The sequence below is a fragment of the Corvus hawaiiensis genome, chromosome 7 (assembly GCF_020740725.1).
Source record: "Corvus hawaiiensis isolate bCorHaw1 chromosome 7, bCorHaw1.pri.cur, whole genome shotgun sequence".
NCBI lineage: Eukaryota > Metazoa > Chordata > Aves > Passeriformes > Corvidae > Corvus > Corvus hawaiiensis.
In genome coordinates, this window is record NC_063219.1 from 34,563,870 (window position 1) to 35,140,585 (window position 576,716).

At 41.6% G+C, this 576,716-nt stretch overlaps 3 protein-coding genes across 11 annotated transcripts; all 3 read left to right on the plus strand.

Moving 5' to 3' along the window:
• Window positions 1-79,958: 79,958 nt before the first annotated feature.
• Window positions 79,959-379,213, plus strand: THSD7B (thrombospondin type 1 domain containing 7B). 7 transcript variants are annotated; one of them, XM_048309745.1, is made up of 30 exons: window positions 79,959-80,039; window positions 133,956-134,049; window positions 136,074-136,247; window positions 185,871-186,666; window positions 195,418-195,669; window positions 201,746-201,915; window positions 213,341-213,496; window positions 215,089-215,286; window positions 242,954-243,145; window positions 246,595-246,829; window positions 248,544-248,659; window positions 254,202-254,334; window positions 255,349-255,452; window positions 282,548-282,742; window positions 286,860-287,123; window positions 302,277-302,455; window positions 337,389-337,394; window positions 346,018-346,151; window positions 346,803-346,956; window positions 355,948-356,089; window positions 357,482-357,597; window positions 358,080-358,197; window positions 364,601-364,746; window positions 369,711-369,870; window positions 370,212-370,385; window positions 370,475-370,570; window positions 371,655-371,737; window positions 372,700-372,892; window positions 376,244-376,331; window positions 378,071-379,213. In XM_048309745.1, exons 3-30 carry the CDS (start codon window positions 136,109-136,111, stop codon window positions 378,150-378,152), a joined length of 4,821 nt encoding a protein of 1,606 aa, XP_048165702.1. In that variant the 5' UTR covers window positions 79,959-80,039; window positions 133,956-134,049; window positions 136,074-136,108; the 3' UTR covers window positions 378,153-379,213. The 7 variants fall into 7 exon arrangements, with proteins under 7 accessions (XP_048165702.1, XP_048165705.1, XP_048165706.1 ...); XM_048309746.1 differs by having other exon boundaries at window positions 79,964-80,068; XM_048309747.1 differs by lacking the exon at window positions 79,959-80,039 and adding an exon at window positions 130,449-130,494.
• An 18,767-nt stretch (window positions 379,214-397,980) lies between these two features.
• On the plus strand, window positions 397,981-410,904 carry LOC125328837 (carnosine N-methyltransferase 2-like). Its single transcript, XM_048309976.1, has 9 exons — window positions 397,981-398,083; window positions 399,556-399,788; window positions 401,826-401,887; window positions 403,237-403,375; window positions 404,919-404,971; window positions 408,041-408,148; window positions 408,256-408,386; window positions 408,686-408,779; window positions 409,781-410,904. The coding sequence occupies exons 1-9, from the start codon at window positions 398,015-398,017 to the stop codon at window positions 410,134-410,136; spliced, it is 1,245 nt and encodes a 414-aa protein (XP_048165933.1). The 5' UTR covers window positions 397,981-398,014; the 3' UTR covers window positions 410,137-410,904.
• Window positions 410,905-433,103: 22,199 nt separating this feature from the next.
• LOC125328910 (histamine N-methyltransferase-like) lies at window positions 433,104-453,517 on the plus strand. 3 transcript variants are annotated; one of them, XM_048310148.1, is made up of 7 exons: window positions 433,131-433,236; window positions 436,732-436,928; window positions 437,830-437,882; window positions 441,213-441,320; window positions 446,970-447,100; window positions 449,903-449,996; window positions 452,257-453,517. In XM_048310148.1, the coding sequence occupies exons 2-7, from the start codon at window positions 436,792-436,794 to the stop codon at window positions 452,610-452,612; spliced, it is 879 nt and encodes a 292-aa protein (XP_048166105.1). In that variant the 5' UTR covers window positions 433,131-433,236; window positions 436,732-436,791; the 3' UTR covers window positions 452,613-453,517. The 3 variants fall into 3 exon arrangements, with proteins under 3 accessions (XP_048166107.1, XP_048166105.1, XP_048166106.1); XM_048310149.1 differs by lacking the exon at window positions 433,131-433,236 and having other exon boundaries at window positions 434,018-436,928; XM_048310150.1 differs by lacking the exons at window positions 436,732-436,928; window positions 437,830-437,882 and having other exon boundaries at window positions 433,104-433,236.
• Window positions 453,518-576,716: the final 123,199 nt, after the last annotated feature.

Sequence of the window (576,716 nt, forward strand, 5' to 3'; positions counted from 1 at the left end):
GAAGTACTGGTATTAATGTACAGCAAACATCCATGCATATTGCATAGTGGTTTTACAATGGGGAGAGACACACAAATGAAGTAGAAAACAAACACACTAGGAATTACCTCCTGGGAGTTCTTGAAAAAAAAAGGCATTGATAACTAACAGAGGGTGTTTCAGCCTGTTAATGAGCAGATGTAGCTGGCAATCTTTCCTACCTTGCTCTTTAAATAAATCATTATATAAGTAAAGCCTAATTTCTGATGTGCCTGTGGTGAGTTGGTTGTGAAACATGCACAAAAGAAAGCAGTCCATGCTGCACCATTCATTAGGCTTCTTTAATGGTTATTTATGTGTATGTCAGAAATGTGTGGTGCTGGTGAGAATGAAATACATGAACAGCTGTAAAGGCAAAACAGTATTTTGCAAGTTGTGCTGTTCGTTCCTGCTCATTACCCTCAGGTATAGATATTGTCTGGGTGCCCATTTTGAGGACTTGATATAAGAAATTGCAAGTGGCAATTTTTTTGGGCAATGCCTTGATATTGTTTTCTTCATATGAATTTAGAGAAGGCTCTTGACTTTGTCACATGTACTTGCCAGAAGTATTGGTATTTCCTCACGATGAGTCAAAGATTTAATTTAATTATATAAGTTGAAATTGTGCTGTGTTTTGTTTAATCTCCTTTTATATCTGGGGAGCCCAGAAGACCCAGGCATTGTGAAAACATTTGTATAAGTCTTAATCTTTTTATTTGATCCGCAATGCTTCATATGAAAGCAGCTCAAGGACTTTTAAGAAGAACAAAAAAATCACTATGGACCATTTCAACAGTCAAATTGAAAAAGATCTGATTTTGATGCTGTGATCCTTTGGAAATCAAAATACTTAGATGTAGGAATTTACCATTTTATATTCCTCTTTAATTATTCATCCACACTGATACAATTTTTAAAATATGGTGCAGGAAGGTTTTCAGATTTCACTAGTGAAGCAGTTAACCTGACATGCACTGAGCAAGCCTGGAGCTTAGCAGGAATGCCAGTCTGGCAACGTGGAAAACAGATACAGGATGTTTAAAGTGGTGAGCCACGGTTCTTCCAGCACTTGAGGAATGATGTGCAAAAATATGTTGCTCAACTATCCTTGTGCCTGGTGATAGACATATTTAAGTTCTCAATGATTTTTTCGTTAAAAAGATGAAACTTCTGGAGTTCCAGTTTTGGAGTAAAGATTTTCCTTCTATGATTTTTAAGAAAGGTTGTTTGTAAGATTGTGTTGCAGAGGGCTATCAGTATCCATTTACAATTGCATTAATTCATTTTTGACCAAAACAAATTAATAAATGTAGGATATGTGGATGGTCATTAGAAAGAAATACTCCCTGACACCAAAAAGGAAGTAGTGAGATGAATTGCTTATACTTGAGCAAGATCCAAGACAGTTTTAGGGAAATTGAGAAGGTCTCAGCAGATATTAATCAGAAAAATATCAATAATGCTTAACAAACACCAGAAAAAGCAGCATATTCTCAAAAATACACAATACTTTATATACATTAGCAATACCTAACTTTTATAATTGTATTCCTAAATTCCAGTCAGGGTGATCTTCAAAAAATGGGATAGGCCAGAAATATTAAATACTAGGAAAACAAATTTAGCATCCTACTAATTTTGGCTTCTTATTCCTAAAGTGTGCATGGGAGAAAACCCAGAGATCTGTGGCTTAGAGAAGCTATTTCCAAAAGCACCTTAGGGCTTGCAAGAAGTAAGAAGAAACTCAGTGTCACATACTGAGAAACCCAGACTCAGTAGAGCCTGTAAAAGTCGGCTCATGAACTGTGCCATGAAATGTCCTCAGCACCATCAATAAACAGACTTTGGGTTATCTGCACGTGGACAGGAGAGAGAAGGACAAAATAGTGAAGCTGTATTTCATATCCTCTCTAGGCAACTGTGATAAAGTCAAGTCATATTTGTAGCTTCAAGCAAGAGGAACAGGACTTTGATAATTCTGAATCATAGATGATTCAGAGTTTTGGACTTGTATTTATACAAGTGTTGAGGTGTAAAATTCATGTGGTTTTCTACTGATGGAGGGGATGTACCACATACATGCAAACACAAAAGCTTAAATAGGTAAATTACTGCATTCCACCACTGCAATTGCAATTACAGGATCTTAGACCTACATATTGCTTTCCAGCAGTGAAGAAATGTCCAAATATGAATAAACCTCCTTCTATGCAAGGGCATTACTGTCATACTGTGCTCCTTTCCAAACTGATATAGATTGGTACATGAAATGCACAGGCATGTTCAGTGAGTGAGGGAAAATTTCCTCATATTTTTGCATCTGAAATGGATGAATTCTCCGTCGCTGTGTTTTTCTCCACAAAATATTCTGACATAAAGGCTGGATGGCTCATGCATAGCAGCACAAATGCCATTATCATGTTGATTGAGGTAAAGGGCAGAAGTGTTGGTCATGGCAATGCAGAAGAGAAGAAAAACTTCTTTAAGCAGAAGTTTAAGCAGAACTAAAGCTTAAATCAATTTAAATGAAAAAACCCTGTACTTTTTGGGGGGGAGGTACTCTCACAAAATCTGGGAACTGATAGTAGAGATCATCATAGGAGGGGAAAAAATGTGATGTAGAGAGAATAAATCAGCAGAAAAGAGAAAACTGCCCTGGAAAAAAATCCAAGTAGATCAGAGGAGAAACATGAAAAGCAAATCAACTCCTTTCTTTCAGACTTAGCAAAGCCTCAGTGTGGATTGCAGCTTGAAGTTAAAAAACCCCACAACCTCAAGTTGCTCAGGTCAGAAACCTCCTGAACACAGCTTCGACTTTCTCTTGCCAACATGTATCATTGGTTTTATCTGGATTGCTACAGCCTCTTCTTTTCTGGCCTTTCAGGACCCTTTATGGTCCATACCAAAGAGCTCCATTTTATATTTTTCTTTCTCATACCCCACTTGTCCCTGCTTTTCACTGGTTCTGATAATTCCTTTACCATCTGCTCATATCTACTGCACTGCTCCAGATCTCCCTGAGCTTCTACTTGTGTATGATCCTTGTGTCTATGTTAACCTTCTCTTTCCTTTGATTTTTCAGGGTCTTGCATTCTGATAGCACCTCTTTTCCATAAAATGCATTTGTGGTGTCCTGCCCTTCTCTTAACACAGTCCTTGTGCTGGACTTCATGCGACTTTCCTTCAGTCGCTTGGTTTTTTTTTGGAGACTGTTGATAAAGCGCTTTACCTCCCTTTACTTCAAATTTCACAGCTGTAATATGGTGATAATACTGTTGACTTCCTTTGTAAAATGTTTTGAAATCTACTGGTGAAACTCTGCATAACAGGTGGATATTATTTCTATTGAAATCAGTGAGCACTAAGAATAAGGTGAGCAGTGGATATCTCTTTAATGTAAGATCCTGTTTGATCTTCCTCTGTCCAGCTGAGACAAAGAATGTGCATGCTGTGTATCAAGTGCAGGCTGCAGCCTGAGCTTCAGCTCAAATTTATTTATAATACACAGTGTGTACACGATTTCAAGGTTATATCATTGGCTTGAAAAGCCAGGATCTTGTCTCAAGGAGGGATTGTGAGCTGCATTTGTGGCTCCCTTCCTGCCATGGGCACAGGTACACAAGAGAGAGCGAGGGTAGGTGCATGGACTTCCATCACTGGTCTGATGGACACATGGAAGCACATTGTTAAGAGCATGTAAAGCTTTCTGCATGTGCTAATTAAAACATATGGTCATGGCTTTCCTTAAAATTTTCCTCAAAAGTCCTCTCTCTCTATGTTGAGAATAATGCAAGAGCAATTCTCCCCAGAAGGTGAAGTTCAAACCTGCTATTTCTAAAAACAGAAGTTTAAAATGCCACATCAGTTTTGGCTCTGGCGTCTTGTGAGCATTTATAGATCTCTTTTAACTTACTCTTTGTGAAACAAACAATACAGGTAAGAAGAGAGCTGGCATACACTTATCTATCCTGCATTAAAATGAAGGTTGTATTGAAATTATTTCAGAGAGCTTTTTGATTTTACATGAATTATGAGTTGTAAACTTTACTTAGTGGAAACATCTTGAACGTTTACCTTGTGAAACCATTATTGCCAACTTCCCATTAGTTTTATGTGCAGGAAAATAATATGATGTTTCATCAGATACTGAAATACTAGATATTCTGAAAAGTATATGAAATATTGTGTGGAAACCTGTGTTTCTATAAATAGTGGTTAAGTTTTTCTGAACCTGTCAATGCTAAGTGTTACACATTGGTATTGTATAGGAATAGGTGTGGTTACACAAGCTCTCAAGGTCATTTTCACACCCAGATTCTCGTGTTTATGGTATGATCATAAACAATCTGTCAGTCATGTGTCAATCAGTCATATGTCAATGGATGTAATGGTGTGTATTTTATGTTTGTTTGCTTGTTTGGGTTGCTTTTCTTAAATTCATTTAATACTAACATTTTTACAAAAAACCATTGTGCTCAGATCTTTTAGGGATCTTTGGTTGAACAGATCACCTACGGTCCCAATGTCTCCCTTTATTTGTACCCACTTATTCCCCTGTTTTGAAACAAGCCTGTTGGTAAGAGTGGTTTAGAGTTTAGGACTACACTGAATGGGCAACCTCCCACTAGCTGGAGATGGACTCGTTTCATTAGGTTGTGCCTAATTTCTTTTTCAGTGCTATTTTCTTTTTTTCCTTCCACAATAACCTAATGTATAAAACTTAAAAGGTCTGCAGACACTAAGAGATGAGAAGGAGAGTGATTCATCTTGGCTGTGGACTGAACAATAGATTTCATCACTGTCACTGCTGAGCAGAGTTCCTTGTCTGCTCCTGACATGATAACAGTCAGCTGCACTACCAGCCTGCAGTGCCCCAGGAGGGAAGCTGACTGCCAGCTCTGACTGTGGATATTTTTTTTGTAGCAGCACAGAATAGAATCTAAAGCTATGTCTATACTACCTAATAAGGAATTTTAAACTATTTAAATGTTTGCTGTTTCTATTTCCTGTGCAGATTTTATACAGAGATGAGAATATTCCTGGACATTCTTAATTAATCCATAGACTGTTTAAGAAAAGGAAAGCTTGGATAGCTGCAGGCTTGGTGTGCAGTGTTTAGCCCTTTCCAGGCCTGATCTGTGTGGCTCAACCAGAGCGAGCTGGGGCCTCTTGTTAAGGCAGAGGGGTTGTTTAGGTTTCCTGTTGCAGTGTTGGTGAGTTTGACAGAGACACAATCAACAGGCTGTGTGGGTGGTGGGCAAATGCGATTTGGTAAGAGGGCTCAGAGGGCTCAGATCTGCACTTGCCCAGCAAGGCAGGTACTGCCAAAATGACTGTGCCTACTTATGATGGTCACCAGGTTGTTAAACCCTGTCTCTAATGTGCCATTCTCTGAGGTAGCCTCTTCCTACCATTCCTCTTGAGGAAGGAACATACAGTTTTCTCTCTTTCTCCTCTGGTGTGTACCTGGTTAAATATGTCTTAAGAACCTTGCAGTTCTGCTTTCTTCAAGAACAATGACTGAATAGTTTCTTTAAAGCACAGTGTTCACTCCAGTGAAGGCTCTTTGCAGGAGCCATGACACACATAGCTTGTTTTAGGCTTTTCCTTCAGTCATACCACTCCCTGAACCTGAGGAAGATACAGCTTCTTTGGGAACTCTCCTGGAATCTCTCCTCTGTCAACAAGCTGACCTCCATCCTCTCCTCCTATGAGATGTCTCAATTTGGTGGTGTTTGATCTCACACTCCTGCCTTTGACAAATCCATTTGTGGAAGGGGAAGTGGGATCCTGGAGTGTGACTCATTTGTCATCTTCCACGTGTGCGCTGGACATCTGCTGTGTTGCATTCGTCTTTGCTCTTCCTCCTACTACAACATAGTCACACAGGGGATTGTCACCATCTGCCCTAGTTGGTTATTTGCCACTAAATAGTCTGTAAGTAACATTTTATTTGGTAAAAATAATTAAAGCGTCATTTACTTCTGGAGACAAGCTGTTTACTTTATTGACAGTAGAGGGGCATGTACCAAGGTGATGGAATTTCCTAACTTTTTACACTGAACTGCTTCTTGGGAAAAAGAGGAAACTTACTCCGAAGTGGAGATAAGAAAAATCATTGTCTGAATTGATACCATCTGAAGTCTAAGGATGGTAACTGCATAGACAGAGGTCTCCAGATTAATTTCTTGTACATCCACTAGAGTTAATCTAAGAGTGGCATTATTTTGGATCGGTGCAGTGTTGATGTTAGAAAACCATGGGGAAAGAAAGGAGTTATTTTTATTAGGATCAGGACTGAGCAGAGTGGTACCTGAGCAGAAGATACAGAAATGTCTGTTTGCACTTGATAAGCAATAAATCACTTTATTTGAAACATTTTCCATGCAGTAAGTTACTATTGTCTTTGCAAGGTACTACTTGTGTGTGTGGGCATCAGTCTCCCCATGCTATACACTGTCCAAACATAAAAAAGAGTAAAAGCCATCCTCAAATAGTTGAAAATCTAAGTGAAAGGCAAACATAAAGATAAAGCAAATAGATAAAGGGAAGAGTGGAAGATGTAGGGAGTACAAATGATTTGAGAGAGTGAGTCTCAGCCTTGTGACTAGTTCCTGCAAGAAATGTAGAGATCATGCTGGTATGGAGTTTTATGAATCATTTTGATAAAGCTGTTATCAAAGAATGGATCAAAAGAGTTCCTGTTAAAGAAAGCATTATCTTTGCAGTCTATTAGAATTCTTTCATTACTTGAAGACAGGAAATCTTGTAGCTACAATAGTAAATACAGTTTATGTGGATAAACCCACTCAAAAAAAAAATTATCTCACTATAAGAAGGAAGTACTCTTGCGGATTAGGGAGCTCTAAGAAGGTGAGAAGTAAGGACTCGAGAAAAAAATTAATAGCTGAGCAATGTAAAGATCCATACTGGAACTTGTGAAAATTGTCTGGAAAGGCAATAAATAGTACTCTTTTTTTTTTTGTTGCTGACAAGGTGAAATTACATGGGCCTTGTTAGCTCTAGGAGATACAAAGAATGCAGAAGGATCAAACGGTGGTCGAGCACTCAATAAATGACAGGTGAGCTTCAGGGTAGACAGCTGATGGTAACTGATGCTGAAGGGACAATTGGAACTAATCATACTGCCTGATAGATTCTAAATTAGCTGTAGCAACTCTGAGAAAAATACTTGGTCATTGCAGGGAACAGCACTGAGAAGGCTGCTGTTCAGTGCAGTCTAGAAAGAAATTGAGATGTTAGATTGTATTAAGACAAAACAAGTATCATTACAAGAATTTATAGTACACCTTTGCCTGTATTAAAGTGCTCAATCTCAGCATTCTATCTCAAAGAGCACATGAAATAATAGAAAAGGTCCTACAGAGAGCAACTGAAATGATGAAAAAATATCAAAACAATTGCTGGAGAAGTAAATGTCAGGATATTTGAAGAAAGTGCTAAGGGGAAATTAATATGGGAAAACGTAATAGATGAATGGTAGCGAGGCGAGTCCTCTTTTGTCTGTTTAAAATGAAGTAAAAAGGATGCTTCAATTAACTTTACCAAAGTGTAGTTAAAAGGCAGCAGACTCAAAATAATGAGCAGAGCAAACTGAACACTCTGCTAACTGAACTAACCAAATGTTTTCATTCTTAACACTTTGCTGAGAGAAAGATGAGCTGAGATGTCCAGCATTGGCTGTTCCCCAGTGGCTGGTGCTCTTACTGGTGCGTGGCCACTCTGGGCTTTCCAGGGCTCTTGGTACCCCAAGGTACAGCTGGTCACTAAAGAGCCACAGCTGGCCACTCTGGTTTTTCAGGACCAGACCTAAAATTGTACCTCGTCCAGCCTCTGACTGACTGACTGAGCCCTGAGCATTCTTGTGAATTCAGCACTGTCTGTACAGGTGAGCAAACAACCCCTGATGCTGCCCAGCTTTCTGGCATCCTACACCTGAGAATTCAAACTGCTGCTCATTTCTGCCTTTCTGCCTCCGGGCCCTTAGATGTTGTACCAAGGATTCTGTCATGAGCACTTGAGCAGGTTAATTACCTTTCATCTTGCAAAGCTTCATTGTCACCGCCATCTGTTTAGTGAATACTTTATCTGGACAAGCTCTGGTCTAAGTTTCCTCCACTATAATACCTTTGATATTTTGTGCAAACTTTTAAAATGGGCAGATAGATGACAGTAAAATGATCAAAATATCTAGAAACTGTCATTCACTCCCTCAAACATGTCATTGCTCCAATTGAATAACTGCAGCAATTGCAATAATTTCCCTTTTAAGGCCTGTGTATCATTGTTTAGCCTAAAAATGACAGGCTGTTTTTTGGCAAATTAAGGGTGATTAATTTTCTGAAGTTCACCTAAAATAACTCTGGAAATTTTACCCTTTATTTCAAATTTTAAAACAAATAATCATAATGGTATTTTTGTTATTTTTCTTAGATTTTCATGGGCAGAACAAGCATGCTTTTACTGGAGGTTTGAAAAATAACATTGAGAAGACAAGGGCAGCAGACAGGATTGGAAGATATTCTGAGAGATCCCTCAGCCCTCTGAAGTCATTCCTGACTGAGTTTGTCTAATTTGTCCTTAAATACTCCTGTGTGCAATTTAAGCATATTAGCAGAGCGGGCAGTAAGGGTAACCTCTTACAAAACTTCTCTGTTATTTGATGACTGTTGTTGTGTCTCCTTGAGTCTTGGCTGAGTTAAACAAACCCAATTCTTTCAACCTTTCCTCTTAGAAGGTGTTTTCAAACCTTTGGTTGTTCCTGCTGCTCTCAGCTGTCCAGATGAGCCATTTCTTCCTGAAAGTTTGGTGAATTAAACTCCCTACAGTACTCCAGCCTCAGGCTGTGGCCTGCTGAGGGCTCCTTCAAACATCCTGTGTGTGACATCTTCATCACATGCCCTTGTAGGAGGGTAATTTAATAGCAAAAATATTACTCATGTTCTGCTGGTAATTCTTTATCCTCTATACCTTTTTTTCTGAATTAATTGTGTTATTAGGTATTCCCCATGTTGTATGTGACAAGTGATGACTTCTACATAAGTACAGTATTGCACTTGTTTTCCCTGAATTCTATCTTATTTGTATCTTCAGTTTGTTTAGATAAATTTTGAATTTTAAGCCTGTCCTCAACAGTCCCCATGCATCCTACCGGCTTGATATTATCTGCAAATTTAATTACTGTGTGTTTTATTCCATCATTGAAGTCATTCATAAAAATGCTGAATAGCACTGAGCTCAGCTTAGGCTTTTTCTTGCAGAAGCTTTGCTCAACGCATCGTTTCCTTTTGGCAGTTAACCAACAATTTTACAGACATTTTTTTAGTACTTGTACAATAACTTCATCGAGATTGTGCCAGCTTAGCTCATTTTTGACAATATCACAAGAGATTGTGTAAAAAGCTTTTCTGAGGTTAATCTAAAACTAATCCTCAGCTCAGAAGCCTATTAACCTGTCCTAGAAACAAGTCAAGCTGACTGTTAGGGAGCTTGCTATTTTATAGGTTGCCTTTTTCTCTTATTAGACACTTGCCTGCCCCTCTGACTTCAAAGGTAAATCACAAATGGATCTAGGTTTGAACCAAACCAGCACAAAACATTTCTGTTACTTGATTTCTTTTCCTAGACTGTCTCTTTCTATTTATTGCTAATGCACTTAGGAAGTATTCTCATGTTGCTGTTTCCTTGTGTATTTATAGTTGTGCTTTAGCTTTTGTATTTTGCCTCTATGCTCCTTCAACCGCATCAAGATATTAATTTATTTGCCAGGATGCAACTGGCTTTTATTTCAAAGCCAAGCCATTTTTCATCTTTAATAAGGTGACCTAATGGTCACTGCTGGCCTGTGCTTTCCAAGCAGACTGTTCACAGTTTCCTGCATTGTGTGCCTTTGCATATTTTCCAGTCTATATACACTGGATACTGACTCCATTAAAAAGACACTGTGTAAGCTCTTCTCCAGGTGTGTCACTCCTGTACGTTCCTTCCTTTCATGTTCAAAGAAATAAACTCAGCTGTAAGAGAGCTAATTTCCACTGGTTATAATAATTTTTGGTTTAGATGGCCTATTTCTTTCTCTTTCTGATGCAGCAAATTGTTGGTGATAATTAGAAACAAAAGAGCTGGTGTGTATACTCATTGTAAATGAAGCATATTTTGTTGCAACAGGGGTGATTAGACATGAACTGTCAGCATATTCCCATGTTCTACAGTTAACTGTGCATTAAAAATAATAATGAGAATAGTAACTTCTATTATACAGAGCAGAGCTGCTTTGCAGTCCCTACCTAATGTACTGTGGAAATGTAGCCCCCACCTGGGGCAGGTGACAATTTAAGAGCACAGATCATGCCAGCTAAGTCTGGGAAAGGGAAAATGTCTGCAAGAACTCACAGAGGAATTAAAAAGAAACGGGAAATTTTCTTACAGCCCAAGACAGGACAAACATTTCTGTTAATTGACTGGCCAGGGATGGGGGGACATTCTTTCTTTTCTGTGGGTTATGTGGGTAAAGATTTAGTGGCTGTATTCTGCCCCACAAAGGTAATTTCACACATGGCAGTCCCTAACAGCCAAAGAAGTTATCTACTCTCTGTAACACAAGCATAAACTTCTTTTAATATTCCTCTCTATTGACATTTAACTGGGCTGTTCGCAGCCCAGAAATGGTGTGACTTACAAATCAACTCCGAATGAGGTTGCTCCAGTAATGTGGACCCTTTCAAAAGGCCTGATTAGGGCACATTGTGAGTCTGTTTGAGACAAATCTGTTTGTTTGTTTGTGTTCACTTTCTGCTGTACTTTGGTGGCAATAATACTCATGAGCAATAATAGCTGATTTTTCTCTATGGTCATTTGCATAAGAAGTTAGATGAGAGAAATGGTATTGCCCAGTGATCTGTGCATCATCATCATCTGTGCATGATCAGCATTAGCCATGGAGCTGACGCTCTGAGCTGTAATACCAAGGAAAGGAATGAGAAAATATAGCTGAGCTGTGATTAGCAATTCTGAAAGATGGGGTCTGATTGGGAAATCCCTGCCCATAAGAATGATTGAACTCATCCTCCCTCAGAGTAGAAGCTGCTCCTGGTAGTGATATGGATGTCTGTGTGCTATAACTTGGACTGAGGCCATTCTTTCTCCTCTGAAAGGTCACCGAAGAGCCATCAAATAGCAGCAGCTTTCAGCTTCATGTCAGAAGCAGTTTGCTGGTCACAAGGCAGCACTTCACAAAGTTTTAAATTCACCCTGTTACATCAAGAGCAATGTAATAAGCTCTGGTAGTCACACAGGACACAAACTATCTTCTTGGATAACACTTAATGTATGCTTTGTCATCCCTGAAATTCCACAGTCTTGTATTGTGCTATTATACTTAAAGAAGAATATGTACCTGGTGAATCACTCCTACTAAATCTGATTTACTTGTGGCAAAGCCTAAAACAAACAGCCCAACACATTCGCAGAAGTGAGATGTACAGCTTTTCCTTTGCTATTCCACACACAGGATAATGACAAAGGAAATAACAGTGAAGGGCACCAAGACACCTTGAGGAAAATGACTGGTTGTAATCGTGCCTGACCTCTATCTGTCGCCCGTCCTTTATTTGTGGTCTGTACAACAGTGGAACCAATGCACATTATTAAAAAACAAAACCAATTCTGTACCTGCTGAATGACAGACAGGGCATGTTATTTTTCAGGTCTACTGTCTTGCCTTCTACCACCTTTCTCTTACTACCGATAAAAGGGCAAAAGGAAACATCTATTTGTTTAAAAATGTTTGCCTTGCATTTCTCTTCTGATACAAAAACCCCAGTGTTCCTATACTATTATTTATTACTGAGCATTGTCTGCTAAGGCTATGTTTTCTATCATGGGATTCAAATTGCTTCTTGTGCCATCAGCATTTTCCTTTTTCACATTTCTTTCAAGGCAAAATAGAAAATCTATTTCTCTGCAGTAGCAACAGTGATCTGGGAAAACTTTATTTAGGGTGAAAGGGAAAATAATGGAGTCAGAATAAGCATCTACACTAAAAGTCTATTTAGAACATCAAGCCTCAACGTATTCATAAGACAGCATTGTATCTGTTTTAAATTAAGCTCAAGAAGATATAGAAACATAGTGTGTAGTGATCACCAACCTGCCTATTTGCATTGCAGATTAAAAAATCTGAAGATGTAGTAATGAGGAGTTGAGATGAAAAGACAGTGTGTTTATGGCAGACAGTATATTTATTTTGCAGAAAAGCTGTGTAAAGGCAGTGCCACTCTTGTAATGATAAAACTTGGAGCGCATTTAAAACTTAACAAATGCATTTCCATCCAGGGTTATTGCACAGGAGACCACATAAATAAAAATTCAAACACTGCTTTCTTAATTCACACATACAGTTACATTTAATGACACCAGGACTTCCAACATGAGTAAAACCAGCAGGGTCTGGCCCATAAAAATTATTCGTGTTTGCAGCCTGCCTGTTTTCTACAGCTTAGCACTAAGATATCCTTTACTGTCTTAGCAGCAGCAGCAGCAGCTCTGATTTAAGGAGACGCTGACTTCTACCCTCCAGCTCCTCATTCTCCTTCCATGGTACCTCCTCAGCTGGGCCAACACAAGTCTTGATGGGGCCATTAGACCGACCAAATGTGGAAAAAAATTACAGTCAGTACCCTCTGCTTATTCCGCACATAAATGGCAATGCAGAAGAAGAGAAGATCTACGAAGTTTAACGAGTGTACCTCATCCAAAGATAAATAAAAGTAGTCATTAGGCAATGACAGACAGAGAAGCAGGGTCTGGTTTTGTGTGCCAGACCTCTCCTCTCGTGCAGTAAATCTTTTAGTGACACAGTGGTCAAAAAAGAAAGCACTATGAAGGCTAATGATGTAGTTTAAAAAGCAATATTAAAGTGTACATATTCCAGCATCTTCTGAATTTTAGAGTGAGTCTGTGCATAACAGTAGCATTTACAAAATTCAGCTGTTACAGAAACTGACAGGTTTATGTCAGACAGCTTAAACTTTCAAGTTATCCCCTTTTTACAGGTAATGAGAAATGATAAGAAATTCTGTCTACAATGCAAGAGAAAAGAAGGAACATAAATTGCAGTGCAATTAGCTTCTTTTTCCTTTCTTCTCTGAATATACAGGCTAATGGATACCATTCAAACTGCTGGAGTCACAGACTGGGTACAAGGCTCTGTTCTGAAATCATTTAACTATGTGCTTAACTTAAAGATGTGAGCACTGTAAAAGCTGAAAATGCTGAGATCGCTTACTCTTAATCTTTAGGGGCTCAGTATTTTGCTGATCAGGGCTGGACTACTGAGCCTTTACAGGAATGAATGCAAGCTGATCTGCTTATGAGAGGGTTTAATGGAAATTTCATTTTCCCTTTCATTTAAAATTCTGTCAACAGTATGTCCTTCCTGGCCCCTGCAGGAAGAAGTGTATCTACATAATTGTTCATTGTTGCTGCAGCAAATGGGCTGTAAAGTAAATGTTCTAATTAGTCTTTGAATCATTAGGCTGGGTGTAGTTTGTCCGGCCGAATTGTGAGCTGGTTGGTATTCCAAAGAAAAGAAAAGAAAAGAAAAGAAAGTCCTCTGCACATTTCCATAATTTCTTTTTGCTTTAAGACGGTTGTGACTCAAATAGTAACTCTTCTGCTGCCTGATAGCAAGGGGAGGATCCTTATTTTTGTTTTATTTCTATACTTGCTATTTTTGACCTGAGAAGAGAGGTTGGTATCCCAGAAAGCACACTTAGCTTTAACCTTTACTTTGAGGATTTCAGGTGCAGTCTAAGCATTCTGCTTCAGACAATTATTTATGCAGATGAAAAATATTATTTTGCCCTCTAGTATCTTTTTTAAATGTGAGACATAGGCATGTCTTGGTGTCCAAAGAGACTTTTATGTGGGCCTTGAATAAGTTAGTGCTCGTACTAACAACAATGCAGGCTGACATGACTGTCACCTAGAGAATCTCTACATAGAGGCACTGTCTAGCTCTGAGTACCCCAGTGAGCTTTTCAGAGTGTTGAGGTGGCTTTCAAATACAGAAGAAAGAAGCAATAAATGTATAAAAAGTGAACCCTTGTGCAAGAGAGAGCTGCAAATGGAGTTTGGATGTCCAAGATCCTCAATGTGTGAAATATCTCAGGCTGTTAGGAGGATAAATGCACTGTAATAAGTCAAGGAAGAAAGAAAATAGAGAAGCTTGAGATGAAATTCCACAGTTGCACTTCGAGGTTGGTTTGGGTATTTTAAACTTTGTGTTGTGGTGTGAAAACGTTCTGAGGCTCGAGTCTTTTCTGTTAGCTCTTCCAATTAAAGACCTTATTGAAACCAAAGTGAAAAAATGCTCTCATCTATCATGTGTGGCTCTAGACTTGGTCAATTCCCTCCAGAAGATGTCCATAGACACAAGAAAGTCCTTAGGAAATAGCCTGGCAAAGGATCCAACCTATAGTGGCAGCTCTAAGTGAACTGTGTGGTTGAGGAACTCAGACTCACATCTGACTAAGACACTGCCAGGAGATTAAACAAACAGTCCTGCTTTGCAGGAGAACTGGCTTTTGGAGCAATGACACTGGGAATTCCTGTGCTACTGTTTCACCTTATCTTATCTATTAACATGTTTGCCCTAGGTTTTATCTGTGCCCTGAGCACTCTCCAGCAAAGCTGTGGGCAAGCAGTGATAGTGCAGATTGACAGTAAGAGTGATGTGATGTGATCTGATTCGATGTGATCTGATCTGCCTGGGAAGCAGTGTTGGCTCAGGTGCAATGCTAATGCAGAACAGCATTCAGAGTGATCAGATTTACTGGCACAGACCAGGCATCAAGGCTGGCTTAATGGCAAAAATGGCCCATAATGGCAAAAATGGCCCATCTGCAACTGGTGCTGTCGGCTGAAGTTGCACTAAGTCTCAGGAATGGCTGGTGGCTGTTGCTTTCTCTGTGAGCTGTGTGATGAGTCTATTACTGTTTATCCTGTAAATATCTATTTAGGGACCTTATAAACCTGCCTGAATTGTTGCATCTCTAGACTAACTGCTCCTTGATAGCCTTGGTGGCTTAGTTAAAGGACTGTCGAAAGTGCATGTCATTAACTTGATTGACTACAGGAGCTCCAAAGGTTTATCATACCAGTGCAGGTGTTGAACTGGAGTGTGAGAATAATTCGAGTGGCTAGAGCAGAAGAATAGGAAGCTGGAAATGTCATGGATTCTCTCACTGGTGTATTTTGAGTCTCTTTTAACCTCACTTCTCACCCTTCTTACAGAAGTATTTGAAGGGAGAAATAAATGTCAGCAAAGGCTTTCAGAATCTTGGATTTTTGGTGCTGTAGAAAAGCAAAACATTTTACAAGCATTCCAAATCAAATGTCTCCATTTAGGAAATAACTGTTATTAATTCTTTTGATCAAACTACTCAAAGCTTTTATTCTTGTGTAAAGCTGTAGTCTACAGCCTATTTAAGTTAAAAAAAAACCCCAGACAACCAAACCCAAGCAAACCAACAAAAAAAGGCTTTAATAGGAGTTTACTATAGGAGTACCATAAACCTTGCCACTAAAATTGCACTTTTGCAGAAGAAAAATGGCAGCTAAGTTCTCTCATTAAAGAGATACTGTCTAACTGCATTTAAAAAAAAATCAAAATAAAAAATGTAGTAGCTTAAGTTTGGAATGAAAACTTTGACCCTTTCCAAATGCAACTCCTTCCCATGGAGTTTGTGAATTTGCAGCGCAGAAAAACATAGTTTAGAAGGGACCTTTGAGGCCCATCTGGTCCAGAGTCACCCCCCCCCCCCCCCCCCCCAGAACTAACAACATCAGATCAGGGATTGCTCAGCGTTTTGCCCTGTCTAGTTCTGAATATCTCCAATGGCTCAAATTGCTCCCTTTAAAAAAAAAAAAAAAAGAAAGAAAAAGCCAGAATATTTTGGAGGGATTGATCTGGCTTCTGCCTTTGGAGTCATACGCTTAAAGTTTAGGTTTTCAAGGTCATTGAGCAACTGTTGATTGACGAAAACAAGAATGGCTTCCAAGAGGAAGGGTCAAACTGTCCCTACATATCTGTAAATACCTTCTGAATAACTGTCCTTTAGTACCTAAATAGTAAAACAAACAAACAAACAAACAAAAAAAAAGTGCAACTTTTCTGTCTCTTAGGTTTCATTTCTAAGCTAAATTTTAAACACTGCAGTGTTAGGAGTGCTGTACATAAAATTTTTGGAGTCAGGATAAAGAATGGAAACACAGACAGAGCTTTTATTACAGTGCTGCTGAGGATGTTGCTGTAGTAAATAAAGTACTGTTAATATTTTAAGAATGGCATCCCTGAAGTATCTCATAAGATATTTCTTCTCAACTGCCTTTCTTTAGCTGGAAAAAGGAAAAGTGGTTCTTGTAAACACATGTGCCTCTATCTCATCAACTATACATGTAATTTTTTTAGAGGATAATTAAATTTAAATATATGAATTTTAAAAATCTAAATTAAATACTTGATTTTTATACTAAATATAAATTAAGAATTTCTGAACTGAAATAATTTGTACATTTTTGATTTTTTTTCTTTAAGTGGACATTCACTGCCTTAGAATAATTACTATAATTATAATTATAAAAGAATGCTCCCAAAAGACAGAAATGTGCTTAGCATTGTTTCTTCCGAGCAGAAAGCTTGTATTTACAAAGCTTGGCTTGTGCACGTGGGCGGATCATGCAATTATTTATCAAATTATCTCAAATAATTAATGAGATGATTGCAAACTGTTAGCAAATAATTGAAACAAAAAAAGGATTACATTATTCAAGTAAATAATTAATTGTGAACCATTTGCCCATCTCAATTCCAAACAAATTCTTCCAATGTCAGGGAAACAAAAGAAAAGGATATTTGTAATACCCACAGATTGCTTTCACATTGCTCCAGCACGAGCATTCCCTCACTTATATGGAGTCATTGGCAGAATTTTTCTGTAATTTCCCTAAATTGCTTCGCGTGCATATTGTGTTAAATGGACTTCGGTCATAGGGAAAGTCATCTGAGGGGAAAAGAGGTCACTTCAGAGCTGTAAGACAAGAAGTGACTTAAAAAACTCAAAGGAGTAGTAAATATGTATAATGATTTTAAAGTGGTTTTGAAGCAAGGAACATTTTAATGAACTATGGAGCACAATAAATGAGTTTTTAAGTAGAAGGAGAGGACAGAGAGGAATGGGGGAAGAAAAGAAATGGAACTGAGAAAACAAAATGGATCAGGTATGAGGAAAATTACTCTGCCATACTGTGAGAAAGAAGAGAGCAAACCTCGTGAGTGCCACTTCACTCAGTGTTTAGAAAAAAGCATTATTTCTTTGCTAGGAAATGCAGGCCATTATCAGCCACTGATATTTCAAGCATAACATGGGAAAAAAAAAATTAAAGTAAACTCAGGTTCTATTTTCCCTCCCCTCTTCACCTGCTAAGTGCAGGGACAAAGACTTCACTTCTAAAAGATGCATTTATCTATTTATTTATTTACTATGTTACCTATCAAAAGTCAATGTACAGTTGTATTTGGTAATTTATTTCACCATGAAACATGCAGGGATCTCTTTTCTTCCATGGAACATTTAATGTTATGTGAACCTCTACTTTACACTACTCTACTGATAAGCTAACCAAGAGGGATATTAATTATCTCATATCAGCCATGATATGCATAATTTCAGATAACAAATGCACAGCTGAAATGTGTGTCTCTTCTTATTTCCACTCTATCTCCATCTATTCATAGGACATGGCTAAAACAATATGGAAAAAACAAGGGACCCAGAGATAAATAAGGTATCACTCCACAGCAAGTGATTTTTCACTGCAGATACCCACAAAATAGCTTTTTTCTTTCATTAAATATCCAAGTCCGAACCTGAAAAATATGTATTGAAATCCCTGGTTTGATGGAGGACTGATCCAGATATTCCGAAGAGCTCCTGGGTGGGGCACTCTGATGAATGGGGTATTTCAGACAAAAGTATTCTAGTTTTCAAGACAAAATCTTGTGGGAGACTTTTTTTGTTGTTTGTTTGCATTTTTTCCTTATTCCTTTCAGGCAGCAGTGACCTTTCCACAGAAAGAGAGCACCACTTGTAATTTTTAAAAAAATAGAGTGGTAATTTTTTATTCACTTGTTTAAATTGGGACTTTGTTTTCCCCATCCTATCCTCCACTTTATGCGTGCGTTGCTGGGTTTTGGCTGAGCCACCTGTTTTGCAGATCTGTGATAATCCATTTCTTGGGTGGTTTTCTGCTTGTTGTGTTTAAATTAGAGATAGGGAAGGGGATTGAAATATTCACCTGCCTCTCTATAAATGGTAATTCTGCTGCAGAAATACAGATGAGAACAAGACTTTGTCTTCCCCTGTGAGATCTGTAAAATATACAGACAAAAAATATTTGTACATTTTCAACAACCAGATAGTTTAGCAAATCCTTCCTTAATTTTTTTCTATATAAATAAGCACCAAGAAATGTTTTGGCTTTAAGCACCTTGATTGTTTAGCATGCAGAATTTTAGATATATCAGCTCTGTTTGTTTGATTTATACCTTTGACCTATCTCTAATTATTTTAACCTTATAATTTGCATAAATCCAATCTCTGCTGTCAGACTTGGAAGACAACAGAAATCCCCTTATGCATTGTGATTCACTAAAGAAATTAGAGGTGTGATAATGGGTGGGCATTTTCATTTGACCCTTTGCAACTTCTTCTAACTTTGAATTACTCCAGTGAATTTTTCTGCTATTGTAAGTAAAAGATGTAGAGAACAGATTACTTCTGAGTGCTGCCTTATGATACAGAAATGCGTTTTGCCTGCTTCTGACAAAGGGAATTGATGACTCCCTGCAACATCTGTGCTGTACCTGAGCTGAAAACTCAGCGGGGAGGGTTGGACTGTGGCTCTCAAGAAATTCAGGTCAGAGGCTCTGGTTTGCTTCATTATATCAGCTATCAAACTTGGAAACTTGAATTTGAATCCTGTTTCAAATTCCACATGCTGACTCATCAGGCCATAGGGAATTCAGTTTTTTTAGACCTTTGGTTCAAGCCCAGTTGGAGCTGTGAGGATGCTGCCAGACTGCTATTGACACTTAGCACTGTATGAATTGGGAGATGTCTCTGAGGGGCAAACGGCTCTTTCAGACTTTTCTCAGCTTCCTGGAGCCAGAGTGAGCATCTTTCCTGAGTGGGTGGTGGAAAAGTACACAATGTTTTATGTGAAATGACAGTTTAAACTTCCAAAACTTATTCCTATGGAAGAAAGTGTTTTGAGAACAGAAACGGTGGCCTTATCAGGCATGGTTTCATACATAAAATTGAAAAGTTTATTTAGTTGGCATTTGCCTGGTGCTTTACCCCAGTGCAAGAGGGTGGTTAGTACCTCCTTACCTCACAAAATGTGGTGACAGGCCTTCATCTGAAAAAACTGGGAGCTGTTCAGATGTTGCAATAATGAAGGCCATTACTATCTATTAGCTCAGATGGATTAAAAGGTTAAACCAGTTTCTGGTGAAAATTAATTATGCTGAGAATTCAGTTAGAAGTGTTCTTTGATGTCTGGCATTTGCATGTCTGTGATGAAGAATAGGTCACCTGCTTTGTGCATAAACTCTCAAGGCTTACAAGAAGAGGAGTAGCATAGTTCCCTGCTAATCTACTTCTCCTGCTTAAGGATGAGTTTCCTACTGATGTGGAGGGAGTCACACCTCGCTGATGTGATTATCTGCAGGCTGGCTAATATTGGGCAGGAATTAGAAGCAGCTTTGTGGCTTTGTTTAGGGATAGTCTCACTCTCCTACTTAGCTGCAGCAAGGAACTCTCCGTCCTCTTTCATTCTGCTCTTGTGGAGATGCTGGGGAGAAAACTGATGCTAAAGGGTGGAAGCGCAGTGTATTTAATAGTAATGTGACAAATCAGGCATTCACTGGTCTGGCCATGGGCTACATGGCCCTTCCACACCCTGAGGTTTGATTACCTGCTGACTTTGACAGCACTGCTCACCTGCTAGAGTTCACCTCGACACAGGTACTTCTGTGTCAGTGATGGAGAGCTTATCATTTTGTACACCTGGCACTTAGCAGGCTTGGGTTAGTCCTGCCCCCACCTCACTCTGTGTCTCTGTCTCATGAGGCAATGTTGCTGTTGACAGAGTGTCTAGCACAATTTGGGAGCGACCTAAAAAGCATCTTTATATACACCCAGTCCTTTATGAAGAGAAGAAAAGGAACAGGGTTATGATGACCTGTAAAAATAAAAGCCTTGAGAATGAGATCAGTGACACATGATTAGGAAATTGCTTGCAGTGAAGACTCATTGCATTCAAGGCAGTAAATATTACCAGTCTGTAGTTACTGCCTTCATGAGAAAGGTGCTGTATACTCAAGAAGTGGCGAGGCCCTTCTCTTGGTAGCTCCTGACAGTCACAGAGCACATGGGGTTAGTTTCAGAGCAGCCTCAAGGATGTTAAAAATCTGCAGTGCAAACTCCTACAATCTGCATGCTTCCTCTACAGCCTCTGCTGGCTTCAGCCTGAGAGTTAGTCATGTTAGTCACACGGCTTCGCAGCCCTCTTACAGACAGTCTGAATTCAGAATTTGCACATAACAGCTGGTTTGTAAGCCTGAGACATCAACTGATCACTCCAGTTACACTGTGAACAGAGCCGAAAGCAGTGCTCGGGTAATTCTTATGATGATAGAATAGACTTGCAACTGTGTTTAATCTGAGTCCATTATTGCTGAAGAAATTGTTGATTCCACATAGGGCAATTAAGTGCTCAATATTGCTTCTACCTGGAGAGAGTCTTGCCTTTCAAGGGACATAAAAATAGAGAGCCCAGCCAGCTCTGTGTTTGCAGCACTTTGCTCACCTCTGCTTTTGACCTTTATGTAAATGAAATAGCCATTCCACATCATTGAAACCATATGCATAGAGCAGTTTAAAATATTGGATACTTCTCGGATCAGTGATGCCAGAACAATGTGGAAGCAACAAAGAGGAAGATGATTATGCAAAGCAAGAGTTACCTTCTCAAAAGAACAAGTCACAAACATTTTCCTTTCATGACACTTAGCAGAAATGTCAAGCTTTGCAAGCAATTTAGGTCTGCTAAATCCAAAACTTTCCACCATCAAATATAGTCTGCAATTAAGTAATTATCTCCATTCTCTCCGTTGTCTTCCACTATACAGGAAGCCTGACTGGAAGTGAGGATTTTATTAGCTGACTTGGTGATTAAGCTTTAAAGATAGAACTTTGGAAAAGTTGCACTAAACTTACTTTCCTAAGTTCTGTAAGTGCCCAGTTACTAAAGTGCACAGCATTAGAATAAAGACTATAATTCCTTACTCATGACTTGAAACTCAGCTCTTACCTATGTATCCCTTTAGTTAAGGGCTCTGGCTTCATGCAACTGTTTTATTTCTAGGTCCACTCTTTATGCATGTAACATAATCTTTGATGAGCTGTGGCTTGTATATTGAGTATCTTTAGACAAGTGTTGCTTAGCATCTCTACTTACTGTGGAACTAATGAAAAGAGTTTATGCCTAAATTAATCCCTAATGTAGTTCTGGTAAGGAAAATGGAGCCAGGAATGCATACACTACTAAGTGGGTTTTTTTCCCCTACTTCCCTTCATTGAAGTTTCTGATGCCACTGCAGAAGAGGAAAATAAATGTAGCTGAGGAAGAAATAAGAATAAATGGGCATTTGGTGACTTTGTAACTCCACTTGTGCCATGGTGGAGCAGCGCGAGTGTGCGGAAAAGCGAGCAGCACATCACGAGGATTCCGGCTTTTATCTGAAGAACATCTCTTATCCAGAAAGATCATGAAGAGCTTTGCACTCGGGGAAGTGTGAATAACACTGCTAAGTCCTTCTAGTCAGAGAGGTGAAAAGGCAGTCATTGGACTGGGAAAGGGTAATTGACTGATGGCTTCTGTGACCCTGCTACTCAGAGAGAGAAGGACCCTGTCAGTCAGACAAAAAAATACTGCTTAGGAACAAGCCCAGAAATTCAGTCATAAAGCTCAAATTATTAGTTAGGTCTGTGCATTTTAACCCTTCATGAAATGCTTTAAAAATGCTAGCAGCAGTTGGAAGTCGTTTATGCCTTTCATGAGAGACATCCTGGCTGCTAGTGTCCTTCCTTTAAACGCACAATTAGAGAGCAGCAGGAGGGAAGGGAAGATGGTGAAACCCGAGGGAGCCTCTGGGATCTCTGCTTCCTGCAGTGCTAATGGTGGTCCACAGAGGCACCTTCGTGCAGGGGGTGTGATGTGTGACTGGCGAGGAAGGCTGAAGGTCACTGCTCCAAATGTTTTTACACTGAAATGTAAAAGGAATTGCTCAAGCCTTAAAGTGGCTGAAAGCAGATTTTGGCACAGTCTTCCATTTGTAGCCCTCCCTATCATAAGATGAAAGCTTTGCAGTCCAGCAAAGTTTGAATGACCTTCACATTTCAAGGTCAGGCAGGTTTTTTTGTCTGAACTTCTAAGGCTTTCCTTGCTGCTAATCTTATGTGTAGAAATAGAAATTTTTCCTGGCATGTAAATGCATCTGCCTCAAATCAAAGTCTGAATTTGACTTCCAGAAGATGTCAAGAGAGATCTTTCCTGTTCCTGCTCTGTTGTGCAGTAGCTCTGAATACACTGACTTGTAGATTTTGCCCAAGGAAGATCTCAGAAGCCTCCTGTGGAAGTTTGTTACTATCATCAAATGGACTTAAAAGAAGGAAAACAACTTGCTGCGTTTTCAGACAAAACGAACATATTTTATTTTTACTCCTTGGAGACTGTTCAGAAGGGGGCATGTACTGTTTCAACTGACTAGAACTTTCCTGGTGTGTTTTATCACTTTCTGATTCAACATTTAGGTCTTTGGAAAAGTTGCTTAAAGCATTGAGGTACCTCTGTTTTTTTTCTTTTCCCATTTGAAAGGGAATTTCATTTCTTTAAAGTGTCAGCAGGTGTTTAGAGTATAGCCTTTCTGTAAGGAGAACCAGCCTTTGTTATATGTGATTTATCTGTGGGATGTTCCTTCATTTGTCATTGGCAAGGCAGAAAAGCAGGCAATCTGGAGGCAGGCTGGAGTGGTGTGAGCAAAGACGAGTTGTCCTGGTAAAAAGCTTTTTGCTGGCCAGCTCTGCCTGAGGGTGAGCAATGTGGCTAGAGAAAGGCAGAGCTGGGCTACAACACAGTTAAATCAATTTAGGGCATTTTGGAGCTGAATTCTTTCTGATTGTTTGGCCTCAACTACTCTTGACCAGCAGCGAGCATAGTTGTAGAAACATGTCATTCTCTGCCGTGGAAGTGAGCATTTACTGTGGCATGCAGAAAGTCAAACAGTGTCTTTTTCCCTTGCTGTAAGGCAGGTTTTTGTGGTTGTTTCCAGAGATCAGACAAAGGCTCTGATCTGTGACTGAGCACATCACACCAGCCAACCTCTCTTTTGATTGATTTTTGATATTTACAGATGCTGTGGTACTGCAGATAGAGGTTATGAGCTATAGCCTATGGTTCTGTCTGTCCAAATCTGAACACGTGTCCTATATATTAAGAAAGGCATTAACTTAGATAAACAAATTTATAATGAAGTAAAAAAACCCCAAACACCTAAATACAGAGTTAGGATATAACAAAATAATCTTGGATCACTTGTTTCAGTCTCATAATTAGCAGTTCATCATTTCTTGACCTTGTGTAGAGTCTGTAGGACACAGTTCCTGTGGTGCTGTGCTGGGCTGACCCTGAATGGGCACCAGGTGCCCACCAAAGCCACTCCATCACTGCCCTCTTCAGCTGGACAGGGGGAGAGAACTTTATGAAAAGTTCATGGGGAGAGATCATTCAGTTACTGTCAGAGGCAAAACAGACTCGGGGAAATTAGTTTAATTTATCACCAATCAAATCACAGCTGGATAAGGAAAAATGAAACCAAATCTTAAAAACACCTTCTCCTTACTTCTCCCTTCTTCATGGCTCCACTTCAGTCATGATTTTCTCCACCTTCTCCCCCCACCAGCAGCACAGGGGGATGGGGAATGGGGCTGTGGCCAGTTCATCACACGTCTCTGCCACTCCTTCTCAGGGGGAGGATTCCTCACACTCTTCCCTGCTCCAGTGTGGGGTGTCTTGCATGGGAGACAGTCCTCCATAAACTTCTCCAGCATGTCCTTCCCATGGGCTGCAGAGCTTCAGGAGCTGGGTCCTTTAGGAATGTGCAAACAGGCCGAGACTCAGTGTGACATAATTATTATTAATTTGTGTAGGCCTGACATTCCAAGGAGCTGATGAGTATAGAGATAATACCTTGTGCTGTTCACTGTATAAAATACATGTCTTCTTTTTTCCTCAAGTGGAGCTGAAGCGACTGTTTATTTTTCACACTCCTAAGTGAGGAACACAGTGATTGACTGTAGCTATGAGGTGTACATATCCTATTGAAACAAATTATGGGGAAAGAGTTGTATAATTCATTCACTGATGTGAGCTAAGTTCATATAACACTGTCTCAATATCTGACTGATATCGCTGTTTAGTAGATGTGACATTTAAAAGTTTAATCATGATCCTGCAGCATTCACTGGCTCATTCTAAATTGTGGAATAAGAAATGGGGCATTTGGCATGCTTTCAGGCAGACTGCTGTCTGCTGCAAAGTACTCAGTAATATTTCTAAATGCATGGATCAACCTTTTCATTTATTGATCTCAGAATGTTTTACCGAGTTGAGTAAGAATCATCACATTTCTTATTAAAAAAAAAAAAAAAAAAAAAGAGAGGTAGGAATGAGGAACCTTTACAAAATCTCTTTCTTCTGACCATATGTATAGCAGGAGACCAATGTCCAGCACTCCTGTGGTTTAGGAGAGACTTTCAGGGTCTTTGAGGCTCATGTCTGTTTACAGTGAGACTTTATTCATCTTCAAAATACCAGCTCTGTCTTGACAGTGTCGTAGGTGGTTGCACAGATGAGGACAGCATGCCACATGTATTGCTTTCTCCCTGCTTTCAGATTTTATGTTTGTTTGGGAATTTGAGCAGTAAATCACAGGTGAGAAAAGAAAGAAAAAGTAAATTGATATGTTGATATTGAATCTTTTCTTTTTACAGACATCAAACAGCAAGACCGGACTTGTGGAGAACAGATTTAAGGTACTGAAATGTCAATGCTGTTATGCACATGGCTTAAATTACTTTTCCCAATGAAGAAGAAACATGATAATATGTTCAAATATTTTCTCTGTCTTCAGTGACCTAACATAAATTCAAATTCACAGTTTTAACTTCGGGTGTTGTTTTTTTTTCCCCCATGTCTGTTAATAAAATGCTACTCTTGTGGATAACTGTAAATATACTCTATACTTTCAATTTAGTTTACCTGAGACATTATATGGACTATTTTACATGGGTAAAAGCACATAGCCTGTTGGGAGGGGTTTCTTTTGCTAATTATTTGGGGGATTCTGAAAATCTGATTGTATGTGATTCAGACTCAATTTGATCTTCCTTTAAGGAAAAGGCAAAAACCCCCCAACACCCCACATCCTCACATACATAGAAGAATAAATACAAATAACCTTTGGACTCTTTCTTGATATTTCTCTGAGGAGTGAAACAGGGTTTGCTTTTATACCCCCTCCAAATGTCAGCACTGTTTTGGAGAGTTGGGGTGGAAAAGCCTTCCTTGCAGTTATGATCTAATATTTTTGGAAGTTCAGGTGCTGGCATCTGTTGTGGTAGTTGGTTTCAGAATTTTAGTTTTACCAAAATGAAGTAGCTGTGCTGGGTCTGGCCTCATTTTTTCCTGGTGCCTCTTCCTGATGTTGTTAAACTGGTTTGATGGTCTGGTTTTACCTGTGTTCTCTTAGGAATCACCAGTTCTAGCCACCCTTGTTTTGGGGCTAGGTACACAAAACCTGCACATGTATTTTTACCTTGTGGCCTTGAGCATCATGTAGCATCAACCTTGGTGCTGTGCCAGGGATCCTGGAGCTCTGTGGGGTAAAACAGCTGCTGCACCTTGGGAGAAGCAGCTTTGGGAGTAGGGGTGCAGGCTGACAAAATGAAGTGGTGCAGGTACTAAATGTGATGTTGCATTTCCTTAGTTTGCTCTTGATCTAGACCTGTCCCAAGTAGTTTTTTACTGGCCTTATACAGTGAGTGCTCTTCCCTCCCTTCAGTTCTGGCGCAAATTTGTGATGTTCACCTAATGGCATTTTCATTGTACAGGTTTAGTGGGGGAACAACAGGAAGTGGGAGGATGGAAGACAAAAGAATCATAGTGCTGAGAGGCTCCAAACCAAACCATCAAAGAAAGATTTTAGCACTTGCTGCTCACAATATGTTTTGGTAGTTATAACATGTGATTACCTCTCATAGTCACAGTGTGTAACACAAAGTAAGGAAATATTTCCCATTTTATACAGGTGAGGAACTGTGAGGAAATGTGAGTATTAAAGAAAGCCGACAGTTGAACCAGGAGTTCAACAAGGTTCAGGGGGAAAGAGCCTTTATTCAGTTCTCTCTAAAACCACTCTCCTCCCTCCTTTTACTTGTGCTTTTCACTTCTCTCTAACTGTGAGTTTAACCTGCTTCTCCTCTTCAGTATCATTTACCCTTCTATTTCCCAGAAATCAAAAGCTTTGCTCGTGCTGGTCACCCACAAAGCCCAGCAGAGAGAACCTCTGCAGTGTAGAGTGTTTGTGCGACTCATGGAGAGAGTGAAAGGTGCTTGCATGAGGTGATAAACCTCCTACTCCAGCCAAAGCAGTGGCAAAAGGTAGACTGTCAGTCAGGAGAATTTGTCTACTGGACTCTAGTAAACTGGCATGATAAAGCCATATGTAGGGAAAACTTATTCCCATTTACTATGCAGAGATTAAAAGTGCCTTTAGCATCATGTCAGAGAGATGACAGATAGAAACTTCTTATTTATACATTTGCCCAGTGAACTCTATTAAGATGCAGGTCTAGGTAGAATTTAGTATGCTAATTTCAGAGCAAGTCCACTACACAGCTGAATCTAACAAAATATGTTTCCTTAGTAGATCCTACAATGTTTCTTACTGAAAACAATGTTCAATATGCTAAACTATAGTCTGTGCATATGTAGAGAATGGATTATTTAAGAGCAAAAAAGTGTTCAGTCATGGTTTCCTTTCTGGACCCAGCAAAATTCCCACTCACTTAGCATTTTATTCCTCTGAGGTCTGTTAACTTTTTCAGCAGTCATATTCTAATGAAAGTTACACTCAGGAAAGCTTTATGTACCCTTTAATATTGGAGTTTTCATTGACACTTCTTTCCTCACCCTGTTACCTTCCCTATGTGTGAAGGGGTGCAGTTCCTGAGCTGTAATTTCTGTTATTGGTTCAGAGGAGGTTAAATACCACTGGTGTCCCTCCAGGGAGTCAGACACGTGTTATAATCCTGAGTTACACAGGTAAAGCGGCTGAGGACTTTTCTCCCACTTCTCTCCAAAATCCTTTGAGTAGCATTATCTGACCCTCAGCACTCAACCCCAGCTATACTTAAAAACTCCCTGAAATACCAGGAAAAGGGAAGAGGCAGCACCCATCTGGGCACTGGCTGTCACCCACGGCCATCCGGTGGGATGGCTCTGAGCTGCCTCCATCTCACTTGGTGTGGCAGGAGGCTGTCAGAGCTCTTCAGTTCTAGGCAGGGGAACCCAAAGTCTTCGACATTTTTCTATTTTTTTTCACTTCATCTTAACCATCAGTTTGTATCTATTTTAACTTTTCTAGTGAATCAGTGGGTGGCACAGACTTCTGCAGGTGAGGAGGTTTTAGTCAAGGCATACCTGTTAGTTAAGGAACAGGAAAAGTCCACCTGACCCTATCTGGTATTTTACAGGAGTGCCGAACACTTGTTTAGATCAGAGAGAATTCTCCTAATGGATCCTTTTTAGATAGTGTTAAGTTGATAAACAAGAGGTAAGTAACCAGACTTACAGCAAGTCAGGCTTAGACTTAAAACCTGAATCTTCATCTCCTTGCTGCTGTGCTGGTCCTGCTGGAGCATGCTGCTTCCTTAGGATGTTTGTCTTTTATTCCAGAAAAAAGTATATGAAAATAAATTAAGAACAATAAAAGAAAATACTTCCTTAGGCACAGAGCATGTGCATAGATGGAATGCAGATACAGACTAAGTTCAAGTGTTACTGTCACCACTGACACCCGGATTGCCCTGAAGTGTGCCTGGGTGTTAACTTAAGGTTAACACAGTCAATCCCTCCAGGAAGAATATTTTTAAGAGCAAATATGTTGAGATATTCCTTTACTCTTTCTGCTAGAAATCAGTCGTGATTGGATTTTAGGAAATGGCTTATTTTTTCAATACTTTTATTTTTTCACATCAGACATTGAAACTTCTGCCATCCTATACATCTTCTAGGTACAGATAGTGCAAACCCATCAATTTCATATGTTCAGAGAGATAAAGTATTAAGGAAACCGTGACATATATACTAGAAATACTGTGTACCTGTAGGAAATACAGCCTTGTATTTCCACATAACCTATTTACATGAAGTTATTGGCACCCAGAATTTCCATACTTCTGTACCTACCCAGCAGCTTGCTATAAAGTTTCTGTGGTCAGTCATTCCCTGCTTTGCACCTTATTTATGCATTGCACAGTTGATGTCAAATCAGACCTGGCACTTTGTTTATGCTGCACTTATTTTGCACAGATATGAATGATTGACAGGACTGCAATGCAGAAAGGAACGAGACCCCTATTTCTAGTGTGTGTGTGTGTGTGTGTGTGTGTGTGTGTGTGTGTCTGTGTGTGTGCACGCTCTTCTGGATTTTTTAGAGCAATACAAAAATGCATAATCAAGTCTAAGGGTACAGAAACTACAAGGAAAAAGACTATTATTAAAAAAAATCAGTGATTCCACCTTGAAGGTGAACATGCACAACGTAGATTTGCTGATGAGGTGTAACTGGGGCAGATGGTTTCTGAATGGATGGATAATACAACTGCAATATGACTATTCTGAGCTGGCTGTAGGTAAAGTTCTTTCTGTGAAAGTATGGGGCAAATGTGAATAAAAGGGAAAAATGATTCAACTGAAAACATACTAGCCAAAACCCTCAGCCTGTTTTGTCACTTTAATTCCAAGTTAACAGTATTTCACTCTCTGTTTTTTTCTCCACGTTGTTTGAAATTAATTTGTAAAATAGTTTCAGATAATTTAAGTGGAAAGATGTGGATTTTGTTGTTTTAATCAGAGTATTCTGTCCTGTGATACAATATAGCACTCATTCATGGAGAGCTCATGACATATTTGATTATCCTTTTGTATAAGAAGCAAACTTCATATCAAATTAAAATGCTGAAATGTAAAGACTAACGTAAGTATTTTCATGAGAAATGTTGAACTGTAGCTTTTTCTTACCAAACACTTGATACTGGGAAGATAATGAAAGCTGTGCTGCAGGTTAACTCCCTCTTCCACTACTAATGGTAGCTCTAATTTGGATACTGAAAATACATGGTTGAATTCCTAGTTGTAATAAAAGATAGTTGTCTTTTTATCAATCCTTTCCTGTTCCCACTGCAAACAGAGAAGAAAGATGCAGTTCTTGAGTGAAACAGGGCAAGCCAAACTTGAAGAGCTGTCAGGTCCCTCTCTTCTGTCTGGTCATGGTCTGAAGGCACTATAAGTCAGGGGATTGGAGGAAGCAATGAATTCCCACTTCAAATGGAGCTCAGTCAGAAATTAGTGAAAATGCTTCAAAACTGATAAACCAGCTGGGAGTTGAAAGAATGGGAAAGATGGTGTTCTTCTATCCTAGGGGTACACTCATGACATCACTGAAAGTAGTTTTAAAATCTGAAAGACACAGGAAACCTTTGATTACAGACTGATTACCTCAGTTGAGTTCAAGCCTGGGTTGTAAAATGATGGCAGTCTATTTTTTTCTGAACCACGGAAATCGATCACTTTTCATGCACAGAGAGTTGATAGACAAGCACCAGACATCACTGGACATAACCTTATTGATTTTCTTGATAATCAAGAACAAAAAAAAATCACAGGGGAAACAAGAGACAAGATGAACTCCAGACCTCTGACTGGCTGATCTCTCAGTTTTACCAGTACTTACAGCTTGTTTGTACATGAAAGAAGAGCTCATGTGTCTGTTCCCATCCTTCTCCTCTGCTTTTACAAATGTGGGTTCTCTGAATGTGTACTCAAGCAAAAAGAGAAGAAGGAATAATCAGATGCAAGAATTGAAAACCAAAATTTTTTTGAGTTTAGACCCAAGTAATGGTTGGAATTTGTCAGTAATTTAAACTGTCAACTTCAGCCTCTCTTACATGAATTGGCACTTTTAGGACAAAACTTCATTGCTGAGAAACTCCTTGTGGTTTTTTTGTCTCCCAAATTTGGTTTTATTTATCCAGAAATTGTGAAAGGAACATCTGAATGAATTCTCCTGCTTTTGCATGTTCTTCTGGGTTAGTGTGGTACTGTAATCAGGGACAAATGGTGTAATTCTCCTGGACATCCAGCTCTGCTCCTACACATCCAGCTAAGCAAAGGCTTCCAGGTGAAAAAGTTGTTCCTGTTAAGGCAAAAGCCATCCTGGCATCACAGAGATGTTTATTGTAATTTTCTGTGGATTTTGAATTATGTCAGTCTATTCTCTGAGGTTTCATATGTAATAATGACAGTAATAAGTCACTGTAAAATAACTGTGCATTTCCAGACCATTCCAGGAGAAATAAACATCAGAAAAATATGTTATGAAATAATCACAAAAATAATGTTAGTGTTTAAAGTGAGGTTTCTAGTCACCTCCTCCACCTTGACATTGCTTTTTTATGGGAAGTGATGGGACTGGAAGCCTGTGTGTAAAATGAAAAGAGAGGAGAGGGTGGAGGAAGGAAAACTTCCTTGAGCTGTTGTTTCAGCCTGGGGGTAAAAAAGCACTTAATCCACTCACATCAGCCTCCTAAACTGAGTGTTCTCTCCCTACAAATGCTGGAAACACATAGACAATTTCAGCCTCAGCTATAGGAATTTCAGTCAGATGCAATTCCACTGATTTCTCTGGAAACCTTTGAGTGGTTGAAGAGAAAAGGAAACTATGGCAATAATTTTTGCAATGAAAGTACTCTGCATTGGGGTGTTTTCTGGGGCATGTTTCATGCTCTGGGGTTCCTGGAGGACTGGGACAATCCATGTGCTGTGGAAAGGAGGACAGGAATTATTGTCAACAATTGGAAGCACAGCCTTAGAGTTCTTATGATACTCCAAACTCTGGAAATAAGGTGCAGGTTACCAGAAGCTGGAGCCTCTGCAGGCTCTGCTGGAGGTGACTGAGGCAGTGGGACAAGAAACACAGCTGCTGCTTTCAGTTTTGTAAAGCAGGATTTGCTCCCGGTGTTGGTTTAAAATCTAGGGAAGACTCAAAGCACATGATGAAGAACATTTTAATTTTGCATTGAAGAAATTGAGAAACTTAAAACTTGAGGCCATTAATGGAATTCAGTTTGCCAGAGATCCCTCAGAACTATGGGGAAAACATGAACTGCCTGATGAGGTTTATACTGTCGAGCATTTTGAACATTCCCTTAAGAGCTGTTCCTGCTTCAGCCACAATATGGAGGGCTGTCCTGAGACCATCCTGGATGTTTCTGTGCAGATGACTTGAGTTTTCATTGTAGGTTTCAATAAAATAATGTTTAAAGTTGATTGAGATCTCTCGGATTAAGTAGTCTCTGTTGTGTCTTAAAGTAGTCTTTAGCCACTACAGAAAAGACGGATAACTTACAGAATCTCCTCCTGAGAGAACCAGTTTAGACTTTAAGACATAACTGAAGACTTTCCTGGGAAAACTTGGGAAGAAGTACTCCAAAGTTCAATACATTTATCACCAGATCTAAATTTTATGTAATATCGGGTTCTTTATGATTATATTTCAGTTGTAACACTGCCAGTCTTGTGCGTTTTGTTCAGTGCCTGCCCATTTGTATGCTGTGTAATTGGAAAGCAGGATGAACAATGGGGAAATAACTGCTACGCTGGTGCTTTAAAGGGCTCTATATTCAAGGAGAAGTCAGCCATAAAGGACTCCCCCAATCCCCATCCTCCCTCAGAAGAAATGTTCCATAGGGGTTGGTGGAGGAGTGATGCAGACCGTCTTTACTTCTGGCCAGATTCAGAAAAAAATGCTGAAATATTTCTTGCATTGTCTTGCTGCAGTGAGGAAAGAGAATAAATACCTGGGAAGGGCTGAGTTTTCTGTGGAGGTGCTGAATAATGCTGGGAGAGTGGGACAGTGCTGTGCCTGTTGCTGCCAGGGGGGATGGCCCTGAGGGCACAAAGGCAGAGGCAGATATTCCAGGGCAGGAGAGGGGCTCTGTCTGCCACTCAGCTCAGTTTGTTCCTCTTTTACAGAGCTGAAAACTGGTAAACAGATTTAAGAAGGCTTTTTCTCATGCACTTAAGAAATATTTAAAAAAATCTTTTTATGATCAAAAAGTTTGTCAAAAAGTTTGTTGTTTTGCACCGAAGAAGAGTGGAAAAGTAGTGAGAGTTCTGGGTGTAAAACAGACAGGAGGTGGTCACTCTGTGGCTTCACTTGGCCATGGCAGAGGCAGAAGTGAGAATTAATAAGTTTAGCAGGAAATAGAGGAGAAAATGTGAGGATCCAGGTGTCTATGAGAGAGTGTGGCTTACAGGCATGGGGAGAGAAGGGGCTCTAGGAGAGAACCACTTGGCTGTGGAGTTTCTGCTTTGGATCTGCGGGGCTAAGATTGATGGAGCTGGATGAAAAAGTTAGTGATGGAGAAAGAAACTGAAGAAGTGGTTATAGATCAAATTTGAGGCATTGAGGAGCATTTGCAGGTATAGGGAAAAGGAGGTTAGTGCTGGTTTGTAAAGAAATAAAGGACAGTGTAAAAGAAGGAACTCAGATCAAGTTCATGCAAAGAGATGGAGAGGAGACAGAAACACAGTTGGAAGAGTGCTCGTGGAAGGGAGGAAAAGTAGAAATGAGGTCCTCATGTCCTGCATGACATCCCTTTGGTACAGGGATAAAACCTAACAGCAAGAGGACATTCTGCGGATCTGCCAAAGTTGCCTTGGTAGGAGGCACAGAAAGAGGGAAACTGCAATTAAGTTTGTAAGAAAATGTACAACAGGGGAAAGAGAATTCCTGTGGAGGGAAGGACAAAAGTGAACAGACAATAGAGCTGCACTGAATAGGTGAAAACTGTTCCCTTCTGCATCAGCTGTCTGATGGCACACTTTCTGTGGCACTGTAATAAATGCCTGCTCTGCTCCCTGTTATTCCTGTGACTTCTGTTGAGGAACCACAATGCACATGAGAGGGCTTTTATAAGTGACCAATTAGAGGACAAACTGAAACTGTTTTCTTGGCAGAAGTGCGCTTGAACTGCAGGTTGAACAGAATGCTCTGGAAAGGATCCCACAGTCTCTGGAGACAGGGACAGGCTAATGGAGATGGAGCATTGCTGAGCAGCCCCTGCGGTGTGGGGAAGGGCGAGATGTGCATGTGTCTCTCCACAGCCATCCAGCTCCATTCACCCTTCTTAGTTTCTACAGGCATCATTATTTTAGAATATGTTTCTAAGCTAATGGAAAGGTTTTTAAAAATCTGTTGGGATTTTCAGACTTTAAAGAGAGGTTTCAAAGAAAGTAATTGGCTTTGCCTTCATTCAGACACTGAAGCTCAATTTTCAGTGCAGGAGAGCATTAAAAACAGCAAAGAAAAATGGCCTAGGTGCATATAGTTGTAATACATGCTGCATTTGTAGCATCCCCAACAGGATACAAAAACAATATAGCCGAGGCACTTTGCTAGCATGAAAGAGCATCATTCCTTTGGTATTAGTTTATAGCACATGGAGTCATCTCTCACTTGCAGGAAAAGTCACTGAAATAATTTATGTCACTATTAAACAGCTTCACTGCTGATCCATTGCAGCCTCAGCACATTAACTATATTTACCATCTAAGATACAGAAAGGAATCTGTCCTGTCTGACGAGGAAGCAATAAAGTTTTAGTGAAATGGACGTAAATCAAAGTTTAAGTTTGCCTAGTAAAAATACATAAAGCTATGTTTCACATCATGTTTTATGCATAGCAGTATTCTGCATATATGAATAAAACCTGCATTTGTTGGTAAATACTGCTTCCATATTGTTGATTGTTTTGGTCTGTAAATTAAACCTGTGTACCTGCAATGATCTAAAGAAAAATGCATTTTTTGGCCCACAAGTGTTTGTAAAAAAGATGCATTGAATGGTAGGAGGAGGAGAGGAAATAAACTAAATATGTAAAGCATTCACTTCCTGGTATCTTCTTGGTTTCAAGTCCACAGTTTGCTGCATATACCTAGATTTTTACTTTTCTTATTGAAGCTTGTGGTCTTGCATTGAGCTGTCACTTTATTAAAGTCTTGCAGAGTGTCTCTATATGTGTCAGACTGGCCACAGGATGAGGTTTATTCCTGTAAGTGCTTTCCTGGAAGATGATTTGGCCACCAAGAACCTTTGTATGTACAAGGTAATGACACTTTACTTGGTCATAGGGAAACATAATCCAGGCTTTTTCTGTCCTTGCTTTGGTAATCCTGAAATTATCATTCATCGACTGCCTTTGCTCAGGCATTTACTGAAATTCTGGGATAAGAGCTGTTGGACGGCTGTTGCTGTTGTGAGTCAGGCCCAATGTCTGAATGTGGCTCCTTTCTACAATGACAAAGAGCAGCAGGGTTGGAGGGAGTGGGATCAGGCCCTGGGTGTGCTCCAGTGTGGAGTGACAGTGTCTTGAAGATGGATTGCAAAGCTGATGAGAGTGGAGTGCTGGGCGAGGCCACGGAGCTCGAAGGAAGTGCCATAGGGAAGGCAGCAATAATAGGTGTCTAAGGTCAAGGAAATTATCTTTTTTTCTCCATGCAATTATTTTGTAGCGTGTTTGCCAGTTTGAACGACACAATCTGATGACTGCTGGCTCTCTGAGGTGTTAGGTGAGGCTGTTTTAAATGTGGTGATGTGCTGGATGTTCTTCCATCCCACAGAGAGGGAAGAAAGGGCCAACCAGTGCCTAGAGAGAAAATCCTGTTGCAGTTGAAGGGCTTTGTGTGACCTCTTGAAGAAGAAAGACTATTTTTATGTGCTGGCCCTCACCTATCAAGGTTAGAAATGGGGAGGAATAGGGTGCTTAATTTTGACGCTATATGATATTTCAATATCATCTCAGTATCATGGGTACTTTTATATATCCCTTTTCTTTGTATCTTGGAGGCTTAAAAAGTTTCCCTGAGACATATAAGTAAGATGGGAGCTATGCTGAAGGAGGCAGGTATCAGCTGTCCCAGAAAAAGGATATTCAGAATCCATCAGAGTCTGTAGCCATCACCTTTCACATGGACAAAGCTACCATGCCCAGCAGGCTGTCTCAGTGTGTCCAATTGTCTGTTTTAACAAACGCATCTTTAGGCTTCCAGAAAAGTAAGGTCATTGCTTGGATGAGTAATCTGACACTCGGAAGGAGATGCAGTGGGATAGGTCTACTGCTCTCCAAACACTGTGCAGAAAAATAATAGTAAAACTAAAAGATAACATATAAGCAATAAAAATAGCAGGTATCTCTTCCTAGGCACATCAATCCCAGCATCATCAGCCCAGCCAGGAGTTAGATGGTGAGGGAAAAACAGAGACAAAATGTGTCTCATTCCAGCACTGAAGATTACATGCCATCAAAAAGATAAAATTACCTGAGACCCCTCCAGATCACCTAAAAGCTGGGGTTGTGTATATGCAGCACATTGGAAAACTAGCCCAATTTATCATCTTTGCAAGAAAGCAAATACTTGGCAGGTTTTGTATTTTAAACAGCACTCAAAGTGCATGAAAATAAATAAATAAGGTAACCCTAAAGTCTAAGCCCAGGAATGAAAATCTGAGCAGACTTCAGCCTTCATCATCAGCTTAGCTCTCTGGGTGTGACAGGCAATTTTCCTTTTTAATTTTCTCCAGCAGTAAGGAAGCTAATGGTACATCTTAAAAGATATGACCTTATCCTTGTAAAGCTACCTGAAGCTTGGCAGAAAATAGGATGGCCTCACTGTCTAAGAAAGGCTGGCTTGAAGGGAAAAATTCCCTTCTTTCTTGCATCAATGGGCTGAAGAATGGTAGGGAATATTTTATTCTTGTACACCATTTTTATTCTGCTCCAGATACAATCCCTGTGGTGGTTTTTAGAGGTGCCATTTTATACATTTTTATATTATGGATGCTCCACATAGATAGATATGACTCTGCTTGGCCAGAATAAATATTGTTAGGGCCAAATTTCTCAATAGCATACCTAGGTGCAGACATTTCTTCCTCACAGTCCTCTTGAAGTCAACAGTCTGGTGTGCATTCATAAAGCTATGTGTATGCTGGGCTTTAACATGGCAAGGGTTTTGATAAAATAAAAAGTATAAATTGCAGCCAGAGCTATTTCAGTGAGCAATCTGTCAAAATATCATTGGTGCTCTGAATCTGTCGTAACTGTGGTGAGAGAAAATAGTGAATTCTGCTGTGTTTGTTTCTGCAGGGTTGCTGGTCTGGATATACCCACACAATTGGTAAATGATACATACAACTGTATTAATTTTATACACACACACAAACACCCTTCTCTATCATGTTCTGTGGTTTTAGCAGAGCCAGGCATTTCCCCACTAGTTTTTGGCAGTAGTTACTCCATTATCTTACTATTTCATCTGCTGTCAGAAAATGAAATGTTTAAGCACCATGAAATTCCTTTTTTAAGATGTCATACAGGCTAGAGCCCACATCACAGGGCTGTAGTTACAGGATGAGTGTATTTTCCTTTCACTGCACAGCTCTGTTGCTGTCCTGCTTTTCATTTGTTGTACATTTTCATTAGAAATGCAATGTTACATCCTCTCGTGATTCATGGAATTAATGAACTCCGAGATCCTGGTCTGTTCAAGGAGTACAATCTGGTATTTGCAAATATTTTGAATGGATTTCCAGTCTGGGGGCCAAAAGCTGAGATTCCATGCAAATCCAACCATATCTGGCAAGCAGGACAAGGGAGAGCAGGGGGCAGAGCCCTGCCATTCTGGCACCAACCAACCTCCAGGTTCTTCCTGTTGCGAAGAACGTGGGGTTTAAACCTTCTGCCAAACAGCTTGTCCAAATTCCCATTCTCTGTGTGGCTAGCAGAAAACTAAACCTGAGCATTACAAATGCCAAAATAATGATCTAATCATTGGACCATGTGTCCTCTGTTTAACTTGGCTTTAGAATTTGCACTCTGCTGGCTTGAATAGGACAGTTCACACATCCAACTACTGTTATTGCAGGTGCCTAAAGACTTGAGCACACATTGATGAGTTGCTTTAAACTCATTTCATATTTCAAAGGTTTGCTTTGTGGTCAAAGGGGCCTGGAGACTTCTTTCCAAATGAAAGACAGGACAGTTTGGGACCATTTTGTCACTATGGCCACCAAAGAAAAGAAAGGGCAGGGAAGAAGGAGGGGGACTGGCAATCAAGCCAAAGCAGGCTTCTTTTTTCTGGTCTGACTGCAAGACTAAGACTTGGTTGGAAAGAGGAATCTAGGTGTGTTTAATCAGGAAGATTTTGAAATACAACTGGAACTGAAATGGAACTGAGACCACTTCTAATGGATCTAAACAATGTTTTTTGATAATAGAACTTAGTTTTGGGCTACCAAGTAGGTTTTGTGTCTGGCCCTGAGTATTTGTGGAACAGTGACCCAGTTTCAGGAGCAGGGATGCATCATGGCCACACCTGGGAGCTGCAGCCTGTGGGTGCCACCATTTAGGGGGAGTTTGGAGCCTCCTCATCTGTCCTGTCAAGGTAAGAGTTACTAGTTTGTTACCCATTTTCTTGCTTAAACCTTCTGAAATGTGATGCATTTTCTTCATCCAAGGGCAAAATCTACCCAGTTTGGCTGGACTGGCTCCATGTCTGTGACTCTTTCCAGTTTGCTGTGGACCCCCTGGAACTCAGGTGGCCCTCTGTCAAACTATGGCCCATTGCTCTGTATTTCAAGAGCTCTCACAGATCTGGCAACTGTTTTTCGTGACTGGTATCAACATGATCTGTAGAGATACCAGGCAGAGAGAAAGAGAAGATTCAGATGCTGTCAGGAGTTGTCAGGGTATTTGCTTTAATAGTTGCAATGAATGTTCTGGGTCATTAGTTGCAGTTGAGGAAGATTCAAGCTAAGGTCACTTAGCCCAGCTGGAGAGAGCAGCTCAAGCTGTTTGCCTCCACATGCATCTGGTGCAGATGCAGATGTTATTCTGGACAACTTTAATGTTAGTTCTGCCTCCTTTGAAGCTTTGTAGTTTTAAGTGTCTGAAGTGAGGGAGTGTCCTGGTGCAGGCCCTTGAAATTTATGGCATCTGCGGGTCATGGTTTGAAGTGCAACTCTGTATTACCTTCAGAAACACAAGGAAGAGATCTCCTGGTGATAGTGTTTTATCAGAAAATAATAATTGACTGGACCTATCAGCACTCGTTTGCTCTCTGACTGCTAACCCTGACTATTTACTGATCATGTAGCATGTTAAACTGATTTCTGACTTGAGTGATGTATTGATAGGGATACCCCAGTGGCTTTGAAGTCTAGAAGAGTGATGATTTATAGAGGCTGTGCCTTTAGAAAGGGAGGAACTATGTTACAACAACAGAAGCTCTCAGAATGCAGGCTCGGTGGTTGCCACTCATTCCCCAGAGTCCCATTATTTGTTCCTTCATCCAATAGCTGAGGCCAAATGCTTTCAGATGTTTTATACCCCAGGACATGCCTGCTATTTTGGGAGAAAAAACAAGTATGGATGAGTTTCTGGATTTATATTTGCAATGCTCCTAAAATGAGAATCCTTCACCTCAGGTTACCTTTTGCAAGTGATCTGTGAAAAATTTGAATATCCAAGGACTATTGTAAAGAGTGCTGTGTAATGCTTATGAGCTTAATCCTTAGTATAATCCCCAAACTTAGTGTATCCTGGCAAGTTTCCTTGAATAAGTGTGCTTTGCAGCTAGATCCAGCAAAAAGAATTAACTCCATGAGTTAAGCAGAATGGCCAATATTCATTTTAAAATTAATTCTTGCTTATGTGGCTGTAGTCTTGCATGGCTGGGGTTGCCTCTGCATTGAGTATTGAAAAAAAATAAATGTTTTAAATCCCTGAGAATTTCTAATGACATTTCTGAAAATTAACAGCTTAGTTTTTTCCTCTTTCTTCTCTATTTTCTGCCACCTTTTCTCACATCTGTCTTAACAGACTTGTCAGAACTCAAGACAAGAAGTCAGCCAGAACAAGTGGGAAAGCAGGGCATGATATCAAGGAATGTCTTTAGGACTTGGTAGATGTTTAGTTGGAATGTTTTACAGGTGATTTTATGTGCGTATTGGTTGGTGCTTGTCATGTCTAATCTGTGAACAAGAGTACTTCCCATGAACACATCAATCACTTGCAATAAGAAGTTCCAAAAAGGCTCGGTCTTCCTTTGAAATACCAGTTCAAGGGCTTAGTGTTCCCCAAATTATCCTTAGGATGGAAAAAAATGGTAAAAAGATGCTTTCCTGGTTAGTGATAGTTAAAACTGAAGTATCCTTTCCCTATTCTTAGAGCTTTGGGATAGATTTCTGGATGTATTGCCTGATTTCTTAATGTATTTCCAAATTTCACAAAATCCTACGCATGGTTCCAGTTTTAACCACCTTCATTCCGTGCTCATTCCAGATCAATACGCCAATTCTATGAGTACAAAACTTCCTCCTGAAACACAAAGATCAGAAGAGGGTCCTAGGAGGTGGTGGTTACAGACCCTTTTGAAGGGAAGAGGGAACACGCCCCTAGTGAGCTGGGATTCCTTTGCCTTGGCACTGTCAGCACCAGAGCTCTTGGGATATTGTTCCTGGCAAGGACAGATTAACAAACAAACACCACAACTGACAGGGCAGAGCAGCTGAACAAACAGACAAGGGTATGATTTATGCCTTTCCCTGGTTTGCAGTGTCTATTTAATGCATTAGCTGATATGATCCTTACTGTGTGATGTCAGTTGTGAAAGAAGCCGCTTCATCTGTTGTTTTTAGCCTGGGTTTAATTTAGAACAAAGGAAGACAGGGCAAGAGGTGGAAGGGTTGGCACAAGAGAGGAAAATGGGAGGGCTGGACAGAGAAGAGAAAAAGGGCACTGTCACCAGTGACTGTGGGACAGAGAAATCCCTAATAATCTTGTCTAGACTTTAATTACTTGTGCCTTGGCTACCACAGATAATTTTCTCTGACCTTGACAGCTGTAGCCGTGCCAAATGCTAACTTTTTTCCTCATCCCCTTGGTCACGATGGATCATCTCGCTGAGAAGTGACAGATCATCCCACATCCCACGGCACCAGCCTGGCTTTGTTGCATTTACAAACACAAGGTCTTCTCTCAAACTGCCTTCCCAGCCTGAAGACACATCTTGAAAATGTCTTTGTTGCCATTCCTCACATTGCTCCTTATAATTCATGCTGGCCACAGACACACGTGAGGCTCCTTGTGTGTGGAGACCAGGGCCTGTCATGCCGATGGATCCTGTCTCCTTCTATTCCTTTTCTGGCTTCCTCCATGTTAGGTCCTCTTTGCTTTTGGTGCTTAATCCATCTTTTTACTCTTTGTTTACAAGGAGTTTAGCAGAATGTGATTATCTCCCAAGACAAGGGCTTTTGCACACCATGCTGATAAGAATGACAAAAATATGTGAAAAGTTATATTGACGAACAGCTTTTCCTTGTATTTCAGTCGTGTTTTTTGATATCTCTGATACCAATAATTTCTACTTTTCCCTCACAGTTAGGTGATGACCTCCAGGGTCTTGAATACTGAATTCTTTTTGGTTTCATTTGGCAGAAGGCGCTGCTGAACCTGGCCTCTATTACCACCGCTATTTCCATGTGAGTGCTTCTGCAATAACTGTGATTCACAATCACGTGGTAGGACACTGCAGAGCTGGAAAACTACTACCTATGAGGAAAATTAGAAAAAAATTTCTGCCTTAGAATGAATTTATCTGATTCCTGTCTTCCTCAGATATACAGATTGAGGCTTAACTGCATAGAGGAGTTTTTTATTGTTTCTGTCAAGGAGGATGAAGTAAGGATTCTGATTGAATAAATGATGTGTGTGAGGCATGGCTAATGACTAGCAATCATTGATTTGCCCAACTCTAGTTTTCAAACACTGCAATTGTTTTCCTATTTTGTGTCCACTGTCTCTGAAACCATATTATGTGTAAGTACTCTGAATATTTTATATTGCCATGCTTCTTTTTCCCCAGGTTTCTGCCTCTCTTCTTCTATCAACATTGTAATGGCCTGGGCTTTGAATTGTTTTATCACTCTAAAAGAAATTGACTGAACAAATAATGTTGCTCCTTTGTTGATTGTCTTGTTGTCACTTAAACACTGTTCCAATATAATGGGTAAGTTATTACTTCTAAGACAGATTTGCTACTACATTTTTTTCTCTGTCTTTGAGAAGAAGGAAGTTATCTCAGTAAATATTGTATTTCTTAGGAAGGAAGAAGATACTGTACATTTGAACCTCATGAGGATAGCTGATTTTCAGTTTAGGGTAATACAGTCTTTAATTAATGAAGAGGAGTCTTTCAAAGGTAAAAGTGCAAGTAAGGTTCATGATATTCCCTGTGGTTTCTCTTTCCTTCTCTCATTGTGTGACTTTTCAACTTTTTTGACTAGTGGCCCAATAAATAAATACTCTTTCATCTATATTGCTCTAATTGTCTAGAGGAGGAGGAATCCAGAGCATCCAAGCAGAAGGGGAGTAAGCCAGCAATCCTGTTCTCATTAGAGGTGTCTGGCCACACACGCTTTGCCCAAGTCTTTGAAAGCAGTGTAGTTACTCTGAATTTACTGTGAGGAATTTGCCACAATGAGCTGAGACAGAATGCAGGTCTCTATTAGATGTGTAAATAATTGCACATTTGTCACACGTGGAAAGCTGGCTTGATGTATGTGTAAAGATAACTGTTTCTTGATGAGCTCAAGTCCTTGAGTTTTAGTGCTTTAAGAGATTTATGGATAGTTGCCTGAGACAGCACAAAGTCTATGCTTGGAACAATGTATTTTTAGAACCTATGCATGCAGGTAATAGGTCTGATATTTACATCTAAGGAATACCCCAAACTAATGCTGCAATCAATACCAAATCTGAATGGTCAGCATCTCTGAAAGGCAATGACCACAAAGAGAAGCAAGTGGTTTTCCTTTTGTAAAAGAAGAAATCAAGAAACACACATCAAGAAATAAAATACAGAAAAGGGAAAAAACACCCAAACAAACCCTCAACTCTTCTCTGCAGTTCAGAAAATAAGGGTTGTGTACCTTTTTTACCATTTATAGCTCTTCTAAGTGTGAAGAACCAGCCATGAAGAGGAAAACTCCCAATCAAAGGTGTCATATGTGGGAGAAAAGAAGCTGCTTGTTTTCAGGCTGAAGAGGTAGAGGTTAAGTGACAGTTTGAAAACAGCTGAGACTCATTCTAAAAAAATCTGAGTGGTGTACTTATTTGTAAGGGAAAGGAGTAAGAGCAGAGGTGCTGATTTCTGTTTCTCTTTGAGAAAGAGCTTTGGTGGAGTTTGTCTAGCCTGCTGTCAAAAGTAAGTAATACTGTGTGGCATTAAAAAAACTAAAAAACCCCCCTCAAAACCCTCCAAATGTTCTCTGCTTTGTGGCTGCCTGTATCACATTTCCCTGCAGCAGAAGCAGAGTGAAATCAAAGGCAGCTGTAGCAAGATTTTCACAGGGAGTGAGGCAATGGTAAAAAGGTGCATCAATAGGGAAGTACCTCCTGCCTGAGTCAAAACAGCCTGAATCAACTGTAGCCTCTCCAAATCGATATCTAGGATGATAAGGGGTATAAAACTTTTAGAGTGTTGACCTGAGGAAGTAGTAGGAGCTATCAGAGTCCATCTGAGAGGTAGGTGGTGAGCAAGAACATGAGTGGTGGGAGCGGAACTGTGCTTTTCTGATGAGGAAAGGTGGTTACCTGGGGTGAGGGGCCTCCCACGGGCACATGGAAATGTCCCAGGGGGATGCGAGTACTGGTTCTGTGAGCTCTGCATCCCTTTGAGTAGCTAATGGCACTGGAAATCCCAGGTGACTCTCTGAGAAAGAGGGATTCCTGCCCTGTTCAGGACCCAGAATGCCAGACAGTTCAAGATGGCCACAAGGTTCTTCATCCTGTCTAAAACACATTGAGAGCATCCTGTAAACCCCTGTTTTATGACTGACTGGAAAACAGAATTTAATTTACCATGTGGAAAGCAGTATTATTGGTATAGGGTAACAGATAGATAGAGAACAGTTCTATGACGCATGAATGTAGAATTATATAAAAATAAGGTTTAAGAATAAAAGAAAGCAAAGAGGTATTAGATATATTGCAATTTTCTTTTTAGTATAAAAATTATTATGTACTCCCTGCTGGGAGGGACTTTATTAGTCTATTTAAACTGAAGCTTTACAAATATATTATGGAGGCAACTTCTTTGACTGCAGCAGAGAACTGCTGGGGCTTGCATGAGTCTTTGTGTCTCTTGCTTGATTTTGAAAAGCTATCAAAAAACAAGCAGTCATTATAATTTATAGGTAACAGTGTACAGAAAAGCCCATTTGTTGCTACTCCACACAGTTAAAAGATAATTGTCAGCCACACTTTTTTCTCCAAAATATGAGTCTGTCTGTCTAACCACAGTGTGGCACTAATGGTATAAATGCAGCAGAACACAGATGGAAATTAAATAGCAGCTGGGTAATCATCTTCATAAATGTAATATTAAAAATATCACAATCCTTTAATTTTTTGTTCTGCTTGTATAAGGCAGAGCTGCATGACAAATAGCTATCATAACTTTACTGAGAGAAATGCAGCTTGTGACTGGTTTAAACCAAATTACTCTTTCGCCCTGCTGTCCTCACTTGGGCTTTTGAGTACCAGTATTAACAATCTGGTAAACACCAGATCGGGGTCATAAGCACTCATTAGCCCCTCAGAGAAAGGCCACCTCTGGTTTGTTGAATATTGATTAGGAGGCACAGGAACACACCAGTCTGATGCTGCCAGGGAAGATGTTGAACGTCTGAAGCGTTTCCTCTGCATTTCATGTAGCTCTGGATCAAATCTGCTTTGGCCACTCATTTCCATTTTTACTGACTACTTTCTTTGTCTTTCTGCTGTTGTACAGCACTGGGCACTGTAGAAAGCTGATTGAACAATAAACAAAAGTATTGCTGTCACCCTGAGCCTCTTGTGGGATGCAGGAGTACTCTGACAACTTAACTTGGCTTTTCCATCCCTCATGGACAAGCCTACTTCCTTTCCTTCCTCTGATGCATTGCAAGTGTAATGTGTCTTGTCCTGCTGCCAATACCACCACAATAGATTGCAGTGCTTCTCTGAAGAGAGATACTGGTGACTCATTTTGATCTCTACTGAAATTAATTCATACTTTTCCCCCCAGTTTGCATCGAAATCAGGTAACTTGACTGATTTAAAGTCCAAACTCGCAATTGGTAAATACAGAAAACCCTTCTAAACACAGTTTCTCGAAATTGGTAGCATAATGGTAAATGCTGTTGAAGATGACCTTGAGGCAATAACTTCAAAAGCAGATAATAGGATTTATGCTCTGGTAGTAGTAGGTGTTTAAAAATTAAACAAGCAAAACATTGTTTCAGTATTAAAAAACCTCATATGTTGTCTTAATATGTTCTATAATCCAAGCCTGACTGTGCATAATAAGCTTGTAATTCCATTGATCCATTGATGGGGAGATAACAAACCCCTGCAAATGGCAAATGGATTGTGTGTGAGAAATGCGATATTGATGGACCTGCGCCAGTGCCGCAACCTTTCTGTGGTCTCGCTGTGTCACTGTCCTGCCTGCACCCAGCCCATTGCCTGGAGATGCCCTGCCTTGCTCAGTGCCCTCAGCAGGCTGGAAAGCAAACCAGTGAGGCTTTGCAGATGATTCCACCAGTTCAAGCACTGCTTTGCCTGCACTTGGCAGCCTCACATCCTCTACAGTATTCAGTGATTGTGAGCATGCACAGCTGAATAAAGTGATCCCTGGACTGGTTATCACACAGGAACCATATCAGTTGCTTATGTTGCTGGTTTTGTAACATGATTCTCAGAGTAGTTTTCCCCATTTTTCCCTGTGCTCACAATAAGAATTTTTGAGGGGTTGACATTTTATGGTCATACACACAGGGTGTCATAAGGGAGGCAACCCTTTAATGTAAAGTTAAACATGAATGTTGAATAAATGTGGGATGTAGATAATTCCATTAAAGGGGAATGTTACAGTTAAAAGAAAGCGTTTAATATTTTGAAATTGGTGGCAAAGGGAGGGCAAATTGCTCTTCAGCTCATCTCACTCCCACAAAAACTGCATTTCTTAAGGCATGATCCTCCACTGTTGAATTCAATGACCAAAAAAAAAATCCATACTTCTTTAATAAGTGAATGTTGAAGGCTTAAAAGAGCTGTTAATATCATCTTGCCCATTAGTTGTTTTGGAAAATGAAACAAGCTCCTTTAGACCTCTCTTCCTATCTCTTATGGCTCCAGAATCAGCAAAACAGATTATGGGCTAGAGATACGATTTCACTTCTCCTCTGCTGTCTAGGGAGTACAGGGTTGTCTTTGCCTTTATGAAGCATATCCCTACAGAAAAGGGGAAAATCGATTTAATTTTGTTCTGCATTATACACTCCAGAAGATGCAACTTCATCTGTATAATGGTCTGTGATGAGGCAGAGAGCAGGAGCTTCTCATCTAATAATCTACTTGTTTCCAATTCAGAATCTTGCCACACTTTCCTGAGGCAACACTGATCCAATCCATGCTAATTGCCTCTCTTAGCTCAATGTGGACTTCATAAAAAGTAAATATCAGGTTCATGCAAAATAAGTTTTGCTTTGCTGAGCGTTAAAGTCTGCCCTTCTCATGCAGACCCTTATTTTTATTCAGAGAAAGTCAGTGGATGAGGCTCATAACTTTTTGGGAACATTTGTACCATCCATATGGTTGTTTTTTTCTGAAGAGGAGTATGACTGGAGCTAAGGCATTTGCTGTTAAATAAATGTTTCTTGTTTTAATTTCTCATCACTCCCAAAGGGTTGAGATGGAAATCATAGTGCTTTAATACAGATGGAGCTCTGAGGTAGACTGCTGCAGTGATGAAGAGATATTATGGACTTCTTAAATGGTGTGTGGGTGTCTGGGGAGAGTGGAATTCAATCTTGTCTTGAACATCAGATAAGGTGGTGATCCTGAGAGCTCTGCTTCCAGGGTCAGAGCTGGAAACAGCAGCTGCCTTCTGCCCAGATGCAGGGGCTGTTCACCCTGCAGTGCTGTTGTGACACACTGGTCACCTTCTAGCTCAGTCACGGAGCCAGCAGTGTCTTATGTGTGTTTTAAGCAGCACCTTCTTGCTAGGTTGGTGCAAGTGCCCTGGTTTCCCCCCAAAAGCACTCTTTCTATGATTTTAAATCAAATGAGGACTTTGCTAACTGGGAAGTGTAGTTTATATATTCGAGTCCCTAAGGATGTGGAGAGGAAAAAATGGATTATCTGCAGGGCAAGATGACCAGCTGAAGGGAGTGAGAGGAGGCACAGCTGAGATGCACCAGGGCTGCTTGGAGGGGTCTCTTGGGTTCAGCTGGGTGCTCTAGGCCCAAGCACAGGGCTGCAAATGCCCAAAGGACAGCAGTTTCTCATATTCTGGGCTGGATGACCTCCTTCCTTTGGCTTTGGAGAACCCTCTCCTTGGGCTGGCAGACAGGGAGTCACCCCGAGCTCTCTCTCATGACTGCCCCTTGCAGAAGTCTCTGTTGAAGGGGACGTGCACACAAATAAGAACTACAAATGCACCGAGATGCAAAACGTGAATCTTTCAGTCTGTGTACAAGCTGTGTGCTCCTTGATAGGAAAAAATGAAATATTGCAGTGTTCAGATACAAGTTTTGTGGGAGGAGTTTAGAACATTTCAAATTAAGGCAATGCCAGTGACTCAACACTGCCAGATTGTCTTCAAGTCATAGACCTCAACCTCTTTTCTGTTTGTGTTCAAGATAAACCTGACAGTTTTCAGTCTAAGCTGTTTTTTAATTCCCTAGCCAAGATTGTATACCACTGAAAATAGAGTTTATAATAGAAGTTACAGCTTTTAACTATGAGGCCTTCAGGATGGCTCCATTATATTGCAGTTCTGTTAATTAAAATGAAGGGGGAAAATACATATAATAGGATGTGGTAATAAAGCATGAAATGAGCAGACTTACCTTAAGACACTTGTCTATCTGTTTTTCCTTACTGCTTGAGCAGTTGTCTTTGTCTTCCTCAAAATACACTGAAATGGAAGGAAGGTTTTTTTTAAAAAAAGAAACTTCTAAGCCTTCCTATTTACTGTCATTCTGGCACCCTCTGATTTGTCACGTAATTGTGTTTAGGCATCTCTGGGCAGTGGATGGGAACACAGTGGAGCCTGGTTGAATAAGTGCTTTGTGTTGAATTCAGATTGCCAAGTGCTACAGACTGAATCACTGGAGCTGCTGGATTAATAGACTGGGATTTTTTTTCCCTGTGTGCTTTCAGGAGAACTTGTACTGAAAAATAACTTTCCCTTCTCACCTTAAACCTGGAGGGTTTCTCAAAGAGTCTGTGGTGTTGTAAATCTGCAATACAATTTGTAGACTCTTAATAGTAATCATAATGCAGAAGCAAAGCTTTTATATCAGTATGACTGTACCAGGAAAGAAAATTGAATCTTTCCCCATGTTTTCTGAATTAAAATTTAAAACATGCAGCAGCAGTGTAGATCTAGAAGCTGTAGGTAATGTTGAACTTGATTCTTTGAGCATGATATTATGCCCCCAGCATTAATTTTTTTTTTGCATGGTTGTACTACATTTAGCTTCATTCTTCATATGAAATCTTTGCATTTATATTTTTAACACATTTCCACCCAACCAATTGGGGCTCTTATGAAATGGATTGGAGTGACCTCAGGTGCTTACAGGGTTGGGAACAATAATGGCTGCATTAAATACCATTTAAAACATTATATTTTGCTAATGCTTTAAAGTATTTTGTATTAATGTGAACAGTGTTCACAAGAATATTGGTTTTTAAAAGAAAAAAATAGTGCAGCTGTCAGGTTTAAATAAAGAGAAAGTTCATGCAGAAGTCAAGTTTGTCCATGCACTTTCCAGGAGAATTCAAAGGTAAGAGGAGAGCATGGGGTTCAGATGGGCAGAGTTGCCTGGCACCAAGTCGCCCATGGGACTTCTGCCAGTGACAGTAGCCTGCACAGCTTTCAAATGGGTTATAAAATCCTGGAAATCAAAGCAGAGGCAAGATGTAAAGTATGTTAACTTCTGTCACTTGCAAGGCTCAGAGAGACACCACTGTAGAAATAAAAAGTAATATTCTGAGTAAACCAAAATGACATAACATGCATTGCAAAGTGCTGCTCAAGCATATAAAGTGCAATCCAGCCACTAACTTGAATGAATTATTCTGCAAGCTGTTATTGAGCACCAGCCTCACACCACAGCAGCGTCTGCACAGAAGAGCTCCGGGTAAGAACGGGAAGAAGTTCTGATAACTTATCCAAAGGAGTCATCACAGCTACTAAGGTGAAAATTTTTGGGGTATAGCTGATCAATCCATCTGAAACTGCTGCTAAAAGGAAACAAAAATATATTTCTTGGTAAGAGTTTTGATAGCTGAAGTGAGGTTTTTCCAGAGTTGAAATACATCAGGTTTCTGATAGCCATTATTAGATGAAATACTGTTGGGAGACTTCAGCTCTGAGCTGATCTTGTCCCATTTCGCCAGAATTAAAGGGTGATTTGTGAGGTTGCTGTGGTGGGAGCAATAGTAGTAATTTTTTGTTGCAGGGCTTAAGACTTTATTGAGTGTTGTGCAAGGGAAAATGAAAAATCTCAATGTATGTTCTCAATTCTACATTTTTAAAATGTGTAACGATGGAGCTTAAACTGGGCATGGCTTTTGGTGTGTGAATAGTAAAGAAAAGCCAGCTTTTTCATCATGTACTGGCTGTGAAATATTTAAAAGTAATGAAAATAACCTGGATAAAGATTTTAATCTCAAATATTAATGGATGTCTATATATTTGTCTGCTCAAACTGAAATTGGATATTAATTTAAAAAAAAAAAAGAGAAACTCCAAACTTCCTACTCCTCCTCTGATGGTAACAAGGAATGTGAACAGCACACTGCAGACTGGGCACTGTCCATCTGGTGGTGCCACACATCACATCCCTGCTCTTCAAACTCTTCCTACTGCTCCCAGACACCACACTGCATTGTGTTCCTGCAAGTCTGCAATAGCCTGTGTGAATTTGGGTTCTTCCTGCCTTGTCCGGGAGTCAGAGTTGTCCTGGTGTGCCCTTCACCCCTGGCCCCGCAGGCTGCCCAGACTCTGGCACGTGCCAGAGCTTCCCAGGACCAGGGGCACTGTGCTCCAGGGCAGGGAGTGAAATGAGCTCAGCCAGAGCTCTGCTGAGTGTTTGCACTGCTGCAGCAGGAGGGAGGAACCCGCTGCAGGAAAGGAGGAGGGTGGCCAGGGGAAGATCTCCCGTTCTGACACCAGTGATGGAACACCAGCCACCAGCGAGGTGGCACAGCTGCAGCTCTTGGTGGCACTTGCCAACTTGTCACAGCTTCTTCCTGAGCTAAATCTCCCTTGGAGTGTGTGCTTTGTGTGAACAGGACTGAATCCACTGGTTTAGGCTGCCAAGCCCATGGCTTGTGTTGTGACAAAGCCTTGTTCTTCGAGGAGGGTGACTGCAAGCCAAGCTTTTCTCCGTGACTGCAAGCAGAGTAACAAGTGGAGTTTCAGAATCTCTTGAGAGCATCTGGAGTTGTAAATGGGATGTGCCTGATGCTGTGGTGGGAAATGGACCCGGAATCTCATGCTTCTGGGGCAAGACATCAGTCTCTAATCCAGTCACTAAGGACAGACATAATCATACACATTTAAGACTTATTTTATGCCACAGACTGTGTAACTAAATTGGCCTGACATGTTTGATCTAGATCCTTGTGCTCACATTGCATTTTAGCTGTGCTCAGAGCTGCCTGGGCACTCTCCTTTTCTCTGCAAGGTGCTGCTGCAGACTCAGTGTCCTGACAAGGACGCCTGCCCTGTCTCTGTCACATGTTTGACTACAGTGCATATGTACCATAAACTTGTGGGGTTTATTTCCATAGTGCTTTTCCATTTGGGCTCACATTTAGATTCTTAGCTAGTGCTAACTGGGTGTTTTTCCAGTTGTTTTAACAGTGTTTTTCTTTGTGGAATGAGACTCTCCAAGCACACCTCAGGGATAAAGATAAGATTTGAAACTGGGAGCCGTATCGTTCAGGAAAAATTCAAACCCTTCAAAAAGAAAGAAACAGCAGGAATAATTTGATTTTCAAATCATGTTAGAGGGAAAAGTTTATACAACAAGAACAGAAATAAAATTGTTTGTATGTTTGGTGGGGTTTTTTTGCCAGGCCTCAGATTCAGGGTATCAAATGGATTATTATTGGTTCTTATCTAAGTTTAGAAAGAGCTGTGAATGTATAATGAATACAACAGAAAGATTTCAGTGTTTATTGGTTTACTGGTTTATTGATGCTTCACTTGCCTGTCTTTGCAAGATGTGCCATTTATGAATACTTGGCTAATCTCCAAAGACAGTCTAGATTTGTTCCATTTATTACTCTTCTGAGTTTGCCTTTTGGCAAAAAGTCTCAGAGCAGGAGCTGTTTGCATATCAAGGCTCACAGGTCTGCTTTGAAAACCTGCCAGGTCTTGGAAGTCATGAAGCCTCTCGCTTTAAATTAAGGGAACAATAATTAAATGTATTAATTCTAATTCTTAACATTTTTTTTTGTAATAGGCATACTTAATTTTGCCATAACTTCATGTAGCTGAATAAAGATGGCATGTAGTGTTCTGGCCTTCACTCAGAGGAAGTACAAGGAAATGCTGCAGAGGGGGAGATATTTTGGACATAAGTTCCAATGAAGTTTAGGTTTATTATGCTGATAAGGGAACAGCCAATTCAACACTGGTCATGCTGCTGGTGGTGTCTGTAGGGAAAGGTCAGGTGCACTTGTTTCATCCCTTTTAGAGGGTTCTGAAGCTGCTTCATAAATGATGGTTTATGTTGATCAGTGAAGCAGGGATTGCTGCACAGCCTATTAACAATAACCAGAGCAGGAAGAAAATACCTTAACATCTCTGCTCTTGGGAAGCAGTCTGCTCTGGAAGCAGTCTGGCAGCAAAGAGAGCAGTGGAGCAAGCACAGCTTGGGGTTGGACTCATTCCCCTGGAGCCTGTGGGCTGGCTGTGCCTGTGAGCAGGCTGGAATCACCCTGAGGCACTGGCCTCAGAGGGGTTAGCTAAGGATGGCTTTTACCTTCTGTAAGTGCCCAATTAGAAATACCTCCTCTGAAGGAGCTTCAGCCTGCAGAAGGGGAGGGAAAATGCTGTGCAAGGAATGATGAAGAGGTGGTGATGAGCAGGAAAAGCAAGAATTGGCAAATAGTAGGAGCTGCAAAGGCACAATCAAATGCTTATAAAGGACACTCTTGGGTTTGGGAACAGGAGAAGAAGGCAGGAGGATCTACTGATGGCACTGCTGAGGGAGCTGATCCATGGTTATTGAGAAGCATCTTCTCTGGCTACTTGTTGAAAACAAAACAGCGCTGTCTCTTTCCATTTTTAGAGAGCAGGAACTGAGCTTCTCTCTGTCCGGCGTTTCCTTCTGTTCCCAGATCCTCATTCGTGTCACAGGAGAGCTGGACTTGTGGTTACAGAAAACAGTGGCACTGCTATACCGAGTCAAGCACCCACAAACCACATGTCACTCCTCACAGCTCAGGAAGGATTGATGCCCAGAGAACTCATCAGTACAGAACAGCCCCAGCTGCCCTGACTTATTTAATATTTATCCCAGACTTTTGCAGTGCTCCTCCCTCTGGAGCTCAATTCCAGATTTTGCTCATTTGATCCATCTTTGAGCCAAATAAGGAGGTGTTCTTTTAAGGGGGGAAGAAAATGAGTGCCATCAGCAGGGAGCTTGATGGCAAGTGTGCACCTCCATGTATTCCACTGTCTGTTCTTCTAACAATCAATCCATAAATGACCTTTTTCATTCTCACTATACTCCATAAGATGACCAGCTTCTTTCTGTTTCCCAAATCTTCCTATTGTGCTGTAATTGCCTTATTAAAATTTCCATGAGCGTATGGAAATATAATAAGTTTCTCAATATGAAGTTCTAGCACTGACTATTCAGTTGTGTAAGCTATAGATCATCTCTCATATGCTTTTGAATCTGGTATTGATGTTGCTCTATATTATAATGGGGTTATATTTAATTTTCTTAATGTCACATTTTTAATAATTTCTGATATTGGTACCATACTAAGTATGTTATTCATATGAGCACAATGTCTTAGGTCGAAGGTATAATTAAATATGCACTGGAAAGGTGTGGTTTGCATCTTGATACTGAAAATGACTTATAATCTTTATAACTGTTACATATCCTATGTTTCATAGACAGGTGTGTCATATTCCTCTTAATGCTCTGATAGTCAGGTTCCTCAGTTGCTGTAAAGCATTATGTGTCTTCTGTATTTCCTATCAGTCTTAAAACTGCTGTTCCTTTCACTCCACGTCTCCTTTTTGCTTTGCCTCAGAATTTCTCCCCAGTCTATGACTATATTGATTCTATCACTCATCCTTTATTACCTAATTAGTTTTAGTTGCATTGGTAGGACTTACATACCAATTGTAGTCTTCTGGATCAGCTTTTCCAATGTGACACTGCTACTATGAAGGCAATGCTTAACAGAAGAATCCTAGCAGTGGAAGTGACATGGAAGACTTGAAACAGCGAAAAGCAAAGTATCAAAGTCTGGGAAGCAAATAAAACCCCCTGAAATTTCAGTTCTGATGTGAAGGACAGCCTGACATGGTGTATGTTGCCTCCTGTTATTGCAATAATACTGTGGGAAATAATGCCGTGAGTGACTTTCCTCTGGAATTGAAAGCAGAAAAGATGTCTGAGTGCAAATGGATACAGCTCCTGTTAGCTGCTGGTGTGCACAGAGGTCAGGGGAATTTGCTTGGTACAAGATATGGTTCATGAGACTTGTGATTTCCTGCTTTGTGTAGTTTGCCTTGCTTGGCATCTTCTGCTAAGATTAAGGGAGGGTGCCAAGTAGATAAAGCCAAAGTATCAATTGTGTGTTTTAGAAAACTGAAACATTCCAAGACTAAAATATTCTTACTTTAATAGTATCTTTTTATGAAAGATATAAGAAAACCAAGTCTTGCATAGGGAGCTGGTGTGGAACATGCTCAACAAGGTTTGAAATTGTAAATCTGCTGAAATATGGAGCTAAATCTCAAAGTTTTCTCTATGAATAACCTGTTTTAATGGTCTGAGTGTCAGCTGCATGAAGTTTGCACTATTTTCCTTAGACTCCAGTAATTATGAATGTTCTTACAAACCTTTTGTTTTTCCAACAAGAAAAAAAAGTAGTGTTGTTTCCCAGTATCCCTTTAGCAATAATAATGAATCCTCTGGTACTCCTAACTAAGCATTTAATGTCAAGTTTACCTTTCACCCTTAACTCATCTAGACATTAACTGATCTATAAAATTCACTAGAGAATTCATTGCCAATTATAAAACTCTTGTTCTGAAATGTGCATTTTTTCTTTACATTAAAACATTTTAGTCAGTGAAATATCAAGCAAATGATGGATGAATGATTGATTGCCAATACATCTGGGTCATTCACTTTTGCATTTTATTACTTTGTGGACGAGGCAGATATTATCCAAATTCTTCTGTCAATGACACCAGTGGAAACCCGGACTAATTGATGCAGTGCATGACACTGATCTGCATTTTCACACATCATTGACCAAAATACAGCCCAGAGCACAGAGGAAGAGATGGCTCTTAGGGAAATCTGTGAAGTCATAAAGCTCAGAGCAACTGGGCTTAGTTAAAAATCCTTGGAGTCTTGCCTTGCTACAAGCAGATTTGATTTGATTTTTCGCCAAGTCTTTTCACCTGGGCTAAATGCTGCTGCTTGGTGGGAAACAGTTGGTTTTGTTAGGGGCAAGCTAACACCCGTTCCTTAAAGGGAGTCCCACAGCGATGGGCTGGTACTGATTCTCTGGGAGGAAGCAGGCTGAGGGGGTCGCCATGGAAAAGTCAAATCCCCTCCTTCATCTAGAATGAGAGGAAAATGTAGAAGCCCTCTGCTCTGTTCTTTGGTGAAAGTTTGCTGGCGTGTTTTATGGACTTGGAGGCAGATGTCATGGTAAGATTAAAAGGACAAAAATAAATAGTAGATGTGGAGTCAAAGGAAAGCTGCTGTTTGGGGCCCCTCGATAGGACAGGAAGGTTTAATGAACTCTGCAGAGTGACAGTGCTGTCCCGGTGTCTGGCACTGCCCACCTAGCTCAGTAGGGTGTTGGCCCATCATTAGATCAACTTTCACATGCATAGCCAGCCCCATCCTTGGGGCTCTGATGTTATTAGAAAGGAGCTCAAGTGAAAAGACTGTCAAGGCTTCTCTTTACCTTGAGGAAGGAGTAGAAAGAAATGAGGTGAGAAGCTGTATTTGCAATGAATCACTCCCAGAAAATGGTTTATTGCAGAGATATCTATGAAAGCAAAGCCAGGATGAGGAGCACAACTATGAGCCCACCAGATCTATTAACTGAGGTTGTCCACGGTAAGAATCAAGAAGAGAAGATTTTGCCCTTATTGCTGGAAAAAATGTCAGCGTTCCCTCGGGAATTCTGACTGCCCTTTGATAATAACTGCAGTGTTTTCAGGATTTGCAGGTGTCAATCTAACTCATGTTTTTTCTCACCTGTGATGTAGACTTCAGGTTATGTTTATTCTTAAAGTTTCTGTAAATGTGCTGCAAAAAAACCCCAATCCAAAAACTGCAACACGTTTAACCAGCAGACATCAGTTATGTAGATTTTAAATGTATCATTCACACAGAGTATTAAGCATAAAATGGGTTTTCTCACGGTCTGAAATGGTCTGAATAATACATTTTTAAAATGCTTTTGTATTTTCTGGAAAATGAGGCCACAGAGTTAATTTAGATGTTTTTTTATGATGGTTTATCTCTAGTATTTTAAAGAGGTGTGTCATTGTGTGAAGGCTTTAAAAAAACCAAAACAACAAAGGAAAGCAAAACATTGCAACCTCTATTTGTAGTAGTTGATGACAGTGAATTGGAAATGTTAAACAAGAAAAATAAAATGGCTGCAGTGGTCTGTGATAGTTCTGTGTATATTCTTGACAAATGCTTTGATGTTGAAAACTCCCATTGTGGTATTTTTCAGAAAGGAACACTTCATTTTTTTATTATCCAAACTGCTTTTAAAGTATGTCATTGTTTCCATGTTTACAGTTTATGTAGTCTAATAACAATGTTTAGGGAATAAAAGCAACTGAACACTTCTCATAGGGGCCAGAGACACTTTCTGAGAGTGAATATTTGCAATATTGAACAGGTATTTTTCTTTGAAATGGGGAAGAGGAAACAGTCATTCTTGAATTTTACTGTGAAAAGGCCAATTTTGCATTGGGCAACTGAAATACTGGTTGTACGCCCACGTATCAACGAAATAGATTCCACAGCTGCTTTTCAGCTGTTGGTGCTTACCCAGGCTATGATAATGCCATGAGTTTCCAGTTCTTACCCTGAAATGCTGTAAACTCACCTGAGCTGCAATTACACACCTGCTTCCTGATGCTGCTGGGCTTAAAATCACCGTGGGTACATTCTCTGTGCTAGCTAGTGTCTTAAATACATGTATTTTTCAGTCTTTGTGGAGATTTGTGCAGCTTTCCCTCAGGCCAGCAGCTTGAATGCGGCTCCTAAATGCTGCAGTCTGGAAGTGTCTGTGGTGTGCCTGTCAGGAAACACGAGTGCATTTTCTCACCTTGCTGTTTGATGTCTGTCAGAGCTGGAGGTTCAGCTGGAGCCCTTCACACTGGGAGAAATCAGAGCTGGGTTTGTTGGGCTTTTGGCTCCAGCTAGGAGTGTCTAAATGTTTCCAGAAGGAAATGACAGCCTTGCTCGGGGTTGCTCTTACACCTTGGATCATCATTCTGACTTTGGATTCCCCAAAGTCAGAAGGGTTGTCCTGGCTTTATAAACTGATCTTCTTCTCTGTTATACTAGAGCTCTGTGTAGGTTTTGAATGGCTGTAGGCAGAGAAATTCATCCCCAAAGATGTTCTTTTCTTTGTCTGCAGAAGTTTCTGTCTTTCGGAGAAGGCAGGTACATTATCCTGCCTAAACAACGTCTTTGAGATTGACTGTGAGAGTACACTGTGAGGCAGCACTAAAGACACTATAAATAGTGAATCATCTGTCGCAGACAAACCAGCTCCTGTAATGGAATCACTTGGATAGGTGCCATTTATCCTTATCATTTTTCTAGTGAGAGTTTTACATTAGGGGAAAAAGACATGAAGAAATGTTTTCTAGCTGCCTGCCCGTCATCCTCGAACCAAGATTTATACAGGAACTGATCTTTGTATCTTTAACATTTATTGATATTAACAACACAGGAGTGTAACAAATAGTTAGACTTACCATTTTTGCAAGATATCAAACAGGTCAGGAATCATTTTTGTTTCTTTTTTTCTTTCTTCTTGGAAGTCACAAGGTCGTTTATGAAATAATATTTGGGAGGAATATGAAGAAAGTTAGAAAAGCTGCTGCCTGTCCTAGTAAGCTATTTAGAAAGATTTACTAATGAGTCTCGTGAAAGAAGCCAGATGAGCAAGAATGCAATTATTTACACTAGATTTGCAACACGAGCTGTGTAACAGCTACACCAGCTTAAGGAGCACCCAGCTGCCTGCCCTCGTCTCGGCTGGTGAATTCCCACCTGTGTGGTGGTTGTTCCTGCAATTGTTCAAGGTGGCAGCACAAATTAGAGCAGTAAAATGATCTGGGTGGGGCAGGTTTTAGCCTGGATAATTTTACTGATCTGCAGTGTAGCACCACAGAGCGTGGCATCAGAGTTTGGTGGCAGGTTGAAATAGAAATGCGAATGAACAGTTGAGAGCAGAGTGGAAGAGTAGAAACTTAGATTAATTTTGGTACAGTCTTGCTATGTCCAGATCTGGCATGATTGATTAGAAGCACATGAACTAACTGTGTAACTTGTCTTTCATTGCTTCATCTGGTTTACTATTTTATTAGTCCATGTAGCTCAGAGTGAAAAAAAAAGGCAGTTTGTCTCTAAATGGTGTAATTGTTCACTGTACCATTCCTTATGTATTAGAGTTAACTGTAACAGCCTGGTGGAGAAAGTGGAAGGAAACCCTGGGTGAGAAAGATTCAAAACCAGCAACAGCAACAGGAGGGGAGGAACTACCTCAGAGAAATGAGGTACTGTAGGAAGCTGAGTCTAAACACAAGTCGAGACTGATTTTCTACCAGCAAAAAGACAAGGAAAAAATCAAATGTGAGATGCAATAAAAAACCAGTGATGGCAAAAGTAAAACAAAACTGTTTTCTGACTTGAGATCAGTCATTTTATTGATTTTTAAAATAAAAGCTCTATTTTATTATGTGTGCCTGAATATACCAGGCAAAACCTAAACCCAGAAATGCTCACATAGCCTTGGGCAGCCTCCAGTCCCCTGGCCAATAACTCTTACCCGGCTCGTGCTGCAAGTGCAACAGTGTGTGTACTCTGTTTGCAAGGTCATTTATCCACAAAATCCCAGAGAACCGCATGAGAAGGGTCAAGAACAATCTCTTTTGACTCTACATTAAGCAAATCACAGAATTTTTGTTAAAAAAATCATAAAAAATCAGGGAGAAAGTTAAAAAAGCTCCAGTGCAAAGATAGATGATTACTACAGTGTGTGTCTAGAAGCTGCTTCTTAAATGTAGCTCTGCAGCAGTTAAACACTAAGGTACCCCTGGAGCTCAGCTTTGTCTGACAGAGGAAATCCAGGGATAAAATCTTATTTCAAACAAAGCCATACTGAAGCCCATGAAAGAAAAATAAAGACAGATGATGCTCATTGGGAGTATCTAGAAAAATATTAATATGGTAATGTCGTCATATCTATGGATTGTGCAATTCCATTGCCTTCAGTGGAATTGCACCAGTTTAGCCTGCTGAGCATTTCAACCAGCACACCCAGCTCTGCACTGAATGAATCTCCTGATAACAGACTCGAGAGGTGTGATTCGATAACTCCTGTTCTCTTAGGCGCCAAAATGCTTGTAGCACATCTAGAAGTGCAGGGCACTTGATCCTGCCAAAGAGCCCTTCTTCTTGAGGAAGTTGCCAGTATAACTGCAGAAGGTGAAGGGGGTTAAGTCTGTGACAGCTGATCACTTGAGCCCCCTTTAGGGAGGTGAGAAAGGCACCGAGTCAAGTGGCACTGCTGAACTGGCTCCACTCCAGCCTGGAGAGGTGATTCAGGAGCCCAGTGTGGCTGTGGCATCTCAAAACTGATGTGAACGTGTTCCTGATTTGTAACCAAGTGTTGATTGGGAAAGGTGGAGCCATGGGATATCTGTGCTCATTTGGAGCAGCTTCTGACCGCTGACAGGGTGGATTGTGGTTCAGAAAGAATTTGGAGTGTAGCCACTTGTTGATTGAGAGATGTGGAGTTAATCCCACTAATTGTTCTACTGCCCTGTGACTTTTTCGTTCCCGAGCCTCATTTTGATAGCAGGAGTCCTCTGTGGGAGTTGTGCGAACACCTACAAAATAGTTGGAGAAAGAGTGACACAAAGCCCTTTCTGCATTTGGAGGATGAAGAACAATACATACATACAATTCCATACAGTCCAGCCCTCTATGGTTGTTCTGTTTATTCCTGAGGATCTGGATTGAAAATTTCTGCATTTGGTCACACACTGCAGTATTTTAGTAGCCTTTTCAATGTCTTTGTGGGATTGCTTATACACGAGTCTTATTTTGGTTTTGGACTTTGCACAATATTTGAAGAGAACAGCAGAAAATCCAAAACCCTGTATATTTCACTTCAGACTCTAAAATTAGCTTCATGCATTTCATAAAAACACCATTTGAAAGTGAGCCTTATGTTGAACAAAAAGTGAATGTATTTTAAGTGAAAAGAATTATCTAATGATTGGACTTATCAGAAATTTATGTATAATTAGTGCAAAAATAGGTATTTATCGATGCTTTAGCTTATGTTAAAAAAAGGGAATTAATAGAATTTATAAAGATTTGAGGATTTTTCTTAATTTTGAGTGATCCTTTTAATAAGAACTTATTAGGGTTTTCCTCAAATATATCAAAATAAAACTGAAGTCTCTTGAGTGGACTTAAGACATGACTAAGATTAGTACTTGAAACCAGCTTTTTTCCCTGTTAAATACTGAGGGCAGTTCCTAGGATCCCAATGACAACTCGCTGTATTGAGTCTTCTTCCTGAAACTGTGTGTGTGTTGAGTCATAGAAAGCTATTCAGATATCATAATAAATCATGATAGAAAATCCTACACAAAATTCTTATCAGAGCACAGCTTAAATACTGAAGGCCTTACTCAGCTCAGATGGAAGCTCTGACATCAAAGGGAAATGGAGTAGAAATCTTTCCATGCGCTCTGTTAGAACTGACACATGGCCTTAGGGGCTCTGGATGTACCTAAAAGTTAGCAGGTGTTGCTTTCTGGCTGATAGCAGAAAGAACAGAAAAGTAAGAGTCATGGATGAAAGGGGGAAAAAGCTTCTTTCCATTTCACAAGACAGTGGCATTTGTAGGTGTAACTACAGCACCCTTGAGTAAGAAGAATGGCAATGTTACTTGATAGTGCCTAAGACCGAAATTAAACTATGCTTTGCTCAGGGTATGAGTAAACTGGAACACTTCTCTCTTAACCATGGGCCATTTTGCTCAGCAAATTGCCTTGATATTTAAATGGTGAAATACTTGATAAAACCATTCTTTAGTCTGGTAGTGCTTCAATAAAATCAACCCATTAGTCAGCCCAGGACAGGCTGTCAGTTCCTCTGCAGCGATGGGACTGGCGTTGAGTGCCAGCAGCCTCATCACTTCTTTTTCTTGTCCTATTCTGTATTACAAGAGAAAGTTAGCAGTTGAAAAGTTATTTTTATGCTAGTGCAGAGGCAATATCTCAAATGGGAAGCTTCTCCTGGAATTTATTTTGCTTATCTGAAGAGAGAGGTCCCACTGCAGAGCAGAGCAGCCACTACCTGTGTTTCTGTAATATGGGTGAATGTGTCAGTCAAGATAATGACTATTCCAACACAATCTGGACTCTTTATTTCTCCGTCTCTTTATTCCTTGACTTGTTATCATACCCACACCTGGAAAATCCAGGTCAGCCAGGCTCCTTTCAGGCAAAACAAATCCAGTAACAACCCCCACACTATTAGCCGGGAATGGGGACGATTTCTTGACGTGTGAGGAAGGTTCTCAAACTTCCCTTCCTGGTGAGTCATCCCGGAGAAGACCAGCATGAAAGGTTGCATGGCTCCCACACCCACACCCCCCAGCCTCTCTTGTACAGACTCCTCATTAATGGAGGGATTGCGTTAAAAGGACTAAACCTTCCCTCAGAGGATCAATTAGCAACCTTAAAAATAGAATAAAGGAAGACAGAAGCCCTTGCAGAGCCTTTCTGCCAGTAGCTCTCCTTCTCAGTGAAAAATCCAGGAGTAGGCAAGAATCTGACAGATGATGGAGAGGTTTCTGTCCTCATTCCCTTTTAACACTTCCTTCACTGTAATTACTGGAGTGCTACTGGTCGCAGCAATCCAGTTAGAGCTGCAGCAGCTCTTCTATTAACAGTTTCCATTTCCAGGGCTTTTCAACTCAGCTGTAAATACTTGCTAACGGGGATAGTTTGGCACACAAGGCCTTACTAAAGACACAAAGTTCAGAAGGATTTTTCCATGCAATTGTTCTAAATCTCAATATTTCATTACTGCAACAAAAATACAATGCTGCAACAGTTTCTATGTCTATGACTTTGAGTGAAGAGTTCAGATGTAAAATCCAATCCAGCCCTTGGATCTGCCAGAAATACCTTACTATCTCTACCAATCAATTGGCAACATCTTGGGAAATGATAGTGTTTTGATAATTAAACGTCAACATGCAGCTGCAAAAGAATACTGAAACCTTTTTGATATGTGTAGCAAAGGCAGAAGGCTTAAAGTATCCCTGAAAATGTCCGATGCAGACTTCCTTATTTAGGAATTCATCTAAATAGTTGAATCTAGGTCACAACTAGATAGCATTGCCCAATGTGTCTTTAAAATGTCCTGCTACTTTATTTGTACTTTACAATTCATATTACTGCCCTCTTACAATTGGCCTTAAGTGTTACGCTTCTCAAAAAAGTGAAATGTATTTTTCAACACCCTTTGCTATCAGTAATTTGACACAAAGGACACAAAGCAAAGATTTCATGAAATACCCTTGACTTTATCACATTTCATTATATAACATTTTGTGGAAGAGAAAAATGATTAAAATGTCTCAGTCCAAAAAGTAGCTGGAATAAGTTGCAGATTGTGTATGTTCAGCTGCCCTTAATATAGCTTTGATTTGTGTGCCCAGCACTTACTCAGCAGTTCAGTATAACTCTTATTGACCTTGGCAGCTGTCACATCGCTTGCTGGATTTTATGTCGCTGGAGGTGTCAGTGTTCAGGGGAAAGATGTGCAGAATGTGCGTGGTTTTATTTGCAGGCGGGAATGAGGTAGAACCCAAACTGGATTTCCAAGAGCATTATTTCACAGGTGACAGTCACAGGAGACCTGTGACCAACTTTAACCTTTTAATAGTATGCATAAATTAAGGCTACAAGAGAATACTGAGCTGCCAATTATAGAAGCGGTAGTTCCAGGGTCTGTGATTAGCATATTCTTCCCTACTTGCCCCATGACAAAAATGAATAGCAAAGGCTTTATGAAATGTTTTCTGAGAGCAGAAACTCATAGAAACTTATCTCCAAATAAATTTAATGTGCAAAGTGGGTTACTAAAACTTTCATTAGCTACTAAATACCCAGAGTGAGAAGGTGGAGCAGAGTGTAGACTAATGTGCCAGTTTCCTTTGTTCCTTAAACAAATACCTGATGGGGTTTTTTTTGGCCTACAACCCCTCCTGCAGAATACAAAGAATGAAGTCTGAGGCTGACCTTCCCCAAGGCAGTCAAGTTCATCCTGAATCCTTATCTGCATAATGGTTCTGCAATAAACAGATGTGGCTTTGAAGTATTTGTAATGTGAAATGTAATGTTTTCTGAATGACTTGGATGTCCTCTTGAGAGTGTCCCAGGGTGAGTTTGGATTTCAAGTCTGAATGCTGTTGCACCTCAAGGCCTTCTTTGGGAACATGCTTCTAGGTGGTGTGCAAGATTCTTGGTGTCCACAGCCTGGTATGACCGTTGCATGCTGAAAAGGTTGAGCTCTGTGGGTTTGGGGTTTTTTTTTGGTATATTTTTCATTCTGTTGATCCATCTGACCTGTCAGTGCATGTAAACCACTACTGGGCATGAAATATGCCTGAGAAATGGCTTGTGGATGTTGCCTGCAGAAGCTCCCCACAGAAATGGCCTCAGCAACAGCAGGTGCAGCATCGTGCCAGCTCCTGCAGTAACTCTTGGTGACAGATGTCACCTTTTTGAAACGTCCAGACCCATCTGTGACACTTTTATTTTGACCTTGTATTGATTAGCCCTTTGTTTTTTTAAAGTTCCAGCAAATAACGATGCTAATCCAGATAAACGCAGTCACAACTGAAGGTCAGCATTATCTAGATGCCAGCCTCCAGCCCCTTCCTAATGGGAGCTGAAATGGTACCTGAAAGATTTTATGATTTCAATGTGCTTTTAAGAGGGACTAATTTATTGATATCATTCTCTAGATGGTGATTTCAATCACTGCAGTTAATTGCGCATTATTTCCCAATAAATTTAAAAATACAACAAATGATATAAAAAGAATAAATTGCAAAAATTAAAAGCCTCAGACAGATTTCAATCTGTGTTACACCAGGGCATTTTTCTTGTATCCTGTGTTTACATAGTGCTTTTAAGCAAGCATAGAATAAAAAGCAAAATAGCATGAAGGCACTGAATATGACACCCTGAGTGTCATATTTCTACTGATTTCTACTACATGGGTAAACCTTTATAGTTCCATCCTGTGTTATATCTTTAGTGTTTTTAATGGCAGATACTGAGTTAGTTTGGTGGCTGTGCTGTGAAAAGTGTCTAAACCACGTCCTTGCAACCCCAGACATTTCTGTCTGTCATACGAAGCTGAGACAATTGGATACTGATACAGGGGTTTTGCACTGTTTCATTGGAACTAACTGTTCATTGACCTTTGGCAGAAAAAATCTCTTTAACTACAGCCTGGTCTTTTATTTCCTGGAGAGCTGGAATCAGAGTTAATGAGTGTATATTGAGGTGAGAAACCCTGGTGCCCTTTTCTTGGAAACATGCTCCCCTCTCCACTTGCCATTACAGGGTGGCTATTAGAGAAGCTCACAGTGCCACAGAAATAAAGAGCAAAGCAACTGCTTTCTCCCTTGCTTTCTTCTGGACAAGAAATTTTCAGTTTAATCCTAGTTTGGTTTTTTCCCCTGTTTTCCCCCCCTTTTATTACAAAGAGGAGTATATTCAAACACATTCCCTAAGACCAAAATAGATGAGGTTGGAAAAGTTTAAGGATGTGGAGCTGGTCACAGGCTGCAGTTTCCTACTTTTAGTTACCATGTTTAAACTTGACTTGAGATGCTTTCCTGCCCTTTTACTGTACAAATTATGCCCTCTCTACCCTCTCTGAACTCCTCTATGAATTCCTTGGCTATTCAAGGCCGTGAAAAACAGTGGGAGATACTTTCAACCTCACCAGAAGTTCTGTGGCTATTGTACGACGAGAGCTTTGTCATTTCCTGCTGCCCATTGCTGTGTTGAAGGTGTGCCCCAGAGGCTCAATCAGACACTTCCATTACAGCTGCTGAGTCAACAGAGTAGGGAGGCTGAGGGTAGCTGTGTCATACTAAATAGTTTTCCTTGCAGATCCTTTCCTTCCTGAGTCTCTTTTGTACCCCTGATCTTATCGATTGTATTGGCTCTGCTAATTTAGCAGTCCTTTGGGCTGATGATCATAATTACAACACACAGCACGGCTTGAGTAAACAGGTCCATTGCAGCCCTAACGTTTTTGGCTGTCCAATGGCAAATAAACATGTTTGGCAAGAAGTGCTTCTTTAATGACTTTCACTGGTTGCTACAAACCCTGAGGAGCTATTGCAGTGATATGCAGAAAAGAGGAGCTATTGCAGTGATATGCAGAAAAGAGGAGCTATTCTGTATAAAGTTCAGCTCCATAGCCTTTTCCATGTAGCTCTAAAACTGTTGTAAGACTGAGTTCCTTTGAAGCAGATAGACATTGACAGGATTCAAGATAATTTTTATTATGCCTACCTAACTACAATCCTTCTATTGTTAATAATGAGGTAAATATTTATGCTTGATTTTATTTCGACAGCTATCTCGGAGTAGCTGTGTCATACAGTTGGCAGAGTGGATTTTAAATTAACATGTTTGCTTTAAAGTTCAGTGGTAAAATGTAACTGCAGAGTAGAAAGTTGCATATATTATAGACAGTAATTGGAAATAATTATAAAATTCTCTGCTAGAAAATTGTGATGAAAGAACACTTAGATGAATGACAAATGAGCTGTTCAAAGTTCCAGCAATGACAAAGGTAAGGCTGTGTGGGCAAGGTTAATTCTCTTCCTTTGTGCACATGCACTGCAAGTGCTAATGATCCCCCCCTTGCACCTTGAAAGTTTTCTGCTGCAATCAGTGAGCAAGCCCCATACTCTTTATTATTTTATGCCTACCCTTGAAGGTGTAAAACCCAATACCATTAATTGCAGTTGGGGTTACAGTGTGCACTGGTGCAGGCACACAGGTTCTCTTCATTAACCCAATATGACAACAGAATCTGGACAATAAGCAAAAGCCCTTATTTTCGTTATTATATATTCCTGTCCCAGCCACTCTTTCCTTAATTTAGCCGCAAGGTAGAATAAATAATTCTGCTTTGCAAAATAAATGTTGTGACTTAGAGGGATTTGTGTTTTCCCTTCCTGGCATGGCATTGCAGCCTCTGCCAGGGGCAGTGTGCTGGCAGTGGCCGGGGCACTCGCCAGGTGAAGTCCTTGGTCCTGGGCCCCCGGGTGACTGCCCAGGTGGGGGTGATGCCCACTAGCTGCTGCCCACTCTGCCAGGTGGCTGAAGTTTTCAAGCCAAAACCTATCTTGGGTCCAGGGATGCAAGCCTTTAGCATTCCAGGTGAAGTGCACAGGGACTTTACAGAATTAGACAAAATTATCTCCTGAATTATCCTTTAAATTCATTTAAAACTAACATTCAGTCAGTTCTGAAGTAGGACAGGTACTTGAAGGCAAGTATTTAAAAGGAATTTAGTGATCCAAGATATGTCTTTAGGATGCAGCAGGGAGGAGTGATCACTGTTGGGAAACAACTGATGTGATCAGTTTTAGCAGCATATTTTTCTGTCAGTTTTATCCATGCAGCTCTTTGGATAAAATAGATTTAGTGGGAGTTCTGGGCATACTGTGATTCATGTGGCTGGAGCACTTAAACATGTCTCGGCAATTTATTTTTAGTTTAAACAGCATTTAAACTCAATCTTTTAAGTGGGTACAGACATTATTTGTACATTATTTAATCCTATGCAAAAATTTCTTCAGTTTATTGCTAGCTGTGATATACCCAAATCAGTTTGCTGCCAGCACATCAAGTACTGTTTGATCTAATACAGCTTTATTGGATGAAGATTATACTGTAAGTTAGGTCTACTTGTGAAAGCTGTTCTTTCCTGTAGACAAATATTTAATATCTGCACTCACTTGTAAAACTCACTTTACAAGAGAGATAATTCAGAGAAAAATGTTATCACCCCCAACATGACTTTACCTGCAAGTAAAGTGCTAAACAAGAAACTGTAAGAAAATGAGTAGAAGTAGTGTTCTCTCTTGGATATGATCATAAGACAAGTGTCAAGCTGGGAAAGCCCATTTCTGGCCAGTCTTGCTTTTGTTTTATTGGGACGTGACTGTCGAGCTTTTGCCACTGCTGAAGATTGCAATTAGGTCAGAGGGATTTTCTGTCTGCTTGGTCTTCACTTGATTTGTGGACTGTCGTGGTACAGTCTGAAATGTAACAAACCGATTAAGGAATTTTTGGGCCACAGTAAGCTCTATATTTTCCAGTTACCCTTTTACTAAGTGCGAATGTACTTTTGGGATGATAGCCCTTGATTAATGATTACCTGTTATTGATCATTATATTTTGAGGAAGAGTTCCTTTTTGGTTTTTTTGGGCTGAGTAGCCTGTCTGTGTGAGCTAGTGCTTTGCAGAAGAAGAATCTGTGTGATCATGACATATATAGGAGCAAAAAGAAGAAGTTTCTCAAGAATGTCCTGCTGTGGCATTATCTCCCCTGCAGAAGACAGCAGCTGAATTTGCACTCTGTCAGGGAGCTGAGAAGTCAGGCTCTTTCATGTGACCCACAACCATTTCCAGAACAGTCTGAAGAGCAGAAAGTGATTTTTTTTTCTATTCCTTTTACCTGGATGACAGGATGCAGACAGCCCGGTACAGATTTAGGTTTATGTGGAGAGATTGCTGGGCAGCCAGGTGCACCCTTTGTTTTTAGCCCTTCCTCCTGTTTGCACTCCTGCACATTTAAATGAGCAATGCATGCCTGACTTAGGAGTAGCAGAAAAGCTACCTGATATGAATGAGGTTTCCTCTCTCCTTTCTTTCCTGCCTGGAGAAATCTAAATGAAAGATCATCTTTGTTATTATGAGACAAGATGTGCCTGGTTGTTCTGCAGGATTATTTATGAAGTGAATGCCAACAGGAGACTTAGCTCTCTGAGGATCAGTGCTCAGGTCTGAGCTACTATCTTCGGCACAGTAATAATACCACTGTCAAAAAGTGCAGGCTTTTTTCCCCTTCAACCTACAAATTTCTTATAGCATATCTTCTGTATTATTTAAATTTTTGTATGATGTAACTCAACTGTGCAATCTTCCTTGGGATTGGGTCCTTAAATGCTTGGCAGTTCAACTTTAAACTCAGGGAAAAGTGTAGGCATCAAAACATTTTCATAGAGGGAAGGAGGATTTTTGAGTATTAGAACTGTGTTGAATGTGTAGTTGCTGTTGTGCATTGCAGGGAAGCCCTCAGATGCTGTGGAATACAGACCAAGGAAGAGTTCTCAGAATTATTGATATTCAGACCAATAAATGTCTGACATTTACTCCTTGAGAAGATGGTGACCCTTCACCTCCCAGGTATGCTGCAGCTAGAAACCTTAAGCAACCACTTCTCACAGAGCAGATAATTGAGTCACATTAACTTCAGAGGTATCACTTGCATAAGAAAATGAGATCTAGTGCAAGGTTTATAAATATGCTATAATTAGACCACTAATTGTGTAATCTTTTTGGCACAGCAGTTGACATTGCCTGTTCCTGTAAGTACATGTTATTTCATAGTTTCATTTGAACAATTGTTTTGTCTCACACTGAGGAAGTTTGACATATGCAATGCTGACAATGTGGAAATAAGGCAAGTCTAAGAAGACATGAGATGTGCATGTTAGTTAATTGCCAGATGTTTTTTAGTTCCTTATTGCAAAAAACCACTTCTAACAATTATTAAAATTGTGTATTTCCACTGACTAAAAGATCTGCTGGATGCCAAATGAATATTAGATCGATTTCCTATTAAATGAAGAAGAATGAGTCGGAGTATACAATGAGACTAGTGGGCAGCAGGGTTTATTTTTAGATTATACTTTTAAAGCTAAACACTATCTTTAAGTCCAAGAGGAATGTGCCATTTCTTTCATTACTTTCTTACACTTGATTTCTTTTGGCAGGTTAAGACAGCAACTTTACATGAAATGGATGATTGGTTGGGAGATTGTGAATCCTGGTTTCCAGGTTCTTTCTTTTCTAATAAATCATTTATAGAAAAAGTGGTCTTCTGAAGTTGTCTCATTAGTCTTCATTTTTTCTGTCTTCTCTGGATTTTCTTTTAAAAAGACTCTGGTTAAATAACCACCATCCTCTTTCAAATTCATGGGTGCAACTAACCCCTCAAAACGAACAAATGGCCCTTCTTTGATCATTGCTGTGGTTAAGAATTTAGCTTTCACTATGAATATAACACTGAAAACCTTTTTTCTAAACCTAGAGGTGAGTCCTGCCCCTTATTAAGGTCCCTTTTTGCCTCCCTCAGTACCCAGGGCATTCATCAGTGGCTGTGCACAGGTCCTGGCCTCTGTAGTGGCTGCTGCAGCCAGTGCTGCAGTGATCCCAGGCTGGGAAATGTTCTCTGGAGCTTGTCAGATCTGGAAATAATTTACTGTGCTGGGGGTCAAAATGCTTTCTCACTGCCACTATGGTTGTGAGCACAAAGGAAATTTTAAAACTACCTTTGTTCTGCTTTCCTTAGCAGAGGCACTGAAACCCAGCCACCTCAGGCCCTAGCCCAGTGTGTTTGCCATTTAGGAACCCATGTAGGGTTTTTTCTTTCATTCATTTTGCTGCCAGGAACCAAATGTTTAATCATTTACGAGCATCCTTTTCAGATTTCTATCTGGATGAGAAGACATCAATCAAATTATGGGCACTTGCTGGCAATCTTATGGACTTGATCTGCCTGCTAAGAGGACCATGAATGAATTTAGAGTAACGTTTAACAACTCAGAAAAAAAAATCTCTTTTGGTCATCTCCAAGTGAAACTCTGTTAGTGTCTGGGGATTAGGGTAAACTGAATAGCTTGTGACTTCCTCTTCCCATTCCCTTTCTCCTCACCGTGTTTGCTCTTGAAAATGAAGGAATGAAAGCTGCACGAGTCTCAGATTTCCTCTAAAACTTCAGTCCATTTAAGCCAAGGTGCCCTCTGTAGGAGCTGGGGGAGAACTGAGTTTCCTCTGATTTACTTTTGTTTGGGCTCGTGTAGTTCTAGATACAAAACAAAAAAGAAAAATGTTTTGAATTCCTTCATCACTCATATTATATCCAAAAATTTTGTGAAGTGAAAAAGTAGTTGGTGGCTCATTGTGGATCACCCGTTTCAAACTGCAATAGTTTGCTGTCACTGTCTTACTCCCTTGTCAAGGTGAAGCAAGTCAGACCCCATTGCTGGCTCCAGGGTTTCAGAGATGACCGTAGGAGACATAGAATGGTGGAGGCTGCTCTAAATTTTGTCTGGCAGTTGGGAGTGTTTGAAGGTATAAAACCAATTTTGGGCTTCCTGCAGCTGCTGGCAGCCTGAAGTGTTAGATGGGAAAAGTATTTATCAAGGAACAAACATTTTTTAACTGAATCAATGCCTCAGAAAAGAGAAAGTTGGTTTTGAAGGATTTTTGAAGGCTAGGAATAAGTTTAAGGGAGTCATGGAGGATGAAGTCTTCTACAAAAAGTGTCTGACATGGTAAAGAAAGCCATTACTTCTCTACAGCAGCTGGAAACAACTCACCTTATCTGATTTCCTTTGGGGACTTTTATGAGCAATTATTTTATTCCAGGTATGAAATTCCTCATCAGTTGCTACTGACATTTAAATATATCATTAAGTTTCTCTCATTCATGTTTGAATGAACGGTAGCATTGACTCTGTTCTCGCTTTATAGATAGATGAAACTTTTCACAGCTTTGATTTGCTCATAAAAGGCAGGGTCTAGATGTTCCTCCTTTAATTTGATGGAGTCAGATCCACTGCTGATAACTGTAGAACCAGAGAAAGGTTTGGATTGGAAGGCACTTTAAAGACTATCTCATTCCTACCCCTGCCATGTCAGGGACAGCTTCCACTATCCCAGGTTGCTCAAAGCCCTGTCCAACCTGGCCTTGGACACTTCCAGGGATGGGGCAGCCACAGCTTCTCTGGGTACCCTGTGTGCCAGGGCCTCACTACCCTCACAGGGAACAATTTGTTCCTAATTTCTAATCTAACCCCGCCCTCTGTCAGTTTACATCCATTCCCCCTTGTCCTATCAATTCACCCAGGGACGTGGCATTAGAGCTGTGCTATGCTTTTCCACATCTGGAAACACATGAGGATTTCCATGGATTTATCTATCTCGTGTAAAGCAGACTGGCATTGGTTCACCTCTTCAGATACTTTGCCCAATGGATGCAGCTATGCTTTGGTGGGTCTTAATGAGTGTGTTACAAATGTCATTTAACTTCAGAGCAGCAGATCACCAATCAGTGAAGGGTATTACCTTATCTACTCAGTAAAGGTAAATGCACAAGTACAGCACGAAAGCTGAGCAAATGTATATTTTCCCCACTTCTTTACATCCAGTTGAAATGTTTCGGTATTGCATCTTTCATTAAATGGTGTTTAAATCATCTTTTTACTCTGTAAGTTTTCATAGTAATGAGTTTTAGAAGGTTGCAGAGAGACTGCAGAAAGGAAATGTTTTCTCCTTCAGACTGGAGAGGAAAGGCTTGTGCTGCATAAATGGGAGAGGGAATTAAGCCATGTCCCAGAGCTGATCCCAAAGAAATGAAGTTGCTCATGTATGGTGTGGCTTACCTGTCCACATTGCAAAATGAAACCTTGGCTTTGGTAGGAGCTTCCTCCTAAAAGGCAGTGAAACCCTTACACCTTACACAGAGTGTTTCAGCTACAGCTCCCAGTTACATGAAACAGAAGTAGGGGGGAAATCTCTTACAGTTTGCAACTTTGAGAGAAGTATAAATCTTTTTCACTTGGGGTAGTATCTGCTTGTATTTTCTGGTTCTTAGCACAAGAGATGTCTTACTGGATCCGACCAGGGCTCTGCCTCGTATTCTGTCTGCGCTGGTGGCAGTGAAGTGGTGGCTATTCAGGGAGTGCACAAGTGCCCTGCCCTCCTATCTGATCATTCCTCTCCTAATTCCCCAGAATAACTGAATTACAAATGTTTGGGCATGATTTTTAACTGAAAGTACATTATTCTGCTATAAAATATGACTGATTTTAATATTGCTTTCACTTTTGTATTGCCATGCATTTCCACCCCAAATAAACAAAATCTGCTCACATGGGAATTGTAAATTTTAGGGGTTTGTGGTGACCCACACGAAAGTGACATCCTTTACTATCTTAACATCCACAGTTAGTGATTGCTCATAATAATTTCATATAAGTATACCTTTATACTAACTGTTGTTAACATTTGTATTCTGAAAATCGTCATATCATAGGTGATACATTAGGTGAAAGCTTTCACCTATCATAGAAGTGGGAGATATGGGTTCTGTTGACTCTCAAGATGCTGCTGCAGAGCTTAGAGACCTATACTAGACTAGGAAAACCCCAAATTGTAGGTAGTTTTATGTTATTTTTAGTTAGCACAGATTGCAACTGGTGAACTACCATTAGTTGTCATCAGCTCACTGATGAATTCATGTCCTTTTAAATTATTTTTGAATGTGTGCCTACAGACTCCAAAAGGCTCCTTGAAACAATATAAATTAATAAATCAGCAAGAGTTACCCCACCAAAGTATTACACCAGGGGGTGTAAATGGTTTAGAAAGGAAGCACTTACTTAATATTAAATATTTGTCTTAAACTGCTTACAACTTCTGAACAACTGACTCTCCAGCTGCTGTTAAAAATGCTTATTTTTGTGTTGTAGACAAGGCACACATTCAATGTGAAAACACATTCATGTGTGAAAACTGAGGCGTATGTGGAGAAGAGCTTGTGACCCCTGTGAAGTAAAAATGAAGTTTGGGATGGGAAACAAAGAGAGACATTTTAATCATGGTTGCTTCTAGGGTTATTTTTTTTTCCCCCCTTTTTTTTCATCCGAGTCGTTGGGAGAAAAATGACATGATGACAGTTAATTATAACTAATCCTGCAGTGCTTCAACACAGACTAATATAAAGTTCAGAGAGTTCCACCAGCAGTTAGCTATATCCTTAGGAAGCAATGAGGTTTTGCCTAAAATAGTTGTATTGTTTCTTGGCATCTGAAAAAAAACCCCACATTGCTTAAGGAAATACGTCTGATATGGTGCTGAAAACCAAGGCTATAGTGAAAGAAGGGATATTTCAAGATATGTATGTAGATTCTAGGATTACAAAGTGTCTTTCAAAATAGTTTTTGTTAAAAATAATTACAGAAATGTCATTCAAAAATGAAACTTAGCAGTTAGTAAGGCCATGGGTCAAGTGAACTGTTTCAACTTCTACAGGCATGCAAATTGGAAAAGAAATAACTGCAAAGCAAAGGAAGAAATAACTAGGTGAGGATTTCAGAGGTAGGAAAACATTAAAGTTAGTAACTGTTGCCTTAATCAGTCAGTAATATGAAGGCATTAAACACCATGTGATCTTTGCCTTTAGAAGGGTTTGGGTCCATTATTCCCCATCCTGTTGCTGCTCCTGGATGTGCTGCATAGGATGGCTTTGTGGATTTATTGAAGTGGGAGATGACTTGTCATGGAAAAAAAGAGGAGCAAATACACTGAACTAAGTTCTAAATGCTGTTAGGAGGCTGCAGTGTTTTTCTGGCAGGACAGCCTGGGTGGGAAATGATGTGCACAGTAACCAAGCCTTCAGGAGAAACGAACCTAAACACATGGCTTCCCTGGAAGTGTCAGACAAATTCACTATCACCCTTAAATACAGAGGAAGAAAAATGTAGGGGTTGATTTTTTAAACCTTCTTTTAAAAATGTAACAAAAATAGTTCCAAACTCTTTCGTGGCTGTTCTTGAACTTCATCTGAGGTCTTTTCTACGTATGTCCCACCTACATAGATATGAATGATGTTTGAATTGAATCTTCACGTTTGAATTGAATCCTTACTGCTGGAAACTGGTTAAATTTAGTAAGTTATTTTCTATTAAAAATTGCAGAAAAGTGCAATTCTAGAAAGTTATGAAAAGCTTGATAAAGTGATGGAAAATTGTGTATAATGCATTTATTGTGTTCGCATGTACAGACAGAGAGGACGTATACTCAAATATTCTAAGAGCTTTTCAAAGGTACACAAGGTGCATACAAATTCTGGAGAGTGCTGTGATGTTTAGTCATTAAACAGGTAGACCCTGGAGAAAGAAAGGGACCTGGTATGAAGGGAAGGCTCTTAGCTGTGTTGAACATTCCTCTCATCTTTGGTTCTTTAGGCAAAAAAGTGATGACTGCTTTTTAGTATAACTGAAATCAGAGAAACCTTCTGAAAAACGTGGCTGAATATTAGTCTGTTGGCTGAATTTCTGTTCATTCTTTCATCCCATTTCTGTTCTGTAGTTTTAATGTTTTTTTGTCTTAAAAATTGCAGCCATTTATAGAGTGAACAGTTTCTTATTTCATGGAGTTTTTTTCCATGTATGACAGGGAATTTAATAGCAGTTCATTGAAATAATAAATTGCAGCAAGGTAAATGTTTAAGGCCAGGCTGGATGGAGCTCTGAGGAACCTGCTTTAGTGGAAGGTGTCTCTGTCCATGGCAGGGGGTTGGAGTGAGATGATCTTTAAGGTCCCTTTCAAGCCAGGCCATTACCAAGGCAGATTTTTTTTTTGTAGTGTTAGAAGTACTTATGTGTACTGGCTTTGTAAAATATTCACAAGATAAAAGCAGCCAAATCCAGTAAAGTATGGTAGGAAGTGAAAGCCGTTCATTATGAGCTTGGCTGAGTCAAACCAGATTTCTGCAGATGTGCAAAAAGTGCTTACCACCACTGGCATCTTTGGAGAGACCCTTCATCTCTTCCATGGATTGCCAGAAGAATGCAACAGGATTCACAGGATTCAACCTCCTTGAGAGAAAGTCCTTCTTGGGAACCTCCTGTGTAGCTGCAGGGCCCAAGGTGTGGCTAAGGATGATAGGCATAACTAAGCAGCATGTTAAAAATAGCAAGTCAATTTAAAATCAGCATCAGAATGCCATTATTGATTGTGTAGAGCAAATCCCTTACATTGTATTCAACACTTAATTAAAGCAATGGAATAGAAGCAGTAATGGAGAGAAAAAAACCCCAAAGCAAAACCATAATGATTAGAAAATACCTTTAATTTTAGTGTTCTGCTCCATAGTCATCGATAGATTTCAAATCTAATTACTAGTCAGTAGCATGAGCTTTCTTTATCTCTTGTTATCACTTTTTCTACTAAATAAGTAGTGTGTCAGGACAAAAAACCTTAACACTTGACAGGTTCCCAGCTGCTAAATTATTGCCAGTTACTATTTGCAGGGAGGCCCTTCTTTGAATAGGTGCTTGCTGCTCTTTCTGTAAAGCAAGACTCCAATCAGGAAAGGTTAATAGCTTGTGAAGAGCCTCCATCGCAGCTTTTCTTGCCCTGCCATGGCTGGTGAATAGGTGGCAGATGCATTGCTTCGTGCTGCACCCTACTCATGTTTTTCTTTAACCTGCACACCATGGTACTTAAAAAGGACTTTCTCTTACTCACAAATACAACTGTCATATTTCTTCAGATATTAACAAGGGTATCACAGTTTTAAGCTCCAGGGGCTCTAGCCAGCAAGATAATTGGTCTTCTGTAGGAGTTCTTCTCTGTGCTTTAATTTGTAGTGATTATTTATTTGGTAAGTGTTCCTCCTTCTTCAACCCATCACCAGCATCAAAAGTTCTGATCCTAGCATCAAAACGTCTGATCCTGCATTCTCAAAAATAACACTCTACATGATCTTGATATTTGAAAAGGACAAATGATTCCAATTTACACCCTCTACTACCTGCGCCTTGAACTATGGTGTACAGTAGGGTGATGTAAAAATGAGCTTTGTGTCCCTTGAGAAACACTTGCCACCATTTGTGGACAGTAGGGTGGAGAAGAATAGGAAGGGACAGATGGGTTGTGGGGAAGAGGGGGCTGTTGTGCTGATCAGCCCCTGCAGGCCCATGCCACAGGGAGGATTGATTTCAAACCCTGGCTCAGAAGTTATTTCAGGTTCAGGCAGGAATACAGCACCACAGGGATGCACACTGGGGTTTGGGGTGGTGGGTTGGGATCCAACATTAAGACCAACTGGATCTATTCAGAGAGGTGTGCTCTAACTAGAATGTTGGTAAAGATAAATATCCTGCCTGAATGCATTTCGTCTGTTGCTAAAGAAGTCATCACCTAAGGATATGTTCACAACAGGGCTGCCATCAATTATGCTGGTATCTTGATAACTCCATAATTAAAAATAAATTATGCTTGGTCCTTAATAGGACTAGTATTAAACTGAATACCTGTTTACTCTCTGTTAAATCTGCCACAAAGAAATGAGACCATGAGAAGTGTGAATAAATGATACTCTTCTTTCCCCTTCCCTGATTCTAATTACACATGATGGCACTTGCAGTGTCCCTTGTGAATGCACAAAATTGGTGCAGCAGGGGAAATGCAAGCTTCCCTGTGCTGCAGTCTGTTCATTAGCATCGATTTCTGAGGCACTGCCCCTAAGGATGAGAGGATAATTTCTTTTTTCAGTTTCTCATGATCCCAGCTTGTAATAGTCTATTAAAAATAACTTCTAAACCTCAGTGTAAGTTCTGGAACAGTGAGATATTCACAAAACTCCTCATAACCCACCTCTCCATGGAGCATTAAAGCCCAACTAACCACTCCTACTTTGTTCATGGCCTGCATGTAACCCTTACCTAAAGCTGTGCCTTTGGGCTGCAAATCCATTGTGTCAGCCTTTCATTATCTGCTTGGCTTTCTGCTGCTTTTCCATGCTGCATTATGAAAACTGATACAACATACTTCCCATATGGAAAAAGCTGTCATTTATTCGCAGTTATGAACATTCTGGTAAAGCTCACATAGTTCAGATTCTTCTCCCGAATTGTGCTAGCTTTTGTGGTACAGTGTAAAAACATCACTATGACCACACTTACAAAGTCTTCACTACAAGAAAGATAGAAACCTAGTCTATTCATCTAACTGGCTTTGCTCTGCTTCGTACAGTCCCTTTTATTAACTTGGAGCACAGGAATAAATGCTGAGTATTGGTGAAAATAGTCCATATTTCCTAAGTTCCACATTAATTATTATTACAAAAATTGGACCCAAGATACTTTCCCTAAGTTTTTTTTAATCTTCCTCTTTTAAAAAAATGGCCATCTAAAGAAAGAATAAAATTTAAGTCCAACTAGCTTCAGTAACAAATCATAGTGTGCATATTAATGATAAAGACTGAGAGAACAAATCATAGGTGAGCCCTAATTTCGACAGCTCTTCATCCACATTACTCTAGTAACTACTTTTAGATAACATAAAAAATGAATTATGAGAGTATTATGAAAGACTTCCTAACAAATGCAGAATATAGAGACATTCTGTAACAGTTTGCTCACTTTCCATTAATGCTGCAGTGGGTGGCTTGTACCATTTTGCTCTGAATCTTTGCTTCCTAAGAAGCAGACAAAAACTTGGCGCTGTGTTTTTATGCAAGATTACCTCTTTGTCTTTAAGCCTGGAATGCCATGTTTTGAAACTGTTCTCTGTTCCTGCATAAGCTTTATTCCAGATGCTGTGCAGGCAGGTTGGTTCAGGTCCCCACGGTACCGAGTACAGGAGGAGGTGGCTGCTTTGCCCATCTTGCTGAAGATGGACCTGCCTGTAGTCTGTGGCTTTCTGCCCAGCTCTGCTGGAACTGGCTGTTGCATCGCAAGCCTTGCCAGAATTTTTCACAATAACAAGCTCCAATCTACATAACACCTGGCCCGTACAAACCAGGTCATTATGAACTTGATCCAAGCTGTCATTCAAGCGGCTTTGTTATTCCCTTCTTAGGCTGAGCCAGTCATCCATAAGCAAGAGCTGGCTTAAACCTTCCAGCCCTCGCAGCACTTGGGTACCAATTTTCTTTCTTTGAGCCCCACCAAGCAGGAGAGATCCATGTAACAAGAGGATCACAGGTAGCAGAGAAATGAAGGAACGAGTGATCTGGGCTAAACCCCAGCCTAACAGGTTACTCTGAATTACAAGCTCCTTCCACTCTGTGTTTGTACTTTTATTTTCCTGTTGCTGCTTCTGGGTCTCATCCTTCAGCCTTTCTATTCAAATGGAGAAAAGCAGGTTTACTTAATGTATTTCCTGCATATTCACCCCCTATTTATTTCCTACACATCTTTTAGGTATATACAGTCATCCATGAATAATTTGAGGAAATAGAAAGTCCTGAGGAAATGAATCAAAGCCAAAATGTGTGTGATGAAGGGAGTTGGCACTCAGCTGGCTGGAGGACTGCAAGGACTCTCTTGCCCTCTTGTGCTGCCTCTTCGTTTCATCAGTGCTACTCTTGGGGCGGCAGGGAGGAGCTCAGGCTCCCATATCCAGATGCTGGATTAGCTGCATTAATGCAAACCCTGCATTGGCAAATTAACCTAAGAATTGCAGCAGTGCAGTTCCCCATATGCTTCAACTCCAGATTAACTATGAGGGGCAAAATGTGGCCATTCTTAGCAGACAACAGCATGAGGGCTGTGGGGAGGCCAAGAGAGTGTAACTGCCTGTAGTCCAGAGCCAGTCAGGAAAAAGGAAGTGCCATTTGTGAAAAACTCCTGACATTTCAAGAGGTGTCTTCCATTCTGTATCAGGCAAAAATGAGACCTTTAAAATTTTTCAATGGGAAAAAGAGAGCAATGAAGCTGGGGCTGGTACAGCCCTGGTGGGTGCCCTCTGCCACTCACTATTGGGGGTAGGGCTCTCTGACCTGGGAAAGAGCCAAGAAAAAAATCTTCTTAAAACAAATCATCTTTGACCAAGTGTTTCCACTTTGAAAAATACAAATTTTCTCACAAAACTTAGTTTGGAACATTCCTGACCAGCTGCAGTGCAACCTCTGGTGAACTCTCCTTCCCCAGCAAATACCCTGGATTTTGTAATTCATGAAAGCAATGGGAAAGGCTGAACCTGGAGCCAGGAATTTGTGTTTCAATCTCTGATCAGGATTTCATATCTTATGATATGTATCATCACATCTCTCTGCCTTTATTTCTACTCTGCTATCTCCCATCTTTGTAAGGTACAACTCTCTGAAAGTAGGAACACTGATTTTTTTACACAGCATCTAGCACAAAGAAGTTCTGGTCTCATTTTGAGTTTGTAAATGATGTGAACAATCCTTGCACAAAGACTTAATATTTCTGTAAAGAATAAATAATCTGAGGATCATAGATTATGCAGCCATGTCCATTAGAATATTATATATGTTGTTCTTGTTAAATGGAAAATGTCCAAGTGAACCTGGGCATTTTCAAAACCTGAATAGGTTATCCCTTGGGTTCTTTAAAAACACAGAAATAAAAACCATGTGAAAAGCAGGAATGGACACTGTAGTAATTTTGTTGTGCATACAGTCGCCTCTTACTGGCTGAGTTGGAAATACGCATTAACTTTTCCTGAATAACACCTAATGACTGGGTCTCAAAAAAAAAAAAAAAAAAAAAAAAAAAAAAAAAAAAAAAGTTCTGCTGAATAATGCCTATTTGAATTTTTAAATAGTGCAGATAAAGTAAACTGAGATCATTCACTTCATGTATTTAAAAAGTGATGGATTCAAATCCTCCCTGCAACCAATAAATATTCCCTCCATAATCGAGGGCTTCCACCAGTTTGGTGATCTCTTGCACTAATTACTTCCCTCAAAAATATGACTTAGATGAATTTGAAATTAAATGGGACCAGTGTTCCTTGGGCAAAGATGGTGATTCTGTGTCCAGTTCTGGGCCCCTCAGGAAGGACATTGAGGGGCTGGAGCGTGTCCAGGGAAGGGAACAGAGCCGGGAAAGGCTCTGCAGCACAGGTGTGATGAGGAGCAGCTGATGGAGCTGGGAGGGCTCAGCTGGAGAAAAGGAGGCTCAGGAGGGACCTTCTCAGTCTCTGCAGCTCCCACCTGGTGCAGCCAGGTGTGGGTCAGGCTCTGCTCCTGGGTAACAAGTGACAAGACGAGAGAACAGGGTATTAAACTGTGCCAGAGGACTTTTAGGTTGGACATTTGGAGGAATTTCTTCACAGAAATGGTGATTAGACACTGGAGTGGGCTGCCCAGAGAGGTGGTGCAGTCACCATCCTTGGAGGTGTTTAAGGAAAGCCTGGACGTGGCACTCAGTCTGGTTGACAAGGTGGTGCTCGGTCACAGGTTGGACTCGATGATCTCAGAGGGTTCTGCCAACCCAACCGGTTCAGCGATTCTGTGATTACCTGGAGTTGTCAGGGAAGCACTGCAAGCGCCCTGAGCACTGCATGGCGAGCAGCATGAAGAGGTTGGTGGGAACGCGGCGTTGGGAATCCGGTGTGGGGTAAGAATACAACTAGAATTCAGTTTTGACTAGTTTTGTATCGCTACCGTGTATTTAACAACACACGCGAAAACCCTCGCTCTCCGTGTTCCAAGTCAGCAACAACTTCCCGGGCGCCCCCTCAGCCCTGTCCCGCCGCCGCCCGGCAGAGGGCGCCGCGCGCGCCGCTCCCGCGCGGGGCTGGGCGGGGGCAGGGCCGCGCCTCCTCCATCTTCGCTCCGCCCGCGGCCCCTCCGCGCCGCGGGGCCGAGCGGGGACTGCGCGCCCGTCCCGCCCCGCTCGCCCGCGGCGCCGGCACCGCAGACCTCCCGCCGCAGCGCGCCTCGCCGGGCTCCATGCCGCGCTCCGGGATGCGAGGAGGTGCGGCCGCCCCGCTGGCGGGGGAGAGGGTGGGTCCGGGGGCTCGGCTCCGCGGGCGGGGGTGTGGGTGCATGGATGGATGGACGGACCCGCCGGGTCGCGCCGCGCGGGAGAAGTTGCCGCGGTTCTGGGACCGCTCCGGCCGGGATCTCCCGTCTCGCTACTGGGCGGGAGCCTGTCCACATCTCCCTGCGCCGGTCCGGCTCCTCCGAGCGCCCCGGCTCCAGCCCCCGCGGGAGGAGCGGGGCAGGGCGCGGAGCACCGTCAGCCCCGTGAGACAGGTGAAGTTGGGATGGGGACGGGCAGCGCCAGCCGCGGCCGCCGGCGGGCTCGGAGCGGTCGCCGCCGCCAACTCCGCTCCGCCGAGCAGCGCTGAAAGTAGCGCAGCCGCCGCGGGCAGGGCGATCGCGGCTGGGTCGGGGCTCTTCGACGCGCAGGTTCGCTTCTAATCCCCTACTTTTTTTACCTACCCGCCCACCCCCCAGTCACAGCATCGCAATGTGTTTGGGTTGTCTTTTTCCCTCCGTCGATTCTTCAATCAGTGTTTTTAAACAAGGCACGCTTATATGCTTCTCCATTAACCACTCATTACTTTGAACGTTCATTCTTAATTTGTGCTCATCCTTGTATTTATTTTGTGTATTATTATTCATTCAAGGTCAAACCGTATAGAGTTTGGACTTTATTTATGAGAAGATATGATGAGGACTCTGTAGTGCTGTTCCTTTCCTCCTCCTCTCCCTCCCACTCTTGTGCCTGCCTGAGCGTTTTTGTAGGCTTTTAAAAGAATAGATGAGGGTCATAAAAAGTATTTGCTGACCACTGCCTCCAGCTCTTTTGTATAATTGAAATGTATTGGTTAATTCCTCTAATGAAAACAGAACATCAGCTTAAAGAATTGATTGCCTGAGAATGTAATTTTTGGAAGAAGTTGTATGGGGGATGTCTGTGTGTGCACAGGCGAGTGGGATAATGTACCTGTTAGAACTGGGTGCCACTGAAAGTATCTGTGAGAGGATGTGGTGACAGAGAGCTGCTGTTGTTTGTGCCTCGTGTCACACAGGTGCCTTGCATGGCTGCTCAACTTGCATTGTAAAATCTTCAAACTTTAAGGAAACTGATTGAAAAAAGTAGTGAACTCTTTAGTTTCTGAAAAGATTCCAGTGGAATTTAGCTAATGCCATGTCAGAGGTGAAAGAGATGGCATTGAAGTGAGGTGCTGGAGTCCAGGGATACTTCCCAAGGAAGGCAGGTATGGCTGTGTCAGGGTGTGTGAGGTGTGTTTGGAGCCGTGCGTGGGCTTTGCTGGTTCTTGGCTGGTTCGCGGGGCTGAGACCAGCTCAGAATGTACAACACTGTGTCTTTGTGGGGCAGACTCGAGGTGTTATGTGCTGAATTTCCCTAAGGATGGAAGCAGGGGGATTCTGTGCCTGCCTATGCCTTCCATAGTGCCGATATGGTTTTAGAGCATTGTGGAAGTTGCTGCTTTAACTGCTGCGATCATCAGCAAGGAGAGCATGACCCTGCTGTAAGTTGTGACGGTTTTGCTGCTTGCTTTGGTGTGATTGGATAAAATTTTCATTGTTAATTATTGCAAAAATTATCGAGATGCTGTTCTCAGCAGTCTTTTCTGCAACAAGAGGGAAGAGCAGGAGATTGTACACTCTGCTTTTTTTATCTTGGTTCTGTGAGGGGAAGCTGTGTCTACTCATCTTTGTACATGAAAACGGGATTTTTTTCAGATTACAGCACTGGAAAGCATTTTCTGAAGAATCAGAAGTAGACATCACTCATTGGTAAACTTCCTCTTCTGCTTTGCCTCAGTGGTGTTTCAAAGATCCTATTTCACTTTGGTAATGGAAGACCAAAAGAGCTGTTAAGCTCCATCTGTATGCATTAGGGTAGGTGGTTGATTTGTACCCTGGGGCCATATTATCTGCTATTTCATTACATCTGGATCAGTAATGATATTCAGGAAAACTGTATTTGTAGTGACTGCTTTCTAGGGACGCCTGTTCACTAGAAAGCCTCACCGATAAGATCGCACGCTGCGTGTTTGCTGACGTGCTGCACTGGTGGAGGCACTCGGGCTGCTGCCTTGAGTGGCACGGAAGTTCTGGGGTTTGTGAGTGAGAAATGGGATTCCCACGGGTCTCCTTGCTCCTTACTATAATTTTTTTTTACCTAACCAGTATTTGGTGTCTTACATGCCTTCGGATGAGCTGAGCTCTTGTGCCTGTTTAGATACTTTCTCCTTTTGTGTTTGGGCACAGCAGCAACTACCCCAGTGGCTGGGAGCAGAGGAGAGCACATGAGGAGCTTGAGCTGGAGCAGGAGAAACATGCCAGATTCTGCAGGTACCCTGTGCCAAGCTCAGTGCTGAATAATAGCACAAAGGTAGCAATGTAAGAGTGGTTTTGGGCAGTGGAAAACCCAGGTGGTAGTTGTACTTTGGAAGCTCTTGATTCCCTGTTGGTAGGTGAGCAGGTGTGGTGGAAGATGTGCTGTGGTTTCATCCAGGTGTCCAAGGCAACTAAGCTTGTCTGGCTTTGCAGGCTGTAAGCAAAGAGTGGGATAAGAAAATACCAAAAAATAAATTACTGAGTTGACAGTGCTAGACTGACACCACAAGTACCTGTGTGTGCTGTGCTTCCCTGCCCTGCACTGCTGCTGGCACCCCCATACCTTAACTGAAGTGGGTTATGAAAGCTGAGCAACAGGGATGCTGATCCAGATTAAAGAGGTGATGGAAATGCCCCCAGGCTGTTGTTCAGGGAGGTAAGTTCTTTATTCTCCATTAGAAGTGTATGCTGTGCTTTAATGGGTTGTGCTGTGCTGGGCTCAGTGCTGTGGATGGGCTGGATGGGGGAAAGCAGAGAGACCTGTCTGCTTGAGCCACCTGACACAGAACCGGTTTTGGAAACTTCTCGAGGCATTTTTGTAGGTGAGGGAAATTGCTCCGATGGACTGCCTCAAAGTGTGTTCAAAAAGTATGAGTCTGGGTTGTCAGTTTTCAGGAACTTTGTTGAATTCTGGGGGGCCTTGTTCCAACATGGTGAGACAAAAGCACTGTTTTCACAAGACAGAGCTGCTCTGTGGTTTGTTAAAACAATAGAAAATGAAAATTTGTCTGGTTCTGGCAGCAGTTCACAGGCTCCGATGTTACCGGTGTGGCTGAGGATTGGGAGTCCTGCTGGGGCTGTCTAGGGGTGGGTGTGGTTTTTCTCTAAACCAGAGAAGCTGAGAAGCTGTGGATGGGCTGTCGTGCCTCATTATAACTGAGTTTTATGATATGATGTCATCATACTTCATGGCCAGACTCTGTGCAGTTGTGGTGTGTTTCTGTGTCTCTGAATCCTTCCACACCGTTGAGTTTTTGCCCACACATCACTTCAGTTCTTTACCTGAACTTTGAAAATGTTGATTTTTTTTTTTTTTGTTTTTTTAACTGAGGTCTCATTCCAGCTTTTCTGTTATGTGCCCCAGGATAATGTAAAGTAAAGTCAGTGTGAAGGTGTGGTATGAAATGGGAGTGTGATTGCCGGGTGAGACCAAGATGGAGCTGAACCATGCCGTGCTCCTTCTGGAAGCTGGACATCCCACCTCATCCAAAGCTGCTTCCAGGGTGGTGATGAAGTGGATGCTGCGGTAGGGGAAACAGATAAAGCACCACAGGCAAAATAAGTGCTGTTTATTTGAGGGGGAAAAAAAAAAAAAGGCCAGGAGTTTGTGCCAGAGGATGAGAGTCGTGTGGGTCATTTAGAACCAGAAACTCTGCAAGGAAGGCTGGTTTCTCTGCTTGCTCTCTGAGGCTGCAGAGGTCCAGCTTCTGAGTCACTGGTGATCTGTCCTACCTTACTTCTGTGTCTAAGCGCAAGCGCCCACTGTCTGCAGTCTGGTTGGGAACATGAGAGCAAAAAACTACTGTGCTTTGGACTAGCAAGCTTATCAAAAACATGCTGGTAATGCTCTTTCTGCTTTGAATGCTTCCTTATTGAGTCATCTTTAGGCATTCTTTTGTATTTCTGTTGTATTTAGTTAAAACACTTGAGTATTAAGGACATGCTGCATCATTTTTGTTGGGAATGCTTTTAGTTGCGCTTCCTTTCTATTGTGATTTTTATTTGTTAAGCTTTTGTTCTGATTGAAACAAAGTCTTCTAGGTTTTTTTTTTTATTATTCTTTGGAAAAGCATCTTGGTTTTTCTTTTCAGTCTCATCTAGCTGATACTCATTTTTGTGTCTGAAAATAAGGTAACTGCTGTGAAAGGGTTGTTTTTCTACATCACCCGCACTCACAGAAGAGGAAGCTGTTTTGAGAGAGTGTAGGGAATGGGTAAGGAAAGAGGTTCAAGGCCCACCAAGAAAGCAAACAAAAAGCTGTATTAGTGATGTAGGGCCAGAATGTGTGTGTGATGTGTGGTGTCTGTGCATGTCCCAGGCAGGTGGAGAAGGAATCACACGCAAGATAAGCTGCTGTCCGATCCCTGTGGTGGCTCCCATGTCCCTTGGTTGTGTAGACTCCCTGTTGGTAAAGGCAGAATGTGCAAACACAGTTGCAGTGCAATGAGGTATCTCATTGTGACCTGAAGGGGTAGTATGACCCAGGAGAGAGGGAAAAGGATTTTACAAGGGAAATGAACTTTTAAAGCTACTTAAAAACTACTAGAAAGTGGAGAAATAGTCACCCTCCTGACTCAGTTGCTTAAACAGAAAATGTGCAAGAAAGAGATATTCTGGTAGTGAATAGTGGGAATTTTTGAAAGGTTGGAGATAGGATAACTTAATGTGGCAAACTTCTGATCCCAGCCTTGTTAGGAGTGAGGGGGGATTCCTTATGTGTCTTGAGGTTGCCAGGAATGGACAGAAAGACACTATGTGCCATTTGCCTCTGTCAAGACTGGCGTAGCCTTCCAAAAGAAAGATAAATGAAACAATCTCTTCACTCATTAGGTATAATTGTGGCTGTTTCTGATCGATCTCCCACAATAACTTGTAATTCACATTGGCATTGTTTCAGCACATGGTGACAGCAGTGTGGAATTCTGTCTGCTGCGTGTTCAATAGGGATTTGTGGAGAGCATAAGTCGCTGTAGCACATAGTGGGCTATATAAATTTGTATATATTTAAAAATATATAATTTTTTGTACAAGTACAATGGGACAGTGGTATTGAGTCTTTAGATAGATGTTTTCTTCTTGCTGAAGCACCTATTTTAACTGATTTGCTGGGTTTTCATTGCAAAATTGATGTTAGCAGATAGCAGAGAACAGAGCAGAGAGCCTGAGGGCACTGCAGTGTGGGGGAAATGACTCCTGGGCATTAACATATGCCTTCTGAGACACTTCTGAGAACTGTAGGCTGCAAATATTTATGATTCTGTAATTGATTTCAGTTATCTGTAGTAAACACAATATACACCTTTGGTAAAGGAGGGAGCAGCAGTCTCTGTGATTGCCGTTTTTTCCAGCAATGGTGTGCAGTTTATGGAGCATCAATTTTTAGTGTGTGGTATTCATTCAGGAAAGAAAACTTAGGTGGTGGGAGGCTTGGCAGTCATGGCAAACTTTATTTTACAAAACTGTCCTAACAGAAACACACAATAGGATTTCTTCGGGTGTTTCTTTTTTTTTTTAAATCTGCGTGTGTCTTGTTTTGCTATTTAAAAATTTGTCTATGTTCCACTTTGTGAAATGTTTTGAAACAGAAAAATTACACCTGTCCTGTGTAGGAATATCTATTTAATTAAATTACTGTTAATAAAACAAGAGAATACACCCACAGCACCAACTGTAATGGATGGAAGAGCAACCTGAGGATGCAGCACAATGGTGAGCGCAATCCCGCCGTTAATGAATGGGATTAAAACTCGTGTTTATGAGCGAGGGAGGCTCTCCACTGGGATGGAGTCTGTTTTGTGGCTGCCTTTTTGTCTCTCGTGGGTTGAAACAGAGCTCTCTTCCGCAGCCTTTCTGAAGCTCAGCACTGATGATTTGTATTCTCCTGGAGAGTAATTTGTCAGGAGATGAACAGCAATATGCTCGGTGTTTGCTGCAATAGCAAAGACAAGTCCAGTTAAAGACTTATTTCTTGGGGTAAAGTAATTTTTAAACTTTCCATCATAAAAAAGTCATAAATACCTCTGCCTGGCCTAGTTTTTTTTTTTACATTTCAAGTACTTTGTTGGCAAGTTCAGCTGTGCAGAAAACGGAACAGCCCAGAGCTTCCAGTTGGGGAGGACACAAGTTTGGTCCCTGGAGAGCACATTGCTTGTGAAAGGTCACTGTCTCAGAAGTCCGATGATTTGGGAACTTGGAAAATTTGTCTAGACATTGCAATGTATTTTTAAGTAAAACTCTGATTTAAAATGGGAATTGAAACAAAATAAGCAAAAGGTTAAATTTCCCTGAAACGAAGCCATAATCTTTCTGTAATAAAACTTGGCTGACTAAATGAAAGCTTTAGTGTTGTTTTCTAGCAGAGGCAAAAAGAAAATAAGCATTCGGTTCTAGTTCAGTTCTTTTTGCTTTTGGGAAGGGAGGTGTGGGGTGTGTGGTGCTTTTTTTTTTTTTTCCTTTTTAAAATTTTTTTTTTTCATTAACAGGGAAGCCAAATCATATCCAGCTCTGAGAGCACTAAGGATTTCTGTCTTCCTGTTGCTTTGGGGCAGAGCTGGGAGTGATTCTTCTTCGGTATCCGGTGTAAATTAGATTTTACGCCCAGGCTGGATGGGGCTCTGAGCAATCTGGTCAAGTGGAAGGGCTCTCTGCCCACGTCAGGGGGTTGGAATGAGATCATCTTTAAGGTCCATTTCAACTCAGACCATTCCATGTTTCTATGATTCTACTGAAATTTGGTATTAGGGCCAGGGAAGGCTGATGTGTGAGTGACAACCAGGAGAAGATGGCAAATTGGAATGGAGCTGTGGTATGATGGGAAGGAGTTTTGGGGAGTGCCAGTGGAAACGGGTAAGCAAGTGAGCTGGTGTTCAGGAATGGATTTGGACTGTAAATGTGTTCAGAAATCAAATGGCTTGAAGCCTCTGATTGACAGGGAGGGAAGAAAAGACATGAAAAGGAGACATGATGCAACTTCGATTTTAGTTAGCTGCAACAAAAAAAAGGATGTTTTATGCCACTCTGACTGTGATGGAAATAGGAGCCAGAAAGGAGAGGAGAAACTTTAACGAATAAGAAGATGGAGACAGACATGATGGAGGCTTGTCAGGATTTGTTTTTTCCCTTAAAATCTGTAAAACCCTATTCTCATCCTTCAAAAAGCTTTTATATGTTTAGGAACATGGTAATATATCATGTCAAATTCATTTGTTATATCTGCTTATATCATGTCTAATTTTGGCAGGAATTATAACACTAATTACATTTGCTGTCAAGTTGATTGCCCCTTCCCTGTGCAGCTGTAGCTGAGCCTGTTTTCCTCTCCATTTAAATAGGTATAACTTTTTTTCCCTGGCTATTTGGAAGAGTCTTGACTGTGGAATACACTTTCTCTGGGTCTAGAGAAATATCAGCTTGTCAGTCTTCCAGAGGAGCTGTAACAACTTTCTTGTCAGGAAAGGTTTAAAGCAGAAAGGTATTGATGGTCTAGAATTATTAGATTTCATTTTTTTTTTTTATTTGAGAAGGGGTTGGGATGGATAGGATATATTTTTTTTTTTTTCTTTTGGGATATGTGTGTGAGGTGTTTGGGACCTTGTAAAAGACCACATATGTTAATTACTCTTTGAAAAGAAAATGCGAGATGTTTTGTGGGGCAGTTCTGAGCATAACATGCTCTCTTGGTTTTTCAGGGCATCAAATCAGCCTCTGTGTTTGACAGTTTAAAAATACGAATTAGATGAAGACAGTAAATAGTAGAGATATTATTTTGATTCTGGGATGCTCTATATGGATATTCCTGAGAGAAGCAACAGGGCAGCTGAGTAAGGAGGTGTGGGGAAAAATGTGAGGCAGGAAGATTTGAGTGGGGAGTGGTGTTAGCAAGAATAAAGAAAATGGAACTTGGCACTGTAGCTTCACTGAAAATAATCATAGCAATAGTCATCCTCCTGCAGAGGATGGTGAGGGGGAATGCAGTATGGGATGCAGGACTTTATACAGCTATGAAAACATTTTTGAAGTGTCTTGCCAAAATACCGCTGGAAGGCAGAACCTAAACTACAGTAGTTCGGGAAGCATGTGATCCTGCAGAGGGGCACATTTGGAAGAGAAAAACTTGGAAATTACTTTTCCAAAATGGACTCCAATTTGAGGTTAGGATTAAGGCCTGTCTGCCTTTAGGAAGATACAAATAGTTACTATTTTCTGCTAAACTTGAAAAGAAAAATCCGAATAACACTACTGGGACTGAGAGTTAAAGGTCAGAAACTCTGAATAGCAGCATTAATTGCTCCCTTTAAAGGATATAAAGGATCAGAGTCTTTCAGGGCTTGCCTAAGGAGGAGAGCAATATTAATGTCAGTAAAGGATGATACAGCAAGACTGAAAAAGGGAAGGTGGGGCAGGTTTTTTCCCTTGTTACTCCAAAATAAGATGAACATACAATTAACTTTGGTGTAACCTCGGAGTCTGAAGTATTGCAGTGTTGCTTCAGTTGTGTGTTGTGTTTAATACTTTTTATTCCATTGAGCAGGATCAAATTGCAAGAAATATTACCAGCAGGATTAGATGTTGCAGTGCACACAGGATTGCCTTGGCCCATCCAGCGCAGAGAACTTCTTTCCTTATTTTTTAAAATTTTTAAGTCTTTGCTAAGATTGTTATCACAGCCTTTCAGCAAATGATGCCACACTTGATTTTCCTTTTGTAATCTTCAGGTTTGAACCGTTGTCTTTGCAAGTTGTGCTCCATTCTCTTAGGTGATGTTTTAATGTTGCTGACTGATTAAAAAAGATGGGGTACCTTAGAATAAATGAATTATCTCATGCATACTCCTACTGTTGCTGACCTCTTATCATTAGTTCAGGCTACATCAGAAAAATGTAAATATTGAGGGAATCGGTGGTATGTGATAGAACTTGCTGTTGAAATGGATTATGCTTTTTCATCATGGCAATAATTTTAAAGGAACTTAGGTTTCCACAGCTGCCTGTAAGATGATAATGAAGCTTTTTCTGCTTTCCTTCTCTCACTCATATTCAGAAGATTGCTTACATGCTTATTCATGCAAGGAAGGGTTTTGGTTTCTTCCCAGTGTTGAAGAAACAAATAAAAACCTTTGTTGTATCTACAGTTAGATTTGCAAAAGAGTCCGTGTTGTAAAAGCACTGGATACTAAAAATGTTGTTGGGTTTTCCTTACTCCTGAGATGCCTTCCCAATTCTTTGCATCCCTTGCTGCATCCTTTAGGAAAAACCCTCTTGTCTCTAGGGAATGAGGAGAGTTGAGGGGAATTATCACAATTTGCAAACAAGAATGCTTTTTAAATATTTAAGTTTGTTTAACTTCATAGCCACGGGTAGCAGATTTTTTTCTTCTTCTCTTGATTTCATATATGCTTCTTGATGATCTGTAAAAGGATTTAGATTTGGCTTTTTCAGTTAAAGTAAGAAAAGGTACTTGCCTGCTGACTATTTTTTGTTTAACTTCTAGGAAGTTGCCTTCACTGGGATAGATTTTAGATTTTGTAAGCAAATCCTGTTGGACTATGTAATGATGTGCTTGGATTAAGTTTCCTCCCTATTGCACATTCTACAGGAAAATGTATTTTCTGTTAGTCTGGTAGATAGTTGTATAGGATAGATTTTGATTGCTTCTGAAACAGCAGAAGTCTCCTAGGCAATTCTATTAAATTCCAGGTAATTCAAGGGAGGGGAGGGAAAGAAGTTCACCTCCTCCCCTTTCCCTGCCAGACCGGCTCTCCTGAGCCTGGGCTCAAGTGAAATGCATGTGAAGCTGATGGTCATAGCTAAGAAACTTCTGATGCTGATGATCTGGAATGGAGTGTGGTAAGTAAAACATAAGGTTGCATACAAAAGATGGTTAAAAAGTTGTATCCAATACTTCAAGCTCTTTCAATACACTCTTAGAGTACCTAAGTGTTCTTGATTCTTGCATTTTCATCTCTGTAGATTCATGAGTTCTCTGAGGATGGTGTGGGCTTGCCTGTTGGATCAAATAACAGTGAAGAAGGGAAACACTTAAACTTTAAATGCATAAGTATTTCATTATAGTAAGGCTGTTTAAAAAAGTTTAGCTGACATTTGGCAGAGCCAAGACTTACGTGCTTAGGATGGACAGTGAAGCCTCCGTTAGGCAGGTCTTCAAGAGCTGGTGTTCTCCCTGTAGACTGAATTTTTGTACTAACAATGTCTGCAATTATGCATTATTGAAAATACTTGTATTTTCTGTGGATTCAGATCCCTGAAAAAAAATAGTTGCAGGTTGAAATATTGGCAGCCTGGCAGTGTATTTAAGCTTGCCCTGTAGATAACTATTACGTTTGTTTACTATCTGGGGATGCTGCTTGCAGAGCTAAAAACCCTCTAAGCTGATCATTATCAAGCTTTTAAAAGCAAAGGAGGAGTGTCAAATTCTGTCTGACATCTGAATAAAGGTTTTTTTAAAGTGAACCTACCTAAAACTTCAAAAAATAATACAGTAATTAATGTCTGACCTTTTAATTAAAAGTTCACTAGTTTTTTAGGTGTTAGTTTTGTCAAGATACTTCTGCAGTGTAATGCTCTTGGTGGCAGAGCTTTTTGTATTCTCCTCGATGGATAAATGATTAATGATCTCAACACTGCCTTCTGGATCACCTTGTAAGAGGTCTCCTTCATCAATCTGGCAAGGGGATTGTATGGCAGTTTGCACCCTAATTACAGTCCCCAGCTGGGGATGTGCTGCTTAACAGATTACTTGTAGCAGAAGTGGAGTCAGTGCAGATATGGATGACCACGGAGTTGTTTGACGCCCGGGTGCTAAAATTAGATTTCCTTCTAGAAAAAACCATCCACTTCATATAAGCAGTGCAGCAGATAAAAGTGTTTAGCTGGAATTAACTCTGTAACTTAAAGGTTTAATAATAACAGCGCTTCTGCGTTTCCCTGCTTTCATTGTTTCCCTTCCTTTCTCTTGTGGTCTTATAGACCAGGGCAGTATTGCAAGCCAGAAATTTTATTACCAGTGGAAACATTAAGGTATTCCACAGGGCAAAACAAAAGTGATTCAAAAGGTGCTTTTACAGATAATAAGTTTTAGCATTGAGCAGTTTACCCAGAAGGCAACAGATTATTTCTAGTGGTCTGCTGTTATTGTTGGCCTTCTTTTCTGGCTCATTTGTGGTGTAATGCTGCTGCTCAATTAAGATGTATTTCGGTGAAAACCATGAATGACAACGTCCACCAAGCATATTGCTAAGCATATACATCTGTGCCTATTGCTCAGGCTGACAACTCTGAGTGTGTTGCTGAGAAACAGCTCATTTAAGGGCTAAGGCTTGGAGGAAAACTTGCACAGGATCTGGTCAAACACCAAAGCAAAGTGCCCATTTGGTATCTGACAACAGGAAGATTTTAGGCTTGGGAAGGATGTAATTGCCAAATGATTTTCCAGGTATGTATCAGTGTTTTAGTAGTCAATGGGGTACGAGTAGACTGAGGCTGGAGGTAGAATATCTGCTATTTGTGCTCTTATCCTGAAGAAAACTAGAATTGAAGAATTGCAGGGATTAATATTTGTGTTTAGGACAGTAGAAACCTTCAACAGTGCAGTGGCTGCTGTGAAGGTGTGTGTGTGTGTGTGTTTGACTTCATCTAACTTGAAAGATGAAAAAAAGTGTTTACTACTCAGTGAAGAAGCAGTTGACTACACCTGACCTGTGTTTTTAGTGCTGTGAAATGGCACCGAGTCTGGACAGTCTTCTCCCTGTCTGGGAGCTCGACTTTTGGAGTGTGGGAAGGAGGTGACGGGTGTGTGTGAAGCAGGAGTTCATCATGTCCTAGGTTTGGAAGAAAATCTCAGAAGTTTTTACTCCTAAAGATGGTCAGATAGTGTTTGGTTATGGTGCATTGACTCTTTCTAGGTTTCCCTCCCCATGAGAAATGGAGGAATTGACTGTAGATGTTGATGATGATATTGTAGATGAATGTTGCTGTGTTGTCTGGAAATCACATGCACTTTATGGTGAGAACACTTCCAAGAGATCGTTTGGAAGGCTCTGGTTTCTTTGACCTGGGTTTGCTCTGAGTTAGAACTCATGGCTTTCCCTGTTCTGGTTCCCTCTTGTTCCTTTGGCTCCCACCAAAAGCGAGCAGTCCTTCACTGCTTCATCCTCTCAGCTAAAAACTAAAGGCTGGCTCTTCAGCTTCTTTTATTGTCTTGTTAAAAAGCAAATGCAGTGTTTCCTCCCTATCAGTCTTTCAGGTGGGGGAGCAGCACGGTTTGGTGTTCTTGTGAGCATCATCACTCTTCTGTTTGCAGAAGCAATTGGAAGCAAATGATCCAGGTCGTTGTTATTACTCATATTTTGTTTTTTTCCAGTTCTGCAGCTTCAGCTCCTTATTTGAGCTGCGTTGACTCGTCATGAAACACCACATTTTGGTCTGTAGTCGTGCATATAATAGTCAAGTGCTGCACAGCCTCTCACTGATCTTGGTTTTCCACAGTGGCTCTCCCGGGTTTTGTTCCAGGACAAATACATTGTAGGTACTCAAGAGGAAAACATTTTCTCCTAAATTATTTTAGCAAATGGAAACCCTTTTTTACTCTGCCTGAAGACCTTGTATTGGCTGCAAGCCTGAGAGATTTAAACATTTGCAGTTCCTTTTATTGTTCAAACCTGTGCAGCATATTTTAAGTGAGTGAGCAGTCTGTCAAGTTACTAGAAATCATTACTTTGCCAGAGAGTTATCGAATGGATGTGAAAACAGGTGTTTGTCAGATTTTTACCTTCTGGACTGAATATTTTTGATGTTTAGGAACTTTTATCTGCAGTCAGCCATTGTGCTTTGTAGAGGAGAAGGCTTAATTCAGATTATCTGAGCAATCAGGGAGCAGAGATGCGGTTCTGTGATTCATAATTGAAATTTAGCCTTTAGATTAACTTCATTAGTATGCTGTTGAACAAGGACAGGGTGTTAATAAATGAAAAAATCCTTCTGGGTTTAAGCACCAAGAGCCACAATAGGTCTTTACAGTTCATTATGAATTTTTTTATTTTTGCTGTGACAGCATTATTTTTGATTTGACCATGCTCTTTTTGTCTTTGTTCCTCAAAATTGTACAGAGAGAAATAGGGAAAGGTTTTATCTGATGTGAGATCTGATGTGAGAAACCCAAAATTCTTCTAGTAAAGCTACATTTATAAGTCCTTCTGAGATCAAGAAAAGGAACTTTAAAAAATAGACTTCAGTTTCCTTTCTAACTGGTAAGTTGGAGTAATGAGTGAAACCTGACTTACGTTTTTCAAAGATGTGAAACTTTCTGAGGAAGTAGAGAGAGACTACAGAATCTCCAGTCATTAGTTTACAAATGTTTATAAAACATACCTGTTTATCCTACTGAGATGACAAATGCTCATTTCTGGCTTCCATATTCCAATTACTTTGTAAATTCTTGATCTTGAGTTTAATTAAAGGACTTTTCCAACCTAAATAATTCTGTGTATATCTCACAGTAGTCCATGGGCCATCAGAAATAGAAGGGAGCATTCAGGCTTCTCCAAGTGGAATTTTCTTGCATGAAATGAAGGTTAATGTAGTTGAGTTTTGAATGACTATGCTGTAATAGAGGAAGTTGTTACTGGTTTTATTTGTAAGGTATGTTTGCTATTTTTATACAATGTTTTTTTTATGCTTTGCATGGTTTTATGAAAGATTTTGATAGATTCTCATTAGTTGTAGAGCAGTACTAAGAAAGTAGGTTCACCAAAAAAAAATCCAGTTACAAGAATGGAAAAGAAGATATCAGGGATTTTTGGTTCTTTCCTGTCTTCACAGTTGCTCTTGATCTCCCTAAAACCTGTACCAGAATATTTTGAGTTGTCTGTACATTTGCTTTTCAGTGGAGAGTCGTGCACTTGATGTAATCCTCTGTGCTTTGAGGTGCCGAGGCATCTGCTTCGGCAAGGAAGGATTATGGATGTAGCTTTTTTCTGCATTCAGCCTTGAGGGAAGCACAGATTGCTGAACAACAGAGCAGATTGGTGTCTAGTGCTTGAAAGGCTGGGAGCTGAGTTTGAACTCCAGCACGGAGTCTGTGTGGGCCTGCAGGGGTTTGGGAAGCTTTGGGAATTACTGCAGCTGAGAGTCTGGGGTAAGGGCAGTTTGGGAAAGAGGAATGAAGAGAAGAGCAGAAAGTCTGTGTTACAATGAGTGGTGTGTAGTGTCCTTGAATATTTAGGAAAAGCGTAGATTGTGATCTCCTGACATACATGAATGGGCTATGTTGCATTTTTCCATAGAGTTTGGTGTGGGGGAAACACATGCTTAAAAATGTTAGAAGGTTGTGACTGAGAAAAAATAGCTTGTATGAGGCAGCTTAAGATATATGGAGTCTAATAACTTCCATTGTATATCCCTGTGGAAGATGAGTCCTAACCAGCAGACATAGTTCACATCCCAAAATATCTTAATTCTCACAAAAAGCTGTTGTTGGGAAACCTTGACTTTAGATACACTGATGTGTTGCTGTGAGGGAAAATTGCACTATCAATGGTCTCTAGCTTTCTGCAATCACTCTGTAGGAGAGGTGAAATATTTTCCCTCCAGAAGGATCCAGGCCCAAAAATACAAATTAAAAATAATTTAAAGCTTGCTTCCTTTTTTTTTTTTTTTTTGAAGATTTGCTGTGCCTTTGAGCAGTGCCCAGAGCATAACATACTGTTTTCAGTTTTAAGTAGGGAAGCCTAATCTGTAAGAGTTTCCATTTTTCTAAGAGACAACCATGCAGAGGGAAAGAGGAGAGAGAGGAAGGAAAGTAAATTGGAGAACTATGGACTTCAGATAACATTTAGCTATAGTCCAATAGTGCAAAGTTTGAATGATGAACTACAAAAGATAAACTCAATGTCCCCATAATCATTAACATTACACTTGATAGATGCCGTGAGAACAAGCAGTTTGTGAAGATCCTTGAATAAGGGATGATGATGGCTTTGAGTCACTTAATGAAGTGGGACTTCCAATAGGAAAACAGTGTGAGAGATGTACAAGAAATGTCTAAAGAGATTGGGGAAAAAAAAATGTTTTCTTTTCAGGATGCCACTGTTGATGTTTCATTTTGACAAGATGCTATAAATAAATTCCCTAGGGATGCTCGAGTCAAATATGCTTTCCAGTATTTTGTTTTCTATAATGGAGAGCATTTCTTGTTACCAGCGTTTTTTTATTCATCCTGATCGTTAAGTTGGGAGGAATCCCCTAACCTTGGCAGCACCAGCAGGGGAATATGTTTAGCCTTTGCACACTCTGGAAAACTTGGGTCACGAGCAAGGGCACCCACTGCCAGGTCTTGGCTGCCCTCACTCAGTAGATTTGCCATGCTGACAGAGAAATACGTGAACTAGATATCATGCTTAGTTCAAAAGAGTTAAGGCAAAATGCAAACAGTCATTTATTGACAAGATCTGAAATAGTAAAATCCTGGATGGAGAAATGAGAAAAATCTTCACTTCCTTGTTCATTTGCAAAGGTTAAACTGCAAAGGTTTGTCTGTGTGATGTGTTGGAGCCTCTTTTAATGTGATGGGTGTCAAGTGTTCCTCTTGCGTTCTTAATGCTTCCCATGGTGTTAACTGGAGAATATTGGTGAGTATGCTGGTGTTTATGGCCAGTATGATGAAAAATGCAGACAAATTTAACCTTTTAACTATAATCGAGTTTATTTTCTTATCCGGGGGTTAGTGTGATCAGTCAACTAAAACAGATGATGCTTTTTCTTTTTATTTATGCAGGTGAGAGGGCTCGAGGAAATGGCCTTAAACTGAGATAGGGGAAATCAGATTAGATATAAGAACAACATTTTTCGCTGTTAGGGTGGTGAGGCATTGGAAGAGGCTGCCCAGGGAGGCAGTGGAATCACCATCTGTGGAGGTGTTCTAGTGCAGCTGGATGATGAGGTTTAGTGGTTACAGTGGCAGTGCTGGGCTGACAGGTGGACTGGCTGATCTTAAAGGTCTCTTCCAACCTTGACAATTCTACAATTCTGTGTAGATTCAAATGTGTATAATTTTCTGTATTTAGTTGATAACTTAATTATTCCTTGCCTCAGTGAAGGATAAAACCTTTCTCCTGCATCTCTTTGATGACTTGACTGTCTCTGTATAAGGGGTCTCCTCTACTGAATCTTGTACCCTGTTGTGTAGAAACTGTGATTCCAGACACAAATACTTAAAAGACTCATTGCTAACTACTGGTCCTTGGTTAAGACCATGTCACAATGACAGGTACCTGGTGTGGTGTGACTGACCCAGTCCATATAACCTGTGAGAAGTTGTAACACATGGGTATCCTTATTCTAATGAAAAATTATGGTAATAAAGTTTAGTTTCTGTAAGACAAATGTGTATGAAATATAACCACAAGATGAGACCTTTCAGTGGGCTGACAGCTTCTCTGCTCTGTTCGCATTCTCTGTGCCCCTTTTTGCTCTCATTGCTTTTTTTCATGGATACGTCCAAAAGAGGAAATGCAAAATGGGAAAATGCTGGGAAACCCACTGAAGTCAGTATGAGGTTTCTTGTTGATATAAATGGGAATGCAAAAGCTAGTGGTCCTGTCCTAAGCTCTAAATAAATTTCCCCCTGTATAGAAGCACTGTCTGGAAATAGACTATCAACGTGCCTTGAAAGAATTTAAGCAAAAATGAAAAAGCAAGAGTAGAGTCTTTTTCCAGCTTGTATTATTATTTTGGTATTCCAGATTTTCATACCATCCTTTTCTTAAGTAATTCACAAGATCACAGCCTTTAAAAAAGTTTTTAAAACATCTGCTCATTTGTGAAAGGTATCCTGGTAGGCTGTTTCTATTGAAACAGAGCTTAATCTCTGGCTTCACTGATCCTCTCTTTTAGTCAGAGCTGCCACTTACTTCAGGTCAGTTCAGGCACACTATAAATCAAGGACCTTCTCACTAGTCAATCAGTGATTGATTTAGTTTTGCAGCACTCAGAGGCAGTCATTTCTGGTTTAAAACTGAGTTAATGTGGCCTAACAGGGTTGAGCACATCGCTGGGAGCTTCTGGGTTCTGGAGCCTAGATTGGTTTTTTACTGGTTTGCAGTGTGGGCACAGGCAAATAATTTTATGATTTAATGTAGAAACACTTGCTGTGCTTCAGTCTTTGTCTCTTTCCCCCCACCTCTGGTGTTACCTTGAGTTCTTTAAGGCCCTGGAGCTGAAGTGTTCAGAGTTACGTAGCTTCCCTAGTTACCTGCAAGTACTTAGAGATGGAAAACCATTCACGCTGGTGTGTGTCTCAGGTGGAGACATTTGTGCTAATGGAGCTTTAAAAAACAGAAAAGGCTATATTTGCAAAGGCCTTTAACACTTTTGCAGAATAATTGAAAATAAAGCTAAATGGAATTTTTAATTTCTTTTGAAGGTATGGAAAGCCTTCATCCCATGCCGTGCTCTGTCTACACCACAGCCCAAATATTGGAAACCCTGAAATCCTTTGCAGTACTGAGTAGTGGATAACAAGTGCATCATGATGGGACTGAACTCTATGTGATAATATTAAAAAGTACGTGGGAGGGACCAAGTTCTCTGATGAGCAGTTTTAATTTCTGTGCCTCATACTGTATAAGGAATGACTCTCGCATGTTGGTATTCCTGTGGAGGGAAGAGCTGTGTGTATATACTTGTTCCTCTCTGGGTTTCAAAGTTTTTTCATGTGTATGTTCTGTAACCTTTCCATAATCTCAGAAAATGGGAAAGCACTGCTGGTGCGAAGATGCTAAACATTTCAGCTTATTAGTAAAAAGAGAAAAGTCCCTTGAAAAACATCCACTTTTTAAAATGCAGTAATGTTCAGACTTCTGTAATTGTTTCAAAATTTAGTATGCTTTACAAGTAATAACAAATGAAATCCTTTTTCCTGAGGCAGTTGAAACTACAAGGACAACTGATAGCAAATCTAAGGAAAGTAGGAAAAGACTTTCATCTTCCTATTTCCCCTCTTGCAGTCTGTGGGTCTTCCGCTGCGGTGTTCTACTTTGAAATTGCCCCAGTTAGGTTGGTCTGAAGTTATTGTTGCTATGAGGGAAATGTTTTTTACATTACAAGGGTGTTTCATTTGACTAGCCTTGGAAGGTTTTTTTTTTTTTTTTTTTTCAGTAGTAGTTCCAAAAATACAGCCAATATCACAGTGAGGGAAAGTAAGGAAATCTAAGAAATAGATTTTCTGACAGTATATGGTATTTTTTGGTTTTTCAGGATGACTCTAAAATTCTGTTCTCTTGAAATAACAATGAGGAAGTACTTCTGGTTAGGAAAAAAAAAAGTGAACAATTCTGTCTGATCTGTGGAATATACTTGGAACAATTCCAGAGCAGTGAGGGATGCTGTAGGTAGCGAAGAGGATCCTGCAAGGCAGACTGCCCTCGGTGTTCAACAGAGCATCTCTAACTTATTTAGCTCTTTTATGTCTCAATATTCCGTATTTGCAGAGGAGTGATGGCTGCTGTTGTGTGCTGGGATTGCTGCTGGTGTCACAAGCGGCTGGATTGATAAATTGGTGCTCCCTGGAGGAGCTCTGCTCCCGTGCCAAGCTGACACGGCGCACGCAGCCACATCCTCGGCTCTCCTGCAGGAGCACGAGCAGAGACTGTGGCGAGCTGCACATTAGTCCAAAAAGGTTCTTTCTGTGCATCTTTAGCTTCTTTAAATATATGCCTGTATTTATGCCAGAATTTCTGAGTAATTATTCTGTTAAAACATGAATATTTGAAGTAACTAAAACAAATGAGGTGTGATAACATTAAATACAACTGAATTTGCATAATCTAATAGATACGAATTGTTACTGTGTTTAGTTTAATCTGTCATCATTTGCCCTGCTTTACTATTGTTTTGGATGCAAAAAAATAAATGTCTAAATACTTACTCTTCTACAGAGGCTTAATGATATCTGTAAAGGAGTTGGTTGCCTGACTCTGGAATGTGTCTGCTCATGTTTCCACCTCACCTTCTCCTTCCTGGTTCCTTCTTGCTACTTTAGAGTTTGACCATGGCAATGCTTGGGTGGCAGCAGTTGTAGAGATGAGAATGAACTGAAGCCAGCCCTTGTAAAGCAGGGAGTTAATAATATATTTATAAGGATACTATATATAGGTACTTTGGTATCAATATATACTATTAAATAATGTATAAGGTATTTACAGGAAAGAAACTTCAGCTCTGCAGAAGCAATTGCACATACAATTACATGGCAACAAGCATCACACACTGTGCTGTAGGTATAGGTAATGCCAGGCTGTTTAAAAACAAGTGGAAAATTGCTGTAAAAGTCCAGAATGAGCTAAATGCCATCACAGATCTTGAAGCAGGTTGTAAAATTGTTCAGAGAAATCTTTCGAGGTAGTAAACAGAATTTAAAAGCCCCGCATGACTTGGAACTTGAGAATTGGAGCATCTTCTGTGAGAGATTTGTCAGTGTGGGAGAGCAGTGTTTTAGTGAGCTACCCCTAGAATAGATCCCGTGGGGAGCTCAGGATTATTGCAAACCTCTCCACCAAGTGTTGGGAATACTTGTTTGGCCTTGCCTTCTTTAATAGAAGAAGTAAATGGTTGTATGATAGGACTTGGGAGATTAAATAATGGTTTTTGATTATATGGACGAAAACAAGAGCTACTCAGCAGTGTGGAAGATTGGTCTTCAACTCCAGTAAGGCAGGTGGCAGAAATCCCTGTGTAAATGTTTACACTTAATAAAATCGAAGTTTTTCTTTCTGTAATTTCACTGTTAAGGGGAGAAAGGGGAAGAAGAGGTTAGTAATTTACAGTATAAACAATATGTTGGCTTATAAGGCAATTTCTGTTCAAATGTGTTAAGGCATGAGTACACTTTCTACTTCATACATGTAATGAAAACCAAATGAAAACAAAAACGCAAACAAACAAACCCCTCAATTCCCCCCAACAAATCCCAAACCAAAAAAAATCCCCTGAAAATAAATGACCCAGATAGCTGTCTGCTTTGGCCTGGGAAATCATGTCCTATGTCCAATCGCCTCATATTTAAGCTGTTTGTTTTTACAGACATTATTTCAAGATTGTTCTTATTTGGAATAATGTACTAAGTAGTAGGATGAAAAGAAAAACATGAATTACAGAGCCAAGAGGAGCAATTGAGCTTAAGAGAGTTGGGGCTCAGTACCAGCAGAGATGTCTTAGGTGAGCGCTGTGCTGGAGGCAGTGCTGAACAGGTGCAGGAGATGCATTTGAGGGTCCATCCCTCTCCTGGGGCTTTGGTGAGAAACTGCTTCTGCCCTGGTTTCTTCTGCCTACAAAGTGCTGCTGCCAAACGTGCGTTTTTTTGACTGCCCAAGGGTTTGTTGTGAGGAGAAGCCACCTCAAAGAGCTGCTGGCAAGGACCTAGTGCTACCTTCAAGTGTTTCTTAATCAGTTCCCTCATTACTCTGTCACAGCTCCATCCTGGTAACCTCCGACAGGGATCCTTCCCTCAAAACAGGCTGACATTGAGCGAGGAGAATACACTGCTCGATGACGATGATGATGATGGATGCACTAATGTTATTTGACGTGTATTTCATGTTAAAATTAATGTAGTCTTTGATGTTGTGAAGGTTGAATTCAGAGAAGATAATTGATTCTTGAGCTGAAAAGATGTCTTCAAAATTCTTGGCAGTTCCTGGTAGTTCAGGCTGAAGGTGTGTCCTGGCTGTCATTCCAATTGCAGACCATCCTGGATACCTGGTGGGTGAAGTACCAAAACTGCACCTATCACATGAACACAGAGAAACAGCAAAAACTGAGTGGTTTGGGAGGTTTTTTGCCTTTATACTAAAACCCCCAAGGTTTCTTAAGAGTTGTAAAGTGCCTGTATAATCTGTTTTCATTTAGACCTATGTAAATTAAAATATGTGTGGGAAAAATAGATAACGGATTTGCAACTAGTACTAGATAATTTACTAATTACGTGTGTTTTCCAGTGTGTAGGATTGTCATTTTAGAATAAAAAAGGTTACCTCCAGAAACTCTTTTGAATTTGATTTTATAAAGATAGTGAAGGTTCAGGTACTCGTCCTTGGAAATACATGTCAGGGAGGTGAAGCAGCCCTGAAATGACTCTTTTATCCTCTGATTCTGGGTGGAAATATCATGGATTGCTGTCTGATTGTGTTAGTTGCATAATCAATATTATTGGAAGTTTTTTGCCCAATAGCAAAGAATTCTGACACTAACAGGTCCAATCTCTCTTGTTAAAGCTTTGTATGGTGGAAGCTACCATTTTTAATGGTGAATTGCCTCCTGATGTTACAGCACCTGGCACTGTCATCAAAATAAGTAGGAATCTCTAAATAATACTAGCCATGACATATAAAAAAAGTTTGTATGATGTTTTGTTATTAAATCAGTATTTAAAGTATTTTAAATAATACCTTTCACTATAAATGTGCTATGCCAGATTTAGTTATTTAGTAAGTATTTGAAGTATTTTCAATGATACCTTTCACTATAAACATGCTGTGAGAGAATAAATGCCATCTTTAACATTTTGTTTCAAAATTCTTCCATATTTTCCTGAATAGTCAAGTGTATTTTCCTTGTTACTTGATTGAAACCAGCAAAATTATTATTTTAATCTATTTTTGGATAAAGTAGTAAGACTGTAATGTGCAGCAGTCTGACAAGATGTTAATTCATTGTAATATTGTTATCAACAGACTTCTAATAACTTTAAATACATCTTTGTCATATTAAATGTTCATGTGTAGGTAGAATAGGAAAGGTTGTTTTCAAATTCAGGGAAAGTGCAAAAGAATGCTATTTGTCCCTAATTAAATATTGAGGACTTTTGTACTAAATATTTAATTGGCCAGCTGTACTGCAGTGGAGTGGTGAAGAAATGATAAAACTCTGTATTTGCACTTAAAGACTTGTTTTTGGCCAGTTGAGTGACCTGTTGCTAAACGAATTGGAAGGAAGGAAGAGACTTAAATAAAAATACTTTTAGTGTGTTTCCCACCACTGCTGGTCCGGGGAAAGGGCCCTTGATAATCACGTGGCTACACCAGGCTCTTCTGAGCCATTTTATGTATAAGTGCATTGATGACCTGTTCCTGACTTCTGTTTTCTGAAGAAGGAGTCCTGGAAGTTTGGGAAGTCTGTAGAACACGTGGAGGAAAGCAGGAAATACTCCTTCTGTGTGATAAGTCTGTATGAAAATTGGTATTAAACCCATGCAAACTGAAATGGTTCCGGGTGATAAATCTTTGTCAGTTTTACAGACAACTTTAAAGCAGATAGTTACCAGAAGAAGTGAAGATGCTCTTTCACAATGTGTGAAGAAGTCCTTGCATGTTGAGGAGAAAGTGTAAAAGTAAAAGGGATGTATCAGACAAAACACTCAGGTCTGTTTTGAACACTCCATAGATTTAGTTCAGAACAGGTAACTGCACTGTAAAGGATGCCGAGGCAGAGCTTTAGATGTGGAAATGTTGGAGTTCACCTGTGATATTGTCACAGGTCCACAAAGCCTCGGGAAAATCAAAATGTATGTGTGGTGTGAGGCTGTGTTGTGCTATCGATTGGTCCAACGCCCTGGGGTTTGGGGTTGTTTTCTCGAGCTTAAGTTCTATGTCCCAGTAATCACAGAGTCACAGAGTAGTTTGGGTTGGAAGGGAGCTTAAAGACCACCTGGGTCCAATCCCACCTGTTGTGGGCAGGGACAAAAACTTTGTTTTGAACTGTAGCAGTTGTTCCTAAGATGCTCTGAGGAATGTGTGTGTTGGGAATATGTGGTGTATGTGTCATTTCAGACATCGTGAGAGGCGATGTGATGGTTCTGCCCTGTTTGCTTATCGTCCCTCTTCCATCCTGTCTCCTACCCCTCCATAAATAACTGATAGGGTGAAGGAAAGATCAACTCCACATCTCAAGATGAGTGATGTGACAACAGCTGACCTGGACACACATTTGTCAAAAATTATTTTAGCCTGGAAACTGAGGGTTTAAACAATAATGAGAGATGTCCTGGAATGGCATCTCAGTCTGAGAAATTTTATATCTGAAATCTCTCTCTGTCTGCTGCTGTACTCAAGGGAGTTTCACTCTTTGGCATATAACTTTGAGTATACAGATTTTTGTGGAATTTGGTTATGTTGTCTACAGTGTGTTAAAGTTAGGTCACAGCAGGTGTGGGCTTGGGTTAATTGGATTATGAGACTTCAGGAATGGAAAACATGCTCATCTTGAGCAAAGATGAGATTTTTGGCTTTCTTCTGTAGCACATGGGGTCATGCAGGTTTCTGGATCATCTGGGTGTTTGACCTAAAGGATGGTGGTGCCCACAATCTGTTATGTATTTCTGTTTCACTCTGCTGTCGTGACTGCTGTGTTTTACTCTAGGCTTGGTTTGCTTCTGGGTGTTCGAAATTGCTGGTAGTGCTTGAGGAGACATACAGAGATGTTTAACTGTAGGTTAAACTTCCACCACACCTTTTTGTGGCTGTGGGGCTGAGCTCAGTGATGGAGGCAGTTCTGCCTTTGTTATGTTCCTTATGTTGAATATATTAGCTGGTTTTTTTTTCAAAAGTGGAGCTGTTGTTTATTATTATTATAATATACATTGTTGTTGAGTTAATGAAATCTAAAAAGAATTCCTGATTTAATTGGGATGTCATAAAGCTACATCTTTTAATAAGTGTGAGTTACTGTAAAAAGTAGCAAGACTTACTAAAAATGAACATAGTGCTGTGCAAGTGTGCTAGCATGCTATAAATTCTGCCAGTATGTCACATCCTGACATTTAGTAGTTACATTATTCTGTTTGTTGGTCGTTTTTGAGCGAAGAGCATCAGATCTACATAAAATGCTTTTTGTTAAAGACCAGTGAGTTAGAGTGCACTTCACGTACAGGATTTGCACACTCTTTTTTGTTAGGTTTTCTTTTTTCACCAGGCATCGTGTATTTCCTCTGAATATTATCAGTGTGTGTGTGATAATTGTTTTTATATTTTAAATTATCTTAAGTTTTGTCACAAGTGAACAAGGCTGCATAGCACAGACCCAGGAATATTCAGTGAAGACTGTTGTGTGCCAGATAGAAGAGGAATTGTTTAACACAGCCAACTGAACTTGTGCTCATTCCTCATATGGGAAACTGAAGTCCACTGAGTGGGAAAGGCTACCCAAGATTCATATTTGTTTTCATAATACTATGTTAAGAGATCTTTCACTTTGTGAAGATTGTTTGTACTGCAGAGTGAGTTTCAGTTCTTCCTCTGATTTTACAACAGATGAATCCTTCCTCCCAGTTTCTGAATTGCATATGTACACCCATAGGGACACATTCCATCTTTTGAATGTCTAAAACTTTTTCCAACATCCTTATGTAAAGTACTTTTTTATCTGAAAACTCTAATTGCAACTGAGACAGCTTAATGAAATATTCTGGGCTTGATTGAAGTTCTTCAATAATTTTTTCATGTTCCCAGCGGAATTTCTGGTAATTCACTGGAGAGTCTGTAGCTGGTAGAATGGGGGTGGAGATTTAGATTTACTTAGGCTGAGGGATGCCTGCATTCATATCAACCCTTCTTGGCTTCATTCAGATCTAGGACTTGGATTAATATTTAGGGATTCAGTTGAGTATTTTGAATAAGGAGCTGCGGTGAGGTGCATCTCTCTCATGTTTTTGATGTAAAATATAAGTGGGAAGGATAACCTTCATAATCTGCCAGAACATTAAAAAGTTGCAGGATGAAATAAACCACTCCAGTTCAGTTTTAATGACAGTCACAGATGAACCCTGCAGCTCCCGAGTGCATAAGACAAGACTTATAACTGGGAAAGCTGCTTTAATTTGGCTTGAAATGTGGTCTGTCAGGAAGCCTTATAAGCAACTTTAACTGTATTGTGCAATGGAAGGAGGCTATTACTTATCTAATTGCCTGGATTTTCATTAATAATGTAAAATTCTCTGCGTTTTCATTCCTCCAGGAATGAAAACTGAAGATTTTTCTCAGCAATCTCCCCTCTGTTTTGAGAGAGGAGCAATGAACAGTCCAATAGATCTTTATCTCTGCTTTAGAAAAAAGTAATTGATGTGATTAACCTTTAGCAAAGATACCATGACTGTTAACATCTCATATGGTAGCTGTGCTGAGCCAGTGCTCAACTGTTGGGAAGAAGGTTAATGACTGATCCTCAGGCTCTGGGAAGACTTTGGAGCTCTTTCCAGTGCCTGAAGGGGCTCCAAGAGAGCTGGAGAGGGACTTTGGACAAGAGCATGCTGTGGTAGGACAAGAGGGAATGGCTTCATACTGGCAGAGGGCAGGGTTAGATGGGATATTGGGAATAAATTCTTCCCTGTGAGGGTGGTGAGGCCCTGGCACAGGTTTCCTAGAGAAGCCCTGGATATCCTGGAAGTGTTCAAGGCCAAGCTGGAGGGGGCTTGGAGCAACTTGGTCTATTTGAAGGTATCCCAGCTGATGGCAGGGGATTTGAAATGACATGATCTTTAAGGTCCCTTTGAACCCAAACCATTTTGTGATTCTAAGTTGATCTCTCATGATTTAAATACAGATCCCAGTGTGAGTTGGAGACTGTTGGATTTTCACTGCTTTTAACTTTTGGTCTAAAACAACATCAAAACCTTGGTGACAGAACCTGCACTGAAATTATTAAATTTAGATAAATGGTCCACTCAGAGTTACAGAGGTGTGATTTTAGCAAGCTATTTTAGCTGGGGTAATACCATGAACTATAACAGCAAAGGTTGAGTAGTTCATGTGGTTATTGGAAGCTGGAGGAGGTGTGGGATGGTAGAGATGGCCTTAGATATGATGGGTGATACTTAAATTTTACCTGAAAAAGCATCCCTGGATTGTGCACTGCTACAGTGGATTTCTTAGGAGAGCAGCAATTTGTTGGCTGGATTGCTAATGGCCATGGTGGGATCTTCCTTCATCAATTACCTTTCTCTCTCTGGATTAGTTCCATTACCTTAACAAAGCATGAAAACTGCTAATTGCTAGAACTAACAGTTTACCTTTGTGTGTAGCCATCAAAGAAATGTTGTATAGAAACCACGTGTGGTATGTTGTGGCATTAATTGGCTTTTATTGGTTTATCTTAATGATAGTCCATGCTTAACATAATCGCAGGAATCCTTTTATCTGAGTAAAGGCTGGGATCCATGAGCACAATATCTGCATAAAGGCACTGACTGTTGCTTCCATTCAAAACATTGCTGTGCTCCAGCTGTCGCATAAAATATAAAATTCTCAAACATAATATTTCTTAGCATTTATTTTTCTAGATTTGTTTCTGTGGCAGTTGTTATTTTCTGTGCAAATGGCATGGTGAAAGTCAAATGGGTAAACGTTTCCTGAGGCTGAGGAAACTTAACAGAGCAACTGTTGCTGACTTTAGAACAGAGCAATCAACATCCATAACTAATGCCTCAACTTTTTAATATGATTTTTAATATTTAAGTAGGAAAAAATGCTGTAAGATTGTATAATCAATGCAACTGATAGATTTTAAGAAGTAACATTTTATTGAAAGTACTGCATTTTTCAGGTTCCAATCCATAATCATTCAGTGCATTGTTTTTTCCATAACCACATGTTCATTATTTTGTTCAGCCAGCCTTGAACTAAAGGGCTGATGGATTAAACCTAATTCTGAGCAATAGCTTTATTTTTCTAGATACAACGTTAAATCCAGGGATACATTTTAAGTGCAGAAAGTTGTGATTACGGTGGTTGTCAGAATCAAAGTAGCATGTGCGTTCCAAAGTGAGCTACAACTTTAAAACAACTTTATAATAGCAGTGATTTTGCTGTTCATCTGTGAGAGGGGAAAACTTGACAGCAGGTCCGTGGAAGTTAAAAAAAAAACAGTGGAAGCTTATACTTAAGCACTGGCAACCATAAAACAATTTATTTTTTGGAGCCCCCCCTCCTGCAGTAGGACATCCCCTGGGATGGGTTCATGAGTTAACTCTGGAGAGCCTTAGTGCTGTGTGTACATTTCTGTCCTGGTGCCTTGGCTTGGTGTCCTTGTGCTCATTGGAGTGTTTTGTGTTTCCTCCAGCTTCCCCTGTGTGCTCAGTATTCAGAAGCTGCCCTACAAAAGGGCTGGGTGTGCTGTCCTAACAAGAGTTCATTAACTTCCTTGCCTGCTGCTTTTTCCTGGAGGGAGTGCAGGGGTTATGGAACGAGTCCAAGGCCAAGGGGCAAGTCAAGAGGAGACTCCTCTGCTCTGGAGACAGGCTGGAAGAGCTGGGACTTTTCAGCCTGGAGAAGAAAAGGCTCCAGGGAGACCTTAAAGCACCTTCCAGTGCCTAAAGGGGCTCCAAGAGAGCTGGAGAGGAACTTGGGACAAGGGCCTGGAGTGACAGGACAAAGGTCACTGGAAGACATTGCCCAGAGAAGCTGTGGCTGCCCCATCCCTGGAAATGTTCAAGGCCAGGTTGGATGAGGTTTGGAGCAACTTGGTCTAGAGGAAGGTGTCCCTGCCCATGGCAGGGGGTTGGAACAAATGAGTGTTAAGGTCCCTTCCAACCCAAACCCTGCTGTGAGTCTGTGATTGGATTTCTTGGGAGAAGGTCATGTGTTGTCTTGTCTTCTCTGCTGGAGCACTTCCAGCCTGTTTGTCAGCTGGGTAGCCTTCCTTTCCAAGCAGGGTGGTGGCAGTGCCTGTTGCTGCTGTTGGCCTGCTGCAGAGCTGTAAGTGTTTTTGTAAAACAAAATGTAAGTAAGATGCTGTCTGCGTTTTTTCTCAAATGACTTTAATACTCTGGGAAGCTCAGTGGAGAATTAGGTGTTTATGCATGGATGAGGAGAAGTTTAATGAAGAGGAAAACTACAGTCTTTACTCATTTTAGCCTTTCTACTGTTTTTCAAATAAATCCACAGAGAAGTAGCAATATTAACAGTGTGCACCTATCCTTACTGTACCTCTCAGCACTTCAGCATAGAAATTAAAGAGAAATAAACCCCTCCAAACCAAACCCAGAGCCAAGCTTTGAAAAACGATAATGGGAAAAAACCTCAGAGCACTGTGTGTTTCAGGCTTTACAGAGCAAACTTTTTGAAAAATGAGGGACTCCAGGGCTATAGTGCTGTAAAGTGAACCTCTGCTTTAATTTTAATTGCCCAGATATTGAAAAATGAGGAAAAATTTGAAAGCAGGGGTTTTGCCTGGGCACAATCTTAAAAATAAATAAAAAAAAATACAATAATATAGAAATACACACACATATATATATATATGCACCAAGTGTTAGTTGCTGAGGGCAAAACTTAAAATGCTGTTTGGCTTTATCCTGTTCATCTCCCTGCCCGCATTTTGCTTCCTTGGCCGCGTGTGAGAAGGGGCAGCGTGAAGGAACTTGTTCCGTAGCATTTATATTCATAATTTATGCCTGCAGCCTTGAAATAATCTCATTTGTCTTCCACTGTTACCGGAACAGTTTTGCTAGCAATGAAGAATGCTGGGAGCAATGAGGGATTCTGTTGTTTCAGCTTTTCATTTGTCTTCTGTAAAGAGTGGTTTTGAATAAAAAGATGAATCGGGCAGTGTTGTGTAATACAATTGTCGGGATGTACCCAACCTGATTTTGAAGAGGCTTGCAGGACTCTGGCTTGTCTGTTCAATAGATAACCAGGTTTATTGGGCAGATGATGCCCAGTTTCTCTGGGGCACAGGAAAAGAGCATGTCAGACACCTTCTCCTGCCTTTCCAGGTGATAGGCAGTGCTGCTGGCAGCAGGACTGAAGGAGGCCGTGGCTTTGCCGGCACATCTTGGGGAAGCACAGCGGGGAGGAAGGGAACTTGTGGATCCCTATGTGTCCCCTGCCTTTATCTGCCCCAAGCAAAATGCAAACAGCGCTCTGATCTCACTTGCAGCTGGGAATCATTCCTAAAGGGAGCTCATATCAGAGCTGATTTCTTGAATGGACCCTCACCAGGAGGAAGCCCCTGCCCTGTGCACCTGAGCAGTGGCTGTGTTGGAGGTGTCCTGGGGGACAGCGCTGGTTCACCTGCACTGAGTCACAGAAACAGCTACACAAACTTTAACCTAAGCCAACTAAACCATTAGGAGTCTGTCAGCAGCAGTATGGCACTCAGTGTGGATTAATTTTTCCCTCTTGTCAGTAGTTCTGTGATTGTAGAGCTGCAGTGCCCTGTACCTGCAGTTTTTGTAGGTTAAACCAGCAGGTTATAGACTGCACTGCAAAGTGGCGAATCGAGTCTGTAGAGAAAAAACGATTTAAAACTTTTCTTGAGAGGAATTTATAGAAGATTTTGGCAACTACAAACCCAGGAACAAAAATGTTTGTGTTAGGCATTTTGTATAACTTCTTACCTTGTTTACTCTGGAGTATATTTGAGCTAATGCTGGTGATTTAGGATTTATTTGGTGTAAACTAGATTAAAAGTCACCCTTGGGGCCTAATTAAGCCGTGTTATAAACAGGGCAGTAAGTTAAACACTTGCAGTAGATTTTGCAGATAACAGGTATGAATAGATGCAAATACATTTAAGTTTTCATTGATATGGGTATTTTAATTGCAGTTGTTGGTTGCTCTGGGGGTGACTGCCAAGAGCTCAGGACTGTGGCCTGTGAGGCTGTATTCCTGCCCCTGCACAATCCATACCATCCCACCTCTGCTCGCTGTGTTTCCCCTTCCTCCTCTGCCTTCGATCCAAAAGAACATATAAATGCATTCTTTTGGTTAGTCTAAGCAAGGGGATAAAATTTAAGAAATTTTCCTAAAGACTCTTCCTTGTCGTTGACAAAATCATTTACAGACAGGCTTTGGCCTCCCAGTTGCACCAAGTGCAATCACTTCCTGACTGATTAAATATCAATTCTGCAGAATTGATCAGTATCTCTAATGTAGTGTCTTCTACCTTGTTCCTGATAGCTAAAGGTGGCTGTGGGAAGTTTTTATACATCTTCCCTTCCGTTTCCCTGATGGGTGTTTCTGCAGTAAGGGCTAAGGTGCCAAGCTCAGCATCAGCCACATCTCACACACAGAGGCTGTGAGCCCCCAGCAGAGTCTCATTAACTTGCTGCATACTTAGTGGTGGGCATAGAGACCTCACAAATGTGTCATTACTGTGCTTAATGAGGGAAACTACCACTTGCTGGAGCACTGGCAAGATGTGTTTCTAGCTTGGCTAGTTTTATATTCTGTTAAATGTTAAAGATTGTTTCTTTTAACTAAAGGCTCTATGGAAGTAATAGGAAACTTGCTTTTTATTTTCTGTTTGATTGAACCTTGAATTCAATGCTAAAAGTAAGAGATAAATTCATATTAAAGTCTCTAACTCTTTCCCTCAAGGAAATTTCATAGCTAAATTCCAAGTCTGTTCTTCTTGTAATATCTGTCTGATTGGCTCTTAATGTTAAAAAAATAATCATAGCATTTCTGAAGAGTGCTGATGTCAAAGGAAAAAGTAGTTAACTTTTGAAAGTATTTTTATTTACTTTCACAGTTTGATTACTGCAAAGTGCTTTGTGCAACTTCAGTTAGGGAATGTCACCTTGTGGTTACCGCTCAGCCAGGGAATTTACATCTGATAAGATTGATCCTGCTCTGTTGAAGGTGACAGCAAAACCTTTCCAGACAGTTCTTGTAGTTGGGACAGGTGATATTTGCTCTAATTGCTGGCATATAGGGAACTGAGGCCTCTCCTCCCAAAATCAGGGGGGAGAGGATTGTGAGAGAGGGTGTGGTTTGTTGAATTTGAGCTGTATTCCTTCTCCCACACACTAATGCCCAGAAGCCCTTAGCAGTTTGTGGCTTCTCTGAATCTTTTTCCCCAAGAGTAACTCTGTCATTTTTATCACCCTTGTGCTCTGGCGAATGTGGCAGAGGTTTGTAGGACACTAAGCTGCTTTTCACTTGCCATAAAAATAAAAGAGGGCCAGGGGAGCCCCTGTGCAGCAGCTGGTGATGCTGTACCTGTGTGCCTGGCTCATCCTGGGGAGGTGGTCCTTTGCCTCTGCTGTGAGTCTCATGCCAGGTGTGCAGCATCTCCCCTGAGTACTTTTGTTGGTGAACTGAGCAGAAGGTGAGTGCACGCATGGTTGGGGAGGTGGAACAACACATTCCTCTGGAGGCATGTGCTCCCATGATGTAGGAGTCCTGCTCCTGGGCTGGTGATGTCCATCAGTGAAGGTCAGACAACCAGCTCCAGGGCTGGGGACCAGAACTAGAGAAAGTCATGCTTCTGCGTTATACATTTTCAGCAAATATATAACAAAACAGCAAAACCAACTTCCTCAAATCAGACCAAAGCCTAAAGTTTGACTTCTGCAGCTCTACCTCAATTTAAAGCATTTGCTCTAATTACCTGGTTTGGAGGTCTTTATGGCTGATCCGTTTTCTTTGTTTGGATTAAGAGAATAACTGAAGCGAATCATTGCCATATAAGATATGGAAGTTCAAATGTAGTTCATGTTTAAAAGGGTTTATAATGAACTTTGTTAAAAATGTCTACTCATTACCTCTGGTGAACTGAAGTGCGTATTATAAAAGCTGCTGTTTTAAAGTCCATCTTATATAAGCTTATATATTGAGAACTTAAAAGATCTTTTCAGTATAAATTTGTACCAGCTCTTAAAGTGAGATTACACTCTGGGTTTTTAGGATGTGGAGATTCCAAAGATGTGTATCTCCTGGTCTACAAAGACACTTGAAAGAAAGAGAAGTCCTGTCCCTTAAATAACTCCTAAGGAACACGGGGGTACAAGGTTTTTACATGGTATGAACCCTTTATTGCATAGGTAGAGGTTTCACATGAAGTTTCCTGGACACACATTACTCAGAGGAACTCGCCACTGTCCCTGCTTTGAAATGCTTTAAAAAACTGGTTTCAGCTTAAGCAAGTGGTTGACTTCCTTCAGCTGGGCTCTGTCAGGAGTCTTGCATTCCCTGTTCTGCTGAGCATAGGTGTCACAGCGCGTACACAGCTCCTTGACCAGTTGTTAGGCTTTGCTCAAGAGTGGTGGAGCAGAGCATCACCTGGTCCCTCACTGTGCACTTCTGTGAGGCTGCAGCTGCTCTAAAATAGCCATGTCTGTGTTCAATATTAACAAGTACCGAATGATGCTGTGAGAAGTCTGTTGGGATAGAGACCTACACACCTTGGAAGAGCTCGTTGTGTAGCAGCCTGTCTATGTGTGTGGGTTTTCTCTTCCCTGTGAGGATCCGTGGGGACTGTCTGTGCCTTAACGTGCCGGTGTTTGGAGCTGTAAGCCCAGATCCCTGGGGGAGGACAGCTGAACAGCAGCAATTGATGGTGCTGTACTGCACAATATCTTGTGGGAATATAAATTTGTCAAATGAAAAGCTTTAAGGCCAGTGGCTCTAACTTATCCCATTTCCTTTTCATCTCAGTGATTTCTGTGGGTTTTTTCTTTTTTTAATAAGCGTAATACTCATGATGTCTTCCTGAAAAATTGCTCACAATTATTTTGTGGGTATCAAACACTGCAGAAGGAGTGTGGTGGTTAGTGCTGAAATAGTGAAACAACTGGGGGCCTTGTACCTCGGCTAGAAATAATCATCTCATTAATCTTAACCACATCAAGCCCACCACATGGGGGTCAAACATAGTTTAATCCTCATAGGTGGAAATACGTTGGATTACACTCCAGTTCTGACAGTTATTCCTCTTCCTGGAAAATTTGCTAATATTTTTACAAAGAAATTAGGAAGAAAGAGAGTAGAAGATACTGAGCAAGCTGTAATACATATACTGAGACAAAAAAGAAGCAATGCAACAGAACTTAAACCTTTATGAATGGGATTTTGAGGAATATTAGATGAGAGCCAACAAATGAGAAAAAAAAAGAGAAGGATGTTGGAATTTTATTTTGCCATCAGCTGTTTGGATGCTGGTCAGTTTCTTATCCCTTTGGAAATCGTTGTTCACCCATGTACTTGTCAGTCTCTACTCCCTGAGTCAGATGCTTAATGCTGTACCTCAGTACAAAATAGCTTTTAAGCTTGAATTTGTCTTCTCCTATCATATCTGCATATTACAAAATGCCACATTGTAATGAAGTGGTTGTGATGCTGTATTGTAATTTAAATAATGTTTCTAACCATTGGCAAATACAGCTCAGGGTCTGGTAAATAATGGATGGAAATAACAGTCGAAATGGGAATGTTAAATAGCCATTCCTAACAGATGGTCATCAGAAATCATTCAGCTTGTCTTTTATAGACAGCACAAACACAGATATCTGTGCTTCTGCTGAATCAATTTTTATGTGAGCTCCTTGAAATTGTGGAGCAGTGTCCCAGCACTCGTGGCAGCTCTGGGAAGCCCAGATGATGGGTGGGTCCATGTGTTGGCTGGGCACTGAAACACGGATCTGAGCACAGTGGATTGTGGATACCCTGCCTTCAGGCTGCTGCTGTCAAACCTGTGTAAAAAGAACTGGTTTTGCTGAAGAGAAGGTTTTGAGCTGTGGGCTGAGTAAGAGGTGAGAAAGGTATGTCCTTCCTCCTGGCCCTCTTCCCCTCCATCCTGGAGCAGAAGGGCTGTGTGTGGTTTTTTCTGAGGAACTGGGTGTTAGAGCCACATCCTATCGCATAAATAGGGGTGATACACACCTACAACTGCACCATGGCCACCAGTGGTGTGTTATGCACATGTTGAACAAAAACTGGTAGTAAGCCCATCAGGCTGAATTTCCCTTCCCTGCATTCCTGTGAAGGAAAAAGCTGCTTTAGAGCTCTAAATGAGTTAGTTACTGCAGATGGAGTCTCCTTGAAAAGTGCTTCTCAAGCTCTGATATGCAAACTGCTCCTGTCCATGACTGTGCAAGCAGCTGGTTCTTCAGTCTGTATTAAATACAGGTTTGGGGGTTGGCTTTATTTTATTATATTTTTATTTTATTTTATTTTTATTTTATTTTATTTTATTTTTGTTAGATTAGGAAGTTTGGAGCCATGACAGGGAAAGGAATGGTGGCTGGTAGACCTGTACTTTAGAAAAAGACTGCCAAAAATAGGAGAGCATAGAGGTACCAAGTTCTTGTTATCAGTGTGTGCATAGTATGTGTCAGGATTGTCATTAAAGGGCCCAGAACAAGAAAAGGAAAAGCCTTAAATGTTCTATGCTGTCTCAGATGCTCAGTGACTGCAGAGGCTGTTGGTGCTTTTCCAGATGTGAGAAATGCAGGTCCAGTACTGCCAAGAGCCCTGGTAATGGTACTGGAGGGACTGGTAACCTTAAGCAAATGAAAAGGCTGGGAAAGTTTTGTACATGTTCTGTGGTATTGCTCTCATTTCCCCCAGACAGCTTGGGTTATACTGTAGCTAACCAGGGGGTTGTAGGGACAAAAATGCTTCTGATCCCCAGGTGCAGCCAACACAGGAACATCCAGCAGTATGACACGGTTTTAGAGATGGACTTAAGGATGTTGCAGAGAAGTGTGAGTTCAAACATGTCGTTGGTAGTCACCAGTATTTTTAAACCAATAAAGTAATGAAAAAGGTGTTGAAATAAAAAAATTCCAGCTGAGACAGCTTCAGAATCAGATTCTATTTAGCAGTGTTACACTGCAGATAAATGCCCATGAAGCAGGGGCTGTCAGCTGCTGGCATTTCACTCAACAGCAAACTGAAAGATGAATGCTTATGCTGTCTGATACTGATGTTGGAGTCATTGGGGATTACAGATGTATGAAGACAGACATGAAAAAATCAATATGATTTGGGTTTCCAGAAGTTGCCACCACTTTATGAAATTGTTGCTCTGTGTCTCTCAGGAGGAAGAGGTAACTTCAAGGTCACAGGAGATGGTTGCTCCGTGCTGAGGAGTGATAGGTGGTAACACATGTGAATTGCAGGAGCGCAGGTGATGGCTCTTGATCATGAAATCAAGCTGATTTTCAGGAGTGGAATTTTATCCCAGGAGCAGCCTGAGTCTCCTCAAGGACTAACTGATTGTTTTTGGCAAACTTGTGTCATAGTTTGGCCGTGCCCATTTAGATGGTCTATATTGCTTAGTTACAGAAAGGAGAACACAGTGAGAACTCTTGAGGATAGGTTCTGCCCATCCAGGCTTTCTCAGACAGAACATCTGAGAGGTGTCACAGAGGTTGGAACATGAAATGCATCAGGGCTTCTGCAAGAAAGAGAAGCAGTGAATTATCACTGAAAGTGGCCAGATCTTTCTTCAGATTTGTTTTGTGGTTCCTTGCTCTCAGTGCAGAAAATACATTATCAGAAACACTGGTATCAAGTGAATCATCTGTGTTGTTATATAGCAAATAGTTTTTGAGTAGCTAAAACAAGCTCTCTGCTGTGAGTCTAGTCAAACATATGTATGTCGACAATGATACATGATTGCTGTTAAGCTTTATAAATCATTTGTAGTGTGGTAAATGGGCTAAAACCAGGCTGGAAGGAGTATGAAAATTAAAAATGAAATGGAAATTAAGAAGGCTGGAAGGGAAGGGAGAGATACCTACGTTTGTGAGAGTGTGTGAGAAGAGGCTGTTCTTGTGTAACATTTGCATTTGTGTAATCCAGCTCTGTGAATGGGGGATGGGAGTTATTCCTAATCGGCACAGCTGTCTCGGCAGCAGGCTCAGGTGAGGATGAAGAGCCTTGCTTTGATCGGAGAGAGGCAGTGGAGATAAAAGCCAGAACTGTTCTGAGCAGCTCCATCCCCAGGAAAGAAGCATCAGCTGCCCAGCCTGACACTACCCCATGTCCTGGTCTCCAGCTCAGACATGGTGCGTGATGGGACGGTGGTGGGAAGGGATTGGTTTGGTAATGGAACTCTGCAGGCAGAAGCGCTGCTGAATTCATCTTCGCAGCTGGTAGCTCCAAGATGCTGTGAAAGGAATCTGCAGCTAAAGATGGACTAAAATTTCAGGTACACTTTGATATTTTCCCTTTGTGACACATTTCAAATATGACCATTAAGCAGGAAACCTTTACTAGTGTCAGCCTGACACCTTGTTCCCTGCCTGAGGCTGCTGATGAAGTGGTGATGGACAGATCCTGCTGCAAGGGATGGCTCATTGCTCAGGGAGTAGGGGGACTCTTCCTTCACAGAGAATGCCATCTCACACCAGGGCTATGGCCTCTCAAAAGTTGGAAGAACATTTCTATGAACTTGGGAGGATGGATGAGACCGAAGGACGCCTGCTCCAGCTGATGTGAGCCAGTGGCCTTCCAGCAATTGGTTGGACTGGCTGGTGGGAAAGTGGCCAGTGGCTTAGCTGGATATCTCAAGAATGACTCCAGAGAGATGCTGATTTTTCCTGTGCATGTCACCTACAAGTTGAAGAAACTGGTGTGCTCTTAGACTTTGAGAGGAGTGGAGGTGCCCATCAGCTACTGGAGGTGCTTGAAATATTTAGTGTAGTTCTCAGCTGGTGTAGTTGGATTGTGAGATTTTGCATCCCCTGAGGAACATAATCTGCAGTGAGGGAAGGCAGATAAAGTGCAGTGTGCTCTGACATGCTGTTGCCTGTAAGCATGTGGCTGATGGTTGTTCATAAGATGGGAACTCATCTAGGACTGTCAGTATTGGCATTTAATTGGGCAGGAACCTTAATCCAACGTAAATTGTTATGAGGCTTTCAATTCCCTCAAATTAAGGCTTCAGCAGTAGGTTTCTTTCAGAAGACAGGAAGATTTCCTAGTGCTGTGGTGTGTGATGCATTGTTTGTCTGCCCTTATGATTCAATTTTCTGTGTGCTGCTTAACTGCTGTGAGCAGAAAGGGAAAGCGATTTGGTGCGGCTGTGCAGGAGAGCAGCTGCAGAGCAGGTTGTGCTTGGGCGCTCCAGGAGTGCCAGTCGGGACTGGTGGAGACAAGCCCTGGGTTTTGCTCACACGTGGAGCTCCTGCTCTGGGGTGGCAGCAGGATCCGTGCGGTCCCATTAGCGAGGAGGCTCCAGGGCATCCAGGTGACAGCTCCACCATCCATCCCATAACTGCAGGTGTCCAAGGACGGGGCTCTTGCTGCTGCCTCCCTCAGTACCCCAGCAGTACCCAGGCTTGGTTTTTGTCTGCTGAGCTTCACCTCTACCAGCAGATCTGGAAGTGGATGTTACTTCAAACCATCTGTGCCCACGTGGCTCTGTGGGGCTCTAGACCTTGGCGTGGATGCTCATTCAGGGTTCATTGCCGTAGTCCTGTGTTGCAGTTTTGTACTGGATGTTTTAATGCAAAACATCAGGGGATTTGCCCCCTCTCCCCACAGTGTGCTCTTTTAAAGCATTAAGATGTGTTGAGGTGCTTTTAATTTTCTGTTGGTTTTCTGAGCATCCCTTAGAATGCATTCAAGGTGATATCTGCAGATTTTATGTTGCCACCATGAAAGACACAAAACTTCCTCTTCTGAGATAAAGCAGATTCTGATATAATAGCACAATGTATACATCTGGTCCTTAAGGAAAAGAAACAAAGTAGTGGTGCACTGTAAGAGGAATATTTATGGAGGAATTTTTTTTCCTGTTGTAGTAGGAGTGATTAATTTTAATTGTAGGTCTTGTACCATGCCAGTTGCAGACAATCAATTTCGTATCAAATAATATAGGATGTGTTGCCAAATTACATATGCTAATTGATTATGAGCTTGTGTGTAATGTATTATTAAATTTTATTTTTAGCCTGGACTGTGCGTGCCTCAGTTCTGCTGCATGGTCTGAACCAGATTTCATGGTGGTAGGTGTGTCCAAGGCAATTACATTTCTGTTTGTGGAATAGGAGCTGGTGTCTGCCTGGAGCAGACACAAACTGAGTGCTCCCACGAATGGGAAGGCTGCAGCATCCTGTGTGCAGTGAGCCTTCCATGTGTGGTGGGCATCCCATCTATTGCTGCTACCTGTGTGCAGAGGGGGGGCGTGAGAAGGACTTGGAAGCACTGGTGAGCTGATGAAACAGCTGAGGTTGTGTTGGAAACTGGAGGGAAGTGTCTAGGGAGCATCTGTACGAATCCAGGGTTCGGTACATCCATGAGACACCTTCTTAATCAGGTAAAACCATAAAGGAAATAAAGATTTACATTTTTCACCCTGATGGGATAGTACATGAGTTAATTGCTTTTAAAATGAGACCATAACTTTTAGCAAGGAGAATAGGTAGCTACTGTTCAGATTTCATTTTGATAATTTTTTTAATATTTTGTTTTGCATCAGAAACCCAGCTTGCTATACAAGAGGCCACTTGGATTCCGTTTGAGGCACTGAAGCAGTCATGACTGAGGAGTCATGCTAAACAAACGAGTGAACTTGATTTCTGATGGATTTTTTTCTTCCATCTTTGCACTTTGCTGCAATATATTCGTGTTTTCTTGTTATGGTATTTCTAAGAGGCTGTGGGAAATGGGGTTATTAATAAACACATTCAGTAAGTACATTAATGAGTGTGTTTTATGTATATGACTGCTCATCTGCATACATTACATGGTCCAGGGCTTTATCCAGAAAGGCAGTATTCCTTCTGGAAATAAAGTAAAACAAGTTTTAACCAAGCAGCTTTTTTCTGAAGTGGATTAGGTTGCTAACAAATTTCATTTGAGTTCAGTGACGGCAGACTCAGGTCCAGTATTGTAATACTTCATATCAAATGGCATAAATTCCTTTGATACAGGGTTTATCTAGCGCTTCTTGCAGTCTTTTAAAGAAAGATTTAGAGAAAGCTTTAAATTCATACTGATTTTCTTCAGAAGAAGAAATCAAATTTTTTGTCATGAAAAATTCATATATATTACACTAATTAAGAAGTGTATGCACCAGATTTGTGTAGACATAATTTTTTGGATGTTTTTTCTCCTTTCTCTTCGGCTTGTCTTTCCTCTAGTACAGACTTTTTGAACTGGATCCTTTCAGAAGGGAGTCACTTCTTTACAAAAGCTTAGACAAGCTGGGTTTTTTAAAACCTTTTTTAAAAGCTGGGTTTTTTTAAATCTATCTTAGTGTTTTTCATATCCTATAGCAATATATAATAGATTTTATTAGGATCCTTACAATGTCTTTTTAAATCCCCAAATAACACCTAGCATGTCAGGATTATGTAGAAGCACAACCCTTTTTTTGAGCGTGTCTGGAAATCACAAGGAGCCTGATGGACGCTTATTTTTCACAGGCTGCTGTTCTAACCCCCCTAAGGCAATCAGAAGAGAACTTGCAATGGTGTATGTAATGTGAATAATTTTGGATACATTTCTTTGTCATTTCTCTAAGATGCCTGTAAAAGAGTCTGGCTTCTGGAGTGTCTCATCACCTGCTTTCTGCAATCCCAGCCCATTTGCTGTGTCCTGTAAGGGGCACCTGAAATCACTGGTCACATTTGAGGGTATTTGCTAAAAAGCAATGATGTTTTTTTTCCCCTCAGTAATTTTTTTTTTTCCATCAGTCAGACTCGTACTGCTGTATTGGAATGGAAGGGTACAGAAGAGACAGGGTTCACTGCTTACATACCTGTTTGTTTCTTAATTTGGTACTTTAAAATTCAAATTTATAGCTGTAAATGGTGCTTAACTGCAAGAAGAATTTACATAAATACACAATTCCTTATTTCCCAACTCTTAACACTTTCAAAGCAAGGTGATATCCATATTTAAAGTATGTATCATAGCTTCAGTGAAAGTTATGGCCTGGATACATGTGTTTTCAGGATGGGTCTTTGGTCTGTTTAATGTGGGAAGTGAGACTGGATGTGCACAGTGATCTCCTTAAACAGTGGCAGTATTCATTAGAGAAAATAAAATTACAAATTTTGGAGGAAAACAGGTATCTCTATTTGTTCAGAAGTTAATTAAACAGTAACAAACAACCTTTGAATAGATTTTGAATTTACAGAAACTTCTCTGTATTAGGATGGAAACAAGCATGGATGCTGAGCAGATTCTGGTGGGTGTGTCTGGAGAGCTGTTAAGGTATAGACTTGCATGAGGGCACTTAGAGAAGTGTATATGTACAAAAGCAGAAAGAATTTTACTTCTGTAACTGCATTCCTAATTAACCTGTTTTCATAGAATAATATGTTTATTTTTAGCTCTGAGAGCAACTCCTGGGTCTTCTCTGATGAGAAATGCTATGTGAGAAAAAAGGGAAAGTCAGTACTTTTGACTTATTTCTCTCTACAAGTTGTTTTGCATTAATAAACGATATTTAATACAGCAAATAATTGAAGTGAGGAAATGAGCAGAGTTTTCCCTGTGTTCCAGTGTCTGTATATCAGTTTGGGTGCATAAAGTGTCCACTGAAATACCACAAAAATGGAAGCATTTGTTCTGTCTCAAATCACTGATAATGTAAAGGTTCACTGTTTGCTGGTGGAGTGTGCATGGCGTGGCAAGATTGTGTTAGGCTGCCAAGAGATAACAAAACGATGCAGGTAAATGTTTAGGAGATTTAGTGGAGCTGGTACATGACTATTTACTGGCACATCCATCCCTGAGAGGCCTCGAGAGGTTTCATCTCAAGCAATGCACCTTAGAGAGAGTCAAGAGTCCTGCTGCCTCTGACCCAAAGATCGTCCCTTGCCTGGAGCACTGCTGCTGTCCTGTTTTGGGGTCTTGGTGGTTCCCTGATCCTTCTGTACTGCTTCAACAATCTGACAAACTGGCATTGGAATGAGATGGTTTTGCTCAACCTAGTTCTGATGCTGGTACAAGTTTTGTTTGAGATGGAATCATTTCCCAGGGTCATCATTCAAATATCTGATAGTAATTGGCCTAATCCAGAAATAGAGAAGGAGAAAAACTCCTTTTTTCTTTCTCTTATTGGTGTAGGATAGTCTATCAGTGTCTGTATGATGTTCCCTCATGGATTAAGTGCTGTTCCCCTGTTGATACACCAGACATCAATCTTGCCAGCAAAGAAGAGAAGCACCTCTGAGCTGGCCATCAGTTCCTGAGTGTATACTATCATCATTTCACTCTTGGGAGATGTGACATCTGTCACTTATTCATGTGGGATTTGTGGACTATTGAGTGTTGAGAGTGACAGCTGCTTCAGTGAGTCTGACAGCATTGACCTGAGCTTGGAGAGTCCTCATGGCTTTGGTGGGGTCACCTTCTCTCAAGGTGGGCTTGGCAAGGGAATCTGCAGCTTCTCTATGTTCTATGTAGTTATGAACCTGCCTTTTTTCTGCCTTATGCTGACAGCTCGTTCATCTGAAGGTAGGGTATGCATTGATATTCCAGTGCAGCTCTTCAGCTGCTGGAGGTGTTGGAACATCACAGGGAGCTGCGGGAAATGCTCCCTTTTGTGTGTGTGTGGGTTCCAGCCTTGCCCACGGAGCCACCGGCACCAGCTAGATTCTGCACCCACAGCCTTGGCAGTGTCTTACACCACTAACAGACCCCGTCAAGTGATTCTCTAAAAGCAGTTTTTTAAGTTCTTCCCAAATAAATTCCTTAAGATTAAAAATATATGGCTTGTAATAATGTCTCTATCTATTTTGTATGAGGTGATGCATAGCTGTATCTGCCTGCTAAATGCTGCATATTGTTTAAAGTGTGTCTCGTGCTTTTTCTTATTGATTAATCTAAAATACAAATTTACAATTGATTCTCAAGTCTTGGATGCTGCTGAAAACCTGTGCTAGGAATAGATTTATACAGATGATATTCACTGCTGCTTCCAGCATACGGAAATACACTGAAGCACTATTTTTAGATGTTTTATATGCAGTCAAAAGCTTTTTGCTCACCCTCTCGCCTGTACTTTTATTTCTTGCAATTTGGAGAGTTTTGGATTAAAATAAAGGGAAAATTAGGAACAACAATCAATTTACCCTTAGCCTTACAGTCCCTTATTACAATTGCTAATTTATCAGTGGGTAGGTACCTCTCTTTTGTAATGGATATTGAGGATAATTTTAAATGCAACTTTTAAGCTTAGCCAATTTACATAGTACTCTGGGAGATTAGTCGCTTCTGCATAAAGAGCTGTGTGCCTTTCAGGGCTGTTCTAGAGCCCTCCCCTGTGGTTTTTTGAATGTTTGTTGTAATAATCATTGATTTCCTTAGCAAGGTGTTGACCTCTAAGTAAGTATTGCAGATTGAAGCAGGCAAACTTTGGAAAATTGCTTGGAAGTCTTTGATTGGAGCAGTTTTTCTCAACTCAGATTTGTATTGTGTTTGAAAGATTGGACTGGGGTCCAGGAAAACTGTTGGATTTTATGTTCTGTGCAAGCTGTTTCCATGCTTCTGAGTTTGGGGTTCTTTTTTGCTGTTTTGTTTTTTCCCCCGTCAGATGATCTTCAGTGAAACAGAAGCTGCATTTTCCTGTCTTCTGTCCTTCCCTTCCACCTCTGTATATTTGTATTCCTTGGTTTTTTTTAAGCCATTAACATCACTAGCATCAGGACAGAAAATGTGAGAGCCACTAAATAGGATTACATTAAAAGGATGATTTAATTGAGCTCTTACACACGATAAGAAGATTGTCCTGTTTTGCTGAACTGCAGTTTGTGGAAGTCCTTGGCAAGGGAATGCCAAGTTGCTTTCGGCATTCATTAACACCAAATCCAAATCACTGCTAAATTTGTTTAGCGGGAAGAGTAACAAATAGAGGAAAAGCAGAGCCCATGATTTTAAGCGTATTTATATTTGCAAATGTGTGTTTTCCTGTAATTCAGAGGAGAGTCTTCTCACGGCACCAAAAATTCTCCAGTTTGTTCTTCCCTTTATCTCAGAGTTGGAATGATCATATGAAACAATTGCTGGCATGACTAAATCCCACTCTTGAAAGTAGGACAGGAGACATTTTCCACTTTCTTCATATTGATCTTTTTGTATAACGCCAAGCGATTGCAGTCCTTTAGAAAAGGGCTCATGTACTGAGTAAAAATTACATAGTAAATGGAGTTTTAACTCCAGTTGTAACCTACTTCCCTGCTAGTTTTACCACATAAAGAAAAAAGTATCCATAGAATTATGACCCAGCTCTTGTACTGCCTCTGCCAAATATTATTGCCTGGTAGGCCAATTTTTAAAGGAATGCCTAGGGCTTGCAATATATTTATTTCTGCCATTTAAGTTCTAATTTAATTTTAGATTTTTTTAACATAATCAGATATATTGGATTACTGCTGCTATCAAGTCTGGTATTTAGTTCAGATTCCCATCTTTCTGAAGGAAGAAAATTCTGGAGGAATGTAAAATAGTTCAAATAATGTGGAATACAAGCCTCTGGGAGTGGATGCAGGTTTTAATACTGAGAGTATTTGTAAAAGAAGTCATAAATACTTTCAGTTAGCAAGAAGATTTTATTCAGGTTCAAGCACAGCTTTTTCACTGCAGAAGCTGCTAATCTCTCTTAGTGTGAACCCACAAAGAGAGCTTCTGCCAGCACTGATTTCTCCTGAAGGTTGGCTCAATTTTTATTTAAATTCTGAAACACATGGAAAAGAAGGCTGAAGTCTGGTAAACATCCATCTGGGTGTGCTTTTACAGAAGGCTTTATGCATTAATTGACTTATTAATTCAGCTAATCAGGAAAAGTGGAAGAAATGAGCAGGGAAATATATTAACCTGCAAAAGTCTGATGAGTTTACCTTGGCTAGTATGACAAATGTGTTTTTGTATGTTTTCTACTGTAACCATCCCAAACTTCAGTGGACAAAATACAAGTTAAGTATGGATGATTGGAACTTCAGTGGAATTTGGGCAGCCTCCTCCTACTGCTGTGTTCCTAAAATATCCCTCTATGCCTGTCTTGGCACTTGAGTTGTTTTCCATCCTTGTCCTGAAATAGTGTTTTATATTCCTTGCTTGCAGCTTACAGGTGTTCCCTGTATGACTGAATGTATGTGTTGTTATATATATGTTATATATATGTTTTGCTTTGCTATTAATGCTGAGATGCAGCTTTAAATCAAAAGTAGCCAGTGAACATGACTAACTTCTCTGGTAGCATTTGTTGCATAGGCTATGTCGAATCTCTCTTTAACCAAATGGAAGCTGTGGTTATTAAATTTTGAGTTATTTAACCTAATATATTTAAATAATTTTTTTTTTTTTAATGCTAATTGCTAAGAGTGAAGTAAATAACATTTTCTGCAATTGCAGTTATTGGATTTACAGGTACTTTCTGCCTGTTTCAAAGAGAAGTATGAGTAAGGCTTTAAGAGAGGGTTGAAAGCAAATGTGATGAATAGATAAAAGCAAAAGAAGTCAAAGATAGATTTAAATTGCATTTTATTATAGACTTAAGTAATATGGTAAAAATAGATGTAATTGTGAAACCTGACTATCTTAATACATTCCTGCGAGGCAACCTTAATTCCAGGATTTCTTAAATGCTGATTATTTGTAACTCTAAAATTCTTACAGTATCCTCTTTTGGATATAAATGTAGTATGTCTAGTGTTTCCTCTCCAAGCTTCTACAAGAGAAAAAAAAGGCAAAAAACAATAGAGGAGAATATGTGGGAGAAATGACCCCCAGAGAATCAGAAAATAGAAGGGAAATACAAGTGAGCAAAGGGTTAGTTAGGAGAAGGAACAAATACTGTAGGGTGAGAAAAGGGATAAGAAACCAAGCTGAGAAAAGGTGGTAGATGTAATAAAATTTCATCTGTTGCCTTTTGGAAGAAATCAACTAGTTTAGTATAGAAGAGGATTAGGGGCAAAGGATAGGAAGGATCTGAGGATTAAGGACAAGGTACCCAGGAGGAGTTGTGCAGCAGGTGATGAAACTGGTGAGTAAAGAGATGGCAGAACTGAATGGAGAAAAGAGAATGGTATTGAGATGGGGGAAGGTCCTGGTTGTGGGACTTGGACAAGGTGAAGCACAACTTCAGATCTCATGTCAGTTTGTGTGAGCTTGGCAGGCTGAGCTCTTTGGTGGGAACAGAAGAAAAATTAAAACAATTGGGAACAGTGTGGAGTATCTTGTGTGATTCACGGCTGTCTGGCCCTACTTTGAGCAGAAGGGTGGACTGAAGCAGGGACATGCCAAGCTGTCTTGTCCCATGAGTGAGGAATGACTGTACTCAGCAGAAAGAGTGGTCAGAGCAGGCAGGCAGTCTTTGGGGCAATGCAGATAATTGTGTGATGGGAAAGGACATGGCTCAAATGAAGCTGATCTTGAGAGAAATGAAGCCGTGAATGTGGAGCTGTGGGAATGAGCAGCTGTGTAAATTCACTATGGTTCACTGATCACCTTGCAGAACTCAGGGAGGAAATATATCTTCCTTTTTTCTCCTCTCATGCCTATCATCTTCAGTAAATCTGTGCCTTAAAGATATTAAGGAGATGTAAAATAGAAAATTGTATCTGAAATCAAGTTAATGTCTTATTTCAGTGAATAAGATTGTTGAAATAAAGCAGCAAAACTCATAAGGACACTACAAACACAAGGCAAGACTCCACACAGAGCCATATCCCTCAGCCCCAGTCCCTGTGACATCCAGTGGTGGAAGATGAAGGGACTGTAGGTGGCTCTGAGTTTTTACAGATGGAATAAATGTTCCTAAAGCAACAGTAGAGAGTCAGATGATAGGTGGAAGTTAAGGGAAGTCTCTGCTGGAAAGGTGCAGAAGGAAATGGAGGAAGAAACAAAATTTGGGCACCATTGAGGAGTATGTTCTGTGGGGCAGGGAGAGAAGACCCAGGCTGACACTATCTGCAGTGTAGGAGATTTTGGTTTTGTGGAAGTGTTTCATCCAGGTTTGATGTGTGTGTGAATTTCATTCTGCCTGAATTACTTCAGTAGCAGTTTTGGCCTGTTTTCTCTGCTCAGGTGTTTAATTTTTTAATTCAGACCAACCACTGCTGAATGCATGAATAGAAACCATTCCTTTGGTGGAACTGGCAGAGAGAAAATTTGAAAAGGTGAATTCTTTTGGTGTGGGAAGGGTTGTTAATCAGGGACTCACCAGGAAAAATGGTTCTGGATCCTTGTGGGCAGCACCACCAGAGAAACCAGATAACACTTTAAGTTGCATGTTGGAGCTCTGAAATACAAAATTAACTGATAATTTTCATAGGTCACGCTCTTTCCCATAAACCAAACTGATCTGCTCTCCTGGAGGGAGACAGAACAACTGGGCTGACTTCTCATTATCTCTTCCTATGGCGTATCCTTATTGAATTACTGCCGGGTAGAGGCAGCAGATGCTCATCAAGCCACTGCAGGACTCCTCTGTTAATTGAACTGTGATGGGGATGACAGCAGGGAAGGTCAGGATGATGGGACCAGTGATGTAACGTGAACTCCGGTAAGAGCAACCTGCATGGGCGATTGACCTTGCTTAAATAATACTACAATGAGGTCTTTTATCAGTTCATATAATTATGATTATTTTTTGTATCAACACTGCAACAGTGTCAGGGACCCCTGTGTGAATCATATTATATTGTGTTCAGGGCAAATATATTTTTCACCCTAAAGAGATTACACTTTCCAACGTAATAAAATCGAGTGAGGAACTATAGCTGGCAACGGGAAAAGAAAGGGGAATGGAAAAGGTAACAGAATCACAGAACTCTTGACTGGCTGTATGGTTTTACTCAGCTGGTTGCTCCAACTGCTTTAAAGGGTAGTGTCATTCTTTCTAACTGCCTGTATGGCAATTTGGAGTTTTTGTTGCTGCCATGCATAGTTAATCTATGAAAGCAAGATCACTTTTAAATAAATGTGCAGGTATTATGAGTGGGTTTTGGTACGAAAAACCACATTTTTACACCTGGTTCTGTGGCTCTTGCCAAGTGCCTGGGAATGCCTGAGTTTCAGGCACACATCCTAAAGCCAGGTACTGAGCTGGAGTGCCTGCCTGGCGCTTTTCGCACTCTGGAGGAAGAGATGGGATGTGCTGGTGTGGCACTTGGCTGCTGTGTGCATCTTCTGGAGAGGCACATTCTTCCTGGATACTGCCCTGGCAGGAGAAAGGGGGTCTGGATACCTTCCGTGGAGTCCCTTGCTTGGCAGCATGAGGAAGTTTGGTAGAAGGAGCAGCTCGTGCATTTCTGAAAATGAATTCCACCTAAAAAGCAGATGCTGCTCTTCAGTACAATCCCGTCCCACTGCACTGTGTTGCTCTAGGTGAGTTGAAGTCTGTGTGGCAGTTAGTGAAAGCTGAATTCAGAGTGCAGTGTGGGCACATTGGCATCTGTGTGTGTGCTCAGGAAGCAGTTTTTAGAGGTTCTGTATGCCAATATTCGGGTTTTTTTTCCCTCTGTGTTTTTAGCCTTCACTGTATCTTTATTTTTTTATTTAAACAATATAGTTTTCGTAACCCTTTTGTTATACTGTCTGCCTGGGCCACTTAACATCAATGTTGCAAAGTAAATAGAAGGAAAATCAATGAATCAGTATTAAGGAATCACAAAATATTTTTGATTAATTTGTTTTGACAAATCTAGCTATAAGTATTTAAAATACATATTCTGACATGGGACCTGACTTATACAGGATTTTATTCTGTAGAAATGATGAAGCCTTTGTTGTAGGAGACTTCATCACAAGACTTCATGGACGATGTTTGATAGGAAATGAAGAGGTACAGTGTCAGTGCTTGATGAACTCTGTAGAGCCTGTGTGTTTCTGGAGTGCTTCAGTGTTTGCTGTGTGTTGTGCTCTTTATTTTCTCCTTTCCTACAAGTTTATTCTTTGGTGCACTGAAATAAACAGCTGATGGCAGAGGATGCATTGGAATAAATGTTTATTTCAGCACTTTGGAAATGAGTTTTTTGAAATGGGATCTATCTTGTGGATGTATGTGTGTGTCTCTTCTTATTAGGTCATTTGGGTATGGGCTACAGCTAGGTAGTGCAAATGGCAAAATAGTAATGACTGCCTACAAATAGAGGTACAGATCTTGTGGAAAAGAAATTATTCATAGTCTGTGTGTTACAGCAGAAGGAAAATTATACATTTAAGAAGTGTTGAAGGTGGCCTCTGCATGTTTGGCTGGCTATTTTAGCCAAAGTCACCAGCGTTTAGAAGTTCAAAATGGAAGCCCACATACTCTCCCCAGAACTGATTAACAGGCTAAAACGGTAAGATTTTCCTGACTGTTTGCAGTTGTTTCTTTGGTCAGGGGTTTGGGTGTGTGCATGCACCCAGTTGCTCTGGTCGATGTGTAGAAGTGTAGAATATAACAATTTAAATTGGAGATAAGCTTCAGCTACGCCAGTCCTGTGGCAGGGAAGCAGATGGTCCTTCCCTGCTAAGCAGAGCCCAGGTCTTTGCTGAGCTCATGTGCCTGGTGGTACTTGATTGTATTATTTTGACCTTGTGTTTAAGATTGATAAACTCTACGTGGTGGCCATATCCCAGTGAGGAGAGAAAAAAACCTCGACCTACAGCCCGTGATGCTGTACTAATGTCAAATAATATAAAGTAATATCAGAATGCAGAAGAAAATCACTGCAGTAAAGCAAGTTAATTTCCGAACTGAAAGCACTTTAATGGGAATGCTCAGGAAATCTGCCGTTGTTCCAGCAGCAGAGGTTATGAGGTTGTTTATTCTTTTTTTGAAACTCTGCTGCCTTGTAATTGGTGACTTTGAACCTTTCTGCTGTTTTCTGTGTGAATGGTCCTGCTGCTAAAGTAGGGGCTTTGCTCTCTACTGAGTTTGATTTCCAGGTTTGCCTTTTGAAGGAAAATAATTTCAAATACTAGTTTTTAAATGGTATTATACTGCTGAATGTGCATTATATGCAGTGCTTTGCCAGTGAAGTGAGAGTAATCCTCTTTGAACAAAAACTTGCAATAGCATTTACTGAAATGGTGTTGGAAGTAGTGCCAGCTCCCTTTGCCTTTGTTTAATTGCAATTTAACAGTAATCCAAGATCTGTGCAACTGTGACAGCAATTCTTAGATATAGCTGAGTTTCAAAGGACCTTCAGTTCATCCATTGCCAATGATAAAAGCTACAGCAGAGCAGTGTATTGATAATAGACTCAAACTTTTCTCTATCCATTGAAAAATAAACAAAAAGAAACTTTTTTGTCCCTCAAAGCTATAAAGTTTTGTTGTTACAGAAAGGATGTGCTATAATGTGAAGAAATCACTGAGCTTATTCCGGGCTGTGTTCTGCTGTGCTGGCTGAGAAGCCTGGCGTGAGGCATTCAGCTGTAGTGTTTGAGGGTTGTAGACATAACCTAGATAAAATAACCCCCCCAAATTACGTAGGGTAAAAATGGGACTCTGTTAGTTTATAAGGTGACTGCTGTTGTGTTGACGAGATGGTTGGTTTGAGTTTCTGCAGCCTTTGTTTTTGTATTTAATTAAATATATAAAACTGCACGAGCAGCCTGAAAAGGTTACTTAAAAGTTGTTGGACACTTTCTATGTTCTGCTGCTCAGAAAAAAATCAATGCCTGAGTTCACGAGAGAAGCCTATTGACAATCTTGAGCATTTTGATCTTAATTGCTCTGTACTTTTTCCTGCTGCAAGGGGTATGATAATGGCTTGAAGAACATTTGTGAAGGTAAATTACCCTTCTTTGAGTGCTAAGATACAACACCAAAAGCACCAAAATGTCCGTGGCTGTTAAATCCCATTGAGAAGCCCAGGGCTTGGATTTCACCTGGGCACTTGCACACTCCGTCACGCTGAATGCAGTTTGTGGAGGGAGATGTTGGGGAGCTCTTGGTTGTTGAGCATCGTTTGTTCTGCTCTCAGTGTGCCTGGGGGCTGTAGGTGGCTGTGTCATGGACAGAACTATCAGGATGGTGCCTTGCACAGACTCCTGAATCCTTGACTTGGAAGTCTCCTGCCCTTCTGAGGGAGTGTAAACCATCCATGTTTGTGTGCAAATGAAGTAAGTTTTGCGTCATCTATATTTCACTGATCTCCTGAACTGGGTTTCTCGTAATAGTCTGAAAATCTCATTCACTTTATATTCTTGAAAGTCAAGTGTGTTCCCGTGGAGTCCATTGGAAGTACTCAGAGTGAAGGAGAAGTAAGAGCACCATTGTTTAACAGAACAGTTCTGCTCCAGTATTGTTGTAATTAAAGCCGTTCTACTGATGGAAAGTCTATTCTCTGGTGTTTTCTTTAATGTAGTCATAATGCATCAGTCTGAGTTCCCTTGCTGGAACATCTTTCATTATAATCCACTTAGCTAAGTTTATAATTAAGCTTCTAAATTCAAACCTGCTTTTGTTACATTTTTAGGATGTACAGAAGCAGGAAAACTTAGGATTCGTGTTTTTTACCCCAGACAAGTTGATGTAAGTTAAGAAGCAATTCACTGGCACTACAGTAATTGCATATTCTTGTTTTTAATTCCCAGGATCTTCTACAGCTTTGGAACAAGAATTGGATACAATTGAATAGAAGAAAAAAGGGAAAGTAATAGATTCTTACTCTTTTGATGATAAACATCTCCAAAATACCCAAACTTTCAGATATAAGTGGTGATGATAGTGATGACTTACTGAGCTTTCCAGCACTAGAGAGCTGAGAAAGGTTGTTGAAGTTTATAGCTGAAGATGGACCATGAAATGTCTGTTGAGCTTTGTTGATTTGGAGGTTGTGCAGGCTTCCTCGCACCCAAAGCAGGCTGGTTGAGACTGTCTGCTCATTGTTTGGAATTATCTTCTCTGTGAAGATGTGTGAACACCAAATACTTTTTCAGGCATTATTTACCCTCACAGTTATTGTAGCAAATTACCAGAGAACTGTGGAGATTAATGTTTGGATTCCCAATAAGTGACCACTTAGGATAAAAATGTTGTCAGGCAGCTGTCAACGTGATGTGTAAATCTCGCTCATTCGCTCAGTTTTATCCAGGATTTTCTCAAATGCTCCCGGAAGAAGAGCAAATATTCTCAGTTAAGGTTTGGAGGTGAGGTAGTGGAGGTATAGAAAATCAAGCTGCCATTCTCTTATATGCAAAGTCACTCTGCTGAAATCACGGGGAGCGCTTGCAGAATCAAGTATTAGTGTCAGAGCGTGACCTTAGGTGACTTTTTGCACAGGAAGTTTCTGACAGAGTTGGAAGTGGAGTGAACTTTGGGTGCCTCTGCCTTAACCAGAAGACTGTCTCTCTCCGAATGTGTAAGGGGAAAAATGTATAGGGTTTGTTTTAGGTGTGAAAGTGTAAGGGAAGTTTAGTGTAGCTATGTTCATCATTAAATAAAAGACTGGGCACATAGGTACTTACATTTGAATACCTGTTCCTGGTTTGACTAATGTGACTCCAAACACTTTCATTTTGTTAAACTCCATGCCTATAGCACTAGCATTAGTGGTTTTTTTGAAATCTCTCCCGCAGGGATGGTCGACAGTTCTTGCCTGTGGTGATCAGCCTTTGCTGCTACAAGTCCAGAGTTCTGCTGCTGTAGGACAGAATAGAATTAGCTTTTTGGGTAACAGCTTTCTGAGCAGGCAAGGCAGACTTTTTCTGAGGATAAAGAGTATGATATAAACATCCAGATTATCTTGGAATATCACACGCAATGGGTTTGTGTGTAATAGGCAAACAGTTGCACAGTTACTGCTTACATTTGTATTAAGAAAATTTATTCATGATTAATGATGCTTATCTTTGTGCTAGACACCTGGCAAATGATTTATAGCCACAGATATCATCTGTAATGGCTCTTCTTTTTAGTTGTTGCTATTTAAAGTGTTTGGGATTATTCTAATTGCATCATGTGTTTTAAATGGAGAGAGCTACCCAGGTGTTCTTGTCAGCATTCCCATCTCATACCAAAAAGTAGGTCAGATTTACCCATGATGGGAAAGGTCACAACTCCCAGTGAAGTCAGGGGGAATTGAACTGATGTATGACAAGGCTGAAATCGTGTCTCAGGTTTGGAACAGTTTAAGATGATCTTTTTCTAAATTCAGTATTAAAAATGTTGTAAATCCATGTTGGAGCAGAGTCAGGCTGAACCACAGAAATGGAGCGGAAGGACTGGAAAAACCCCTTTTCCTGTGGAAACTTGGAGAAAGAGCAACTGGTCCCTTCTCTAACAATGCATTATGTGAGAGTGAAGAGTCAAAATTGGGCCATGAGTCTTTCATTTTTCACTGTTGGATGATTTCGAAGCCTCTAATGTGTCTTGGACTAGCACAGTGCCTGTCACTTGGAAAAACCTGCCTCTGACTGCTCAGCAGTGGCTGGAAAATGGGAAAAGTTTCCCGGAGACTTTTTCCTCTCCCTAGCTAAGCATGGATTAGACCAGGATTTGACTGCTGGATATTTCATTGAGGCTGAGAATTAAATTGAATTTTGATCAGAAATCAGATTCTTGTCAGCTGTATGCATGTTTATTTATTTCTAACATTTTGTCACTGGAATGCCATGCTTTCAGCAGAAGTGCAGGTTTCTAAAATAAGTTTGCTTTTCAAAACTAGTTTTATTCAATCCTGTCATTAAGAGAATTAGCAGTGGATTAGAAAATGTAAATGCGTTGTTATGACCATTAGAAAACTTGCAATGGCTTTTTCAAGACTGCCTGTATATTCCCAGCCATTACAGCTAATGCATGATATCCTTGTTTTCCTAAACAAGATTCCATACAAACCAAGCAAAATGACAAAGATACTTGTGACTAGTCCTCCAAATATCGAAGCAGCACCTCATTATTTAATTTCAAGAGAATTCATTAGTGCAAACTATTAATTGGCCAGGCCTGGATTATAAAGGATATTGACTAAACATTTTTTCAGATTAAAGCTCATATCTTGAACATATTTAGGAAATAATATGTTAATATGAAGGTGGTGAGGCCCTGGCACAGGTTGCCCAGAGAAGCTGTGGATGCCCCATCCCTGGAAGTGTCCAAGGCCAGGTTGGATGGCGCTTGGAGCAGCCTGGGATAGCGGAAGGTATCCTTGCCCATAGCAGGGGTTTGGAATGAGATGATCTTTAAGGTCCCTTCCAACCTAAACCATTTTATGGTTTTATGATATTTAAGCAATTCCATCAATTTAATGACTAGTGTCGATGAAATCAATTTTTAAAAATTTTATTTCTTTTTTTTCTCCTTTTTTGTCTGTATTTGCCAGTTTACAGCTAGCCATGCTGACACATTTGGGAGCTGAGATATCATGTAACTAAATTTGATGTGAAGTGTTGGTGGCCTTCGTAATGTAATTTATTCATGTTTCTGTAGATAGCATATGTTGCCTGTGCAATAATTTTTTATCGTATCAGGACAGAACAGCTACTGTTCCAAACTGTGTTACACAAACCTAGATACACAGACAAATTTTTATTGTGCTTTGCTGGGGTGTAAATCAGTGGAATCTATTGAGCTCTGCTGGGGTGGGGGAGATTAGAATCAATGTCTTGGTGTCTAATTTATTTCTGTTTTTTCTGACTTAATGTAATCTCTGTTCTTGCTCCGTGGGGAGCAACAGCCAGTTATCTTTGTAGTCCTGCCCAAAGAATGAACACATGTGAAACCCTTGTTTTGGGGAGGAGGCTGCTGCTTCCAGGGCTGTGCTGCTGTTTGCTGACCCTTTGAATGCTGAGATGAAGGCACTGTGTCGAGAAAGCAGCTCGTGAGCACTACTGGTGCTTCATTTAAAATCTCAGCATCTTTATCAGCTGTTATCTGAGGTTTCCTTGGATTCGCCCATTTCACGCCCCTGCCTGTTTGTGTTGTTTTTGTGGCATTTGCTGGCCCTGGAGAGCTGCCCTGCAAGTCCAGTGAGTGCTGTCTGTGCAGGGCTGGGCGTGTGGCTCACCTCCAGTACTGAAATCTGAGCATCTGAATAATTCCTTTCCTGGCTTTGTGTTTCTGTGTGCGGATGGTGTTGGAGCCAGTGTCACTGATTCCTTCTCTTTCCCTTGACAGAAAGTCAGTGACTCTGGTTTCCGACCGTCATAGATGGTGACTGCGATGCTGAAGGCACTGGGCGAGTCGCTCCTCCTCAGCTCTTCTGTGTGAGGTGAGCAGCGACCCTGATGGGCAAAAAATGCTGAATTGCAGGATGTCTGAGGGCCCTTCTTCTCCACATCCCAGGACCTTGCTGCTGCATCGGATTTCTCAATGATGCTCAAGATTTCTGAGCTTGTGTGCTTCCTACGAGGCCACTTGTGGTCTGTGTTACATTACCTGGGTGTTGGGGCTTGGATTGCCTTCTGAATTAAATGTGAATTCTGAATAAAATTAACCCAGAAGACATGAGCAAAGCATAAATCTGGTCCTTGCCTACATTACTGTGTTTGGTCAGGCTGGTGGGTTTTTAGGTTGTACATGAGATGCTGTTCATCTGAAACACAAGAATGAGCTAAAGCAGATAACAGATATTACGTTGTATCTCCCACTGTAGTTAGTCAAGATCTGATTAAATGTAATTGCATGAATTTATCATGATAGAAACTGTTTCAAAGCAATTTGAATACAGCCTGAAATTAAAAGCTCTACTGTATATTCAGTGTGTACAATTTCCAGATTTATCTTCAGTTTCTTATCAAGAATGATGCTGTGTATTATGTGCTATGACAATGTCGCTTTTCATAAGGTTAGGAATGTAATAGAATTTTCTGGACTGAACTTCTAATAGCTGATAATTTTAATGAAAATCAACAAGATTATGCCCGTGAAGACAAATCTTGAAGACAGGTGTTATCTCCATCCTTACACAAGTACGGATGTGACATTTTTACCTATAAAAGTAGGATTAATCGCTAATAAGTAGAACTCTGTGGAGAATTGAAGCTTGGTATAAATACACGGCATAAATACAAAAGCTGTTGTGTCAGAAAAATTAATATGTAAATTTACATCAGAAACTTGTTTGATGTGGAAGTAACATGAATGTTTTTTGAGATTTCCAAATTGTTCCCACCTGAATATGGATGAATCCAAAATATCTTGAAACTCATGTAAAATCTGCCTTACTAAGTATCTAGTTGGTCATCTTGTGGAATGAGAGACACAGAGATTGGAATTACTAGACTGAAGTGGAATTTTTAAGATTTTATTTTGTTGTGTGAGTTTCTGAATCTCTGTTGTTTGGAGCTTTTCTGTAGTATATAAACAATGTGGGTGTTTGCTGAAGCTGGCATTTAGGAGCTGGTCTCCTGCTTTGTATGGAGACCCAGAGAAACACTCCTCCTTGCTTCCAGCACCACTCAGTGATTATTTTAATGAATTGTGTGGTCTAAAACTGCTGCAGCAGCAGGACTTGATCCATTCCTGTCTCATTCACAGTGTGCCTCTGGTATTTGTCTGAAGTATTGGGGAGCTTAATTAAAATCCCTTAGTCAGAGAGACCTCTCTGGAGTAACTGGTTGCTGATCTGGAGCTCAAAGATCCCAAGGGACTTGAATGAGTGTCCCAAATTCCATAGAAATGCCTGTGTAGTGTCTGGTTTTCCCTTTCAAGCTGGTCCATCATGTGCTAATGAGCAACCCCTGTTACCCTGCTTTTCCTGCTGCATTTCTGATGTTGCTCTTGTGTATCCCATGTTTACACGGGGTTTGGAACTAAAACACTTCCAGGCCTGGATCTTAAATGTAGGTCGTGGGGTCTGGATTTGGAGCTGAATTTTGTCCATGGAATCCATTCTCACTTTTTTAGTCTGCCTATATCATGATAACATTCTTGCTGAAGCTAAATAGAGAAAAGAAGGGACACACCACACACTGCCACTGGATCCCTTGCCATTTATTGGCACTGGCAGATTTCTTCTTAAGAACCTGCTAAAAGCATTTACGGTGGCTTTGTAGGATGGGACTGCTGTCCTCTGGGAGCTGGCCCTTCGTCTCTCTCTTCCCCTCCTCCTTTTCTTTTCTCCCTCTCGAAGTGAAGCACCTGTAACAGACTCGTCCTCATCAAATCTGGCTCACAGGGACTGGGAAATTCACAGTGGCCACCAGGTTACCCTTAGGCTGAGCCTGTTGCCTTGGTGGTTTAAGTATTTTAACAAGCCTTCTCTTTTTGGCTTTTTTTTTTTGTTAATTCTAGGACCAAAGAATACAAGAGACTGAATTATCTGAATTATGCTTCTACAACAGAACTGGGTTTCTCTTCATTGGGCATGGCAGAGCCTGGGGAAGCCCTTCCTTTTGTTTGTTTTCTTAATGTTGCAAACAGCTGATCTGGAAGCCAGGAGAGGTCACCAGTTTGTCTGGAAAACAGGTAGGAAAAAGATATGTTGGCTTCTCTACTAGATATTTGCTGTATTCAAGGATGGAGTGATTGTCCTTTCTCCATTCTGTTTTAGCTTAACGATAAATTAAAAAATTCTGATAATGTCTTCTATTCTAACTATTTTAAAATCTGAAAAACAGAAGGAGTTAATATGTGTTTGACATTAGTAATCTACATGTCTGTTTCAGTTATGCACCCAGAACATAATTCTGGACTTCTTAATGCTTTTCATCTAAGTGTATTTTTACTGGATCATCATCCTAATGTTACTTTCTTTGAAACATTTAATAATTTTCTTTTAATTTTTGTATGCAAGGTGCACACCAGCATCTCTCCAGATGAACTGAGTCAGAAGTCCATGCTCTTGGTTGATCTGTTTATAATTCCATTAGTACATTTAGTGAATTATTTCTGTGCATCAGTCAGGTTGGATACATGCAGTGGTTGAATGTGCACAAGGTGTGGAAACCTGTGAAGATGCTTTGGGAGCGCCACGAGTCTTGGTGCTGGAGTGGGTGGGTAGGAGATGGGGTGGTACAGCTGCACAGAACCAAACATGAAGCAGCAGATGCTTGTTTTGTAGCACAGCACACAACAACAGAGAATGTTCAATGAAATGGAAATATTGTCAAATTTGGGAAATGTTTACTTAAAATGCTTAATCAAAAATACCCAACTGAGCCAGGGGTTTCATTGCCCAGGATCCCTTTGAGGTTTGGGCTTTTGTCACTGAGCAACAGAGCGATTAAATGTGATGGAAAAATGATTTGCCTCCATTTTTTTTGGAGAGGTTCTTTGGTATTTTGGTTATTTGTTTTTTAATTACCTTTCTGTAGAAGGTAATATACTGAATTAGTGGAATAATGAGGCAATTTTTCTGGGAGAACTCCTGTCCTTCTGATACGATGAACACAAACTTCTTGCCTGGTTGCTGGTATGGGAGGCTGGGGAAGGGCTGGTAAAGTACAGTATGATACTAGATTTCTAAAGACTTTTCTTTTTTACACTGTCTAGCATGTGAGATGAGGAGGAAATAAACAACAACTATCTTTTCTCTGTTATTTACATGATTTTTTGAACAAGCTTTGAAAGATAGAGTTGTTTCCTTAAGACAAATTAGAGCCTTCAGTGCTGTCTGTCTTCTCTTCAGTTCCAAAGCACGTCGTACTGTCAGTCTTTAGGGCTGTACATTGGAAGTCATAAAACTTTAATTTAACTTGATGATTCCCGTTGAAAATAAGGAGGTTTCAATGCTTCAAAGGCATCTGGGGCAGGTGTATTTAGAACTAAGAAAATTTGATGCCCAGGTTTGTGTGGGCACCATGCTCTGAAAGCCCCACAATGGGCTTGTTGTAAAGGTTCGTCTTTCAGATGCACGAGGAAATTGCTGGTTCTTGTGACTCCCACAGTGGGTTAAAAATATCTGAGCTCTCAAGAGTAACTTTAAAAACTTCAAATCCTAAGAGTATTTTGATGTACTTTCTCTGCTGATGGAGTGACATGAGGTAGCAAACAACTTCGAGTGATATGTTCTCCAAATGAAAATAACTTGTGAGCTTCTGCCAAATGTATTGTCCTGATTGAGGAGAAAAGATTTTTCTCCAATATTTGTAAACATTACCACCCCCCCTTTTTTTCCCATTGAAGTATTTTGTTGGAAGTTAGTTACATCTAACCCCCAGATGTTTAGTTCTGGGTTGAAATGTATAGTATGTTCACCCAAAACATTATGTTGTGCTGAGAAACAAAATATTATTTATGAAGCCCCTGCTTTCTCTGAAGTAGTAGTGAAGCAGCAATATTTCTAAATTCTGAAAATTGTTCTTTTGCAGTTGTCCTAAGAAATAACACAATGGGCAGTAAATGGTAGTCTGCTGTCAGGGTGTGGCTTGATTTTGTATGCATTTTCATACCTGAACTGAAAAGGTTTTTCAGGTATGATTAATCACAAAGGTGTGTCTTTCAGAAGATTAAAAGGAAGTGTTTTGGGAAGAGAGGGATGGTGACTTAAATGGAATAGGTGGATCTGGAGAGGTAGAAGGGTTAACATAATCCCTTGTGGCAAGATACCAATAATACTCTGGGATGTAGGTCATGGAGATCCTGACCTGTTAAAAAATCATCCCACAATTTGAGGACTTTTGTGCCCAATACAAAATAATAAAATGTGACTAGAAGCACAGCACAGTGAACCTAAAATTAAGTAACTTTTAAAATAAAAACTGAGCATATCCATTCCAATAGAAAGAAAACCTGCAGCTGTTGTCCTTTTTTTTTAATAAAACAATCTGATGAGAAATGAGCAATCCATAATGGGAAAGGGGATGATCTGTTCTGTTTTTAAATCTTGAGTTGTCTGTTGTTAGCATGGCAAGTTACTTACCTGCTGGAGAGAAATTCAACTTCTTATTGAAATGTCATGCTTTATAATTAAATAAGATTATGCTACTGAAAGCTCTGACTTTATGAAAATGAATTTATATGTACTGAAATAAATTTTCTAGCACACGGAAGTCCAGGGAGGCATCCTTAATATGCATGGGGCTAAAAAAAATGGAAAAAAAAAAATCATATCATCACTGGAGTTTGTAATACAGACTTTTTTCCAGCTAAATCCTTGACACTGTCTAATGAAGACTCCTACATTTTCATGCTGGGCCTGGTGGTCTTGGTCTAGGGGAAAACGATGGCACTGATATCACTGCATCTACAAAAAACCCCAGGCTCTGTAATTCTAAAACATGAGAACTTGGCGTGAGGGGTAATTTTATACATACTCTTCCCTCAGCTATTCAGAGCGCTATGACTTGCATGTTGCTTATCTGTGGCCTGTCTTAAAACCATTTATTTTGAGCTTTTGGCTTCTAGAAGTTATAAATTAATATCTGTACACTGTATCTTCTGGTTTCCAGACATTTATTGTCAAATACTCATTTAGTGGCCACTAAACATGAAAGCAATAATCATATCAGCTAAATTACTCAGCGACATCAAATAGCTGAATAATTTTCTCACATTTGCTAAATTTAATTGGACCTAAATTCTTGTAAATTAATAGTATTTAATGCAGTTGCCAATTAGCAATTTGCATATTTCACCATGTTAATTTTCTCCAACACTTGAGTAATCTTAAGAGTTCGTGGGATTTCTGCAATGCCAGTATGCCTATGTTTTAGTGATGGCCATCCATCACTAAAATATCCAGGCTTTTAAAACTGTGTATAGAATATTGACACACACACACATGAGCCCACAGATTAATTCTAGTTGGTTTTTTTTTTTTTTTGGTGAAGCTCTAAAATTTAGTTCCAAAGTCAGAATTAAGTGTAAAATATGTGCAACACAGGAAATATTTTAGGTGCTTTACAGGAGAGGAGCTGATAATTAGGATTACAAGGTGCTGAAGTGTCTCTTCCCAGAGATTCTTGCTCTTGCTCCTGGATGGGTTTCTGGCTCCCCTTCACTGCTGATGTCTTCAGCTCCTCCATAAACTATACCTCAGGCATGTGCTGTTTCCCCCAAAATACAAACAGAATGAAAGATATAAGGGACATAGCCCATAAAAGGCTCTCAGAGCTAAAGCAATGGCGTGACTTTATTTTCTAATTGGGGAAATACTGTAAAAATGTTTTTTGTAGGATGAAAATGCCCTGATTTTTAGGAAAATGGTTCTTTAAGCATGGTGAAAATGCTATCTGTCATGGAAATAATCCTCTGTCTACTATGGAAGGGAAGAAGGGGACTGTTAGAAACCCAGGTGTTGTGTGTCCCAGTGACTTCTCCTTCTCTAGAAAAAATAAATCAGGATGGCTGTTTAGCCCAGCAGGGACATGCTTCCTGATATGAGTGGAATAGCACTGAAAGTGAGGTATCAGACTGGGAAATGGGTTTGTAATGATTCTGATCACAGCAGAGAGATTTTTACCTGAGGAAGAAACCATTAAACCTCTGGAGTTCGTGGGCTTTTGGGAGCCAGGTGTGTGAGCCATAAGTACTCCTGCCCTAGGTGAACATATAAAAACCTTAATTGGGAGTTACTACCTGTATTTGAAAGTCGTCCTTAAAATAGGGTTAGCAAATGGGTTTGGATCTTTCGTCGTTCTTCAGAAACAATCCGTAATGGAAAAGGGACAAAATGAACTTTGCAGAGAACAACTTCTAATGTGGAGAAACCTTTGAACCACCCGTGAGTGTGGGTGAGCCAGCCCTGGTACAACGAAAAAGGTCTTTTGTTCTCTGTTCTCAGATAATAGCGCCAAAAAATGCCCTTTCTCAAGATGGTAATTTCAGGAAGGTCAAGTGCTGGTTTGGAAGTGCCTTTGACCTTATGTCTTAAAAGACAAGCTTTTACCTGCGTACACCAAATGTTAAAAGGAGTTCAGGTCTTCAAAGGATGGTAGAGCTCAAACCTGCTCAAAGCAGACTCAAAAATAGCTCTGCAACAAGTGAAGTTTTTTGGAAAGCTCAACAAAATGAAGAGTGATTATCTGTCCTAAATTAAGTGGTTCCTTTATTTGATAGGACAGCAGCTCATGAACGAAGCACAAATGGCTTTTTAGTGATCTTTTTGTGGTGTCTGGAAGGTTTATGATAATCTAACTGATGCTTCCAAACTTCTCATTGTGTGGCAAATGTTCTAATTGTGGGTTGTTCTTATGCTACCTTGGTGGATGGAATTTTAAATGCTGAAACCTTCCAGTGGAAATCTAGCCTTGATTTAATCAAACTTTGTATGATTCAAAGGATCTTCACTATGCTAGGAGGTTGGAACTGAAGTGATGCTCCTGGGTTATAGATTGCAATCTTGTAGTATTGACAGCAGAAGCAATTAGTAGTTTTTAAAAAAATACCTGTTAAGTTCTGTTCTCAAACTAACCAGGACATTGCCATAAACCTGATAATGAAAAGTTGTTCTAAAATGACAAATCTTGTTTTTACCTTTAACTTTGTTCGTGGTCAGTTTATGCCTCATTTCCTGAGCCAGACTACTCTTTAATTTATGTAATTCTTCTTTTGGTCGTTGCTGCTAATGTATTTATGAATTGAGGATACCAAGCTTCTGGACCCCTGTGAGTAAACTTACTTTCTTAGAACTGGTTGGTCAAGTGAAATCTTTCCTTAGCATTGCTCCTCAGAATTATATCAAATCTCAATTAAGTTTTCACCTTCTGACATTTTTCAATTGTAATTGTAAGTGTCTGGTTTATAATATCTCAGAATCATTTAATAAAAAATACTTTGTAACAAACAGTTTCATTTGAAGCAGTTGGTTTTAATATGCTGGCGTAGTTTCATTATGTAGCCATTAAAAAAGTGATTTAAATGAAAAATAATACTTCAGTTCTAAATTTGTCTAAAATAATTATTTACAAATAGTATTCTATGAGACAGCATAAATTATGCTTCTATTTCTACAAAACATTTTTAGAAAACAATAGCATTTGAAGATTTAAAGGAAGTTGTTTTGCAAAATTTAATTAGAAGCAAAATTTAATATGCTGGTTGATATTAGTCACTGATATTTGGGAAGCTTTAAGGGTGGCTTCAAAGCTAATCTAATTTTCCTCAAACAGAAGTGCAGCTGTTTCAGATTGATAAATATTTGGTTTTCTTTTGTCTTTGTTCCTTACCATTTCCTATCCACATTTCAACCCTTCTGTTCCACGAATCTTAAAATTTTATTACATATGGTTCTGTTGCTTCACTTCACCCGTCTTATTTCACTTCTGATATTGATATCATCATCTGGTCTTATTTTCTCAACAACTGAATCCAACTTGTCCTGGAATTGTGGAGATGCACCTGTTGCCTTAATTTATAGCCCTTTGCAGGGGTTGTTCAATTCGTGTTTAGATGGGTGAGACATTTCAAAGTTGGTGGAGACCTTGTGTCCTCAGACAGGAAATACTGGAGAGTTTGGCAGAGAACGAGACAAATGTACACCAGAAGAGCTCCATAAAAGCTGGAGAAGATTTTATATGCTGGAACATCATTTTCCAGCCTGGTCTTTCCTCCAGCTGCTTAAGGTCTGCTGCTGGGTTGGAGGAATGCCACGGCAGCCCTTGGCACGCCCACCTGGGTCCTGTGCTTATCCCAGCGGGCTGAAAGCTCCGTGTGTGGGACGCGGCTGAAGGACCTGTGACACAAAGAGTCAGCCAGCATCAGAGACGTTGAAATAGCTCCTGAAGGAGTTTGGGATGCTGGTTAGAGACACAGAAATACTTAAACTGGTGCTGTTTTTCCTTGTCTGTAAAACTCGGCATGTTTGTTAGCTCTGGTTTCCTGTGGGGAACTGTAGACAGCAGAGGGAGGTTCTTGGTGGCGCTGCTTAAAGAAGGAATCCTTGGCTTAGTGTATTTTCCTAGAAAAGCACTCCAGCCAGCAGTACGGGCAGCACTGAGTACCAGTCCAGTGCTTGGAATACGAGTTCCTTGGCAGAGGCGAGTGCTGAGCCTGGCTGTGGGCTGGCTGCCTTCAGGGGGGCGCTTCTACGGCGTGTGCCCGGTCATTTTGTTGTTGTTGGGCTTGCAGAACTATTTCAGCAGTTCTTTTACAATAAGGCTGCCTGCTTTAACAAACATTGTCAACCAGCATCAGATGTTCAGTAGGTGGTGGCTTAAACTAGATTACACAGGAGATTCGCACTAATCTTTTAATGTCCCTCTTCTCTTCTTGAGAATAATAGTTTTTGAGAATAAGGTGCTTTTTTCTGTTTTTTGTTGGTATTGGGAAAAGTATGTTAGGCTTCTTATCCCTTTCTTTCCTCAATAGTTACTATGGGAACAGAGCTAGGGGTCACAGGGGAAAATCTGCAAAAGTGGTTTCTTTTAAATTGTTCATTTTAAAAAATAAAAAGATAGCTTGTTATCGGAATTGTGGCACTTTTCATTCAACTTTGTTGGATTGTATTGTTGTACATATTTCAGTCACAAAAGAAGCTCAGTGAGTGGCAAGAAAAACAGATGGGGATGTTTTTGTATTTTTTCCTTGGGGTTAATATTTTTTTAATTGAATGCAGCTGTTGGAAAGATTTCTGTTGTTACGTATAGGCAGAGCATTAAAAATGGATGATCACATTTTCAGCCTGTTTTAGTGGAGTACTAGATTTAATTATTCTGCTGCCCTTGTTCAGAACCCTGCAGGTTTTTTTTAAATAAGTATATCTTAAGAGTTTTACTTCGCCACTTAGTTGAATGATTTCGGTATATAGGGGTAATCACTTCCTCATTCAGCTCTTGTGAAGAGCAAAATTATGGGTGAAAATAACAAAATTGTATTAGAAATCCCTAAAATACATGATGTTGTTCTCAGTATGCATGTAATCCTGCTGACTCTTTCTAGGGACTCTTCATGAGGTTTGGGAAGTCTGCCCTCTGATACCCCTATTCCCTAGATTTCTTTTTTTCTTCTGCTATTTTTCAGACTAGTCCTGCCATCATCATTTTATTCTTTTTTTCTTTTCTTTTCAAAAAGAAAAAATAATTTCTTTGTGTTCTTTCTTAGTTTCAAAAAATTTGAATGGCAAAAGCCGGGAACGTGAAATAGAGAAGTTAGAAGGGATATTTCATGGTAATCCAGGTTATTTCCATAGTGTTGACATTGTTGAATTCAATCGCCTTCAGCTGGAGGATAGATACGATGGAATGACTGCTTAATACTGGAGTTTTGGTGTAGGAGCTTCAGTTTGCCTGGGGAATTCTTGCTGAGACCGGTCCAATTGCAGGGTGTGATTCCAGAGCCACTGTCTGGTCCCTGCTCTTGATGACGCTGCCTGGTCTCTAACTCTTTGTAGAACTCTGCAGTTCGTTCTTCCAGAGACCTTTTAAAGCTCATGGTTGAATGTGTCTCCGTGTAGTACTTGCGTGTAATAGTGATTTAGGATTATAGAGCTAAGTTTGGAAAAGCATGTTAAACCCTCATTATAGTGGTTCTAAGTACATTGGTTCTGTATGCTGGGGGTGAGTTGTAGACAGTTGCTGAAGCAGATCCAGCTTTTGTGTGGCATGTCCTGGAAGGCCAGCCATGAAAAATCACTTTTCAAATGAGAACTTAATAAAAACTTTCCTGCTCTGAACGTTAAGCCCTGCTCCCCATGCGATTAGTGGTTTCATTTCTTTCCCAGCAGTTGGGTAATGATTATGGCTCCAGATGCTGCAGGAGTGATAAAGAGAGTGATTAATTTCACTTGAAAGGGCATATGTTCAAAGGGGAGCCAGCCTAGCGCCTCCAACGCGGAGCCCACATTGCTGAGTGTGTGTGCTGTGGTACCCAGCTGATCCCGGGGACAGGACCAGGCAACTTCCCTTGGTTACCTTAAGCAATATATTTGCTGCTTGGTTTTAATATTATTTTCCCAGAATCTGTTTAAAAGCTCTTCATGGCTCTGTAAAATAGTGCTGTCAGACTTTCAGCTTTGAGGAGGGGCTGATGTCACCAGCACAGCCCAAGTAACGGCGAGCGAGCTCGGGGTTGTGTTTACACCCTGCACAGAATTAAGTGGTAATGAAGGGTTTGTATTCCCTGGCTTAGTCAACAGCAGCTTTAAAAGTGTTCCTACGCTTCATTTGCAAGAGCAGTTTACGCTGTATGACTCCCTGAAAAATTTTGACATTTAAGGTATTATATTTTCAATATGCTTAAAAATTAAATGTGCAAGCTAGGTACTTCTTTTAGTCTTTATCAGGACTTTATTGACCCATTGAATAAGTCAACAGAAATATGAAACATGACTGGGTGTGCTAGCCATGTGGTTAAATCCAGGGTGTTTATTGTGTTACCACCTGAAATTTTTCAGTGTTTGGCATCCTTTGGGGCTTACCCTGTCACCCCCGAGATCCAAAGACCTTCAAATTTCAATAGTGTAATAATATCTGCCTACACATGAGGCATGCTTTACTTCTCTACATGATGATATTTATAATCATAACTTTCACAGGTTTGAAGCTGCTGAAGGGAAAACTTCAGTACTTGTGACATCTTCAACATCTTTTGACCCATTAATTACATTTATAGCACCCATCTGCTTCTAAGCAAAATAAGCACTTTTCTTCTGTCTATTGAAGATCTTCACAGTAGAGACACTGGGTACAGAAAAAATTATTTCTATACTTCTAATTTTCTAGGCATTTAATAAATTTAGATGTGTATTAGCTGCAGAGTTTTGAAGCAGCTGTCTGGATGGGGTAGAGAATTAGAGTTTCTACAGACAATGATTAAAAGGAGGCTTTAATGATTAAACACCAGAAACTTTCCAGAAGTTCTGTTATTAACTATAGTGCTCATAAGGTAGCACTGGTGTTTTTATTGTCATTCTCCTAATATTCTTGGTTGCATTAATAAAATAATGCTGTATCCAAGCAGAAGTGAAGATGAATTTCAGTAAGTTGTTTGTAAAAATTTTGTAAATTTTCAGTAAATTGCAGCTCTATGTTAAATGCCTATGGTGCGTCACTAGAAGAACTTACCTAAACTTTAGTATTTTAAGTTAAACTAATTCAGTACATCTGTTTTTCAATTGACATTAAATATTTCATAACCCCTGTACAGCTGTATCTTGATTTAAAACATTGTTAGTGTGAAATTTGTGATTCTGCAGATTGGAGGTTGTGTCTGCATTTAACAGGAGGCTTGCTTGGATTCGTTTTGAAGTTGTAGGAGTCTGATAATGAGGGTTTATCCAAACTTTTAACTGTTATTGATCCCACTTTCCTCTTAAGGAGATTATCAATCCTCTATCTTCTGCGTTCCTCTGCAAAATGCCAAGATGATCTTGCTTTTAGGATTGTCCCCAAACAATTTCAAACATGAGAAGCTGTGCAAAACAACCTTCCCAAAACCCTGAGTACATCCTTGTGTGCACAGCACTGGGAAAATTATCCATGTGTCTGGGTGTTAAATATGTTGCTTAGATGTCAGTGCCTCTCTGTGTGTCTGTGTTTATGCATTAATTTTTGCCTGTGTTTTATGTCACCCGTGTATAATTACAGTGTTGCCATCCAGCCAAGGACAGTGGCGTGGTGGCAGAAATAGAAACAGAGCTGCAATGTTTTGAAAAGACTGGGGACGGATCAAATGAGAGACAGGGAAGTCAGAGTAAATGATGACAGTAATGTTATTGTGCCCTAAGGGTCTTGCAAAGTACAGTACTTAAAACCCAATTTTTTGCTTTGTAGATAAGTGAGCGTGTCTCGGTTAAATCAATATACGTGTGCAATAGATGATAAAACTTGGTATTACATACCTCCTTTGATATTTTTCATACTTACTGCTTTAAAGGTAACATTATAGTTATGTTTGGTACACTCCAAAGTACTTTATGCCTTGTGTTATGAGCTTTCAAACATGTTGCTTGGTTTAGTAATGGGAGCTCAGGCAGCCCGAAATTGTCACTCTCATGTTGGGTATTTATTGATGGCTAATTGACTGCTGACCTTTGCCAGGACTCTCTCCAAAGAGCAGGGAGTGATACCAGGGGATAATAAATCAAAGAAATTGAAAAGCAGGTGAGAAAAAGTAATTCTATGCCGTTACATTTAAATTTTGAAGCTGGTTTTTTTAGATAAAAACCAAGGTTAAAATCAAACAACTCCCCACCCCCACTGCTTTTCCCATAGATATTTTAATGTGCTCCAATATAAAAAAGAAAGTTTTACTTACTCATCTTCTTCACTCTGATTTACTTGTCCTTGATTGATTTTTTTTTTTGTTTTTAATGGATGAGCCAGCTTTCAAAGTCCTCAGAATGATTTAATTATTACGGCACACAGGGCCCCAAATCAGATTTAAGTTTTTTTGATATAGTTTATGGAATAAACCAGCGAACAGATGCAGAGGATGGAAAGCTGCTGGTACTCAAATCAACTGGATGGTTCTGCAGGCAGAAGATTCCCCATAGACCTTAACTGAAAGGTCAGGAGGCAACCTTAGTGTGTGCCATTTAATCCAATATCATTGGGATAAATGTGTTGTAACTGTGTGTCTGTGGTGTATCAGGAGCTAAAGAACTGGTAAAACTAGCAGTGTTCTGACTATATTGCCAAATAAAGCTATGCAGCATTCAATAAAGCAATTACATAAAAAGCATTACAGTCAACTTCAATTCCAATACCGGCAGCATGATCAATCATTTTCAATCCAAGGGATGGTCTAATCGCTTTGCGTTGCTGCTTTGAAAGGTTACATTACTCAGTTATCTTGCAGCTGAGCAACCTTTTCATGTTTGCTTCATGTAGGATTTTATAAATGTTCTTTCTTTTAATCTCACTGTTTTGGTATGGCCTGTTTAGTGAGAGTTAAAAAATTTCCCTAACCTTTTCTTATCCTAGTAACTTTTTACAGTTCTTAAACCTTTTCGGACTAGAAGACCTAATTGTCATGAGCATCAAACATGATTTTTTTTCAATCTGTTTATCTCTCTGAAATCCCCTTTTTGCTCCTGGTGCTGGTGTTGCCACTTCTCTTTCAGTGGAATAAGCATCCTGCATAAGTAATCTCATCTGGCTGCATCCTGCACTTGTTCCTGTGCAGTTCAAGGACTTCTGTTCCCTTGACACGATCCAGGCTGGGAGTCTGACTGACTCACTTTGTTGTTCAGTGTCATTCCTGGGACCAGCCCTGGCTTCTCTCCCCGCCCCTCTGCTTTGCTCCCGGCTGTGTGGGCAGCGCGCTGCAGGCTCCGTTATAGATCTCTGCTGGCGGGGATTAATTGATACTACCTAGGAAACACTATTGAATTCCTTCCTTAAGCAGGTAATTTGGGAAGTAGTTAAGGACAATTGTGTTACCATCATTAGGACAGTACTAGTGAGTTGATACTGTAATGAAAAGGCAGACATGAGAGCATGGGAAAGAGGTTTCCATCAAGCTTTCCTTTTGCTTCACCTCTCAAGAACAACAGGTGTTGGACTGATAAAGTGACAGATGATTCAACTTCTTAACTTCTTTTCTAAAAGTTTTATAGGGCCTGATTTGTTTTCCTTTTTATTTTTTTTTCCCCAGAAGCCCAAATACTTTGTGAAAGATCCTTATTTTCAGGTCTTGTGGAACCAATTCTAGCCAATACTTTACTTATGGACAGTGCCATTTAGACAATATTAGTCACAATGCAAAAGATTAACTTTAAAGCAAAAGGATATTTCCTTTTCTTAGAGACAAACCTGACTAATAGTTACTTGAGTTACTGTATCCTGGATGCTGCCTGTGGGCCCATAATTTTGTTCCCTCCCTAAACCAGTAAAATGATTGTATTTTGCATGAATGAGAACTAAAAGGTCTGTAGCATTTTAGTTGTTTTCCCATGTAAATAGCAATTGAAGCAGCTGGAAAATTTTAGCTTAAGAATAAATTATCAGAGATTTGTTCCTTTTTATGTCTTTGGTATTGGCAAAGCTGTCTTGTCTGTTAATGTATTGCTGATGGATTTTTCATTTATTTATTCATTAAATCCTAGCAGTTTCTTTATGCCCAACCCAAGTACACATTTTAGTGCCAGAAACTGTCCTGTTATTCTATGGATACACACACATGTGATCTGGTCTCCTTATCTTTGGGTAGCTATTAACACGTGGAAGATCCATATATCTGAATGAATGTCTCTTGTGGTGGTTTTTTATTTTTAATCTTTATCAGCACAAATTTATTCAGCCTGACTTCTGTATCCTTTGTGTACTGACAGCTGCATAGAGGTGGCATAGGATGTCACAGGAATCTGCTGATTGTTAATGTCACGCATTACTCTGGATTTTTTTTTTTTTTGTTCTTGTTAAATTAGGCTGGTAAATGCCATATGTAAAATTTCATAGCTTTTTCATAAAACCGTTTTAGTATCTTTCTGGAGACTCTGTTGATAAACTTTCCCTTAAGCATACATACAAATTAATTGTGACAACCTGCAGCTAAAAGAAGTTGCTCCAAGGCAATGAGTCACAAGGATGAAAAATCAGTAAGAGTTTCATTAAGAAAGGAAAGAAAGTTTAGATGGGCTCTTTGCTTTGCTTTCCTGTGGGAAGTAGAGGGAGAAACCATTTTGTTCAGCTTTATTCTTAGAAATAGGGATCATAATGTGGATGTGGGTATTTTGAAGCATGCTGGAAGTGGAATTATCCTCTGAAGAAGTTACACCTTGGGTGGTGGCTTGGAACCTGTTCAGGTGGGTGTATTTATGTGGGAGGTTGCAGCATGGAACTGCTGCCACAGGGAGATGTGTCCTCCCCTGGGCAGAGGTTTCCACCCATATCCCCACTCCTCCGGGGCTCAGGTTGGGTCACGCTGCTGGAGGAGTCGATTTGAAGCCTGACGTGAAGGAAATTATATTTTCCCCCTGTATTTGGAAGGATTTTCTGTTGAATCAGCAGTCTGAGAAGTGGCCTGCCCTGCAGCAGCTGTGAGGGTGAGCAGTGGCAGAGCAGGAGGGGGCTGTGGGAGCTGGGGGGCTGAAGTGTGCACGCCAACTCCAGCATGGATCCCTGCTCGGGCTGTGCATGGGAGCTCCTCTCTGCTGGGAGTGTTGTGTCGTGGAAGCTGCACTCCTATAGCAACCATATTTCCCTGTCATAACTCTCAGTCTTTGGTTTTTTTTAGTTTTGCTATTAAAACTCGGTGATGACACATGTTAACAGTCTCCCGGTGACGTTCGGCAGTTGTACATCTGTTTGTTTTCATTAAATACTGTTTTTTGAAAAGTTTAAGTGCTGATCCGATTAAAACACAGTTAGGACGGAAAACCTGGCAGAGGTTCTCGCAGCCAAGAGCAAATTTATTTCTCCAGTCTTGTTTAAAAAAGCAGGAATGCTGGCAGGGTTGAGCAGTAAATATGAGCTGTACATCTCGTTCAGTGGGCTTTTTCTGGATGCCTCGCGTGAACCGAACAAGTGAGTTAAGTGAAGCACACGTGACTGAGGCTCTGACAGGGTTGTGGTGATGGATTAAAATCAGATGAGTGAAGCTGCTGCCACCCCAGACCATCTGCCCTACTCATTGATGTGCATCCCAGAACAGCAATATTTGGTCTGTTCATGAATCAGCTTTTATAAAGCAGAATTTAGCCTGGAATTTTAAAGTCATCTGAACTGGGACTGGTTTGCTTTAATATCCTTCTCCTAAATGGTTTTGGGGAGCTTTCAGACTGCCACAGCTGTTTGACAAGGCATACTAAAAATGGGCTGTTGTGTGTATTCCTGACCTGGGTAACGTGCTTGTGCTGCTTCCTCACTTGCCTCTCCCTGCTCTGTTGCTCTGTGGAAGTGCAAATGGGCACATTTATGTGGTTGCTCTGCTCTGTGTTGTATCCACAGCCCCCCGAGTGTTCCTGTGCCAGCATTGTCTGCCCTGGGGATCAGCACAAATGCTGCTCTCAGGCTAAAGTTTCCTCTCAGTGTATTTAAAATTGAGGTCCTATTTACCATTTCAATCCCATAGAACCACTGTACTCATTTGTAAATATTCTACCTTAAGAGCGAGCTACTATTTTTTGCTTAAATATTTGTCTGATAATGTGTGCAGTGATTGTCTAACTTGCATCTTCACCTGCAGAGCATCTGAATTGTAATTTGAGGAAAAGTTGCTTGGTTTTAGAGCAAAATTGGATTAAAGCTGATTAGCTAGAGCAAATGTGGTGTACCACAAGCTGATGCTGGGTTATGTTAAAAGCAATAAACAGGAATAAACAAGTGTATGGGGCTGGAAATCCCATGTCTGCAAGCGCCATGGGCTGCAGGGCGACCTGTTCACCTTTCCCAGGTTTTGAACACTGGCAAATGAACAGATTGGATCAGATCTTGTTTCAGCATCGTCTGTTTCCACAGCTGAAGCTCCCATATGATCAGATCCCATAAATTATTTAAGATGCAGAAGCTGTGTAACCAGAGTCTCTCATAAAGGTTAAGGCTCCATCTGTTCTGCCAACCTCGAGGACTGTGCATTTCATGCCATTATCTGTATTGCTGGGTGACATTAGAAGAGTCAGGAACACTCAAATGTTGCTTCCCATTTGCTGCACAGCAGTGAAGACCTCGCTGCATTAGCACCATACACCTGAGATGCTCTTGGCCCAACTTCATTCAGACAGTGAGAAAAGAGCTGAACCGGACTGTACACAGCACCAAGAGATCTGAGTGGTTCTTGTGAGGAGAAGACAAAAAAAATTAAATAGGAAAAACCAAAAAAATCCAGTCTTTTGGGTTACACTTGTATATAGTCCATCTTGTTTAAAACATGCTTTCAGTTTAAAATCTTATGGCTAGTCAGTATTTCAGTGATTCTGTTCAAAATGAGGGTAGCAGAATTTCCTGTATAACACCACCAAATGAAATGATGTGCAGGTGATGAGGAGGATAAGAATGGAGTTTTGGAAGTTGAAACTCCTTTTCCAAGTTTCTTTCTCTTGAAGAGCAGGAATCGAGTTTCGGAAAAGCTTCCTGAAAGAGGATTTTGCTTTGTGACATTAAAATGAAATATTGACATTGTTTTCCGGTTTCTCCTCCAACCCAAGTGATATGTATATTCCTAGGTACTTTATTCTACATATGTAAAATCTCCAGAGAAATGTATGTTCTTAAAATGAGCATGGCTTCAGGTGTAGGTAAAGGAGTTGCTGCAACTGTCACAGCTGCTTAGACAAAAATTGTGGCAGCAAGGAAGGATGAAGTTTGTTCTCATAGATGATGATTACAAACTTCTAAAGCTTAATTTTCAGAGCTTCATTTTCTCCTATTCAGTTTATTGTGACCCATCTTGGAGTCTCTTTCTTAAGGCTGGCTGATTTTCTTTCAGCTGGAAACCAGGTGGGATCATAGATAAAATATCTGCTGGGTAGCTCCTGTATCATTTTTCTAAGTGTAATAATTATGTTCTAGTCTTGTATTCTTCTGGTGCAAAACCAAACCCCCAGGTGCTGTTCCAGTTTTTTTCTGTGAGCAGTCTATAAAGCTTTAGCAGGCACGGTGGTGACAGCTGCATGGTACCAGTGGTGTTACTGGTTGTTAGAAATAGTGTTAATGGGCTCTGTTCTGGGGAAATTTATAGCTCACAGTTTTGGGAGAGAAGGAGAACAACCAAAGCTAAATAAAGTAGGTTGTTTGCTCTTTTTTCTTCCTAATTTGAGAAGATTTTGCAGCACATTTTATTTGGCAGACTGGCCTGGCCTCACCCAGAGCTTTGTGTGTGTGTGTGACAGCTCAAAAGTGTCATATATTAGAGCTCGGCATTTTGCAGCTACTGAAGACAGATCAGACAGAGCTGATGTGTTTGCATAGAGAACTCACGTGGGAATTTGTGGGTGGCAGCAGCACAGGCAGCATAGAGACTCTGGAGAAACCCTGTTGCTGTTGCCTGTGGGGTGGGCAGGGAGTAGGCACCATCCCTGGCATCTCTGCGCCTGGGCTTCGAATGTGTTTGGACTGGGCTGTGATGAGAGCCCAGGAGCTGTGTAGCAGTTTCAGGAGGTGTTCCAGGTGTGCATTTCCTCTGCCCCTACCAGAGAGTAGCTGAGACATTCAGCCTGCGTCAAAGATTTATCCCAGAGCTGAAAAAAAATTAAGAGGAGGCAGTTAAATCTCTCTTTATGCTTTTTGACTTTATGGGATTTTTTCATTCTGTGCCGTGACTGTGGTTTTTTGAGCTGAATGCTGAAAATATAATAGAACATAAAAGCTCATAAATTTAACAGAAGGTAGAAAGGCCATAGAATGAATAAATACATTTACCTTCCAGGAAATACCTTTTCCCAGTCAACTTCTCTGCGTTCAGGTCAGGTTCCACCTTCTCAAGCATACAAACTCCTGTGTATCTTGTTTCCAGAAAGAGATCTCTCCCAAAAGGCTTTAGTGGCTCCTTGGAAGGATACTAACTACTGAGGGCAGGTGGGCATCCTTCCTAATTTTAATGCAGCCACCTAGCTTCTTGATAGTTTTAAAGAAAGTGAAAGAGTGAGAGTGGCCTGGAGCTGTGATCTCTTTTCTCTCTTTTGCTCCTGCACTGCCAGCCCAAGCCCTGTTTCCTGCCTGCTCTTGTGTGGATCTGTCCTCTCCCTGTGCAGCTTTGCATCCATCAGGAGAAGAGAAAAAAAAAAGGTGAAATGAAGGTTAGTGGTGGTGTAGGACACACTGCGCTGAGGGCTGTGATAGAGTGGGAAGAAGGATGTTTGCCAGCACGTTACTGTGCTCAGGGTCATCAATAAAAGGAAATGTAATTGTCACTTTTCTTTTATAATACTTTCCCTTGGATTGTTTTTCCCATTTCTCTGAATTCATGGCTGTGCCACCAAATGCTATTTATGGAGACCAGTCATCAGAGAGTTAAACTCTGGTAAGTGGTACGTAGTTCACCTAGGCTTAGTGGAATTGCAGGAAAACAGAATTTACAGCAGAAAACTAACAATAAAATCCAACATAACAAATTGGGAGTTGCTAACTGCTGCTGTTGTAGCAGGCGTCCTCCTGTGCTGTGATCTGCCAGGTGTTCTTTGTGCTGTTGTGAGTGCCTGTCTGCTTTGGGGGGAAAATAGTTCAGGGAACAGACTGAGACAGGAGAGAATGTCTGTGGTTTTAATAGTTTTGTAAGGCCTCTGCTTATTCTGAAATAAATTCTTGAATGAAAGAAATAATAAACTTGATATTAAAACTCTTCAGCTGCCCAAACCCACAGTGGACTTTTATGTATCTGGAGAGTGGTCAGGCTTGCCTAAAGACAACATGGCATTATTTTTGCTCATGCAAAGAGGTTTGCTCCCTCTAAAATCATGGGGGGAATACTTTTCTCCCTGGTCAGTCCTCAAACTGATCAGTAATTTCCTTCAAGGGGCTGAATTAGCAATAAAATGTTTGACAGTATGAATTTTGTGAAGGATATTGTTTCTCAATTTGTCAGAAAGACAGGCAAGGAAGGCTGTGATACCTTCCTGCTGCATCGAGGAGCTGCTCAAATAATCTAACATGAATCAAATCAGGATCAAGCGCTTCATTGATTTATTAATGGAACATAATTAACCAGCAAGCAGTGCTCAGGGCCAATATCAGTAATGCACCAGATGAGCTGCAGTACAAGAGGTTTAATACAACTTTGTAAACACCTTTCAAGTTATGATCCCCAAAAGTTTCTAATCATCATCCCAGTCCCTGGTTGTGGGAGGTCTTCTCCCACAGATGATGTGGATCTTGTGCCCTGTGAGATCCGCCTCCCACTGCTGCCTCTCCTCTGCTATAAGAACAAAAATAATGCTTTTAAAAATACTTTTCAAACTGATTTCTTTCTTTATTTCAGAAGTTTGTGTAGTTCTCTGGTTGCTGTTTAATCTGGCTGGCGGCTCATGGTCATCTTTTTCAGTGCTGGACAGGGCACCTTTTTTGGCAGTTTTGGGTGCCCACACTGATGTACAAAACTCTGATAAATTACATCTTGGAGTGGTTCTTGGAGCTGCTTTTTCTGCAGATGATATTTAAATCCCAGCCATGGGATTACCTTAACTTAATGTTCTAAGCAGTGTGATACAGCTGTGGCTGCTTATCTCACCACTTATCTCCATTCACTTTGCAGCTGCATCCATTTCTGTTACTTGCTAAGTGGCCTTACCATTTATAAAGGTATTCAAGAATAGATGAGAAAACACTTGCAGTTTCTGCTGTATTATACCTTGCTTTAAGAGACCAAACACTGTTTTCATTTTAACAAAGAAGAAATACTTACTCATGTCCATAGCTGGCTTCCTCTGGGTAAATAGGCAGTTTGTCTGCAGTACTTGCAGAGCGATGGAGCACTCAGATAAATTTTTGGTGTTTTGTTTGGTTCAGTTGATGTAATCTCCAGTATCTCACTCAGTTTCAAGCCAAAATATTAGTCTGGATATCAGGTTATATTTCTGGCTTATTAAAGAAACAGATAATTTCTTGGCAGGTTATTGATCTGTTGCTAATTTACCTTTTCTTCCTCTTTTATTCTCTGTGTTCACTGTGCAGCACAGTTCTGTGCTCAGAGTTGTTGCTGATGGGAAGGAAGTGTGGTACTGATATTCTCCCAGTATTTTGCCAGTGCTGCACTTTGTGCATAGACAAGACTGTTTGAAACATGACCACATCAGAAATGAGTGTAGGAAAAAAAATCTTTTAAAAAAGCCTTTGGTGCGGGGCTGCCTGGAGTTTCCAGCCAGAAATGTGTGTGTGCTTGGGCTGGAGCAGGAGCAGCAGTCGGGGCACTGCTCAGGAGTACTTTATATCTCTGTGTGTTCTGGCCACTTGGGTGTCCTTCAGGGCACGGTGGAACACCAAAGTGTTTGATCCAGGGCAGGGAATGGGTCACGAGAGGGATGGGGAGAGCTTGTCTAATGGCGACTTCAGAGGACTCAAGAGGCACTTAATCCTATTGTTGGCATGATTCCTTTAGCTCCTGATATTCTTGAAACCTCATCTGTTTCTTGATGCTAACCAGCTTTCTTGATGCTAACCAGCTTTCCTATCTTTTATTTTGCATTTTGTGGGAAGTTCTAAAGACTAATCTGTATTAATTTTTATTTTTTTTTTACCATTTTATGTTTTGCATGTTTGGATTTCTGTGATCCTTTTTAACAAGCTTGTGCTTCTTTCTAGCTTTTTCATAAAGTAATTTGCAATGATCATTTACATCTCTTGTAGATTTTCTTCTATTTGATTTGGGCTCAAAATTGTTTCAAGTGTATAGACATCACCCTTTTAAAAACAGCGTAAATAGATATTGAACTGGTAGGCACTTCAGTTCTTTTACTTATGATTTTGCAATTAAGTCAGAATTACTCATAAAGCATGGACTACTAATGTGTTGTAGTTTCCTTCTATTATTTCTGGTGAAAATACCAGTAGCTGAGGCTCTCCTGATAAATATCCAACCCCAAAATCTATGGAAGAGATATCTGAAATATTGAATCTAATTACTGAGTTTTTAAAGAAATATTTTACAGGCAATTAACTGTGACTCCCAGTAATTTTTTGAAGTGTTATGTTGTTTTGACTGCATACCTAATGCTGTTTTAATAGATGTCAACTCCTATGCAAATACAAGAATTAGAGACGAGGGTGGATTTTTCAACAGCACAAAGGATAATTGGGTGTCTGACTCATATCAAAAGTTAATGCAAGTTGAGTGCCAAGCCCTTTTCATGCCTCTGAATACCTCATACAGAAAGATAACTAGTCAGTGCTCCCACTGTATGACCCTGGAACAGTTATGTGTACATTTAAGATTATTTTCTGTTTTAGTTTTTTAGCATTTTTTCAAAGTTAAACGTACATGAGTTGGCTGAAGTGAGTGACACTTGTGTGTGTGTGGAGTAAGATGTGTCTCGTGGGTGTTGGCTGGGGGCGATGGGTACAGTCAGTACTGCCAAGGTGCTTTTAAAATCCTTGTTGGAAATGTCAGCTTGAAGACATACTCATGGTAGCTCCTCTCAGCTAACTGCAGGCTTTTCATAGAAGGCTGAACATTTTGATAGCCAGGTGTGTCAAAACTGATGAGCTGCAAAATTGCTATTTGCGTGTGTTTCTTGAAAAATAGTGTTACCTAAACTTCTTTTATTTTTTAAAATAGTGCTTTCTTAAAGATTCAGCCAAAGGAACCCTCTGCTGACAGTAAAAGGAAAAGCCAGACTTCAAGCCTTGGATGACATTCCTTGTTATGATACCGGCTGTTTTTTGACATCATGATTTCATGATGCCTTTCAGAGTTTACTGTGTTGTTCTTTGTTCTCCTTCAGTAATCAAGATCAGTATCCAAGCTGGAATCTCATTTGACCAAGCAGTTAAATAATTTTTCCTCCCTTAAGCTGTATAACCACTTCTTTTTGTGGATACACTGGCTCTGATCCAACATTTGAGTCAGCAGGAATTTCCACTGACTTTGTGTAGGTCTGCGGAAACGAAATGATGAACACCACAAATCCAGGCACAACTTCTGACAAATGGTGTCCCAGCAGACAGGTTGATTGCTGGAAAACATTAATCAGATAAATGCTTCTTAGTAGTTTCTTCGTTGGTGTAAGGCCAGAAGATGATGTATGTGAGAATAAAGGTATGTTTCTTACTGACCTTCAGCAAACCTTGGTTTCCCCTTCTTTCAGTTGAGTCCCAGAGAGCAGCAGCAGTGGCCAGCCCCGAGTGCCCTAGTGGCTGTCCCTGTCCCCAGCACTGCCCACACTGGCTGCCTGGGCCCACTCTGTAAAAATGGGAGAAATACAGAGACTTTTTGGTGTCCCCTTTCCCTCTGGCAGCCAGGAGCTTTAGGAAGCCGTGAGCTGGAGATGGGAGCCCTGAGCTGCACCATTATGAGGGGTAATAATCTTCATAGCCCTGATGAACTCTTTGCTATGAATCTGTCTAATTGGCTCTAGAAACAATTTGTGCTTCTGACATCCAAGCATCTTAGAGCGGCAAGACCCAAAATTTAATTCATCATGATCCTGCTGTGGCATATGCTGAAAGAGTGTTTGGTTTTGCTAACCATATCCTTTGTGCTAACAAATCATATTCCTTTTCCTTACAGTTCTTGCTTTTTAACTGAATTATGCCTTATATTTTTATAAGGTTTTAAGATTGCTGCCTATCATCTAGTGATACAGGGTGAATATTCTTTTCCTTTCTTTTCCCTTCCTCTTATTGATTCTCATATTGCATACCATAGGCAGTATTTGGCATGTTTCATCCTAAAAACCTGAAGGATTCAGTGGCACTGAGCATGGGACCCCAAAATAGTTTTTTCCCCCTTTTGCATAACTGCAGTAGCAATCAAAAGTACCAAAGCCAGCTCTAAAATTTGGTTTAATAAATCTTTAACTGTGTTGCTCCAAATGCCCTGCCATTTTCAGAGCCAGACAAGCAGCTCTGGCATGGTAGGAGCTCTGCTGCAAGGCTTGGAGCTGCGAAATGGAAAGGGGAATTGTCTCCCCAGGAAACAGAGGATGTGCTGGGAATGCTGGACAAAGCCAAAGCAAAGATGATAAATAGACTCCTTAAGGCCCTGGATATTGCATCCTAAAGCTGAAGTCCTCCAGGACTGTGTAGGTAGTTTGGAAGCACGGCCATGCTCTTCTTAAATATTAATTGAATCTCCTGCAACTTGCAATGCTGCAATTTTTGTTTCCCCATTCTCTTCTTTGGGAAATCTGTTACATTTTCCCTACATCTCTATCTCTGGTTCTGTCTGTTAAATATGTACTTAGCTGCCTGCTGCCAAATTACATGTTTAAGGGGTGAAAAGAAAACTTAATATCAATCCCATCACGGACCTTTTCCTAACCTTGCTGTGTAATGCCCATCTGTTGACCAGACTGATGGAATGAGTGATGAGAAATACCCTGTGAAATGTGTCAAGCTATTGAAAAATATTTTTTTCCTGTTTCCCCTTATTGTAATAAAAAAAAATAGATCATTAAAACTGTTTTATGAACGTGAATGAGCTAGAAAATATTATGACAAGGAAAGTTACTGAAGATAGAGAAATGAAATTTTAAGATGAGATTTATCTTCTTACTCTAATTTGTACTCCTGCTGTACTGTAAATGTAATAACCATCAAAATGAAAAATGCAACAGATTGATAATACCATTGAGTTTTAATTAAACCACTGAATTGAAAAGGGCCCAGATGGATAACTGGAAAATGTAGTTATAAGCCTGGTATGAAAAATGCTGGATTGCTAGTGATATGTCTTACAAATAAATGCTATGCCAAAAATAATCTCATTTTTAGAACATCTTTCTAAAATTAATCATTAAAGTTTCTAAAACAGATGGTTTCTAGTTTTTATTTAATTTGGCTGCCAAACAGTTACTACCCTATATCAGGAGTTATGCTTTTAACAAATCCCTGTCCGAGAGGCTTGTCCAGTGCTGTGGTGTCCCAGGAAACACAGAGGTAGTGCCAAGGAATGTGAAAGCTCCAGTGTGTAAAATCATGGCTTAAACTATTTCAATGTGGAAATTGCATTAATTTGGCTTCCAGTGCTTAACACACAAAGCTATTCGACACGAGATAGTGCTGAACACTGCCCAAGCAAAATGCATCTTTTACTCCTGATATTTTTAAAATTATCCTTTCAGTGGAGACTCTTAATCAAAGGTGGCTCCATGCTGAGACCTCCCTGGCCTCATGTCTTGGCAGATTACTCCAGGTAGTATTTTTTGTCACTAAACAAGCGGGTGTGTGAATCCGTGCCTGAGTGTGTGTGCACAAGTGAGTAGAAAACCCTGTAAGTTTTCCTGATTTTTTTTTTCTGATGGAGTCTTCTGAAGTTATTGTCAAAGGGAATCTTCATCCTCAAGTTATTTTGTAGATATCTAAAAGTAAAAAAGCACCGGTCAAATTAAATTAGCTGTGATCAAATCCTAAAATTAGCATAGAAAGTCGCACAAATCAATATCTTGTTACCTTCAAAGCTTGTTATCTGTACCTTCTCATGAATTAATTCTAGAAACTTTATGCTAAATGATGTAAAAATTGATCTAAAGCTGGTAAAAAAAATTGGTGATCAATAAATTTCTTCTAGGTGGAGAGAAATTCATTAAATTCTATAGGTATTACATTGCCAGATATTCTTACCCTGCTCTGTTCTAATCACTACATTATTCTTGAGTGAAAGCACATTAGCTGTAAAAATTCATGAAATGAGAAACAGAACATTATAAAGATTTTCTTGGGGTTTTGTCAGTAATGAGTTGTGCAGAAAAGTGGAACACACTCTCTTTGCCAGTGAAGATTGCTATGTCTGGTACTGCTTTACACTTCAGCATAGATAACGGTGCCTTTTGTCATTGCATAAAAAAATTATTTCCTGATAAATTTGGAAAAGCGTAAAATACACTTTTTTTTTCCCTACCAGAAAGATTGAACTTGTCTTTCTGTACCTAAATATATTACAATAAAGATTGGGGCAGGAGTGATGAGGTGCAGCATATCATTCAGAGAAGTGGTCGATAAAGTACTTTTTACTTTGTTGGCTTTCCCTGTGGTGACACCTATATAATTTTAGCTGGGTATTAGTGACAGTGGGGACACTCCTTTGGGCTGAGTCATCTGTTTCAGATGCTGCACAGTGCTTTGGCTGCTTTTTAAACAATTAAGTTTTATTTTCTGGCACTGTGGCTGCGGTGTCTGTTCTTTGCAGCTGTTTAGAGCTGGGTGAGGATTCCTTTGCTGATCAGCAGAGGTGCCCTGTGGTCCAAATTAAATCATGTATAGGAACCCCCCTGGCTGGATACAGTACCAGTGAGCACGTGCCTATGTGTGTGCTGCAAGGAAAACCCTCTCCTCTATTAATTACCATTTTCTTACCCTATTTTACCTGATGCCAGGTGTTTTCTTACCATGTTGCCTGCCCTTCAGCCTTTCTTTTCCTGTTCTCTTTGGTATTATTTTTCAATACTTTGGCTTCTGCATGGATGTCACCAGGAGTGAAAAATAGGAGTTGTTGATATTCATGTAAGTCACTTTCCTACTACTTCAGCTTATTTTGATGATTCAGGAGAGCCTACACATTATGTAAATTGAATAGCAAATATGAAGTCCTATTGACAAGACAGGAAAAGTACAATCTAAGAGAAAATGTAAAGCAAGTGCCGAATAATAAATAATTGAAACAGACTGAACTGTCAGAAAATACTGGTTAATAATTTGTGACTGATGTGTAGCACTATTGTAATGAAGAAAATTTCTTTTTTGTGTATTTTATGTCATAGAATAGACACATAAGTGTGAAGGTACTATTTAAAGCACATATATTAAAAAGCCCCAATTTGACACTTTTCTCACACATGGGCACTGGTTAACTGTGTTATCCCCTCAGAGCAGTAAATGGAGAATAATCGGCAATGGTGGCATGTGAACTTTCTCTTTTCCTCAATCTTGTATGTTTTTGGTTAAAGAAGAGCAGCAGTGTGGGTTGAAGTGATGTTAAGTTCTTTGAGCAAATCTGATTGACATTGGATGAAGCCCAGATAACACTTGTTATGTCTGTGACAAATTTTGAGCAGTCACACTTAAATTGTCACAAGAAGTGGGCTTCTTTTGTATATCAAGGTTTCTAATGGATTTGCATCAGCAGAGATGAAGTAGAAAAATTCACATTCTTAATTACTGGAATCAGCTTTATAAAGTAAAGCACTGCCATCTGTTAGCAGTTTTATACTCAAAGCTCCCCTGGTTGGGCAGAGGGAGATGCCCAGTTTGTGTGCTGAAACTGTTGTCTTGGGGAAGCTTTCACTGGCATTTACCAAAAGTGCCTTTCATGACCCAAAGCATTTCAGTATCTGGGAACCAAAAGCTGCACAGTTCCATACTTCAGAAAATTTGTGGTACCTTTATTTCGTAAACCAAATGAAATTTATGCTTAAAGCGCAGTGACTTTGAGAATATTTCATTAAAATCCTAGTTTTGTAACAGCCCAATCTCACAAATATATCTTTAAATGTCTCACAGATTGTTTCACTCATCTGTGTGAGTAGAATACACAAAATCCAGTCTCTGAGCATTTCACCCCAACAGATCTGGGTAGCTGTGTCTGCAAGTGAAATCTTTTCCAAGGGTAGATCTGAGGTGCCAGCCATAGTCTGCCTCACATCATTCCTTCTGTAACTTCAAATTAAGCATGTGTTCAGCTTCCCAATGATTAAAGTGCTAAAATATTGATATTATAGATGCAGTATTTAAAAATTGCGAATGAATTATTAAGCTGAAACTTTAGACTCTTCCTCATTTGAAGCTGAAGTCTATGGTGAATGAATTACTTTTACCAAGGCCACAGCTGTATATTAGCCTGAGCCAAAAGCTTGACAAAATACATTGAAAAAGCAGCTAACTACCCTGTAATTCAAAAATTTTAGTATTTAGACTCTCTTACTGTGTTTACTCATTGTACTGCAAGTTCACCTGCATCATTGTACCCTTGCCTTGGTTAATCTGAGCAAACATGGCTTTGAAATACACTTTTAAGGGATGAAGGTTGTTAGAGCTTGGCCATTTAAATAATGTTTACTGATTTACTGCCATTAGTGTTAGACATTCATATATTACAGTGAAAAAAATAATTTTTTCATGCATTTTTTGTGGGACTTCTGTAGTGTCAGAGGGCATCTCACCTCATGCCCTGCTGGGGGTGGGTGGCTGGGTGTTTTGGGGTTTCCTTGTGTTTGCTGCTGTTCCATGTGATTTGGGAGGTTAATGTTATTCCCAGTCTCTGGGAGTTACATTTTTTTCTTTACTTGGAGGAATGAGGGGGAGAGAAGCTCTGTGTATCACCCCGCCTCTGATAGCAGCACACCTCTGAATTTGCTCATGCTACTCTCTTTCAGGTTGTGGAATAATTTGGAGTTGATAGATAGTAAAATTTGGCTTTGAAAATTTTGGTTTTTGACTTTTCAGGAGAGTAATGTGTGCTTCTGTGTACTCCAGGTGTTTTAATACAAATATTACAGTGTTACAAGCCCTTGTAAAATTGTTTTGTCACGAGTGTAAGGAAGTGATGGAGATGGCTACAGCAGGATGTGCCTGCTGGGGAGCAGTTTCTTTTGATAGAACCTGTAGTTCAGTAATTTTGCAAAAATTTAGTAATGAAAGCACATACTATAATTTCAGTCCCTGTTCCCATGACATTTAAGCCCAGGAAATAAAGGCAGGCATTTAGTCCTTCATACTTCAGAGGGGTAAGGACAGTCTGTCGAACCACTGCCTGGTGAGAATGAGTTGCCTTCAGGAGCAGTAAAATAACTGAACCTCTGAGTCTCATTATACTGTTTTACCTGTGATCTTCCAAAGCTATTGCTATTTGTTAATTCATTTGTAAAGCATGTGTCCTATCTGAAATTTTCTGAACAACCCATCCAGTCAAAGATAACATCAAATACAAGATAGCTGTACAGTGAAGTACAGGAAACTTCTATGTACAGTAAAATTTACTGATAAAACTGGTGGTAGGCTTAATAAAAGGCACTTGATGAAAAGCAACATGTAGTCTCTGATATATATGAGGGAAAGAGATAAAAAAATGGTAGCTTGTAAAATGGTCTAAGGAGGGCTTTTCCTGGCATTGTGAGGAACAGCTGGGCTTTGCATGCTTCAGGGCTCCTAATCATCTTGCTCAGAGCTTTAGATCAAGGGAATAGCGTTTGGAGAAATCCAGCTCCAGAATGGCAGCATCCTAAGGCCTTCCCCATTTTGAGATGGGGTTATCCCACAATGCAGACCTCGTTCCAGCCGTGGGGCTGGTGGTGAAGCCTTCACAGACATCTCCAGGTCTTCACTCTGCTGCCATGGGGTGAGTAGCTGCCTGAGGAGCACTGGCTGTAGGACCAGTTGTGGAACAGCAGGAGATTATTTTTACTTGAGCTGTAGCAGCTGGCTTAAGCTTCTGCAAACTCTTGCTGTGTGGAAGGGCTTGTGCTCACACAAGTGTGGTGGCAAATATGTGATGCAGTGGGCAGAGTATGAGAAATTCTGGATGTTCTTTCCTTCATGGAAAGGGAAGCTTTGAACAGAGATGTGTATTTTTAGGATATGCAGGGCATTTCTCTGGAGGATTAAAGTTCTCTGACATTGCAAAATAATTGCAGAAATGTTTCTCTTTAAGAACAGAGCAATGTTGCGAGAAAGAATTATTTGTATTTTATGCAAAGTTTTGATCCAAGTGTAAAGTGGTAAAATATTTGTAGTAATTCTCCATCTGTAGCAAACTTTTATAACCAGTGACCTGTCTGTTTCAAACTGCTGCTTTGAAACTTTCAAGCTGCTGCATCTCAGCCACAGCCAATACACTTATTCATTTATAAATTCAAGTGTTTTGCATGATGCAGTTTGTTAAAGAAATGCACCTGACTTACTGGGTTGGTTTTTTTCCTTGCACTGTAATGTTTCATGGAGTGTACTAATAAACAGCATTTTGTTACTTTTTGCTGAACATTCAGTTTTTGGGGAAAAAAGCGACCATGTCGAATAAAAGCAACTGCTTGTGCTTCATCTTGCAGTCGTGACAGAAGGGCTGAACTGCTTGAAGGGAACAGTGTTGGGCCTTGCTGTTAGCATGGAAAACCATAATTATGTTTGTTGAATTTGAAATCTGAAGTTCTTAACTCCAAATCCATTTTTTCCCCCCCCCTAACTTATGAAAACCGCATGGAGGATCATCCTTCCATCTTCTTCTTGGTTCCCTCCCATCTGCATCATCACAGTTTTCGCTCCATTTATTTCCAGAGTTGTTTGGTCTCCCTCTTTTGCTTCCTCATACCTACAGTTCAAACATATAAAGTTCTTTTAGTACTGTTTTTATGGGCTCTATTTTTGGTTTTCAAAGCTTTTAAGGAGTCGCCTGCACACCAGACAGCCTCTTACTCATTTTCATTTTGTCTTCCAGTCATTAGAATAATGAAAGATTTAGGAAATGCCTCACCAGCAGCATAAGCCATCAAGTCCAAAGATGTAAACAGATTACAGTTTCACCCACTGTCAGCTTTGCCTGCTCCACCAACGTGCTATTTTACACCAGACTTTGGAAATCATTTAGTTGATTGATACAGCAATAAAAGGGCACTTAATAGCAACCAAGATAAAAAGCTTTGCCTAACATTCTTCGTCGTGTGATAATGATCCTTGCAACATTCCAGACCTTCTTAAATGATGAAAATATAGTACATAAAAATGCTGTCTGAAAAAAATCCTGCACTCTGAAAATTCCTGCTAGGCTGAGAGGACCAATTAACAAAAGTTGCTGTTTCCTCTTGTGGCACCTGTCATTACAGGAGAATTTGGAATTGAGTGAAATCAGAGGAAAATGAACTTTAAAAATGCATATCAACCTTCTCGGGGGTGGAGTTATTTCCTGCTGTACACTGGTCAGAAAAGGTTAAACAACAGTCAAAATAAGGCTGAATATTGTAAGAGCTCTTTATTTATTATAACTATAGATTTGGTTGAGCAATACAAGTATTACTTTGTCATAAATATTTTCCAGGGTTTTCTGCTTCAGGTTTGATGCAAATGTTGTGTACTTTCTCCAGCTAAGGGGAGTGGATATAGAAACACAAAAGATGAATGGTTGAAGTTTTATACTGAGCTAGTTTTCACTGTTTCAGGCGGTCCCCTGCAACCATGGCTGTGTGGGACCTCCTTCCCTTCCCTGGATCTCTAGTTAAAATGAGGTATTTGTTCCTCTGTACTGAGATGCACTTCATGGTGAAGAGCAGGGAATGCGTTTGGAGCTGCTGTGTGTGTCTAGGATCCCATTATAGGCTGTGCAAAAATATTGAATGTAGGGCTTAAGAGATTATATGTATGAAGGAGAAAAGAATCAATTTAAGATGGCGAGTCAGGGATTTTGCTATACTGGTGCAGCCAGTTGATGTCTGCTGGTAGAATATTTCTTGCAAGATGGGGCAGTAACTTAAAAACAGTTGAATGTTAGTGCACTTTTTCTGAGGGGCAAAGAGAGACTGAGCATAGCATTGCTAGGGTAGCACTGTTGATGTAATCTGTGCTATTTAATTAGAAGATTCATCTTTGGTGTGGGTGGGTAGTGGAGAGATTGCAGAGGTGAAAATTACAATTTAAACTCGGATTCAAGGAGTTCTGACAATTTGGTTTCTGCTCAGAAAGCTGTTCATAATGAAAAGCATGTGCATGCTTTTCCTTTTCCTTTTTAACCTGATTTACCATCTTGTAGTGAATTAAGTCTTTCTCCACCTATTCCCATGAACCTGCCCAGTTTTCAGCATTTTTTGGCTCAACAGACCATTTCAGTATCTACTTCTCAGGGCTTAAAAACATTCCAGGTAATTAATGGGATATGCCTCCTGAAAGTAAGAATTTCTGAGCCAAATGCCTACAAAATATTTTTTGGAAAGTGACTTACAAGTACAGATTCCTGCTGAAACAGTGGGAAAAATCAGAGCTGTATGGAAAGACTATCTTTAACCTCAGCTGTGTGTGTACAGCTGAAAGAGGAGCTTCTCTGGCAGAAGATCCACATGTGGCCATGACCTGGGTGCTCCCAGTTTGCTGCTGGAGAAGCTGATTGCTCTCCATTAACCATGGAAGGCTCTTCCCTTGAGGGCCCTTTATGACCAGTCAGTGCATGTTCATAGCCACCCCATCCTCTCAGCAGCAGTGTTTTGTTCTTACAAAAATATCGCAAGCATCTGTTATAGGCTTGTCTCTAAGTCCTGACATCTAGTCAATAAAAATTAGTTATGTGTGATTCTTCCTCCATCTGCACTCTCCTTTAAGCCAGTTCACAGAAAATACATAACAAAAGTGAAGTTGCAGGGCTGTAGTTGGCTGCAAATTCCCAACTGTCTATATAGGACATTTAGACATAATATTTTGCTCTTTGAAAACACTGGCTCATTTTTGTTTCTACACTAGCCACTACTACAAGGTGATTTCCATTTCATAGAGACCACATCTTGTGCCCAAATGTGGGCTTGGAAAAACTCTTCACTTTGAACTTACGTTTGTGGAATTGAGTATCAAACCAGAAGGAAAATGCCTGAGGTGTTAGTGTCTAATTGACATTGAGTCATACTGCAGGCATAGAATTTTCTTTTGCTTTTTTATCGTAAAAATACAGAACAAATATATCGAAGCTTTCCAGTGACTTTCACAGGCATTGACTCAGGCTGTACAGTGTTCCATTTTGGGATGAAATAGTATTCTGGTTCAGAACTGGCACCAGTCATTGAAAAAAAAAAAAAAAAAGAGAAGTACTTAGCCTGCCCTTAAAGTGTCTGCTGTGCAGAATTATCTGAGACTTTAAGTCTGAAATGAGTGTGTATCCTGTTCTTAGACCTCTTCATATATAGATATATATATATAGCTAATTTATTAGTTCTGAAATGTTTAAAGATCAAGCAGCACTCTAGTTGTTACAGTTCATAATTGACAAGTGTGATTAACAGCACAACAATGGTTAATCCAGATGCTGTTGCCAGTGCATGGCTCACTGGGTGTATGAGCTGCTGCAAATACATTGACAAACACAGGCAGTGCTGATTTATTAGAGGAAGAGGTTTTTTTTAATAAGTATTTGAAATTAATAGGTATTCTGTATATTGCAAATAACTATAAACTACTGCTCTGTGGTACAACAACAGTCTTGGGTGTCCAGTGGGGCTGGACAAATGTATAATTTAAGAAGTGGTTCCCCATCCTTCTCTACCCTGCCATGCTACCTCTCACTGAGCTGAACAGTCTAAACTCATATTCCGTGAGGATACGGAGCCCTGCTGGATGAGTAGAACAGAGGAGGGAAAAAAAAAGGTCTGGCAGTTTGTGAATTAGCACTGGAGACGGGAAATTATTGCCATTTCAGTTCTTAAGTTGTCACTGGAAAACAGGATTAGGGTAGGAAGGATTTCTCTAAGCCTCGGGAGAAAAGCTTTTGCAGTGGAATATTGATGCAGGAAGAAATGCCTGTATTCTGTGCTATTAAGCACACTTAGGAAAATTGTTCTGTGCCAGTCACAGTTGGCTCTTGTGGTATTCCTCTTATGTAATTCATAAGAACAATCAGAGGAAGCTGATATGTATAGAAGTCAGCCTTTTTCCACTGTGCCTCTGTGACTCTCCTTGGTTCCCATGAGGTGGCTGATGGCAGTGAAGGTGTCCTGGCTCTGGGTGCCACTGCTTGTACCTGCTAGTGGAAAGCCTTTCCTGGAGTAAATGTCCTGGCTCCAGGTGCCACTGCGTGTATCTGCTGGTGGAAAGCCTCTCCTGGTGTAAATATCCCAGCAGAAGGGTGTAGCTGCCTGGAGAAAGATTATTCACTTAGATAATGCTGGTTGGTATTTCCCTGATCTGCCTTTTATTCCTCTACAGGCTATTTACTTAGGTACATTTTTGCTAAGAAAATGTAAAATATCTTCTTACCTTCTTTAGAACTCTTTTTTTTTTTTTTTTGGATAGTTTCTTTCCAGTTTTTGTATGGCATATCAGATACTGGGTCTCATTCATCAGAACTACAAAATGCTTAAATAGCATGGTGTAAGGAATAGTGGAATGTTGTCTACATTCTTTGGAAACAGTCATCCAGTGTAGATTTACTAGCTAAACATTATTTCTCAAAAATGAACATCTTTTAGAATACTATAGTGGAGTTTGGAACATGCTGTAATATTATCTTCGTTAAATGCGAGATGTTAAATCAAAAGGCTCTCTTAAGGGGGAGCAAATGGGACTGAACCAGTGGCAGTGATGAGATGTTCTCACAGTGATTACTTGGGTTCTCAGGGGAAACTGTGGGGAAACTGTGAAATGGAAATAAATCACATTCTGGCACCCATCAGTGTGCTATGTATTGCTTTTCTTAAGCAGGTCTTGGAATAAGGAGCATACTAAACCCTGAAAGGCTCTTGTCTGGGCAGAGAAAGAAAAGGAACACCTTTAGGATGACAATAGAGAGAGAATGACAGAATGGGAAAGAGAATAATTTGTTTTACCAGTGCTGAGGTAGAGGTATTCTAAAAATGTATAAAAGAACAGGATAAGGTGTATGTACATAGAATCCACTCATAGAGACTTCTTATTGTTTTTACCCTCCAATCTCCATGTTAATACCTTTGGGTGAAAGAATAAATAATTATTTGTGCTGTGGAGAAATGGTTTTTGGACTCATTTTAATGGGGAATGTCACAGTGTTGTGGAAGGGAAAGAATTAGAGGTGTTGCGTTAACAGGGTTGGGAATCAGAGGCAGTAGCCCAGAGAGCTATTTTGAGACTGGGTGATTTCATCCAGGAGGAAAAAAAGGCTGCATAATCCCTTCCCCAAAGAGGTGAATACAGAGGAGCCAGAAGGAGCCCAAAGATCAGCTCATTCTGCCACTTATAACACAAACTAGTTCTTTTAACTCAGGTATTAGCAAAAAAAACCACAATTGGAAAATTCTTGTAATTTGTTTTAATTTTATAATTTGGAATAATTGTGATCAATAAGTAGGCTCCCTTTTGGTTGTAAGCTCTCATCACTTTCACCAATAAAAATTACTTTGTATTGTTCCCCTGGGGTTTTAATTGCATTAAGAAATGATTGGCCCTAATAAACTTCTCCAGTCTGTGATAATTATAATCAAATAAGATGTCCATATAAAAGCACAAAATTATGCTGAAGCAAATGCAATCTTGATCATTAATTAGTGAACTATCAGAGGCCTTGCAGATGGTAGTTGTTTGGTGCTTTTCAGACTGAAGCCTGACCATTGCAGCCCCAACTGTGTATTGTAAATTTAGTTTCCAGTTATTCTTGCGTCAGTAGACACCTCTGAATGTGTGTTCACATGCACATGTTGCATATATTTCCCAGTTGTTTTTCACACGTGGAAATGTCACCAGTAAGGGTATTTGTCGTTTCAGTAAGACTGTGAGCTTGCACAGTGCTTTATAAAGCAGAGGAATGGATAAAGCTGCAGTTCATGTCAGGTGAAATACAGAACAGCAGTTCACAGGTGTGTAATGGTAAAGAAGAAGCTTGGCATAAGCAGTGTCTGTAGAAACTGCTGAATTTTTGGAGCTCTGTGAAGTGGAGGAATTTGTGTTTTGTGGCAAATCGTGCCATGTTTGAGTGGCAACATAGGGAAATGAGCTTTCTTCCCTGTGAGGGTGGTGAGGCACTGGGACAGGTTGCCAGAGAAGTTATGGATGTTCCTGGAAGCGTTTTAGGCCAGGTTGGAGCAACCTGGTCTAGTGAAAGATGTCCCTGCCCATGGCAGGGGTTAGAAAGAGACGGTCTTTAAAATCCTTCTAACCCAAACTATTCTATGATTGTATGAAATGAATGAATGAGGAGAAAGAGAAAAATGAAGTGAACTCTGTATTTGGCAGCCAGCAGTGAAATCAAAGCCATGTTCTGACTCCGTGTTGGGCAACCACGTTTGGTTTTTGTGTGGCCTCCTCACAGGACAAGGTGGGAGAATTGATGCTTTGCAGCTCTGGGCATGTTGGTACCAACCCAAGTTCTGCCAACACGGAAATGAAATGAAAGTTCAAGTTTAAAGGCACAATATCCTTCCTACCTCTGGAGTCCTTGCAGAAATACTGGACCTACAAAAAATGAATCCAAAGCATTAACAAGGACAGGCAGGCTCATCTGTCAAACTCCTGTGAGATGCTGCCATCAAAAGTATTGAGAGTACAGCTTTATTGGCAAAGAATGCCAGCCAGAACTAAAGATCAGGAGCATCGTTACACCAAATTATCTTAATCTAATGATACATGACTCTCTTGTGTGTGGTATCAAGATAGAATGTGACATTTTTGTCTTACATTAAGTTCCCCTCTAGTTAAATGGGCATCACAGCTGTCTTTGAGTTGCAGGAAGACTTTGATTCCTAAATCCTATAAAGTGGATTTAGGTCCCAGTTTCCCTTTTATTGATTAAAAAGTTAAATTTAATTGCTTACGCAGTGGTTTTTTCTATTTTACACATTTTATCAGTGAAATACAGGCCTGCATCTTTGACTTCAAACAATTCCATTTACATAATCAGCACATTTACCATTCTCCCTCACAGTTTATGTATTGGTTGAGCTTGTCTGCCTGCAGTGTGATCTGACCACAGTGGCTAACCACTCCTTAGAGATAATTTACATTATTATTGTAGTATGGATTGGGCATCAGTGGGAAGCAAGTCCGAGTCGATACGGAGTTCTTTCCTGTGACATCTTAAAAGAAATTATGTAACAGCCTGATACCCATTTGGAAATTCAAAGATGTCGCTGTAAAATGTTCCTTGGCGAACTGAGGTTCATCAATGAAACTTAGCAATTAGTTTGGCATCCAAAATGTAGGACAGAGATAAATGAAGAATGGAGTAGGAATGTGGACTCTGTCTGCTGACGTAATGGAGACCAGTTTGTCCCTGTTCCTCTTTGGAAGATGATGCCATGGATGCTTCTGTCAAGTGTTTGCTGCTCCTGACACTGCAACCCCCCTGAGTGAAGAACATGGATGTTGTAGGGAGAGATATTTAGTCTTGCTGTAAAAGTGGTTTTCTCTGAGCTGACAAACACATACGTAAAAATAGACTGGAAAAAAATGAATTCCTGTGCCTGCCCAACCAATTCATTTGTCTGGGGCTTGAATTCCCTGAAGAGAGGAAACATGATGGATTCTGCAGGAAATAGCAGCTGTTCTTCCTCCTCTCTGGGGCATGGTGATCAGTAAAACCCCCCTTATTTTTTATCAGTGTGATTGGCACCCAGTGTCTTGTTCTAATGGTCCAGCTGTTGAGTGCTGTAATCCCTGTTGGCTCGATGACACTTGCCATTGTTACTGCTGTGTGCCCTTTACCTATATTCTTGATGCTGAGTTAATATTTTAATGTAGCTTGTATAAGCAATTTCATTATAATTGCATGATTTCAGAGGGTTTTTTAGGGTGACCATAAAAAGGTGTTTTCAAGCCTCACCCAAGTTTCGATGGGGAAAATCTGTTTTCCCATAAATTATGAATATAGAAAACCCTACAGACTTGTTTTTATGGATGGGTTTATTCACATATGAAACTTGAGAAGGGCTTTAGTACAGCCTTAATCTAAGGAAGAGTTTATAAAATGTTCTGATTAGTTGGTATTTAAAAAAAATTCAATTAAAAATTTTTCAATTTCAATTAAAAAAATTATTTCTATCATAAGTGTCTTTGTTATGCATAGTGTTCTTCAGTTATTATATCTGAAATGAAATGAATTATTTGGAAAGATTAAGGTGTGTTGCAATACCCAAGACTCAGAACTTGGCAGCTGGGGAGCCATAGCATCTTGTTTTTCCAAGTATTGGAAAAACACTGCAATACCTATAAATGTGAAGACTGTGAGGGCTGATGCAAAACATCTTTATTTCTACTTACTGAGGCTGATTTATTCCCAAGGCTGAGGATTTGAATCTGTTGCATTACAGCAGGCACTTGTGTGTTTACCGGTGTTCTGGCACAGTGCTCTGCTTGGGCTGGTCTGGGAGAACATGGTTGCCTGTCCTGTTTCACTGCAGTCCTGGTAGGATTTGGGACTGCAGCTGCAGGAATGAAAATACACAGATCTGTATGGACTGAGAAGGAGAGTCCATCTCTAATATGAGTCGAAGTGTCGCAAGGTAAATTTTTTTCCCTCTTGCTCTTGGGCAAGGAGGAAGAGATAGGTAAAGCCAGTTAATTAATGGTAGTGTGGCTGAAGCTGTAAGAGGGTCATCACTGTTAGTGCAGATCTAATCTTTACAGAGGAGAAAAGTAATGCAGTTAAAGTTGTTACACAATTCCCACTCTGTACACCTTTCCTGGTGTTACCTTGCTCCCATACGTCCTCGGGTTGGGCTGTGACCCTGGGGAGGTGATGCATTGTCAGCATCTGGAGGCTTTCCCCAGGAGGAATAAGATACTCGTGTTGGTGGTTTCTTCTCTAGCATCCTGTGGGAAGCTGTCCTGAAAGGCCAAGAAGATACAGGGCAATGTAGGGGTGCATACACTATTTTATTTTCTCACTCTATTGCAAAGTTTGGTGTGAGGCTTTCTGGACACATGGTGGGAAGCTTCTGCTTTCATAATCCGGTGGAAACTGATGGCTTGTGGAAATAAATAAGGCTATCTGTGGATATGGTGTGTGATCACACATCCGTCATTATCAGGGGAAAATTCTTTGGGCAGCAACTATTATAACCAGGCAAATTTAGATAAATGGAAATGGTGACTGAATAATCATTAATACTGTGTTTTTGCATGAGTAAAAATGAATGTGGAAAAGTATTTACTTGCTTAGTTTGCCTGTCAAGATTGTTTTATTGGTTTAAGTTAGAATGCTTGGGAGAATGGGAATATGGTACAGTGAAGTGGTTTGGGAAGAGTGGTGGGACAACAAAACTAACTGGTCTTTAAGTAAAAGAACCTATGATGATGCAGCCTATGTTGCCCTACAGTGATCAAGCTCAAGAGGTCAGGAGGTATTTTCCTCTTCTTTGTTCTTAAGGCAGTAAAGCAGAAACAATTTAAATTTAGCATACCAGCTTTAAGAAAGGATTTTTAAAAAACACATCCTGTGAACAGTAAATATTGGTTAAAGAGATCTGAACTTTTGTTTGTTTTACAAAGACCTGAAGTTTATGCAGATTATTGGCCATATACATCCTTTCCGTTTATGCTTTCTGTTTATGCTTTTTGGAACACACTTTCTATATGTGCAGCAGGATCAAGATTAGATATAAACTAAAAATCTTTCTGCATCATCGCAGAAGGAATACAAGTCATTTAAGATCAATTTTCAAAGATGATGAATATCTTGAATTTCTAAACTTCAGATAGGGCAGACTGTAAATGTTTTAAACATGTAATGAATATGGATTGCATTTTCTTAGCTCCCTTTTCTTCATTGATTTTTGCATTTGACCAGTCATTTCTCTTTGTGTGTGTAAAATATATGGTTTACTGGTCAAAGGATCCCAAATCAAATTGGCTTTATTTACCTCAGAATATTCTGAATAAAGTTTATTGTGGGAATCATAAGAAAGGAATAGACATTTGTAATAGAATACTGTTTCCAAGTGGCTTGATTGAATTAAAGAATTCCCAGTGGAATTAAAACTCAATTAAGAGCAGTTATATCAGTATCCTTAGTGGGAAAGCCGATTTTTTCTTATTTCACAGAAGTACCAGTCTGATTTGTCTATAGCTGAGTGTTCCCCATCTGCTGAGGGTGTAGACAGATTCCTGTAGTTGGTGGATGGCTACACAAACTTTGCTGTGAACTTTGTAATTCTTTAAACCAGGGGAGAAGACCGAGGGTTGGGTTTCCTTCTGGAAGAGCCCAGATAGCCCTCTCCATTTCTGTAGCAGTTTATTGTTTTCTTGTGGTGATACTGAATCTTCATCTACTGGTTAATGAACCAGCTGGGGCATGCTAATGAGCTGGTTCATGTGGAAACAGCTTACTCATATAAAAGCAGCAAAACTAAAAGCCATTTGGAATCTGTGGTTCAGGACTATTAGCTAAGTGTTTTTATTGCCCTGTTCCCCAAAATCACTCCTCATTCTGCCTGTCTGCATTACTCTCAGGGGATTTGGAATAATAAGGTTACCACATTTCTGTGTTTTGTCCATTGCCTGTCATAATCTGATTTTCAAAAGCATCCACAGCCTCCATCATGACCTCCAAGGCATTGGAAGTGTCTCCTGTGGGAAGGGTTAGGAGCCGGCTCCAGTATTTCAGCACCCATGGTGTGGCAATCATGACATTTTACTTGTGCTTCTGGTGTGTTGGAACACAGACTGAGCAGGAAAACACTGATTGATTCCAAAGTGTGATCAAAATGGGATAATTTGTATATAAATATCTCACAGCACATATATATGTGTCTGTCTGTGTGTGTACATACATATTTGACATCAGTTATGTACATTATGCACTTTCACACGTATATCCTTTTCCTTTTATTAAATAATTTATGATTTTTCTTAATCAGATGTGCCTTAACATACAAAGAAGAAAGGTATATTTGTCTTGGCTTATCTTTTCTGCCGTTCCTGAGCTGGAGGAGGTGTTGGAAGGTTCCTTTGATAGCATCTCCTTTCAGTAACACCCATCAGGACTTCGGGCTCATCCTCTCCTTTGATTAAACACTGGAGCAGCAACATCTTCTGTCAATATTTAGTAAGTTGAGGGATTTCAGGTGCTATCATGATGAACCTAACTGTGACCTAAATTGAACTGAAAGCAGCTTGAGGCAGGAATGGCTTTTTATCTTCTTGAATCGTGTTTGAAGTTGTGATAGTTCTTTGAGGCGTATTTAAATTAATAACCACTGCATTATCTTGACAATACTGGTAGAGATAATATGGGATTTCCATTATTCTAGCCTGGTTTTCGATCATTTCCCAGTTACAGTGAGGATGATGAATGAACATAGCCAAGAAATTATATTTTAAAACATTAGTTTTGCCATGTGGTGGCACAGTGGACCAAAGATGATTACCAGAGCTGATGTTTAATTTAAATTTTTCAGTTGACCTCTTTATATCAAGGTGAACCTGAGGCACGCTTAGTTTATTCAGGCATCTCAGGCAGTCATGACATTAGTGTAAGTGTTAGATTTATTGTGCAGGCTAAATGATCATTTTATATATTCAATAGAACCACTCAGGAGTACAAAAGAGATCTCTTTGCAGTTGGATTTTCATGCAAATACCTTTATTTGTAGTGTAAAACAGTAGAACAGATAGATGCTCTTGTGCAAATTACTAGCACTGTTTGTAAATATCTCTGCAATTGAAAGCAGCAGAAGTGCCAGATGTGTAATTACATTAGCACAGATATTCTACAGAAAGCTGCTTCTGTGAAACAGAAACAAGCTTAATGTGAAAATCTTTGCTTTTGAGAGCATGCATGCTATGCACATCATTAACCTGTTAATTACATCTATTAAGGGCTGCATTTTCCGAGACCTTGTTAAATGATTACTTATGTGTAAGAACGTCTGTTTCTAAAAAATCTTCAGTCGCTAAGTGTGGGCTAACATTGTGATAGCAGATGCTTGTGTTTGGATGTGAAATACATGTACAGCATATGTGCATCTGTAGTTGATACTTTCCCATGTCACCCTTCTTTTATTTCAAAAAGTCAGGGCGTGAGATCTTTTATGGCAACAGTGACCTGATTTCCATGTTCAAAATTGTTCATCTCTGCTAAGCAAACAGCTCCAGCAGAAAACCTGAATGCTGCCTGCCACATCTAGTAGTGGTTTTTGGAAGAAATGTGGGGCTGTGCTACCAAATCCATCCTCAGGATCATGTATTATCAGTTGTTTAAACATCTCAGAGGAGGTGGTTTGATCCCCTGTGCCGAAGCTTGTGAAAATGTAAGTAAGGGTTTCCATCTGTGAGGATTTCAGCAGTACATGAAGACTATTCAGAAATGTAAAACCACTATAAATTTAAGATAGTGTGGGCAAAACACCTGCCAAAAAGGTAGCAAAGACCTACCAGTCCGGTAAGGCTGACCCCTAAGTAACTTTAGGGTGCAGTTTGATGTTTGAACACTTCCATCTTTAACTTACTGGAACTGATGTTCTGCTTTCAGCGTTCTTTATTTCAGAAGTGCAGATATTGAAAAAACGCATCCCAAATTCTGCGCCTTCCCCTAAATGTGCTCGTTCCCAGCCTGGTCTGTGGGTTAGCACCCTACAGGATTTGCAACTCTTGGGCTCCTGGGCCTGACACAGATTTGTGGCCCAAACTATGGTACTCTTTTCTCTGTTTATCCTCAGAGCATTACTGACTTTTGCTCCATGGAATCAATCTCAGCTGGAAAAGGAAAAAAACTAAGTTAAAAAGTAAAACCAGTGGAAAATTTCATAGGATAATACAACCCCTTCATAAGACCCCTGGATCACTGTCTGGCCTGATGTTCAGATCTTAATCTGACCATATTTTGCTCTCACTTACCTGCATGTGCAGTCGTTTGGAACAATGCCTGGCAAAATCTGCCTCCAGATGGGATGGAGATTTTTCTTTCTTCACATACTCATCCAGATATGATGTGCTTAGTTATATTTTGTAATTCTTGGCACAAGATTCCCAAGATTTTTCTTATCTTAACACCTGCAAGCCTGAACGAGGTAATGTGATCATGTTCCCTGAGTGCAAACGGAAGCATTTTAGTTATTCTGTTCTGCTGTCAAGAAGCAGAATTTATGATGTGATGGGAGTTTATTTCAATTAAGACATTAATGTCTTTGTTCTTGCTTTCCTATTACATTAATTATTTTTCCCCCCTCCAAAGTGAACTTTTGTGAACTGGATTTAGCTATTTTTTTTTGTTTGGTTTTGGGTTTGTTTGTTTTGTTTATTTTAGTATGTGCTATATACCTGTCCTTCTTTCCTGAAGGGAAAACCACTGGCACTGTAAAGCCTTTCACCCTGCTATGCACTGGAAACTGGAGCTCTTTGTCCCTCTTAGATAGCTCAGCCACCCTTCAGTCAGCAGCCAGTGCTCCCAGTGTCTGTGGGACAAGGAGATTTACTACTGGAGAACACTTATATTCCAAATTTTGGCATAGCTTCTCCTTTGGTTTATTCCTGCACAGCTATTTCCAAACAACATTGCGAGTTGTGCTTTTCCAAAACACTTTTCCTCAAGAATATGGAGTGTCTAGAGTAAATGGAAATTTAATTATTAATAATTGAAAGAGGATAATTAAATATAGACTGTAAATAAAGTGAAAATGCCCAGTAAAAGCAATTTGTAGAGTTCTACAATAACCTCTATCCAGTTTTTATAGAATTGGTCATACACATGTATAAAAATAGTACTTTTCACATGAATTAATTATGCTGTTGCCAGGGAATTGTTATTATAGGTGTTCTCCACCTTTGCAGAAATACTAATTAGCAGCAGTTGGACTCCATGGGACTCCTGCCCCTTGTATAGTTCTTGTATAATGTTTGTTAGGAATAATGAGTGGCCCATATGGTTGAGAAGGTATTTCTGTGGAAGTACATGATGTATTTTACCTTTCCTGTTCCAAGCACTGTGGGCAGCCCCACTTCTGCTCCAGAGCAAGGGGACAGGGGCTGCTCCAAGTGGGGCTCACCAGAGGTTCCACCTGGAGAACTTTCCCAGGAGGACACATCTGTAGGTGTGGGCACATCAGCTCTGCAGGAGGCTGAGGGACAGGTAAAGCAGCTCCTCTGTTTCACCTCAGCCAGACTTGGTAGCACCTCGATGTGCAACTCTGGATTTAGATTCCTTTGCCATCACATATTGATCTCTGTAGCAGCTGCAAATGTTTGTGGGCTTCTGGGCTGTGGTGGGTTATAAAATATGTAAGTTGGAAACAGGATGAAGCTGAGCAGAAAAATTTTAGTTCTCCCTTAAAGTGATGTCTGGAGGGGGATGCATGTATTTCTGTGATAATGTGCTTTTGAAGTAAATTTGGATACTTCAGAAAGGTTTTGCAGGTGTGCAGATAGCTGTATTATTTCACAACTTTTTCTTGGAAACAATTTTTTAATTTTGCTCTTATTTCAATGAACAAATGTAATTTAAGCTTCATGGAAGAGTAAGAAAATTAGAAACTGCAGTTGTCACAATTTGGAAGAAGGGTTGGGCTCTATCTTTGGTGTTTGCAGATAGTGAATTGTTACAGGACTAAAATAAGAATTCTCTGTGTGTCTTGGAGCTCGAATAAGCAGAGGTTGAACTGCTGCCAGCACCTCCCCACAGCTGTCCCACCGAGGCCTTGTCTCAGAGCAGTGAACCTGTGACAGCAATTTCCTGCTGTGGCTCCCACAGGAGTCCATTCATGCCAGTTTTCACTGTCTGCATGGGTTCTTCCCTGTGAGGGTGGTGAGGCCCTGGCACAGGGTGCCCAGAGAAGCTGTGGCTGCCCCATTTCCCTGGAAGTGTCCAAGGCCAGGTTGGACAGGACTTACTGTTACGTGGAAGGTGTCCCTGCCCATGGCAGGAAATTGGAATGAGATGATCTATATGGTCCCTTCCAACCCAAACCATTCCATGATTTTATGATCTTGGTGGTGGTTGCTGAGGTTCCATGTGGAGATGCAGATGAGGTGGACTCTCCGGAGCTGAGTGTACCCCAGCTGGGCTGTTAGCAGAACATGGGCATGGGGTGAAACCTGGGCTCTGCATGCTTGAAAAATATCTCAGAGTGACTGCCTGTGTGAAGGGCAGCGAGGGGAAGGCAAGGGATGGGAAAAGCAGAAAAAATCCAGTGTGAAGCTTGCTGGTGTGAAAGTGGTGGTGCAAGGAGCTGTATCCAACTGGAGAGACTTCTGAATCAACCAGTTCCTGCAGGCAGGTAAGAAATAACCCCATTCACAAATCTCTCTCTCTTCCTTCTGCTTCCCTGCAAATATCAGAGTGCACCTCCTCAACTTCTTGTTTCATTGTGCTTGAAAGGATTTGAGATTTCCTGTGGACTGGAGAAAAGATTTAAGTATCACTGGGGGCTCAGAAGAAGGTGCTGCTGAGAGGGGTGTCCAGCAATGCCCATGACTTCCCCGTGGTCCCCACTGGTAAACTGGTGGTTTATGTTACAGTAGATGCTGTGTAACCTGTCCTGTGTTGATTCTGGGTTTTTTTTTCCACTGGGAAATAACACTTCCTATTGGGGATTACAAACCCCAGAGTCGAGGTGAAGTGACTGAAGAAACACTTCTGCTCTTAAGGTTACATTTACGAACACCTTACAAAGGCTATTATGTTTTAAACAGAATTGGTTTCCATAGATGTTTGGAATTCCAAAAAGGCCAGAGTTTGATTATAGCTATTTATAGTCCAGTACTGAGATGGTTTTAATCTCATATGCAGTAAACAACTTAACAGTTGTAATCTGTTGATAACATCTATTTATTCTTTTTGTTTTTGAATACGTAAGCTTATATACATTATGGTTTCATCTCCTAATATCCACTGCCGTCAGTGCAAGAAACCTTTTCCCACAGACCCTCAAAATGTGTTGGATGAATATTACAGAAATGTTTTGGAATGTGTGGGGCTATTTTTTATTTTTCTATTTTTTAATTGAGAGTTGAAAGGAAAGAATATTTTTCCCTGGGCTGTCTCCAGGGTGTGGGCACATGATTGAGTAGCTCAGCTAATGCCGTTTACATTAGTTCTTAATATTGGGAAGTCCTGTCTTCCACTGCCAAGGGGTTAGTAAATCACTGCATTTTCATAAACAGCAGTGTTCATTACATTCTGCTGCAGAATGTCTTTCTTGCTGGAGTGTGTCTTGAGTGTTACAGCATGTAGATAATAAGGGAAAAACCCGAAATGTAAAATTGGAACAAACTGCTGCATGGCTGTAAGTCACTAAATTTCACATTTATTCAGATCTAAAATAAAATGAATAACTAAGCTGCTGAATTGCTCATTTGTGTAGGTCATGAAAGTTTAAAAAAGTGTTGCAGATATTTAAAATGAATCCCAGGAATCAGAGGAATTTTTTATGCCCTGTATGACACACTGCAAATAGAACAATAGTCTTTTGTATAGAATCTTTCATACGGATTATAGTACAAAGGGATTTAATGAATTGCTGTTAATAATAAATAGCAAAATAATTGAGACAGTTAAGGATAGGCAAGGGAAATAATCTGTATTTTGGCTGAGATGATGCAGTAGGTGCAGGGCAAGGAGACAGGAGGGCTCTTTCAGAAAGCAAGGGAATGGGCAGTTCTGCCAACTACAGCTGTACTAACATTGCTTTGTATTATAAAATACTGAAACATCCCAGATCTGGTGTCCTAGACTCCAAAGATTTTAGCCTGTTTAGTCTGCAAGAAAAGATCTGATTGTAGCATCCTTATCTAAATCTTTATAATTACTTTTCTTGGCATAATGCTCCAAGAACCATAATGCCTTTGTATCATGCCAAGAAAAAAATATTACAAGAAACTGTGTTGTAGTTTGTATGATCTTCAACAGCTTTGGCTTATGAGAAATAAATATATGTCCAAATCTCATAAAACATGCATAATTCTCATAAAATTATATTAAAATTACATAAATCTCATAAAAACTTCTCATAAAACAACCAGTTATTCTGAGGAAACACATTCAGTGGAATTTATTTTTTGTCTCTTACTGATAGTGTAGATTAATTAGCTGTAGTGCCATTAGGAATAAGGCTCATGTGTTCTCTGAGTCAGTTGTTACCTGTTCTCAGAATTCACGGGGGCTGAGTTGGAGCTTTGCATTTCCCTTAACCATGCTCTGGTGGAAGGATGACATCCAGAGGAGTTATGGGATGTTTCAAGCAGAAGTATTCAATTAAAGTGGTCACTGCAGGGATTTTGGGGAGTTACATCACATGTGTTGGAGTTACTCCTCAGACTGGCATTAATGAATTGTATGTCTCTGTTATGATGGGTAAGAATTAGGAGATTCTGTTCAAAAGCAAGTTGTTCAGGCCTAGAACAATTGCTCCTAAATTTGATACTTTAACTGAAAGAGAAGGTAAAAATGTGTAGAAAATAGGACTATTCCAGTGGTTGTCCATTAATTTTTCCAGTGCTCCTTCACTGAAGCATATCTATTATCTGATACATATCACTAACACAATATTCTATTTTACTGATTGCTCATCTTCTGCTAAGTTTGAAAATCAGTGCATAGCAACAGGGACAGTGTCATTGTGGGAGATGCTTACTATTGAATGAATTCACCAATGGTGAAATGGTTTCAGTTAAGCTAAAATATCACAATAAACAGAGCATAATTATTCTAGCAATTCTTATTAAGCAATAACATAATTACTAAGCAGCTCTTATTGGGATTCCTCTTCTAAGTTTGGTGTTCTGTGGTGTTTTATTTTGTCTGTAAAGTGTACTTATTGTCTGTATAGCCTGCTTGCCTTACGTGTGTGTGACCTGTCTGTCAGAGAGCAGATGTCACTGCATCCTTTCAGACACAATTATGGTGCAGTTGTAGGTAGGTCTTGAAGGCAGGAAAAAAAAAGCAGTGCACAGTGCATCAAATAAACTCCAATTGCTGTGTTATTGCATGTTTTGAAAGGGGTTAGAGAAGCTGTGTGGGGTGATAGGACAGCTCTTTCTGGCTGATGAAAGATGGCAAACAACAATGTGTAATTTTGCTTTGATTTTCTTTTTCTTTGATTGTCTGGATTTATTAATCCCTTTCATGTCATTGCTTGTAGTGTTACAGATGCCCTGGAAGAAACAGTAGGATGTCTTTGTTCACAGTTGTTCGTAAACAAAGAAACCCCACAGTCTGTTACCATTTTTTTGCAAGCCCAGCTAGTTTTGTTTCACTTCTTGTTTTTGGAAATAGTGATTTGGTTGAAGTTCTCTTTGGCTTGGTTGACTAATGGATTTACTTGTGCTGTTGTGTGTTAATTGGTACTTGGCCAGATCTCAGTGGTATTTATTAGTGAAAAACATTTCTTTTGCATCCTGCTGGAGAAAGCCTTGCTATCAGTTAGATGCTCCTACACAGAGAAACCCAGGTTGAAAAGGACCACGGGAGGTCATCTGGTTGAACTTTCAGTCAGATCTTGAAAACCACCAAGGCTGAGGTTCTGTTGTCCTTTGGAGCAGCCTGTTCCCGGGGTTATCCTCACAGCGGTGAGGTTTTTCCTTACACCCAGCTTGGAGCCTCCCTGTCTCCATGTACATCCACAGTCTGTTTCTCCCATCTGTGTCGTGCTGTGATGGGGTCAAACATCCACCCATTATCTGATTAGGTTACAATAGATAGGAGACAGACAACCAATCCTTTTTCTTCATAGTTTTGTACTTTCTATAGACAGATCACTGTGAAATTCATTTTGTTTTATTTAGTCTTCTTTAATTACCAGTGGCCTTCCATTCTAGATGGGGAGTTGTAAAGCCTGTTTCTGAAGATCAGGCTTCTGATGCCTGAATTCCAGTGGGCTTAGAACATAGTTAATATTATAATTCACATTGTGGTGAGATGTTTCTTTTAATTGACTCAGATATATTTTGAAAAAAGTGTAAATTTAACATGAGCCTTCTAAAAATAATTAGATTCTAATTACAAAGCGGACTATTGACTAGGAAGTATATACAGCTTTCTCCTCATTTAAGCTACTGAACAGGATATTTAACTAAGCAGTGAAACATTGTGGATAAGTTTACTGCCACATCCTGTGGAGATTGTCAGGAAGTGAAAAAATCTCTAGTAATGAGTTTTGCATCTGATTTTTAACCTTATTTTTCATGCTTCTTTTTTTGCTATGCCAAGAGCAGGCTCTGTTTTTAGCATGTTTGCCAGGGAATAATTGCAAATTGTAATGTGTCTAACGACAGTGTAATTACTTACAAGTTCTTGCTTACTTTTTTTTCCATAATTTTTCATTCTAAATTCACATCTGACATTAAATAATGACCAGTTCTTGCTTCTGGCTTCAGCTGAGCATCTCTCTGTCCTGTTAATGTGAGGAGTGCTAATTCTGCTGTTCATGAGTAGAGCAGTGCATGAGCAGCACCCAGGAGTGTACAAAAAGTACTAAAGAGACAAGTTCTGTGCAGTAGGGAAAGAGCAGTGGTGGCTTTGATGATTGAACGATTTCCTGTGCCACAATGGCTTGGCATTTCTCCATGGCGGGGTTTAATGCTATTTTATATTCAATTCACTATCTTTAGAAGTGGTAAATTCTTGATTGGTGTAATGTGTTTCAAGGTCCTATTGATGAGTAAAATACTGTTCTGTTCAATGCTGAAGGGAAATAATATTTTTCTTGAATTTTTGCTTTAAATAAACCTGGTGAAAATGAAACTTTTCCTGTATTGAAACTTCCACATCTGAAAAAACTAAACTGTCTTTGCTGAGGTGCTGCACAGAAATAAGTAAGTTCATGATACAATTATGTTGTGATGTTTAATCACTGTTGCTCTTCTCTGTTAATAAAAAGCCGCCCAGGTCTTGGGGTCTGAATTTTGACTATTATTTTTAGATGGCAGTATTTACATAATCTGATATCTGGTTTCAAATCTTGGTGGCATTAGAAAAGAATATTCTGTTAGATCAAGATGAAGTATCAAGGATGAAAGTTGAAGTTGTCAATGGACTTCTTCCCTGTAACTGAACTTCAAAAGCATATTTAAAGATTATATTTTTTTTATTATTCCATCTTTAAGCACACTGGATTCTGCTGGAAGCCTGTCATTAGTGTACGACAGCTTGTAGAGCACACTAGAGCTTGATGCTGCCTTTTCCCATTCAAGGTACCTGTCATGACTGAGTCCTTACCTTGGGCTGATGCCTTTTGGTGTGAAACAGAGGCATAAAAAGGACAAAGATTTTTGCACATATCCTGAGGGATTCAGCAAAAGCTGGAGCTGTCTAAACCCTGAGGACTCTGCAATCCCCTCCTGCCCTAGCCTGTCCACCACGGCAGAAGGTGCCTGACCGAGGGCAGAGCTGCAGCCCTGGCCTAGAGGATGGGGCAGGAGGAACGCCTGCAGGAGGAACATGGGATCTATTGGAAAAGCAGCTCAGCTATATCCAATTCCTATCTGCTTTCCCTCCTTTCCTAAGAATAAAAAGAGATCAGGATTTTTTTTATTTATTTATTTTCAGTTTTCATTACACAATGTCAAGCCCCTGTCTCTGGAGGATCAACTCCTCTATTCACGGAGAAAGAGCAATGGGATTGCCAACGAAACCGCCATCGCCTGAACGAAATACCTGGGATTATACTTGCAGCTCTTATGGAACTGGTTTTGGTTCTTATGTGTGTTTGTTTTTGTAGTATGAGCATGTAACTGATTCCGGTAGTTTTAAAACCAATTAAAAAAAAAATTGACTGCCGTAGCATTGGTTAATATAAATCGACTTATTTGTTGCAAGTTCATTTTCTTCCTTGAAAAAATAGAAAAGATAGGGCAGTTGCAGTGTATTTTCAAGCAAGAATTATGTATGCAATGTTTGTACTGAACAAAATGGCTCTTTTATGAGGTACTGGAAAGTTTTTAAACTTAGGAATGAGATAACACCCCCTTGAGATGATCATCAAAATCCCTTTAATAGTTAAGATTCGGCCTGAGTGCTTTTCTCTACCTTAGCTCTTCAGTTTGCCAGCAATTTTGTACTTTATAGCCCTCATTATTTTTTTGATTTGGTGGATTTTTATTGAATAATATTTTCACAGACAAATCTTCCTATTTAGCCTTGTCTGATTGCTTTCAGTATGTTCATGTGCTCCAGAACTGAAAATGACATTGCTGGGTTTTATTTTGGTTTAATTTCTCCTTCTGAATGATGGCTTTGCCACCTCTCATAGTGCCACGTGCTGCAAGTGGAAACAACAGTGTGTCTTGAGGGTGATTATTTTCATGTATTTATCCTCACTGTTTTATCCCTTTGGATGATGATTCTGCTGCTTCCCAGTGCAGTTTATTCCGTTGACTAATTGCTCTATTAAGACTGTTTTCCTCTTATCTAACTTGACTTTCTTTTCCTATTAGATGATTGTTCTTTTATGATCATTTTTATATTAATTTGTACAAATGAAATTAAATATTCATTTGGGATGAATTTTAGTGCTGCAGAAATTAAAGGCTTGCCTTTAATTTGAAGCACTGTGAGGCATTTTCTCTTTTCCCCAAATTTCTCCAAGTGATTCAGTGATGTGAGTACACTGGGAGAAGCCACTCGCAGCCTTTAGGAAGAATTTAACCAATTTTAGGGACCAGCTGGTAGTTATTTGCTTTTTAATACACAACAGGATATGGCTTATATTTTATATATGATTCATATCTTTTAACATGGGCAGATAGTGATAGAAGAAAGGGGAACATATTTAAATTAAAAGTGGCGAGATTTAGGTGAGATGTTAGGAAGAAATTCTTTACGCAGAGGGGTCTGAGGCCCTGGCACAGGTTGCCCAGAGAAGCTGTGGCTGCCCCATCCCTGGAAGTGTCCAAGGCCAGGTTGGACGGGGCTTGGTGCAACCTGGGATAGTGGAAGGTGTCCCTGCCCGTGGCAGGGGGTTGGAATCTTGAGATGATCTTTAAGATCCCTTCCAACCCAAACCGTTCTATGACTTTACGGTTTTGTGACTGTACAGTGTTCTGTCGGGTGTCAGGACAGATCCGTGGGGGGAGCATTCCATGGCGTTTCTCACCACCCCTTCTCTTGCAGGTCACTGGGGCCGCTGCATCGGGGACTGCGGCTCGGGGGGCGTTCGCAGCCGGGCCGTCTGGTGCACCCACGCCGAGGGCTGGACCACGTTCCACGCCAACTGCGACCAGCAGGACAAACCCGAGAGCCAGAGGAGGTGCTTTAAGGTCTGCGACTGGCACCTGGAGCTGTTCGAGTGGGAGGTTTCAGGATGGGACAGGTGTGGGCTCGTCCCCGCTGCGGGTGCTGAGGCGGGAGCCGAGGTTTGTGTCACCGCCCAGCACGGGCTGCAGCGCCGCAGCGTCCGCTGCCTGCAGAAGCTGAACAGGACCGTGGTGTCCAGCGAGATCTGTGAGTATTTCACCCCTCAGCCGCCCGCTGAGCAGGCCTGCCTGGTGCCCTGCCCGCGGGACTGCGTCGTGTCCCAGTTCTCCGGCTGGTCCCCGTGCGGCACGGGCTGCGCCAAGAGCCTGCAGCACCGGACACGGGCGGTCATCGCCCCTCCGCTCTACGGGGGTGCCCCGTGCCCCAATCTGACGGAATCCAGAGCCTGTGGAGCTCCTGCCTGTCCCCTCGGGGAGGAGGAGCACACCTACAGCCTCCAAGTGGGCCCGTGGGGCGAATGCCGGCTGCCCCATCCTAAAGAAGTGCAGTTGGCGGAGAGGACTATGCTGGATTTGGGTTCGGACTCTGGAGAGCGAAGCACATCCGGACTTCCTGGCTCTCATCCCCACCACCATGCCGGGGAGGTGGAGATTGGCTACCAAACCAGGCAGGTCAGGTGTGTAAGGAGCGATGGAAAACATGCAGCGCTGAGGTAAGGGTGGTTCCTGCTCTGTTTCATCCCCACTGGATTTGTGTGATGGAGCGCTGGCTCTGCCTGGCAGCACCACAGTGAATGAGTCCCATTCTTGAGTTTTAGATGGAGTTTTTAATGTGTTTTCTTTATGAACTTTTTCTTGATTTAATTCCTTTCTAGCATATGTTGAAGATTTTGCATTCTTCTACGATTTGACACTGTTTAATACGTTTTATATTTTTAATAATTCTCTTCTGGTTTGGTTTTTTTGTTGTTGTTGTTTTGAAGAAATGGAATTATATATCACTTTGTGCTGTTGCTGGGCCCTGGCTGTGGGAGAGGGAGGTTTCATTCTCAGTCATGTACTGCATATGTTTGGTAGAAGAGGCAAAGATTGCATCAGCTTAAACTCCTTCATTCTTACAAATCAATACAGGATAAAATAAGTCTGAAAAGTTTGGCCTTGTGAATATGCTAGAAGGTATATTTTGGAAAGAAATCAGTGAGTAAACCTGGGATTGTCATCCTTATTGAGGAGCCTTCCTGTCTGGGTGTAACTTGGGTGCTGGTACAGGGTAGGTGACTGGCATGCCCCTCTTTGATAGAGGTTGTTGATTTCTGTCCTTATCTAATGTTTTATCTAATGATTTCTCTTGGTCTATATAGGTTGCTTTGCTGTAATTCAAATGTGAAGGTTACAGTAATGTGCAGCAAATACTGGAAAGATTTATTCTTTCTATTTCTCACATTTAAATTTAAGCTGAGCTCTGCTGTTTGACTTGAGGTTGGATTTGGGCAGGTGCCAGTAGCTAAATATGAATGATGAATTGATTGACTTCTGAGAAAGTCAGAATTTCTGGAGATCTTACTGTGTTCTGTTTTTCAAGGATATTAGAAGTTCTTGAAAAATCCTGATCTTGAATTTTTCAGAAATCAATCTGTTTCTCAGTAATCCATAGCTCTTGGCACCTGCACAAACTCAAATAGCAGAGAGAAGGGGTTATTTTATATCCAATTCTCTACCCCTGTTAATTTCTGCAGTGTTTTTGCACACATACTGAGGTGAAAATATGAATTCTGACCTTTTTCTTGCCCGCTCCTATTACACCCATAGCCAAGATAGGAGCATTTTTTTATCAGCTGGAAAAAAGTCAGGCTTTGTGAACTGTTCCAGCAGTTTCTGACATCTTGACTTTATTACTCGTCTCTAAATATATGCTGATTCTAAATATACAGATTTTATGCTCATGTAGCTGCTTGGCTTTAATGGAGTCACTTGTGATTTATTCCACAGTGTGACCAGCAGCAGGTTTATGTCTGTCAACACTTGTAAGCTTTCTCCTGCTTCTTGTATCTCATTCCTTATCAGAGGCTCTGGGAGGGGGATCTTGATTTTGTTAAAATTTCACTTGCTTTGCCCTCTCACAATCACTGCTAGATTTGCTCTAAGAATGGAAAAGGAAACTTTCTATGAATGTTTTCTGTTCTGTGTTATACCTTGAATTTCTGGATGACAGTGCAGAGGGTGCTGGGAGCTTTAGTTTTAGTGACTATCCCTGATCAAGCGGTCTTCTACCTTGTTCCTTTCTGGGTTTTTTGCTGATCTATCCCCCTTTTTGGGAGTGTACAGCTCTGTTAGCCACCTCCTGGCACTCTTTTTCTGCTGAGCTTGTGTCTCAGTTTTACTGCAGAGCTGGGCCTGACCCGTCCTTTACTCTTACTCCAAATGCAAGAGCAAAGCCCATTGATTGAGTAGAGGAGAAAAGGTCATGTCATGTTACAGCATCCAGACACTCACACACTTTTCCTGTCTCCTTTTGGACCTAAAATTCAAAGCTAAAAATCCAGCCCAAAATCTGATCCGTGTTTAGTTCCAGGGCTGGAGTGTCACAGATATCAAATACTCCTGACAATGACTCCCTTTAAGGATCCCCTGGTAGTGTCCTCCTCGTTTTGTTGTGCAGCAGATTTGCTGCCATTCTTCTGAAGAGCAGGCCGATCTTACAGATGTTGCTTTACAACAGTGATGATATTTTGGCTACTGATAAAGAAGAGTAAATGCATTTGCATAACCCTGTAGTGGGGACTGGCAGGCAGCCAAGTGTCTGCTGTAAACCAGCAAAGAAGTGCCTTATTTGTGCTCCTGCATTTTCCTGGCCAGCATTTCCCATTTCTAACACTGCTATTATGCAAGCACCACTGTAAATTAAACTTCTGGAAAACTGAAGCAAGAGACAGGAATATCCCAAGATGTGCTTTAACAGCATGCTCGGAGCTGCTGGTCTGCCAGGGCTTGGCCATCACCTGTCTTCCACTGCTGCCCAGTTCTTGCAGGCCACAGGAGTGGTCAGCTAACCACCACCAAGGGCCACCAGGACGAGAGGGGCCATGTCCTCATCCTGCCTCCTAATTTATAATGAAATGGCAAAGATGCCTAATTTATTACCAAGGTTGTTTAAATTACTGGTGTCTGATTGCAGGGTTGTAAATAGGAATTACTTGGAGAGGAGCATAAGCTTGTGGAAGACTGGGTGTGCTGTGTCAGGGAAACAGAGCTGGGGATGTTTTTGATAAAGTATCTTTTTAGTCTGGAGGTTCCACATTTCTCAAAAGGGAAGGAAAAGGGACAAAGAGGAAAGGGAGGGACAGACCTTTTTGAAAACACCTGAAATGACAACAATTGAACAGCAGAACATCAATAGGCTTCGAGACAGGTCCACTTTTGCTCAGAAACGATTTTGGTGTAGAAACGTTACATTCATGAAAATAAAAGGAATAACATCAAAATAGAATGGTGTTACAGATTTGATTTGAACCTTTTAAAGACTTTCTTTATTTGAAAAGTTGGAATTTTTTTTGTACAATTTCAGATAGAATTCAGGTTTCATTTTAGTTCAGAAAAATGTTTCAGTTTTGCCTTAAGTCTTACATCCAATAACAGATTCAAACATAAGCACTTCCATGCATTAAAAAAATATAAATCTCAGAAAACGATGCAAGAAATGAATGTGACAGAACTTCTGCTCCTTTTGGTTTCCTGTCTTGTCACAGTTCTAAAAATCTACAGAATAGTGAGACAAAGGCACTTGAGTTCCTTCCTTTTGTTTTTGTTTAGTTTTTTTTTTTGTTTTTTTTGGGTTTTTTTTGGGAAGAAAAAAAGTTGTTTAGGTTAGACACTAAATTGCAGTTTAGTAAAATAAATGTGCATAGTTAGACATTGAAATCCTAAATAAATTTAACCCCATTTTCTAACCTGGTGTGTGTGCTCAGCTAAGCATACTGAGAAGTTAAAGTCAGGAGCAAACAGTTACAATGCATTTTTTTATTATTATTATTTGCATTAGGACTCTTTTATGTACATATTTCTTAAACTCTTCATTCAGTGTGTAAGATGACAACAGTGATATAATAGAGTTGGATTCGGGTTTCTGTTTACTTTGCCTTTTGAAGTGAAAATTCAGGTCAAACTCAGTCATGGGACAACCCATCTGTCAAGGCAGAGGTGGAGCAGCATTCAACTCTTTTGTTTGCCTCTGTAATTTAAATTTCCGTTATCCATTTCCTAGTGGATTGTGCTTAACCACTTTGCTGTTGTACATTTTTAGGAAAAAAGTGTTTGCAGTTCCAGTGTTGACATTCTTCTGTTCTCTGGATGAATACAAAATTCTGCAGTCTGGAGGTGAAAATGCTGTGCTGTAAAATGCTATTTGATGGTTGTGATTCCGATCTGGGAGAGGAATTCTATGTTCACATTCCTCCTGGCAGATGTCGGAATCAAGCCTCAGTGCTCAGGCTTGAAAACAAGTCCCTGAGCTGTTGGAGAAGAAAGATATTTTCTTTTCTAATGTTCTTTTCAAAAGTTTTGCCTCTCATTTATTTTCCTTTTATTTAAAAGCACAAGAAACAAAGGAGCAGTGATGGCTTCTTTCATTTCCATGAGTAACATTTTGATGGTCAGGCATTGGAATAGGCTGCTCAGGGGACGGTTCAAAAGGTGTGTGGATGTGGCACTTGAGGACACAGTTTAGTGGCAGACCTGGCAGTGCTGGGTTGATAGTTGGACTCAAGGATCTTAGAGATCTTTTCCAACCTTAATGATTCTGTGCTTCGATGATTTTAGAAGTGGTATCCAATAATAATTGTGTTTTTCCTCCTGTTCCCAGATTGTGCTGGGAGGCAGCTGCCTCTGTAGCCCCAAGATCTCAGAGCTTGCCAAGGTAGTGCAAATGTAAGCCAGCATTTATTTTTAATTAAAACAGAGGATCTGGTGCATTAGGTTCTGGAAACACCAAAATGTAAACATCTTTTCTGATGCTTGTTTGGGTTCCCAGTTCCCTTTCCCTCAGGTCAGTTGTACGGCAGGCAAATATTCCCCATCTTCCCCACCCTGGTGCAGAAGGGGCTGATGTTTCTTCTGCCAAACAAACCTCTGCTGCACAGATTGAATATATGGTATCCAAAATAGCCCTGGCAGCTCTTGAGGACCCTAAAAATACATTAGGAATTCTCAAAAGTGTGCCTGTTAACATTGATTGCCTGTTTCTAAGGGAAATAAATAAGTGCTTTGATGCTGTTGGAAACATGGCAAGACTCTGTCTGCTATGAGACCTTAATATTATTGGTTGAGTGCAAAGAGCAGGTAGTGTGTGTTCCAGCAGCCTGTAGGGTTAGGTCCTTCATTACAAAATAGGAGACACTGCTAAAAAAGAGAAAAAAATAGAAATGGGTTGTTGACTTAGCTCACTTCAGGATTATCTTGCTCTGCAGCATGAGGGTTTGAACATGAGTTCCCTGGTCAGGCATGACACTTCCCAGGAGCCTTCCTGAGCTGCTGGGGGAGAGCCTGGAAGTGGTACCCTGTCCTCCTGATGCTGGCTCTGTACCAGCAGCATGGCCACGGTGACAGCTTCTCAGTGTGTCCAATTGCTTTGCAGATGATCCTTTCAGAGTGAAAGGTTTAGCAACAACCAGCTGTCTCATCCTGTAATGTAAGGAAATGCATTCACCTGTGGTTCTGAATGCCATGGTACAGTTGGGAAAGGAATCCAGGGGTGATTCCTGTGCTGTGCCCAATCTGATTTACTGGTGCTTAGCTCCTGGGTGGTGTTGCTCCTTTTTCCATCTGATGGACCTGTTCCCACTCATTCCCGTGTGGTGGATGTGATGGCTCTGTGACTGCAGGGCATGTAGCACAGGCACCGAGCTGTTGGAAAATGTGCTGGTTTTGGTGAGTTACTTTGTGTCCAGAGCAGGAAGGTGCTGTGGTTCAGCTCGGGGCTGCACAAATCCTGTGTCTCATGGGTGTGTGTGTGCCTGGAGATGGAGGAGACAGGCAGTGCTGTTCCGTGGAGTGACGCAGCCATGGGGATGTGGAGCTGCACAGTCAGGGTGGTACCAGGGCTGCTTTCCCTCCTCCTCTGCTATTCTGCTCCAGGACTCTGGGAGTGTGAAAGAAGCATGAGTAGGTTTCCTTTGGTTTAGTGTTTTGTGTTTCTCTAATAAGTGGTTTATTGCCCTTCAGCACACAAGAGGCTCAGAGGGCACTGTGCCACTTGAGCGAGCTGGGCTCCGTGCTGCTGCTGGCTGCTCACTAATGGATCCATCCTACGCCACAGGCACTGCAGCGTGGGCTGGGAAACAATTCCTGTGGTTTTACAGTGTCGATCCAAGCATGTAACATAGAAAAAAGCATCAGTTGTGTAAGTACTCTACTATATCACAGTTACCAGATCGACCCCCAAGTAGAAGATCTAACCTGAGACATTAATATGTTGAAAATCAGTTTAAAAACAGGGCTGATATAGTACCTCCTGTCCCCAAGACCTCCTTCCTGTCCCTGCTGGTTTGGATACAGCCACAGCAGCACAAATCTGTGTCTGGTTTGCAGCCTCAGATCCGTGAGTGTCTCGAAGGTCTGGGTTTTATCTGTATTAGATCGTCCTAAATACATCTCCGACATGAAAGGCTGTGTCTGAATTTCATGCAAAAGAGTGTTTTTACATTTGTCTTTGTGTTGCTCGGTGTCACTATTAATTTGACTTGGAGCCTCTGAGTGAGTAGGTACAAGTTAATTAATTTTCTTTCTGTTCAGCAGTTGCTTGTAATTCTCCCTCAAAAGCCTACTTGAGCAGGATGGAAATTGCCAGCTCCATGTCTCATTCACCTTGAGGTCAACAAAGTTAGCATCTTGCCTTTTATAGCAGGAGCAGTGGGGGGATTTTCGGGGAAAGAAACAGCTATTCAGCCTTTGGCAAAGGCTTTTGCCAATGCAAGGGTGGTTTCTGGGCAGGGATGGCTTTCCCAGACAGAGTGTTGTCGAGAAGCCATTAGGGGAGTTATTGGAGGTATTGTTTGGCTAAGAACTGGGATTGGCAAAGTTCATTTGAATGAAGACTCCAGATTTTTAAAGGCTACATTTTGTTTGGTGTTTCAGTAAAGATCAGGCAGGACTACAATCTCTTCTGCAGTGGTGCAACCCCAAAAGTGGATTTTGCTTTTTGCGCTGTATCTGAATGGGGAGTTTGGATCACTTTTTAAAATGTAAGATCAGTTACCCCCCCATTCTGTGTTCTTAGATAAACTCGAGTTTTCTGGTACCATCAGTTAGGACAGTGTCTTTTAAGTGCTACTGTTTTATCTACTCAAAATCAGGAACTAGTCTTTCTTGTTAATGTTGTGGCATGGGTGGCTCCCCTGTTGAAAAAGTATTGAAAGGGAAATAAAGTGACTGTTCATGTGTCTGCACCTAACCTAATGTTCCCCAAAAAGACTGAAAATCCCTGGGCTAGTAAATACATATGTAAGATTATTACTTTTCAGACCTTGCTTCAATAGCACTGACGTTTTGTACCAGAGACAGCTTTGCAATCAGGTGCATTTGACTTGTAATAGAGAAATGAGACACATTTTTCAATTCTGAGCAAGAATAGTTTCATTTTGAGGGGGCTACATCACAGACTGTTTGTACTTTTTGAAGTTGTTTAAATACACCTCAGTAAATTCATCTTCACAGCACCTGTGAGATTACTAAGTTTTATTCTGGTTGAAGAAACAGACAAAAAATTGTTATAGCTTTTTTTTCTTTTACTTTGAAGTACAAATAGAAGCCACTAAGTGCTGTATTTTGCTGGTGGCTGAGGGTCTAGTCAAACTTGATGTGTGTCAGTGGGAATATTCTTGTTGACCCTTATGAAAAGGGGATCAATTTCTAGAGTAGAGAAGCAGGTGAATGCCCTTTATCTTCTCTGCTCCCCCCATGAGGCTGCCCAGCAATCCTGACATGATTGCCCCAGTCTGTTTTCTGTAGAGGGAGGTAGGTAGGTTGGTCAGACTGTGCTGTAAGTAATAGCAGGAGAGGTAGTGGCTGCTTCCCTGGCAGCAGCTCTGGGTTTCACACCTTTTAAGTGTCCCTGTGTTTGCTCCTTACAGTTGGCAAAAGCTTGACCACAAGCAGCTGGAGGCTGGAGAAGAAAAATTAGAGTTCACACTGAGTTCATCAGGTGTGGTCTTAATTTCAGAGGCCAGTTTACATTGTCCATATAACACTATGCAGAAGTCAAAAAGTCTCGTTTTCTTTTCTCCTGGTGATTGCATTTTTCTGGATATTTTTTTTCTTCTTGCCCCATCCTGTCCTTCATGATGCATCAGGGGTACCTCTGCTCATCCCTCAGTCCTCTTTCAGTATATCCTTTACTACTCTGTTATCTCACCTGTCCAAGGTTTTTGAGAAAAGAAAGGTTTTTCTCCCATTTTGGGGGAGGAGAGGTGATCTTCTAGAATCACAGAATGGTTTGGGTTGGAATGGACCTAAAATATCAGACAGTTCCAGCCCTTCTACCATGGACAGGACACCTTCCACCAGAACAGCTTTCTGAGCAGGAGAGCCATTAGCTGGCTGAGACGGAAGTGGAGGAGCAAAGAAGGATGTGCGCCTTAGTCTGAAGGTTTGTCTTTTCCCGAAAGTATTTGCTGCATTTGCCGTATTTGCTAAGTTGTGAAAAGATGTTGCAGCTTTGGAACTCTTCAAAAATTTATTCTGGGACTTTGTATCTTGATACCAAATCTCGTCAGTTGGTAGCCCTTAGAATTTGGTTTGCCATTGTATTTGGCCTAGGGCGATGTCTCGATGTGTTACAGAATGAATGAGATCATGTCCTGATGTCAGCAGGAGTAACTGAGTCCCAAAATCCAGCCTCAGTTGCAACATTCCTGGGTCTCTGGTGATTTGTCAGGTTGGAAAACCCTCTGACCTTGTTTGACAGCACATTTGGTAACAGCCTTACGGAACCGAGACCTTCTTACTGTGGGACTAATTATCTTTTAAAAGAGCAGAGTTGCTTAGCAAGATGTGCGGATGGATGGATGGATGGATGGATGGATGGATGGATAGATGACATCTAGTCCTGTGTGTGGGATGTTGGAATGGTTACCAGTAGCAGTATTTCTCCTGGGCTTGGATTTTATTTTCCATACAGGATAAACAGTGAAATTCTAACTACACAGGAGCAAATATAGTGCCTTGTGCACCGTTTTAACCCAAGATAAATGCAATACATTATTTACAAACTGTTCAGCATGCAAGTTTGCACCCGGAGCTCGTTGGAAATGTGTTATGTACCCTGCATTAGAACTTCTCTTATCTCCATTGCACTGGTGTTGATGTAGATCTTCTGGTTGAATGACCATGGATTTCTTCCTGGGGAGTTTGGCTTGGAAAAGAAGTTTATTAAGCAAGACCTTCTCAGCTGTTGTACTGTGTTCTTACCGCAGCCTCTGCCTGCAAGACCCAGTCCCCATGACCTCCAAGTCCTGTGTCATCCCCAAGGACTGCGCCCCATCCGAGTGGTCCCCATGGAGCCCCTGCTCGCGCAGCTGCGGCTGGGGCAGCCTCACCCCGGGATTCCGGAGCCGGCGCCGCAGCGTGCGGAGCGTGGCCGTGGGCGCCGGGAAGCCGTGCCCGGAGCTGGAAGAGAGGGAAGCATGCAGCACAGGAGGGAAGGCACCGCTGCAGCCCTGCCCCAGGTATGGCCAGAGCTTCCAGCCCAGGTTTTGGAAGTAAAAAAAAAGTGAAAAAAAAGCCCCTGCGGATCCTCCCTGCTCAGTCTGTGCGTGCAGAGGGTCGCATGTTGTGCTTTCTCTGTGTCTGAGAGATCATCAATTTGGTCATTGTTAACTATGATTAGTGGTATTATTGATTGTCACTACTACTCTTTTAATTGTTGCTATTTTCCATAGTCCTGTTACAATAATTACAGTTATATATAGAAATAAATCTGAATTACACCCATACGGTGTACATTTTCATATTTTAGAAACTAAGAGCAGTTGCTCTTGTTCTCTGAAAGGGCTTTTGTACTGATTGCTGTTTCAGAGAATTTCCTCAGCTGCACAGAGACTGGGCAGGTCTCCACGACTGGCTTTTATTTGCTTTGAAATTGTAATTTTTATGTAAGATTTAATGATTCCTCTTCATCTCCCCATAAAAAAATCCCAGTCTTGCTTGAGGAAAATGGGAACTGCTCGGAGGTAATAGCTTGGACTTTACTCAGCTTCCCTCTGGGTGCTTCTTGAAATGGGAAACTGAGAAACCCTGAGAGTTTGCTTGGTTTGTGGCATGAAGGAGAGGATCTCACCTTTCTGGTCTGCAAGCCCATGCCATTATGCTTGGCCAGGCTAACAGAGGAGATTGATAGTGTGCTTTGCAAAGAAAATAAAATATTCCTTGATTTTTTGTGTGACATGTTCTGAGATTGACTGTAAAATGCTTTGGGATTGATAGAAATTTATATGCATGCAGACAAATCTCCCTGTCTGTGAATGAGTGTGTTTAATAGGAGATCTGTTCAGTGCTCAAGTCATGGGTTTCTGGGGCTTTTGCCAGATACTGCTAAAACCTTCTATAAAGCCTTCGCAAGATACATTTCTTAGGAAGGCGTCACCTGTAAAAGTGTCTCTGTATCATTAGGCTCATTCAAAATCAAATGCTGATCATTTTTATGCACCCTGCTAGCAGAAGAGAGGAAGTATAAAAAAAAATACTCTGTTGCTTGATTACATCCTACGGAAAGGCTCTTACAGAGTGATTTTTGCTCCTGCCCAAGCGCACATCAATTTCAAAGACAATAGATTAACACATTGTCTTGCTGATTTTGTACAGGGAGCGTGGGTGCAGGTGACACCTGATTGGGGGAGACTGGCTGGAAGTTAATCAGGCAGTGAACAGACGTGGGTCTGCCCCTGGTTTCTCACTTCCCCTTTTTGACATTGCACTGTATTGAAGGGCAAATGGTTGTGTAGAGCCAGGAGAGCCCACAAGGTGAGAACCTGCATAACACTGATAATTTTTTGGAGGTGCCTCTTGCTCTGTAGAAGAAAATCTGTTGTTTTTTCAGTGTATTGCTGCTATGCCCAGATTTTCATGAGCCTGTGAACTCTGAGACCTTTCCCATCTTGTTATGCCTCCCTACCTTGAGGCAACACCTCCAGGGCAGTATCTGCATGAGCGAGGATGAGCTGCCTAATGTGCTAGCTCAGAAAAATGACATTAAACTTGCAGGTTAATAGAGCCACTTAACTGAAAATATTAAAAAGTACAACTCCTGTATTTAGTTAATTGTTATTTGCAGGGATGTAATATCTCAAAATGCAGGTTGTAGGCTATGACCTTCTCACACTGTGCAGAAGAATTTTACAGCAGTGCCTGGTTACTAGACTTTGATTGATTCACTCAGTATAAAGAAACAAGTGAGAATGAAAATCCATAATATTGCAGTATGTGCTGTGGGTTTACTGGATGTAAGGCTGTGGGGACCAGGATTTTGTATTAATGAACAGAAGTCAAAAATGTATGTTATTTAGGTTTCAGCAGCTGGTAGAGGATACTATTGGTCCATGTTTCAGTTTGTAGCCTGGTGGTTTGGTGCTGGTCCTTGGGAACTGGTGGCTGAGATACTGGAAATAGCTCAGATTGGAAAGCAGCAGCTTTCAGGCATAGAGAGATGTAGTGTTAATCCTGTGAAATAATATAAGAAACCTGAGATGCTCCTATTCTCCTTATTTGACTACATTCTATTTGAAGGGTAATACCTAAAAAGATTATGCTTTTTTCCCCTTAAATATATGCCACTTCATCTCTGGTTTGCTGAGGTTTACCAAACAATGATCTTCTCTTTCTTCCCCTTACAAGAAGGTGATGAATTTAAGGAGCTTTAGTAGCAGAAATAAAAGGTGCTCTCCTTCATTTTTCTGGTCTCAACACATACCACTCCTTCCTTTTTGCTGTTTGCCTAATCAGATTAGTTTGTAAATCCTTTAAGATGAGACTCCTGTTTACTTTCCCGATTCCTAGAAATCTTCACTATTTTTAGGTTGATTTGGAAACAAGTAGTCTTTCCTTTAGCTTTATTTTTAGGGCAAGAATTTTCCAAAGCATGCTCCACCCACAGCAAGGAAAATGGGCTGGGACACAGACCACAAGTCTCTGAGCAGAAGGAATGGGATTAGGAAGAAATTAATATTATGTTTAGAAGAATATTAGGAAGAAATTCTTCATTGTGTGAGGGTGGTGAGTCACTGGCACAGGTTGCCCAGCAAAGTTGTGGCTACCCCATCCCTGGAAGTGTCCAAGGCCAGGTTGGACAGGGCTTGGAGCAACCTGGGATAGTGAAAGGTGTTCCTGCACATAGCAGGGCGTTGGAATGAGATGATCTTCAAGGTCCCTTCCAACCCAGTCTGTGATTTTATGATTTTCTAGGGGCTGTTTTTTAATGCAGGGGCAGAGAGCGTCTGAATGAAGATGCATAGTGTGGGCTACATCCACTGACATAAAAAAGCAGCAGCTAAAGAGGTAGCACTTGCAGAGTTGTACTCCACAGAGAGAGGGGGGTGAAGCTATATTCCAGTCTCCTAAAAGGACCCAGAGATGACAAAAATACTTTAAGCCTCAGACCTGCTCTGTTAAGTATAACCTATATGTCCATGGCAAAGCTACAAGTTAAAGGTCCCATCACAGGTATGTGGTACAGGTGTAAATTTGCTGTTAAATGGGAAGGGCTTTTAATTTTATGCCTGAAGTTTACAATAACTTCTATAATCAATAGTTTAAATACAGGAAAATAAAACACTTTAACTGCATGTAAAACTCCAGAGCTTTGTGCTTTGTATTACCTTTGGTTATTTGTTCTGAAAGGATTAAGTGCTTAAAAAGCTTCAAAACACGGAAGGTGATTCTACTTTGTTTTATTGTGATATAAATTTGGGATCATTCAATTAAAGTGAAGGGGTATATACAGGTATAAAACTTGTGTAAACACTAAGAGCATAAGTCCTATAGACTAAAGAGACCAAGAGGTTACTATAAATCAGAAAGATATTGAGCCCTTGTTTGTTTCATAACTGTCACTGAGTCATCAGTTTTAAAACAATGTATTATATCTTTTTCATCCTTGATGTGTAGCTTTCATGTTCGCTGGGAATAGATAGATTTTCCAGAATTATGATTATGTCTTCATATCATTCATTTTGGTTGTGGTTGCTATATTACGAGACAGGGATATAGCAAAAAACTCTCCTTGCTTTGTTGGAGATTCAAAGCTTTTCAGAAGTTAAATGGTGGGAAATGGGAATGTTTTAAGATTTGATTTTTTAGAAAAGGCTTAAGGTTATTGCTGAGATACAGGTATGATGGTATCACTTTGTAAATGAGGTTCATTATGCCCAAATTAAAGATAAGGCATTAGTGTGAAGTAGTGGAGACTGGAGAGGAAATGCAGTGAACTGTGCTAGCAGGCTCTGGAGTTACACTTTGGGAGTGGTAGCAATGCTACTCTTCAGCCCTTTGACCTTCAGGGGTAGTGGGCTTGTTAATGGCTATGCAAGTGTGTCCCTTTTAATGCTTGGAGGTCAGGATTTGTTTTTGGAGCACTGGACAGCTGAGGACATGTGCAGGTAAAAGCAGGACACAGGGCTGAAGCTTGGAGCTGGCGGAGCGCCGAGAGCCGTCCTTGCACACTGCTCACACACAGGTTACTCTGGGAGAATATATAAAGGGATTTTTTTTTTTTTTAATTCAGGAGTTGATGAAGTTTAATTATCTCTCTGAGTTCAGATTTAGTTATTTTGCATAATTTTAATCACCAATGGCCTAATTTTCATAGGTGTTAACTCCCGCAGCTCATGCTGAATAGGAGAAGCAGATGCTCACACCTCTGGAAATGAGTCTTTAGGATCCAGCGTTCACAGCTGACTTCCTAAGCCAGATACTGCTAATGAGTTTTTCCTTAGTCAATTCTTGTTTTAAGAAACACTTCCTTAAAACAACTATTTCCCTGTCTGTGGCAAGATGCCTGTGTTTTATATTTAAGGTTTTGATTTGGAAGTGTAGACCTGAAAAGCACAATGTTCTGAAGGGATGTGGAGGAGAGGAATCCTCTTCACCCGCTGTTTGATAAAGAGCACTTTTCATTGCCTTTACGGTTGCATTTAACACTGCAGGCCCAAGAAATGGGATTAGGAGTTCCCAGAAGGAACTAATGAGAAGAAGAATTCATGGCTGTGCTTTATATGTTGTGGGAGTTAAGTATTTGATACTTGTCACGTGAAAAGCTTGTTCTATGTTATTTTCTTTGGGGGTAATGAGCCCTGTGAGTGTATCCAGATTTGCACAAGATGCTGTGAGTTATTTAAGAGGGCATGGCAGCTCATCCGAACAGCACCTGTAAATGCAAGTAACTGGCAGTATTCACAAATATTTTCTATGAAGATGTTAGAAAATTTGGAAGTGTTTTGTGGAAAGAAATCATGTACAACATAAGTTAAGAGAATGCTGATATGTGCTCAAAATATAGTTTTGAGATGCAGGTTTGCTTGCCATAGCTGTAGTCAGGAACAGATACTCAATATGTGGAATTATGGTATGGAAGGCTTTTTCTGCAGACACATCCCACTGTGTTTGAGTTTACAGTGAGCAGTCAGCAGTTAAGGAACATATGTAGTTTTAACAACTGTGGATCTGCTGTTAAAGGAGAGAGCATTTGTCTTGAGAAGAAAGGAAGGAAATTATTTTACGTAGTTTTATTACACAAAACCCAAAGATTCTGTGGTAAAAGTAAACTAGGAAATTTAGAGGAGTGGAGGCATAAAGCAGCACGAGTGTGAACAGATTGGTTATAAAAATAATATTGCCTAAGATTTGTGTTTGGGAAGCTCAGGAAGACTTTGGGCTCTTATTTACTCCCCTCATACTGTGACCTGTGAATCAAAGCAAATTCTGCCTGTGGAAACAGTTGTGTTAGAAATATGCTCTACATTTTCAGTCATGATGGGGAAATAACTTTTGCTTTCCACGGATACACAGCACAGTTTTCCCTGTGGTTTTAATAAGTTCTTCCTGGCATTTAAGCTGGTACACAGCAACAACTGTTGTCTGTACAGCATTCACCTACCTGTGCCCCAAAAAGTTATAATTCCTTGAAAACCTTTAATGCTCTTTAGGTGTGAATGGAATATAGAATGAAAGTATTTTTTTTTCTAGAGCTTGCTGTGCATCACAACTTTTGCAAAATGGAATTAACTGAGATGCTTTAGCCAATCCCTTGAAGGAACTGGCAGTACCTTAGGCACTTAGAAAGCTGCCCTGTGTGGAAAAGCTGCAAGTGCTTGGAGCTCCGTCGATGTATGCAGGATTTCAGCTGTTAAGTGTGTTTCAGAGCGAGGTGTTCAGCTCTTGGCAGAGAGGGGTGGTTTGGTGGTTTGATCCACATGTTTGAAAACTACTGTTCACACTTAATCAAACCTCTTAATCTTCTCTCGTTTTTTATGCCGTGCTCACAGGTGTTGTCAGGATGATTTAGTGTTTCAGAACGCTTTGGAGATTGGTGCTCTGTCAAAAGTTTTACACTAGTGCTCCAGACAAATAGCACATACTTAACCTATGTAAATTTAGCACTCAAAACGTTTCCAAACATTCTTCCCTGTTTTGGATAGGAAAGTGCTGCTATAAAGATTAAACCAACTGTATTTTGTCACCTAATAAAGTATGTCTCCCTCACCCATAGTCTTTGAAAAACTCATTTTACCTGTTCTCTTTTTATTCCCAAAGGTTTGCCTGGAGGACTTCTGAATGGAAAGCTTGCCAAGTGTCTCTGCTCCTTGACCAGCAGGACCCTCGACACCAGAAGCAGGCAGGGCTCTGTGGAGGTGGGATCCAAACCCGGGTGGTCTACTGTGTCCAGATCCTCGTGGAGCTGGGGACACACCGGCTGAAAGAAGGTGTGTGTGTGTAGGGTCCCTCTGAAGTGCTGACCTGAGTAGATCTGAGTAGGAGAAACAGGAGGAAAAGAAGTAGGTAATGTGGAGTCATTGATAGCCTTTGGCTTGCTGATGTCCTCCTTCTATCCATGCTCACACAGGGAGGTGCTACTTGGCACCAGAGGAAGTCCTGAGGAACTGCCAGGAGGCACAACCTTCTGGGATGAATTGCTGCCAGTTCTGATGTTCACTTGCGCTGGGAGAGTTACAAAGGATGAAGGAACTAAATTTTGCTTGGAGTTGACTTTTCTTCCTCTGTCATACATCAGGAAACCCAGCCCCTTGGTAGCTGAATGCATTTATCTGTAGTGTAGTCTTAGTTTAGAATATAAAGCAGGTTGTCACACACCATTCCTGATACGGTTTTAGCCTCTGCTTCAGATTGATACACAATCTTTCTTGTGATTTGAAGGGGAAAGCAAAAATAATATTGTCACAACTTTTGAGCAGACAGATGGGTTTTGGACTCTGGAAGTGAGTTATATTTCTTTTAGAAGAATAATAAGTAGTTACAGATTCACAATGAATAATTCATCATAGGCTGTTTTATTTACTCGATGTGGTGCGCTTGCAGAATGTGTTTTTGAGCAGAGATGTAAGATAATAACAACACAATATTGTATCTTAGATTTATTTACTTACAGAGGCAAAGCAAATGTTTCCTGGATGCCCTGTGTGTGTCCCAGCATCCCTCACAGATGCTGAGGTTACAGAAAACCAGACCTGTTTTAATCTCTGTTCAGTCCATGCACAGTGGCTGATTCACCTCTCCCAGACACCAGGCACTACTTTGCTCTCCCAACACAACCCCTCTCCTCTTGTTCCACACAAGCGTGTGATGCAGGGGACTTTTCAGAGTTAGAAAAGTGCTGTTGATGAAAGGTGTGTGGCATTTATTGACTTTCTTCATCCTTCTGAGTACTCCTGTGGTCCTTGCAGCCACTGTGAGGCAGGTTGGTGAGCAGAGAGCTTGAACTGAATTCATTCTCACTTTATTCTTTGTCAAAATTGTGAATTTCTCCAGAAGACTAGAGGAGAGCCTCTGAATTCCTTAAACATTTACGTATGTCATGACAGGAGTGGTGCTACATATCCAGTGTGTGACCCACCTGCAGCTTGTGCCTTGCTCAAAGTTCAGTTCAGCTTAAAAGTTGCAAGCCCTTTCCTCAACTAAGAGCAAACCCTGGGATACCTCTTCCTTGTATTTACACTTCTCACCTTTTTTAAAAAAAGTAGTTTCATATAGGCAACTGAAAAACCCCGAATGTGCAGAGCAATTGTACAAGGTATAAATAAATGATTACTGCAATTTCAAAGCTGTACCGCAGATGTACAGTAGTGCTTGGCAAGTGAGAATCCCATCTACTGTCAGCACAGTCACATGCAAATGGGAACAGGGAAATCCTTCCCTATTATCCCTCCTCATCCAGTAATATTCAGCGTGTCTCATTTACTAGCTGACTAATTTTTGTTCTTTGAATAGATAAGGAATGACATATCTTTTGGCTTTTTTCTTCTGGCAATCAGAACTGGCAGAATATTTTTATTCATCACTAGGGCATCTCATATTTTACTGTACCAATTTTTCAGTGATGAGGAGAAGATGAGGAAGTTAATCCTCTATGTATAAGCAAATACAGTGTCTAATTGCTACCATCAAAAGCACAGTAATTTTTCTTTCTTCACCTCTTGAGTGTCCTTAAAGGGATCATTCAGGAATCAAACAAGCGAGTCTAATGGGATATTACAATCCATCACAGTTGTTATTCTTCTGAATACTTCCAAAGAGAATTTGGACCTGGGCCCATGACATATGTGAGAGAAGATTTTGTCCCGTGGTCTCTCCAGCAGCATTCTGGGATAAAAGCTGTTGAATCCTAGTTGGAGACAGGTACCATCTGTGATGTGTTTATACATACTGCTCAAAGCTCTTTTATCCCCCAAGGATATTTCTCCCATTTTTTATTTGCTTAGTGTTCCCATCTATTTCTTCTTTTATTAAAATGTGTGTGTTTGGAAGGGGACCACCTGTTTTCTTGAGTCACTATATATCATTTGTTCAGAAGGCTAAGTCTACTGAAAGCTTTCTGTATTTTGATTATAAGATTCCAACTTGAAGATACTGAAAATGGAAAATTCTCACTCAGGTATTACTTTGAGAAGTGCATTGATAAGATTTCATACTTTTCTCCCCCAAGAAGCGACCTAACTAAGAAATCCCTGTCTTGACCCAAGTGAAGTTATGTTTTCTAAGCCTTGAGGAGGAAGTCCGTACTTTTAATATGGGTGATGAGTATTTGGAGGCAGATCTTCCAGTCTTTGAAGCCCTTGGTAATATTCTTGCATTCTGAGGCTGTGACATCTAAATTTACGTTGGTAAAGGTATAAAGTGATGCGTAGTTCTGTGCTCCTGTGTATGTAGGTAACCTAAGTGTAGAGACTGTGCTGTTTTTAATGTTAGCTGTTCTGTCCAAGGAGTCCACATCCCTCCTCACTTGTGAGGCTTTTGTTAACTTAGACTGAACTTTAACATGATTATCTTTCAACAGATCCTGCTGTTTTTAATTATCTCATTCAATTTTAACGTGTTTAAATTTATAATGCTTAATTTTCAGAGAGAGGTTGTCACCTAGTAATTCAAGTTTATCATTATTCTTTTGCTGTCCAGAGGTGGAAGTGGCAAATCTGCATGTTTGAAACGATGTGTCTTTTAAGGAGGAGACACATTTTGCACAAAAGTAGCACAGAATATGCAAGTGAGCTAGTTGTGGTACAGCCCTTTCTTCTCTTCACGTCTGGGTACTCCCTAATCCTTGAGCCCGGGCATCCCATTTCTGGAACAAACTGTAGGAAGGGTGGCTACCCTTCTTTGTACCTCTTTTTTTCAAGTAAATCTGTTCACTCATATGGAAGCTCTTCTAGGCAAAGCAGAAAAGCAGATCCTCAACTTATTTTCCAAGCCAGACACTGCTGCCATAGGACACATGTGTTTTGTTCTCTTCTGTAAGTGGGCTTACAACAAGAGATAAGATTTTAGTGGTTTTATGAAATTTTATCTGAAATGTGTTTCCCCATAATAAATTTTAATTGATCTGGGTGAACATCACTAACTAGCAATCCCCATGGTACCAACAAAAAAGACATCTGGAAAAGGTAAGGAAGAATATTCTGCAATGATCAGTTTATGAAACCTGTCCTTGTTTGGCAGTACAGCTCTCCTCTCAATCACAGTAAATTATTCCAGTGATATGGGAATGAAAATTCCTCTTAGAATCTGGTACTGGTGTCCGTGTTTATGTTCAGTTACTAAACCTATGAAGTTCCTAGATTTAATCTTCTGCCTCAGGAATTTCTTACTGTCTTTTCTGAAGACCAGGAACTATCCTTCTGTTTTCTAATTAATTTTGCTTTTTGGATTTATTTAGAAACTGTATCTCTTTATCAGTAGTATGGGAGATGGCAGTCTTTATAAAATACTCCAGAAGTATTTCCTCTCTTCTCTGAATTTGTTGCCTGCTGTCTCTAGTGACTGGGATTGCTTCTCTCTATATTTTCTGTAGTTTTCTAACTAGGGATCTGTCTGCCCTGACATTCTTTCATAAAATTTGTGCCTTACATATCTTGACATTTTTCCTTTTTCACTTGTTTGAATGAGATCCAATTTACCTCTCACTTTCAGAATTTTCTTAAAGTGTTTTTGGAGCCTGTCTGCTTAAGTTTTAATTATAGGACTGAAAAGACCTTTATGAAATAATGCTTCACTTGCTTGAGTCCTCTTTATTGTTTATTCAGCATAGTAAATTTGGCTAATAAAATGTATCTCTTATTACCTTCTCACCAGAAATCATTGCAGGTTCCTATCTTCTTAATCTTTGTTATTTTACATCTGAAAATCCACATAAAACTCTCATGCCTGTACAAGGTTCTAAAGTTTTGTTTACTCTTTCTTGCTTAATGAGTTTCTCTATCATATTTGTCTCCATATATTTATTTTTATTTGAGCTTGAATTTCAATAGCAGGTATGTGGCATAGTTGTGCCTTCATTATTTTTGGATAGCTTTTAGTGTTACCCTGCAAAACTATTTCTTACAGAAGTCCCTATTATTTTTATACCCCTGTTTCCTTTGAGAGAGATTCAACCCTCACCTGTTAGTAGACATAATACCTTGCCTGACTTACTCCACTCCAGTTCCCCAGCCTATACTAATTTTTGCTTTATTTTTAGGATGCAATTCCACCTAGTTCATTTTACATCAGATTGTTTTTTTATAAACTTGTGTGTCGCCAGCCATAGCAGCAAAATCTCCTTTAGTCCATTTACAGCTGAGGACTTGGAAAATACTCAAGTACCTTTTCAGGTCTAATGGTTACGCTCTGATCCATCCCTGTGTGTATTCCCTTATGTAGTTTTGTCTTACCAGCTCCTTTACTGACAGAATCACAAATGGGTCTGAAGCTGAAAGTGGTCCCCTGCACTTTCACCTAAGTCCTACTTCTGTGAGTCTCAAAACTATTATTTTATGGCCTTTATACATTCTTGTTTTCCTCAAAATATTGAGCTTTCTCCCTACTGCTGATAGACAAAAATGTCTATTCCTTTCTTATGTGATGAGTGAATTTTTTCATACTCTTCTCGATTCCCATATGGGAAATACTTTGGCATTGTGCTTTGTTTTTCAGAAATTGGAGCCTCTTTGGAGTTGCACAGAGATTAATTTGAGAAGTCCTTTCATTCATATCTTGTATTCTTCTCCATTTATTCTCATCCCTTTCTTTCTGCCCTATTGTCTTTTGTAGCTCCAAAATGTGCTGTTTTACCTCCCCTGCTCTGTACGCTCTGTTTCCTAATGAGGGTGCCACATCTATTTCCCTGTGAGTTCTTTGTTCTGTTCTGAATCATGACCTTCCAATGTGTGTCTCCTGAGGGATTAGTGTTTCAAATTGGTGCATGTGGCACCTGTTCAGTAAACTATGGAAGTATCTTTGGGAAGAGGACGCTACCAGCGGAAAGTCCGAATTGGATGTGCCACCATCCCCTTGGGTGCCAGGGGTCTTGTGAAGCACCAGGTCCGACTCTTTAGGAGCTAAAAGTTGGTTGTGCAGGTTGTTGTTGTTTACAGCTGTTGCCATCCTGCATATTCATTGGAGAAGGCCTGTGTTGATGGAGATAAGCTGCCCGTAGGAGTTGATGCAGGTTATGCACTGTTGGAGTGTATAGGAGCCCTGTGCGGAGTGTGAGCCCTGTATTAAATGCACACTTTTTTCTTCTGTTGTTGTGAATTTATGCTGGTGAAGCTGCAGGAATGAGAAGATTAATTTACTCTACGGAAATTAGAATTTTAGGACTTTGATGTTTAAATCCTGTTGTCCTTGTCTGGTTTATGAAATTGAAAAGGAATAGGTTAGAATATATTAGTAATGAGAAAACTTGACTAGGACCGTAGGAGGGAGAGAAATGATGGTCAGCAGTGGGGTGAAAAAAGCTTTGTTGAGCTGCGCCTGTTACAGCAACAGGAGCATCCAGCCTGGGGCTTAGCTGACCTGAACCACAGAAAGCAGATTCTCAGGTGGAACCTCTCCCACCCCAAGGATCCCTCTTATCCCAAACTAGTTATTTATCACTGGGATGACTGTACTGACTTGAAAAGATTAGAAATACACCTCTGGAGTGTGAAATATATTCAGGGAAGTCTGTATCAGATTTATATTGCTGGGATGCCAAGTTATTGATCTGTAAGCTCACCAAATGCTGAGCAGAATTTATGAGATACAACTCACATAATGGAAAAATAAATATGTAACAGCTGGCTTCTTTGGGGGAAACCCTGTAGAAGCAGGAGAGGAAATGATTTTATTCAGATTATTGTAGTGCTTGACAGTAGCGTTTAAATGTGTATTTCAAAAATTTGAGTTTGAATCCATTAAGGAAAAAACCATTTTCCCTAATGCCTTTCAGAGGTGTAATATTTTCAGTTCTTTCATATCTTAAAACTAATTAAACTAAAATGAAGAGAGTAATGTTTAAAAAGACTTTGACAGTGAAAGAAGTCAGCCTTTTAAGAGGTGCCTTATAAATAGTAGGCCTTTTTTTGTCAACAAGCTATTTGTTATGACCATGAATAGTTATCCCTTTATAAATGCTTTCATTTGTTTAGCTGGCTGTGGTACACAGCAAATAATATGCTGCCCAGTTAGTTCATGTGAGATACTAGGTTTTAGTCCAGGCTTTTATCTTTGAAAGCTAACATTTTAATTGTGTGTGTATTTTTATAATTATTCCCTTCCACTGAAACTGGATTAATTCCAATTCAAGACAGTGATGGTTTGTTCTGTGTAATTTTGTCCTGTTGCTGTTCTGAGGCTGGGGAGCTGCATTGTGTTCAGGCAGTAACATGGAGTGAGATGAGAAATTAAAAGGATTTGCATGTGTGAGGCTACACCACAAACTGGGACACTGGGGAGAGAGAACAAAGCCAGAGGTGTGTGGAACAGGAGACACTGGAGATAAATGAAGTTTGTGTGCTGCGGCCAGCGCTGTGTGGAGCAGCCTGGCTGCTCCTGGGATCCGCCCTGCTGCTCCTGGAATCCGTGATGAGCGTGTCACTAGCTTAGCTTTGGGCCACCTGTGCCACGTCCTGGTGTCCCAAACACATCCAGGCACATCCAGGCACATCCAGACACATCCACAGTGGTGCTTTTCTCATGGCAGTCACAGAAGAGGTTTCTCCTTCCTGTTGTGTGAATGCTGAACTCGGCAATGCTCGCACTCTTACAAGGCTTTCATGAAGTTTTCATGGATTTTCTTCCCTGTTTTCTGTATTTCTTCTCTCACCCTCTCTGGTGGTCTGCCCCAGTGATTTCCAGCTTTTTTTGGGTAACAGCCAAAAGGCTCAAATATCCTGCAGAATCCTTTTTGCCTTCCCATCATTGCATTCACTGCCATCCCAGCATCCCTGTTGCCTCTGCTGTTTTTCCTGGACACTCTTAATGAATTGTCACCTCTGATCTGCTCAGTCATGTGGCTCCTGGTGGGGAGCCCCATGTTCACTCTGAATTTTTGCCAGATACATAGAGTCTGTTAATCTCCACAAATTCTGCTGTAGCAAAACAATGCAGTATCCCAGCTGGGATCACAGTCCTGTTGAACAGCAGAGGGAGGACACAGGGATACGTTTTATCTGTGTCACTTTAATAAAATTGTGGGGATTTTTATTGTTCTGAAATGCATTAAACCATTGTTGCTCTTGGCAATCTACTATTAACCCTCTTTCATGCTGTGATTAGCCTTCTATTCATACGTTGTTCCTTGCCTATTAAATAGATTTTAATTGAAAATAGGCCTCCAACTTTGTGCTTAGTGGCTTCAAAATGAATTGATTCTTCCTCAAAGCATAAAGGAGCCCTTTCCATAAGACATGGGGTGCATTAGGCCCCTTAATGGAGGGATGCAAGGGACTGGGATTGGTGCCATTTCCAGGCTTGGTCAGATTGCATTCACCACTTCTCCCTTGTGTAATGTTTTGTTTTTGCTATAAAAATGTCTTTCAGGTTAGAGAAATTACTTACAAATGTTGTGCTGGGTTTACCCCTACTGTGTTTTTCACATGAAGGTGTTTTTATAACGTAACTTGCTCCTTTGTGGTTTTCTCAAGTAATTTCCCTTTGTATTGATCCAAGTGTCTTTGGTTTATAAGTCCCAGCAAAGGCAGTAAGAACTTTCACAAGGATATGCCATCCCTTTCTCATACCTGCCTTGTATCATGGCAATAATTTATTTGGATTAATTTTGCCATATGGTAAACATTTGGATTTATTTCCTTGAGAATTGAATATTACCTAAAATATGTAAGAGGCAGACCAGATAATATTTGTATGTATTCCAAATATATTAGTGATATTTAGCAAAGTCTCCTTTTGGTTTTGGTATGAAAAACACATGGGTTTTCATTGTAAAAAGGAAATGTAGTTAAAGTCCAGGAAAAAAAGTGTTATTTACCTCCTGAGGAGCTGAAAAACCATGTTTGACAGGACCCCCTGCAAACAAAATGCCATCCTAGGCATTTCTGCCTCTGTCTGGTCAGCATTGCTTTTAACATAGTATTGGTATGTGTGCCTGCAAGTATCTGTCCACATGACTGTATTCAAAGATAATTTATTTATTGGCTTAAAATTACATTATGGAAATAATCATATCAGAGCTGATTTCCTCTTCCACTCTTCCTCCAAATCATTACCTCAGTAAAAATATATAAGGAAACAAGACACTTTAGAACCCAATTTATTATCTCCTGCTGGTAGCAATAACCTGAAAATAACAGCAAATAGTAAAATTCAAACTTGAGGCAAGACACTGGTGCTGGGAACAGCTGCAGTTGCATTTATAAAGGATAGATTCAATATAACAGCTATAGCAATGTGAAATGTTTCAGAGGCCCCCAGATTAGTACTTGATTGCTTTTTGAAGTTTATTCTATAGATTGGGAAGAACACAGGATTTTAAAAGGTAGGAACAAGCATCATAAATAAGCTGCTACTTGAATCAGAGATGTTGCCTCCCCCTCCCACTCTTTGCTTCCCTGGCTTCTGCCTTTCACCTTCCTCCAAAAACATGGCTAATATTGTTCCAAGGAAAATAATTACACAAAAAGCACTTTTTCTATATGAATGCAGGAAAATGCCACCACAGAGTCAATTATTGAACGAAATCAGAAAGCTGGCTCATTCCTAAAGACATTCCTGGCAGCTGTGTGGATTTATCATAGGCATAATGTCAGGTTTTCTCCTGAATAGGACATCCCCGGCCAGGCTACCTGTGCCATTTGGAGGCTGCAGTGTGTGAGAATTTTGGCATTTAAAAGGTTCACAGAAAAAGTCCCCCTTATCATTCCTTTACAATAAAGAAAAGACAAATTTGTTAGAGTATAAAAGAATGGCAGTAGAAGATCATATCAAGCTTTGAAATAAACCAGATTGAAATCAGAGTTTTTAATCAAATGGCTGAAGAAGGCATGAAATTCTGTTTTAAAGAGGACCCTGCTGGTCCATCCTGTCACTCTGGCTGGAAACTGTGTCTCTGTACCTTCCAGGTGTGGGGAAAGGATGGTATATGCATTTATCATTACAGCTTGGGTTTTTTTGTTCTGGTCTTATTCCTGGAGACTGACTGGAGGATTGCAGTGAGTGTAGAGTGAGTATAAGCTGGAACAGACTTGGAATGTATTTGGATATTTGATTAGAATGTATTTTCTGATTTACCTTTTATAGAATGCAAAGAACTACTTAAGGAATTGAGCAAACAGGCAGCTTTACTCCAGTGACAAACGGGATGCTGGTCCTGGGAAAAATGCTAGAGTTAAATAGGGCATCAGCCCAAAGAAGGAAAAGGAGCAGGAGGCTGGTTGGCATGGAGAGGAAGGCAGGGATTTCCATCAGAATGGGAAGAAGTCATCCATGAGTCTGGGATGGCTGGTAGCTCCTTTAACTTTTTGTAATCAATTTTTCTTGGTTTTTTTTAATCCAAAATCAATTTAAAATAATGTTGAGCACACTGGTTGGTTTTCAAGGAAGGAGAACCATCCAGCTGTATCTAGGCTTCTACATTTAAATAGTTAAATTCAGTACAGAAGCAACCTAAAACTCAGTGAGGAGGGAGGAGCCATTCCTGGCAATGACACCTTGAGTTAGAGCAAAGCAGGACTGGACTTTATTCCTTGGGTTGACCATTTGTACTCAGTTTTATTTCCTTTCCTTTCTCCAAATGAACTCTCAGAGAACTGATACAGTTTTGCAAAGCTTGATGCTGAGAGGCAGGTTAAGCCATGCATGAGACTTCTAGGGAAAATAAATACTCCTATCCTTAAAACTCTAATACTTATCTCATTCTGTCTGTCACTTTCCTTGCAAGGTCTCTAGAAAAGGTCTCTTTATGTGAGCATTCAGGTGAATTGGATTTATGCCACCTCATTCTAATCTTTAAATGAACATGTCAGAGGCCTTACAGTGTCTCAGAAATCATTCAGAAAATCGTCTTTTTTGCTAAATATATTATCTTTCCGCTTAGAATTAAGTCACACTGTTGTTTAATCCTGTTATTCTGATGAGCTGGAATCCTAAACACTGATATTTGGTCTGAGTATCACTTCAGACTGATAGGTCTAAAGTCAGCTTCAGGATGTGCAAATCAAAATTTGTGATTTTCAGCACTAAAGTCTTGTGTTTAAAAAGAAAAAAGTTGTGTTTTTCTTCAAATGATTAATTTTAAAGAAAATGGTGTAATATCAGAGAAAGGAAAGATTACTCATATATTGAGCTTGTTTTTATAAATTCTTTTCAAATCAATTCCATGCATGGAAGCAAAGAAAAACAGACGTGAAAAATAAAAATGAGGATAAAACAAACTCAGTAGCTATAAAAATAAATGAAGTCTTGGTAATGCCATGGCAGAGTAAACTCAAACAAGCCTTTGCCTTTTGAAAGACTGCTTTGATATTGATTTATCTAAAGAGACAGCCAAATTCAGCCCATAATGTAATTAAAATGCAATATCATATAATGACTCAGAGGACAGATTTAAGAGTCTTTCCCTTTCTTTTCCTTCCTCCCTCTGCCCCGAATAAAAAGGTGAGAGAAGTTAATTGAATCTAGAAATCTCTTACAATAAATGAAAATACAAAGAGAGTCAACTTTCCAAATCTATTGTCAGTATCAAGTAAACTGGTGCATGGCAGGGCTTGGGATTGTCTCATTTCTGGGATAAAGAGGGTTGGAGATCCATGGATGCAGCAACTCGAGTAAATGTCTCTCCTCCCACGTAGGAAAGATGCTTCATGCTTATGTCTGTATAGAAGAATCCGAGCACTCTGCTCAGTTTTATTGGAAATAGGTGAAGAAAATTCCAAGGTCTAGGCACTGCATCCATAATCCAGAGATGGCAGTGCCCTGAAGGGCATGGGAATGGGGAGAGTCCCCTGTGCTTGGGTTTTGCTCACCTGCCTCTGCCTGGCTCCCAATTGCAGAGGGAGCTTTGTGGATTTCCTTCTTAGGTAGCTTTCTCTTCAGTCCTGTCTGAAGAGGTCTCCTTGGCCATAAAAGTGGGGATTAGATCCTGGTTTGTTGCTCCAGCATTGCTGAAAATCAGCACTCAATCTAGTTTTAAAGCACATGATTATCACTAAGCATAGTCTCAACTGGCTTGCTGAATATGGGTGATTTAGATAAAACTTTAAAGTGCCTTTCTGAACACAGGATTTCCGTTTTGCTCTGGGAGATAAGACCCTGAAAAATCACTGGATTTTGGTGCATTTTGAAAAACTAAGGCCAGCAGGACAGAGTTACAGCCTTGGTTTTCTTTTTTCCTTTTTTTTTTTTTTTTTTTTGTTCTCCTAGTTGCCAGACCAGTTGATGGGAAGCTTTGCCAGGGCCCTGCCCCTGCCACCTCCCAGCTGTGTCACCTGCCGTGCCTGGCCGAGTGCGCGGTGTCCTCGTGGTCACCGTGGGGTCCCTGCCTGCCCGAGAGCTGCCAGCACCGCCATGGAGGGAGAGGTGAGCAGGGAATGGAATGTTGCACAAAGACTGCAAAAACACTGGGGTCACATTCAACATTGGGAGCTTAATGTGTTTTTTAGAAAAATTAGTCTAATGCAGGATGAAGCTCTTGGATGTGCATAGTGGAATCTGACCTTTAAAAGCTTTTTGCCATTCTTTGCGTGAGAAGAAGAAATTTTTCAAGCTGATTCAGGCCCTTTTATCCTTCACTGGACTTGTGCAGGAGGATTTCTTGGGCTAGCAGCTGCCAGGCTGCCCCTCTCCGATCTCCCTTGGAAGTCCTGCTGCATGCCTGGATTTCAGGGCGAGGTATCAGGATGGAGGTGTATCCCCCAGCCCTGAAATCTGGACTCAGGGGGACCCAAGAGGTTGTTCTCATTGTTCTGGGCTTGGTTTAAATTCCTGGAAGAAGGATATGCAAGTGTAATTCAGCCTCCCCTGGATTTTAATTGACTGCTCTACATGTTTGTTGCTGCAACATGTTGAGATTCCTTGCAGAGCCTTTCCTAAGACTCTAAGTTGCAAAGATGTCTCTTGGAGTGCATGTCAAGGAATGGATATTATTGTTTGGAAATTACACTTTTTTGACAACTTCTTAAGTTTGTGAAATGATTTGAACTGGTCAAAAATTTTCAAACAAAGAGAGAAATAATAAAAACCATAAATATTTGCAAAAGCATTTCACGTTTAAATGATTTTGAATAATTTCTTTTTGGTCATTTGAGAACTGTGGAAGTTTGATCTTTGTATTCTCTGGGATGGTTTTTTTTTTATTTTCTTTTCTATTTCATGACCAAAGCATTTCCATGTGGCCTCTACTAATGCTGTGTATTTCCCCATGCTCCGAGACTGTCGGAGGAAAGACCCCCATGTATTTTTTTCTGCTTTTTTCTTAGAATTCTATGTCATTTACATAACAGAACACACTGAAAAATACTTGTGTATTAGTTCTGCATTGTATATAGCAACATGACTTTTGGTTTTTTTCAGAAGGAGGTAGATTATGTAATCAATTCTATGATTATTTCTGTAACCTTTTTCTTCCACTTCACATTTGAATCTTCCAGTTTAATAGGATGTCATTTCAAAGAGGTCTGATATGCATTATGTATCAGAAAACCTTACACCTTCATAAAGCAGAATACTAATTTCTTAGTAAACTGCTCTGCTGTGTCTCAAAACAAATCCTTTCGTTAGTGGATTCCCAGGCAGAATATAGATGTCATTTATATCTTCAGTTCCTTAACTGTTCCTCTCTTTTTATCTTAATGCTGCTATTACATTAATATATGCATCACTGGTAAATTTCGATATTCTGACGTGTATTTCTATCTAATGTTGATGAAAGGGAAAAAGAAATGTGAAAAATGTGGGTTGCTGGAATTCTTTGCACACTGTTAGATTTTGCATGCCTGGGCTGTGGGCACCTACAGCCGAGTGCTGTCCCAATCAATCCAGTTTGTAAATATCATTCTCTTGTTTGTCTTTAAATCCCCCAGCTCCAGATGCCCCATATAGTCCTCTTGCTACTAGATGATTGTATGAATATTTTTTCTGTTGTCCAGTTAATTCAGCTCTGCTTTTTCCAGGCTTTAGGATGAGACAGAGGCAAGTGGTCGTGGATCCGGTGGGCACCCTGGCAGGTTGTCCTCATTTGGTGGAATCCATTCCTTGTGAAGACGCGCAGTGTCACGAGTGGGTGGTTTCAGAGGGAGTGTGTGTGACTGACCGTGGGAAATGTGGGCCTGGACACCGCGTGCTGAAGGCTGTCTGCAAGAGCAGGAAAGGTGAGCTGGGCTGTGCTCCTAAAAGCCCCATGGTTTTTTGTGCCTCCTAAAATGACATTTTGTTGCAGAGTAATTGAGGTTATGTACAGTGGCTCCTTACTGAGTTTTTTTAAGAAACTTTCAGATTTTTGAGTTGACTGTGTTGCTCTTGAAAGCCTGGGGCTGATAGAACCCAGGATTTTGCCTGGTGCTTTCTATTTTACCCAAAAGGGGGATGGCTCATCAGTGCAGGTTGTGTGTTGTCATTGCTGGCCTTATCACCACAAAAGTGGGATATTTGTGCTAAAGTAGGGTTCTTGCTGAGGTCAGCAGCTCTATTGGCATTCAGAATATCAGTCCAGCCCCCAGAACTACTTCTATCCTCAGTTTTTAGCCTGTGGTCTGAATATTTCTCTAATTGGGATAACACTGTTACAGCCACAAGCAGGGATGCTCGGTTGTGCTGCCAAAATTAATACAAGACTAAGATGTAAATGAAATGATTGTACTGAGTAATCCTTCCCTTGGCAGCAGTTGGAGACCTGCAGAGTGTTCAGTGTACAAGTTGCTAATAATGAATAAGTACATTTTTATGTGACGTTTACAAACAGCCAGCAAGATGTTATTTCTTGTGTATGGTTTGAACCTCAGCCAAAAGGTTCATTTCGTGATAAGGTCACTGTTGTCAGATCTTTAGATTCAATTACATGGAGCACAATTTTGCAGTCCTTAGTCACAGCAAGACTGTGCTATCATCTCAAAAGTGGCAAAATTGTGCAACTTTAGAGCCTGATACTGTATCTGAAATGGAGAATTCCTCTTTTACATGGTGCTGGGACCGATCACAGGAAACAATTTCAAGGTGGTAACAAGAGTGGTTAATTGGTAAGTGGTTAAAATAGTGTGTTGTTTATGAGGCATTAGAACCTGGCAGAAAGAAATAATGGCTGCTTTGTCCGAAGAGCGTGGATTCTCCTGAAATATATTTAAATCTGTGTGGTTTCCTTGTTAGTTTGCGAGAATGGGGGGAAAAAAGAAACCTTCAACTGTTATAAAATGACACAGCCAGAATATAGAGAGCAAAGAGCTCACTCTGAATTTTGTGTGACTGGTCTCTGCTGTTGTGTGATGATTACTGTAGGTCCAGGCCAGCAGGATGTGTGCAGATGGAGTATAGTATTGCTGAGGAGCACCATGTACTTCACACTGCTAAAATTGTGCCAGCATCCATCTCTGTGCCCCAACTTGTGCCGGGGACAGAAAGCATGTTCCATTGCAGCTGCTCATTGATCTCTGATCAGCTGTTTTCTGTGGCTGTGATCTTTCAGAACTCACGCCTTTGAAGTGTCTGTTCTTCACTCAGTTGTTCAACAAGGTATTGGAAGTCTTACAATACCCTTTTCATTTCAATTATTCTGTGGATGTTCTAGTCACAAAAAAACCAAACCATTCTTCCCACCCCGCCAGCCTGAGGCAAACATTGTCACTAGATGTGTTCAGTGTCCACTTAAAACTGAGGTTTCACCAGGAAATATCCAGGTTACCAGGCAGGTTAGAATCACTGCTTAATAGTACTCTCAAGCTTTTCTCAAGTCTTGGTTGAGTATGAGAGGTCTGGAAGAATCCTTAAAGTAGAAGTTGGAAGAAGAGTCAAATTGTTTCTTCTTCTCTCAATTCACTAACATAGTTGCTTTGTTCATAACCTTATTTATTTCCTTCTGTAATGTTCTCTTACCTAGATTTCCTTTTCAAAAAGTAGTCTGCTTTTTTTTGGATAAAAGTTGGAGTAAGTGTCAGCTTTGCTTAATGTGTTTTAGCTGGTTAGTTGGCAGTAGGAGGTCAGGAGGGAGTTGTGGTAATCTGATATGTGTCATTTACAGGTGAAATAGCATAAGGCCCGTGTCCATGCCAGGCATTGTACACAATACAATTCAGTGTTCTGTGCAAGCAACGGCCCTGCTGAAAGCTGTGTTGTGTGCTGCTATTTTCATTTACTTAAGCGTCTTCTGTTGAATTCAGCTCTGTCTCCTAAAATCCAGTGATTTATCCAGTCATTCTGTCATCCATGCCTGGCATTATTTGCTCAGTATTCCTACTGAACGCCTGAAGGGATGAAAAAAAAATATTTTTTGGACCCTGTTAAATGCCAAAATCCAGTGTATCATCATCTTAACAGTTCATATGGGCCTGGAGTTGTGTTGATTAGGGTACTTTGGGTTGTCTCTGTATCCCTGCTGGCAAAATGCCGTCATTTTCATGCAAATGCCAGACTTTGTGATGTGATGCTCTCCTCGTGTTGCTGCAGTGTGCTCACTTCTCTTCACAAGCAGTTTCTCTGTCAGTGCTGTTGGTGTCAGCTGTGCTGCAGAAGAGTTTGCCATCAGGCTTCTTGTCCTTTCCTACCTTCTCCCCTCCATCCTCAAGGGCTAAACCCGTGTCCTTTGCCACCTGTGCTCGGCAGTGGAACGCTGGGCTCTCCATGGGTCAGACACAGGAGGCCTTTTCCATGTGGAATCTGTTTGTTCACTTGCCAAAGAGGAGCTTCTGGTCAGCACATTTTCCTTCTGCCGTGTACTGTCCATGGTGCCAGCCCAGGCCGTGGGAGAGGTGAGTGGGGAGCAGGGGCTAACAGACCTCTCTCTCCAACTGAAGCCTCACCTTTGAATCCCTTGTAGTGTCCTTCCTTTCCATGTTAAAAAGCCATCCTTTCTGGTGAGACTGTGGGGCACTGACCCAGGTAACAAACTGCTGCTGGCTGGAGCTGGAGCTTGGACAATTTGGGAGCGAGTCCCAGATGGGTCAAGCTCTGATATGCAGCGTTTCTCTGTAGACTTTCCTGTCAAAACAACATTTCTGTGTAAGGGCTTGCAGGAACTTCAGTGATGTAACACTTGTGCTCAGCCTAGAGGTACAGAAATGGCTTTTTGTTTCTTAAATAGGTTAATTTGTGATAATGAAGTGGTTCCACAGAGCGCATACTATAGACAGCAGGGTTTTATGTAGTAGCTGGAGTCTGTAATTTGTGATTTGCAGTACTTTAGCATAGATGAGGAGTAATGAGAAGACAATAGTAATCTCATTACTTTGTCATTATTAGGTGTCTGCTCCCACCTAGAAGTGTCTCCAATCTCTGTTAATAAGTTACTGAACACATGCAAGATACTCTTAGTGTCTGGTCCATATCCCTTGAGTGCTTCTCTTCTGTATCAATAAAAGGCAGTAGTGTAATAAATCAAATTAAATTAAATAACGTGAAGTAATGCACAGAATGGGGAAAGACTTCTTTTGTATGCTTCTTCTAAACAAAATTTTTCAGGATGATATTTTTTATTTAGCTAGTGAAGGTCAATGGATATGTTTGGGAAAGTCTGTGAATCCAAAAGAACAGTATAGGAAAATTGATGATTGTACTAAAAATTGGATTGTGTAAGTGTGTCATTGGCTACATTGATCTATAATTCAGATAAAAGAATTTATTTGAAAACTCTTCATATTTACAGACACCTCAGGAATTAGTGGTGATTTTTCTCAGAGTGGTTGTTTTCGGCTGTTCAGCAGGAATTGAATAATTGCCCGTTAGTAATGTATTTTTGGGCAGATTGCTGCAAGTGTCTGACATTTGGTTTCGGACAGCCTTGATTAGAACCGACAGACATTACTGTGCATTGACCAGATGAAAGGAACTCCCTGAAAACTTTCCAGTTCACAAAACACGAACATGCTCAAAACTTTTTCATTTTCAAATGCAATTGTGCAGTAGCCAAAGCATATTGTGTTTCATTTTTTGAAGACAGTGACCAAAATCATCTTTCGTGTGCTTTGCTGCTTTTGTCTTTTTAAGTGGTACAAGCACTTTGAGTGTGGTGAGTCAGGGGACATGCAGACAGCAGGGCTTGGCTCAGGGTCAGCAGGTAGAACTTCAGTCCAGACAGGAGCAGTTTTGCCTTCAGAGGTAATTTCATAGTTGTTTGAATTAGATGCTAAGAAATATATAAACCTGCTGGGTTCAGTCTGATGAAGGAATTTGGGCACCCTTTTTGTTGTTATTTTCCATATCTATTTTAGGCTGCATTAATAATAGAAAATGAGATTGAAACGAGACAAATGTGGAACCAGACCTTGTTTTTAGAAATGCCTATTATGCAGCTTGTGCAGAGTAGTCGTTATGGTAAGGAGTACAACCTGAGAACATTCGTGAAAGCAACTATAACAATAAACTCATGAAATAACAAGAATGACTCATAAAAGTAACAATTCATTTTCCGAGCATTTTATAAATGTTTCTGACAATGCCATAAATGAATTCTTGCCTATTAGCTGTGCTCTTGAGTAGATTGTAAAATGTTATTATTCAGAATCATACCCACAAGTCATCAATCTATTTTGCTGGAATTCCCATGTCATCATTTATTAATTTGCTTCTGCTTGTTCAGATTCCTACCAGAAGAACTATTAGTAGCAAAGAGAATTTCTCTGTGACAGTGAACAGCATGGTGTCTTAAGTAATCAAATATATGAAATAAGTCATACCCAAAGGCTTAATTGTTTTAATCGGAAATTATTAGATCAACAACAGGGATTAATACAAAGGTCATGTGATTTTGCTGGATTCAGGCTCTTCTACTCTACTCCTGGTTAACAAATGTAAGCACAGCTCAAAAGCTGCAGAGTATTTGCCTTTCTGTACCATCAGCTTGGGTGTCAGGGTTTCTTTGGTTTGTGGGAGTTGAAATTCATAGAATCAGAGAATGGGTCAAGTTGGAAGGGACTTTAAAGATCACCTCATTCCAATCCCCTCTGCCATGAGCAGGGATGCCATGAGGTTACTCGAGGCCCCGTCCAACCTGGCAATCCAAACTTGTTACATATCTATGCTGTCTTCATTTTGAGGACAGTATTTATAACAGGGCTGAATAATCTCTCTTATTCATAATTATAAGATTATTCTTATTCATAATCTCTCCCTTATTCATGCACAGGTCATGCAGTGCCAGGGAGATGCAGGTGCTGAGCCAGAGGAACAGAGTCCAGAGGGGCCCAGGATGCTGCTCTCTCTCTCCCCCCGTAGCACCCGAAGGACTGGTCCTGGGACCTGTCACAAAAACACCATCTTCAGCACCTTCTGCCTCACCTGGTGCTCTGAGGCACCCTGGGGGTGTCTGTGCACCCCTCCCAGCTTCATCTGATAAATGATAACACCTGGCAGGTCTCAGGAGTTGTGGCTGTACCAGGTGAACCTCCCTGCTATGGACCATCTGCCAAGGGGGCAGCTTAGGAATAAACCGTGCTGCCAGAGGGGTTCTGGCAGCACTGCTGAGAGGAGCTTCAGCACAACAGTTTTATTTCCCTGTGCCATCTCTTTGGTTCTTGGCAGTTGCAATCTAGAACCTGGCACTTGCCAAGAAGATAAGAGGGTTTTTGTTTTTAAGTGTTAATAAGTTCACAGAAAATGGACATGTTTGGGTTGAAATACACCTATTTCCAAGTTTCTGTTCCATGTGGCTGTTTTATTTGTAAACCTGGAGAACAATATTTCAGAGAAAAAATTTCTTTCAGTAATTTTTAGATTAAATGATTAATGTTTTTGGGAGTTTTTTTGTAAATGAGCTAGTGTTAAACAAAATTAAAAATTCAAAATATTTTTAAAAGAGGTTGTTAACAGAAGCAAAATACTCCTTTCTAATTAAGCAAACATTTTACCTTACCTTGAAATTATTTATTTCCTAAATCCTCCCCCAGTCTCTCTTCAATTCTACTTTAAACATTATTTTATTCTCCCTTTTCTCCTTTTCCCTTTCCTCCTTTTTTTCTTCTTTTTTTTTTTTTTGGTTCAGTGCCCAAACAGAAATCCATTATTCACACAACTCAATTGCCAGAGCAGACACTGAAATCCTGTTGGAATTGAAGCGAGGAGTAAAGGGAAGTAAGGTAATCAAAGCAGTGTTATTTTAAGATCCAATATTACGTTCTGCCAGGGGTTGACAGTGAAGCTCTGCACTTGGAGAAGTTGATGACTCTTTGGGGGTAGAATATTAACAGTGGTGTGCTCAGCTGCTTGCCTGTGCTTCCAGGGCAGTCCCAGTGTGTCCCGTGGTCCCCAAGAGTGTCTGTGATCCCTGCTCCACTCTGTGCGCAGCATCCCGAGGGGCAGGAGCATCCCCACCAGCTGAGCCCAAATCCTGCAGGAGGAAGGCACTGCAAGGGCACAGGACAGCTGGTTTTCTTCTTCCTTCAGGGCATGAGGGAAGCAGCCCTGAAGGACCTGACAGTCCTGTTTTAACACAAGTCATAGTATCACTTACGTAGGAGAAGAGTCCAATCTCAGCAAAGCCAAGTTCTTACCTGGATAGAATTCATGATTTTTCATTTTCCAGTGGATTAATGATATAGAATTAATGCAGATTCTGTTTAATTTCTCAGAGAACAGATTTACCACGTTCAATTTACCGAAAATAAGTTTGAAATAAGTTCTTTCCTCGTAGTTCCTGGAGTGTATCCCACCATACCCCATGACTGGAGCTGCTGATCCCAAACCAGTTTGTTTTCCTGACTTTTAGAAACACAGATTCTAAAAGGCTACGTGTAAAGCTTTGTAGCAATTAAATAAGATGCATATTTCTCATTTAGCAGCCCTGGTGGAAGGAAGATGTTGCAGTGTAGTAGCAGGGCTGAGTATTATGAGTGTTTGAGGAATGCTGAAGTATGGTGTGTGAGTTGTTCCTTAGATTTGGGACCAGTGTTTCTTGTAGTCATAAAGATTGATGTTCTCTTTGAGCAGGCGGCTTGTTAACGAGCCAGGTGGAGTGGATTTAGTTACCTCCATCAAGCTTTACCTGCCAGCAGCTGGTACCATGCCAAATATTTGCTGTCTCCTGCTGGAAACATTTAAAAACTCAAAATGCAGATTTTGCCCTGCTCTAGGACTGGTTCACAGACAATCTGAGGACAGATACTGCCATGTTCAGGAGACTTTACTGTCTTTGAATCCTCTACTGAAATTGATGTCTGCAAAAGAAACAGAAGATCAGCTTCAGGTTAATTTTAAGGTAAACTGTGGGAAAGTTAGAGCTTTCTCTGCTTAGTCACACTTTAACAGTTTTGCTTCATTCAAGATTAGAGCAAACCTGTGGCCCACCAGCCAAGGAAGACAGAAATGGAAAAGTCTATAAATGATTGTTGTAGTAGCTATGTGTGTGTAAATAACTGTCTAGCAGTCAGGAATATTTCACTAAAGTATAGGCTGAAATATCTAATGCTGGACAGGTGCAAGGTTGTGGGCTTGAATTGAGAGGTTGAACTCAAGCATACTCTGATTCATTTTCTTTATCTTTGAGTGCAAATACATTGCATGATTTCCAGCTAAGCTGTGCTGTTTCAAATGCCGGTGGTGTGTCTTGTGTCAGTCATCCAAAAGGCAGCTACAGTTGGTATCCAGTGGTAATTTTAGCTCCTCATATTTGGCTGATGGAGATACAGTGGAGTTTATTAGGAATAAAGCCAGCTTTCATCCTTCCTGTGCTGACAGTATAAGGTATTACAGCCACCTGTGAAGTTATTTTTTTTTTTGTGCCAGCTGAGTGTGAGCTTGTGGTCAGTGCAGAATGCCCTCAAATGAATTGCTATGCAAAACCGGGGCTCTTTTCAGTATCTAATGCTCCTTTTTGATACCCTCTGTCTCCAAAAGATGTTTTACAAGACTTCAGAGCAGTGCTAAAATGGTGAGGGCAAAGGCTGTTTCTTCCCTGTGGCTGTTTCAGCAGAGAGGAGATGGATTTTCAAATACCCAGCTCCCACTTTCACTGGTGAGAGGGAGCAACAGGTCCTGATGTTTTTTAAAAATTAACCTGGGCTTCAAACACTCGTAGGTTAGGAACAAAGGGTCGAGGTAGTCCTTTCAGAAATGGGAACTATAACATTAAGAAAAATACAAACATCAATTAATATGGCAAACTCTGTATTGCCCTTTCTGTTTTAAATGTTAAGGAATAAGTTTGACCTACGTTGATCTGAGCTTGTGGTAAAGGTTACGTAAAGAGCAGGGGGTGTGTGTGTGACCTGTAGGTCTGTTACTTTGGTGCAAGTGCTTTGAAGAATCTACATAGAAGGATTAGCATTTATATACCAGGCTAGTGCATATGTATAGTTTCAAACTATCTTTTTATGAGCTACTTTTAGTGTCTAGGAGGTCTTTATTAAGTGTAATGCTTTCTAACCTTTTGATTATAAGACTGAAAGGAAGGTTCTTATATTGTATTTTGTAACTGCAGAAGTATTTACAGCTAATTTTTTAAGTCTGGAAATGAAATAGTGTAATAGTTTTATTTGGTGTTGCCCCTGTTGTAGACAAAAACCCCAAGTTGTTTCAGTAAGAAACTAGAAAAATACCTGTAAGTACCAACAGCAATTTCTGTTTTCTCAGTGAAATGAAGCATAAAATACCTGCTTGGCTTTTTTCTTTAAACTAAGCAGAACTTCACATACATGTAGTTCATATTCTTTTTGGAGAGTTATTGTATTTCTTAGGGAACTCTGATTCAGAAAGAAATGTGAGCAAAATAGATTGTTCTAGAATTGTGTTAAAAAGGTAAGTTGATGACAAATTCTAAAATAACTAAATGGATGAAAGGGGAAGGAGGGTAGAAGGATCTGTTTGAAAAGTATTACTAATGACAAAATTCTGCATCTGTGACCCAAATGTGGCTGAAGCTACCAGGAAGAGCAGGTGGAAGATGTGACAGTGAGGGTTCATCTCATCCATAAGGTTTCTGGCTTTTTGGATTAAGTGGGTTCCAAAAGGGATTAAGGATTTCATGGCTTTTCTACTGAAGGAAGAGTTCCTCATATGTAGATATTATAGATGGCATACCTCACTCCTTGATCATGATTTGGTAACATTTATGTTAAGACTTTAAAACTCACAGTTTCTTGGGGAATATAAGAAACGGGGATGCTTTATGTCGTCTTTTTATCATCCTCATTTCAAGTGGAGTCTCTAAGGCATTTTGCTTACATTAATAAAAGGTTTCAAAGTTTTCTGGTGTTCAGCTGATGGATAAATTGTACAATTGCAAATTCTGATATTCTTAGGTTGCCAGGGTGAAACAAGCCAGAAAATAGTATTTGGCACGTTTGATATTTTTCAAATTCTTAATAGAGACAAAATTGTCCAATTCACAGTTCAAAATTATTTTAGCCAAGATTTTTTTTCCTAAGAGAAATGGCCAGAACAGTATAAAAGGCTTAAATTAAATAGGAGATCATTAGGGTAAAGAAGTGACTGACTGTGTTTTATTGCATTCTGTGTGTGAGGTTTAGTGGGATGCAGTGCAAATCACATGATATGACTCATGGAAGAAAAAATGTTTCAAAATAAGCCAGTTAAGTTCTGTAGGAGATGGAAATAAACTAAACCTGATTCTTCAGACAGGAGAATGAGACCCGGTAGTGAATATCTGCAGGAAGTGGGAGTGTGGGGCTGGAGGCTGCCCTGCAGCTCAGTCTGCAGAAAGGATTGGGGAGAGGGAGACGATGGATGTGGAGGAGCCAGGGTAGGAGGAAAGGCTGGGAGCAGCCTGCAGCCAGGAGGTCTCAGTGCTCCTTGTTCCTCGGGCAGGAGCTGCACCTGGGGTCTGGCTCTGTGCTGTGCTCTGGGTGTCGGCAGCAACCTTCTCCCGAGGCTTAAATAAGGGAATAATTCCAGTAACTTCAATAGACACCTTCTCACATTGATCTCTGACCACAGCCCTTTAGTCGAGGGAAGAAAGCAGGGCTTTTTTTGTGTAATTTAATGCTCTCCTGCTGGGTGGCCCTACAGAAAGCTTTTTCTGTAGCTGGAATTCCTTCGGTGCTGGACAGGAGTGATTGCAAGAGCCGCCTTTGTACAGTAGTTTTGAAGGCTGTTGAGTGGAAATGAAAGATAAGTCTTGTACTTTCTTTGAGTTTCTTTTTATCAAGCTGTTCATGAAGTAGAGCTGATTTAAAAACAATTTAGTCACTTGTTTTGAGGTTAATGGATGCTGGAGGGGAAGGCTTCCCCCCTCCCTGTAAAAGAAGAAGTTTGACAAACTTTTAATTAAGAATTTTGAACGTGGAAATTTTGGGGTAGTTCTGCACTACTGAGATTGGCTCTGGGGCATATTGGTCGGTCAGGTTTTTAAAGTAAATCTTCCTCTTAATTCTAATTAAGTATTGTAATGCCAGCACTCTTCATTAGGCAGAAATTTGTGATTAGTCAGGTGGTAGTAATGGAAAGAGAAAAAAACATGTGATAAAGTACTAGAGAAATTGGAGACCAGGGAAAACAGCCGTAAGATGTGCTCCTAAATGCTCTTCAGCATCTCCCTGTTGGCAGATTTCCCACGGAATTCAGTGAGTTCTGTGGGACAGGATTCAATCCTCACATAGATCCTGACTCATGTGGAAATACAAGTTCAGAGGACCTTGATTACAGGACTTGGACTCTGAAGCTGTGACAGGAAATGATGCTAAGAACAGCTATAAAGAGGGAAAACTCCTAATTCTCCCCAAACTTTGAAGCCAAGCTATTATTTTTAAGTGTTGATTACATTATTGAATTGTTTATCTGTGAATTGAATCTCGTATTTAATAAATGGGAGCTTTTGTGAAGTGCTGGAGTGAATGTGAATTAGTGAGTCGAGAAAGATTAGCTCTGTGAGGAGATTGAGAACAATTTAAAATTCTATTGTACGATGTTTTTCTTTCTGTCTGTGAAGTACGGCTGTAATTGCCTCAAATTAGGTACTCCTTTGTTTAGGAGAGTTAAACAAGTAACAGGATAAGATATTTCATAGTCCCTTTCTAAATAAACAGCTTGTTCAGTTTGTATCTTTAGGCAGCTTGCAGATGTCAGAGCCAAGTCTGTGGAGAGAACATATATATCTGAGGTGGAGTTTCCTTAGAAACTGGATCGTCCTGGATTGTTGGGATGCATTTTACAATTTGAAGCCTGGTCTTCCCCTGCTGTGAAATTTTAGTGTCACCTTTTGTCATGGTTCTTAAAACAGATGCATTATTAAAAAATTCCCAAGGAGATGTGGACTGTAAGCATGAATTTGCCCAGCTCCTTTCTGGCAGCTGTGGTTTGTATTTTGCCATCAGTTGCCTGATGGTGTTGCTACCAATGAACCCTCGCATTAACCTGGTAATTATCAAGACCAGAAAGAGAAAAAACTGATAAGAGTGAGCCAACACACCCACGGGGACTGGGGCAGTAGCACACAGACAATGCTGCTTTTCCTTTCATACTCCTGAAAAGGAAAAAACAATCCCACTAAGTTCTTGGATTAGTCTTGTGTCCAGTGTTGTCCATGGGGATTCAGGCACTGCATCTGGTGTGAGACTGTTGGAGCTTGAAAAGTGACTTTTCTGGAGGGAGGGAGAATCCTTATCTGCCATTAGCAAGTGAGCAGGGAATTTTCTGCATCTGGGTGAGCCCAGGGGCTTTGCTGGAGGCCCAAAATCACTTCCAGGTGGTGTGAGGTCCACCTGGTCCCTTTCCACATCTCCTCTGGTACTGCACCTAGGTCTGTCCCTGATCTGGGGGTTGTTTCCATTCATTACTGGCAAATGTGGTTGTGACATAAGCAACCACATCATTTTTGTGGTTAAAATGCAGCAGAACTGATAAGTCCTTGTGAACTTAATCGGCGTGTTGGGCAGTTCTGTAGAGAAGGCTCCATAAGTGCTTGAAGCAGGGGGGAGGTGGGTCATGGCTGCCCATAATATACTGTAGAAACCAAGATGATCCTGTAAGTTCAAATTCCATTTTTTTGCTGCCAGATGCAAAATTCCCATCACCCCCCTGCCCTGGTTTCAGCAGATTTCCCAAGTTTTATACCAAGTCAGCACTGTTTGTTGTACACTTAGTGCTGTGTCAAAGGGGACTAGAGCCAAGAGGGTGTTTTGTGCCTATTTCATGGTGTTTGCAAATAAAGCTGAGTGATTTGGTAACTCTCCTGGAAACTCTGAGACTCTAAGTTGGGCAGAATGCTCCCTGGGCATGCATAGATCTAAGGATAGCACTTCCTTGCCTATCAATAAGTATCTTAAGGCCTTTCCTTTTAATGCTATATATGACTAAAGTCCCAGGGAAATAATTCCACTACTGCTGTTCATTTATATCATTGGAATCTGAATTAATTCAGCCTAGGCTAGGTTTTCTAATACATTATTTATTTAGGTCTTCAAAATGTCTGTGGTGCTGCATGTGGTTGACAGAGCATGTTCTTGTTTGTTAATATTCTATGGCATTCCGTTTTCCCAAGGCGCTTCAATAAATGCATGTCTTCAAATAAAGCTGGGATTTTAACAGGCTTTTTTTTTTCCCCCTGTGTTGTAACTGTAGCATCCCAGATTCTTAGCTCTGGTTTCTCTTCTCTACAACCACCTATTTTAAATAGTTCTGGAAAGATCTTCACTTCTTTAATGTTTGTTATTGGGTATTTTTTTCTTTATTTCTTTTTTTTTTTTTTTTTAATGCTTATTTAAGTCTGGATTCTAAATATCGAGCCCAGCTTCTCCTGCTGCCCCCAGGCACTAGAAGCATAGAAATACCCTTAAATTCAATTAAAAAATCCCTGACATGAAGGGTGGAGCACTGAGCTCATATTTTCTGACAGCCCACTAAACTTACAAATCAAAAGACACGAGTGCCGTGTAAGTGAGGATGAAACAAATGGAGTACAATACTTGGAAATGAATGAGTCCTGTGAATGAATGTTGGCATGTACATCCCCAGCCCCATATGAAGATTAAAATGAGTTGTCTGCTCTAAAATTGCATAATTGCTTCTGTGACTGATTTGGTGCTGCTCCATAATAAGTTGTGAACACTGTATGCTGACCTGGTTAATGGGATGTTTACTAAATGAATATATTTGTATAGTTTAATAGGAGGATGCTTGGAAAAATTAGCAGGATGAGAAAGAATGGCTGGAGAGAGTAATTCTTCAGCAAGTGCTGGGGTTGTGAAGAGGAAGGCAGAGGCTGCCTTGCCACTGGCATCTGGGGGCTTGGAGGGGGAGGTTGGATGGGTCTGGATCCTTCATGTGAGTTGACACGGAGTATCCCTGTCCTGAATTCCTGGGGGAATGGCTGCCCCAGCTCTGCCCCCCACTGAAGGTGCTGCCAGGTGGGGATGTGTGTGCCCTATCAGCAGCCTCATCCTGCAGCCCTAACAGCTTCATTTGCTAAACTACCTTTCTTGAATTTAGCTGTTTTAAGTACTATAGACTAAGATAATTATTTCATGAAGTAATATTATCTGCAAATTAACCTTGGATCTCTGCGGAGGTTCAGAAAGAGGGAGATAAGGAGTTTTATCACAAATTGCAGACTTACTGGGTTTAACGTAAAGGCCGTGGCAAGTAATACATTTAAACTGCATTTAAGTAGTAAAGACCAGAATATCAAAGTCTAAAAGCAATAAACATTAAATTATTCAGAAAGTTTTTATATTTTTTTACTAGTTTATATGTTCTTTTCACACACTGTCATTTAATGAGGTTATATTCTGATTAAAGTAGAAAAATAAAAAAGTAAAATGTTTTATTTCAGTAGATAAAAATGTAGCTTTTAAAATATATCAGCTTGCCCTGTGTAGTCTGAGCTGACTGTACAATTTCCCCTTCGTTCAGCATGGCTGCTAACTAACAGATTTTGGGGGGAAAAGTCCCCCTTACATAGAGTTTCAGTTGAAATCCATATTTTAATTTTAAGTGTCAACTAATACATTTTCTGTAATCCCTTTCAAATATTCTTTGGCAGTGTTCCCAGACATATATTTTTGAAGGTTAAATGGCTTAGGATTTATGTACTGTACTATGTAGGTGTATTGGCTTTGAGTGGCAAGGTTTTGGTAGCAAATGAGCTACAGGGGTGGCTTCTGGAAGAGAAAATTGGGATTAAAGTGATGCCTGGAGGGGGGGAAGGGAAGGTGTTTTAAGATTTGGTTTTATTTCTCATTATCCTGGTAATTAAACTAATCTCCCTGAGTGGAGTCTGTTTTGCCTGTGATGGTAGCTGGTGAGTGATCCCTCCCTGGCCTATCTCACCTTGTGAACCTTCTGTGATAATCTCTCCCTGCCCAGCGGAGGAGGGCAGTGACAGAGTGGCTTTGGTGGGCACCTGGTGCCCAGCCGGGGTCAGCCCAGCACAGTAAATCAGTCTGCATAAAGTACTGAGTTTATAGGGCCCCTGCATTGCCAGACACCAGTTTGTAGCTCAGGAACACCACAGCTGCAGCAGCAAAAGTTCTGCTGGTTGATGACCTGTGTTTCTGAGGAGCCCAGGGTGAGGTGCTGGACTGAAAAACTGCTTTTTGCTGATTGCGGAGCTCACTTGGGTATCATTACAGAGAGCTGATTCATGTAGTGTGGATGTACCTCTCTGGCAGCTCAGAGTGTTGACTGTCCAGAAACACTTTTTTTTTTTAATAGGTTAAAATTGGCATGAATAAGCAGCAGTAATTAAAATAGTATTCCACAAGGTTTGCATTTTGGTGTGACAGTGTGATTAAAATTGGACCTGCCTTTTTCTCTCCCTTGGGAACCATTGTGTGCTCCATGGCTAATGAAGTGGAATGAGCACTGTGATCAATATTTATGGTGTCGCTCTGGGCACCTGCAGTTCTTTCAACCCTTCTTGCACTATAAAGCTGGAATGGAGGTTCTTGACTCGAGCTGTTAATGGTTGAACTGCAGCTTGATGAGAAGGCTGCAGAGACCGTTCCTGGTGCTGTTTCTCGTGAGGGTCATGTGCCACTTGCACACATTTGCTACTTCTCATCATTGATTGACAGAAGTAGGAACTTGATTTTCTTAGTGATGTGCCTTCAGGTCTTCCAGTCATCCTTTGGTGTTTGGGCTCTGACTGTGCTGGGAACAACCACCCTTGGGGTACTGCATCTTGCCACTGAACACAAAAAAAAGATGGCATGTATGGATTATTTCAGCAGAGTTTATAGACTTCTGCCCTGTGACTTTTCTTCTTTTTACACTTCAGTCTGCACTACAGGTTCTGTAACTGCTGGGGACAGTGTGTGTTTAATTCCAACATGATGCTGTGGAGTGTCTAGTCTATACTTTTGCAGCTTGCCAGTTTGGGAGCTGCTCCCAGCTGTGCCAAAATATTTTTCTGCAGCTGCTTATGAAGTCCACAGACTATTTTCTGTCCAAATCAGCCTTGCATTACTTTATTCTCCTGTTTCTTGACCCCTTCAAGGCTTTTCCAAAATAATAATATCATCTCTGAACTCTTGGTGGGTTGGTTTGTTGCAAAGTTTGCCCATTCCCTGGCAGTGACAGCGGCTGGAGGCAGTCCAGTGTAATTAGTAAGTATTTTGGAGACTGTGCTTTGGCAGCCCTGTTAAATATGTGCAGTGAAAGCAGGATTAATATGTGGCCTCATCTTTTTTGCTTTTTTTTTTTTTTCCTCGTTAGGGCATCTCTATGATCTGTAAGCTTATTTAATTGGAAATTAGCCATTCTTATTAACAGAGGAGATACCCTTTGGTCCAAATCCTGACATTGGATAAATGTATATAGTTTCCACTAAGGAGAAAGAAAATGCATCTGTATACTCCAGGGTGGAAATTTGCCCTTTTTGTGTCCAGTGCAGTTCTCCTGGAAGAGAATTTCATTTTCTAGTAAAGGCAATAAATTTTCACTGCTCAGATAAGTGACTACAGAGGTTCATCATCAGGATTTGAGGAAATAAGCCTCCTAAGAAGATGGATGATGACAAGGGGAGTAAGAGTTGTTATCCAATCATTTGTCATGGTCCAGAACATTAAGATGTATTGGCAAGACCCCAATGGTGTGTAGAAGTTCCTTTTTTCCAGTGTGTGATAACTTGCCCTGTGCAGTCAGCCAGTATTGCACTGTCTCTGAAAACTCATTCTGTTTGCATCTCTTTGTATACACAGCCCAAAAATGTTAAAATCTTACATATTGCTGAGAAGTATTCTACACATCATCCAAATGTAGCCCCACAACTGCTGAAGAGAGAGGCTGACTTCTGAGGTCCTCACATTCCTGCCTTTCTCTCCCTCCTCCATCCCACCCCAGTTGTCAACATTTCTGCCTTGCCTCTTTTGCTGTGAGTGTTCTGCTCTGGGCTTTCTCCAGAGACTTTTCCCTCTGATTTTCTGTGGTTCCCTGCTCTACAGCCTTTTCCTTCTAGTTCTTCCCTTGTCTCAGAGCTTCAAAACCACAGAGCAGCCATGGGGGACTGCGTCAGCTAGTGAAAAACTGAATTAAACTTTCATGGCTGTAGGAGTGCTTGTTAGCATATATGTATTAATTCAACATTTCCTACTGGTTTTCAATATGTTGGGAGGTTGTGTTGCCAGTGAGGTGACTTCAAGTCTGTAATGGAATATGTTTCAACTAACTGCTTGAGACCAGGTAAAAATTTTGCTCTGCTTATCTGGTTTTAGAGAAAAGTATTTCTCCTCACCTTTAAAAGTGAGTATTCCTCTCTAAACCAGACATGGCTGAGACCCCATTTCTGAGGATTTTCTTGAATTCTGGCTCTGTAGCTGGGGTAGCTGATATTGAAAGTTCACCTTCACGTAGGAGAGACACACCATCATAGTTTGCTGTGGTGAACTGCTCCCTGCTTTGCTGCTTGGTGCAGGGAGTTCATGCAGACATGAGGTTTTTAACTTGCCTCATCTGGGTTTGCTGTGGCACAGAATGGCTCAGTAGCTTAAATTTGACTCAAAATCAAGAGCTGGCATAGTCTGCCTCCAGGAGAACCCTGTGGGCTTGGGAGCTCTTTGGAAGATTTTTGGCAGTGTGTCTTCAGGTTCCATAGGCATTCTGCAAACTGGCTGTGGTGGGGAGATCTGTTCCTGTGGGTTTAGATGTCAAACACGTGGCTGTGTTTCCAGGGAAGCAAAATGCAATTCTTCTGAGTCCCAGCCATGTAATTACAGCAGTAATAATAACTATCATTTTTGATGCCTCAGTGCCAAACGTAAAGGTTGTTGTTTCTGTTAATGCTTTCAGAGGACTCTGTTCTGCTGCTTTTTCCCGATTTGTGCCTTATCTGTGACTGAACAATTACCAGCAATGTGATGAGGACATGGCATGCAGAAAGTCATCCCCTTGTCTCTTTTCCTGATGACTCTGAGGAGTGTGCGAGCGCTGCTATCTCAGCTGCTAATCAGTGGAGCTGGAGCTAATGTGCGAAGTGACCTTTGCGAGGAGAAAGGAGCTCGTGCCAAACTTGCAGTTTGAGTCAACTTTTACACTTTCTCATGTACTTGACTGCAGGAGCTGCTCCCTTACTCACTTGGATTGCTGGATCAGTTGCTCTTCTATTCACCAAGCTAGGAGATGCCCCAAATTTCTCTTGTGTGTTAGTCCTGATGTTTTCCTTGGCCAGGTATCATTGTTTTATGGGTGACCCCCAATCTTCCTGCTCTAAATTCCTTTTGTGCTTCATTAAGTTCAAAGTGATTTTTCATAGCTGTGCACTTCCCAGTTTGGGGACATCAGTGGGATTTTTACTGCTGGAATTAGACCCAATTTACAGCAGCCCATGGGTGTGCAAAGGTTATTCTCTTGCATTTCCTCTCTCTGTATTTTTATAGTGCTTAGGGGTCTGATGCATGGAGCTCTCAATTATTTAGCATCTATCAAGTTTTTGCTTACAACACCTAAACAAACACTAGTATTACATAATTTTTTTCTGAATATATAAAATATAATTCTGCTACATTAATTTACAAATGTATAAAAAACACATACTGTTTCTTAACCATCCCTTTTAATGAAATAGGTTTTGGATTGAAATTTTAAGTATGCATGAAGACAGTAAGATACCATTTACACTGTTAGGATTTCAATAATGTATGGAATTAGCAGAGCTTTATTATATTTCTGTGCCTGCATGCCCTCCATAGAGTAAAAGTTGTAATAAATAAAAGTTCAAAGGTAAAATTTTATTGCTGTGCATGAGGGAGAAAAAATAAATTAGAATTATGTAATCATGCTCATATATGTTATGAATTTTGAACAGTGTCTATTAGAAAGTTTGTCAAAATGTGCTTAGCTTTGAAAATAGAGATTAACGCTGAAGGTTTTAATATTGTTCTTCCTTATATTCCTATTCCTTGCAAATATAAGTGTAAAATATCTCCTGCCGAAAGCAATTGTCATAAAACGACACTTTTCTATTTTAATAGCTGAATAATCAGAACAAAAATATTTTCTAAGTTGCAGAGAGGTTATTGCTTTTTTCACACAAAGAAATTTAGTGGTAGAAAACCAAATTTTAGCCGGATATTCTTCGCTTCTTGTGTTTCTCTTCTTATATGTGAAAAGCGTGTCCAAATGTCTCCTGACAGCTTCAACACTTCGGGGTGTTTAAAAATGGGGTGAGGTGCGTTGGTTTGATTCCATTTAGAGATTCTGTGTTTTTCTTTAATCTGGTACCAAAGTTAAAATAGCAGCTCTCCAACAGGAGCTAGAAAACCTGTAAGGGGATGACTGGTTCGTATCAGTCTGTGCCCTTTGGGGTTCATATTTTTTGTTTTCTTTTCTACTTCGTAGCAAATAAGGACTGGGTCAGTGTGGGAGGGCAGCTGCTGGCTCAGGGGCTCTGAACTCAGCAAACATCATTTGTCTGAGCTCCCACCTCAGCACATGGTCCTTCAGCCTCTCTGAGACAGCCCCAGCTTCGTGAACCTTTGACAACAAAGGCAGTTCCTTCTCCTGGGTTTTCTTCCCTTACTGTCCCTTTACACTCTCCTCTGTCACCTCCCTCTCTTCTCCTTCTGTGAGCCCAGTGCACACCATGAGGGCGCTACCAAAGCATTGGTAATGATCTTTTTATGGACATTTTTTAATACAGTCTTCAGGTTTTAGTTTTATCACTCAAGTTGGGAAAACCCAGCAGCCATAGGTGCACACATACCTTATTTGGTTTTTTTAGTATTTTTTACACCATTTGAACTGAATATTTGGGGAAAACACTGATGGATTTTTTTTTTGGTATTTTTTTTTCTTCCCAAAAACAACTGTCACCTTTGAGTCGATAGAAACTTTCTGGAGACAGAAAATATCAGGACACTTTTCTAAACCACCATTTTAGGTCATGATAAGTGGTTTCTGCCTTTAAATTCTTCTGTTGATGCCATGGTAGCTGAGATGTAAGCAGGATGAGGCTGCTGTTCCAATATAATCAGTGAACCAGTTCCAGGGGGTGGAGCCGTTTAGAGACCAAATGCAGTTTAAATGGCACTAGAGGAATGATGCACTACTGACTGAAAATGCAGGCATTGTTATTAATGAAGTAATTAAAGTTCCACCTCATAGGCAAAGTGGAAGCACACAGAAAATATTGTTAATATTGTGTTTCCTACATTTGATTTATCCCCATTTTAAGTACTAAATGATCTATGCAAAATACAGTGGGAATTAAACACTCTGTCTAAAATTCACGGCTTTATTATGTAAAAATGGTTCAAGCAGAGGTCAGGATACATTAGCCAGAAGTAACTGAACCCAGCTGAAAAATGTCTAATGCACTTTACAGGCACTGTTGGTACTTGGCTAAACCTGTGGGTACAGTGGGAAGTTCTCCTCAAGAACTGAAGGTCATGGCTTGCTGTTTGTTTTGTTTCGGTCAAGAACAGTTCTCAGACATTCATCTGGACCCTTGACTGCTCATCATCTGTGGTACTGGGTGTATTTTCTTCTTTATTGCAATTTTTAAAAGCTCAGTTCTGAGATTTGTGGATCAATTAGAGACAAAATTGAAAAAGATAGTAGTAATAATAAAGATAAAAAATAGCCTAGTATTTGGTCCTGCAGATTCTGAACGTTTCCTGATGGATAGTGGGAGCTCTCAGAGTTGCTTTATGGGCTTAGGCCAGACTCAGCAGCTGAACTAGAACACATTTTTGTGTTAACTGCTTCTAAATGAGCTCTTAGTTTTAAGTAGTTGGCATAAATCTAATTTTAATTTACTGTTTTCATTTTCTTTTGCATTGATCCTCTTTTTGTAGAGATTCAATAGCAGACTTGGAGAAAGATGTTTTTTAAAGAGTCCAGATGGTATTTCCAATTATTTATTATCATTAGCATTCCCTGTATCTGAAAACAAGACTTTTGCCAACTTAGATCAACCTCATCTGCTGCACTATTGTTTACGAATTTTTAGTGTCCTATGTTAATGCCAACTCACTTCTGGGGCTACAAGAGAAAAAGGGTCTGCTATTCCCAATACATTGCAAATTGCCAATTTACTTTGGGAATACCATTTGGATAACAGTCAGTCATGGGTTTCTCGTGCTTATGAGCAAATGAGCAAAGCACTTCATTATTAGGAGTAGCATAATCTGAGGAAAAATCGTAATAATCAAACCAGAAGTACAAAAGCTTTGCGCTTTTCCATGTCTGAACACAAAAGTTTTCTTTTTGGGGTCAGTGGCTGTGTGAGAGCACAATTAGTTTGCCCTTTGTAATAAGCCCCTTGTAATTTGTTTTCAAGTTTTGAGATTGAAGATGGCACCTCAAGTCGTCAAAAATAAAAAGTTTGGAAATTTATGGGTGTGATGCATTCAGAATAAAATGTCACCTTCTTTTTTTCTGGACTAAAATGCCTGAATGCTTCCACTAAAATTACTCTTCTTCAAAGATATAAGATGGAGTGGACTCTGAACACTGTTGGAATTAACAAGTCCACAATACATTTTTTTCCCCAAAGTTTTGAACTTAGATGTATATTTTATAATATTTTAATACATTTGACTTATTTGTGTAATTGGTTTCTACAATATTTTGTGTTGTTTAGCATTTGGAACAAAGCAGTACAGAGAAGGAAACAGAGGGACACCTGTTTCAATTATACCACAGCAGCAATTTCAACAATGAATCTTAATTGCAATCAGTCTTGATCAACCCACCTGTGTAGATTCCCTCATTTACAAGGAGGAAGAAGGATAATGGAGAAAAAAATGAAAAAATTAGAAAGAAAGCGAGGGAAAAAGCCCTGCAGAACACTAATACGGATTATGTTATGTTCTTATACTTTAAGTTTTCAGATTGCTGTGCTATGTTAATTATTAGGAACAGCAGCCCGAATTGCTGTGCTTTTCTCTGGGGATACAGTGAACCCATGTTTACTTTCAGCTGCCACCTGAGCCATTTCTCTTTCATTCAGGAGGGATTGTGCAAACAACCACAAGGCACAACTAATTCTGCTTCCGTGCCCAAGCTCAGTAGGTGAAGGTCCAGCAAATTCCTTTAAGTGACAACCTGTCTTTCTTGTGTGGGGTAGGAGACACACCAGAGCTGGTCTCTCTGTGGGTGACCTCCTGCAGGTGTGTTGGTTTTTAACCTTGAGTGTGGCAATGCTGCACTGAGCTGTTTTGGGACCCTCTCTGCAGGCCTGGCAGCTGCTCGCTGACGTGCCTCACCTGTGTTGAGCTTTTGTGGAGCTTCCTTGGAGTCACAAATCAGTTTTCTTAAGTGCATTTACATAAAGAGAGAAAATAATTGTGGGTAAACAGTCCAAATTGCAGTAGAGAATGTATAGGGAAGAAAACTAGATACTGCTTTCTGTACTCGTCATCATCTTTTTCTCATGACCTCTGTAATGACACTTGGACATAGGTAAGGAACAGGATCGTGGCCAGTGAGGCAGGGATTTGAGTGAGACTTTTGATTTTATGGAGATTTTGTAAGATATTTCCAGACATACATTTCTTTTCCATACTCATTATCATTGCCTCTGTTCATTTTTTGTACTTTTGGTCTTCCTTTCCTTTTTCCTTATACTCTTGCACTGTTATTCCCTTTTTCTTCATTGTGCATTATGTGGTTAAAAATGTTTTTGTAGTTGCATTTTGACCAAGTCTTTTGACTCAAAACCTTAAGGGTTGTCTCATCTCTTTTGGTTTTTTTCTCCCCTAAAGAATGTCCTAGTTTATTTGTGTTTGTTTCCTCTTGTCTGTCGTGACTGGCTTGTTCTATTTCACCGCTTCACCTTCTTTCATGCTCTCGACCTCCCTTCCTCTTCATCACTTTTGCATTTCCTTCCCCTCCGTGGGGTTCTGATAATAGTGATGGACCAGTGCAATTAAATTTATTCCATACACCACTGCTTTCCCTGACAAACTGACACCTCTCTTCTCCAATGTTTTACCTGTTGACTGGCATTAAGCAAAGTCAGCCAGGAGCCAGGATTTCAGTGGAGTGTGACATTCATCTGCCGGAGATGACTGAGCACGGCAAGCCCTGGATGCTTTCTTCTCTAAAGCTGGCTGTGCAACCTGGGAAAAGAAATAAATCTGTAATGTTGTGATGAGATGAAGATGTTTGGAATGGTTATAAGAAATTTCTCCTATTGTAATTTGATTTTTATTGCGTTTAAATGTAACATTTTCCTTAGTTGATGAGATGCCCAGGTCAGGATCCTGCCAGCACACAGTTTCTCTGCATGCAGTTGCTCTCAGCAAACTGGCATGCAGTCAATAGGAATCCCTCCGAATTTACTGCTGCCTGTTGACATCTTACTCTGTTACAGACAAGTATTTAATCAAAGTTTATTGTCATTCTTTTCTGAGATTTAAGTGGGACGTAAAATTTTACGATACGTATCGTATTTTAGGTGACAGCTTCATTATTTCCACTGAATAATTTGAAATGCTACAAGGAGAAATATCGATGGCAAACTGGTAATTGTCATTAAATATGCAGCGTTTTTGTGGCAGTCATTTGTGCAAAAAATAAATTTTCTGAACTTCTACGTAGCCGTGCATAACGGTCTGAAATACAATTCCTTCTTCTTGGTCCTTTTCCCATCATGGAGGTCACTTGAGGCTCCCCATGTGTTCAAACCTGAAAACTTCAAAGTGACTTTGTGATTTTTCTTTCTAAAAAATGAGCATGGTATTATATTATTGAATGTCAAAAGGAGAACACTTGGTTTGTTATTGAGTTGATCTTTCGATTCCTGCTGCCTGATGGCATTTTTATTTTTGCTGCATTAGTTGTGTCCTGTGCAGTGGACATTCCCTTTTTCCTGAGCCAGGAGGGATGTCTTTGGCAGGAGTAATTAAGAACTGTGTCACGGGAGATGGGCACAACAGGTCACTGGGAAGAATGAGACAATGCACCAGAGCTGCAAGGCAGGGTGTGAAATAGACAGGTGCAGTTTAATCTTGGACTGACGCCAAACAAAACATTCCTGTTGGTTCAGTGCCTCACCATGGAGTGCATTACTCAGGACTGTGGGAGTGGCTTCTCCTTCTGGAATGCAAAATACAATGGAAAAAAAAAATTAAGTTCCTGGATAAAAACCAAGCTCTTTAGTTCATGGAGGGTTTTAGGTCATTCCTTATTTTGTTTCTCATTTTGGGAAGAATTCAGTTGCTTTTAGGTGAATGAAAAGTTCCACTTGGAATGGCGCTTCTCTGTTACCTTGTTAAAGAATTCAAGTGAGGGACCAGTACCTTAGGTAATGAGCTACTTTGTTAGCAAATATATTTACAAAAATGCCATGCTTGTCTTCTCTTTTGTAATTATTACACCCTGACATGGGAGAAAATGGATTAAATCTTTCCTGTAAAATGCTATCTGGTGGGTATATCTTGAGTATTCAGCCTTATAATCACTAAACTATTCAAGTACAAGGCAATCACTTTAAAAAATGCCATTAGAGTTGGTCAGGGTGCTTGCAATAAAGCATTTTGAATAGAAAACAGTAACATTTTTTTTAACTACTGCTTCTTTTAGGAAAGCAAGCATTCAGCGAGGCTGAGAACAATCAGTGCTTAAGGCATGAAATAAAGAGTGTGTGAGGGGGATCAGCTGGGCTCCGGGAATGCTGAGGGTGCTGTTTCAGTGTCTGTACCGCAGGCAGGTCAGAAGCTGGATCGTGTGGGTTGTGCTCTTCCTCTCAGCTGGTGCTGACCAGCACCCCCAGATGCTTTTCCACTGGACACCCTCCAGCCTGGAGAGGTGCCTGGGGGTTTTGTGATCCAAATGCAGGACCTGGCTCTTGGTCTTGTTGAACCTCGCACAACTGGCCTCAGCCCTTTGATCCAGCCTCTCCAGATCCCTCTGCAGAGCCTTCCTGCCCTCCAGCAGATCCACACTCCTGCCCAACTTGATGTTGTCTGTGAACTCGCTGAGGGTGCCCTCGATCCCCTTGTCCAGATCATCAATAAAGATGTTACACAGGGCTGGCCCCAGTGCTGGGCCCTGGGAAGCACCACTGGTGATGGCCCCCGCTGGATGTAACTCATTCCCCACCACTCTCTGGGCCTGCACATCCAGCCAGGTTTTTACCCAGTGAACAGTGCACCCATCACTGCCATAGCAGCCAGTCTCTCCAGGAAAATGCTGTGGGAAGTGGTGTCAAAGGCTTTGATAAAGTCTGGGAAGGCACATCGCCAGCCTTTTCCTCATCCACCAAGTGGGCTGTCTTGTCATAGAAGGAGATCAGGTTGGTTAAACAGGACCTGCTTTTCCTAAATGCATGGTGGCTGGGAATGATCCCCTGGTCCATGCCGTATGATGGCATTCAAGATGACCTACTCCATGACCTTTCCTGATACTGAGGTCAAGCTGCAGGCCTGAAGTTCCCTGGATCCTCCTTGCAGCCCTTCTTGTGACTGGGTGTCATATTTGTCAGCCTCCAGTCACCAATCACCTCTGGGGCTTTCCTGGATAGCCAGGACATCTGGTAAAAGATGGAGTGGCTTGGGGAGCTCTTCTGCCAGCTCCCTCAGTACATTTGGGTGCATCTCCCGTTTGGCACCACAGAACGTGCTTGTGCATGTAAAGATTATGGAAAGATCTAGAAAGATTATTCAGCAGATGTGAGGTAAGAATTACACCTTCAAGGCACTGAGTGGACAGTCTGGAAGCTCTTGAGAGTTTAATATTCCCTTTAAATCTGCGACAATGCATAAAGCACACTTCAGCTATATCCTGTTCTAGTATTTTTCATGGAAAATGAAAGATTATTACCTCCCTTTATAGTATACAGTAGTTTTCTGAGAATTCTCTGCCAGGCAGCTGGTACAGAAGAAATTCCCCTTCTGCAGTAATAGAAGGCAGTAATTAAACTTGAACACGGAGAATGGAGCTATAAAGTAAATCAAAGTGAGTGTTGAATTGTACCTTCATGCACCCGGTGGTAAACTCTTTCTAACAAAGCACAAAGCTTCCTTTCTTTGCCCAGGAACTGTGAATTACAGCCTCTGTTTGCAGTGGTGCTGTTGCTGTCACCTGCTGTAAATCCAGTGTGAAAAGAAATCATGGAAGGAAGAAGTTGAAAGTGTATTTTCCTCCTTTGCCTCCCTTCCCCACAGGGCGGTTACCCTGCAATATGTGGCACGTGAGCCTATGGGTAGAGGAAGCCACCCCAAAGGGGCACTCATCTTCTGAGAGGAGTGGCTTGGCTTTTTAAAGTCGGATTAAATCAGTGGAAAGGCTCTCTTGACTTTCAACAAGTAATTCTTCTCTGATGCTTAGATCTGTAGCACAGTCTGATTGGTGGAAAAAATTGGACTCAATTCAGAATTCGGTGAACATCATGACACTTTCTGGCCCTAAAGCCCTGATGTAGCAGATAATCTGTGGTGTAGATGGAGGGGTGGGGGTTGCACTTTCATGGCCAGTGTCCCATCTCATCCCATCTGGTTCTGAAGCCTGTCCCTGGCTGTCCACGTGTTTCCCTGTTGGTGATGGGAGAGGAGGACAGGTGTTGCACCCTGCTTCAGCAAAGCATGTAATCTCTTGCTGGTGCTGTACTATTGATTCCTAAATCAGCCTGCCCAGGCCTCCCCTCCATTACCTGCTGCCGCACAGACAAGATGTCAAAATGTTGGCAGGGATTTTGATGCTTAAGTGACTGGGGAAGACAACTGGAATAAGTCTTACAGGTTTATTTGCTGTTGTCACATTGGTTTTTTTTCTGAAGGTAGTTCTCAGCATTAGGTGAGCATTCAAAGCAGCAGTGGTGATACAGGTTTTCCTGGGATGCCAATTGCAGCACTGATGGATGGGGGCTGTGTCTAGGGGGGTGTTGCAAAAACTGGGCACATTGAGCCTTTCCAGGTGAGCACGAAGGAAAGGGAGTATAAAACTAAAGTATTTTTAACCATATCTTGCAGTCTGATTGCCTGCTGGATCCGCTGTTCCTTCTCATAATATGCTTGAAAAGTTTTATCTGTGCCTCGAGGGCGATGAGCCTGTCTTCATTTAGGGATGCAACTGCAGATAATAGTGCCGTGCTGTTGACAGCTTTATGTGCTCTCAGCCTTCCTCTCTTATTTACTCACTCAGAGATGTGAGCTCTTGTAAAAGCAGCACAGTTTTCTGCCCTCCCAGTTATAATTGCTTCCTGGGCTGCTTTGTTACGGAGCCTGTTCCTGGAGCGTGAGGTGAAAGAGGCACTTTCTGCCATTATAAATTTTAGGCTTTTTTCTTAAGAATAATTAAGCCTGGATAGTCATTATGTTTTTTCCCTAGGTTCATAATCAAAGAAACCTTGAAGGAGAGGTTTGTAACTATTATGAGGGCAAAAGAGGAGGTAGGACTTGGTGTGACCCTTTTGTTTATAAACAGTTGAGGTTTCAGTAATCTCAGATATGTAGCTGAAATTTCATGAGTATCCAGAAATACTAAGTAATAGAACAGTGTAATGAAGTCAGTCATGACTGAAGTCAGTCATGACTGTTCATCACTTAAAATACATTTTTAAGACATTAGGTGTAATTCAGTACTAAAAGAGTTACATTTTATGGATTTTTATTAATTATTATGTCCTTGCAAATTCTATATAATAGCTAAAATTTCCAGACTTTTCCCTTATTATTAAAAAAAAAAAGTTTATTTTATTTTCCTTTCTAAAAACAACAGTTCCCTGATTTGTATTGCTCATGACATCCCTCATGTGCCTTCTTTTGCTGCTCATTCTGGCAGTGGTTTTGGTTGGTGGGTTTTTCCTCACCAGTCCCCCCTGTCCTACCTTGTTATTGGAAGGGCTTTTGAAAATATGCCTCTCCTCAGGAGATAGGCTTTGGTCCAGGTCCCTTGGTTCATCTGCTGCAGAAAGTATTTCTCCCTTGGGTGGGGGTGGCCCAACAGATTGGTAATTTTGGATCTCCTAGCTTTTGGGTGAGAAGCAAGAGTCAGAAACAGGAGTGGCTCATTCTGGTGAGGCTGAAGTGGAAGGACCAAAACATCTGCCAGATACTTCCCTGGCCTGCAGAAAAAAGAAATCTGACTTCTTTGGGGACCCATGCAATTTGTACTGTGGGAAATAGGTTCTGTAGGTAGAGACTGCTAGAAAATACGGGGCAACAGTCATTAGTTCTGTTGATATATTTGATATATTACAGCTTTCTGTTGATGAAATTATCTCATTCCTTTTTCTTACCTGCTTCAGAGAGTGGACTAGAGCCAAGATGTCACACACCGAGCTTGAAACACATTTCTTTCTTCTTTGCTTTCCTGAATAAATTTTTAAGTTAGTTGTTCAAGTATTACACTTTCCAGCCTGCAGCCTCGCCACATGCTGTTCTGTAGCATATTCCTCCATGGGCAGGTGGATGTTTGACATGAAGTCAGTCTGTTTGATGCAGGCTGTGGGTATTGAACCAAGCTGTGCCTCCCTCCATGTCTGTCTTGTTTCATTTGCTCCAGGTGAAGAAGTTCCACATCACCTCTGCTCAGAGCTTCCCCGGCCCGAGGTGGTGGCTTGTGAAGTCCCTTGTGCGAGGGACTGTGTCGTCAGTGAGTGGTCCCCGTGGTCCCCGTGCTCCCACTCCTGCTCCAGCAAAAACACCGAGGGCAGTCAAAGTAGGAGCAGGTCCATCCTGGCCCTTCCAGCTGAGGGTGAGTGCTGAACATTCCTGGATTAATCACTGTTTGTTCCTTTAATGCACGGATTCGCATTCCTGAGCCTAACTGGTTTTAGATCAGAGCTAATCCCAGTTCCACAGGAATCAGGGATAATAGTGAATGCTTGTCTCTGCCTAGACACTAGGAGATCTTGATGGGCTGGAATTCATGTGTCCCTTGGAGAAATTCTGTCATGTGTCACTTGGAGAAATTCTCACAGTTCAAAACTATTTACTTCAGCCTCTGTTGAGGGCCTGTCTGGATGTAAAATTTGGTTCTGAAGAGCTTCATCCTCTACCAGTAAAATTGCTGCATGACAGACTCACCATGCAAGTGTCTTTATATGGGAACATATTAGTCAAGATTTAAAACCAGTGAGCTGTGAAAAATGAGGAAATGGAAAAGGACCTACTTTTTTTTTTTTTTTTTGAAATATAGACCTGGAATGTGTTGACCTGCTTGTTTTTCTATTTTAGTCAGTAAATACCTCTTGATTAATATATGTCATTTCTTCTGGATCTTCTTGGACACATCATGTATCTGGTTTTTTTACATATTAACATCAGTGATACAGCTATTTAAACAAACCGTTTTGTACTAGAAGTGTAATCTTTAATACAGTTACACATATGTTAATTAATTTATGTGTTAGTTTATCACACAGGATTTGAAAGGTCTTGGATCAAGTGCATAAAAATTCATAAAGTGTGAAGAGGTCCAATAGACTAAAGCCTTGTTGACACAAAATACCTGCTAGTGCCAAAACTAGGTGCAGTTAATGCAGCAGCAAAACACTTTCAGATGCAAATCTAGTTCAGGACAAGCTCTTTTAAGTGCTATTTTGTAAATTATCGTTAAAGCCACCCACTGTTTCTGGGCTAATGTAAGGACTTGATCTTGCAAACCATTACTCATGTGAAAGGTCTGTATTCACATAAACATCCTCATAAGCACTTGTGAAGAAAATTGGGGCCCTTCAGGATGGAAATAATTGTTGATTGAATGATAATAACTACTACTAAAAAAGTCTATGAGCTAGAGAATAATTAAAACGAAAATACAGTTGGTTTCATATTTTCTATGGAAGTAATGAAATCCAAATAACAGATAAAACATGGAATTATGAGAGTGAAATTGTGAAGGAGTGAATTCTGGAAGTAAAGAAGCACTGTCATCTCAACCTGAAAGGCACTAACCTTAAAGTGATATACTCTGAGCTGAATACTTGGAGTTTCTGAGGAAGGAATAATTAACTATTAACATCAAACTCCCTGACTTTTTCTGTGCATCTTTAGCAATGGTGTAACAGTTTGCTGTGCAGAGTCACACATCTGTGTACAGACAGTGATTGAAATTCAGGAGAGTGGAAGTGGAGTTAATGCCATTATCAACATTCAGGCAATGTTAAATTACCTGCTTTCTCTACCTTTTTCATATCCAGCTCACAGCTGAGCACCTGACTTCTACAGAGCTCTGGTGCCTCTGCAAGGGCCATTTCGTGTGGCCGCTGTCAATGAAGGAAGTGTCAGCTGAGGCTCTGCTGTTGAAGGACATATGGAAATTTTGGGTCATTTTCTCCAAGCTCTTCACCTGCTCCCAGAATATGACAACCAGGAAGCTGTTGATGAAACTTGGGGGACCTGATTTAAATCAGGTTTTAAAAGATAATTCTTTATGCAGCAAACTTCTGAAGCTTGGTGCAAGGGGAGATTGCAGAGCAGGCATTCTCAGCAGGTGTAAAATGAATTACAGGAACTGCTGAACATCATAAAATAAATCTGTAAATGGCTACTGGAACGGCCAGGCAGAGGCATGTTGTCCTTCTTTCTTTGTACAAAAGTTGTCAATGAACTGCAGAAAGTGGGCAGGCCCTTGTGTTCCTTATAAACAGCATCTCCTGCTTGCAGTGTTGCAGGCAAGTTTGGATGAGCCATTTCTTACTATGTTAAGTTAAAACTGCCTCATTACTACTCTCTTGTGTTTAGGAAAGCTTCCTGAACATACTGTAACTAACATAATATTGAGAAAAAGCCACCCTGATTTTTCCCTGGGAAGTTCAAAATTCGAGTTGGATATTTTCTTTAGATTTTGTTTTTTTCATTCCAAATGGATCAGGCATTTTGCCATTTGCTTGTTACAATTATCTATTTTTAAGATGTGTCTCAAACACACAAGAAAAATAACTGGTTTGCATTTTTCCTGCCAAGTCAAATTCTTCAGGTAGTAAGTTACCTGGGGCATTTTCTACTCCATCATCGTACTAAACATTTCTGAGACTGAGCACTGTGTGGAACAGTCCATTTTCTTGAAAGGATGAATGGTAATGTGACATGATTATCCAGTGGGTTAGGTAATTTCTCTCTCTTTTTCTTTTCTCACTGCTATTCATTGTGGCCATTTGGGGCCTTCCCTTATTTCAGGAGGGTCAGTGCTGCAAGGCAATGGGCATCCCTTCGACATCCCTTCATCTCTGGTTGATTTTGGTAGGGTGTAAAGGTGCCCTGCACCTCGTGGTGTCTGGCCCCAACACTTCAGCTCTTTCAAAACCTGCAGCACTTTGGCTGTGTCCCAAGTTGTCCGAGTTCTCCCTCCTGGAGGACAATAGTTTTGATTTTAGTAATTTTTGCTTCTTTCTTCCTAAAATGACAATGCTTACTGTTAAATTTCACTGCATTTACTCCGTAGCTTTTGAGCTATGATGATCTGCTTTTATGGATAAATTCAAGCTGCTGGCTGTAGTGTTACAGCTTCTGGGGAGACTCTTCCAACTCCTGTACTTTGGGGCTTTGTCACCAGTTGCTGACAAAGTGCAGCAGTTTAGCAAAATCTTTGGACATGAGTTTGAAGGATGATGCTTCAGAGAAGTGAAGGCTTCGTACTCAAAACGTGTCTTTCAAGTTTCCCCCTTCCTTGATTTGCAGATGTGGGTGTCATTTGATACATGCTGCTGTCATTACAGTTCAGCATCCTCTCCTGCTCAAATCTTTAAGGCAACGCGTGGAGTCCAAATATGAGAGAGAGATGCTTGCTAATCTCCTTGGGAGATTAGCAAGGAGAATGAACATAAAAATAATGCTTAATTTGTCTTTAAACCTGATTGCATGTTTGCTGAGTGATACTGGCATTTAAACGGAATTAACTTGGCTGTGTGTAGGAGTTATCAATAAAGTAACTCAGAAATATACTTTGCCTATTTCTGTTTCCATTATGCATTGGAATACAATTTTATGCAAGGCTAGTTTAATGAGGAAACAATATTTTAGAAGGTTGTTATTGCAGCCATAAAGGTCAACAGCTTTATTTAAGCTTTATTTATTTATTTTTTTTAGGGGGGAAAAAAGAGAAGGTATTGTGCAAACCTGACTTTTAAAAAAAGGCTTCGATGTATTCCTTTTGTCACATGCCATGAGGTAAGGATATGGTGTTCTCTTGACCCTTTCCAGGTGGAAAAGCCTGTCCCCCTGAGCGAGCCCTGCAGGAGCAGCGTGCCTGCAATGAGCACCCGTGCGTGCATTTCTTCTGGGAAGCATCTCCCTGGAGCTCCTGCTCCGAGGATGTGCTGGGGACTGCGCTCAACGCCACCGTCAGCTGGAGCAGGGAAGCCACCTGTGGGGTGGGCATACAGACAAGGAAAGTCTTCTGCATGAAGAGCAGCTCTGGCCAGGTCACTCCCAAAAGGTATTTAAAAAAAGCTTGTTAGTGTTTATTTATAAAATATGTTATGTAGAAAGGCATTTTCTGCAAGTGTATGGACTCTGCAGGATTGAAATAATTTTTTATCAGGACTAATTTTCCAGTACTACTCCATCACTACTATGTTGTAACAGGTAAAGAAACCAACTATCCAGCTCATTTTAACTTTCCACGTAAATCCAGACAAAAGGCACACTTTCAGTGGTGGAGATTTTTTGCTGTAGCTCCTCTGCTACTCTAATTTACAGTTTTCTGCAAATATTTTCCCTGAAGGACAGGCATGAGGAAAATATGAAATACATTTGAATATAATGTTCAGCAACGCATTATTAGCAGGGCTCTAATAAAATAGAAAAAGTAAATAGATTTTGCATTGTATTTACACTCCAATAAGGCAGTACCATATGTGTGATCTGTATTGTTCAGCTGGTTTATATAACTTCCATAATGTGATAGCAACACAACAAAATTATGTATTCTGCAGTAGAAATATCCCAAATTTTGCTTTGCTTTACTAAATGAGGAAAATAAGTAGCACAGATGTGTTCCTTAATATCGAAAAATCAAGATGTTGCTAATTATTTTTGCACCATTAATGAGTCTAGAGACTTAGAACTGAGTTTCCTTTCTTATAGCAGCTCTCAAAACAATCCTGTTTGTATAAGCAGACTGCGCTAATTTTAGTAAAGTTAATTAAAATTCTTGAGGTTAATGGGGTTAATTAAATAAAAGGAAAGAAATCTAGTATTCATGTATGTCTCAAATGCATTGATATGCTTGAACTTTACCTAATTAAACATACTGTTTATAGAGCTGTATAATGCCTAAGATAGTTGTTTGCCCTCTCCGCTTTTGAGGTGGTGTAAGAGGAAATGGAACTGAAGGGGGTAAGTAAACACTTAAGGAGCTGAATCGTGGTTTTAAGATTTGTTTTTTTCTTGTAGGAATTAGTGGCATATTCCTCCTTCAAATGGGATCATTTTGGGTTGCATGCATTACTAAGTATTGTTGAGTGATCTTTTTAATAGAAATTAATAAGGAGTGAGAAGGAGTAATTCCCTTCTTGTTCACCCACTTGATATGCAAGATCTGCGCCTGATCCCATAAAATTGTCCCTTTTCTGTTCTTTGAGTCCTTATACATTAAGTGTGTCTTAAACTTTTATTAGTATATGTATGACACGTTTTCTGTGTAGGAGTTAAAAATGAATGAAGAAAATCACAGTGCTCTTCTTACTGTATTCATTTGAAACTATTTTTGTATTCCTTGGGGGTTGAAAGTTGAGGAATATGTCATCAGCCCTTACAGACAGATGGTTTGAAGGCTGTTGCATATAGTGCTATAACAGGACTACTTTATAAACGTAACTACTCTGTTTCTTTGGTAATAAATATATCTGTTTTACTCCCATGAGCTTTGTGGTTTTGATGTCACAGACAGAGTTACATTTAGCCTGTAGTCATCAAGCTGAGCTCCCCATTTAAAAAAAAAAATTCTTCTTCTTTTTTTATTCCTTGAAATGTACTAAATTCAGCTGGGTTGCATGAGTGTGAAGGAGAAGAAAAATAAGGCTTGCTCTGGCCAGAAGCGGTGTCTTTGGTATCGCAGTATGCTCACAGCCCTGTGAAAGTCTTAGGAATAGAATCTTTCTCCATGGTTTTAACTTCCTCTTTTGTTTTACCCGTGTTTGGATCCGTAGGTGTCCCGAGTCCATCCGGCCAGAGGCAGTGCGGCCGTGTCTCCTCCCCTGCAGGAAGGACTGTGTTGTTACCCTGTTCAGTGAGTGGACGCCCTGTCCCACAGCCTGTCAGCCTGGTAAGCCTTTAAGAAGTCAAAATTTTGGTGAAAAATTAGGGAATTGGCCTAGAAACATATGGCAGATGAAGTTTACACCAGTCTAATAATTTTTAGGGCATTCATCTGCATGAGTTTTGGACGTGAGCACTCTGGGCCTTGACTTTTGAGCTGATGTTCTTGGGCAGGCGGGATCCTTGTGAACAGCTTGGGAGATGTAAATTCTCTCTGCTGGGAAAAGTTCCTTCTGGTTTCTGCCTTCAGAGTCAGAATTCCAAGGCCCCTATGCTGTATGGCTGCACATGGAATTGCTTACATATGAAATGTAATTCTCTTGACCAACCTGGCTGTACATAACAGGGTTGTGCAAGTACCTCTCGTGCTTTGTGTTTTCTCAAGGGCCAAACATCTCTTTAATCTTGTTGGTTAACTTTGAGGCACTGAGTGTACAACGAAGTTTCTTTATAATCATCTATTGTTGGGTTTTCTGACAAATTTGTGTGTTTCATTAATTATTCAGATGAAAGTCTGCTCAGTTATCAGAATATTTCATTTTTGTTGGAAGTTTCCTTGCCCTTCAAAGATTCTCAGTGAATGCTTTATCATAGTCCTTGTTAGATTTTACAGGAAAATTAGTTGCTTTCTAAAACAGTGAATCCTGTTTTAATTAGCAATTTATTTTTAGACTTTAAATGAGCTGCCTATGAAGGAGTAGAATAAATTACCTGGTAAATTACTTTGTTTATTAAATAATAGTCTACAATTAAAATGAGAAGAAATTAATTATTTAACCTCCTTGGCAGTGTTATCATTTTAATATAATTCTAAATTAAAACTTCTTAGATGAGGGAGTTTGTTTTTTCCTAAATCTGTTATTGATATGGCCGCATTGCAAGGTTCTTTTTTTTTTAATTTGCATTGCACAATTAAAACCTCAGCACGGTAATGAAATTTCAAAGCCACTATACATACATGAGTTGTTAGGAGTGTTGTTTTTTTTTCATAGAAAAGTTGTATTTAATGAAAGCAATATACAGATGGTGAATTACTAATCAGATCAAGCAGGAACAGGTATTGCTTGGCAGATTTAAAATTAATTGTGTACCAGCAGAAGATCAGAACTTAGACAAACATGGAATCACTAAATCAGCTTTACACAAAACTTTACCAGTTGAGCTGTCTGTAGTTTATCTGAGGAAATACATCTGAGTTTACCATCTGACAATAAAAAAGCTGACATTTTCCCTACATTTAAATGTCATCAGACAACTGTCTGTCTTCTGGCAGAAGATTATCTCCTGCCTCAGAAGTGCAGACAGCACTGAACCTCAGGGCAGTAACAGATGGACGGACAACATAATTCACAAAGGAAGTGCCCCCGAATCCAAGCACCTGTTGGGGAGGCAGGAACTGGGAGGTTGTTGCAAGTTATTGATTCTCTGCCATTTCAGATACTTAAAGGTGGCAACTGTCTACTGCAGTCTCTATAATGTATGTTTTACCTGGTCTTTGAGGATGGATTGAATAAGGAATCAAAAAATCAGTAGGGTGGTTTCAGAATATGAAATGGTCTGAATGAGCAGCAGGTAGATTTTCCTCTGCTTTTCTGAGGGTGAAGGTGGCCTGGAGAGGTAACTGCTTTCAGCATGGGTGAGGTGCTCCCTGGTCTGTCAGCATAGATGTAAAACAGGGAGTTTAAAAAAAGCAAGCAACTAACAATAAATTTTTCATCTCCCTTCTGAAAATAGATGGTACCTGTAAGTACCTCGTCTCTTCTGGGCATTGGTGGTACAGGAGGAAGGTTAGAAATTTCACAGTCACTTAATTCTCTAAACAAGTTTACATGAAATGTTAGATAGTAGCTGTCCTATTTTCTCCCCATGCCTTAAATCAGATTTGAAATGAGATGGGGTAAAAGTGCATAAAATGTATGGTGTGCCACAACAAGAAATTCCAATGGCCTCTACCTTGTGTCAGTCCATGATCTGCCACTTCCAATCCTCATAAACACCCAGCTAGAGCTGGTCAAAGTGAAAGACTTAAGAGCTCTTACGTCTACAATGATGTTTGACACAGCACTGATTTTGGTGACTAAAATCTCTGAAAATCTCAGAAAAATTGTCCTTGTTTTTTGTGTGAGCAGAGTCTTGTGTTGACCAGACTCTGCCTTTCCATCTGGTCAGGAGCAGAGCGTGAAACTCAATGTTTTCTGTGGAAGCTGGACCAGATACAGCACATGTTCCAGGAGTGAAAGGGATTTTGTCCCTCGCCTGAGAATGGTGGTGCAGCTCTCTGAGCCCTGGGCAGGGAAGCCCTGGGGGTGAAAGACAGAGGAAGGAAGGATACAAGATGCAGGGAGGAATAAGAGTGGGTTGGTAGGAGTTCTATGGCTCTGTAAGGAAGGAGAGTGGAGTCTGGTGGCACAGGGATGGGGAGTGGAAGCAGAGGTAAGGCACCCCTGAAATTCTCAACAGCATTACCTGAGTTGCAAAGTCAAGGACACAAGTTAAGATGGTTCTCAGATCTTCAGGCCTGATTTTTTTTTGGGAGGGCAGACCATGCTTGAAATCAGTTTGGCTTTAAAAGGATGGTCCTCCACAGTTCTAGTACTCTGGAAAAATCAGGCTATAGCAATTTAAACTGAAAATATAAAAATTATGCTTATTAACATTTGTAAGGAATGCTATAGAAAAGCCAGTGAGGAAATTCAATTTTGAAAATGGGGTTTGAGTAAGGTGCAATAAATGTTGAGGAAAATTTAGTTTCTTGAGGTGGAGAAAATTACTGTGGGAAGCTCATTTAGATTTGGTCCTGATTAATAGGAAGGAAATGGGTACGATTCTAATGGTGGTAGATAATTTGAATGAAAATCATCACAAAATGATAGAGTTCACGATTCTTGGAAGTGAAGGATAGCAATATCAACAAGACATATAAAAAAGAAAAAGGCTTCAAAAAACTGCAGGAATTGGTATCTACACCTCTTGGGAACACGTTCTATGCAGACAGGAGTGCAGAAGACCTGGAAGCTCCAAAACAGCCTGTCCAAAAGCCTGAAGCCCTACTGGACTGTAATTTCTGTTCTGAAACTGTGCTAATAGCAAGCCAGTAGCACTGGGGAGCAAGGCATGTGTAGGTCTGTGATTTGCAAGCTCAAGGTTCAAACCATGATGAGAGAACACCACACACATCTAGAGAAGCCCTTTCTTGTCTTACTACCAGAGTTGTTCAGGATCTTGTTTTCTTTTGCATTGTCATATTGTTTTACAAAGATTAGAAACAAGAAATCAAGAATGCAAACTAAGCTAGAGGATATTAGGTAGTGGAAATTGCATAAATGGATTAAAAGTAAAGGGAAACTGAATGAAATGTACTTTTTGAGAAATGAGAGAAGCACAATATTGGCAATGTGCAGTTACTGCCACTGTTTCCTGTCTGCAGCCAGGAGAAGAATGGACTAAGGAGTGTTTCCATTGGGTAGCTATTCCCACGTCAGTGAGGTTGTGTGAATAAGAAGGAAGTAGTAAAGTAATTCCAGAGCATCGCGTGACTGTCTTATGGGTGAGAAATTAAGTGTTAAAGAACTAGAACTCAATAATACCAAGGCAAACCAAACCAAAACTCTCCCTTCACCTCCACTCCCCCAAAAAGAAAGGTCAAGAAAATTGTAGATTACTCATCCTAACTTCATTATGTAGAAAGCCACAAGAACAAGTTATTACTCAAGATATAAACATTTCAAAAATCAGATTGTAGTAAACTGGCCAGTAAGGAGTTATTGAGAACAAATTGTCCCCAATAAATTTAATCTCCTCTTATTTTGACAGTGTAGCTGTTCTAATTAAGGGAAGTGGTAGATTTTTGACACAATAAACTTTTATCAGGAAGCTGAGGAACAGTGGCTTAAATTAAATCACTCTTAAATGGGTACTCAGATGCTTTAAAAATCTCACAGTGGGTATCACAGTGAAAACAGTCTGTGTGTGTCTCCTTTACTGCCCGTTATAGTGTATTGATACACGTTGATAAGATCCTGTGAGCCTTCCCTCCTGAATAAAAGTCAGCAGTTAGAAATGCTAAAACTCATACTGGGCTTGTCAAATTCCTGGGCACATTGTATGTGTATGTAAGACCCCTGAGGGGTCACTGTGCTGTGCCCTGGGGAGGCTGCAGGTCCGTGGGCACAGTGTTGTGAGAAAGTGAGCAATGAGAGGGAATTGAATTGGACCTACAAAGGACTGGGATTGCTTAGAGAAGGAAAACTTGGAGTGGATGCAAGGCCTTGCAATTTTGTAAAGGTTATACATTAGGTGACAGGGATAAACTCTTTTCTTCATGTAGTGGACAGAAGATAAAACAGTTTAATTTACAGGAGTGATGGTGTGGGCTAGATTTTAAGAAAAGGCTCTTTGTGGGGCTTTACAGGCACCAAATCAGACATGTGAAAGGAGACTGTAGGAAGCTGTAGAGCTGCCTTAGGTAGTGGCTGTGAAAGAAGTGCTTTTCCTGCCCCAGGGCAGCAGCCATGGTGAGCAGCCTCCTGCCAGGTCCAGTGTCCTTTTGCAGTGGTCTCACGGTGGTGGCACATCTGCCAGTGAAGGCTTGTATGACTTGGTATTTCTAAAGCCAACATTTTTCTTGGCTCTGTGCTTGTACTTTGTGTTCATGGTGTGACTTTTTTGTTTTCCTTGTACTCCATTGTAATTTTGCTGCTGCAGCTTTGCCCATATTCTGAGCTGGAAGAATAGTACTCGTAGTGGCTTTGTTGGCACATTGCTTTTCCTCTTTCAGACAAACTTGATTAAGTCCACTATTTAAAGATGTTTACGTGGTCTGTAATCCTTTAAGGAGTTCTCCTGAGATCCCTTTTTACTTTTCTAGCACCTGTTTTTGAAGTGTGAGTCAGTATCCAGAGAAATACAAATGCTATATGCAGTGGTTAAACCAGCTCTCAGTTTGCACTTACCGCTTACACAGCCAAGGATTGTGTTTGCTTTAGCTGTAGAGATAAATAGATAAATCTTGTTCTTGTCTTTCCTGCTGCATTCTGTGCCATGGATTTTGTGAACTGTGTTTCCAGATGGATTGACCTTGCATCAACACAGGTTAAGTAAAGAGTTAGCCTCTGTTGGTTGCAATGGTTTTCCTATCAGGAAGTTATCATCTCTAATTTCTAGAGCCATAAAGATGGGTTACTGGTAGCAGCCTGAGACCACCTGAATGTGTTCTCAGAATCAAAACTTTCTATTATGACAGTTTATTTCTTTGGTTTTAGTCTTTTCCCTGGTTAAGATGTTTATTTTCTTGTTTACTTATTTTTTTACTTGATTTGGTCTTCTGTTAAATAGACATTTTTTGATGCATCTGTTAGGCTGTTGATCTATCAACCTTCCAGCAGCTGTCCTGCTGAACTACTGGTAATTTCAGAGGAAGAAATGTTACAGAGTGTTCACAGTTTCAAAATATAAATGAAACACAGAGCATGTTTCTAACCAAGCCAGCTAAATCACTAACTTGGGGTGCCAACTGTGCCTGAAAGACAACTTCTTTCTTTGCTTTTCAGGCAATGCCACTGCAGTTAAGCAGTCCCGGTACAGGATTATCCTTCAGGATTCTGCCAGTGGGGGACAGGCGTGTCCGGACACCTTGTATGAGGAAAGAGAATGTGAAGATGTTCCCACCTGTCCAGTGTATAGGTAAAAACTGTTAGCTTGGAATAAGTCTCTAGTGGGTGTCCACTTCTCCAGAAGGACTCTTGTCCCACACAATTTTCACCAGAAAATAACATAATGTTGGAAAATGCAGAGTTTGGAACAGATAATGTACCTTGCAAAATGTGTAAGAGTAGAGTTCAGACGGAGATATCAGTAGATTTGGCATCATCAGAACAACCACCAACAGACAGAGCTCCTAGAAATGGTAACCTCAGGGTCTGATATGTGTAAGGAAGCTGTTACTGGGAGCTCCCCCCTCATTGTATCTAAAATCAATGTAAGCTATTTTGGGACCACAAGCCCTAGAGTGCCTTAATCATAATTGCATTCTTATTGCAGAAACTCTTGTCTTTTCCCCTGGTACTCTCCCTCCAGTGAATAGTACACACTTACAAAGTTCTGATTAGACAAATAATACAATAGAGCAGCTACTCACTGCTCTTCATTAAGATTCTGTGGGCCATCTGTTGTGCAATATTAGTAAATAGAAAAGCGTTATATCTTTGCATGTGAATCTCCAGCCTGTACATCCCACAGGAGGTGGTCCTGGAACAGAGTGTGGAGCTGAAGGCGGTGCCAGGCAGGGGACACAACGCTCTGCTCTGCCTGGTGCCGTGGAAAGCCGCTTCCCGGTGTTGCTGGCTGGCACATCTGTGAGCATGGAAAGCAGGCTGGGGACATCATCAGTTGTATGAGAACAGGAGGAGAGCCTGGTGACAAAGCCCACTGGAGCTATTTCCTATGTATCTTACGTCACTTTGAACCATGTCCTGCAAAAATGAGAAAAGGGAATGTTGTAGGAGGAGGATGTAGCTCCCTAGAAGCTGAACCTGGCGTCTGAATTTCAGTTCCCAGTGCTTATTTCAGGAGTAATTACAGCTTTGTGACTCCAAAGTCCCCACAGCATATTACGATTCGTAGCTAGAGTTTGTGCCTGGGTTTGTGTTCCCTGTCTTCCAGTTCTAACCACTTGAGTGTTTGCTGTTCCTGCTGCAGGTGGAAGAGCCACCGCTGGAGCCCCTGCGTGCTGGTGCCAGAGCCGGTGAGACAGGGCCTGCCAGGGCAGAGCGAGGCGTGTGGGAACGGGCTGCAGTCCAGGGGTAAGATTCCTCCATCCAGCCCCGCAGCGTTTGAGGTCTTGGATGTAGCATTTAAGTAAGGTCTTTGCTCTGTTGCAGTAGATAATTTGGAAACTAACTGAAGTACTTTATGACATAAAGTGTTTTGGGAACTGCATCCGTTATACAGTTCTGCTGTGCTGGGATTTAAAGTACCACTAACGCAATATTGTGGAGTATAGGGGGATATCTGTGCTTGATGTTCAAATATCTTAACCTGCTCTTCTGCCCAAAGCTGAAGCGTGTGAGCTTTAAATGAATTATCTATAGGCCTTTATGAAGTAATCCATTCTTTGTGCTAAAAATGGAAAGGATAATTTCCTCATGATTTTGAATTTTACTAATGATTTGCCTGAGGCCTGATTTTCATTAAGACTGTTGAAGAAGTTCAACGTGGGTAAAGGGTTTGGGCTTCTGCCCTTGGCATAATTAAGCATTTAGAAATTAGTGGTCCCATTGTCTGAACAGAAGTGTTGAGAAGAATGTCATTTTTCAGAGTATGCATCAGAGTCTGTAGTGGTGGCTGCAGATGGCTGGAGATGTGGCTGTTATCAGTCTCCTGGGAAATACAATGAAACCTTTTACAAAAGGTTATTTTTATTGAAAAAAATTGCTATACAGGTATGCTAACTGAGGAAACTTGACATAATAATTTACTCCTTCACAAAGCTAGAAGCTATTCTTTAAAGATGAAATGAATTTCTTATATAATCTGGAAACAAAGGAAAAGAAAGAAAAGCCCTGACAGTATGTGGGATGTATCTGAAAGAAGAAATGTGTTTTAAACTGAAACTCAAAGGAGTAAATATCTTTAACTAGGTTTTGACCACAAACCTTTCCACAAGGTTTTCAAATCTGTAAATTGTATTGTTCAGTCTCTGTGTGAAGGGATGGTAATCTTTATGTTCTAGTAGGTGCACGAACTTTGTGTTAATCATACTCTGACAGAATTAGAAGTATAGTAGAAGAGTATCACATTTGCTTTTACTCTGTGGAGAGCACTCCAATAATTACCTAGGCTATGTGCTGTTCTAGGGTAATCGTGAAAAACATACCTTGGTGGGTTTAAGCAAAAATCGTTTCAGTGCTGCATTCACTTTTTGTAATTAACTGTGGCTTTTGTAACAGCTTTGGTTTTCCTAGTTACATGTAGTGATAGAACCACTCTGCTGGGTATTATTGAAGATGAGTGGGGTCTCAGGAAAATGAGTTCTCAGATGAAACCCATGGAAGAAGATTTTTAAAGATATTTTGTATGAACAAGGGGAGCGATCTCCACAGAGAGATCAAACCCAGCTGCTGACTCTGACCATACTGTGTCTGGAAAAGAATCTGCTGGGTTTTCAGCAATTCTGTACTTTACCTGTAGAAGTGTTTAGTAAGGGAAACTTTCATAAAGGTTTTGTTAATACCTCTCCTTGCTGCTGCTTGGACTCCTCAGGAGTGTGCAGAGGTGCTCTGTGCTGTCAGGGAACAGCCCTTTAGCCAAGGGAGGTGTTTGCTTACACGCCTTGCAGGGGCTCTTCATCTTATAAACCTTGACACTGGGGGATTTCTGATCCTGTCATTCTTCACTGGGAAGGGCGTTTTGGATATACTTCTGAATTAGCATGTGAGATGGGGCTGGGGATTTGGGCTTGTTCAGTCTGGAGGAGTGTCTAGTGTGGAGTTCACAGATGAGATGGAGCCACACTTCCCAGAGGTGAATTAAGAGAAGGTAAATCATAGGCTGGAGTGAGAGAAACTCCCAGGTTGCCCAGAGAGACTGTAGATTCCTTGGAGATACTGAACAGTTAACAAAAAAGGTCTTGAGCAGCCTTTTCTAACTTTGAAGTCAGTCCTTCTTAGAGCAGGGATTGGATCTTCCGAGGTCCCTTCCATCCCAAATTACCTTGTATGAATGGTGCTGTGAGTCTCTGGGTGTTTTCAGGGGAATCTGTGCCATCAGCAGAAGAATCCCAGGTGTAAGAGATAGATGATACCTTCCTGCTATATTCAGGCATCTTGTGAATGAGCTTGCATTCGAGGCATCACCACCACTCCACACAGTAATTGCCTTACATAATGTGCAGCATCTTTAACCAGTAAGGGCTTCTTCTCCAAAGAGTATTCATATGAATTTGCCTGGTTCCTTTTTTACCATGTGACAGCAATTACCCTTTTACCTCCGAAGATAATCAGTCTCTCTGTTCCTTGGAGCATCCATTTTTTAGATTTTTTTTTCTCTCTGTACCCTGACTGTCATGTAAAAAAGAGGATTTTAGTTTTCAGTGACTGTCATATCTGGCCAATTTTATAAGAACATTGAATTCACATAAATTGCTTCTAAAGAAAACCAGTATGTGTTTATGTGTACCTATTTGGGACAATGACTGTGCTGAGGGAAAATGAGGTCTGAAATGACTTTCAAGCTCCGTTCTTTCTCTCGGCTACATTCTGAGCTAGATACTTAGAGATCCTGTTCCACGAGTGTTTTCACTGAGACTGCATGTAAACGTGCCGTGTAATATGCAGAAGATATCAGAGTTTGTCTGTGAATAATAATCAGAATAGCCAGATGACAGCTGTCTGAAGCTGCAGTTCTTATGGTTTTATCTTGGAAAGATATTACACTAATTACAGTAGCATTTCATTTTTCACATCAGCTTCAGTGGACTGACTTACTCAGCAAGCAGTCCCATAGGAAAGGGAAAGGTAGCCTTTAGGACTAATAAATTAGTTGTTATTTAAACTTAATTGAGGCATGATTGGCAAAATGCCCCCAAGACAGGGCACTCAAGTAAAACAGGGTAGGAATATTGCTGTTGCTTGACAGTTACACAAGACAACATTTCTAACGGTAAATGAGGAGCTTTGCAAACTTCTGTGTTGCTGTACAGCTGTCATTTGCCTCCACCAGGAACTAATTTGCTGTGAGAAGAGGTCCTGCGCAGGGGTGAGGGCAATCCCAAGCACAAATACAGGCTAGATGAAGAATGGATTAAGAGCAGCCCTGGGAAGAAGGATGTGGGAATGTTGTTGATGAGAAGCTCAGCGTGAGCTGGCAATGCGCACTTGAAGCCCAGACACCCAACCTTGTCCTGGGCTGCGTCCAAAGCAGTGTGGGCAGCAGGTGAGGGAGGGGATCCTGCCCCTCTGCCCTGCTCTGGTGAGACCTCACCTGGAGCTCTGCATCCAGCTCTGGGGTCCTTAACATAAGAAGGATGTGGACCTGTTGGAGCAGGTCCAGGGGAAATCACAGAGATGCTCAGAAGGCTGAAGCACCTCTGCTATGGAGGTGGGCTGAGAGAGTTGGGGTTACTCAGCCTGGAGCAGAGAAGGCTCCAGGGAGATGTTGGAGTCCCTTGCAGTGCCCTGAAGGGGCTTTGAGAGAGCTGGAGAGGGCATGGAGTGACAGGGCAAGGTGGATTGGCTTTAAAGTGACAAGAAGTAGAGTTGGAAGAAAGTCTTAACTGTGAGGGTGGTGAGGCCCTGGCAGAGGTTTCTCAGAGAAGTTGTGGATGCCTCCATCCCTGGAAGCGTTCAGGGCTGGATGCAGCTTGGAGCAACCTGGGGTAGTGGGAGGTGTCCTGCCATGGCAGGGAGATCAGAACGAGATGAGCTGGATGGTGTCCAGTTCAGCCCATTCCATGCTTCCGTGAGAATCCCTTCTTCTGCAGGGGCACTTTGGTGACTTTCCTGTTCTCAGATGTTTGTGATGGAGGATCCTTCAGGAATGACCTCTCCTTTCAGTGCTAACATGAAGAGCCACCTGGGAAGTACACAATTTTTGGGGAAAAAATGTGTTGCTCGTTATAAGGGATTGTTAAGGTTTAATTAGTGGATGGAAAGCCTGTTTTAAGCAAGTGTCTTTGAAGGCTGCTTCAAACGCCATTGGTAGCGTAAATAGACATGTATTAAAGAGCAGATGGGTCTAATGAGACTCTGCATTAAAAACTGGTCCTGGAAATACACTGACAACACGATGATAAAAAAACAAGTTACTTTCCAAAAGCTGCAGCAATGGAAAGTGCCGTGTCTTATTTCTCCTGCTCCTGCCACTTTGCTTTGATTCATTTGGAGGATTTGACCATATTTTCCCCTGTTAATGAGACAGTAAGTCCTTCTCAGAGCTGTAGCTCGCCATCATAAGAATACAGAAATGCTGTGACACAGAGCAGGAAATATTTTTAGAGATAGTTTATTGATTTATGTACAGGAAAACAACAATGCAGACTCACCAATGCAGCAATAAGAAGCTACTCCTTTGCTTTGGAGAGCAGAACTCTCCCTGTCTCACGAGAGGGCACGGGATGGATCGATCCTGGACAGCCCCATTGAGCATCTCAATGGTGGTGTATTTCTTTTGGTTGCTCTGCTGTCAGACCACACAGGATGTATTTCCTTTCCTGCTTTAGCTGGGTTGTAAATTCACACCACATGGACTTTGCTAAGATGGTTAGTGTTAAATATAATCTGTTACAGTTGAAAAGCTGATGTATGAATTGACAGTGAAAACGTGGGATGCAGGCAGCACCAGACTAAAGCAATTCAAGGTTCCTGTCTCCTTCATTGTAGGTTTCTGGCTCTTGCTCTGGAGCTTTCTGATAGCTGTAGGGACATTGCAGACAAGACTGGTTTTAGACTGATTCAGACCAAGAGCTTATTATCATCATAAGAAAAAAATGGTAACAATCTTCTGTCTAAGTTTCCTGAGTGGGTCTAAATGCAGTGATAGTTCCAGTGAAATCTTATATAAAATATAGGCAGTACTGTGATCACAAGTCTAATAGTGACCAAGTTAATGCATCATATGAAGCAAGATGAAAGGATGAGTTTAGATATAGCCTGTTAAGATTGCATCTACACAAATATTTCAAACAGGTATCCTTTAGCTGTATTATCTCATGTATTATCTATCAGTAACCCTGTAATGGCCATATACACTGTTGTTGTTTCTCCTGAAATTATTTTGTGGTAACCTCTTTATAATGAGATGTGCCATCAAAAAAGCATCAGTGTTACCATGTTTTTTTTTTGCTCATAAGTCACCCAACAGTTCTTATTCCCTGTTTGTTTTGTAGGTAGTTAATATAACTGCTGATTAGCTAAATTAGCACATCATTGTGATTTGAGTTGCAGAATGCTTTCTGCACAGAATTACCAATTTCAGGAGGTACATATTAGGATCCTGTGACAATTTACAGGCTGAAGGCAATGTGATAACCTGAAGTTTACAAGGAATGCAATTATGATAGTAAATGTGGTGGAGACTCAACTGCTTCAGTTCACTGGTGATGTTTTCTGAGTAGGGCTCTGTGGTGCAGTCCTGTGTCAATTTGTCCATCTGACAGCAGCTTACCTGTCACCAGCAGCTCCCTCCAGTATAAGGGGGGAGGTAGGACAGGTAGGACAATGGCACCTTCAGCCTTATTCTGAGTGATGCTGGGTGTTCATTAGTTGGTCAGTGTTTTTTCTGCTGGTTCTAGTCCAGGGTGTAACAGGCGGTTGCAGGGACACAAAAGAGCACACTGAGCTGAACTTGACTGGTCCCAGCCAGAATCCTGGTCTGGAAGGCACCTATCTGGCAGCTGGTGGCACTGGGAGCAAATAATTGAGGGGAAAAATAATTAACCAGGGTAAAGACAGGAGGTGAGACTTGTCTGTGATCTGTTTGAAAAGAAAGTTGGTGAAGCAGAGTTTGTCTAGGACGGCACTGAGGTTCAGGAAGGAGATTGCCTTTCCAGGACGAAGAGCCTTGGTCTGTTTGCCAGCCATGTCTGCCCAGGGCTCCACCAACAGTTCACAGATATAATTACTCTACATCATATTGCAAATTCACAAAGGATGTGTTGTATTGTTATCCTCTTGTTGCTGATAATGCAATTTTAGCTTATAAACACGCGGAGAGTAGCAAGGTGGTAAGAAACAACCAAACCAGAATTGATTCACTATTATTGTTTTTGCTAATCTGATTTCTTTCCTTGACAAGGCAGTGGGCTGGAGGTCAGGCAATAATGTAAGTGAAAAGCAGCACAGATCATATTCTCTTGACTTCAGGAAGACATTGAGTCCAGTCCCATGCGACAGCCTCCCATGTGCAGTATGAGAGTATGACCTAGAGACATGCAGGGTGAGTTGCTTGTGCAACTTGTTGAAAAGACCCATTCCAAGCTCTGTTATCAGCTCTTTGCTGTCAGCCAGGAAGGCTGTTTCAGATGGCTTCTGATCAGATCCTGACAGCTTCCCACGGGACACACGCACCCTGGACTGTTGTCGGTGCTGTCACTAACAGTCTGGATGATGAACTAGAGAGCACATCTGAAACACGTCTGGGTAACTGCAAATCATGAGTACTTTGAAGGGCAGACCAAAAATACATGTTGGATAAATTGAGCGTGCTCTGAAATCAGAAAAGTGAAATTTTTCATTTCATTAAAGAAAAAAAAGTCATATGCAGCACTTGCAGTGTAGAGAGGTGGGCAGCAGTACTGTAAAGGAAAGTCTGGAATTCAGTCTTATATGAGTGCCATTATCCTGCTGTAAAAAAGCACCTGTCATAAAATCATGTTTTGCTTACATTTTTCTTCTCATCTCCAAGTTCCTGAAATTTATTCTTCTGTTTCATAAAACAGAATAGATTCAGCAGGCAATCCTCCCTTTTATTTTTGTTCTGTAACACCTTCTGCCACTATAAGTAATGACAAACAATTGAGGTCAGATAAAAACACCGAAACTTTCTCTTGAGTAATTCCAGTTCCTGGTTTGCCAATAGATTCAGAATAGATTAGGAGCCTTTTTTTTCAAAATACCCAAATTTCATTAGCAGAAAGAAATTAAGTATTTAGAAGTCAACCTCTGGTGAATAGCACTGAACAAATTAAAATCTCTTGAGCTTAATGAACATTTACCTTTGGTTTTGCATTTAAAACTAATCTTCATTCTTGATGAACTGTGTATATCTGCACACAGGAGATGGAGAGAATGATCGCTGCAGTATGAATGAGGGATTGCATGAGTCCAGATTGCTCGTGTCAGATTTCTGTCAGTTTACCGTTTAGCTTTGATCTTTAAATTACTTCCCAAAGTCTGAGTTTAACTATAGATTTGATAGTAGATTTGCTTCATGCAAAAATGTGTGACAGTGTTTCACAAAGAGGGAAACAAGGAAAAATAGAGGAGGAGACAAAAATGCCATACTAACGTCATGCATGCATGTATGTATGCATTCTTAGCCTTCCCTGCACCAGTGGCATGAGGAAGATATCCTCTCCCAGAGAGATTTTCCAAGGGATTAATTTCAGTTTTGTAGTATTAGAGTTGACTGGGAACAGGAGGGGAAGCTCTGTGAAGGTATGGTGGATCAATCTCTCTGAGCATTTCGGCTGCCTTTGATATTGCTGCAGTTTAATTTATGAGAAATAAAGTCACCTGCTTGCATAGAAATCATCCTGGGCCAATTTCTTAAAACCTGGTGCTGCAGCAGAGGTGTCTATACAAATGTACACGGCTGGAATCTGCAGCTGGGCACTGCAGTGGGGCGTGGAAATTTGTCCTCATATTGTATTACATCCCATGGATCTTCCAGGTAATGTGTTCCCCTAGACCAATTTTTCTTTCTTTGGGTGTGAGTTGATAGGACAAGGGGAAGAAAGATTGATACTGGTTTGCCAGTGACAGGTTGTTCACAGAAGAGTGATGGTGGACTGCCCTCCTGTTTTTAATGGGGGATGTCAGCAGGCATCAGAGGACACTTAAAACTATATTTCAGCCTGGGTCTGCCCAGCTTCCACCTCAGGTAGAGCTGCTCTAAGAATATTTCATAGGCAGGAGGAGAATTGGCATGACATTACTTTATAGACGTGAACTAATAGCAGGAGAGACTCCGAGTCATTTCTGTCACTGTAGCCTTATGCCAGCAACATAAAAATTGAGGAGACTCTTAGAGAATTTGTCCTGACAGCAATCTACAGTGCAGCATTTTATCCAAAGGCAACTCAATGATCTGTAGACTTCCTGTAAAATAAAGATGATGAAGACTGCATCAGATAAGTTACATGTATTTGATTTCCTTCAAAACCAGGACAGTATATTCCACTCTGTAGAAGGGAATAAGCAGGCTCTCTAGCTTAACTGTATACTGTTCTTATCTGGTAAACAAAACAAATATCAGCATCTTAGTACCACACACAGCATTTGTTTTCTCGGGGAAAGGAACAAAAAGCCTTAATCAAGTAGAACAGTCTTTTGAAGCCAGAAGGCTCGGACACTGAAAATGCATGCTAAGGGCATGTACCAATAGAGGGATTGTTAAAAGATCAAAATAGTGAGAGGTAAAGCAGAGGGACATCAAAGCTTGCCAGGGTATGTATTTCTGCCTTGATTAGGAGGAAGGAGGGAAGAAGGGGGGGAAAAGGGTTTTAGATCAATAGGAAGTGGCTGGGTCACCTCAGACAGCACCATCCAAATGTGTACAATTTACAGGAATTGCTGGAGCATCTCAATCATAAAAGTCCCACAGGATCTGACAGTGCTCACACCATATTTAACAGGCACAGAGGGAGAGAGTCGAGATCATCTTTTCTGAAGGAAACTCCATTTTTAAACGTAAGGGTAGATAGATTTTCATTTTGTCTTTCATCCCTCTGATTAAGTTCAGCTCTCTTTGGTCTCCCAAGATTTCTTTTATCTGGTGTGGAGTCTGTATGATCTAAGCAACTATCGTTGGCGAAAGTCCTTTTTGGGGTCCTTTTTTAAATGATGGATTGTCATTAAACAGAGTGTAGTAGATGAAAGAGGTCCAAGGAGAACCAAACTGTGCCGAGACTTGCTCAGGAGGATGAAAGGCATAATGAGAGACATAATGAAGAGCAATCTCTCCCTCTAACTGGAGACAGGCCCTTCCAATTATGACTTGTTTTTACCACTAGCTGCCACTGATTTAAAATCCTAGTTATGAGCAATTGATTCAGGCTTTGCACACAAATCTTGAATAATTTGTACTCTGTGAACTGGAGGCCTGGGTGGTGACATGTCATGGTTTGTGCAGAGGATGCTACAGACTAGAGCAGGAATCTCTTCTGTGGCCACAGGATGGTTGTAAGCAGACCTGCTCACACAGTCTTGTGTGCTCTGTGTCAGAAATACAGGAGCCATTTCATCCTAAAACTCTTGCTTTCTTCACTTACAGCCTGAAACATGAGGGTTTCTAATCCTTAATATTTTAAATGAGCTCATGTAACTGTTGCTGGTTTTTAGCCTCTCTGTGTGTCTGGCATATCTCAGTTCAATGGGGTAACCCTGCTGTGAGTGAACTATGTTAGTTTCTTGATGATTTTTAATTTAATTGAATCATCCTTTGTTCTTGAGGCATTTGTGTCCTGGTTGGTCTCCTTTTTTGTTTGCTATTTTATATAACATTTTCACATCCCTCTTGTTCACCTCTCCATGTGCAGACAGGCTCATTCAGTACTGATTTAGATCTACTTTTGCTTTTATAAAATTTTAATTTCCTGCATGTCACATTTGTACTGTTTACAACTCCAAAGACAATTCATGCCAAAGCTTCTGCGGTTCATAGGGAAATTGTTAAAAATTCATCTGAGCTGAGCAGGATAAGATCCAGGTTCTCTTGAAAATGGCCTTAAGGAGGACTTCTCTTCAAATAGACATTTTAAATAAGAAAGCTTGAAGCATGTCCAAAAATAACCAAGTATATTAAAAAGCTTTTATACTGTAGCAAGTTCATTAAAATACTTTTATACTATTCATTGTCAGGAAAACACTAGAGATGTTACTCTTACAGTCTTTACCCAAGTAACCTCTTTCTTGTCCATAATGATCTCAGTCAAGTGGATTATCATCTTGTGAGACATTCCAGAGCCATTAAATGGAAGGATGAAGACCAGTTGTATATTCTTACAGTATGGTAGTACCAAAGGGGTTTAGTTTGAGAAATAGGCAGTTCTGGGTTGAAATGCTGATCCTGCTTAAATGAATGAAACATTCAAGGGCTCTGTCAATTGTTTGGACTTCCTCCTCTCACCTCCTGGAAGAAAAACCAAAACAACAAACCCAAATAAGCAAACAACCTCCCCACGCCCAGAAAAAAAAAATAAACAAAAAACCAAACCAACAAACAGAAAAACAAATCAACAAACAAACCCAGCTGTTGGTGAAAGGAAAATGGAGATGTTGAAAGGAATGCAGAGTTTGATTTATAGCATATATTGTTCATTGTCAGACTCCTAAGGTTTGACCTGTCTGGGGAATTTCCTTTAGAGAAACTTGATAGAAGTTGCAGTTTGTGTTTCCCCTTTTTCTGCATTACTCAGAAAACCCTTCTTAATGGAAATTCTTGAGTCAGGTTTCATTCAGTAATTAAGAACTAATATTCACCACGAATATTTGCATCCTAAATGGCAGAGCCCATCAGTATGGCTTACTGTAAATCTTCAAGCACGAGATTTTTTAAGAAGTGACATGCCACAAAAGTGTAAAAGGAATCCTGATGTCATGTTTGTTGACTCAGAATTTGTATATTAATGTTACTCTGATTGCTTTATGTCTGCAGTAGAGGTTTTAGACATGAGTTTTCAATTTCAGAATAAATGAATAACCTTGACTCAAACTGTCTTTCAAAATTCCCAGCATCTCTCTTTCAAACAGGTGCACTAAAGTGACAGAAGAGTAACTGGAAGTGACAGGGATGCTTATGAGGTGCTCGCACTTGTGGGAATACAGCAGGTGCCTGTGAACTGGTCAATATTACATTTGCTTTGGGTGTCCAGTGGTGCTCTTTTCTGCTGGCACTGTTTCTAAATTTGTTTAGAAATATTAGAAATGCTGAGTGGTAGGTTTAGCACTTTCTAAACCAAGTCTGATTGCAGTAGTAATACTTCCAAACATTTTTCCTGTTGGAAGCAACCCTTCTCCACTTCCCTTATCGTCACTGATTTCCTTCTGAAAAGACTCCGGAGAAGATTCCATCTTCTTTATTTATAATAAATCAAGTGAAACTTCATCCAAAAAATTGGAATTCCCCTGGAATAAAATTACTACACACAAAAAAGCCATCTCTATACCTTGATGGCAATAGATAGTAATGAAAAATATGTCACCTTCTAACAAAGATTTTTCTAAAGTCAATTTTTTTGCTGGCAGCTGCTGGTTTTGCCAGATGCGTGCATCATTTATTAGAGGATTGCTGATATTGGCTTTGTGAAATAAGGAAAGTTTTGAATAATATATTCTGATATTTGACAGAGTTCTCCTGAAGTAGGGTATTTTGTAGTGTTAAATTTGGATCTTGGATGTGAAGCCTTGTAGCAGATGTTACTTTTTACTGCTTTTCTGATCAACTCCGGTCAGTACTATTGTTTCTTTTTGACAGTTCACTGAAGTTTCACTGCAATCATATATTTGTTTTCTGTGATGTGCCCCAAGGTGATTGAAATGTCTCCGAGTTATCTCTTTTGTACTGTCTTTTAGATATCAACTTTCTGTATCTTAGTTTTTGCCCTGGCCTTTGTGTAGGCAGAGGAACTGCCTGAACTCGAGGCAGGCAGTGTGAGAGGATCTTACTAACCTATTAAAATGTAATAGGCTTGTCCAAGGCCATCTACTTCAGCATCCATTTAATTCGGGGTGAAGGAGATCAGCACATCCTCGGGGGATGTGGGACGTGCCGGGGCAGCGCTCCCAGCCGCGGCCGTGTGGCTGGAACACGTGGCCTTCCACAGCCGCTGCCCTCGCTGACCACGGGCCTTGGCTGCTGCTCATTTATTCCTTGTGCTCCTGGAGGGCATCTTAATAATAGGCACTTAACAGCATTTGAGAAATTCAAGCGTAAGTGGGCCTGCAGAAGTGAGCAGCTACTGCAGATGTGAACTCTTGAGAGCGTTTGGGCTCTCTGTTTGACTCTTCAATTGCAATTATCTCTTCCGTTGCATTTTAACCCCCAGAACACACAGTGTGGTCACAGACATTCCCTGTTCAAGGCACGGTGGAGAATTTGTGGGACAAATCAGAACTGCCCTGTTTGTAAGAAGTTGCTTAGATCAGTAGATTCTTTTTCAGTACCTTTTTGAAATGTTTGGTTAGTATAACACACCAAAAGCAGTGCAGAACTCAATCCTGTGAGGTTGGATGGGTTTTGTGCGGGCCATGTTGCTGATGAAGTTGCATGCAAGCAAACCTCCAAACAAACTGGGACAAATTCGTGCTTCAAAATAAATAGATATCTTCAGTGCCTGGTTTCATGGAGTATAAATTTTCCTGTAATCTAAGCACATCTGCTCATAGTAATTAACTTGTGTGGTGTGTGAAAAGAAGAGCTACATCAGCTCTATGGCATGGTGAGATAGATTGCTTTCTCTCTGTTCATCATAATGGTTAATTGTAGGGTTTATAGGAAAATGGCTGGTTTTTATTAATTTTTTGGTTTAGATTATGTATCTGGCCCCTTTTTAAAGCTTATTTAAATGTTAATACTCTGCAAATCCGATATAAAAGCATAAACTTTGTAATTTTAAATGCTTTGATGGGAAACAGGGCAAAATGTGTCTGCTCAAATTGTCTTATCTGAAGCCTTTCAAAGATGCCTGTCTTTCCCAGTGAGATGAATTTCACAGGTAAATGTAAATACTGGAGGCAATCATGAAAGAAATTTAGAAGGATTATGGAGTTTCATTTGACCCTAATTGCTGGTGTCTCCAAGGGGCAGACTTAATAATAATGAAACATATTAGCAGTTTGCAGTTGGTTCTGTGGTTTTGCAAGTATTACATTTTTACTATGAAAGAAATAATCACCTAATGTGTTTCCAGAAGTTAAATACACTTAGTTCTTGGGCTGTATTTGAATAAAATTTGATTATATGCTTTGTGGAATGTAAATGTTCAGGCTTGCAGTGGAATAAGTGATGTGTACACAAGTAGAGCTGTCAAACAGGCTGATGAGGGGAGCCCAGTGATCCTGTTGTATTTTCTCCCAGTGCAGTCATCATCATCTTCCATTAGTTGCAAACGAGTTAATGTGTTCCATAGATGGAATTCAGCCACAGGTTTTTATTGGTGTTGAGTTTGCACAGTCAGAATGGTGGAAGCAAAAGAAATGATGTGAGGAGAGCCTTTATTGAGCAGAAGTCTGAAACTGGGGTAAAGTTGCAGGAGGAGTGAACAGAATTTATCTTACTATTTAAAAATCCTTCTGGGTTGCTCAAATCATATTGATTAAATGATAAACAAAGTACTTTCTTGAAATCTCAGTTACTGGCATAAACACCCTGATTGAATTATGCTGCAAACAGAACACTATAAGGGAAAATGTCTTTACCAGTTGCAGTTATATCTATTTTTTTTTTTTTTTTGAATTTCTTATTAAAAATTTCATCTCTGGGTTTTCTCAGAAGATGAACTAGACTCAACAAAGAAGCTAATGCAAAAATAAGCTATTGCAGTGGCATCAATGAACAGATACAATAAGCAAATAAGCAATTTGCAGATAGAGAGTCAACATCCCATGAAATGTTTATAAAGGTAATATTTAAGATCTCATAAAATCAAACTGTATTCAGATACAGTAACAAAAGTCAGTAATAAAACAGTGATGAATCCGTCCCAGAGATTATCATAAAGCAAAAGGCTCTATTCCATTTCAGAGGTTTGCTTTAGTGCTAAGCATTCTACATGTTTTTATGTCAACTCCACCCAATCTTTGCTTACCCAGTTACTCCTGGTTAGAGTGTGCACATCCGAATCAAACTGCTGGAGGCGTGTGCTTTTTGATGCAATATAATTTAATTACTAGGGAAGTCATTTAGGATTCACGGTGCTGAGCATTTTTAGGATTTTTGTCCTCAAGGAAGCAGACTATTATAAAATAAGGCCATTCTTTTTATTTTGCCATGTCCATCAATCTATTACAGAAAGCTGATGTATTTAACTTTTATTTTCTTTTGGTATAGCTGTCCCTGCTGGATGATTACTTGTTCCAGCATTTTTGTGCAGATCAAAAATAAGCTGATGCTCACCTCTTGACACATCAAGATCAGTTTCTCTAAGTTTGCTAGAGCCAGGATTCATTAGAACAGACACTTTTGAAATAGCTGGCTTATCCTTGGTAGCCCTGTCCCTGAAAGGAAATCCACTCCCAGGGATGCACCCCATGAAGGGTGGTGTGAGCCTGGGCCAGGTTTTGAGGAGGGGGGTGGGAGAGTGGAGGGTGTCTGGTTTTTGCCAGGACATTTGCAGGAGGATCATTTGTTACCTTTAATGCCCATTGCTAATTCTGATTTTTCATGCTTGTGCTGCAGCCTTCTGCTAATCTGCAAGAACCTGACCTAATTTTCACCTTTGTTGTTGTTGTTGTTGTTCTGAGGGCAGTGAACAGCTTTTGACTGAGCTCAGCTGATCTCTCATACTCCAGATTATCCCCGATGTGGTTGTGCCCATTCCCTCATAGGAGAGCATTCACTTTGGCTTTTCTCTTTTTCCTGAGCTGCACCTTTCTTCAGTTTCCTTTGTCCTTCCAGCTTTCCAGGATGCCTTACTTAGCTTTAATGCAAATATATGTGTAGGAATGTATTTGTCTACCTGCCCATCCCAGCTGTTCCCCGTTGGTTCCTGCTCATGGCTTACGCTCTATGCTGAGTGAAATTTACTCTGTCTCCACCTTGACAGACCAGATTTTACCAGTTGTTCTCTATAGACCATTCCAAAGATGGAAAAGATGTAAAATTTATGCATCAAACACAACATGTCACCATCATTTACATGCCCTTACAGAAGAGCGGTATGTGTGTTACTATTCCAGTCACGTGAATTCACCTGTTAAATATTGGCTACAACAAGGTTTCACCCCAAAATATGTTAGTGTGATAACTGTGTAAACATTTTCAGTCTGTTTTTAAGTAAATATATTCTTATTGTGACACTTTAGTTATCTAAGTTGAAATGTGATGTGAAGATGATGGAGGAGCCATCACAACTTGGGAGAGGGATTTAGGTGTCTCATCAGGCACTGCCTCTGTATTTCACAGAGTGTAGGTAAGTTGGGCAGCCTGTGGGGGACAGAAATCAGGTCCCAGTTCTTTATTTCCTCATGTAAGTTACTCTGGAAAGAGTTGTTTAATACTGGTAGCAGGTGACTGTTGTTTGCTGTTTATTCAGTGTTTTTTTAGGTGTAGCAGATTTTAGGTTGGTAAAGAATAATTTGATTTTGGGAGGTGATTCCATATACCATGTTTGTTTGAGGTTGTTGCTGAAGACTCTGACTGTAATGGAAAATATATTAAACTGCATTTTAGGCATAAGTGATGGAAAGGTAGATAAGCATTTGAAACATTAGAGAGTTAAACTTTTCCTTGTTTCTTCACAATCTTTGCTCATCCTTTTGCTGTGAGAGATCTGCCAGTATTGCACTTTTAACTTAGATGTAACTTGTGTCCCTACTTCCAGTGAGCACTTAACGTTTTTTAGGTTAATTTCTTGTAACAGTGTGAAACAAGCTGTTGTTATATTGGACAATGTAGGATACAAGAATCTGTTCAAAGCAACATATGAATCTCAAGGGTTTTTTGTATATTTACTGTATTGGAAAACATGGGAGTCTCATCAAGACTTCTCATTTATTGTTAGATACATCAGTGTTGGTAGCTCATCTTTCCTTCTTTTTATTAGAAAAAACTGCATTTACTAAGTAGAGAAAAAGGAGGAGATTACATCCTGTAGTTTATACAAGTGCACAATTCTCATCACTCTCAGGAGATAATGTGTTTTGGGATGGGGTTTTTTTAAACTTCACTGTATTTTTACAGTTGTATGAGTACTTAGGACAGTGGGTTAATAGTTAAACTAGCCATTTTATTCATTCCTTTAATTATTTTCAACAACTAGAGAAAAGCTTTTTTTTTTTTCATCTTGATGTTATCAGTAACTCCACCAACAGTACTTTTCCAATACCTTTTTCTTTACCTCTAGACAAAGTTCAAATTTGTGTGTGTTAACCATACACCATCAATATGTGGTATTTCATTTAATTTAGGATTATTCTGTTACTTTGGATCCTTACATGAAAGGCTGTGAAGATGTCTTTGGTTCACACAGCTAATGCTTTATGAAACAGAGTAATTCAAGCTCTGTAGTCACCATGCTACGTAATGACCTACTCATAATTTTTGAATTGACAGTCAGCATATATTAAATCAGATCATCTATTTGAAACAGTAGTATTTCATGAACTGCAGCTGACAGTTTATTATCTTATCTGTGAGAACTCCTTTCTTCCTTCATCTTGCCTCAAAACCAATACCCATACAATTGAACTTTTGGTAGAAGTCAAGGTCACAGCTTTGGAATAAAGTTATATATGGGAATTGCCTGTCTTCACATTGAAAAGGTGAGTAAATCAAAAGTGCTGATATGGTAATCTAAATCTGCAGTGTGTTCTCTTGCATTTTATTGAAACAAAATGATAAAAAGTTTTCTTGACTTTTAAAAACTGGTCTTGGTGAAACTTTCTTTAGAAAGTGTCTTAATAAACCTATTTAGATTTAACCCTGCCCTTAAAAAATCAATTTAAAAAATCAAGAATTGCAGCAAATTATAAGATGTGTGTGTGTATATATATAGACATATATATATATATAGATTGATGCCAGATCACACAGCTTTTCTGAAATGACAGGAGTCAGGAGCTCGAGTGTGTGATCCTCTCTGGGTGGAAGAAGAGTGCTTGGAGTTGAGCAAGGGGCTGCTGGATGCTCCCAGCCTGTCAGGCTACAATTCCCATTCAGATTCTTCATTCTTTTTCTGTGTTTCATCCTTTCCACTGCTGGGCTTTTCACTGAGATTTTGAACTGTGGGCAAAATTATTTTCAAACACTGGCTCTTGTTCAATTCCTTCTTACCCCATATTTTTTTTTAGTGCGCATCAGTGAGATCTGCTGATGTGAGGTGAAGAGTCAGTAAAATAAAAATCAAAGTTGCCTCTGAGGATCCTCCTCTTCCTTATTTGTTGATTCAAACTTTCAGGCTAATCGATTTCTCTTTTATTCCTTGTTGGCACTGACCTTATAGGCCCGAATGAAGGCAATGGTTTTCGTTGCTTCTAGGATGTTGTTGCTAAATTGTTCCTTAATTTGCAGTGAAGAACACATATATTATACACACACACAATCTCCGTAACTCCCCATTAGTGTTGCCTTGATCTGTTGTAAGTAGTGTTACATTTAAGGAGGTTTTTTGAGGGGGTGGTGGGGGAAGGAAAAAAATCTTAAATTTCAATTTTTTTTTTCTGAAATGAATTATGCATTATTCTGAGTAAGTGAAAACCGTGGATGAAATATTGGCATTTAATAATGTAATGCCAGAACCTCCTGGCATAAAGTTCAGTACCTAGACCAATATTTAAACTGTTGAGCAATGTTATTGCTCTACTAAACCTCATCACTTCGCATTTCTCTCTGCAAGACCTACTATTGCCTCAGGCTATAAATGGAAGATGAGATTTTATTATAAGTCTCCTGGATTAGGTACACAGGAACCACACTGGTTGACATCGGCTTTGATATATATATGAGCAAAAGTTTATGTAGTCATTTCTGCTGTGTTTCCATTCTAAAAGTTAATTAACTGATAAGATATAACCCTGGAGCGTGGGCCATCAAATAGGACAAGACAAAGGTTTAGAGAGAAATTGAGACAAAGGTCTGATGCAATGAATGATGGAGGAAAGGCAAAATGCAGTAGGTCAGAGAATGTCTCACTTCCGTGTAGCTGTACAATCTGAATTTATTTGGCTGTGCCGTGTCAAACTTGCTCATAGAAACAAATTACTATGAATTCCTGCTATGCTGTATTTATACTTTCATTATAGCGACAGCAAGAGTTGGTCTCCCAAGTACAGCACATTTCTATGGAAAGTTCCCTTTCCTCTGGGTTTCTGATGAATTAAAAAGCTGCTATTTACTGTTTCTTTGAAATACACACTTAAAATTCCAAATATCAGTTCCTGCTTCTGAAAAGGAAATGTGATGTGAATCTTGATGGGTTTTCAAAGTGTTGAGTTGGTTTTACATTGAATTTTATTTCCTAAATAACTTATTCTAAAATGGAAGAAGTAATTAACACTTTGGGAAATTTTGGAAGTCCCTCTTGTTATGTCCCCTTGGTTTTAAGGGTTATGGTAGTGCTGGGCATGATTGGAAGGGTCGGATGTTCCTCTGGGCTTTGTGTCACTGAGGTCTGGGTCGCTGTGTGCTCCTCAGTGATGTCCTCCCTGTCTGGCTGGGTCCTGCCTCTCCACAGGTGAGCACAGCCCCTGCTGCTCTGTGTGGACAGGGCTGTGAAGGGCATTTCTGCTCTTACAGGAGGTGGAAGCTGATGATAAATCCTTGTGGCTCAGCAGCCACTCTCAAATGAGGCAGGAGGGCACGTGTGAGGTAAATGGTGGGTCCGCTGTTGTTGCAGTGGCACAGTATGAATAGCCACCTCCACTTCTACAAAATTTTATTCCAACTTAATTTCCAAAGATGACCTTCCCCTGCTTTAAGTGCTCCTCAATTTGAACCTCTGATCGTGTAATGACAGGTGGCAGAAACCTTCTGCATCAAGAAATATTCACACAGAGAGCAATTTTATGGGAGAAACTGCTCTGAGCTCCAACAAAGATGAACAAAACTTCACAGGTGAAAAGAGGGTATAAGCTGAGAATCTAACTGGTGATTTATTATTGCCAAGATTAAAATGATTTGTACTGGAAAGACTGTAATAAAAGAAAATGTGGCATAGTTCATAGTGCAGTGTCCCAGACTGTGGTTTCCTGGAATGAAGATTAGCTTAAAATACTAATAATCTTTCAGCAGGGTGGAAACTATTTCTAGGTCTGATGCAATTTATGTTCTATTGTATTAATTTGTTTTTATTGTATCTGATTGCTTTTTTTCAGTTAAGTAAACCATCAATTATATGATCTGAATGAATGGTAAAGGAATCATGATAGAGAGCTTTCTGTGTCCAAATGTTGTATCTGCTATACATGAACGATCCTATTGTGATCAGTCAGTGTTTAGATTGTGTAGTTGCTTTAGAAACAAATGCTTGCAAACAAATGCTTTATTTGTAGAAGAATCAGTAAAAAGAAAGTGTAATAGGATCTGTTGTTTTCCAGTTGAAATAATTGTGAGTTTTCCCATTGTTTCAGCAGGAGTACAATCTGCTTTATAACCCCACCCTCAGTTAAAATAATTTAGTGCAAATTTAAGATGAGTAGCAGCAGCCAAATAAGAAATGTTTCTCTTTTCTTCTGCCTATAAGAAAGGAAGAGAGGATCACTGCATGAAAATCACAATGTCCTGTAAGATATCTCCCTTTGCATCTTCTCTGATCTTCTGGCTTGTTTTTAAGAGGCTAGAAGGAAAAAACAAATAGTTCCTTTAGATCTGTTAGCTTCAAAAGAAGAGTAAAAAGGAATTTGCTAGCAGTGAGAATGATCTGAACAGCAAACCTGTGGAAAGATGGGTGTAATTATTTTTTTTATTTTTAAGAGGCAAAGCTATTGGATCTGCTATGTTCACACAAAGAAAAAGTTCATTTAGCAAGAGCCAGGGGAAATACCACTCCTTATACATATGGGAATCAGAGTCTTTTGTATGGCCAATTTAGAAATACACCCTTCTTGGACTGTTAGTCTCTTCTGGGGAATTCGGGTGTCTTTTCTGGTTTTGTTTGGTCGTCTTCGTTTTTCTTTTTTTTCCTGCCCAAGAATGGGTTCCCTGACATAGGGTTTCCAAAAAACACTTTTCCCCTGCACAGTAGGAATGTTTAGGAGGAAGTGTGAAAAGCCTTTCTGGATGTATAATTTATATATATATGTACATACGTATGGAACTCCCACACATCAGAGTGACTTTGCTTTTACTGGGATTCCAATATGCGTACTTAGCTTTCCCACTGGGTAAATCTCCTGAAAACCCTCAAGCATTTCATTTTTCAAGGCTGTGGGTGGGAAATTTTTCACAATCTCTTTCTGCCTCTCTTACCTTTAATCTAAGTACAGTGTCTTTACTGTACTTAGATTGTGCTGACCCTTGAATCTCAAGTCCAGTATCTTTATTTTTCTCTCATGAGGTGGACAATACTGTATGATGGCTGAAAGATACTTAATTTAGATAACATGAATTATTTGAGTATGCGTTTTTATTAGCTTCTGTCAAAGTGATTTCAGTTATATTATCAGTTTTAGGCGGGAGATGAGTAGCCAGACTTCAGACCTCAAAGCATTTAGTATTCTTATCTGTTTTTTTCTGGTAGAAAAGTGATAGTTGAAGTGGAAAGTTTTATGCAGGACCATATATACAAAATCCATTGGTACTTTAGAAAACTCTGAGAGCAGTTTCCATGAGGGGAATACAGATCAGGATGGGTTGGAAAGTTGTTGAAGGGCCTGTGTATGTCCCGGTAGCTTTTAGCTGCTGGTCTCTGAGCAAGGGGCCAAGAGCAGTGGGAGTTTTGAATACCAAAATCAGAAGAGCCAGAGCTGGGGGGGGGGGGGAAATGGGGGGATGAGGAGGAAGGGTGGATTCAAGCCTTGAGGTGTTACTTGGACTATCATATTTTTAATAGAATGTTGGGGCAGTTGTGAATATGTGGGTGTGTTAGTGTTGTGTTCTGGATTTAGTATCTGTGCTTCACTGCAAAGAAAGTCAGTGCTTGCTTAATCAGCTAAGTAAGTTTCCAACTTGAGTTACTAGAAATACTGTAAATGTTGTGTTTATTTTCCACTTTCTTCTTCTGTGTTATTTGGCATGTTTGATTCTCTGTATTTACTGTCATCTCAATGTGTGTATTTATAGCAGGATGGTTTAGTCTTATTTTCAAGTTGTGCAATAAATAATTCATCTTAAATATAACTTGATGATAGGCGCCACAAAGAAATTGAACTTGAATAATTTTGGTAATTGTGGACCACAGAAAGAGGAAAAAAATTAACATGTTTTTGTATTTTATGTTCTCTGAAAGGAGCATAATTTCTATCATTAATCATCTAATGCACTTACATTGATTTTCTTTTTACTAGAAAATGAAAGTAAAAGCAATTCAAAACCTATAATAATGTTAAGGGGAAGAGGGAAAAATTGTGAAAGATTCTTTAGACTGATTGCATAATGTGGAAGCACTCAGATTGCAGTTATTCTCTGGACAAAGTAAATTTGAAACATTAAAAACTCATATTATTTTTGCCTTTCTGGCCAGGCAGAGTGTGAACCACTTAGAATAAGAAAACACTTGTATGAAAATAGTGCTTGACAATCATATATCAGTCCTGTGTTCTGCATTCCGTGTGTGGGTGGGAGGAGGAATGGGCTTTACAGGGATGTACTTGTCTCCTGCTTCTCCTCAAACAGTGGGCAGTTTTGATTCACAGATGAGGAAAAATAAAACCTCAAGTCACACAGCTTGGCAAAATTGCATGTGCAGCTCAGCTCTTACAGCAATTCCAGTCCTGTATTCCAAACCAAGTAATTGATCATCTCATCCATGAGTATCAAAGAAAAATTGCACTCTGAGAAGTTATTTTAGATGGAACAGAGGTGAGTCCAGTTGAAGGCATTAAATGGTACTGAAGGTGCCCTCCCACCTTGCTGGCCCTCAGAAAGCTGCAGCTGGGATTCCTTTTGAGGCTCCTGGGACTACATTAACCCCATGCATGTGTCTTACTGTGGAAAGGCTGCAGAGAGAAACCAACCTAAAGAGCAGCTACAGCATGGACCTTTACATTGAGAAGGATGTTCACAGTTTTGTATGCTTTTTTCCTTCCCTTCTAATTCTATCCCAAACTTCTCCCCTTTCCCATTACAACCTCTTCTCCATGCTAATGCTCTGCACCCAACTTTTGTGCCCATTTCTTCCCTCACCCCTTTTCATGCAAATGATTTCAGTTGCTTTCCTTTATTTTTTCAGTTGGTATTTACCATCTTTATTGCATCCCAAGCTCATCTCGGGCTCCCCTTGTTTGTTTATAGAGCCTGTTGGTCGGGATCTGTGTTTATTCAGCGCTCTGTTTGCTCGGTGGCATTTGTCAGCCCTTTAGCACTACTGTCAATATCATTAATAATTACAAAATGGGGAACTGGTGACCTCGGAGACAGTTTTCCTGCTGAATAACTAGTTGTCCCAGCTCTTCCTCAGTTATTTGTATGAAATTTGTGTCTGTGATGTCCTTCCTGGCATCATTTGTTCTTTTCCTCAGACTTACTTTTAATGGTTATCTTACGCTGTGTTTCTGTAAGTCCAGAACTTTGGCCAAACTTCCTTGCAGGGAGTGCTGCTGCATCCAAGGGGGCTGCACAGGGATGAAATTAAGTGTGTATTTATGTCCTTATAGAATCAGGACTTTAAACTTCAACCTGAGTCTCAGCAGAGCCTTATCTTGTGTCATCTATTATGTCTGCTTCTGGCCTCCTGTAATTAGGGGTTGCATTAACATGCCAAGAACAATGTCAGTGTTCCACCTGGGATTCTGAAAAAACTTGTTGTAAGGATGAAGGAGCATCAATATAGAAAACAGATGAAGGCATCGTGAGTTATGGGACTGTACTTACAGTGAGCAAGTCTAGACCCTTAAAGTTATTTTATTCTTTATTTTTTTAATATATTATCCCTTAACGTTTTCACTTACCGCTAATGATATGTGTAAGAAATGATGTTATTACATTGAAGGATACCAAGAATATTATGCAACAGAAATGAGGATTTTTCTGAACAAGAGGGTAAACAGCTATATTAAAACCATGTCTTTGACTTTACATGCTGGCTTTGATTTTTCAAACATTCTTGGAATTTGAAGACAGTGAAGATGATTACCTTGCTTTGCCTACACCTCCTGGCGTTAAAGCTCTTGTGTAGCCTCATAGCTCATCCTATTGTTCATGTACTAATCCCAGTCACTTGATTTGCACTACTGCATAGCTTTAGTTTTAGTGTTTGGCCTGAGTGTACCTTCCTGGAATTATCAGTCATTGTTTTCAGGTGTTCTAATGACATTTAATTCCAGAGTTTTGAAAACACTGATTTACTTTTCTCAAATTGAAAGTGCTGTGGTACAATATAATCTTACTGGTTCATACTTGATACTCTCAGTCTTTAGCTTTTTACCCTTTGGAACCTGTTGGAATGCATTTTTGAAGGAGAATGGATTGTAACTTTGGTAAATGAATATGATTACAGAGGCTGTCTGTAATTGGATTTTTACTTAAGAGGAATTAAATTTATGTTATGTTTCCTTATTGGATGCAATGCTGTGCCTGTAATATTTCATTCTCAATACAATTCCTTTTGTTAGGATCATCTCCAATGCTCTTAAGTCAGGCACGTGCACCTGAGAGCACCTGAGTTCCCTCAGTCTGATGCTGACACACTTCTTTGGTGATGTTGTAACATCATCTAAGGATGCCTTCAATGCCTCTGCAATCTGACAGTGTGCAAACATTTGATTTCACCATCTAAAAGTTTATAGGAGAAGTGTCTGTTATTTACTTTCAATTTAGGAGAAATGTAGTTACAGAATGTAGCTCCCATATGCTTCTGTGCGCCATATGCTGAGATGCTGGCACACAGACACGCTCCTGTGGGTGGGAATGCAAAGCCAGAAGACAGAGACTGTCACACTGAATATCCCCTTAGCAGTCCTTGCTCAGTCTTCTGGCGGGGCCCTGTAGCAGCAGAAAGGGAAATTTGCTCCCCAAGCTCTACATTTAACACTTGACTTATGCCTTGAAGCAAAGCAGTTGCTCGTGCAGCTATTTTCATTGCTCATATTAATCGCTGTGGTGCATTGGCACCTTCACAGGTGCATCCACACAGTCTGCTAAACAATTCCAGCCCTTCTCTGAAAAAAAGTTATTTTCCTTCAGCCTCTTAAACCTGGCTACCTTTCAGTTTAATTCATGATCTCATGTTTATCATTACAAGAGAAGGTGGTTTGGATTTTATTTTTTTTGTGACAGCAGTTTTCTTTTTATATCAACAGAACTGCATTAAAATGTCATCCCATAGTTTGGCCCCAAGTGTTTAATTCCGGTTTGGTGGGGTTGACTGGTGGTAATAAAAAAGAATAGTTCAAAAGGAAATCCTACATTTCCCCTCTTTGTGGGAATCAATATTATAACTTGAAAGCCTTTATCTGGCAGTGTCCTATTATTAGCTGTTTTATTCATATGTTTGTGTCCATTTTAAATGCTGCAGAGATGGTAGAAATCACACATTATGCCTAGAAGGGATTTATTACTCTGATTTTTTTTCTCAATGCATAAGGCTGCAAATGGACTGCATTTGCTCTCTTGGGGTATCCCACTTGAAAAAACAAAAGAGATGTTGACATAACAGAAATGGCTTTGTGGTATGAGTTTATTTAAAACCATTGTGACAGAACTGAGGATTAAGGGGAAATATTTTTTATGCAGCATAAACCACATATGAGCCAAACCAATCAGTAGTTTGAAACCACCGAGGATAAATAATTTTACTTTCCTGAAGGTTCACTGAAAACAAATTTCTCTCATTCTCCTTCCAGAAGTGCCTATATATGAAAATATTTTTTCTCTTAGAAGTTAAAGCTAAGTAAACTGGGAAGTTTGCAGCAAGCAGAAACGAGGGGATTGGTTCCTGATGGAACCACTGGAGTGGGTCCATCATGCTGCTTTATGCCTGCCCCTTCCCAATCTGTTAAAATGCCCTAATGGGTTTTTGCTTTATTATTTCATTTATTTTTTCAGTTAATGCAGCTCACCTCAAGCAAGGTTTTAGGCATGTAGCAAGAATCACAGGAGATCCTCCTCCTCCCCTCCTTTAGGTGTTATGTCTCTTACTACACTATGCATTATATAGTCTTTTCAACTCCTTGTCTTCATTCTTAGACATATCCAATCTACTATATTGTTTGTTATTTTTGTTTAACTTTACTCATGTTTCCGTTGTCACTAATTTCTTTAAGCTCTATGATCTCCATCAAATATTTGCCCTGATTTCATATGTCCTTATAGATATACCCATCTCTTTAAGCATCCAGATAGGCTCAGGGACCTTGGTGAATTATTTGTATGCCTGCAGCTGTGGCGGTTTGTGCAGAAGATTGGGTGGTTAGATAATAACTGATCACAGCAATGGGACGTCTGGTTTAACATCCATACCTTGAACTTCCACCCCTTGTACTGCCATTGTTAATAAATGTCAGGAACGAAGTGTGCTCTTCTGCCAGCACCTAGTGAACATTGCAGCGGGGTGGTTTGCTCTGCAAGCACAGCTCCTGCTGCGTGGGGCTGGCAGTGGAGGATGGAGCTGCCAGCAGCTGTCGCGATGCTGAGGAGATGCTCTGTATCCCCTTGGCCAGACGTCACGTGGACACAGCTGTGTGGCCAAACCTGAGGTGTCCTTGCTGAAGGTAACGAGGCTACACAAACCTTGGGTATCTGAGTCTGTGGCTTGTTTAACCTTCCTGAGGAGGGCAATGACGCCGTGTCCCCGCACAGAGCCGCGACCTCTGTCCTCGCCTCCTGTAACTGAGGAGGGCAAGGGCTCACAGTCTGACGGCTGGGGCTGGGAGCTGGGAAGGGTCACGGGATTGGAAGTGAAAGGCAAGGATCAGCAGTTTAGAGGTGGTTATTAATATGCTGATTTGCTGTCACTTGAGTCTAAAGAGACTTTTAACAATTGCTTGTCTTTTGCATGCTCTTCAAAATGCTGATTTTTTCCATAGAAATCTAATTGCATTTTAATAAGATGTTTTTTTTATTTCCAGGTGGTTGCCAACCCATTCCTTTCTCCCATACAGTACTGTAGTTAAAACCCAAAAAATCATGTGTATTTATGGCAGAGCTACATCCCAGTAAATCCTTTAACTGTAAGAAAACAGAGTTCTTTCCCCCTTTCTTTTCATGCACTCCTACTCACATTAAATGCTGGCAACAAGGAAAATATATGCATCCTCAAAAACCTGAATTATTTAGCAATTGTCATAAAATAATATCACAGGTTGTTAAAGTTCAATAGTAAAATCTGGATTAAATAATTTCATCCTCAGTAGCTTTATGATGCAATGTTTGGACTTGCCTGGAATCAGAGAGCCCGACATGACTAAACTCTTGTGGCCAAATTCAGTTCATTGCTGTCCCTGAGTTTATTACCTTAATCAAGTCATGACCTATCTTTGCTTTGTTTAACCTACACTGGAGGATATAAATAGCCTATAATCTTGGAGATTTTGTGAGAATTAATTATTATTAATGAAATGAAAGACTCCATGATGTGCAGGCTATTTTTATTTGTTATAATTACTTACTATTAATTCACTGAATTTAGCAAGTTTTGTCCTAGGCTTCCTGTGACTCATTTTTATACATTAAATACTTTTGTTCTCTGTCATAGCTATACAGTACCAATATTCACTGTGAAAAATTAATTATTAGTTCTAAAAAAGGACAACAGACAAAGTGGGGGAGTATAAGAGGTATCACAATATTTAGGGAGCTCAGTTTGGAGGGGCCAGACCTGGTATTTATACCCTGTTGCAAGAAGCATTTAGCTGTAGCATCTGCTCAGTCATTCCCTTAATCTGAAATATGGAAAAGATGATGGTTTTGGAGAAGGAAGCTTTCTTTAATGGTTTTTAGGGGCTTTTTTAACCACTTTGCAGCAGTTTCAATTCCATGAGTAGCAAGTGCATCACATCTTGTGAATCCTGGCCTCGACCAAGTATGTTTACTGGCACATGGCCACAGTGTTATGTGTTTTGTTGCTTGGTTGTACAATGTATCATTGGTTAAACTGTCCCCACAACCTTTAAAATGACTGCCTCCTTGCAAATATTGAATTTATATCATCATTTAGATAACACACTGGTCAAATAAGAATGTGTCTTCATGGTTTTGTGAAGCTTCCAGCACATCACTGAGTGACACATGAACCATGCCCTAAAACCAAATCAGCTTTATCCTGTTAATCCAGGGGAGTGAATCTCACACAGAGCAGCAGGACTGACTGCCAGGAGTGTAATACAATATATATATAAGAGTATAAAGCTTTGTGTCCCTTTGCTTGCAGCTGTGACGTGCCTGTCGGAGCAGGGCGGCTCTGCCGCCGTCGGTGACTGCGTGCAGTGGGCAGGGGCGATGCCAGCCCTTGTCCAGGAGTGCCTCATTCCCTGCAAGGATGACTGCACATTTACCCCCTGGTCTAAATTCACAGCGTGCTCCTCTGACTGTGACACAACCAGAAGCAGGAGGCGGTCGCTCACAGGTATAATCTTTTACAATATTTGTCTGATTGTGATAATGCCTCTGGGATGTTGGCGGACTGATGCTGGCGTGGTGGGAACAGTTCCCATCCTCAGTTGGTTTTTGATCTGGTTCTGATCATTGCCAGCCTTACACACATTCCAGTACAAGAACAGAGCAGAAAAAGTGGAAAGGTGGTTTTAGACATAAACCAAATGAAACAGTGACCAGGCTTTGTGCCAGTTTATCTGACCTATTAATCTGGGAAGCATGCAGAAAATACATGTACAAGAGTGCAGATCAGTGTGATTTTCTGAAGGAAGTTTAAAACTGGGAGTTCTGTGCTCAGCAGTGTGCCCTAATTCAACAGGGCAAATTAATACCATGAATAAAGAAAACCCATTATCATTAGAAAAGCTTTGTTTGATCTTTTATATGTATTCATTAAACTCACTGGTTCAAACCATTTGACGGAGCAGTCTCCTGTACTTGCTGTTGAGGTTTGTTGTGTTATTTGAATGCTGACCAAACTGAAAAGCTTTAAAACTCCTTAACGTGAATAGTTTGGAACTGCATGTTTTGCTGGGAGTTGCCTTCCCCCACATGTGGTTAAATCAAATAAAAATGAATTATACTGTTCTTAGAAGGTTTACAAGAAATTTGCTGTTATTGTTCTTCTCAACACTCACATCTTTTCATGTTTCTGTGTTGTGTTTGAGAGCTATGGTGTACCTGGCTTGAGTTTGCTCCTTTAATAGAGGTGGAATGTCAAAGATTTTGACTGTGGAGTAGAGAGCTAAAGTTGCTGTAAGAACATCTGCCAAGATAAAATCTGGGATCTGAAGGGCAGCAAAATATGTTGGCCACCACTGCTCCTTCCTCCTAGACTCACTTGTCCTTGGCTGCATGGCTGTCTTCTTACTCTGTTACTGCTGGGATGTTCTCTATGTTTTACTAACTAACAATTACAGCACACATTTATACTGGTTTCAAGCTGCCATTCCTTAGAGTGGCTCATTAAAGGATAAAGATTTATCTTTTACATAAAAACCCAGTATTACACAATTCTCTGTAGTTTCTGGCAAAGGGCATATTCTAAAACATTCTCTATACCAATGCCTGTATGTTTATAGTTGGAGAAATCCTTGATCCCCAGCGAAATAACAGGTGCCTGATCTCACAAAAAATATTTAAAAATTAATGAATAATTACTTACAGGTAGTTTTAAACCTGATTTTTCTTCATGAACGTTGTGCAACTTAGAAAACAGTACAGCCCTAGCTATCCCCTTTCTTACTCTGTTCTATATCAGATGGAGATCTGTTCAAGTAAGTGGGCCAAAAATGGTTTGTAAAAACCAGGTTTTGCTGGTTTGTCTCCTCACCTGCGCTGCATTCGTGACTAACCACCACCAGTCTCTCCCTATCCGACCTTGCTGGGTTCCATTCCTCCTGCCAGGATGGAGCTCACGGTCTCAGCCCGTGCCCAGTGAAGGTGTCCTGCAAAGCAAGTGGTGAACATGCACTGAGTGTCCCAGGTGGGGACATGACAATGCTCCAGAGAGCAGCAAGAGACAACCAAATCAGACACTGGGTTTGGTTTGGGCCCCTCTCAGAAGGGGAAGTCAGTGAGATTGGTGCCAACTTGTATTTGGATAAAAACTTCTTGAAAAACAGAGGTAGACAAAAGTCTGGAAAAAATCTCATCTGTTGAAACTCAGTCCAAAGATTTAAGGAAATTGCTATTTTCAAAAGTATTTTGTGATGTTAAAAGTGTCCTTTATCCATTTGCATTTCACCTCTCTCTGTGTATGAATTGTACCTATTGTTCATCACTGCGTGTGTCTCTGTCAAGTGAATGCTTTGGCTTCATTATAACAGTTCATTAATAATGTCATTTAGTGGAAATCTTCTAATTGTTTGCTAAGTATTTGCTTGCCCTCCACTCAATTTTTAATAGTATTATTCATTTTACTTTGTAATTCATTGACTCTACATATAAAATTAGTCATTACTTAAGTGAAAGACTTATTACAGAACATATAAAAATTCAAAGTCATGTTAATGAAAACACAGTTTTTAGGTGAGTTTTCAGTTAATTAATACAGTCAGTTAATTCACTGTATTATGGATACAAAGCACTTTCTGTATTTTTAATGTTTCCTATAATTTTTATGTACAGTATGTATTACCTGATAATATTCAATATATATAATATTTGTTAGTATTCAGAGATGTAATTAAAAAAGAAATATGTAATTCAAAAAGAAAATACTATTTAATTGATGGGTTTATGCCCTCGAAAAAATTTGGAGATGGTATTTTTAGCAGTGATTTTTAAAGCAGTCTGTGAAGATGATAAAAATATCACTACCACTAATTCTAAATATATTTCTTTGTGAAGAGTACGGGATCAATGTCACTTTTCCCTCAAAATAGGGCTTTCATAGCAACTTCTTTTAGGGGGAAGATTGCAACAAAACAGATGGCAGGGCAAGTTGGAAAAAAAAGTCACATTAGTGTGAGATTATTAGCATCCTTACCTCAGACTGTTGTGCTTCGTGTCATGATGGCAAAACATGGGCAAATCCCAAATTCCCATGTTTACTAACACAATGCAGAACATAAAACTGAACATGCAGAGTTTGTGGCTCCTCATGGCTTGTCAAACAGAAAATGCTGGAAATGCCATTAGAGAACTCCCAGTCTATTTAAAGTTTCTTAAAAGACTTTCCTTGAAATATGGGGAGTTGTACCTGAATTTAAATACATACATAGAAGTGTAAACATAGATTTATCTACCAAACTATAAAGATGCTGGCAGTAATTGATTTCTTTGCATTTAACATCCCTTTGTGCTGGCAAATCCTACATTCCCCAGAAGTCTGGCAATACAATTTTGAAAGAGCTGGGGCTTGAAGGGTGATGATATTAAGGGTCTGCAGTCAGGGCCCTTTACTTTGGAGGTGCATGGTTATCTGTAAACAGATTTCAACAAGACCCAGCTTGTGTGTGGTGAAATGACTCTGGGTTCCAGACTTGAAAGGGGATTGTTGAGTTCATAACTTATCTTTTGGTTTTAGTATCTTATTTGTGTGCAATAAAGAGAAACTATTTCTTTTGGGATCAAAGCTTTAAAAACCGTCTGCAGAAGTGTTTTTAGTGCATCCAAGGTCCCCAAGGAACATTTTGAGGATGGGATACAGATGCAGTTTGTTGCTGAAGATGAATTCTCCCTTCTGTGCAGATGCCAAATGCAAAAACATTCCTGAGCTCAGCCAGCATCAAGATTGTTCCACGGCACCTGTGCCAAGAAAAGCATTGATTTTTATCTTTAGAGGCTGTGTACCTACATTTGTTCCCTTGAGCAGCTGTGGGGATGCAGGGAACATGAACTCTCTTTTTTGCATGATTTCTTTTTGCCCTGGGGACCCCTTCTCATGCCTTGAAGTCCTGCAGGAGAGCGGCATGGAGAGTGCAGTTGCAGAGAGCTGTACTATGGGTTTATTTGGATGCTGCTGCTTCCTAAATCTACGGAAAGAGCCTTCTTCTAAAACCTGTTGAGGGAACAGAGCAAAGGAAAACATAAAAGCAAATACAACCATTGAAATTCTTTCCAGCCCTAATAATTTACTGAGGATTATCTTCTTCTGTTTTCTTCAAAGCACTGTTTGTGTGCACAGCACATCTCTAACTAATTTGTAAAGAAATCTCAAAGAAGTTGTAGCTAATGTAGAGTCCTCTGGAAGTTGTCTTGGCAACCACTGATTGTGAACAAATAGAGACAAAACAATCAACTTATTTTCATCAGATAATTAGAGGAAAATGATATTATATGAAATTACAAAGCGGTTTCTGGGCAGACCATTCCTAGAGTAAGACTTTGTATTTTACTCCTTGATCTACCCATCAGAACGGTATTTCCAAGTTCTCTGGTTGCCCCTGGGGATCAGTGCATTGTCCTTACACACCAGAGCACTGGCAGCAGCTAATAGATGCTTCAGAAACATCCCTGAATATTAACATTCAGATTGTCTTGGTTCTAATGTGTTGAATTCATGCAAGTATAAATAATGTGACGTGTTGTTATCAAGAGGAGCAGATGTTGAGCTAACGCGCTGATTTCTGTGGTTGGAACAGGGCGAAGCAGAAAGCGAGACAAATGCCAGAACACTGAAGTTTATCCTCAAGTTGAAACAGAGCCGTGCCCCTGCGAGGTGTTCACCTCCCAGCCCCATGGAAATTGGTCTGACTGCATTATCAGAGGGCGTCCATCGGAGCTGCAGCCGGGAATGCCATCCCAGGGAGTGGCCAGGGAGTGTGGCGAGGGCGTGCGGCTACGAGCCATCGCCTGCTATGACAGGACCGGCAGACTGGTGGAGCCATCTCGCTGTAGCAGTTCGGGTAAGGAGATGTAAAACAGCCCACAGCACATGTGAATTGCACTCCATGGCTCGCTGTGGAGCTTATCTGAGGTGTGCGCTTGATGGAATAGCTCTCACAAGTTTGCCGTGGGTGTTGAACATTGTTCTTTGAATATCTTCTTATTGCTCTTTAATGCTGAGGTTTTCCTCAGTGTAAGGCTCTGCTGGCATTTCTGCAATGGAAATGAAGCACAAGAGGGCTAAAGTTGGCTACGCTGCCAGAATACCAGAGGCATTTCTTTTATTTCCCTGAAAATCCCATGAAAGTATAAGCTTTGGAGGAGGTATATTTATTTCAATCAGCATTTTGTTTGAAGATATCTCCTACTTCTGCTTTCACTTGTCCAGAAGTTTTTATTCCCTTTTACTAAGTTTGGAAGTTTGCATTGTTGTTATCAATGAAGGAATTCGGAATTTTCTAGAGATAATTATATTTAATTACAAAATCCCAGTGCTGTCACCTCCTGTCCCTCATGCCATGCACACACGGCTTCAAGAGCCAGTGGCCTCCTCCTTGCAATTATCTGCCAGTGTTAAGCTCAAACTCATGGAGTATATTTTCATGTCACTGCTTGCTGAGGTGCTGTCACCTGTATTTCATGTATAATCAAGTAGCCTGTATCAAACAGAAAGAGGGCAGAATTAAATGCAGAGCAAGCGGGAAATTCCATTCCGTTTGGATATTTTCTCCTAGTTTCCATGATATGCAGTTCATTGCAGTCATAGAATGGTTTGGGTTGGAAGTGACCTTAAATATCATCTCATTTCAGCCCCCTTCCACTATCCCAGGTTGCTCCAAGCCCCGTCCAACCTGGCCTTGAACACTTCCAGGGATGGGGCAGCTTCTCTGTGCAACCTGTGCTAGTGCTTCACCACTCTCAGTCAAGAATTTCTTCCTGATATCTAGTCTAACACTGCCCTCTGTGCATTTGAAGCCATTCCCCCTTGTCCTATCACTTACCACAGACATAAGCCTTTATTTTAGGAACCAGTTCTGTACCTGTCCTCCCCCAAACCACTGCTGCTCTCTGACTTACAGTCAAAAGGCTTGGGACACCACAGAGCAGGATGTGAGCTGATGAGCTGTGTGATGGGAGGGGGAGAAACGATGTCTCAGGAGGAGATTAAGTAATAGAGTGGGCACTACGAATGTTCCTGAGGGTGTAAGGGAGCAGAGAAATCAGCTCTCTTGGGGGGTCTTCATGATGGGGATCAGCAGCCTGAGCTGCATGTAATAAAAGGAAAAAACCTCCACCCTAATGAAGTGATTCCCTCCTGGAATAAGTTCCTCTTGCAGCTGTTGGTGGTTGTTCCAGCTGGCTGCACGGGTTCATAAAGCAGCTTTCCACGGTTTGTGTTTCAACAATGTGCTTTTGTACCAATTGATTATGCCTCTGTGGCCCATGAAGGAGGAGTAGTATACCTTTCCTCCACATTACCTTTTCTTCTGCAAAAAGGGAGCTGCTGGGTTTTGGAAGGTAGGCTTGCCTGTGGCGTGACTTGCTCTTTTGAGAAACTCAGGTTTTTTATCACTATTAAAAAGGGGAGGCTGTCTATGCGTGGGGCTTTTCTAAATAACCTTGCAGCCTGTTTTCTGCCAGTGATATTTATGTGGCATTTTTAATGGTCTGGCTTCTCTTAGGGAGGTAGTAGGGAGTGGTAGCTCTAGGGGGTTATTGTTGGCTTTCTTGTCTTGAGCTTTTTATGTGAGCAGAAATGATTGTGACACTGCCCTGGCACAGGGCCCACGTCAGAGGCAGAGGGGTGGTCAGTGACTTTGGGCATAAGGGACTAAAAATGGGCAGAAGCTCCATAAGCTGCACTTCCATCACCTGGGCCCTGCCTTCCAAGGTTACATGAAGACAAGTCTGATATTTATGGTCTCTGGAGCTGGGAACTTTCAAAATGCACTTCTGAACACCTTATTGAATTAGCGATAGAAACAAATCATTATCCAATTAATAATTAGCAGAATGCTTTTCAACCATAATGGAGAAGAGCAATTTACAGAAGCATGCAGAATTGCTAAGCCCTGAGAAATTACTCATGACAGTGGTTTTTTTTAAGCAGCTCAGTTTGTCTTGCTCACAGTTAGTATCAAGTGACCTTTTAACATTTGCTAGCTGGCCATGATTATGGCTAATTAATCCATTGTCTTGTATATTGAATGCCAATCACTGATATCTGGGCATTGTTCTTGCTTTATGAGGTGGGGATAAGCAGATTCCTCTTTTACTCCTTTCAGGTCTTTGGACTTCTCTTTGTTGCCTGCTCTTTTCCTTCTGCAGGACAGTGCTTTTCCTTCCTTTCCCTTGAGCCAGAACAGAAGTGAGAAGTTGTAAGGCTTAGACCTCAGTTCTTTGGTGGGTCCTTTTGAAGAACTGCAAAACGTAGAAAGAGAGATGTAAGGATGTAAATTGTGCCTCTAGAGTAGGAGTAAATTTGTCCCAGATTTGATAATGTCCTGAGTACACAATGGTGTAGAACAGAATAGGTCAGTTTGTAGTTTTTCTGGAGGGCAAATTCTGGGCTTTTGCCTTCTTGCTGCAGTGATTTTCATTTTCCTTGTGAACTTAGACTTGAGTAGGGTTTATTTCACTTGGTCAATGTGACCTGTTATGTGAGTGCATCAAAGTTGTCAAGTGAATGTACTGTGAGTTTGAGTCTGGTGTGGAAATAAACTGCTCAGAAGGGTTCAGAGTCTGAGGCCCTGCTCTTACGCTGACTTTTCTGAGTGATTCTGCATTTGCAACTTGGGGGGCGAGAGGGGAACCTAACTAAAAACCCAATTCAGTCTGTTCATCTGTGTTTCCTAGCAGTCTAGACTCCAGCTGTCCTGAGCCTATTATCTGCTGGAAATCAGTATTTTCTCCCCACTGGTGTAGTTACCACATGCAGAGTATCCCAAGGTCCAGAAACAGTGAAGACAGATTTTGGAAATTCTCTGTCAACTTCCCTGTGGTCTACAGCTTCTTCTGTCAGGATCTGAGACCTGGGCTGTGGGGAGGGACCTCTGGCTTGACCCACCAGAGCTGAGAAAGACTGGTGTCAACACTTTGGGTCAGCTGAAGTTAGCACACTGGTCACAACTGACTGATTTACCCACCCTCACTGCTATTAATTATGTTTTTGCTCATGATCATTAGATATGAGAAGCTTAAAAATACAAATCACAGGCTTTTCTGAATTTTATTCCTTTCTATAACTAATATTTTCTCCAGGAAAAAAGTACACTTCCATTTTTTTTTCATGGCTGGCTTTTATGATAAACTGCTTTATTTTGGTAGTGTCACCTTTTTCCTTGATCACCCATTTAATAAGCTTGAGAAGTGAGTGATCTGCATTTTCCAATTGAGGTGGTGATTTTCTCCCAGATTTGGTTCACCATTGTTTTTCTTCCTTTAATTTGGAAATGCACTTATGAAATCATGGATAGAGGTAACTATCTCTAACTACATTACAAAATTTGGTAGTTTGCCTAATTTCACTTCCTATCAGAAGACTGCTTATATTGTGTTGAGCTCACTGCTGGTCCAGAGGGTCTCCATTTTCCAACTGGTGTCTGGAGCATCCTCTTTGGCCATGAAATTGTCCTTTTAATTGCAGTTCATCCGCTTCTCAATCTGTCATCTGAGCTGCTCATGCTATTTTTGAATTTCCATCTCCTTTGTTTTGAATGATTTCCCGTCATCCCTGTGCTTCTCTTTCTTGTGTGCGATGCCAACAGGGTTTTTTTAATCTTAGAGGAACATAGGGTGCCTCATCTGTTCCAAATCAAAGGCTGGAGATTTCTGTGCTCTTGCATGGAGGTTCTGCTTTTGATCCGACGGGCGATTTATGGAAAGCAGGAATTTATGAAGAGTGCTTATCCTATTCAAGTTCTGCTGTGCTCACGACAACAGGAACCTGGAGGGAAAAGACACAACAGACACATAGATCCTGGTTTTAAATCACAGAGTGGTTAGCTGCGACCTGCACTCACCTTAAAAAGCTTTAATTATCTCTGAATTTATGAAGGGCACAGCAGGAATGCTCAAATACCTCCTTGCTTTCAACACTGCAGTGTCTCCTTGGATGTGCTCCAGTTGCTGGTGGACAAACCCATCCTAAAATGAAAATACTGGGATTGACATCCCCCATTTTAGGAGAAAATGAGCTGTTTTCAGGTAGTTTTTAATCCCTAGATTTGAATAAGCATTCTGCAGATTTATATTTGTATAGCTCAAAACGCCTTAAGCAGAGCCTAATAGATTAAAAGAATGTGAGTCACGTCTATCCTGGCCTGAAAGCAAACTTGCTGCTCCTACAAGGTAGCAATTTTGGGGGAAAAATTTAAAAAAGAAAAGGTTAAAAATGCAACATTGATTAGATGCCTGTTTATTTTTGGACGTGTATCAATTGTAGTAATTACTGTGGCATACATTTTTCCACATCTAGTAAATTTTATTTTGAAGAGTGAAATTGTAGAAATCCCTGATTTTGAAGATCTTCAGAAACAGAAACTTTTCTGAGCAGACGTTTCCCCGTGTTTTTGAAAATAGTCCAAAGTTTAATTTCATTCTTAGTTTGAGTGACATTTTATATTGAAATTTCATTTTTCAGTACAACCTGTTAATTTCAGAACCCAGCTAGGCTCTCTGTAATCACTTCCCAGAGATAACAAAGACATCCCTGTTTTATCAACATTGCAGCACAAATCCAAAACACAGCCCCATAGCAGAAGCTGTGAGGAAAATTAACTCTAGCCCAGCCAAAACCAGCATAGTCTCCCTCTGTGGCCTTTTTATTACATGGCTGGATTTTAATAATGGCTGTATTACTACTAGAAAGCTTTTCAAAGACTGCTTGAGGAAGAAGTTTCAGCTAAAAATTCACCTTATTTTCTGCCTATCACATCCCCTGGCGTGGGAATTAAGGCTGGATCACAGGACTGACTGTCCTGCTCTCGAGTTCCCACTTCAGGACTCTTCAAAGCCACTGCCACCTTTGACTGTTTTCTGCTCTCTCACAGCTAAATAGCTTCCAAATTTAGCTCTGAAATCCTGGCTGGGTTCTCCTCTGGACTCTCTCCGACATTCCTACATGTCTCCTTGGGTGTGTGGTGACACTTTTATTACAGCTGTGGCTGCCAGGGGAGCTGTAACACAGACACAGAGCCTGGGAAGGACCTGCCCTCCATTTCTTGTTTGAGCACAGGATTTTTACATATTGCTCCCATAACAGTGCTCAAAGAATGTTGATTTATTCCCTATCTTTCCCTTTGTTTGTTTTTTTTTCCCCAAAATCTGTTCACCATAAGAAAATTTGGCCACGGTTCTTCCTTTATGGATGTTAAAAGACTTATCAAATGAAATTGGATCACAGGACAACTGTTCAGACATTGAGTTCTCTGTGTTTTCCTGGCAACAGAATCAAAGATAAACAGCCATCAAAAAAGTTATTTCTGAATGGGTCAAACTAGCTATCAAAGAAGCTTATTTAAAGCAAGGTAAGACTTCCCCTGAGGCATTAGTACACAGAAATGCACATTCTTCTAGGTCTTTATCTTCCTTCAGAAAGGAAGCATGCTTCTTAAGAAAAAGCATTTAGAGACTTGGCTTTTGGAGCAGCATCCTCTGTAAGTGCTGCATTTAGTCAGAGTGATGTCTGCTGTTACTCCTTGGCTCTAAATACACATCTTTATTGCTTATCTTCTTGCCCAAATTTCTTTTATGCTTTTTGCTGCATTCCATAAAATGACCCCTTTGAAGAGGTGGCAGTACCAGATTTTATGAAGGAATGGCTTTTTGCTGACCTCAAACAGACTTTCTCATGTTTGACATTCACCGTCAGCTACCTCTTGCTGGACCACCTCTGCCCACCCTTGCTCATGTCCATCCCTTTTGTTTCTATTATTAGGCTCAGTTAGGGTTTTTTTTTTAGTTTTTTACAGATTGATTAAAGCTCTTCTATGGGTCTCAGGAATGTTTTTAGTGTAGAAATTGTGACTCAGTGTAGAAATAGTCTATGGGAGCTTTAGGAGAGCTGTGATAGCAGGTTAATGCACTGGGTGATCTCCTGCCCCGATTTCTGCAGCAGGCTATGGAAAGAGAATTTCCTTGAAATGTGGCCCGTCTCTTCGGCCTTAATAACACATTTGTCACAAATACAGCCTGTTACGAGGCAAGGCTCTAATAAAATGTTACCATACAAAGACAGACTTAGAATTAACATTTTTCTCTCCCTACGTGTCATTCCATTTAATATTCTATATTGGAAATATGAAGAAATACCCTTTTAACCTAATCCTGTTCATGGATTAGTATTCTAGTCCTAAGACCTCTGTGCTTTTACTGCTCATGGAGAGCTTCATGATCCCTCTGAGATGTGTGGCTGAACTGGGAAGTGACATGTGGTGGTAGTTCACAGGATTCCTGTCATGTCTTCCGTGGGGTTTTTGCAGCATTTTTTAATCTGTTTGCCTTTCGTATGGCTCTGATGAGCAGGACTTTCAAGCAAATAAATGGATGACAAATCATTTTTGAGTGAAGAGTGACAATTCTTTACCACTGTTGAGGAGCCCTGTGGCAGCTACACATAGTAGGTGTTGTAGTGGAGTTCAGTGAGCATTAAAGGGTTTAATGTCTGATGTATTCTGAAGATTTTCAGAAGCAACTTAATTAAACTTAAACTTCGGCTCGGTCTACTCTAAGGATTATCCCAGTGATACTGACGAGTAGTTGAGAATTTATCCTACCTTCGTCTGTTCCTGGGCCTGAAATACACTTTAATCTCTGTCCTCCAAGGTTTGCAAATGAGGATGGTGTAAATTAAATTACTGAGAGCCTGGTTTGCAAATCTTCTAATATCCCTCACTACAGACAGAGATTCCCACTGTGAAATCTTGGCTCTCATTTGTATTTGGTAACATGGGGGAGTGACCACTAAAAATAATGTTGTTTAACAGGATTATGTTGCCTTCTGCTTCTGAATCCACTGAAGTCCTCCAGCACAGGAGATTGAACTACACAACCAGAGAGCTCAAAGTCACACTGCAAAATGGAAACAAAAGTCTATCAGAAATTCAGTACATCAATACTCTGTGCTGGGGCCTGCTTGTGTCACAGAAACGTCCTGTTTCCCTCTCAAGGTTTTCCATCATCTAAATGAGTCGCTGCTCGCCCTGTGCCTGAGCTGTGCAAAACCAGGACTGTTCCCTTTCTTAAAATCGTGTTTTCATCAGATGTTTTTTATAGTACAGCTTTATTTAAGGTCAGATGCTTCTGCAGCAAGGTGACCTCAAATAGGTGGAGTGAAACTCCTTATGCAAGCAGATGGGACCTGGCAGCAGCTACCTGGATTTTGGGAAAGCACTCAGGGATCTTCCTGGTGGTGGTAATGGTTAGTGGCATCCTTAAAACAGCACCTGTATAATTAAAGTGTGCAGTTGGGCTTCTCATTTAGTGTCAATGGGAGAAGGAATTGAGGCAGAGTATTGATTTAAGTGTATTGATTTGGGGGGGTCACTGTGTTGCTCGCCTCCTGTGGCAGGGAGGGGTCACTGTGTCATTCACCTCCTGTGACATTGGGGAGAGGGCTGTGGAGGTCATTGCTGGCTCACAACCTTCCACTGCCTTTCCAGTGCCTGTGTGACCTGCTCGTGAACACAGGCCCTTACACTGGGTAAAACCCCTTGAGTTTGTAAATTAAAGAACTAGGAATGCACATTTAAAGAAAAAAAAAAATCATGTTGCTGTGAGCCCTCTTGATAATACTAATTGCACACTGATCTAATTAGTGTTCCTGTGTTCTGCAGAGTCATCTGGTGGTTTATTTTGTCTGAAATAAAAGCAATATTGTAATGCAGAATACATCCTAATTATCGGGATGCAGGGAGATGCATCAGCGAGTCCCATTCTGTCAAATGAAAACCATCACGTTGTTATCCAAGACAAGTTGTCTAAATGAGGCTTGCCTGTGTCTTGGGGTCACAGCTTGGCAGCAGAAATGAGGTGGCATATTGTGGTGACAGTGCCCAATGTCATGGCTTCAGAAACTGGCAGAAAGATGCTCTCCACAGAGGGCCCCAAACTCTGAAATTGAGTTTCTTAGTGTGCTCCAGCAGAACCTGAAACCATTGACCTTCAGGACACATAATGATTTACTGAGGGGGGTAGATACTTTCAGTGACATTTGGCAGCAGCTTTCTCCCAGTGATGGACCCTTGGCTCTGGAAGATGCTTCCTGCCTGGTCCAAATTGCCCAAGTCTGTATCGATCTTCAGAGCACTCTGCAGTGCACATCTATTTTCAGAGCTGCTGTGCCATCAGGCCTCTGAGAGAAGCCGGGTGTAGGAGGAAAGGGAATTTGGTGGGCAGTTTGTGTTTAGGCTTTAAAAAGAGTCTTGTTTTTTTGAAAAAATATAATGATAATAAAAAATAAACAGTCTCAGGTTTGTTTTAAAAACATGCTTTTGTACTATGAATTGAGTAGCCTGAAAAATATGTATGGTAAACAATCCATAATAAAGTACAATGGGCTGAGTTTCTTTTCTGATCTATAGAGGATTCCATCTCTGCTAAGAAAAAAAAAACTACTCAGTTTTGTTCAAAGAAAGCAGATGATTTTCCCAGTGGCAGAGTGATAAGCAAAATATACAGAACACAGCTGAGCTATTCCCCTAACTGCTGTTGATCCCAGTGGATGGTTTTTTATTTGAGTAAGGACTTCGTTAAGATGTCAGGGCTCCCAAGCAACCGGCCCAGCCCTTCACCTGGGAAAAGGGAGCATCATTCCCACAGTTGGTTTTGGAGCCTGGACAGATTTGTGCAGTGGATTTCTGCCCTCCAGCATCACATGTTCCCTGTGAGATGAATGTACACTGTGAAGTCCTATTTATTTGCTCTGTTTATTTGTACGCAGAAGGCAGCAGACAAAGCTCCTTCTCCGGAAGAGTTCTCAGCTTGTTCTGCAATCTGTTACAAGGAAAGTGCTAATTAATGGAGATTTCCTTATTGAGTTAAAAGATTAAATATATCAACCACCAGGGCTTGTATCTAACACCAAGCGTATGCTTGCAAGTTCTTTAAGGAAGAAAACTGTAATGCAAAATCAAAAGAAATTAGAAATCATAATGCAAAGTCAGCATCAACCCAACTGCCTCCTCGGGATTTAAAGAGACTCTGAAATTGAGCAATAAAACCAACCTTTGGATGAATTTCAATAACAATAATGTTGAGTTAAACTTACCAGCCTTTTTTACAAGTCCTCTCTGGTCTATTTAGAATCTGTAATCAGTCTGCTACGAGATAACGTGAGCGGGTGCATCTTTTGTTGAGCGAGTGGGAATAAATTCGCTAAGGGTCCATTATTTGAGCCTTGCAAAATATTTGATGTGGAAGTTATTTTTGCTAGTGGCTGTGCATTTACTGAATGTATTCATTAGATTATCTCCTAAATTTCTCAGCAAACTAATAATGCATAAAATCTCTCAAATCCTTGTGTACTATAAAAAAAAGAAGATTAAACATTTGTTCTGTGGCAAGATTAAATCCTTTCTGGCTGCAACTCAAGTTTTTAGCAACATAAGTCTCCCAGACTTACTATGCTTAGTTCCCTTCAGTTAATAATTTTCTCCCTTGAGGCAGGATTTAGATTTTGAACAGGGATTTTTTGGGATGAGGTGCTTCTCTTGCAGCTGACAAGCTTCTGGAGCCTTTGGTTGTGCCACGTGGCCCATGGCCAGTGGCTGCCTTACTCTTGGCACTTTGGGAAAGCCTCAGCCGTAGAACATGGTCAGCTGGTGGAGTTAAGTCTCTGAGCTGCAGTCTGTGCTCCATGCTGAGTGTTAACCTGAGGTAAAGCAAGAGGTTTGCCTTTTAGGAGATCCCAAAGCTTCAGCTGAGCAGAATTTGGCCCACCAAATGCTGTGTCCCTTATAAAGTCTTTAGCTATTAGATTTTTAGCACTGCTTGGATTTACTGATGCTATTTTGTGATATTTCACAGTCAGTAACCAAGGGAATGTAAATATTAATTGCAAAATGAATCCATTTTTTCCCCCTCTACCTTTGGTCTGTGTAATTAGAAGCATTTCTCCTGTGTCACTGTCCACTCTGCTGCTCCCTAGTTTGTTACAGGGTGATCTCTCCTGTCCCACAGACTCCTAGGGAAATTAGCAGTGTTATTGCCGGTGGCAGCTGTGGTGATGCACAGAATTGTCCCTCTCACAGTAATGACCTTGAGTTTTATGAAGCACCTCAAGGTTTACTAACAAGGGTAGAACTGCTACAAGTTTCTTAATTGAAACCATGAAATATGTTAGAGAGGATACAAATGAGTTTAAAGCCAATTCAATTAGAGGGGCATCTGTTTCCAAAGCTGCTGGAGAAATGTTTATTTTCGCATCACTTTTAAGCCAGCCTCTTGGAATGCTGCTGGCACTGTTGTTTAACGCTGTGTGCAGACCTCACACCCACAGCAAATTTATCTTTTGGAAGTGCAACAATCAGGTGGAAGCGTGTCTGATGTTTGCTTGTAAACCTAGAGATGTCCTGCTTCTCCCAGCACAGCCCCATGTGGCATCACTGACGTCCCCCAGCCCATCTCCCAGCTGCCTCCTCTTGCCTTGGCTCTGCTGGGTGGCACAGCAAAAATGGGACAATAATAGCTTTTGCACCATGTATTTGTGCCTCTCTGATACTGGCACAGGTTGCCCAGAGAAGCTGTGGCTGCCCCATCTCTGGAAGTGTCCAGAGCCAGGCTGGACGGGGCTTGGAGCAGCCTGGGATAGCAGAAGATGACCCTGCCCATGGCAGGGGGTTGGAATGAGATGATCTTTAAGGTCCCTTCCCAGTCAAGCCATTGTGATTCCAGGACACCCAGCAGACCATGGTCCTCACTTTACCCACTTGCTGTTGCTTTGCCTCTGGGCTGCACAGGAGAATTGAGGTGAGCCATGGATACTACGTTGTGTGTCTGAGCCTTCCCATGACCTCCTGTGTGATCTGTGGGTGCTCTGTTTGTTAGAGACACTTTAGAAGAGGGACTCCATTTGTGCCTTGTTGAGCAACAAGCACATTGTTCTTTATGAATAAATCATAGTAAAATGAGCTGTGCAGCCTAGGTAAATGCATCTGTTCATCCCATTATGTTGACAGTGTCTCTGTAGAAAAACAATAGCACTTACACATAGGAAAGGCTTATTTGCTCATCCAGATCAATTTTTCCTGCCAATTCCCAGTAGCATGTTTCAAAGTGCCCACTTAAATAACCCGGTTCTTGTCACTACCTCCTGTGACATCTGTGTGTGCAGCTCCAGCTCTGTGGTGTTCAGGAGCCTGCTGTTGGTTCAGGTAGGACAGAGGCTCTCATCTGCTTTGTCTGAATTAAATGAGCTTTATTTTAACAGCGTTTGAGATTTTGAGGAATAATAATAGTAATAATAATAAAAACAAAGGAGGTTAAAGGAAGCTTCAAGAAATAATCTAAGAACACATGGAAAGCAGGCTGAATAGGGTTGGGGAGCACAGAACATCTTTTTCTGTAGAAGGTTTTGGAAACTTAATGATTCTTTGGTACCAGGTTTTGCAGAGGGGAGAAAAAGGGGGGATGTGATGGATATGTGAGAAATGTAACGATGACACTGACAAAACCAGCTGTGTAAACTCAGCCTTGAGTTGGTCCCCCAAGCTGAGCAACAGTAACTCAAAAATGTTATTTCCTTTATTAATATTCTGTTACAGTAAGAATATTGCTCTTGATAGTAGCCTGAATGTAGAATTCTTTATTAATGGATTGTTTTAATAGCATATTGCCCTTGGGGTTTTTTGTTTGTTTAGTATTGTACATCACACCAAAGCTACAAGTTTTCTAGGGATGCCAAAACTAGGATTATTGTGGGTCTTTTTAGTCCCCTGACAACAGCAAGTCATTGCTTGGGTCCTACAGAAAAATAAAATATCCTGGTCTCACAGGAATGGATGAGCTGAGCACAATGTTATTTACTGCTTATCATAAAAAGATAGCCATAAAGTCGTTCTCTGTCTGAGCAGAGGGTGCATCACAGGAACATTTTTGGAGAATTTTGTTTGAATGAAATTTTTGCTCCATGAGTATCTCAGCATAGGATTAACTTTAAGTGATTGGTAGAAGAGAAATGGCAGCCTATGAGAAGAGCTGGAAGCAAAGTTATGTTCTCATTTTGATTTTGTAGCATTGTTCACTGTGGAGAATCAGCTTCCTCTGGACTATATGGAAATGTAATGCTTTGTAGCTGGCCAGTATTTGTTTATATTTAATGTAATTAAGAAATTCGGGTGAGGAAACTCAAAAAGAAAAGAGCGGCCTCTTAGCACCGGATGGTTCACAGAGGGATAACTCACAGCACTTCCTGGGGATGGGATACAACAGCTGCTTCAGTCTTCATGGAACAGTTTGTGTTGGAAGGGACCTTTTAAAGGTTGTCATGTGAACGCCCTGCAATGAGCTGGGCCAGGCTGCTCCAAGCCCCATCCAACCTGGCCTTGGACACTTCCAGGGATTGGGCAGCCACAGCTTCTCTGGGCAACCTGTGCCAGGGCCTCCCCACCTTCATTGTAAAAAAACTTCTTTGTATATTAGACAGATTATTTCTATATCTAGGAAAGATTGTTTATTATAACTTTCCCTTCATCTTCTATTTTTTTTTTGTGTTCTATTTCTTTTTTTGGTTTTTTTAATATTTCTTTTTTTTATAGACGTAGATCTTGAGCTGCCTAAAGACTTAGCCCATTTTGCCTTCTCTGATAAGTTGATAACCCCTCTGACTAATCCTACTTTGAAACAAGGCACTTTCTTTGTTTCTGTTGAGAGTTAATTACCCAGGCTGTCACACAGCCCAAGGAAAGATGATATTTCATACGGTGGTGGAACAGAACTCTTTGGAGAACTGCCTAAGAAATGCTTCTCATAAATCTATCATGAGAAAATTTCTTTTACTTATCATAATGTATTATGAATTGCTTTGAGTGGCAACCTAAGCAGATGGAACAGAATATTAGAGGCATATTTGGGAGTTTTATTTGGGGGAAAAAAGTGAGTCTGTTTTAGAAATATTTGTGTGTGTGTGCATGGGTGTCGTCTCACTGAGGTGAGCATACAAAGCATACCAAGTTGAAATATCTCAAACATTCCAGTATCACTGGAATGGATTCAGTCAGAAATAATTAAGATACCCAATTCCAGTGGCTTTGGAGCTGCAAGTGAAGAGGCACCACAACAGACAGAGATCAGAGGCAGCAAAGAAAACCAGGGCACACTGTGTGGGCACAGGTCTGCAGCGTTAGAGAAGAGTTACAGCGTGAGTTATGTGGGGAAATGATTGCAGCTGTCAGGCTGTGGGGTGGTCGCCGTAAAGAAACAGGGAACAGCACCATCACAGGAATCAAGAGAGGAGAAATAGAGCATCATTGAGCTGAAGAAGCTGTTGCTGCTGCCGTTTTTTAAGGCACTGTTTACAAAAGCAACATCAGTATTTCTTGTACCTCTAGAAGGAAGATATTTTCCAGGGGATGGATGCCTAAATAAGCCTGAAACCTTTCTTGATACTGACTTCAGCATGAAGAGCAGGAAGGAGGCAGCGAATTGCTTCTGTGCATTGATGCCCAGGCTGTAACACAGTTCTGGTTTGGAGTGAGCAGCAGGCTTGGGCATGGTTCAGCCAGTAAATCCAGCTCTGAATGACAATAATCTCCACACCTCCACCTTGGTGTTTCATGGTTGTCTGGGGCTGGGGGTTTTGGATAGCAGCTGCTTCTGGGTTGAGTTTTGTTGTTTGGGTGTTTTTTTCCCCTCTGTGCTGCAGTGACTGTCACCTGGGTAGAGGGGGGAAACCCTTCCTGAAAGAGTCACGAAATGAGTTAATTTGGTATTCTGTAGGTGAGGAATCAAGAGGGAGTGTTCGTGTGATGAAAACCAAACAGAAATAAAGAGCATAAAAATGAGAAACATCAGAAATGTGGTAGGGGTGAAATTCAGTTATTTCCATAACCATCACTGCCAGAGCTGTCAGAGGGATGAAGCTGCCTCTAATAAAGGTTGATCTGAGCAGCCACTGGCTTTCATGATATAACATGAAATCTCTTTTTTGTTTAAATTAAAGTAATACATACAGACATGACAAGCAGATAATAGGAACTGGGGGAGAATGAACGCAGCATGGTAAGCAGGAAGGTGCAGGAACTATTCCACACTGCCAACCCAAGACTGGTGCCACTAATTCCCTGGAGACCCCCAGGGTTCAGCCACCTTCCACTGCTCTTCTGCGCACCAAGAGCTCCACAGCCACTGCTGGGCTCTTCAAAATGTCTCTTCCCATATGCCAGCTCCTAAAACAGCTGTGGGGTTGGGCCTTTTTGGAGGAACCTGTTGGGTTTTAATTCACAAGGTGCTGGTCCTGCAGATGTCAGGTGTTGTGATTTCAAGCGATGATGATCTTGTGAGGACTTTCATGTCAAAGCAGCTTAAGGTGAAAGTAAAGCTTTAAAATGCCATTTTTGAAACCCAGAATAAGCAAAGCATTTGAAAAGAGATATAAAGAAAACTTGTAAGATGTGGGAAGCAGGTTTCACCTGCTTGTCCCAAGAATGAATCCCACACTGCTCCAGCTGGCGGGCAGGTCCCTCACACATCTGATGGGAGCTGCCAGAAGAGCTCTGTCGCCTGCACCATCCTCTGGTTCTCTCTGCTGGGAAGAGAACTTGTGTCTGTCTCCTGCCTGTGGCAGCTCTGGAGATGGCCAGTGTAATGCAGAAGGAGTGCAGAATTGGGCTGTGCACTTAATTCTCCAGAATTTATCATGGCCACAGTTTAATAGGGTAGGTAATTGCCTCATATTGGTGACCAGCAGCTTCATAACAGGTACTTTTGCCAGCATGTGTCCTCTACATCATTCCCTTTTATCACTGCCTTCCTTGGACTAAACCACGTAGAAATTAATTTTAGTCACTGCTGTTCTTCACAAATAGTGCCGTAACCTCGCGTTGGATGGTGTTGTCAGTCTGCCAAATGGCTTCTCCTTGAGAAGTTGTCGTTTTGTGTTGGTTGCACAGGTTACATCAGAGGATCGGAGTTCGTCGGTTGCGGTGATTAAAACCTTTCTTAAATTTTTGGTTTAGGTTACATTGAAGAGCCTTGCACGGTCCCTTGCCCGTTTGATTGCAAATTAAGCGATTGGTCCAGTTGGTCTCCTTGCAGCTCCTCCTGTGGACCGGGGGTGAGAGTCCGATCCAAGTGGCTGAAGGAGAAGCCCTACAATGGAGGTCGTCCCTGCCCCAAGCTGGATCTCAAGAATCAGGTGAGCGACGTTCCGATAGGCCGCAGAAATCTCTCTGTGCTGCGTTTTGAGTCGGGATCCAAAGTTCCTGTGCTGGTGAAGAAGTTAAAGATAGGAGTTACCTCTGGGACCACACCTTGGGTCACATTTTGTAGGCAATCCTCAACCTTCCTGAAGGCTGAGGGAGAGATGCTCATGTATCAGCAGAATGTGACCTGAAACACCCTATTTCTTATATGAGGAAATTGTTATCTCCCAGAGCACAGGAAGCCCTGGATTGATAATCCCACTTGGACAGTGTGTAGACATCAGAGAGCTCAGATGTCGTGGATATTTTAAAACTTTTTAATTCTTTCTGAGACTATGGTTGCTGTAGAAACATTTGTTAAGTAAAAATTGCTATTTTTAGCAACGTTTCCCTTCAACACAGCACAGGTTCCCTTGAACATTAATCTCTGTATATTCAATATTGAAGTATCCCATCAGAGGAAAATAATCTTTAAATTGCTACTCTTAAAGGAAGATCAGCATCTATTTAAATGCTACTTAATGCTGTATGCATTTCTGCAAAGTGCATAGTGATTTCCTACATTTGCTGATTAATTCTCAGCACTAATTAACACTGATGAAGTACTGTTTAGTTTTGCCTGCCTTATATTTCAGATTCAGCCATGAAAATTAATTAATAGGATAGAAACAGTCATGCTGAAGGAACTTCATATGTATGTTATGAATAATATGAATATGTATATGTATAAAATATGTGATATGTAGAAGTACTTCAGTGGTATCATACAGAGATTTATTTGGTAGATGCTAGAGCTGATGGATTCAGTTGTTTTTCTGCACAACTATTCCTGCAGCAGTCATGTCCTGGAATGCAGCACCACTTTCAACTCCTGATTATGAACTTGCCTCATTTTCCTCACAGTTAATTTTATTTTCCTGTGAGAAACGTGGTAAATACTCCTTGGAAATTTTTTTTTCCTTCTTCTTTTTCCTTATTTCTATTTGAAATTCATTGGAAGTAGGCTAACAGAAGCAGCAGGGACTACAGAAATATAAAACTGCTATAAAGTGTATGTTGTCCATAGCTCAGTGCTTTTCTTAATAGATCAGACAGATCACCAGAGAGGCAGAGTGAAATCCCACAGTAAGTGATAAGGTAACAATAAGCTCCTTTGTAATGAAAAAATACTGGGGTTTGTTACCCACAGACACAGCAGACTCCTTCCATTAATAGCAAACTTACTGCTATCATGTGTTGCCTATTCCCACACACATTAGAGTTGCCAGTTTCAAAAGCCTTTCAGAGGATATTAAAGGAAAGAAATTGTTCAAACTTGGAAGTTATGTCTTTGTACAGTTTATTGGTGTGCAGTGCTTGCAAAGTGCCGTGGCTGGTATTGATATAAACGTGGTTGGTGCTTTTTGCCTCTTTACCAGGAGCATACGTCGTGATCTAAAACCCACTGAATTCATTAGAGGCTTTCTGTTGCAGGCTGTAGTAGAAATAATGTAGAACTGTGTTAAGGTCTGTTTCTTTAGGTTTGTGACTTCATGTTTTTTCAAGGTGTTTTTTTGTTTGCTTGCTTTTTTTGAGCTTTTGTTTCTTTGCCTGTGAGTTTTTGAGGGGTTTTTTAGGATAAAACAGAAGCTATTTCTAACTGCTTTAGCACACAAATGGATTATCTTCTTCCAATTCAGATTTAAAGGATTGAGTCCAATTCTGTGTATTTCAGAGCTTTTGGGGTAAGAAGAAATTGTTGTGCTAATAAGGAAAATGTGTTTATGTGCATGTCCATGTATTACGCTTAGACATGCACACAAATACACACATTGTGCCCATGATTCTGTTCATTGCCTCCCCGAATGCTTCTCAGTTCTTGTGAGCTTCAGGAGTTTTGCTCTGCACCCACTGGACTTGGACTTCCAGCCCAGATCTAACACACTGAGGTCCCCGGGCACATTGCAGAATGCACAAGTTGCCTACCCAGATGGTAAATTAGCTGATGGCACTGCTGCTTAGCTGAGCTGGACACATATCGTTAATCCACTGCCAGGCAGATTGTCTGCTGCTGTTCCCTCTGGTCTGGGCAGGTTTTAAATCCTAGAGCAAAGCTCTACAGATTCATGATATATAAAAATGTGACATCCTAATTATTTTGTATAATCTGGATTAAATAGCTGCAGTAAATACTGGCTTTTGTTTGGTATCAGATATGGGAAAGCTAAATCACCATGGTGCTGAGTTTTACTTTTCACTGGCTACTGTGTTATATTGTGTTTTATGCATTTGATAAGATTTTAGGTAACTTAGAACAAATAATGAATCCTCCAGGTGCCAGTAGATTTCACTTATGATTTCCATTTTATTTTCTCCAGTATCTTTAGTTATTTTGGTTTTGTTTATTGCTTCTGAAGTTGGGTCTTGCTATTGCTTAATCAATTACTTTGGAGAACTCTCCATTTTTCCAGTGTCTTACAATTAAATCCCTCAGTCAGTTTGTGTATTTTTCTTAAGCCAGATAATCTTTTCACCCTCTTTTTGTGCAGGGTGTTGTCCAGGCTTTTTGGCAGACCTCTGTATATCCTTTTCTTCAGTGCTTTTCAGATATTTGACATAAATCTAACTACAGTGTTACTTGAAACACTATTCTAGCAATTCTTTCTTTCTTTCCATTTCCCACCATGTCTGGAGCTCTGCCAATACAGATATTTAGTAAAACTACTGCTTTGGACAGAGGGACAATTTGCACAATCAAAACAATTTATTTCATGAATATAAGTAGTTATTTTAGTCACACAAACTGTTTTGTAAAAGACTGTCCCCCAAGAGTTTGTCCAGTCAGTGTAAAGCAGCTTGCTTGTGTATTTAAGATAGAATATTTTAGCAAAAATTTGATTTTATACAGAAAAAATTACGTATCCATTGCTGCATGATATTCCATGGCGTTTGTGCTCCTTATTCCACAGAGAGTTTGGCTCTTCTGGAGTATCTTGAAGCCTTTCTTTTGGATATCTTCATCTGCCTGTAGAGCCTCTCAAGCAGCCCGCTCTTTTTGCAAGAGATATGAGAAGTAAACTCAGAGTTAGGAGAATTAATTCAGGTTTTTTGTATTTATTCTTCTCATCGTAGGTGATGGACGAGGTTGAGACCTTCAAGATTTTATTCCAGGCTGTTTTCTAATAGAGTGCCAAACATTTGCATGGGCTGAATGCTCTTGGTATTCTTATAAAATCACGTGATTTGATATAGTCCCTTCAGCCTTAAACCCTGTGTTGCTGCCCTGTGAAATTAAAGGATAAATTACAATACTGGGGGGAAGAGATGACAGTATTTTAATGCAGCTCCATGTAATATGCAGAATTACTTTCTCCTTGTACCTCTGTTTGAAAATGGTTGAAGAGCTGGCTAACTACATTTTGCTCCATCTCTTAAAGAAAATGGGCTTTGCATGTAGGGGCTGTGCAGCTCTTATCTGGGGATGTGATTGCTTCTGAACAGCCGATTGGATTAGGGGGTCAGCTGGCAGATGTTCCTGGCTGTGCCGTGCATGTTAAAAGAGGTGTAGCATTTACATTTTTCTATCCCTGCTCTTCTTGGAATGCACTTACACAGCATGCAGTTGCTAAGCTATTTAATATGTAGTTCTACATGATGAAAGGTTAAATATGAGTTAAGGGGGGTTTATTGCTTGAATATTCTTTTATAGGTTTTTAGGATTACTGTGAGAAAACGTATCTTATTTTCAAGACTCATGAATTCCAAGGATTATTTTTTTATTGATTGCTCTCATACATATTCTTGTCAAGATTTTCCCTCCTTCTCCTTCCTCCCCCTCTCTCTCTTAGCCAATACTGCGAAAGGACAAATATCATAGCAAGTAGTTTATCCCCTCTGTATATGCTGTATATATTTAAGCAAATGTTTTTAAAGGCTTGGGAGTATTTGTAATGGCAGGCATAGCAGGAGAAAAATGTAGTGTATTTTGAATGTAAACTTACTGCTTTCATTAAAATGAATATTTTATTCTTAATGACATTTTCTGGTGTTCACTGTAGAATATGAGAAATAGAGACACTTTGCACATTAGAATTGCAAGTACTTCTCCTGAAATTGCATACAGGGGTTTAAGGAAAGGGGAAAGGACGCTGCTGGTGCACTTGCAGACCAGATCTCTCAGAAGCAGGTGTGAAGATGTGTGAATTTCTGGAACTTTTCGTAGAAAGTGGCTGCTTTAATCCTACTTGCACTTCAGAGAAAACAATTCTTTTCAGCATTTTCAAAACTTTTAGGCTGTTGTGTTAAAAGTTAAGTTTGAACCCAGCATCTCTCATGGCTGTCACTGAATTAGCTTCCATCCAGTCCCTGGCTGGTGAGTTGCATTTATAACCCTCTCCTTCCAGCATTAGAAATTGGTCTTCAAGAGTATCATTATTAATGTACTAACTGTAAATAGCTCCTGCTCAAATAATTTCTTTTATAATACAGATTTCTAATTTTCAGAAAAGTCACGGAACTTTTTGAGGCACTCAGAATCTCTTCCTCTCATGGATTTCAGGTGCCAATAGCTCATTCCTGAGCCCAGTGCTGTATCAGTCCTTCAGCTGTGTCAGATCCCTTCCTGTGCCATGCAGGGAATCATCTGTCTTACATTTTTCTCTGGCCCTGTCTATCAGCACTCATTTGCTTCAAGTGCAACTTAACTTCTGGAAAACAAAAACCCTATCCTTAATCTCAGTTTTACCTTCAGAAGGTCTGATTTCCTCCCACTCTGCCTTAAAGGAAGGAATTACAGCATAAAACACATCTGTCCTCTGATTCTAGTGCAGTTTTACAGTATCATAAAAATGACAAGTTTTTTGCCTGCTGCACTAATGTGGGAGAGTTTTCAGTGTCAAAAAATAGCAGGAACCTCCTGTTTCCCTTTACACTTTTCTTGCTGTGACTGGAAGTTTTGGTACTAAACTGCAATTTAGTTTGTTAAATGAGCAGAAGCAGCAGCCAAATCTGTGCAGCCTGAGCAGTATCTCACCTGCCTGAAGTGAGTCCCCCATGTGGGTGGGTGTTGCTTCACTTCCAAAGGGAAATCGAGCCAGTTCCCATGTTCTCCTCCAGGATAATAACCCTGTAGTGTCTACTCTAATTCCCAGCATGTATTAATTTTATATTCAGCTTCAATAGCTATCTACACTTGATTTTCATTCCTCCTGCAGGTTTTCTGTTGAGTAAAGAGTCATATAAACATATTTTCACAATTGCCACTCATAAAAAGCATTAGCTCCCAGAATGGAGCCATTTAACAACTTCCTCAAAAGTATTTTTCACTTGGATTTTTTTTTTTTTGAGATAGCTTCTTTTTAAACTTCTCTTTAATAAAAAAGCGACTTGATGCATGGTATAATGCTGGTTTCTGTAATTTTGAGAGAACATTTGCACTTTGTGACCTTAAATATGTTACAACATCAATCTCCTTCCTGGCATTACTTTCAAATCCACAAAAATTAGAAGCCTTGTGCTAATTGATTAAACTACATTTTTGCTGCCTACTACAGCCCCTACCAAGTTTTAAATGAAAAATATACCAAAGCAGGAACTTTTGGTTTAAATGAAATTTATTTGTTTTTGTCTCTGGAACTAGGAATGTACCCATAATTATTTCTGATTCAAATAGAGTTCCTATGTTTGTTGTTGAAAGGAATATTTATTGTTTAATGTGATAGCTTGTTGCAAAGTGTAGGAAAAGACAGGAATTATACCCAAAGTGGATTTCTCGGCAGAGGAGATGGAATTAAATGGAAAATCAGCCATTGAAGGTTTGGTGGCGCAGTGGAGAAAGTATTAGCATTTCACTTAAGGAACTAAAGTTCAATTGGTTTGGGTAATACTTTTTTTTTTAAGGAAAAGAGTGTGGTTTGTGCTGAATCTCTCGTGGACAATATGTCATGTTGGCGGACCTGCAAACTGTGTGTGCCATAAATCAGCATGACAGCATCTAACACTGAGACTGAACTTACTCTTGCTTGTCTTTGTCTTAGGAGCAGGAGAACAAGAAGGATTGATGCCTTGGTTATTCCTTGGCAGCGGATTTAATCTTGGGTTTGTTTTTTTTTTCCCCCTTGCCTTCCTCCTTTTAGGAAGTTTCTTTATTTCTTTTCTACAAAGTTTTGTAATTTGTTCTCAGTTTTAGGTTTGCAATTGTTAAAGAAGGAGAGATGCTGCATAAGTTAAAATGAGGACCTAGTTTCTGTTCTAATTGGAACAAACCCAAGAATATTCAGAACACAAAATATTGGTACATCTTCACCTTTTCATATGATAGAAGATGTGAGAAACAGTTATTTGGCATCTTGCATTTTATCGCACATGACTTAGTCTTCAGAGAGAGTCAATTACACAGAAGTACCCCTTGTTGCTTTTGGCAAGTTAAATGAAGATTTTTGACACATTTTTCTTTTCTTTACTCACTTTTATAACTCCTTTCTGTACAAAATTAATTTCCAAAATATGATCTTGTTGGTTGCAAAACGTTGTTTGCTATAACGCAAGACATGAATGTGGAAATTTCTTTTGAAATAGATTCTAAGTCAAGTCCTGGAATTCATGACAGTAGTTTATAGTTCTAAGAACCTGCCACGTAAAAACTTCAAAACTTTTTGAAGTGTGAATGCAACAAGATGTTGGCAAGATGTTGGACAGGACTGTGTTGAGCAGGAGGCAGCCTGGATCTGTCCAGCGTAGGGAACTGCTGTGGAAATCTGAATCACGATGCAGAGCATCCAGCATGAACAAAGGTTGGGCTGAGTTGGTAAATTAGGTACTGGTGTTGGCCTGATTTAGCATCTATTACCCTCAGAAACCAGTGTGAGGCTGTTGGTTATTAATGAGGATTTTGGTCACTTCTTTCATTTGGCCAGTGGACAGCGGTGTCTGCAGAAGGACTGAACTTTCTCATAAATCTGTAGCAGATTCTGTGTGTCCCCAGTTTAAAGCTGACCTCATTCCAGTGGATGGCTTTATTCCTAAGAGGAACAGGAGTTTATTAAACATGGTCTGACTCACCTGCATTCTGTGAACATACCCTGAGCATTTAAAGCAGAAAATTTCTACTCTTCTGACTCTCCTTTATGAATAAGAGAGAAAAATTGGAAATGAAGTTGCGGCTCAAAGAGGGAGAAGGGACTTAAAGATGTATGCTGTGTGAATTCATCTATCAGAGCTTCTGAGCAGCCCAGGAACTCTCAGGCGCCTCTTGCATGATGGTCATTAAAATAACCCTGTTCTTGTCTCTCCTGAAGTATTTAATATTGCTGTGTTGTTCTGTCTAGAGCAGTTCTCATTGATTCATACTTAACAAGTGTTAACATTTTTTCTGCTGCAGACGTTTCTTGTGGCCATTGCTCAGAAATTATAACCAAATTGTTTGTTGGGTTTGCTTTGTTTTATGCTCTGTAGCTGATTGATAGATTCAGGAATGGACTTCATTTTCTTTTTATGTTGTTTAATTGGTTTCTTCCTCCAAGACAGCAGAATAAAAGTGCAGATGACCTTCTGTCCTGCTCTTGATGTCTCCCCACATGACTGGAAGGATTGTGCCGGGCTTGCCGTCAGCTAAATGTGTGCACTTGAACTGCAAGTTGAATACATGAATTTTGCATCTTCCTTAAGTGACAGCATCAAGACCATCACCATTACCAGATTGCTGGCTGGAATATGAACCACTCAGAGACTTCAGATCTCAAGGCCCAGTTACACCTTTCTGAGTGGTTGTCAAATGCAGCTCCTGTGTCAGGGAGGGCTGTTTGCGAGGGCTGTTTAACCAAAGCTGAAATATGCTTTAGGCACGTTCAGGTGGGTTTGGGGAGAGAAAGGAAAAACTCAAGACACCTCCCCTGTACTGTGGTCTGGGGCTCTCCCTGCCTCCTGAAGTCCTTGTTTTAGCAGGGATACCAGGAAAAGAGTTGTAAATATGAGTATGCACAAATTCAGCTAATTCTTGTTCATTATCTATAAGTCATGACTTGTCTTTGAGTTATAAATAAGTGTGTTGCAGGCTTTAGCCACCACTAGAAAAACCAAAGGTGAGCAGATTTTTATGTATGAATGAAACGCCAAAGGATAGATTCTTCTTCTCCAATAAGATGTATATTCTGTCCATTCTAATTTTATTTACTGCTTCTCACAGGAGGAATGCATAAATCAGCAGTCTTGTGCAGTTTGTTGTGATTTATTGCTTAATTAAAAGTTATGAGGGCTTTTAATCCGTCTATAATTTATATTATTTTTGAGTCAGCTGTTTCCCATATTGTAACTTAACCAGGAAACTTGCATCCTTTTATGAAGGGAGCATTTTGTGAGCCCTTGGATTCACTAATAGATGTGGCCCATGGTGGTGCCAGATTGACTTGGAGTTCCAACTCAGAGCCAAAGATAATTAAATATTAGTGCACTTAATAAAGTTTATCCAGCATCAATTACAGTTTGATGGCAAATGTAGTCTACAAGTTTTTTAGAGTTACAGATTAATTTTAAAAGGGATGCAACTCGTGTGTTTTCACAATGAACAGATGTTAGCTACACATTAATAATTTAAAAAGCAGGCTTAAAATGGTTATGTAGATTTTAATGGAGGATTAATTTGGTTCTAGTGCTGGACCACATGCTGTTGTCAAAACAGTAGAACATCTAGTTTTACTGTTTTGTTTTAGTTTGGTCATTGGGGGATTTTTTTTGTTGTTGATAGGTTGCTGCTGTGTTTCTTCCTTAATTAAAGTTATAACCAGCATGCAATTTAAAAACTGACCTTTTTTTTTTTCTATATGACTTACTAGTGAAGAATAAGTATATTATACAAAATTCAGGTTTTGTAGTGATAGCAGGGGTGGCTGGCTTGAGACAGAGCACTCATCTGCTTTGAACTTCAGTTGGTTTGTCTCCCTCTTTCTCAAATATCTTTATTATTTCAAAACACATGCTAGCTTCACTAGCTAGAGCTTCACTAGCAGAGCTTTGTGCAGTCCTGGAATTATAGTTTTCAGGTAAAAGGTTTTGAGGTCAGCCTGGATTTCACTGATGGCACAGGGGTTTTGCCGTGGGTTTTGGCAGGAGTAAGGGTTCCCTTTAGCTGTGAGTCAGCTGCCCTCTGTTGGTTAGTTCAGCTTGGCTGTGATTTCATTTGTGATTCGTGTGACTTCTGGTGGGATGGAAGGGAAGAGCCTGAGTCCCAGCTGCCAGTCCTGTTTGAGACCAGTGGGGTCCTTCCAGGAACCCCCCTCTCCTCCATGTGAGGTGTAACCAAACACCCAACTGCTCTTAACCTTACCTTTAAGTTTTTTCCTTCATAACTTCATATGTAATTACAGTGTTGTCACTGAACAGGCTTCATTGTTTCTTAAACAAAAATGTATTCCTCAATTTTTTTTTACAGCCTTTTCTTTGAAATAATATTTTAGAGTAATTAATAAAACCCACTAAAGTGATTTGCTATAAAATCATGTCGAAAATGTTGTATATCACATTAGATAAAAACTGTAGATGTCTTTTGGGTAGTCAGAAAGATTTTTATCTAGGCTATTTTGTTAGACTTAGAGCATTATGTTAGACTCATGCAACATTAGTTGCATGAACTTTGGCCATTAGAAATGCCAAACCAAATAATATCTGTCAGCTTTGCTGGTCAGTCTACATTCAAATTCCAGTATCTGTTAAGTTTAAATGGCCTTTATGCTCTTATAAGTTAGATTTAAATCATTACTTTGAATTTTAAATGATTACTTCACTAAGTAAAAGTGCGAGTTTTTCCTTCTCTAAGTGACATTATGAGGTTCATGAACTTTCTAATTAACTACCAGGCATAAAGATACATCATTCTTGTTCTGAAGAGTCTTAGTAAAAAGAATAAGGTGGAAAAGGTTTAGCAGTCTCTTCTAAGCAAGACTTTGAAAAGAAATGAAGATCTAATCATGTGCTACTTTTGTAATGTCTTATTGTATATATATTTAACTGGTGAAAAGTTTATGTCTGTTTGTTGATGCTGTTATACAGTGTCATATTTAATACCTGGAGTTCATGTTTTTCATTCAGTATTAGATCTTTGCTCCTCAGTCCATGCTTCCAGGTCATGCAGCTGCAGTGGTTGGACATTCCTGAGGCCCCTCAGTTGGTTTTAGTTTTATTGGGAATGCTTAGTGGTCACTACATCCAACATATGGCTCTTTATCAACGTGCAGGCTTTCAAAATTTCTTAAAATAAAGCCAGTCTGTTTCTTTAATTTCAATTCTGTGTACTCTCAAGTGGCCGTGTGGATCATACATTTTTCTTTCTGCCAGTTTGTAGCCAGCATTTCAGATTCTGTGGGAACCTATGGGTTTTTTAATGTTGCTTTTCCCCAGTTTGTAGGTGATTGTGAAGCTGGGCAGTAAATAAACAGATTTGTATTTGTTGGAACACAAACCAGTGAGTACTTTAGCAACTAGAGTAACAATAGATATTCATTAGAAAATCCATTGGAGAAATCAATTATGCTCTGAGTTTGTCTTGTTGAGAGAATGGAAGTACTTGGTCCATTCAAAGGAGATATTACTCCAGTGATCAGCAGGTGGGAAGACAAAACAGGCTTTATGGGGAGTCTTACAGGTGAGTAAAATAGTGAGAAAAGATTAATTTTCTATTCTGCGTGTTCCCAGAGCAACCATTGACAAAACAATGGGCTTTTTTGAGAGTGAGATGTGTAAGATTGTATCTTACAGTGCACAGTACATGCACAACTCATCGGGCCTGAAAAAGGAAAGTCATGATTAAACTCAGTCGGATTAAACATTTGCATATAAAAGAGGTTTTTCTTAATATTCATTTCAGGCCAGTGTTTGATAAATGACTCGCAGATTTTCATCAGCGTTCTCACGTCTTGGCTTTTGCATAATAAGAATCCTCACAGGAGTTGTATGCAAACAGCAACATTTCAGCCTAGTTACTTATCACATAGCAAATTCGAAGTACAAGTTGTATTTGGGTCATATCTGCATGCTAACCTCAGAAATTAATCCCAGCTAGACTTAGAAGAAATACTTCCTTTAACTTCATTTCCGTGTTTTCACCCTGTCATAATAATGCAGCGTACCAGGGTACCTGAGAGCTTGGCAAGGGAAGGGAACACAGGTGATTTCTGAAGTCCTTCTGATAACAGTAAAATATTTATTTGTTTTGGAGTAAAACGTTCATTTTAGGCAGATCTCTCTTAGCCTAGTGATGCTGATTCTGTGCACCTGATTCCTCTGCACTTGAGTGAAAACTAATTTGTGATTAAATCCAAAGAATGATCAGTGCCTGACAGGCATTGGTTCACAACTGAGGATGGGACACTTTTCTTTCAGTTCCTAATGGTGTTAAGGGAGTTACTTCATCTTCATGCAGAGCAGCATCAGGCAGCAGTTCTTCCCACAGCATCCTGTACCAAAAGGCTCGGCTTGAAACTCGACTGTGAGAAGTTGGGGTTTGGATCCAGGCTCTGCATGGCTCATTTTCCACCTCCCCTTATAATCCCCAGCAAGCTGTGTGTGCCTGAACTGGTGATCAGCTCTTGCTGGGAGATGGGACGTGCTCTCCAGCTGCTCCACGTGCCTGGTGGATGTGCTGACACTTCATGGGAGCTCCTCACTCCTGGAACATTCCCATAAATCCCTGGCATTTGCTGTGGCAGCAGATGCAAACACCAGTTTTATGTCCTGTTTTCCACCCAGTGTTTTTCTAACTACTGTGCTGTTCTAACCAAATGTGTCTGGCCCAACTCTCATCATTTAATTAAATAAAGGCAAATTCCAATTAACTTTTAAGACATCTGGAGTCAGCTCAGCTTTTTTAATAACACAGTATTAATTTAAACAATATTTCCCCTTTTTTGGTCTAGTCAATGAGGGTGAGACCTTGGATCCAAGTTAGCTGTGAAGCCCTAAAAAATGGGCTCCCTATAGAGCAGTCAATCATTTCATGTTCCAAGAATTTTCGTGTTTTTGCTGGATTGTGATACAATCTGCAGAATGGGCAACAGATGACGTTTGATTCAAACAACCAAAAGATAATGTTTTTGGCTCCAGCTAATGTTTATCAATGGAGTTAATAATGAAAGAAACAATCAGTCTCCACATGCTTCCCTGAAATGTGTCCAATAGTATTTGCAACACTGTTGGAGCACCATTGAAATGGTGAAATGAGGAACATTTGTTTTTTAAAAAAGGATTCATGTGTTGCAATTGGAAAAAAACCAAATGTTTGGAGCGTGTCTCAGAGTCACACAAAAATGATGTGCTCTCAGGATTGTATTGCAAGCATCCAAGGGAAAGGAGTACTCTTCCCAGAAATTTATTACAGCAGAGCCAGGTGAGGCCAGAATAACCTGAGATAATGTAATTCTATTTAAAGTAAAATAAAAGTATTGTCAGAGGTCTGTGCTTTGTTTCCTCAGTTTAAATTCTTTCTGTTAGAGTTCTGTCCCTCCATTATGCTTTGGGGGGAAAAGACTCGTTTATTTTCAGTTCTTTGTGTTGTGTAACTGGCAGTGTGTAAATAGATTTTGTTTAGGGAAGACTTCCACTTTTCAGTTTTACTATGTAAAACTTGCTGGTTTTGTTATTATGTTTGATGTGTATAAGGGTAACTAACCCATCGTTCCTACTTTGCTGGGAGGTAAAATCTTCCATTAAAATCTTCCATTAGGCCTTTTCCTATTTCTGTTAAATTCAATTGATTAAAACTCTTAATGGCCTGTATGGAAACCAAAATGGGCCACTTCTGTGATGATTCCGCACCAGCCTTGCTTGGTTCCAAACCTGAAGCTGTTGCAAACAGCACTGATTGGAAAAAAAAGAAGCATTTTTCATCTAAAGGAAGTTACTAAGAACAAATATGTTGGTTCAGTGTGGGGGTTTTTTAATTATATTTGGTAACAGACTGTAAAAAATGAGCGTTTATCTTAGTAGCTTTACATTAGTCATTGCTTAAGCCAATTTATCTTTTCTTTGATACCCCAGAACTACTGAAAACCTGTTAAGAGCTGCTAAAGACAAAAACCAATTCATTACCTACTTGCAATCAAAGATCACTTTTTCAGTGGTCTTGAATTTAATTTGCATTTAATTCGAGGTTTCATTAGGATAATTGTCTATTGGTTCACTTCTGTAATTGAAGGTTTGCAAGGAAAATTAATGTGTGATCAGCTGAGGGAGAGGGGAGGCGTCACACTGCCTGTTCCAGTTCACACATGAAACACTCGTGGTATTTTCACAGGACACAGGACTTACTACAGTCACAGAAACTGCAGGCAACTGTATTTTCCAGTTGAAAACATTATTAAATTTTGCCTGGGCATTGGGCAGATAATCTGCATTACTCCTGAAAGGCTGGCCCATCCTCTCCTGTTGAAAATCATTCCCAGGCTGAGTGGATGGGTATTTTCTTCTGTCTCATCTTTACTGAAGTTTCCATTAGTGCTAAAAGCTCTTCTGTCTGGTATTTTCTTTATAAGAAAAAAACATCTCTATTCTCTAATGATAAGAGAGACATCCCTTACAGCTTCCTGTCTCTAGACATATTGAAACCTTTTAGCCACTCCTTGTAAAATGTGAGCTTCATTCTCAAAATTGCCCTGTTGTTTTACTTCTTCATTTCTTTGTGTTTGAATCTGAGAAATTAAGTGTCCAGATTTGTACACACCACACCAGAGAGGGTCTTAGCAGGGCTTTGTAAAACACTGGTAATTGCATTCCACCTTCTAGGGAAATTCTAAGCTAAAACCTTCCTGAATTGCATTTGTGTCTTTATTTTATTTTGTATTTATTTAAAATGTCTGTGTTTATTTCACAGCCACATCACATAATGTTTCATCTTGTGATTCCCCCCTGTAGTTTCCCAAGGCTGATTTTTGGGTGCTTTTAGTCTCCAGATACATGATCCGTGCTCTGTTCTCCTGAACTGCAGCCTCTCTCCTACACTCCAGTCCGCCTCTGTGTGTATCTTGCTCCACACTGTCCCACTCCTCTTGTATAAAAATGTCATTTAGCTTCTCTCTTCTGTAAAATTTGAACAGGGCTGTAGCTATTTGTGTGCCAGTATAATTGGTGAAATATTATCCAAGGCTGGCTGTCAGAGCAGTCCCTCAGCAGTGATGCTAATAACTTCCCTCCAGCCTGATGTTCCCCATTTCATGGTACTGTTGCTGTCCTACCTCTAGCAGTTTCAGGCCAATTTAAAACTTTTGTACTAATCCCCCATCTTCTTCAATTTAACTAATAACTTCCCAGGTGACACAGCGTTAAAGCTTTCCCAAAATCATACTGCCAAGATCAATTTCATTTCCTTTCTCTGGAAATTGAAGGGTTTTTTTCTCTGAGAAAGATGTCAGATCAGTGTGCCTTACCTGTATTAAATCCATGTGGTATTCCCCCCCCCAAATTCTTTTATCTTCACGGGCTTGGATTATTCTTTCCTTAACAGTTGTTCTGAGGCTTTGCTGCTGCTAAGTGTAGAAGAAAGGGCTTTTAGTTGCTCTGAAAACTCTTTTTTCCTCAATGAATATAGACGTGACATTTATTATTTCTGATTGTGTGATATTGTTTGTGTCTTGTTAGATTTATTAAACGTGCTACCCCACATGAAATTTTGTATGCCAGTTCATTCACTAGTTTGAATGGAATTACTTGGTTTCTAGACTTTTTTTTTTTTCTTGACCTTTGTGTCCATCTCAGCCTTGATACTTTGGTTATCATCACTGACATCAATGAGAATTGAAGCATATTTTAATGTAATTTGAAGTTACCTACTGCCTTTAGTCTGGACTCCAGCTACTCCAGCCTCAGTGTGTAGCAGCTCTGCTCCTGTGCAGATTCTCTTCGTGTAGTATTTGTCATCTTTCCTCACTTCTGTTAATAACTTCAGAACAGCTCCCTTGTCCAGGCTGTGGCAGCTGCCCCTCGCTGCCTCTGCTGCTCTCCTCCTCTGCCATTTCCAAACCCTAGGTTGGGCTTCCCTTTGGTGCTTTTTTCACCTCCTCTCCATCATCTCTGCAGGACTTGTTCTGATCTCCTCGGCAAGAGAGCACTGGGCACGCTGCCTTCGAGCATTTATTTCTTACTGAGATGTGGATCCCTGCAAGTACCAGCTTCTCTGACTGAAAACCTCCAGTCTCCTTCCCCTGGCAGATCTTTCAGCTTCATGATCAGTGAATTCCCAGCTGGGTCCCTCACTGTGCACAAGTTGCCCTTTTGAAGCCAAGAGCTGTGACTGAAAATGCCAGCCTGTCTTTTCTAAGGGTTCTGCTAATGCTGGGGAATCATTTGGAATTGTCATATAATCACATGCTTCAAATTTATTTTTATAACCAGCTCTTTCATTCCTCTTCCCTAGGAAGAAAAAAAAAAAAATCTAAAATAGCATCACCTTGTTTCAGTGGCTGAATGAAACTGTCAGTGACTGCTTTTGGGAATATCTGATTCTAGTATTTTTATTAGCAGCATTTGTTCTGCAATAAATGAGAAGTCTTTTTAAAAAATAGTGGTGCAATAACACTGTTTTCATATTAAAATCCCCCTCTGGAGGTCTGTGGTGTGTTGCTCAACAGTATTATCACAGTGGAACCATCCCAGTGTTACTTTCTGGTCCCGTGACAATTTCAGCCTGGTTTTGATAAATTTCTTCTATAATTTAATTCACCGAGTCTCATTTACCTCTCATTCTGGTGAATCTACATGACATCAGGTAAGTCCCTTCTGATTTATATGTCTGTAAGAAGAAACTTGAGGTAGCTACATATCATCTTTATTTGAAGGCTTATAGAGCTGCACTGTGCTGCTTCTCAGCAGGAAACGCAAACGTTTGTATTTGCTTCCTGCTGCATGAACTGTAATTTTCTAGGAAGAGTTTAAATTTTTCAGTAGAACAACTAAAGAAGTATTTTAGTAAAAATTTTGACTTAGAATGTGTGTGTGTTAGTATGTACACAGAGAAGATCCTGGAGAAAAAATGAAATTATGAGCTAAGTTGAACGTACACTGTACTTGTTTTGATTGACCTAAACACTCATTTATGTCAGAAATTCAGTAAGAACTTCCAGTGCTCATATGGAAGGAAATACACATGTAAGATACTGAGATGACTTAAATCCTGTTGAAATGTGCAGGAATCAATAGAGCAGCTTGGTTTGGTTTCACAGCTTTGCAGAGGCTGAAGTTGCCCTCCTCCTCTGGTGGTGTGGTACTGCCCTTTGGTCAGGGATTGGTCATGGATTCATTGATACTGTGTTCAGTCTTGCCAGTTTTCACCTTTAAACACAAGTTTGAGTATGCAACTGTAGGTGCCACGTGGGAAATGCAGAGATGTTTAATGAGTGATCGATGTTTTTCACCTTGTCATTAAATGTTAGCCATGAATATTTCTTCACATGAAAAGTAAATAGGAAAGCATGATGCTGACCTACTGGTCATTGAGAAAATTAATGTTGAGAAGAATTTTCTCAGAGGTACTGTGGAAAAATTAGCTGCACAAGTTAGTGGCCTGGATGCAACTACTGAATACAGCAAGCAAATATAGATATATATAGATTTGTAAGAGAGAGTGTAGAAAAGTTAAAGAACTTCCAGCCGTTTGTTTGCTGGAAACATTTGCCTTTGGGGATGGTAGCTGTGAGGTCAAAGATAATAAAGACAGATCCACATGAACAGTTTTCAAAAAGGTCTTCAGTTATCAATAGTGCAAATCTAGGAAAAAGAGCTTTTTGCCTGTTGGAAAATACCACTGTCATTTTTTTCCCACTTAAACCCCAAGCTGTAGACTGTTGAAAGGTCAGACTTGATGGACTCATTTGGGAATATGTGGTGTCAGAGTAGAGCAAAATGGACACTGTCAGTGCGGGTGTCTCTGTTCTGTCTCACCTGTCTGTCTATCCCAAATACACTTAAATGACAAATTATCTGCAGCTGGAACTGTGGTCCTGTCTGCATCTTCATTTCACCTCTGGTCTTCTACCTCAGTCATTTGGTAGAGTGATGGATTTCAATGAAGACACTCATACATTAAATTCTAGCTACACCCAAGCAGGGCTTCACTGCTAAATAGCAATGATGTTCCTGAAGTGGTGCTCCTGATCGGATAATAAGTTTGAAACAGGAGAGACCATGATTATGAAAGTGCTTTCTAAATCAGTGTGCAACCTAAGAGTTAGACTTCTTTTATTCCTCACTTTAAAGATGCCTTGTAGGACTTATTTCTTCTTTAATCAGCCAGTAAAAGCCGTTTTCAGAGGAATAGTCTCTCCTTTAGAAGAGAAAACCTGTGTATTGCAGTGTTGTTTGTATTGACTATTAGAGAGACATTAAACTATTTGCAAAGCTAATGGATATACCCTGATAAAATGCATTCAGATCCTTACCCAAACAACACATGAGAAAATCTGATCAGCTCAGAATGGTTTAGATAAAAAACTAATGAGCGTGAAGCCTAAGTAATGACTGCCAGGTTGGGCTGATTGTTTGTCTGGTGCTTTGGGCTAAAAAGGGGCCATTTATATGATCTGCAATGATGGCAGCTTTATTAAAAGTAGCATTGTTTTGGTCCCAGTATAAATATCCAAATTCCCTGGACAACTGCCTTCTTTTTTTTTAATTTGAGAGTCCTTTTATTCTTTGTGACTCTTCAAAATTAGTGAAGCATTCTTCTGTTAGTCACATAAAATCCACTTTTTATTAATATGCATCAGCTCTTACGATAGCCCAGACACTTCACCATAACACAGAAGGGTATAATAGGCTGAATTATCCTTAAGCAATTGCAGCTGTAACTATTTCATGTCTTATTGTGATATGTAAATTTGATTCTTTGCCGGGTCCCATGGACATATCTTCATTTTGACTACTGGAAGGCACAGTGGGATAAATGGATTAAAGTAGAACTAGCTCTTAGCACTATTTCTTATCACTTTTATGGTAATTTCTTCACTGATGTATTTGCTGTATGCACACAGAAGGCAGATTTCTTTCTCAAAAGTAGGAAATCCTATCAGTAACTGAACCAAAAGTAAAAAAGCATCATAAACTACAAAACAATGGGAAAGGATCAAAGAGCAGTGAAAAGGGTGGTAGTACAGAGGTTGTTTGGTTGTGCAGGTTAACAGTAGACACAATGGGATGGTGATGCTGTTTTTGCCAGGTCATTTTTTGAAAGAAAAAGTGCAATAAGTAGCACCCAGTGTTACCAAGAGTCGTGCAACCAAGTTGTCGTGTCTGGCCGGTTTTGGGAGGGAGAGGTGAGGCTTGCAGCAGGAATGGATCTCGAGAAAGTACTGAGATCTGGGGAAGGGAATGGTATTTCATATTAATTCCAGTTAAGTATTCCAGGAGGTTGGCATAAAGAAATGTGTAACAGAAAGAAGTGTATAACAGACGTGAGTGTTCCTCAGTGGTGTCGCTGATGGAGCGAAGTGGGGACAAGTGAAGTGAGAGAGAGATGAGCTAAAATAATGTGTTGACTGGAGAGGAACGTTTCAGCTGTGACAGCCTAAGTGCTGGTTGAAAATGAAAGTTGAAGCCATGGGGGAGATAAAATTAGCTGTGGACAAGGGAGGGAGAAAGAAGAGCAGGCAAGCTGAGGGATAGCTCTCCTGTGCCCCATAAAGAGGAGGATAAGTGGAAGGAGCAAACTTATGAAAGGCATAGCAAAGAGACAGCTAACTCCTGCTCTCGATGTAGTTATTCCTTGGTGCAGTATATATAAAGTAGGATGTAACATCTTTGCATTAGAGACCAGCTTTTTTGTTCCTTGTTTGAACCTGAGGCTTTTAACACCTCACAAACACAAATCACCAGTGACATGTCTGGCAGGAGCACTACATCTGGGTGGTGAGTAGGGCACGTGCTCTTGCCCGTCTGCTCGGCCTGGGACGACAGTTTTGGCTGGCACTTCGTGCCTGCTGATGATACTCCCACTCTGGAGTGTTCTCCAGCAGTCAGGGATGCACGGCTTTTGCCTTTGCAGATGGAAGTACCTCCACAGGGAATGTTTCCAGCTAGAAGGAGAAGGGAAGGAAGAAGTTCATCATCACCAGCAGGTGGGAAATTTTGCTACTGGCACTTAGCTCATAACTTCAGGAAGTCTGGCCCAGCCTGGCACAGACCTGTGTCACGACCATATGCTCTACCTCATAACATTGCACCCTCTAAGTCTCAGAGAAGCTTTTCTTATTAGAATGGTTAGATTAATTATGTTTTATTAAGGGTTTTCTTGCCAGGTTATTCATTGGTATGGAGTGCAGAGAGAAGTGGGAATGTGAGACTGATGGCCAAGCTGCAGACAGAGGTGGTGGGGTTGTTCCCCAGTCCGTGGGGCTTTCCCTGTGCCTGTGGGAGCAGGGATCAGCTGTTTGGGCATGGGGGACCAAGACAGGGTTGCATGAGGGTCAGGCAGGAGAGTCCCTGCAGGGAGCTGGAACTGGCATTCCCTGGTGCCTGAAGAATGGATGCTCCCTTCCTTCAGCTGCCCTAAATCAGCAGCCTCTAAAATACAATTGTTCCCCTCCTCTCAGCCTTGCCTTCCAGAGCTCTCACTGGCTCTGTCAGCCCTCTGTGGCCTCCCTTGGATCCAGCTCTGCTGCTGGCACCAAATTCAGATTTTCAGCCTGCAGAGTTAGGGCAAAATAACTCATTCAATTTTGCCTCCATTACTGAGCAGCCATGGGCTGCCTCGGAGGGCAGGTGGGTATTTAACGTGACATTTGCACCTCTCTAAGGTTCTGGCAGTGTCGTGGGGGCGAGCTCATACAGGTGAGCAATTGCCAGTGTTGGCCTGGTCTCATGAAGAACAGTAATATGACAGGTTATACTCTAGAATTCTCTCTGTGGGATGATACTGCTCAAGGAAATTAAGCCTAAGAGATAATTTGGCAACAGGCTTATTTTAAATACTGATTAATGACTATTGCTTTAGTGCAGCTCCTGCTTTACTCATGATGTTTTAATATGGCAAAAGAATTATGATTAGTGCTTTTAGGTTTTTAATGTTCAGATAGTTAAAATGTCCCGTAATAATCACTCCCTTTAATATTCAGCATAACTATTACAGAGATATAATTGCGCTTTGGTGTTGAAAAGAAGAAACTGGGATCCCAATGTGATCATGAATGCCTTTTTCTGGTAGCTTAAATCAAATCCTTGAATTTCAAAGTCCTTGGCAGCAAGTTTTAAGAACTTTAATTAAAAAAGAAGTCTTTCATAAATTAAAAAAGAAAAGACTATAAATTTGTTAAAAGGAGTTACTGAAATACTGCAGTAAAAAAAATATAGTGGAATATACACCAGAAAGCACAAGTAAAAGCATCAAAATCAGAAAACAAATTCAGATTCAGGGTGGCTGTAATCTGATATGCACCTGTGTAGCATACAAAGTGCCTCCAAGATTTGTAATCTTTATTCTTGTGACATTAGAGTGTTTCAGATCTGATTCTGCAATATCTCACACCATTGGAAGTCAGGAGTGATTTTCTAATAGAATTGCAAAAAAACCCCCAAAAAACAATAAAATGAGAGCAGGCTCCAACTCTGCAAATCTGTCTGATCCTTGGCAGAAGCAAGAAACGTTTTCATACATTTCCCCTCTCCTGCCTCAGAGGTGGTATCTTGCATGCAGCAGTTCGTTTTCACCTCACCCAGCTTGTAAATCTGTTGCTTTGGGTTCTCCATTGTAGCTTTGTAAACCGTGTTAAGAGTCAAAAGAGTGTGAACTCAAACCTTGCCTTGAAAAGAAGAATCCCCCGGTGCCTGTGCGGGATCCCAGTAAGGCGCAGGGCAGCCTTTGGAGCCTGGGAGCGCTGCCGGGGCTGGCGGTTTGTCTGAGGGAATTTTTTATGTACGATCACGTCTTGCAGGAATGACAGCGCTCCCACGCAGCCCCACGAGCTCTGCATCAGCCCACTGAGCTCGTCCTTGCCTCTGTCTCCCTCCAGGGTGAGCCCCTGTTCTTGCTCTGGATGTGCTGTGGGGTTGTGCTGCCTCCCACGGCAGCCTCAGCCACCCCCGTGCTCCCCTGGTCCCTGTGCTCCTTGGGCAATGTCCCACACTGCTTCAATGCATGGAAAAAACTTCTCTCTCTAGTTCCTTAAGGCCCAACCTTACCTTCTTCCATATGCCATTCTAAGGTGATACCCCTGCTGATACTAGTCTGACAATTCACGAGACCCCTGGTTTTGTTAAGTTCTTTCCATGATGTCCCCTCTTTGCCTGTTTCTCTCTTGGCAAAGGCTGCTATGGTCTTGCCATTCTTCCCGAAAAAGTGTTAATAGTTCTTTATTTCACTGTTGTTTTTATTGATGGCTTAGCTGGTCTTGTCCATGTCTTGAAGTACCACAAGTACAGAGTTCTTTCCCCCACTCCCTGTGTGGTTCTTCAGCTGTTGGTTCCTCTTTCTGTTCCCCTTCTTTCCTTCATTTGCCATAAAGCTAAATATGGACAATTGGTGACCCTCATCGATTACCTGGCATGGCATTTCCCACTTTTTCATGATGAATCCAGGGGCGTCATATGTAGTTAAACAAAGCACCCTATTTACCACTGGCATAGGGCTGGCTGTAGGAATACACCAAGGAGGGACTGGAAAGGGCAGGCAGCAGTATTGTTTATACAAGTGAGTAAATTACCCAGAGTGGGGCAGTTTAGCAGCTCCTGACTTTGCTTTGTGTGTTGTTCAGGTAAGGGTGAGGTGGAAAAAGGGGAGGTAGCTGAGTATTGTGCCTCTCATGTGAATGTCTCTGTGCACCTTCCAACTCTGATAGAAGCAATAACCTCACTGAACTCGTCGCTGAATGTGTAGGACTGGCTAAAGTAGGGACTGGAGCACTAAGCGTGACAAGGAAAGGATGAATGGGAATGGTTTAGCTTCTAGAGTAGGATAAGTTGGAGATTAAAGAAAAATTGGGGAAAAAAAGACACTGTAGAGTTATTCCCATTAATCTTTAAAGCTGGGAGGCTGACATCCTTACCTAGTCAGTGGAAGGAGGTGAGTGCCTATAACATGCCTTGACTAGAAGCCTAAATTAGAGGGTTTTAATGCCACCTGTTTAATTGTTGTGATTCATTATCTTATTAATGCATTTTTAAAATGAAAAAAAGTGTCAGATGTCAAGAAGGATAAAGGGTAGGTGGAGAGCCTGCACATCTGGTAAATGTTCTGTTCATTTTAATAATAACTTTGGGTGTTTTTTCCCTTCCTCTTTCATTATTTTTAGGTAAATGAGATTGTAGCTTAGCATGAAACTGATTTTGGAAATAAATTTGATGGCATGCTCTTCTTGCAGAGGTGGTTTGATCTCTGTAACGCAGTTGCTTGCATAAATGCATGAACCTTTTTCTGTAAGTTTATTGCTTGTTAAAGATGTGTCCTCAAGTGTAGATTACTGCTTTAAAGGGTTTGTCTGTGTCTGTAGCCAAAACCATTTTTTTGAGCTGTTTAATTCTGATTTGTTTAAGAAGTACAGTGCTGCCTTTACTGGCCACGTATCTCAATTTTAAGAAGAGCTGCTGCATTTTCTTGTATTTTTGCATTATTGAACCTCTGGTATTTTGGCAGGGAGATACACCTGGCAGAAAAATTTGTGTACCCAAACACAGCTCTCATTTATTGGCAACTTAGAAAACTTTGCAAATGTAGTAAGTGTTTAATACATCTGAATTCATTTTTCATAGAAAGTCAGCATGAAATAGAAAAATCCTCACAGAGGCATCCAAATACAGCTCGACAATTTTCTTCTGTGTTCAAATATGTCATAGTGATGCCTGGAAAGTGAGAGCCTTCCATTAGTGCAGCGCTGCAGCTCAGACAGGTGCCTTGGTGGTGGCTGACCCCAATATAATTGTCCTGGGCCTGCAGCAGTCGCTTGTCCTCTGGTGCGTCTCTCCTAAACCGTCATCTCTTCCCTTAACTTTTACTCTAAAATCCTGTCAAGCTCATAAGTGCCTTTCCCATTCCTTTTCCTCTCTGAGGGCTAAACTCCTGGCTGCCATGCTGATGGATTTGATAAGGAAACACTGACAGGGCTGTTTCTGACAGCTGTTCTGGCGCCCGACCAATTATCAGCACTTCTGGTGGGTGTCTCCTGGACGGCTGCACAGGCAGGAGTCCACTCAGGACCATGAGTTAGCAGTTGCTAAAAAATGATGCCTCACTTGAGTTGGTAATTACTGGCTCCTTTAGTTCCCACAGTGAAAATCGAGATCAAAGTGGGTTGTAGCCCTTGTGCCAGTTTTGGAACTGCTTCCTTCAGCCTCTGAAGTTACAACACTGGGAGTGTATTAATGATGTGCTGTATGTGAGTATCTAGAGAGGGTTTATGGACCCACCAGCCTTCAGTGTAAGCTCTGTTCTCCTGGGGATCTATTGCTGATGGTGGGTGTGCTCCTGTTGTCAGGCGGAATGGGAAAAGAGGTGTGAACCACACAACAAGGAGCAAAATAATGAACTGAATCCAGTGGCGTGGTGATGGTCACTTAAACTGTTCAAACAGGAACTCAAGTAATCGTGAGTGGTCACCCAAATTCAAAGCTACATTTATTGAAACTGGGGCTAGAACATTTTATCCCCAAAGGGCATCTCAAAACTCGTTCTGAACGAACATTGAGGTGTAAGTTGAAATGATTCTTTCGACCTCAGTAATTCTTGTACTTTCTGGAAATTGTTCTGACACTTGAAACATCAAATTAGCCAGGAGGTTTTTCAGCTCTGATTTCAGAGATGTTTTACGCTGAATATTAAGGAGAAAGGAGCTGTGCACAGTAGAAAAAAATAAAAAAATCCCAGGTAACTTGATGAAAGCCCTATAAATAACTGTTTGAAAATAAGACATTGTCATACTGGAACTAATACTGCTGTTGAACTAGTTGGAAAGTTACACTGACATTATTCAAGAATGTTTTATCTCTAGTACTTGTGATTCTAAGCTGTGCATTTATTAGATGTTGCCATTGGGAAAATGGACACCTATTATATATTCTTCTAAGAAGGGACAGTCATCTGGGATTCAGCACATGGCTGAGCAAAGGAAGCAGAGAGAAAATTAATTTTCGTAGGGAAAGTTGGGCAGAAGCTGAAAAAGAAAAAAAAAATTAGAGAGGTGGCTGAGTAGAATAAGATAATCTAAAGACCAAAGATCACCTGTTGAACCAAATAAATAATTCAGGAAGACCCTTGGTGCCCAGGGATCCTGGTCTGAATTGGAAACTGAGCTCTCCCAGTCCTTGCCTGCTGTTATGAATTGATACCTGACAGCTCCACTGCACTGTGCCAGAGGCTGGGAACTCCCCCAGCTGATCTTGGCAGGCTCTGTCAGTGGCTTCTGTTGTCCTGAAATAGCCAGAATTTCCCTGCCTTGCATTATGATGTCTGCTCTCAGAAATTACCTCCCAATGAACTGAGGGCCAGCTCACCGACCTACTTCTCCTGCAGGAACTTCCATGCCCTACATATACAAGGATGAATGTTTTAAATAAAGATTTAACATGAATAAAGTACCCATCAGCCAGCTGACCTGCCTGATGAGGGAGCCCAGGCAGGATGACGGTGTTTTGGGCTTAAAGGTGTCTGCAGGGTGAAGTCCCATTGACACTTAGATTCCCAGTGCTTGGTCTAAAAGTATGATTAAAGATTCTGAGGTGACTTATAGCCTCACGTTTTCTTGATGTTCAGATTAAATAGTCATCATCTCTACAGAGATCTACAGAGAAATGTACTGCAGCCTAAGGAGAGCTAGGTCAGGCAGCAGAGGTTAGTCCTTGGATTTCTTAAGACTTCTAGGAAAGCTTGGACATTCCCTTGCCTCCAGGTTTCTGAAATCCAGTGCTGGGATGAATCTTAATAGTTGGCAGACCAAATGATTCTGGAAAACAGCCCAATTGCAATAAATGCTTTCGGATTATTGTCCCAAATGGTCTATTGAAAAAGGAGCAGGTGAAGGAAAGAATGAGCAAATGAGAGCATTTTCAGAAAGAGCAAATCACAGAGGGAGCCCCTGGCCATTTTTCAGGCTCTATCACATAATCAGAAGCATTCAAAACCAGGAAGTGTTGGAGGGAGATAAGGAACATGTACATGAGGGCAGTGAGGTCATGGGTAATAATCTGCAAGAACCTGAGAGAAGCTGAGCAGTCTAATCTCTTCAGGTTTATCTCAGAGAAGAGTAAAAACATTTATTCAGTACTGAGATACACAGTTCTAGTTTGTGGGAGGATGCAGATAAAAGCAGCACAGAACATCTTAGGAGCCAGTGCGGCCTAATTAAGAGAAAATACTGAGTGTAATCCCCTAAGACTCTGCTCAGTGGTTCTTTGCTAAGGCAGCAGAGTTCAGCGTAAACAAGTTAAATATGCTGATATGGAACTGAATTGCATAATAAACATAGATTGAGAGCTTTCCTTCCCTCTTAATGCCTGGGAAGAGCACAGTAAATGGGCCAAGAAGCCAGGGAAGAGCAAGCAGTGTGATGTTTGAATGGTGCGTTCCTCTTTTCCATCAAAGTCTGGATTCAACCTGTGTGTGCTTAAGCTAAAGGCTTCAAGGGCTTGTGTGGGCTGGGGCCATCCAGGCCCCTATGCTGCCCAGGCTGCTTCTGAGTGGGAGTTTGGGCTGTGGTTAACACAGCTGTGTCATCCCATGGCTAGGGGAGGGGGAAGAGCCAAGTACTGGTGTGAAAAGGCTTCTGGGGCTGAGTGGTGTCTGTAGGGGTTCATGGAAGTTCCCAAACGCATAAAGGGTGTAAATATCAAGGAAAGACACCAGTTATGCAATGTGGTGCCCTGGGGTCTAGTGAGGGTAATGGGGTGGAATTAAAAGAGTGGAGATAGAGGCTGACTATAAGGAAAAGTCTTCCTAGCTCATCAACTAATGACACAGTGCCCTTTTCAGAAGGAAAGAGCTGTTGACACAGGACCAAACTAAGTCTTCCTATAAGAATTTCTCAAGATTGTTAGGTCGTACCAGAGGCCTGGGCGTGGATTCGTGCTGTGTGTAATTCTGCTGATGGAGTGAACTATGGAGAAGATGAATAACCATGTTCATGGTCTTGTTATTTCTTCTGTATCAGAGCAGCGCTCGCATCTCTGCTGCCCTGCCAACCTGATGGAGAACACGACCTCAATGGAGATGTGCTTGCATCCCCTGTCTGTTATTGCTGTGTCTGCACTTCTGGCATGCTTGTGGTGCAATGAAAACAAAGAAAACAATCCAAAAGAGACAATATAGCAGAAAAAAGTCCAAATGCTTAATATCACATTGCTTTGGGAAAAAACGAGGTAGGCTCCTGGAAGCATTCAGTCTGAGGGCATAATTCCCAACAAAAGCATGCATTCTTATCATTAGAGTTGCTGAAAATGTCATTTGCTATAAGTAGATGTGCTCTGAAGAAGTCTGCACATATTACTGTACCGAGCAAAGATAATCTTCCCTCACTGTATCCTGGTTTGTTCTTCGTTTTAGAGCTGCCTTTGTATACACCATCAGGGGCTTCCTTCAGTACTTCACCTAATCTTCTTTAAGCCTCCCATAATTGTTTCCCGAGGAAAGGTGTATTTTACCCACTGTGGCATCTCACCTCATCCCCAGGAGGTCTTAAAAGCATAGCCATTACAATAGTGTCTGTTACCAGCATTTGCTCTGCCCCGGCCCTCCCCACTGGTGATGTGTCTTGTTGATTCCAGGAATGCAAAAAGCATCAAGACTGTAATCTTTGGAAAGCATCACAGTGAGTTTTCCAGTAGGCAGGGAGGATTGTTGAGTTGCCTTTCTCTCCAGTAAATGCTGGGGTCCCTCATGCTCTTCTGCACATGCCAACACCTCTGAGTTGCTGCTGGTTTTGCACCCAGGGTAGGGGGCTGCAGCAACAACAGTGCTGGGTGGCTCCAATGGTGTTCCCCACGGAAGAGATGGGATTTGTTCCTGATTTTAGGTGGAAATCCCAAGTGCCAGCAAGAGGGATTTCTCTGATGTCTTTTGCTTGTGTGAAACCATGCAGCTCCTGCCCAGTGTGCCATTAGGCATTTTCCTTTAGTTGCTTTGGTTTCACTCTGCAGTGCTCAGGTGCAGGCATAATCGTTTTGTTTGGATGAGTGAGGAAAATAAATCCTTTTTCCTTTTGTGTGGAGAATCTCATGTCAGAGATATTTACAAAGGGCCCTCTGGCTGGCAGTGCACCACAGCTACCTGCTCACATTCCTTGTGTTTAACAGCACATCCTGCTCCAGAGACCTCTGTCCAGTGCTTGAGGAAGCCAGGCAGGAACAGAGAGGCATAAATTTTGTGGTTTAGATTGTTTATTTTGAATATCCTGTTTTGCTGACCATCACAATGAGAAATACGGTTTGGTTTTGTTGGTGTCCAGCAGTTGCCTGAGTTTTTCTGTCAGGCATTGTCCTTGAGAAGCATCTTTCATTGTATTTAGAAGGGAAAAATGCTGCCTCAGGTTTCTGTTTTCCTCAAAATTGTAATGTCTTTTGTTTTGATTAAGAAAAATATTTCCATGTCTGAACATGCATAAGCACAAATAACAGTTGATTACTTTTTTTTTTCATTTCCATGGTGCAAAAGAAGGAATTTGTTTGCCGCTTTTCCTTCTCGGATATTTTTTTTTATATGATAGAAGGTAACAGAAGGCAGCTCAATTGTTCTATTAGATAATCTGAAAAAAAACCCCAAACCAACCAAAAATCCAACCTAAACTATTATTTATTCCAAATGCAGTGGATTTTTCAGTGATCTCTACCAGGCTATATCTGAAGCAGTGTGCTCTATGCTGGTCCTTCATAGGCTAGACTTGTCAGCATTTGGCAATTAAAAATGTAATTTGCAAACTGTCTGATGTCCAAATAATAAACACTGAGAGGAATTTACTGCTATGCTCAAGTATTTTTAAATGGCTCTTTGAGTGAGCAGTTACTTTCCTTGCTGTGGTGTTCATGTCTAAGTCTAAATGAGAAGGCAGTGAAATGTGGCTTGTTCCATGTCCCAGTATTTAAAGCTACAAAGAAGATGGAGGCTCCCTTTTTGCAAGAAGTTGTGTGGAATAGGCAACAGGTAAAAAAACCATTACTTCTTCCAGCTGGACACAAGGAAATTTTTTCACAGTGAGAACAATCTATTGGAATAATCCAGGGAGGTGGTGGTTTCCCCAGTGCTGGACGCTTTTATGATGCTGGGCTACCTTGTCTAGACTGTGCTTTTGCCATGAAAAGTTGGACCAGATGATCCCTGAGGTCCCATCCAACCTCATATTCAGTGATTCCATGATTCTCTGAAATTTGTGTCTGGACACACACACTGGTGTGCAGCTGCACTGTGGGAGAGGCTTTGGTACAAACCGAATGGAGCTTGATTCGTACACCTGCATCGCTTGCTTTCCGCAAAGGTTTCCAAAGGTGGCTTTGTAAATTAAGCTGAAAATAACCACACAAGTGTTGCCAGTAGAGCAAATGATGGCACTGAGGTCACTATCAAACTGTCAGTAGATATACAGGCATTAGCCTTTTAAACATTGCTGCTTTTCCAACTCTTCTGTCTATTGCTTGTCTCACATGATCAGAAGCTGTTACAGGATTTGCCAAACCACAAAAAGACGACCCAAGTCAAGCCCAGCAGGGTTCCATGTATTCCCTGTTGCAGATAACTTTGTTGTTGCTTCTCTGTGCACCTCTGTCCTGCCTCAGACATACTTTGCTTTGTGTTATACTTTGTCAAGCCTTCATAAAACAGTGAGCCTCTTCTAGTGTTCTCCTTTGTCTTCTTTTTGCCTTTATCCTTCACTGTGTCACTGCCAGTATTCCTTATTACCATATTTCTCCTCTTTTTCTTGTTTCCCCTGAAATGCACTTCTGCACAATGAATATTTGCCCTTCTTTGCCAGCTGTTCTCTCTCTGTCTTCCTTCTTTTCACTTTCCTGTCAATCAGCTCCTGTTTATTCCTAGTGATATCCGTGCATACATGCATATATTTGCCCATGTGTCAGGTACTATGCACTGACCTGCAGGAAGGTCAGAGATGCATTGCTAAGCAAGAGGTCTTATTAATAAAAAACAGCAGGAGCAGCTGTCTCAGAAGCAAACCAAAGATCTGGAAGCCTCTATCCAGAGACAGGAGACTCCAACTTGCATTTCCAAGTATTCCATCTATTTTACGCACCCCAGAGTTACAGTTGAGAAATGGCAGAATTCATTGATGAATAGATGCAGGAAGGGGAGTGTTTGCTTTATTTAAATAATTGCTTTGTTTTGTTTTCCTGCTCCATCCTGATGCCATTGGTGCCATTGTGACCTAGCTAAAAATTATATTCTGCTGAATTCCAGCTCCTGTCTTGCTTAAAATTTAGTAGCTAGAGCTGATGCAGTAAATAAAATATTCTCATCTTTGGGGGATCAACATTTATGGGATGATACATGAACTGGCTGAACTCCAGTGTGCCTCTGATCTATAATGTAGAACTGTGGTTTTTTGAGGGCCTCTCAAAATGTACGTGAAATCCACGCAAGAATCCCTCCAACTTCAATGTGCAATTTATATTTAAAGTACGTAGTGTGGCTTAATAAAAGTGGTGCTCACTGGATGATTAATACATGATTTAGGAGTCTTCTCTGGAGTTCCTCATTTAGAGATCCTAAGACCAGAGGTACATGATGATGATGGTGACGATGATGATGATGATGGGGGTCTGCTTTGACCTCCTGTACAGGATAAGCTCCTTGTCTGCAGTCAAATCCTTGCCTAGCTGGGGAGCTTTGTGGAAAGGCACACTCTTTGGCTGGAGGAGGAATAACCCTGGATAAACTGATCCAGTAGTTAATTTCCTTCATACTTAAAAAGTTCCCTTTTTTTATAATTTTAGTTGAAATTGTCTAACTACAGCTCTCAGCCTTGGGAACATACATCTTTACCTGCTAGCTTAAAAAGAGGTCTTCTAAGAGAAATTCTCTCTGTATATTCTCAAAAATAATTGAATCTCCTCTTTTCCATCTCTCATCTGAACCAAAGTGGGTTTCTTCATTTTGTTACTTTTAGGCAAGTGTTTCAGACTTTGAATTATTTTCCTGGATTTCCTTTAACTGCTCTGTCATTATCAATGTTACTTTTACAATGAGGAGCTAGGACTGTAGTCAGTGTTACAACAACTGTGTTGTTAATATTTAATAGAATGGCAATTCCTCCCCACTGTTCCTCTATGAGGTATAAGAGAGCCCCTGGTTTCCAAAACAGAGTCAGGCAATCTGTGATTTATTCAAGGCAGCATTGAATAAGCCAGCACGGAGCTCAGTGATGCTGCAGATAGATGGTTTCAAGCTGCTGAAGATCTCTTTAAAGCTCTCTCAGGTGTCTTTTTGCTGCTCTGCACCTGGTGTGATACAGCAGAGTTATTTCTTTTTATGGCTCAGCATTACTGTTTTATCTGACAGTGATACCATGCTTTGTTGACAGACCTGCCATCATACAGATGGTAACTAATTATATTGGTGTTTTAAATGTTTTCCTGTAAAGCAACAGAGGAAATGCCACCACTCACCTTGGCAATTTGATTCTGGTCTTTATAGTGTTACTGTCATCAGTTGTTCCCCAGTTGGTTCAAATCCTTCGGCTTTCTCATGAAGTTAGGTGCCTAAATCTGGATGTGCTTCCTGAGATGAATCTGTGCCACAGCTGAAGTGGTACCTCAGTGTTTTACAAATTCTGCATTTGTCTCATCATTTTACTATACCATTGAATCGCATTCTCTTCATGGTTCTGTGCAATTTCTGGATCCAGGACAGTGGTACCACTGAGGGACTGTTTGTTTCTCATCTTGTGTTCTCACTGTTCTCTGGTCAGTCTCTGCTCACTACAGTTCTTTACCTCTCTTTCAACCTATTTTTTCATTCCATGTCACCAATTCATAAAGCACGTCTTAAATTCTCTTCTTGTCTGCCAGTTTCCTCACTGTCTCTCTCACCTTGGCAACATCCACAGAGTCAGTAAGAATCATTTTCAGTCCATCAGCCCCAAATTAATGAAAACAAGGAATATGACTGGATGCAAAACATAAAGCTCTGCAGAGCCCTGTGTGTGGTTTCTTGCCAGTTTTACACTTTACTATTCAGAATGTGATTTTCCAGCACTGTACTGCAGAGTATTAGATTAATCCAAACCATATTTCCTTAGCCTTAAGGTGTGTGAAAGGCTTACTAAGGTCGACATAATACCTGCCATTTCATCCCTATCCACAGCATCTCTTATCCTGTTACTGAAGAACATCAGAATGATTTCACACAGTTTGTTCTTGACAAACACATGCTGCCTGCTACTCATCTCCTTGTTATTTTCTGCTGCTTATAGATGATGGCTGTAGGAAAATATTTTCCCAAGAATAAAAGTTTGTATGACTGCTGAGCAAGTCACTGTTTTCCTCGTTTCTTCCTCCAGCTCTCTTGCATTGCATCTCATCTGAAGGATGCTGGGCTTCTTGTCCCTGTCATTCCTGGATAACCCCATTGACACAAAAGTTACTTCAAGTGTCTCTTCAAGTTTGCCCTCCTTGTTGGCCAGACTTTCTGAGTCAGTGTCTATCATAAAAAGTTTCTCTCATCTTTCTTTGTCTTCACCCTGTTGGTGATCTTGCATTTCCTGCCATTCCCTCTATTGTAAATTGACTTTTTTTTAGTGTTGGGCTTTCTCTGCATGGCTCCTTTGATAGATAATGGTGTTTCCCCTCATTTTTGACTCTTCAGTTCCTTTCAGATCTGCTATTCAACATCAGTTTCTTGTCTCTGCCTTGTTAATTTTCCTTACTTTCTCTTCTACTATGGGCTGTCTTTCTTTTAGACCATATGCATGATCTTTAAATTACTGTGTCCTCTAATTTATATCCCATGCTGTTTGCTGTGTTGCATTATTTAATTCTCTAAAAGGTTTCATGTAGAGTGGTTCATGTGTACAACACACTGCAAAGCACAGCTGGGTTGTGTAGTGTCCATAAGCATTTGCTTTCTATTTCCTCCTTTTACTTACTCTTTTGGGAAACAGCCTTTTCCACTCCATTGTTTTCAGAATCATGGATGCGTGAAGGTGGTGCTCCAGGGAATGGTAGAGGTGTGAGAACTGCTGAATCACTCGTGCCCTGACATACCCATCCTGAATGGTGGTACAGAGCAGGACTTGGTGCACTGGTGGTGCTTATTACAGGGCACAGTACCCTCTGGTACATGATCAAATGAGGAGTTCAGTGTTCTGGTAGGGTTCTAGTAGTCAGATACTCATAAACTCCTTAAAACCAAGAAAATATAGTTATGTACTAGATGCTGATGTTTGCAGAGCATGGGCAGCATGAAGAATTATTCTATTGTTCCCTCACAGAATAATAGCATGTTTTGGGTTATAGGGGACCTTTAATATTATCTAGTCCAACCCCCCCCCCCAAACACCCCTAGGGATGTGTTCCTTGTCAGATTTATTCAAAAAACCTTCTATTTGCTTTTTGTATAGCTTCTCATTAATCAGAAATATATAGGCAGTATTGATGTCCATTTTAAATAAATACATACTGCAGCAAAAATTCACCATGATCAACACTTTTTTTTCCCCTAAATTTTAGTGAAGCACCTATAAATGTTCAGATGTTTCTTGCTTGCTACAGCATGTCCCAGAGGAATTCAGGAGAAGCCTTTGCATTGATTTGTGGGGATTTGTGCAGGTCCATGTCAAGCATTTAACCTCAAACTACAGGTCAGTGATAGAAATGTAGGAATCTGAAAATACATATTCCCTGAAAGAAAGGAACAGAAACATAGAAGGAAGATACCCTGAACTACAGGGACATCAGCTACCCCATAAGGTAGTGGCTTGCAAGCACTTCCCTCTTATCTTTTGGCTTGGGGACAGTGTATGTGCACTCTGATGTTTGAAGTAGGTTAGGTAGAATTTAACTTCTGGCTCAAGGGAGCCTTTAGTTTATTAAATATGGATGTTCTTTCAGGTAGAAGCATGGTTTCTCTCTGCAGCACATCACTTTCCTTGAACATATACATTTGGGGAAGAAAGCTCGGCTCTTGTGGCCCTAAATCTTTTCTGTCTGGATCCACCTTCAAGAAATAGCAATAAAAACTGTCAGATTGTAACAATTGCAGGATTTTTAAGTGTGCAGTGGTGTGGTTATAGCTGCCTTCACATCTGTGGGTTTGTGTGCCTGGTCCTGAGGCTGGGCTCTGTGCGGCGCTGCCGGGGGATCTGCCTTTGCCTCACCTGTAATTACACGGAGAAAATCACGGATCTGCCTTTGCCTCACCTGTAATTACACGGAGAAAATCAGGGGAGTTAATGCCGCGTCTAAACGCGGTACTAACGTCTGCCTGGCCTGGCAGCCAGACAGCTCCCACAAACAGGCCGTGCAACAGGCTGTCACGTACCCTGCCTTCTGCAGTATCTTGCGCTTCTAGGAAAATTCTTCCAGCTCCAGTTGCTAATCAGGCTGTGGGTGATCTCTCCGAGCTCTGAAGCTATGGGATCTATCACTCATCCATCAGCCCCCGTCCCGCTCTGCCTGCGAGCATCCGTTTCTGTCTGGAAGCTGCTGAGGAGGAATGAGACCTGCTGCTGAGCAGGCTGGGGGAGAGCCACAGTCTCATCCTAACCAAACAATCAGGTTATGGGCTGGTTTGCATTTCTATTCCGGCTCTTGCAGGAACGTAAACTGGACTGTTTCTTGCTGTGACTGCGGGAAGCCTCAGGAGCAGTTTGCAGTTCTCTCTGCTTCCCAGCCTTTGGTGTAGCCTCATAGAAGAGTCTTTCAAAAAACATAACTTTCAACTGCCTGACACTTCACAGTCTCTTCTATCTCTTGTCTATAGTGCTATCAATCAAACTGTTCTTGTCAGTTAACTGGTTTTAAATCTCATGTGGAAAAATTGTCAGTTCAAGATCATGCTATGGTAAGGACAGACGTGACTGCTCTTGCCGTGTTAATTCATTCTTGCTTAAGACATGAAAATAAACTGATAGAATATCAATTTGAAGCTCTTAGACCTTGAAATGATTTAAAATCTCCTAAAAGAAAGGCTGGGGCTGAGATTTGTCTCCAAGGCATCATTTTTAACTTAGCAGGAAGCTCTGATGGTCTTTTCTTTAAATTGCCTATTGTCCAGGTACCTACAAAGAAAGTGCTTCTGTGGGACTGTTTGTGTTTAGTGACGGCGTTTATTTCATTTCATGTGACAGATGACTTGGCTTCTGGATCGAGTAATTACTTGCTCACATCCCGCCGGGGCAGGTTTCTGACCTGCTGGAGTGCCATGATTGGGTCTGGGAGCACCGGCTGGCTGGGCAGGGAAGCACGGTGGTGGCGGTGACAGGCTCCAGAGCCCCGTGTCCCCAGGCTGGGGTGGCTCCTGGCACACCTCTGTGGGGGCTTCGTTGGGTGTTTCAGTCAGATGAGAGGAGTGGGAGATGGCAGCTGCAGGCTTCACTGATGACAGAGCCACCCAATTAAGATTGAAACGTTTGAAAGCCTTTCCGGTCTGTTATGACCGATAGTCTGTAATTGGGGGGTGTCTTACCAGATTTCAGGTTCATAGATTTTCATAGATTTTTTAAAACTTTTTTTATTATCCTAAACTTTGATTGTGAGACACAGTGATGAGCTCCAGAGGATTGCTGGATGGAGCTGAATGAACTCTGCTTTGTTCTTCAGCATAGTAGTGCTTTTCATTCACTCACAAAGAAATGCCTGATTTCTGCTTGAGGTAATTTTTTTTTTAAAGATGGGGAAATCGAAGGATTGAATGCAACATTACATTGTGGCAATTTTATTTTAAGCAGATTTTTTTTTTTTTTGCAATATTATCATACAGCAGCCAAACTAATGAATATATAATTTTCTTTCCTTTCTGCTTGTCATGCCCTGCTAACATGGACATCTACGAAGGCTCAGGTTGGTGTTGCAATCTGTCTTCATCTTGTTGTTCTCATCCAGTAAAAAGGGGCTTCGATGTTTTCTTCATCAATCAGCTTTTTTTTCCTCTTCCTCACTTTAAAACTGGATCCAACATTATTATAACAGGTTTATCCAGAGAAGTGCCACATTTGTTTGTTACCCCTGAAACTTCAGCTGCAGCAAAATGTGCTGTTTCAGAAACAAGGGATATTGATTTGTTTATATCTACTTAAATTTTCTGTGCTTGCCTAGCTTTGTGACAGGGAGGCAGCAGCACCTACAACTCCTGAAATCTGCGAAAATGCACTGAGACTCTCACTAATGAGTTTCTGCCTGGTTTTAAACCCCCATATTTGACAACATAGTAAGATGGCATTTGTTAGTATCTTACCTGGATTCAATATTTTCTTGATAGGGATGAAACTTAATTAAAGTGTAAAATAAAAAGCAGAGGCACAGGAACTGGCCGTTTGTGACTGTATTCTCAGCCCCCATTCCCACTTTAATGCTTCCATTTTTTTGTATAACTCTGAGGCTAAATTGTCTTGCCTGATTATTTCAGGTAGAAATAAATACCCAGTATGTGCAAGGTTATACTTTGTGCTATGTCCTGCTCCTCAGAGGTTGTAGTGACAGTGAAACCACGAGTAAAACCAGAAAGGCAGGTTTGGGGCCAGGAGCTGCATATTTTTTCCTTATTTAATCATGTTGAATGATACCAACTTGTTTTTTTAATCTCTGAGAGAGAGCACTCATGCTTTACCATGTTACAACTTGGTGTTTCTAGTGCCTGCACCAATCTCACAGAAAATAAAACCACTTACCACTCGTAAATATGAATTAATAAACCTTGCTGAGCAGCATGGTAGTTCTATCAGAGTGAGCTGTAATGACTGGGGTTCGACAGTCGCCTCAATTAACTTTTTAAACAAGGCATTTTCCACTCATTGCACTTAAGAATTTGAAATAAATCAGTGTCTGACTTTGAATATTTAGTTATCCATTAAAAGAAGGTAAGGAATTTACTAGAAGCATTTTGTAGAGACCAGCAAAAAAGTAGATGCAGTAAAAGCAGCTAAAGGCCATGGTGAGGGAAAGTGGAGCATCCAGATGTCTCAATAGCAAGAAACACCCTGCTGCTTTCCTAATTTCTCCTCTTTTCCTCATTTTGCAGGCAGAATTTTACAGTGCTGCTTTTTTTGATGGATTCATCCTGAAATGTCTTTATCTGAACTTTCCAGGACCTGATTTTAAGCTGAGATATCATCCAGTTAGTGCAAGAAATTGGGCATTTCCAGATTGAATCCCCTACTCCCTGAGGGCTCCCTTGCCACCCTCTAATAAATCACTCAGCTCTTCATCCTCAGTTGTATCATGTGTAAATTAGGATTAAAGTTGAGCAGTTTTGAGGATTGGGCTATAAATAGATTATCAAGAGCAGAGGAAACTTCAGAGGCTTGATAAGTGTTTTCACTCTTTTCAGAGAAAATAATTTTTCAGCAGTTTTTGAAGTAGTGGTGTAATGGTGAGGGGGTCTGTTTCTGTAGGGGCTTCCATACTGCCCACAGGGCAGGCCCTGGGAACTGGTGAAACTCTGTGTCTGTGCTGTTGCAATTACTGCCCTGGCTCTGTATTTAAAATAAAATGGATCCCATCCTTTTGCCAGATACAAAGTTTTAGACAGTTCCAGGTTTTTTTGGTTCCACGCCAGTGAAGGCTTTTCAGACCCTTAGCAAAGCTCTAATTGATTTTCTTTTCTCCACACCACAAAGGAGGTAAGAAACACAAACTCCTTTGATTTGGGTGTAAATGAAAACTAAAACTGCTGAATTTGCTTCACAAGTATTTGTGCAGGGATCTGCTACAGGCATACAAAATTCAGGAATTCCAATAATTTAGAAGTCTTACTACATAAAGATCTGCTCAAACTTTTGTCCTCTAAGTCATTTTGAGCAATTTTTTTTTTTTTTTAAGTTTTGGTGGCTATTTGCAGCATCCAAATACCTAAAGAAAAGTACTCATCAGTGAAGCTGCTGCTTTGCAAAATCTAAATTGCTTGAAAATTAACTGTTCAACCAAGTTTAATAGTGGTGAGCAGTTAGCATATTTCTGGCAATCATGATCAGTATATAAACTAGGATGAAATAAAATCAATTTTATTTTAAGGAGAACTATTTAATATTGAAATTTCAATGAGATAATTTCTGTGATGTAGTGTTTGTTAATCTGCAAGTACTTGTCCTTCAGTTATACAGTTAATTCAGTAAAGCTTTTAAGTGTGTGCTTAGATCTGCCAAATCAATCACGCACTTAAGTAATTAACAAAGCAAGTACTCCATTTTTAATTCCGTTCAAAAGAATTAAATAGAAGAAATTCACTCTTAGAAATTATCTGGTTTGGATTAAACAGAATGTGAAAGCACTATTGGAACATTACAAAAGTTATTCAGCTAATATATGGGCATCTTTCAACCAAAAAAAGAGATTTAGGTGAACAAGGTGGAGTCAACGTAGAAGTCAAATTTGTCGATTATTACAATGAATGGACATTTTTTGAGATGTATTTCCCACCATAGTTTGGGTCCATTCATGTCAGGCTGGTTGCAAGAGAGGTGCTGGCTGTGGCCTGCATGTCACCAGCTGGTGGCCATAAGCTCTAAGAGGAGGAGAGGTCCCTTTTGCATGGTGGCATCCCACTGCTGCCTCCTCTTGCAGCCTGGATATGCAGAGAACGTACAAGTGGTTATGCAGAAAGTAGTATAAGTGAGCAAATTGCTGTCCAGTCTCAGTGGGAGTGGTTTTAACCTTTACCAGCAAGTCTCTTTGAAAAACAGAGCAAGTCAGCTGTCTTTCCTGTATGAAATCTTTTCTGCCTTTAGTGTTACTCATGGTGGTCTCCATAGTTTAAAAATGGGTTGTTATTTCTTCGGTTCTGGCTGTTTCAATGTATTAGGTCTAATGTAACCTTGATATAAGGGCAGCCATGTGAAATGAACCTATGTTAGCAATGAATTTAGCCCATTTGTATTAGAAATGAATAGCACAGAGGTAGTCCTCAGGGTCTCAGGCAACTGCTACAGTGATCAGTTTGGTTGTTCTAATATAATAAGCAGATATTGACTTAGTTGGAGTGAACACCAAGATTTACTGTCATGAAAGCTAAAATATCGACTGAGGGAAAACCAGAGTCAATATTTACCTTGAGGGACAATAAATCTTGATGTTCACTGAAATATGAAGTCACTATGATTTTCAGAAGTGGTGAACCTCGTTCTAGTTTATTCTGCAGGTGCTCATCAGACAGGCCACCTGAAGGATAGGTATGAATTTCTTTTAATGAATCACATCAGCTGAGCAAGTGCATTTGTTTCTGTAAGTCCTTTGCAAGGTCACTATTATTCCTGACCTACATTTAAATAAGTAAGTTAGAGAATATTGTAAATCCCGCCAAAGCTCTTTGGTGGTTAGATATTTGGATTTTTCATTAAAAGGCAAGTATCAGCTATTAAAAGAGAAAATAAATAGATTAACGTTTATATATCTTGTTGAAGTAACTGTCCACATCAATATGCTTTAGCAGGGGCTCGGGGTTTGCTTTTGAGTGAATGGGAACTGGGTTCTTTTATGAGGGCAAGCTTTAGCAGTCTGTCTCTTAAAAAGTAGCTTTTGTCCTTCTTCCTTTTTATTTATTTAGAACTGTGCCCATTAACTTGATTTTGGGATGATTCAGGTGTTAAAGATGTGTTCCAAGTTAATTCTGACTACAAAGAGTGATACAGTAATCCTGTGAAAGGCAGCAGCAAAACTCCCCTTGGCTTCAGTCAGGCGTTGTTTCAGCCCTTGGTTCATTGAGCCCAAAACCCAGCACATAAATATGAATAAAAATTGAGGAAAGCAGTTAATTTGCTAAAATGCCAGAAGACTGTGTTTATTTCTTGAGGCAGTAAGGCATGACGCCAAACTGGTCACCCTGGGCACTGATCTCTGCAACTCCTCACAGGCCAAGTATCTGCAGTTTCCATCATCTTTCTCCCTGCTGAGCCATGCAGAACAAAGGGTTCCTGTGCCTATGACATGGAATTAGTTTTATTTTTGTCCTTCAGGACGTGGATTGTGGTACTACAGCTCCATACATGTGTTGGGGACCTCAGTGTGAAGGGGTTTGTAAATGCACTGTCCATAGTGAGTTTGCATAAGCTTGGGGAGGGATGAGCATTAAGAAGGTTATTTTCAAAGGAACTGTTGTTTTTGTGCTTGGGGAGAGAAGTGGCATAGCTGGACAATGGACTTGTGTATCTGCAGCAGAGGTAGTGGATGGCAAACTTGATGTGGATCAGGAGACGTAGACTGTGTGTAATTGGAAGGTTGGATGTACTCTGTGTTAGAGCCAGGGATCCATGGGAGCACATCCCAACCCCCTCCAGGCTTGGGCACTTTGGGTCCCTGGGTTGGTGAGGAGTGAGGTGGTGAGAACACCACACCCCGTCCCAGTGTCTGTTCAGGGGCAGGACAGGGGTGTCCCCATGGACCCAGGAAGAGAGAAGTGAACCTAGGGTCCTCTGTTTTGTGGGACCCACAGAACAGCAACGCTTAGTCAAAATCCTTTGAAAATGCAAAATCAAGAGCACACCTCTTTGACCTCAGCTCCTAGCAAAAACAGGTACGGAAGGCTTTAAGGTTTGTTGTAGGTTTTTTTCCAAATTCAAAAAAAAAAAGAGGAATTGGAGCTGATTGAAAACAAATTATGGCAAGCCAGGAGAGAGAAATGGGAGGAAAACATAGTCCTGTGGAGGAAAGGATCACATGCCACATCACTGTGGTTTTTAAATGCAAAGATGGAGTTACAAATTGTATTCACAGCTTTGTGAACTCGTTCCCACGGAGTGCCAGCCATGGAAATCTTACATCTCCTTGAGACTTCCACCTAAAAGCTTAATGGCATGCACTGGTGCCTGTTGTAACTTGTTCTGCAGAAGTGTGTCCCTCCTGGTGATGCAGGTGGTTATTTACATCTCCCCAGTGTCCCAGAGGTGCTACCAGAGATGGCATTGCTCAGCACTGACACAGGGCAGAGGGAAGAACTTGTTCACAGGAACGATGTGCTGTGGTGTCAGCACAATCACTTAGGAAAACAGGTCATTTGTGACAGTTATAATTCGGTTTTTTGGTGGTGAGTGTAAGCTGGGGATCCTGACCAAAGAGGAAGTGCTGCACAGATCAGCAGCCGATCACTAGGGATCTGAGGTACCACAGGGAAATGCAGCCAGTGCTGTGTGTCCTCCCTCCTCCAGCACAAAGTGGGATGTCTGTCTGTCTGTCTTGTCTCTGTTGGAGGAGGAAGAGAGCTGATCGAACTGGTTTGACACAGACAGCAGGCTAGAAGTGCCTGTTAATGGCTTTGTTATTGTGATCCTTCCTCCTCTTGAATGGGCACATTTGAAGTATCACTTCACGTTATGTGTATTTGTGTCAGTGCCTGTGGGATTTCTGTTTTGGCTCACAGGATTCCTCAGATAGATTTTCACTCACATGGCATCCCATGCCTGCCCAACTCTGTCTGATTTTCCTACACAGTTACTGCAGCAGGTACTTGCCACAGGAGGTTTTGACCACTAAAACACATTTACAGTAAATGCCTGATGTTAAGCCTTTGCTGCTATCCACAGGTGGGCTTTGCTGGTTCGGAGAGGTCTGAGGTTTAACAGATGTTAAGGCAGAGCAGTCAGAGGTCACTGAGACAATGAGATGGGATTCCCAAGCTCTTGGCCTCATCCTGGCTTCGGGCAGCAGGGCAAGTGCTGAGAGGCTGGCAGTGCTGTGAACCTGCAGGATTCACAGTGGTATCCTCTAACCCTGAGGAAGAGTTATTTTATAGAGCAAGGAAAAGAATCTTAAATCCCCAAAGCTGCCGTTTGTGCTGGACTGCCCCAGCTGCCCCACTGTGCCTGTGGAGGGAGGGAGGCAGCACGGCACCATCACCTCCCACCTGCTCCCAGCCTCAGCTTCCTCTCCAGAAGTCTAAACAGCAGGAGCAGGCCACCCAGCTCTTAATAAACTTATTTACTAAGTTTTGCCATCCTTGGCCCTCCCTGGGCGGGCCCCTGGCAGCCAGTTTTGTCCAAGTTTGGCTCTTGGCTCTTGGCTCACTCCCTCTGTGATGAGGAAAAAACTGATCATGCCTCAAGCACCTGTTTCCCTCACTAATTGTCTCCTGTGGGCAGCAGGGTGTTTTGTCAGGCAACGTAGGCAGCCTGTAGTGTTTCCTTCACCCTGTGGAGCAGGGAAACTAATAAATACTCCCTGTCTCTACATCCATCTCCTGGATGGATGTCTGTGGGACCACAAAGGCTTTGCAGTTCCTCAGGAGGGATTGCTGCTGTCCTCAGTGTGTGCAGGGATGTGGCTGAGGGAGTCAGTGACTCTCTTGAGGTGACAGGCTGGTGGGGCAGGATGGTGGCTTCTGCTGTGTCCCAGCACCCTTGTATTACTGTATCCCGCAGCCATAGGGAGCAGAGGAGGTCCAATGGGCAGGAATTGTGCAGCAAGATTGATATATTTTGTTATTTTACAAACTCTTTTATAGACTTTTTTCTTCATAGTCTAATCAGACAAAGGATCAGCCACCCCCTGGGTGGATTGGCTAGAAATCTTAAACATCCATTGTCAAAATATTTTTCTACTGTACCATAAACATAGTTCTACAAGGTCGCAGGTGTTCCTAGTTTGTAGAACTTCTGCTAATCTCTTCGTGAGAGAGAAAAGTATCTCATGGGCTTAGAAAGAAGCAAGAAAATTCTTGCTAGCAGCAGTATTGTATGGGCACCCCGCTGGCTGGTGCTGAGCCCAGGCTTGGTGAGTGCTCTTCTCTGTGCTCCCATGCACACCAGTTAATGATAACAAGCCTGGCTGCTCAGCTAATTAGCAGTGCTTGTGGTGCTGCTTGCTCAGTGTGGGAAGCTTGGCTCTGTGTGCACTTTGTGCAATCCACAGACACCTGTATGTTCCTGAGTTAGGCCAAGTGCCAGTGCCTCGGGGCACAGTCCTCATAGAACCAGAGAGTGGTTTCAGCTCACATGGACCTTAAATATCATCTCGTTTCTGACCCCCCTATCATGGGCAGGAACACCTTCTGCTAGTTCAGGTTGTTCAAAGTCACATCCAGGTTTGTAATTTGTGCTTAATGATATGCAGGGAAAATGGTGCTAATGGTATGGCTGCCTTTGCCCACTTCGTTCCCCTCCCTTTCCCCTCCTCTGTGTGAAACGTGATGCTCGTACTAGTTCATACTGTCCTTGCCCTCACTAGTTCAGACGTTGATTTCCCTCTTTCCTGTCTTTTCACCTTTACATATTTTCCACTTTTCAGCATCTGTTATTCTTCCTTCTCTGCTAAACCTATGCACTATGTATAGGCAGACCCACAGTTAAAATTAGTTTCTGACATTTTCTGTTCCTGAGGAGTTATCCTTTGCAAGTTGTCTTCTTTCCATTTGAAACGAAGGTGATTTTCTGATGGGACACCAATTTTGTTTTCAGACTGGAATCTCAATTTTCTTGTCTTCCCACCTCCAAAATGTTACAAAGAAATTTTCTTTATTCTTGTGGCCACAACATGTCTAGTCATAATCTGCTATTTTTAAATGAAGCGATAAATTATTAAACATGTGGCTGAATCTTTCTGGGGGGTTGTTGGGAGGAAGGCTATTGGTTTATAGTTATTCTAATGGTGAGAATGAAATGGCTCCAAAGCAGCAAGGCTGAGGACATTTTGGTGCGTGGAAGAAGAAATTTTAAGTGCACTGTATTTTTCCAGGGCAGCACATTTTGCTTCATGCAAAGCAACAGAGAATACTGTATCTTCAAATCAGCTTCTGCAGACAAACCAGATTCAAAATAAATAACTTTTATTCATCACTGTAATAGAACTGTTGATGCATTCATTTATTTAAACCTAGAAATCTGCTGAAGTGCTATATCTCAGTGTGCTGCTTTTAACAGCCTGAGTATCTGGCACCTTTTATCAAGCTTTTGGCTGTATTTTACTCTCTATGTAGATACCATAGTTCAGGTGAATACACTGTCGTGTTTGATTAGGAGATATGTTAGAGATAAGTCACCTGCAGGCAAAAAAGCGTTTACCGTTTTTGTGTATAAAAATGAAATTTGTAGGATGCATGAAATTTCATTATTTTATGGTAAATGGCTTATAAGAATGTGTTAGAAGCAAAGGTAAATGAGTGCTGATTTTAAGTTTGTACTTTCTGAAGCACAAAAGCATGTGGTACATATGGTCCTAGTGAATGACACGTGATAGATTATACTGAGAGCAGGCAGAGCAAATGAAATTGTAATGGAGTTCCTCTTCTGGCTGCAGGAAATAGCTGTTATTTATCCTGCTTCCTAAGATGCTGCATGCATGCTGCTGTTCATTATATACTTAAAAATCCCTTGGCAAGTCAATAATGAATAAATGAACTTAAAGCCATTACAACAGCCTTAGCATGAGGAGTGTAAGCCAGGATATTTTTCAGTGAGCCTTTTTGTGGGTTTGGCTGAGGCGTTTCTGCAGACATGCTAACCTGGACAGTTCAACTGAAGAGTTTGGTTCTTTCTCCTGGCAGGTGCATGAAGCAGTCCCATGCTACAGCGAGTGCAATCAGTATTCCTGGGAAGTAGAACCGTGGTCTCCATGCAAAATCAACAGCGAGCAAAATTCCCTCCACTGTGGAGAAGGAATACAAACGAGGAAAGTCAGGTGCGTGAAGACAAAAAGAGCTGATATGTTCTTGCATAAAGCTTCAGTATCTGGCCATCTGACAGTGAGTGTGTTGCTGAGTCCAGTGTATTTCAAACTAAAAGAAACGTGTTTATGTGCCATGGTTTACAGGAAAAGCATTTCAGAGATGCAGCCTTGGTTTTTCAGGAGCACGGCACGATGTTTAAATTAGTATTCTTCAACCTAAATGCCATGTATACATAAAGCTCCCTGAGGTGCAAAGCCTCCATATTTTGATTTGCTAACATTTTCCCCAAGTAATAGCACTGCATGCACCACAGTGGCGTTCATTATTACTGAATATTCATTCCTCAGGCACAGGGAAATGCTGAGTTATTTCCAAACGTTCAGATGTTACTAGCAGGAGCACTAAGATTTGTTCTTGCTGGTTGTCATTTTCTGTTTGCTCCTTTGTCAGCCGATCAAAGTTAAAATCCCTCTGTATGAAGTAACAAAAGCACGTTATGCACATAGCTGATTTCCATTTGCATTACCATATTAATTCTACTTTTAGATCAGCCATGCTGCTTGTAGCTATTGTCATGTCTGTGTCCTGAACAGGCTTGAGAAAACTTGTTGATATCCATCTTGTCTGTGATACTCTAATTAAAATATGTGTTTTCTGTGTAGGTGTGTGAGCACTGCTGAGGACCATGGCATGGAGACTGTGCCCAGCGCCCTGTGTAGTCAGGCTGAAGTCCCAGAGACAGTGCAGAAGTGTAGCTTGTACTGTCCCAGTGAGTGTGCAGTGTCTGACTGGGGACAGTGGAGCCCGTGTCCACAGGTAGGCTCTCCTGCCTGTGTCCCTGGCAGTGTTCCTCACTCATCAGTCTTCACCTGTCCTTCAACTGCTTCATGGCCTAGTTATTTTCTAGGAAAGTAAATTATTTTCTGAGGGATGTCAGGCTTAATGGATCCTGCCAGCATGGTTGAATCTGGAGATATTTATGTCTCTACAGAGACTGAGCTGTAGGAAGTTGGTTAGTGAAACACATAGTTATTACTGTGACAGTTGATTCAACACATCCTTCCCCTTGGTCTGCTGTGGGAGAGGGCCCACACAAGCAGAGTGGGTGAAGGGACAGTATTCCAGCCTCAGTAAGGGCTGTCTGCCTTAGGAAATGTTTGCAGGGGAGACCTCTGTCAGTGGTGCATAACTGCCATGACAACCTGCTGGTAAACCCTGGGGGCGACACTCCTCTGGACAGGTCTCAGTCCTGAGGGAATGACAGCTCTCCTCTCCCAACACACACTATTTCTGTCCAGTGTCTCCTCCTCCTCAAAACCTCAGGGGAAGATTTGAGGCAACAGCAGCAGAAGGGTATGACAGCAAGGTGCCTGAACAATTTGTCATGTCATAAAATACTCAAAACTTTGTGAATTATGCAGGGATTCAAGCCACTGCGAAGTGCTCTGTTTTCCAAAGTGTACAAGATGGAAAGAAGTTGCAAATTCTGTATTAGGAAAAGCCTTTGGCCTCAAACCGCATGATTTCAGATCTATTGTTTCTCCCTGATCACTGTTGAAATAGGTGCCATATTTAATCTCGGAGGGGTTTTTTAATAGACTTGCTTGATGTATTTAAGTGACAAACATATATTCATTGCCCCCATGTTAACAGGGCCATTACCAAAAGTTGAGTGGCTATTGGACAGGTATTTATACTGGTGCTGATACAGGTAATTTCCTTCCATAATATTTTGTGTAGCGTATCAATATACTCGGTAAGAACGTGTCAAATAAAATCTTGTGTTTCATTTCCTGTGTTCACCTCCTCCTGAGCAGCTTGGCTTTGATGAAGTATAACATTCTTGCAACCCATACAAATGCTTGGATACCTTTCAGAGTCCCACTGTGGTTGGGCTGTTTCTTTGCCATTGACTTTTTCAGACATAGATTTTCTTCATTTTCACACACAGTGGAATAATGCAGAGATCCTTGAGGCCATTGGGCGTTTCTCAGGGGCTTTGATGGCAGTCAGTTGGTTATGAAGGACTTCTTGAAGCTTTAAGCACCCTCATATCCTTAAGACACACAGACTTTTTGCCTGAAGGCTTCTTTTTTTGACAAGGGTGAAGCCTCCGTAGCCCACAGAAGCAGGAAAGGGAAGCCCAGAGCTCGTGGGCTGCCCTCCATCAGGCAGCACATCTCTTGGCAGGGGCAGGGCCACATGCCACAGTCCCTGTGTCTCCTTGTACATCCCTTTGCCATGGTGGATGTTAATTCATAAATGTGAGGGCATCTGCATGCCAATGCAATTAACTGAACAATATGTTTCCACAAGCTGTTCTGCAGTGCTTTGTTGTGAAACTGAGATGAGTGTGTGCCGATGGAGCATGTGTTTCAATAGTTCTGTCCAGATACCAGGCAATAAACAGCTTGAAGTTTTATGGGCAGATAAAACCTTCCCTTTGATGAGTTTACAGCTACTCAGGCTGTTTGTGCTGGGTTTTGAGAGAGAACCACACAACACAGTCCCTCCCAGGCTGCACATGCTCCACATCTCCAAGGCAAGTGCTGGGCTTGCTGTCAGTGCAGAATGACTCTGCTGGGCCACTGGTGTGTCATCGGTGCGTGTGGGCAGGGATTGAGGGAATCGTGGTGGCTGGGAGTGAGGCCATCACCAGGGTGATTAATGAACCTTCCACCTCCTGAGTCACCACTAGGAAAGGTGCTCACTTAAGACAGCTACAAATACGTGGACTCCAAATTTCAAAAAATTTGAAAGATCACATCATGTTGCAATGAAAAAGCAAAACTGTGCATCCTGGCTGCTCTTTTTCAAGCACATTTACATTTCATACCGCAATAGTTTGCGCTCGCATGAGGCAGTTGCCAAAGACCGTTCCAGGAAATCTTCCTGTAGGTCTGGTCATGTTTGTCTTGCTGGAGATAAAGAGGATTTATGAAACTTGACAAATTCTAGTTTGTAAGAAATGAACAATCACAATTTCAGCCTCATCTCTGCCTGAGGAGCTCTTTGATTTGAAATACTTACCTAAGTTTTTGGTCAGGTGAGAATTCTTTCCCAGTCACTTTGGTGTTCTGCTCATGTTTTACAGTGTTGATAATAAATTCATCCTGATAGCAGAATAACTAACTCTTATCAGCTGAATATAAAAAGGCCTTTTAGATTATCCGTTGTACCTTTTGTCAATATGTCATTGTACTCTGGATATTTTCGAGGGTATTACTTGGTTTTATCTTGTAGCAATATTCTTCCCATGTGAATTTTCCACTTTCAGGATGGTAAATGATCTTGAATCGTGTTGAAATCAATGAGTCATAAAGGTGGCGACTGCTTTGTCAATGGAAATTATTTTCTTCAATACTGTTTTTCTTCTAAAACACTGTATTTGTTCTACCTTTTTTGGCTGCATTTCCCTTTTGCTTTTAAACACTTTTGTGGTCTTTTATAATTTCAGATGCTCCCACAATTGTTTTATGTGTGTTTTTCAACTGAATTACTTACTTGCATCTTGATTATGGTACTATTTAACACAGCTACACAAAGGTAAATTTTAATATTTCATCTAATGGTCAGAAGTGAAGCTGTCAGATATATAATGCCTCAAGGTTGCTTTGAGGTTTTGTCTCCATACTGGATTCAAGAAAAGCATAGTTACTGATTTAAATCTTCCCTATTATTCTCACTTTTTCTATTGTGAGAAGGAAATTCAAAATTGTTTTCCCTGTGGTTGAGGGCTGTTTTTTGGCTTATAATGTTTTGTTCTTTGTCACTAAGTAAGATCCACGTAACTTAAATATCAAGCCTTTAAAGCCATTTAAATAACAGTTTGAAGCTTGCTAATTTAAAAAAAAAACAGAAAAAACCAACAAAAACCCACAAGGAAATTAGGTTGACTTGCATTTTTCTTCAGAGATTTCATGTTTGTTCCAGGGACAATAGCCTGTTCAGTCAGACATCATCACTTGATTGCTCAAAGACCCAGCTAAACGATCTGGGAACTGAAATCCCGTCATCTCTGTTACATATTCAGTGATGGAATAACACACACTTCCTGCGGTGTCTCGACTTTGTATTCATCTGACTTGGAAATGTAATTAATTGACTTCAATTGAATTCATCAAAGCATTCTTAAAAAGAGTTAATATGCGAGTGGTGCTACAAGTCCCTGAAATAATTACCTCAAATCTATTTCGTTAGCTCTCTGGCGGTGGACGGCTGTCGAAGCCCCCACTGTGGATTGGAGTGGCCCCCTCGCTTGCCTCAGCTGTTGGCATTTCTAGCAGCAAATTCCAAGGGGTCTGAAATTAGTTAATTATAGGAGGTTGCGTGTGTAGTGAGTGAGAACAGCTGTCTCCATTCCACCGAGCATTTTCCTCATGGATCAATGGCGATGTGCCGCACTCAGGACTTGCGACAATTGAGTTATTATTCCCTGGAATCTGCGGGGGGAGAGTGATACTGCCACAACTGACCGGATTAAAAGTGTCACCCAGTGATACAGTGAGCTCTCAGGTTTGCAGTGACTTTCTTTGTCAATACAAGTTGGAGTTGTTACAGTTTGGAAATGCCAACTGGAAGAGAATTTGTGGACTCCTGTAGACGCTGGGAGTCACTGTGTGGATTACCAAAGCCTTCATCACAGCTGGTACCTGAACACAGAACGGGCAAGGTTGGAAGGGACCCCTGGAGGTCATCTACTCTTTTCTTTTCAAGCAGGATTCCCCAGAGCACATTCCTCAGAATTGTGTCCTCAGACAGCTTTTGGATACCTCCAGAGAAAACTCCCCAACCTCTCTGGGTTTGGCACGTAAGTTTGGCCGAGGACCTGCAGTGGGAAGGCTGGACTGAAGAGTGAGGCTTGCACAGAGTTGTCTTTCTAGCCCAAGAGATAATTTATTCAGATCAAGCATGAGAATTATGCTGGTTGAGGCTTTTTGGAACTTTTTTTGGCACTGCTCCTTAGGCATAGCTGTGACTTGGACTTTTTTGTATAGCTTTGTCAAAAAAAGTTGGTAACTGCTGTATTTTTTATATTTGTTGTTTTATTTTTATTAATCTTTGTTAACAATCGCTTTTTTAAAAGTAATGTTTCTGTGTGGAGGCAGGCAAGGTTTCAGAACCTGGATGCATCTGAAAAAGAAGATTTATGCAAATGAATTTTCATTTCAAAAGACTGCTTGTGTTATTGTAAATGGCTTGTTAAATTGTTACAAAACATCCACACTGGTGTGAACAATATAACGGTTCATTGCTCTCTTAAAAATAGTCAAATACGGTTGCTGCCTTTGTATTTACCTTATTTTGAGGTTGTATGTTTCCTTATGAATAGCCAGTTAAAAATAATGCAGCCAGCTATTTAATGTAGGATGCATTATAAAAGCTGCTTGATAAATTAAACAGCTTAAAGGGCCCTGTAATGGGTTACAGCTTCTGTGCTGTACAATTATGATGCATATGAAAGTCTGGATCAATGGACAGCTCTTAAATTCCATCACAAAGAGGGTCTAATAGCATATAATAATGTGTGATATGTTAACAGCACTTACGCTGGAACTTAGTTTCATAACCTTGCAGCTTTATTTTATTTAATACCCTTCTCTTCTAGAACAAGCTTTCTGTGCTTTGTCAGTCGTGCGATTGTCTGAAGCAAAGGCTGGGTGCATCCTTTGTGTATGTTTTTGTCCCTCACTTTTTATGTTAGCTTTAAATAGTGACAAGTGGTCATGGTGAAAAAATAGCTTTGGCTAAAAGAAATATTTAAAAAATGCAGTAGTCAATAGTGCCAGGAATTCCCCCATAGAATCAAGATGATGGCTGTTATAATTTTTTAAATTTGAGAAAACTTTGATTTATTCCTGCCTTAACATTTTATGGACTTCTCATTGCTTCAGAATGTTTTGTTTCTGTCATGGTTTATATAATCTGGCCTATAGATCCATGGCTCTCGCTCAACTTTTTCATACTTGATGGAAAAAAATAATGGAAATGGTGAGATTTAATATGATAAAGTAGGCTGAGACAGTGCAGTTATACCCACAAGGAAACCGACTGTGTCTGTGTATGACATCCTACTGCTGTAGGTTATTAATGTGCCACCTGAGCTGGCACCCCATTATTATTTTCATCCAGAAATTAATTCTATTCCTATCAGCAGTTCCAAAGGATGCATATGCCAGAATTACACCCTCCATTGCCTACAGTTATCAACAAAGAATCTGAACAAACAACCTATTCTGTAAAACTTAATAGCCAAACTGATCTGCACCTGATCTTGAAGGTACATAGAGTTCCTCAGGCCTCTGACCTTCTACCTCCGTGCACCACTGCTGCCTCCATTTCTTAGGACTTGTTTCCTCTCCTATTATTTATGGCCACAGTGGGCACCCATAATCATTGTCCTCCTTGGATCCATAAATCTTTATTTGTAGTCGGGGTGGTGTCAGAAGTGGGTTTCAGTTTCCCAGAATAGGGAACATTTGCTGTTACACCCATTTCTATCCCATGGTTACATTCCAAATTCTCCCAACTATGGAAACCAGTTAAGGGATTTATAACCACAGGCAAAAAAATAAGTTTCATGAGCATAAAGAGATGATCTCAGAAATACAAGTCCAACTCCCACTCCTGAACACATCTGTTGTAGGCACCTGCCTTTCCTTATGCTTCCACTGTGGAAATGTTGGCTGATGCTGAGCACAAACCAGTTGCAATAGCCTTACAGGAGGTAATGGCTGGCTTAATGCAAAAAACAATTTTAAAAGCTTCATCTGTCATCAGTGAAAGCACTAGTTACTAATAGAGCAGTAGGAAGTAGAATAATGTCTTTGGAAGTATAGCATCCACTCAGTGGGAAGAGAGGAGCTGTAAATGAAGATACTCAGTAAAGCATTGCTGAATCACAGTGGGCTTTATTCATTTAAAACCCCAGAAACTGTAGATTCATATATGCCTGTGGTTAGAAAGTTGGGTCCCCAGGGCAGATCCAGTCTTGATCCATGTACTGGGATAGCACCTTCACTACTACTTTGTGTGGAAGATTACTTGAACGGTCAAATTAGTTTTGTCGTTTTCTTCATTTGTGAGAATATTCAGAATCAACCTGTTATCTTGCCCAAATCTTAATTAGTCCCATGGTAATTTCTTACTTTAAGTACTCAAGGAATATTTCTTTCTTTTGCTGCCTTTTCTGTAAATTACTGACTGCCATTTCTGTCCTACCTCCTAAACCTGTGGCTTGCCATTGATGGTGATTGGTTTTGCTCTCAGTATTTTTTAAGATCCACATTCAGGTCAAGACATGCCCCGTAAGCATTGCTCGTTAGTACCCTCAGCATCTCCCCACTGGAAACAATCCCTCTTCTTTACTTTCACTGTTCACATCCCCTAATGACACCGAGCCTGCCAATCCATTCCTCTACCTTTGCCATGTCATCAATACTTCATTTTTTTTTCCAGCCTGGGTTTTTGGAGGGGTCCTGCAGGAGCTGTGCACCCAAGCCCATTGAGATTTGAGGGTAGCTGGGTATTCAGCTCCCTCTTGCTCCTTTGAAAATTCCAGCTTTCATCTTTTTCTTTGCAAGTCATTCCCTCCTGCCGCTTACTCAGTTCCATTTATATTTGGCTCCGTTTTTTACGTGGTTAACTTGAAAGAGTAAGGGCAGAAAATCAATTATAAAACTAAATTGACTTCTCAATTGACGTTAAGAGAAATTCAACAAATAATATTACAGGATATTAGTTACAGTTTGACGACTTCGAATTTTTGCATGTTTCCTGTGTCCTCAGCTTGATTAAATGAATGCTTTTCCTACAGAGGTTCCTTGTTATTCAGAGCTGGTAAAAGTGATGGGCTTATTGCAGCAGCTCTGGCTTCTGAGCACCGTGGCTCATCAACACAGTGAGAATTCTGGCTTCAGAGAATCAGTAAAACAGTTGTTTGTTCAGATCCTGGCAAACACCAGATAGATTTTGACCTGTTAGACTGGTTTGCTGCCTACCAGGAGGATATCTGAGAGGGAAAATTGTTGTGCCAGCCCAGAAAACTGTGGGGCTCTGTGGCAGCAACTGGGCTGCATCAATGTCCTATAATCGAGCACAACGGGGGGCATGCTGGACAGGGGAAAAATGCTATTTTATTAAAAGAATTTACTTATCTACAAATGATGCATATTTTCTGTCTGCATGTTCTTATTCTGAAGGGAGCAAACGCTGGTATTTCTGAACTGGCATAGACAACAACTGTCACAGCATCCATTGATTTTTTTCCCTTTGGTAACATAATTCAGAGAAACATTAATTAGGAGTAGCTACTGGGATACATGTTTTGATTTTTTTTTCCTTAGTCATTTTGCTTTATTGGCAAATCATTTAAGTTATTAGTGTTAGTTGTGAAAATGGATAATCAGATTAGTTGTGAAAAAGGCAGTAAACTATTGGTAAACACTTAGCATAGGTTTAATTTTCAGATAATTAGAAACAATTGGGTGTTTTAGCTGACCAAGGGTATTCAGATAAGATTACCATTTAAAATGATTTGACAAGGTGTGTCAGCAATAAAAACATAATAGATTTTCCTTCACATAGTGTAAACATAAGGAAAACAGGCCCTGACAATGTATTTTAAGACCAGACCAGACTTTCTTCCCATTTGTCCTGATATTTATTCTGTTCAGTTTTGCTATCATCTGTGCTGCTAATCCAGTTTACAGCAGTCTGAGATCCAGATTTATGCTGCAAGGCCATTACATTTCCCTTTAATAGTCACAATACAGGAATTATCCACGCTTCCCCCCATGCAGGGTTCAGTATTTGCAGCCTGTTTGTTGCATGGTAATAAGCCCATGGTTTTAAACTGTTATTTTTTGTAATTACAGCACTCTATAGAAAGATCATGTTTTAAATCCCCAAGCATTTATGAAAATCTATTTCTATATGCATTGCTTTTTTGTTATTTTCTTTGCTGTTCCTGAGCAATCCTCATGGGAAGCTGTTAGGAGTTAAATGGGTCGTCCTGTTCAATAAATGGCAGTGAATACCTTTAAGAAGGGATTTATTTCCATTATGTTTGCTGCGACCACTTCCGCTCACCCGTTCCCGTTACTGGATTGTGGGAAAAGGGCTCCATGCTGCAGTGCTGTGAGAGTGAGGATCGAGGGCTGCTAAAAACAGTTTTGGTGCCTGTGATGCACAAACAGAAATGAAAACCTGCCTGAGCTGGTTCATATTCCTGTGAAAATGTAAACAAGAAAATCCTGGTTTATAGGCAGCTGGACATCAGTATTTGTATCACATACTCTGAAAAGTCACCTCGTCTTGTTGTCAGCATCATAACTGATATGCAATTACAAATGTCCTTCTTTGAAATGAGTGCTTTGCTGTAACATCAGATATTACTTAAAAACGCATTAATTGTGCCAGAAATCCTGTCCATTATTCAGTACTGTGGCATTTCATTGGAAGTCTTGGGAAGAGGTGCAAAGCAGGGCACAGCAAAATGGTGCAGTCTTTATCCTGTTGTCCCCATAGATCCTTACCAAAAAACATGGAAAAAAATAGTATAGGAGTGCTAAAATAGCCAAATCAGGGTGGATAAAAGATGACTTTTAGGAATACTGGATTCTTAACTTTGAACCACATTTCTTTTCCTTCATATGCTTTTAAGTGTTGTTAGTGCAGGAGTGGGATTGTATGTGGTCATGGATGTGCATATACAGCCCTGGTCTGTGGTGTCTGTGATTTTCTGGGGTCAGTGGTGTCTGTTTGATTTACTGGGGTCTCTGTACTGTCCATCCCTTCTCTGTCCAGGTGTGTGACCCAAATATTATGCAAACCCGAACCCGACAAGTGCTGAGGTCTCCTGTCAGTTCAAAGCCCTGCCCTGAAGATTCACAAATGAAGCCATGTATTCTTAACCAAAATTGCTTCCAATACCAGTACAACCTAACAGGTAGGTGCAAATTTTCAGTATACCCTTAGTAGGTGTTTTCAGTTATGTTTGCTGGGGAGTTGGTTAAAGCCCCATCGTTGGTTTCAATAAAGTTAACTACACACTTACGTTTTTACACATTAGTGGACAAATGCACAATTCTTCTTTTATGTAAGTTGTCATTGCAGGTACACTGGAAATAAAGCATGCTAAATGGGATTTTCAGTGGGTTATCAACAGGATTAATTACAAAATTCCAATTAAAAGAGTATCATCTGCGTGGTTCTGGTGAAGCCAGTAATACCAACAGAAGTCTGCTTTGAAGGCAGTATGGGTTATATGGGTGGGCATAGGATATTCCCAGCAAAATGCAATTTTTAGGACCTTAGAAGCAATTGGTTCTGTTGCAAACAAATGAACAAAACAAAATTGAAAAATTCCTTTTGTTTTGACCACCTGAGATAAATGAGAGAGGCATACAGAGGAGAGATCTAAGAGGAATTTGGGGGCTGGTGGGAAGGGAGAACAAAGCAAGATAAAATATATGAATATAAACTCAGCCTGTTTGTAATAAAAGCCCTAGAAACACAGGCAGCAGGATGATGCCTTTTTTATCATCACATTTCAGAAATGCAGAACATTTATGTGTTCATGTTTATCAGAGGTGGAAGACACAAAGTGATAGGTTTTCTTCTCATCCTTCTTATTTATTGGTGGTGTATGGAAATTTTAGTGGCTTCTGTTACGCTTTTTGTTTATTTTAAATGATGTTTTAAAGCTTATTTCAGTTTAGTTGTATTCTGGCCAACATAATTTCAGACACGTAATAAGATATTAATTTTCTTCCGCTAGAAATACTGCTTTTATTTCATGAGTATTAGAGTTTAGTTTTAAATAATGGATAGCTTTGCCTCGAGACAAAAACAGGTTAAGCCAGAGTTCCCCTTCAGAAAGTTCCCCGGCTGCTTTATCAAAGCAGAATTTTACTTCAGACAATAGAGTCTTGTGCCTGTGCCAACTGGATTGAACTGATACCCTTTATCAGTGTTCAGCATGTGCACTCTGATGTACCAGTGTCGTAATGGGATACGGTATTGGACTGTGAAACGAGTGGTGTCTCCTCTGAGACTTGCCTGGCTTTGAGAACAACTTTCTTTTGTGAGGGGTTGTTCTTGGGTGTGGGATGCCCTGACATGGGGAAGTGCTGCTGTAGGTGAAGGTAACGCCCATGTTCAAGGCTTCAAAGCCAGGCTGGATGGGGCTTTGAGCTACCTGGTCTAGGGGAAAGTGTCCCTGCCCATGGCAGGGGATTGGAACTACACAATCTTTAAGCTCCCTTCCAAGCCATTCTGTGATTCTGTGTTGAGTATAAAGGTGACCTGCAGCAGTACACCCTCTGCTTTGTGTCTGCAGGCTGGAGCGGGTGCCAGCTGGGTGCCAATGCCACCTGTGGGCACGGGGAGCGGCGCCGCCTCCTGAGCTGCCGGCGCAGCGACGGGGCCACCGTCAGCATGCAGCTCTGCCAGCGGGTGAGCAGGGCTGGGACACACCCAGACGTCTTCGTGTTTCCAGAAGGCTGGTGGTGCCTTCTGATCCACGCCAAGACATCCCCCGTAAATGGTGGAAAAGTTGTGTTTGGTGCTGGGAGCACACAGCTGGGGGCTTTGGGAAGACAGAGGGGTGTCAGTGGCTGGTATCACACCTTGACTTGAACACAGGGGGCATGGCTGCCAACCGTGAACCATCCCAAAGCTGGGGACCAGGGAGATTGTGTCCTACTACCAGAAGTCTGGGGTTATCCTTTTGGAATAAGACCCAAACACTGAGGGATGGTTAGATGTGAAACACTTCAACACTGAAACCGCGTTCACCCATTGCACCATCGGGAAAGCTCCCTGTAAACACCATGCAGGTGTCCTGCAGAGTTGCTGCCAGTTCTTGCTGGGTGCTGGGCTGTGGCAGGAGGTGGCTGGGGCCTGGGGAAGCTAATGCCTGTGTTTCCCTGTCACAGCTGCACCTGGAGAAGCCTGTGCCCACGAGCAGCCGGTGCATGGTGGGGTGTGCCGTGGACTGCCAGCTCTCCCCGTGGTCAGCCTGGTCGCAGTGCTCCCACACGTGTGGCGCTGGCGGTGAGTCCCTACCTGCCCTCCTGACCTTACATACCTCAGCAATGCAGCACAGACAGCACCCACAGCCCCAAGTGGGCTCAGACAGTCCCTGAATAGGGGTACAGAGCTCAGGGATAGCCTCGAGCCACACCCGAATCCTTCGGGGGTGGTTTTGGACACTCTTGAGGTCCTGAGGTGGTGGGTGTTTTGAGCAAAGCAGGCTATTCTCAAAGCAGTCCAAAGTGAAAAATGCAATTTAGGGAACAAGTAGTCAGATATCTGGAGGATTATTTATTGATTAATTCAAACTCTCAGAATTCAGTCACAGCAAATGTTAACCCTGGGGATGAGGAGTATGTAAAGCTAGCAAAGAGCTGGGGAGTGTTACAGGATTCTGAAGAGCTTAATAAATAAATACAAATCCTCTGGTGAAGTAACTTTTAGTAACATAATTGCATCCCATTGAAGAAAATGCACAAAGACTGTTTTTCATCATTTAGTGTATACCTCTGCCTCCATCTTGCATCCACAGGTCCCTTAGCACTGCTGTGACCCCAGTAACTTCAGCAAGACCTTCTATAGCCAGTAGTGCTCACCAGCATACAAAAAGTGAAAGGATTAGGGCCTTTTTCAACTTATATGATTTAAAATACCCTTTGAGTATTGACATGAGGAAATGCATTCAAGGTTTTATTCTCAATAAGCTTGGGACTTTATTTCCCAGGCTTCTGATGTGCATTAGATGTACAGCTAATGGTCTTTAAGATTTAAAAGCCATAATGTATATTTGAATCAAATTCACTTAAGGTCAAAAAGAAGAAAGCTCTTAACTTCCATAAAGTGATTCCTTCAGATGGATTCCTGAGATCAAAGCGTGTTACAGAAAAAGCTTAATATTTGGATTAGTGCTGTTCTTTCTTTGCTGAGCTTTTAGCCCGTTTGTGAAGTAGTGCTTTCTTAACAGAAGTGAATAATTCATGGACAGTGTTTTAACAACAACACACTGGGAGTACTATTAATTCCAAATTTTATTTTTTTCTTCAAAATCCATTTTGGAGTGTTAATGCTCGTGTTGCTGAATAAACTTAATTTAATTTTTTGAGTGTTCAATCACTTACTGACTTAAACAGAGTACAATGCAAAAGCAGGTTGCAATGTTTTTATGGCTTTTAGCATGCTCAAGGAGCAGCTTACCCTATATAGTACCTGTAGGTTTTTTTATCCTGAGCTCTTATATTGCATAGTTTGCAAAAGGATGTACTTGAGTGAAGACGTGTCTTGCATTCAGCCCCTGATCCTGAAACGCTTGTGCAAATTCCAAAGACTGGTTAAAGAGTTGATGGCTGCCAGTGGATACAAGGAGTTACTTCATGTCCTATACCAGAGGAAAGCTGGAAACATCTGTGCCCTGCTGAAAGAGACCTTCCAACCAGTGTCCTGGCTTTAGGTGCCAAACCTCATTGAGGCTGCTTGAGCCACACAGTCAAGCCCAAGCTCAGCTCGGTTTATGGGTCGTCCCTGGTCCTCAAAGATCATAACTCTGTTACACTGCTGGCTAGAGAGCTGTCTTGTACAGGCCACTGTATTACTGCTGTGGATTAACATGGATTTAAAAGCTGGAGATACTCTTTTGTGGATCTATGGCAGCTAAGCAGCTGGGAAAACTGTCTTAAAAATTGTATCACAAAGAAGCCAAGTTTTACTCAGTCCTTCTCTACCACTTGAACAACTTTGCAGGGACCTGAGAGTCTTCTGACCCTCATGCCAAAGCATGAGCATCAGTGAAACAAAAATAGTTTGCATCCAGATTATTCCAAGCACATGGTTGATTTTCCTGCAGCCTCGGTCCTGATCTGACTTCTGCTGTATCAACTCTGAAGTGTGGATCTACCCTGGTACCGAACATCCCTGGTGGAGGGGCCTTGGCACAGTCCTGTGGCCGTGGCCCTAGCGTGGTTCCAACAGCACAAACACCGTCACTTCAGCTGCTTCACTGAGTTCTGGGGGGTTGTAAATACTCCTGCATGATGGCAATAGCAGAGAAGACTTCACTTGTGCACTCATCTACAGGTGGTGCTTCAGGGGAACACAGCGAGGGTTTCCAGCTGGAAAGGTCATGGACTGCGACACCTCTGAAGTCACCCTGAGTTTCTCGCAGGCATTTGTGGGAGTAGGATGAAGCCTCAAATTAGACAGAAAAAAACAAAGGATGACAATAAACAAACTGTGGGAATTGGCTGTAGTAAACCCTCATAACTGCTTCCCTTTGCCAGTAAGTAGCTGCCCATGGTTTGGTACAGCTGAAATGCAGGGCTTAGGTGCTCCGTGCTCAGAAACAATTCACAGCAAGTTGAGTGCAGCATTACTGGATCAGCTCATGGCAATATTTTGCTTTTCTGGCTTTTTTTGGAGAGTATGTGCAGAAGCACCATAAAGGACTTCAAAGAGAAACATAATTTAAATATAATTCAGATCAAAATTTAGTGTTGCTAGATGTGTGTTTTCACATGTTTTTTTATTCAAGGATTGTTGCTAATGTTTTTATTCTCTCCTTCTCTTCCAGTAACAGTTTGATGTGATATATTTTAATGGGTGGTACCGTTACTCAGGTTCTATTTTATGGAATAATGCATTTAAACATGAAGTGGTGCTCCTGTGCATGTGGCACTGGCATCTAACACAGTTCTGGTACACAGCAGCCAAAGGCAAATATATTGATTTTTATGAATGGTGATGAGTAAAGCAGATCTCTCTTTCCTGCCTGTGCTGAGCCTGTGGAAATGTGTAACTGATGTTTGCCTGTTGCAGCTGTAGTTCTGGGCAGCCTCTGCTCAGGATGCTGCATAGGGCTTTAGGCTGATACCGGGTTATATATAAGGGTTCCTTATATCAGTTGCTGTACTCCTCTGAAAAGATGTATAGAACTGCCTTAATGGATGATGCTTCCGTGGCCTGAATCAAAGTTACTGGAAAGATGTTTGGTGAGGATAATCCCCAGCAAACTGAATTTCCTTTGTTAAGGCAAATGAATACATGAGGATGCTGAATTTTTTTACATAAATGTTTTCCAGTCCTACATGGCTTCTCTCAAGTTCACTAACAGGAGTGCTAAATTGTATAAAACCACCTCCAGCTGTGCTTTGCCTCTGACAAAGCTGACTTTATCAGAGAAATTACAGGATTTACCAGGGCTGAACATGTTGCTGTGCCTTACTCAGTCCTCAGACCCCCAGCGGGACCTTAGCGGGCTGCCGAGACGGAACCCCAACACCAGAGTGACCTGTGGGATAGAGGTGAAGGGGCACAAGGATGCACACAACCAAAAACTTCGGTGGTTATATTCTTCTTTGGATCATCACCAGTTTGGGAAAACATTTTCAGTGTTGCCTTCTGAAGAACTTCTTGTGATGCTTTCTTGCCTGCTACTCGAACTTGGCAAGCTCCTGTCTGACAGTGGGAGGCGTTGCTGGGGATGCCCCCGTGCCCGCTGGTGGCACTGGCAGTGGGAAGTGGATGAAAAGCCCTACTTGTCACCTGTCCCACTTGTTTGTGACTGGACCTAACCTGACCTCCAAGGCTTATTTAAATAATTTGGTCCCTGCTCTGGTCTTGTGCTTCCTTGATAGAGCTGTGTTTTGTGTGCTCTGCTCAAACTCACTCAACTGCTTACAACATGTTGGTCATTGTGACTGGGATGAACTGTAGCAGGAATTTGAATCTTCTTGGTGTCAGCTGTGACACATCACTCTGTGGGGATAAAGTGCAAGTAATGGCAAGAATTTCTTGGGGGTAAAAAAATCTTACTCTTCTAATTTGAAAATATAATGCTGTGTTCCTGAGATGCAATTCTTGCTGCTGACACAAAACAGAATTTTAAGTGACCAGCATTAACAAGACTGGCCTCTTGTTTTTTTTCCCTTTCAAAACTAATTTGAGAATTTGAAGAAATGTTTATTTTCAGTTTCAGCATCCTTTCTGTCCTAATTTTTGTATCATATAACATTGCAGAGCAGAGGAATTAGAGATGTGGCAAATTCATTGGGAAATTAGAGAACGATTCAAAGGAAAATTAAAAAAATAACTAGGATTCCTTCAACTCTTCTAGAGTTTGTATTGGAAGCAAATTAATTTCAGATCCAGTGAGATTCTATTCTGCATAGGCAGCAAAAGATAAGGTATTCAAAAAGAAAAAATTGAGTTTTTCTGCTACTTGAGTGGTAATCAAACACCTAGATAATGTCTTTGGAGTAAAAAAAATTAGAGCTTCAAGAAACTCACTGCAGTCATTGTGCAAAGAAAGGTTTCAGTGAAGTTTCTTTCTTCAATGATTCATTCACAGTGTAAAAAGAAAGTGATAGACTGAGTCAAACCCCTGCTGACCACTGGGGCTGTAGTGAGTTTCAATAGTTTGGATAACCAACTGGAGGAAACTAAAATGGAAAGAAAGGTTGTTAATTCCTCTTTCTGTTCAATGATCTTCCCATTTACATATTGCTAGAAACATGTTAAACAGAGTGTACAAAAGGAAACTATTTAGTTAATTAAAACAGCTTGATGAATGCTTCAGGCTTTCAAGTCCCTCCTAATGAAATTGGATCTTTTAACCTTAGGAGACCTCCTTTTCCTTAGCTCCATTCAGGGAGCTGGTGCCTGGCAGGGTGCCCCAAGAACCCTGCAGCCATAGGCTTCCCACTGTTTCCCAAAGAGCCTTTTCCATTGCTCACCAATACTTAGCATTCAGCATTAAGGAAAATTTGGTCTCTGGCTGGAGAGAAGGGAACAGCTAATTTTGGCCAGTTGGGCCAGGGAGAGCTGTTGTGGGGTTCATCAGCAGCAGGCTGGGAGGTTCCCCTTCCCCTGCTCTGACCTCCCAGTGAACCACTGGAGTTTTCCTTTCCTTTTTCTTTTCCTTTTTCTTCTTTCCTTTTTTGTCCTTTTCCTTTTTCTTTTTTCCTTTTTGTCCTTTTCCTTTTCCTTCCTCTCCTCTCCTGTCCTTCTCCTCCTCCTTCTCCTTTCCTTTATCCTTTCCTTTTTCCTTTCCTCTCAGCTGGTAGGATTTTTTCCATCTCCTGATGTGTCTGATTCCGTGATGGCTGAATGCAGTTGTGTGGGTAACAGCTTTTATCATCACTTCTGTTACAAACTCCTCAGGTCTAGGGGATTAAAACTGGAAAAGGAAGAAGTCTTAAAATTGGTTTTAATGGGTTTAAAAATGGAATTCAGTGGGTCAGAGCAAGGGAATAAAGGTAAGAGAGCTTGCTAAGGTGCCTTTTCCAAGTGTGTCTGCTTTTAATTTTTATTTGCTAAAATGTTTTTGGAAACCTTGCTCTGTGGATGATCATGATGACAGGTATCAGAGATATGCCTTACACCTGCAGAATCCTTAATTAAAAATCGTGTGCATAAATATCTGGGAGAAGGATCTGGCTGGGTGTTGCAGCCTCTCTATTTTGCAGGGTGTTTGCTCCCCCACCAGACTCCCCTCTGCTCACAAAAGCAGCTGAAGGGCAGTGATCCAAAAGGGAGAGCTCCAACAACACCTTATCTCTTCCTTTGCACTGGGTTAACAATTACCACTCACCTCTGCCTTGTTGTATTTGTCTGCCCTTACAGCCCAGACCTTTCAGTTTTTAACTCAAATCTACACCTGTTGAAAGACAGGGCAGAAATTTTATCCCCAGCACAATCTTCTGCATCCCACTGCATAAGGGCTTTTTCTTTTCCACTTTTCTTTTTAATTGGAGATGGAATTCTAATTGAAACATTTTGAGTGAAAACATTCCTGGACATAAATGGACAGCAAAGGAGGCGGAAATGGAATTGCTGTAACTTTAATGAATATATTCAGTTTTATTAGTTCAAAAGTAGTAACATAATTGCTTTTTCCATTCAGTGGCTGAAGAAGTTTTCACCAATAATAAATAGGATTTTAATGGAAATGGTAGAAGTGGTTATGGATGGTAATAGCTACTACAGTGTTTGCAGTTTTCAAATTAGGTCCACATAATTGCTCATAAAAAGAAATTTCATTTGTTAAAAATCTCTGGAAACATATTGAATATGTAATGGTAGAAATGCTGCTGTCATAGGAATTATTTTCCTGTCATATTTAATAATCAGGATCTAGTCAAGTATTTAAATGTGTTGCATAAACAAATACTATCTTTGGAAAACATACAAAACTGTGTTTAAAAAGTGTGCTTGAAAATATCAGTGACTGCATTTCTTAGACTTAGCAATCACATCCCTATTATACAAACAGTCTTCCCAATTAATTGCTTTTTTAACAGATTTTAGTGGTGGGAAATGAACTAGGAATTCTGATAAATTACAAAATCTGTCTTTCTTTCTTTGTTTCTTTCTCTCTCTGTCTCTCTCTCGCTGCATGTCTCCTGGGCTGTGTGCTGTCTGTCCCCCCGCCTAGGCCAGATGGTGCGTGGGCGCTCTGTGGTGCTGCGGGCAGCGGGCGAGGGCAGGCCCTGCCCGGGCCAGCTCACCCAGCACAGGAGCTGCCCGGTGAAGCCCTGCTACAGCTGGCTGCTGGGCCCCTGGTCTCCCTGCATGGTCCAGGTAAGGCTTTCTCCAGTGCTCCCCGACGGCTCCAGAGCTTCCCCTGGGGTCAACGGCAAAACCCTCGTCATGTTGTGGGATTAATTGCTGGTCATGGGCCGGAGGTGTCTCTGTGGCTGGTGAAGGTCTGTAGGGAAGAGGGGGAAGTTCAGGAGCTGTGAACCCCTGCCCCTCATCTTCCAACCATCAGCAGCCATTCATAAGTAGTGATACAGGTTCAAGTACTGTGTGCTCATAGAATTACTGTAGGGGATTTAGGGAGTGAATGTGTTTGACTGGGCATAGTCGTGGTGACCTATAATTTAATTACATAAGATATCTCTAACAAGAAAATAGATACACTAGACATCAAGGCAGCTTAGCCTTTTTTTATCTTTTTTATTTCCTTTTCTTTGGAAGGACTGTACAGCAGGTCTTCCCCCCCAGGTCTCCAGTACAGTAGTGTAAGTTATTGTATGAAGGGCTGGTTTCTACTTTCTCCTTACGCTGGCTATCTTTTTAATGATCTAAAAATGTCTGGATTCAGTTCCAGTGTGCTGTCCCTACCCTCGGCACCTGTGCTCAGCACTGGGGCCATCATTTTTTCACTGGCAGTGACTTCCATCAAGCTTGAATTGACTTTTTCTTCCCATCTGGACTTTTACTTCTCTCCTTATCTGTTAGATCACATTTCCAATATTAAAACATTATTGGTTGGTAACCCAGTTTAAGCAGAGGTGAATCTTTCACAGTGAAGTTTATCAGGCTTCTTAAATCTGGCTTTGGTGAGATGGAGGTAGGAGAAGTGTGGTGGAAACGAGCCCTGTCTGGTCCCAGGGGACAGGACCTGTGCCAGATCTGTGGCTGCTTCTCCACATTGTATCGTGTAGGAGATTGAAGCCAATAATGCACATAAAGACACACATCCCTTGTGATTTCTGCTCTGCCAATGCCTTGAATACCCACGTGATTTCTCAGTGTGGTGGAGGGACGTGTAGTGAATATGTGAGTGGCGCAATAAATACCCAGAATTTTCCCAGGTTTTCACAAATGAAATCTGGATAGTGACAGTCCAAGATCAGAGAAACAGAAGTATATTTGTATTTTCTATAATCAACAACTCATTGCAACTAGTGATGTGAATGTGGTCCTTGTATGTGCTGTACTCAGCATGTAAAACGTGTATAACATATGTATAACATAAATAGAGCAAAATGGTAGCATCAGCTGATATTTTGTCCAGCTAACGTAAGGAGATTCTGTTAAACATCAGGGAAGAGGCCTTCAACCGTAGGAGCTAACAAAGCTGATAAAAGAATTAGTAGGGAAGCTGAATTAAGGCCCTAGCTTACTCCAGATAAATAACACATTGTGCAGATTAAAGTGTGCCCATCCCAAACCCAGCTAAATTTCAGCTCAGAGCGAGTAATCACAGGCTTCCATAACCCAGATACCATCCCTGCATTCAGTGAGTTAGAGCCTGCTTCTCTCCTTCAATTACCACAGAGCAGTTTCTCTCCCCTCTGCTTTGTTTTGGAGAGAAGCCATTCTATTCATGTTCACTTCTCTTTAATGAGGTGCTCAGGAATTAAATGTAGTTCATAAATACAGGGTGATTTATTCCTGTGCTTTACTGGAAAATCAGCTTAAGCCTGTGTTCTAAAGAAAGCTTTCAGAAGTCCTGTTTTCAAGGATGCTTTGTGAAAGAAGGTAAAGCATCCTCTGGTAAGGCCAAAATGCATAGTGTGAAAGTGTCTTCTGTAATAATAGAAATGGGACAATTAATTATAAGGCTAAAATATTTTTTTCTTGTGTTATAACTGAGACTGCAATTCCTAGTTGTAGGAGGACTATTTTATGCTAAATTGGCTTCATGTGAATAATTAGAGGTGTCTTCATGGTTAGGAATAGAGCCTGCTTAGTGTTCTGCGTTGCTGATTGTCACAGTATGGAAATCAGTGCATCGCTCCCCAAGTAATTGCACAGATCCCAGGCACACCTGTGGCAGCATGGGGCATTTTCCTTGCATCCAGAGGAATGCAGAACTTGGGAACTGGTCAGTACATCCAATTTCAGAGGATTACAGGACATTACTTGTTTTCCTCCTAGAGCTGAAGTGGTTTACCCTGATCAGCTTAAAAAAAAAATTAGCAGTGGCTGACACTGTTGGTCATTTTTTCCATTAAGGGAATATAAGTGGAATAGCCAGGCATTATCAAACACAAGCTGGCTGACATACCTAACAAGACTAAGAACCTTTCCTTTCTAATGGTTTTAAAAGCACTCCCTTAAATGTGATCATGCCACACTCCCTCATTAGAGAGACTTTTACCTGATTAAATGCTCATCAACCTGTGAAAGCATTGCCCAATCAACTCTTTACCTAAAATAACTGTGAACACATGAACCCCAGTAAAAGCCAAAAAGGGAAAACATTTCTTGAAGGTGCATCTGGGTAAAGCATCTCATTAGGGCTGTTACCTCCTGTCTTGTTAGTGTTATATGTAGGAAGTATCAGATGTGATGTGGGAGAAGGCTTGTGGACATGCTGCCTTACATCAGTGTGCTGAATTCCAGAGATTCCTGGCTGTCTGACACAGGAGGTGTAAACCTTCTCCTTACTTTCCTAGCAGGGTGAGCAGGGTGAGAGGTGGAGGCTCCATGCAGGTGCTGCTGGAGGGACACATACATCCTGTAGTTAGGAAACCCGGGATGAGTTCTGCATCCTCTGAAAGGTCAGGATAGGAGTTTTTGCAGACAAATGGCAGGAATCCCCTGTGGAAGTCAAATTCCCACATATTTCTGCAAGGAGATCGTGACTCGAGGCAAATCCTGGTTCTAGGCAAACCTCAGAGGATCACACCTTCCAAAGAGCATTTACAATAAAGAATTGATCCTCTGAGTTTTGAATATGTGATGGTTTCCTTTCAGTTCTCCTCTGGTTAGCAGCTATTCCCTGCATCCTTAGTGTGCCATTGCTGCCACAAACTTCCTCTGGTTCCACACCAGTTAATTAAATGTATAATTTTGAGGACGTGAATAATTTTGAAGATGATAAGGAAGTTAATGCAATGCTCCTGTATTGCTTAAGACCTTTTCAAATATACCAAAAAGCATCTTCTACTGTAAGTGACAGGGTGATATTTTATCTTCTAAGTGTGTTCAATCGATTGTAAAAACCCATTGGTGGTCTTGAAAGAAAGAAGGCAAGTGGAAGCTGCTGTTAAAAAGCAAATCTTTATCTTCAGGATTGTTTTGAGAATTCATAGGTTTGGAGGTTTTTTTTTATTCTAAGCATTAGAAAATATTAATGTAGTTCCAATATAGTGTTATAGAAAAATGAAGACTTTGCCTGTGGCCTTTTATAGTGGAAAGTGTTGTACTGAAAAAATTTATTGTTTTGACCTATTTATTTCTCAGTATTCTTATTACTATTTATATATTAATATGTGTGTAAATAATTATATACTGTTTGTAGAAGAAGAAGAAGCATATTTTTGAAAACCGTTTCTGTCTTCTCCAGTCATTTAGTCATTCTTTGGAGTCATTTCAAACTGGAAATACTGCAGTTTGATTAGTGCCCATTTCCCCCGAGAATATTCTCCCATCATCTTCTGTTCCCACCAGCCATTGCTAAGCACTCTAACCCATGGCACGAGTGTTTCACGCACCATTAATCTCAGACCACAACAGAAGTTTCAGCAGTGAAACAGTAATTTAGAGCAGTAAAGTTCTAAAGTGAGCCACGGTGTTAAAACTTGGAATCTGGCTGCATACAGTAAATCTACCCTGATACTTCTTTAGGATGCTTTAGATTAGCAGCTGCTCTAGATCCAGCTAGTTATGCTCTTACTTCCATTTTATTGTGGATCTGCAACAGAAGGGAGGGAGAGAATGCAAAAGCTGCCAGGTGTGTGCAGGAGAGGCGTTCTCGAGATTCCTGCTAGCAAACCTGCTGCTGGATGAATGCACTCGGTAGGAGCCATTCTGTTCTGCAGATGAAGTCCATTATTTTAAAAGAATCCACTGCCAAGAAATCCAAAGGAGCATTTCCCTTGGTTATATAAAAGCAATGTTTCTTCCTTCTTCTTGAGTTTTGTTTACTCAATTTTGTAAAGTGCCGTTTTCGCAGGGCTTCAGGCGCGCGTTCATAAGGCATCATGCAGACATGAGGCACCTCAACAGCATCACAGCTCTTTATCTAATGAGAATGAAGCAATTCCAGCCTCTAGAAATAGCCTCAGTGCTTTAACTCTCAGAGCATCCTCAGCTCTTGATCATAACTTTGGCCAAGGAATATTGATTTTCCACTAAAGGAAGTCAATTGTCAGTAGTTTGGTGTATGCCTGGGTATTTCAGAACTGGGATGATGGGCAGGGAGTGGCTCAGATGGAGCCTCCTTTTGCTTGTTCAAATGGGGTTTAGTGGTGACAGATGATGGCTGACTCGGGTGTGTGACACGAGTTGGTGATCTCTGTCTGCTCCCTTTAGAACATGACACAGCCCATGGTGCAGTAAGGATTTTTGCTGTGGCAGGGTTTAAATCATGTGAGTGCTCTTCTTGGGCTGTATCATCAAAGGAGGGTAGAGGAAATGTCTGTTCCTTATGGGCAGGCCCTGCTCTTGGCTTCTTCAGAGAAGCCGAAAGTGTCTGTGTTCATGTAACTGGGCATTAATTAAGAATCAGTAAATTCATTAATTTGAGTAAGACAAGAAGGACAGACCTCAAAGATGGTATTAATCCTTTATGAATGTAGCCTCTTCCACACCTTTGGTAATGACACACTTTCCTGTGTGGCCCTGCCCCTGCCTCCAAGCTTCTGTAGAGAGGTGTGTAGTGGAGATCTCCATCTGTCATCTCACAACTGGGGATACTGTTGCAGACCAAGTTTGTATCTTTGAAGACTTTCATGTAGAATCTACTGTGTTCTGTCATCTGCTAATGTCTTTGATGTGGGCCTCTGTTCCCTTTCATTATCCCATAGGGTGGACAGTGTGGAGATGGATTGCAAGTCCGGAACCTCACGTGTGTAGTGCATGATGCATCAGTTTCTGCTACATCCGAACCAGTACAAAAGGAATTATGTGGTGAGCTGCCATCGAAGGAAAGCGTGCTGCAGTTACCCTGCTCTGTGCCTTGCCCAGGTAAAGGGTTTGGAAGGTCACAGTGAATTTTCTGCCTGTGGTAGCTGTCTGAGGTGGACATGCTCCCATAGCTCTCAGTACTGTCAGCCCTTGTAGTACAAATCTGTGCTTCAGCAGATCAGGTAAATGCTCAGTCTGCTGTTTCTAGATCACCCGAGAAACTCTTCCTTTGTTTTTTGATAAAATGAGATACCCCGTGAAGCGGAAAATCCAAATATTGTGTACTACTGCGTGATGTCCTAGGGATATTTCACTATTAAAGCTGTTGTATGCTTAGGTTGTTCTTATCCTTCAAGGCTAATTCTTTCTGAAAACCTGTGATTTCTTCTTTCAATGTGCAGGCGACTGCCACCTGACAGAGTGGTCAGAGTGGAGCTCCTGTGAGCTCACCTGCATCAATGGCAGGAGCTTTGAGACAACTGGGCGCCAGTCTCGATCCAGGGCCTTCATCGTCCAGTCTCCGGAGAACCGGGAGAGCTGCTCCGGACAGGAGATGGAAACACGGCCTTGCTCAGGTAGCTCAGCCACAGCGCTGCTTCCTGCCTGTCAAGAATTTATCCTGGGTTTGTTGCAAGGTGAAGAGTAACTGGTGTTGATGTTGCAGGAGGGAAGTGTTACGACTACCTGTGGCAAACCAGCCTTTGGCGAGACAACGTGCGCACGGTGTGGTGTCAGCGCTCAGACGGAGTGAATGTCACAGGTATGTCCCCGAATGGCTTCGCACACTTGGGAATGAAATGTCTCCACACTGGCTTTTCTGCTTCTGCATCTGTTGCTCAGAGGGAGTTGGGCATCCTTCCTCGCTCTTCCAGAATTTCAGTTTGGATCTGTGTGTAGAAGGACAGGTGGGAGCTCACCAGCCTTGCTGTCAGCTCAATGTCACACATGTATTACACAGGAGTATTTGGGCTAATTGCCCTTACTGGCAAGCTGGTCATGGGCAGAAATGAGTGCACACATAATAAAGGCTTGCCTGGGCTGGCTTGCACAGCCCTCAGTTCAACCTTCCTGTGGCGGTGGAGAGCAGAAGAGAACATCACACGCGTGTAAGAGACCCCATCTTCTGTACCTCCTCTTCTTTTCAAAACACAGGCGTCTCGAGTCACTCAAACTGCGAGATTCCTGCTGTTGCCGTGACCTACAAATTCTGCCTGTGCAGGATGAAAAGGGAAATTCATGGCCAGAACTTTGAAGCTCCGTGAGAGATTGACAAAGGCAGTAGGGCTGCGTATCCATGGGATCTCTTTCAATATGCACAGGGTAAATGAGGAGAGAGTGGAAACAAAAATGCAGATGTTCATGTCTGGTTCTATTTATAATGACTAGTTAGGATAATAACAAAAGTGTTAGGTGCAAAGGTTGCCAAGTATTTAAGAACTCATTAACGTGTTTTTATTCCTATAGAAGCACAGGCTTTCCCAAGTGAGGATGGGCAAGGGCGTTAATGTGGATTATGTCTTTTTATGTAGATAAGACATTAATGAGGACACAGAAGATCTGCATCTAATTCCTGATTCTGTCCCCAACTTCCTATGTGGCCAGTGGCAAATTGCTTAAATCTGTGTATCTCTGTTCTCCATTAACTAGATGGGTATGATAATAATTCCCTGCCTTGTTACGGCAAATTAATTAATGCGATGCCTACAGATATTATGCTAATATGCTTAATAGACTAGTATTTAACTATATAAAATAAGCAAGCAAGCACTTCTTACACTGTGGTGATCCAAGATGAAAACATTTAGAAACATGCCCTTGAAGGCACTCAGTATTTTCTTTTCCAGGAGGGTGTCCTCTTCGGACGAAACCTGCCGAAGTCTGGCACTGCAGCCCGGCGTGCAGGAAACCCTTCTCCTACTGCACACAGGTAACTGCTCGATGCAGAGCAGGGCTGGGAAATTAACACTGCGAGATCTAATCAATTAGATTGCGTCTTAGATTGCATTCCAGGACTCAGAAAATAGTTTAGTGTGTCCGTGGTACCACCTGGAGGAAGCTGTGGGAATTTCATCCTGAAAGGAAACCATGAACCTGCACAAACGAGTGATGGCAGTATTTATGTGGTGTTGCACATCTGGGTTTGTTCTGTGGAGGGGTTTTGGGACTTCTTGGTTTAATTTTCATTGAATGCTGTTGTACTTTTCTATAGAAAAGGGACTTTTTAAAACTTCTGTAAAAGAGGAGATAAAGGAGCATCAATCACCTGTTCAGATCAAGAGTATCAGACCCTCAGACAGACATTAGAGATATAAGACAATCAGCAAAGGAAAACAGTATAAAAAAAACTGTTTTAAAATAGAAATCCAGAAAATTGAGTATCTATTTAGCAAACCACAGACTTTTAAAAAACCTCAAGAAGAAACTGCTCAGTCTGATCCAGGGTAGTGGATATTTGGTCATAAGAAAGCTTCATTTTAGATAGCCCTGTGAAATACCAGAGTGGAAACACATGAGGAGGGTTTGGGTCTGAAGGGAGATTGATTTTGTTTTGTCTGTTCTATTGCCCAGCAGGGTCAGTGGGGAAGTTGTTACTGACAAGAGGAGCTTGCCACAAATTCCTGTTACTAAGCCTATTGGGATGAAAACGTTTATATGTTGGACTTCTCTATAATTACTCACTCTTCTTCAACCAATTCCCCAAACATATTTGGGGTTTTTTTGAACTGAAATGGGCTTGCAGGCACCAGTTCCTGACTGGTTTGTTTTGGAGGTGGTGAATTGGTGTGTGCTGGTTATACCTTGCAGTTTGTTCATGCTTTCCCTACAGTGTGCACTGTTCTGTGGGAGGGCACTGTTTGGTTTAATGCTGAATTCCCTTTTATCTCCCAGAGGGGAGTCTGCGGCTGTGAGCGGGGATATACGGAAGTGATGAGATCAAATGGTTTCCTGGATTACTGCGTGAAGGTACCAGGTTTAGAAGATAAGAAAGCTGATGTTAAGACCATTGCCGGAAAAAATAAACCTGTCAACTCCAAAATGCATGACATTTTCAAAGGATGGTCTATTCAACCTTTTAATCCAGGTGAAAAACTTAAATATGAATAGAATAGATTGTCTTTAGAAGGTGTCTGTAGAGGAAGGGTACAAGCTTTGTAGATGATAACATCAGAGATTGTGTCTGGGAGCTGCAGAGCAACCTCCTGGTTTCCAGCTCGCATGCTGTCTTTCATGCCTTTGTGCCTGTACAGAGGAATCACAATCTCTTATGTTGAGAGATAGCAAAGACAGAATGAAGCAATAATATTTTGCAAAAGTACACTCATATGTGATTTGGGGGAATGTTTAGAACTATTATCTGATGATGTTTCTAGAAGTAATATGTTTGGACTAGGAAAGATATTGATCACTAGCGCTTCAGAAGTTTCAGAGCAGGAAGTGCTTAAGATTTCATTAAAGAAGACATTGGTTGTTTCTTGCCATATTTCAAAAATATATTAAAAGAATAGGGTAGAAAGTGTAGAGTTTATCTTCAGTGTTGAAGTTAAAACATTAAAAGCGTCCCACAAAGGCAGACAAGCTGCTGTGCCCAAGCAGCTCGTCCCAGGTAGATCTTTGACGTCCACAGCATAAATCCTTCCCACTTGGACCCATGGACTGGATGTGCTCAGACTGGTCTGCTATTGTTGCAATAGCTGATTCCCATTTGGACTGTTGTTTTGAAGATGAATTAATCCAAAACAAATTTCTGAAATGCAAATAGACTTTAAAAATGGGAAGCAAATGTGTCAGGCACATCAGGTTTGACTGAAATGCATCTGTTTTCCTTGTGTTATGAAATACTGGCAGTGCAGTTCTTCCCCCTCTTCTGGTACCTGACATTGCATTTGTTTGCAATTAGTTCCTAACGAACACGAGACTTCAGAAAACATGTAGGGAAAGGTTCTGTTAGGGGCTTCAGGGGACCATAATTCTGTCTGATATATGTGAGCACACTTTGAATGTTACATTTACATATTTGATTTGCAGACAGTGGTTAACCTTTGCGTTGACAGTCTCTGGGCTCAGAGAGCTCAGTCCAAAGCCTTTTAAAGTTGGCTGCTTTTCGATCAAACCCTTCATCCAGTTCACCCACACAGTTCACCAGCAGTTTGAGTCACAGGTCTGAGGTTAATTGCCTTTTTGTCAACATCCCTGACCCTCTGTAGGTTGTCTTACTTAGGTGTCGTCTCTTTGGCTGGTACCTTTATGGGGTTAGAAAAAGGGAGGGAGGCATAGGTAGGTGCTGCAGTCCTCTCTTTTTTGTCTTTTTACATTTGAGTCTGCAGCCCCAAAAGCTTCTGGAGAGCTTTACCTCAGTGAAGCATCTGTGAGCCAACTCTCACCCAGGGTCTGCAAAAGAAGTAGTGACTGAGGAACTTTTACAGAACATGGTGTTGCTTAATTTTAGGGCAGAAATGTTATACAAACAATACATGGGAAAGGAATAAAGGTGCTCCATGTGTGCTAAGTGTATTACCAACCCCATGGCATCCTGCAGGTAACTCTTCAGTCTGAATGTGCTCTTCAGACCCCAGCTCAAGGCTGGTGCTCTTCAAATCATTCCCCTTTGTCTAACTTCATGACAAAATGTGTAATTACTCCCCTCAAAGAGGATCTCAGGCTCACCAGTCTGGGGTTTGCAGTAGTTACTGCTGGCTGAGCCAGGAAATCACTGTTACCTACCTGTTCTGCTCTTGATAGCAGGTCTGTGGTGAGAGCTGCTGTATGGATGGCATTTAACACCCTGCAGCACCGCAGTCCTTGACATTGTGTTGGTCAGTGAAAGTATGTGTGCCTTCTCCAGCTAATCTGTGATTGCCCTTCCTGTTTACAGTTTGGAACACTAATTTTATTTTGATTTAATGAGGCTGATGTTTTTGTTCTTCTAAACGCTCTACAGGAGTGCACAGAACTGATTTCAAATCAGGCTGTGCTTTTCTCTCTTAACCACACTCTGAGAGGCCAGAGTTCAGGTACAGAAACTTTTCTTCAACTTGAGAGAAAATTTAAATAACATTGTGTAAATTGTCAGATGACATGGTCCAGTGCCTTTCTGCTGGGGATGGAGAGCAGAGCTGCCTTCACAGCAGACATGCTGTGACGCCTTTATGTGGCTGTGACAGTCCCCTTGCAGGATTGCTAAACGTTTCTTGGCCATCTCCAGTTGAGAGGGCAACAAATTTCATACCTAGACTTCAGCAAAATAACCCAAACAAACCAACCCGGACCTGATGAATTGAACAGAGCTCTTCTCTCATGGGAGATAGTCTGCAAGTGTTTTATGGAGCAGAGAAAATCTGTGAGAGGTACTCACCCTTTCCACAAAGCCTGGAAGAAAAATGAGAAAGAATGGGATCTGATTAAATGTGTTTCCCTTTGAAAAAATTTGTCATTCAAACATAAAATGAAAACCAGGCTCAGTGATTGTCCCTCTCACTTGACTGAATTTGAAATGGCCTCTCTCAAACTGTGTCTGTGGGCACAGCACAGGTTCCTGTTCCTGCCTCCAGTGTGTTTTTGCAGCTCTGTTGTTGTGAATCAGCTCAGGCTGCTGCTGCATGGAAAAGTACCAAACCTGCTGCTCCCTACAGGGAAAGCTGTCCAGCCAGTTCAGAGAGAGGAACAGAAGTATTGGTCTTTCAAAAATTGCTGTTATTATTAATGCAAAGCTTGTAAATAAGGATCTGTCCAAGTAAAGTGTTCTGAGACAAGGGAATGTTTGAACAGACTCAAGCCCACATGTGCATGGAGGGGTTCTTGCAGGGGTCCTGGGTCACTGCAGCCCAAACAGCCCAGTTCACAGCCTTACCTTGTCTTAAAGCCAGTTTTGTCTCCTGCTCCTGTGGCCCAACCAGAAAGTCCTTTCCCAGCTTTATCCCTCTTACTATTACAAAGCCTATTCTTGTTTTTATTCTAAGCTGAATTTATTCCCATTTGTTGCCCGAGTGTTTCCCAGTTCTAAGCAGCTTTTCCACTCGTGCTTGCTGGTGTTTACCCCAGCCGACCCTCAAGTCTTTATGGAGAACAATCCCATCCCTTCTCAGCCCTCAGCTAAACACATCAGGTGTTGCCTGTGTCTGCCTGGGTCAGCTCAGCATTGAACTGCCTCTGCCAGGGCAGCCACTGGGCTCTGGAGGGAATGTTACCCCAATTATCCCATGTCCCTGCCCCTTTCCATTAAAGTTTTGTCTTTAAAATGATGGATTTTTTTCAGAAATCCTCTTTGCTATCGGAAGTATAGGGTTTATGGGTTACTCCCAGCCAGCCCTTGCTGTGTTCCCCATGAGTGATGCTCCTAATTTCTCTTTACTTGATCTCTTAAAACTTTGTGTATTTTAGAATAAAGTCTTTTATTCTCTCCTCTTCTACCTCTATCCTTTTTCCTCGTCTTCAGATGGTAAACTGAAGATATGGGTATATGGAGTATCAGCTGGTGGCTTCTTTATCATTGTTTTCCTGATTTTTACATCCTACCTGATGTGGTGAGTATGGCAGGTATTTTGTCCTTAAATAAAAGCTAGTTTGCTTTTTTTTAAATAATCCAAGATACATCACAACACTGCATTGCAGGCATTTAATGCTCAAGGCTTCAGGAAAGGATGGAAGTTGGACTGCCTAAATGTCTTCATTTGGCCCCTACCTCGGAGTAATTAAAACTCTCCAAACTGTAAATGTTAACAGCCTTTATTGGGAAGAAGTTTGGTGGCCATGCAGGGAAAGAATTATTTTTGGTTATCAATAGGCCCTTATATTTATTCAGACTTCTGCTGGGATTAGAAAGGGGTTTTATTGTATTCTTCAAAAAAAGATAAAGTAAAACTGAAGAAAGGCAAGGAGAGTGATTGGAACAGTGAGCTGGCTTCTGCTCAAGGAAGGACTAAATAGAATAGGGACATTCAGTTGAAAAATGATGTTTGATGTGGGAATACAATAGAGATCTATGAAATCATGAATGGGGGAGGAAAGGGTGCTATGGAATTTTTATTTCCCACAATAAAAGAAGTAGGAGGCATCTGATGAAATGGTCGTTTAAAATAAACAAAAGATATTATTTTTCACACAGTGCATTATTACCTTGTGAGCTTGCTGCTGCCAGGACTGTGCATGCCAGGAAGATAAATGGATTCAGAGATGGCATAAGAGTTCATGGGAGATTGGGTCTCTTGGTGTTAATTGTGGTTTTTTGGCTGTTCGCTACAGCTCAGAAAATCCCTAAATAGGTTTTTGCAGTGAATACATCAGGTGAAAACATGTCCTGTGTCTAAAGCTGCTCCCACCAGCCATTGTTAAGGACAGGGTGCCTGGTCTGCACCTTTAGTCCAGGGGGTCTGGGGTTTTACTGGGGGTGAGGAGTGTCTGCCCTCCTCCAGCAAAGCCTTACTCGGGCAGGGGAGGTGAGCCCGGCCTTACAGAGCTCGCGCTGCTCTCCCTGCTTTGAATATTTGGAAAGGCGCTGCCTTTGATGCCTCTGGGAGGACAGGAAGGGAGAAGTGGGAAGCATCCAGGTGTCCTGCAATTCCCAAGGATTTGGCCTGAACTTAAAAACATTCCTGGTACAAGCTGGCCCAGGCCCTGTCAGACCAGGGCAGGTAACCAGAGAGTCACAGCTCTGGCCTGACAGCATCACTGCCCTCTTTCATCCAACAGTTTATTCTCTCTCACTCCCTTAGTCTTTCTCTCAGCCTCTCTCTTGGGTTAAAAGCTCAAATAACAGCTTAGGAGCTGCAGTTCCCTTATTTTCCAAGCCATGTAGCTCCATTTCTCTGTGGCTTCACAGCAGAGGATACAGAGGATTTTTTAAATAACATTACACACTTCTCCATCACTTGGAGGCTGCTGAGGAAATGCATTTCTCAATAATAATTATTGTTGCCTCAATACCGTGCCAAAGAAAAATGAGAATATCCCACTCCCAGGCAGCTCATGCTCTGATTTTTCTGTGAGGTGTTCCTTATTTTGTCAGCTGTGAGAAGAGATGGGAGACAAATGTGCTTTATATCCTCTGCAGGTGGGCAGCACAGCTGGCTGCCCGTTTCTGGCAGGCTGTGTGTCCATACCACACACGTGAGAGCACACCAGAGGGGCCGTGTGGTGCCGCCCCGTTACAGCTTTCAGTGGCCACTGTGGAAAGTTGACTTTTTTAATTGAAGTTTGGGGGTTGATGATGTTTCTGAGCTTGTTACAGTTTGTAATTTTGTCTTCTGAAATGCTTTTCTTGCAGCAAAAAAACGAAGCAGCATCAAAGCCCTCCACCACAGCAGAAGCCTCTAACCCTGGCCTACGATGGAGACATTGATATGTAACATAGACAAGAAATCCAAATGTAGACATCAACTGCCTTAACTGCTTTCTTTTTTGGAACTCTCTGACTTCTCAGTTTTTTGAGGAATCTCCTGATGTATAATACCCTGGGCAGAACAGAAGTATTGCAAGCTGAGAATTTTGTCACCTCTTTGTTAACAAAAAATGGAGTCAAAAACTTGGATCTTCTGAAACTTTTCTGAAGAGACCAGAAATTACATCTCTTCCTGTTGAACAATGGGAATAACCAAACAAGAGAGAATCTACAGACATCAAAAGGAATTAGTTTAAAAAAAAAAAGGCATGACAATCCCAAGGAAAATGTGACATTTACTGTAAATGACAAGTTTGACACAGCATCATTATGCACTATATTAGTGCAGGGTTCTTTATTCTTCACATACTTCAACAATGAGTTTTCTAGTGTTTACATTTCGTTCAAAGACTTTAAAACCAGATCATGTATTTTGAGAAATGCAAGGAAGAATGAATTGAAGTGTCTGAAGTTATCAGGTTTTTTAAAGTTTCTTCCTTCTTATCCTGTTTTCTAGTCTGGAATATGATTTTGCTTCATTTCCACCTACAAGACAGAATAAGGATTGTTATGAAAAAGCATAGGTGGTTTCTTAACCAAGAATATTTTTTAAAGAGCTGAGTAGATAGGTGTTTTGATGAATGGCTAGAGGATTTGATTGTTTAAAAAGGATTTTAAATTAAATTAAACCATGTAGATACATTATGGCCAGTTTAAATTGTTATTCAGTTTAATTAAAACAAACTCTGCTTTTGTATTTAAATTTTCTTATCTGAAATATTTATAAATTCCTTTTTTTGAATTTAATTACCTGACCTCATTTAATATACATCAAACACAAATGCAGTTTGTAGAAGGTCTTGCTTTTTTAAATGTTTCAGAACCACTGAGAAGTTACATGTCGTAAAAATCTGGTAACATTTGAAGAGGGTAAGTGTTTATAATAGTGTGTGTTGCAAGTAAGAAAGTGCCATCTTGTGGTATTGACTTGTATTTATAAGCAAATAAAATGCTAAAGAGAGTGAGGAATTTGCTTCTGGTATGTTGAATTAAATGTGTGTAAACAACTCGTGTTATTAGTCATTTACTGGGTCTGAGATTGGCCTTGGATTTCAGACTCCCCTGGTATTATTTAGTGCTGCAGTGATTAGTGGGAGAAAGAGTACAGACAAGTACAAGTCGAGAGAATAATTGCAGATCTGGAGAATGCTTGGTCTTATTTTTAACTCAATGCTGCTGCTTATTCCAATGATCAGAAGAGAAAAAGAAGAATTGTTACCAGCCCAGCAGCTGTGTGGTCCTTCCCCATCCAAAGGTACCTGGATCATCACAACACATGGGTATGACTGGGGCACAAGGCATTGCTCATCTTGTCGTGTTGTTATTCACAGCTTTGTAAAGTGGTTTAAATGTTATGGTTTTATTGAAAAAATGATGGAATTGTAGACAGGTTTCCTCCCCTAGGTTGGGATCCCACCCATCCATCTGGCATTGCTCCTGCAGCATCAAGTTGAAATGGTATTGTGCCACTCAGGCAGGGTCAGGAATGTGCTTTTCTCGTCCGTCATTACAAAGAAAGTCTGGTGGAATTGTGAGGGGAAATTTTCTCACATGTTTCTGGCCCTGAAGATGTTCTGCTGGCCCTGCTTTCCACCTTAGAGCTATAACTGCTTATGGAATATAAAGCAGCATCTGGTGTTTCCTGGTAACATTGGGGTCCTAATCTTTTTTTAGCAGTGCCTTGTAGGGAACCATTGAGTAACATCTACAGAGGAAGAATTACAAGGGAAATAATGATCTGGCGCCATTAGGAACAACACTGGCAGATCTTAATATATTTCGTCTGTGGGACACAATGTCAGCAGAGTGGTACTCTCTGAATAATGAAGGAATAAACTCAATTAAGCATGCTATTCAGCAAGGCATTGAACTGGGAAAGTTGGTGTAATAACAGCCAAAATGACAGCTGCAACATGTTGGTCATTGCCCTCAGCATCAGGGTAAATTACAGTCCAAACTGTGATGAAGGGAAGGCTCTGGGGAGACCTCAGAGCGCCTGCCAGTACCTAAAGGGAGTACCAAGAGAGCTGGAGAGCCTTTGGACAGAGGCATAGAATGGGAGGATAAGGGGGAATGGCTTCAAACAGAGGGCAGGTTTAGATGAGATATCAGGAATAAATTCTTTCCTGTGAGGGTGGTGAGGCCCTGGCACAGGTTGTCCAGAGAAGGTGTGGAGGCCCCATCCCTGGAAGTGTTCAAGGCCAGGCTGGATGGGGTTTGGAGCAAGCTGGTCTAGTGGAAGGTGTCACTGGCCACAGTAGGGAGGTGGACCTTTAAGTTCCCTTGTGACCCAAACTGTTCCGTGACTCAATGACTCTGTGTCCGGTGTGGGAGATGTCAGATCCTCGGGGAGGCCAAGAGCTCCAGATGCAACACTGCAAAGTGTGTTCATATTGAGGAGATGGACTGGGGGTGTGGTTCAGTTTGGGGCCCTTCTCCTGCTCTGTGTCCCCACCTGTGCACCTTCTGGCCAAGAGGGACTGGCCACGGTTCCCGCTGGGGCTGGGCGCTGCTTGAGGGTTGGTGGATGGGGACAAGAGACAACATCTGCTGCAGAGCTGTTGCAGGTCAGTGGTGCCCTTTAGGGAGTTGTTCAGAAATGCCCAGGAAATGAGTGCACCTGTTTGACTTTGTACAATAAAATAGAACAGCAGGGAAGGCTCGTGGGGCTGCTGTTGGAGGCAGTGGCTGCTGGCTGTGCGCTGCCTGCCAGCGCGTGCGCAAATCCGTGTCTGCTCCTTGTCCAGCTTGGACAGCATGGTGATTCAAGTGTCACAAGGTAATTGCATGTATTTGATAGTTTGGGATTGAATTAAGCTGTGAAATTGAACCAGTGGCCCTGCAGGGTCCATAAGGCTGAGAATGCAGCATAGTGCAAAACCAGGAATCCGTCATTCAGACAGATACCAAGGTTATTGCTCTTTGTAAGAGCCCTGGATGTCCTGCTGGGGGGGATTCCCAGCCTCCTGTGGGAGCACTGGAGTCAATTCCTGCCTTTCATTGTCCAAACTGGGTCATGACATGGAGAAGGGATTGCTCCCAATTCCTGCCTATTTGGGATTTCTAAACCTTTTGCTGAAGTAGCTGGGCCTGGTGCTGTCCCGTGCTGAAGACAGGAGAGAGGTCTTGGTCCCTCAGGAAGGTAATTCCTCTGCTCCCAGCTCAGGCATCCCATCAACACCGTATGTGTTGTGTGATTGTGAGTGAAAGCATCTGTGGGTGAAGAATGTCTTCCTGATATCTAATCTAAATTTACCTTCTTCAAAGCCATTCTCCCTTGCTCTATTGCTCCACACCCCTGTCCAAAGTCCCTCTCCAGCTCCCTTGGAGCCCCTCTAGGCACTGGAAGGGGCTTTAAGGTCTCCCCAGAGCCTTCTCCAGCATGAACAACTCCAACTCTTTCAGCCTTTCTCCATAGCTGAGGTGCTCCAGCCCTCTGTATTTTTTCTAAATGTATAATGTAATTTGCACTTGTGAGTGGAAGGAGAAATGTAGTTTAAATACAATTTTAAGGTTCGTTTTCAATTGGGAGGTCATAATGCAGAAAAAAATTACCTCACTCGGGACCTTTTGAAAGATGGATCAGGCTACCTGATGTATTAACGTGCCTCAGGACAGATTATGGTTCTGTCTGGTTTAAAATGTAATTTAAATGAATGAACTTCCCCATCTTACAGCTGTGACATGCACCTGTCCTGGACAGGAGCTTGATTTATATCACCTTTGTGAAGATCTATCTGAGCTGAGGCTGTTGCGTGCCGTCCATATGGATGTGCTCCTTGATTCCCGGAGCCACGACCTGGCCGGTGACTCTGTTACTGTCACTTAGCTGCTGACATGACTTGTGCCACCCGCCATGCCATTAAGCTATTGCGGTGTCACACGACCTGATCCCTAATGCTTGCAACGAGCTGTGCCTCCTGCTCCTGTCAGACATGGAAGATAAAGGAAGTCCCAAGTAATTCCTCCTGGCCTTTTCTGCCAGCACTGCCTGGTGCAGATGCATGGATGGGGTGGGACGTGTCAGGGAGCTGTTACTGCTTGAGAGAGTTGTACAGCTGTGAGGTTGGCTTAGAGAAATCTGTTTGACCCACCGGGATAACCAGGACTAGAAACATCAGTGTGAAAACCTGAGGTATTTGCATGAAGTGCCACTGGATAAATGGAACCACACACAGTCATTTCTTGTTCCTGCCTGGTAGAAGTGAAAGAAGAGTCTTGCTGTGAAATGTGATAGCAAGGGACCCTGCTCTGCCTTGGAACAGGTTATTACTTAGCCACGCTTTGTGATTTGGTTATATTCTGTTTAGGGGAGAAGAGTAGATTTGGATGAATAGTTATAACAATAATCACGGCGATGGGATGCTTTCTGTGTGAAATTTTAGTGTGTGCCCTTTCATCCTGCAGTATAAGAGAGTTTATTCATATTTTTAAATGCAAACCAGTGGTAAAATGGTCACATATGAAATGTCTGAGAAAATAACCTAAACCCCTATATTTACAGTCATTGGTAATTGTGCTCATTTACTTTGATTACATGCTTTGTTACAATTGTGTCTAGGATGGGCTGTAGGCAGATAGATGGGTTAAAGCAATTTATGGGATTTATCCTCCCTGTGAAGAGAGGTTTTGATGGAATGAAAAATCAGATTCAGTTTCTTCCAATAAGGAAAAGTGTTACTATTCTCCTTTGCTTCATGAAAGTTCCCCTGAATGTTATGAATGCTGGGGTTGTCACACACCAACATGACATTTGGAAAAAACTCTTCAGATGTAATACAGTGAAGAATCTTCCGACAGCACATGGGTAAAGTGGAGCACCCAATATTCATTTTGCAGATGAGGAAGATGGCATTCATAATTTTATATTTTTTGGGTGCAATCAGGCTCCTACCCCATGTGAGCAGGCTTCAAGTAGCTGTTCTTGCAGATGTGTCCAGGCAGATGAGTGCAGCCCAGAAATGGTATTTCCAGGATGCTGCTGTTGCCCAGTGGTCACAACACTGTGCAGCAGCAGGATTGGGCCAAGGAATGATGTGACATTTCCTCTCTCCATTGCAAATAACCTTTGGTAACTGTTCTGGAGCTCGGGTTTAGCAGGAATTCACATATAGTTAATGCAGCTTCTCTGTCACTGTTGTAACTGAGGTGGCAAGGGAGGGGTGTGTCTGATCTAAAGTCAGTAAACGATTCTTATTGACTTCATTTAGAGATGATCAGACCATTCATAGGTTGTTATCTGCTGCTTAGAGTTTTCCACCTTCACTGGGCTTTGTGTATATGAGTTCATTGATCCTTAAACAGCTCGTGTGGCAAATTAAGTGATTTGATTACAAATTTTCATTTGCTTTCTACGTTACATGTCAATTTAACTCAGTGACTGGACTAGAGATGGACATCCCAGCAATTGATAGGACAGAGCAGGGAGAGATGCAAATGTTCCCTGAGAAACATGGTCTGTGGCTGCTCTTCCATAGTGGAAGGCTTGAGCTTCTTGGCTTGTGTCCTCTGAGTACGCCAAATATATCAAAATTTACCTTAGTGAAGTACTTGGGGTGTACCTGAGGATGGAAATCCAGGATTGTTTCAATCATGGGATGCAACAGACATTCAATTTATGGTCATCCATGCTTTGAGAAAAGCATTTGTGTCAGTCAGCATCTGTGTTTTTCCTGTTTGTAGTGGATGTTTTAAATCTTTCCTCTGATGAAACAGAAGCCTTGTGCTGCAAGCAATTGAAAGTAGGACTTTGGAGAAGGGATTCCACTGTGACAGAGTGTTTTTTATTCCAACAAACACTACACAGAACTTGTGGGTGTTGTTGCACAGCTGAAGCACCAGTGAAGTGTTTGTTTTGAGAGATGTAAGAAGGGCATTTGCTGAAACCTTGACACTGTGTATGAGCCATCCCTGCCAGTGACAGACATGCTGAGGGACTGCCAGGGAGAGTCACAGCAGAGCCAGGTCATACCAGAGCAATGTACAGAGATCTCTTGTTTTCTCTAACAGCCCCACACCACGTTTTTAACTGGGTGAACCGCTTCATCTCCCAGTGTCTGACACTCCTGGAGCGGAGAAAATGGGCTTTTACAACTCAGTGCAGTCCTAGCTCTGGTTTCTATTGCAAGGGGCTGTGCCTGATGGGTTCAGCAGAGCAGCATCAGACACATACATCTCTATAAGCTGTGCCCCGTGCCTGACGGCCGCGCTCTGCGGTGACAGCGGTGACATTCAGGCAGGTTTCTCATTGCTGGGAAGAATCGGGAGATTGCTGCTTCTCTGGTAGGGATGGGCTGAAAATATCACTTCATATACTGAATTCAAGCAGCTGATGGAGCCTGTTGAAGAGAGAATTGAGATGAAAAGCTGTAATGCAGATGTGTCACATCACGGTTGGGCTGTCACTCCGTTTCTTTGTATGATATGTCGGATCCACAGTAATTAATTTTAGATGCAGTCTCTATTACTGCAGAGTGGTAACTTGAAATATTTACTACTTTATTTGCTTCATGCCAAGTGAGATTTCACTCAATTTGTCATTAGAAACACTGTTCTCTTCTGAGGAGAGTATATTTACATAAACTACTCTCCAGTAATTCTGTGTTTTCTGCAGGAGTAGATTACACGCATAAAAATCTGCTGATGATCCTCTGGGACTGAAGACAGATGTTGGGGAAAAAATAGATCTGTTCATTGCCCTCAGTGAGCTGTAGAAAGGCCAAAGAGATCCAACTCCCATTCCTCTGTCGCTCCTCTGCTTGCAGTGTGAATCCTCATTGACCAAAACAGCCTCGAAAACCAACAAAATCCCCACCTCTTCAATATTGCAAAGTTGTGCAGTATTTTTGATGTACCAGCAGAGCATGGTTTAGAAATGGAAGAGCTGCTGTCTGCAGTGATTTTGCTAGACTCCTTCTAAAGTCTCTGAAAATGAAAAACCAGAAAACTCCCTGTCTCACCTAATCATGGGAACCTAGGAAGTGGATTTTGGGGGAGGGAAGGTGGTGGAAGCCAAATGCTGTGAAATTTGAGGTGAAATGAGAGTGTTGCAGCTCGGAGCACACGGGATGCAGTGCTGGCTGTAGGACCAGCTCCCTCCCGAGTCTCTGCTGTACCATATGGGAATAACTTGAAACTCGTTTGTCCTGTTGTTTTACAGAGAAAAATATGTTGATTTACCAAGTCTGTAGAAATGAAAAATACACCGAGGAAGCTCAGGGGAGTGCTTCTCATTCTCTACAACTCCCTGACAGGAGGTTGGAGCCAGGTGAGGACCAGGCTCTCTGGGTAGCAAGTCACAAGAGGAAAAGGCCTCAAGACGCATCAGGAGAGGTTTGGTCTGGATGTCAGGGAAAATATCTTCACCAAAAGGATGAAGAGTGACCAAAAGGGTCAAGCATAGGAACAGGCTGCCCAGGGCAGTGGTTGATTCCCATCCCTATTTAAAAGCTGCGTAGATGTGGCACTTGGGGACGTGGTTTACTGGTGGGTTTGGCAGTGCTGGGGGAATGGTTGGAGTTGATAATCTTAAAGATTATTGTGTTTGAAGATGAGCTGTGCTGCTGATGCAGGGCGTGGTGGCCGCCAGCCATGGGTCAGGGACAGCAGTGATGCTGGGCCAGTGCTTTGGAAGTGCAGTGGGAGCTTTGGGAAAGAAATCCCTATTAAGGTGCTGTCAGTGCCTGGATCTGTGCCTTGGTGCAGTCAAGCATGTTCTGTGTTTCACATTTTGTTTAATATTAGACAATGTCTGCTGTGTGCTTTGTTTCTATTAATTATCTTTCATTTTCTTATCAGCTTTGCTTACCTTTTTTTTTACGTAAAACTTTGGATCAGCTTTATGAGGAAAAAAAATTGAAGTGGAGCTTTTCTCCCTTGATGACACCAAAACAATGAATATGGATCAGAATTTTCATTTCCTTTTTTCTACCACATCCATTTGCTTGATAGAGCAAGCTTACCAGCCTAGTTTTACTTAGATAAACCTAATAAGGAAAAAGCACTTTTCACCTCCATATTATTTTATGCCTTGTTTGTGACTTCAGCATCCCTTATAGAGGTTTAAAGACAATTTATTCTTTATTGCCCTTGAGTCATTTTGGGAGAGCATTTGTGTTTTTCCCGACATAAAAATGCCTCCCTGTAACATGATGAATATTAAATAGGTGCTTGAATGAGAATGGATCGGCATGCTCTGACCTGACAGCTCCATTTATCGCAGCGCGACCGGGGAGAGCTGAAGTGTCGGTGTTGTCTGCCTGTGGATGTGGGGCTAGGCACCCAAATTACTTCACCAAATGACCAATTTCACAATAGTTATGGTGCAAAGTCCCTTCTGACCTGCTTTCCTAAGGAGTCATTTGCTGCCCAGCTGAAAGGAGACCTTGGCTACAAAAATACGGAGTTGCTTTCGGCTCCTGTGCTGCCGCTGTGTAGAGCAGGGCTGGCCCAGGGTGGCTCTGCCAGCAGGAGCAAGGGGAAACATCTGGGTTCTCTTGTGAAGGTGATGTGTTGCTCATAGTGAGAGCCTCACTGTGTCAGCAGCTCCCCACAATGCTCATTTCTCCTTGTGAGGGGCCCAGGGATGAGCATAAGCTTGGGAGCAGAAAATACCTGGGGAGATTGAAAGGCCGAGGCAGGCAAGGGGGGAATCTGCTGATGAGCAAAGGAGGAACTGGTGGTCCCTTGCAGAGCTGTGCTGGGCCCCTCAGTGCCTCAGTGCTGGGCAATCCCTGTGAGGGTGGGCTGTGAGTGCTGTCAGGATGAGACGGCTGCAGGCAGGGCTGGAGCCACTGCCCCCGGCTGTCCCCTCTGTAGGACAGGACAGCTCAGCTGCCATGGCTCATGTGTCCCCCCATGAGTCACCCCTTGAGACAGAAAAATGCCTGGCTGTGATATTTCCTCCTGCTACCAAGACAATAAGCTGACACCCTCCTACTGTAAAGAATTATGGGGGGGTGAAATCCTTTCTCATTCCTGTACTCCAAGGACAAGCAATGTCCAAGGAATGTGAGGTTTAGATTAGATGTTAGGAAAAATGTCTTCAATGCAAGAGTGGTCGAGCATTGGAACAGGCTGCACAGGGAAGTGGTGGAGTCCCCATCTCTGGAAGCGTTCCAAAGGTGTGTGGATATGCCACTTGAGTTTATGGTTTAGTGGTGAACATGGCAGGGCTGGGTTAACAGCTGGACTAGGTGATCTGGGAGGTCCTTTCCAAACTCAGTGATTCTGTGATTCTGTGACAGTCCTGGAAGGGCTGCCTCCCCTAACCTGGCGTGTGTTCAGTCACTCCTCATACACAGAGCTGTTGCTGCAGTGTGAATTTTCCCATTCCTTGTGGATACATCCAGCTGCTCTCCAAGCAGAGGATGAAGCAGAGAAATCCTCCTTGTGCACACAGGGCAGCACTTCATGTTAGTGGTGGCTGCAGCTGTCTGGAGAGACCTTTCTGTGCTGTAGTGATGAGGGTGATGGGGTGGTTTGTATGGCTGGATTTATTATTCTTTTCTCTGCAGGTTTTACTCTGAATGCTGCATTCCGTGAATTCATATTGCTTTTGCTTCTGTTCCAGTTGGGAACTGGTGAAAGGATGGCTGTGCTAATAGGGTGCAACACAGGTGCCCTTGCTGAGTCAAGCATGGTCATGTTATGAAAACTGCTTTTCCATGTGGGAAGCATTCATTTTTAAGGAATAGAAAAATTACTATATCTGCACTACCCACAAATACAAGGGGGACATCCAGGTTAATTATAGCTTGTTTTAGCAAAAATGGCTGTGTAATGGCACAGAACAAATAGCATAAATCTGCCCAAGATTATTTTAACGAATACATTCTCTCAACTGAAATTAAAATAGAAAAAACCTTGGCCACCCACACTAGCAATGTGACTGCCCCAACCACACTGTCCCAATCTTCTCTGAGACTTCCCTGTGCTTGTCACTGGCTATTGCCTCACTCACCTGGCAGTTCTGCATTCCATTTCATGGGAGCGAAAGAATTGGCAGCATTCTTGCTGTTCTCTATTAATAAATAATTAAATTCTGTAAAAGTATTAAGCAATAATAGATCTGGCAGAGCTAATGTATTAAGATCTCAAGGAACATTAGCCAAAATAGTGTCTATTTCACAGCAACATAGAATCACAGAATGGTTTGTGTTGGAAGGGACCTTAATGATCATCTAGTTCCAGCCCCCCGCTGTGGGGATTTAGTGCTAAGAATTTAAACCCAGTGTGAATGCAGCAAAGCAAATGAAGATTCATGGTGATTCACTGCGCCAGTCAAGACTACAAGAAAAAGCAGTGGGGAAATATCCATGCTCAATAGAGACACATCCTATTTCAATTTGTCAGGGCTGTTAAAGGTAAGAGCAGCTTTGCTCTGCCTCGAGGCCAGGCTGGGCGTCACACAGGGCCTGCGTGCCTGAGCTTGTTTGTGTGCCCTGATGAATGGATTGTTGCTTGTTTTTCTTAAATTGACTTCCCACATCTCCAGAGAGCCTTGAAGAAGTCAAGCCCTGGCACCATGGAATGTCTCATCATTATGATGGGATAGGATGGGATGAGATGGGTGAGAGCAGCTTCCTGGGGCTCACCAGCACAGAGGTGATCACAAAGCAGCCAATGGACACAGGCCACTGTGGGGTCACCCCAAGCAGCTGTGGAGGAGCCCCAGTCCCTCGGGGAGCTGTATTGAGAGCAGCAAAAAGTGGTGTCCTCAGGAGCAGGCAGGGAAGTCAGCCCTGCTGTGATCAGCACCAGCAGAATGACGGCAGAGCTCAGTGCCTGCACCACTTGTAGTGCTGGTGGGATTTAACACCTTTTCCAACCTTCTATTTCTTTCTAAAGCATCAGTCCTGACACATGGCAAGACCAGCCACAGCTGCTGCTGGTGGGTGCTGGCTGCCTTATCCTGGCATTGTCATGAAGGTGGGATCTGCCCCGACTCTTAACTCTTAACTCTTAACTCTGGCGTTTTGGTGCATGCAAAGATATGGCAAAGCCCAAAAAGGAGCATTATTTGCATCCAAGTCTGTACTGCTTATCACAGAACTACAGGATAGCAGTAAAGCTGGCCCCTCCTCTCTTTTGCCACCCGTGAGAGCTTGTAAAGGTGTTTTGCCCCCTTGCCGTGATGGCAATAAGCCTTTAACTGAGCAAATTGGTTTTGAGGTACTGGAGTTTGTGCCCTGTTTGCTGCCGCCTTTCCTGCTGTTTCCATCCTGGCTCTGGGCAGGTACAAATAATGAATTAACTGCTGGATAAGCCCCATGCTCCCCTGAGCAATTATTCTGGCTTCTGCCAGAGCAGACTCAATTTGTCCTGCAATAAGTACAATTTTCTGAGAAGTTAGTTCTGGTTCAGGTGCTAATCATCCACATCTGTGCAGCACAGGTATTTTTTGGGGGGAGGAGCCAGTTGTGAGTCAAGCCACCAGATTGGCATATCTTCAGAGCATCCTGGTGCTTTTGGGGATGCAAATGCCCTCCCAGCTGTGTGTGGCATTAACTCTATTAGGGGAGGGAGGAACAGTAAAAAATATGCAACAATCTTGAGCACTTGGGCAATGCTTCTCAACGTTTGCTTCCTCATCTCGGGGAGATCAGCACTAATGATCCAACACGGATTTAAACCTCAAATATGTAAAATTTATTTCAGTAGGTGCTGGAGGCTGGGAATGGAGGTGCTAGTTAGAAAGGTGATTTCCTACATCTGCTAATTAGTTCTGGGCAAGAAGTGTCATTAGACAGAAAGCAAGTCATGGCAGAGTATTTGAGCAGCAGTGGGCATATGGTGGACAGGCATCTGTAAGCCTCACATACACCTAAACACCAGCCAAAAGAGAAAATTGTGGTGGTGACCATTGGGAGACACCATTCTGGACGTGCTGACCTGCTCAAGGCTTTTCTCATTGTGTTTTAGCTTCAGGATGCTCAAACAGAGGGTAAAACGGGGCAGGGTTGGACACAAGCTCCTAATTTTGCAGTTCATCAGGTTTAAGGACCGGGGTTGTGTACAACAGTGCACAGGCTTTGCCCATTTTTCTGGGAGCCCTGGGCCTGGGGAAGGACAGCTGGGGATGGGTGCTAAGGGAGGTTTGGCTACTGGTCTGAGGCTGCTCACCTGCTGTGTCCTCAAACATCACCTGCACATCAGGGACAAAGTGGGCCCTGACTGCTAACAGCCTTTTGGGGGAAAAGAGGAGAAAATGGCTGTTTTGTGTCTTCCCTCAGAGATCCAGTGTTATTGATTGCACAGCAGCTGGAAGAGTTCCCTAGGGCCTCCATAGCAGGTGTAATAATCCCACTGTTTTCGTGCCCTGGACTGGGTAGGAAACTTGGCAAATTGCCTCTTTGCTGGCTCTGGTGAGGTCTGGGAGAGCTGCACCAGTTCTATCATTGCAATCAGCTTCCTTCTTTGCATAATGTTTTGATGAGTCAAAATTTCCTGGTGTGTTAAGACAAATGATCTCTGCACACAGTGATAACTCTCTGCATAATTGGTGTTAATCACTGCTGAATCCTCTGTGAATCTCTGCAATACAATCCCTGTCCTGCCTGTACACCCCCATGGCTTGGGTGCACATACCCTGTACAGAATGATGTTCCCAGTGTCCAAAAAGCAAAGTCAAATACTGAAAGGCTTTGAAAGTGAAATTTTATGGTCTCGTGCCCAGTCTTTAAACAGATGCAGAATCACAGTCAGTGTTATATCCTGTTTACTCACTTTGAATATATTATTAAGTGTTTATTGGTACCAAAAGAGCATAATTAAATGGCATGTCAGCTGCAGATCAACACTATATTGATGAGGGCTTGTGGCACAGGAGATGTGTGAATTTTATTAACGTTGTCATTTCCAGTCCCCAGCATCATAAAGGACTCGGACATTTCCGATTACAGTTGCAGATCTACCTTAACATTGCTAAAGCAAACATAGTGTGGGAAATTAGATATAAACTGAAAAATAATTAAAGGCCTGGTGACAACTTGATAACACTGAATAATTGAAGTGTTGGTAACAAATTCTGAATTCTAATTTTCTCCCTGTAGCTGATGCTAGTAATCAAGATCAAAAGTATCTTTGCTGCTTTGGAAAGCTCACTCACATATTTACCATGTAAGGAGGGGAAGGAAAAGAGACGAAAACCTTAGGCCTGGGTTAGGTTTGCTAACAGCTCGGAATCCCACTAAATCCTGCAGATGGGAATGTGTCAGAGCTGACCGAGCCTCTTCCCTCCTCACTCTTAGAAAAGCATAAAAGCTGCAGAAAATAGCTCCAGGAGCTCCTGAAATGTTGTGTATGTTTAGGATACACACCCTAGGGAATATGTGAGTGCAAGCAATCAGGGACATTCACTTCGAGGGAAATGGCCACTCCAGGGGGCAGACACGAGATCTGCAGCATGGACTGCAGGGGCTGGGCAAGCATGAGCCTGATGGCATGAGCCACGGAATGTGGCTCAGTTCAGAGAGGTCCAGCTTTCACCAGAGGTGCTTCATTTGCTTTTGTTTCCTGAGATTTTTGAAGCAGTTGTGGTCTTGACACATGGAGGTTAATGAAATACTTGGTGCTGGTCCTTCAGGCTCTTCACACCTGCCTGGAGCTGTGGGTCACCCCCCAACTCAGCAATCGGGCCCTTTCAGGGGTAAGTGGTTAAAATCTGACTGGGGGGGGGGGGGAAAGGAAATGAGATTCTGTAGCCACATGAGAGAGCAAGGATAGATGGGGGAGCTGGGGCCAGCAGGACCTGTTGTCACCTCGGTGGCCATGAAGGACTTTGTGCAATAAAAATTACAGTTGCTGTAATGATGACTTAAATAGCATCCTTGTCTGAAAAGATATTATTTTCCAGGGCTCATGCTGCCCACTTTTACCTGTGCAGGCAGCTGGAGCTGCCTCCAAGGGGTGCTGGGGCTGATCCTGCTCCTCTCCACTGCCCAGGTCACCCCACGACAGTGACACGGAGCAGCAGGGAGGGCTCTGCTCTGTGCTGCAGATGTGGTGTCCACCCCTTCTGGATCTGTGCAGATTGCAGGACACGGGAAGAAGCCCATCAGAAATTGGTCATAGCTGGAGGGAATGGCAGGGGAGCAAACAGCTCTGAGATCCTTTTATTTTTGTCAATATCCAGGTAAACATAAATAAACTGCTGAGGTGTGTTACAACAGCACACAGCTTAGAAACTGGACAACATCCAGCACTTTACAAGGTGATAGAAGGTTGCCTGTGCTTTATGCTTGCAGTAAAATAACCCCCTTTTTTTTCTTGAATATCCTGGATATCTATCTACATGAACATAGACAATTTAAAAATTACCTCTTTGCTCCCTATACTGAAACTATTCATTACTGCACTTTTTTTTTTTTGTCTGATAGAACTATATGATAATATAATTTTGACATAATTAAAAAGCCATATTTAAATAAAGCTGTTGGAGGCTGTAAGTCACCATCCCTGGAGGCATTTAAAAGACGTGTAGATGGGGTGCTTGGGGACGTGGTTTAATGGTGGGCTTGGCAGGGCTGGGTTAGCAGTTGGAGTCGATGATCTTAAAGGGTTTTTTCAACCAAAACAATTCAATGATACTATGACTCCAAAGAGCTGAAAAGCCAAGCACCTCTCTTGCTGTCTTTTAGCTGCTGGCTGTCTGTGGCTTGAAGGCAGCACAGAGCCTTGTGCTCTTTTCCCAGCGTGTCCTGTCCTGTACATTCATCTGTGCATGTTTATTGATCAGCTTTATCGAACTGAATTTGGCAGTGCACCACAGTGGGGATCATTTACAGCATGGTGAAGAGCATTTTGGCTCTAGTTGCACATTTCAGACTGGAGGCAAGTGCCTTATCTCCTCTGTTATCTCATCCACTTCTGATCCCTTGTCAGTTATCTTAATATCCTTTGTATCCCACCTGACCTCTCATTTGGAAGCTCTTTGAATCGGAATTGGATTTGCTGTTCAGTGTTCATTTGGCATTCCAGCAGAAATCAAACTGTAATTAATAAGCAGAAAGAGGAAGTGTTTCTGTAGGACTAGCACACTAGAGGAAGTTTGGGGAGAGACAGGACACCCGGCTGGACTCCCAAAGATGAGGAGATTTTGGGATGAAATGAGGCACAGACTTTGCTCTAAGGGACTGATATTCTCAGTGAGCAAAACCAAGAGCTGTTGGGAGACAGGGAGAGAAAGGAAAAAGGCTTTTATGAGGTCTTGCAGTAGAAATCAGCAGCTATGCTGCTGCATGACATCCCATCTTCTCCAGCAGGCCCACTTTTAATGAGTTTGCTAAAAATTCCTGTAAATTAAGCAGTCTCTCCTGAGAGCTGCTGCTGGAGCAGATGGGACAGGGGATGCAGGAGGCACATGAGGCTGTGGGGGGAGAATGTGCCAGCCCTGGGCACACTGCAGTGTCAGTGCTCTGTGGCAGGACAGGACCCTGCTGGCACTCCCAGCTGTATTTTGGGGATACCCACGATGCTGGGGGGAGCTTGGCTCCAGGAGAAACAGCAGCACCTGGGGGAGGAGGGGGGACACATCCTGCACAGCACCCACTTGAGGCACGTGGCCCTCGCCAGGGTGCAGAGCCACGGGCAGGATGGAGGTGTAATTTTCAGACCGGGTTTTCAGAGGGTTTGGCTTTGCTGGCTCTGTAAGGGCTGAGCAGCACAACAGCAGATTGCAGAGGGACACAGGGCCCTGTAGCTCTATCAGCTTTGATCAATTTTTCAGTCAAGTTGGGAATACACCAGAGAACGTGTCAGCGTGCTTTATGGAGGGCTGCAAGTGCCTTCCATGGCTAATCCATAAAGCTCAAATGGGTTCCTGGAAAACAGACATTTTGTTGTCACCATGAGGAGACTACTAAGCAGTGAGGAAAAAACGCAGAAGAGGAATAGCTGGAATCTGCAGTGCCTGCTGAAGCAGCTGGGACTGCCCTGGCAGGGATGGTGGATCCAGGCCTGTGGTGTCCCCAGCCAGAGAGTGCAGGGACATGGCCCCTGCTGCCATCCCAGCTCTCCTTCAGCCCTCGCCCTGCAACCTCTCCACCCTCTCACCCAGGAAAAGCAACTGCTCTTCTGTTCATGCCTAATGAAGTAGAACAATCAGTTTTTAGCAATTAGTGGAGATGCAATTTCAAAACCAAACAGTCCCCAGTGCCTCTGTTCTCCCTTAAAACATGGATTGCCATGAACTGGCAGCATTAGTTCCATATTTGAATATTTGGATTGTTCTCTCACTTTTCTGAATTGATCATTATGATATAAGATTAATTTGCTTTCAGGGTATTTACCAGAGTCTTTTTTCTCAGACTCCTGAAGACACCCTGACACCCACTCTCCCTCCCTGCCAACCACTGAAAGCATTCATGAAATTGCTCTAAAATTAATCAATTTTTGGATTTCTTTCAAAGCATTTTCTGTGTTTTGAAGCCTGGAATGCATTTTGGGTACCTTAGCACACTCCTGAAGCCGAAATTTTGCTGTTAAATATTTGCTAGAAGAGGGTTTTTTTTTTTTCACATTTCACCGGACCTCAGGAGCTGGGAATTAATATAAGCACCAAATATCCTGACACCTGAGATAAAATAGTAAGAGTGGGTGCTCGCTGCAGAAGGCCGAGGTTACTGGAGGTCAGAGCCGACAATTACCGTAGGACTGGAGCCCTCCTTGCTCCCACAGCATTGCTGATGCATTGCACAGACTCCTGCAGCCTAAATGTGCTCCTGGGCACCTCTGCGGAGTGCTCCTGCCCTAGAGAGCAGGGCTGATCCTGCCTATGCCTCTGCCGAACCAATTCTCCTGATTTTATCTCTCTTATTCCTAGGTGAACTGTGGATTTCAAAGGAGGAGAAACAAAACAAAGCAAAAGAAATTACCCAGAGATTTGACTACTGAGCCTGAGGAAATCTCCTGGCTTTTCCCCACAATAACTGCTCCAAAGTGGGGACATTTTCAGAGATTACCAGTTTGCTGAATACCATTTCCCCCCCCGTGTTCAATCTGAAGTACTTTTCCTTTCCACAGCCTATAAAAGAAGACTAATCCACAAACTGAAAGGCAAAGCCTCCACTCTTCCCTCTGCTGAGTCTTGGTGCAGAGAGCAATATTCAGCAAGAAGCAATTGCACTGTAACTGCTGCCTAAGGGCTGATCCCTACAGGATGAGAACTCAGCGAGTGATAAGTTTCCAAATGACCTCTGTCAGCTCCTAAAGAGAAAAAGCAAAGACAACAGCAGCCCCTGTGAGTGGGAAAGACCAACTCGAGCTTAACGTGATGGGATCAAAGCGCAACAGAGAGTGGAAAAGTGTCCTTGCATCCCCACCTAGTGGCATTTGGTAAAATCAATCTGTAGTCCCTTGGTTTGGACATGCTGTCCTCGGTTAGTGCAACCTGCTCAATGACAGACACCCACGTTGATAAACGTGATTAGCCAAAGGTGCTGGATTTGATCTGTTTTTGTAAATACTCCTCAGAGTTTGAGAGATGGCTGAATGTACCGCCAGTGGAAAGGAAGCTTTGACCCAGCTTTCGAAGAAGAGTTAATTCAGATGAGGATACTCTTTTTAAGAGGGGGACAGACCAGAAAGATTCACAGAAGAACAGCCAAAGCTTCTGTGAAAGGTGAGCATCCCCCACTGGTCTCATACCCACTCTCCCACTGTTTCTTCTCTCTGCTTAGCCACAAAGAAGCTGACTCATCATCCTTTGTACATTCCAAGAGATATTCCAATTTTGTGGAATTCCAGATTTCTGCCTGGCAGAGTGGCTTTTCCTGGGACACCTCAGCTGGTCAGAGCATTCCGATCCCTTCACGTGTGGTGTGATGGCTGGGCTCAGGCTGGCTTTAAGAGCAGGTAAGTAAAACTAATTTAAATTCGGGTCTTTCATTTCCTGTCCCACTCAATTAATTCTCTTGAACCACAAAAACCTCTCAGGAACCAGTCTCTGGCCTTACTACTTGCTGACTTTGTGCTCGGGACAAAATCTCTTTTGCTGGTAGTTCTTCATGTTTTGGTACAGCAGGATTTGCAAATACCCCTGTTTTGGAGTGCTGTTCCTGTTGGATGTGTTTAATCCTGCTGATGTTGGACTCCCAGCACATGCTACTGGCAGCAGCACAGGTACAGCCAGAGAAACCAAAATTCTGAGTGTGTCTTCCTGGTTGAAGACATGTGAGTTTTGGAGTGGTAAAAGGCACATTTTACCATATCTGTCTTTGTTCTCAGAGACATTATTTTTTCAATACTAGATGGGTTGTAGAGCAAAGCTGGTCTTCACCTTGAATCAAAGAGCCTTTTTTGCAGGCAGCTGTATTGGACTTTCCCTCTGCCCTTACCTTGGCTCTGTAATTACAACTACATGAGTTATGACCTCTAGTCAAATAGGTTGAAAAGGGTCATTTTAAAAGGTCTGGAAGAGCTGTACCATGATCCAGGCTTTAATAAAGATGCAATAAGGGCTGTGTTAAAAACAAAAAAAAAATCCAGACACAGATACTTCAGGTTTTTTGGGAGGTTGAACAGAAACATGCTTGGAACCCAGCAGCAGTGAGGGCTGCTTCCCCCAGGAAGGGATGAGTTCTGCTTCTGCAGTGTCTTTTTTTCAGTATTTATCAGAAATTATGTTCTTTTTCCCATAGGCAAATATCCTATATACGCATATAAAAACAAACACTGTTGCTCAAACTCCAAGATCTACTGCTGCCCAGGATTAAAGGATTAAAGAAAAACAAAATTTCTTCCTTTAATGAGAAATCTTGTTAACTGTCAGGAAAATGGGTGCTACAAAATTGTTGGTTGTCCTTCTCTCTGCCAGAACTTGCTTGATGAGGAATAACATGTTTGCACGAAATATTTCACCTAGGAGAGTACAGTAACTGCTGTACTTGAGAAGATTAGTCTGGAAAACTGAAAATATCTAACTGATGAAAACATTTTCATTAAAACAGGAAACTGCTACAGAAGAGCTTTGCTCACAAGAAAATCAGAGTTACATTACCTGAGCTTTAGTCGATTGTTCTAGGCGGATTTGGAAGGGTCTCAAAAAACAAAGCAGTAAACATGGGATCACAGACTGGTTTGGGTTGGAAGGGACCTTAAAAACCATCTAATCCCAAACCTTCTGCCATCAACACTCTAAAAATGCCAAGAACCTTCCTGACAATCATCAGCCTAAAAGCTGATTGCTATTTAGAAGGTAAATTTATTGGAATTCGATACCCAGGCTTCTCAGCCTGGAGACGCGGGTCCGAGCGTGTTGTGGTGGGCTGATGGAGATGGAACCCTGGGGGGGGCTCGGGGCTGTGGGCAATACCAGCCTCAGACTGGCTTGCCCTGGGGAGAGTGAATGACCTATTTCTTCAGGATGAGCCCAAAACTGACCTCCGGAGCCGCAGAGTGCAGGAGGAAAAACAGTCGCTTTGTTTTCCTCTGCCCGCAGCCCAGCTCTGGCTGTAGCCATCATCTCGCTTTCGAGCTCTGATCAAAACTCAGCTTTTTCAGTTTGTACGGAAAACAGAGTTCAGAGCGGATTTAGTCACGAGCTCGCCAGAACGACCGAAAACACGGCTGGCAGAGGGTACATCCTCCAAAGCCACCCCGCTGCCAACTCCTGCCGGCGCGGGCAGCTGCCCACAATGTCCCGTTGTTCGCAGCCCCGCGGAACAAAGGCTGCTGTTGGAGGCTAATGCCGGCTCAGTGGTGGCATGCGCCTACGTGGGCTCTGCAGCCGGGGGGGCACAGGGCGGCAGGGAGGGGGAGCAGCGCCCCTGGATGTACAAGGAGGTTTCCAAGGGCTGCGCAGCTCCTGGTTGCTGGGCACTTCTCGACAGCTCCGGGGAGGTATGGCTTCCTGCCGGGACCTGCGGGGTGTCCATCCCTGGCTTTGGCATGGGGGGGGTGCGGGATGACTTAGCTGGGACAAGGCAGAGGTGGCTGGGGGGCACGAGGCTGCTGCGGGTGCTGGGACACTCCAGGTGCATCCACTGGTGCGCGGTTGGTGTCTGGGGGATGGCATCTCTGGTGGGAATGCTGAGGGATTGAACTAACTGATGTAAAATCACTGCCCAGGTGGTCGAACGGCACCAGGACCCAAATCCGCACTTTAGACCTAGCAAAGAGGTTCTGGTCTTTCCTCACTTAAAATGTTCTGAGTATTTTGTTGAAGAGTAGTAATGCAGTTGTTTCTGGCTTAACGTGCTGCTGCAGACCTGCCTTGAGGTGGATAACTTAAATCCATGTGGAAGCCAAATCTGGTATAAACCAAGGCAGGTCGCTTGTTGGTGAAGCATCTCCACCTGACGTCCCTGGTCTCAGGGATCTGTGCGGGGCAGGAAGTTTTCTGAGGATTTCAGCAAGAGGGGAGGCTTTATCTGTTGTCTTCTCAATCTATTCCACCCGCTGTCTTCAGGCAAAGGCAATGATGAGGATCGTAATGCTATTCTTTCCACCAGTGGACCTCACCTGGAAATATAAAGTCTTTAAATCCTTTCTTTTTTACACTCGTGTTACTAGATTTTAGGCAAAAGGAGCATCAGTCCGGTGGGTGCGGGTAGGGGAAAAATCCAGAGGCAAGTGCAGGGAACGCCCAGGATTTTCTGTGTTTGGTGACCGCCGCACCTTCTGCTGTGTTAACCCTTCTTGGGGACCTCCAGCCACCTCTGCCCTGGATAGCTGTCCCCCAAAAAGTTTCCTTGCTTTCTAATCCCTGCGGCTTAGCAAACAGAGCGGGAGCAGGCTGGGCTCGCTGCGCCCCCGTCCTGGCTGCCCGGTCCCGCCGTCCCTTTGGTGGGGCAGGACAGGGAGTCCCAAACTGCCCGGGGGCTGCAGTGCTCGCTAGAGGTTCTGCAGCTATGCCCCTGAGTCACAGACGGAAAAATCACTTGTTCAGGTCTCCGGGCAGCCAGTGAGCTCCTCTTCTCCCTGGGGACGGCAGAGATCTCCCAGCGCATCCCCCATCCATCAGGCAGCAGCGCAGCAAGGATGAAGGAAAGCGCTCCCTCCCGCCCAGGGCGGCGAGCAGGAAGGAGAGGCAGGGCTCGCAGCACATTAAAAAGTGCACGGAAACGGCTCCCGGTCTGCCCGGCGCCGGCTCGCACCCCTCAGCCGCTGCCACTCCGGCTCCGAAGGCTCGGAAGTCTCAATGTGTCCCTTTCTGTGTTTCTCTCCCCCGCACGCAGCGCAGCCCCCGCGCCATGAGGACACCGCTGCGGACACCCGGCCCCGCGCTCTGCCCGCCCCGGCGCCCCGCTCCTGCCCCGCGGGGCTCGGGTTTCCCCCTGTCCCTGCCCCAGTGACGCTGCCTGTCCCGACAGGTCCGGCAGAGCCGCACGCCGGGGCCGCGGTGCCCGAGCGCCGTGCGGGGCTGCGGCTGGACATGCCGACCTAGGGCACGGGCGCCCGGCTGCCCCCAGCCCCGCGCCCGGCTGCCGGCTCACGGAATCGCAGCGTGTTCTGAGCTGGAAGGGACCCACGAGGATCATCACCAGCCCCTGTGTCCCTGCACAGCATCCACCCCCACCATGGAGCCACCTCCAGAGGTGAAGAGGTATGTGGGTTTTGGCAGGAGGGGGATGGTGTTTCCCAGCTGCTGTCTCTGTGTCACAGGTGGGTGTGTGTGAGGTGGGAGTAGCAGCAGATGTGTCCGTGTCCTGGGGCGGATGGGGTCTCCCCCCTTAGCCTCTCCGCAGCCTAAGTTTAGGAATAATGAAATTTATGAGTTATGAAGAAGTTCTTTCAATTTGTGTTCCTAGAAACAACTTTTTCAACTTAAAGGGGTGCATCACTCAAAGTAATAGTGTGAATTCCCTGCACCTTCTGTCCATAATGCACCCAGCTCTGTTCGTGGAGGGAAGAGGTTTAACCTTGTGAGCTCAGTCTTGGCTGGGAGTTGTGGCAGAACCAGCTGCCTGTGGACATCCCACTCCCTGGCAGTCCCTGCCTTGGTCCTGCTGCTGGTTATTGGGGTCCTGGGGTCGGCAGCACCAGCCCAAAATGTTATTTACAAATTTTAGGATCTGGTCTGGATTTTAAGCCAGATTTTAGAGGAAGTCTGTTTGTTCCCATTTCACCTTCTCAGCAACGTGTTAATCAGTCTCAGGTTCCAACCCCTGCCTGCAGAGAAATGGCAAAAGTGCCAGGGGAAGAGATCTTGGCATCATCTGTGCTGGTGAATGCTTGTGTTGAAGTCTGTCCCGGTCTCCTGGCATGGCTGGAAACACTTGACCGGTCAGAAATGGAGTTCATGTCCAGAGTTGTTCCTCCCTGCACAGGAAAAGCCACACTACCCTTGAGCATTTTAGTGGGAGATTTACTCTGAAAACCATCTTGCTGAGTTCACCCAGCTGAGGGGACAAAATAGCCCTCTGTTCTGAGAGGCAGAGATGGGAGAGGTCAGAGGGTTGAGTGGAAATTGGAGGGACTGGCCCGCAGCCAAGCTGGAGATTATGGAGGTGGGCTGAGTTCTGGCTTCTTCCTGCTGAACTTCTGAGAGGTCTTTCCTGGGGAGAGGTGAGGGCAAGGTGGTGGAAGAGAGACCTTTGACATACCCCATGGAAGCGAGTTACATGACTTTGGCACTGAACTCAGATGAAATCAGCTGCTCTTGCAGGACTCTGGCAGTGCCCCAGTGTCTCCAAGACTTCTGGGACATCTCAGTCTTTTCTTGCCTTCGCTGACCAAAGCACTGCAGTATTTGCACGCGGCCACTTCCTTGCCACATGGCCAGCATGGTCCTTACGTATCTGTACCTCAAAGCCCCACTACAAGACTCCCTTCTTTACTTTTCCACCTCCTGCCTTGTTTTTCCTCCTCTTGGGATTTTTTTCCTTGGCAGAGAAGACTATTGGGCTGGAGTCTGCTATCTCAGGCTGCTTGTCCTGAAGCATTTTCTAACAGCAAAGCTTTGGTGTGCCTAACACAGGTTGTACAGGATATCACCCCTAAGACATGCTGTGCATCTCAATACTGAAATGTGGTTACCCAGGAGGTGACTCTTCCCTTTGCACAGACAGCCTCATCCCAATCCAGTCTTTGCAGAAGTGAGGTCCTTGCTCCAATTTAAATTCATCCCTTCCTTTTGCCAGTGGCACTTCAGCCCTGTTTTATGTACAAGGTTGTCAAAGGAAAATGAAGAAAGGAAAATGTCAGTCTAATGCCTGCCACTGCATTAACTGGTTAATGGTTCTGCAGGAGTATGAAAACTTCCACAACACGTCTCACACAAACACTGGAGCAGTGCCCAGTTGTGGATGCCCCATCCCTGGAAGTGTCCAAGGCCAGGTTGGACAGGGCTTGGAGCAACCTGGGATAGTGGAAGGTGTCCCTGCCCGTGGCAGGGGACTGTAACAAGATGGATTTTGAGATCCCTTCCAACCCAAACTGTTCTATTGACTCCAGGATTCTATGACTATGATCAGCTACAAAGAAGTTCTGGCTTTCTCTAGTAAAAAAGAACAAAATAAAATATGGATTATCAGGAGAGGAAAGTTTGTCCTGGAGCATCTTCCCTTCGTTCTGCATTTTAAATGCAGCTTCAAAAAAGCAAGGTTCTTCAAATAACTGAAGTGCTATACTTTCCTTACAGGAATAGTTTCTCCAGCATGAACTTTGAAGCAGAGATTCTGACAACTCCACACGATAATTCAGGTATTTGGGAGACAAAAGGAAAAAAAGAGATTAAAGTAAAATGCCCACTCAGATTGCTATCACTGCAAACATGTTTTAATTATTTTGGAGTTAGAGATAGTTAAAAAAAAATATATATATATATGAGGAAACAGGATGGTAAACTGACTGCAATTCAGGTGAGTTCAGCTTTATGTTAGGGTAGAGTCCAAAGTGTTGAGGATAGACATTAATGTCTTTACCACCAGTAGGGTTGGACCAGGAACACAGCTGCCAAGGACGTGGTTTTGGAAACAGCAGAGACATTCAGTTTGAGATTACTGTCCTGGGTGAGATATACATAGTTCTTTTATCAGTGGTGACTTAAAGCAGGTGATAAAAAAGCAGCTTCTTGAAAGGCAAAAATGAGGATGAAGATGTTCTGCTGAGTCCTTCATCCTCATTTCATTTAGGAGGAATAGCTGATTTTTTTTCCCACTGAACGATGCCTTTTCAGCATTGATCTCCCAGGTGGAGGCTGCACTAGGAGTGCCTTCCTACTGCAGCCCTCTGTCCTGCAGGGCATCTTCTCACGAACCTCAGGTCTTAGTCCTGTCATTGCACCTCAGCCCTGAGCAGCTGGCCAGAGCCTGTGCCCTGGCAACAGCCCTGTCTTTGGGATGGGACAGCAGGAAAGGGAGACTTTGCAATAATTGCTTGCAATCCTTTGAGTATCCCTGGGTTTTGGCTCAGAGAGAGAGATCTTGCTGTCAGCCACCCATATGTGAACACGAGCCCATTCAGATGAAATGTTTTGCCATCAGCTGCCCTCCTGGCCATGAGCTGCAGTTCCCAGCAGGGAATTCAGCTCCCTGGCAGCCCATTTCAGTCCCACGCTGGTCAGTCACAAATGAGACGCACAGGATTGACTACTTTTGCTTCAGCTGCAGGTGGCAGTGTTTGTGTTGCATCATCCCTCCTGGGAAGTGTGCCAGGAGCTGCCCATCTCAGTCACACTGTCCAGCATGGGCACGAGTGACAGCCCCCGGGTTTGGACCCCTTCACCTTCTCTATAGTCTTCCAGAAAACCGCTCCTGTTCCATCCCTTCCTGCAAACCGAGTGCCCCACATCTGGCTTAAACATTTTGAAGACATTTTCCTCAGGCTGACCTGTAATGATGAGCCATTTAGCAAACATGCTTATATCAAAGGGTACCCAAGAATAATTTTTGAGCCCTGAGTGTGAACATGTTGGAAAGTGCATCCTCTGCATCGTTTTCCCAAATCTCTGGTCTCTGTAGGGTTGGGTTGGGTTTCTCCCACAAGGTAAGTGCTTTGACCCTCCACGTGCCTCGAAGCCTCTAACATGCAACCCATATTTGTTTCTCAAGAGCTCTACATGATCCCTTCCATGAGAAGCCTCACGGCTGAGGAGTATGTGGAGGCCTTTAAGTCCTTCTTGGACCACTCAACAGAGCACCAGTGCATGGATGAGTTCAACAAGGAACAAATGCCCAACATCGTGGCTGGGTAAGGAGCTTTCCCTGAGCTGGGAAAGCTCTCTGTTATCCTGGGAGCCAGCAAAAACGTTTAAGGATTTTTTGGGGCAGGAATGAACTTTTAATGCTTTTCACATTTAAGTGCCTTAATAGTGGTTTGTAGGATATTCTGTTTAAAGGCTCCAGAGTACGTGCCGTTTCAATTAATGCACTGTGCTGCCTCTCAGCTTAAGTTAAGGAAAGAGTCAAGACCTCATTCTCATGTCCATCTCTTTTCATTAGCTGATTTTCCGAGGATTAAATTTGGGTTTTTTTGGTTGGTTGTTTTTTTTTCCAAAAGAAAGCTCTCTTAAGCTCTCTCCCTGCTTTTGGGACTTCATTACATCCATCCAAACAGAAACACATCTCTAATTCCCTCCTAGTGGCTAATTTGTGGTTTTCCCAATCCCCTAAGACCTCCTTATTTCTATCCTAAGTCGATTTGCATTGCTTAAGTACCAAATGGTAATCAGTTTTGTAAAGTACTGATGTAATATCTTGAGGCTGGATAACTGCAGATAGCTTCAGAACAGCCTAGATCCAAACCACAAGAAAGCCCCTTCAAATCTGGGTAATTTTTGGGTGTTATAGCAACTGTATTCTCCAATGAGAAAAAAAGTTTGGGCAGGCAAATTTTTATTCTACGGATCAGACAGATATAGATAAAATAAGCAATAAAATAATCATCATTAGCGATTATATTAAGAAATTTTAATCGTGAATTTAAATCATGGAAAATCATTGTGGATTTCTATGATGCTGATTTTGTGTTTGTCAAAGGGTCTTGACCCTCATTAGGGCTAAGGGTCCTGGACTTGCTCACACCCTTCAGGACTTACTACTCATTCCACTCTTGTGGAATCATTGCTGCGGTGTCTCCTGAGGTTGTGTTTGGGAAACTCAATCCCTTGGCACAATCCACACCTGAGAGCAGAGTAAGGCCATAAATCATGTCAGAGCATGGCTGTTATTAAATATTTCTTAGGGAGCATGTGACTGGAGTCTTTTAATAAGCAATTTTTCTAAGATAAAAATTATTGAAGATTCAGAGCCTCCTCCGAATTTCAAACCAAGATTAATGTTGATAAGAGATGATTTCCAATCACTTGGATAGCCTGATGGTCTTGATTTTCTGGGTTTTTATATCCAATATTTCCTCCTGAGGGTGCTGAGGTTTTCCCCAGCTCACCTTGTCCCTACTTCCGCAGCAGTGCCATCCCAGCCGGGTACAGCCTCTTTGCCCTGGGGTTCCCTTTTTGCACAATGCCAGCCATAGCCTGAGGAAAACTTCTTGGCAAAGGGTGAGAAACTCTACACCCTGGTGCCTACTGTGCTTTGAAATATGAGCTGGCTGATCTGGGCAGGCTCCTGCCATGCTGGTTATCACTGGGCTCAAAGGGGATGCTCAAATTTTTATACCAGTTCATGTGCATAACATGAAAATTTCCAGGCCAGTGTGTCATCCAAGCTGTAAGAATGAATACATGAAGTCGTGTGATACAGCGTGGTTAAGTCATGTGTATTTATCCTTTCAGTGTTGGCACTGGAAAATCGACCATCAGCGTTCTGGGAGTTGGGAGTGGCACAGGTGAGGAGGGGGGCGCTGGGGGATGGGGATCCCTGTGGGGAGCAGAAGGAGATGCTGAAACAATGGGCAATGATGAGAACTGCTCAGGCATCAAGGACAGCGTTTCTCACTGAAGCACAGAAGGGCAGAAGGAAGAGAGGAGCTGGGATAAGGGGAGTGCTCCTTCCCTTCCTTCCCTCTTCATCTCCCTTCTGAAGCACTGCTGCTCAGCTCTTTCTGGGCAGTGAGATATGTGTGATTTTAGCTTAGTTTCTGCCTCTTGGTGACTCTCACCTGGCTTTATTTGCCTCAGTGCAAGGACTCCTCCTTCTGGTTAGGTACAAGAGCATCTGCAAACCCTGCTGGAGAAGAATTAGAGACATTGGAGATGTTTCTTCCACCCAAAATCCTGCCTTAGACTATCCCCCCTGAGGGGATCTCTCCTTTTGCTTTGCTTTTAGGGATCCCAGAGGCCAAGGCTGGGCAACGCCCTGCTCCCAGTACTGCAAAACCACCTGGCCACAACCACTAGCATGGACTGCATCAGCTTTTTCAGGACATGTTTTTTGTTACTGCTTTTACCCAGTGATAAGTAGGGTTTAACTGCAAATGATATTTTTCCCCAGAGAGAAACCCATCCTTTGGAAAAATAGCTTTAAAGCTGTTCTAAATGCATTTGTGTTTAAAAAAAGCCCAAAACAACAAAAACAAAGTGGTGAAACAGCCAACTTTGCTCCCAGGGAAACTGGGAGAAAATAAAGAGTAGAGAAAAGAAGCGTTGGTTTGATTTGTCAGAGTTTACTTCTGCTTCGAAAAGTATTTTCAGCTGAATTTTAAGTGCTATTACTTTCAAATGAAAGTATTTTTCTCACTTTTTTTGGTTTTGTTTTCCTGAGTAAGAGAAAATTAGCATTTGATTGTTTTCCCCAACTGGGAATATGTTGGAGCATATGAGAAACCAAGCAGGAAGAAATCATTCAGTTCTCAATTACCCTCTATTTTCATTAAGTAATATAAACCAGAAATTCTGACTCCACGAAAGCTCAAAGGGGAAATGAACTTTTAGCATAGTCCTTAATTTTCCTTATGTCCTCTTCAGAGGAGTTTTTAATGGCAAAATAAAACCTCTAAAATTTCCTATATTTGCTGGGTGAGTGTCCCTCGGATATGGACCTGCACCCCCTCAGCTTGCCCATGGCTGCAAGAGCTGAACTTCTGGGGCTGGGCAGCGAGTAAGCTGGGATGGCACCAAGCAAAAGGTTATATCTGATCCCTGACCTTTTCAGAGGTGGACTCTGGTTTCACAGAGCCCCCAGAACTAGTTTAGTTGATGAAAATATTAAAGGGGATTAGTGGCCAGCTCCACATCCTGAAAGCCTGTGTTGTCGTCCAAATCACGTTTGCTCAGTCACCCCATGTTTTCTCAAGGCTGGTTTAACTCTGGGCTGGGACTTGTCAGTTGCAGAGAGGTTCCAGTCCTGTCCCAGCCTTGCTGTGGTCAGTGCTGCAGGGTTGTTGCTGGCAGGGCAAGCTGCAGCAGAGGAATTCCTGCCCTAGAGTGCTGTATTTTACTGCTTGGTTTTACAGACACCTTGGTTGAGGTTTGCTCTTGCAAACACTGGATTAAGGGATTTTACAGAGGTGGAGTGAAAAAACCTCCAAACCTAAGCAGCTGTTAAGGTAGCCACTTGCTGCTGATGTACCCATTTTCCTCCATCAGTGGCTCCAAGGCCCGGGGCAGCGATACTCTGCCTCTGGCCTTGCCCCGAGCCTTGCAGGGAGCTCGAAGGGATGGTGCTCCCCAAACCAGGCACTTACAAACTGGCATTTAGGTGTGTGACAAATCATTCAGCTGCTTGCTATAGGGATCTGCCTTCCTGTCAGCAGTATTGGTGCCTGCACCCACCTTCAAAGGATGCAGCCGCTGCCTCTTCCCTTGAGCCTTTGGCCAGCCCTGCCCTGCTGCCACTGCATTCCTCAGGGGCCTGGGGTATTTTTTCTCCAGTTTCAAAAGACTCCTCCTTCCTCGGATGTCCCTGTAGTGCTGGCATGGCTGATATTTCCCTCCTTGAAGTCTATTTACTGCAGCACCTGCCAAAGATGAGGGCTCTTCCCATGGCTGGTACATCACCTGAAAGAGCAGGGAAGATGCAGTATCTCGTATCAAGACCTCTCTGTGTGACATTTGCAAGGACAGGACTATTTTTAGGCCCCACCATCAGCTACAGAGAGGATTCTTGCAGAGGTCCCACCAAGGTGGTTGCATCTGCTGTTTACTTACATAGTTTCAAGTGAACCAGGGGGACTCAGACACTTGGCGTGTCATGGCATTTCTGGGAAATAAGCAGCGTGACCTGTATCACCTCAGAAGAGGTTGGAAATTTCCTAGAACAGGAGGACAGACTGATGCTTACTCCTCCAGAGCTTACCCAGCAGCACAGGAGCACCAACAGCTAAATTTGCAGGGCACCTCCACACAAATATGTGAGTCTCTATTTGTGTTTCCAAGATAACCATCAGTTATTTGATGCCCAGGGCTGAGACCATGTGGACAATCCCCAAAGAGGAAGGATCCAGGATGCTGCATTTCAGTGGGTCTTTTCTCTTGTGATGCAGTTCCCCAGGACTTGGGGCTGTGTCACAGCAGCCACTGTGTCCCTGTGACAGCCCCAAAGGCATGGACCACCCCACGCACGTCGGAGTTCCACAGCTGTGTCAGCTGCCTCCTTGCACCCATTAAAACTTTCTGGGGTTGTTGCAAATTAACTTTTCATGGTTATTTTTTTAAACAGTGAGCTGTGATTCTTTTGACTGGTCTGTCCCACCACCCAGGGTATTGCTGTCAGCAGGTTTTTGTGCTGCTGCTTGTCTCTGCCTTGTTCTCAGGCTCCTCTGTACCTCTCTGTTAGCTCGAGCAGTACGATACCATGGTGAGAGTATCACCAGGTTATGCCACTGCATGAGCCACAGAGCACGACATGCCTCACTTCTGCTGGGGGGTTTCCTGGCAGGAGTGGTGGCAGGTGCACTGGCATCCTTCCATCACGTTTACCTGCTTTCTAAAGTAGTGACTTTGTGCTTATTGAGTAGGTGAGCAGGATTTGAAAATGATCAGGATACTGCAGGCTGTGCACCCAGGGGTCTTTATTGACAATGAGATTGTGGAGCCCAACCCACAGCACGTGGCAGCTTACAAAGGTAAGGCTACACCTGCTCCCAGGGTTATAGTGAGGACCAGCCATTTGAATGATGGGTTTTTCTGCTGTTTTGTGAAATTCATGGCTTTCTTCTACTTTTTGAAACAGAGCTGGTGAATCAAGCTCCAGACCTGCAGAATGTTTCTTTTATTTGGCACCAGCTCACTTCCTTGGAGTATGAACAGCAGGTGAAGGAGAAAGGCACACATAAGAAATTCGACTTCATCCACATGATCCAGGTAATGGACATTGCTTTGACACAGGACTATTGGCTTTAACTACTCCCTTCAGTGCTGCTGTGTGCTTGAATTTAGGACCAGAGCTGAGCACAGCTCTCCCATAGCAATTCTGCAGCAGCTCTACAAACACCAAAGCTGGCAATGCTCAGTGCCGTGAGGTCTCCCTAAATGTGCACGCAGAATCAGGAAAGGCTGGGAAGCAACTGGGACAGAATTTAAAACACCTCTAAAGAAAGGGTTTAAGCCTTTGGAGGGTCACTATGGAGGAGGAATAATGGCTGTGTCACTGTCTCTCCTAGATGCTGTACCGTGTGGAGGATATTCCCAATACTATCAAGTTTTTCCACAGCTGCCTTGACCATCACGGTAAACTCCTGATCATAATTTTATCAGGTAAGGGAGACCTTGTATTTTTTGTTTAATTGATGGAATTTTGAAGAGCTTTGAAGTTTGAGAGTCACGAATATTTACCTGGGGATACCAGTAGCGTTTATTCTACAGTAAATAACTAAAACAAATGCTGAATTTCATATGGAGCGTGCAATCTTGGGCTTAGCCCTGGACCCCAGTGTCTGATGGGTCGACTTAGGCACATCCTTTGTGCTCTTGCTTCCCTGCTTATGAAATTGATGTAGCGGAGAGAAGTGTGGCTGTCCATGAATGAGGGTCAATCCTTCCTCATGGTGAAATCAACAGTGTAAAAACACAGCCTGAGCTCTGGGTGGACCCATCTTTGGGGCTCTTACCTCGGCACAGCAACGACCCAGACCCCAGCAGGAAAACAGATGCTGCCAAGAGCTGCAGGCTTTATGGTAGGATGGGAAAAAAGAGGCACTATGTGATGGCACTTCTTTAAAAAGTAGAATGTTTTATCCCTTGTGCCATTCATTAATCCCCTGCTCATAGTGTGGTGGAAAAAGCACGAATTCCCATGTTTCCCATTAAAACTGCCTCTCCCATTGCCTGTAGGCTCTTTCCCTTGCTTTCTGGGGCTGTTTTCCCACATTTCTTCAATGTGCATTCATAATTGAGGTTTGATGTATGAAAACTGCACAGTTTTGGCCAAGGGACAGTTAAGAGGCTGCACGGACATCCAGGTTCATCACGTTGGTACCTCTGTGTGTACCCTTCCTTCTGAACAAATTCGGTGCTGGAGACATCTCCCAGGAGTTTCCTTTAAACAGGAGAGTTTCGGAGGGAGGGCTGAGGGAGACTAGCAATTTATGAGGCACAGACATTTGTAAGCAGACTCATGTAAGGGGAAAGCTCTCCTCCTGCTCCTGTCAAGGTCTGGGCCGGCAGCGAGCGAGCCTTTCCAGCTCATTTCATAGTTCATTAGCTGGTGTTTGACTGCCTTGGCTTTGCCAAAGTAACCTCCCCTGGTGCCTCGGCAGACAGCAGCGGATGGGCCAGCCTGTGGAAGAAGTACAGAGACTGCCTGCCCGCCACCGACAGCGGCCACTACATCACCTCCAGCGGCATCACGGAGGTGCTGCAGAGGCTCGGAGTGGAGCACCGCGTGTACGAGTTCCCGTCGGGCTGGGACATCACCGAGTGCTTCATCGAGGGGGACGCGCTCGGCGGCCGCATGATGGATTTCCTGACGGGGACAAAAAACTTCCTGGGCACGGCCCCGCCGGCGCTGCGGCGGCGGCTGCAGGAGGCTCTGTGCCAGCCCGAGTGCAGCAGCACCAGGGACGGCAGGGTCATCTTCAGCAACAACCTCAGCATGATCGTCGTGGAGTCCTAGAGCCCCGAGACGAGCTGGGCTGAGTGCGGGGCACGGCGGGCACGGGAAAGGGCAGCATAGAGAGGAGGTGGGCTGGCAGGATAAAGGCAAGGGAAGGGGAGTCAGCTGCAGCCTCCCCCTGCCAGCCAGCGCCAGGGGAGCCGCCTGCCGCGCTGGGATGAGCTCTCTGTGCCGACGAGGTCGGCAGGGCCAGGATTGCACCCTGGCTGTTTAGCCCATCCCTAGGAGAATATTTTCCAGAGAGCAAAGAGCTCCATCTCACTAAAAGCCTACCTGGAGTTGTGTTTAACAGTATGCATCCCGTCTGTGCCTTCAGTGGGACTTGCACTGTTCTATGCAGCCAGCGTGTTTACACAGCCACAGACACGCGTCTGCACCACCTTCGCAGCTGGGAGGAGGTGGCAGCCCCTGCGCTGGCCGTGTACAGACCCACCCAGGCACTGCTTCCATCTGTGCCAGGAGGAAAACAGCGAGATGGCCTTGCTGCTTTGCACCCAGGTAATGTCACTGCACCCAGGCCTGAGCTGTTAAGTTGCTCTGCACTAGGCTATTTCACATGGTTTTATCAGCATAGGCATTTACTGCCCCAAGTCTCTCAGCGTCTCGCAGTACAGACATGTCTTAAAAATGTATCAGCCTTTTTGTTTGGAGCATATTTTGGAACCCAGGATGATACTTGCTCTGTGCTCTTTCAGGCAGATATTAATTTTGTTACTTTCTTACTACTGTTTGTCTCCATATAAAATAAAAGCAATCTTAAAACAAAAATGTCACATCTGGTTCTGCACATGTGGGCTTACAGAAAATGAAGAGCAAAGAGGTCATTTAGTTAAAACCAAAAAATATGCAAAGTACTATTTTATGGAAGCGTTAAGGGTTTCTTGTAAGTGAGAAAGATGAGCCTGAGGATTTGGAAGAGCTGGGAGTGAGCTGCAGCTTGTCCTTGTGCTGCAGCCCTGGGAGGCAGCTTGGCTCTCTCAGAGCAGCATCGCTGCAGCACAGCAGAACAGCACCAATGGCACTTGAATGTGGTGTATGTGGTTAAAATGTTTGTATTATTAACATGTTAAGACTATTTCCACAGAGCCCTGGGTTGTTCAGAGGGCTGAAGGAGGTGCTGCCAGTGCAGCCAGCTCCAAAGGGAGATGCCACATAGGATGCCAGTGAGGTTTGGCTCTGCATTTGGCACCATGGTGCTGTGCAGATGCTGGACTGAGCACATGAGGGAAAGCTGCCTGCAGTGCCAGCAGCCTCACTGCAAACAGCTCTGAGGGGAGAAAACACCAGATCAGATGGGAAATACCTGCAGGCACAGAAGCTATCTCTGTGTCTGATTTTTCCATGCTTAAGATGGGTAGGACACACCCTTGTGCACCTCTAGGAGCCCAGGCTGAGGCCTGGGATGGATCAAATGGCTTCTTCCAGCACCATGAACACATGAGTCATCACAGTGGCTTGCAAGACCTCCAATGTCATTGTCACCCAGATCCTGCTGATCCTGCTAAAGTTGTCCCACCCCTCCCACTTGAATGCAGCTACTGCCAAGGGCAGCACTGCCTGTCTGAAAAGGTAATGAACCCATGGAGTCATTGGGGCTCCACTCTGTCCTTTGTTTTTTTCGGGTATTTTTTTTAAGTTTGGTTTTTATCATACTTTTTGGAAACACAGCCATTTCTCCTGAAACTACTGTAAGGGGAAAGATGAGCAAAACAATGGGAAACAGTGGGATGATATCATCTCCCTGGCAGGACTGAGGCACCCTGGCCTGCAAGTACTATTGCTGTCAGTTCCAGAAACATCAATCAAAACTGGACAACCTGCTCCAGAGAACCCCATACCTGTGCACAAGCTTTTTCCTTTGATCCATCCTACTGTTTATTCCATAGGCATCTCCTTCTCTGGTGCTGGCTCCCAGCACTGGGCATGGAGTGAACAGCTGGGCTGTTGGACAGGCTCTCAGTACTGCTCCCATCAGTGTTCTTCTTCCACTATGAATTCCCATGGTTTATTTCCCGTCAGTAGCGATATCTCTGTCTCTACCTGGTAGATGAAGAGGAAAAACAAAAGGTACCAAAAACCAGGCTTACTTTTCAAGCTTAGAAGAAAAATCTGCCTGTTAGTCTTTGCAGAAACTTGGCACAATAGAGGTGTGCTCAGATCTTCTGCAACCCAAGAGGTTTTCCACTCCTCCTTGGAGTTTCCTGAGTAGATAGACACATTTCCAATAAGCAGATACTCAGCAAGACCCATCTGTGAGCAAAAAATTTACCCACATCATTGTAAATCAATGCGCAAATGCTCAAAAGAAAAGGAGCACTTCAAAGCAGACTGTTTAGTGACAGGCTGGGGAGATTAAACAGGGCACCCCATTAAAAACACGGCTGCTTAATGCTTTATATGTAGTTTTTCCTTTGATTCTTCAAAAGCAAGCAGTTTATCAACAACTCTGCTTGTACACCTGGAATAAACAGCATCCTAAATGCCCCACTTATTTATATATTTATTCTTTGGTGAACATTAATAACTGTTTTGCTTTCTAAAACATTCTCTCCTCCCATGCAGAATTTCAGACTGTGCTTCCCCAGCAGCAGAAGTGTGGCCACGAGAGGGCTGCAGCAGCCAGCGAAATAAATCCACCTCCCGAAACCCCTGGAAACGCTGAGCTAAAGCAGCAGAACCAAAGAGTCAGGCAGACAAATATGTTCAGCTTCCTGTGCTGGCTCATCGCATCCTGATCCCAGCAGCTGGGGACCACACTTTTTTCTACTGCAGTCATGGGCTCTGACTCTGATTCTGGGCTCTGGTTTGTAAGAAAGTCACGATGGCACAGCACAGGTTCCACAAGAGATGCATAAAATCTGCTTTTGGGTTGGTTTTTTTCTCCCACTCGATGGCTGAAGTACTGCAGCTCGGCTGCCGCTGGAGCCCAGGTCTGCGGACAGCGACCCAGGAGTGCCAGCTACCGGGGAGGGGAACACAGGGAAGGGGATGGCAGGAGTGAGAGGCTGCTTCAGCCTTAGCTTTGAGGCAAATTAACCCCGCTGAGATCAGTTCAGGGGGAGTCCTACTCCATCCTGAGTTCCATGGCAGTTCCCAGTTAGTGAGGAGCCAGTCCATGTCTCCCAGAGGCAGCTGTGCAGTTCCGTCATTACGAGTTTGTTCCAGCCCAAAGAGAATGCTTTTGGGGATAACCATGCAGTAAGCTGATTCTGCAGTAGAATCAATGCCTTCAAAACCCAAACTGTACTGTTTCCCATGGATCAGTTGCAGATTTTTCCTCATTTCCAGTTCATAATATGCCCATGTCAACGCACAGCTCTGATTGTGTGTTACAGTCCCCTAAAAAGGAGCTACTGAGAGCAGCTCTTTATAACACCAAGGATGGATAATTGTAGTTTTACTGGGCCTGTACACAGTCTTGGGGGCTGAATGGTTTGCCTTTGAAGTGTTGAGGCTTCTCTACTCATGAGTATCATCAGGCGAGTGAAGGTAGCATAGGAACTGCAAAATCTTGTAGCTGGTTTCTGAATAATCTCATTAAAAAAAAAGCTCAGTAAAATACTGGAGCATATACTGAAAAGATTAAACCTAATCTCAATAGGGGGCAAAAATAAAGAGGCTGAACTTTATTTCGTCCCCCTTCAGTATTTTCCCACAGAAATCTGTTGAGGCTTATATTATACCTGGAGGATTGTCCTCACCTTTCTGGAGCTTACAGAGGCCTTTGTAGGAATAGTAACCTCCTTGTCATATCTCATCCTGCTTTTTAAACTGAATTTTTTTTGAAGGTCATATCTTTCAGACTGAGGATGAATATCTAATCCAAGTCTAAAAAATATCTTTATTATTGAGCATTGCTCCTTGTAGTGACTCCATTCCCTTCCTGAAGTATCAATAGAAACTTAAATCTTGCTAGATGTTGGAAGTCCTCTTAGGCAGAAAATGTGTTGTTCATCCCACATTCTCCTTTAATTCCTTGTTAACAGCAAGTAAATAAAGAAAGAAACAAATCCCTCCAAGATAAATGTTTGGAGTAGGAGCTCCAGCTGGAAAGATCTCGTGCCTGAGGAGGGTTTGTGGAACATGTGAGATGGCAGGATCCCAGTGGGGCTTCTCATTTCTGAGAAGGAACAGGGAAGAGCAGAACAGGAGTTTCATTTCCATTCTCTTCTTCCCGGTGGTCTGATGACACTTTCGATTAGACCTGCCAGCAAATTGCTAGAGAAAACATATGTTTTGTCATACATTGTAATGATGGTGCCACTGGTGAATTTATAAATGTGATAAGGAAATTTTCAGAGCGGTCCCTAAGTCCCTGTTGCTTTGTTAACATTTTTTAGCATCCTATTAATCACTCTGTATGTATCTGTCAACAGCTGATATTATGGATTAAGGAAGATTACAGCTCATTGCTCCAGTGGCTGTTTTCTTTAGGATTTAACTCTACAGGAACTTTGCCATTGGCCTCCCTCTGGCAGAACCAGCCCCTGGCTTTTGCAGACACTTTGCTTCTCTGACTAAGAGTGGGTTTACTTTAAAATGTATCAAAAATGCTCATCCAGAACGGAAATGTTTTGATTTTATCACTTCTGGAAGAAGGGCTAATACACTTCCAGTGCTGAACAAAGAGTCCACAAGATACTGATTTACAGATGTTTCCATGTAGATAAATGTTGACTTTGGTTTTTCATGCTTGTGCAGATCATGTCACTTGTTATTTGAGGAAAGGGGATGTTACTTGAGGAAATTCAGAAAAAAATTCTGCAGGTTTAATAAATTTAACTCATGAACTTTCTCCACTATTTCCTGTCAACTATAGGTCGTTCTCCAATTCTATGTATTTGTTGTCCACTTTGGGATGCAAAGAAATCCTTGTGACTCCTATGATGCAACACAAGCAGAATTAACACCAGAGAATCAAACAACTCACCCTTGAGTAACATTCAGACTGAAAATTATTCACCCAAACTTACCCCTTGGGCCAGGACTTGTTTTTATACACAAAACCAATGATGTCAAAAATACCAGTTTTGGTCTAGACATCCTTCCTGAGCTTATTTAATTCTTACAGCTTGTCTCCAAGGCCTCATCATTCCTTGCTCCCTTCTCTGGCAGGGCTTCCCCCCACCACAGCCTTATCCCAAGGCAGCCAAATCCAGGGAAACTTTCCTCCTTTGCTCAGAGGATGCAGGGTCATGGCTGACCTCAGTCCTGGCTCACTTGCAGTTCCTGCCAAATGTTGATGCAGATTTCTTGCTTCAGAGCCTCAGGTGACATGAAGCTTGTCCGGGTGTTTTACTGGGAGCCTCTCGCTCCATTACAAATGTCTTAAAGCAGCTAGCACTGCCAGAGCCTGCCTTCTCTGCACTTTGTGTAAATTATCCCTGGGCCACTGGTTAATGTTTATTATTTCTGATGCTTTGAAATGTTAAACTGAGGACTTTAATATAACCTATAGTACAAGGCCAGGTAAAGGGGTTAATTGGAGAGGAAATTCTTGTTTTCTGTATGGGAGAGCTGTATTTTGCTCCCCCTAACCCCTAGCAAATACAGTCCCCAAATTCATTCTTGTTTCGGTGGGAATTTAAATAAATCTTCCAGTTCCACCTCTCAGCCCCAAATTGCCTCTGAACATAATTAGCCTTTATACTGGAACTGGGGCCTTGTTTATTTATGTGTCAGTCCCTGGAAAGTGTAGGAATATATAAAATTTCACTCAGGCTTAGACAAAAACTCCTCCTTGACCAGAATCCTGTACTATCAAGGGAAGGAAGGAAAGCAAGGAATATAGAAAATAGTCAATATCCTACATCTTTCTTGTACTTCTCCCAGCCTCCCTCCCCTACGTTTTGGAAACCTGTCAGTCGTGGACCTTATGTGCTGATGGCTGCATCCAGGCAGTCCTTGCTCCTACTTGCCTTTTCTCATTCATTTCCCTAATTTCTTTCCATGTGTTTTGCAAAGATAACCAACAAATATATCCATTTCAAGTGCCTCTGCACACTTTTTATCTTGGTGAAAGATATCTCTTTTTATCTCTTTTTTTTTTTTTATAATTTCCTCTAACGTGAGGACCATCTGGCGAACTTCTATGTACACCCTGACTGCAAAACCCTCTGTCACCTTCTGATTCCAAAATCAGGCTAGAAATTATTTCAGAGAGAATGTGCTGCCCAAAATCTCTCATTTGGCTATTGAACAGAGAAACATTTAAGGCTGAGAATGCAAAGAAAATTCATTTTTGTAATTAAGGGCCTCCCCTGTTCTCAGGGTACCTGTATTTGCACGGGGCCCTGCCATGAGCTTTCCCAGGCTGGCCATGTTCAGTTCATCTTGCTTGGAACCAGTTTTCCCTCTTTAAAACCTTCCTTTCCTTGCAGGCAGCTCATGAGGCTGGATCCATTACCGCAAGTGAGAGGTTTTATTACCGAGGTGATAAGTGTCATGCCAATACAATAGTAATAATAAATAACTTCTCTAAAAGTGTGAAAGGGCCTGACATTATTAATTGCACTTCAAGCTCTTGTGGTGTGTGTGGATCAGGATTGAATGCAGAACAGACCAAAGGTTTTTTTTCTTGCTTGCATTTTTGCTCTTTGGAAAGAAATGGGGTTTGTTCAGCGGAAATGTCCTCGGTGAACTGACCCTGCAACAAACCTCTCACCTGTGCAAGCCCCCATCACTCCCATCTGGGCTCAGATGTCCCTGCTGGGGTGCAGAGATGGAGGGACACCTCTGTGACAGGCGGGGGAGGTCTTTCTTCCCCTTCGACAGCAGATGCAAATGCTCTAAATCTCAGTCCTAAGTAGAGGTGGTGGCAGATGACTTAAACAGGAGGCAATGCTTTTAGACACTTATAAAAGATGTGAGTTTCTGCATCTCTCCTGCAGGCTCTTATCCAGTGATGAATGTGCAGAGGGCCTCACAATGCCCCAAAAATGACTAAAGCTCTTGGTTAAAGGCACAAGTTGGTCCCAGGTGCTGCAGGACTCTGGCACAAAGCATTGCACGAGGCTTCCTTGTACATCTGAGTTGAGATGCTCACTGATAAGTTCACTGAGCAAAAGCAGGTCACATCAGCAGATTTAATGTGTCCTTTGAACCTCCTGCACCTCATTTTCTGTCCTCTGCTGTAACATTTATCTTCTTTTGATCATTTAGTAATGGGCAGTTGTTTCATTACAATGGAAATAAAAATAGTTGACACAAAAGCATGGTGTTTTGCCTATTCAGAGTGACAGTGGAAAGTTGCACTCCTGAGTTGGCTTGAATAGAGTGAACATTATTAAGTGGTGACATCTCAAAGGAGATAATGCCTTCATCCAATTAATCCTTCCTAATGAACTTACCCTTCGGAGGTGGGCAGAGCAGTTTCAGCGTGAAGTTTGCTTCCTGTGATCATTTGTGCCAATAAAAGTCTTGCGAGAAAGCTGATGAAAACTGATGTGAATGTGCCTGAAGTGAATTTATTTTGATATTTGACTTGTCAGGAAGAGAAAAAAAAGTGGTTTGTACTTTTCAGCCTGATCTGCCATTGTGCTCTCTCCTGATCATCCCGTTCTTTAATAACTCCTCAAATTATAATAAGGCTCCTGGGCATCCACTTCCCTTTGAATTTGTAGCTGAGAAAATTCCATGTTTGAAACACTTGGAAATGGAGTTTTATTTGATAACCTGTATTTTTGAGGTGGGTAACTACCTTGCTGAACACCTTGATGGTTATTTCAGTAATAGTAGTCTAAAAATTCTCTTCTGGCTCTGAGAAATTTGGGCTGAGGAAAGAACCCTTTTTCCACTATGTTATAATGATACTTTGCACTTAGGCACATTCTTTTATCAAAGCATGTTTTATTCATCAATGCACCAGGCCCTCATTTGGTTTTTTTTAATTGTGACTCTCTTTATACCACAGGCTTGGAAGTCCTACTGTGACATTCTTTTGCTGCTTTTCCCTGTGCTTTGGAGATGTCAAGGAAGAAAGTGCCAGAAAGGGGAAAAGTTATGTGAAAGTTCAACCAAAGCAGAAATTGTCAGACTAAAACAAATCCAGGGGGAGGAAAAAAGTCGGAAGGATTGATAAGAAGATTTTTTAAATCATGTATTTATGATGTGCTGGTTCTTTTATAAAACTGGGAGCTCCTGTTGATCTGCAATTAGAACTGGTTCTGAAGTGTGAGACCATCTCCAAATGAGGGCACACAAAATTATCTACCTAGCTCCTACTTCTGTTTTAGGAACTCATATTAGTGATCTGATTTTCACACATGCCACTGAGTATTTTTGCAGCCTTGACACAAGAAAACATGCCTGAAAATTAGGATTGAAGCTGATAAACTGAAACTCCCAAATTTTAAATGTTGGCCACTTCAACTTGTCCGCTGCTATAAAATGATTCAGTAAAGTCATCATGAGTAGCAGCTCTGAGTCTTCCCCATCTCCAATTTAACCAGCAAAAAAGAGATCTTTAATGAGGACAATGGAGCTGATAGCTGGGGAGAAATTATTTTCCAGCTGCTACATGGTTCTGGGGTCATGATAAAATTAACCACTTTGAAGTTGTGCAGCCCGGTTTCATACCTCAGACAAAGAATTGGGATAATTTTTGAGCACTGCAAGCTGCTCGTACTTCTCCTACTGCTTGTGGCAGGAAGGAATAGTTTTTGACTTGCACTTTGTTAAATATGGTAGTGGAAAAGCCAGCGTATCCAGCCAAGTGCATCCAGGTGGTGGGCACTGAACTAATACTTCTTTCTATATTCTGGAAGAGTGTCTCAATCAAAATGAGACTTTATGGCCTGTTTTTAATTTCACAGTTATAAAGGTGAACATGTAACTTTTCCAGAGAAATAATTAGGTATCACAGAATAGAGCACATCCCCATTAAATAATAATAATGCATTTAATTAGTGAAAAACTATCCTTGCCCTAACAGATTTTACTGTCTATAAGTTATTTCTAGATTAATGGGTATTTTGTAGTCCACTAGTCCACTAAGTATATTTAGTGTATAGTAATGCTTTTCTTAGTTATTATTTCTGTTTCTATTCCCTGTAGACTAAAAACTACTGCATCCATTCTTTTCAATTAATGTCTTGGTATAATTTCTTGTAATGAAAACATAGTTCCTTTGCTCATTTTTTGCCAGACATTTAGGCCTGGGGCTAAACCAACTAACATACATTTTTGTTTCCCTGGTAGTCCCATGGGTGAGCTTGGATTAAAGGGGGTGCTCATCTGAAAATAAAACACATATGATCACATGTAATTGCCTGAAAACTGTCAACAGATTAATTAGTGCAGACTGTGGTCCTAAGCTGGATATGCAGATGGTATAGTGGCTGTGAGACCTGAACCAAAGCCATCATGAGGTTCAAAACAGAAAAGGACATTTCTGCTGGCTCCAGTTTTCTGTGTTCTTCTTTGATTTCATCTCCCCTTTAGGGCACTTTGGGTTGTGCCTCAGAGAAGAAGGGGAGAAGTGCTGCTGTTGTCTTCCAGAGCACGAGCAGGTCAGAGAAGACACATTCCCTGAGTTGGGTTTAAAAGCTTGGACAGGCTTTTTGGCTCATGGCTGAGCTGATGCTTGAGTGACTCCTCTGATCGTAAAAGACACTGATGCATCAGCACCAGCCAACGCCAGAGCCATCTATTTACCCAGGGAAGTGCTGCAATAGATCAATGTTAAATGCTTATTTGTGCTTCACTGCTCCCAGGCACAGAAACTAATTACCAAAGATAAATTAGCCCTTGTGACAATGACTAAGAAATACACATCCCAAGATAGACCACCTTGACCACAAACACACATAATTCTGCCTCTGACGAGGAGTGGCAGAGGGTTACACGGCTCATCCTTCAGCCACAGCTCACTCAGGGTGGAGAGCTGCTGGCTTTGTCCACGTGCTGGACAGCTGGTGACCATTTGCTGAGCCCCTGACTCTTCCCTACAGGAGTCACTCACTTGACTCCTGTGTGTCCCTGTTTGCCCAGCTGTGGATTAGCAGCAGCAGTAAATAAAACACCTTTTGCAGATACCAGCAGACCTGACTGATGGCAAACTCTCCCCAAGGGTTTTGAGTTAACACATGAGTTTATGAGCTTTGCCTTTACACCTTGACTGCTCAGGAACAGCAAATGCCTTGCTCTGTGTCACTTGTGCAGCAGTCAGCAGTAAATCGAAAGTTTTCCATTTTGGGTGTGATTACAAAGAGTTTTTCTAGCTAAAGGCCCTCGGTGATTCTCATGGCAGATATAATCAGCAAATGAGAGCTCGTCAGAATTGCAATAGGTTTGTAATGCCACTGCTTCAGTTATACCTCCCCTGGACTTTTTACTTCTGTCTTCCTGCCAAAATTGGTGGATCTGAATCCAAAAACATCTACGCCATCTTACTCCCTTATTCTCTAACTGGAGCTGAGGCACTCGGGATGGATCTCTGGGAGTGCCTGGGAGGCTGCAGAGCTCCTCTCAGTTTTCCCTGCAGGGAAAGCAGGACCGAGCTGCTCCCATTGGCTTTTTGCCCCAACTCCTTACAAAAGATCTTGCCAGTCTGGGCACTGCACATTCTGTGAATTGTGTAGAGCCAGGGTGCAATGCCAAAATGGATTCAACCCTCCTCACTGTGTTCATCATAACAAGCTCAGGGGAGACCTGTAGGACTGCAGGAGGAATAATGTGAGTGGGGAAGCCTTGGGAATACTCACAGTGCCTGGGGGAGGGTAGTGCTGATGTCAATATCTGCGGGAAAGCTCCTCTGTCACCCAGACTGACTAAACTGCTCTCAATTAACTCAGAAATGACTACACTCTTCCCTGTCTCCATGGGAAGTACATGTACCAACTGATATATCTTAGCATTCCCCTTGCCTTTTTCACCTGGCTGTATCACTGTGGCACCACAGACCCATCTCATGCTGGACCAGAGCAGTGCCTCACCTGTTGCTCTGTGCCATCCCAAATTGTACTTTCAGCTCTCAAAGACATCCCTTCCTCTCAGTATCATATCCCAGTTCTCCTCTGTACTGAAGGCACCCCCTGGGTTTGGGGCATCAGCACGTTTTTATCACCAAAATCTTCCTTTCCTGCAAAGATCATTAATGGAGATACTAAGCTGTGTGACAGACCCTTGAGGAAGGCCCTAGAAAATGCCTCCAGGTCTGGTGCTCCTCTGAGCATTCCTCTTTGCTGGAGCCCAGGTACAATTAGGAGGAATGTACTGTATTTTTATAACTATGTTTTAGCAAGTTAATATTTTCTAAATGTGAAAATCCCAATTGCTGCCTGAGAAACAGAAGCATCACTTCTGTCTCTGTGACATCCTCTCTCCACCTGCTTCCTAGCCAGCAGAGCAAAGCACTGATGAAGTTTCTGCAGCCAGACTTGTAAGACCCCCTGTGCTGGTTGGGGTGGACACATCAGCTCTGGCTTCCAGGTGTGGGGACACTGCTCCTGTCTCTGCCAAGCCATCAGGAAAAGGTTTGACCCCAGCTTTTAACCCGGCTGGATTTTATAGCATCTCATCAAGCTCTGGTTTGCAGGCCTGGAGGTACAAACCCGGGCTCAGCCAGGTTAGGTGACACAGAAATGATGTTACACCCGGATGTTCTACCCACTCCATCAGAGCCTCCTAGCAACGTTTGTGCTGTCGCAGGTAGTTTTCCATAGTTTTGGTTTCCGGCAGCAGAGGTCAGCATTGCCCTGCTGATGGATGGCCACATTCCCACCTGCAGGGAACAGCAAAACTTCACAAAACCGGTTTTTGTTAGTCCTTGTTCTTCTATTGTGATGGACTGTGTCTTTGAGCTCCAGCAGCTCCTGGAGGGGCAGGTGACCAAGCCACCAGCTGTGTCCCAAGGGAGGTGACAAGGGAGGCTGTGAGGTGGCCTTGCACAAGCCATGGGCTGTTCAAGGTGCCTGGGGACAGCAGAGATGCACTCAGGGTGCTGCCATGGGACGTGTGGGACACCTGTGGGACACCTGTGTCCACCTAGAGTTGCAGCAGGAGAGAGTTGACCCCCCCAGCACCACAAACATCCCCTAACATGGACAGGCAATGGGGCCTGGTGGTCTTGGCCATGGAGGTGATGCTCCCCCAGTCCTGTTTGTATCAGGATTATATTTTGTCTGACTGACTCACGTCTTGTTAAATGGCCGAGGGATGTTATAAGCATGTGACTCAATCATCAATGCATATAGATAATGATAGCACTTCTAAACAGCCTACTGGACACCCTAGTCTGTCCATTAAATAATTGCTCATTCTTTATAAATGTACTTTTGACATGAGGTGGGTCCAGGAGAGGAAACAGAAACGGGAGCCAGTCCTCCAGGGATCTATCTAATGCCTAATTGCTGTGCTATGTCCCTAATATTTTTTTTCCTTAGCTGGGAAATTCATCTTTCTGACTAGGAGTAGTCTTTCTTTTGAAGTCTTTGGGGTTTTTACCTACATTTTGAGTGATTCAGCCAGGCAGTTTCCAATCCATATGTTCTGCACCATGCTGAAGTTACACCACTCTTGACACATAATGAAAATACTACACACCAATGAGCCAGCAGCTGTGCAAGTCAAACTGGTTGCCTCAGTGTTGTTGTCAGCCAAAATCCCAATCTCATAATAAACCCTAGAAGTTGGTGACAGGAGTAGTTTCCATCAGACATGCTGTCTGGCACTCATCGTGTGCCTTCACTTGGAGCAGAGGAATGGCACAAAGAAAAGCTGTCCCCAGAAGCCTGAATGGCCTTTGGGGGCAGCGTTGGCAGCCCTGCAAAGCAAAGTGCCTTTGATGTCTCCATGAATGGACAACGGGCTGATCAGCTTTTAGTCTGGGTCGAGGGAAATGGCTTCTGTCTTCCCCCTTGCACTCCAGGAGGTACAGAATTTTAGGAGATAAATTTGGGCTGAATACCTAACAAAAATAAACAGTGGGAATGCTGGATTTGGTGTATCCCGGTAATGCCAAGGAAACTTAGATGCAGTGGTAAACCGGGTGAGCTTGGCCTTCAGCACTGGCTATCAAATTGAAGATCAGCATGAAACCACCTCGAAAACATGCATGATGTGAGAGACTTTGTGGGATTGTTCGAGGGAAGCTGCCTAGGGAGCCCAGGACTGAACTCTGTTAGCTGAATGAACTCTTGCCATTCCCTCAGTGCCCCTCAGGCATTTATTGTATCTCATACATTTCTGTGCTTTCTTAAATTTTCCATCTCTTGCAGATGATTGCAAGGCCCACAAAAATTCTGTATTAGATCCCAGATGAGAAGTACACCATCGGGACAAGGATTAACACAGCAGCTTTGGTCTCAAGACATTTGGGTGTGGTGCCACATGGAGATGAAGAACTCGCGGTGTGGTAGGAGCAGCCTGGGCCCTCCCTGGTCCCCCCACCTCTCCACCCTGCAGTTTGAGAGGTGTTCTCTATCGAGTTCATAAAAGAAACACCACACAGAATCCCCTGGCCATGGCAATAGATCCAATCAGTCTCAGTCCATTATCTTAACTAATCAATAGCTGTAAGTGCCATAATGCTGTCTTCCTACTTCATCACAGAAGCTGAAAACCTACAGGAGGCCACATGTAATTATGGGCACTCTCTCCATTAACTTCAGGAAAATTAAACAGCCAATATTTGGGTGTCTGGTAGGTTACTTCTCTCAGGAAATCTGTCATATCCAACTTAAACAGAGCTGATTAATGGAAGAAAAAGGCACATTTTATCAAGGCTTTTCATGACGTTCTCATGTCACCATCACCCCAGCAGCTCAGGATGTGTTTTGGATGGCACAGCTGCATCTGCCCAGCTGCACTTTGTAGTGCTGGCCTCAGCTGTAGGAACCTGAGATAGAGATGTGCCCCTGGTTTTAATGACTGAGAAAGATCCCACTCCCTTGCTCTGGAGTGAGAAAATCCTTGATGAAAATTGCAAGAAATAACACTAAGGGAATAAAAAGCCCACAGGCAATAGTAACAGTAATTAATGTTAATAGTAAACAACAACAACAAAAATAATATTAATAACCCTCTTCACAATTTTTTTGCTTGTTCCCATGCTGTAAACTCTCTGTCGGGGAAAAAAAGTGGCTCCAAAATTTTTTATTAAGCTCCCTTTGAAGCAGATGTTTGCCTCTGGGAAGCCAGAAGTGGACCACATTTACATTTTCGTGCCTGAAGGCTGGAGGCTGGACCTTTAACCCTGCATTACCAGCAGCATTCCAGAGCCAGGGGGTATATCCACAGCCCAGGTCTCTCCACCGGGCTATGAGCTGTAAAACTCATTAATTATAGCAAGACTGTATTTTTTCAATTATCTTTGCCATAACTGGTGCACTGTAAACAATTTCAGTTCTCTTTACATTTTCATGTATTGTACCCATCCTTGTGTGTCCGAATTTGAAAGATACTCCCTGCTGCCTTCCCCCACTCTTCCCAGTTCCCTTGGAATCTGGATGTGACTACAACAGGAAGCGCCCAGAGCATGGCCAGGAGGTGACTCCTATACTGAAATCAGGAGCAAATCCTGAAGTGCTTCTTTTGCCTTCATTAACTTTGCCAGGGGTTTGTCAGAGCAGAGATAAAATCAAACCCAAGCAAAACACCAAATATGATCTGCAGAGCAGGCTCATCCCAGGGTGGAGATTGCAAAGAGGATTCCTGCTCAACAAAAGCATCAATGCACCTATATATAAAGAAACTCAGAGGCTTTTTTCTGTGGGAAGATGAGAGGTGAGTAGGGATCAAAATAACAAGATGGCAAGGTAGCTTTCTAATAAAAGCCTGATGCCTTTAGAGTAACTGGTCCCGGGTTTATTTAATCAGGAAAATAACTGGGAGTCTAAATAACTTGCAATATAAAGTCTGCACAAAGGAGAGAGTGAGCAGGCTGGCTCGGATGTGTCTGGATCTTGCAGGAGGATGTGAGTTTGAAAGAAGCATTGACACTTGGAAACTGCCTACAATGGCACCAGCTGGATTGAGGGGACAGATAGAAATGGTATTTTTAAAATATTATTTTCAGCAACAGTTGCAGGCCTGCAGGGCAGAAAGGGAAGGGAGAACAGGGATCATGGAAAGAGATAAGGAGGGCAGGTGAAGAGTGAGGACACCACGCCAGGAATGGCAATTGCTTGGGCTGTAACAGGAGAAGGAGCTCAAAGGATGCAATTAGGGACTGAGCTGCCTCCTTCCAGGCCCGCCAGTGCAAGCTGACAGCCAGGCTCCCTGCAGGCATCCCTCACCACCCCTTCCATCCCACACATGACCTTCTGCAAAATTCCTTTTCAGACACAATTCTTCACATATGGCTTCGGTGCAAATAAATACACCTTCAGTTTAAGGCTTGAGGAGATGACTGTCATTTCTTTAGGAAGAGCTTTTCACGGAGGGGGGGAATCAACAGTACTTTTACTTCTGGGGAAGATTTAAGATGGCCTTTTCAGAATCTCTTGCTGAAGCATGAATGGACTCTGCAGGGAGGAGCTTCCAGTCAAGGCTCCTGTTGGCTCCAAATTAGGTTGTAATTTAAAAAAAATTAAATGACAGCACTATCCACAAAAAGCTCTTGTACATTTTCACCCGAGCAATGTTACAGCAGAATGTCAAGGGCTTTTGCATGATCCATGTACCTCGCACTGATAAGTACTAGCAAGGAAGCAGTGCTTTTGTGCTGATATTTCACTGTGAAATCCCGCATTTGCAATGTCTTTTGGCAGTAGGTCGTACACTCAGCTCCAAAATTAATATATTAGTTCAACCTGAAGTAAAAAAAGTAGTATAAATTAAAGCATGGCTGTGTTCAAAGCCAAGCTACAGCATGGCTTTGGAGAGCAACTTTTTGCATAAGCAGGTAGTGATAGAGCAAGGGGGAATGGTTTTAAACTAAAAGAGGGCAGGTTTAGTTTAGATATCAGGAAGAAATTATTTTCTGTGAGGGAGGTGAGGCCCTGGCACAGGGTACCCAGAGAAGCTGTGGCTGCCCCATCCCTGGAAGTGTCCAAGGCCCAGCTGGATGGGGCTTGGAGCAAGCTGGTCTAGTGGAAGGTGTCCCTGCCCGTGGCAGGGGGTTGGAACAAGATGGTCTTTATGGTCCCTTCTAATACAGCCCTTTCTGTGATCCTCTGGCCATACGAGACCCTGATGGGTTGCAGACAATCTCACTTTCCACCTGGACTAGCAGAGTCCCAGGGTCTAACTGCACGTGACAGTAGCTGCTCATAACATCTGGCATTTAAAAAACAAAAGGGAAATCATTGTCAACAACGGTTTGAAAAACTGCAAAACTGACTGTCAGTCTGTTCCTGTGGTCCTGCATGCAGTTTGTTTTGTGTCTCTGAGTTGCACAGTGCCATTAAAACTCTCTCTGCTGGGTGTGCTTGCTGGGAATGAAGGGCTGGACAGGCCAAGGTCACTGCAGAGCAGCCCTCCCTGGCCAGCCAGGCTGCTTGATCTTTATTTTCTTATTCCTTCACCTCTGACCCATTGTTAGGCTTGGGAGAAATAAAACCAGCACGAGTTGAGCTTCACTTCCCATTTGTGCCCCAAGGGGAGGTCTGGGGCCACACAGTTCCCCTGAGAACATCCAGAGCTGCTGAGCCCTCTTCCCACACAGGCACTCCTAAAGCTCACTGGCCCTCTCTTTCCACACAGTTTCTCATCAATAACCTGTGAGAACACGCCACCATTGTCATTAAGTGGGCAGAAGCAGCAAAAACTTGTGGGTCATAAGGGAAAGAAGAAATAAAATGGGCAAAGAGGAAAAGGAAAAAGCAAGTAACTGGTGTGGAGGTGCTGGGGTTGCTGGGTGCAAAGCCCCATTTTCAGGATGCTGTCCTCTGTCCCAGGAAGGAGAATCTCTTCAGAAAGAACTGTGGAGCATTTCAGATATAAAGGTTGCCATGGCAGTTCAGTGCCCAAAGTGGTGCATGGACTCTGTGCTGTACAGACACCACGGGGATGCCACCCCTGTGCTGGCACTGCCAGCTGCCATCCAGCCCAGGAGCACACAGGCCTGAAGGTAATAAATTTTGTCCAAAGGATACTCTTCACCAGGTCAGGGTAATTTACATGTGGGGTTTTGGCACGTGGGGTGGCTTACAAACATCTCAAGTGTTCCTAATACAGACAACTTCATGCAAAGAGTTTGATTATGAGAGCTGTGAGCAGCTACTGCCATTGGAGGGGGGTGAGTGCACCTAGACCTTTTCCAAAGCTTAACATAAGTTCCCACAGGAAGAGATATGAAGGGCATGACAACGTTGCACTTCAAGCAGAGAGATTTAGGAGGCATTTGAACCACACCAAGGAGTTCCAAGTGGAATATTCAGTTGTCAAGTTATGCTGTGACGGCAGCTGCCGCTCCCCCTGCACTGCCATGTCAGAGCAGGGCACGGGCAGACAGCAGTGCCATGAGCTCAGGGGGATGATGCCTTTCCAAACACAGCCTAGAAGAAAGCCCTTCTAATTTTGGTTGATTGCTTTTCCAATGTGGCTTGTTCAGATCTTCTTTGTCACACCAGCTCCTTAGGGAACAGCTAGAGGAGGATGAGGAAAGGGGAAATTAGTAATGTGGGGAAGGTGCCAATGGGAAGTGGATATTGCATGAAGACAGTGATCTTCTGAGCCAGGAATATTTTGGAAAAAAACAACTATTGCTTTACAAGTGAAAATTAATTAAAACACGAGCAGGTATTAAGAGCTGCATGACTTCTATCTCACTTCATGCTTTTATCATCCATGGGTCTGAAGCTCCACTGAGTCAGCCTGGTACCAGGGGCAGCCCCTCATGACAATTTCTGAAAAAAAATGTCCAAGCTGTTATTTTTCATTTATAAGTAGTTGGATGTTTCTGACAGTTCTCCCCTCATATCACTGCATTTTCAAAAGAGAAAGTAATTATTCCCACATATGGGTAAAATGCCCTGAATGATTATTGCTTCCTAAAATGTGTAGAAAACCTAAATCAGCAGCAAAAGTGGCTCACAAAAAAAGCCACCTCCTCTTCCTTAGCATAACTCTGCTTTCCCATAACATCAATAACCCCAGCCAGGTCTTTGCTGAGTCCTTCATGCTTCTCCAGCACAGAAAAAAGTTTCTTGACAGAGATTGAAGTCCCCAGGAAAAAATGAGCTGCACTCAGGGCTAGCAAGGAGCTGGGAGTCTTGTGCGTGGTCCATGGCTGCTCGTGGCTTGGCAGGGCAAGAGCTGCACACTCTGGATGATTTCTAGCAGCATCCCCTTCTACCAGCTCCTTCTGGTGTGGAACACCACTTGGTGAAGGTGTGACTATCCTTGACCACCTCCAAAACCAGGCACAGTAATGAAATCCCCTTACCAGTGGTTTTTTCAAATTGAAATTCTTTCTGAGATCAATTCAATTAAGAATTTCAGTTTCAAATTGCTAATTGAAATGCTCTGATATTTTGGTTTTTTTTCAGTCTGGGAATAGAGCACTGATTTGTTTCACTAATTGCAAGTCAGAAATTTGGAGTGCTCCATAATGAGATATTTCACAAACAATCTTTGATTCAATTAACTTCAGGAAGGAGGAAAAGCAAAATTATTTTAAATAAGGCACATATTTGTAAAAATTTAATCTGTTCCTCAGATGTACTGGGGAAAATAAAAAGATGCATTTGTTAACAAATTGTTTCTCAGCAGCCAAGTTCAGATTTTGCCTATTCTAGTTTCTCAGTGTATTATGACAACAAAAAATGAAATACAGCCAGGTATTAATTTTTGCTTTTTTTCTTTTTTCTTTTTTTCTATCTGTTTAAAAAGCATTTGGATAATGTCCTTAATAAGATGCTTTAACGTACAGCTAGCCCTGAAGTGGTCAGGCAGCTGGATTAGATGATCAATGTAGGGTCCTTCCAAATGCAATCCTCTTTTCTCTTCTCTTCTCTTCTCTTCTCTTCTCTTCTCTTCTCTTCTCTTCTCTTCTCTTCTCTTCTCTTCTCTTCTCTTCTCTTCTCTTCTCTTCTCTTCTCTTCTCTTCTCTTCTCTTCTCTTCTCTTCTCTTCTCTTCTCTTCTCTCTCCTCGCCTCTCACCTCACGTTTCTCTTTGGGGCTGGAGAGCTGCATCCCTCTTGTATGAAGAGCTGTGTCAGCCCCAAATGTGAAAGGCGCAACTTTGTGATGCCTATGCTGGATTCGAGGAGGGACAGCAAATCCTCACCCAGCTCACATGGGAAATTCACGGGGTGCAGCTGTGAGGGGAGCATTGCACCCACCCCGGGCTGTGCCCTGTGTACGTGCCGAGCCCACCCCAAAGCCGTGGTGAGGACGGGGCTGTTCAGACACAGACCTGGGGCAGACACAGCCACACTCAGCTCTCCCAGGGCACCCCATTTGTAAGGGCTGCACTAAAGAGCTGCAGGAGGGAGGGGTGGCTGTGGCATAGCCCCTCTCTCCCTCACAGGGAGATCTGCACCCATGGCCATGTATGTGTGCATGCAAAGCTTTGGAAATTTCCATTTTAATAAAAGTAACCTTGGAGGAGCATGAGCAATAACCTGTCTGTTCTTTGGCACTGACAGTTCAGTTGTCCTGAAAAATGAGATTTTGCTAGCCCAGCGCTGCGCTCTTGTTATTATCCCCAGCTTACATCAGCGTGCTTTATTAGGAGACAGCAGAAATAATTCTTCAGACATTAAGCAACGTCTCGCTTCTGCTTTTATCAGGCTGGCCGTGTGTGATTACATCAGATCCAGAGGTAAGCCAAATAAACTCCTGGATCTCTGGGCTCAGATATTTGGTCTATCTACAAATGCTTTGAAATCTGATTACAGGGTAGAAATTAGGTAGTTCCTGTGCAGCCTTTCCCCCTCCTTCTGCCTCTTTCCAGTTTCCTAGATCTGACCCACATACTCTGTAGTCCTGTGTTATATCAAGGCGGGGGGACGTGGATCCATCTCCTGCCTGTTCCTGAGCTTAGCTTTTCTCAGCTGTGACTGCAGGCTCTGGTCCCTGCTCCACTGGGATGGATCTTCCCCCAGGGGAGCCATTCATATGAAGGTTGGTCTGTTCCAGCACTCCCATCCCTTCCGAGGTAAAATCAACATTGCACAGCTTTAATCTCCTGTCTTGTAGGGAGCAGCCAGTCCTAATGCCCTGCTTGTACCCTGCTTTTTGCTAACTCAGGTAGGACTTTTCATCTCTGAAGGCATTGACTGGTTCACCAGTTACCACAGCTCTTCTAAATACTCAGTGGATTTTTTTTTCTGCTATTTCCACTTCTATGGGAAATTCTGTGCTGCTGGTGGGCATGGCTGGTGGGCATCCTGGGAGCCTGGAGAAGGACATGATCCCCTCCCACTTTCCTCCAACGAGGGGTGTCTCCCAGCATCACTTGGAGCATACGTGGGGGAAAAGATTTCAATGATTCAGTTGGACCAAGACCATGACCTTTAACTCCTTTCTCCTTCTTCCCAGAGTATAAATTTGCAGCCCAAACCCATGCAGATATACTCCAGAGAAGGCAACGATCTGCAGATGTTGGCTGTTCCCAGCTCTTGACTCACCTGAGGTACCAGTGACAACTACTTGTGTCCTTGCCAGGTTTCCAGGGAGACTTGTGTCACTCAAAACTTTATATTCTAGTGTCATTCCACCTCACAGTTGGCCAGGTATCTACAGAGCTGTGAATTGTCCCTTGAGCTGCCATGACAGAGAGATGTTTAATATGCAATAGTGATTATTTCCCAACTATTAATGCTCTCAGGGCTTGTACGATTTCCTTTCAATAACTCAGCCTCCTGCTATCTAGGACAGTGCTGTATATAGGAGGTCATGTGGTAGAATGGGACAGGAAGGTGATTTTTCATAAATAAACACTAAGAATCTGTGTCTGCCCCATCTCTGAGAGGGCTTGAGACGGGGTTGGATGGAGCTTGGGGCAACTTGGTCTAATGGAAAGTGCCCCTGCCCATGGCAGGGGTTTGGAATGAAATGATCTTTAAGGTCCCTTCCAACACAACCCATTTTACGATTCTGTGATGGTTCTATGATGTTAAATAGTGTACAACCACCTTAGTGAACAAACCCTTAGGTCTGCCAGGTCAGTGTGTGGCCAGCTTCTCTGCAGTGTCTCTTTACAGAATGATTCTGGGCTCCATCCTGGCCCTTGTCCTTCTCTGCTGGTTCAGAGCCTCAGGCTCAGCACAGCCCTGCCTTGGGTACAGGTCTAGGCAGAGATGCAACATCCCCACCTCCCCAGCATCCCTGCACCAGGGCAGCACTGAGCACACATCACACTGAAATGGCTGGGATTTCACTTAAAGATCACAGAATGTGTCCCCAGGGGAAATTAAAGAAGCAAATTAACAGCAGCATCTTTTATTTTCATAAAGCACTTAAAAACACCAGATGCATATAATCTTTATTTTTGGCTCTCTAAACTTAGGCTTTCATATTAAATGGCAACTGGCACTTGGAAAACCCATATTTAATGCTCAACAGAGGGAGAAAAGTGTGGGCCAGATGCACTGAGTTTATTTTCTTTAGACCAGCTTGCACAGCTTTGGTGATACCAATTAATACAGATTTCTAGAACTGCACAGAAACCAACCACCACTGATCTTGCTGTTCAGCTATGTTTGAACAGCAGTGCTTATCACCAAGACAGAGCCAGGATGAGGCTCCCCAGGAAGGGACATTTGCTGGGACACTGCAAGCCAATAGAAGCTGGCTTGATTTGTGGCTGATAGGGTACTTAGGGTTTCGTTTTCCTCAAAAAGTCCCTTGAAAATAAAGTCATAGAATTAGAGAACCACAGAATGGTCTGGGTTCAAAAGCACCTGAAAGACCACCCAGTTCTAAGCTCCTTGCCATGGGTGAGGAAGTCATGATTGTTGATTTGAAAGAGCAAAACTGTTGCTGGTCTCCTCATTCTGCCTGTGTGGATTCAGCATCACTCTTTGAAGCACAGAATCATCGAATATGGTAGGTACTAAACACCATGGCATTGCTGCTCCTGGTGAGAACCTTAGTAAAGGGCTTTGTATCTCGTTCCCTCAAACTGGTGAGGAAATGGTGCTGAGAACAGAGAGAGAAAAAATTGCAGTGGGTGTTGCCTTCATGCACAGTCGTCGTTCTGGCTGAACAGTTTTAACTGTTGCTATGAAATCTTCATTTGAGTAAACTCTCGGCTAAATGTCAAACTGCAGCCATTCTCCCTGTAACTGTGCCTTTGAAAGCATCATTATTAATATTGCTGGTATTATTTTATATAACTTTCGTCATGTGAACAGCTCATTTCTCCTTGAACAGTTCATTTCTCTATCTAAGTCCAGAAAGAAAACTTCTTCATTTAACTTAAAAAATTTCCTTCTTGCTAAACATGGAGAAACAAAGAATAATTTGAGCACACATAGGGCAAATATTTTATTAGAGCCCTGAACACCAAATCACAATGTGATAGCAGACATGGGTCAATGGTTTTATCCATACTTATGTGCCTTGGGATAAAACTGCTACTAACAGGGCTGCAGAGGGTGCACACACCTTGGAAAATGCTTCCAATTGCTTAAGCTCTGGAAAGTAAGGGATAAGAAGAATACCTGCTGGCAAGAAAACCAGCTAAAAAAGCAAAGTAATTTATAATGGAAGGGTTCTACAGGCAAACTGCAAATGATGTTGCCCATCGCCACATGCCACACACTGAGACAACTATTTCCAATTTGTCAGGAGCTGCATTTTCTATATACCACTGGCACTTCATTTGTCATCTGTACTCTAATTAACACAGAGACAGAGCTCTGTGTCTGGATGTTCCCACGGCAGGGTGCCTGTGCGAGTGTGTCCTGGGAGACAGCTGGTGGGGACCACGAAGAGAGCACCAGTGGACGTGGCAGGGTTGGCGCTGCCCCTCTGCCTCTCCAGGCAGCTGCTGCCACATGAGGTTGTAACTCTGCTCCTTCCTCAGGCAGCAAAACCTCCCCCGTGACGCTGGCCCGGGGGTGGGACGGCAGCAGCCGCTGGGAATGTGGATGGAGGGGAAGGTGGCTGGACAGAAAGGTGGCTGGACTGGGAGGTGGCCGGCTGGGATCACATCCCAGGAGCTCAGCAGCATCACTCCCACATCCCTGAGGGGCACAGACACCCCACGTAAGTACGGCTGCCTGGGAGCAAGTGCTGATGGAGCAGATTCCCTGCGAAACGGATCCTGCTTTCGCTGGCGTTCGGCGACACATGTAATCCTGGGCTAATAAACCCAAGCTCCCACTGCAGACAGGTTACTGCTTAGGGTATGCTCACTTTGTTTGCTGGCTTCACGGGGAGGGTTTAAAGGGTTTATGGTGAGTTTATAGCAGGTTTCACTCTGCTCGCACTGGCACAAAGCAGGGACGGAATCAAGTAACCGCAGCATAAACAGTGTCCGCTTTCAAAACTCCTCAATCTTTTTAGAGAGCCACGTTTAAATTTGGATTATCACTGAAGGGAACATGCCTGAGTGAATATTATTACTCAAAGTTTCTATCAGCCTAATTCACAAAAAATCATTTCCTTCCGTCTCTTTACTAATTTTTAAAGTTAACTGTCCGCAATTCAAACTGCAAAAAACATAGAATGAAATAAATGGGGCAAATTCCGACAGCCAAAAGTGTAATGAAAGAAATGAGACAAATTCCTTGAACTGCACCTAACATGAAAATGAATCTCCGCTGCTCATTAGAGACTGCTGAGCAGGGGATGTTGGCAAATTAAATCATGGGAAGTAGAGGGAGGCATAGAAAAAGGGTCGATTATCTAAATCTCCTCTTGTAAACTGCAAAATATTTTTTCAAAATTGAAGGTAGTAAAAATAGATTAGTGGCAAACAGCAAAGCCTCCTTTTGCAGTTAAAATAAAAAGCGAGGAGTCAGGCATAGCAAAGGAATGGGTAAACAAAGAATACACCAGTGTGTTTTCAGGGTGGGGTAGCAGTGAGTAATTATCATCCGAAGCACATGCAGGAGTTTTCTTCCTTACTCTCTCTGGAAAGATTCCTGCTTGGATTCCCCAGGTTAATTCAGATGTTGTTGGGGGTTTGAGTGCTGCTCATCTGGGTCAAGGAGGGGTTGTCATTCAGAGGCTGGCAAAGTTTTTAAAGCTACTCATTACCATTGTTGTACCAGAGTGTTTTTCATTAGTGCTCTTCACAATGTTCAGTTTTGCTGTTTTTTTGGTTGAAAACATCCTTGCTGCCTGAGAAGGTAGGGAGCAGTGAGTGTGCCAAAGCCAGTCTGCCTTGGAGGCAATATGGGTGGAAAATCAACCTTGGGACCTGCTCCAGAGGTCTCTGAGACTGCTCCAAGGAGAGCAATTATCAGACATTGCTAATTGATTATGAACTATCAGCCATTGCCAGTGGCTCTGGCAGCAGCACACGCTGGAGGAGGTGAATTGTCACCAACCTTCACCATGCTCCTTCCTGCAGGAACCTTTGGGATTTGAGGAGATGTGGCCCATGGGCTGCAAAACCAAAACACGTCTTGGACGTTACCTTTGTCACAGGTACTGAAGGAAAATGGGCGAAGTCAGGCAGCTGATGTTGTCATTGGAAAGGGGGTAGGAGAGGGAGCTGGGCTGCTGCTCAGCGTGATGGCTGTCCCTAGAAACAGACCCTTGAAATAGTCCTTCAAGCAGCAGAAAGAGAATAGGATGATGGTCATGACTCAGGTAGAGGAGGGGGAAGCAGAGGTGAAATGATTTGCTATAAAGCTGTTTGTTAAAAACAGTGCATACACCTTGCTCAACACTTACTGTGCCTACCAAAGCAGGATGAGAAGATATGAGACTATTGATAAAGGGAAGGAATCTTGACCAAAGATCCTGTTTTTAAACCTAAAACTGAGTCAAACCAGCCTCGAAGTTTGGACCTGGGCCAGGGACATAAAAAGCATGCACAGGGAAGAGAGGTGAAAAGTTCAGAATGAAGGAGACTCTTACTTCATTCCAGAGACCCCTGCCCACGACCACCAGACGACACTGCACAAGCGCAACGCAGCTGTCAATGACTTTTGGGCTCGTTGTAATACGAGGCGAGGCTGGGCGGGGCTGGGTAATGAATATGTATAGGCATTTTGGGAAACTTAATGAATATGGAACTTGTAACCCGATATATACCAGGCTGAGTGCAGCTGTCGGCGCACATGACTTTGGAGGAGCGATCCCCCGTGCGTCCCAGCACTGGAGTAAACATACCGACTTTACAACTTATTCCAGTAGTGGAGTCTTTTCTGCGTATCATTTTGGCAGGCAATGCGGATATATCAGGAGGAAATTGTTCCAAGCCCATCTATCTGCTGGTGTACAGGGGAGAAGGAGATGGCACCATTGTGTATGGCATTCTCATAAACAAGTGAGGAAGATGTGGCCTTGATGAGACAGATATTGGGTGAGTGAAAAACTGGTTGCACAGTTAGAAAATCTGTCAGAAGTTCATTGCCAGAAAGGGAGGTAATGGCAAATATGAACCTGAGCCTGTTGCTTGTGTTTCTGTTCATGGCTTGGAGGAGGGACGAGGCTGTGTTATTTGATGTGCAGCTGGGAGGGACTTGAGCACAACAGAGGCCAGCACTATAATTCAAAGGCACAAGAGAAGTAGTCTGGAAAAAGCCCAAGGTTTGTATTCCAGGGGTCATGCTGGTGAGTGAAGGCAGCGGGTGCAAGGTCTCAGTGGGGCCAGGGAAGCTGTCCCAGCTGTGCTGAGAGCCAGGAAAATCAGGGGGGTAGGAGGGTTTTGCCCTTGACTGCTGCACTTCAGCATCAATGGGGTTTGGCTGGAGACAGTCCAAAGGGAGCTGTAAAAATGACAAGAGGGGGCTGGGATGTAACCTCTTCAGGAAAGCCAGAGCGGATGGTAAGAGACACTGAGGAAATGTGGTGCGTCCTTAAACATGGGGCCCGTGAGGAGGAAGAGGGTTCCTCTTTCTCCTTGCCAATTAGGACAAGCTGTGTTGAAGTTAAACTGCAGTTTAAGAGAGGATAAAGACATCTTTGTGCACTTTTCAAGGTACAGTCTGACACTTCCCTGGTGACACGCTTTGCCTTCCATGCTCCTGATTCCCTGTAAGCCTGGTTTAGCACAGCATCTATTCCAGTAACTCACGTGGCTTTGGTGAATTAACTACTTAACCCATGGGAATTGTACCATTATCTTCAGAAGAACTAGAAAAATAAAGTGCATTTATAAGGTTTTTATTGTTTTCACCCCACCATCAACATTCCCTTTAAGAACATCAAAAGATTAAAAAAACAGATAGAGACATCTGCCAGCGTCTCTTGAGATGAGTATTGCACTTTCTTCTAATCCAGGCCCAGCCTTTGGAGCCTCTCCATGCCTTCACAAAACAGAGGATTTCTTCTTGTATTTAAGAACCATCTAAAGACCCTTTTACTGTGTTTTAACAGAGACCTTTGTCAGCAGAGTTAAAAAATGCTGGCACTTGCTCTGCCCAGATTAAAGATGATGTATTACCCTCTGCTGCTTGGACCCCATTTACAGCTTCTGTTACAAGATTACGTAAGGCTCCAAGGCAGTGGCAGGGCTGGCGATAAGGAACAAAGTCCGGGCACAGGCTGGATTTTCCCCTCCAGCACTTTTCATTCCTTCTCTAGACCTGAGAGAAGAGCTGCAGGGAGCAGCCTGTCCCCTCCTGCAGCCTCCGGACCCCCAGCATGGCATCACCCATGAGGAGTTTGCTCGCTGATCCTGACAGATACCTCCAGTCATTCCGCCTCTTCCTGGAGAGGTCGACCGAGCACCAGTGCATGCAGGAGTTCGTGGAGAGGCAGCTGCCGGGCGTGATAGCGAGGTAACGCCGGGGTGACCACCCCGGGATGAGGGACAGCCAGGGCCACGGTCCCACGGTGGTGCGGGGCTCGGGGGGCTGCCTGTGAGAGGCAGATTGCTGCTCCCTGCCCCGTCTGTCGGCCTCTGATGGGGCTTGGCTGCAGGTTCCATTCGCACACACGGCTCTCCGGAGGCTGCCTAGCAAGGAGGAGATTAGGCTGCGCTGTTTCCTTGCACACACACCCAGCTTGCCCTGAATCAGCTCTGAAATGCACTAACAGCTACTACATTCTAGCACCAAACTTGATAGAAAAGAGCTTTCTAAAAGTAATCTCTTCAGGTAATATTTAGGGTTTCTCTAGGATGGCTGGATAATGCTCCTGCTTTGCCTGGCAGCGTGTGTCCTTTGCTGGGCCCCTCGCTTTGCAAACTGGCTTGGGAGCAGGCAGCCAGCATCAAATCCTGGCTCTGGGGAGGCTCTTCTCAGGGCTCAGGGTTTCATTGCTCTGCCAGACCCTCACTCAGGGATTTTAAGAGCATTACACTCTTACCTCTCCCTCCCCATTTTGCATAGTGCGAAACTTCTACGAATATTTTTTAAGCTGCTGGTCCAGACTCAGACGGTTCTCTGTTCCTCAGAGCACAGACACAGAGAAGGCGAGTACCTGCTTCTGCACTCATAATAAAATCAAAATGCCACCTCTACAAATTGCCAAAATAATTGGAGATCATGAGTATCCAAAGGGCAGAGTTCTGAATGTGATCCCTCCTGCCCGCTCGCAGGCATGCCTGTGTACACACACATTACATTTGGGTTTTGTCCTGCAAATTTTAGTCTTAACGGGATCTCCAGTGTCTCACATCATGCATGAAACCCTCTGTACTGGGCAGCTCTCCTAAAATGCATAAATAATGTTTTTCAGTATTGGAAATGGGAAGTCTACTATCAATGTTCTAAGCGTTGGTGGTGGAGCAGGTATGATATGGACTTCAATATTTATGTTTTTACCTTTTTTTTTTTTTTTTTTAAGAATACGGGGTTAAAAATTGCAGAAGGAGCAGAGTGGGAAATGAGTCTTTCTTTGAAAAGTCAGCTCCAGGGGACAGTTGGTGTTAGTTGGTGTGTGACCACATCATCTGAAAACAGCTTGTGCCTCCCCACTCTGATTCTTCTATGTCCTCCACAAAACCCCCTCCTTCTATACCATCACTCCTCAAAGGCAGAGAGAATCTCGAACTGCTTCTTAGGGTTTCTACACAAAAAAACTCCAAAAACAAGCAAAAACCTCCCAAACAAATTAATGTCTTAGATTCCTCAGAGTATTGCATTTTTGCCTGCATTGCAACTATTCTCACCTGTAACTATTTACTGAGGTGGTAACTCCCATCACTGCTATGTGAGAGCCATGGCTGAGCTCTGCTTTGCCTGGATTTGCTGGCCACCATCAGTGTAGAAGCTCCTCCTGGAGCTACTGTCCCCCAAAACACTGGAGCTGAACATAAGCTCCAGAAGAAATCCAGAAGAAATCAGAAATAGTAAGTCTTTCATCTTAAGTTCAGTGAGTGGAAAAACAATACCGGTAAGATCAAGTGGCTTCATTTCATTAAATTCTTGCTTAAGTGCCCCCATAATTAAAACGTGTTTCCTTCTCTGCCCATTAAGTCGCCATACTTAAATTTTATATGAACAGTTAATCTAGTTTAAATGCCGTAGTCATGCCATCGCCAAAGGCTAACCTCAGTTTTGTCAGTCTCCCCTCCATGCAGTAATTGTATGTAAATGGCGGGCATTAGTTATACAACAGGCAGTGCGACAGAGCAGGAATGTTGCTCTCCAAAGCAAACCATCCTTCTGAAAAAAAAAAAAAAAAAAAAAAGGAAGGAAGGAAGGAAGGAATTTTCTATCAGGAACACTTTCCTTAGTGGGGTACTTCACTCCCTGGCCAGAGGCAGTCCAGCTTGCCATCAATCAGTAATGTGCAGGCAAAGCTCACTTTGTAATGTAAAAATCCCCAGATCACCCAACCCCATCTGCTCACTGGTTTGTTCCCATCACGGGTCCTGTTGAGGTCAGGAGGGAGCCGATTCCCGAATGCCCCCAGCATCTGGGAATCCTGGCTGATGTGGGAGGGCAGTGATGGAGCTGCTGCCCCGACCCCACCCGCCCCTGCCCTTCACAGGGACGGAGCACGGAAGGAAAGCGTTTCCTCTCCGCTTTTCCACCTCGGGAGACAAGAACCCATTTCCTGCCTTATCCCACCCCATTACACCCGCCCCAACACGGCTCCTGCCTTCGCTGCAGCCGCTGCCTTATCGAGTTCACACTCCAGCGCCCCGCACTCTGTACCTTTAAAAACCATTAAAGTCATCAACGCTGCTATAAAGTACCAACCGGCCTATAAACAATCCCGTTACGTAAAATGTTTAATTAGAAACTTAATGGCGAACATAGTGGTAGCCTTTAAAAGGTAATTGTGTTGGAGAGTTTAAATAATTCGGATAGCCTAATTGCCAAATTGTTGATAATGCAAGCTGCCACAGAGCTGACTGTAAAATGCCTCGGGACACTTGTTTGCATATAAAAGAGATAAGCGAAGTCAGTTAAGGCTGTGGATTAAGTTATGAATCAAAGGGGTGGGTTTTTTTTGGTTAAAAACAGTACAAGGGTGATTTGGCCACACAAGAGAGGAAGAGAATATATTAAGCTATCTGCATATGGAAATACAATTTTTTTTTTTAATCAGGACCTTCACAGCTATTGCAGTAGTTCATTACAAATTCTGTGTTCCCCAATTTTACCATGGTAGGCTGCAGACAACTCGCTTTGCTCTGATTTTTCAACAGAATACAGGGCTTGCAGTGATAGCAAAGCTGCAGCTATTTCTGCTGCCTCAGAAATTCAATTTCCCTCCCTCAAAGAACATGCTTCCAGAGATGCCATGTAAATGTTGGTGCTGCTGGTTGCTTTAAGAAAGAGACATAAGTCTGAAAGAATGCAACTCTTCCTCACTTTGTGTAATATGTCCTCTGGGCACTATTGAGCAATTTAATGCCCAGTGTTTTCCTTTTGTATCTCAAATATTCTGCATGATGGAGCTAATGCTGAAGTGGTGGGAGTCCAGGGGCTCTGAAAATGATGAGAGTGGGCAGAGGCTGTGCAGGCCCCTCAGCAAGGGCCTATCTGGCCATCACAACTTGCTGGGTGGTTTTCCACTCCATAACTCTGCTGGGTGGCCTTTCATTCAGTACAAAATTCTGTTCATTTGTAAGGAATTTTATAACATGGAGTTTTGTGCAAGCACAAGTAAATCTTCCAGGACAAAGCTCAATATTTGCTTGTAACATGAGCCCTGGATCTGTTATTCACTGTAGTTACCCTCTGTTTTACTCTTTCTTACCTTAATTCATTGTACTATAATTTTTTCCACCTAAAATCTATCCAAATACAATAAGCAGAAGAGAGGTTGGAGAAAATTGAGCAAGCCAGTGGAATATTGCCCCTGGACCCATGCCTCAGTCAGAAACACCATCCCCCTGAGTTTCGTTTATTGCAGATGGGGTGAGAGAGCTGAGAATGATAGAGCTATTTTTAAATTTTGAAATCTTGCATCTACTGGTACATCCATCAATAAAATAATTACAGCTGGCCTGAGCAGTGTTTAGAGAGAACTCTTCCTCAACAAAAACATGAAACACAGTCATCCCTGGGGTGTTCTGTAAACAGGGGTTAGCTAAACACAAATGGTATGTGCTCTATTCATCATTCTTTTTGGAAAACTCACAGGACACTAAAGACAAACAGATACAGATATTGTCTCTGATTCCAGTGTAAACACATATTCCCTTTGCCTTCCCCCACATGACCTTGTAACCAGTGAGGTGTCCGGCTAAAAATGCTCCTACTGACTCCTGAGAAATCCTGCCAAGTTTGCTGGTGACTTGGAACCATCAGAACTGGCACTGTGAGAGTTGTGTGGGATCTCTCCCTCGAGGTTAGACCACGTCCAGAAAACATGAGGTCAAGCCACAGGCATGACTGTGTCTGGCTTTCCCTTGGCCCTGATGGTGCCAGTCTGAGAGGAGAAATGAAGAGAGCTGGGACTGATACTTAAATTCTTCTCAAATCCTAGAGCTCGATCTTCACTGACAGCCTACTGAGAATACAAAGCAGCTGCATGGACCTGTGCAGTGCATCTGTACATAAATGGCAGAAATCAGTCTGCAAACTGGGCATGTGATGGTGGTGGAGATTACCTTTGCCTGAGCTTTGCTTTCACTTTCTGTTTCATGTCTCCTCCTTCCTTAGGTGAGATGGATTTGCAGATCCTCTCAAAAATACGAGCCAGATATCCTGAGGCCACCATCAACAATGAAGTAATAGAGCCCAGTGCTGACCAAATCTCCAAGTACAAAGGTATTTTTACGTTATATAAATTAAATTTACATTACTTATTTTACATGCATTAAAAAGTGTTGAAACATGGATGACCCCATGTTCAAATGCCTTCTTGTCAGAACTGTCTCTTAAAAATTAAAAAATTCACAATTTCATGCTTTTTTGCCATCATTGCTTCTCAACAATGTTCACTCATTAAAATGTTAGTCTCTCTGCAAAGTAATCTGCATGGCAAATGCTTGGCAAGACAGACTTTAAAAGCTAAACAAGGTGGGAAGTGATGGGTGATTGTATGGCAATGAAGTGAAATCCCTGCATTTCAGAAAATTTTTCTGCTTTCAACTTGCATTGAATCAGGATCCTTCCTCAGCATCAAAGGGAAAATTTTAGTGTCTCATGGTAATTCTCTCACATCTTAAAAATCGTTTCCAACAAATAACTAAACCTCACAGTGGGGCACCAAACTAGTTACCAGGCTTTGAATTAGAAAACATGGAAAGGAAAGCAGGAGTGATAGGAAAGACTTTTGCCGTGTGCTCTGGGGCTCAGAGCTTCCTTCCTTCCCCCAGCCCAAAGGTCTAAGCAGCATTCATGAAGGAAAGCGAAAAGTTTTCCGAGGAGGATTGAGTGTTAACGAGGGTGCTTTGATCAAATTGCCCTACAAAGTGAGCATTAAATAGCATTGCACAGTTTGATTATCACTGGGTCAGCACCGAGCAGGATTCAGTGATTGTGGTGGTGTGTGGAGGTGACACCAGCCCGGAGCAGAGCACACCTGGCCAGAGAGTGGCTGCTGAATGGAAGTGACAGCGATGAATGAACCTCATCAGCCGACTCTCTTGTTGGAAACGCTCCAAACCATAGTAAATACCAGGCTGTAAAACCACACTGTAAATCTCCAGTCTTGGTCCTGCTGAAGTCCTTAAAAATGAAGCATTCCCAGTGTGAATCAGCTTGTGGAAGTCAAAGGGGAAAAAAACCCCACAACAATCCCTTTCTCCCTATGGTGAGCTAGCTCAGAATCACTGGAAGCACCAAAGGCTCTCAGGAAAAACCTAGTTTTTTTATATCTATATAACACAGACCTGATCTTTTAAAAGATGGCTTGTGCAAAATCCCCGGAGCTTTTGCTCCAGGCTGAAATGGTGAAGGATGGGCAGCACGGCATCTTCTCTGTTTATGAGACAGTTTGTGCACTTGAACAAAGAATTTCTGTCCTGTCTGGGCTACGCTGGACTGGATTTGCTATGAATCATCCCAGTGGTCCCACCACCTACCACCAATTAACTGGCAGTCCTATCCTACTGCAGTGAGTTTCTTTCCAGAAGAAAGTTAAAGAAAATATAAAATTGTTGTCCTTATTTTAAGTTTTATGTTAAACTAGAAATGAAATATTCATCTGAATTTCTTTCTTTAAGCTCTCTTATTTGGTAATTAATCATGTCCCCAGTAGCTACCATTAATTAGGTTTCTGAGGCCTAAGATTTTCCACGGAGAATTAGAAACATTATCCTCACCTCTGAGGATTCAGTAGTTATGTTTTCTGCCTCACCAAATGCTTTCTCCTTGGGAAGGCGAAGCCAAGCTCACAAGAGAAACTTCCTACTGGGATGTGCAGTGCTGACAAACTCATGTTTCTCTTAGGGTGTGGCATGTGATGAACCTTTCTCAAAGCCTCATGGACAGGCTGTGGATTTCCTTCATTCCTGGTGGAATCCCTTGGTGGCCATGCTTGGAGTGTTGGTGGCCCCACAACTGAGCTGCATCACCACTGCACAACTGCAGGCAGCCCAGTTTTGATGGCACCCATCAGGTACACAACCAGCTTCTGACTGGGAAAAGAGTCTAGGGTGAAGCCAGGAGAAAACAGGAAAACTTCATAATGGCTTCAGATGGGTATTTAGGCAGAAACTTACCAAAATCCCATGACGAGTTTGCACTTCCTAGAATCTGGACTTTGAAGGCCCAGCCTGGAAAACAATTCAGTTTTCTTCCCAGCTCCTCCTTGCAGACAGATCAACAATTAAATTGAACCAGATTGCCCCAGATTATTGGTGAGGGGATAGGATCTGCTGTTGAATGACACCTGAGTTTAGAACAGCAAATTAAATCTGAACTGCCAGTGCTGGGGCCAGTGACTGATAAATGGGAGCTAACAGAGTAACAGTGGCAGCATCTGAAAGGGGTGGCCCATTTCCAGCCACAGAAAAGGAGATAAGCACTGACGGAGCATTTCTCATCTGTGTGACAGAGATGTGTCCTAATCAGAGCCCAAAAGGAGAAACATTGTGGTGTAAAGGCACTGGTCCCAGCAAATCGTGTTCTGAACACGTGTTCTGTAGCTAAGGCTCAGCCTGCCTTTGGGCCATGGAAGTTTTAAATTGATGCTAACTCCAGGGAAGCACAGGAACTGAATCAGGGCCTGCTTTGTCCTGGAGCAGTCCCAAACGCCAGGCAGCAACGAAGTGAGATGAGCTCCATATGCCAGCAGACAGACATTAGTATTCCAGCATCCCTACACTATGAAATTATCTCTCAGTTTTGCTCCCATAAAAACCAAAGAAATGCAGTGATGAACCAGGCCCTCAGTGTAACTTATTCTTTGAATCCACTTCTCCGAAATTCTGCTTTCCTCAGCCGCTGATGTGCACTGTATTGAGGTCTGAAGACACACAATGTGTCACTCCTTGAAGCTCTTTGCTTTAAAACACTGTCATCCCTTTTGCCTGAAGCAGCTGGTCAGAACTGTGGGCTTCTGCAAAATTGTTCCAACACAAAAGCAGCTGAACGTCAAGACATGGGTCCTTGCTTATGGAACAAAGCTCCTTCCCTCTCCCACCATCCCAGTTACACAAATTTAGAAGAAGGCATTTGCTTTCTCTGCCCTTCTCAACCTTTTAATTGTGCTTCTCTTCAAGAAACCCCTGCCTTGCTCCATCCTTGAGCACCTGTTTTTGTTTGGGGAAAATCCTCCACCATAGCCTGGCTTCTGCTCAGCCACGTGGGTTTTGTGTGGCACATAAGTGATGGGGCCATCAGTCCTTCTGTTCAACATGAAAGGTGCTGCTCATGGCCTGGTAACAGTTCATCCCAGCCTGTTGCAGTGGGGATCCTGCAACACGCATATATCAAACCAGGAGTCCCGTGGAAAGGAAATATATATGGACAGACAGATTCTTGATAGCTGTTTCAGAGAGATGTTTATTTCTCCAGCCGCATGGCCGGAGCTCTGCCCAGGAACTGTTCCAGTCACGGGACCAAGGGTCCTTCTGCCCGCGCAGGGAACACAAACCAACCAATGGGAACGAGGCTGAGCAGGGGCAGGGAAGCCCCGTGTCTGTGCCCTCAGGGCCCCTCTCCCAGGGCTACACGGCGGGGGAGGGACCCCAACACCTCACCCGTTTTATTTTAATAAAAGGAGAATGAAAACAACTGGATAAACATAACAAGAACAGTTTCAAAACAAAACAAGCCACCCTCCTGAGTCTTTAAATGTCCAAACAGATTCTCTGGAACATCTTAGGGCTGACAGAAGGGAGACAGAATTCTCTGAGCATGCTTTGTGGGGAAACTGAGGCAGGAGAGGGTTTAACTTCTTCCCTCCCCCTTTTCATCCCCCACTCGGCATTGGAAAGGGATTTTTGGGGAAACAATTGGCAAAAGCATGGTTTTGTGAGGGAAACCATGGATGAAAAAACGGATTGGGAATACACTGGGGGTAATAGGACATAGGGTAAAAGGGAAAGGTGGGATTAGGAAAGGGAAACTGTAGGGGGGGCTTACAATGGAGATACTGTCTAACATGACTACGATTTTTTGCATATATACTGCCTTTTACAGGAACACCATCAGGCCCAGTGACCTGCGATGCTTGTAACCCTTTTCTCCCTAGTACAATATTAAATTCCACCACCTCTCCATCTCCCAAGCTTGGGATCCATTTTTCAGGGTTATTCTTTTTAATAGCAGTTCTATGCACGAATATGTCTTGCTGGTTGTCACACCTTGTTATAAAACCATAATTTTGCTTAACATTATACCATTTTACTATCCCTAAGGTCTTAGTTGCTATGATCTTTTCCTTTTTCCGAGTGGCTGCTGTTTTCTGTCTCGCTGCGTCTTTGCTCTCTCTTTCAGTCGCTCCCGTGTTGGAATTGTCGGGGCTGCTGGTGCCTGCGCGCTCTTCCCGGGGTCGCGTTCGGGGCTGCGCGGGCCGGGCCGGGCCACGCCGCTCAGTTCTCCGTGCGTCGCCTCCTCTGGTCACAGCTTCGCTGCCGCTGCCGGGCGCTGCACCCACGTCTCGGCCGGGCCCCCGAGCGACGACTCCCCCGCGCCCTGCTCCAGCGCGCGTCTCGGCTGGGCGCGGCTCCGTTCCACCGCCATCGCCGCCAGCCGCCGCCCGCGCGCCGCCCCTCTCGGTCGGGCGTTCCCGGGGCTCGCTCCACCACGCGCTGCACAGGACCGGGCAGGCACCGCCGGGTCCCGCCGCGCCTCGCTCCGCCACCGACACTGCGGCTCGCGTGGCTCCGCCCGCGCGCGGGAACTGCCTCGCTGCTGCTCTCAGAGCGCTCGGTGCACGTGGCCTGGGCCGCACGGTCCCTGCGCCACGCTTCCCTTCACCAGGACACAGCTGACATTGCTCAACAGTCTCGGTAACTAAATAATATTCACGAAAATATTCTTCCATCGGCATATATTTTGACTCCAATATTAACTGTGTCCAAACGGTTTTCCAAAAGCCCTTGGTAAGAATTAAATCCCAAGAAACATAGAAAAAGTTCTTAAACAACCATGCCAGGAAGTGTTTCAGTTCTTTTTGAGCTTGAATCAAGCTAAAATTTACAAATCGTTGTTCAAGAATCATTTTAAGTTTAAGATAAATGTCCATATGCGGCTCTGAGAGCCAAGAGTCTTCCCACGGTTCCTCCATAGTTTAGATATGGAATAGCAAAGCAAAACCAAGAAGAGGAATCCAAAGTTTCCAGGGTTTACTCACACAAATCAGTCGCTTAGGGATCGGGGATCGTTCTGCTCACAAATCTCCACCATTTGTTGCAGTGGGGATCCTGCAACACGCATATATCAAACCAGGAGTCCCGTGGAAAGGAAATATATACGGACAGACAGATTCTTGCTAGCTGTTTCAGAGAGATGTTTATTTCTCCAGCCGCATGGCCGGAGCTCTGCCCAGGAACTGTTCCAGTCACGGGACCAAGGGTCCTTCTGCCCGCGCAGGGAACACAAACCAACCAATGGGAACGAGGCTGAGCAGGGGCAGGGAAGCCCCGTGTCTGTGCCCTCAGGGCCCCTCTCCCAGGGCTACACGGCGGGGGAGGGACCCCAACACCAGCCAACAGCTTTTAATTCAGCTTGAGCCAGGCATGAGGAAGAACTTACTTTTTCTTTAAATCAGGTGAACACCAGAGGAACCCAAATGAAGGAGCTAAGTGAAAAGCACCAGGCTCACTTAAGATTTCATCCTATAAAGCCCTCTACAGCCTTCTCCTCACATATGGGCTCAAGGTTTTAGATATTCCACTGTTGTGTTAAACTGGTACCAAAACTCTCTACCTAAATATGGCTTTTGGATGTATTAAAGCTCTGAGTGTAAAGCAGCCCCATATTTGCAATTGAGATAACCCTGTCCTGCCTTCCCCTCTATTTCAGAGCATGTGGCTCAGGCATCAAACCTCGAGAACATAAAGTTTACCTGGCACAAGGAGACAGCTTATGAATATGAAAGTCGAGTGAATGCAGAAAAGAAGACTAAAAAGTGGGACTTCATTCACATGATCCAGGTAAGACTCTCTGCAAAGTAAATGTTGTCAAAGACTCGGCTGTTAAAAGTATGCATGAAGTATGTGACCTCATTATCCACTTGTAGGGGAAGAAAGGTGAGTTTACTTCCCAGTAATTTGAAGTGCTTTAGCATAAATGAACTGCAGAAATGAAAAGCAGCTTTGAGCACAGTAGTCCTATTAACCAGGCTGTGGGTGGCAGTCAACTAAGAATACATTTTAGCTAGTGTCTTCAAAAGCTCCTTGTCTTCTCCATGAAATTGCCTTTGTATTTCCAACTTCACTGAAGCCTTCACTGAAGAAGGGCAAATCTCTTTATCTCAGGTTAATGAATGAACATGAGCTGGGTCCTGGGAGTGCCAGAGAGCAGGCACGACATGAGAGCCCTGAGCCTGCAGTGTGAGCCCACTGCCCACACCTTCCTATTGTGCCTCACTGTCCCTTGCTTTTCTGCCAGCATTGCCCCCATTTGGTTTCTTGTTGCAGTGGGGATCCTGCAACACGCATATACCAAACCAGGAGTCCCGTGGAAAGGAAATATATATGGACAGACAGATTCTTGATAGCTGTTTCAGAGATGTTTATTTCTCCAGCCGCACGGCCGGAGCTCTGCCCAGGAACTGTTCCAGTCACGGGACCAAGGGTCCTTCTGCCCGCGCAGGGAACACAAACCAACCAATGGGAACGAGGCTGAGCAGGGACAGGGAAGCCCCGTGTCTGTGCCCTCAGGGCCCCTCTCCCAGGGCTACACGGCGGGGGAGGGACCCCAACACCTCACCCGTTTTATTTTAATAAAAGGAGAATGAAAACAACTGGATAAACATAACAAGAACAGTTTCAAAACAAAACAAGCCACCCTCCTGAGTCTTTAAATGTCCAAACAGATTCTCTGGAACATCTTAGGGCTGACAGAAGGGAGACAGAATTCTCTGAGCATGCTTTGTGGGGAAACTGAGGCAGGAGAGGGTTTAACTTCTTCCCTCCCCCTTTTCATCCCCCACTCGGCATTGGAAAGGGATTTTTGGGGAAACAATTGGCAAAAGCATGGTTTTGTGAGGGAAACCATGGGTGAAAAAACGGATTGGGAATACACTGGGGGTAATAGGACATAGGGTAAAAGGGAAAGGTGGGATTAGGAAAGGGAGACTGTAGGGGGGACTTACAATGGAGATACTGTCTAACATGACTACGATTTTTTGCATATATACTGCCTTTTACAGGAACACCATCAGGCCCAGTGACCTGCGATGCTTGTAACCCTTTTCTCCCTAGTACAATATTAAATTCCACCACCTCTCCATCTCCCAAGCTTGGGATGCATTTTTCAGGGTTATTCTTTTTAATAGCAGTTCTATGCACGAATATGTCTTGCTGGTTGTCACACCTTGTTATAAAACCATAATTTTGCTTAACATTATACCATTTTACTATCCCTAAGGTCTTAGTTGCTATGATCTTTTCCTTTTTCCGAGTGGCTGCTGTTTTCTGTCTCGCTGCGTCTTTGCTGTCTCTTTCGGTCGCTCCCGTGTTGGAATTGTCGGGGCTGCTGGTGCCTGCGCGCTCTTCCCGGGGTCGCGTTCGGGGCTGCGCGGGCCGGGCCGGGCCACGCCGCTCAGTTCTCCGTGCGTCGCCTCCTCTGGTCGCAGCTTCGCTGCCGCTGCCGGGCGCTGCACCCACGTCTCGGCCGGGCCCCCGAGCGACGACCCCCCCCGCGCCCGGCTCCAGTGCGCGTCTCGGCTGGGCGCGGCTCCGTTCCACCGCCATCGCCGCCAGCTGCCGCCCGCGCGCCGCCCCTCTCGGCCGGGCATTCACGGGGCTCGCTCCACCACGCGCTGCACGGGGCCATTCGGGCACCGCCGGGTCCCGCCGCTCCCCCGCTCCGCCACCGACACTGCGGCTCGCGTGGCTCCGCCCGCGCGCGGGAACTGCCTCGCTGCTGCTCGCAGAGCGCTCGGTGCACGTGGCCTGGGCCGCACGGTCCCTGCGCCAGGCTTCCCTTCACCAGGACACAGCTGACATTGCTCAACAGTCTCAGTAACTAAATAATATTCACGAAAATATTCTTCCATCGGCATATATTTTGACTCCAGTATTAACTGTGTCCAAACGGTTTTCCAAAAGCCCTTGGTAAGAATTAAATCCCAAGAAACATAGAAAAAGTTCTTAAACAACCATGCCAGGAAGTGTTTCAGTTCTTTTTGAGCTTGAATCAAGCTAAAATTTACAAATCGTTGTTCAAGAATCATTTTAAGTTTAAGATAAATGTCCATATGCGGCTCTGAGAGCCAAGAGTCTTCCCACGGTTCCTCCATAGTTTAGATACGGAATAGCAAAGCAAAACCAAGAAGAGGAATCCAAAGTTTCCAGGGTTTACTCACACAAATCAGTCGCTTAGGGATCGGGGATCGTTCTGCTCACAAATCTCCACCATTTGTTGCAGTGGGGATCCTGCAACACGCATATACCAAACCAGGAGTCCCGTGGAAAGGAAATATATATGGACAGACAGATTCTTGATAGCTGTTTCAGAGATGTTTATTTCTCCAGCCGCATGGCCGGAGCTCTGCCCAGGAACTGTTCCAGTCACGGGACCAAGGGTCCTTCTGCCCGCGCAGGGAACACAAACCAACCAATGGGAACGAGGCTGAGCAGGGACAGGGAAGCCCCGTGTCTGTGCCCTCAGGGCCCCTCTCCCAGGGCTACATGGCGGGGGAGGGACCCCAACAGTTTCTCTTATGAGTGGTACAAGTAATAATCACCAGGATGACACTGTAATCTATAAGCATCTCTGCTTTTTTCCAGATGCTCTATTATGTGAGAGATATCCCAGCAACTATCCGGTACTTCCACAGCCTCCTGGAATCGCAGGCAAAGCTCCTCATTATCCTGGTGTCAGGTGAGAGCTGCTCCACTCAGTCAGGGAAGGGCCGTGAGGACCTTTGGGGTTCCTGTGTTTAACACAGGCCACAGAGGTGAACAGACAACCCCTGAAACCTGCACTGTCTGTCTGTATGTGCATGGCTTGTAAAGAACCAAGGTTTTATGAGACAAAAAAACCCCTATCATGGGCACAAAGCATCTTTCTCTGTCCTTCTCCATCCTACGGCCTGTCCGGTGATGGATGGCAGCAGAGGCCCCGCAGCAGGAGAGGCTCCATCCCACAGCTCTCCCTCTCAGGAGCCCCTTCAGCCTCAGCTCTTTGCTGGAAAAGGCTTTCCAGGCTGGCCACTGCATTTTCTCTCTCCCAGAGCCTTGTGGCATTAAGTTAACAGCTACGGTGGGGCTCGGCTGTGCCGTACAGCAGGTGTTGGAGCACATATGGTTCATTTTCTTCTCAAACTGCCCATTTCCTTAATATCATCATTTTGGGTACAAAACAGCATTCTTAGGCTGTTTCGGATCTCATAGAGATGCTCTGTGGTCAGTCCATCAGGAAAATGCTAGAGCAGAGTAAGCAGCAATCTTTTAATACTGTGGGCAAGGTATGCCAGAGATAGTGCAATGGTGAAGTCTAATTTGACTCTAGAAAGCCTTTAATTTGCCTCAAAAGCTATTGAAATTTTAGCTGTGTAAACAGCCACATCTAACAACTCTGAAAGGGATGTTAAGCATTATTTGTTCAGAGGTTTAAGCTTAATTTCCCATTGAATTTGGTCACATCTGCAAACTGATGAAGTTCCTTTTATTTTGTTCATGAAGGGTCCACTATGAAGTGACACTTCTGACCTGAATTTATTCAAACTACTTTTTTTTCTGAAATGTTTTTAGTTTGAAGTGTTTTCAAGCAGTTCACAACAAGAAATCGGTATGTAAAATTATTTTTAAAAACCTGTTCATGTTCTTTGGCTGAATGAGAATAGATCGTAATATTAGACTATTGCTGATTACCTGCGTATAGTTAATTAAAACCCTTTTCCAGTTGCTTAACCTGTCCCTTTGGATATTCATAAAATGTGAATACAGGAAGGAATATGCACCTATTCAAAATTAAAATGATTAAAGTGCTGAGTTCATGAGAAATATTTGAAGTCCTCTCTGGGCCAGAAATTGCCAGGGGCAACAAAAAAGTGGGAGAGAGGAGCAGGACTCAGAACAGCAGACAGGAAAGGAAGAAGGGAAAAAACCAAGAGGGAAACAAGAGAATAGAGAGGGGAAGGAAGAAGTGCAATGAAAATGAGCACTGAAACAAAAGGAGTTACTGAAAGATCGTCAGAACAAAGCTCATTTCACAAAAGGTAATGTCATCTCCAGCACAAACACATCAGGGTGTGTTGGTTAAAAGCCAGCCTGGGAGCAGGGTTGGTAGGAGAGGGCTGGGGTCAGTCGGTGGAGGCTGCAATCCCTTCTGCTCCCACCCTGCCGGCAGAGCAGGACTTGCAGGGGCTGCGGATCTGTTGACACTGCCTTGCAAACAAAAGCAGTGCCATATGCTGAGCCTTCCGAGAGCCATTATAATAATGCTGCGTTCAGGTAGGGGATAATTGCTCAGCTCAGAGATGGCACTGAGTCACACAACACTGACACCAGCAGATTTCCTGCAATTAGTGCTCTGCGTTCAGTTTCCACCAGGTGAAAGAAAATATTGTAGCCTCTCTTCTAAACACCACTGTTTATTTGACTATAAATAACTGTCTGCAGATAAAGCAACTGCAAAACCACGAGTAACTGGTTTTAGCACCTAGGGAGAATTATTGTTGTAACTTTCAAGAGCTGCTCATTAGGCTCAAAGTTATTTTCATCCTGTCCAGTCATTCCGAGTAATCCTTTTAGAAATGATTTACAGCAGAAATACTGAATCAGAGATCCAGGCTGGGGTAAAATAAAGATGTGAAGACCTATGTGGGGACTTTTCAACTTACCTAGCTGGTTTGCTTTATAAAACCTCTCTTGAAAAGTGTGAACTGCTCTGGCCTCAGCTGGAGGCTCAAGGAGAGGTGCTGGAGCTCCAGGGTAGGTGTCCACCCACTCCTGCAGCCCTCAAACCTGAGGAACAGAAGCAGGGAGGCAGCCAACTCCACCATGCCCCAGGACATGTCCCAGCTCTGGAAAGCTCCCACTTGCAATGATGACAGCTGCTGAAAAACCCAGGCAATCAAAGCTGCTTTCAAATCGTGTTTTTCCTTAACTCAGTGTTTTTTTGGTGGTTTATCTCTTAGGAAAGAGTGGCTGGGAAACACTGTGGAAGAAGTATGGGTCTTCCTTCCCTCTGGAAGATCTTTGCTCTTATGTTTCCTCTGCTGATTTGCCAAGGATGCTGGATTCAGCTGGGCTGAAGTACCAGCTCTACGAGCTCCCATCCCGCATGGACATAACGAGCTGCTTTATTGAAGGGGACAAAGATGGGGAGCTGTTGCTGGACTTCCTGACAGAAACACTTGACTTTGCTAAAACTGCCCCCCCTGAACTAAAGCATCAGCTAATGGAAGACTTGAGAAAGCCTGGATGCAGTGAAAACAAAGATGGGAAGGTGTTTTTCAGTAACAACCTGGGCGTAATAGTGATTGACCCATGAGTTAACCTCTTCTTCCTGATCCAAGGCAAAAAGTCAGATACAAACTGTTAACAGCTGAAATGTATTTTTTCATCTTTTATAAATGGCTTAATTTACTTCAACACCGATAATAATTTTTGGAGTTTGTTAAGAAATCAGTATTAACATCTGTTGTTATGAGTGAGCTTTAATACCTGATTAATTCTACACTAATCTATGAATGTGTAACTCACTAGGCAGTAAATTGTGCTTTATTGTACAGATGTTGTGTAATCAGCTATAACTCAGGCCATCCACTCAGGCACTGCAGAAACCAAACCATTTCCTAAGGAATAATCCAGAACTACATGTGGTACCACCATCTTCAATTAAAAACTCTCTACAGACCAAATAAGCAAGTGCAATTTCTTGGTGCAGCTGGCAGGAGTGCAGGCTCAGAATGACCAAACATTGGGTGGATCTTTGATGGGATTTCTTGAGCTTGTGACTTCAAGATCTCATACCTGCAGCTGCTGTGAAAGTGGCCTCACACCTGTATGTTCAATGGTTGTCTGCTCCTGCCTCTGCAGGCATCTCCATCTAATGGCACTGCTTCCCCTTTCCTGTAGTTTTACTTTGTGATGATGTATCCACCGAGCAATTTGTGTGCCAGGTCCGTAGTGGCTCTACAAGAGGGAAGCAAGGGAACATGGTTGAGGCACAGGGTTGGTAACAAGCGCCCTGGCGAGGTGGATTTCAGTGGTGAGCCCTGATGCAGATTTTTTGCTAAGAATCAGCTGCTGCAGTCACGCAGAGCTTTTTTTGTATTTTTAATTAACCATATAAAGCTTCTGCTCCCAGCCTTCCCCTGGCCTGGCAGGCAGGGCCATAGGTGGCCTGTGAGCTTTGTAATAAGGAAAATGTAAAAATAAACTCTGATACCAAAATGTCTGGTTCCAGTAGCATTTTTTTTTTCATTTTCAATGGCATTACGTCAGATGAATCTATTCACTGTACAGAGTTTTCAGTGAGAAGGGGTTTCACCTCCTCAGCCCCTTCTCCATGTGAGGCTGTTGTGGTTGATGCATTTGTTTTGCTAAATGATTTTATAATTTTCGGAACTGTTTTCTCTCTACAAGGCACAATACATAGTGGGATACAATAGAGTCGCTTGAATGGATTTAATAGCCTGAATACTCAATTTATCCCCTGAGACAGGTGTGATTTCTGCCATTGAAATGATTTGATTCAGTGTTGAAATGGTTTACTTTAGGTAATACTTTAGCTGCAAGGAATTACATTTTATTTTTGCACACATATTTCTGATACAATATAGATTATTAATGATTTGAAGTGATTTCAAGAGATCATATTGGGCGTAATAGACGTTTATGTTTATTTTAGGGCAAGTTATTTGAAACACAAACTTCTCCTGGTGCTCAAATATTAATTCTGGTGGATTTTAGAAGGTTTCCATGATAATCCTCTGTTGAACAGAACAAGATCTATTACCACTTTACACAGTTCTGTGCACAGGCTCCTGCACTAGAAGACCTCAGTATATCTGTGAGCTGCTGTGGTCACATGCCAGAGCAGGAAAGAAAGAAAGAAAAATCTCTGATTACAACAGATTGCTGCATGCATTTCTAATTGGAAACAAATTAAAGTTACATTTATTTTCGTGGCTCTTTTGGGCTGTCAGTGACCTTTCCTAAATGGTGCTTGCAAAGTGGGTAACCGCTGAATATTGCCACATCAACTCTGTCAGGGGTGAGATATCTCAAGGAGCCACAGAAATGCCAGAACAAAACAAAAAAAACACTAATCCAGCAACAAAGCTCAGTAATAAAATGCCTTTGCAGATCCTGCTGTTTTATTGTTTATCAGACTTTAAAAAAACACCACCAACAAAATGAGTAAAAGGGGTTTTAGCAGTTTTGGAGGAGGCTTGTTCTGAAAATGTGGGAGAGAGCAGGAAAGACAAGAAGGATCAGAGCTGATCTGGAGAGAACAGAGGAGGATTTAACCACACACACGTAAAAAAGATATTCCGTGTGAATGCACAAGAGAGCTTCTTCCCCTGTTTTGCTTCTGAGGAGAATTTCATTAAAAACTGGGGGGAAAAATACAGTAAACTCCATTCTGTATCTTGGAGCATCTTGAGTTAAGGGGCTGGGGGAAAATGAATCAGCAAAGCACCTTAAGGGATAAATTAGTTTTAATTTTAAATTTGTAACACACTCACACATTTTCGAGAAGCAAGTACTTTAAGTATTATTTAGTAGGAAATGAATGTGGGGAAGCACAATTTTATGCTCATTTTACCATAAAAACTGAAGGACGTCTTGTAAATCTCTCAAACAACTTCCTAACAGAGTGGAGAACCATATTTTCATGTGAGAATCACCCTTAATTGTACAGTGAGATACTGCTATTGCACAGCAGGGTTGGGAAGTACAGTTTGTCCATGGACTGGGATTTGCACAGCAGTCTGTGCCAGGGCCTTATCACCCGTAGGAATTTCTTCCTAATCTCTAATCTAAACCTGCCCTCTGTCAGTTTGAAGCTGTTCTGTTCGTCCTACCACTAAAATCCCTGTAAAAAGGTCAAACCCCAATTCCGTATTTTCCTGGCTTGCACCCCTACAAAATTAACTTGTAGGCTTTCTAGAGAGGTTCGTTGAGAGCAGTGGTATTAAACCAGCACAATACTGATTGAATCAAGTTGAGCTTCAGGATACCTGTATTAAAAATATACCAGAAATGATCCTGAAAGCTCTTCATGCATGGGTGCCTCTTTCTGGCTAAATATACGTTTTAGATATGAAATGTGACTCTGGGTAAATGCAATCCTTAACATTGCCTCTATGTTTTTCTCAAAGATGGCTCTGAGCAGTGCTTGTTTTTAAATTGGGAGATGTTTTCTTTATTCTTTTCATTTCATGAGCACATAAACCTGGAATATACAGATTCTAATGCAGGTACAGGAGAAAAAAGCTGGAAGGAAGGAGGGAGAGAGGGGGAGGAAGAGGAGGGAGTCTTTTGAAACAACAGGCAAACACCTGGGCCTGTGTCCCTCTGATAAGTAAGCGTGAGCTTCTGGCTCTGATGCTGTGTCAGGTGATTATTTCCCAAAGGAATTCCCGTGGGAGGTTTGCTGTGCAGGGAAGGGAATAGCCCGATGTCCATGAGTGAGGCACAGCTTTGGAATGATGCCTCAAAGGCTGGGTGGGAGGAAATAGGGGAAGAAAAAAAGGCTGACCCCCTCCAAAGAGCCCAGACTTCATGCATATTTCCCTCCACATCAAACACATCTGCCCGAGCAGCTTCAGGGCTGTTACTTTAAATCACACGTAGAAAAATATTCTCACTGCTCCGTTAATTACCACAGCAAATTGAACAAATGCACTCACAGCTCGGCTGCTGTCACCATTCCTGCATTGGGGTAATTCATGCTTGCAGCCCATGATAGGATTTTTAATGTCATTACACAGTAGGGCAAAGTCTTCATTTTTAATAAAAATACAAATGCTAAAATGAAACGGATTAATATCTAATTTTACATCTTCATTTACATGATGTGCAAAATTATCTTAAATATTTGTTATGGATGGAGTGGCTTTCCACCAATTTAGGCTTTTTTTTTTTCCATACTGGAGAATGTTAACAGAAATTGTAGCATAAATCATTGCCTTGTAGAGTACCAGAAGGCGCATATAAAAACCCATATCTTTGCTGCACATATTTCCCATTAACCATAATCTATTAGTAATTGAAGTTCATTACAAATTCTTGTAGACTTTATTGCTATCATGCTGCATGACATAGTGAACCTGGCTTGCATAACAAGAAGTCCTTGCTGGGAAATATCCTATTAACAATGACAGTGCATTTGTCATTGTGATAATAAATCCAAAGCTGCCTGTAGATTATAAATTATTGCGGCGCCATTTCCACTGTTGTAGTTTAAAAGTTTTGTCAGCACTTCCATTTTACCCCTGCTTTACGGGCAGTTATAACTTGACCATAAAAATCTGCAGCCAGCTGAATCCCATCTTACAAGGTCTCACTCTCTGAGAGTGTTTCTTCCCTCAGTGAGATTCATATTTCATCCATATGAAAACCTTTGAGGCAGAAGCTGTGTTTGTGACAGATTTTTAGGTTCTGCATTTGCACAGATTTTAATTGGAAAGCCCAGGCCATTTGACAAGTAATTTGTCCATGATATTTCTAAAGATGGTGGTGAAATTAAAAAATTCAGCAAGACAAAAAGATGGGAGCTGGGCTGAGCTGAGTGTTCGCTGGTTTAGCACCTGAAAAAGCTTCTGTCCTTATCTCCAGGTGCCAGAGACTTCGGGGAGCCATTGGGTAAACACTGCTTCTCTTCAAAGGAGAAACTGGAGAGAAATGATGTTCCCCACAGGCCTCACAAAGGTGTTTTGAGGATTAATTACAAACGCTGAAATTCAGGCATGCACTCAAGTCATCCTTCATCATGTCTGTGCAATTCTTCCAGCTCTATATAGGTTTTAAGTGTTATTAATAGAAAATTGCTATAGAGTTGAACTTTAAGTGTTAATTATGACTCGAGATATAAATGACATCAGGTCAAATGTTTCACAGTTTAACTCCCTAATTGACTTCAGCTCTCTGCACCAAGGGATATCTCTCTAGCTGAATGCATCTGTCTATCACATTTCTCAAGGGCCTATAGCAAAGCATCCAATTAGCTGGACGTAACCATTATGCCTCAACAGCTCCTAAATAGTGTAGGATGAAGCCTTCATCTCCCTGAAATCATCAAGAAAATTCTACCTCTCACCAGACCAGATTTTCACATCATCCTGCAATACATGCTTTCTTTTTGAGTACTGTTTCCAGGTGTGGATAACGGATTCTGAAGTAAATATAATTGTCTTTTCACACCAATAATGTCCTTCATCTCACAACACCCCAAATTTCTTTAAAATCTTGATATGCAAAATCACTTTGCTGCACCTCAGTGGTAAGTGATCTCCTGGGTGAAATTCAGCAGCTGTTGGACTGTCCATGGCACTGTTTCTCAGTGATTCATGGCAGGATGATGAGGAGGAAGAAGTTTGCAGTCGAATGTCGAGGAGCAGAAAGAAATTTCCTGGGCTGGTACTGAGCAGGGGCACGGGCACTGACGTATCTCCAGCCAAAATTGCAATCAGCTCACCCTCTTCCTTGGCAGGAGAGCAGTGGGACATGGGGTTGGCTCAGGGTGAAGCCCTGGCATATCCAACAGCCCACACTGGTGGTGGGACCAAGGGTGTCTACCATGAACCAGCTTGGCAGCAGCTTTGTGTGGCAGTGTCCTGGTGCTGCCCAGCGGAGTTCATGAGGAAGGCAGGGATGGATCCGATGGGTGTAAGGGGTAAGAGGTGGTCTCCCCTTTTTTTTTTTCTTTAATAGGAAGAAAATTGCTCCTTGCCCTTGCAGATGGATGTGAACAGTACCCAACAGAGATGTGTGAGTGTGTGGTAGTGGTGTGAATCAGGATGGTGCTTTGTTCAAGAGAGGTGAACTGCTCTAAAAAAGGACAAGAAAAATATTGTTACAATGTGCTCCAGATTTCTTACCCAGTTTTGAGCATTTTATCTATATTATCTGGGCAAAGAATGCAAACCCCCCAGGAACACAGAATAAATAAATTAAAGGCTCATTGAAATCTCTAAATCTAAACCACATCTTCCTTTCCCACTTTGAAATCCCTCAATCTAAAACATATCATAGTTTTCCACTCAAACAGGGTATAAGGACCTAATATCTTTGTGACTCTTAATGCTATAAATACATTTTGATACTTTTATAACCATGATTTTACAGAGGTCACAGTGAGGTATCATTTATTTTGGTGAGGGTAAGTAGGCTATTTGCCAGCAGATGTAATCTCTTTGTTTCCTTAAAAGAAAATGAAATGACAGTATTTGGAGGCTGTTTCAAGGATCCCGTGTGTTACAATGGATCCTGGCGGAGATGAATTAGTGGCCAGCGTATAGGTGATCTTGCCAAAAATGAATAGCAATGCAATTTATCATACCCTTCTGTAATTTATCTCACGACCACGTATTAGATTAGATAAAGACAGAAAGACATGTGAATTGGATGGACTGGACTAATACTGAAAACTTACACCTGCTTTTATTGAGGCTGACAGGAAGATTTCTGTTGCCTGCATTGCAATCAGGATTTGACTTCACATTTTTAATTTGCTTTGAAGTATGATCTTGTCCAGCAACAAGAAAAAAGCTAACTCAACATTAAAGTTTGTTGATTGTGTCTGCTGTTTCTTATTCAATACAAATTTGCTTTATCATATATTTCACATTCAATCAATTAAAAAGTGTAAATCTAAACAAAAAACCCTCGACACTCAGAAGCTTAAAAAGAAGAGTAATAAGCAGCTGTGAAACTGCTGCAAACACTCATTACATGCTACACCGTTTTCAAGGTAACAAACCAATAGTTTATTTTGTCCCCTTCTAACAAAATCCATACTTCAAAATCCACTTTTCTTAGCAAATCGGTCTGTCTGTAAGACAAACAGGCTGTAGCTGGGAGTGTTTACCTACAACAGCAGAAAGATGTGCTACACTGCCTTCAAACTCAGGAATATCACCAGCTACCTTCTTTAGGCTCGTTGCAAGCCAGTGATTGATATCTGTTCTTTTGCATTGCTTTCCTCTCATATCTCTTTGTCCTGCTGCTATAATCGATCACAGGTTTTTCCATCAGGCTTCATGTCAGATTAGGACAGTGAACATGACTGGCTTAGAACAAACTGCTTCAAAGTGCACCGAGGCAAGCCTGGGACTCGAACTGCTCTAAAAAACATTGTTTTGGGCACATCCATGAAGACAGGGCAGCAGCAGGCAGTCAGAAATATGCTTTTCTGGCAAGGGTTTGGCATGGCTCCTCTCTATGGAACCTCTCAATGTGTTGTGATCACATTGCCACTGGGGGCTGGTGTTTTAAGTGAGGGGCAATGCCCAGCTCCTCATTTTCCTGATTCAGGCAGAAATTTCTGCTTAGGAGTCCATGTATGTATCTGGCAGGACCTGCACACGTATTCTCCCTGAGGCTGGAGGTGCAAAGTCACACACAGCTTTTGTGTTTAGTGCTTTTTGTGTGCCATCAAGAACTTCAAGGAGTGAAAGCCCAACACCTTTCCTTGAATACAAACAGACTTTAAAGATTCACTGTGACCAGTCTTCCCAGAAGAATTGAAATATCAGTCCCTTACTTAAATAGCTCTTTGGGGCATTACTGCTTGTTTTTATAGTGCCTAGTACAACTGAGTCTTCATCTTGGTGGGTATTTTAGGTGCATCTGTTGCATAAATAATTTTTTTTTTTTTTCATGTGAAGAACAGAGCATTTAGAGAAGAGGGCTGTAAGGGTTTGATACAAATTTGGATCAGTGATCATGGATGAGTTTGCTGACAGCAATTGCCCCATGGATGCTGTTGCTCAGATCTACAAATCCTAAAAGAGGAGTTGACCCATGGCAGCTGGGTGACTTCTGGGACTTCTCCTGGAAGAGGAACAGATGTTAAACTTTTACCTGGGTTCAAGAGAAGACAAGAATGTCATGGATGAGGAGTATTTTGAGGAGGATCGCCCAGTGTCCCGTGCAGGACATCCCTGAGCTGAAATAGGTGCAAAAATACTGAGGCAAATTATCCCATGTGCTTGCCCTGTACAGATCAGATGCACAGGATAGTCACTGCTGGGTCCACACCCTTGACCACAGCTGGAGAAATACTAAATAAATAATTGTAGGTATTGTAGGAGGTATTGTACGAGGCGTTGTGATACAGAAATGTTGTTACCCATTTGACACACTAAACCCCTTCTGGAATTTCATTCTTTTTTCCTAACAATGACTGACATCTAAGGCCAGGACCAGCATTGGGCCAGTGAAAGCAGTGCTTGCACAGCCCACAGGAACATCCTGCATTTAATCCCAAGGAACACACAGGCAGTGGTGCATTCGTGTAATGCTCTGAAACAAATTCTGAGTAAAAGGCTTTTTGTTCTACCTGTGTAAAAAACAGGCACTCCTGGATTTTGCCATGTCACAGCAGATGCTAAGAGCACCTGAAATTACAACTTTCTGGAAAAAAAAGCCTAAGAAGTCTTGAGAGTGAGCGGAAACAGAATATTTCCATCAGAAGCTATTCCTGGGACTGGGATCTTTCCAGAAATACATGAGGTGAGCTGCTGCTCAGATGGATGTACTGCCAGGGCAGAGGGCAAACTGTGAGATAAATGCTCAGGTACCCATGGGCTGCCATAATGCTGCACCAGGTAATGGTCTGGGGGGATAAAAAAATAGGATTGGAAAAAACTACAATTAGAATCTTGTACTCTGCCAAAGACAGGGTTTTCAGCACAGACTTTGAGGGATTTCTGTGTCCTACAGGTTCTGGCCACCCTCCCTCTTGCCTTGCAGAGGTTCTGAGGCTGTGCCTGAAGACAGCACTTGCCCTAAGGAAGAAACTGGGGTGTGCTGGAAGGCAAAGGATGATGGGCAAAGAAATCTGGAGTTTCTTACCTTGCAGGTGAACCTCAGGCCGAGCGGCTGAGGAGCTGATTAGAACTCTTGGGTAGCTAACCCACACAGCAGGAAAGGTTAACCCGGATTACTGAGGGAAACCTCATTCTGGGATGATTTATGGAGAGGGTACAACTGCCCTGTATCCAAGCAAGTGCCACAGATGCCATGGTTTAGTGTTCAAACGGCTTATCCCTGTGTAAGGTCATTCATCACACATTGCTTTGGACTCCCAGGCCAATACATATAAAAGTCTGTGTCACAACAGGCGCAGCCTTTTCAGCTCCCATCTGCCCACAGCAACCCTTCCAATGCTGCTAATTACACCCCTGCACTTGATTATACTGGCTCCAGCTCACCCCAGAGCCCTGGCCATACTGGTGTGCCCCAAGGGGGGATTGTGTTAATAAGCAGAAACAAACACAGGGTCACCATTTAAGAGCCCGTTTCAAAGCCCAGAAGTTGTAAGCTCAACCTCTGGACAACCACAGTCCCATTTGGAAGGCAGAATTGCTCCAAGAGTGTTTTGTTTCTTTCAATTTGTTTGCTGTAATTCAGTTTCTCAAGGATAAGAGGCAGGATGCTCCCACTACCAATGCAGGGAGGAGTGAGTTTCTTTTGCAGAGAAAAAAGAAAGAAAGAGGAGACAAGAAAGATGAGCTTGAGAGGCAACCACAGGAGCAGCAAAGCCAATGCTGTGACTGGGCTGTGGTGCAGGAGAGGCTGAGAATTCCTGGTCTTCCCAGAACAGGTGTGAGAGGGGAAGTGGCACTCTCAGGGAAGAATTTCCTTTCAGCTATTATGAAAAGCATGAAAAGCAATTAAAACAACCTAAAAATAGGAAGGTCTCTTCCTCTTTTTTTTTTTCCTTTTTTTTTTTTTTCCTCCCAGTGCTCCCAAGGCTTTTGCTGACTGAGATAGAGGTAGGGGGACATGTCTGGCCTAATGCACCTGCAAAAATGGTCTGTTTATTAACCAGGGACATGCTCTGAGGCAGCACTTGCAGCCCAAGCCCTCGGGGGAGCCCTGAATGCCCTGGGGCCATTCCAGGAGCACTGTGGGCAGCGAGCAGAGCTGCCCACTCCCGGCCAGGGGAATGCTGAGCAGAGGGGTTAAACCTCACCATTTTTTAGGACATAGGTGTTTATTCTGGTCATTGGACATCTTCATGGCCAGTGGAGAGGGGGCCAGGGCACCCAGCCAGGGCCATGAAGTTGTGCACACCCAAGCACTTGTCCCTCCTCCAAAGGATGGGTGAGGCCACCAAAGCAGCTGGGAGCTCCACGAGTACAGGGGGATGGCTCCTGAAGGCTTTGTAAGCTCACAGCCACGGTGAATTTTAGGGATGGGTTGGAGGACAATAGACATTCAAAAACTAGCCTAGAATGCTTGGGAAGGGAATTTGGTGAGTGCTTCCCTTAAGAAAATCTGATTGTACCAACAGCGTTAACATAAAAGGAGTAAGGAATAGGAAATTGTGTAATGGAGTTCTAATTAAAATTCCTTTTGTTTTCCTAAAGAACATTAAAAAGCCATGATGTGACCAACAACTCAAGCCCAAAAAAATACATCCAATTTTATTTTTACACTCATTGAGGTCCCTTGTTAATTTACAGCTATTGAAATAATAAACAAAGCTGATCTTATTTGCATCTGACACTATAGAAATGGTAATTTTTAAAAGGTTACCCAGAATCAGTTCGAAGCTTTGATTTTTGTCATTAGCATATTTAAGTCTAGCTTAGGCAAGCTTTCTTCCCTGAAACACACGTTTTGGTAAAAGCTCTTTAGTGCCCATAGCCATTCTGCTGCTCTTAAAATATGATGCCCTAGCAGGCCAGAGCTAACCTGTGCATATGAAATAAGTTTAGTTTAATGTTGTGTTAAAAGAGTTTGGTCTCTGGAGCAGTCACTCTGCTTAATAACAGGTAAGCATATGCCTTCTATTTAGTTTTCATTTAACTTGCCCCACACAAGCAATGAATCCAGTTTAATTAAATGTTCTTTTAAACAGCGAAATGACACTGGTTTGTATTTTAAAAAATCTGTACGCCACAGGGCACCCTCAAGACACAAAATCCTCATAAAGAGGATGTAAGATGTACAGCTAATAACACAGAGCAAGTTTGACATTTGCAGGGTAATTTAGTGAACCAAGTGCTTCCTTACAGGCTTCACACGGGAGCGTGGTGGCTGCAGTGCCATTTAATAGGAGATGAAGAGCCATGTTTATAATAATGTTAATAAACAGCTAATCTGGAAATTAGACTAGCACGTGGCACAGGGCTGCTGTGCATGTATAATAAATGCTGCTCAGTGCTGGTGAAGGCTGTCAGCTGATGCTGGAATCCTGCTGCTGCAGCGTTAATCAGCAGCCTGGGCTGGCCAGGCAAGGCTCACTCTCCTGCACCCCACGGTCCCCAGGCTGTGCACAAGGAGTGCAGAAATGCACATGAACCCTCAAGGATGGTAACCAGGCCAGAAAGGGGCACTGAAGGTGTCCTTTACAGAGCTTAAAAGAGTTCTGAGGTCCTGACATTCAGGGGAATGGCTTTGAGCTCAACAAGTGCCTAGTTCTCATCCCAATAAAGGGTGAGGCATGAGGTGTTTGAGACTGGGTTGGGCGGGGCCCTGAGCAACCTGGTCTAGTAGAAGGTGTCCCTGCCCATGGCAGGGGGTTGGAATGAGATCATCTTGAAGGTTCCTTCCAACCCAAACCATTCTATGACTGACCAAGCATCCCCTTTCTGTTTTATTTTTCTCTGATAGTTTAAATCTGGTCTAACCCTGGCCAATAAGTAATTTAAATCCTCTTTTATTGAGGGCATCATAAGGTAGAAGAGGTAAATGAGGTAGAAAGGAGTGGTAAATGCTTATTTTTTTCCTTTAAGAGAATCAGGATCTTTAATAAAGTAAGTATTAGGGCAAAGAAGAAATAAACACTGAAAGCATCTCACTCATTACTAAAATGAAAATGCTCGCTAATGTATGCAGTGCACCTGGAAATGCCCATTCAAGTAATTACAAAAGGGAAAAACACCGGGGAAACAGGCAAGCATGAAGACAATAGCCATTAGAAACAATATTAAATTAAGCACGCCTTTTGAGATCTACAAATTCACTGGTTAAATTGTGCATTACAAACCCTGCCTTGCCTTCACTCAGCTGGAGTCCTGGGGCAAATCTGCAACACTTGAAAACAGCCTCTTGTTTTGCATTGAGATGAAGTCAGGGCTGTTCCTAACTCTGCTTATTCCTGGGTTTTTTAAAAGACACAAAAAATAACCTTTTTTTCCCTTTTTCTTTCCCCCCACCCTCCAGGTTCCAGCTAGCAGAAGGCACCTCACTTCCCCAGTCTGAGCAAAACAAGGGCAGAAAAAGGGCACTTCATGCCATGCAGCATTAAGCTTGGCAAATGGCATAAAGCCCATCAAAATCAGCAAGAACCTTCTCATTGACCAAACAGCCCTTGAGTGTGGCCACCCTTGAGTGTTTGGGTGAATTTGGCTTCATCCAGGACACGGAGCTCCATGTTTCCACAAGGAGCCCCTTCCCACCCAGCTATAGGGCAGAACAGCTTCTCACACTCTGTTTTGGCAAAGGTGCCTTTCACTGCAGGCAGAGCCAAGAGGCAGGGGGATTAACCCTCTGTGATTCCTGTCCCTACACCAGGGACAGCTCATGGGGCAGCAGCTGTGAGCCGTGGCTCTCTCAAGGCACTCACAACCACAGGGATGCTTGAGTGTTTGTGCAAATAAAGGATGGAATTGAGACCAAAATATGACCTTCCTGATGACAAAACTGTATCGTCTCACAGAGACATGAGAAATGAGTGAGGACAAGTTTATTAATACATTTATTGGAGTGCAGGGTTGTTTATCACCATTTTCCTATCGCTGATGAGATTTCCAGGGCTAATGGAAACTCTCCCACTTTCTCCTGTTCTCTGAGAGATCTCCTAAAATGGATTGTGGAAGCCATCAACCACTTCCAATTGATTTTGTGTCATTAAACATTAAAAACTCTGTGCAGCTTTCATAGAGTCCTTTCTGCTGGAAAGTGGGCTATTGTCTACCAGCAATCTCAGTTTGCTGCTAAAACAATGGATTGTCTGGGAGGGGGGTAAAATTATATAGAAAACTCTTTCAAGGTGATACTTTCTTGTAACAACACACACACACACACACATAGCCTGTGATCCTTTCGCTTCCAAAACCTGCAGCTGTTTAATTTTTTCAGCTTTTGGCTTTATTTAGTGGGAAGAGAAGAGCTAAATGAAGACAATTTCTGCTTCTATCCACCCAACCCCTCCCTGCTTTTTCCCTAAGCAATGAGGTGCTTCTGTTTTGTTTGTTCTTAGGGAATCTTCTAACATACTTTTTTGCCTTGTTCCCTCAAAATTTTCCAGCAAGCCAGAAGGAAATAGAACCTTTGGGAAGCCTTGCTCCCAGGATAGCAGAAGTTGAGGGCTCCTTCCCTGTTTCTCAGTTCATTCCCTCCATCCAGAGGCAATCTGCACAGTGCAGATGGAAATTCCCACTGTGGCTGCGGATGGGCAGTGGGAAGCAGCGAGCTCCTGTGCAGTTGCAGGCTGCAGGGCTCATACCTGATGCTGATCACAGTGAGGGATCTCCAGAGACATATATTTGGGAATCTGCAGATATTAACGAGGCCTTTCCAAAACCCCAGTCTGTGAGAAGTGAATTCAGGATGACTCCATCCCTTTCATACCCCAGTAAGGGAACTCTGTGGTCTGAAGGTGACAGAAGACCAGGAGAAAACTGGAGTCCCACTGATCCTTTTCTCTCTATAAACCCATCGAGGACCCCATACACCTCTCCCACACCTTTGCAAGTCACATTTCCATTAGCTGTACCCAAACCCCACAGCACTGACCAGCTGCTGAGGGGACAAGGGGTAGATGACAAAGCAGCCACCTGGAATGCTGCTGAGGGGACAATGGGGAGATGACAAACAGCAGGACCAGCCACCTGGAATGCTGCTTTGCTCAGATGTCCCCGGCACAAATGACTCTGACTGAGGGACAAAGCCCCTGTTCCTGCAGGGAGCACATTCAAGGGGACAGCTTTTGTGCACCATTTCCGGCTTGGTAATTAAGGCTGGAATAACCCATGAAGTGACAGATAACATATTAAACACCTTCTGTGTCTTAGGAAGCACAAACTAGGTGTCACAAATGGAGCCTCATATGGCCCAGCTGCCTCAGGCCATATGGCCACCCTGCTCCTTGCTGTGCCACATTCAGAGGTATGGCAGGGTGGCAGTCGGGATGCTGGCGTGGGCCAGGAGCGGTGGCACATGTGAGGGTGACAACGATGGTGGTCGCACAGAGCCCTGCTCCACGTGCTTTCTCTGTTAGGGTTTGTGGACTTGGTTCAGCTACTCAGTTTGTGGTATGTAGAGCAGCCAAAATAATTCTATGAGAAATAAAGAGCCGAGAGCAGATGAAAATAGAGCTAATAATACAGTCATTAGGAAGGGAGCCAAGGCACAAATTGCAGTGTAGAGTGTGAAAGGAGAAGTCAGGGGAGGGAAAAGACTGTGCATACCCTACGCTGCACAGGGGACACAAATGCATCCCCACACAGCAGCTGTCTGTAGCAAAGGACAACAAGAGGCTGTGTGGCCAGACCTGTTGCCTTGGCACAGGACAGCATCCCAGCAGGATGGTGCTCGAGTGCAGGTTGTTCATGGCCCTGCCTTTTGGGCAACAGCCCGTCAAGGTACAGCAGCAGGCAGGGCAGGGACATGTCACACCGCACTTTTGTGTCACCTGGGAAGATGGGACAAACACCCTGCTCTTACAGATGTGCAGGACACACCTGTGAGGGGGTCAGTTGCTGGAGCCAACATGGGTCATGATTGAGCTGTAGCTGGGTGTTTCAAAATGACAGCCCAGGAGAATCAGGGGTGGTGATGAAAAATCATTCCCAGTCCTTGGATGGGCATCGATAACTGCAGTGTGGGGCGTGGGACTGGTTTGCCCTGCCTTGAGGAAACAGCAGTCCTGCCAGCAGAGCTTAGCCTTGGCAGGCACAACATCAGAAGTGGTTAAGAGCAGCAGAGCAGTCAGGGATATTTTACTGCCATCTGCTTGATAGCCAGTGTTTCTGATCCATCTAAGGTCAGCCAGCGTATTTCGGTTTGCCCTCAGGTGCAAGCTGATGATAATGCAGCCTCTCGACTGGCCCTTCACAGCACCTATTTAAAGCTGCTCAAAGAGGCTGTGCAACTGCATGTCCTTAAGCAGAAAACTTCAAGTGCCTTTTTGTGCCAAGTGCTCTTCAGTTTAGACCAATCTTCAGCTTGAAATGGGAGGAAAGTCCTTCCAAAGAGTAACAAGAGGGCGATTAAATATACACTTCATAGAATCGTAGAGTGGTTTGGGTTCAAAGGGACCAGAAAGATCATTCAGCTCCAACCCCTCTGCCATTGACAAGGACACCTTCCACTGTCCCAGGCTGCAAAAATCCCCATCCAGCCTGGCCTTGGACACTTCCAGGGATGGGGCATCCACGGCTTCTCTGGACAACCTGTGCCAGGGCCTCACCACCCTCACAGGGAAGAATTTCTTCATAATATCTGATCTAACTCTGCCCTCTGTTGTTTTAAAGCCATTCCACCTTTTCCTGTCACACCATATCCTTGTCCAAAATCCCTCTCCAGCTCTCTTGGAGTCCTGTTAGATACTGGAAAGGGCTCTAAGGTCTCCCTGGAGCCATTTCTCCAGGCTAAGCAACCCCAAGTCTCTCAGCATGTCTCCAGAGCAGAGATGCTCTCAGAGCATCTTCCTGACTCTTCTCTAGACTTGCTCCAACAGATCCATGTCCTTTTTGTGTTGGGGGCTCCAGAGTTGGATGCAGAGCTCCAGATGGAGTCTCAAGAGAGCAGGGCAGAGGGGCAGAATCCCCCCCTCTGTTGGCTTCCTGGGCTGGATGTGCACATTGCTGAGTCACTCTGAGCTTCTCATCAGCCAATACTTGTTTGTAACATCTTTCTGCCCAAGGTGATCAAGGCAATTCTTGTTCAGATGAGCATTTCTGCTATAATAAAAATACTGTGGAGCAAATGATGCAAGTCCACGCTTCTCAAGTATTGACTAGAATGATTTCTCTCCACTCTTCTTGCCATCAGCTTTCTCTGGTGGCTCCTGTCCAGTCTGTTAGATTCTTAAGGAAAAAAACTTCCCGATTTCTTAATCACATGTAACGGAATGATTGTGATTTCCCTCAATATCTCTCTATGCCTCTAGGGAAATGTAGTCTAGGCCAATTTCTGGCATCTCTCTTTCCTAATCCCCCGTGTATGCCACGGCAAAGGGTTTATTTACTGGTGTGGAAATGCCCATGACTTCAATAATTTCTGCCTGCTCTGTACTCTCATTGCTGGAGGAAAAATGTTAAAGGATTTTTGATTTTCTCTCTCTCTCTTTTTTTTTAAAATAACTCCATGAACCTAAGAAATGAAACTTTTTGCTAAAAAGTTTTTGTTTACAAGTAACACCTAAAATTGCAGTAGCAGAAAGGAATATGAGATATATTCACACTTCCTTGATTTTCTTTGTTCCCTTGAAGGATTTCATTGTATATAATGAATTTTCCTGTTTAGCTGGGGCACTTGTGGCCTCTGCCAGAAGTTTCTTTTCTTCTTAAAAAATTTTTAGGTGGAGAAAGAATTTTCTCTCCGTAATACAGGTGGGGGACCAAGATGCAAAGACTTGAACCAGATTTTTTAAATCATTGTGATGTCTAAACATGAGAGCAAAAACTAAATGGCAGTTCAGGAGCTTACACACACTGTGTGAAGCCAAGAGGAGTTAGTAACTCTTTTTTCATCTTTCAGTACCTGAAAGTCTCCAGACCCTGTCCCTCAGAGTGTGACTGGGTTCACCCATGAAGCCTGGGCAAGTTGAACCTGCACTCCCAGCTCTGGCCCGAAGTGAGGACTGAGTCCATAGCCAGTGATGATGCAAACACAGCTAAACAAAGAGCAACAAGTCCAGAAAAGCAGAGAAGAGTGTTGAGGGTAATTAAATAGGTGGTGTGAGGATGCTGTCCTGTGTCACACCATTTGCTCAGGCAGGCACTGTCTATCTTTGCCAGGGTGGCAAAAATGGCTTTTCTAAATAGATGTTCCAGATGAGCTGAATCAGACTGGAAGGTTTCCCTCTTCCCTCTTCACTCCTTTTACAATGCAAAGCAGAAGATACCTATTCCAAAGCATTCCAGTTTTATTGCCAGCCTTCGGGCTGCCTCATTCTAGACCTGCTGCAATCCAATCTGCTCTTGCTAATACTTCAAATATAATATTTATAACGGCCCAGGTTGAACCAAAGGCTACTTGCACTGACAGATGTCACAAGCTATATCTCTCCTTTCCATTTTATTGTTTGGTAGCTTCTGGCAAAGAGGGAGAGGTAATGAAATGCTCCTTCTCTGCTTCAGACTCACAGGAACATTTTGCTGTGCTGCCTATTATTCACAGGGGAGTAATCAAGTGGTAGCTGGTTGGTTACCAATGTGTTATGCAAGGGAAGTTTACGTGATGGCAGAGGATAAGATGTATTCCTGATTTAATTAATTTGCTGCAAGCCCATATGAAGTTTTATACTTGTGGTTTTGGGGATGTGGGCAAACGTGCAATGCTGTGGACAGAAGGATCCTATTCTGCAACAGGGGAGTAAAATAATTTCTCTGTAACTAAAGATAATGAGTTCTGCAGGACTGTAAATAGGCGTGGAGCTGTTTTGCAGATAAAGCATCTCTGTGGTACTTTGCTACAGCAGAGCAGTGGGGAAAATTCTGCAGGGAACAATCTTCTCCTGGCAGATGGCTGGACCAGGAGATATGCTCAATATTTTCCAGGTCTGTATTTCATGATTTATATAACACCATCCCTTGGAAAAGCAATTCTGAGAGGACATTATGATTCCATGATAATTCACCGCACTTGAGAGAAAAGAAAAACCCTTTATGAATATGTGTATCCCCTGTGGTTGGAGTTAACTGACTTCTTCAAGCCCTGCTTCAGTTTTTTAACTTTCATGGCTAGAATCACGTGGAGCTTTTTATTAGCTGGCTGATTAAGCAAATTTCCATGGGAATTTTGGGGGGAGAGTTCAGAGAATGGTCAGAGAGGAAGAAGAGGGGAGAGAAGACAATCAGTCACCCCAGGCCCAGCACTGTGCAAGAACTCAGTCTCTGGGAAGTACCAGACTGTGGATTCAGTACCTCCTGCCCTGGACATGTGCCATAGCCACCAGATCACTTGTTAGCTCTCTCTGGGGAAGAAGAACCTGTTTTCACATAGTCAGAGAATAAGAAAGGTGATGGAACAGCAAAAAAAATCCGTTGGAAAGAAAAGAGCTTTCCTCCAATCTCTGTTCAAGTGCCTTGTGGGGGACAGTCCTTCTTCTGGTCTTTATTAGAAAGAGAAGTGTGAATCCAGGGAGAAAGTCATATCCAAGGGGAGAAAAAGGCTTCAGGGTAATTTTTTTGCCAAGTACAACTCAGTTTAATGTTGCTGGCATTGGGAGAGTTTTGCATTGCTCTGTTATGAGCTGTCATTCCACATTGCAGAGCAATGGGACACAGCTGCTGTCCAAGAGCAGCACTTTCCAGAAGTGAAGATGGAAATTACTATGTTCTTTAGGACATCAAAGACCAGAAATAAAAATATTTCAGGTCAAGGAAATGTTATCAGGCCAAACTGGGAGGATACAAAAATGTACAGACCAAAGAGCCCATGATGGCAAATGGCTGGAGACAGATGATTGTGAAATTAGCAATTAGCTTTAAATCAAACTAGCAATTCACTTAAAACCTGACTAAGCAGAAGACAATTAAGTCAGTAAATACAGTAACACTGTGGAAAAAAATATACCAACTTCCCTTATGTTTACAGCTGCACTCTGTCTTCCACCCCTGATATTTCTGTACCAGCACAGTGTGGAAACAAAGGCTCAGAGCTTTCCAAAGGCCACACACAAGCAGAGTGCAGAAATCTGACTATTTTCTGGGTTTAGTCTCTCTTGTACATCCATGGTTACAGTAGAGCATCCACTGACAGCTCCTGCTTCACGCTTCTGCTCTTTCCCACAAAGGAGCCGTGTTCCTCTAAAAGCACAATTTTCTTTAAGCAAGCCACCCTGAGGGCTGGATGCCCTCCTATCATTCAGATTTAATCTCAAATCCACAAAAAAAATTAAAAAAGGTATTCTGAATGCAAAGCAAATAGCAATTACCCTGACAGCTTCCCTATTTCAGCAATGAGCTGCAGCTGCATTTGCTCTTGGGCAGGGGAACTGTTTTCACTTAAGCCATGGGGAGAGGAGGACACAAATCCCAGAATTTCATTGCCTGGAGGAATCCCCACAGCACACACATTTGAGTGTGAATTGAGTTCTCTGCTGGAAAAGAGCCTGAACTTATTCTTGCTGCTCTTGGACACAGCTGGCCAGGACAATTTACATTGCCTGGAAACCAGGAAACAGAGCTCATGTCCAGCTGATTTTGCTCAAATTTTGCTCAACTCCTATTTTCTAAAAAGCCCCAGCCTCAGCAGTCCTCAAGAGGCCTCTCCCACTCCTTTAATTTCTTAATACATGTAAAACCAAACAGAAGAAAAACAGAGCAGCAGGTTCATTCAGTTAAGCTCTAGACTGACTTCATCCAACTTAATGCTTTTTAATCACTCTTTGAACAAAAGATTTAGTCCTCATAATCCTCCTTTTGCTCAATTTGCTGTTCCTTACTTTATGAAATCTACTATTTATTTGGTTCCTCTGATTTCCACCCCCTAAATGAGTCTGTGGGAGGGAAAAAAACGGGGCTAATGTCACAGGGAAAATGACTTTCAGGAATGAAATAGACTACAAATAACAGCTTTTCTTTTATGGCCTTTCATTGGAAAGGTGCACACAAAAAGACAGGGAGCCCTTTCCACTGGGTAACCTCCTGAGCTGCACACCAAAACTTCCCATCAGTCTCCAGGAGCATGATTGCAGTTAGACCTGCTGATTTCAAAGCTAATGCACTCTTTGTTTGGGAAGACTGAGGTTTGGGTTTAGAGACACTTGCAAAGAAATTCCTGTTGTGGGCTCTGCTTCCTGGCACTGTCCAGCAACGTGGCTGCCACTCTCCTTTCCCAAACATTTGAACCTGGTTTTGCCTACATATATTTTGACTGGGCTGTGATGGAAATTGCCAAACCAAGCTGGTGTGGTAGGCTGGATTGTCCCAGTTCTGGTGCCTCTCAAAGGTCCTGAGACTCCCTGCAGGAGCCCCTGGTGCTGTGGGTGTCTGGCTTTCACCAGCTCCTCCTTTGCAGCTCCTTCATACAGCAAAGAATAACTGTGCCCTGGCAAATAAGTCAGTCTTCCAAACATTTATCTCTGATTCATTGGGCCTTCAGGTCTGCTTAGGAGCAAGTAATTCAACCTCAGGATTTCAGCTGCAAAGAAATACATTTATGTGGGCAGTAGGAGAGCCAGACCCACAAATCACTGTCTCCCATCACCAAATCCTATTCCACCCTGCATTTCCACTGGTGTGTTTTGAACAAAATCCTCAAGAACTTTTGTAAAGCCCAGGGCTATCTGTGCTCACTTCTTTCCTCATTTTCACAATATCTATCCCAGGCCTGCTAGAGACCTTTCCATGTGAGAACATTTGCAAAATAAAAAAATTAGACTCACTTTATCCTTCTTTGAGTCTGTAAAGCTAAAAATATATCTCATTTTCCATTAGCTCCTCATTTAGAATAAATCAAATCAATTAAATATCACTTTTAAGATATTATAAACTATTATATACTTGAAAACATTTATTCTCCAACTTGATCATAAATAAATATAAGTGCAAATGAATCCAAAATATTCTGTGAAATTTTATCTTTCAGACAATTTCAGTGAAAGTCCTTAAGAAAACTTATTGCTGTTTCCTGCTATTCCAAAAAGTCAGACAGATGTGATCAAACATACGTAACACATAAGATATCTTCAAAATTCTTTTGCCATCATTTTCTCTTCATGAGAAACAAAGAATGTGCCCTTAAACCAGGTGAAGGAGAACAGACCATACACCTAGACTTGAACTGTATCTGGATTGTTTTGGAAAACTGGAACACGATTTCCTCTGAATAGCAGACACAGAGCCCCAGGCACTTTCTATGTTCAAAAATTAAACTTACAACTGGCATACATCTGGCAGTGATCCTGTACACTAAATCCATTTGGTTGGCCAGATGGCCTGAGACTTGCAGCTTTTTAATCTCACGCACAAAGCACTTTAAGCTGGAAAAAACAATAAATACAGCATAATACAATATTGTGACAAAAAGCCCCTTTTATTGGTTTTCCAGCCATAGGTACGGAAAATCATGGGCAAAGCAAGGAGTATTTTCACACTTTAGCTTCCTAAAACGTGCCATGTCCTGTAACTGCATTCTTTTCTCCTCCATTTCTTATGTCAAACTGAACCTCAGTGAAGGGTGAGTGATTCCTTAGGTACAAGGTTGGATGCTGCAGGCAGAGGATGGCATGATTTTCCACAACTCTTCTTTGATGAGCAAGAGCAGACTGCAGGATCTTAATATCTCTTTTACTTCTGCACTCTTTGGGATAAAAATCTTACATTGCTCTTCTGCACTAGAAGCAGAGACAGCTTTAAAATGTGCATTTTTCTACTGTCAGTATCTTCAAGCAGTCAGGGGCCAGAAAAAACAAACACTCCATTTCCTTTGCTCTGAATGCACATTTCTTTTTCTCAAATACCTTTCTGTATGTTATTGGGGAAAACCTTTCCTCTCATTGACTTCTGCAGGAGTTGCAGTCCTTCCCCTGTATGCTACTGATCAGTTCCTGTGCCTTTATCTGCTTTTTAGGCTGCATTCTAATAAAATCAACGTAAAACTCCCACTGAATTCATGGCTCTGTGAACAGCCATCCACTAAGGCACTGTGATACGACCACAAACTTTCACCTGACCCACCCCACCATTAAATGAGTGACCCCAGGACGGGAGCACCTCGCTGTGAGTTTGTGTTCAGTGCCTTGGTGTTCTCTGCAGCACAGCAGAAGTGTTTGCACAGCTCTGTGAGCGAAGCAGAAGCTCAGCCTTCTGGCACCCCACCCATTCTTGCACTAAAGCTGCACTTTACCCTCACATCCCTTCCTAGAGCTATCCCTTTCTCACCCTCTGTTTGGAAAGGGTGATGGGCCATCTTTGGCTCAGGCTTCTGTTGCTCACCATGCAAATAATTCACTCAGAATAGCAGGGTTTAGGACACACAGATGACTCCACTCACTGGCTCGTTTCATCTTTCCAGTGATGGTTTTTCGCTGGCAGCTTCAAAGGCATCTTAGTGGATAAACTGCCTGACCTACTAAAAGAAGTACAAAGAGAATCCCCTTCTCAATTAATTCTTGTGCTCCAAATTCATAGTCAGATTTCTCTCTGAGCAGCTTTCATTTCTGTTAATCAGCTACGACAGTTTTAACTCCCTTGAGTTGCTGCTTGGCTGCAGAACTCCTCCGGTACTGTAATTTTCCCAATTGTTTTAGGAAACGCTGCTGCTGAAATGGCAGAGGCCTGGACCTCAGCTGAACTGAATCAATACCTCCACCAAAGGAAATTATTTCAAATTCATTAAAGTTAAAGCAAGCAGATTTATGTCACCTGAGACTTTTGTCCCTAAACCTTACAGAGACAACACAAATGTATCCTATTGCCTAAAGACCTGGTTCAAATGCTGCTTTGCACTCCTCAATTTCATAAACACAACTAGCTGAAGGAAGAAGATTGCTCTACACTTCCACACCAAAGATCCTACAGTTAATTTGTGCTTCAGAGCAAGTAGGTGAATATAACAAGGGATGTTCACAGAGTACATGGAAAATAAGCACTGTCACTGCTGTCCTACAGCCAAGAAAGTGGAAGCTGGGGAAAGTTTCATCCAAGGCCATGAGGAAAGTTCAAAGTGGGGCTGGAAGAAGAGGTCAGTGATCTTTACCTATCAGCTCTGCCCTGAGCACTGGGCTGTGCTGGTGTTCTTGGTGGATGAAAAGGAAGATGTGTGGTTCAGAGTCAAGGTCTGTGGATTTCTTACAAAAATAAAGAAAAAAAAAAAAGAACAAAACTATACTAATTTAGGTGCTATCTGGGGTGGTTACCTAGAGCATCTGAGGCTTGTAGATGAAGATTCGAGGTGAGAAGCAAAACCATTAAATAAACCTTTCTCCTCATCCCCATTATTCCCAGTTCCCCCGTTTGTCACTTGCTGAATCTCTTCAGCTGGACCGACAGACACACAGTGCAGCTGGGAGCAGGGGACTTCAACTCGGACACCTCACTGCTAATTTATGAACCCAGCTTCAGCCAAGCAAGTTTGTCAGTCCTGGCCCCTGCCTTTAATGCTATTAGCATTCTGGAGGGTCTATTGACGATCTCATGCCAAATCAATTTTGGCACATTAAAGTGATTTGTCAGAAATCCAGCAAAAGAGCTTTCTTAATAATTCAGGTCTCAGACTCTGCAATGCTGGTGGGAAGGCAGTATGTGCCTGCATAGGTGCCCTTAATTAGCTCTAAAAATTTCAGCAAGATTTTACTGGAATTTAAAGCATTTTAACACATTTATTTTAAACCTTTGCTTTTAATTTTTAACGCTGAGTGAGTGGTAGATTGCTTCAAGGTAGTTTTGTAAAAAAAGAAATATTGTCTTGAAGGAAAAGTATTTGCACTTGCAAAAATGACCATTAGATTGTGGAAATGTACACTAGCAAAGTAGCCTTACACTACTTGATGTTAGTCAGGCAACACAGCTGTCTTTCTGCCAGAGAAATGATGGTGCAAAAATAAGCAAATTTATCAGTGTCCTGTATGGGGATGTATCCTTCCAAAATATTCAAACTTTTCACCCCATATGCAGATTCATACAAATATGACAACCCATCACTTTTGGATTTGTACATTATACATGTCTGGGATGAAGGATCATATCAGCTGACTTTATGGGAGAGGTTACTTACACCATACTCAAAGCTGTGAAAAGAAGAAACATGAAATTCAAAGTTCCTCCTGCCTTTGTGTTGGGGGTGAGGCAGGTTCAGAGGTTTAGTAAATGCTGAAAACTGGGAATGCTAAAGAGCATAAAAGTTTAGTTGCTCTCTGGGTTGGATATGTATATTAGCAGTCACTGGTTTGGTATTTTTTTTGTTGAAGGATATCAAAGAAACTGCCAGGGATGCTAAATAGCTGGAAATGGGAAACAACCATCACCTGAACTGCCAGCTCATTTAATGAGTGTTCGAGTGAATGTGCTGCAGCACAGAGACAGAATTGTCTGGGGTCCATCCAGACAGCAGTGCCACCCAAATTCATGACAGCTAACCATAAAGGAAAAGGAAAACAAACATTTCTGCCTTCCCATTATGGAATTTACCATCTATCCTTCTTTATGGGTCTTGGATAGGGCCCCAGCACCAGCTGAGGGCTTTGGGTGCAGCTGTCCAAGATGTCTGAGTCTGGCTCTGGCATCCCAGCCAGGCAGAGGTGACACTGTCTGGCACTGCCACCTTGCTGGGCACTGCTCCTGGAAAACTCTCCAGAACCCCTGGTGTGCTCTGTGCTCTGCTCCCTGAGCTGCTAGCAGTGCTGCCAGCCAGGGGGGCACCTCCTCGCCAGGGAATTTGCCACTGAAAACTGCTTTTGGGGTGACTAAAAATAGTGTTAGGGAACATAAAAATTACCCCCCAGAGCCTGTAACATGTGAGAGTCTTGTGGTAACAGATCTGAACACATTTGTGTGTTATAGAAATAGATATCCCATACAGGAAAAATCAATCTCTTTCCCTGACTTTCCACACCATGCAGGGTGGTCAAGGAGACCTTTACAAGGGGACTGAAGATAATGTCCCAAAAACAAAGAGCTTATTTTGCTCCAGGTAAATGTACTGATATGCATGGGTGGCTTCTCCAGTTCTGGCACATTGCTTCAATCTTTTCTTTCCCACCATGTGAACAAATGTTTGTTTGCTTCAAGTTCAAAACAGGCTTTCCAAGGCAAAATCCATCCAGATGGTCACCAGACTAAGGGGGGAGCATCAGATTTCTCTAAACAAGTTTTTAAACCAAAGAAATTGTTTTCTACAGTGTTCCTCACTGATGATGCCTTTTCTGCTCTTGCTCACGACACTGATAGAATAAGCTGCTTTTGTTGATTAAAGCTCCAGAATCCCACAGACAGCATAAATCCTATCAAAAGGTTCATCTTCTCAGATGTTCTTTTTAAGTTCTTTAACTATGGTTTCTGAATTCTCCCTACTATTTCAATCCTCATAGCTAAGCCCTTCATGCTATCTTTATGTAGTTCCTGGAAATGACACGAGCACTGTATGCAGTACATATTTAGTTTGAATTACCATTTGTGTTATTGTTGTACACGTATCCCACACAAAATTGCACCCCTCATGTACTGCATGGCAGTGGTAAAGTCAAATTTAGCTGTGATTAGCCCAAGCACTGTACAAAGCAGGAGTGTCTTCATTACATCCCAGTCCTCCACATCCTAGGCTGTTGTGCAAAATCCCCTTTCCTAGACAGGGAAATGCATAACCAATACCAGAGTGCTGCAGAGCACTGTGTGGGCTGGGGGATGCCAGAGGAGCTTTGGGACTGCTCAATGCTACAGGGATGCTGTGGTGCAGGTGAGGAGGGATCTGGTCACCATCAAGCAACTAAAGAACTTGAAATACCCACCTTCCCTCCCTGCTCCATTGGTGTGTGTGACCTTGGGAAGAACAAAAAGTCTCTGCCTCAGTGAAGTGGGGAAAAATGTGTTTCCTCACCGCCTGGAGTCCTCAGGCTAAATTTCTGAAAGCTGCTCAGAGCCTGTGGACACAGTGTAAGTACAATAGATTGATAGTCTTTCCATTAACTTTGGATGAGACCTTGTAGGCATTGTGCATTTCTCTCAGTGTTCAAAGTAAGCAATTATCCTTATTTCCATCTGTTCTTTCTCTGCCTGTGTCCTTTAAAAGCTATGGCAAAGGTTGATGAAGTTGAAAGACTGCGTGCCTCAGAAATAAGCAAAGTGAAACAACCCCCTCATCAAACTATGTCTGCAATAGATATATACACATAGGATCAAGTCTGAAATTTTTGTTAATTCTTTTGTGAACCATCATGAAGATTGTCTTTGAGGATTTGAGTGACACCTCCTCATCAGCCTGCTCAGGCCAATGGCACAGCTGGGGTTTAAATAAGTGATTTCTGAGGATTGGTATGTTTTAGTTACAAAACACTTTCATTTTACAGTTTCTGTAAAATTGGCTCAGACATGGGCTGTGCCATTGACTTTTTTGAGAAGAAAAGCACAAAAAACTTACTACAGCTAGAGAAATCCAATTCAGCCAAAGGACAATTTCTGCCCAACAGAGTCATGCTCACCCACAGCAATTGCATTTTTTACCAGATTTTAAGAGACCTATAAAATCACATGAAACTGGACAGTTAAGTATTGGCTTTGTATAAACCCAGCTGCAGGAAAAATGGGAGCAGCCTCTCTGAGAAGGGAAAAGGCAGAGTGGTGATGTGGTACCAGTACAACCTCTGAAGAGAGAAAAAAAGAGTTGTGATATCCTTAAATTTGCTGTCTTAAGCCTCACATATCCATTGGCTCTCTCTAAAACTCTGTTTAGCTGGGGCCAAATATCCTCCTAAAACTTCTCCATAAATCTAAATTGCCAGCTTGTGGGGAAAGTGCAGCTTCTTACCTGTTAGAAATTCTCTGTTAGTCTGCCTGCATGAAGGTTTAGGAAATGATGTTGCAGCCCCCTTTAAACACTGCTCTGTTGGTAACACCACAGTCAGAGACTTGGAAATACAATGAGTAGTTAGCAATAAATTCAGTTTCATTGCATTTGAGCCTAGATCACATGTAAGATTTCTTCATAATGCATTCTCAGCAAGATTTAGCATCTTTCAGGTATCAGAGAAAAACCTGAGCTGCAGCAAGAGCTCTGGGAAAGCCTTTCAGAGCAGCACTTCCCTCACCTCATCTGCAGCATGTTCAAAGGACGTGGTGAAAGAATGGCCATGGAGTTACTTGCTCTTTCTCACAGGTGTCATGGGTCCTTTAGAGAGGCAGAGATCTGCTTTTACAGGTCTACAGAGTAGAAAATCAGTGTTGGTGTAAAGCCAGACAAGAGCAAGGGCACTCAGGAAAGCTTTGAAAAACTTCTTGCTGGACACATTTGAAAAGTGAGCAAAGTAGGTGAGAGAAGGGGGAATGGTTCATTTTGCTTCCAGGCTGATTTTCATGTGAATTCAGTGGGATTATGAGATGGTCCTTCCTCTTCCTAAGTGGGATGGTGTGAGGGATAAAGGTCAGACACTGAACATTTCCAAATGATCCCTTTCTGGCATGCTTTGGCTTTCAAAATATTTTTACAGTTTTTCAGAGCCTGCTCAGAAAAGGACAGCATCACTCAAGAGAGGAATAAACAGAAATTGACACCTGACACTGTGAGGTTGCTCCTAAATTCACACTGCTCCCTTTATTCCATCAGTGTACACAAGACACCTCAGTGCCTATGGAAGCCTGGATTTCTGCCAAAGGCTCTTGAGGGCAACTTCTGCTTCTGTTAAAGAGGCTCAGTTTCAGTGTCCCAAACAAATCAGTTGGCAACAAAGGTGTTAAAATTCTGTATTCACTACTAGAAAACACGGGTAGGAGTGAAACGTCCATTTGAAAATGTATTTCCATCTATGTGTGGATAGGCCTTTGTGTCTGGAAGTGTTATCAAGGTTAATTAGAAAAATTATCTCATCAGAACAGAAAAAAAATCAGGTGAGTGGAATCTCTCTGCCTGAGACACGCTAATCTTTCCCTGCTCGGCTCCAAGTGCGACTGTGATCCATCAAAGTCACTTCGCTGTGCAGTCCCTTGAGGACATCAAAAGTTTAGCCCAGCGTGGCAATGCTTGCATTGTGCCCTCAGTATTAATGAACACGGGTGTTGCCACTGCTTCCTGCAACAAAATACAATTGACAAACGATTTAATATCAAGGCTGACATATTTATGCCATTAAATAGTGTTGCCTTTTGAAAAGATACTCACGTGTTGCTTCTCTCTGTGGTGTGGGAACACTTCCCCTGAGTTAAAAAGAAATCATGGCCATTCTCTGTCTCCTTTGTCATTTGATTGTTCTTATTCAATATTTATTTACATGCTGTTTAAATTATTTTGTTTTCTTCTAATAAAATATGATGCCTGGCCAGGCAGGGCAGTGCATAGGAGGTGCATCTCTGTAAGAGTGGCATTCAAAAGAAAAGTTAACGGTATCACTGAGCCTGTACTTGCTCAGGTTTCACCCCACTATGTTTCTTCCTTTTTTCAAGTGGTCAGTCACCACCACTAATACCTTGCTGGTTGTTCAGGCCACTGATTTTGAAATGTTCACTGCCTCCTTCAGTAAGGCTTTTATGGATCAAAAAGTCTCACACAGCATGATTCAGTGCTCACCTGTCATGTAAATTAGGTACAAGTTGGAAAAGATCCCAAGAGAAGCCAGGTATTTCTGTTGTCAGATATGATGATATTTCTCATACTCTCCCTTGGGAGGATTTGGCTATGTCTCTAGTTCCCAGCCCTCTCTCTCATCATTCACAGGACTCATTCCTTTGACTTCAGTTTCAGGAGAACAAGATTTAGCCAAGATGTCTCCTCCAAGAAAAATAAACTGTTCACTCTTTAGTTTTCACTTTCTTGAGAGTCACCCACCCATAGGATGCAGGCCTTTGCCTGATGTCTCTTCTCGGGCACTGCTCCTCACAGAGGGTGGAGGACAGAGCTCCAAAGTACCAGCCTGGGATCAAGAAGGGACAAAATTGTCAGCATCACGATCTATTTTTACATTTTGCTATGCAGCGTCACCACAAATAAAATGGGAAATCGCTGCCGCAGCTCTCTCGCTTTCTCCCTTTATCAGTCGTTGTCCTTTCTGCCGTGGCAACACAAAACAAGCAAGAGAGAAAACAAATTAAATTACTCTCTGGTGCATGAAAAAAAATAAAAAGCCATTTAGTCCAGAATTCCCACTGGAACTGTCAGGCTGCAACAGGGAGAAAAATCTCGTAATGCCACTGCTGCAATGTGCAGGAGCATTAAGTGGTTGTTGATCTCCTGGCCAAGCACCATGCTTGGGAAGGCACCAGTCCCTCTGCAAGGGGAGCCATGGGACTGTGCTGCAAACCCTCCTGGGTATTAGGAAGTTCCCACAGCCACCAATTCATTAATCACAGCTTTCCTCTCAACACCACCCCTACGGTTTCAAAGTCAGAGCAGCATTTCAAGCATAGCTCGGGCTGCCCTGTGCACTCTCCAGCAGCAGATCAGAAAGTTTCCAGTCTCCAATTTACTTTGCACGTAACACAGGTTGACTCTAAATGCATTTTTAAAACTCAGTTTTGATTCCAGAATAACTCACAGTTAGAGACCCTCTTCTCTGTTGTGAAGTGTTTGTTTTGTTCCGTGCTGATTTGCAGTGTCCCTGATGAGCAGTTTACAAGACGTCAATTAATCATGCAAATGGGAAGAAATAGGTATGCAGACGATTGCTGTACCTGGAGCTAAGATTTGGGACTTCGTATAGTTAGCTTTCTCTCATTTGGTTCTTTTGTTTGATTTTGTTAATAATTTCCATGACTTCCTGCTTTTGCTGTTGAAGTTAAACAGATGCTCCATCCCTCCGCTGTGTCATTGTCTTACTGGTCCTGAAAAGACACATTTCTGGCAGATCTCATTTCACATTGAACACAAAACAATATGCCTGTGTGTGATGAGTCCCATGCCTTCAGAAAGTGTGCACCTCCTGCGTGGACACTGCCCAGATTGCTGGCATGTGTCTGCAAATCCAGCTTTTCTCCAAGACACGGCGCTTCCTGGGAATATACAAAGTAACTTTGCAGTTCGTAAGGGACAAATACCATTTTGTCACCACGCTGGACATTGCACCAACAGATACGAGGTATTTGAAGTCCCTAAGCCCCAGCCAGAGCCCTCCTGAGTCATGGAATTAGTTTGGAAACACATTTAAGATTTCAAGAGGAAGCTCACAAACTCGCAAGATACACGAGGATGATGTTGCTTGGCAGAAAATGTGGCTGGGCTCAGGAAACCTCACCCACACAATAGTGTTAGGGCTTCAGCTCAGGCCATCATCACAAAAACCACAAGCCATATAAAGCCTCTTAAACCCAGTGTTCTCTTCATCATCAGGCAACGAGATTCAGGGCTTCCATACTAAACTATCCTGGAAGATTTGTCAAGGACAACCAAATGATTTCCCTTGCATGACTGCTTAGAAGGATGAATCTGAGTAATTGCACAGATTTTGAGGGCTGGGGAGAGAGTTTTGTTTATGGTGCCCAAAACATGAACTCACCAGCAGAGAGTCAGACAAGGGGAGTCAGCACTGCTAAATTTCCACTTAGGACAGCTCCTTGGCTTCCAGGCTGCCCAGATCAGCCAGTTTGGACTGTGCAGGTGTGGGTATTTCAGGGTGCTGTGGCTGCCCAGCTGTGTTTTGCCATGAAGGGACCAGATAGATGGAGCATAAGCCTGGGGAGAAGCTGCAGGGAGCAGGAGAACAGCAGGATCCTGATGGCTTCCCAGAGGAGATCCCTCCTGGCCACTGAATCGCCCAGTGAAGATGAATCTCCTCCACCATGGACACAGAAACCCCACACAAAAGTGAGGAGATCTCTAGAGGGACTGAGCAGGGCCTGGGGGCAGGACTGGTGGCCACACAGCTCCTGCATGGCAGCTCCCTGCAAAGCCATGTCCTGTGCCACTGTCCTGGGGGACTGTGCAGTCCTCACATGTCTTTTCCTCTTCCATCCATTGGGAGTTTCCCCCCATAAATTAGATTTTGCAATTCTGTGTTTTCCTGAGCATATGCACTGATTTTTCCTTCTTCTTTTTTTTTTCCTTTTCCTTTTTTCCTATACTCCTTTTTTTTTTTTTTTTTTTTTTTTCTGGCAAAACGTATCCAACGATTATTTGAAAGGCTGCAAAGGCATCTGGGGAGTTTCTCTTGTGCTGTTATGATTTAGGCTTGAAATTGCTTAATTGCTGTATCCTATACTTCTCATTTTCAGTTCCCTAATGACTGTATCAATTTGTTGCCTATTATTCCCAATGACAGGGCAGTGTTTTTTGTGACTGTTTCCACAAGCCATTTTAAAAACTATTTCCTATGAACTGCAGAAGGATCCAGCTCTTTGTCCTGGTTTGCTCATTGTTCCTGGGGCCAGGAGGAATTCCCACATAAGGCACCAAGGGTTGCAGGCAAGATTACATTTGGTTACAGTTTCTGAATGCCACTAAACATGCTCAAAGATGTCCTATCACATATTGATTTTAATTTAAATGATTTAATACTGATGGGATTCTATTGAATTTTTGTGAGGAATTACAGTAGTTATAAAGTTGTAAAAATCTTGAGTTAAAAAATACACAGCAAAACCAGGGTAACAGAGACAGAAAGGCAGGAAAGCAAAATCAGTGCTATGAACAAGTGAGAACAGTGGAAAATAAAATAGGCATAAATTAAGTCACACTTATACTGGCCTGAAATAGAAATTAATCCACAAACCTCACTGCTACAATCTTTGTGAGACAAATGATCAAGTCCAGGATGTGTTTTTCCTGTTGCAGCAGTTCTCAACCCTGGGACAAACATCCTGCATTTGATGCAGTCCCTCAATCTCAAACAGGGACCCTTTTCAGATCAAATTTGTGTAACAGGCTCATGACTGTGAGTGCAACAAGAAGATAGCTCATATATCACTAAATAATTTTTCTATTGGAGATAAACTCACTTGTTTTCTCTACCCATATTCTGTTGCCTTTGCTTTCAAATGCCCAGTTCTTTATTTTAGCATTGAAAGGTGAGGAATAAATAAATAAATAAAAAATAACAAACAAACAAACAAATAAATAAATGTGTTTCAGATCTATCTTGTGTTTGCCATCTTGTGTTTCCAAGTGTTAATTTTCTACATCCAAGTTTGTTTGGGTTTAGGAGGGACTCAGAGTTGTCTCTGCTGTCTGTACAACCTCAGGTGTCGGCTAAAAAAATCCTCGTTTTTATTTCTCCTTTTATGTTGATGGGCATTTTAATGTAACATGAGTCAAACACAAGTTAAACTTTACTGATTACATCTGTTACAAAAGTATTTGCAAACAGGAATAGTGCTAATAATCTATTTTTAAAATGGATTTATCATACTCATCATTGGGAGTAGTAACATTTAAAAATGGGCTGTGGTTAGAAGAAAGCAAGCTTATGAATGGTGTCCAATGTAGTATCAGCCCTCTGAAACCATATGGCACAGTGTTAGGGGATGACAGGTGGTAGCCAGTGTTGAGGAGACTCCACTCAGTTCCAAGTGCTAAGGGAGGACATATGTCCCTCCAAGAAATCTGCATGAAGTTGGAGAAGGAAATGCTAATTATGCCTTCATAAATTATCTTTTTCCTGGCTCTAATGGAGTAATCTCAAGCTTCTGACACCTCTGATTATTACCTGACCACAGAACCTCACAGGAGTTGCTGACACTGATGGTCACTGGTATTTCTTAAGACCAGGATTTAACATCTGCAGCGTGTGACAAGCACGGCTTCAGCCAGGAGGTGAGGCTTCCTCCAGGGCTCTGACCTCTTGCTGATTTTCATTCAGCCTAAGAGACTTGGGGCTGTTCAACCTGGACGTGTTCAAGGCCAGATTGGATGGGGCTTGGAGCAACCTGGTCTAGTGGAAGATGTCCCTGCCCATGGCAGGAGGTGGAACAAGATGAGCTTTCAGGTCCCTTCCAACCTGAACTTTTCTGTGATTCTGTGATGCTAACATTCTGCTTTTATTAAGCACATAATTCACTAAACTTATAATTTTGCTTAATTTCATTTAACCTCACTTTCAACAATCATCTCCATGACTTCACTTTTCAGGATTTAATGTCTGGATCCACAGGGCAAAGTCCCAGTGAGATGGACCCACAGGGCTCCGAGTCCCTCTACATCAGGTGCACCATTCCAAAGGTGTCATCCCATGTTGGCAATTTTATTATCCTGCAAGTTATCTGGAAAGGTCACATCTCAGTTCCATGACTCATCTTAGACCTGAGAGCACAACGTTCATGGTACATTTTATCTTTCAGCACAGCTCTCACTGGAACACCTGAATAACTTACAGGTTGCACTATCTTTTCATATAAATTCACATGCAGAGAAAGTTTAAAACTCAACTGCTAGTCAGAAACATGGCTGGACAAATGCCAATTTTTGTCCAATTTTATTCAAAGCATTTACAGCTTACTTGGTTAATTTGATGTAGTGCATTGGGTCAAAATACCCGCCAAGCATTTTTTTTTGTATTTGGGGCATGTATTTAGAATTAGCTTAGACAAGGTGCATTACCTTTGAATTATCTGTGTGAGCTAAAGCAAAGCAGATGCAGGAAGAATGTGATTTTCTTGGTACAGTTTGTGAAACAGATGCAGTAGAATAAAGCACCCTCCTCTATTACTAATGGTGTTGCCACCAGGTTAATAATCCACTGCACATCCACCACATCCTTACTCAGTCTACTGGCTAGCCATGTGAAAAAAATATCACTAGGAAAAGGTCATATCAGAAATATCTATTTAAAATTAGGTTTACCCATTGAAACGTGGAACAGTCTTCTGGCTCCGAAAGCATCAAATCCCACAGGTCAGGAAAAAACAAGAATCATCTCTCTGTTCCCTTCACTTTCTTTTTCCATTTATTTTCCCTCAAAGCAGCATATTATAAAAAGCACAAGCACACGATGAGACCAGGCATGATGCAGGCTCCCCTCTGCAATAATTTTGCCACAGGTTTGGTGATTGCTGAGCCCAGAGGAGAGAAGAAAAGATGTGTGGTTACACACTCTCCTAGGCAGCATCCTACACCCAGCTTGGCCCAGTTTTGTGGATGGCAGGGAGGGGTGGGGGCAGCCAAATCATCTCTGGGTTGGCAGCCAAGGCTGACCTCGGGAGTCCTTGGGGGGCGATTTGTTTTGCCTGGGGGTGATGAGGTGACAGGCAGGTGCTTTTCAAAGCTGACTGCACTCCATAATGGGTTTTTTTGTAAAAGGCCTGGAAGAGGCTGGTAGATGGCTCTGGTGCTATCACATTCACCTTGCCTTCCTTTTGTCCTGAACTGTGCAGCCCATAGGAGGAAATCTCCAAACACCCAGTCTTGCCTCCCTCAGGGACTGGTGTCACTCCTGTGCCAATGGGTTGGGGCCATGGCCTCCCTCCCTGAGCAGCCACTCCTTTCATCCTGCCTGCAGGTGCATCTTGCTTAACCCACACATGGGTAAAGCAAAAGATAAAGGTCCTTCATCCCTCTCTGTCACTGGAAATAAACAGGAAAGGTGGGGAATCTAGTGCTGCAAGGTGTGTCATACCTTCACAAAGTTATAAGGTGAGATGAACCAGAAATGTAAGGACTTTAACACTCAGCTCACAGCAGGCTGGAATATGTGGAAATTTTTCTAGGCATGAGTCCTTCACAGATTTCAATCCCACATTAAAAAAAAAGAATCTGTAAAGACGTCACGTGTTTGCCTACTAAAGGAAATTGACAAAGGAAAGATAAAAAACTTATATATTTCTATCACCAGCCTCCTAGGGAATAAGTACAGAGCTCTATCTTACTCTTCAGCACCGCATAAGATACAGAATGCAAAATTTCCTCCTTGAAATATTTTGGCACAAACAACTATTCTGCACTATTTGTTTAGAAATCCAGTGGGGCTTCACTGAATAAAAGCTAGTGTCTTCATACTGGTAGTTGAAATAAGAATTAATTTCATGCACAATTGGCAGCGCAGAAGGAACTTCCTTGATTTCCAAAGAGCAAAAGATTTTATGAAGCTGCATACGTATTTATGATTATTTAAGGTTCTTGTTATAATGAGGATCCTTTAAGGAGAGGAATTTTGTATTTTAATTTGCATAAAGACAATAAAAACTCTTTGAGAAGCAATTTCTTTCTGTATAAAAAGTGAGAACATAGCACCTTAGTGGCACAGACATCTGTTACTTAAGCAGATGCCACCGTGTAAACTCCATCAAGCAGCACAATCCACCAATAGGAAACCACCCAAACTTCATCTGCAGCCAAAATCCAGTGGGTGGCTGGGAGCCTCCAAAACAGGTTGAGAAATGATGGGCTTTTCTTCAGCCTCCTCGTTACGCGTCCAGTGGCACTTATTTGCTCATCATTAACAAACGCTGCTGCATCACGCGGCTCCGTGGCGGCTCTTCAGCACAAAGTTAATCCCCGTGATCCACAATCTGCAATTCCTCCCGCAAGATTCATCTCCGCGGAGCGCCAGCCCTCCGACACGCGAGATAAAGAACCACTTCTTTGTTTCTCATTATGGCTGCGGTTCAGTGTCCTCACACGGGAGCTGATGCATCAATAGCTCTGCGAGAGATTAAATATTGCCTGCTTAAGTGCTACATGCAGAGATACAAACTCGCAGGGCCGAATTCAGCAGCCCAGCAGCACCGGCAAAGTCTGGGGCTGATAAGCCCTTTCTGAAGTCAGCTTACACTTTAAATCAGGAGTTCATGAAAGGCATTAAGAAAAACTATTATATTACTAGAATGGATGGCAGTACAGTTTATATGTTACACCTTGAAGTAAGCAGCAGGATTTTCAATCACTTGATAACTTTGAAACTGCTAAGGTATCAAATTGCTATCATGAATATTGTGCAGGAGCAGAAATAACTCAGAAAGCTGCTTTCGTGAATAATAATGTGGGAAAGAGCAATGTTCTTCTGGGCCAGGCTCACAATAGCACCGACAAGCAAATAAACACGAAGGCAAGGCATGTACTTAAACAAGCAAATTTGCATTTGACTATATATCAATCAGTTATCAGTGCAGCTGCATCTTACCTGGCCCACAGAGGAAATAAAAAGCCTGCTAGATAACTTTGCCATGCAGGAAAAAGAAACTGCAAGGGACTCATTTTTATATATGCACCTGGAACTATTAGGATAAATGCCCTCTACTTTGACGGGCATCACGTCTTGAACAAGTATTTTAAACAAATACACAGTACAGATCCATCCATGCAGGAATTAAATTTTAAACAACATGTCTTCCTGGTTTGCACACAAGAGATATGTTAATATCTTGAGTCCTGCTTCTGGTTTCATTCACTCTGGATGAAAACGCTGAGATTTCCTGCATAAGAGGAAGCTGAGCCAGCCCTCCAGGCTCCCATGTTTATGCCCTGAATTAATGGAGTTTATACCAAACTCCGTTTTTGTTCTGAAGTACAGCACGGGTTTAGTCTTGTGGCATTTTCAGGTGCCACAGCCTACTGAGATCATCTGACAGCCATGTGAAAACTCAATGTCTGGAGTGATTCATCATTGTGTCAGATTGTCCTGCACTTTGTCACAATGACTGACAATAGGGGAAACTTGGAAATAATACAAAGATTCAGTGCTGGCTGATAATGCCTGCATTGTGATTAGAGCAGGCGGTGAGCACGTGAGGAGAATGCTAATTTTGTCCCCCACCCCCAATTTCATACTGCCTGTGCTTTCAACAGCTGGGTGTCTGCGCTTGCTTTCTTAATCTTCACTCCTGTGGCATTTTTAAGTGCAGAGCCTTTTTTTCCAGCATGTTAAAGAGCCATATAATTACAAATGCAAAAAGAGGTAATATAGTGCAAAAGGGTAAATTCTGCCAGTACCACCAAGGACTGCTTGGGCAGGAGCATCTCTGGTGGATGTGCCCTTCCCTCCCAAATACTAACCTTACTGTGATACCTCACCAGCATCTTAAATAATGGTAAAAACATGTGGAGCAACATTTCCAGGAATGCTATAAAACCCAGCAAGCATGGGTGAATTTGCATGTGGAGTGGCATCTTGTGGCAGGATCTTATAAAAAATAACTATGGAAAAATACTTTCTTTATGTTGCATTGACTCACAATAAAGGTTTAAGGTAATTGCTGACTCGATGGGGTATTCTCACCTGAACAGCCAGAAAAAGTGGTTGCAGCAAGTTACACGTTCTAAAGCTCTTCAAGTTTTATCAGTGTTCACAGCAACCACATCAGAGACCATGGAATTGCTGTGTAATTAATTGGGAGAAAAGAAAGGCCTTTCTTGTGGGCTCCAGCTGCCCAGGTTGTTTTGTTGGGTAAAGAACAGGGGGGAAAAAAACCAAACAGCAGCAAGAACCAGCAAAATAACCATTGCTGTGTGTACCACGGTAATGAAGGCAGTAGAATTTCTCCCATTTCTGAAACTGTAAAAGGAGCAAGTGGCTCTGGCTTCTGTTCCCTGTCCAGGGAGGGGACAGTGGCCTGGCTCCAGGGTGTGAAGGATGGGACAGTCTGCACCAGAGGATTTTCCCTGCAGACACTGGTGTGGCATGTGCTTCATCACTGGACAGTTGATTTTTAAAAATGGAGGAGTGCGAATTTCCCTGAAGAATCTTACTTGCTTACAAACTCAGAGGGTGTCTATAATTTCTGAGCTTCTTTTCACAAGCAACCCACTCAATTAGATGTGTGCTATTTTGCTTTAGAAGCTGGGCCCTTGGAAGTAAAAGAAAAAAAAATTTGTGACAGAAGAAAGAAGAAGAAAGAAGAAGAAGAAGAAGAAGAAGAAGAAGAAGAAGAAGAAGAAGAAGAAGAAGAAGAAGAAGAAGAAGAAGAAGGATCCATTTATCTAATTTGCACTAGCAGTGTATTTTTCTTTAAGCAAATACCAAGTTTAAAAGGAGTGAGAAGAAAAAATGGGCAAGCCTCCTGCAGCCTTGGTACTCTGCTGTGAGCCACTGGCTCTTCGTGTGAAGAGCTGCATGGTGCCAAAAATGGTTCAACACTTCGGAGAGGAGCCAGGGTCTGACTCTGGCCTTGCTTTTGCTGATATAAAGCTGAATAAAACCACAGGCCAAGGCAGAGTCACTCTGAACTGGCACTGGTGCACCTGAAGGAAAATGAGACCAAATTAAAGCAACCAGTGGAAAGTTATCTAATTTCCAGTGAGCACAGCTTGGTGTGGGTTGGGTTTGAGCGAGCTGGGAGCTGAGCTGACTGAGGTTGGTTATATTGGAGCCCAAAATGCGTTTTACTGCGATCACTGAGCATCTTGTCCCTAAAAAATGTGGGCATACAGCTTGAAAGTGCTTAGTGAATTGGTACATTAATTTAGGGTCAATGACACACTTCCATCCCCAGCTGTGAAACTGCTTGGTGATCACGAATCTGTGCTTTATCTAATTTCAGGGTGCTGAGTGAGGATGCAAGAACAGGGTAGATGCTAAAACACATCTACACAATAAATGATCCATAGATTAGAAAGATGTCAGAAGTTATCTGTTAAGAAGAGGTCCACAAACATTGCAAGCTGAGGGAAAGAATGATTTTATTGATGTTGAAAAATCTCATCATTGACTTTATTTTCTTTAAAATGAGCAGTAAAAACCAGACATATTTTTTCACTCTGTTGCTTTGGCAAGATGAGTTTGAACCAGCAGCTTAAGGTCTCTGGTCCTTTAACTTGTGACAATGGTGATGGAAGATGCAAGTTTCCTAAAATGTTTTAACAACCAGAACAGTATCGGTCCATGTAGATATTAAAGATATAGTCAGTGAAAGCAATACAAATCCACCATGAGATTACAATCTAAACATCTGGGAAACAATTGGTATGCTCAATCATTCCAGTGAAATCATGGCTGGCCTTTGGACTTCCCATCACATTTTTTTCCCCCAGTTGTTTCTTTCTTATAATTAACATCTAGTATTGAGTACAAGATTTTTTATTTTTATTTTACAAAAAACCACTCTTCCCTGTGGATTGCAATTATCTTTGCAATATTTTAAAATTAAGAAAACAGCAAAAAATAAAGAGCAGCTTCATTTTTAATGCTCCAGTTTAATTTAAAAATTGTTCAAGTAATTTAAAAATGTAGGCATTAAAATACCAATTAAGCTTAAGGCAAGTTTTCCTATTAATTTTTATGACATCAGTACAGGGGTGTCACATAAAGGTGACCCCTTAGAGACGGGTTATTTTGAATTTAACATTTGACTATACCAGTGCTGAGAGAAAATGAATTAATTTATGAAGAAACTACACCTATTTGGGTAATCCCAACAGGCTGAACTTTGAAAACCACGTCACATTTCTCACAACCAGTAACTTAGCAAACGTAGCCTTCTTTCAAGGTTTTAATTACAAAATTTTATTTCTCAGATGTCCATTTTGGGTGGCCACCGTGTTGAAAAGTTAAAATATTTAAGCATGGTTTTAACTGTGCAGTATGAACAGAACTGGAATTTATAGTTTGAGATAAAGGCTATTCTAAAGTGCAGCAATTATTTCTAAAACCATTTATTGTTCTAATTCTGTGTTGGTGGTTAAATGATAAAATTCATTTATTACCTGAACTCTAATGCAGGAATAGAGCAAGTTTTCATGGGGGCAGTAACACTAAAGAAAGCAGAAGTTTCTAGATATAATTTGAGTATTTACAATTAAAATTTTGTGTGTAACTGGATGCCCTAAAAAACTCAGAATAGATGACCTTGCAGAAACAGTTACTGGGAGTATCCTTATGGACCCAGAGAAACTAATTCTTTAAGCCAGCCTGGTTATGATGGATTTAAGTTAAATTGATCTCATTTCATTTGAGATCTTAAATTGGTTAATGAGGCCGAAATATGCTTTATTTCAGGGAAGTGGTACTGATCTGGACGAGGAACAGAATTTATGCTGATGTTCGAGTCAAGTGCAAATACCACCATCACTTCTTCATTACCACGTTAACTGGTGTGATCTGTTCTGCTCAGTAGAACTTGAACAAAATGTCAGGTTCCTAAATGAAGAAGCTCCTGGCTCTCCATGAGAAACTGGCTGATTGGTTAAAAGTACTTCAACCTTTATTTAATTCATGCCTTATAAGTGCTCCTTGGCAGGAGCTCTTGGGATCTGATCTTATGTCACACTTACTGAAACTCATTTAATTATTGCAGCTGAGGAGGGCAGGGAGATGGTTATCTCACCAGGAAAATCTAATTCTCTTCTTTATCAGCTTAAACCCCAGTCCGGGGAAGTTGGTTTGGATTCCTGTGCTTCCCTCAGCCCCACCCCCTGCTATGTTTGTCTGTACGTGACCCTCCTTTTTGGTGTTTTTTTTATGGGGGTGATTTCTACCAGAGATTTAGAAGGGTTTTGCAAGCAGATGCCCACAGACTCCCCAAGTACAGACCCTGTCCTGGAAATCTCTATGCCGCTGCTCCTTGCCACGCTTAAGTCGGCAACAAAGTCATTAAGGGTGGGATTGCAAGTATCCCCAGAGGTAGTTTCAGTTGCCAGATGAAATGAATGGGGTAATTTGGATACTCTGCAACCCCAGGCAGCCACTGCCAAACCAGGGACCGACTGTGCCTTCACACTGCCACGGTGCTGCAAAGGGGATGTGGCCCCAGTGCCTCTGGAGCACAGGTTAATACTGAATTTTAATAAAGACCAAACTCCTGCCATAGATTTCTAAGTGCTTTTCATGGGTCCTTGCTAAAAAACTTTTATGTTTGTTCTACCAAGTGGGAAAAGGCAAAACCACACATGCGCTGCCCTTATGAGCAAAACATGAAATGGTTTTGATGGAAAGCACGTTCAGAATAAGGGATTCAGCCTAAGGCTAAAGACAGAGAACCAGTGACTTTTATAGCTTTGAAAATTGGCATTATGACCATCATTAAATTAAAGTATCTCGCCTTGTGGGGGACTTTTATTTCATCAGGCCTCAAACATGTCTTAGCACAATTAGTCATCCCAAAAGTGCTGTCGTCATAAAACTTAGCATTTTGAATTGTAACTTAAGAAAATTGGAACAGACCGAGCCATTTTGAGTGAGAATGTTCAGTAGCAGCGAGTCTTAGACCAGGATGGTTAGATTTATGATAAATTCTTATCTCTGGGATTCTCTTTTTACAAATTCCAACCTGAGCAACATACAAAATAAATAGTATAAATGTTTCCTTTGAAAACTTTTGTGTACTTCATGATTACACAGCTTATGAAGTTTAGAAGCCTTGGGCAAGCCAGCGAATGTGTAAGAGGAAGGCTTAAGAATTGTTTGTATGCTTGATTTGTTTTACAGTGCATTTGGTCTTTAGTTTTGATTGGATTGTCTTACTGAAACATGAAGGGCATTTAGAAAGTAAGGAAGTGAATAGGATACATTTGCAACTATATGCCCAAAAGCAAGATCTTAATGTCAGAAGTAAATTATAACAACTTAGGTTACTGATGACATACATTATAATTCAAAGCTTGGCAAACCATATCAAGGTTGTTCTTACCATGATCTGACACAAATATCTTTAAAGTCTTGTGTTTGGCAGAATTTATTTATGCTAGGAACTTCATAAATAAAACCCCACGTGTTACCAAAGGTAAACCTATCCTTTCTAAATGCTTCTGAATCTTTCTAAAAATTAAAACATTAAGCCAATAATTGTCAGAGTAGGATGGTTCCAGTGGGTAAGACAGGTTCAGCCATCATCTTTTATTCTGGCATTTTCGGATTACCTTGGAGTGTTTTCTAGGGATGGATCTATAAAGGACATAGGTGGTCAGGTCTAAACTTGTTGCCTATAGCTGAGGGTATCCCAGGCTTGCAAACCCTTCTTCTACCTTCAGGCTTGCAGGTGGTGTGGGATGTGCCGATGTGGCAAGTTTTGCTTGTGAACAGCAGAGAAGCACATGAGACTTCATGTTTGCCTGGCACGTGGCAGCTCTCTCTGTGCATAACCGGGAGGATTTTCCATCCCAGCATCGCAGGCCCCTTATCCATGCAAAGCTCACTGTAGTGCTCAGGCTAAAGGTGTTTCAGCTCGCCTCTGGCAGCAGCCCTGGCACCAGCAGGAGCAGAGGAGTTCTGTCTGTGCAGCTCATTGCTCTGGTAGGAGCATCCATCCCCTCCCCTGAACATGACTGCAGCTTCCACCAATCTGTGACTTCTGCATTTCCTGTGCAAAGGACAAATTCTCCATATTCCCTACTCCTTAATAGTTTTCTCTTCCATGCAGTTGTCAGGTTTTCCCCAAACTGTCTTAAACCCTCAACATCCACAGGCTCTTCTGGCAATGAGCTCCAAATTTAAATCATGGATTTGGTCAGGGGGAAAAAAAATAAATCTCCTTTAGTTTGTTTAAAATCTGCCCTTGTTTTGGAAGGGGGACTGGAAAGTGGCTGCTCACCCTCTCACTGCCAGTGGTGATTTCACAGAGTTTTGTCATATCCCCATCACACATTTTTCAAGTTGAATAGTTCCAGCTTGCCTGCTTTGTGAAGAAAAGCCTTTCCAGCAGCTTAACTCATTTGGATCACAGGTATCTGGTTCAACGCCCGATCTCTCCAGTGGGATTAAACCACAAATCTCCCATTTTATGGTGACTTGACACCAATTTTGTCTCCTGGGTGAAGTGAAACTCTCGCCCTGGTTCAGGTTTTATATAAACAGGAGAAGAGAGAGAAAGCAAGAAGTGACAGCAGCCACTTTCTGCAGGCTCCTGTTGGGGCACTCAGGGGAACGATGGACTTGTGTTTCAGTCCCTGTTCTGCTGAATACTTCACCACGTTGTGCTGATTGCTCAGAGCTCAGGCACCTTTTGCTCCAGTGAATGAGAGTCTGGTTTAACTGCAGGGTGAATGATGACGAGGAGCAAGGTGATTGCTCCCAATTTACTCTGGTGGAAATGGCTACCACTTTAGAATCAGGCCCACTGAAAACCCAAAAATAAAAATATTCACAACCCTTAAATATAATAAGCCTGATTTGTCTTCATTTCAGCTGCAATCAGTGAGAGACATCCACGCTGGAGTAAGCCTGAATGAAACATGAGATGGCATATTTAGGTTAACAATTGCTGAATTACTCTGGGCTTAGATTCTAGCACAGGGTTTTAGTAGAAAAGGATCCATGTCATCACTGTGTCCACACACTGGAACTGCAATCTCCTGGCACGAGAGCCACGACATTGTCACACCAGTCCCCAGCAGACAGGGATTGTGCTGGGGCTGGACAGAGCTCCAGGGCTGTAGTTGGTTTGAGTCTGCCTGGTTCTGAGCATTCCGTAACTCCAGAAGTTTTCACCAAGCCCAGATTTAGACCTAGTCTATTAACGAAACTCTATGGGGTTTTTGTTTATTCTGGAAGGTACACATACAGAGCTAGGTCTATTCTCTCAGCAGAGCACAAGAGATTTTTGTTTCAGAATGCACACAATATTACCATTTGTTCTCTGTAAATCCTAAATATCCCTGAGGAAAGTCCACCAAAAAGAAATAAAATGTAGTAAATTAAAAATCCCTTAAACCCACACTATTTAGCTTTAAAAATACTGTAATTTTTGTTTGGTATTGTTTGCTAATGATGTTGTCTGTAGCGTTCTGTCTGGTTTGTACAGACAGAATTGTGTGTGTGTGTGTGTGTGTTTGTAGCTTGTTCACAGCATAGGCACAGTAACTGCACTGTGCTCTGCTGGCCTGAATGAGAAATTAAAAGGGAGTTGTCATACGGAAATTTAAAAAGTGGAAAGAGCTACAAAAAATCTATTTAATTCATGCTACTTATAACCCCCTGAAAGGAAACTAATGACAACGCCTGAGAAATATTAAACAACAGCTCTGAGTACCCATCATGCCAGCATGATTTGCTGTGCTATTTATATGTGCCTCAACTTCTAGAAGCAAAGCCAGGGCATGGTATTTCAAGGCACTAAGCTCTTAGTGACTAATGCAAAATGTCATTATCAGGCACTAAATGCTTCTTCTTCCTCTTCTGTTTGTTTGTTTTTATTTCTGTTTTTGCACAGCTTCCTTTGTTAAGGTAGTGGCAGTGCATCAGTCCTGTGCTCCTTGGACCAGGAGCTGGTAATCTTCAATCTGAAGCCTCAGGGTGCAATTTTGACTCTGAGGATACCAACATGACCATGTCCAGTACTGGAATTTTCCTCAGAATCCTAGACATCTCTGACACCATCACATGAGGAAGAAACATTCAGTTCCCAAACTGCTTTACAAGAACATTTCATTCTTAAGATGGGAATGTCTAAGCAATGCCAATTTGAAATAGAGGAACCACAGAAGCCAGTGGGTTTGAAAGTGAATGAAACTGGTGTGAGATCAGAGTTTGGCCAGCTGGGATATGTCAATATTTATGCAAGAACACCTGACTGCTTAACAGAGAATTCCAGTTTAGCCTGGATGGGAGTCTGAGAGCCCCCTGGAGCCTTGTCACTTCTATTTCTGCAAGAGTTTGCCATCAATAAATCAGTAGTACAGATATCACAGAATCCCAGGATGGTTTGGGTTAGGAGGGGTCTTAAAATCAACTCTTCCCACCCTCCCCTCATAGGCAGGGAACCTTCCACTAGACCAGGTTACTCATCCAACATGGCCTTGAAGACTTCCAGGGATATGTTTAATAAGTGTGTTAAAAATCAAGTCAAAACAAAGCTACATGCTCTGTCTGCTCTCCCAAACGCACTTTGAGCACTGGAAAACAGGGAGCCAGGAAGTTTAGGTGGATTTAAACAAAGGAAATCAAAACCAGACTCAGCTCTGTTGCAGAAGATCAAACCCCACAGGTTAAACTCTTCAAGAGGCCAAACATGTTAGAAGCACTGAGCTCAGTAAACCAGACCTGCCAGTCACTTGCTGTGTTTTATATTGATTAGATTATGAGCCTCAGGGATCATTGATCCAGCACTCGACGGAGTAGCTTTCACTTGCATGGTCCCTCCGTTGAACAGGGTTCTGGAAGGAAAGGAGGATGCCAGATGGAAGTGCATCAGCCAACCCTGCCCTCACTGGTGGAACCTGGGCCACCCCAAACTTTCCCCCGAAGTGATCTAGGCTGGATGCCTGCCTTACCTGTCACAGGTGTGACAGCTTCCATACCTTGATTTGGAATTCCAAGCATCCTCTGCAGCACACACTGAGAACATACAACCTAAACAGCAAAGGTTCTAGAGAAAATGGTAGTTTTCCCACTCAGCATCTGTTGATATTTGAGGAAATTATGAATTATTTGCCTCTTCCAAATACTCAAAAATACTGCAGTGTTTCAGAAAGCCCAGGGGTGGGATCAAAGGCAGCTCCAGATATGTAAACACCACCACTGTGTCCATTACACAGCTGACAGCATTTGTGATCACTGGCTAATTGGGAAAAAGTAAAATGCAGTTTGGTGGCTGCTCTAAAGCACCAGTGTTTCGATTTCTTTTTTTTTTTTTTTTAAGAAATGAGACATATTTTCACATTATGTAAATTCTAAAGTAAATTTCTACTTGCTCTGTGAAAATTGGAAGTCAAATGAAAGGGAACTAATCTGGGTATCTTACTGTGGGAGAACCTGCAGCGTGAACTCAACCAAGCTATTAGACACTAGAGAAACCACATGGGAGGGAGCTGCTGGAAACGAAGCTTCATAAGTTCCACTGGCCACAGAATGACTCATTCCTTTCTTTCTTAGGATTAGCCCTTATAGGAGCAAATGGGAAAGCTGTGAGAAACTCCAGCAGGTAACTAATTACACAATGCAAAATCAAACACAACCCATCAGATATGTCCTTTACCCCTCTTAGAGTATGAAAGGGTACTCCAGTGCCAGAAAAAAACAAGACAAAAAAAATTTCAAGGAATCTCCGTGTTCCCATAAATTTTCTCAAATTATTCCTTTTAAATAATGCAGTCAGAACTGATGTTTTTGTGAAAATATTAATTCTATTACTGAAATGCAAATGCCACTTGCACAGGGAGAAAAGGGAGCATGAGCCAGATGCAGAAAATTGCTCAATTTGCTGGCAGTGTAGCTATTTATATGTTGACAAACAGTTGTGCCAAGAGCAGATGGATATTTTCTAGGACTGAAGAACTGCTAATTGTTTGCTGCTGTTCCTCTCGAGTTCATGGGGGAAAGCCATTGGTGTTCTGCAGAGCAAGACACGAAGAAACCAGTTCAAGCCACGCATTTGGCAAAGTGGCCCAGCACCTCCTCTGACGGCGTGGAGGATGCCCTGAGGCAAGAAGATGCTCTGCCAGATGTCAGCTTAACAGCTCCCAGCAAAGCACAGCCACGAGGAGCAGCACTCCCCAAATCTTCTGCGAGTCCTTCACCAAGATGTACAACGAGTGCAGAGGTTTCCAGCTCAGCCTGCTGAACATCCTGAGCCTGGAAAGGTTTTACAGACCCTGCGTCTCACACATACTGGAATCTTGTGGAAATATAAATTTGTTTATCCTGGAATGCTGGAGTGATATCTATTTAATCTGACAGGGAAAAGGCATCTTTCCATAAATCTGTGTATGAGTCACCTCAGCTCTGCTTGCTCCTGTCTGAGGCTGAGGCATGCACTGCCCACTTACTGACATATCGGATCCTGTTAGAGTGAAGTGTGAAAGAAGTGAAGGCAGATAAAGAGCAGGAAATATTTTGTTTTGTTTTTTTTTAACTGAACTGCTCTTAGCCCACTTTGGTAAGAAAAGTCACTATCATGTGTCTTGATATTCTTAAATATATCACCACCAAAGTACAATTTAGTTAGCTTAAAAAAAGTCTCAAATCTGATTTATCTGTGAGACACACTTCACAACACAAACCAATTTTGCTGTAGTAATACCATGTCAATATTTCTTGACAGAAGACAAATGTTGTTATTATTTTGCCATTTCTCACCTTTGTAAAAGTTTAGAATTTTATGAAATGACTCTTCTTTACATGTCAAAATGGTAAGTTGTTGGGAAAAAAAAAAAGTTGAAGCCATTCTTATATCTATCAACAGTGATGGATTCTACAGTTAGGTTAAAAATGATTCTGGCAAAATATTGATGCTCAAAAAATAAAAAGTAGGCGATATTTTTAATGGATATGTACATTTTTCCTATCAAAACTGAGTAAAATAAAGCAGGAGAAAACCCATGAGAGCTGTTTTTTAATTGTGTTTTGTGGTACTAAAAAGTATTTATCTGTATGCTGACTGCTGGACCTAATTGTGCAATATGTGCAGACATAATTTCCTCTCCATAGTGGTGATCTCCAGAAAAAGCAGCTTCTCTTACCTTTGCATTCATCCTCTCCTTGCCCCTTCACTACGTGAAGAGTGACAAATATAAAATATCGTCTCTGATTTACATTGAGTTGAAGAGATTGCTTTTAAAAATTACTGAAACTCTTGAAAGCAAAATATTTCAAGATTTTTCTCTGCCATTTTTTAAAAAGTCTCTGCAATACTTAATATATACAAATTTGAGGAACCCTGCCTTGCACTTCCGTGTGGATCTCCCCCTTGTGCTGGTCTATTCTTGCCTTTACAAACATATCTTGTGCTAACACAAAAGCTTAGCAAGACATGCAAGAACCACTTATCTCTGCTTTAAACTGAGACAGGGAAACATCCAGGATTTAGCTTGGGGATTACCGGGGAGGGCAGCAGACTTGCCCAGCTGATTCCAGATGTGTGGCATCTTGTCCAGCAAAGAGCAGGGGAGCGTGTGCAGGTGGGGAAATGTTTGTTTTGATCCAAACTGGTGTTAGGGTCCTAAAGTTAACCAGAGCATAGAGATGAGGGCCTCAAATTTTGTTCTGCAGTACCTCTGCAGGCTGCTGCTCACCATAAAATGTCACAGGGAACACAATTTAATGTGTTCAAGCCAGAATTTAATGACAGGGTAAAGAAACTGTGTTATAGCAACAGAGCACTTGGAGACAGAAACCCAAACAGCTTTGTCCACCAAGTTATCCACCAGTGAATGAGTGCATTACTCTGTAATAAAACATGGTCAATTCTGACCTTTGCAGAACATGTATGTATCAATTCTATCACTTGTTAGCCCAGCCAGGTTGCAAAGATGCTTCCCCCCAAATCAAGAGTGAGCAAGTGGCAGTTCACAGGTTCCTCATGAGAAGCCTGACACCGAGGTTTGATATTTAAGCTGAGCTCAGCCAAGTTACCAGTGAGCTGAGTGCAGTGATATGGCTTCAAATGTGGGTGTTGAATAACAAACATAAATATGCAGCTATATGATATCCATATTCAAATGAATTATGCAGACCAGCTTCAAGAAGCTCTGAGTGGAACAGAAAGACCTCAAAGGCTATTATGATCAAATTTGACCAAAGTTACAGTATTTATATAAATATTCACACTTTTTTTTTTTCTTTAGCACCATCCTGATTCACTTTTAATTGAAAAAAATCAAAGCCAAGAAACACAGTGTACATTTCATTTCAAACTAAGGATCACAGAATGAAAGCCTAAACATTTTCACTTATCTAAGGACCAGCTGCACTGGAATCACTGAAATTACTGCTGTGTTTTTATTTATACTGCAACAGCTATATTGGCCTAAAACTGGCACAAAGGGAGAATTAGGCCATATATTTACTTTCAGCACATTCTATGGTTCACCTTCATGCTGATTTTGTAGCTGTGTTTCCCAGCTCCGTGCAGTGGATGACCCAGTTGTGGATGATTATTTTACATTGCAGCAGCTATAGGAATGGGTTATCAATTCTTGCATCAAAGTAAACATAACCTGTATTCTGAACTTTAAGAATAGCCTTCATTTTTGCCTTAATCCTATGCATTATATAAGCAGAACATAAAAAAAAACCCCTTAAAAATAAATTACCTGGACTTTAATCTGAAAATTGCACAATAACCCCATTACCGTATTTCAAAGAATTTAGAATTATTTTTGCTTGTTTGTTTCCCATCTTTATATTCCTCCTAGCACTGGCACAATGTCCCACAGAGCACATTGCATACATTCTCAGGTATAAGCTGGGGATACAGCAGGGTCAGTGAAAAGCAGAGCATATTTCAGTGCATATTCCTGTAAAATTACCATGCTTCTCTCCTTCTTTATCTTCCACCAGAGACACTAAGCAGATGATTTTGCAAAGACTTATGGATTCATTAAGTTTGAACCATGCCACATGTTCCTCCAACTTCAACAGAATTGCTCACACACTGAATTTAAGCACATACTTAACTGTTTTCTCTATTAACTCTCTGAATTCTGTATGGAATTCATGAGCTGTTTTCCCTGAGTTCTTGTAGGTTTTAAAAACAAGCCAAGAACCAAACCACTCATTTTTATATAAAAAATTAAAAAAAAAATCTGTCAACATGGCTCATATGCTGCTTTATGAAACAAAACATGTAACTTGATTAATTTTTGGATAGAGGCAGTGACAGAATGTACTGAACCTCTAAGTCTTTTCTTTATCTTTACAGCTATTCTCCCATTCTATTCTAAAGCACATAGAGCCACACTAGAAGGGAATTTTACTCAGTGTCTTGGGACTTTTAAAAGGTGTCTAAAGTCTCTTTTCCAAAAACACTTTATGTACCTGCACATGAAAATGCTGCTTTTTCCATGAATATAACATGTTATTTGGAATCAATGCTGTGTGTTTTATTCCCTTCTTAGAGCTGTGAAATATCATACAGAGAAATGGATTTGTACTGCAGCCTCTGATTGAAAGTAAAGCTTTGTGCACAGCAAACTATACAGAAATTAAGCACATGCATTTACCTGATACCTAATGATTTTAAGCCATTTTTGAGATAAATATATGCCACATATGATCATTTTCCTGTTGTTATGATTCCTATCAATTTCTCCTCACAAAATAAAACTGTGATTTTCTATTTCCCTGTTCTATCTATTTGCAAAATGCTTTTTGAAAAGCTAAGAAAAAAAGGTAATTAAATTTGCATCCTCAGAACAGAGATGTGGTTGTGCACCCAGTTTGTTTCACCAGCAATCACAAACTGCAGATACAAGATATAATTTCAGTCCTCACCATAAAAATTACATACAATACAGACCTCCCCATGTACTTCTAATTTTAGTAAACTAATGTATTTCTAAATCCCCCAAGTTCGTGTTCTTTCCTCCCCACCAATCTCAGCCTATTGCTACATAGGAACCTGACACAGGGAGCAATTAATCCACACTGCCAAACACAAGAGGAATGTAATGCTTTTTCAAATATCAAATCAGTCCAATTTCATTTAGACTTAAATGATTTTTCTGGTCCCTCTTCATGTAGATACCTCTGCAGTCAATTAGCATTGTCACTTCTAATCTGTAATACTCAGATACTGGTCATTTCCCATTAGAGTCTTATTAAATAGACTCTTATGGTCAGATAGAACCTTCTGCAACCTAATATCTGAGAGAGAAAACTGACAGCCATTATGCAGCTGGCATTTACTGAAAGGTTAGATACTGCAGATAACCTTAATCACAAATTGCACTCCATGCCAGTGAACTACCTCACCACTTTACAGTACCACCTGAACATTTCCCACCCAAACACTCTTCAGTTACTACTCAGTTAAACTTAACCATCTAGATGTTTCCTAATTAAAATATTCTTATGCTTTAGAGCACCAGACTTTACACCACACTTCCATGTTAGAGAAACCTGTCCAAGAGCTTTGCAACTCCAGAGGTTTTTGCTCCCTGTAAAGCCACATTCCCTTGAGCTGTGGATATATGTTCTCTGCTGCTCCCACCCTGCTGCACCTCTGGCTTGATGAGAACCTGTCATTGCTGAGGCTGCCCATGCTAAATGATTCATTTGGAGGAATCCCACGAGCAGCTCAGCCAGGAGGCTGAAGGGGAGCAACTTCTGGCACCAAGAGCCATCACAAGCAGCTGGGCAGTGACTTCAGATGTGCTGTTCTGGCACGGCATGGAGCTCAAACAGAATCAGAATTTCTCAGAGTGATCTTTTCTGTACACAAAGATGACAGCACAGGAGTCCAGCTCAGCAGGGTTTTGCCAGAAAGAACCCTCTCTGTCTTGTTAAAAGACACTTAATACACTCTAACCCAAGTAGAAGACAAGGATTGGGGTTTTTTAAATGAAATGTTGATATTTAAGGAAATTTTTTGTGACAGGTGACTTCTTAAAAAAAAATATTTTGTAAAGCAGATGAGAACTCCTTTGAATATTAAAAAATACAAAGAAAATGATGGGTTGGCTGGGATGTAGGTAGATGCAGAAATCAATATATCCATCACATGGCCTTAAATAACGGCAGTTAAACCAGGATGCAGTGAAAACAGGTGATAAACTGTCTGATTTGTTTATTTGCTGCCCTTCAAACTCAATAGAAACCCACTGACTTAAAGAACAATGGAGCAGATCTGAGTGACCAAAGTGCTTGAATCACTACTGGGTTACTGGTATGAGATCATGGCAAAGATATCTATGAGGCAATCCAGACACCACCAACAATGCTTGAACCATTTCCTGGGGGCAAAAGCAAACATCTACTCTCTGTTTTGTTGTGGTGCTCATGGTTGTGATGGCAAATACAGGCAGGATGGCTTGGCAGTGGGAACAGGGAAGCTGCAGTGGGGTTGTGGTTTGTGATGTGCCTTTGAAGCCTTCTTACAACATGGACACCAGGTCTAAACCTGTGGCAAAATGAGGAACTGACCATGTTCTGGTTCTTAGACCTTCCTCACACTGCAACTCTAGAAAGTACATCATTTATGCAAAAGCTAACTCACTGTTAATTAGTTACTGCCAGTCACTGGATTCACCTATCAGATATTTTCAACATGCAGCTTAATCGAAATATCTGTTTCATCCTGAGCAGTGCATGTGCAGGTTATTTTCCCTCCTCAGATTTGTTTAAGTGATTGCCTGCCTGATCAGTCCTACTGATTGTTTATCTCTGGTGGCACAACAGCACACACGGAGCTGTGCTGCGAACTGACAGGCATCTCACTGCACGGAATAATTCAATGCCTCATTAAAAACGAGAATTAGACGTGGCTTTGGAGATTAGTGCCAAGAGAGTTTTGCCGTTTTACACTCCTGCTGATGCAGACTGTAGGGTTGTGTAGCGTGGATCAGCAGGGTTTCAATCAGAAGGCTCCACAGAGGTCACTGTGAGCAAGGTGGTGTGGGCTTTCTCCCGAGTCACAGGGATATGTGTGGGTTTGTTTAGTGCTGAAATCCCTTCCAAAGCACCCCTGTTTACACAGCATTAGGGTGACCCAGGAGACAAAAAATGGAATAAAAGCCGAAAGCTCAGCATTAATGCTGCTCCTTGTGCTTACATATCAGAATAATTTCTGTCAAACCCTGAGACATAATTACACCTATAAAACAATGCTGTTTGCTACAGTCTAACTTCTCTATGCTTTACAGATAAGTGTAATATGCTTGAATTCTGGTCTGATTTTATGTTCCAGTGGGATCTACAAAATAAATCAAGGTGAAAAAATTAAGCAACCTCCAGTTACCTTCCTCTCTGTCATGTGTTTTTCCTGCAACATCTTATCAGGGATGAATAAAAGTAGTCCATTGGCACAAGGAAAAGGATTCTCATGCTCATATTTTGAGGCTATCACGGAAAATTTTATAATGAAATATTTTCTCTGCATCAAATTAAAGTGTCTGCTTGGACCTTGAGTTGAAAGCTAGAAAAATGCTTAATATCCTACCAGCTTCCCTTGCTGGACAGACAAGGGGCTGTAGTAGGGGTGGGGTTACTCTAAGGATTGTACTAAGGCAGCCTGACTTTTGTGGCCGTGGGGACTGACACAAGTGTCTGGGAGGGACCTCCTTCTACTAATCTGCAAACACAGGACTTGAGGACAGAGAAGGACTGAGAAGCCCTACTCTGTCCTTGCAGAGCTTGTGGACAGCAGCCAGTCACAAACTGCTCAGCACTACTCATTAGTGCAGCTCCTTGGGGCAGGGGAAGGGCACTGTACAACAAACCGGGATTTCTGCTCTGCTGTTGCTCAGAGAAAGGACAATCTCTGTCCGACTCCTTGCAGCCCGCACGCTCATGATAACCAGAAAACATCTCTTTGTGCAGAAGTAATACAAATATTACACAGCTCACTACAGGGAATGAGAATGAGGGACTAAGCTCTAATACTCATTAACAAATAACCACTGTTTCATTAAGCTGAGCGGTGAGGACTGTGCAGAACGGAAAACCGCAGTGATTTAATATAGATTTCTGGTTGGAACATTATGATACCTGTAGAATACTTTACTAAATTACTGATGTCAGTTGTATTTCTCTTCGAGACTAGGGAAATAGGTTATTGGCACAATAAAACATCTAGAGGCATTTAAAGTGTCAGTCTAATAGCAAGAACCAGTAAGGCTTTTAATTACCTTCTGTGCCATTTTTTTAATTGCTTCAGTGGCTGCAGTGCTTAGTGAATTCCTGACAGAGCAGCTGCAACTGACTTAATTTAAAACGTTTTTTAAGCTCTTGGAGGAAGTATTAAGAAATACAACAGAAATCCAGGCAACTACGTGGGATATTTTATGTGGTGCATGTGAGGAAATCTTTGGCTGTTTGCAGCATGGGCAAGATGTTTTGAAGAGCTGGAATGGGTGCTCACGTCAGCACTCCCCTGGTCTGGGTAGAAGATGGTGTTGGCTGGCTTTTGTAGGAGCCGTGTTTTGGCAATTCAATTCACGGAAAGCAAAACCTATCCCTCGTGGTCCTGGCAGCTGCTGAGGAAAGATCAGAGGCTCAAGAGAAAGGCTGAGTGCCAGAGAATGTCCCAGGATCCTGGTGCTTCAAACAGAACTTATCCTTATCTTCAGATGCATTTGCAGCTCTTGAGGTCAAACTGATTTTTTTCTTCAAGAGAGAAAGCTATTCTATTAACAGGGAAAAAAACATACAAAAATTTTCCCCTAATAGAGGTTAATTTGCAGATAACTGGTGCACTCCACCCAAGGATCATCCACAGCCATCACAGAGCAGGACCTGAAGAAAACCAAATATCCAAGTGAGCTCACTTTTTCCCAGCAGAGAGAGGAAATGGCCACCTGTAAAGACTCGGGCTCCCCCAAACCCATGTCCCACCTCCAGTGAAGTGCTCCCGACCTCACCCTTTCCAGCTTTGGATAACCAGTTTGGGCTCAGGCACCACTGTCCCAAGCACCTCGCTGCTACCTCAGGACAGCAGGAGAGGTTCAGATGCTGGCCCAGTGCTGCTGAGCTCTCCTGGCAGAGGGAGGCTGGGACTGGGAAAATCACAGCAGAGCTCCAACCTATGGCTCTCCGGCAGGGCAAGCCCATATGCTTTCAGGTTTATTTCATACTACACTGCACTCTGTTAATAAAATGGACTTTTAATCTATTTGAAAAACCACACGGGGCACAGATCCATCTTGCAAACCTCTCTTTCCCTCCTGGAGTTTATCTCGATTAGGCTGTAAAAAGACATCATTGAAAAGGATTAGCTAACACCTCCTAGCATTGTTTCCAAGGGTGTTTGTACCCTACAAAAGCACAGCAGTATCACATTCTGGCTGGAACATGGTTGATGGAAACTTTTTGCCAATAACACTGCAGAGAAGATATTCTACTTCAGCACATGCAAGAAGGTGAGGACCTCAGACACACAAGTAGTACACAACTAACAGTGTCTTACATACTTCAATAAATGTAGGCAGGACAAATTCCTAGAGACAGGAGACAGACATCATAGAAATGGGGAAGAATGAAATATTCTTAATCCAACACACTGATACTGGTGGACATTTAGAGTCATAAAATAAGACTATTCATCAAAAAATATTGGACTTCTTGTTGTCAATTCCAAATGGAAAAGACGTGCCTTTTCTAGCTATTAATTTTGTCTTACATTGGAATTGGGAGGAAAACAAAGACACGAGGTAGAAATGTACGGCAACCTTTCTAAACTGAGGTTTTAGTTAAGTGTACAGAGTAGTCCTTAGAGTGAATATTTAATAGCAATTTTGAAGGTCAGCTATAGTCAGTAAACAGTTTATAAATTACACTGAAAAATTCTTTTGATGAGTCCTTGCAATAAATCTTTTTTGTGTAAACTACAACTTATTCTACTGGGCCCTCTCTCATTTCATTCATACTCACATAAATCAACAGAAAACCCAGGAAGTCAATGGAGTTGCACTGAATACAATCAAGAAAATTTTTCACTTGATTGTTCTAGGAAGTGTAAATTCATTGCATCAGCTTTTCAGGATCAGTACAGTTTTAGGAGAACATGTGTTGGTGACAAAATCCACCAGAAGATCTTATGCTCCAGTAGTCTAAAAAGTCATGCTTACCAAATACTTGTCATAATTTAAAATAAGAGGTGTGTGTATGTCAGGTTTTACAGGAGATGGAGGAACTGGATCAGCATCTTTAATTTAAAGTGAGCTGGTTTGATTTGAAGAGATTTTGTTGTTATTTTAACTCAGAAAATGTAAAACAGGTTTCAGTTTATAACTCTGTCTTACAAGGCAGATTTTATTCTCCCTAGCACACCACAGTGTCTTGTTTGCTTGAATATAAAGAGATTGCATATTGTTAGATGTGCATGGGTACAAAGGAAAAGCCAAGATAAGTCTCTATGAACACAAAACGCATCACTGTCATCAGAAATAAGAAAGCCTGGCCATGTGTGCATTTTTATTTCAGATTTACTCCAAAAGTCTTCCTGTAACTGGGACAGTTGTGTGATCCAGTGCAAGCATTTCAATGTCTTAACAGTCAAACCTCTTTTCAGAGTGAGTGGGTCTCCCTTCTTTTCTCACCCACCAATTTTCACAAACAAGCAATCACGGATTTCTTTGCCAGCTTTGGTTGCACAGCGCGTTCAAAAGTTGCCAGCAGGTGTGCACTGAAACAGTGAGATGGCACCAGGCTTCCTTTTTTCCCAGGATTAAACTAAAATATCATTGAATAACAGCAGACAGGTGGACACATGAAAAACCACCTAGATGCAAGGAAACACGCACTTCCAGCACAGTGCAATCCAGCCTGTTGCACAGCTTGACACCCCAGAGTTCACATGAAGGTTTCCCTCAAACATTAAAGCAAATCAGGTGTTCGTTTTCTTGTTTTAAACCATAAATATTCTGGTTTCTTGGTTGCAGTTCCATCTTCATTACAACTTTATGCAGTTTAGGCAAGCAAAAAAGTTTGGCAAATCCGCCCCTAGAATTAAATACTCCTGTTAACACCTCTCGCTTTTATGTGGAATTAAAATATCTGAGGAGAATACATAGCAAAATCAAGTCAGCAAGGTACATGAGAAGAAGTCAAAGAGGACATTAGCACCTTTATAATGACAAATAACACTTAATATGATAATTTCAGTTATGTTGTGTTGCAAAAGGATCCCTGGAATCTTTAATAAAGGTGGGGAAAAATTCCCATGCTTCTCCCAGATGTACAGTGCATTGTTTTACTCAGGGGTTTTCCCTCATGTCAGGAAAAAATTGTATAAAACCATCTAATATTTAAGTACTGTGCTATAAATTTATATGGTAAGAGTTCCAGAGGACCCTTAAAAATAAGATAGGTTAGAATAATTTTTCATACTTAAATTCTGAAACTCATTCAAACACCATAAGCAGTGTACTGGAAGGCTACATTTTCTATCAGTTATCACTATCTTCATTCATCTATCAACTTTTATTCATTACTATGTTCATATGATAGGATTTTATTGGATCATTGACTAATGTTTTCTATTTTTCTGCTTCTGATTAATGTGTTTATTGATGCAAAACCAAACAGATATTACTTTTGGGAATAAACAGCAATACACTGAATTGACCCTTAATGTTGGTTTCTTTAGCAAAATGTCTAAAAATAAAGAATTAAAATATCTGCTTCCATTCATCATTTCACCTACACAAGCTGCAGTATCCTGTTACATGGAAGAGGTTTTGCACTTGAGACAAAAGTTTAATTATCAGGCTGCTGCTAGAATTGTGATATATCCTCAGGTAGCTATATTACCTGGGATCTCCTAGCAGCATTTCACTGTTTTAATTTTAACCAATGAGACTCTTCATTTTGCATCTCCAGAACCTTGTTAAATACACTGAACAACAACAAATTTTTTATTGATCTTAATGGTGGTGTTCAATGTTAACTTCATTTCACTCTGACATCCATTTTAATTCCTTTTATTCCTTGCAGTCTTTAGTTTGGCATGGGACAATGCAGTTCATTGAGGCTCTAATATGTTTAATTATGCTCAGTGGAAACATGTTTAAAATTCATTCCAGTTCTAACAGACGTATATAAGCCAAATGCTTCCATAAAAAGAAAACTGGAGACTCTACAAATTTCATTCCATGCAGCAGGAAGGGAGGGTAATCTCTTTCCCATCTGCATATTTTGATGAGCTATTTTAGTCCATGAGTTCCTAAATCTGAGGTTATAACTTCAAAAAGGCAAACTCAGCAGTCTTGAGGCAAGTTGCAATCAGCAAACTCTATCAGCTGTGCCTCCCTCAGGCACAGAGCTGAACCAGAGAGAAAGCCAAGCAGCGGATGCCTGGAGACTCTTTTAAGGCAGATGCCACCTGCCAGTTTAAAGGTAGAAAGGTGAATGGGTCGGGACGTGCTCTGCACTGCTCCCCACGCAGACAAGGGCTGTGCCTGGGAGAGAGGATCCCTGGAATTATAAACATGGGAAGCAGTAGCAGCAGGCAGCAGATCCAGCTCCACGCCCACTGCCAATCCAACCACCTCCAGTTTCCAGGGCTGTGCGAACATATGGTGTAAAGTTGGGTATTGCTGTGAAGAAACCCAAGAGGCAGAAGTAGAATTTTATATTAAAGACAAAATCAGCATTAATTTCACAAAATACCCTGTTCTAATTGCATTTATTCATAACTCTTGCAGTATCAGTGATGGTGATTGTGATCTGATAATCTCTCTAGCAACACTGATGTTGGAGTCAGCATTATACCCACCCCAGCTCCCCGGCTCATCCAATAACCATCCTCCTCTGTGACGTGATTTGGGCATGCATGAGAGCTCCAGGTAGTGCTAATTCCATTAGCACATGTCTGTCTGGAATTACACATATGACTAGATGTGCATTTTGTTTGGATATGGAATTTTGCCTAAACATCCACCCAGTTTTCCATTCCCCACCTGTATTTTCAATCACAAATTTCCTTCAGATCCTAGAATTAATTTGATTCCATTTTGTTCGTTTCCTTTTGGCTGTTGTGAACTTGAATGCCATTCTATTTTTCTCTGTTTATGATTAGGTTAACAGTTTTCTCTTTCTGGGTTGTTTTGGATCCACCTTCTCCAGCAATTTTAACTTTCCTGCTTTGATGTGAGCAGTGTTATGAACAGTACTCTAGACAATGTCCAACTCTACCATATGGAGCAATAAAAGTGCTTGGATTTTCTTATGATTTATAGCGCACAGGACGGGTAATTCAATTCACTCCACTGCTTGATTTGTTTTTCATTGTCAGTACACATTGGGATGAATACTTTAGGGATTATTTTAATGCAGAAACACCCAGATTGCCTTATTTGTCTAGATATCAGCACGTTTTCCAGTTTATGAATGGCTTTTGGTTTCATTATTTATTCATTTACCTGGGCTGAATTTCATTTGTCATTGGTAGGTCCCATCATGTCGATGTTTTCCTAAATGAGCTGTGTTGCTCAGGTGGGACTTTGCACACTCATTTGCTGTTAGTTGGTGTTACTGCTTGGAAATTCAGTGCAGATTAAGAGGATATTCTGCCATGCCAGCTCAGCCTTTGCCTGCACAGGACTATCATTTCAATCTGTTACAGTCTGACACTAATGCAATTTCTGTGTTTTGGCATAAGCCTGGCCACAACATTCCTACTCAAGTCTGTGACACACAAGCACTAGAATTACTCCAGCTATATTTAGTTTTCACTTTTGACTTTGAAATCCCTTCTGGACCATTATGAAAAGTCCTCTAAGAACCTAAATGTCATTACCTCTAAGTCTTCCTTAAGGAGCAGGAGAGCAACAGTTTATTTTTCTTATTGAACGGTTAGAGCTGCAGTTAGCCCTCCCCAGAAACTTTTCCCGGGGGGAAACACGACTATTTCATGGACGTGGGCATGCTTAAAATTGCATCTAGCTATCAGCAAGCCTATAAAAATCATTCAAATGTTGCAAAACATATAAAATGGAATATTTTTTAAAATACTTTTTCCAACCAGAACTCTATCTGTCTAATACAGTAAGCCCAAACAACAAACCGATTTATTTAGCGTGATCTAAGAATGCTTATCAGTCCTGCTGGAAATCCTGGTTTCTCAGACAAAAGAGATAGTCTGTAAAGACCATACTTTAATTTAAGTGCTTCCGTGAATCACTGAAAATGAGAATTTTCCTTGATTCAGGTGCACCATATTTTAAATCCCTCTTATCTTCCAGAAGTGTTTAAGAGAAGACTCCTACCATCAAAGTCAAGCCCAACAAACCTATAAGATAAGCAATTCTGCAGCTTTCTAAAGTAAAACTTGAGGAAATTACTAAAAAAGTAAAATAGTTAGAGTATAAAAAGGGGGACAGAAGTAATGTCACACATGAACACTAAAATCTAGTACCACATCATTCAAAGATGGAAATTCCCTCCAGCAAGTACAATTGGGTACTTCATTCTCTATATTAATATTTCTATTTTCCTCCAGACACTACAGAAGATAAATTTAAGTTAAAGTATTTTTTTTTCTCCACAGATTTCTAAACAAAACTTTTAAAAATAATTTTATTTTACAGAGGCTGGATACTACTTCCCTAATTTTATGCTGAACATCTAAATATATTGGAAAAGTTTAAGGATTTAGAGGAGCAAATCACCTCCAAATTTCAGGGATAATCCTCTACTATTCATTAATTTCTCTACTGTTGGAAGGCAACAACAGCTTTTACTGCCTCTGTTGTGTCCTTTAATGCCTTTGTCTGTGGATTGCTGCTATCAGAATCATTTCACAAAGGAGATGGTTATTTTCACTTAGCAATGTGTTTGCCAGTGTTCTGAGCAGCAATGTTTGCTAAGGGAGCTGTGTCCACATGGGGAAAAAAAGCAGTTTCCACATCCCTTGAAATGCTAGAGTGAGTAAATGACACTTTTCTGATGGAATAATGTGATATAGGATGGGATTCTTGAAGGAGGTTACATGGCTGTATTAAAATAAAAATATTAAATAAAAAATGCAAGCCAATTCATGCAGATAATACCATAGACCTGAAGCAAGACATGTCTACCTAAAGCTTTCAGTCTCATGAGCTTCATAACACAAGGAGAATCAGAGCACAAGTTACACCAAAGGAAATCTTTTGCCACCAGTTTACGGACAGAAGATTCAGCATGAAAATGGGCAGGATGTACAAAATATTCAGTGAAACACAAATCAAAAGTATTAAACAGACCACAATGAGCTATGTTGCTTAGTTTTTTGCACTTTAATTTTTATAGAATCATACAAGCCTAGAATGGTTTGTGTTGGAAGGAGCCTCACAGATCATCCTGTTCCAGCCCCCTGCCCTGGGCAGGGACACCTTCCTCTAGACAAGGTTTCTCAAAGCCCCATTATACCAGGCCTTAAATTTTAAGAAGTCACTCTCCCTTACATATTTGCTACTCCCTGTGCTTTTTAATGCTTATTATTGTTATTTCCAGCATGACTTGCAACTTCCAGGGGCTGAGCTTGCAATAGCCGGTGAGGCTGTTTCTGCAGCAAAACAAACTGCACAAAAATCAGCACTGTATTATCTCCACAAACATGTACTCTTCCTTACTCATTTTGCAGTTCTCAATCTAATGGATGTCAGGGTATTTAATATGGCCCATTCTTCATGGAGCATAGTCATCCCATTTGCTGCTGTGAGATTGATAGTGCCATGTGCTATCAATCCCAAAAGCTCTGATGCAGGCCATGGACCTCAACCAAGAGATTCCTTTCTGTGCTATCAATCTCGCAGCTCTGTGCTCTCTTCAGGTCTTAAATCAGTCTGGTTGATATCTTTCCAGTTTCTGTATTCCTGCATCAGCAGTCTGGCTAAACACGGCCATCATTCACTACCTCTGTTACAGCAGTGGTTACAAACACAGTATCACTTTTCTTTTATTATTGTCATTACTATTTATTTTTATTACAATAACAGCACTGAGGTGATCAGTGCTTTTCAAACCTAGGGAAAACCACAGACCCCATCTTCCAAAAGTGGAAGAGCCATACGGGGAGATTTTTAGCACAGTAGGACTTTCAAATCTAGACAGCACAGATAAATACAAACTTCAACAGCCTTGTGTTGAGTAACAGGAAAGTGCAACATTTGTTCCATTATGGATGTTTCCATCTTTAACTCACTGAGCTCTGAGGCATCACAGAAAGCTCCTTCTGTTGGAGTGGAAAGGGAAAAGTGGCCCTGCTCTGAGCACTACTGGTTACTTTGCCTAATGGCCATTAAGTGGCCTCCTTAAGTACTTCAGAAGGCCTGATATGCATCGTGGTCCTGGAAGTTATTTTGTGTATATGTGAACATTAAGAGAAATATGAAATCAAGCTCCATATTTTCTTCTTTATTTGATTTTTGAGGCTAAGTTTATCCATAAGAAGTAGTATTAACAAACAGGCACCCCATAAAAATACCAGCAGAATCTGGGTCTTGAAAGGTAAGAGAAATCTTCAGTTGAAAGCTGAGAACAGTTGAAATGTCTCTCATATTCAAGTCTTAATATAAGCTGATAATTAAACCCTTTACCATTATTGTTGAATGTGGGTTTTAAATCCTTAAAATATGGGAATGTCAAGTCACCTTTCCCACTGAGACAATTTAACAATTGAAATTTATGAACCATATCTTTCATTACGACTTCCATTATGTAAGGGGATCTTAATTTTAAGCCCATTCAAATTTTCAGTGGAAGGATGATGAAATAGTACGAACACAGCTTTCACAGTGCTGCTTCTGTACAGAAATGATCAGATAATATCCTGCACGAGTATCTGGGTCTACACAGTGATCATTTATTCTTCATTTTTGTTCATTCCTCCCTAATTAATATGCGCAATAAATATTTCTGCACAAGCACGCTGCTTGGAGCACCAAGATGAGAATCTGTAATGAAAATCAATAATTCAGTGGAGACTCTATTTACTGTTTATTTTTGCTGCCCATAAAGGCTGTCACAAAGACTGAGGCCCCACCATGCTACACACTGGGCAAAACAGCTCCATCCGAAATGTGAGAGTCTACAAGCACAGCCAACCATGGACAGACAAGGAAAGGGAAAATAATGCACATAGCCAGCTCAGAAAAAGGGGAAGTGATCTAAATTAGACAAAACAGAGGGTGGGGTGATAAGAAAATAAGAAGTACTAGCTGATGGAGATGGGGAAAAGTAGTGCTGGGCTCATCCTGAGTTCATCTTGAGTCCTGGAAAGGGACTCCAGTGTGAAACTTGCCTTTGCTGAGGGAAGAGACATAGGTTCAACCATAAGTTCAGCCATAAAGAAAGGTGAAATTAAATACAAAACCCCCCTGCAACGTGCAAGGCTCAAATGGGAAGTTCAGCTAATAAAGAAAAAAGGTCCACCAGAAAAAAAAGTAGTGATCAGTGAAAACCAAGAGAAATGTCCTTTTTATGTGAATAAGTTTTGAAAAGATTTAATAAAAATTTGGTAATTTCATATAAAAGCACATAGAGGTTAGAAATGAAAATGCAGTATTTCAACTGGCCCAAGGAGCTGGATAAAGTAGATGGAGACAGAGATGTTTCTAATTACAAAGGAAGGGTCCTTTATTAGTCTCCAACTTATATATTGATTTTCTCTGATTAATTTATAAATGGGGTCTATGGAGTACTTGCAGTGCAAGTTTTTGTAGGCACTGTGCTGTAAACACTTGATTTCTCTCTCATCTTTCAAGGACAGATATCTTTATTTTAAACTAAATCTCTCTTTATTCTGCAAAAGACCTCATCTAGTCACAATTTCAGCCTGCAATGAATGCATCTAGTGAACTAATTTATGCTTTTTTTTGAGTTATAATTACTCATTTTTTATAGAAACTATGATTCCTGAGAGAAGAACTGATTGAACTTCCACTGCTTACAGCGTGAGCCTATAAAGACACTTGTATGAATCTTACAGTAATATCTTTACAGAAGACAGAAATGAGGATATTAAAACCTGAAATACAGTTCACTTAGATTGCAGTTTAGTGGAAGTACATGACACTTTATCAGTTGTGTAAGTCCTCCTAACTAAATTATGTTACAATGATGATGCCATTAATCATGCCTGAGGTATTCTCCCCATCGTAAGAGATATCTCCAATACACTGAGGCTCTCCTAAGGAAAAATACCACACACTCATTTATCCTCTATTAAAGAAAAATAATGGAAGCAAGGCAATTACTAGTAACAGTGATGTAAAAAACAAAACATGAGCATATGCCAAAAACAATTGGGAAAAAATGAACAGTAAATTCTGTCAGTAAAAGTGTCCTGTTTTTCAGCAATAGAGCAAACTATAAAGTGACTCCATAAAGCTGTTAATGTAATGTAAATCAAGGCCTCCAGAACCAAGGTCATGCAGAAATTGAACTTTCTAAAGCCAGGAGAAGAAAGCGAGGAAAAAAAAGCATATTGCATGATATATACTGTCCCATCTGTTAAATAATGGTGGTCAAGATGAAGTGAGAAAGGACATAAAGCAGCATACAGGGTAGGAATGGGACAGAGCGCTCATCAGTATGCAAAAACCCATCTGTTTAAGGGAAGAATAATTTAAAGGTTATTTCAACAAAAGCAAATTAACTGCAGAGTTCAATATCTGCTTTGTCATTACAATCCACCCTAAACATTAATGCAAACTGCAAATTGCTAGTAATTCTTCCACCTCTACAGTATGCAATGCTGGATCACAGAGAGTTTGGAAGAACCATTTAATATGAGCTACTAAGCCCACTATGAAAAAAATATATTTATTGCTGCTAATTGGCTTTCTTTTGGAGAGAAGATAGTTCTGCTGCATTGCAAAGAACAACCTTTGATGTGAGATTTTACGTCTGAGTCCCCATATCTATCAAAAAAACCCCTCATTTATCATAAAACTCTGACTGTAACTGCAGTGATTCAAATGCCTCTACACAAAAAATTAGAATTGCCATGGCAGTGGTCCCAGGAGCTGGGACAGGTGCTCTGGGTAGATGTGCAGGCACAGCAAGGGAACACCAGCAGCCCCTCCACAGCACAGGCACCACATATTTATTGCATGTTAACACCTCATACACCCAACACACTCAGTGAAGCTGGCACTGCTCTAACAGGCAGCTCAGCAGAACCAGATGAAAGTTGTGCCACTCCAGTTTATAACCAGTTTACGTTCCTTCAGCGTTCCCTTAAAATCACCTCAGAACTGAACTCCTTTTTTCATTTATTTAAACTGAGTGGAAGTGTTTTTAGTGTGCCTATAGTTTCTGTCAATGCAAATCAGTGTTTTTATACATTGTTGCAGAGAACAGCTAAAATTACCACAGTAAAGAAAACGATTTAATTTTCCCATATATCACCCTTACATTAGGCTGAAAGCTCAACGTGTTTTGCAAAGGAATGGAAACGCCAAGAATGACACACAGAGGCTTCAATCTCCCAAACCTGCAGTTGTCAAAGGAAACACAATTTTCTGGGTTTTACACAATTAATCCTGCTGCATACACTTAAACTTCAATGCCTGCAAAGTGTTTCTGTGCAAGTGCTGAAATATGTGCATGCAAAAGCTAAATACGTGCAGGCAGAAATGTGTCATTAGCTTCTGCATGCACAGTACAGAAAATTGGAACAAAAAAGCCCTAAGGAAAAGATCCCATGATTTTACAGTTGAAATGGTCAAAAACCAATGGCTAAAAAGCAGCATTTAACCATCCAGCAGCACATTGTGCTTGTTGTTTGTTTTAGGCTTTTTTTTAATATGGACTCCAACATATGTGGGGGTGTGTATGCATCTTCTGGGCAGAATGTGAATTAGATCAGATAAAATACATATCAGCTCAACAGGGTGCCCCCAAACACTCACCAACCAACCCATCCATTCCTGCATTTGCCATCTTAAGCAAATTCAATTTCTTTCTTTGTGATAAAATAAGCCAGTTCAAAGCAGATAACATCTCACCATAATGAGTCCCAAAGCTGCAATTTAACACAAACCTAGCAATTCCATTATACAACACATCCAGTTCATTAAAAACAACAAGCTAGCTTGTATATGATCTGTATCACCACAAATCAAACATCAGCAAACTAAGCTGCTGGGAAATGCATGGTCCAGTTGAAACAAAAAAAAATCAAACCATGTAATCACCTCAAACAACAGCTAATTTAGATTTAGTGTTCAGATGAAATTCATGTGTAAGAGCCATTAATTGGGAGATAAAAATCTGTTCTCATCCAGTAAACTTTAAAAGATTGTAACTCTCCCCTATATGAACTGTAGCATATTCATAGTAAATATAGATACATTTAATGTATTATTCCACATATCTGAGTTTACTCAAATATATGGCTCACAGTATCAGAGATCTGGTTAACCAGTATTAGTTTATCTACTGGAAATGTGTGCGAAGGACAACAGAAATTCATTTACAAGATATCACTGAAATAATTTGGACTCAGTCCTTCATTTCATGAGCTGCTGGACACCTGGAAACTCTCATTATCTTTAATGAGAAGCTTCCAAACCTTTTCAAAATATGAACTGGGCACAATGGGCCCCCAGCTGAAGCATCTTATATATTTTAGTATTCACACCACTCTAATGCTACCAGCTATGTTGCATTATACTTGCTTCACTTTGCTTAATGGAAAGAATCTATCAGGTTTAATGCTAATGAAATATTTTAAAATTCCTCAAGGCTCAATAAAAGGCAAGAGATGTGGCCCACACATAGTGTTCAAGTGGTCAATTCTAGTTTTAAAGCGACAATATACAACTCTTCCTTGCAGGTTTACCATTTTAATTGCTCTCTCTAATGCAATTTTACATCTAATAGACCACTCAGGATGCTTTGAAGCCAGTGTACATGTAACTGCAGCAATTTGCTTACTGCCTCACCATCCATCTCCTGAATTACTCAGTGTATTTGCTGCCACAGTGCCTGAGTATTCCCAGGGCAAGATCTGGGAAGTGCAAAATGAGCCAGGGAATGCCCCTTCATCCCCAGCCATGCTCTGTGCCTCCACACTGCACACATGCACGAGGGAGATTCCTGGGAGTTAAGATGCGCAGTTCCTATGGCCATTCCTCCATCTCCCACAGAGAAAAATCAAGAGCTGGGTTATTCTGGTTTTTCACATACAGGAAACACAGGTTCCAATTTATTTCTCTAAATGCTACAGGCTGTGTCTTTCCATCACAAAAAGTGGAATATATGACAAGTACAAATCACAGCCACTGACAGAAAAGGCCAAATCTACCCAGCAATGAGTCTTGGTCTTAATTGCACCAGCAGGCAAAAGGACATTTCTCACAATAATCAAGGCTACGTTACATCAGCTTAACAGGGAAGTGAAGGGCACAATATTAAAATCTCCACAACAAACTGCTGACGTGCCAAAGAGAGCAAAGCTGTGCTTATTACAAACTTAGCTCATCTCTGGAAGAAAATCTGCTTTTATTTGCCTTGTGCTTCTGTATTGGCTGAAGAGGGACCAGTGCTACCACAGGGCAGACACGGAGACCGGGGTACCAGTAAGAATCTGGCTGCCTGGTGGGATTTTTGCTGTTGTGTGCCTCGATATTTTGGGAGTAAAGAGGGCCAGAGCTGTGTGCCTTGCTCACAGCAGTGGTTACTGAGAAGCTGAACTCTGCTTTCAGGGCTTCTTGGGGTCATTAACTTGGGGTTTTTACATGACATAACAGATTTAGGAGGGTCCTCACAGGGTCTGGTGTGGGCATTTTTGTACTGTGGATGCTTGAACATAAAGTTAATTTCTATGCAAATAATGGCAGCATGAGAAGAAAGGCAGTACATTAATTAAAATTCAGGTGATTTGGGGAAAATATGGTGCTGCAACTTTGGCAAAGCCTGAGAAATGACTCTGCCTTGACACTGCTTCCAGACTCCCTGGCCTCAAGACAAAGAAGCAGCAACTCACTCTGTGTGAGGAAGGGAGTGAGAGGCACCACTCTACAAGAAATTAAAATTCAGAAATTTCATCTTGCAACCATCAAAACCTCACATTGTTTCGATGTTTCCAAATGTTTTCAAAAGCCCTTAAAATCTCCTAAACCACAGCAGAACCAGATGCCAGAAACAAGAACCTCTGAACCAGAAATGTGGTGCTTCCCAAAATACCCCAGGGTCAGGAAATATATCAGTCCTGGGTCAGTCTCTAGTGTCCCAGTAAGAGAAATTTGCCTAGCAGGCTCCAACAATGCCAAGAAGCCATGAAGCCTGCTTCCTAGAAGTGAAGGGAGGACGGATAGGGAAAAATCTCTGTTACACTTTCATCTGGGATGTTCTAATTTTATGGCAAGTGAATTTTCTCCTGAAAAAAATGACTGTGACGGCGATTCCCCAGACCTCAGTCCTGCTCTTATCTGCAATGCTTCCCTGAACAGGATGGACAGTGAGCAAAGCCCTGGAGGCTTGGATCACTTAGGTGGATAAGGACACATTCTGCAGCAAGAGATGTGCTTCCATGGGCTGGAAAACATCCCAAAATACACTGAAATGTGTCAGCTAAAAGGCGCTGAAAAACCATGGACACCTTCCCCTTCAGGAGAGAGTGGAGTGCCAAGATTCAAAGATATGAACAATGTTTAACAGCCACCAGCTGCTGCCTCCTGTGCTGGGTGCACAAGGCTGCACATCACATCACGCCCTGCAGGCTGGATCCTGAGATGTTCAGCTTGCAGCAAGGGAGTTTGGGGATTAATACCTTATTATCACAAAGACACATATAATTCAGCACTTTGCTTAGTTTTGAGCAGGGTCCCAAGCCTGGCGCTTTGCACAAAATCTGTCTTAAGCCAAAACAATTACAGATTTCCAAACAAGCTTCCAGTTGCTGGAGGGGGGAAGAGAAGGGCAATGAAAACCTGTTGTAAATAAAATGGGCTTCTAATGCCAGTGAGCAGCACTATCTAGTCTTTGTATCTCAGCCAGTTTTTCAATTGTCAGAGATGGGATCTAAAAATTGCATTCAATAACAGGATTTTTAATCTTTAGAGACATTGCTTGTCTCTAAACAGTGAGAGAGGTTGAGAGGAGCTAAGCAGAGAAGCTGATCAATGTGTCATGAACACAGTGTGTACAAACATAAATACAGATTGTTTAGTCAGAAAAGTTTTGCAGTACCATTCCCAATTCACAAAGGGTTTTGGTTAGCAGATCTCCAGTTCAGCCAAGGTTTCAGCACTGCTGCATATTTCAGCTGTTCTAACAAACCCAGAGCAATCTCAAAACTCTGTAATCTTTAACCACTTATTTCACAAGTTTATCTGCTATCACCTATAGCAACTGGTAGTTTTAAGTTTGCTGACAAAGAGCCAAACTGAGAGTATTTTTGCAGACATTAATTTTAGTGTTCTGTTTCAGTGACTTTAAAGCCCCCAAAATTATGGATTTGCATTGATACCAGCTACATTGCTCTGTGCTTACATTTTTTTTTTTTTCCTGGTAAACAGTAAGTCATTGCTACTTTGGCAAAGCCACAAAATGTAGTGACCAAGAACTACAGAGCTGGCTCAGAAATGTAATCTGCGTTTGCCTTACTTGAGAGAGGGCACAGTAACAAGGTGAGCCTTCAGATACAAAACATACCACATACCATTCTCAGCAGAAGCTGTCAGCACTATTCCTCCAGCATAGTAAATTATGCTGGAAATTAAATGAGAAAATACTAGTTTTCCAGATTCTATACATTGAGAAGTGATATACTGTATGAAATATTGCTTCTCAGATAAAGCAGCAGCCCTCGCCTCCAACTCTAGACCACAACAGTCACCAATGAAATATAATTGCTGGCAAGAGAGAGGTAAAAAATGAATCAGTGGCTTAAGCATGAAACTGCCAGTAGGCAGGCAGACAGGGAAGCAAAAGGAAGCAATCTTCTCACATGGATTAGCTTGTTTCTCTCTGCTAACTTACCAAAATTAATACTACATACATCAACAACTTGAAATATAAAATGAAGAGAAGATAAATCATTTTGGTGAGCTACTCCTATTGACTTTAACTGGAGCAAGGCATGTAACCTCAATATAAGGCTCATTGAAGGAAACATTAAGTTCCTCATATTTGTTGTGCTTTTAATACCTTTTCTTTTCATAACTTCTCTTTTTGAATAACATTGAAGCAATGGAATGCAAGACAGTTATTTTATATTACCACCATGAATTCCTGGCATATGCTTAGTCCTGTTTCCTGAGTAACCTCTTTGTGTTTCCTCATTTCCAAGACACAAAGAACTCAGAAATTCTAGCAGATACCTGTGCCTGAAGGCAGATGCTGCTGCTGTGACCTGGGGCATAGCTCAGTCTCCTGCCCATGTGAAGCTGCAGCCTGGCCCAGAGCAGAAGGTGTCAGAGGTGCAGCAGAACATCCAGGCCAGCTTTTGCTCTCCCTGCCCTCATTGGGATGCAGTTTCCACTCACAGAGTGCAGCACGTGAGGCTGACGGGACAGTGCCAGCAGTGGATTACAATGGTGAAGGTAAATGACTGTCTGCCTGTGCAGCCTCTTCCACCAGCCCACTCCATGAATGGTGCACATCCACATCCTGATCACCTTAGCTGGACCTCCAAGGCTTTCCCGTGCTGCATTCCACATTTCCTCAGCTACAAAATGCTCCACGAAGAGTGTAGGGAAAAGCCTTTTTCATGCTGAAGAACTTTCTTTTTTCCCTTTCATTTTTCTCTAGGTGTGCTGCTTTCAGAGCTGGCTCTGCAGCTTCTACGTGATCTTTGCAATGACTTTTGTTGCACCACATAGCTGGAAAGTAAAACTAAAATTCTGGCTATCCCTACATTTGCAGCTGGCTTTAGCCCTACATCCTAGCCTTTGTGATCTCTGGAGCCCCAGGCAGGAGCTGACATTACTCCTATGCTCCATAAAAACCTATACATTCTGAACTCACAGACATAAAAGATCCCATTTTTGAAAACAATTTTTAGATCTTGTCTCTGAAAGCTAAATGCCAGCTGAAAACCTGGCCAGGATACACAGACTGGAGAGCACTGTCCATCTCAAGCGCTTCTCTGAGCACCTCAAACTGCTCTGTGCAATTAGCAAGTCAGTTAATTGCACGTTGTAGGTGGTCTACGTATGGTTTGGGACAGGCCTGATTAGAAGGCAGCAGTTTGCAATTGCTTTTCTTTTAAAATTCAGAAATATTTTTAGTTCATCTTTTACCTGCAAGCTGACATATTAAAACCAATTAAAAATGCACTTTGTTCTTTAAAAATGAAACTCAATATCAGTCACTCTCCTTTTATCTCTTTGGTGCAGTGGTACTGCTGGAGACAGAAGTAATTAATGAAGAGAATCAAAAAGTTTCCAAAGTGTTTCCTCTTCACAATATAATCATGATTATATTAATGTAGTGTTTTTATTAAATGAAAATCAAGCCAACCTAGGCCTGTGAGTGTTGCTTCACAGGCAAAGAAACCTTTATTAGCATTCCCTAGCTGCTGCTGCAATTCTTTCAGGGAAGTTTTATTGCTGCAATATATATTCTCAGGTCCGCTACTAGATTTTTTTCTTGTTTATGGAATTTAAATGGTGTATTAGACTAAATTCTTCACTCTGCCTCTTTCCAGAAATGGAGATCCCAGACAGATGAGTTGATGGGAAGAAAACCAAATAGAAATAAACCCCCTAACACTTTTAGAGTGCAGTAAGCAGCCACATTTGTATCAGATATCAAATTCTCTGCTGACCTCTGCTGAAGCTGTTGTGGGAGCAAGAGCAAGGGAAACGTGGTCAGGCAGCTGCAAGAGCCATGCATTACCCTGATCCCAAACTCAGAGCCTTCAGGCTGTGGGGGTGAAGCACCAGAACTGCAGCTCTGAAAACTTCAGAGTAGAGTCATAGAAGTGTTAATGTTGGAAAAGACCTTTGGGATCATCCAGCCCAGCTGTCAAACCCAGCTCCACCACCATGTTTGCCATTAAACCATGTCCTCAAGAACCATATCTACACATTTTTTTAACACTTCCAGGGATGGTGACCCCACCACTTCACTGGGCAGCTTGTTTCAATGCTTTACAACCCATTCCATGAAAAATAATTCCTAATAACTGATCTAAACCTCATCTGGTGCAACTTCAGTCCATTTCCTCTCATCCTGTCACTTGTTCCTTGGGAGAAGATGCTGACACCCACCTCACTACAGCCTGTAGTTGTCAGGGAGTTATAGGGAGTGATAAGGTCTCCCCAGAGCCTCCTTTTCTCCAGACTGAGCCCCCCCAGCTCCCTCAGCCACTCCCCACGAGCCTTGTGCTCTGGACCCTCTCCCAGCTGCATTCCCTCCTCTGGACTCACTCCAGCATCTCAACATCTTCCTTGCAGGGAAGAACCCAAAACTGAGCATGGAGCTTTCTCCTCACTGCCTCTCTTGCTGACTCTCAGGGCAGGGGCTGGGGCACCCCCAGACAGCCTGTCCCATTCCAGGCCAGCTCTCACACTCTGTGCCCTGACCAAGCTGGGATCTCACATGGCTTCAATACATGGAGCAGCCAGAGGGCTGGACCTTGCTCTACCTCTGCTCTTTCCATCATGAAATCCTTCTAATGCAAAAGGGTCCTCAGTACAGGCCCAGCAGTGCACAGAGTCTTTGAGCCACTGGGGTTATGTCCTCTGGTCTGAAACGTTATTCCCCTCTTAGACAATTTACTTCCACTAAGCAAACAATATCAAAATCCATACTGTGACTGCCAAGGTGCTACAGGAAGAAATCAGGTGGATGCTTTTATCAAATGGAGCCTTCTCCCATGTCCTACATTTCAGGAGGGATGGGGCAGGGAGTGCCTGCCTTTCCCAAGTGTTTCCATCTGGTAGGCAGTTTTATGTAAATGAAGTCACACTGTGGCCCTCCCCTTGTTCAAATGGGAGCAGACAGCTTCTTTCCCTGCAGCATTTTGGGCCCCGGGGTTTAGGTTTAAAGCCAGAATAACTCTACTGAGTTCAGTGAAGTTCCACTAACATTAAAATGGAGGAGTCTGAATCTTTGCATCCTTGGCACTCCAGTCTTACTGGCGTTATTTTATTTATTCAGCTCGTCTTTCCAGAAAACATTCAATTTAGATAATAGCTAGTGGGAGAAGCAATCCCCTTTAGGGATCAGCAGTGGTTGTTATATGATTTCTTAACAACAATTTTCGCAGTGGCAAACAACTCTGCTACTGAAATAGTACTTCTGTAGTATGTGAAAGTACAGCTTCCAGAACTACCCAGGTCTGCCAGGGCTGAGGAAAAAACCCGGAGATTCATAATGCAAGATTGAGTCATTCACAACAGACTTTACTCGGCCTCCTTTTCTCTTGGTTCGGTTGTGCTTCTTTGGCCTCAAAAGGCCAAGTGACAGTGCACAGATGTACCCCCAATCCAAAAGAGGGGCCGAGGAAAGGTTTTTTAATAATTTACTGCTGGCTATGTTGGACTGCTTGGCATGTTGAGGCTGTAGCATTGTTGGTGTGGAACATGGCTGCTGGCACATGTAGAAGACAAAAGTCCAAATATTTTAGGGCCGCTGGAAATGGTTAGAAACACCAATCAATGCAATTATCTCTGGTTGGATTCTTCAGCCTGCTATTACTTGTGCACCCATGGATGAGAAAGACGAAAGGTTGGAGTGGGATCTTCTGACTTTCCATTTTTTTGGTGCCTAAAGCACTGCTGTGGTGGAGGTTGTGTGGGGTGGTTGAGGGTTATTTCTCCACACAGAGAGTTAATGATGCAGCAGGTAGATCTCTGCTAACAATTCCACTGGTGATACACAAAAAGCACAGCGGATTTAACCAGTCTTCTTTGATTATATGAATGTTCCAATAAAAATCAGAAAATAAATCAAACTAAACCTCTCTGTTAACATTTATTAGAAACTCTGGCATTTCTCATTAGCTACTTTGTCATTAATTCACTTCTCTTTATTTTGGTGGACTTAAATTGAAGCTTACTTTTTGACAGCAATCAGGAAAGCTAAGAAATGTGCAAAGAACACATTTGTATCCAGCCACACAAGGACAGTTTTGAGGGTCTGCCTGAGTCTGCTGCTCATGTGGACCCAACACTTCTCCAGAACTTCATCAGATGCCCACATTTCAGGCCACAACCCATAACTGTGGGCTGAAATGAAACATTCTGAGAACAATGACTTGATTTCTTCTTTAAAATTAGCAAAGTAAAAGGGAAATATATTAATTAAAAGATATCTATAAAAACGACAAGAAAAATTCAGAGCATACACAGCAGCACCACCATTCAGGAATAAGATAAACCAGAGGGAGATGCCAATGGAAACCTTATGAAATTCAACAAAGACCAGCACAAATAATCCCCAGACACAATATTGGCTGGGGACCAGGCCTGGGGGTCTTGGTCAACAGCTGGGTCAAACCCTGGGCAGACTGATCTGACCCCAGAGCTGATCCCACTTTGAGCAGGAGTTTGGAGATCTCCTGAGGTCCTTTCCAACCTGAATTACTCTTATAAAACACTCAGAAACAGTGTCTAGCAGCTCGATAGCGATTTATACATCCTCCTTGGTCTAGCACACCACCATCCTACCAATAGTCACTGGAAGATACGATCTTGGGGAATGCTTCAGAGCCTGTTGATGGTTCAAACTATATGTGCAATACACCCAGGGTATCTTACACCTTCAAGTACACATTTACTCATGCATATCACATCCACATCTACAGTATGATGAGAGTTACGATGATTTTACAAAGACCTTTGGACTCACAGGGATGCCATTAATAATCTTATCAAAATCCTTGGCACTAACACAGTCCAACCTTACTAAAGTTAGCTTTCCTACTAGTAGCAAACCCTCCTAAGGCAGACTTGCTTTAGTCTTTGTGCCCCTTTTGAAAAGCTTTAAAAAGAATTACAGGAATTGTATGCAGATTTTGAAGTTTTCAAATTACTGGAGTTGCTGCAGCAGAGAGCGGGTTTTGAGCAATGGCAGACACAGGGGGTCAACGAGGGACTTCGGGATAAAATTGTCTTTAGGAAACAATTGCTAATTTCCATTGACTTGCATTTTGGGAGCATGCAGAGCCTCATAAGAAACTTATAAAAAGAACAAGATTCTCCGTTCCACCACTCTGTTTATGGAGGAAGTGGTTATTATTCTACATATTATCCCACTTTTTTGAGTGGGAAGGGTTGAGCTAATTTAAAGAGAGGGCAGGTTTGCTATTCAACAGGCAGAGTCTTTTTTCCCTTGAATCTGTGCAATACTCATCACAATCACGTTTTCAATAAGAAATGTCTGTGCCATCACAGAAGCCATCATTAAACACCAGGCAACTACTCCTTGTTCAGTTGTAGCGTCAGATACACACAAATATCAAATACTATTTGCATGATATCCTTCATTAGCAAAGGTTAGTTACACCTCTTGCACTTCTAAGGCTCTTGGCTCTTATCTCTAATTACGCTCTGGCTTGCCCAGCTGCACAGGGAAATTGCATTGATACAATCTTTAGAACTCACTTAGACCTGCGAGAGCAGGTTTGATTTAAATTACACAGATATCACTGACTCTACCTCAGGAACCCTGAGATCAGAATTTTCTGTCTATTATTAATAATAAAAGGATTCAGAATGGATTTGTCATGGAATGTGAAGCAGGGCAAACTGTGCCTCCTGGGACATGACCTCTGAGGAACAAATTTACTGCAGCATATTATCTGAATAAAGGCCTCATATGGAACCCATGGATGTCAAAGGGAAGGTGCTCAGGGGACCAGCCTGGCAGATGCAGAAGGAGAGCACTACACACTGCATTAGCTCCCTGACAGCTCTACCTGTGCTGGGGCACAGCTGCGAAGGCAGAGGTTTGCAGAGGTGAGGAAATGGCTGAGTTGAGTGAGATCCTGAGGCTTTGGGGCTGGACTGGGGACATGGAAGAAGCCCAAGGACTGGGGAGATGGATATCTCACTCATCAGACAGAGGGATCCTAAAACTGAGTAGTAATGAGGCTCATATGTTACAGCCAGTTATCCATACATCAACTTCTAATAGTTACTAGACATACAACTAGTCGTAGCTGGTTGCAGTAAGGAAGCTGATGGGTTGAACGAGTTGTGTGTGGTACTTTGAGCAGGCAGGAGATAGGTGGGTCAGGATGGCAGGGACATCACTTGCTTCCCGGGAGGGAGAATTCCCCTGGAGCTGGGATAGTGTAGATGGCAAGGATCAAGCCCCCCTCCACCTCTACTGGACAAAGCTCTGGTGAAGGAACTGGGGCACCTCGGAAGGAAATCAAATGCTTCTCCAGCTTCTGTGCCCAGCACCTGCCATGCCATCTGCTGCTGCTGCCAGTGCCACCTGGCCAAATCACTGCTCAGATGGAGCACCAGGGACAGCAGCCGTGGGAAGGGCAGAGATGACATCCCACAAGCCAGAAGCCACAGTGGCCCCTAGAAACCACAGGCAGAGCTGTTCCCACTCCGACGAGGTGCACCACAGCCATCACACACATTGCAGCCACCAGAGATGGCTGAGTGACATTTGACAGCTCTGACCTATGTTATATCTCTGTGCATAATTGTATTTTTCATAAGCCAGCTGAGACAAAATGAGTTCAGATATTGACTTTGATTCTTGGGCTATTAAAAACACCCACATTTGCATGTATTTCATATAACTTGAGAATACTTTTAATTCATCAAGAAATAGTACAGATGAAACTTCTCTGAGTTGGTTTGCTTATCTACACTCCATGTTCACTTACATCAAACACTTCACAAATTTCAGTGCTAAATCTGATATTTATGAGCCACAAACAGCTGTTAAATACCTGTATTTTCAAATAAGCTTAGATTACATTTCAAAATTTCTCTAATGAATACTGTGCAATATTGTCTGACATGTACAGAACCAACTTAAGTCTCCTCAAAGGAAAATCGATCAACTTTCTGAGTTTGATCTGGACACGATTTGTGTGAGTTTGCAGAAGCCCAAAATGGAATTATAGCACTTGCTAACTTCCTAAGATGGTTTTTGAGGCTAGAAAACAGCTGTTTGCTTTGCAGAAGAAAAGCCAGACCTTAGATGTTGTAGATATAGGTATGGCTAAATGCTTGTGCTGTTTGTATGGGAAGAGCAGGGGAGATAGATAGGAAGTTTGACCACAAAATTGCTTTTCACCACTTTTGAGACACCACTCCAAGATCCTGCTTTGATTCACAGAACACACAGCCTGAACAAATAGCAATTGTGTAGCTTGGTTACCGTGTGTGTTGTCACGTTGCAGTAAAGTACCTCACACTGGTGCAGGAGGGAAGAGTCTGATGTGGCTCTTTAAAGCTCAAGGAACTCGAGCTCACAGGAGAAATATCGTCCGTGGCCCAAGTGTGTCTTGTTTCCAGGCGACTCACCCCGAGTGATGAGCTCTCTGCTGTATTAGATTTTATGGGCTGCTAGAGGAAGAAAGGATATTTTGGTTCCAAGTGTGACAAGGGATCTGATTTGTAAACAGGAACCATAAAGAGTAAGCTGCTGCAAAAGATAAAATAGAAATGGTCTAAATGTCATAAGCAGTGCCGATGAAGGGTCAAATTTTTGGATTAGGAAACATTTCAGACACTAACCTCAGAAAGAGCCAGACTCCTCTTGACAATATCAAAATTCTCTTGATAAAAAGGAGCAATTTACTGCTACACAGGAGTTACTGTGCCTTTTTTAACCTGGGCTGTATTATAATCCCTCCCTGACAAACAGCCAAAGCCTCTTGGTGTCCCACAGGCTCAACACTTGTAGACTTGCCAGGTTACCACATGGCAAACCAGTTCATGAAACCCTAAACTGCAAAGGAACCGAGCCAAATGCCATATGGACAAACTGCCAGTTCAAATGCTTTTGCGAGGCTTGGTGTTCCTTTGGAAGTCTGGGTTGAGTGAATTCTTCCTCCTGCTCAAATACTGTGTCAGATATCTACAAGGTCAAGCCTTGGGAGCACTCCTCGAGTTAATGCATTTATTTTTTAGCACAGCAAGTTCACTGATTAGCAGAATTACATCAGACATACTCAGCTATTAAATGCTCCTAGCACAGCTGCCTCCGAGGAAGCTAGGAAAAGGTAAATAACGCAGAGATGTGATGAAACACAGTCATCCACAGGAGCAGAAGCATGGCAACTTCCACAGCTTGATACCAGGAGTTGCTTCTGGGCACCCTTCCAAGAGGCAGTATTAATTAGCAAGTGTATCTAGGCCCTGATTTCACAGTCCTCCAGTAATATTCAGTCTTGCAAGAGATTGCAGCAGCCTTGGCAGCTCTTACGTAAGATTCACATTTCGCAAAGGAAGCTGTCCACTGTGCTTCCCAGCTGAAAGCTGCAAGAACTTTCTTTTCCTGTCTCATTTCATTAGCTTTGACTTGCAGTGATCACCCCCACAAGACTCCAGCCCACGCTGAGCGATGGCTGCACGGAGTCTCCAACCAGTTCTGAGTGACACATCCCTGGCAGAGAGTCCAGATCCGAAGGCATCATATGTATCAAAACTGCTGCATTAGCAGTAATTTAATAATAAACTAATAGTAATTTAATTTAACTGGCAATTTTTGCCCTTTTTTATCTTATTAAACAGATCAAGTTGTGTATATATTGAAAATGCTCTGTTCCATTATAGTTGCTTTATAAATATGTACCTATTTCAGTGAGGTTACAGAGCACATAAAATTTTCATATAACTGAAATGAGCTGTGTAGGGTAAAAGTAAATGCCAGCAGGCATCTAAATATTGTAGCATCTGTTATATTTTACACTCTGTGATCACAAATCTTATAAAGCTTCACTGCATTTTAGCAGCATTCTTCACAAACTATTGAAGATTGATGGCTAGTGTAATTGCCATATCTGATATGCTATCATTTTTAATATACTGAGCTACTGCAACTGCCCCTTTCTTTGTACTATCAACCCATGTCTATTTTATGTTTCCACAAAGAGCATATTGTACCAGCAGCCAGTTGTATTACTACTAACTAATATTTTCACACATTGTAGTGTTATCTTAATTTTCACTGCAATACCTTGTTATGTGTAAGTACAGACAATACAGGATAGCACTCAGCAAGATAAAAACATGAGCCTTCCTTTCATAAACAGCAACATATTTCAAAGGTATTATATTTTTATTCCTTTTCTTGTTGGTTATTATCTGTACTTTCAAGATAAGACTGGTTCAAAATGGATTAGGCTGATGAAAATGGACTTCTAAATTTCATACACATTTGCAGATTATATTATCCAGAAAGAACAGTGATACCTACACATATGCAAATTTCTAACCAAACTGAAAGTTGCTTAAGTAAAAAAACACAACCTGGAGTTTGAAGGAGATCAAGAATCCTAACAAAAATAGAGTTACATGCATAATGAATATCTATTTAGATGCACAAACAACTACCTCACTGCCTTTCCATCCATCCTGCTGACTAACGATGTGCACGATTTGAAGAAGAAATTAGTCTTCAGGAGCAGCACTAGCACCTTGTTGATCAATTCAACAGGAAGCTCGTGAAAAAGAAGCAGATAAAGTACAATTCCTTGGCTAATCAAATAGAGCTCTCATTTGTCATCCCCAGCCAGACCATTACTCCAAACTACATTTGAAATACATACAACTGCCTTTGCTGTAATTTCTAAATAAATACAGCATTTCTGCCGGTGATGAGAGCACAGTGTCAGCCAGAGCCAGCTGTAGATTTCCCAACAAGAGAACTCTTTTCATTTACAAACAGCATCCAGTTGCCATTCAGTTAGCTCTGACTCTGAATATCAGAGGTTTAAGCCAACAACCATAACCTGCCCTTTCATTAGTTGTCTGCAGACACGGGACGTGCTAACTTTGGTGAACATCTATAATAGTTCAAGCTAAAATCTGGCAGAGGGAACCCACATATGAACCCTTCTTCACACAAAAAGTACAGCTGGCTACAGCTGAATTCCCCATGGGGCTAATAATTTCTTGGTTTGCAGGAAGGTGCTCTCAGGGCTCTCCTGAGAGCAAAAATTTCTACAGATTCTTTAACTCGCTCATCTTACTCTTAGAGGGCTTGTAAATGTGCACTAACACCTATGGGTATAATAAATTCAGAGGAAAAGTGTCAGTCTTTGAGTAACAAACCTCACTCTTTTGAACCTTGGCTCCATGAACAATATACAAAGTCAAACATTTCTCATTAGCTGAAAAAAATGAGAATGCTTCAGAACAGCAAAAGTAATAAAAACCACTGAACATCTGCAGAGATATGGTTTAATGAACAAAGACTATTGAAGGCACTCACTGTCCTAATTTCCACTAAGTTGACAGACAATGCCCCAAAACTGCCTTTCATATCCAACATTAACTAATAAGCTAATCAGAGCAGAACAAGCCATTTGTGTATGACTTTAAAATAAAGAATGGCAAGTATAGTTCTGTAACATATGTAGCATTTTGCTTTTGTTTTTAAACAAGAGAATGATTTGTTTTGCTAAAAGATTCACACACTTATGCTGAATAGTCTGTTCAGTATAAAAATGCCCAGATTTGTCTAAAATTGCTGAACATTTTGTCTGAGCTGCAATAAACTCTAAAATTGTGAACTCTAGCCAAAACTCCTTGCAAAGCCTGTAAGATGTAGCTTGCCATAGCTCTGCCATTTGGCACTGAGCTGATTTTCTGTGGTGACCCTCCGTGCACCCATCAGTTTAGCATCAATAGGTGGTTGGCAAAAATATCCTTTTGAATGCTCCACAGTACCATTCAGTGCATTTGCTGCAGAGACTAAGCTTTACTCAATAGAAAAACTCTGGTTAAAATGCCTATTGCATGACTCAGTAGAAATATTTTATCAGAATTAGAAGTCATAATAGAGATGTAAAAGAAAGGTTTACTCTGAACAGATTTTTACCCAGAACTGAATGTGCAGCTGTGACATTCATGTCCCTTGTGGCTTCAGACTTAGAAACTGATCTGAAAATGTGTTTGTGGAGATATTTTGAAGTCTGTCTTCTGTGGTCATTTGCTTGAATCCTGCATCCTCTCCATTTTCTCTAAAATGCCAGCTCTTTGGAGCAAAGGCTTCCATCTTCTGACTGTTGTATGGATCCTAAGACTAATGCTAGGACTACTCAGTGTGATTTGGGACTTCATGATAGTGTGATTTAGTACAAACTACACACTATGTAAGCAGAAACTATTCTAAATTATAATAATTATTATAGACATTAATTTTTACTAGGATGAATCCATGAATGTTCAAGCATGCATTTAACTTTTACCATATTCAACATAATTTTATCTAGTCAGTGAAACTATAGAAGACTTAAGATAATGAACTCAAAATTAGATTCATGGCAACTGAAACATATCCAAATACATAAAAATAGAGGCTATTGAGAAAAAAAAAAGTTACAGCACTGCTTTTTAAGCACAGAGCTCAATCACTTAGTTCATTTCATTTCTGAACTCTTCCCAGATAAGGACACTTTCGGCCTTTTAAACCTTAGATATCACCTAGCCCTTCTCTTCAGTGACCTGGGCTGCCAGGATAATGCTGGGAACATGAAAGGTGACCATTTACCTCACACAAAAACTTTTTATCATAAAAACCAGTTCAAACAGGGAGCTCTGCTCACAGAGGATAAACCCACCATTAAGCGCTAAATTAAATTACAGTGGATCTCTGAATGAGATGTGCAGAAATCTTGGCAGGGGGTTTTGTTTGTGGGGTTTTTGAGTTTGCTTAGTTTTGTTTAGTTTTGTTTTGTTTTTCTGTAACAATTCCCCAGTCCAGGACACTGTGGAGCTGCAAAAACAACCATGCTGAACCAGGGGAAGGGCTGTATTTTTTAGCTGGTCTATGGCAGCTTAAGATCCCTGTGAAACTACTGCTCCAGACTAAAAAGCCAAATTTGCAGCAGAAAAAAAAAAGACACCGAAGTGAAGACTTCACCTCTGAGATTAATTTAAACAAAGGTGTCCAGGTGCAAACTGGTAGTTGAGAGGCCCAGAGGCACAAACACGGCGTTTTATCTTATCAAGCTGTGGCATTTATGGGAGAAATGGAAAGTTCCTATTTGCATTGCTGACTCAGTTACAAGGTATAAAAACCGCTGACCTTTGTGATGTTTGTTTTATGCAGAGGGTATAGAAACACACCAACGTTCCAGTTACAAATGAATCAATTGTGCAGATAAAAAGTTTATATTGTACAGCTTATGGCCTGTCGTTTGTTGTTTGAAAAGACAAAAGCAAGTCTCCTGATCTCTGAGAATGGAGGTGAAAAATGTCCCTCCGGCTACTGAAGGATAACTTCTCACCCTGGAGGAAGGGAGCACGAGGAGCTGAACTTGAACCTTGTATTCCTGGGTCAGTGTGGGTACAAACACCACTAAAACATGGAGGTCCCAACTCAGTACACCAGGGGACTGAACCCAAGACCTGCAACTGGGAAAACTTAAAGGTCTCAAGTCAAAGATTTGAATTCTCTCTGGTCTTTATCCCCACTTCCTCTCCTATATCATGGCATCAATAATTTTATTAAGCTTCTTCAGAGTCATGAGAAATGAATGGAATTAGTATTTTCAATGTGTTTAAACAACAAGAAGAGATGTGTGAGTGATGAGTGCTCTTGCAGTTATTGACAAGACTGACAGTCTGAACAGGTGGAGGAGTTGGTGCTTCAAGAGCTGGGACTGCTTTTTAAAAGACCTAGATCCTGTTAGAATATATTGGTTAAACAAGGCAGAGTGAATAAAGGTCTTATTTGCAGTGCCAAGCCAACAAGGCTTTATTTACACGATCCCATCATTCTGCTGACAGACACAGCAGCTGCAATGTCTAATGCAAGACTAATGTGATTCCTCATGTGTCTGTCAGCAGTGACACTCCATGACCTTGGTGGAAACCGGAGAAGGAAGAGAGCACTGAGAAATCCTGTTAACAGAAGAAAAAACATGGAGAAAAAGAGTGGAGCTGGAGGTTCTTGCAAGACATCAGGAGCAGCCCTGTGTTAATAGTCCCATTGGGAATGGAGTGCATCTGACCACTTGATGTCAGACTTGACCCACATTTCAGTCAGCCTTCAGGGCAACAGAAGTTTCAGATTAATTTGATACAAACATTACTACACTTGAAAGATATATTTGGAAAGACATTTCTTTAGAACATGAGTTGTGGAAGGTCAAATATATGAAATAACATGAAAAGCGGTATTTGAATCTTGACCTACTCAAAGCAGCTAATAAAAGCTCCTCCCGGCAAGAAACTCACATGGTGCTCAGATCTTAATTACGTTGAAATCCTTAGATCCAAACATGTCTTCAGAGTGCAGGGAAGCTTGCTAAGGCTTCATTTCAGGCACAGTTCTCCAGAAACCAACCAGATAGAAACCTGGCATCCTGCACTTAGTCTCTTGGAAATACAAAGTACAGATCTGCTTTCAGTCCCCAAAGCACTGACAGTACTGATCAGCCAGCATCAAAGCATTTACTACTCTTTGCAAGGTAGAACGCTCTGAAATGTTGACCTTACATCTCCTTGCAGGCACAGCTGTGCAGCCTGTGCTGATCCCAGCTTGCACCATCACCTCCCTGTCCGAGGTCATCACCTTCCAAGATCCTTGCCTGGACATGCACAAGGTGTTCAAGCAATAACCATTTTTTCTGTTGTTGAAACATACTTACCAAAATGAAAGAAAACTGATCATCAGCTTCTAATTTGGGCAAGATTAGCCAATTCCTAATTGCAAACAGGTGCATTTAAACACTTCAAAAAGTTTTTCTGCCTTCGTTTCCATCAAAACAAGTGAATTAGCCAATATTTAAACTTCTTAACAAAGCAGTCAAATGCCTTGGACTTAAACTAGATAGAGAAATGCACCCAGCTTCTCCTCTGATGGATGGATGGTGGTAAATAGAGAAGAGGAAGGGGTGTGCCACCAGGATCCAGAAATGGTAAGCGACAGAAGCTACTCCCAGAAGAACTTATCCACCACCTAAATCCCCAGCTCAGGAAAGCATAAACCAAAACTGCTTAACTTAACTGTGTGCTTAAAGTTGCACTGTGTTCAATGGGATGGAAGCATTTAGTAAAAATTACACTGGAGCTTGAATGACTTATGAAAGAATGAACTTAAATGTGTCCTAAAATACCTCCCTAAATGATGTCTAGGTCTTCACACAGGCTTGGATGTCAAGAAAATTGGAGTGGGTCATATGAAGAACTAAAATATTAGCACAGAAAGCTCAAGGCAGCGAGAAGGAAATGGACAATTGAGTGTAAATTTAAGCATCTCCAAATTATTCACAAAGTCACCAATCCAAGACATTAGTGCAGTGAAGTAAGGCATGAGCTTAGATTTCAGTGGCTTTAACGTGGTTGAAGCACTTAATTTTGCTGCTGTCAAGGTTCTAGGGATCTAAACCAATATGGCCATTAAGTACAGGATTCTCTGTACTTTTCTCAAGCAAACAAAGCAGAAATAAAAAACCAGAAAAACACTGGCTGCTTCCTTCGTGCTGCTGCATGGGAATACACGATGAGTTGTGCATCCTGCAGCAGTGATGTTATCTTTATCAGAGCACTCAAACACCAACATTCATTACCACAGCCTCAGCGACTGAAATCACTGGTTTGAAACATGCAGTGCCATTTTCTGCTCTGTACACAGATTTTCAGCAATCATAAAAGACAGACCTTTCTAGTACCCAGTGAAGCAATAAAATAATCTGTATTCCCTGTGCAGAAGTAGGAAAAAACCCCACAATTGAAACAATAAAGTATTAGCAGAGTGTAACACAACAAGCATTAAAAATAAAGGATGTGAATGGTTGTTAGGTAACTAATAAAAATTGCAGGAGTAAGACTGTCTAAGCAATTAGATTTCAAAGAAAGTGTATTAGAAACAAACATTGGAAGAGGTGACTGAGTATTTAAAATTGATTTTATTTATTTAGTTAGTTATTAACTGCTGCCTGCAATTTATTATTTCTTCTCTTATTTCAAAGTAATGTTTTATTTTACTAGGAGTAACAGAAGAAGATAAATATATAATTTACCAGCTTCCTCACAAAGTTTAGCAAGGCAGAAAGCATAATGATTTCATATCTCCTAAAAAGGGGCCATCTCATGTCTCTGAATTTAGACGACCATGGCAGAGAAATGGCCCACATTAATGGAACGGAGTACTTATTCTTGAATCTCTTGGTCTTGCTTCTGGCTAGCATTCTTTTACATTTTAAAGGAAGATGCAAAACTATCATACACCAGCCAGTGTCCCATTTAACATGAGTGGAATGTTGTGGAAGCAAAAGAGGGAGAGTTTGGGGTTTTTTTTCTGTTGCCTCTGAAGCCCTAAGATGTGAAGGACCCTCACTAGAACTGCAGTCCTCTGAAGGTGCTTGGCCTGGTGAGTGACAGCCTTTGGAAAATTCTGTGAGAAACCATCTAGTGGTAACAGTGGTACACAAGACATGCAAATTGTTCTGATTCCCCCACAAGATCTTTCCTTGTGCATCCACGCTGTATTAAAGTTCAATTACAATTGTTACAATTACAGATTCTGACAGGGGTTTCTTAGCAATCAGCACCAACACCACAACAACTGGTGGGTCTGCAGATGTAATTACAAGTCCAGAGCCATCTGCAACCCCTTCTTCCATGCAACAGGAAAAAGAGGAGTTTCCTGAATGGTAAACCCTACACAGAATTGGAGCGTGGATGGCCCAGATAGGAAAGGTGTTGATGTATCCTGTCAGTATTTGCATGCTGGACAGGATAAGCTTTTCCCTTGAATGCCCAACGTGTAGATTTCAGATGTTACATTTTGGCTATGAAAAGAAAAATTATACTTGATCTGAGCTGCTGCCAGAGAGGCCTGGGAGAGTTTTTAGTAGTAGGGAGTGGGAAATCTCACAGTGTCTATGGACAGTGTGCCAAAGTACATGTAGCATCTGGATCAGTGCATTTATTTCCTTACCAGGGCTCCAATATTTTCGGCCTTTGATCAGCTTATGACTTTTTAGTTCATGAGGCACTACTACTGCATTCCATAATTCCTCTAGTTTTCCAATTTGTCCCTCTGCCTAAGTGGAAAAGTTATGCAGCAGGGAGAGATCAGGTCATAACTTGTTTTGCTTAGATTTGTTCCTCAGGATTTCTGACAATAAATGAAGTGCAGGCTTGCATGAAGGTGGCCTGGGGTCAGTGGGATGGGGAGGGAGGAGATTCTTTCAAGAATATTAATAAATGTTGCTGCCTGGGACAATGAATCATTTGTAGGTTGTGTGCGCTCTATGAAGTTGAATTTGTAGGTCTTTTATCCAGGTGGCTGAGCAGATTGGAAGCAAACACAGGCCTGGGAAAGGTCAGAATGGCCACAAAACTCAATCCCTCCACAACAAAAGAAACTCACTTTTTCAGCCAAGCCCTGCCATACTAAAAGTAGGAAAAGTAGTTCTACAGATGAGATTAATTCAGTCTTGAGAGTTTGCAAACTTGGGGTGGTTCTCGACATTTTAAGAGTTCTGCATATGCTTAAATTAATTTCTGTGTTAAACCCCAATTAAAGCACCTTTGCAGTCAATAAGATTATGTGGCTTGACTCCAAAATCACTTTAGCATTGATGGCGATATTCCTCACTTCTTTTCTTGGGAAGATGAGCAGCAAAGTACAAGCAAATAGAAGACTTCAAATACACAATTTTAGAAGGGTAAGATTCTGTGCTGAAAATCAGAGATCTTGAGGACAATGTAACAATATTTGGGTCTAGAAATAAACTGTTCCAACATTTTTCTGCACTATGTTCACATGCACCAGTGAAGAATAGATGTAAAAGGCATACAAACTGGTTGTTCTTTCCAAACAAAATAAGTTAAACCAACTATATTTTAGCCAAAAAAATCTTTTATGTAAAAGATCCTTTAGATCTAGAACACAAATGCAATATTAGCTATTTTTAGTGGCATGAAATTTTTTCTAACCTTTGACTCAGAATATCCTACTAAAAGCCTCCTTTCAAAAGCATGAAATATCTGTCTAAATGTCTATATTATTTAAACCAGCAATTAGAACCAGATGTTACTGCATTTTATATTTAGACACCAAATTTCAATATCTTAAACAGAAAGAACACTCTTGAAGGACAGAAGGAGTAATTTTCGAATGTAATTACAGCATATTGTTTTGATTCTCTCTCATTAATTTACCTGATTGCAAAGTAAAATTAAATGAAGTTATATTTAAATTTAAAATTGGACCTGTGAGTAATGTAACATCTTATTATCTTACTGCATGGGAAGAAATAGTTTTAGTGTATATTTCATATTTCATTAAGCTGTCCATATCCATCATAAAGCTGTTAAAAGACCTGGAGAATATAAAAATGCCATATTTATGAGTACACAGAATATCACAGCTCTTTTGTAATGAACACCCCCCCAAAATGTCGAAGATTTTTTTTAATATAAATCCGTAGAAGTACTTAAGAAAAAGCGAGTGATGTATGTAGTTGTCACTAAGAGCACTTGATGAATAATCACACTGAAAATTCGCTCGACCTGCCCGGTGTCTCAAAGGCTTTGTACCAGTGCTGAGTGCTGAGCATCCATGTCAAGATCCCGATCCCAAGGGAAAAGGGAACTCAGCAGCCTTGTCCGTGCAAGCCTCAGCCACCACAGGCAGCACCTGATTCCCTGGCAATCCTCTGGGATCACGCACAACCAGGATGTGTGCCTCCCTCCTGGAGCTTGATCCAGGCATCATTCCTGCCGGGGAGGTAAGGGAGCTTCCCTCAACAGCCGGAGCTTCACTTGGCTGCCCCTGGAAGCGCTTGGCTGGGAAATGCAGCCACTCCAAGCAAACAAAAGATCCGTGTAAATGGTGCCATTCTGGCAGCGCCGACAGAGAGGAGAAGATTGTAAGACAGCTATTCAGGGCTGAGGAGAAGCCAAAGGCTGAAATGTTGTATTTCACTTGCAAGTAGGCTTCTGCAGCTGCCAACAGTAGCAAAAGGGGCTTATGGGTTGTAAAAAATTAAATAAAAAATTAATGGTGGTACTTCCATGCAACAAAAATATTTAGAGAGCTGTAGTTTCATTTAAAGCCTGACCTTTGTGCATGTGATTGGAATATCCCCTCATACTTGATCTGCTGCTGTTCTGCAGACATTACAGTCCAAATCCAGACAACCAAACAAAAATCCAGACACAGAGCTGCCAAAACCTACCCAACATTTTTCTTCCATAAATAGAGATTCTCAGTTTGCTTTTTTAAATAATGCATCTTAATATAATTTTTAATCTTTAGTAACCATTCCTGTTCCCAGAAAAAGTTGTCTGCCCCATTAGCAGAAAAATGAATGGAAACAGGTTTCAAGCCCATGAGACTGCTGTGGAGACTTGTGCACAGGCATTCCAAGTATTCCCAAGCAAGTTCACTGTCCCCACAACTATCTTTGGAAAACACTGAGTGCACACAACACAGTCCCATGCTAGAATGTCTCAGGGTTGATGAGCAAACACACATTTCACCATAATTCTAATACAAGCAGTAAAATCTATTTCTTTTGCTGCATCTAAACGCCCAGACTAAATAACGCAGTCGGCGACTCAAACAAAACTTTTACCAGCTGGAGAGGAAAAGCTTGAGAGCATTTAAGGAATTCTGTCAGGATGATTCCTTCAGACCTTTCTTCATGAGGCTCCCACTGAAGCGAAAGGGATATATCACATAGGAAGGGTTCACAGAGTTAGTGTGGGGTCCTCTCTGGTGGATTCACTACAGAGCAATACTTTTGATTTTCTTACATTCACCCTAAATTCACTTCGATGGATGCAAACCATCCATGTGTAGACCTTTGATACCCGCCTATTAAATTAAAATCTAGAATATCTTGATATTCTTCTGCCAAACACTGTCCTTTTAAAACTATTCAATCGCTGTTACACATTTTACTCAAAATGGTATTGTATAATTTCTCCTAAGACTTACTCATACCACTGGCTTTTCTCTCCTCACTCATGGTGGGATCTGTCAGTCACTGGTTTGTTGCTGTATTTACCTGGCAGTACCTTTGCCCAGAAGGAAGGAGAGCCAGCCATCCCATTGCTGAAGGAAAATAGGGAAGCCTGATTGGTTCCACTGGAAACTCTGAGGTGGTACACACCACCTCCAACACTCTCCTGCACCTTTTCAGAACACCTTTCTCTGTCCTCCACTGAATTTACTTAATTAGAGATAAAGCTCCGAGCTGGGCTGGGGGCAGAGGTAGAGAAACAGTATGGATGGAACTGCACCATTCCTCAATATGGAAAAGGTGTCCATACATACAATCTCCTGCTCTTTTGTGTTGCCAGAGGATGTTCAGGTCCAATGTAAACCAATAAAGAAGGTAACCTGAGCAAAGTGCAGGCCTGGAAATGTTGGGGTCCCTCCCCCGCCGTGTAGCCCTGGGAGAGGGGCCCTGAGGGCACAGACACGGGGCTTCCCTGTCCCTGCTCAGCCTCGTTCCCATTGGTTGGTTTGTGTTCCCTGCGCGGGCAGAAGGACCCTTGGTCCCGTGACTGGAACAGTTCCTCAGCAGAGCTCTGGCCATGCGGCTGGAGAAATAAACATCTCTGAAACAGCTATCAAGAATCTGTCTGTCCATATATATTTCCTTTCCACGGGACTCCTGGTTTGATATATGCGTGTTGCAGTATCCCCACTGCAACAAATGGTGGAGATTTGAGAGCAGAACGATCCCCGATCCCTAAGCGACTGATTTGTGTGAGTAAACCCTGGAAACTTTGGATTCCTCTTCTTGGTTTTGCTTTGCTATTCCATATCTAAACTATGGAGGAACCGTGGGAAGACTCTTGGCTCTCAGAGCCGCATATGGACATTTATCTTAAACTTAAAATGATTCTTGAACAACGATTTGTAAATTTTAGCTTGATTCAAGCTCAAAAAGAACTGAAACACTTCCTGGCATGGTTTTTTAAGAACTTTTTCTATGTTTCTTGGGATTTAATTCTTACCAAGGGCTTTTGGAAAACCGTTTGGACACAGTTAATATTGGAGTCAAAATATATGCCGATGGAAGAATATTTTCGTGAATATTATTTAGTTACTGAGACTGTTGAGCAATGTCAGCTGTGTCCTGGTGAAGGGAAGCGTGGCGCAGGGACCGTGCGGCCCAGGCCACGTGCACCGAGCGCTCTGCGAGCAGCAGCGAGGCAGTTCCCGCGCGCGGGCGGAGCCACGCGAGCCGCAGTGTCGGTGGCGGAGCGAGGCGCGGCGGGAGCGGCGGGACCCGGCGGTGCCCGAATGGCCCCGTGCAGCGCGTGGTGGAGCGAGCCCCGGGAACGCCCGGCCGAGAGGGGCGGCGCGCGGGCAGCGGCTGGAGGCGGTGGCGGTGGAACGGAGCCGCGCCCGGCCGAGACGCGCGCTGGAGCGGGGCGCGGGGGAGTCCTCGCTCGGGGGCCCAGCCGAGACGTGGGTGCAGCGCCCGGCAGCGGCAGCGAAGCTGCGACCAGAGGAGGCGACGCACGGAGAACTGAGCGGCGTGGCCCGGCCCGGCCCGCGCAGCCCCGAACGCGACCCCGGGAAGAGCGCGCAGGCACCAGCAGCCCCGACAATTCCAACACGGGAGCGACCGAAAGAGACAGCAAAGACGCAGCGAGACAGAAAACAGCAGCCACTCGGAAAAAGGAAAAGATCATAGCAACTAAGACCTTAGGGATAGTAAAATGGTATAATGTTAAGCAAAATTATGGTTTTATAACAAGGTGTGACAACCAGCAAGACATATTCGTGCATAGAACTGCTATTAAAAAGAATAACCCTGAAAAATGCATCCCAAGCTTGGGAGATGGAGAGGTGGTGGAATTTAATATTGTACTAGGGAGAAAAGGGTTACAAGCATCGCAGGTCACTGGGCCTGATGGTGTTTCTGTAAAAGGCAGTATATATGCTAAAAATCGTAGTCATGTTAGACAGTATCTCCATTGTAAGCCCCCCCTACAGTGTCCCTTTCCTAATCCCACCTTTCCCTTTTACCCTATGTCGTATTACCCCCAGTGTATTCCCAGTCCATTTTTTCATCCATGGTTTCCCTCACAAAACCATGCTTTTGCCAATTGTTTCCCCAAAAATCCCTTTCCAATGCCGAGTGGGGGATGAAAAGGGGGAGGGAAGAAGTTAAACCCTCTCCTGCCTCAGTTTCCCCACAAAGCATGCTCAGAGAATTCTGTCTCCCTTCTGTCAGCCCTAAGATGTTCCACAGAATCTGTTTGGACATTTAAAGACTCAGGAGGGTGGCTTGTTTTGTCTTGAAACTGTTCTTGTTATGTTTATCCAGTTGTTTTCATTCTCCTTTTATTAAAATAAAACGGGTGAGGTGTTGGGGTCCCTCCCCTGCCGTGTAGCCCTGGGAGAGGGGCCCTGAGGGCACAGACACGGGGCTTCCCTGTCCCTGCTCAGCCTCGTTCCCATTGGTTGGTTTGTGTTCCCTGCGCGGGCAGAAGGACCCTTGGTCCCGTGACTGGGACAGTTCCTCAGCAGAGCCCCGGCCATGCGGCTGGAGAAATAAACATCTCTCTGAAACAGCTATCAAGAATCTGTCTGTCCATATATATTTCCTTTCCACGGGACTCCTGGTTTGATATATGCGTGTTGCAGTATCCCCACTGCAACATGGAAACAAATAAAATCTAATTCATCTGGTCAGCCGAAGGTATTTGTACAAGCCTACCAGTGAGTATTACCTGAGGGAATAAACTAAAGAAATGACATTTTGATGATCAGAGGTGCCATGTATATTTAAATTCATTCAGCTCTTCAGGTTCTGTATTCTGGACAATTTTCCCTATTACATCTCAAAAGAAGAGCTCCAATCTGATTAATTTTCAGAAGAGGAATCCATACAAGGAATTCCAGGTGCTTATACTGGAACACTGTATAGCTGTAACAAATTTGGAACCTGATATTTTGTTGTAGATTTTTACATTCTTTTCTCCTTTGAGAGATAGACCAACTATTATTTTTTTTTTTAGGTAGCTGAGAGCAAAACTGTCCCTATGAAATTACTGTCTTAGGAGCTCAGCTGACAGAGATCTCTTTGTCTCTCTACTGTATGGGGGTTTCTTCATCAGCATGTGACAAATACAAGAACTAATACTTGGCTCAGGATTTATTATTTTAAAAAATAAGAGGAAGAATTTTATTAATCCCTTCTACACATTTGTAGTCAGTTCCTCAAATATTTTTCGTGTGACCTGAGATAGAGTTATTTTCTTTCTCACCGTTTGCATAAAGCTCTGTCTTCTGTTTGAAAATCTGCTTGTATTTTCTTCCCTAACAATAATTGAAGATCTCTTATTTAAAGTTTGTGTATGCCCCCTGTACTTTAGCATTGACCCACTCCCATTTGTTCAGGATCTTGCCTGCTTGCATAAGAATTCTCCCTTCCCTTAGGTTCAGAGGAGAAATAAGTAGAAACTTTCTTAATAAATCATGCCTTAGTTACTAAATCATCTCAGATTGGCCCTGCAGCACCTCCTCAACATCTCCCTGTAACCAAGTGGCTGAAGCTGAGCACTGTTTTCTAATGAGACCAGCAGCAGGCCGGAATAATTCCTGCAGCTTTATACACCACACTGCCAGAGTATATTTTAAAAACTTGCTTGCTCTTCTTCATTTCTATTATTGCTACCAGGAAGGAGTGCTAATGGTTTACTCTATTATCTGCAGTCCGTTCTGGGTTCTTTTCTTTCAATGAATTCCTTGTTGTTTCCCTATTTAGGCTGCAATCTTTGTGCTTATTCTTTTAGTAATTGGCTGCATTACTTCGCATCATGCTGCACTGAATTTTATGAACCACTTATCCACCCAAAGACCAATATGCTTGTGTTATAAATATTACATTTCTGCTCATTCCAAGCAATGCTGCTATCACCTGTGTTTAAATCCCTAATCTATTCCGCTCTCAAAACACCTCGGAGAAGGGTGAGCAGCTGCAGTTAAATGGACTAACTGCTATGCAGTCACTCATAAAAAAGGGAAAATGCCATGGAGGATTAAAAAAATGACAAAAACCAACCCACATCATCTATGAAAGGCCAGGTTCTCCCAGTGGAGTCATTTAAGCATCAAGGGAGTTCCCTGACTTTTTAGCCAATTACAGTGGAAGTTACCTCATTTCATGAAATCTTGCCCTGCCCCAACCTCCATCACTGCCTTGTGGTCACTCAGGGTACTCTTTAAAGGGTCCTGCTTCTTGGGACTCCAAAATTTTCAAAGGGTTGCCCAACACCCAACCTAGGTCCCCTTCTCCTTCTCCTTGGGTACTTAGATCTGTGAGCAAGACTCAAATGATGTCTTTATGTGGGCTGCCATCCACATAGCACAGATATGCACCTCTCCAGCTTGTGCTTGTCTCTAACAGCCCAAAATATCATCTTGGCCTTTCTCCCTGGCATCTCCTTGCAAATATTTAGCTATTATGTCACAATAAAGATGACTAAAATATAGCTGTTAGCCTCCTTACTCCACTACATGTGACCCTGCTACTCCTGTTCCTGCCTCTTGTGATGTATTTTGCCTGTCACTCAAACACTGAAAGGGAGCCTGAGGTATGCCAAAGCCTTGTTCCTTTCTACACAAGAACTGTGAAACTGCCTTTTCTTTCTAAAAAGATGCTAAATATCATGCAGACTTGCAGTTTTCAGCAATTTTTTTTTTTTTTTTTTTTGGTACGGCAAGTGCAACTTTTGCCTCATTTTTATCTACACAAAAAGTCTTCAGATTTCTCACTGTGACCCTGGTACCCCTCTCTTTTGCTCCTTCACAGGTCTCAGTTCTTGGTGAAATGCTCATTCTCACTCTCATGCCCTTCACAGCCTACCCCTCACTGGAAACAACAACTCCTGCCTCCTCTGGATGTTAGCAGGGATTCCAGGCAAACTATTCCCTGCTGCCATCTCCACTTGGGATATTTTTTTCCCCAACCATGCACAGAGCTCTCCCATTATCCTTCAGAACCATTCTTATCCCATTCCTTGGCTTGACATCTCTAATGGACAAATGTAAGACAGCTGGTGTGCTGATACTGTTTGCCTTCATGCTTATCAACTGTTTAGGAGGTGCTTTGCACTTCACCATCTGTCCATCTCCATCTGGTGTCTCCTGTCTTATAGCTTGGATTTAAGCTCTGGTAGTGGTGACTGTCTTCTAATTCTTTTATTTTCCTTCTGTTAACAGAGCAGTGAGCACAGGGGGTTTTGGTCCATGACCACCATTTGCTAGGTACTGTGTAAAGCTAATTATTCAGTCAGCATGCCAGTGGACTATTTGCTCTGCATGGAGCAAGTATGGAACAGAGGGTGCTCATGGACTTCATATTCCTCTTGAATCTGCAACTAGCAGTCATTCCCTTCTCCTGTTGCTTCCCATTTCTCTGTTAATGGACAAGAAGATGAAGGAGAGAGAAGGCAAACAGTGTCAATTAATATTTATCTGTTGCCTTTCTGCTTTCTTTCCTTGTTTCAGGAATCTCTAGGAAAACCAACCGAAAAATTATTTCTCCAGTTCCTCCTGAAATAAATGGAGGAGATTAAACGAAACAGAGAGACAGCAATGACCTCAAACATCATGCGTGGTATTGATGGAGGACGAGGAAGTTCTGGAAGAAACTGGATGATTGGTGTTAGCACAGTGGCCAGAGCACCATGCCAAGAGACATCCAGAGATGAAAGGGCAGGGAGAAGAGCAGGGAGGAAACTTGGTGTTCAGGGTGCATGAGGCCGTGATCTGCCCAGAACAGAACATCTTGTTCCCTCAGGTGAGGAAAGAGCCAAAAGGCCACACTTGAAGAATAACTAGGCCAGGAATATGAAGGGAGGACTATGAGTTATGACAGCATGAAAAGAAACATTTTCCTTCCTAGACCTCTGAAATGCTTCCAGAACATCACTACTGTTTTTACAGGAAAAATTGTCCATATTTTCTTAACCTCTAAGTCACGTCACAAATAAAAAGCCCCTGTTTGTGATGGTGAACACAGCTATTGTTCTGCTCATACAGTGCAGAGATCCTGAGAAACACCAAGTATCTACTCTACCTGGAAATCTTTAATGCCTCTGAAACGGGCCAGAGGTTTACTTAGCAGGTCTGAAAAAGCACTCATTACACTGTAGGATGGACCCTTTATTCCTCACTTTTAAACTGAAGCGTAGGAAAAAATCCTAAATACAGCACCAGATGTTATTCTAGCAACTCAGTTTTTACCCTCAAATAACTTTAAACACTTCAGATGGTGCATTTTTCGTTCTTTATTCAGGATTATTATTATAATTACTATTATTAATATTATTCTTTTCAGATACAGATATCATATGAGCAATGAAATGATAAATGGTAACACCATACCTATGTAATGAAGTGTTTATCTATGTTTGACTTTTCCAAGACTTTTTTTTACAACATAGGATCTTGTATGAAAAGTTAAAGAAGATCCAGGATGAGGGTATTTTAAGTCAATGAGGAAATGAAGCTGAGAGCTGTTTATTTGTTACATATCTCATATATTAACCAGCACTGATAATTTAGATGCAATCTTTCTGCTGGTTTAGTATTTCAAAAGACAGATCAAACACAACTATCTGAAACAGCTGCTGCTGGAAATCTTGAGAGCAGTCCTCAGCCTGTAAAAATCAGCAGAGTTCTGGCAATTTCAGTGGATCTACACTGATTCACACAGCAGCAAATCTAGCATTCCACTTTTGTAAAAGCTATTAAAATGCAGGCAGTAGATTGACCGTGGCTTAATGCTGCTAATCCAGCTGCCCTTGGTCTATTTTCTCTGCTTAGACTTCAGAGACATTTACTGTGTAGGTAAGCAGCATTAAACTAAGAGTACTTCAAAGAGCTGGACAGTATTGATTGGCAGATGTTTTAAAGCCATTCCTGCAAGGACTGTGCTCTGTTAGCAATAGTTTCAGCCTGATGCATACAAGCCCCAAGTCCTGGAGCTCTCCTGGCACTGGTGACACTGAGGCTGCACAGCAACTGAAGGGTGACTTTTGTAAGGCAAGACCCACTTATCAGGATTCAGGGCTCAGCCTTATTTTCACTCTGTTTCTCATGAGATACCTCACCAGAGGAAGTGTGACATTAAAAGCTTCAAGAATGGCTTTGCTTTGTGGGATTCATTGTGAGAGTAGATGTCAGATCTTGTCCATAACTTGGTACCAAAAGTCTTCTCTGCATACAACAAAGAACTGACAGGTCCAGGCTATATTAAAAGCAGAACCCAATGCTCCTTATCTCCCTTCTTGCTCCAATATTCCACTTTTGTTACCTTTTTATGTGAAAGGAAAATATACACTTTTATACAGTGGGCTTGCTGAGCCAGGGACTGCTGTTTTCTCTACTACCACACAGCACAATGGGATTTCCTCCAAGTAATAGTTCCTATGGTTTTTAATATATTTTCAGTCAGAGACCTTGGTGGAGAGAATTCAGAGGTATCTCCCCCATATGACAGCTTGTGGCCTTTGTATCTGAGACCAAATCTCCTGAGACATCAGGAGGACCAGAAAGAACATGAACATGTGCAAAACTACAGATACAATGAACTTTTTCTGTTTTTCTGCAGGGATCTTCCTTGTCCCTGCTAATATCTGCTGAGCAGCCTGTATGAAAAGAAACCTGAGTGGTGAAGGAAAGGTTGTATTGTCTCATTTTCTTAAGAATGTCTCGAGAAAGTCTCTTTTCACCATGTTATAGAGAAGATTTACATATACATGTAAAAGAATGTGCCCTGGGGAATGTGGGAGAGTGATCCCAGCATTTTACTGCTGACTTATCTCCAAGTCCTGGAAAAGCTCCCGTTTTTTTCTAGAGAAAAACAAACTATTGCTTAAAACTATTAGAGCTTGATATTTTTCTCAGCTCTTGATTAGGAAATTAGTGCTGCCCCCTCCCTTCCTCTTCCCAAATTACAGCAATTGTACCTGTGAACAGGTGCTGTCAGAAACCAGCATCCATTAGTGTATTTTCTGGTTTCATGATTAGCTGATACAAAACTGAAGTGTAATCAAGTAAGGATTCATTCGTTTGATTAGCCATTGAAATTATTCTGTGCCTAATCAGATGCCTGGCTAGTTTGTCAGCCTCCTTTGTGGAGTCTTCATCTCTAATGGATGGTCCAAATGCACTCACAACAGCAGATGTGATTTAAGTATAGTCAGAGTCCTCCAGCTCATCTTGGAGAGTCAAAAGAGAGAGATGAAAGAACACCTCCGATGTGAAGTTATTTCATTCCTCACCTACAATAATAAAAAAGAGCAGTTTTGTGTTGTGAAGTCTTGTGTACAGCAGAACAAGACTTGAGATGTTAACAGAGAGAATGATCTACTGTGTCAAGTTCTCTCTGCGAGCTTAGCTATAAAAACAGACCTGCAACAAAACAGATCCAGGCTTAAAATTCCTACCCTGATTCATGGTGAACAGGCTTCTCACTCGTGGATACCAAGGGGTTTGTACTCTCAAATCTTATCTTGGGTGGGCTTTCTGTATAGCATCAAGGAAGGGTTTCCTTAAGGCCGAACAACTGTAAAGAATGGACATTTCTTTGAGGCCCTCACCAAAACTTGTGATCTGACTGTAAGAAGAGACAGATGAGTCAAGAGGCAGCATGTGCATTTGTTTAGGGAAAGGATTGCTCTTGCTCCTCTCCTTCTGGCTGCAGTTGCACACCGTTTTTCCCCCTCCCTGAATGCGCTATCCCGAGGCACTACTGCTGTTGCTGATGGCCTCAGCCTGGGACAGAGGCTGGTCCATCCTGGAGCTGGTGGCATTGGCTCCATCAGACATGGGAGAAGCTTCTGGCAGCTTCTCACAGAAGCCATCCCTGTAACCCCTCAGTTCCAAAACCTTGCCAGGCAAACCCAATACAAGGAGCTGTCCTTCTACCACCTTTGAGCCAATCCAAGTCAGGCCTAGAGCAAAATTCATTTCTGCAGCTCAAAGCTGGGATTTTCTTCCCCAGGCAGCTGCCTCCATATGTCCAAAGCCAGACTTGCCCAAATCAATAGTAATTTTTCTACCTAGTTAATTATTTAGGTTATCCTATGACCATTCCAAGAAATTAATTTCTTGCTTATCTTGCTCCCTCCTCTCTTACTCTTGGGTTGTTACACTGCAACACATGTTTGAAAGAAAACTGTTTCAGATGCAAGATTACAGAAGAGTTTTTGCATCTAATTAACACATAGAGGTCAAAAGCTTGCCAAACAGGAGCATGAAACTGGCTGTATTTTTAACAGTCCTACAAGACTAAAAAGTCTCCCAAATGCTAAATATCCGAAAGTAGTTTTACATCATTTCCACAGAAGTTATCAAAGCACAGAGATAATCCTGTTTGCTTCAATATCTTTTTTTCCAAATATAAAAAAAATTCACTGAGTAAAATTACCATATCTCTTAGTTTTCTGTTATTTCTATTTAAACAGGTCACAATCACAAGTGATATTGCTCAAATATCACCTTAAATTGAAATGATGTTGATAGGTAACAAAATCTTTTTTTGCTTGTCTGATTTTGGATGTTTTCTCAGCAACTGTTCCTATTTAAAACTAAGAAAAGAGGCAAAATGCTATTACAGTATCTCAAATAATATTTGAACTTAGAAGAAATAGAACTAGGTGGGATTCCAAGTTCAGAAATGGATAAATACTATAAATACAGCAAATATGATACATAGATATTAGAAAGCACTTAACTGGAGCAGCCTGAATGCAAGAATTCAATTGTGATTTTCTGCCTTTTAAACACAAACTCAATTTAAAAATGAAACGTTGTTTTACACTGTAGTCCAAGGCCTGACTGGAGTGAACTCCACAGTCTTAGTCTGCTGTCAATGAATGCTGTAGGAATTCAAGTTCAGGTGCCAAAGGGAGTGTATCAACTATTTCAGCAATCACTCTGTTTATAAAGAGAAGAGGTTTTCCGGCCTCTGGGAATTATCATCTGAGTTCTGTACCAGGTGTCAAACTGTTACTGTGATTTCAGGGTGGAATGCAAGAATACAAGAGTGCTCTTGGGGTAAGTAAGTGGTACAGGAAATTGATAACTAGACTTGCTTCTAAAGCGAGATCTACTCAGCTCCACTTGCTTCACTCAAACAGTACTTTGTACTTAGAATGTGTCTTCAGATAAGCAACTCTCTTTTCCCTCACCCATCAACAAAATCCAGCTGCCTTGAGTGGTATTTTAGAAAGGTTTAATACAGCTTGCTGTTTAAATTAAGCAGGATTCAAAGTTAAGATATTTCTCAAAAAAGGATCCATTATCCAGGATGGAAAGGATAAAAGTCAGGGTTTGTGTATTGACTCTTTTACTATTTTCAGTACAAGGATCAGTTGAGCTTTGTATTAGCATTGCAAGAACTTCTCACTGTCAGAAGCCTTTCCTTCCCCCTTCACCCACTGGTGAAGGATTCTGCCCCTCATGGTGAGAACAGCCCCATGCAAAGAGCAGGGAACAGGACCTTCTAAAACACATCTGACAAAACAGAAACCTGGCAGGAGCAGATCAGCTGTTGGAGTTTCCCACCTTTATCACTTAACTTCTTCCCTTCCTCTCCCAGCTGTGTCAGATCATACAGCCATCTCGAATTGAGGAGAATTAGCATTAGAGTCAAGAGTGCTACTAATGTTTCCCTGTTATCAATTACTAATAGAAGTTAAGACAAAGGATCCTAGTTAGAATTCCAGTTGACACTTTGTAGTGATGTATTTTACAGCTGATTTAGCATTTTCCCCTCTGCAGGCTTAATACCAGAAAAATTGATTTAGCACTTCTGAAATGAATGAATGATCTATTATTGATGTCATTAGTCTCATTCATGACTTTAGAAACTGATTAAATGTTAGTGGTGACTTATTTAGTAGTAACAACCATCAAATACCATTTCAAGATTTCTTGTACTGTGCCTGATGCCTGGTGGAGAAGGAGGAGGAGGAGGAGGAGGAGGAGGAGGAGGAAGAGGAAGAAGAAGAAGAAGAAGAGGCCTTCTGATCTTTTCTAAAAGGGGCTGGAACTCCCTCTGCTGCTCTCTGTGACTTGTAGGTTGCCTCTAATCTATTTCTGCCCCAGTGAAACACAGGATAAAGAAGTAGGTGTAACGGTGAATAAAGTTGCACTATCATGATATGCAATCTGCAGAGAAAGGTAAGCCATCTGAATGAGGTACCTGATTTGGGAACTATTCGGTGTGACTCATCTAAACAGGGCTGCAGAAATTGCAGGGACTTTTGATGGCCTCCTTAGGGACCCCTCTGTCCTCCTTTAAGGTGTCTCAGTTATCCTGAAGAGAAAGGCTTGCATGCAATCAAGCAAAGCTGAGTCTTCCTCACCTCAAGGTTTTCCAGCTGTCACTTGGGTTCTGAGGACAGTGAAGACCAGCTGCCCACTTTCTACTGGATGGTTACAGTGGTGGTCCTGCCACATACTGGAGCAGTGCAGAGACCTCATCCTGCTGCTTTATGCAGGCTCTGACCCAGCCTCCATTAAGCCGGTGGGAGTTGAAGCAATGATCAGGTTTTTGGAGTCACTCATAAGCCACTGATCACATCCAAAGTCATCCAGCCCCACCAGTCATTTATTTAACAGCCTACCTCCTAGTACTCTGAATCACAGCACAGGAATCCTCTATCTGGAAGGAGTGAGAGGAGTATAGCCCTTCAATTTTTATGTGGACAACTGTAAGTTATACTGAAATAGTAAAAGAATGAAGAGACACTTACAAAGAGAAAGCTAGCTGTCAAGGTAGTAGGGGAAAAAACCTCTACAAACCTGAAATGAAGTCAGTGACATTTAAAAAGAAAATTAAGAATCCACTCAGCTTGGCTTTGTAGTCCAGCAGCTTGGAAATGATGGCTCATGAGATGTTCTGTAACAAACAAATGTACCTTCTGGGCAGAGTACATATTATCGATCCTCAGGCAAAAAGAGAGGAGATTGAAAAACACAGATTAGAAAGAAGCTGTAAGAAAACCTCAATTTCAGCTTCTCTTTCAAGTTTTAAAATAAATTCAATTGCAGATGTGTACTTGGGAAAAGTGTTCCATATTTTCTGACACAGCACCTTCATATCTGCTGCAGTTCAACACAATGTTGTAATCCACAGGGAATTCTCACAGGCTTCAGCTGCTGTGGACACTAATTGGAAAATTCAGTGAACAATGGGAACTATAAAGAAGTTACATTTCAACACAAAATCGTGTCCTTAGAAAAAAATAAAAAATACTCCTACAGTATGATGTAAACTCCTCAAAAACCTCACTCTTCTGCAAGGAAACTCAGGGGAATTCACACACAGTGTTAAACAGACATGGATGTCTTGAGTTCTGAAACAAAATAATTTAAACAGCAGAGTCACCAACCCTCCCAGTGGCTTCTCAGTTAAGAGTTTATGGAAACAAATTCTGAAATTACTTGGCCCAAATGTCATAATTCTGTATCTAACGAACTTCACTTAATTGCAAATCCTCCCAGGATAGTGTGAGAATGTGTTTATACAAACCTTGTCTTTCATCTAAATAACAAAAGCAGCTCTCCCCACAAACTAACCCACAGCCTTGGATAGTTCATTCCTAGTTAAGTACTGCCCTCAGAAGGACACTTCTTAAATGTTGGGTGAGAAAAGGGGAAAAAAATTAGTGCAGGAATGTAAATATCTGTAGTAATCAATAGTTCATCATTTAACTCTTCCTATGTAACTGAGAAAATTTATAAATTAAACAGCAAAATCTACATATGGCAATTAAGTATTAAAGTTTTATATTCAATTGTTGTCTTAATTGGATATGATTTGCCACTTTAAAAATATCTCTCCTTGCAGAAATCTGCAGCACAGATCTAGGACTCATTCTCAAAACCAAGTTTTTTTAAGAACAAGTCTTCTATGATCATAGGGAACAGAGACTAAAAATAGTCTTCTACTCACAATTAATAACATTCATGACTTTTCGTTGACTTTCCATTAATGATTTCAGAGGTATTCCAACTGGAGTTAAATTTAAATTAAAAATTAAATGCACTTACCATACATGATGTAAATTCATTAGGATTGCTTAGTTACAGAAATGTTTGTTTGAGAACATTTTCGGCAGTATTGTTAAAATAGGCTATCAAGTTGCAAATGTTAAAGCTATGAATAAATATTGTCAAACTGCACAATGAATTACAAGTTATTACACATCTTACACCAGAAAGTTGTTGTGAAGTTTATTTGGCTCTGTAAACACTGCCAGAGTTGATGCTAACCATAAAATTGATGAGATTTTGGACAACAGAGTAATAAACAAGATAACAAACCAGACATTTTAAGTAATTGCATGGATAAAGTCCCACTTTTCAAACATAAATATATCTAAAATTAGACCTTATGTTTGTATTTCAGCTAACTGGAAAACAGCTGATCTGAAAAGGTATCAAAAAGATGCTGGTCTAGTGGGAGCTGATACTTTGCAGTACCAGCCAGCCCTGGCCTGCCTGTTTAGGAGCTTACCATTAGCATTTCACAAAGTCTGAAAACCTGCCAACAGGTTCTGGTGCAGCATCTCTTGCTCAGCTTCACTGCCTTTTTATGGAACACGATACTGCTTGCTTTTTGTTCTTCAAAGTTTCTTTCCTTTATAGTTCTTAGACTGAAGGCATTTCCTTCTTCAAGAAATTTCCTTTTTGTGTTTTCTACTCTGACAGCACCTTGTTACATCTCCAGAAATCAGCTGTGTTATTAAATGATTATTTATGTATGAGGTCATGGTAATTACCATTCCTAATGCCTTGCATAGCCTAATACCTCCAGGCTGGTAATCTTTAGCATGTCTTCTTCCAGCAAGTGTTAAGAGGCTTATGCCTGAGAATTTCAAACAACTGGGAGAACAAGACAGAGACCTGTTGCATTTCCAGCCTCACTTTTAACTGACATGCTTTTTCAGCTTCAGTTCTCACATATGTTATCATTCTTTCATCATCCAGGCTTTATAGCAAGTCCACAGGGTTCCATCAATTCTCAGACAGTCTTCCCACACTGAGTAATACACCTGTTTAAATTCAAAAAAGACCATTTCCTGGCCCTGTTTGTTTATTTGTCTTGGCAAGATCACCTGAAAAGCACAAACATCCTCTTCTGAAGCTGGATACGCTTTCCTGCAGCTTGTAAGAGCTGTAAGAGTACCCAGGAGGCAGATTGATACAGATTTCTGCTCCCTTTTTTGAGGAACAAGAAAATTACTATGACTTCACTCACCTGTCCTCATGATATGTACATTTGATTAGTCTACACTAACTTACTGGCATCGTGCTAAGTACTGCTACTTTGTATACCTTCCATACATGTGACTCCGAGTCACATTTCTCATATTTATCACCTGTTCTCTTCTTTAATTCCACATCTTCTTACTGGTGTCTTATTTTCCCACAACAGCTCTTTTAAGCTTATTATAAATACACACTGGTTCCAGTCTGTCTGCTTCAGCACAAAACCAATCCTGGATGCTTTGCAGGTTTCCAAACCACCCCAATAACCTCCCATTCTAAACCACATGGTGAGAAAATCAGTTTGGGTCCAAGGGAATAGTCAAAAGCCCCATGGATTGCCTCATCTGACTGCTGTTGTCTCAGAGGTATCAGCAGTGTTTAGAGGAAATATTTCCTCATCACGTACTTGCATGCTAATAAGGGAGCGTCTCCATCACACCTTAAGCTCTTCTCTTTTTTTGTCACAGGAAATTTTAGATGAATCAGCTTCCTGTGCATCACTGGTGATGAAAGAGGCAAGGAATATATGGGTGGGAGGGCATGGCCAGGAGCTGATGAATGCAAGTTGATGTGGATGTTCACCCTTACCCTTAATAGCAAAGCCAGTTTAAAAAGTTCCTATTACTCCCCCCATCCCATGCATTCCTGAACCTCTGTTATGTGTGTTCCAGCTGTGTGATTTCTGTGCTCAGAGAAGGATATTAGAGAGGACAGGCATTCTATGAATGTTTCTATGGTATTTCACAGGAGATATCCCCTCATGCATCCGGAACAAACAAAGAATGCCTGCTACATTGGTGTTAAGGAGTTTTTTATTTTTACCAAATTTTTGGTAACGGTCCAATGCCTTCTTCCCAAGGTAACAAGGATGTTTTGGCTACAGCGTTAGCAGTTTATCTTCTCCAGGCCCAAAATGCTGATGCAAAGCAGTCACTCAATAGCTACAACAATCTGCTGCCAGAAAAGCTAAAGATGGCCCTGAGAGCGTTAGGCACCTCCACCCTCTGGATTTGGGTTACCATCTTCTTGCTGGAGGTGACAGTGGAGTCATGTTGTGGAATCAGTAATCTAAACAGGCAAATTTGACAGCTTGCCCACGGGAGGGCTGGTACCTTCTCTCTTTCTCCTTCTTCCTTTGCTTCTCACAGTGCCCTCAAGCCACTGAGCCCATGCTGATTTGGCCAAAATAAGGTTAATTTTCTTTCTGGTTAATGTTTGATCTGTTCACAAAGGCTGGTGGAAGGAAAAGGATGAAACCAAGCAGGACTTCCTCTTGGAGAGGAGCAGGCTCTGAGAAATGCAGCAGGTTCTGGGGAAATGCAGTATCATTCAACAGTCCATGTTCATGCTCTTGAGCTGCTTTAGTGCCAAGACTTAAAACTGTGAGCAAAAACCAACTCAGAAAAAACCTCATCACCCTCTGGGCGCTGCGACTGGATTTTCTATTGCCAACAAGAAGGGCAGCATCCAGCAGATGGGCAGAATAAACAGCTGGAGGAAAAATGTGGCAACATATTTTGAAATATCATGAGAAGATGAGTTAGAGCTCATCTCACCATGCTGTCATGACACTTGGAGCATTTTTCTGCTCTTACTTCATTAAAAGCTGAACAAATTTCACAACTGAATCTATCAGCTGAAACCAACCACGTCAATCAAATCTGCATAAAACCACTCAAGAAATCAAAACAACACATCACTCTGGGGCCAGCACCAAGAGCTTTGGTTGGACCCATTGCACTGTGTCAGCACTGCAACGTGCTGACTGTGCTGTGAGCACAAAGGCTCTGGGGGCAGAGGCAGAGAGGGCTTAGATGGCCCCAGCAGCCCATGGAGCTCTGTTCTCAGGGGTTTCTGTCCCCTCTACAGAAGTGTGTGCAGTTTACAGCCTCCCTGCCTTGTGGTGACACAGAATGAGTGACAAATCTCTTTTAAAGCACTGGGCTAAACACCACCTAAGCTGCGCCCTCTTCACAAGGTCTCCCTGCCAAGCTGCCCCTGCACAGAGCAGGAACTCAGCTGTCCCAGTGTGATGCTGTAAATCCACATATCATTTAGGGAAGTATGGGCTGGTGCTGTCCATATCCTCCACATTTTTAGCCTTTCTTTTCTGGTTTGTACATCTTGTACCTCACAAGTGTTTGTATGGTCACTTAGTGAAGCAGGTGAGGGACTGAAACAAACCTTTTAAGTTTTTCTCCACCAAATCTCTTCCTTTAGACACATATTTGCACAAGCACTTGTGTTGTCACTAGGTCTTTTCTGGAAACACTTTGTGTTATGACTCAGTGAGTACCCCAGGTCACGTTACTTGCAGCCTGGAGTTTAGTTCCTGTATTATGTAGTTCACACACAAGAAGTTTTACCAGGTTCCTTCAGAAACTCCTCTATGAATTTACAAACAAGAAGCCTAGTTTAAATTCAAAGAAAATGAGGCAAATTTTATCTGGCTTGGCAATCCTTTTTGAAGGTGTCTCTCTGCCTCTCCACTCTCTGAAGAGTAGCTCAAATCAGAAAATAAGGAAAGATGCAAAGATCTCCAGTTCAGAGTCACATTCAAAGTTATTTTTAGACTAGATAGTCACATTTTTAAATAGTCAGATGACAAACTGTCTTTCAATGTTCAAAATGGCTAAATATTAATTCCTTTTAAATAAAGGGGCATTATAGGTATTTATAATCCCTATTGGTATTTATAATCCTTGACATTAACCCTACACAAGATGTAATTTTGCAATTCTGCGACTATACTTTCATATTTATGCAAATGAGCTCTTCAGTGTAGTGCAGCTGTTTCCTCAGCCACGTAAAGTGTTTACTTGTTGCAGGAAAACATACGTAATTACGTTAGGTTGGCTGCCAAGAAATAATAGTCCTAGAAGTGAAACCTATGGATCAGACAACTGGTACATCACTCTGTATGTCACAGCACAGCTGCTGTCGCTAGGAGCTGTGGGATCAGTCCTCTGTAAACTTTCCAGCTTTTCACAGGTTCATGCCATGCTGCTTTCCCTCCATTCAGCAGGATCTCTTAGTGCTGTAAAATCAGCACCCTTCATTTCTCCAGATAATGGCTTTTCAAAAGGCAAATCTTACATCTCTCTTACAGACACATTTCTTTCAGGTAGATAGCACATGGCACACGCACACATGCACTTTCCAGCATCAGCTGGATTTTCAGTGGAGACAGCTATGAAGCAGAGAGCCTGAGTGTTCAATTTGGGATTCTGGAAACCACTGTAGAAATTTAATGGTGGGGACAGAGAGGTTTTGGACATCTAAAGTTTGGCTGCTCCTCTGGGCACAGAGCTGTTCCAACTTCTCTGGTTCCATCTGCACGGTCTCCAAAAATTTCAGGGACCAGCTGCCCAGCAGGACAAGTGATGGAACAGCAGCCACACTAGCAGTTCTGCCTACTTGTTGCTGGAAACCAGAATAATGGTGGTAGCTTAGGAATCATTTCAATGGGATTCCTTGAACTATGAGGGGTGGTCTGCTGGAAGATTTACTGGGTTGTTTAAATCTCTTCTAATGCCAACCAGTTAAAACAAAGCACGCCCAGGTAACAACTTGCACTGACCGCTTTGCTTCACTGCAGCCACTCTGGGGTGAGTAAAGAGCAAACTGAGACTGTGAGGTTGGTGTTTTCACTAGAGACAGGCAGAGGCTGCAAGTCAAAGACAAGGAAGAGGAGAAGATAACAACCCATTACCCACTACAAATCTAGGTGATCTGCGAAGCTCTGAGACATGACTGTAGAGGTTTCACATCAACACAGCTCTTTTCTCTCCCACAAAATGTCCAGGCAAGTTTGTAAGGATCACCTGAATCAGAGAAGAAAAAATGATTACTGCCACAACCAACCATGCCCTTTTTTGTCCATATGTTTCAGACTGACCCACCCTGCAGTCTCCGACTTAATCTTTTGTACACATCAAATACTTTATCTGCTGTACCATTTTATGGTCTCGGAATCAAGGAAAATAAAATGTTCACAGCAACAAACAACTCAGCTGTAAACTACTTGCCTTTACTTGCAACACTGTAAGATCTTGAACCTCCTGCTGGTTCCTGCTTTGGCGTGGCCACGAGGGCTGAGGGTGTAAGCACCTTTATTCAGTATCCCAAAATGATTGTCAAACTGTAATAAAACACTTTAAAGAGTCAATGCATAAAGATATATGTGTTTCTCTAGCTAATTACAGAATGCCTAACTGCCTCTGTGACACTTAACAATTACTAAAGAAAAATGCTTGCTATCTTTATTATCCTGTTGATTTTCAAGATGAAAGAAAACTGCAAAATATGCATTTTTTTAAAGCACTAGCTCTTGACTCTGTGGATATACGTGGCAAAGTTGTAGCAGCTGCAGTGATCTGATCTCATGTTGAATTTGGCTTGTTAGAGATTGAAATTTATTTTTTCTGATGAAATAAGAAAGCTTGGTCAACAATAGTATATATTTAGTAAAACCACAACCTGTATATAAGCCACTTGGCAAATCCCATCTCTCAATTTGTTCTCAAATGAAGGCTCACAAATGGAGAACAGCGCAGATCCACATTCTGTCACAACAATGTTTTTTCCTTCTATTTTCTATTACCAGGTCTCAAAATCCGTCCTCCCTGCCACTTTCCAAAAATGAAGATTCCTCCTTTTCTCCTGACAGCCTCGGACTTCCTCTTTCCACATAACCCACAGAATTCTCATAGTGAATCAGCAATCCAGTCACGGGAAGCTGGATGTGCCTCACTCTGGAGAGCAGCTGAGATGCAGTGAAATGAGGCATGTTTGCTCCAGCTGAGGATGCCGCCTTATCAGCCCTCACAGCCCCTGCCAGGGGCTGAACTTGGTGATTCATTCCTGTACAGCTGAGCCACCTGCTCTGTTCCCACCTTGTAGTGGTATTTTCTCTCTGGCCTTTGCTGACAAAGGGGCTGCTGGTGCTGGATGTCCAGGGCTGTGGAATCCATGGGAAATCTGCGGAGCAGCCGGTGCTGTCTGAGCGCAGGGAGAGTTTCAACAAGTCCCCACCTGCAAACTCTGCTGAGACACTTACAAGCACAAGGAGGTGAAATGCAACAAGCTGAGGCGTGTGGATGTTGGGGCAAAAGGATGCCCTGACCTGCTGCCCATCCCATTTCAGAGCTGGGGAAGTTGTGCTGTCGGTGGTGCTGGGAAAAGCCTGCCCGTCACATCACCAGATCACACTCACCTCTACTTAAATTCAATTCGCTGCTTCTAGAGCTAAGTAGAAACACAGCCTCCCAGGAATCGCCATTTCTGCTAAAAAGCAAGTCAAAAATCACAAAAGAGTGTAGCTTAGCATACAAAACAAAAAGACAACTGTACAGACACTGCTTTTTTCTTTTAAAGTGAAACCAATACACAAGTCTAAAGCAATCACCAAGTTTGTGAAAAAAAGTTTGATGGGGTGCAGAGGACCAAGTGCATTGATGTTAAGGATTTCACAATCCCAGGGAGGCATCCCGCAGAGCACTGTAAATGAACTCCCACTCAATCATTGCAGAGGAGACAACAAAACACTCATTTATAACACTGCACAGCATCTGCAGGTAAAACCAGTCTCTGTGAGGACTCTCAACCAAGAACAGATGAGTTACAGCAGCTCTTTCGAAAGAGCAAGAGTGTTTCTGTTGAAGCCACCCAGTGCAGATGAGGCCCGAGGCAATGGCAGTAACACAAGAAAAAGTGGCAACCCAAACCAGTCCATAGAAATTGGTCATCTCCAGTGGTTAGTGCCTATTTCAGAGGAAATAGATTGAGAAGCTGATAATTAATATTCACAAACTAAGTGACAAATCATGACTACAGTAATTGCTGCCTTCTGAGTAAAGCTATAGATCTACTAATTTGCCCCTTACACAACAATACATTCCTTTGTTAGAGCCTGCACTGGATGAGTCCTGTCAGGCTCAGTAGAGGACTGCATCACTACTCTAAGAGGGAGACCCATTTGCTTTAAAGTAATCACAATTAACAAACAGTTACTGTGTGCTGAGAACTGATTTCTCACACATCTGCAATGGGAAACAATGAGCCTTCAGCTGCTTCTAGAATCAGAAGGCTAAAACACAGGCAAGCCCGGGATCTGTACCTGGAACAAAAGCTCAAGCAGGGCAAAAGAATTAGAGCAAAGGGAAGTGTGTCATATTCATCAGCTTTACCCTAAATATCTCTTGTTTTCTCTTAAGGCCTATTCCAGTTCCTAACTTGAGAATTTCATTGACTTCACTTGGGCTGCGTGTCAGTTTTTTTCACTTTTACTGCATGACCCAGATTTTAGATACCATGCTCATTAATCTATTCCAAATACAAGTTAAGCATATGACAAATTATTTCCTCATGTGTATTCTGTTCTAAAGTCGGCCCCAAAACAGCTTAGCAATTCGCATTGTTAGTATGCTTGAAAATTTCTCACTTTTTGTCTTTAGACACTTTTTGCTACTAATAGAATTGTCCCTTCAATAAATACACTTATTTAACTAGAAGAGAGATCACTAATAGAGAAAGAAGTTTTAATCCTACACATATCCACATAACTAAGGAAAAGGAAGTAAGGGCCCAAATATATCAATTTTACTTTGAAGGACTTACTAAAAATCATAGACTAAAGAAGCTTATTTTCTTGAAGATGATTTTTTCGTACAGCAATATCTGACATCAGTGTAAGGCCAGCAAAACTTCCTTAGTATGCAGTGAGGTGCCTGGAGTACTGCAGTAATTACACATTTGGCAGGACGCAAACCCCTCTGCATTTGTGAGCAGCCTGTTAGTCAGAGTGCAGAATGTAAGGGGCACAGATCAAAAAGCAGGCTTAAACACCACATGGAAAAAAAAGAAAGCAAGGAAGGAGCGTACATGACTACACCATCAATGGTCGACTGATCCGATCCCTCTGCATGTGGCAGAATAAAATCTGCTGGAGCCAAATCCCTTCCCCAAACTCTCATCATTCTTGAAGCTGTGAATACTCACCAGTGCTAATGTAAATGTTGTCAGGCACCCAACCATCATTTCAAAAAGCACCACTTCTCTCAGAAGTGTGTTCCCCAGGTCTCCCAGCACACTCTGCACTGTCTGTCTGTTGTTAGACTGCTCACTCTTTGGGCCACCAAGTGTCAGTTTTGCTGCCTCTTACAGCACTAAGCACATTACTGAAGCTTAGCATCCATAACTATGAAAAGCAAAGCAAAATCCCACAAGTTAACTTTGATGTGGTTGCAGATCCCAGTCCTGTTCTGACATCAAGAAATTGGACTCAGGAAGGATTTGGGAAGGCTGTTAGAAAACATGGTGAAGACATTTAGAACTCACCTGCTGAGGGACAAATGGGAAACTTGACAAAGTTTACTACAGTTTATTTAACTTTGTGAAACCTCTCCATGGGCACTTATAATCAGTGACTTTAACTTGCCTAGGGAGGGTCTCTCCACATAAATAAGTTGTACACAAACCTGGGCTCCAAGTTTCTGAATTTCTAATGGCTCTACGTCCACTTCCAGGTAATGATGACAGCTGAGTCCACTTTAACATATATGCATATACATATATATATATATACACACACACAAGCCATGCCCACACAGGGAGTTAGCATGAGGAGAAACAAACAGCATGTCATCAATTCACACTCTGCTGAGCAGCACTCTCAAGTGTCAGATGGCGATGATAACAGTCAGATCTTCAGGGTATGTGTACCTTTGTCATCAAACTTTAATCCAGACATTCTCTGCCACCTCTGAGCCTTCAGATAGCTTTTCTTCCGTGTAGCATGGGGAATGTGCAGGCTGGCACAGACTTTTTAATTTCTAGTTTCTATGGGGTGACAGCACTGTACCATCTAAGAAGAGAATTAAAATGCCATCATGCTGGGTGCATGCATAATGCCATAGCGAGAAATTCTGTCTCATCTCCTACCACTGAATATTTATACAGAACAAGTCACTGGATTCCCCAATGAAGTTTGGGGTTCTGTTGTGTTTGTGATTTTTGCATGTCTGTAACAAGTCAATCACAAGCCTAAATTACTTATCTCATTTGGAGATGACAAAACCCCAGGGAACATCTGCTTCTCATGATCCAAAAGCCACATGACAGCACATTTTATCAACACTGGATACGTCTCTTATAAATAGGTTTTAAGGGAAGCCAGGATTTTTGTTTCAAATTTAACTCTTCCTGGAGTATCCTAGTCACACTCCTTCCTGCCTGTATCAATTTCCAGTGCAGTGGGGAATGTTTTTACTACAGTAAAATCTAGGACTTAAAGGAAAACAAACCATACTCTGGAATGTATTGATAGCTGTATGCAAGCAGCAATTAGGACTCTGGAACTGACCACTGGATCAGGAATTCATCTTGGCCTTTCAGAAGAGAATGTGATGAACTAGGTCCACCCTGGTTTTGTCACCACTATTTTAAAACAGAAATCACAAAAACACACAGTATCCAATGCATTCTTAGATAATTCATTCCTTTGGTGGAAGGAAACACCACTGATCTTTTCCTCAGGAGTTATGTTCCCAGTCTTCCTACTAAAAAGCAGAGACCAAGCACTGGTACCAAGTTATATTACATATTCAATCATTCTGTTGGAAGGAGAATGTTTGGATGTACTCTGCCAATTCAATCCAATTCTCAAGCAATACTGTCCTTCCTTGCTATTAAGCATCTCAGCCTCCCAGTTTATAATAAATGGAATTGGAATCCTCTGTCTTTTACCACAGCATTTCCCACTGATTTAATCAGTCTATTCATATTTCTTGCTGACCTGATTTTTCTCCCCTTTCACTTTTAAATCCTCTATTGGCTTGAATTAACCTTGCAGAGGGCTCGTATGACTGGGAACTCATTGAGTTTTGAAAGCAAGCTCTGGAAGCTCACAGAAGGCCTTCTCACACATCTATTATCAAAAAAAAAAAAAAAAGGTTAAATGCCAAGTGAGAGAGGTAGTCAGGTGCCATTGAAAAAAAACACAGCCCAACACACACAAGTAAGAATGAAAGTGATGGTTAAAGCAAATCTGTTCCTGAGAAACAGCTTCAATTCGGGTTAAAACTCATTTGGCCAAAGGAGTACAACTTTGCACAGGAAAAGTAATGACAGAACTGCTACTAAAATTAAGGCCCAGACAAGTTTCACGTGTACCATACTTAGGTCCTGCAATAAGCTCTCTTACTGCATTCTGTGCCACAGGCAAAATACAGACAATGCACTGCAAATATCAAAATCTGTAACTAGCTACATTCCCTGTGCCTTAAATAACAACATGATCCATTTAACAGGATCTGATCACAGGCTGATACTTTTGTCCCCATCTTAAAACTGAAGAATATCTACACAACCTGTACATACAAGGACACTTCAGTATGATATAGGCTCATGCTGTGCACCTAATACAACCTCCCTAAATTAAAAATTCTTAGTTAAGGGACTGTGAGCAGAGGCCACTCCAAGCTGCTGCAGTTTCATGTGAAACATTTATTTTCTCAGACTAATTGCCTCTTCTTAGCTGCACTAAACTGAGGAGAGAAAGAGGCTGCAATTTTGTGGCATAGACTGAACATTTGTTATATAATAAATAAGCACACAAGGAACATAAATTCAAAAAATATTTTGTAATAATCAGATACAAGCCCATGTATGCCAGGAAAAAAACCATTTTTATGCAGTGGAAAGTGTGGAAACAAATATTCACTGGTGCCTAGAGAAATATGAAATGGCCCTTCACCTTTTTTTTCCCAGTGTAACACTCATGGCATGGAGTAAAACAGTTCTTCCAAGTACAGTGATTGTACTTGACATCTCTACTACTATTTTATAGATAAGAAAATTCTCTCAAACTGGGATCAAGAAACAGCATGACACTACAGAGCTGAACGACGGAACACAGCTGTGATAGAGATCCCTACTACTGTTTGCCTTTCATACTGTTCTTTGGTTTTGGATAGTGGTGCCTGAAGTGTGGTCTGTGGATCACTGTTAGCCAGCTAAGTCAAGTCAGGGGATCTGTAGAGCTGCATACTTTGCAGCAAAGAATTTGACAGAAGTGAATGTTTCCCTGAGAAATTTAGAGGCCTAATATTGACCCGTAAATACACGCTCAACACTCAACCTCTCCTCTCAGTTATAGGGGAACATTATCAGAAAGCAGCATTCTCCATGTAAAGAACAAGGGTTCAGGTTTCAGCTGAAAATAGAAAGGTTATAAATGGCCACAAGCTAAATTTTCAACCAGGGGAAGATACTCATCTGATTACAAGAAAACTTCTTGTCCCTTCCTGTGATTAAACCATTTGCCTGCACTATTAATACTACCACAGCAGTATTTTTTTATCTAGAGAGGTAAAAGCCAGCACACGCATAACGAGCAGCCATTTGGCAAAGGACACAGTGCAAGTTTAAAGGCACAGAAGGAGTCACTTAATAGCAGAAATATTATTAACAGGTTCTTATCCCATGGCTTTTGCTAATTTGTTCTCTTCTTTGTGTTACATTCATGGTTTGTTGTGGTTTTGGGGTTTTTTTAATAGATTGCTAAGAGCTTTGTGAGCTTCTGTCATGAAAAAGACTGTGTAACTATTGTGCTAAGACAGAAACAATCAAAAACACATTTTTGCTTAGGTGCTTAGATGTAAGGGAAAAGGTAAAGGAGAAAACCATTTCTACTGGATTGACTATTGCATTTAGCAAGTGTGCATGTAAAGATACTTAGGAAGATGAGTTTCATATTACAATGAAAGGTACAGAATCTTTTTGCCTATGCTGACAATTGTCCTCATTACTACATTATTGCAATAGCTGTTGATAGCAAACTTAGGAAAGTAGGAATCACAGAAACTGGTACATTACATCTCATTTTCCTTCTTTATGCTAGTGCTTTGACCTTTGAAAGTTAGTGTAGATTCTTGGACTGATTATATAGTTGTGAGTTTATGTCCAGTATCCACTGAAAGTATTTGCAAATTTAAAAGAAATAATTTTCACCTTTAATTGCAGTAGCAAAACCATTACCTTATTACTATGCTTACTCACCTTGAAAGTGCCAAAGCTGCTGGGGGCAAACTGCCCTCAATAAAAAAACTGCACATGAAGCTGCTGAAATAGCCATGCAGTACAGTGTGGGCATTTAAAAATGAAGTAAAAATGTTATTTGCAGATTCAGATTATGAGCAATGAAAAAAATGAACTCTCTCCCAGTCAAAACCAGGACAAGCAATAGTGAGCACATATTGGTTTTAAAGGTATTTGGTGAACTAACTCACACAGGTTTGTTTTTTTTTTCACAAAACAATCTCATTGTTTTAAATGTCCTTGAGAGTTCTATGCCATTATCTGAGAAAATGAGATGCTCTTTTCCATCAATGTGTGCATGAAATCCATATTAGATTTTCCTTTGAGAAGCTTATGTCAGTCAATATGGTTTCCATACACCACTGTTTTCTGTACTGTAACAAATTAAAATTAAATATCTGGTGAAGAGGACAAGATCTGTGCACATGCTTTTCTGACAAAGAACTGTTTGCTGTGTATTATCACCATGTCTTCACCAATCTCAGGTCATGGGAGCAAGGGGAACAAGGAGCAGAGGACGACAGAAGTAAGAAGAGGAGAAGGAACACATGTAAAAAAGGATTCAGATAGGCCTGAGAGCTCTTTGACACCCATAGCATGGCTTCCACCTCACTGGCAAACTGTCCCTTACAGTCTAAATAAGCTTTCTCCATGTCCAAGGGTTGCTCCCCTGGAGCTTGAAGAAGACAACTGCTTTCCATGAGCCTGAGCAAATGACAGGTCCCCTGCAAATGCTCCCCTCCAGCAGCATCTCTGCATGGCCACAGCTTTGCTAAGTTTTATAGCAAGGCAAACACTGCTGACTGCCCAGCATGACAGCTCCAATTCCTGGCTGCCACGGTCTGCTTTGCCCTTGAGACAAACACCACAGTCAGGACTATTAGTCACTCTGTTGATCAGAGGAAAAGCCTGGCTGAATTAACACAATGTTAGGATCTAATCCTGCCAGAAGAGTGAAGAGAAATTTCTGGTCAAGCAGATTTGCCACGCTGCATGTCTGTGATTAGCTTCATTTTAGCCTGATATAGTCTAAACAGAAGTGACAGCTAGGAAAGCTGGAAACTGAACCTAAAAGTGAGGGGATGAGCCACCTCTTGAACAGTGATCTTCCCACTATATTAAAGCAATTAATTTAATGTTTGCATAGAATCACAGCAATTACAGTTAACTGAGGGGGACGATTCCTGTTTTCTGAAGAGCCAAGATATAAATGGTATTCTTCATTCTCCTATGTATTTATTACCTGAGTTGTCAAGAACTCTTGGGTCTATAAAAGAGGTACCATTCCTCCAATTTCTGGTTTTGCTTGAAATGTCTGACTTATTTGGTCCATACTCTATGTCAAAACAGCTCAGTCAAAACAGCTTGAAAAGAATTAGAGATAATAAATTTATGCTAAGCCTTTGGGTGTTAATTCTTATTAATCAATTTGGCCTGTAGGAAAAAAGCCTGTCCTAAGCCTGAGACCATGAAGATCTCAGGTCTCTCAGATTCTCAACCATGATGACAAGTTAATGCAGACTACATCCACAGCACAAGTTAAAAGTCAAATAGTTTAGTTCACTTAAAAGTAGTAGCGAAATAGATACCTGAGGATGCAGTTTCAGTATTACATTTGAGTTGGTGCAGCTAAACTATAACTTATTTGCAATTTCAAATCATTCAAATCACTTAGGGGCAGTTTGGTACAACACTCAGAGTCTGTACAAGAGTCCTGATCACTGCAGAGATGATACAAGAAAGGAACACTTGCTGCTGTAGTGATCACCTCTGGAGGCCATGCCTTTCAGAACTGTACAGCTCCCATTCGGAACATTTTGCTTGCCACTTGTGTTTCAAAGTGAAAACTGAGCTGCTGCAACGCTGAAAAGAAGTCAGAAAAGAACCTTGGCTATTTCTCAGTTTTAGATCCCTATAAGCATACAGATATAATTCACTTTCATATGTTAAATTGGAAAGGGGAAGACTTGAAGTTTCAAAGGCCTATTTATCTTCCTCCTAATCTGCCCTGCTTGTTCCCCGTGCAGTGAAACTCTTCCTGTTATCTGCTCCTGTCTATTATCACATTCTCCAACTCCTCTTGGTGTTTCTGACCTTCACCTGCACATGCTGCTTCTTTCATCCCAAGCTCCTCCAGGGGATGCCAGCTCTGCACTGAAACATGTAGCTACTTTTTTGTAAACTCTTTTTTTTTTCTTACAATCCACATCCCCTGCGACACGTGGAAACCATGAGGCGACTGAGGACAGGGCTGCCAAAGGGAATCTGGGAAATATGTGATAGTAGAAAGAACAACAGTAAAATTTATTCTTCATTGATGAGTTTTTGGGGGCATTTCTGCACTGTAAAATACTACAGCACACAGGATGCCTGAGCTACTGCTGGATGGAGCAGCTCTGAGGGACAGAGCTAATGTGCCTGAGCCCAGTGCTGTGCCAGGAGGGTCACAGAAAGAAGTTAGTGTGTCTTCATCAGAGCATCCATCAGAGTGTAAAATTTCAGTAGCAATTGAGCAAAGGCAATTCCATTAAAGGTAGCAAAACTCACGTGATGCCTTATTTGTAGAGAGTTTTTTTCTTAAGGTCTTAGGTGCAGGCAAACAAATGCTTTTTCTAGTAAAAACCCACTAATATTGAACTTCTGTTGGAAAATGGGGAAAGGAATTGACATTTCTTGAAACAACTACAATGCAGCAATTATTCTCTTTTTATGGTCTTTTGACAATACAGAAATTTGTATAACTATAAATTTAAGTTTGAGAGGCCTCCCATCAGCGGAACAGAAAACCTCCCAAGCTGAGCTTCTCTGTGCTCCCAGCTATTCCACTGAGCTCTGAAATACTACTTCCCATCTTGGGAGGCAGAGCAGAGACCTCACTGTGCACTTCAAGGCACCAACTCACTCCATGGGAAGTGACCAGGCACAGAACTTTAGGGATAATGATCCGGGTGTGACCGACTGCCAGCCCTGTCCCAGAGGTCACTCCCACAGGCTCCTGTGCATGGTCAGCTCTGCAGCATCACAGCTATTTTTGAAAATGTAAAACTCCTACTCTAATGGGATTACTTGTAATGCTGTGTAGTGAAATCAAAACATGACTTTTGATTATCCATGTCCTGAATTTTTTTAGCTAACCAGTGCCATAAACTGCATTTTTATGACATCGTCATCCTTGACATTTTGACTTCTGTTTTTGCCAGGTGGGTTTCTTAATGACCAATTTCCAACATGCTCCCAGTGACTCAGGCATCACTTCTGCACTAGTCTGATCACCCTGTCACAAGTTCTCGCTCACACAGAGATCTCTACACCCACCTTCCATCTCAGATTTGGGGCCATATCTTACTGGCTGAACAGCAGGAAAGCATTAGCAGTAATTACAAAAATGTTTTTCCTCTGCTCTAATTACAGTGACATCAGCATTCTATTAACCTTTAAATTACTGGTATTTTTCCAGAGAGAACTGTAATGAAAAGCAGTTAAGAAAAGGAGTTCCATGATTTCAGAGCAGAGAAAAAAAACCAGAGGTGCTTTATACTGGTGCCAGTGTAAAACCCTCCTGACAGCGCTCTGGTACTGATGTACACCACTGCCTCTCACAGGCCAGAGCTTCAGCTTGTGTATATTGGAACAGCCTCACTGGTTCTGGCAGCCTGGTATCAGTTTTTATTAACAGTCATTAAATAACATAAAAACTGTTATTTAATAACAGTTTTTATTTCTCAGTCTTTAGGTCTCCTGGGCCACCTGGAGCTCAAAGTGCTATTGAAGGTACCTTGCAGCTGAAAACAGTGAGGAGTTACTGTCTTGCATGTGTTCCTGGACAGACAGAAATAAGAATTTTTTCTGGATTTACTTCAATAACAACATAAATCAAATGCTGAAGAACATGAAAAAGAAATAATTTTCTTTCTTTTGTGATAGTCCAGTTTCATCTGTTATAAAGTTGATTTTGTTCCATTGATGAGATTCCTTATTTTTTTTGCAACTGGTCTCAGAATGGAAATATCTTTACAAGAGAAGCTAAGGGAAGAAGAGGTTGGCAGAAAACCAATTTTTTTGGAGCAAGTCAAATGAAGTAACGTATATTTTTGTGTATTCTGAAAATTATGTTTAACATTTTAGGGATGCTTAGTCAGAGGAAATGATTTTTTGTCCCTTTAGGCTTTCCAAACACTTCATTCTTTTAAAGGAAGTCTGTGGAAATACTTCCCATGAGACTATGAATACTCAGGAAAAACAGACACCATTTATGCTGATACATATTTTTTTACTCAGTTGTTTCTGGCAGAGGTGCCTGTTCCCCAAATACACCTAAGCATCCAGACACACAAAGGCAAGCACTTCTACAGTGATGTAACACAAATTTGTGTTCACAGTAGCATGCACAGAGGTTTGGCACATGAAGAACAGAAGAGGATCAGTAAGGAAATAAAATAACCTTTTTATCTCATGCACAGCTAGAAGGAGCCCAATGCAGATGATTCTTTATGGAAACAAAATTGTTCTCTTCTTTCAATGACAAGAATTGCTTTTGTAGATGCAGTTCTTACTTCAGTGTAGAACTCTGTGCTTAGTGTTATCACTTCTAAGTTAAAGTTTCACTAGTTTTCACATTGATTTGTGGCTAACATATTAATGCACATATATTGTGAACTTCACACAATCCAGTCCTGAAGAATGAGATCTGGATAAAAGAGTTCTGACTCACAGAATTTCTTTTTTTAATTAGAAGGCAAACCTTGTTTCCTTTTTTACAGTGTCTTTCCAAAGAACTGTTCCAGTGCATGTAAATATTAAAAAAAAAAATTGGACCAGGTGAAGTGAGTGCTACGACAAAAGATCTCAACTGAGACTCAAATCCTTGACCTGAATCAGGCAGAGAGGGGACTTAAGCCAGCTTTCTTCTCTTGCTGTGTGACAGAGCCACTATGCCATGGATAATTCTGGGTTGATTCTCTCTCTGGGTTTGAAATTCCAGGCAGAATTTCAGGGAATCCTTCATTGACCAAGAATAACCGAAAGTGGCCTTCTCAAAGGAGAAGTTTCAGCCTTTCCAAAAAACAGTTCTGTCAACTGAACAAAATACCATGACCAGTGGACTTGTACCATTTCCTAAAACAGCCAAGAGGCTTCAGGACCATGATATTTATTTTCAGAACTTTATACTCTTAGAAACCTTAATCTTACTTCATTTCCTTGAGGGTGAGAACAGTCAGCGTGAATTTACCACAGGTCAGATGAAGATTAGAGAAAGCCAAAGGCAGAGAGGAGCATGTAACTGCAGTACAACCCTGATGGCTTTAGGAACGTGGTGTTTTCTGAGCCTTGGCAGAGGTGACTGACTCCAATACAGGAGCTCTTAAATCAGCACACACATTTATTGGAAATGCATGTGCAAAGAATTTCCTCCTAATGAAGCAAGTAAAAAGAACTGAAATTGCTTAGTATATACCTTTAGAAAATCTTACTCATCTTAATATATTGGCACTGCTACAATTAATAGCCTGTTTGAATTTCCCTTACAGTTTCTATTACAGGAGGCTCATAATTCAGTCACAAAAATCTTACTCTAGGCTGAAACTTGTTATTTAGGGTCTGAGTTTGTTTCATGCAGCTTTTCTGCACAACCCAGCTTACCTCCCACCCCCTAAGAATAACAGAAGGTGCTATGGGGGTTCCTCAACATAATCTGCTGGTAAGGGGTCAGCAAGCTCAGGTGTAAAGTTTGCAAGAGTGCATTTTTAAAAGAAACCGCTGGGTCTCTCCAAGAGCAGATGGGGTAAGAGCTCAGGAAGTTGTTCTTCTATTTAAATCTTTAAACTCAACCAGAGAATGACCCTGTACAGGGACAGGTCAAAAAAAGTAGCCAGAGAGAGAATGGGAACAGAATCATGTCTGGTTGAGACTTTTACCATGGTAAAAGGAGTGATGACTTTGGGATTCTTTCCAGATTGGTCATTACTGTTCATTCTGGCTCAGGCTGTGACTGCAAATAGCAAAACCAAATCTCTGCAGGATCAAACCACTTTGCAATATAAATCTGTTCCACACCAGCCACAGACGCAAACTGCACTCCTGTTGAATTATCCAGACCAATGAGGGTGCTTAGAAAGGTTTTCTACCATGACACGAAGACAGAGCATCTTAACTGGCAAATGCAACCTATGTGAGATGATGGTTTGCAGAGGGAACACAAGACTTTTCTGATGGGGCAACAGGAGTTCAAAATCCTAATTTACTACACCCTCAAATCATTGCCCCAAATGAAAGGTGTTGAGTTACATCCCACTATGCATTTCCTTTTCCTTGAGGCATTACAGGCTTTCTACACTCTCACTTTTACAACAATTTCTTTGAATGCTTTTGCTAATTTCCTGAAATTTACATTCCCACTCCTTGAACTCTCTTAGAATTTTTGAAAATTCTAAAGAGTCAGAATTAAAATCTGGTTTTTGGGTGTTTTTTTCTGTTTTAATTTTCTACAAAACACTGCCAGAGTATCGCCTTCTACTATTTTGCAATAAAATTGCATGAAATTGGTAAAGGTGATTTAATACATCATTTATCATACTATTTGCAAACCCACAAGGATAATGACTTTTAAAAAGCAAATCATGGAAAAATAAGGAGTCATAGGGAATGGTCTCCATCTACTAGAGTGGATCTGGCAGTAAAGATCTCCAGTTTCTATTCCCAGCCTTGCCACTTACAGTGTCACAATGAAAGTCACTTTCCTTCTCTGTTCTGCATCTTCCCCATTTGTAAAACATGAATATCGTGACTGACTTCACAGAAAGCCTCAGTGATTCACTTAATCAAAATGCTTAACTGAAAAATATATATGAACCTTCCCTGAGGAAAAGAAAATAAAACCTGCAGTTGACTTATTTCCCAACAAGAAGAATTACAAGAAGAAAATGAGTTGTAAATGATAATTTTTAAGATCTTTACCAAACTGTAAAGGTTATGACCCATGACATCATGCTAGAACAGAGTTCATATGAAAGTATAACTCTACAGATGACCATAGATGAGCACTGAATAGGCAGCCACCAAGGAAGTTGTGTTTACAGGAATCACTTGATCAGAAAACACAGTGTTCTTCAATTTTATGTGCATCATGTCAGACCATGATGAGATTCTACCAATTCCTGTGCACTGATGCAGGTTCCTCGTAAAAAGAAAAATCTCCCAGGATAAATAAATCCACATACTTTAAGTCAGAGATTGGTTGAGTTTTGCATTACCCTTAAAATTAACCTGTTTTGTAGGGTCTTACACAAAATTTCTCTCCTTGCATGAGAGACAATAACTTCTCACTTGTACTGGTTTTTTTTCAGTGAGATCACTGAGCCTGCATTCCAGCTCCCTATGGTATGGATGATCATCTTCAGCCTGGAGCTCCCATTAAAACACACCCTCACTTTGCACTACATTGACCTTTAAATTTTGAAGAAAGAACTAGCATTAAAAATATACTAAAACGTCAACGCTGCAACGCTTGGTTTGGATTGCTACAGTTGTCTGGGTAGTTTGTACCTGTATAAGAGTTAGAAGGTGCATTTCTGATATTCAAAGGGAGAGAAAAAACCCAACTGAACTAGAAAGGTTTATAAATTCTTGGATGAAATGATATATTTTTAATTTGAAGGCATGTCTCTACAGCTCAGAAGCTTTCCTCTACTGTGACAGATTGGAGAACTCCAGTACAATTTGTCTCTTCAATCTGTCCCTGAAAGAAGATTCTGGGGGAAGCTTTTCAAATGAAGAAACATGTGCTGTCTTCTTTGCTTTTAGCTTATATCCAAGCCACTGAACTGAGAACATTTTATGTTCTGTCAGTTTTAATGTTTGTTAGTCCACTTCTGTAATTGTGTCACTTGTGAGATTCTGTTAGAACAAAGACTGGGGTTTGTAAAAATGTCAGGGCGAACGTAACACAGGAATTCACAGAGAGCTTTGTATTCACAAAATTCCCAAACAGAGGACGTTTGGGAAGCCCTCTGGTTCTCCTGGACAGCTTTGGCAACTCAGGCTTTGGCCTGTCTCTCATGTGGAAAGTGGAACCAGTTCCTTATTCCAGAGCAGTGAATTCTGCCTGCTACTCAATATTAAGGCACAATTTTTCATTATTGTGGCACATGTTCCATGATTCCCTTGGCCAAATACTTCTTTATTTTCCAAAACACTGAAGACAACCCAAGTTATTTGTTGTTTTGAGTTACATTTTGTCTAGCTATTAGTCAAAAATATCAGGGAATGAGAGAAGTCAACATGTTTTGTAAGAAATATTCTGTGTCTATGTTACATAATTATTTCATTTTGGTTTTTCATTAGGAAACATTTTAGAAGTCACTTTAAAGCAAATGAAAAAAGCAGAAAAAATTTAACTCAACTTGATTTTAGAAAAAAAGTGGCACATTTCTGTGCTAGATCAAGTTAATGGCTCATCTGAGATTTACTCAGCTGTTCTGGGAAGCAGTTTTCCTGGAAGCTAGGGTATTTCTGTGACAGTTGTCAAAAAGTTCAGGCAACAATACATCATCTTGTGATGAATGTTTTGATGGCCAGTCCATTGATCCTGCAATGCTGAAGTTCTCTTCTGGTGGTCACGTGTCAGTGGCTTATCAGTGTTGTTGGAACAAGATTGCAGCTCTGCTGCTCAGCCAGAACCCAGGTTGTTACTGGTCGTAAAGGAAAGTGGAAAAATAACACCCAGGATGTTATTTTCTGGAAAAGAAGTGTCCATTTCGAGAATCTAGTCACGCAACTTGTGTTTCTTGGTAGCCTCTGAGGGTACTTGCACATCCTTCAGCTTCCATTTTCTTTAGGGAACAAACACTGGGATATTTCCTCTGCCCACACAACACTCAGTAATATTTTGGGCTGAGTGTTTTAGCTCCTGCTTTTTGTGTGTTTTCTCTGCCTTAAGAGTCAGTTGTCTGCTCTCTCAGACAGTGCCTGCCTACTCTGCTTCCCTGTTCCCTTACCTTGAACTTTTGTGATTGTTCTGCATTAATGGCTATTAAGGTTTTGATCCTTTTCACTCTGAAACCTCTTTCTGTCTTAGGTCACAGTTCTCATCAGACACCAAATACTTCTGTATTTCAGGCATTATGCCTAGTAACAGCGTCAATCATTTTATGTCCTTGCTTCACAGTGGGAAAGCACAGAAATAAAAGAATAAGAAAAATGAAAAAGAAAAACAATTTTATCTTCATTTGTTTTTCCATCCCCAATTTCTGTAGGTGTTGCAGTTCTGTCTTGTTAATTGTATTTCCTGCCATGTTGTGGATGCCATAAATCTGCTCAGTGACATCAAATTTCATCTTGGGAATGCTGAACAGTAACAGCTCGAGCTTTACAACAGAATTGTTCTTTATCTGCTACTTACAGAAATCCCAGAACTGTGGCAAACGTCTGAGCTGTGCATTTAGATTTGTACTGTCTGGTCTACACTCTTCTGTCTTTCAACTTGTACTCCTCATCTAAGTGCCATCCAATTTACATGAAAGACTCCTTACAGCACAGGAGTCGAAAAAGCTTCAAATGTTGCAGGTTTTCAGCCATAATTGCTGCTCAACTTCAGCCTTTTTTTTTTATATATAAATTATGAGTGGTGTTAGTGCTTCATGGGTAGCACTAACACCACTCATAATTTCTTTCTTTCAGGTGAGCATGGTCAGCAATAGTTACAAGCAGGGCCTGCACCTCTAAGGTTGTTTGGGACTCAGAAGAGCTAATTAAGGCTTTTTTAACCAGCATGCCATACTATATAACTGCAAATTTGCTATGAATAAACTGTGTAATGTGAGGAGCACAAGTTCTTCCTTTTTCAGCATTGTCTCTAACCAGCCCCAGGACCCATCCTGGCAGTTCTGTGCTATGAAGCCCTGGGCCCAAGTCCTCAGAGGCTTCCCTTATCTGTATAAATGAGTTTGCACAAACCCTCTCTTTTGCATTGCTCTGAAAGCCGTGTTGTATGTGTATCTGCACTCTGTTACCCAGTGCACGGGGAGACGAACGAGCAACATTGACCATTCAATAACTAATTCTCTGATAAAGAGGCCAGCTGAATGGAAAACAGCTTTCCATTTATTTCAAAGAAGAGTATTGATAGTCTTATCCTTTTAAATAAGAACAGAAACACAATACTACCATCCACATTTCTCATAAGTAAATATGTTTGGCACTGATGAGGAGCACTCATGAATCAGTTCTTTAAGCTCCTCTTGTGATTGTTCATTTAGGTAGAAAAGAGCCAAATTCCCAAGCTTTGGTAAAAGCATTTGAGACAAGGTGCCCACAGTTAAGAGATAAGAGCTATCCACCTCCTTGCAAATGAGCAGCCAAAGAACTAGAAACAAGTGTGAGGTGATGTTAACTGAGACCAACAGCTGGAAATTTCCCTCTCTGTTTTGGGTTCTGAGGTAGCTGTAATTCCAAGGAATTAACATTTGTGAAAGGTCTTCCTTGCAGAAATATTTTGAAATAAAAATTAAAAAATCAATCTCAGTAATGGTTGATGAAGCTTTGTCAATGAAGACTGATCAAAGCACTAAACGGAAATAATTTTCTATCCAGATGTTATGGAATTCAGACTCCTTCCTAAAGTGCTGGATGAAAAATTAGAACTGATTTCTAGAACAACACAATACCAAAGCAGCAAATCAAAAGTATTTCAAAGGCACTTTGATTAACTGGACTACAGTCATGTATTGTGCCAATTGATCTCTGCTTCTTTCTTGCCAAGTATTGTTTCTCGTCTCCAGAATAAACTGTCCATTTTCAGGAGTGACCTTAAAATTGCCGTTAGGCAGAGACGACTCAGAGAAAAGCCTCAAGCTATTCCACGCTCATGAGATCACAGCTCCCCGTGAGTCTCTTCATTTTGAGGAGATGCTGCTGTCATCTTCTCTCAGAACTTGCAGGGCCAAACAGGTGGTTTAGATGACAAATCTGATCCTTGTG

Coding starts and splice junctions, on each gene's coding strand:
- THSD7B (XM_048309745.1), top strand. CDS start 136,109: ATGCTTCTACAACAGAACTGGGTTTCTCTTCATTGGGCATGGCAGAGC. Junction 186,667..195,417: donor GGAAAACATGCAGCGCTGAG/GTAAGGGTGGTT, acceptor TTCTTACCGCAG/CCTCTGCCTGCAAGACCCAG. Junction 364,747..369,710: donor GGTCTCCCTGCATGGTCCAG/GTAAGGCTTTCT, acceptor ATTATCCCATAG/GGTGGACAGTGTGGAGATGG.
- LOC125328910 (XM_048310148.1), top strand. CDS start 436,792: ATGGCATCACCCATGAGGAGTTTGCTCGCTGATCCTGACAGATACCTC. Junction 437,883..441,212: donor AAGCGTTGGTGGTGGAGCAG/GTATGATATGGA, acceptor CTCCTTCCTTAG/GTGAGATGGATTTGCAGATC. Junction 447,101..449,902: donor ACTTCATTCACATGATCCAG/GTAAGACTCTCT, acceptor GCTTTTTTCCAG/ATGCTCTATTATGTGAGAGA.
- LOC125328837 (XM_048309976.1), top strand. CDS start 398,015: ATGTACAAGGAGGTTTCCAAGGGCTGCGCAGCTCCTGGTTGCTGGGCA. Junction 398,084..399,555: donor TTCTCGACAGCTCCGGGGAG/GTATGGCTTCCT, acceptor CTGTCCCGACAG/GTCCGGCAGAGCCGCACGCC. Junction 403,376..404,918: donor ATGCCCAACATCGTGGCTGG/GTAAGGAGCTTT, acceptor TTATCCTTTCAG/TGTTGGCACTGGAAAATCGA.